At 39.2% G+C, this 576716-nt stretch overlaps 3 protein-coding genes across 3 annotated transcripts; 1 reads left to right on the top strand and 2 right to left on the bottom strand.

The window, feature by feature from the left end:
- Nucleotides 1–28884: 28884 nt before the first annotated feature.
- LOC120525375 (calcium homeostasis modulator protein 5-like) lies at nt 28885–37113 on the bottom strand. Its single transcript, XM_039747606.1, has 2 exons — nt 36432–37113; nt 28885–31179 (listed from the first exon to the last, which is right to left on the bottom strand). The coding sequence occupies exons 1-2, from the start codon at nt 36972–36974 to the stop codon at nt 30793–30795; spliced, it is 930 nt and encodes a 309-aa protein (XP_039603540.1). The 5' UTR covers nt 36975–37113; the 3' UTR covers nt 28885–30792.
- Nucleotides 37114–77647: 40534 nt separating this feature from the next.
- calhm6 (calcium homeostasis modulator family member 6) lies at nt 77648–99520 on the bottom strand. The gene is made up of 2 exons (XM_039747604.1): nt 98886–99520; nt 77648–78238 (listed from the first exon to the last, which is right to left on the bottom strand). The coding sequence occupies exons 1-2, from the start codon at nt 99417–99419 to the stop codon at nt 77810–77812; spliced, it is 963 nt and encodes a 320-aa protein (XP_039603538.1). The 5' UTR covers nt 99420–99520; the 3' UTR covers nt 77648–77809.
- Nucleotides 99521–174712: 75192 nt separating this feature from the next.
- klhl32 (kelch-like family member 32) lies at nt 174713–555489 on the top strand. The gene is made up of 11 exons (XM_039747603.1): nt 174713–174943; nt 265839–265928; nt 273015–273195; nt 339156–339263; nt 361692–361790; nt 400676–400891; nt 477587–478313; nt 517479–517537; nt 544172–544364; nt 545524–545618; nt 553949–555489. The coding sequence occupies exons 2-11, from the start codon at nt 265906–265908 to the stop codon at nt 554108–554110; spliced, it is 1863 nt and encodes a 620-aa protein (XP_039603537.1). The 5' UTR covers nt 174713–174943; nt 265839–265905; the 3' UTR covers nt 554111–555489.
- The last annotated feature ends 21227 nt before the right edge of the window (nt 555490–576716 follow it).

Below are 576716 nucleotides of genomic sequence, written 5' to 3'. Positions count from 1 at the left end.
CGTAGCAAACAAATAGTGGACCCCGTGTCCACTAAAGCACTGCATGGCCGTCCGTCAATAGTGCCGTCTAGGTATAGTCCAGTGGAAAATCCATAGCGCCCAACTTTAAAGCAGTCATTGTGGAGGGGTGCTGAAAAACGGAGCGAGGGTCCCCTCATGGCCTCACCTCGTTGTCTCTGTCGGGGGGTTGATGTTGGTTGGGCGCGACTGACCTCCACTACCTCAGACGGGTCCCCTTCCGCCCTTCGTTTAACTGTTCTTGTTAGTCGACTCGGGTGTGGCGTTCGTCTTGTCGGTGACTCAGCCTGTAGTACCTCTTCAGCCCGCTCAGCCTCTCGTAGTGCCTCGCTCAAATCTCGGGGTGACGATAGACAGACATGCTGGCGAAGACGTTCTGGTGTGAGGCCCCGCAGGAAAGCATGAAGACGGAGTTCCTCCCTCGCTGCTGTCGTGAAAGTAGGGTAACCTTTTCGTATATATACCCTGATGTCAGCGGCAAAGGCTCCTACACTCTCACCTTCACGCCGACGTCGGCTAGTCAGCTTTTCTCTGCTGCATTCTGCTGAGGTTCTTTGTCCAAAGCGACGGGTGGGAGCAGCGGTGAGAGCCTGAAGATCACAACACTCTTCCGATGGCAGATCAATGAGTACCTGAAGTGCGGGACCCTCCAAGACCAGGGCCAAGTGTGTCGCAGCTTCCTCGCGGTTCCACTCATTGTGTATCGCGGCCACATCCACTTGTGCAAGGTATGGCTCTAAGGGCGTCAATCCGCTGTATCGCGGCAGCTTAGCAGGTGACCGTGAGAAGAGGACCGGCCGACTGGTAACCTGGGGTATCGCTGCGGCAGCCGACGCCCACTCTGGCCGTGCTTAGAAGATCGCCACACTGTCCGGGGAAGACTGGCACCATCAGACCGGTCTGCCTCTTTTCTCCGCACAGCTCCGCTGATCAGGCGCTCTAACGTAACGCTGTTCTCTAAGATGGCACGCTCTAATTCTTCAAGACTCTGTTCCATAACGGCGTCTTCTAAACAGCCTGGTCTCCCACTTCTGACACCAATGTAGCGACCCGTGGTGGAGTCTTTAAAGATTTTAGAGCCAAACTCTCCCGTGCACCTCTGCCAAGCTGTCGGCTAGCGGATTGCCAACGTTATGCACACAGCTGCACCCAGCTCTTTAGATAACGAGCACTCGTGTCCCATACACCGCACGACTCCGAGTGTCTCGGCAATAATTGCTTAGATAGAATCTTAGCAATGATACAGCTCTGTCCTGTTGTATCTTTTTATTAACAGATAGCCAGTAAAACAAAGCTTAAAACTCATCGTATAGCCATGGTCAAGGTCATTTACAGAGCCATCTTTCTAATGGATGGTGACTATTTACATTTACACAACCCCAGACGGCGATAACCCAACCCACCCCACCGGTTGAGCACAAACACATACAACACTTACAACAGGAAAGACAATTACGTACTTAGTTAATTTTGACACAACAATAAGCTTTTACATAAATTACCCATAAAGTCCCCACAAACTATTTACATAAATTACCCATGAGGCGTCACTCCGCCAGCGCTTGCTGCCGGGTCGTTACAGTATCGTTTACATACAACAGATTTTGTCGAATTGTTTAAATGCAATTATTTATATACATTTATACACTAATAATGGCAATTATTAAATAATTATATTTATTATTATTATTTAATAATTCCTCCCATATAAGTAAAATTACACGGGCTGCCTTCTTCCATCTCTGAAACATTTCTAGACTTCGTCCTGTTCTTACGCAACACAGTACTGAAGTATTGGTTAATGCCCGAGTCACCTCATGTATAGGTTAATGTAATGCTATTCTATCTGGCATCCCACAAAAATGTATCCATCGCTTACAACTTCTTCAAAATTCTGCTGCCAGGATAATAACCTGCTGTTCTAAATCCACTGAACATATTACACCTACTCTCTCTCAGCTTCACTGGCTCCCTGTTAACTACAGAATACAATGCAAAATATCACACTTAACATTTAAAGCTCCACCCTACCTCACTGATCTCCTACAGACTACTCCCTCTCGCTCACTCAGATCCTGTAATTTGAGAGTATTCAGTCTGGCAATGTGGTGCAGCCTTAGTTTGTGGAAGACAGACACAACTAAACACATGAGCATAAAATGATGGTTGTCAACTTCAAACTGTGTTTCCTCAATGTGCTCCTTGAGAGAAAACCATCAAGTTTAAGAAATGTTAACAGCTAACAACAATCTACATAGTGACTAAATACGTTTAGCCACAACGTTGTTTGGAGGCTCACTTGAGCACATAAATGCATAGTTTTGCTAGCTTAGCCTGGCGTAGCTATAGTAAAGATTATAAAACGGGATTTTCAAATGGCCAAATATAACCAAAACAATTATTCAGCCTTACCTATGAAATCTAATCCCCCGGGATCTGGTTTAGAGAGTACAGCGGTTTGTAAAATCACTAGCACAACTTGTGTGAGGCATCGTATCCATTACTTCATTCCTCAGCAGTGCCACTCGCAATATGGCGGCGACGTTGACGTACAATTCTGCAGGTCATGAGGCGTCTAGTTATTCTATGTCTATGCTCTAGCTAGTCGACGCTGAAGCACGCGTCTGAAGCCGTCTTTCGAGCGCGCTCACGGTTTCTAGCGGCCGAGTGCTAAGGCGCGCTCCCGTAACCGCAGCAGGAGGAAAATGCGAAAAGTGCTATATCTAAATCCAAGGGAACCCGTCGTAAGGATAGAGAGCGCGGTTTCAGAATAGCCGGCAAAAGAGAATATAAAAGAAAATGTAAAACACCCTTCACGTCACCAAGACAAGCAGGAACATGGGCGCGTGAGTGCGAGACTGTTGAAATGGGATGGACTGCACCTGAGCAGGTATTGATGAACGGCAGTGGCGTAGCTCGAGTTCGTGCCGCTCGGTGCGGGGCTCCAATTTGCCGCCCTCCAACATATCTGAACTATTTAAATAGAAAATTAAAATGACGTTTAGAGAAAAATTAAGATACATTTTGCATTGATTTATTCATATATGAAGAAACAGCAATAATTTCTTATATACATTTATAAGCATCAACTAGACAAGAATATAGTATAGACGCACTGATAAGCCGTGTTCTAATTATTAGTTTAATATAATTACGGTACGAAAACCAGAACCAAAGCAATAGGTGGGGATGTTTTCTGCGCAGAGCAAGAACGCATTCGGATTAATAACGAAACGAAATTATAAAATGTAAATTAGTTGTTTATCTTCCTAGTAATTATTATTGATGTAACGTTTATGTTTATTTTTGTCATTGCCTCATACATTTCAACTGCTGTGTCTGATGCAGAAGGACAGTCTGAACATTATTTTTCAAGCATTTATGGTTAAAAATCAGAGAATTTGACTTTTTTCATACATGAGTGATATTTTTCCGAACTCTGCTGCTTACACACAAATTGTACTGAGCCTTGTGGCCAATAATGCCGCCCCCAAAAATGTGCCGCCACGCGACTGATGAACGGTGCACAGTGTGAACGTTTATTGGAACTCCGTAGGTAACGTAAATGAGAATTGGACGGACGAAAAGAGCTCACAGTATAAAACCTGGGTCCGAACGCCAGGGGTCGTCTTTTGGCCAGGTCTTCGGGCTTAAATGTACACTCACCTAAAAGATTATTAGGAACACCTGTTCAATTTCTCATTAATGCAATTATCTAATCAACCAATCACATGGCAGTTGCTGCAATGCATTTAGGGGTGTGGTCCTGGTCAAGACAATCTCCTGAACTCCAAACTGAATGTCAGAATGGGAAAGAAAGGTGATTTAAGCAATTTTGAGCGTGGCATGGTTGTTGGTGCCAGACGGGCCGGTCTGAGTATTTCACAATCTGCTCAGTTACAGGGATCACGCACAACCATTTCTAGGGTTTAAAAAGAATGGTATGAAAAGGGAAAAACATCCGGTATGCGGCAGTCCTGTGGGCGAAAATGCCTTGTTGATGCTAGAGGTCAGAGGAGAATGGGCCGACTGATTCAAACAGATAGAAGAGCAACTTAGACTGAAATAACCACTCGTTACAACCGAGGTATGCAGCAAAGCATTTGTGAAGCCACAACACGCACAACCTTGAGTCGGAAGGGCTACAAGAGCAGAAGACCCCACCGGGTACCATTCATCTCCACTACAAATAGGAAAAAGAGGCTACAATTTTCACGAGCTCACCAAAATTGGACAGTTGAAGACTGGAAAAATGTTGCCTGGTCTGATGAGTCTCGATTTCTGTTGAGACATTCAAATGGTGGCGTAAACAGAATGAGAACATGGATCCATCATGCCTTGTTACAAACTGTGCAGGCTGGTGGTGGTGGTGTAATGGTGTGGGGGATGTTTTCTTGGCACACTTTAGGCCCCTTAGTGCCAATTGGGCATCGTTTACAGTGGTGTGAAAAACTATTTGCCCCCTTCCTGATTTCTTATTCTTTTGCATGTTTGTCACACAAAATGTTTCTGATCATCAAACACATTTAACCATTAGTCAAATATAACACAAGTAAACACAAAATGCAGTTTTTAAATGATGGTTTTATTATTTAGGAGAAAAAATCCAAACCTACATGGCCCTGTGTGAAAAAGTAATTTCCCCCTGAACCTAATAACTGGTTGAGCCACCCTTAGCAGCAATAACTGCAATCAAGCGTTTGCGATAACTTCTAATGAGTCTTTTACAGCGCTCTGGAGGAATTTTGGCCCACTCATCTTTGCAGAATTGTTGTAATTCAGCTTTATTTGAGGGTTTTCTAGCATGAACCGCCTTTTTAAGGTCATGCCATAGCATTTCGATTGGATTCAGGTCAGGACTTTGACTAGGTCACTCCAAAGTCTTCATTTTGTTTTTCTTCAGCCATTCAGAGGTGGATTTGCAGGTGTGTTTTGGGTCATTGTCCTGTGGCAGCACCCAAGATCGCTTCAGCTTGAGTTGACGAACAGAGGGCCGGACATTCCCCTTCAGGATTTTTTGGTAGACAGTAGAATTCATGGTTCCATCTATCACAGCAAGCCTTCCAGGTCCTGAAGCAGCAAAACAACCCCAGACCATCATACTACCACCACCATATTTTACTGTTGGTATGATGTTCTTTTTCTGAAATGCTGTGTTCCTTTTACGCCAGATGTAACGGACATTTGCCTTCCAAAAAGTCCAACTTTTGTCTCATCAGTTCACAAGGTATTTTCCCAAAAGTCTTGGCAATCATTGAGATGTTTCTTAGCAAAATTGAGACGAGCCCTAATGTTCTTTTTGCTTAACAGTGGTTCGCGTCTTGGAAATCTTCCATGCAGGCTGTTTTTGCCCAGTCTCTTTCTTATGGTGGAGTCGTGAACACTGACCTTAATTGAGGCAAGTGAGGCCTGCAGTTCTTTAGATGTTGTCCTGGGGTCTTTTGTGACCTCTCGGATGAGTCGTCTCTGCGCTCTTGGGGTAATTTTGGTCAGCCGGCCACTCCTGGGAAGGTTCACCACTGTTCCATGTTTTTGCCATTTGTGGATAATGGCTCTCACTGTGGTTCGCTGGAGTCCCAAAGCTTTAGAAATGGCTTTATATCCTTTACCAGACTGATAGATCTCAATTACTTCTGTTCTCATTTGTTCCTGAATTTCTTTGGATCTTGGCATGATGTCTAGCTTTTGAGGTGCTTTTGGTCTACTTCTCTGTGTCAGGCAGCTCCTATTTAAGTGATTTCTTGATTGAAATAGGTGTGGCAGTAATCAGGCCTGGGGGTGGCTACGGAAATTGAACTCAGGTGTGATACACCACAGTTAGGTTATTTTTTAACAAGGGGGCAATTACGTTTTCACACAGGGCCATGTAGGTTTGGATTTTTTTTTCTCCCTAAATAATAAAAATACATCATTTAAATACTGCATTTTGTGTTTACTTGTGTTATATTTGACTAATGGTTACATGTGTTTGATGATCAGAAACATTTTGTGTGACAAACATGCAAAAGAATAAGAAATCAGGAAGGGGGCAAATAGTTTTTCACACCACTGTAACTGCCACGGGCTACCTGAGCATTGTTTCTGACCATGTCCATCCTTCATGACCACCATGTACCCATCCTCTGATGGCTACTTCCAGCAGGATAATGCACCATGTCACAAAGCTCAAATCATTTCAAATTGGTTTCTTGAACATGACAATGAGTTCACTGTACTAAAATGGCCCCCACAGTCGTCAGATCTCAACCCAATAGAGCATCTTTGGGATGTGGTGGAACGGGAGCTTCGTGCCCTGGATGTGCATCCCACAAAACTCCATCAACTGCAAGATGCTATCCTATCAATATGGGCCAACATTTCTAAAGAATGCTTTCAGCACCTTGTTGAATCAATGCCACGTAGAATTAAGGCTGTTCTGAAGGCGAAAGGGGGTCAAACATCGTATTAGTATGGTGTTCCTAATAATCCTTTAGGTGAGTGTAGATCTGTGCTACTAAGAAGTGTGCGTGTGCGTGTATCTATACTAATAAAAGGCAAAGCCCTCACTCACTCACTCACTCACTCATCATTAATTCTCCAACTTCCCGTGTAGGTAGAAGGCTGAAATTTGGCAGGTTCATTCCTTACAGCTTACTTACAAAAGTTGGACAGGTTTCATTTCGAAATTCTACACGTAATGGTCATAACTGGAACCTATTTTTCTCCATATACTGTAATTTACGTTAGCCCGATGGCTGTGGGGGGCGGAGCTGCGTGTGACATCATCACGCCTCCCACGTAATCACGTGAACTGACCGCAGTACCTAGAAAAGAAGGAAGAGCCCCCAAAGAGCGCTGAAGAAAAACGCTGAATACTTTATTTGCGAGATACAAGTTTAATGAGAAGACACGAGACTTTGGATCACTTTGTAACGGAGTTAAACTTGCTGTAGCAAGAAACTTTTAAACGCCGGGTCTTAACTAACATTAAATAGCGCAGTGGACATCGCAAGATCGCATGAGATAGTACAGGCACAGCTCAGAAGCTTCAATGCATGTACTCCGAGCGGCTCATGTGAACTGACTATGAGCGCAGTGCGCAGAGAAAGCAAGACTTCTAAAGAGCCCGGAGAGTTTTTCTCACGCGAACGTGTCTGCAAAAATTGCCGTTTCCTGCACTGCAAAAATACTACAAAAGTCGGGTGGCTGGCGCGCGCACTGCGCTTCTGCCTTAAGTGAAAGTAAACGTGTCTGCAAAAAGTGGCATTTCTTGCACTACAAAAATACTACAAAAGTCGGGCAGCCGGCACGCGTGCACGCCTGTGTAGCTGTGCCGGCCTTTGAGACGCTGACTGCACTTCTGCCTTAAGTGAAAGTAAACACTTTTAATTTTTTTCCCCCTTCCCATGAGCTATAGCTCAGACAACTGTAAACACGGGATCCCATTTCTAGACTGCGGCAAACTAATATTAAGACGCTTCGCACTTTCTTTTACACGTATACGATTATGAGGTCGTCACGTCGTATTATAAAGACACGCACAGGAGTGGAGGAGCGACAGTGCCATCCCGGACAGTTAATGGCAGGGCAGTCTCTCCAGTCTACACGAGACCCACCGCGATGCTCATATCATCAGCAAAAACCTCTCTCTTCACTATATTAAAGAAAAAGGCAAGTTTCCTTTCTTTACACCTTTTTTCCTTTTATCCCCAACCAAAGCCTTTCTCTCTTAACACTGCAGAGCACACAAAAATGATTTTCTTTTAATTGCTGGTGATGCCGGTAAGGCACATTACCACAGGCAGAAATTTGGACGTTCACATAGAAAATGTAATTTCTATACCACAGCCATCGTGTAGCGCCTTTCAAAAGGGATCAACTACCAAGAGATGATCCATATACATTTTAGCTGCTGTTAGTACTACTTACCTGTTATGTTATACCGGCTTTAAAATGTAGCTTACCCGAAACCACTCCACTGGTGCTCAGTGTATCTTTACTTCTTAAAACGTTAATGTTTTACTGTTTAATAGCTTATAGACTACATTTTATTTTTTTCCCTTGCCCTCAGTGAGCGAGGCCAATGGGTGATCATATATATATATATATATATATATATATATATATATATATATATATATATATATATATATATATATATATATGTATGAATGGCCTCCAAAGAGCGCAGAGACTTTTGATCACGTGAACGTGTCTGCAAAAAGTGGCGTCTCCTGCCCTGCAAAACTCGAGCTGTATAGCTTTGCCGGCCTTTGAGATGCTGACTGTGCTTCTGCCTTAAGTCAAAGTGAGCACTTTTAATTTTTTTTCTCCTCCCCCTGAGCTATAGACATCGTATTTAAAATGTAGTTTACCCGAAGCCACTCCAGTAATGCTCAATGTAGCTTTGCTTCTTAAAACGTTAATGTTTTACTGTTTAATAACTTATAGACCACATTTTATTATTTTTCCCTTGCACTCAGTGGCCAAAGCTATACACACACACATAGACACATACATATATATACCTGTGTGTATGTACTATATATATATATATATATATATATATATATATATATATATATATATATATATACTGTATATATACACACACACCTATCTACATTATATATATATATATACACACACATACATATATGATGTAGATAGGTATGTATATATATATATATATATATATATGTATATATAGATATGTATATATGTGTATATATATATATATATATATATATATATATATATATATATATACTCAGCAAAAAAAGAAACATCCTCTGACTTTCAACTGTTTTTACTTTCAGTAAACTTAATGTGTAAATATTTGTATGAACACTAAAAGAGTCAACACCCTAGGACATAAACTAAAAATGTTTCACAATGTGTCCCTGAATGAAGGGAGGCTCAAAATCAAAAGTACCAGTCACTATCTGGTGTGGCCACCAGCTGCTTGAAGTACTGCAGTGCATCTCCTCCTCATGGACTGGACCAGATTTGTCAGTTCTTGCTGTGAGATGTTACCCCACTCTTCCACCAAGGCACCTGCAAGTTCCTAGACAGTTCTGGGGGGAATGGCCCTAGCCCTCACCCTGTGATCCAACAGGTCCCAGACGTGCTCAATTCCTTCGACGATAAACACGAATCCGTCCATCACCCCTGGTGAGACAAAACCGTGACTCATCAGTGAAGAGCACTTTTTGCCACTCCTGTCTGGTCCAGCGAAGGTGGGTTTGTGCCCATAGTCGGCGTTGTTGCTGGTGATGTCTGGTAAGGACCTGCCTTACAGCAGGCCTACAAGCCCTCAGTCCAGCCTCTCTCAGCCTATTGCGGACAGTCTGAGCACTGATGGAGGGATTGTGTGTTCCTGGTGTGACTCGGGCAGTTGTTGTGGTCATCCTGTACCTGTCACGCAGGTGTGATATTCGGATGTACCGATCCTGTGCAGGTGTTGTTACACGTGGTCTTTCACTGCAAGGATGATCAGCTGTCCTTCTTGTCTCCCTGTAGTGCTGTCTTAGGCGTCTCACAGTACGGACATGGAAATTTATTGCCCTAGCCACATCAGCAGTCCTCATGCCTCCCTGCAGCATGCCTAATGCACGTTCACGCAGATGAGCAGGGACCCTGGGCATCTTTCTTTGGGTGTTTTTCACAGTCGGTAGACAAGTCTCTTTAGTGTCCTGCGTTTTTAGAACTGTGACCTTAAATGCCTACTTTCTGTAAGCTGTTAAGGTCTTAATGACCATTTCACAGGTGCATGTTAATTAATTGATTATGGTTAATTGAACATGCATGGAAAACTTTGTTTAAACCCTTTACAATGAAGATCTGTAAAGTTATTTGGATTTTTAAAACATTATTGTTGAAATACACAGTCCTGAAAAAGGGACGTTTCTTTTTTTTCTGAGTATATATATATATGAAGATATGTATGTATAAATATATTGTAAAAGATGTAAAAGCACACAGCATAAAGGTTTGGGGTTTTCCGGCTTCGTATATTGTAGACGATCAACAATAAATCAAAAGAAAGCAGGTCAAAAATATAAACTAAACAGTTCATATGCGCGACACCGAATCATGGCGTCGGCGGACATTTTATGAGGAAGGAGCCGGAAGTGGAGGAATGCTGGGAAGGAACCGTGAGGGAGGATGGGATCGATGACGTCAGGAAAAGTGAGGAGGAAGGGCGGAAGTAACGCACTGCGGGCAAACCCGGCTTATGGTGGTGGAGCGTCTTTTTTCCTGAAAGAAAGCAGAGGGAGAAAGTTAGTACCCCGCCATTCCCTGCCGGCAAATGTCTTCTCAGGTGTGTTAAGATCCGTTCGCGGTCTCCTACTCGTGTGTGCGTGACACGATCCCCCCCTTAGCCCAAGACCGTCAGGTCGGGCGGACCTAACCGAAAGGTCGTAGATACGAGAGAGGGCATCGGCATTGGCCTGAAGGGTGCCCCGACGATAAGTGATGGTGAATTTATACGGTTGTAAATCCAGAAACCACCTGGTGACCCGCGGATTCGACTCTTTATGTAGGGACATCTACTGAAGTGCAGTGTGATCAGTCACCAGAGTGAATTCGCGACCCAGCAGGTAATAACGGAGATGGGTCACCGCCCACTTAATGGTCAAAGCCTCCCTCTCCACTGCCGCATACCGGGTCTCCCGGTCCATCAGTTTCCAGCTTAAGTACATTACGGGATGTTCGACACCGTCAACGCTTTGGCTCAACATGGCGCCCAGGCCTGTGTCCGAAGCGTCGGTCTGGAGAATAAAAGGGAGCCCAAAATCGGGTGTCCTCAATACAGGTGCCGATGTTAGGGCCTTCTTTAGGTCACTGAATGCGTGTTCTGCCTTGTCGTTCCATACCACGTATAAGGGAGCGCCCTTCTTTGTCAAATTGGTCAAGGGTGCTGCCCTTTCGGAGAAACAGGGCACGACTCGTCGGTAGTACCCCGCTAACCCCATGAAAGCCTGCACTTGCCTCTTGGTATTCGGACGGGGCCATTCCAAGATGTCTTTGATTTTTGAACACTGTGGTCTCACCTGTCCCGCCCCACGAGGTAGCCTAAATTTTTGGCCTCCTTTAAGCCAAAAAAACACTTTTGAGGGTTTATGCCGGCCGGCTTTAGCTAGTGTCGTGAGGACAGCAGAGACCTGCAATAGATGCTCCTCCCAGGTGCCGGAATAGATGATGACGTCATCCAGGTAGGCGGCACTATAGGACTGGTGGGGTTTCAGCACTCTATCCACCAGACGTTGAAAGGTCGCTGGGGCCCCGTGCAGCCTAAATGGGAGGACCTTGTATTGCCAGTGCCCACTAGGGGTGCTAAAGGCCGTTTTTTCTTTTGTGGATGCCGTTAAGGGAATTTGCCAATACCCTTTCGCCATGTCAAGAGTAGTCAAGTATCGAGCCGTACCCAGCCGCTCAAGCAGGTCGTCAATGCGGGGCATCGGGTAGGCATCGAATTTGGAGACCTGGTTCAGACGTCTAAAGTCGTTACAAAATCTCCTGGAGCCGTCTGGCTTGGAAACGAGGACGATAGGGCTGGACCAGGGGCTATGGCTCTCCTCAATAATGTCCATGTCCAACATTCATTGCACCTCTAATTCCACTTCAGCGCGTTTTGCCTCCGGGAGTCCATAGGGTCTCTCCCGGACGATTACACCGGGATCTGTGACTATGTCATGTGCAATCAGCAAGGTCTGGCCAGGCGACTCGCTCACTACTTCGGGGATGGCTCAGATCACCTGGGTTAACTCCTGCCACTGTTTGGGTGTTAGCTCATCACCGAGGTTAAGGGCAGTCGTGCATGAGAAGAGGGAGAGGGACCTATGGGAGTCGGGAAGCTCCTTCCTATCTTTCCAAGGTTTCAATAAGTTTACATGGTAGATCCTCTCACTCGTTTGACGATTGGGCTGTTTCACCAAATAGTCGACGAGTCCCTTTCTTTCCTTAACCTTGTATGGTCCTTGCCAGTGAGCGAGCAATTTGGAGTGGGAGGTAGGAACGAGCACCATAGCTCGATCCACCGGGCGGAACTCCCGGAGGACGGAGTTGCAATTGTAACATTGGGCCTGCGCACGAGTCACGTGGTCTTTCAGGAGGGGTCTGATTTTTGTGAGCCTGACCCGCAGTTGCGCCACACACTCCAATATGTTAGAGGAAGGAAGGGCCACAGCCTCCCAGCCCTCTTTTAGTATGTCCAAAATGCCTCGGGGTTGTCGCCCATACAACAATTCAAAGGGGGAGAAGCCCGTAGAGGCCTGAGGTACCTCCCGGTAGGCAAAAAGCACGAGCAGGAGGAGCTGATCCCAGTTCCTGCCGTCCGCGTCGACTACCTTGCGGAACATCTGCTTAAGCGTCTGGTTAAACCACTCCACCAACCTGTCTATCTGCGGGTGATAGACAGACGCTTTCAGGTGCTTTATTCTGAGTAATTTGGCCACCTCCCTGAACGTATCCAAGATAAAGGGTGTACCCTGGTCCGTGAGGACTTCTTTGGGTACACCCACTCTGGAAAATAAACTGACTAATTCCCGTGCGATGTTTTTGGTGTTAGCGGAGCGCAGGGGAACCGCCTCCGGGTATCGGGTGGCGTAATCCACAATTACCAATATGTATTTATGGCCACGGTTTGAGGGCTCCAGGGGTCCTACTAAGTCAACCCCTATTCTATCTAAGGGGACATCGATCAGGGGTATAGGGACGAGAGGAGCGCGGTCCCTTCTAGGAACATGGGGGTTCTGACAGGATTGGCAGAAGCGCCGGACCTCCTCGTTAATCCCAGGCCAGTAAAAACGGAGCTTAATCCTCTCCAAGGTCTTTTCGGCCCCGAGGTGGGCGCCAAGGAGGTGAGCGTGGGCTAATTCGCATATCTCCCGCCAGAAGGTACGTGGAACTAGCAGCAACTTCCGCACCTCGCCCTCGTGGGTCGCCACCCGATACAGTAGATCATTTTCAAGCATAAAAAAGGGCTCGCGTGGTGTGGAACCGTCGGCTTGTGAGCTGTTTGGCAGAACCACCGCATTCCGGGCAAACCGCAGGGAATCACCGTTCCACTGCTCCCTCTTAAATGAGGCCGGCGTGGATTGAAATTGGTGATCCAAGCTACCCAGAGGGTCTTGTGACCTGGACACCGGAAGAGTTCCCTGGCTAGTCCCTTCCCCGGCGGATTCTTCCGGGTCAGGGTCCATCGCCGAGGAAATGTCCCCCGAGGTGCCAGCGCCACTAGGGCCTGCCCCAGAGCACGGCGTGGAGACCGCGGGAGGGGCGCCTTGCCCCCTCATAACCAGATCCAACGAGGCCCCGGAAGCGGTGTGTGTCTTACCGCAATTTTTTTCCGACCTGTCATGTCCCAAAATCACTAGATAGGGGGGTTCGGGCAACACAGCGACCATCAACTTAGTTAACTCCCCCTTCCAGGTGATATAACATTGTGCGAAACGATACGACTTGGTCCCTCCATGCACACAAGTGACTTGTAGGTGCTGTTTCAGCCACTGTCGTGGTAATACATAACGGCGAGCCACAATGGTTATGTTGCTGCCGGAGTCGAACAAAGCCACCACCGCATGCCCATTTAATAACACCACTCCTGTGTTCGGACTCGCCAAGGGATGCAACGGGGTACAGTACCTCTCCGTTGATGCCCAGGTGCAGTCTATCGGCTCCGCAGCGATGTTCAGGGGACATGTTGGCAGCAGATGGCTGGTCTCACCGCACTTGTAATAGCACGGAGAGGCCGGCTTTTCTTTTGGTCTTTGAGGTGCTTCTGCAGCGCATCGAGGGGGCTCGGGGGTGGCCGCCCGTCCCTGTCGGTTCCCACGAGCTGGCCTCTCTGACCCCCCGACTCGGAGGACCGCAAGCTGACGCTCGAGGACTTCCAGGAGTTCTGGCATGTCCTTTTAGGGATGCTGCCGGACCTGCTGGGTGGGGGAACTGGGCATTGCATTGACCAAGCCCTCACAGGCCACCTGCTCAACTACCTTCCGGGCCTGGGGTCCCTCAAGCCTTAGCCACCGCCCCATTTTGCCCCAGAATTCGATGGCCTGTGCTCGGGCGGGTTTTTCGGGGTCAAATTGCCAGTTCCGGCACTCTCCCGCCTGCTGGCTCGGCATTATGCCGTAGCGTGCCAGGATCTCCGGTTTGAGGAGGTTGTAGTTCGCAGCCTCCTCCTCGGGGAGGTCATAATAAGCCCGTTGCGCGGGTCCCTTCAGGTAGGGTGCCAGAATGGACGCCCACGCGGACCGCTGCCACTCGTTCCAGGTGGCCATCCGTTCAAAAATGCCCAAATATGACTCGACGTTGTTCACGTCGGTCATGGGTACCAAAGGCGGAGGCGTCGGTCTAGGCGGGTCAGGCCTTACCCTCTGGACTTCTGCCAACCTGGCCTTCGTAGCCTCCAACTCCCGGGTAGTAGCGGCTTGCGCTTGCTGCAGTGAAAGTATCTGAGCGTTCATCCCCTGTAGCACGGTGTTTAGGTCCTGTCCTTCTGTCATTCTTTCGGATCTTCTATCCTGCCGGCTACGCCACTGTAAAAGATGTAGAAGCACACAGCATAAAGGTTTGGGGTTTTCCGGCCCCGTATATTGTAGACGATCCACAATAAATCAAAAGAAAGCAGGTCAAAAAAATATACTAAACAGTTCATATGCGCGACACTGAATCATGGCGTTGGTGGCCATTTTATGAGGGAGGAGCCAGAAGTGGAGGAATGCTGGGAAGGAACCGTGAGGGAGGATGGGATCAATGACGTCAGGAAAAGATGGAGGAGGAAGGGCGGAAGTAACGCATGTACACTCAAACCAATTATAACAGCAGCAATCCAAGCTGTGAGAAAACACTAAAAAGGAGGCTTGTCAGACATCATGGTACATTTTCAGATGCAGCAAGACGAAAACAACTTCGTGACACTGCGGCCAAATACACAAAACAATTACTTTGACAATCATGTTACGTTATTTTTAAAATGTTTCCTTTTCTTTTTCATAACTTCTTTAACACACAACATACAGAATATATATATATATATATATATATATATATACTATACTCTATCTTTCTCTATATATATATATATATATACAGAGAGAGAGAGAGAGTAGGTGCTTAATTTTTCTCTCTTTCATTCTTTTTTTTTATTAATTTTTTGCTAATCCTTCGTGAACTGTTTTATAGCTGAAGGGTTTTTTTTTTCCTTCACTGTTATTTTAGAGCCACTGTAAATATTATAAGTAACATCTGCACTAACTTTCTTTGGTTTTGAAAGTGTCTTTGCATTGGACTATGTAAATATTTTTGCAAGACACTTTTACTTTGGAAAATGCTGGAATAAAACAGAATCCTGTTTTTGAATATTCTTTTTCAGTTTGAGTCTCTCTAACTCCATCCCCTGGTTGCTTGGTTTTGTCTAATGACATCCCCAATTTGGGAATTGTGCAACAGTGTCCTTACCCAGGTTGTCACAGTTCTTGCCTTGTGCCCAGTAGGCTTTGGCATTCCACCACCCTGAAATTAATTAAGGAGGGGTTAAAATGTTATGTTGCTGTAATATAATAGCTGAACACTTAAAGGCAGTCCACAATGCCTCGTTATAATTTGTGATTTATCCTTTTTTTTTAAAAAAAAAAAAACAAAACAAAAACTAATTATAGTGCAATACCGGCAGTTTAGTACCTTCTGTCACAAGGATACATCTTTACCATTCAATGTAAAATTGTTCCTCTTTATTATCTGATTGGCTAGGGGTGGGGGTTGATTTGTTTTCAATCCTATTCTTGTAAAATTGATCTATTTGTATGGAATGTTGTGTGATTTCAATAAAATCAAAAAAAGTATAAAAAAATATTATCCGATTGGCTGTTTGGATCACATAAAACAACTGCACAGCAATGAGCAACATGTGGTTCAAGGTTGTGGTTTCACACTAAAAAAACACAGAAGATTTAAGCAGGAAAGTTAAAACCATGCCTGTAAAATATCTTAATTCTGGTGGTCTTTAATTCTTCTTTAAAGCTAAGATTTCTTTTGAAATTTCTAAATAAATTTACATTTCTTATGGCTTACCTCATTATCCTGTTTTTTTCACAGTTTCAAAACTCAGAGCTGTAGTTCTGTCATTATAATGTTAGTCTTTCAGTCTTTTTTATCTCATACATTTCACAATTAACATATTCATCTCTTAGAAAACTCATAATGCACTGATTTCCAATTTCAGAAAAACTCTCAAGAGGTTCTGCTGCCTCCACTTCTGCTTGCTCACATGCACACCATCTATTATAGAAAATAAGAAATTATTTTATCCATGTATTAGCGTAAATAGATACGAAAAGTTATAAGCATTAACCTTAGTGCAAGTATTAATACAAGTCAGGCATACCAAGCAAATGGTTAAATAAAGGCACACGCCATATTTCTTTTTTAATTAAAGCTCAGCTGTAGTCACCATTATCCTATCAGCTTGAGAGACAAGGAAGGGAGAGAAAGATAGATGGAGAAGTCCAAGAATGTAAGAGGGGGAGCACCTGCAAGCTCAAGGCCGATCTAAAAATAAGTGAAGCAAAAAAGTGAAGGTGAATAGCAAAACATGGGAGATAATGAAGGTTCCCATGAAAACTTGGAAGCCAGCTGCAGAAGTGAGTTAGAAGGAACAACGAATGAGCTGTCTTGAGCGAGGTCAGCATGATAAGAAATGATTATATAAACTGATTTTTGGTTTGTTCAGGGCTCAGCTCAGTTTGGCTTAATTGGGTTGAGTCTGTGTTATTGTTTATTGCAATAAATCTAATTACTCTGTTTGCCTATTCTTCAACTCCTTTAGCCCTCATTTAAAGTGAGAATCTTCAGTGTATTTTTCGCTTCCACACTATCAATTTATGCATTACTAACAGTGAGCTTCCTGGGTCTTCAGAATATGAACTAAGTCATGGCTTGATTTTATCACTCTGTATCAGCCAGTTTACTGAGGAAATTCTTAACTGAATGTGTGGACCACTTCCCAGAATATAGCAACCTTAAGATCTTTAAGGAACCACTGCCTGCGCTATGTCCTCTTTGTGTGACTGCACTGGTGAGGGAGTATCCTTAAAATACTGTGAAAGCTATTTATCTACACTGTTGCATGTCCATACTGTCCTCTAGCTCGTAATTGTGTATCAGAGAGATACAGTGAGGTTGGGAGCCTGCACTGATACAGTGAAAAAATGGTAATTTTGCCATATTAGAAGTCACTAACAAATAGACTTGACATAGATGTTTTAGAATTTTAATAAGGGCCTTTGCCAAAAGAAATACAGGGTTGTTTCTGTGAATTTTTTGGTTTAACCGTTTTCATTATTTGGGTTTTGTTTGTTGGGCCCATAGACATTTTTTAGATTATTCTTATTTGGTCCACACATTACATAGAGAGATGAAATATGCTGTATACTGTATATATAAGTTGAATTCAAGAGAAAGGGGATTAATAGTCTGACAAATGTATTTCACAATTTTCCCATCAGGGTGTTTACAGTAATAAAGGAAGACTCTTCGTGATTTTATCAAATTGGTATGACAAGACCAACCTGCTGCTGTCCTTATTATGTCCTTTTTTTCTCAATTGTTTTATTACATTTTTCACCTTTCATTTTCAGGTTTCACAGCTGATGGTTTTGAACCACAGACAAACACATTGCACAAAACATTCACCATTCCAACCTCAGTTGCTATTACTTCTCTTACAGCTTTCACAGTAAAAATTCAGAAGTTAAAATATTGTATTAGGAAAAATTCATTTTAACCATATTAACTCCATTCTTAAACATTTCTCTTTTAATGTTTCTTTTGTGCTTGTTTTTTTTTCTGATATTCAATTTGTATTCTGAATGGTTTAAAATCAATCCTATTGTATAGCTTTCAGAATGGAATGCAATTAATGTCATAGTACCTTAGAATGTATTCACTCACTTTCCTCCATTCTTTCCTAACCTTCTTTTCTTAATTCTGTTTTGCCTTCTACATTAAATCAAGATTTATAATAATTTAATCGTATTCCATTTCTGCACCTTTAAGATTAGACCTTTATATTCAAAATAATTACTTTCTGCTATATAGTTCCTAAAGAAACTATTGGTTACCAAGCTGTCTTCTTTACTGCTGGGCTACTTCAAGCCCAGTTTTTTTTTTTTTTGGATTTAAAGATTTTGCCTTATAAAATGTTAAATCTGTGCATTTTTTATTTTCTATTTAAAAATTACATCAACTAAAGGCGGGGAGGCATGTTTTACTGGCCACCTTTCAAAACATTCCAGAACTGGAGCTGATGCCGGTCCATTGAAAAGCCTACGTAAATGTTGGGGTGCAGGAATAAAACTAGAATACTCATAATAAAAAACAATTCAGATAAAGGGAGTACAATAAACTCCACCATGACAGTGGCTGAGCATGGAGTCTGAACTCAGCATGCTGGATCCAACGGGCAGCAAAGCACTATTAGTATAGTATTAAATAAAGTAAAATACTATTAAATATAATAGTTAATAGTATATATTTCTATTAAAATACTATTAATTATAACAAAAGCAATATCTTTGTAAGTCACTAAGGAATAGTATACAACACACCGACACAGATTTTTTCATAAAGGTGCGGAGTATCCGACCACTCGCTTATTTATTGCATTACAAAAACTCTGTAGTGTGCACCACATATCAATTGCTTGGTGCCACCTACTGGTTGCTATCGGAATTGTGCAACATGTAGTTTATTACAATACATAACATATCTCCTCCCTGCTATTGTCAATAACACAAGGATGTTTTATTATAACACAACATAACACAAAAACGGTCCCTTAATATGATATAGAGATACACTTTTCTCTCTTATCTTTTTTTTCCTTCAAATGATAACAAATATATATAAGAACTCTGAAAAACAATATGTTTCTGAACTCAAACAGTCACACGCTTTTATGTTCTCTATCTCAGTGGATGTTCACTCATCACGTTAGCGTAGTGCTGGTTTAGTGATCCTTGCAGGATAACGTCTGACAGTCTCTGTTACCAAAGGATGCTCTGTGTGTCGTGATTCAGTGGACTGGGGTGTTTTCGGTGATTTAGTTATCTCTGGAACTTTATCATTCTTGTCATGGTGAGATGTACTAGGGTGATGTGCGGTACCACTATCACTCTGGGGTAGTAACACCAGGGGGTCCACAGGAGGGTTCACTGCAGCCAGCTGAAGCTCTGGATCGGGATGTGTCAGCATCTGGTCCGCATGGAGTTTCCATACCCCTGGTTGTATTACATTTATCTTGTATGACACTGGTCCAGTCTTCTCCATAACAACACCTTGGATCCACTTCTCCTCCCCCTTCCTATAATCACGCAGAAGGACAGGCTCTCCTACATCAAACTGTCTGTCCTTGGAGCGTGGTTGGTGGCACTCTTGTTGAGCATCTTGTGACCTTTGCACTACACCAGCAACACTGGGTTTCAGGAAATCCAGCCGTGATCGCAGCTTGCATCCAAGGAACAACATAGCTGGTGTCTCCTTTGTTGTTGCATGAGGGGTATTGCGGTATGTTAACAGAAATGTATCCAGGCATGGTTGCACAAGTGCTGTGCCTCTAGAAGATTTTAAGGAATGTTTGAATGTATGCACAAAACGCTCAGCCAAGCCATTGGTTGCAGGATGGTACGGTGATGAGCGGATGTGTTTTACTCCGTTAGACTTCAAGAATGTACTGAACTCTTCAGAACAGAACTGAGGTCCATTGTAACTCACAAGGATATGTGGAATGCCATATCGACTAAACAGGCTCCTGAACACTTGAATGGTGTTACCGGCTGTCATGCTGTCCATAATATGCACCTCAGGCCACTTGGAATGTGCATCCATCACGACCAGGTACATATGTCCTTTAAATGGACCTGGAAAGTCCACATGTATCCTTTCCCAGGGATTGGAGGGGCACATCCAAGGGTGTAAAGGTGCTAGCCCTGGCTCTTTTTGCATACTCTGACAAGAGTGGCAGGATTTAGCCTGGAACTCAATTTGAGAGTCAATGCCAGGCCACCAGATTTAACTGCGCACCAAGCTTTTCATTTGCACTATACTTGGATGTGCTATATGGAGCTCTTTCAGAATCCGGGGGCACAGTTTTGGTGGAACAATCACTCTCACACCCCACATGAGGTACCCTAGTTGTATTGTGAGATCATGCCAGCGCAGTAGGTAGGGTGCCAGCTCTTCATTTGTGTCCCTTGCAGCTGGAAAATGCCCAGTGGTGACCATTTCCACAACACGAGATAAAATGGGGTCAGACATGGTGTGCTGTCTGATCTTGGTGTTACTAACTGGCAGGGTGTCCAAATGAGACGTGTAAAATACAACTACTGCACTTAGTTTCTCTTCGTGAGCATGGGGGAGTGGTAAGCGTGAAAGGCTGTCTGCATTTGCATGTAAAATAGGAGGAGTGCACTGACACCATTGATCACAATATTCTTAGAAATCGCCTTAGTCAATGGGTGGACCTCTCTGGCAGTGTCTTAAATTGGTTTGAATCCTACCTGGCAGGTAGAAAATTCTTTATTAGTTGTGGTAATCACAACTCAAAGACACATGATATTCTACTGTATATGGTGTTCCAAAAGGCTCTATCCTGGGTCCGCTGCTTTTCTCAATCTACATGCTCCCGTTAGGTCAGATTATCTCAGGTTACAACGTGAGTTACCACAGCTATGCTGATGACACACAGCTGTACTTATCAATAGCACCTGATGACTCCGACTCTCTCGATTCACTAACACAATGTCTTACTGGTATTTCTGAATGGGTGAATAGTAATTTTCTCAAACTAAATAAAGAGAAAACTGAAATTTTAGTAATTGGCAATAATCAATTCAATGAGGTTATCAGAAATAAACTTGATGCATTAGGATTAAAAGTTAAGACGGAAGTAAAAAACTTAGGGGTAACTGTTGACTGTAATCTGAATTTTAAATCGCATATTCATCAGACCACTAGGACAGCATTTTTTCACTTAAGAAACATAGCAAAAGTTAGACCTCTTATATCATTGAAAGATGCTGAGAAATTAATTCACGCTTTTGTTTTCAGTAGACTAGATTACTGTAACACACTCCTCTCAGGACTACCCGAAAAAGACATCAATCAATTGCAACGAGTGCAGAATGCAGCTGCTAGAATCCTAACTAGGAAAAGAAAATCCGAACACATTTCTCCAGTTTTGATGTCACTACAATGGTTGCCTGTGTCATTCAGGATTGACTTTAAAATACTGCTTATGGTTTATAAAGCCTTAAATAATCTCGCTCCATCTTATATATCAGAATGCCTGACACGTTATATTCCAAATCGTAACCTTAGATCTTCAAATGAGTGTCTCCTTATAATTCCAAAAGCTAAACTTAAAAGAAGTGGTGAGGCGGCCTTCTGCTATTATGCACCTAAAATCTGGAATAGCCTGCCAATAGGAATTCGCCAGGCAAATACAGTAGAGCACTTTAAAACACTGCTGAAAACACATTACTTTAACATGGCCTTTTTATAACTTCACTTTAACTTAATACTGATACTCTGTATGTTCAATTCATCATAATAACTATTCACAGTGGCTCCAAAATCCATACTGACCCCTACTCTCTTCTGTTTCTTTTTCCGGTTTCTTTGTGGTGGCGGCCTGCGCCACCAACACCTACTCAAAGCATCATGATGCACCAACATTGATGGACTGAAAGCCAGAAGTCTACATGACCATCATCATCAGGTCCTTCCATGAGAACCCTAAATATAAACAGGACTGTTTGATTTATGTTAGGTAGATTGCCCAGAGGGGACTGGGTGGTCTCTTGGTCTGGAATCCCTACAGATTTTATTTTTTTTTTCCAGCCTCTGGAGTTTTTTGTTTTTCTGTCCACCCTGGCCACCGGACCTTACTTATTCTATGTTAATTAATGTTGACTTATGTTTATTTTTTATTGTGTCTTCTATTTTTCTATTCTTCATTTTGTAAAGCACTTTGAGCTACATTTTTTTGTATGAAAATGTGCTATATAAATAAATGTTGTTGTTGTTGTTGTTGTTGCCCAATGCTGTATTCGGGCTGCAGCCACTGAGGGCATACTTCTCGATGGGCTCAAGATGGAGGTCAACAGGCGATGGTCCGTGAGCAGCGTGAACTTGTTACCATAGAGGTACTGGGGGAACTTGCGTACTCCAAAGACTATCGCTAGTGCCTCCCTCTCGATCTGAGCATAATTTTGTTCCTCTTTGCTGAGAGTTTGTGATGTATAGGCTATTGGTTTTTCTTTGCCATCAGGCATGATGTGTGAGAGCACAGCTCTGACCCCATAAGGTGAAGCATTGCATGCGAGTCAAAGGGGCAGTTCTGGATGGTAATGGGTCAATACCTCCTGCGATACTAGGGGTGATTTAGCTTCCTGGAAAGCGGACTCACAGGCTGATGTCCACTGCCATTGCTTCTCCTTATTTAGCAGTTCATTCAGTGGTTTCAGGATAGTGGACAGGTCGGTGATGAAACGTCCGTAGTAGTTTAACATTGCCAGAAAAGAACGTAGTTGACTAACCTCTTGTGGTGCTGGGGCCTCCACAATGGCGCGCACCTTTTCTGGTGATTTGTGAAGCCGTGCCGCATCAATTATGTGACCCAAGTATTCCACAGACTCCTGGAAGAACAAGCACTTCTCTTGCTTTAGATACAGGACATACTACTCTAGCCTGCCCAGGACAGTATCCAGAGTTTTGAGGTGGGTCTGCTCATCAGGGCCACTAACAAGGATGTCGTCAAGGTAACAGTGAATACACGGCAGTCCGAGAAGCACTTGGTCCATAGCCTTCTGAAATAAGGCGGGTGATGATGCTACACTAAAGGGTAAGCGATTAAAACAGAATAGCGCTTTTTGCGTTGAGATAGTCAACAGCTTCCTAGACTTCTCTTCCATCTCCATCTGTAGATAGGCATTTGACAAGTCTAACTTACTAAAGCGTTCACCACCTGCTAGAGAGGCAAAAAGGTCCTCAATGCATGGAACTGGGTACTTGTACACGCTGAGAGCTGGGTTTAGTGTGACCTTGAAATCCCCACAAAGTCTCATTGTGTCATCCTTTTTCCTTACGGGCACCACGGGTGTGGCCCAGTCACCGTGCTCCACTGGTGAGATCACCCCAAGCTCAGTCAGGCATTTTAGCTCGGCCTCCACTCGAGGTCGAAGAGCATAAGGGACGTTTGACAGAATTTGGGTACACTGTTGGGTCTGAGAGTCAGTCTGGCTTTAATTCCTTTCATTGTGCCTAGCTTTTTAGAGAAACAGCTCAGTGTCTCTTTAACACAGACTCCAAGTTTTCTTTATTTCTTTGCTCAATGACATGCATCATCTTTTAGTCTTTCCAGTTTAGTTTAACAACTCTCAGCCACTCTCTACCAAACAGTGGGGGTGTGTTTACTTTCACTACATACAAAGGCAACTTAGCACACTGATTATTTAATTTGTCCTGCACTTTGATAACACCTTCAGGTGCCAGTGGCTCTCAAGTGTATGCCTTTAGAATGATATCCATGGGTTGCAGAGCCACTTGGCTCAGTGTGCTTCTGTACTGCTCCCAGGGAATCAGACACTGCAGCCCCTGTATCCAATTCCATTTCCATTTTCTTCCCGTTTACTATAGGCAGCACGGAAATTTGTGAATATTTGCCTTTTTGGGACAAAGAATACAGTCTTAACTCATTGTCAGTATCAGATTTATTTTCCTCACTCCCCCGGCATTCGCGTCCGTCCTCGAATCTGGCTGCAGGTCGCAGAATTGGCCTTCCATGCCCCTGGCCTTCCACACCACACCCCATTCGCATACTTTTTTACTCTCTCTTGGCATTCTCTCGAACACCTGTGAAGTGAAAACCATTTCAGGTGACTACCTGTGACTACCTGTTGAAGCTCATCGAGAGAATGCCAAGAGAGAGTAAAAAAGTAATCAGAGCAAAGAGTGGCTATTTTGAAGAAACTAGAATATAAAACATGTTTTCAGTTATTTCACCTTTTTTTGTTCAGTACATAACTCCACATGTGTTCATTCATAGTTTTGATGCCTTGAGTGAGAATCTATCAATGTAAATGGTCATGAAAATAAAGAAAACATATTGAATGAGAAGGTGTGTCCAAACTTTTGGCCTGTACTGTATGTTTGTTACATTTTCTCACAAAACAGTCATTTTCCTTTTTCATACTGAGGTCTGTCTGTAAGATAGTCCACGATCCATGCCACCAGGTGTGAATCTACTCCCATCTCTGTCAGCTTGTCCCTAAGGAATAGAGGTTGGATGGTGTTGAAGGCGCTAGAACTGGGAACTGCAGGTCTGACATTGTGGTCAGCAACACAGGAGCGCTGCAGGGGACTGTACTTTCTCCGGTCCTGTTCAGCCTTTATACATCAGACTTCCAATATGATTCGGAGTCCTGCCACGTGCAAAAGTTCGCTGACGACACTGCTATTGTGGGCTGTATCAGGAGTGGGCAGGAGGAGGAGTATAAGAAGCTAATCAAGAACTTCGTTAAATGGTGCGACTCAAACCACCTACACCTGAACACCAGCAAGACTAAAGAACTGGTGGTGGATTTTAGGAGGCCCAGGCCCCTCATGGACGCCGTGATCATCAGAGGAGACTGTGTGCAGAGGGTACAGACCTATAAATACCTGGGAGTGCAGCTGGATGATAAACTGGACTAGACTGCCAATACTGATGCTCTGTGCAGGAGAGGACAGAGCCGACTATACTTCCTTAGAAGGCTGGCATCCTTCAACATCTGCAATAAGATGATGCAGATGTTCTACCAGACGGTTGTGGCGAGTGCCCTCTACTATGCGGTGATGTGCTGGGGAGGCAGCATAAAGAAGAAGGATGCCTCACGCCTGGACAAACTTGTGAGGAAGGGCAGGCTCTATTGTAGGAATGAAGCTGGACAGTTTAACATCTGTGGCAGAGAGACGGTCGCTGAGCAGGCTCCTGTCAATCATGGAGAATCCACTGCATCCACTGAATAGTGTCTTCTCCAGGAAGAGGAGCAGCTTCAGCGACAGACTGCTGTCACTGTCCTGTTCCACTGACAGACTGAGGAGATTGTTCCTCCCCCACACTATGCGACTCTTCAATTCCACCCGGGGGGGTAAACGCTAACATTATTCAAAGTTATTGTCTGATTTTACCTGCATTTTTATTACTTTTTATTAATTTAATATTGTTTCTGCTGCTGGATTATGTGAATTTCCCCTTGGGATTAATAAAGTATCTATCTATTTTTTTCCTCTCACATTATCTAAAAACAGATACATGTCTTCCTGTGATGATGCGGGTTCACTGCATCTGCTGTCCAGGAACCCTTGAACCCAACACCGTCAGCAATAGAGCAAGGGGATGGTGTACAAAAGTGCCAAGTGCTTTTATTTAAAAACAGAAGAACAAAACAGTGTCCAAATACATAGTGCAGTGCTTTTAAAATAATATAATATAATTAAACAAACAACCCATAAAACAAACGTGGAGGTTTAAAAATCAATAAACAGAAAAATAATAATCCTTTAAAAGATGATGAGGTTAAAATGGAAGCAATCTCTTTAAAACTGAAAGCCCGGTGTATTCGTCTAACTAGTGACTCTCCTGCTTCTCCCTATCCAGATTTTGCAACAAGGGGAGCCACTCTACCTGCAGCTGACTTTCTTTCCACTTCAGAACAGGTCTGGAGGCCTCCTGATCCCTGGCTTTGATCACGCACTCAACCCAGACTGGGACATGGCTTCTCTCCAACGGCCAGTACTCTCACGCTGGAGGTTATCTTCCTAAGTCTCTTGACTCCCGCTGTCTTCCACGGCGAGTCACCCCCTTCGCAGGTCACTTCCGCTCTTCTCAAAATGCTCAGCAGGAGCGACCACAATAAACTGCCCTAGGTGTTGGATAAAGACCTTGCTAGGGCCTACAGTCCAACTGCATTTGAGCCTGCTCTCGCTCGTTCCCCTTCGTGCTCTCTGAATATCTGAATTTTAAAAGGCAGGCATTTGTGGAACATCAAAACCACTAGGGAAGAGTATGCTACAATTAAAAAAAAATTAATTTCATATCAAATTTCAAAAGCTCGATATGAAATTTCAAAAGCTTGATATCAAATTTCATAAAAAGACAAGTGGATTAAATGTTAAAGTGACCTGCCATACTATGGAAGCATTTAAGCTCTCTTTTTTGAAATTAAGTTTCAAAAGTGTGATATCAAATTTTAAAAACTCAATATCAAATTGAAATGCTTGATATCATATTTCAAAAGAGTGATATAAAATTTCAAAGCATGGTATCAAATTTTAAAAACTCGATATCAAATTTCAGCAAGTTGATATTAAATTTAAAAGCAATATCAGCATTGTAACTGCTGATATCATATAAAACAGATTAAATGTTAAAACGACCTGCCATATTGGTCACAGTTTTTAGAAAGCACCGCGTTCACTTTAAGGGAACCACTTAACTGCTAAATGTTGTGCGCTGCTGTCTCCGTGGAAACTGCATAATCGACTGCTTTCTGAAATGTGAGATCTTTCCCAGTCAACAGGCAGTTCTGAACAGTTTCACACTTTAGTCCACAAACAAACCTGTCTCGTAGTGTGTCTTCCAAATATGCACCAAACTTACAATGTTACAAAAGACTTTTCAGCACCGCTATGTACTGTGCTGTCGTTTCCCCTGATTACGCTTGTGGAACCAATATCTCTCCGCTTTCACGAGTGGTTTTGGAGCGAAATGGGCTAGTAAAACTTCCACAACACAGTTATACTCCATCTCGCCTGGCTTCGTAGGTGCTACTAAACTGCGTAGTAGTCCATACGTTTTGGTCCCATTACACTAAACAACACAGGCATTTTCTTCACAGCCGTAATGTCATTAGCCAGGATGTAATGTTCAAAATGTTTAGTATACGTCATCCATTGCTCACCGGCATCCTCGAAGGGATTCAGCTGTCCGATTACTCCAGCCATATCGTCGGCACCTTGCAGTCCATGTTAGACTCAGCGGTGGAAAAGAGGCTCCTGTAAACAGCCGACACCAGTTAGCAACTACACAGCGTGGTCAGTCCTTCTCGCTGACACAACCAACACCTGCAGTTCACGTGCAGATGATAAGAAAGGGTTCCTGACTACACACTCGTCGCCAATTTATGTTATGTTGCGTGCTACTTAATTTCACAAGCACACACCAAGTCTCACCGACACAGATTTTTTTGTAAAGGTGTGGAGTATCCGATGCAGATCATGTGGCATGGCGGCAGCAGCAGCAAGCCAGTAGCTGATCGAGCAAAGAGGAGGTAAAAAAAAAACCCAAAAAATGTATTTGTTTCCCATTGTATTACCATTTAAGAGGGAGTTTCGGAGGAGCGAATGCATCTCCTTGGGGTGCGGGTAACCCCCCCCCCTTCACAACGCGAGCAGCAGACACACGAAGAGGCTGGCGTGTAGCACAGGCCATGGGGGGGTTGGCGATCTAAGCGAGCAGGGGGTAAGCCTCCTAGTATTTATATATATATAATTTAACTTGAATCCACAGCAGCCCAGAGATATGTTTAGCCTTAAAAAAAGAAAATTCACACATTTAAAAAGTTTTCCTGGCTTACCTTAAATCTGAACCAGTTCAACTAAAAAGAGCACAAACATCTTCCTACAAGCATCTAATATGATCTTTTGTTTAACTATTTATGAAAAAGCAAGAAAAGTAGTAATTAAAATCACTGGACATTCTGTGTTTTCATCAACAAACAGCATTTAAAAATCACATCTTTGCTTAGCACTATAATATTAAACAATGCAGCGTAAAATATGTCAACATGAAAAAGTTAATAATTACCAAATCAAAATACACATCTGTATTGCTTTATTAAACCCCACATATTAGATCATTTTTACAACAGTATAAATCAATAGATGATATTCAAGAATATACATGAATAGCTTTTTTATTTGTTTGCTTCACTTTAACGTATGTATTCCAAAGTAAATAAAATAAGGCTACACAACTAAACTGCTGAAATGCATACTCATTCATCCATTTATTAAAAGTAATATATATGGTGTCAAGGAACTGAATCCAAGTTTCAGCAGTTGTGAGGCAACAGTACTAACCATTGTGCCTTCCTCCAAACATTTTTTGAACACTACGGGGCTACTGGAAGCCACCGCATATCCCAGGAACATAACATGCAAAGCAGGTGTCCTTTGTGTAAAAGCTGCACACACTAGGTCATAAAACATCAGTTTGGAATATTTCTATTAATTTTGTATGCACAACTTTAGGATGTGGAAAACTAGATTACTGTTGGGGGTGGGGATCAAATATGGAATGTGCCTGCTGTGATGGCAGCATTGTTAACAACTACACCATAATGTTATTTTCATGTTATATCGATACCACATAACTTGATAATTTGATGATAAACTCGATGATTTCTAAATATTTTTTAAAGTGTAGGTTAGGAGCACACACTGATACAGTGCATTGCCACACCCACCACACGACAAACCAACTCAGGATCCAGATTCGGACCCGAGTGCAGCCATGCAATGGGTAATACCTCAGAACCACACTAGTTCAGATGGAATGGAAGTTGATTTAGCTGCATTTAATATACTGTTTACTACACAGAGATTCATTTTTTTTTTAGGTAAAACCTGCACAATGAAATCAAACATATTTATAAAAAAATAATAATCTCATACTGTATGCAAACAGTAATGAAAATTTCCATTATAAAAAGTACTCGCAAAAATGTTTCTTTTACAAACGAAAGACAACTATATACCATTATATTAATACTAGAAATATATTGGTGAAATGTTTATTTTAGACCAAACAAACTTTACAGTCTGAAAATCGGGAAATATACATGAGTAAAGCTGGGAAGCACTTGCATAAGTTTATGAGCTCATGGAAACAAAAGGAGGCAAGTTACATAATTATTTATTATTAATGAATCATATGTTGCTTGTTGTAATATCAAAAATATTCTTGCTATACACTAGTGTGATTTACAGTTGAAAATTGACAAATGCTAGCAAGCATCGTTTTCTCTAAAAATTAACACAGCATACTGTAAAGGCAATCAACAATCTTGCATTTTTATATTAAAATTAATAAAGTATTATTCATATAAAATTCTCATCATTGGTAAATACAACATAAAAAGATTTAACAAATGATTTTGTGCAGTTTACAATTTACCACACAAAACTGCATAACATTTTTTTTTTCTTTTGCTAAGCATTTCATGCTATTAATGTAAGCATATTTAAGTCTTCTAATAATATCATGCAGTAGAAGAGCACCATATTTAAAAGTTTAACTAAAAATCTAACAGACAAGATAACTTTTTTGTTCACATATGAAAAAGTGCTTATGTAATTTGGTTGCATGTACTTCAGCATATATGCCAGCATGGTACTACAGTGGTTAAAACTGCTACCTTACAAATCCAGCATCCTGGCTTGAAAATTGTACCCAATCACATTTGTGGAATTTACATTTTCTTCTGGGTCTTTAGCAGTCCTCTCACACTCTTAAAGATGTGCATGTTAGGTTATCTGCCAATTGCAAATTGGCCCCACACAATTGTGAGCAAATGTTTGATGGTGCCTTGACCCTGAAACAAATCTTCACCATATCTAATATTCATGCCACATTTCAAACTTTAAATGTAATGACACTAATTATGGGGTTTAACCAAGAAATATTTTGAACAAATCAATTCTTTCAGCTTGGGTTTCCACTCCATTCTGGTGCATCTTCATATTCTACCCTGTTTACCAGGGAAAGCAGTGCAATTATGTACTTGTCTCTTTCTCCTTTCATTTAACATATACAGAGTGTTAAATTAAAGTTACCACAGACATCTTTGAAAATTGACTGTTACTTATTGTTAATAATGACTTCAAAATAACTACAGAACACATTTTGTAGTAATGATATTAAAATAAAACAAGACAAACTATTTTAGAACTCTATCAAAATGTGTGTGAAATTCAGTCTAATTTTTACTCTAGATGTACAGTGGTATGCAATTGAATACCGAACCACTGCACACATTACAATCTGGGGCAGAGGCAAGATAATCAAGATATTGATTCATAACATTTAGTACATATTAAAAAAGAAAACAGTTTTGCAATTTTACTTACTTTACAGCTGTAGTGCATTTCTGATTATCCACATATCTCACATACAGGGTATCAAGATGCATTTTAAATACTTACTAATACAGCATGTAAATTCAAATAATCAAAAACAAACATTGGAATGTATGTGGAAGATTTGAAATCACCCATCAAATGTAAAAGTTTTTATTCAAAAAACCTAGTGCAATTTTTTTACTTTATCTTATAAAAGTCAAATAAAATAATTCAATTTTAATGAAATTAATTTATTTCTTTTTGACCAGAAAAGTTTTTAAACCTGGGTGACATTTCAGAAAACTGTATTATCTAACTGACTCTCTTTCCTTCTCTCACACACTACTTTACAGCTCCACAGGGCACTATTTCATGTTTTAAAACACAATGAAGCCTTCCTTTCATAATACTGAATTGTTCTGTCTTAATCAAAACAATAGCATTATGGCAGTTCCCTCAATAAGAGCAGCAACCTGTAAAGTGGGCATTTGTCCCTGATGTTTGCAATTCAGATTTTTTTCATAATAAAACACACTAAAACAAATACAACTCTTAAAATTGTGATTTTCATACTGCCGGCATGTCAACAAAGTCAAGTGCAGTTTCCATCTCCTCGTTTTTGTCAGGTGTGCCCTTCTCCACATACCTTTGCAAAGTGCTATAATACTGTTCACTTTTGTTGAAAGTGTACAAAGCAGAGATTTGCTCCCAGGCGTTGTGATTTGGAAAAGGAAAGGGCTCCGGGTCTTTCTTTTCAAAGAAGCTTTTAAGGTTTCTGTTAGCAAGTTTTGATGCATATTCAATAGCACAGGCTTCAAATAGTTCCTTCTCTTTTTCGATGTACGTTCTCCAGAACTTCAGCTGCACATAGCTGACTTGAGACCTGCAATTCTTATAACATGTTCCAATCAATCCTAAGATGGTGGTAACAACGATAATGCAACATCCCAGCATCTGGAGGGGAAACAAAAGAAATTTTGTTTCTATAGACATGTTTAGACAGATATTTTATACTAATCTTAGATATGCAACCCACATAGGAACTGATTAACTACTCACACTTAAATTAAACTGTTTCTAAATGATCCCATCTTCTACTGTGCACTGTTGTGTAATTAGTCCTAGAGCCATACTAGACAGCAGTTTAACGTACAAACTGGACTCTCTTTTTCAGCCAAAACTTAATTTCATCAATGATGAAACATTGCCAGAGTCCACACTTATTTATTCAATCAGATCCTGAAACACTTGAGCATGCTTCAGTCACTTCATGGTGGGACTACTCTAATTAGCATTTTAATTATCTTGCTGTACACAATATCAGTAGTTTACAGTAGGCCCTCAATGCTACTCTGGGAGCTGGCTAATCCACAATAGCTTTCTGTTATATGACTTTAACTTCAAAACCCTGTAACTAAGTTATAAAGATGCATGTTCTAATACTTCAGAATATATGTGTGCTTTGCTTATAATATATAAACCTAACAAATTACTGAGATCTTTTGACAATGGGCTCCTTGTTATTTTTTTCCAAAGCCCAATTAACAATTAATTGCAAATGCCCATTCAGTTTTGTGACTCTTACTCTATGGATCTCTCTTCCTAAGTTTTATCTGTAGGAAAATTTAAATCCACATTACAGACCCTTATGTTTTCTCTGTATTTTTAAGTTTAATTCACACAGGATTCCCATGATGTCTGATATGAAATGTGATTGAACTGTCACTACCTCACATTATTAACTTAGTCTACTAGTTGTGATATCCTTTTGAAGTCACACTGTTCTGTTAGAAAATGGGTGCCAGTATAGTATTTCCTGAGCTAAACTGGGTGTCACAACTAATTCTTTGATTCTAGATCCTTGTAGCCTCTAAACTCCTCTGAATAACAACTGCAGGTTGTTTCAATAACAAAAGCAGGTAAAAAGTCTTTTCATTCAAATTGAGAGAAAAAAATTTACCCTTACCCCCAAGTATGTTTTGAGGCACGAAAAACTGCATATTTTAAAAACATGAACAATTTTGCGTGGCTGTCTCATGAAGGAGTTGAAGTAACACAGGTCAAATTGTTTATATACAAGTAGTAACCATTGATATGCATTCTGGAATAAAAATTAGCTTCTCACTCAGGCTCTTAATATTTATTTTAATAACCAAAAGTAGCAAACAAAAATGCAGTTTGCGAAATCAACATGATAGGAAAAAAGATACAGCTCACAAGGAAACATTCTAAATTATTCTTTTTTTACTGTCCTCAGTGAAGAAACTGCCTATATCTTAAGAGGAATTTTGTTTTAAATAAACTAAAAAATATTTCTGAGGTCTGTATGTCAAGTTTCTTCAAAATCAAAAATTATGATGCAAAGGACATTTGTTTAATTAAAATTGAATGATCCGGTAATTAATTTGTTTAATTTTTCACTAGTTATGTGTCTTTTACTTCTTCTAGTGGCCAAAAGATGTAATGTTCCCTGCACATATCCCTTTTATTAAAATTAAGGCACTGTGAGTCTTTACTTGGGTGGCATGGTGGCGCAGTGGTAGCGCTGCTGCCTCGCAGTTAGGAGACCTGGGTTCGCTTCCCGGGTCCTCCCTGTGTGGAGTTTGCATGTTCTCCCCGTGTCTGCGTGGGTTTCCTCCGGGCACTCCAGTTTCCTCCCACAGTCCAAAGACATGCCGGTTAGGTGGATTGGCAATTCTAAATTGGCCCGTTTGGCCACCCTGCCTGGGATTGGTTCCTGGATTGGCTCAAGCAGACCCCCGTAACCCTGTGTTTGGATTCAGCGGGTTAGAAAATGGATGGATGGAGTCTTTACTTGGTTTACAAATCAAACTGAACATGTTGAATTCAAACAATTTTTAAGTATTTACTTATTCAATATCACTATTTTTTACCAGGTGTCAATATTCATAGTAGATGACCAAAAAAATCTTTAAAATTAGTTTAACTATATATCAAGAAACTATTACACTAACAAATAATTTAGAAAAAATATTAAGCTCAAGCACAAGAAATACATTATAGTTAGCTCCATGGCTAGAAGAAAAAAAAAACAACAACAAACAAATGCAGCCATTGGACACTACAAGTGTTTACCAGATTTGACTTGATACTTTGTAGCTTAGGAAGTCAGTTCAGTACTGCCGATGGAAGCAATTGTCAAGGAGTAACATAACAAGCTAAACTAATTATTTTTTCTTCTTAGGTAAAGTAAAAAGTGACAACAGGTGATGTGAATATTTTGTTATACTCATTGTTTCAGGCATAGTGTGTTAAATGAGCAGCCAGCTAAACAGAGAATTAGCTAAGAGTACTAAAACAAGCATTAACGATAATAAATGGGCCCTTTAAAAATGTGATTTGTTAAGAAAACAAAAAAGAGAATCAGATATCTGGCACTTACTGTATTTTACATTTTCTTTAATGAGAAGAATCTGGCTTTTGCTTGCTGCAATAGATGGTTACAAGTTCTAGCATACAACAGCAGAAAAGCAAGGTCCACAGGTTAAAATATGGCTTAGAGGGTGCTGGAAAATTGTTTAAAGATCTGTTACTATTAAAATGGTGGATCCCAGAGGAGATATGTGTATTAGTAAAAGCTGTTCCAAAATACGCTGCAAAGTGCATTTCTAATGATGATTCAAGCCACCTCTTCAACTATAGGAATAGGGAGCTGCTAGAAATGACGTGCAATAAAGGATCTATAAAATGCAGCAATATTTTGTAGTGCATCCGGACTAATATAATGTGAAGATTAGTGTGAGGAAGAACAAATAAGTTATTTTACATTGAAATGTCTGTTTTTGCTTCCAAAGATATGGAGTGGTGGCTCTCCGGCTAAAGGATTTGGGCTTGTAACTCAAAAGTTGCTAGTTTGAATCCTGCAATTGCTCCTGGGGTGCTATATAAAAGATGACCCTGAGTTCTCACCCAAAAAAAAAGAGAGCAAGTTGTGAAACATGACAGATTCCTAATACAAGAAATTGTATATGGTGAATAAAGGATTAAAAATCACTACAGGGAGAGTCAATATTATGGTAACACTAATGGTACTGGTATGTATATACTTATTATACCATTTTTGTGGACAATTTATGTGCCACATATGGTACATGTGTTAAACATGATGGCGAACAGGTTGAGACATTCCTGTAAATCATCTTGCACATATGAAGTATGTTTTGTGAATAAATTATTTCTGCCATTCAAATGTTAACATAACTTTGACTCACCCTGTATTTACACGCATTTGAAATAAATTAGAATAGTGGCATTCGATTGCCAGTCCTATTTACATTTCTCTAATGCATAATGGATTGTGTTTTGGGACTACCAGCTGACACAGTGTCCTCTGTGTGATACTTTTTGGCATTACAGGAAAGAAGTATTAGGTGTAATATCTTTATAGACAACAGTGTATGTTATGGAGATTAGTAGTTTATAACTGGGATGATATTTTGCTGTTGTGTGTATTTGCTGCACTAGAAAAATTATGAAACTGGAATGCAAGCTGTTCAACAAGTAGAAATATGGTTTGATTTCAAGGTGCTTTTCTGATTTCATATGCATTTTTTCTGTCTTTACTTCTTGTTGCTTTGCATATGTGTCCTGTCTTAAGTATCTTAAGATATCTGACATTAAGGATTATATAATAATACTACTCTATATAATGTACTGGTTTATCACCAAGCAGTTGCTGACCATATATCTGTGAAAGTATTGATAGGACAGACATGATGGACAAAAATCCATATGCAACAAGAGTAAAAATACAGTATGTGTATATGATTTATTTTTTAAAATCATAGTAAAAGGGATAAAAGGACTTTATGATGGTTAAAAAGTAAACACTTTGGACTTTGTATGTACTTGTTGATTCAACAGTTGGCAGTGTGTATTCTGATAAAAAGTAGGTACCGTGAGGCATGTGGTAAGTCTGTTTATGAAGAGACATCTTATTAGTCACATGATTTTATAATGTATTTCATCATTTTTAAGATACAACCTTTCTGACATGTCTCTGAAATAGTCCATGAGCACAGCACAAAATTCTCACTTTCCCTGATGTGAAAAGATTAAAGCCTACATTTAATGAATGTTCCATTAGTTCAGGAGGTTGGGTGCTTGACATTGAACACTATAGAGGAGGACAAAACATTGTGCATCATTTTTATATGAGTGATAGAAAGGAGGACATTTTCAAAATGCTTTAATACAAGCCCATAACATTACACCAGTAGTAATGATGGAATGCTGTTCAATTAGCACAGTAATATCAGATGACGACAGATGTGTAAGGGTCTTGGCATTCAGCAGCAAATGTACACACTACTCCTGTACTATATGAAAATATAAACTGTTTGGAATAGTTACTTTGGTATTAGACTGAACTGATGTTTAAGGCAACACTGTGGTGAACTGGTCAGCAGCAGTATCACAACTTCAGTCCCTGGCTTGGACTCTCTGTGCAGTTCTCCCCATGTCACTGTGAGGTTTCTCTATAGGCTCTCTGCCCATCCTTCCACATTTCTTTCCAACTGTTAAGCTTGAAGAAGCAAGACATTAGTAAGTGTAATGTGTGTTAATGGTGCTATATAATGAAAAGTGGTGTCTGCCTGCAAGAAACCATAATTAAAACTACTGATTTCATCTGTGAATCTGAAGTGATAAGACACTGTAAATATAGCCGTCACGTCCTCTGTTAATCTTACAATATCAATAGCAATGTATCGAACTCCGCCACTTTACTACCTTAAAGTACTGTCAGGGCAACACATCAGTTAGTACTTCTGCTCCACTAAGGCGGCATCCCAGGTTTGAATCCAGCCCAGAGTGTTTTCTTGCTGAGCTTAAATGTGTATGTGGGCTGTGGTGACTCATCAAGTTTACTGGAGGGATTCCGATTCCAAATCCGTGTCCTCAAATCGGGACACTGCGATGTACCGGTGCTCTGTCAACAATCACTTTTTGCAATGCGTCCGGCACTGCCGGGATACGACCAAACATGCCCCAAGCCAACCTTAACTGCCCCAACACCAACCGCATTGATTAAAATAATAGATGTTGCATGCAGACAGTAAAATTAGATCTTTAAGAAGGGAGACAAAGCATGCATTGTTGTATCTGTCACCGAGGCTCGCGTGCAGAAGGTTGCCACTGGAATATTAGATGATGAACAGACACGACACCCTCAACCCGGCACGTACCTGCGACTGCGCCCGCAGCATGAGGAGCAGGTCCTCGTTATCTTTGGCGCTCAGCTGAGATTTTCCACAGGGCACCCGTGGCAGCTCCGTCTTGCATGTTTCAGTTTTACCCGTACAAAACAGTTCTACTACGTGGTTGTTGTCCAGGCCACTAACCGCACACTCGTAAAATGTCCCGTTAAGGAGAGCAACGCAGAGCCACATAATCGGAGCCACACAGGCGGTCACCGTGATCTGCAAGAAGACATTCAAGCAGTTGCTGCGGTGCCTCGGTGGACACAACTTGCGTGGATTTAAACAACACCCCGTGAAGAGTTTCCACGTCCGTGAGTTGAGAAAGAAGCCCATAACCAACAAGACAAAAGCCGGGCTGAGCAGGAAGAGGAGTCCGTAGGAGAAATTCTGCGTCTTGTTGCACGGGCACTTGAACGAGACCATGGAAAAAATACGCTCACCTCCAACGGTTAGAAGAGCCATGAAGCTGTAGCCGATGGTCGTCTTCTGGTTAAGAAAGAATTTCACCACTGTCTGGAAGGCGTCCATTTTCGAAGAATAGGGGACTCCCTTTGTTCAAAAACTAATGAAAAATACAAAGCAGATGCTTGCACGAGAAAAATGACGCCGCAGGAAGCGGTTGAGCTTTTTTTTCGAATTAAGGCAAAAACAAAAAGGAGTGGGGAGTGACATCAGCGCTTCCCGCGCCTACGCTGCATAGAGCCGAGTAATAGGCAGGAAGGCACTTAAGTAGGCAGTGCATGGTGTCTGCGAGCATCTCGCCAGGAGCCCCACCCCGAGCTCTCTCTGTGGTATCTCCTTCGTCTAACTGATCCTACAGCACTCGGCGAGCTTTGTTTCAATTTCTTCTTTCCATAAATCGTAACATCTGATGCAACCTTTTAGACGCAGTGATTTCCTACAGTGAGTAATAAATAACGTTTTTTAAACGATTCCCGTTATATAATTTTATCGTTTTAAGTTCTATAATAAGCAATCTTCAGAAAGTTGTACAAAGTAGAAACTATTACTAGAAGCCAGGGCAACAATCAATTTCATAACTAGATGCCCTTTACATCTGTTAATGAGATAGTTGATTTTTTTTTTATCTGTACAGTATCTGCTCTTTCTGCCTTAACAATTGCTTATAGGGCAGTTTTTACAACCCTTTGCAACCGAAAGGCACCTACTGCACTTGGTTCACGAAAATCAAGTCAGACTTTACTCTTTAATCTGGTGGCATTTAACAGTAAACTGTAAATACCATGAGAATCAAAAGTAGAGCAGCTTATTTGATATACAGTAATTTCAAAACACAGCATAGCAGGAGTATGAAAGAGTCCAGAGCAGAGTGTCTATGCTGATTCCAGGACTGCAACATGTGAGTTGTGTGGAAGACCAAAGGTGATAAACCTTTCTTGTAACGTGATTGAAGTTTTTAAAATTATGAAAGGAATTAGTACAGTGGATCAAAGCATTTCCTTTATAGTGAGTTCTTTAACAATAGCGTGGTGACACAAGTGGAAACTTGTTAAGAGAACACCTTTGAAATAGTCTTAAAACCAGTGCTGCAAAAAGTTACATCCTCTGCTGTATTACCTGTACACTCACAGTTACACATCTATACACAGCTCCAGCACCGTTGTGAAATTTGCAGATGAAACGGTGGTGAGGATGAATCTGCCTACCTGAACAAGTTGAATGTGCTGTGTTGTTGGTCATTCTAACAACTTGGACCTGAATTTTCCAAAATAGAGGAAACGATTGTAGAGTTCATGCTGAAGCGGCAGGAAAACTGCACCCCAGTTAGGATTTATGGCTATAGGTATTTTGGTGTGCATATTTCTGAGGACATGAAATGAACTAATCATATCTCCACTCTGTTGCAGAAAGCAAAACAGCACCTGTATCACCACAGGCAAAAGAGGAAATTCAAAATCTATCCTGCCATGCTGAATACATTCTATAGTGCCACTGTAGGGTTTTGCGCTTGCTGGATGTATTAAGTGCCTGGTTTGGGGGCCACAACTCCCAGGTGCACACAGCTCTGCAAAGAGTAATACATTGTGTCAAATGAATCATCAACACAGCTTTGCTAATCCTGCAGAATGTCTATACCTATCAGGGCACGACCAAGGCAAAATGGACAGTTGCACACGTATTTCACCCAACTCATAAACTTTATCAGTGGCTGAATTCAGGGAAACTGCTCAATAGATATATGACAAGGACTGAGAGGCTGAGGAGAATCGATCCCCTACACACAAGCCATATAAATTTTAATCTCTGCTTAATCATTAATTTTAATCATTGTCATTTTATTCTGAATCTTTGCTGCTCAGGCTATATGAACTTTTAAATTATTCTCATTATGTCACCTTATGCTTCATCTGAATTTTATACATTTATGTTTACTGTACTGTGACTTTGGCACTTATTTTATACTTTACAATACTCATACCTATTATATTTGCATATATTGTCCTCCTTTTACTAAAAATCTTACATTTTCTCCTTCGCCTTATGCTCAGTGATGGAGTTTTCCACAATGACATTTCAATGCCATTGTATTTTACAATTGTGCATGTTATAAATAAATATAAAATAAATATAAATCTAATCAAAATATTGCAAACATTATAAAAGTAATCTTCACACTGAAAACCGTAGGTACATGAACTAAATTGCCATATACTGTGGTAGATAGTGGTAATTCTAGGGACCTTGAAAACTCGACACGATGTTATGTTGAAGCATGGAGTACATGAGAGTGGCATCTCACATATGCACATAGTGTTTTAAAAGCACCAGAAAAAAATAGCCAAAAAGCTAATCAAATCCATTAGTAATTTAAACTGGAGTTAAAGCCGACATCCGACGAGGAGAAGCAACCAACATTGCAAAGTTGATTGTCCTGGTGAAAGCTTAAAACCAATGGCCTAGTAGCATTTTACCTGAACGCAGAAGCATTAAAGCTGAATTCGGCAAACATAAGTTGCATCTATTCTCTGCCCGTCATGGGTTTCCAGTATACAGTGGTGTGAAAAACTATTTGCCCCCTTCCTGATTTCTTATTCTTTTGCATGTTTGTCACACAAAATGTTTCTGATCATCAAACACATTTAACCATTAGTCAAATATAACACAAGTAAACACAAAATGCAGTTTTTAAATGATGGTTTTATTATTTAGGGAGAAAAAATCCAAACCTACATGGCCCTGTGTGAAAAAGTAATTGCCCCTTGTTAAAAATAACCTAACTGTGATGTATCACACCTGAGTTCAATTTCCGTAGCCACCCCAGGCCTGATTACTGCCACAGCTGTTTCAATCAAGAAATCACTTAAATAGGAGCTGCCTGACACAGAGAAGTAGACCAAAAGCACCTCAAAAGCTAGACATCATGCCAAGATCCAAAGAAATTCAGGAACAAATGAGAACAGAAGTAATTGAGATCTATCAGTCTGGTAAAGGTTATAAAGCCATTTCTAAAGCTTTGGGACTCCAGCGAACCACAGTGAGAGCCATTATCCACAAAACATGGACAGGGCTCATCTCAATTTTGCTAAGAAACATCTCAATGATTTCCAAGACTTTTGGGAAAATACCTTGTGGACTGATGAGACAAAAGTTGAACTTTTGTAAGGCAAATGTCCTGTTACATCTGGCGTATAAGGAACACAGCATTTCAGAAAAAGAACATCATATCAACAGTAAAATATGGTGGTTGGTAGTGTGATGGTCTGGGGTTGTTTTGCTGCTTCAGGACCTGGAAGGCTTGCTGTGATAGATGGAACCATGAATTCTACTGTCTACCAAAAATCCTGAGGGAGAATGTCCGCCATCTGTTCGTCAACTCAAGCTGAAGCGATCTTGGGTGCTGCAACAGAACAATGACCCAAAACACAGCAGCAAATCCACCTCTGAATGGCTGAAGAAAAACAAAATGAAGACTTTGGACTGGCCTAGTCAAAGTCCTGACCTGAATCCAATTGAGATGCTATGGCATGACCTTAAAAAGGTGGTTCATGCTAGAAAACCCTCAAATAAAGCTGAATTACAACAATTCTGCAAAGATGAGTGGGCCAAAATTCCTCCAGAGCGCTGTAAAAGACTCATTGCAAGTTATCGCAAACACTTGATTGCAGTTATTGCTGCTAAGGGTGGCCCAACCAGTTATTAGGTTCAGGGGCAATTACTTTTTCACACAGGGCCATGTAGGTTTGGATTTTTTCTCCCTAAATAATAAAAACCATCATTTAAAAACTGCATTGTGTGTTTACTTGTGTTATATTTGACTAATGGTTAAATGTGTTTGATGATCAGAAACATTTTGTGTGACAAACATGCAAAAGAATAAGAAATCAGGAAGGGGGCAAATAGATTTTCACACCACTGTATGTTGTGTGTTCTGTACCATGTACAGTTCAGGTTTTCCAGCCAACAATACAGACCAACTAAAAATGCTTATCTAGTTTAGAGTTGTTTGGGAAAATACATGATTTGGAGGACTGTGTTAAGAACTTGATAGCAATTAGGCAAACTGATAATTGGATCAACTCAGTTTGTTTAGACAATTCGGCAACTTCTAATTTCGGCTTTATTCTCTCCAGGTCACACTGTAGTCAGTGTGTGATCAAAATCAGCAGTACCAATTCAGCCACAGAACAAGTGGGTAAAAGGCACACAGGTCATCAATTCAGACCCAAAACAGATTCTCAGCACCCTGAGAATAAAAAGGTCTCATAATTGGCAACTCCATAGTGTAGGATATTACAGTGCATCCAGAAAGTATTCACAGCGCATCACTTTTTCCACAATTTGTTATGTTACAGCCTTATTCCAAAATGGATTAAATTCATTTTTTTCCTCAGAATTCTACACACAATACCCCATAATGACAACGTGAAATAAGTTTACTTGAGGTTTTTGCAAATTTACTAAAAATAAAAAAACATGTACATAAGTATTCACAGCCTTTGCTCAATACTCTGTCGATGCACCTTTGGCAGCAATTACAGCCTCAAGTTTTTTTGAATATGATGCCACAAGCTTGGCACACCTATCCTTGGCCAGTTTCACCCATGTTTCTTTGCAGCACGTCTCAAGTTCCATCAGGTTGGATGGGAAGTATCGGTGCACAGCCATTTTAAGATCTCTCCAGAGATGTTCAATCGGATTCAAGTCTGAGCTCTAGCTGGGCCACTCAAGGACATTCACAGAATTGTCCTGAAGCCACTCCTTTGATATCTTGGCTGTGTGCTTAGGGTCGTTGTCCTGCTGAAAGATGAACCGTCACCCCAGTCTGAGGTCAAGAGCGCTCTGGAGCAGGTTTTCATCCAGGATGTCTCTGTACATTGCTGCAGTCATCTTTCCCTTTATCTTTACTAGTCTCCCAGTTGCTGCCACTGAAAAAAATCCCCACAGCATGATGCTGCCACCACCATGCTTCACTGTAGGGATGGTATTGGCCTGGTGATGAGCGGAGCCTGGTTTCCTCTAAACGTGACTCCTGGCATTCACACCAATCTTTGTCTCATCAGACCAGAGAATTTTGTTTCTCATGGTCTGAGAGTCCTTCAGGTGCCTTTTGGCAAACTCCAGGCAGGCTGCCATGTGCCTTTTACTAAGGAGTGGCTTCCTTCTGGCCACTCTACAATACAGGCCTGATTGGTGGATTGCTTCAGAGATGGTTGTCCTTCTGGAAGGTTCTCCTCTCTCCACAGAGGACCTCTGGAGCTCTGACAGAGTGACCATTGGGTTCTTGGTCACCTCCCTGACTAAGGCCCTTCTCCCCCGATTGCTCAGTTTAGATGGCCGGCTAGCTCTAGGAAGACTCCTTGTGGCTTTGAACTTCTTCTACTTACGGATTATGGAGGCCACTGTGCTCATTGGGACCTTCAAAGCAGCATAAATTTTTCTGTAACCTTCCCCAGATTTGTGCCTCAAGACAATCCTGTCTCGGAGGTCTACAGAAAATTCCTTTGACTTCATGCTTGGTTTGTGCTCTGACATGAACTGTCAACTGTGGGACCTTATATAGACAGGTGTGTGCCTTTCCAAATCATGTCCAATCAACTGAATTTACCACAGGTGGGCTCCAATTAAGCTGCAGAAACATCTCAAGGATGATCAGGGAAACAGGATGCACCTGAGCTCAATTTTGAGTTTCATGTCAAAGACTGTGGATATTATTGTGCATGTGCTTTCTCAATTTTTTTATTTTTAATAAATTTGCAAAAACCTCAAGTAAGCTTTTTTCACGTTGTCATTATGGGGTGTTGTGTGTAGAATTCAGAGGAAAAAATGAATTTAATCCATTTTGGAATAAGGCTGTAACATAACAAAATGTGGAAAAAGTGATGCACTGTGAATACTTTCCAGATACACTGTATATTTCCAAACTATGTTAATCCAATAGTTAATGTTAAATGCCTTTCAGGGCAAAGGCATCTGACATTGAGGATAAACTGGATCTTCTGGCAGACAATGTAGTATCTACCTTATTGCTGCATGTCGGCACTATCAATATATATTCATTAGCAATCCGAGGTATTAAAATGGAACTTCATTTCTCTATGCACCAAAGCAAAAAGAAGATGTTGGAATTTAATTTTGTCTTGTCTCTTACCAAGATTATACAGCGGGGATGTGATTTATAGCAGATTGCATTCCTTTCACTGCTGGAGAGAAACCTGGTGTGCAAACAAAAGCATAGCCTTTGTGAACAATTGGGATCATTTTTTGGATTTTTCAAGAGAGATGGTCTTTGTCATAACTGGAGAGAATCTTTTGTTTTATCCCAATATATGGCAGCAAAACTGCCTGGCTGACTGATCAGAACACCATCTAGGCCACAGACTCATGATCTTAAATCACAGGCTGTTGTTTATCCCACCTGTTACTATTCTGTAGCTGTTACTCATAATCTCTTTTGTGGAGAATCTTATAAATGTAGTCTTGATACAAACCTTAAATAACCTGACACCAAAACAATAAGGGGCACATGTAATAGTAAATTAATTGAAATTTAAACAAAAAGTATATCACCAATTTAGAAACATCTATGCAGTTTTAAATGCTACTTATTAAACATTTTCTCTTTTGGAAGTAAAGCTGCTTTGGTAAATGATATTATATTAAGTACAAAATCTGATTTGTGCCTTCTCACTGAAACCTGGCTTAGTAAATCTGACACTGTTTTCCTAGCTGAGGCGCCACCAGATTGATGCACAATCCTTCGTAAATCTAGAAATACTTGTCGAGGAGGCAGCCTTGGAATAATTCATTGTGACAAACAGCAAACCACTTCTAAAAATTTAGGCAAATTCACCTCCTTTGAGGTACTGATTTTAAATATTAAAACAGATTCCAGCACAATTGTAGTGCTAGTCTACAGACCACCAAGACCATATTCATTGTTCATGACTGAATTTGGTAACTTTTGTACCTTATTTGGCTATAAATCATGATCTTGTTGGGGGATTTTATTGTACACGCTAATGTGGAAACTGACACTTTTAGCAAATGTTTTAATTCTTCTTTCAACTGCTCCTGTTTGGGGTTGTCACAGAGGATCATCTTTTTATATCTCTTCCTGTCCTCTGCATCTTGCCTTCTTACACTCATCACCTGCATGTCCTCTCTCACCACATCAATAAACCTTCTTTTAGGCCTTCCTCTTTTCATCTTGCCTGGCAGCTTTATCGTTAGCATCCTTTTCCCAATATATCCAGCATCTCTCCTCTGCACATGTCCAAACCAAAACAATCTTGCTTCTCTGACTTTGTCTCCAAACCATCCAGCCACAGCTGACTCTCTAATGTACTCATTTCTAATCCTGTCCATCCTCATCACACCCATTGCAAATCTTAGCATCTTTAACTGTGCCACCTCCATCTCTGTCTCCTGTTTTTTGGTCAGTGCCACCGTCTCCAACCCATATAACATAGCTGGTTTCACTACCGTCATGTAGACCTTCCCTTTCACTCTTGCTGATACCTGTCTGTCACAAATTACTCCCGACACTCTTCTCCACCCAGTCCACCCTGCCTGCACTCTCTTTTTCAGCTCTCTTCCACAATCCCCATTTCTCTGTACTATTGATCCCAAGTATTTAAACTCATCCACCTTCGCCAGCTCCCCTCCCTGCATCCTCACCATTCCACTGACCTCTCTCTCGTTTACATACTTGTATTCTGTCTTTTTCCTACTGACTTTCATTCCTCTCCTCTCTAGAGCATATCTCCACCTCTCCAGAGTTTCCTCAACCTTCTCCCTACTCTCACTACAGATCACAATGCCATCAGCAAACATGATAGTCCGTGGGGACTCCTGTATAATCTCATCTGTCAAACTGTCCACAACCAATTCCCCAACTCTTATATACTTCTTTGCCACTCCCAACTTCCTTATAAAATACCACAAATCCTCTCTAGGCACCCTGTCATATGCTTTCTCCAGGTCTACAAAGAAGTAATGCATTTCCATCTGGCCTTCTCTGTTCTTCTCCATCAACACCCTTAGAGCAGTTATTGCATCTGTGGTGTTCTTGCCTGGCATGAAACCATACTGCTGTTCACTCATCATCACCTCCCTTCTTAACCTAGCTTCCACTACTCTTTCTCATTACTTCATGTTGTGGCTCATCAATTTTATTCCCTTGTAGTTACTACAGCTGTGCACATCCCACTTATTCTAAAAAATCTGTACCAGTACACTTCTCCACTCCTCAGGCATCATCTCACTTTCCAAGATTCCATTAAACAGGTTAAAAACTCCACTGTCATCTCCCCTAAACACCCTCATGCTTCCACAGGTATGTCATCTGGACTAATGGCCTTTCCAGTTTTCATCCTCTTCATAGCTGTCCTTACTTCCTCCTTGCTAATCCATTGCACTTCCTGTTTTACTATCGCCACATCATCCAACCTCCTCTGTCTCTCATTATCTTCATTCAATAGCCTCTCAAAGTACTTTTTTCATCTGGTCAACACACTCTCCTCACTTGTGAGTATGTTTCCATCTTTATCCTTTGTCACCCTAACCTGCTGCATATCTTTCTCAGCTCGGTCCCATTGTCTAGCCAATCGGTACAGGTCCTTTTCACCCTTCTTAGTATCCAGTCTGTCATACAACTGTTCATATACCTTTTCTTTAGCCTTCACCTTACACTTTATGTCCTTGTACTCGTCTACTTTTTGCATCTCTCTGATTATCCCACTTCTTCTTCGTCAACCTCTTCCTCTGTATACTCTCCTATACTTCTCCACTACATCACCAGGTTTCCTTTTCCTCCTTCCTCTGTCAAGATGTCACGGCAAGCACCCTGCTTGCTGTCACCCTTACTACTTCTGCTATCTGGCAACTCTTCACTGCCACCCAGTGCCTGTCTTACCTCCTCCCTGAACTCAACCTTGTAGTCTTCCTTTTTCAGCTTTCAAAATTTGATCCTTGGCTCTGCCCTCACTCCCCTCCTCTTCTTGATCTCCAGCATCATCCTACAGACCACCATCCTCTGCTGCCTAACTACATTTTCCCCTACCAAACCTTTGCAGTCTTCAACCTTCTTCAGACTGACCCTTCTGCATAGGCTATAATCTACCTGTGTGTATCTTCCTCTACACTTGTACATCACCCTATGTTCCTTGTTCTTCTTAAAATACGTGTTCATTAAAGCCATGTCCATTGTTTTCGTAAATCCGCTATCATCTGACCTTCTTCATTCCTCTCCTTGACACCATTCCTATCCATCACCTCCTCATCCCCTCTGTTCCCCTCACCATTGTGTCAATTGAAATCTGATCCAATCAACACTCTCTGTCCCTTGAGTACACTCTCCATCACTTCATCCAACTCACTTCAGAAATCTTTTCTTGCATTTGCATTGCATATTGTACTATTCATTGTATCCTGGAGGTGGCCATGATAGATTGGCCATCTAGATGTTTGACTAGGATTATTTGTGCTCTGTTGTTCTGTTTTGTGTTTACCCAATTTTTTGACACCCTTTGCATGCACCAACCTATCTGGAAAGAGGTCTCTCTCTGAATTCCCTTTCCCAAGATTTCTTCCATTTTTTTTCCTGAAACTGTCTTTATGTGGGAGTTTTCTCTTTTCTTCTTAGGGAGTTAAGACTGGGGACTACCAAAAAGCAGGGCCTGTTAAAGTCCATTTTGGCATTCCTGATGTGATTATGGACTACACAAGAAATGAACTGTTGTTGGTGTGGTGGTAGAGGTGGTGAGATTCAATAGATATGATTGGCTTTATTTGGCTGAACTGTTTTTGTCGAAATGTTTGTAATCTTTTAATTTTCATTATAAAAAAATGGCAATGAAGTTGAGAATAGGGTTCAAATCCTTTTTTATCAGTTAAAAGGTTTATCGATCTCCCCAATACTGGTGAAGATTTCTGACATTTGCTAATAAGAATTTGACAGCAAAAAAATTGCTTCTAACTACAAAGGCTACTAAGAATTTAAGTGTATGTGACAATAACAACCTTATAATGACTCGGAAAACCTAAAAAAAAATTTCAACAAAAAACAGAAGTTAATACATACTATATCTAGACAGCATTTGGTGCAAGAATTTAACCAATATTGTGTTTAAAATAAGTTAAATGCTGGGCCTCTTGTGGACACACCAGTGCCAATATAGCAACAATGTAGTACAACTAGCTCTTTTAAAGGCCACAGATTTTGGATAGGAAGGAAAACCTGTTCCAACAAAAAACAAGAACTTGCAAAATCTACATTAAAAGTGCTAGTGAAGTGGATTGATCCAAAGCACTTGGAGCTATGACAGTGTGATCTTGCCACTATATTACCCCTAGTTATGTATGTGAAAATGCAAAAGGGCAATTGAACCAAAGAAATTAAAAAAAAATTCAAAATAAAATCTTCACTACATCACACACACAGATATTAGAATAAATGTTACTCATTAAGATACAACATTTAGAAATGACGCTGCATGTCAATGAATCTATCATGTGCTGTTATTCTTTGTCAATTGCATGGAGATTTGTGATAATTTTTCTGCTTCACAGATCTTGGGTTTTGGATAACAGAGTTGCTGTACCTTTAGTAAGACATCTATATCATCTTTATTTGTTCTACTGAGATTCTTTTGGGGCTCCTCTTTTGTCACATATATCATACATATGCTATCAGATAAACTGACAACTCTAAATTGACTTGGTGCAGGGGTGTGCATAATAGGTTGAAAAAGAGGTATTCTTGTACTTTTTCTGTAGATACTGATTTTGTTTCACTAAACGTGTCATGCAGGTTTATTCACATAAATTTAAAAATTCTGAATATAGAACCAGATGCCTATTAAATAAAATGACATAACTTAGATGAGTTTCTAGTCTAATTTTCTCTTACATGCTGTAATAAATTAAATACAATTTACGGGCAACTTGACTTGACTTGGCATTATAACAATCAAAATCTAGAATTTGGGATCTGCTAAAGTATATCTATTTATTGTTAAGCATTAAAATTGTTTCACCTTCTCGGTTAAGATAATAGGCTGTGTGCAGTTTTGGTTTTATCTGAAGTCATATTATCTGAGGTTCACACCCTATCAGTAGCTTGATCTGTTATTCTAGGTGGCACCAAGTCCTACCAGTAGCTTACTGTGTTACCTTTAGGTGTTTTGACAATATTATTTGATATTAATGGTCAAAAAGGTCAGTATTAAAAGTATATAGAAGAATTACTTCTTCCTCTTCATCTTTTCCCAGTTCCGTGTTTTATAGGTTTCATGCCCATATGCCTTTCTTGACACCAACCCTCCTCATTTATCCTTACTTGGGACCAGCTCCAAAATGGAAGCTGCATTATACAGAAGATTTATTGCCTAATTGTAATTCGTTTGGGACATGTCGGTTTGCCAACATTTATCTTATTCTGTTTGATTGTTTAGCAAGACTTTAGGTAGAAGGAAAATCTTTCTGAAGATGGTATGGGAAAACATGAGATTAGCACTGGGCTTGCACTGGAACATAGCAACACTGGAGTTATAATTTCTGAGCAGAATTGACAGATGTCATTCCCTAGAAACCCCAGATCTTCTACAGCTACACTCCTAACTTACAAACCCTGTATTGAATAATGGGTATTCTTAGTTTTTATTACAGTGGTATGCCACCTAGAGATGGCTTCTGCCTTGCACTCAGTGCTGCTATGATAGACTGTGATCCTGTAGTGCATAAAGCAGGTCCTGAAAATGGATGGGTATAAATGACTTGAGTGCCAACCTAAATCACATATCATATTTGGTCTTTTCTTTTCAGATGTTTGCAACTAAAAGAAGAATGAACATGACTGCACCTTTTACCAAAAGTACTAATAAATGATAGAACATAATTTTCTCAGGTTTGCATAGACAAATCATGACATTATGCCAAAAGAGGCAAGATGAAGAACACTAAACAGTGTTTCTTTTACTGCCTGATGATACCCATCCTCACATTGTTGCCTATACTCTATAAACATTCTTGGAGCTTTACTTGGATCTGAAAAGTGTGCAGCATACAAACCTGACCCTCTTCTGTATGGTTGTAGGTACTGACTGTTCAAAGACAGTTTAAGGATTCCACTGTTTTGCAATTGATTATAAATTGATTAATCTCATGAGTATTTCTCTTACTAGCAAAATAGTTTTATTTTCATTTTCTGAAAGTATGTACACCTAAATGAAGTGTGACGCCAAGAATACTCTTCTGTTTTCTGGACTAATACTGTACTATGTTGCTTTAATATATATGTCCTGCGAATACATTTTTGACTAATCTCACATAAAAGTTCAAGAATAAAATAGTAAAGCCATGCCTAAGCATTACAGGATGGGCTGAATCTAAAATTAAAACAAATGGCTCCTCTAGTGTATATTGAAAAAAAGTGATAAGTGAAAGCATCAAGAATAAACAATGTGTGCATTGTGTATATACAGTACCTACTGTACATCTCTGAATAATGTTCCTATAGCTGTGTAATGGCACAGGAGTAGATTACAATGAGTAGATTCCTTTATGTGATCCCTCATTGTGCGAATTTCTGTGCTCTAACAATCAGTTAAACTCACATTTGTTTTATGCTTAACTGTGAAGGTGTTTTCTTCTGCAAATAAATCTGAAGATGTTTTTTCAACTAAAAGGTCTTCTCTATGTTCTTTTTGATGGAGAAAGTTACACAATATTTATTTGGAATTTAAAACATGAAAATGTTTTTGTGGCAGTGGTGGTTTGTAATGTGGGGAGCTGGGGCACTGCCACCCCAGATATTTAAAAAACTCTACTTAATTAGGTAATGTGAAATAATCATTAAATAAATTTGTTTATTTCCATAACATGCTTGGTGTCAGCACATGTCAGCATCAATTAAAAAAGTTCTGACTTGTATTTGTTTAATTTCTGTGTAAATAACAAAAAAAAATTCTGTGTGAATACCTATATTTCTAGAGTGAGGGACAAAATGAGTCTATGTAAGTCCTTGATTTTTGGCAAGCAGGTAACCTGAGGCTGCTCTTTAATTAGGTGGTTTCAGTTTTTTTCCAGGGACACAGCTCTCTGCATCCCAGACACGCAAAGTCTCAGGATGTCCCAGAGGCCAGCTTGATCAACTTAACAGCAACATTTATTTATATAGCACATTTTCATACAGATAATGTAGCTCAAAGTGCTTTACATGATGAAGAAAAGAGAAATAAAAGACAAAGTAAGAATTAGAATAAGACAACACTAATTAACATAGAATTAGAGTAAGGTCTGATGGCCAGGGAGGACATAAAAAATAAAAAAAAAACTCCAGACGGCTGGAGAGAAAAAATAAAATCTGTTGGGGTTCCAGGCCATGAGACCACCCAGCCCCCTCTGGGCATTCTGCCTAACATAAATGATCAGACCTCTTTGTATTTAGGGTTCTCATGGAAGGACTTGATGATGATGGTCATGTAGACTTCTGGCTTTTAATCCATCAATGTAGGAACATCACGGTGCTTTGATTAGATGGTGGTGGCGCAGGTCGCCACCACAGAAAACTGGGAAAAGAAACAGAAGAGAGAGTAGGGGTTAGTACAGATTTTAGAGCACCCATGAATAGTTATTATAATGAATTGAATATACAGAGTATCAGGATTAAATTAAGGTGAAGTTATGAGAAGGCCATGTTAAAGTAATGTGTTTTTGGCAGTTTTTTAAAGTGCTCCTCTGTATTAGCCTGGTGAATTCCTATTGGCAGGCTATTCCAGATTTTAGATTTAGATAAATATTAGATATATTATCTAATATTAGATAATATTAGATTATATTAGATATTAGATAAATATAGCAGTCAGCTGAGGTTCTCTTAATTTAACTAAAGATGATGTAGGGGTGTGCAGAATTTTGAAAGTGAATTGTTACTGAAGGCAACCATTTAAAAGTTCCAGGGTTGAGCATATCAGCAGCTGCAGTATTTCAGTGGTTGTGGGGTCTCAGCATTCCAGTTTGTGGTAACATCTTTTGTAACTTTAGGAAAGTATTGTTTTGATACCATAAAACAAACAATATTTAACTAGGAATTTTGCTCTTCTTTTTTTAGAAGTCTGTAAAACAAAACATATTTTTCTAAGCCCTACTCTCAGTTAAGTCCAGGAAATACTTTATAATGAATTTATGTACCACAAGACCAGGGGTCCTCAATCACAGTCCAGGAGGGCTGCAGTGGCTGCAGGTTTTTGTTCTAACCCAGTTGCTTAATTAGAAAGCCATTCTTGCCAATAATTTAATGTCATGGCTTGTTAGTGCTTTAACTCTGCTATTTCAGGTCATTCTCATATCCTAGATTTTCTTCCCTTTCTAAGAATATCATCCAAATGATTTGAAGGCTAAAATGGAAGAGTAATTCTCAGTCCTTCACTTTTTCACTTTACATTCCTTCCAAGTATTAAATTAAACCCAACAGTGCATGATAAATATACACAGGAGTAAATGGTAACAAGCTAAATGGAAATGCTGCTCTCTTTTGTCATTTGCCTCTTATTGCTAATTAGGAGCAACTAAAAACCGAGAATACAGCTGTTTAAGACTAAAATAAGCAATAAGGGTTCAAAATCTTAACAAGTGAGACAACTAAAGTTAAGCAGAAGTGTTATCTGAGCAATAAGTGCTTTTTATTAAGCAATTGGGTTGGAGCAAAAACCTGCAGCCACTGCAGCCCTCCAGGACCGTGACTGAGGACCCCTGCACAAGACTGAAAAAAAAATGTGAGCACTCTAACAAAGTGATAACAATATTTTTTGGTATTTGGAATTAATCCCCAAGGGGAAATTGTCTATTCACATGACGTTTAGGGGTCAGAGTGCAGAGTCAGCCATTGTAAAGCATCCTTGGAACAATTTTCAGTTTAAGGGCCTTGCTCAAGGGCCAAATGGAGTAGAATCCTTTATGCCAGTAACGGGATTTGAACTGGCAACCTTCCAGATTCCAGCACGGATTGTTACCCTCAGAATTAAAAGTATACAGAAGTACAGATTCAACAAACAGATAAATAATGCATAGTAATAAAACAAAAAATGTATCTAAATGTAAATATTATCACTGTACATTGTGTGGCTAGTTATCTTTGAACTTGGAGTGACTCCAAAGAAGCCTGGGTATGAGACAAAAAAATAATTTATTAATGCATACTAAAGTTCACTATTTAGAGAAAGAGCACAGCAATACAAAGTAACACACCTAGAAACTTCCTGGACCTACCTAGAGACACAAATAAAACCACTCTTATTAATGTAAAGGGTGGCTGGTCCACTTGCCTGTGGAAGGACCATTCCATGCAACCTGTTCTACTGCTCACTATTTCCTTCCAAAACTACACTGGCCTATGTTGCACCAGCCAGTTGTACCTTTGACTTTTGTGTTGCCAGCCACAAGTACAATAGTCTTCTGGCTGTTAGTCCACTTCAAGAGATAGCCCATAAGTACTTCCAGGGTCACCTGTAGTCCAAGGGCTAGCTTTTTACATGAGCAAGGGGACCAGGTTAAAACTCCACTTTATGACTCCTGTCATGCTGGCAACCCCACAAGGTTTTGTTTAATACAAATAATAGGGTCCTCAGCTTTACAGAGAAGTTTCTGCTGTGGCCTGGTAGGCTAGATTTTATTAAATGCCTTCCCAGCTTACTTAGAGAGCATTTTCAAACACCAGGCAGGCTGGATCCAACCGTAAATGAAGCATCAGTCCGTCATAGGGCCCACTTAAACACACTCATTTCTATGGGATGTGGGACTAAGCCCCAAACTTGCAAATATCCTTAAACTGAAACAATTACTACAGAGAGTTTGTAGTGAAGCTGGCAACAGAGACAATAATTAAAATTCAAATGTATTATATTGATATGTTGTTTTTTGAAAATATTGTATTGCAAAATAAAATATAAAAAAATATATGAATGTTAGGTTCTCAGATGAATGTGACAAGAAACTCATAAAAGTAAACCTCTTCACAAGGCATACGTTTAGTGAAGAAGAAAGCATGGTAAGCTATAGAAGAGATGTATGTCTAGAAAATATGAGGAATGATGACTTGATTGTTTACTGGTTTTGTACTCTTGATTGTTAACAGTATAGTACATGAGTGGTCTTCCCCAAATGGAGGATTTCACGATTTTCTTATATGTTTATTACATAGCTAGCAGGTTACCCCCTGGTTGCTTCGCTCACCAACCCCCCAGCCTGCACTATGTGTCAGCCACTTCGCGTCTCTGCCGCTCACGTTATGAAAATGGCGGCTGAATGCACCCCAAGGAGACGCAGTCACTCCTCCGAAATCCCTTCTTAAATGGTGATACAATAGGAAACAAATGCAGGTATTTTTTACCTCCTCTTTGCTCGATCAGCTGCTGGCATTCTGCTTCTGCCGTGCCATGTGACCTACATCTCGAGCGGCACTTTGAAAATTTAAAAGCCTGTAAAGCAGCTGTCTTTGTCATCTACTCTTTGTGTCTTTGCCCCGGGCATGTTTAAATGTCTTGGCACAAAGTCTTGTCTCGCGGGACGTGAGTTCTTGATATTTTATAGTTTATAATTTAAAAACGGAATAAGAATCTGAAAATCTAACAACATCACGTTAAAGTTCAATAAATTCTGAATAGAATTATACCAAACATATGTAGGTTTTAAAATAAGCCCAATTTAAAGTGTGAGAAAAAACGTGACATAAAATCGTTGCACTTTTAGGCTTAGGGTTTTATATATATAGTGTAGATAATTATGTTCATTAATATTATAGAAAACGGTGAAGCGAAATGATGATCAAACTAATTTAAATGAAGTTAATGGCTTCAGTTGACAAAAGATATGTTAACAATTATGTCTTGGAAATTAATAATACTTTCCAGAACACTTGAACCTATAAATACAAATTCTTTAATAGAAACTTGAATAAGAAATATTTAGATTTCTTATTTTTTGATGCAAGGCTTGACATGGGAAAACCGTATTAGTAAGGAGGCAGCACAATTTACGAAACAACTGAATATGCGGTAATCTGTGTGTGAGCACTGGGAGCTACACAAGTTGAACTGGTGATAACTAATGATTCTGCTTAAAAGACTTTTAATAATTGGATATACTTAAAATGTTTCATGCAGGACTAGAAATGAAACAATAAATAATTTGTCCAGCTTCAAGGATTATGCATGATTGAAAGAAATACAGTAGTAACATGAGAGTGACCTCTACAGTTCATTTTAAGTTTTACTGTAAGAAATACTCTACCCAAAATGATATATACTGTATATATTTTTTATCTCATACCTAACCTTGTGTTGCTTGTAAAAAATGTTTAATCTCATTTTTTCATTGAAAACAAGGATAACAAAGTTTCTCATACAGTGGACGTTAACACTGTGCATTGTATATTGTACAATTGTGCTGTTTATTTATTTATACTTTGGAAGACTGTCAAGTTACAGGCAATGTATTTGCTGCCGGACAGGAAAAGATTGATCAAAAAATATGAATTTTTATTTATTTATTATTTTAGTTGTTTTTTGGTGATACTATTTTGTCACATCTGACTGAAAATCTAGCTTTTAGGAAATAAACAAAATGTAACAATCTGAGTGTTTGCTTTAATGGGTACGGCTGTTGTAGAGCTTTGGATTTCTATGATACAATATGGTTGCACACGTAAACAGCATTAAAATATTGTAGCAATATAAACTAAAAATTAAGGTTTTGAGCAATCTTCTTGTCAGGAAAATTCTGCTGTCACACTAGTTTTGTTTTTTATCTTGAATTTAGCGCATTGGATATTGGTTGCATTAGGCTACTTTTTTGTAATAAGTAAAATTGGTGTTAGTCAGATTATATGGAATTGACCACAGATGTGCAAATCACATACAGTAGAAGGATACCACAAAGGCATTTTAAAACATATATTTACATTTGTTGGCCATTAATAATTATCCCTTAGGCATGAAGATAAGAAAAGAGCAGCTTTGTTTAAAGGATGAGTTTGATATCTGAGGACACTGGAGCTTTTGTTTTATTGATGTACAAATTGTGTACTACATGCTGATGTTATCTCTGCTGGTGGATCATACTGAGAGTTTGGTGCTACATGTTGTCTGCGTATGAAACATTTCTAAAATATGTTTCTCCTAAAACTTTGTTTTGAGTTGCCACAAAGAGGCCAGGTAAGACTTTATTCAGATGTTTTTTACCTTTAGAAGTTTTTTTGCTGTTTTTTTCAGCTACCCAAGAGCTAAGACAGGTTGTATATAAAAGAGTGTTTGCATCTGAACAGCTCCTGTGGGCAAGTAGCTTCAGCAGTAGCTGCGTGTGCTTAGCAGCTCACCAGTACAACAGTTAATACATAAAGAAATACTAGTTAACTCAAGGACACTGCACATTAGCTAGACAGCATTGGCACTCAGAGGAAAGCAAGTATTTAAAAAGAAGGGCATTTAAGTAGTTACAAGTTTTTGTAGTTGTGTTAGGTTAGTAAAAAGGAAGCAGTAAAGTGTATTTTTTAGGGAAATGTAAAAGTCTAGTAAAGGATAAAAACACTTTCAGTAGGTGATAGTAGCAGAAGAAAGAAAGCATTTAGTAGTGAGAATATCTTAAATGGTTAATGCAGGGGCTTAGAGATGAGCTATAAGTATTAAACATGTACTGTAGTTTGTTTATCTCACAATTAATTGATATTTAATTCTAAACTGCCACCAAAACAAATTTTAATCATGAGGCCAGTAGAATGTAAGTCATGTAGGATGTTGGACTTTTTGTAGGCTAACTTTGACATGAAAACTTGTTAATAGTGAATTTTGCACAAATGTCTGAAAGTTTTTCCTCACACAAAAAACTGATAGACACACAAAATAAATATCCAAGTAGTATGATTGAGAATGGGTGTTTAGGGAATAGGAAGGACAAGCATGTGGGGCTGAATGGCTTTTGCTCATCACTATTTCTGTAATGTTATAGTTAGTTTGCCACAGGAAATTGTGTTCTTAAGTGACTCATTTTTATAAATTAAAAAATGATGCTGTTCTTGTGGTTTAAAGTTAGGTCTACAGATCACCAATCTCACCATGAAAACAAAAGCTTTAAAATGTACTAAATACATCCATTTTCAAGCTTGAATCCTGTCAAGTATAGATACATGTCTTATGTGGCCTGTAGGGGGCATCACTGAGCTCCAAAACTGCAGAGACAAATCCACATAGACAGTCTGTGTTCAGGTGAAAGTATTTTTATTAAACAAAGTACCTTTCCACAGGTCATTTCCCCAATCGCCAAAATACAATCCTTCGTTCTGTCCATCCTTCCTTCGGTAATCCCTCCTTTACTCCTCCAGGTGAGTGTTATCTTTTTTGTTCCTGTCTCCGACTCCCTAAGCCGAATAGAGGGCTTTCTTTTAACTCTGGACCTGTGAGTACGTTTGGTGCTTAATGAATTGCCAACAGGAAGCACTTCCAGGTCAGACAGGACTACAGCAGTCCTTGTAATGTCACTTTCTGACATCTCCCCCTGGTTGCTCCTAGAGAACCTGACAAGGCAGGCCCATGACACCACAACTCCCATGATACCCTGCAGGCATCCATAATAGGGCTTGCCAGATGGGATGTTACAACACAGTGCACAGGGGATATTGTGCCAATGGCAGTTGTCCACTTTGCTGTCCAGCCCAGTTCCCAAGTCAGTCCTGGGTGTCGCTGAGTGACTGTTAGGATTACAAGCCCTGCTGTAGCCGCTGTAACATCTTTCCACATCTGGGTCCCGGCATGGAAAGGGGATATAGTCATTTCCTCCATGACCTTCTGTTATCAAGGTTTCCTCCTCCAGGTAAGGGAGTGGGGTCCACCTTGGCTGAGATGCCACATATTCTAAAACAGCATGTCATTAAAAATATATATATTTGTGTGTGATTTTCCACAAGACATCTGGATCTGCTGGTCAAGATAACTCTTCCTCCATCCATCCATCCAATATCCAACCCGTTGAATTCGAACACAGGGTCATGGGGGTCTGCTGGAGCCAATCCTTCCGGTTGAGTGAACGCTGGCGGGACTGGTCGCCGCTGCTCGCCGGTAACTAGAATATTGATTTTGTTAAGACTAGTGATTTTGATGGTATTTCTTTTGCCATATTGCTGACATTTCTGCGTGGCTATATGCTATATACTATATGCTGTGTCTGCATTTAGCTTCAGCCTAACCTCCGTTTCGTTTGAAACTTACCGGTTTATTCTCTGCACGTCTGAGCTGCTTGCGGCCTCCTCGCCTACAATGTGGACTGGTAGGATTTTTGCTTGGTTGTTTGTTTGGAGTCTTCTGTCACTCGTTATTCAACCTGCGACTGGCCTCCTCCAGTACCCAGCTGCTGAGCTGCTTCGACTGCGTTTTCTCCAGTCTGTGCCTTTGCTGTCGGTGCTATATTTCGACCCGGACGTCATACTTCTCCCTCATCGGAGATACATCCATCGTGGGTCCCGCCGGAGATTCCGAACGGACGCCTCGAAAGGAATTAACTCTTTTTGGTCTAATTTTCGGCACCCTCCACATAACACAGATAGGAACGCTGACCATAGTGTGTTGGCCAGCTTAGCTCGGTCGACTAACACCACTGTCAAATACGACAGCAACATTGTCAGCTTTGGTCTATTGAACATCCGCTCACTTACGAGCAAGGGACATCTCATTCAGGATCTCCTCATTGACCGTAAGTTTGACTTTCTCTGTTTAACTGAGACTTGGCAGCAACCTCAAGACTTTTCACAACTTAATGAATGCACCCCCCCGGGGTTTGTTTACACTTGTCAACCCCGTGCATCTGGCCATGGAGGAAGTGTCGCGATAATTTATCGCGAGAAGTGGAAAGTCCTGCCGTTGCCTGCTCCTGCTGTTAGCTCTTTTGAATCGACTGTGTGTCAACTGTCTGGGCCAGTTCCAACCATCATTGCAACTGTCTACCGTCCTCCTAAGTCTAACAACAATTTTTTGAACGATCTTGCTACCTTCCTTACCAATCTATCTGTAATTACTCCAAATATAATTCTGCTGGGGGATTTTAATATACATCTGGACAATATCAATATCCCTCTCACTAGAGACTTTTATCTTGCCTGAGAGTTTTGGATACCAGCAGCACACTGATGTTCCTACCCATTGTAAAGGACATATCTTGGACCTGATTTGCTGCTCTGGTGTTGTTCCTTTTGATGTTATAGCAGATGAACTCACTATAACCGACCACTTTCTCCTCTCATTCAACGCTAAACTTACCTTTTCTGTTCCTAAGCTTCCACGTCTCATAGCCTTTCGTAACATTAAGAATATCAACTTGAATTTGCTGTCTTCTAGAATTGATTTGCAAATGGACTTTTATAATTTATCCTCTCCCATAGAACTGGTCTCATATTATGACACTTGTCTTAATGGTATTCTTAATTCTCTGGCTCCGCTAAAACCAGATCTGTTTCTTTTCCTTTTCTGCCCCCTGGTTTACGCCTGAACTTCGGCTTCTGAAAGCTAAAGGCAGGCAACTTGAAAGGTTGTTTAAAAAAACCAGACTCTTTGTCCACAAAGAGATGTATAAAAACCATCTATTCTATTACAAGGATTGTATAGCTCAAAACAAATCTAATTATTACACTCAGTTAATTACTAGTAATACAGGTAACACCAAGTCTTTGTTTTCTTTACTTAATAATGTTACACAACCTCCAGACTCTTTACCATCTCACCTTCACTCAACTGCCTTCTGTAATTCTCTTATGTCTTTTTTCAATGAGAAAATCCAAAAGATACATCAGCACCTTGGTCCAGATCCTTTCTGTATTTCTTCTGAACTACACTCACCTCTTCACTCTTTCTCTTCTTTCCAGCTTCCCACTTCCTCTGAAATCTCAGATCTCATCTGCAAATCCAAGTCATCTACTTGTCAGCTGGACCCCCTGCCTACAGTTCTGGTTAAAGCCTGCCTCCCCTCTCTAGTCCCTCTTATTTCTGCCATCATTCACTCTTCTCTTACTACTGGTATTATTCCCTCATCTTTCAAAACTGCTGCTATAACCCCAATATTAAAAAAACCTGGTTGTGATCCTACTAATTTCAATAATTTTCGCCCCATTTCTAACTTGCCCTTTATCTCCAATTCTTGAAAAAATAGTAGCTATCCAACTTCACACCCACTTGTCTCACAATAATCTATATGAGAAGTTCCAGTCTGGTTTTCGCCCCCTTCATAGTACAGAAACAGCACTTGTTAAAATTACTAATGACCTCCTTATGGCTGCTGATTCTGGTCTAATCACTATTCTCATCCTTCTTGATCTGAGTGCGGCCTTTGATACTATTTGTCATACCACTCTCCTTAATAGATTATCTTTGATTGGCATTACTCACACTCCACTTGATTGGTTTAGATCTTACCTTTCAGGCCGCACTCAGTTCATACAGCTTAAAACTTTCACATCCCAACCCACCGCTGTTACTTCTGGTGTGCCCCAAGGCTCTGTCCTGGGGCCTCTTCTTTATTATTTACCTTCTTCCCCTTGGCAATATTTTTCGCAAATATAACATTAATTTTCACTGTTATGCTGAAGACACCCAGCTCTACCTTGCTGGTAAACCCACCTCCTCTTTTCCACCACCCTCACTTATTGATTGCATTTCTGAAATTAAATCCTGGTTCTCTTCAAATTTTCTTAAATTAAACAGTGACAAAACTGAGGTTCTCCTCATTGGTTGAAAATCATCATTATCCAAAACCAATAATCTTTCTTTTATTATTGACTAGCAAAATACCTGCGCTTCGCAGCGGAGAAGTAGTGTGTTAAAGAAGCAATGAAAAAGAAAAGGGAACATTTTGAATATAACGTAACATGATTGTCAATGTAATTGTTTTGTCACTGTTGTGAGTGATGAGTGTTGCTGTCATATATATATATATAAATATATATATATATATATATTTACACACACACACATAAACATATATATATATATACATATCTATACATATACACATATACATACACACACACATATATAAACATATATATACATATACATACATATCTACATATATACACACACAGCTATTTCGTATCAGTGCAATACGCTGCTTGTTAAAACGGATAACTCCGCTCTTACGTGCAAGTCTGCGTGGATATTATGAACTATCGTATTTGTTCAAGTTCTATTTAAATTTTAAATAGAAGGAATTTTTATTTAGTCGACAGAAATATCTTTGGTAGGAATGGTAAAACAGACAGGAATATTATTCTGAATAAATCAACTCAAACCTTAAACAACTTATAATATTTTGCTCTCCATAAAAATATATCCTGTCTAAATTATACAAGTTAGAAATAAAGTAAACGTTAAAAGAACAAACATTCAAATTTCTTTACTCTTATGTAAATTTTATATAAAAAATAAACTTAGATTTTAAATATCCCAAAAGATTTTGCTCTCCATAAAAATATATCCTGTCAAAATTATACAAATTCAAATATGAACATGCTGCATAACAAAACCTGGAAATATAAATAAAATGTGTTCCTTTCAGCAATAACAAATCAAATCATTCAGTTGTCTTTGCTCATATGTCATTTTAGAGCTGGACGCCTGGCATCTTTTTGGCAACAAGTTCGTTTCTGTTTGGTGTGAGGTTCTGTGTTGTGGAGATTCTCAGGATGGATTGCAGGTGCTCATCAGTGAGGCGACTCCTGTGTGCTGTTTTGTTAGTCTTTATCACTGAGAAGAGCTTGTCACACAGATATGTGCTACCAAACATGCACAAGGTTCGAGCCGCATGTAGACGGACTTTTTTTGTTCTTCAAAGTCACCAAAGCGCCGTGCAAACTCAGTGCGCTCAGTTTATCAGCAAAGTGCGTATTTGGGAACACCGTAGTGACGACTTGGTTTAACATTACTTGGCAACAGGGAAAGTGGGGCAAATTGCACTGGTGCATTTGTGTCTCCCATAAAAGCAGCTTCACTTGAAATCACTTTGTGATTGTGCACGGTAAAAGCGTCAAGTGTCAGATTCTTATTTAATTCTTCTGCTTTCTGTATCTTCTGCATTGCATTCAGGTCTTTCAGGTTACCCTGATGTTTTGTGTCATAGTGCCGTCTTAGATTAAATTCTGTAATTACAGCCACATTAGCTCCACAAATGAGACACACGGGTTCAGTAAACATATACTCAGCCTCCCATCGGTTTTAAAGGCTCTATTTTCAGAATCAACTTTTCTCTTCAGCATCGTGTGAGCTAGCTTCGCAATAACTTGCAGCATCATAAGGTAGACTTGATTAACGCGTAAGTGTTGGCAAGGCAGCTGAAGCGCTGCATTATGGGATCTGTAGTTTATTGTGTTACCAGCGCTTCATATACCCGGCCATTAATAACAATAATACAGTATATAAAATGATCTCGGGCGGATATAATTACGCCGGGCGGATGTGGCCCGCCCTTGAGTTTGACACATATGGACTAAATAGAACTTGAAAAGATATATTTTTTAAATGTGATCGCAATTCAGATAGAGTTGGCACACTACAGCCTGCATGCCTCAATAAGTCATCCTCCCTCGCTCTTACTTTTTACCGTTCATCTAATGAATACACTGAGTATGGCTTTACCAAAACAATCATTGATGGCGAATAAAGTATCCATTATTCGAGTATGTAGATCGGGATATATATATACATATATATATACCAGCGTATCGCAGCGAGAAGTAGTGTGTTAAAAAGCTAGAAAAGAAAAGGGAACATTTTAAAAATAACGTAACATGACTGTCAATATACAGTATTTGTTTTGTGAGTGTTACTGAGTGTTGCTGTCATCAAGGATTTGATTATCATTATTTCTTTCAATCAGGTTGTATTTGTAGGATGTGTTGTGTTCAAGTTACATTCCGTGTTTGTCAATCGTTGTAAAGATGACAGGTTTCATTCATCGATTCGTTTCTTACTGCATCAATAAACAGCTCGTCTTCTTCTTTATCTGAGACCTGACACACTGCATGCACGGGTTTTTTACACTGTCTTCCTTTAGCGGGACATTGACTTTTTCCACCGTGTGCTTTGTTTCCGCAGTAGCTGGATTTATGAATATGCTTGTATCAGGCGCTTCATATTTTTGCTGCCTTTTCAATTGTGTAATTCGGTTTTGTTCAGCTCTTTGGAACTGTTGCTTTTTATCTGTGCACTGCGTCAGTTCACGTGAGCCGCTCGGTGTACATGCATCGAAGGTTCCCAGCTGTGCTGGTGCCATCTCGTGCTATGTCCATGGCTGTATTTAATGTTACCTTAGTCCTGGCACTTAAAACTTTCTCTCGCAGTTTCGCTGAGTTTGTGCCAAACACCACCCTGACCATCTCATCTTCCTCTGCATAAGCACAGTCCTTCACCCGTGAATATTTAGTGGGAGTTTGCTATTGGATTGCCGCTGACGGACGGCCTTATATGGGCAGGCACTAAATTACAAACGCCAGCGGCAGCCTGTCTATGAACTTAATTTAAAGTGTAGGTTTACATCGTGCTTTGTTTCGAAGTAGCAGAACTCATGAATATGGTTGTATATGTCACTTTCGCTTCGCTTCTTATTGTTTAGCTGCCTTCTCAATTATATAATGCATGTTTTCTTCAGCGCTTTTTGGAGGTCTTCCTGGTTTTCTATGTACTGCGTGATTACGTGGGAGGCGTGATGATGTCACACGAAACTCCGCCCCGGCGTTCAAGCTCATCTCCATTACAGTAAATGGAGAAAACAGCTTCCAGTTATGACCATTACGCGTAGAATTTCGATATAAAACCTGCCCAACTTTTGTAAGGAAGCTGTAAGGAATGAACCTGCCAAATTTCAGCCTTCCACCCACACGGGAAGTTGGAGAATTAGTGATGAGTGAGTGAGTGAGTGAGTGAGTGAGGGCTTTGCCTTTTATTAGTATAGATAACTCTGTTGTTTCCCCATCATCTCAGGTCAAGAGTCTGGGTTTCATCCTCGACAGTACTCTATCTTTCCAATGTCACATTAATAACATCACCCGGTCTGCTTACTTCCACTTACGTAATATTAATCGCATTCGCCCCTCCCTCACTCCTCATACCACTGCCGTTCTTGTTCATAGTCTTGTCACTTCTCGGCTGGACTACTGCAATTCACTCCTTTTTGGTCTCCCTAATAAATCTCTTCACAAGCTTCATTTAGTCCAGAATTCTGCAGCACGTATCATCACTGGAATCCCATCTTTTCACCATATTACTCGGTCTTGCAGCAGCTTCATTGGCTCCCATCAAGTTTCGTATTGATTTTAAGATTCTGCTACTAACTTTTAAGGCCATCCATAACCTCGCACCTCCATATCTGTCTGACCTTCTACATGTTGCCATTCCATCCCATAACCTTAGATCCTCTTCCTCCACCCATCTGACCGTTCCTCCCTCCCGTCTAACCACCATGGGGAGCAGAGCTTTCAGCCGTTCTGCTCCCAAGCACTGGAACTCATTACCTGCGGATCTCCGAAATATCAAATCATATTCATCTTTCAAATGTAAACTTAAAACACATTTGTTTAAAATGGCTTTTTCTTCTTCCTCCTAATTATAGTGGTTTTGTTTGGTTTTAATTTTTAGATTTTCTGATGTTTTAAGTTGTTTATAATTGTGTTTTGTATTTATTTATTTATTTGTTTGTTCGGTGTCCTTGAGTTCTCTGAAAGGCGCCTTGTATAAATAAAATGTATTATTATTATTATTATTAATCCCAGCCAACACAGGGCGGAAGGCAGGAACAAATCCCGGGCAGGGCGCCAACCCGCCGCAGGACACATACACCCACACACACACACCAAGCAAACAGTAGGGGTAATTTAGAATCGCCAATCCACCTAACCTGCATGTCTTTGGACTGTGGGAAGAAACCGGAGTACTAACTCTTCCTGCTGGACATAATAACTGTGCAAAACATAGTAATAACAAAAGAAAATGTAAAGGGGGTTAAAGTCAGAAATGAAACACTTGTTCATGGAATGTTAAGAAAAGGAATGATCTATACTAATAAAAGGCAAAGCCCTCACTGACTGACTGACTCACTGACTCACTGACTGATTAACTCACTCACTGACTCATCACTAATTATCCAAGTTCCCGTGTAGGTAGAAGGCTGAAAATTGGCAGGCTCATTCCTTACAGCTTCCTTACAAAAGTTGGGCAGGTTTCATTTTGAAATGGTCATAACTGGAAGCTATTTTTCTCCATTTATTGTAAAGGAGTTGAGCTCGAAATCCATGTGGCGGAGTTTCATGTGACATCATCACGCCTCTCACGTAATCACGTGAACTGACTGTCAACGCAGTGCGTAGAAAACCAGGAAGAGCTCCAAAAAGTGCTGAAGAAAACATGCATTATATAATTAAGAAGGCAGCAAAACAAAAAAAGCGAGCGAGTGACATATACAACCATATTCATGAGTGCTGCTACTTCGGAAACAAAGCACGGTGTAAACCTAAAGTTTAAATTAAGTTCATAGACAGGCTGCCGCTGGCGTTTGTCATGCCCACGGGTAATGCGGGATACAATTTTAATGAGAGGACGCAGGATATAAACGAGAGTTTTGATCACTTTGTAACTAAGTTAAAATTGCACGTGAAGGGCTGTGCTTATGCAAATTCCGAGAGACTGTGTTTGTGGGGATTGACAGTTAAAGGCGGTGGGGAGTCACGTCATCATCTCCCCTCCCATTCACCTCATTTCGCTCTGAGCTGAGCTCCACAGCTAATGCACGCAGTGTTACGGAAGCGACTTTGTGACGCTGCCACCAAATACAGAAAAATCCACAAGTTAATACACACGCTGTCTCTACAGTTTCTCCACACTGAATCCTCCAGGCACTACTTACAAAAGGTTACATTGACAATCATGTTACGTTATTTTTAAAATCTTTCCTTTTCTTAACATAAGCACAGCTGAGAAGCTTCGATGCATATGCTCCATAACGCGATAAAAAAATCACGCATTTAATCACACTTTGCAATACAAGCAAAGGGGAACTTCTGTCAATGCATGATTTCATGGTACACCGATTACATTGATCAGCGCTTCCGATTCATTTTACCCTCGCACACCCTTGGTTTGAGAAGAAGTATGAAAAAATATGAGGTTAACACAGAAAAACAGATCACCAATTGAAGCTTTATGAATAATCGATTCGCCATCAATAATTGTTTTGGTAAAGCCATACTCAGTGTATTCATTAGATGAACGGTAAAAAAGTAAGAGCAAGGGGAGGGTGACTTATTGAGGCACGCAGGCAAAACCACAATAACACGCGGGCTCGATGTACTGTAGTGCGCGTCAACTCGATCTGAATTGCGCGATCACATTCGAAAAAATATATCTTTTCAAGTTCTATTTAGTCCATATGTGTCAAACTCAAGGCCCTCGGGCCACATCCGGCCCGGCGTGTAATTATATCTGGCCTGCGAGATCATTGTATATATTATTGTTATTAATGGCCCAGGGATATGAAGCGCTGGTAACACAATAAACTACAGATCCCATAATGCAGCTGCCTTGCCGAACACTTACCGCGTTAATCAAGTCTAGCTTATGATGCTGCAAGTTATTGCGAAGCTAGCCCACATGATGCCAAAGAGAAAAGTTGATTCTGAAAATAAAGCCTTTAAAAACCGATGGGAGGCTGAGTATATGTTTACTGACATTCCTGGTAAACCCGTGTGTCTCATTTGTGGAGCTAATGTGGCTGTAATTACAGAATTTAATCTAAGACGGCACTATGAGACAAAACATCAGGATAACCTGAAAGACCTGAATGCAATGCAGAAGATACAGAAAGCAGAAGAGTTAAAGAAGAATCTGACACTTCAGCAGACGTTTTTACCCGTTCAAAATCACAAAGTGATTTCAAGTGAAGCTGCTTTTATGGGAGACACATATGCACCAGTGCAACTTGCTACACTTTCCCCGTTGCCAAGTAGTGTTGAACCAGGTCGGCACAGCGGTGTTCCCAAATACGCACTTTGCTGATAAACTGAGCGCACTGCGCACTGAGTACGCACGGCGCTTTGGTGACTTTGAAGAACGAAAAAAGAATTTTGAGTTGTTTCGCAACCCATTTGACGTCGATGTGGAAACTGCACCTGTGCAGATTCAGATGGAGGTGATTGAGCTGCAGTGTAATGGCACACTGAAGGCAAAGTACGATACTGCACGGCCCGCACAGTTTATTCACTCCATTCCCGCAGAAATGCTCCAGCTCCGTCTACTGCGGCTCGAACCTTGTGCATGTTTGGTAGCACATATCTGTGTGAGAAGCTCTTCTCAGTCATGAAGACTAACAAAACAGCACACAGGAGTCGCCTCACTGATGAGCACCTGCAGTCCATCCTGAGAATCTCCACAACACAGAACCTCACACCAAACATAAACCAACTTGTTGCCAAAAAAAGATGCCAGGCGTCCAAATCTGATAAAATGACATATGAGCAAAGACAACTGAATGATTTGATTTGTTCTTGCTGAAAAGAACAAATTTTATTTATATTTCCAGGTTTTGTTATGCAGCATGTTCATATTTGAATTTGTATAATTGTGACAGGATTTATTTTTATGGAGAGCAAAATCTTTTGGGATATTTAAAATTTAAGTTTATTTTTTATATAAAATTACATAAGAGTAAACAAATTTGAATGTTCTTTTAACATTTACTTTATTTCTAACTTGTATAATTTAGACAGGATATTTTTATGGAAAGCAAAATATTATAAGTTATTTAAGGTTTGAGTTGATTTATTCCAGAATAATATTCCTGTCTGTTTTTATTCATATTTATGTTCAAAAAAGTTAAGTTTTAAAAGTTTTAAAGTTTTAAAAGTTTTAAAGTTTTAAAAGTTTAGTTTTAGTGTGTTCAATAAATGTTTATCCTGTTTAGCCTGCGACCTAAAGTGTGTTTTGTATTTTGGCCCCCTGTGCAATTGAGTTTGACACCCCTGACTTAGTCGACACAAATATCTTTGGATGGAATGTAAGGCGAATTTACTCTTTACATTTGTATGGTGAAGAAAAATTTATGCAATGATGCCTACATTTAACTTCCATTCCTACCAAAGATATTTCTGTCGACTAAATAAAAATTCCTTCTATTTAAAATTTAAATAGAACTTTAACAGATATGATAGTTCATAATATCCACGCAGACTTGCACGTAAGAGTGGGAGTCATCCGTTTTAACAAACAGCGTATTGCACTGATACAAAATAGCCTGCCCATTTAATTATTTATGAATGGATAAATAAATTAAGATTTTGTACAATTAATGTTTTTAATTTTTCTTCCTTGATGGATTCTGCCACCCCCAGCAACAGTTGCTCGCACCCCAAAGAGTGTATATTATATTTGTGTGTGTGTGTGTATATGTATATATGTAGATATGTATGTATATGTATATATATGTTTATATATGTGTGTATGTGTATATATATATATGTATTTGTGTGTATATATGTGTGTGTATGTATGTATGTGTGTATATGTAGATATGTATATATATGTGGATGTATGTGTATATATGTATATATATATACATGTATGTATATATGTGTGTGTGTATATATATATACTGTATATATATATATATGACAGCAACACTCATCACTCACAACAGTGACAAAACAATTACATTGACAATCATGTTACGTTATTTTCAAAATGTTTCCTTTTCTTTTTCATACCTTCTTTAACACACTACTTCTCCGCTGCGAAGCGCGGGTATTTTGCTAGTAAACATATATAAACATATACATACATATCTACATATACACACACACATATATAAACATATATATACATATACATACATATCTACATATAAACACACACACATATATATATACTAGCAAAATACCCGTGCTTCGCAGCGAAAAAGTAGTGTGTTAAAGAAGTAATGAAAAAGAAAAGGAAACATTTTGAAAATAACGTAACATGATTGTCAATGTATCTGTTTTGTCATTGTTGTGAGTGATGAGTGCTGCTGTCATATATATATATATATATATATATATATATATATATATATATATATATATATATATATATATACAGTGGTGTGAAAAACTATTTGCCCCCTTCCTGATTTCTTATTCTTTTGCATGTTTGTCACACAAAATGTTTCTGGTCATCAAACACATTTAACCATTAGTCAAATATAGCACAAGTAAACACAAAATGCAGTTTTTAAATGATGGTTTTCATTATTTAGGGAGAAAAAGTCCAAACCTACATGGCCCTGTGTGAAAAGTAATTGCCCCTTGTTAAAAATAACCTAACTGTGGTGTATCACACCTGAGTTCAATTTCCATAGCCACCCCAGGCCTGATTACTGCCACACCTGTTTCAATCAAGAAATCACTTAAATAGGAGCTGCCTGACACAGAGAAGTAGACCAAAAGCACCTCAAAAGCTAGACATCATGCCAAGATCCAAAGAAATTCAGGAACAAATGAGAGCAGAAGTAATTGAGATCTATCAATCTGGTAAAGGTTATAAAGCCATTTCTAAAGCTTTGGGACTCCAGCGAACCACAGTGAGAGCCATTATCCACAAATGGCAAAAACATGGAACAGTGGTGAACCTTCCCAGGAGTGGCCGGCCGACCAAAATTATCCCAAGAGCGCAGAGACGACTCATCCAAGAGGTCACAAAAGACCCCAGGACAACATCTAAAGAACTGCAGGCCTCACTTGCCTCAATTAAGGTCAGTGTTCACGACTCCACCATAAGAAAGATACTGGGCAAAAACGGCCTGCATGGCAGATTTCCAAGACGCAAACCACTGTTAAGCAAAAAGAAAATTAGGGCTCGTCTCAATTTTGCTAAGAAACATCTCAATGATTGCCAAGACTTTTGGGAAAATACCTTGTGGACTGATGAGACAAAAGTTGAACTTTTTGGAAGGCAAATGTCCCGTTACATCTGGCGTAAAAGGAACACAGCGTTTCAGAAAAAGAACATCATACCAACAGTAAAATATGGTGGTGGTAGTGTGATGATCTGGGGTTGTTTTGCTGCTTCAGGACCTGGAAGGCTTGCTGTGATAGATGGAACCATGAATTCTACTGTCTACCAAAAAATCCTGAAGGAGAATGCCCGGCCATCTGTTCGTCAACTCAAGCTGAAGCGATCTTGGGTGCTGCAACAGGACAATAACCCAAAACACACCAGCAAATCCACCTCTGAATGGCTGAAGAAAAACAAAATGAAGACTTTGGAGTGGCCTAGTCAAAGTCCTGACCTGAATCCAATTGAGATGTTATGGCATGACCTTAAAAACGCGGTTCATGCTAGAAAACCCTCAAATAAAGCTGAATTACAACAATTCTGCAAAGATGAGTGGGCCAAAATTCCTCCAGAGCTGTAAAAGACTCATTGCAAGTTATCATGAACGCTTGATTGCAGTTATTGCTGCTAAGGGTGGCCCAACCAGTTATTAGGTTCAGGGGGCAATTACTTTTTCACACAGGGCCATGTAGGTTTGGATTTTTTCTCCCTAAATAATAAAAACCATCATTTTAAAAACTGCATTTTGTGTTTACTTGTGTTATATTTGACTAATGGTTAAATGTGTTTGATGATCAGAAACATTTTGTGTGACAAACATGCAAAAGAATAAGAAATCAGGAAGGGGGCAAATAGTTTTTCACACCACTGTATATATAAATATATATATAGATATATATATGTATAGATATGAGAACAACACTCATATCAATGACAAAACAATACATTAACAATCATGTTACGTTATTTATAAAATTTTTCCTTTTCTTTTTCATAACTTCTTTAACACACTACTTCTCCGCTGCAAAGCGCAGGTATTCTGCTAGTTATTAATATATCCAATTTCTGAAACGGTTTTGTTTGTATTACGAGAAACCTCTAGCATATTCCAGAACTCTAGAATGCAAGGCTGCAACTAACCCTGAATGAAATGCTAGACTATCACAAGACACATAACCCCACACACATCCACACCATTTCCATGTGTAAAATCAACAATTTTGCTAATACTTTGTTAAGTAGAAGGAAACCAGAGAAACCCCCTCAGACATGTGGCAAATATGCAAACTGCATTTAGTGATGGCCAGGATTTATACCCAGGCCCCTGGATCACTGAAACCATAGCATATACCACTATGACACAGTAATGGACAAGCTGCTATTTTTTATAGCTGTTTTCTGTATGGAATACCCTACTTTAACTATTTATAACTATGAAACTGTTACATAGTTGTTTATGTAGATTATTTAAATTTTGATCTCAGATGGGTTACACAGTTGATTTAAAGTCTATGCCTTAGAGTTGAAGCCATACTGTCACTGGACTACAAGTTCAGGTGTAAAATGTTGTATACGGTATGTGGCTGCATTGCTGGGATACTAATATAAAAAAAAAAAGATTGTGAAGGAATGTGGCATTGGACTTTATAAAGAATCATCAATTTTAAAAATGAGTGTGGTTTAAATTTTCATTAGGATAAGTAGGCTTTTATCCAATGAGTCTTATATTTTTCATAAGGATTTAAGGAGGCTACAATGAATGTGATTTGCTTTTAGCCCTCCACCTAGCAGTGCATTTGATTTACTGTAACTCCGTTTGGCTTTTATAATTATTGATCACACAAGCTCTATAATTTCACTGACAGCGAAATGAAACACCATTTAGTATTAAGTGACTACCTATGAAGTAACTGCATCATGTCTCGTTAATTCCATTTTGAATTTATTTACAAACATTACAAAAAATAAATTAAAATATATTTAAGGAATGCATTTTTTCTTATTAAGCTCTTGCAACAAATTACTGCATTAACAAAACTAAGAAAAGAACATACTTCCTTTAGCTTTGAGTGTAGTTTTGTTGCATTTCAGTTTTATTCCCTTTGTAAATTACCTGCATGATGAGAGAATTTTGCTCCACTTTAGCAACAGCTGTTGAACATTCAAATATGTTTGTTACAAATGAACTACAACAACAGTTTAAATAGTCCATTCAGTCAGTCAGTCATTGTCCAACCCACTATATCCAAACACAGGGTCACGGGGGTCTGCTGTAGGTTGGAATCTCAGCCAACACAATGCTCAAGACAGGAATAAATCCCCAGGCAAGGCGCCAGCCCACCACAGTAATCCATTCATAAAATTTCAATTTATTCTTAAAAGATGTCCCAACTAACAGACCACTGTGTTACATAATGATTAGAAAGACAGTATGATTAAAACAGAACCTAAACAGAAGACATAATTTTGGAAAATAAAGAGATAAAAAATCATATACTGTATCAATATATGTAAAATCTACCAAATATATGTTGTGACCACTAGAGGGCACCCTAATTGCACTTGCGCCAGACACAAGTGCACCAACATAGTCAAAGGTTCAAATAAAGGTAATTTTATTATACAAAAGTACTTTTATCAAACTTTTCCTTCCAAAACGACAAGCACAATCATCATCACGGTTCCCAAATATTTTCCTTAACTCCAGAAATAAGGCACTAGACTTCTTTTTTATGGCAGACATGGGAGCACTTAAAGTGCCATGGCAATGCCTGATGGAAGTAGAAAGCTCCTCTCCTGACAGCGCTCCTTGGTGGCACCCAAGGACCCAGACAGGGCTGTCCATCTGTACTAAACATCTGAGGCAATCCAAACTGGGACCCAGTCAGAGGAACACTAACACCTCTCATTCTGGGGGACATACTGTTCATAATCCACAGTCACCCATTGCCCATCCATTAATTGCTCAGACTGCGATAGAAAATAAGATCTTCCTGGGTGGGTTGAGTCTCTGTTTTTTTCATTCCTTCCATTATGGCCTCTCTACCCAGCAGGACATAGTTCTTGGCCCATGATGGGATGCTAGTCCACAACTATAAACTGTATGTACACAAACAGTGGATGTTTATTGAATGTGAATATTATTTCGTTAGGAATGATTTCTTTTCACTGTTGCAGATGACACTGTATATGTAATGAAACAGCAAACTGAGTACCTGTAAGACCTTTGTTTTCTCAAACCACATACTCTGATGTTCTTATCCTCTTATGGAGTCGTGCATCTGGGCCTTCCCCTTCTTTTTATATCCTGGATTGCCCTCTTCTCCCAAGTGAGTAATAGACCACTTTGTATGAAAGCATTGATTTCATGGTAATCTGTCACGTGGAATAACCTTCATTCTGCAAAAAACTGATAGACTGACATGTTTTATTTTCAAAATCCAGAACTGAACTTCGGTAATGTTGGTACCTTGCAACCCAAGTGAAGAGAATTAGGTTTTATGTTAAGCTAATGCAATTACAATGGTTTCTCTTATAACCAATCAGCATTTATTAATGGCTACTTAAGAATAAGCTAAAGCAGTCTACTAGTAAGAGACTGAAGGAATGGCTGCTGAAACTTGGGCTTTGCAGTCATATGTGAATAATAAATTAAAAAGCAGTAATTTCAAGCACTAGTGGCTATTAGTAATACTATATCATGATTGTATTTTAAATCAGTAATGGTATCTTGACTAAAAGCTCTGAATTTCTATGAAAAACCTGAAAATATCTGGCTGTGTCTAGGGCTTGGCAATATGGACTTAAAATGATGTTGCTATTATTTTGAGCAAAATTCTGATATTCAGTATTTACAAATATGTTCTTAAAACACCTTAAAGGTTGAAAATCAGCACCGTGTAGACATGTATATGCCAGTTTTCTATACAAAGTTCAAAACCTGGCATATTATCTCACAACAATATGAAATATTAGCAAAGATAACTTTTTTTTTTTAAATAATAATGTCATGAATAGCTGACATCAAAGAAACACCTTCAAGTAACATTTTTTCAGCCATTTTTGTTTTATATCTCCTCAACTTAAGTCTTTTTCCATTGTATGTGTAACATCTGTGTCTGCCAGTCAGTAAACAGTACTCTTTATAAAAGTAAAGCAATAAGGCTCTTTATTCATTACCACACCAACCACTTATAATAATACATGTGCTTATGTATATTTGCATGTACTGTTTTATAAGTAAAATCATTTGTAATTATTCCAAATTTTACATTTGCTTATTTGTGCTTTTTCCTGCTTCTATCAGTCTATGATGCACATCAACATTTACCAGCAAAGTAAGTGCTGCTTTTGTGGCCAGGCAACTCATATTTTGCATCCAGTGCTTTTAACACTTGAATTGTTATTTATCTGCAGTATAAATAGGGATACCAGGTAAGAATCTATAAGGAGTGCTTCAAATTCTGAGGAAGGTGGTGATATTTCAGTGGAAACTGACCAAAACTTTATTTTTATTTTCAATTCTAATAAACAGAGAAGTGACATATTCCTATTAAAATGTCATTAAAATCACATATTTGATTAATATTTTATTATCCCATTATTATGCTCAACTGTAATATGGTTGTATACTTGACTTCCTTTAATAATCTTAACAAATTAAAATATCACCAGGACAACATAGAGTAGTGGCTCTGGCATGCACTGGGGATACCTGGAGAAGCCGGGTGTAGAAGACAAATTCACATCCCTGTGAAAATCATATTCCCCTGTGCTTTATGCGCTTTCACTAGGATCTGAATTTTTAATTACATAGGCCTTAAAGCACAGACACAGCACCCCCACTGCTAAAGACTGTTCTGAATGTGTGGCTTCCGTCTAGACTCAGGTGAGCTCACAAACCCTGAGGCTGGCATTGTGTGTGCAGACATTGCAAAGAAGCAACTGGGAATGCAAGCCAAGGTTGCCAGTATTATGTACTAAAAAGTGTGCGCTCACCCCAACAATTACCCAGAAAAATAAAAAAAATTGTTGTTTTATTTTCTGAATACTCCAAGAATACCATATGTGCCAATAAGATGTAAAAACAAGAAGTCATGAAGAAAAACCTATGGGAATTGCAAATGAAAACAACAGCACCATCTACTGGCATGTACTAATAATAGGCAATATATTACATTCTTCCCCCCTAAATAACACAATCTTTTAGATTGGCTAGCTGGTGAGTTATTATTTTAGGACATTCCAGTTCAACCTCTGACAGGCCCTTGATAGCAACAACAACAACAACAACAACATTTATTTATATAGCACATTTTCATACAAACAGTAGCTCAAAGTGCTTTACATATTAAAGAATAGAAAAATGAAAGACATAATTATAAAAAATAAATCAACATTAACATCGAATAAGAGTAAGGTTCAATGGCCAGGGGACAGAAAAACAAAAACTCCAGACGGCTGGAGAAAAAATAAAATCTGTAGGGATTCCAGACCATGATACCGCCCAGTCCCCTCTGGGCATTCTACCTAACATAAATGAAACAGTCCTCTTTGGATTTAGGGTTCTCACGGAAGGGCTTGATGATGATGATGGTCATGCAGACTTCTTCCTTTTAATCCATCCATCATTGTTGGAGCATCATGAAGCTTTGAGTAGGTGGAGGTGGCGCAGGCCACCACCACAAAGAAACCGGAAAAAGAAACAGAAAAGAGAGTAGGGGTCAGTACCGATTTTAGAGCCACCATGAATAGTTGTTATGATGAATTGAACATACAGAGTATCAGGATTAAGTTAAATTACGATTAAAATGAAGTTATAAAAGGCCATGTTAAAGTAATGTTTTTTTCAGCAGTGTTTTAAATTGCTCTACTGTATCAGCCTGGCGAATTCCTATTAGCAGGCTATTCCAGATTTTAGGTGCATAGCAGCAGAAGGCCGCCTCACCACTTCTTTTAAGTTTTGTTCTTGGAATTCTAAGGAGACACTCATTTGAGGATCTGAGGTTACGATTTGGAATATAAGGTGTCAGACATTCCGATATATAAGATGGGGAGATTATTTAAGGCTTTATAAACCATAAGCAGAATTTTAAAGTCAATTCTGAATGACACAGGTAACCAGTGTAGTGACATCAAAACTGGAGTAATGTGTTCTGATTTTCTTTTCCTAGTTAGGATTCTAGCAGCTGCATTCTGCACTAGTTGCAAACGATTTATATCTTTTTTGGGTAGTCCTGAGAGGAGTGCGTTACAGTAATCTAGTCGACTGAAAACAAACGCGTGAACTAATTTCTCAGCATCTTTCAGTGATAAAGAGGTCTAACTTTACTTATGTTTCTTAAGTGAAAAAATGCTGTCCTAATGATCTGATTAATATGTGATTTAAAATTCAGATTACAGTCAACAATCACCCCTAAGCTTTTTACCTCCGTCTTGACTTTTAATCCTAATGTATCCAGTTTATTTCTAATAGCCTCATTGTATCCATTATTGCTGATCACTAAAATTTCAGTTTTCTCTTTATTTAACTTGAGAAAATTACTATTCATCCATTCTGAGATACTAGTCAGACATTGTGTTAGTGAATCAATAGAATTGGGTCATCAGGTGCTATTGATAAGTACAGCTGTGTGTCATCAGCATAGCTGTGGTAGCTCACGTTGTGCCCTGAGATAATCTGACCTAACGGAAGCATGTAGATTGAGAATAACAGCGGACCCAGGATAGAGCCTTGTGGAACACCATATTGGATATCATGTGTCTTCGAGTTGTAATTCCCACAACTAACAAAATATTTTCTCCCTGTCAGGTAGGATTCAAACCAATTTAAGACACTGCCAGAGAGGCCCACCCATTGACTAAGGCGATTTCTAAGAATGTTGTGATCAATGGTGTCAAATGCAGCACTCAGATCTAAGAGGATGAGAACAGATAAATGGCCTCTGTCTGCATTTACCCGCAAGTCATTTACTACTTTAACGAGTGCAGTTTCTGTGCTGTGATTTGTTCTAAAACCTGACTGAAATTTATCAAGAATAGCATGTTTATTTAGGTGGTCATTTAACTGCATAATGACTGCCTTCTCTAGAACTTTACTTAAGAAGGGCAAGTTAGAGATGGGTCTAAAATTTTCAAGAGCCGAGGGGTCAAGATTATGTTTCTTAAGTAGGGGTTTAACTACAGCAGTCTTAAGACAGTCTGGGAAGACCCCAGTATCTAGTGACGAATTTACTATGTCAAGAACATTATCAATTAGCACGCCTGATACTTCTTTGAAAAACCTTGTTGGTATCGGGTCAAGGACGCAGGTGACCTTATGTGGGTTCCTCCTGAATCTAATCAGGTGTCATGGGATTGTTCCCAGCTAATTGTCGGGGCATAGTTGGCAGTGTGTTATTGTGATCCTCATGATTTTCCAGGTTGCTCTCAGTCTTCTGATGCATTGATTTAGTTACTCACCCTCTAAGCTGGTCGATGCGTCTTAAAATGAATTGGCTATCATCAGTTTTAACCTCTTAAGATACTGACCCTATAGCTCTCACAACTGTTGCTGGCATTCACCATGACCCCATTGCATAATTTGTGGCATACACACTATCCCCTACTTTAAACTGTCTTATTAGACTGAGTGTTACTTTATAGATCTGAGACTCCTGCTTTCTTTGCAAGTCAGAGAGAGAAAGAGAGAGAGAGAAAAGAAAGATGTATGTTTTGTGCTGTGTTTAGTGAAGGTGGGAAATGGGGGAAGGCGTTTCCCACAGGAAAAAATAAAAAAATGTGTGCTGAACTTGTGTACTACGTCTGTCTGTGTTGGGTTGGGACAGCAGGAGTGCCTTCTGCAGGCCACAATATATAGCCAGACTTATTCTAAGTTATGATTCTTTTGTAGCTGCACACCAGATTACTCACGGAGATCCCCTCCTCTCTGCCAATATTATGTACTGAAATGAGTTCTTACCTAGACGAATATCCTCTAAATACACTGTGCATCACATATGCACCAATAAAACATAAAAAACAAGAATGTTAAGTCAAGAGAAAAACCTATGGGAAAACCTATACAGGACAGGCTGTGTATTTTTTTTTAATTTATAGGAAACACTTAACTTTAAAACACAATTTCAAATAAAAAATTCATATATACCATTTTTATGAAAAATACCAAACTTATCCCTAAACTTGTATAGAAATACATGAAAAATGACTGGGCGACACTTTATCCTACAGTGACTAAACATATACTCAGTATTTCCATTACATTATAAACATTCTCGTGGCTGCATTATCTAATAATTATAATGATTTAATATTTACACTGGATTTGATTGGCAAAGTGCCACAATAATCAGCAATGTATCATGTTCAGCTGCAGTCAATAATTTTATCTTGAGACTTCTGCACATATTTTAAATCTCTAGGAGGTGCTTCTTTGAAAAGAATTATTTATGAGAAAGTCTGTTAGCTACAGATCCTCCACATCCAAAGTCATTTTATCACTTGAGTTTAAATCCACTGTTTATGAAGGCAGTTTCAGCCACATAATATTATAAACTGTATTAAAAACATATTTTATATACACTGCTCATACATGTAATTGCATTCTCTTATCACAGTTACTTTCGATTATGACTCATTGCTATAAAAATATGTGATAAACCAAATTGTGATAACAAACTTGGTGATGAAGTGTAAATTATGAAATACACCAACTTTGCAATCAGCTAGCTAAATCTCCAATTACCAGATACATACATTTTCTTGCTATAATTTGTAGCCTCTGAAACCTGCAAAATTAAGAATTCATGCCTGTTACACAGTGGCATATGAGACAAAGTACACACAAGAACATGAGTGTTATAAGTATGAAGTTTTATTTTAATGTTCAAAGCTTGTCAGAATTATTCTTTCGACAAGTTTGTTTACTCCTTGACAAAATGACCATAAAAACAGGTATAGAAAAGTACATGGTTTGTTGCATAGTAAGAATAAAATTCTAAAAAAAAAAAAAAAATTCTGTTAGAACACTTCGTCAGCAACACCCGTACAGTCCACAAAGTTCAGGGCTCCATGAGTATCGGAATCAATGTGCTCAGAATGTATAGACTTTACGTTTTTCAAGAAGCATGTCTCCACATACTTGTGCAGTATACTATAATATTGTTCTTTAGTGCTAAATTTATAGAGAGCAGATATTTTTTCCCAGTCATTTCTGTCAGGCATCTCCATTTCAGGAGCTTTGGTTAATTCAAAAAAGCTTTTGAGGTTCCGTTCCGCTAGTTTCTGTGCCTGCTCCTTTGCAAAGGTTTCAAACATCTCACTTTCTTTGTTCATGTATGACTTCCAGAACTTGAGTTGAAGAAAGCTAACTGGAGAGTGGCAGCGGGCATAACATGTTACTGACAGAGCGATGATTGCAATGCTTGCGATCACTAGCCATCCCAGCACCTGCATGGAAAGAACAGAAGAGAAATGTTAACAAAACACTGTGAGAAGTGTGCAACAAGACTGTTTTACCTTACTACATTGCAGTTTAAGGAGGGTGCTGACCAGCATTATGGACAAAACATCTGCTTCATTTTATGTAATACACCTTATAAAATAGCTTCAGTTTCAAAGATAATCATATTACATTTCTACAAAGCATCAGTTTTTCAGGTATGCCTTTAAATATTATAGGCACTGCACTTGAAACCACAATATTGTACTTTTTATGACATTCACAGAGTCACTTGTCCTGCCCAAACTGCAGATTTAACAATAAACTACAAAAACCACTGAACTGTAGAAAGTGCATTTTGGATTCAGTGCACAGTTATACTAAAGTCTTGTGTAAGGACTGACAGCACATCTATCACTGGAATAACTGAGGCTAGTCCTTGGGGACACACTCTTACAGGCATGAAAGCTATAAGAATTATCCCTCTATTTTATACTGTTTTTTTTAATTATACTCAGAACTGTTAGTTGACTGTTAAGTTCATCTAATTTATTTCTACTTGAGTTCTTGCCAGGGCTTTTGCAGGCTCTTCATGGTGTCAATATTTTAATTGCTGGGTTATTTTGTAATGAGATGTATCATGTTTTGTGTCTGTCTGTCTGGGATTATTCCATGTGATGGTGTCCATGTTAAAATGAGCTGCTCAGATGAAACATTAATTGAATGAAAAATGATTGAAGAGAGAACATTCCAGGTTATCCCTTTGTGTCAATTTGCTAATTAACATTTATTGTTTATAAACTGTTTGCAGCACTATGGTCAATGTGTATGTACTCCAAGACAAGAAAGCACCTACAGTTTGTAAACTCAAACAACTGGAAAAAAGTATTTAGAAAGACAACTGAATAAAGCTATTAACCAAGGGATCAAAGGCTGAAGTATCTTGATGTTACCAGAAATTGGAAGTGGATATGTGCCCTTGAATTCTAGACTGGACTATATATTTTCTAGTCTCCATGAGGTACTACGGAAAAGGAGTCTAAGTCTCTCTGAATGCACTTCTTTGTCCTACATTATCCATAAACTATCATAAGTGTATTAAAATCTAGAAGTTAACAACATATTGATAAGCTGGTGTGACAGATAGGGGGCACTGTCATCCCCTTGAACCCTCAGACCAGACGCCAGACACCAGATAAAAGTCCAAAAGTTGACTTTATTATAACTAATAAGTGCACAAAGCACCCTCCTCTCCACAATACTCATATAAATCACCAATAATAATCAATACACAATCCTCCACTCTCCCAGACGCGTTGCCACCCTTCCTCCTGACTCAGCTCGTCCGTCTGGGATTTCCCATAGTCCTTTATAGTCCTTGACCCGGAAGTGCTTCTGAACCCTCAGTCCATGTGACTTCCTAGCACTTTCGGGTCAGATCAAAAACTCTTCTTTTTCATCCCAGAATTTCTTCTGTCGCTGTGACTAAGATGTACTTCCGGGTTAGAGGTAAAATAGAAGGCTCCGAGCCTCCCTGCAGCATCCCCTGGCGGCCCCGATGTTATCCAGCAGGGCTGTACAGGAAAACTCCAATGTCCATGATGCCCTTCTGGAATTTGGGGCATCTCCATGTCACAGGGATGGCTCCCTCTGGTGGCCTGGGAGTATTGGCTGGGATGAATGTCCGGCCATAGTCCACATTGGTTAATTGATTTTGTGTTATTACTGTCAACTACACCTTTAAAAGGAAACCACATGCCTCCCCTATGATTGATATGTCAAACATCTACTGTAACCTCTTGTGAAAGCATGAGATTAAGACCCTGTGAGCAAGAGCATGTGAGTAAAATTTATGAAAAGACCTGGGAGGCCAAGTTAAGTCATTCTCAGCTGGGGAAATACTTTAAAGTGGGCCACAAAACTGACTAACTGCACAAAATAAAACATCAGCAAAGACATTTCAGAGCTGTGGTTTGTACAGGGGTCTTTTGTGAAACTAAGAACTCCCAGAAATGCTTTTGTGGAATTTAGAGTGACTGTAGAAGTACTCCTGGGATTAGCCTCTGTAGTCCCTCCATCACCCCATGTGAGCTTAGTGTCAGCTGTTAAACACTGGCAAGGCTTGTCTGGAAAGAAGATGAGGAGGAAATCAGTTTAGTATTAAAGAAGGAACCTGCCTAAAGAGGCAAGACAGTATACACTCTATGTGGTAAAGCCCAGGGCAGCAGGAAGAAAAATGCAGCTTTTATCATTTTCTTCCCCTTTATGGTCCTCCTGTTTTGCCCTCCCTGGAGACCTTCCCCATGGTTGCCCCATATGGCGTACCCAGTATACCCTTCCTGTTATTTTTTTATACTGGTTTGTGTTTTTTTGAAGGGGATCTATAACCTGCTTCATCACAACCACCTCCATCACAATCCTAATATATACTGCTCAAAAGAATTAAAAGAACACTTTTTAATCAGAGTATAGCATAAAGTCAATAAACTTATGGGATATTAATCTGGTCAGTTAAGTAGCAGAGGGGGTTGTTAATCAGTTTCAGCTGCTGTGGTGTTAATGAAATTAACAACAGATGCACTAGAGGGGCAACAATGAGATGACCCCCAAAACAGGAATGGTTTAACAGGTGGAGGCAACTGACATTTTTCCCTCCTCATCTTTTCTGACTGTTTCTTCACTAGTTTTGCATTTGGCTACAGTCAGTGTCACTACTGGTAGCATGAGGCGATACCTGGACCCTACAGAGGTTGCACAGGTAGTCCAACTTCTCCAGGATGGCACATCAATACGTGTCATTGCCAGAAGGTTTGCTGTGTCTCCCTGCACAGTCTCAAGGGCATGGAGGAGATTCTAGGAGACAAGCAGTTACTCTAGGAGAGCTGGAGAGGGCCATAGAAGGTCCATAACCCATCAGCAGGACGAGTATCTGCTCCTTTGGGCAAGGAGGAACAGGATGAGCACTGCCAGAGCCCTACAAAATGACCTCCAGCAGGCCACTGGTGTGAATGTCTCTGACCAAACAACCAGAAAGACTTCATGAGGGTGACCCAAGGGCCCCATGTCCTCTAATGGGCCCTGAGCTCACTGCCCAGCAGCATGCAGCTCGATTGGCATTCGCCATAGAATACCAGAATTGGCAGATGCACCACTGGTGCCCTGTGCTTTTTACAGATGAGAGCAGGTTCACCCTGAGCACGTGACAGAAGTGAAAGGGTCTGGAGAAGCCATGGAGAACATTATGCTGCCTGTAACATCATTCAGCATGAGCAGTTTGGTGGTGGGTTAATGATTGTTTGGGGAGGTATATCCATGGAGGGTCACACAGACCGCTACAGGCTTGACAAAGGCACCTTGGCTGCCATTAGGTATCAGGATGAAATCCTTGGACCCATTGTCAGACCCTATGCTGGTACAGTGGCTCCTGGTGCATGACAATTCCTGACCTCATGTGGTGAGAGTATGCAGGCAGTTCCTGGAGGATGAAGGAATTGATACCATTGACTGGCCACCACACTTTCCTAACCTAAATCCAATAGAACACCTCTGGGACATTATGTTTTGGTCCATCCAATGCCACCAGGTTGCACCTCAGACTGTCCAGGAGCTCAGTAATGCCCTGGTCCAGATCTGGGAGGAGATCCCCCACAACACCATCTGTCATCTCATTAGAAGCATGCACCGATGTTGTCAGGCATGTATACAAGAACACAGGGGCCATACAAAGTGCTGCGTACAATTTTGAGTTGCTGCAATTAAATTTTGGCAAAATGGACTAGCCTGCCACATAATTTTTTCACTCTGATTTTTGGGGCGTCTTTGAATTCAGGGCTCTGTAGGTTGATCATTTTCATTTCCATCAAACGATGTGGCATCCTTTCGTTCCTAACACATTACCCAGTCTATATCAGTATAGATATCCAGGAGGATTTCTTTTTACCATTGAGATCTGATGTGTTTTCAAAGTGTTCCTTTAATTTTTTTGAGCAGTTTATTTATCAACTTTAGAATACATACATTATTACATTTGAATTGAACTGTAAGAAAAACAGCTTGTGCAGAAACATTTCATTCATTGTAACATACCTTGCTTTCCTATATTTACAGTCCCTTCAAAAAGCAATCAGACCCCATCACTTTGTGCACATTTAGCGACGATGCAGCCTTATGCTAAAATTGTTTATAATTTATTTTTTTCCTCATCAAACACTTAATGACAAAGCAAAAACAGGATTTTAGGAATTTTTCAGAATTTATTAAAAATAAAAAACTGAAATATTGCAGTAACACAAGTATTTAGACCCTTTCCTCAGAATTTTGTTGAAGTACCTTTGGCAATGATTATTGCCTTGAGTCTTCTTGAGTATGATGTAACAAGTTTCACACAGCTGGATTTGGGGATTTTCTGACATTCTTCTCTGCAGATGATCCCAAGCTCTAGGCCTGAATACTTGTGTCAATGTGATAATTCATTTTTACTTTTAATACATTTGCAAAAACTTCTAATATCCTGTTTTTGTTTTGTCATTCTGTGGTTTTGAGTGTTGTTTGATGAGGGGAATATGGTTTCATTTAATGCTAGAAAATAAGCTAGTTTGGTCTACAAGTATTTTCTGCTGTTTTTGAGCTACAATATTGTAATCACATTTGAACACAACTGAATGGTCCATCCATTAATTTTCTTAGCCTGCTTTATTCATAATAACATCACCATGATCCAAAATCAATTTTTGACTAGAAACACTCCACAAAAGTATTCAGAGTAACCAACTGCTCTCTAAGGGCAAGTGCACACAATGCAATATACTCACATTATACGGCGTCAACAGTTTGAGTGCTCTTTCTTACTTAACATCTCATTTGTACTGATAGCCAACTAGTAGATGGCATATACCCTATGTGATTTTTGGGTTGGAGGCCTTTTGATCAATCTTATTCAAGACTGGGTGGTGAGACCATTGGGTGAAACTCACAGTACCTGCATAATCTGAACCTTTAAAGTATGATGTGATATTTTGCTGTATCTCCCTTTTTACATTAGACTAAATTAGCTAAGCTCATCATAAGCCTGTATCTTAAGACCAGCAGATGATGTAATTTATGCTAAACTGTTAAAAGAATGAATACGCAATGCTACCAAGAATTTGTAGATGCAGGTAAATATGTCACAGTGTTTTTCTTTTAAGTCCCTGTCATGTTTTTCTGAGAAGAAATATCTTTCAGTGAATGGTTCCCTTGGTACAGGTTATCAGTATAAGTATGCACTTGATTCCTTATTGGTAAATAGGAACTGGCATTGCAAAGTGACTCACATAACCTCTCACTTCTGAGTACAAGAAAGTGAAACTGACAGTGCCATTTTTTGTCAAAAACCATCAGGAGCCCATTAGTCACTCAAGTCTGGTTGGAACATATGTCATACCTTGCAAGCAGTGACATTACAGCCCTTGACAACTTACCTGTGATTTTGTGCTAATCTGAAAAAATACACTTAAGAGCTCATAACTTGTGATTAAATCTCATAGTGTAGACATACGCCTCTGGGATATGGGAGGAAACTCTACTGAGTATTGAAACAAAATGCCAAACCCACACAGACACTGAGCAGGCTGTTGTTAGATTCTTGGTTCCAGCAGCTCTGAAATAACACTACTGACCACTATGCTTCCTCATGTTCATAATTTTTTCTCCCAATTAATATTCTGAATATATTTAGAAGCCAGCACATTTTCTGATTGCATTTTATAGATCAGAGCTACTAAACGGTTCACTTTGTAACCAATCTAATATTCCTTAATTTATTTTTCACGCATTCAATAACCTGAAGCCTGTTCTAGAGAATGATGTGTAGGATGTAGGTCTGTCACTAGCCCCAATTATGTTTTTGAATTGTGGTAAAATTAGACTACCTGTACAAAACTTGCCATGCAAATACTGGCAGATGGACCAAAATCTACATAAACAGTATTTGGACCCAGGAAAGTATGAAACAACAGTGCTAATCACTGTACCATTATGCCAACCACAAGTCTTTTAATTAAACTTCAATTGTGATAGAAACTGGGCTCCATTATTAGCTTGACTATTTTCCTGTTTGTGTGTATGATCTGCAAATTTAGAATAAATCACAGCTATGAATTTAGGAAAACTGTACAGTTTATTACTGTGGCAACAAAACTACTCCACATGGTATATTGACATAGTCGAAGGGACTTAAATTCCAGTCTTCCTTGAATAGGTGGTAAATCCTTACTTAAAATGAACTCTTTCTTTAATTAGATTTTTCAGTATTCTGTTGTCATAGTGTATTTGTAGAAATAATCAATGCCTTTAAATTTACCAGTATTTACTTTTTGAATGTCAGTACATACATGGTAATTTGTTATTTGCCTTAATTGCTTACTATTAATGTAAATTTGCTTTCAGACAAAACTAATTTACATATTCTACTGTTATGCTTTAAACTTACATTTTTCTGAGGATTTCACATTTGAGGAAGCAGATAAACCCCAGCATTTAAAACAGACTCCTAAGGAGGTACTAAGATATTTGGAAATTGTAGAAGGAAAAGAGCTGCGTAGATTAAATAGGCTTAAATGAAACAAAATCAGCAGAGCCAGATAATATTAACCTTAAGTTCTTAAGGTTAGTGAGTACATATATAAACCCTTGATGCATATTTTTAGGAAGTCACTGCACACTGAGGAAATTCTGAAGGACTGGAAAATGGCAAATATTATTCTGTCATACAAAAAGGGTGATCGGGCAGATTCAAGCAACTATAGTCCAGTAAATTTGACAGTGCATGACAGGTAAATTAATACAAGGAATTATTACAGGAAAAGATTGAGCAACACATGGCAAGAACAGGGGTTTTACTGAAGAGTCAGCATGAGTTCAGAAGAGGGAGGTCACATTTTTCCAGCATGCTGGAATTCTATGAGGAAGCAACAAAAGGATATGATCAAAGTACAGCATATGATATTATTTACCTTGACTTTCAGAAAACATTTGGTAAGGTGCCACATGAGAGGCTGGACATAAAACTAAAAGAAGTGGGAGTTCAGGGCGTAGATGGGTGCAAAACTGTTTTCAGACAGAGAAAGCAGAGGGTTATAATGCAAGGAACCCTATCATAATTGGCTGACATTATTAAGTGCCCATTACTTTTTGCACATTGCCAGTTGGTGTTACCTTTGCTCGTTAAATAAATTACATAACTTTATAAATCAACTATTTAGAATTGTAGAAAGTTAAAATCTATCCTGTTAGTACTGGATGGAAGGAATATCCCCAGTGCACTCATATACACACATACAGTATAGCGTTAGTTTAGTTATGCCAGTTAACCTAAGTCTTCTGACATATATGAGAAGAAAACCATCAGAACAAAGAGAACGTGAAAACTGCACACAGACAGAAACCTGGTCATGTGAACCCAGGGCTCTGAAACTGTGACAAAGCCATGAGAACCACTTCATTGTCTAGTGCTTCCAAGCTTGGACCTTTGTCCAGTTTTGAAGAATTCTGTGTCTCCTTTGCTTTTCTATACATTCTTCAACTAGCACTCATGAATGGCAATATGTGCCATTATTAATAAGAAGGGCAAATGCTTTGCATTATTATATGAAACCCAGTTATACTGCTACTTTTATTGTCCAGAAAATATTTAAATTTAATTTTGTATATAATACATTCTTAAAATAACGTAACATGTTCCACTTTCAAGTCAATTATCTTAGTTCTTTTATAACATGATAATAAACCTCAGCTGCATTCATTTATTATAAAAATTATGAAATTTTTAAATTTTTCTTGAATTTCATAATTTGCAAATAACCCAATGCTGTTGTTAATTCATTTTATAGAAATACTGAAGACTTTTGCAATTTAGTGGTACAGAGTCAACTTTCATATCATTTTTGGAAACTTCCAGTTTCATTCTTATAAAGCTACAAAACTGCCACATATGTTGATATTTAAGCAAATTCCTCTCCAATGGTCTTTCAGTCGATGAAAGTATGAAAGGTCACAAACTTAAAATATCCCAGCTGGCAGTTAACTGAAGCTTTTTCCTTTTATCTGCATATTCTTAATGTTGCTGGATACCCCTGGACTGAAATATATGGATTCAGAAAATGGATAAATATATATGAAGCATTAGAGACTTGTCTCAAGCACTGGTGAAATGTGTAAATATGTTAAGGAATCTTAGAAAAATAATAAATTGTTTATCATCAACGTAATGACAAAAATGATCTTCATAGCATATAAACAACATCAAATGTAATTTGTCATAATATATACATTAACTAGATAAAGAAAGTGACGTAATGTAGGATTAATCATTTTTGATATAAATAGTTTGGTAAAAGAACAACAGAAAAATTTTAAAGATAGCTACAACATAATAGACAACATCACACATTGGGCTAAATTTACAGATCCATGGCAATCTGGTTTTGGTGCTGAAACTGATGAAATATACTGAAAATACTGCTATGGCTTTTATTTGGCACCAGTAAAACAGATCTGTGACTATACAGTACAAACATGTTCATATGTTACATATTAGATCTTGCATGTGGACTAAGCAAAATACCACCTCACTATCAAAAACCCATCTACTGTATATGAAGTAACTGAACATATGTACAGTTAAGGTGAACGTGGTATCAGGGTGGGCTAGTACATCTTAGGTCGGATTGTGCTCCTTTGGCAGTAGCTCCTCCCACTTGGCACTCAGCTCTCACCTCTGTTGCCAAGTACTTTAACCGTATGCATGCAACAGTTCGCCTGATATAACAAAGACATTGCAGCCATGACAGAGACTCAACTTTCAGTACAGGATGAACTTTGCAAAAGTGGTGTGGGATACACATTCTTTTGGAGTTCAAGAGGAAATCAAGGCCAACACAAGCTTGAGTTCGGATTTTCATGGAACCTAGCGATCATTAGCGTACTTGCCTGACCCCTAAAGATCATAAATAACTGGCTTATGACCTGGAAACTCTACTTGTTGTATGATAGGAAGCATGCCATCATTGTGAGTGATTACATCTCTACCATGACCAATCTAAAAGATGTCAAAGACATGTTGTATGAACAATCTCCACTGTTCCTAAAGCTGACAAGATAATCATTCTTAGTGACTTTAATGCAAGAGTTGGCTCCGACAATATCAACTGGGACGAGGTCATTCAAAAATATAGTGTTAGCCAATGCAACAGCAATGGTCTGTTACTACTCTAGACATGTGCCAAGATGAACTGTTAATCACCAACAATGTATTTTGCTTCATAATAGAACATTGCGGATGCAGCCCGTTTTAAGCACTGGCGTTGATTTTGACTATGTCATTGTCAGGAAGATAGACAGTTACTGTTGGATGTATTAGTGATAAAGTCTGTTTGCATTGCTGAATACTGGAGAGAACATACCCTTATTTCCAAACTAAATATCTGTGCCTAGTTCAAGTGATACCCACAAAGAATGAAAGTCCCAAGACAGTTGAACATCTCCAAGCTAAAACTAGGTGCTTCCAGCAGTCATTAGTTAAAGCTGTGGAAGATCACATAAATTGCATCCCTCTGGACAACCAGAATGTGTAAAATGCTTTGTCAACCTTCATTACTCTGCATCACTACTATGGACTTTTAGAACCTACTACTTGAAAACACAAGGACTAGTTTGATGATGTCTGTGCAAATACTGTATTAAACAACTGCTGGACAAGAAACATGGTCTCTTCAAAACTTTCCTCAGTGACCCTAAAATATTTCTACACTCCTTTCAGTCTGTTATTTTGGAGCTTTAAATTGGTTTGGTAGTTAGAATGAGAAATAATAAAATAAGGATGCCTTCAGATTAAGCTGTCAAAGAGAACTTAAAATATAATCTTCATAATCGCTAGAAGATTAATGACCCACGGGTAAGCCAACTAGAAATTGGTCATGAAATGACTACTTTTATTGTTTTAGAAGATGCACCATCTATGTGTTACAAAAATGCATTCCAATCATTCTGTCTATGCTTAATGTTATATTAATGTTAGAATATGTGTTTAATCACTTGCTATGGCTGAAGCCTACAGTGTGCTCACAGCAAGATGCAAGCAGAACAATTGGTTTTAACTATAGAAAGAAAAAAGAGAGCTTTGGATGCAACATAATATTAAGTCAAAGAATGTTATGAGGTTATTTTTATGTTTGCTTATAATGTGGTTGTAGCAACAATTAAAAATCAAAATGATGCACTTTAGTACTTTGATTAGCACTGCTGACCTACAGAAGAATACTTCACTTTGAACAAATCCCATTGTTCTTGCCACTTTCTGAAGCATTTCTGGAAGCCCTTTTTATGTCTTTAGTTGAGCTGTTTTGGCTGCCTCAATGTCCTGAAACAACTCAAAACATTTATCTTTCATGGTCATTTAGACTTTGAGGAAGAGCCAGAAGTCGCAAGGTGTCACATTTGGTGAATAATGTAGAATGTGACAGACCGTAATTGTTAGAGAGATATTAATTATAAAGAGACACGGATCACATTAAAAGGTGCACCTCCCAGCAGGCACGAGAGTGTCTATTATGGGATGTTAAAAAGGCGAAGAAGGTGCACGAGTGCCGCAATAGTCAATTCCGCATTTGTTTGATATAAGTAAGAATCAGCAGTGTACCGAGTTAAGATAAGTGTGCGTTGATGACCAGAGGTGAGTTCGTTTGCATTTAACTTGTATTTTATGTTTTTTATATGTTAAGACGTCAAGTCGTTTACATGTACTGATTGCGTTATTGATTTGGATTCTATACTGCCGGTAAGCTAGTGCTTAATTTCAGTAATACTGCCATCTAGTGGACTTTGGGTACTTTATCAATAAGTTTTATGTATTCTTTTTTATTGTAGACCACACATACAAATCCACCTATACCTATTCGAGTACAGGTGTATATCTCCAAATAAATGAGTTCAATTTCAATCTAAGCTGCTGTGTGGAATTCTCTGCATCATTTACCAGTGTCCTGATCGACACTCTGGAGTGAACACAATAAGTCCTGAACATACTAAAGATATAGTGGTCCTTTGTTACAAAATTTGGTCCTTGAGCGGATAGTGTGTTTACAACGGAAGAAAGATGTCAGAGTATCAGTCCTACAGTAACCGTCCTCGACGCTTGACCCGTCCACCAGCCTATCTTAAAGAATTTGAAGTTCAGTATCCTGGTCAAGTTCCATTACCATCTGTGGCCCATACAGCACGCCCATCACCTGATAAGGAAAGGTATCAAGAGTATACCAATAAATACTACATCCCAATGAAGTCAACAAATCACTTTGCAGCCTCATCTCCTACCAGTCAGTACAGTTCCAATGGAGGAGAGAATAGATTGCACACTACAGTGGATCGGTGGGATGTACAAGATGTGAAAACACCTTTACTTCAAACAGAAGATGCTGATTTCTTACCACTGAGATACAACTTAGTTATTCACGACCTTGAACTTGAGAATCAACAGTTAAGACAGACTACACAGTCCATGAGAGAGGAGATCAGGCTTATGGGAGATGCAAGTAGGCATTCAAGAGCAGTTAAAAATAAATCAACAACTGCCCTCAACCCAAGGCAACTGACCCAAGATCAAGTTCCCCCCGTGCCTGCACCCAGAACTCGTATTAGATCAGCTGAGAAGATTGCCTTTAACTTTGATCGAAATACTCCACCACTACCCGCTCCGCGGCATAGACAAGTGGCAGATAAACAAGAAAAAACCTCTCTTGATGACAGTGAACCTAGTACGGGCCGAAACTTCATTCATCATAGACCATCAGGAGAGCAGCAAGCTCTTATGGTTCCAGAACCCCCAGGCATTCAATACGTATGTGAAGAATCTTCTCCTATGTATGGATCTGTAAACCATTGCTGTCCACAACCAAGTTATTTGTTGCATACTCCTATTAGACAATATCAAGATATTCGGAAGTCGGAGCCACTAGAACTGACTCAAACCTATTCAATACCTCACGAACAGCACTGTTCTTATCCTCCCATGTTGCATTCTGCTCAAACAGGACAGCAGCACAGGGTTATTAAGCAAGAAATGACGTATAGAGGTCCAAAACCAACAATTCCACATTTCAGTCATAGGGATCCCAGTGAGTTTGCCCGTCTCAGATTAGCTCTGGTGAACCTACTGCCAGAAGATGCCACCGAGCTCTTTAAATATCAGGTGTTGTTGGATCATCTGAAGCTAGAAGAGGCACGTCTAATAGCTGACTCATTTCTGAACTCGGTTACTCCTATACAGACACAATGGCAGCATTAACAGAAAGATTTGGACAACCTCATCACCTAGCTTTGAGTAAAATAGCCACAGTTATGGACTCGCCTGATATTCAACCTGGTGATGCAGCAGGATTTGAAAAGTTTGCCCTTCAGATACAAGCCTTAGTGGGCCTACTCCAAACTTTAGGTCCAGAAGGTGATATCGAATTACGTTGTGGCTCACATGTCGCTCGTTTACTAACCAAATTACCTTCGGAGTTGCGATCATCTTTAGAAGACAAATGTGCTACCAACCGGGCACTATTTATACCCTTCTGGATCTAGCAAGATGGCTTAAATTTGAATCTTGGTGCCAAAACTATGAAGGCCAAACCAGAGGCAAAGGACACAAGGATCGAGCGATGCACAGACCAGACAACAGAAAAGATATAGGAGCTAAAACCCGACAGACCACTATCTTTCATGGCACAGAGCAGTCTTCAGTGTCACCTACTTTGACATCATCAGCATCCGTGTCACATTCTACAAGTAAGAAGCCTGAGAAGAGCAAAGTTTTCTGCCCATACTGTGATAGCACTGAGCATTACCTGAGTCAATGCTCTCAATTTCAACAGCTTAATAAGGAGCAGATAATCAACTGGATTAAAACTAAAATAGATGCTGGAGGTGTGGATGAGCCCATCAAGCTGCTCAGTGCACACTGAAGAAACCATGTCATCTCTGTAACAGGAAGCATCTTCAAATCCTGCATGAAGTAAACGATAGATCACCAAAGGAAGAAATTTGTTTAGTGAGTTCTACAAGTGAAACTCTGTACCTAGATAAACCCGAAGGCTCCAGCGCGTCCTCCTTAAAATAATCAAAGTTCGTCTACAACACCAAGATGAAGTTTTAGACACTTATGCTATTCTTGATGATGGATCAGAGAGAACAATCCTGTTATCTGATGCTACCCAGAAACTAGGTCTGAAGGGAGAACCAGAGGATCTAATACTAAGGACCATTAGACAAGATGTGAAGACACTGCATGGTGCTTCAGTATCCTTCAGAATAGCTTCAGTTTCAACCTAACAAGAATTATCTTATCACAAGAGCCTTTACAGCTGATCAACTGAGTCTGGCAGAACACTCATACCCAATAGCAGACCTACAGCAACGATACAACCACTTAAAGGGTCTTCCACTACAACCTGTTCATAAAGCATTCCCTCTCTTGTTGATTGGAGCTGATCATCCACACTTGATCACCCCTATTGCACCTGTGCGCCTTGGACCACCAGGGGGTCCTGCAGCAGTTAAGACCAGATTAGGTGGACATTACAAGGTCCAGCGCAACTACTTAAGGAGAACCTGCAACCACAGCAATGCCTTCATATTACCCTCACCCCTTCAATGTCTGAACTTTTCAGAAATGTTGAAAGACTCTGGCAAACAGACATCATACCTTACAGAAATGAGAGACTCCTAACAAGGTCTAAACAAGATCAAGATGCCATAGATCTACTGCATGCAAAACGATAAAGGTAATGGTAGATGGTGTAAACCGCTATGCCACACCACTGTTACGCAAGAAAGATATGCCTTGTCTACAAGCATACCAAGAAGCTGTTATGCCGAGTTTACGAGCATTGAAAGACGTCTGTCAAAGGACTCTACAAAGGCAGCTGCATACAATGAAGAAATTAAAAAATTGGAGGAGGCTGGATATGTTGTTAAGTTACCAGCAGAAACAATCACCTCCTCTGAAGAATCTTGGTTTATTCCTCACCATCTGGTTCAGCATAATGGTAAGAACCGGGTTGTATTCAATTGCTCCTTTAAATATCATGGACATAGCCTGAATGAATACTTGCTCCCTGGGCCAGCCCTCAGTCCGTCCCTATTAGGAGTGCTCTTACGTTTTAGGGAACATCCTGTAGCAGTAGGTAGCGACATTAAAGGAATGTTTCACCAAATCCGCCTTTTACCTGCAGATAAACCTCTTCTCCGTTTTGTATGGCGTAATTTGGAAAGTAGCATTTCCCCCCTTATCTATGAATGGCAAGTACTTCCCTTTGGCACCACCTGTAGTCCTTGTTGTGCCATTTTGCTCTTCAACGACATATAATGGACAACACTGAATCAGGGGATGAGATCCGATCCTTAGTTGAAAGGAACTTCTATGTAGACAACTATTTGCAGAGTCTACCATCAACCCAGAGGGCAAAGCAACTGATAGACAAACTAAGAGATCTTTTGTTAAATGGTGGATTTGACCTTCGTCAATGGACTAGCAATTTTCCCAAGATACTAGAACATCTGCCACAAGAAGCTCGTTCAATCAGTACAGAACTCTGGTTGTCTCAGGATCGATCAGATTCCACAGAATCCACTTTAGGCTTGAAGTGGCATTGTTCCTCAGACACGTTCAAGTACAAGTCTCATCCAGTGCAGAAGACAACGGTTACTATGCCACATATACAGAGTACTCGCCAGTCAGTATGATCCTTTGGGGTATATTCTTCCATTCACCACACGTGCCAAAGTCCTGGTCCAGAAATTGTGGGATAAACAAAGAGATTGGGATGACCCTATGTTGCCTGAAGATCTATTAAGAGCCTGGAATGAATGGGAAGGAGAACTTCACGCTCTGAATAATATTAGTATCCCAAGATGTTATACGCCTGTTGATATGGACTTATTCCCTATTACCAGACAGATTCACATATTCTGTGATGCCTCGAACAAGTTTATGGGTCCGTTTCTTACCTAAGAACCGAAGATAAAGATGGTAATATTCATCTTACCTTCATTATGGCCAGATCTAGAGTTGCACCAAAGCGTCGACAAACCATACCAAGACTAGAGCTGTGTGCTGCATTAAATGGAGCACAGGTAGCTAAACTCTTAGAAAATGAGCTTACTTTAACAATAAACCAAGTGGTTCTGTGGTCTGATTCCACAACTGTGTTATCCTGGCTTCAGTCTGAATCCTGCCGCTTTAAAGTATTTGTGGGAACCAGAATAGCCGAAATCCAAGAATTAACTGATCGCCATTCTTGGAGGTATGTGGACTCCAACAGGAATCCAGCAGATGATATCACACGGGGTCGAACACTAGCTGAATTGTCTGTACCACACAGATGGAATCAAGGCCCATTATTCCTTTATGAACCTGAGTCAGAATGGCCAGTAAGGCCGAATATTACGGTTCCAGAAGTTGAAGCAGAGCAACGGAAGAGTGTCTTTTGTGGTAGTATGGTGACGTCTCCTCTAATTCCTAACCCTAAGGAATACCATACATGGAGGGAACTAGTAGAAGCTGTAGTTCAAAGAAGGGGTGATCAAACTAGTCCTACCGCTGAAGACTATCGAATGTCAGAATTTCTTATCTTTCAAAATTCACAGTTAGACAGTTTTCCTGAGGAATATATGTTGCTGAAGAATGGAAAGCCTGTTCCTGCCACCAGCCGACTTCTTACTTTAGCACCAGAGTTTGACACATCATGTCAGCTTATCCGAGTTGGAGGCGATTGCGCGTATTGAAGAGATTGAGCAGTTATCAATTCATCCTATTGTTTTAGACCCTCACCATCCAGTAACTAAATTAATTATTCAAGAATATGATGCCAAACTTCATCATCCAGGTCCCGAGAGAGTGTTTGCCGAATTAAGGAGAAATGTCTGGATCCTAAGAGGCAGAGAAGCAGTTCGCAAATTCAACATACTTGCACTGATTGCGTAAACAGAAGGCAAAGCCCCTTATCCCTAAAATGGCAGACCTACCCCTAGCAAGATTGAGGCTTCAAAAGCCTGCCTTTTTCAGCACTGGCATGGACTGCTTTGGACCGTTTCAGGTTAAGATAGGTAGGCGTTGTGAGAAGAGATGGGGCATTATCTTTAAGTGTCTCACTACCCGATGTGTGCATTTGGATGTTCTCAATAGTATTGACACAGATTCCTTCCTAATGGCACTCCGAAGGTTCATAGCTCGAAGGGGCACACCCTACGAGCTACTGTCTGACCAAGGCACAAATTTCCATGGTGGAGAGAGGGAGTTAAGAGAAACATTTTCCACCCTTAGTTCAGAGCTTCAGAAATTGCTTGCAAAGCAAAAAATCAATTTCCGTTTTAACCCACCAGGAGCACCACATTTTGGTGGCATGGGAGAGAGAAATTGGTCTGTGAAGCAGGCCCTTTATACCACAGTAGGTTCACAGTCGGTGTCTGAAGAAGTACTTAAAACCGTTCTCATCGAAATAGAGGGAATCTTGAACAGTAAGCCTCTGGGGTATGTGTCATCAAACATTGCCGACTTGGACCCAGTTACACCTAATTTCCTGTTGATGGGGCGGCCTGATAGTTCTCTACCACAGGTTGTCTATCCCGTTAATGAGCTGATGGGGCGGCGGAGATGGAGACAGAGTCAAGTGCTTACTGAACAATTCTGGTCAAGTTTTGTCAAATACTATCTACCCAGTTTACAGGCCAGACAGAAGTGGCATAAGGAGCCTCAAAACCTACGAGAAGGAATGGTGGTCATGCTCGTGATCCTCAGCTTCCTCGAGCACTTTGGTTAATAGGCCGAATTGTTAGAACCTTCCCAGCCCAGATGGTCATGTAAGAGCTGTAGAGGTGAAGGTGAAGGATAGACTCTATACTAGGCCTGTTGCTCGTCTTATTCCCCTTCCGGACATTGAACATCAGGACTCTGATACTAATAAATCATAAGTTTAATATTTTTTTTTTCTGTTTGAAATAAATAGCAAATATGCATAGCATATTTGGGGGCGGCAATGTTAGAGAGATATTAATTATAAAGAGACACGGATCACATTAAAAGGTGCACCTCCCAGCAGGCACGAGAGTGTCTATTATGGGATGTTAAAAAAGGCGAAGAAGGTGCACGAGTGCCGCAATAGTCAATTCCGCATTTGTTTGATATAATTAAGAATCAGCAGTGTACCGAGTTAAGATAAGTGTGCGTTGATGACCAGAGGTGAGTTCGTTTGCATTTAACTTGTATTTTATGTTTTTTATATGTTAAGACGTCAAGTCGTTTACATGTACTGATTGCGTTATTGATTTGGATTCTATACTGCCGGTAAGCTAGTGCTTAATTTCAGTAATACTGCCATCTAGTGGACTTTGGGTACTTTATCAATAAGTTTTATGTATTCTTTTTTATTGTAGACCACACATACAAATCCACCTATACCTATTCGAGTACAGGTGTATATCTCCAAATAAATGAGTTCAATTTCAATCTAAGCTGCTGTGTGGAATTCTCTGCATCATTTACCAGTGTCCTGATCGACACTCTGGAGTGAACACAATAAGTCCTGAACATACTAAAGATATAGTGGTCCTTTGTTACAGTAATGCTTTTATTTGACAGAAACTGTCGTACCAGAAGTAATGTGTGACGTGAAGCGTTGTCATGATGGAGGATGAAACCATTGGTCCATTTCTCAGGTCATTTTCTACATGCATCATTTCGTAAGCGCTCTAATAAGCCTTTATAATATTCAGAGTTCACCACAGTGTTCCTGGGGACAAACTCAGCCTGTGCATTTCCATCAAGTTCAAATAACACAGTCATCATCATCTATATAGTGGGTCTTGATTGACATGCAAAACATTGAAGCAGCCACGACAGCGCAACTAAAGACACTCATGAAAGAAGACTTCCAGAACTGCTTCAGAAAGTGGCAAGAATGATAAGATAAGTGTATTCAAAGCAAGGGGATTAATGACAATTTGTCTTTTACTATAATAGATTTTTTTTTTATTTAAATATTCACTGTATTTTTTTTATCACACTTCGTAGATTGTGTATAAAGCCTGTCCCTGAACATGTAGATATTCATGGCTCCTGTTGTCACTGTTCAATTTACTAGGTTACCATATTTTATAAACACAATGTTGCTACCTAGATTTCCCTGGAATTCTTGATTTCTCTCTGTGAAGAAGTTCCCACATTTGACAACAATGCCTCTTATAAATAGTATTTTTGCTACAGGAAATTAAAAAAGGAAAAGAATAGGAACAAAGACACAAGAGTTAGAAATAAGAAGTGGAAACCTGGCATTTGACACCCACTCCTATTTTTTTTTTTTGTTTGTTTAAAAGATGGCACATATGTGTGCTCACTTAACCAAAAAATACATGAATTTCAGCAGATTCACTGGCAGTTGTAATAGCATACATTTGTCAACTGCTTTTGGTTTTTGCTGCTTTTAAATCTTTCCAGTACTTATACTGCCTTCCCTTCCATTCTCAACTTGCCAGCAATTCAGGATCAATGCTATGGTGATACAGTATTCTGAAAATATACAAGGCAGGGTGCAAAAAATATTTTTCTGAAAATCACATCACAAACATCCAGCATCTCTTAATGTTATGTCGAATACATTGCAGGTTTTTGAACATCTTAGATAAGAGTAAGGAAGTCTATTAGACTAATTTCACTCTTATGGTGATTATCATGAGTTGACAGAAGCCACAATATCCTAATATTAAATTCTATACGATTATGACCTAAAAAAAGTATGCGAAATAATCAAACAGCATTAAAAACACTGCAGACCACTGAAATCCCAAACTGGATTAAGCAGGTTGGAAAATGGATGGATGGAAAATGGATGGATAGAGGGACCAATGGACCCAAGTCAGCAAAGTGTAAACAGTTTTCCTAGAACAGCACACTTACAAAAATGACAACTTGTTAAAAAAAAAAAACTAAGACTAAGGAAATTTAAAGTAGTGCAAGTTTTAGGGATCTTTGGTATGGAAAATAAAAATATTAACAATTTAGATGAGATAACTAAAGAAATTATGACTGATAAAATTAACAGGGGCATTAAAAGAGTGAAAAGATTTGAAATAAAAAATCATCCAATGACAACTATAGTAAGAGGTGTACTATGTGCAGGAACTAAATGAATAAAAGCAAATACAAAGAAAACCATGTTTCATTGTCTGAATACTACAATAGTGTAAAAGAAAGGGAAACATAAAAGCTGGATGTGAGCATCAAAGGTGTGGCAGTTAAGCTTAAAGCATGAAACAGTCTGGGTGGAAGTTTGAAACCCGCGAAAAGAGGAAAAATAAAAAGTGAAACAAGTATTGTTTGTTAATGACTGCAAAAGATGAATAACATTGGGTGAATTGAGTGGGTGTTTTGTCAGGGGATTCCATAACAGAAGGCTGGTTACAACAAGTGCAATAAATAAATACTTTGAAGATTAGACAATTTGTATTAGTCTAAAGTAAAGTATTTATATCTGCAGTTATAATAAATTGACCATAATTTTTTGGGCCAATCCGGGGACATGGGTTCGATGGGTGCGAGAGGAACGTAGAATCAACAGATCACGAGCAGGGACTCTAAACACTACAGAGTACAAAGCAAAAGCTTATCACGTGATTTCTCGCCAAAGTTGCAGGATATGATAAAGCATGGCCTCCGTCAAAACAACGTGCACGCGCGCCGAGTTCAATTTATCGTGGTGATTAGATACTGTACATTCAAAAAAGTAAACCAGCTGAAACCGGGGACGAAATCTTAAACAAGGGACAAAACGGGGACATGTTTCTGAGTGGGGACAGTTGTCCGAAAAAGGGGACTGTCCCCGGAAAACGGGGACGGATGGTCACTTTTGTTATAACAATTTGTCATTGTTAAACATTTTTGTGATGAACGTGCACAAGGTCCATTCAACCATCCATTATCCAACTCGCTATATCCTAACTACAGGGTCACGGGGGTCTGCTGCAGCCAATATCAGCCAACACAGGGCGCAAGGCAGGAAGCAAACCCTGGGCAGGGCGCAAGGCCACCGCAGACGTGCACAAGATATTACACAATATTAATCTAGTATTTAAAAACACACGTGCACGGTACATCGAGTTTGGATAAACTTAAGTTTCTCTAAAAAGAGGTGAATGACGTAAACTCTGAAGCCTATTTGCGCTTACTATCCAGCACTCGTGTTCCGACACCAAAGGGTTTGCTGCCCTCTCTGTAACGCAGATTTGTATGTTGTACTGACCTATAGATTATTTTCAGGTAGTGGTGGATCTTGTCCTGCTGAATCGTGAAACACCGCTGATAAAATTTAATACGTATAGAGGGAAAATTTAAAGTCTGTATTCAGTAAAAGGTGTTTCAACAAAACAAGACAAATCTAATGTATTCAGATTCACAAACTGACAATTAGTCTGCCTGGATTACCGAATACGAAACACTAGCATTCACAATCCTTACTCGTAACTTTTCATTCCATCGGGTTAGGAGTACTGTATACAGTGTGCAGGCAATTGTCTTATATCTGTATCAGAAATGATAAGATGCCCAATGACTACCGGGACGGCTCTTATGCACGTTTTTCCTACCTGCGATTGAGCCCGTATGATCAACAGAATCGCCTCCTCCTCGCTCACTCCAGTCTTTCTACAAGGAAACATGAAGAGCATCTCTGGGCATTCCTTCGATTTGCCAGTACAAACAGTGTTTTTGTAAATCGTGCTGTTCAAGCCGGTCATCGCGCATTCAAAGTAGGTCCCGTGCAAAAGGGCGACTGCGATCCAGCTGAATGGAGCCACCGAGGCGTTAACCGTGATGTGAAAGAACACCTTGATGCGACTAAATGTGCCCTGTTTGGCCAGCAAGTTCGATTGTCTCCTACAGCAGCCGGTGAACAGTCGCCAGGTTTTGGCGCAGAGGAAGTAGCCAGCCAGTAGCAATACGAGCGCGGGGACCAGCAGAAACACCATACCGTAGGTGAAGTTCAAGGAGCTGCAGGGACACCTGAACACCGTTGCAGAAAAAATCTGCTCCCCTCCAGCTGTCAGCAGCGTTATGACACCGAAGCTCAACGTTGCCTGTTGCTTCTGAACTACACTAAAAATCGTTTTGAATTTATCCATCGCTGCCTTGCTAGTAGTGTTCAACCCTGAAAGACGTTACTCATAAGAAACTGTATAAGATGAGAACTTCTTCAAACTATCATCCGCTTTGTCAATTGGACTTCCCCGATAAACCCTAGTGCTGCTTCCTGTTCTCACTGCACTCCGCAAGCCACTTATAATCAAGTGTTTCCCCACCCAGACAAACATTATTACAAAAGTAGATGTGAATACATTTCTTCGTTGCCAGCCTCACAGGTAGACAAAAAATTGTGTGTACAGGAGATAATTCTGGCATTCAGCATTTGCGCAAAGAGCTTTACAATTGTGTCCTAACTATAGGAAAAAATGTAAAACAAATCTGAAAAGAAAATGACCCTCAGCATTTTTTAACACTGCCTTTCTCTATCTTTTAAATTTTTATAGATGCCACCCAAATACTTTTTTCTTTTTTTAATTTCAAAGGGGTGCACAGTGATGACCACTGCACATTTCTAGAGTTGGGAACTGAAATCCTGGCTTGGTATGAAACATTACCTTCCCTCCGTTTTCATATCACATATGCAGTAAACAGTAGACTAGTGACATTATGAGTGTCGGTGTGAAAATCATGTACCCTCTTGGAGGTTTTTACATTTTATTGTCATACAACATTGAATCATAATGGATTTAAGTTGGCTTTTTGACATCTTTTGACACCCATCCATTATCCAACCCACTATACCCTAACTACAGGGTCACAGGGGTCTGCTGGAACCAATCCCAGCCAACACAGGGTGCAAGGCAGGAAACAAACCCCAGGCAGGGCGCCAGCCCACCACAGGGCACACACACCCACCAAGGGCAATTTAGAATCGCCAGTTCACCTAACCTGCATGTCTTTGGACTGTGGGAGGAAATCGGAGTACCCGGAGGAAACCCACACAGACACAGGGAGAACATGCAAACTCCACGCAGGGAGGACCCAGGAAGTGAACCCAGGTCTCCTAACTGCGAGGCAGCAGCACTACCCATTGTGCCACCATGCATAAGTATTTCCTCCCTTCAATTTGACCCATCTAAATCATCAAAGGTGCAGCCAATTTAGATAATACATACTGAGTTAAATGGACATCACCTGGATTTTCATTTTATTTTAAATATACCCCTATATGTAAGGTCCAATGGTGGTGAGTCACTATGCTGGTCTAAAAACAAAAGGAAGATAAAAGAACATTCCTTGAAAAGGTGATTGAAAAGCTCAAGTCTGAGGACAATGATAATGTCCTGCAGAGGCTGAGTAAGAATCCAGGTCTCAATCCAGTGGACAATTTGTGGCTGGACTTATACTGTAAAGGCTGTTCATTCACAATTCCCCATGCAGCCTGATAGAACTTGAGAAAGTTTGCAAAGCAGAATGGGGAAAAATTGCAGTGTTCAGATGGGCAAAACTGATAGAGACTCAGTGCTGATGTGGTTGTCAAACATGTACTTCCTAAATTCAGATTATCGGGGTGAACAGTTAAGAGGGCAATTGTTTTGTGTTTTATATTTCTAATAAATTTAAATCATTTTGCAGAGTACTGTTTTCTCTGTGACATTAAAGGTCTCCTTCTTTTGATCAGTGTCAAAAAAGCTAAATTAAATCCACTGTGATTCAATGCTGTATAACAGTAAAATATGAAAACTTTCAAGGGGGTGAATGCTTTTTACAGGCACTGTATATATGTGTTCAGTCTACAATTGATTTGTATCTGTTGCTGCAGGGATGGGTTAGTCACATGCTTTTGTTTGGGACTCAATAAAAGAATTAATTAACGAAACAGTGAATACTTTTAGGTAGGTACACTGCATTGTCTACAGGTGCCAGTCATAAAATTAGAATATCATGACAAAGTTGATTTATTTCAGTAACTCTATTCAAAAAGTGAAACTTGTATATTAGATTCATTCATTACACACAGACTGATGTATTTCAAGTGTTTATTTCTTTTAATTTTGATGATTATAACTGACAACTAATGAAAGTCCCAAATTCAATATCTCGGAAAATTAGAATATTGTGAAAAGGTTCAATATTGAAGACACCTGGTGCCACAATCTAATCAGCTAATTAACTCAAAACACCTGCAAAAGCCTTTAAATGGTCTCTCAGTCTAGTTCTGTAGGCTACACAATCATGGGGATGACTGCTGACTTGACAGTTGTCCAAAAGACGACCATTGACACCTTGCACAAGGAGGGCAAGACACAAAAGGTCATTGCTAAAGAGGCTGGCTGTTCACAGAGCTCTGTTTCCAAGCACATTAATAGAGAGGCGAAGGGAAGGACAAGATGTGGTAGAAAAAAAGTGTACAGGCAATAGGGATAACCGCACCCTGGAGAGGATTGTGAAACAAAACCCATTCAAAACTGTGGGGAAGATTCACAAAGAGTGTACTGCAGCTGGAGTCAGTGCTTCAAGAACCACCACACACAGACGTATGCAAGACATGGGTTTCAGCTGTCGCATTCCTTGTGTCAAGCCACTCTTGAACAAGAGACAGCATCAGAAGCGTCTCGCCTGGGCTAAAGACAAAAAGGACTGGACAGCTGCTGAGTGGTCCAAAGTTATGTTCTCTGATGAAAGTAAATTTTGTATTACCTCTGAAATCAAGGTCCCAGAGTCTGGAGGAAGAGAGGAGAGGCACAGAATCCACGTTGCTTGAGGTCCAGTGTAAAGTTTCCACAGTCAGTGATGGTTTGGGGTGCCATGTCATCTGCTGGTGTTGGTCCATTGTGTTTTCTGAGGTCCAAGGTCAACGCAGCCGTCTACCAAGAAGTTTTAGAGCACTTCATGCTTCCTGCTGCTGACGAACTTTATGGAGATGCAGATTTCATTTTCCAACAGGACCCGGCACCTGCACAAAGTGCCAAAACTACCAGTAACTGGTTTAAGGACCATGGTATCCCTGTTCTTGATTGGCCAGCAAACTCTCCTGACCTTAACCCCATAGAAAATCTATGGGGTATTGTGAAGAGGAAGATGCAATACGCCAGACCCAACAATTCAGAAGAGCTGAAGGCCACTATCAGAGCAACATGGGCTCTCATAACACCTGAGCAGTGCCACAGACTGATCGACTCCATGCCACACCGCATTGCTGCAGTGATCCAGGCCAAAGGAGCCCCAACTAAATATTGAGTGCTGTACATGCTAATACTTTTCATGTTCATACCTTTCAGTTGGCCTACATTTCTAAAAATCCTTTTTTTGCATTGGTCTTAATTGATATTCTAATTTTTCGAGATACTGAATTTGGGACTTTTATTAGTTGTCAGTTATAATCATCAAAATTAAAAGAAATAAACATTTGAAATACATCAGTCTGTGTGTAATAAATGAATCTAATAAACAAGTTTAACTTTTTGAATGGAATTACTGAAATAAATCAACTTTGTCATGATATTCTAATTTTATGACCGGCACCTGTATATACACTGTACATGCAAAACAAGGAAAAATGTCCATTTGTGTTTTTTTAATTGTTCCCTGTATGGCACATTTAGCACATACTGGATTTCTCCTTAGCACATCAACTCTTCTTAATGATGGCATTGATTTTTTTTTGAAGCCTTTCCTAATATTTGGCTTGGCTTGTAAATCACACTTTACATTACCCCCAGTCAGAGCATATTGGAATTGTATAACAGCTTCAAATTGTACCAAAATTGACTGTGGCTGTGAAGACCGAGTGGAAGGTATTTTGTTAAAGTGTATTTTAATTTCCTTTATTCTTATTTTGAATTCATCATAGCTGTTAGAGTAACACAAAAATCAGGCAATGGAGCAGTGTTCTTGTACAAGGTGGCATCCATGTGAGGAGCACTATGCAAAACACTATCATGTGTGTAATGGAGAAGATTTTTTGTAAACGTATACAAAATGTGAAGTGAAAAGAAGCATGGATGAGTACTGTCTATTTTAGTCAGCTTTTTGGTTCTCCTGTTGTGTTAAAGCACTTTGAGCTACATTATTTGTATGAAAATGTGCTATATAAATAAATATTGTTGTTGTTGTGTTGCAGAATTTACCTGATTTCTTAATCAAGAAGGTTGGGGGTGTTGAGGGTTACCCTTCAGAGATTGGATCAGAATGATAATTGTAGAATAGATCAAAGAGCAAAGATGGTGAGTACTTAAAAGTCAGAGTGGAAGGTACTTCAAGCTACAGTCCAAGTACATTCTGGCTGAATAGGCTGCAATGAAGTTCAATCAATGTTAAATACACCACAATGATCTGATGGAACGCGCCTATACGACAAATGAACAAAAATCATTCCACACGATCACTGCGTTTTTTAACTTACCAGACTATATGACTATTGTATATAACACGATCCCAGACCCTTTGTTAAGGATGTTCATTCTACCGATTATTTCTCTGTTTGTCTCCATCTTTGGCTTTCTCACTTGATATGAAATAAGTATTATTTTGTAATAGTTATTGCGTTATTTCTCTTAAGTATTGTATTACTGCCACTTTAAAAAATAACTTCATTTTGCAGTAATTATTGCATTATTCTGGAATAAATGTCCTCTGCTGCGGCAGGACCCAATGCAGGTCCAAATCCATCTAACAAGTTTGTTGTGACCAGAGGAGGGAAAAATAATAGCCAGCCATGGATAACTCATAACGTTAACTTCTTTATTTTATGACAGGCATGCACTGATCTCCAATCAAGAAGAACATTCTTTTATTCAAGACTCCTTTCCTATTCTTTCCACAGGTAACACATTTTTTAAAAACTCCCTTTAGTGTTCTGGCAAAAACTACAACTGAACACAACATTTTCCTATTTTTTTTTTTAAAGAAAAGCCTTGCTTCTGCCTGCTAATGAGATTAGCATGACACAAATTCCAAGAACTTCCATGTAATCAAGCAATGCATTACTTAAAGTTAGGAGAACATGATGTGTATATTCCACAACCAGAATAAAGCAAATGTAAGTATATTATTACACAGGTTCAGCAATATTATTTTAAGTAACAGAGTCCTTCAGGAGAGCATGGTCGTGCAGTAGGTAGTGCTGCTCCCTTGCAGCTAGGGGACCCGGTTCGCTTCCCAGGTCCTCCCTACGTGGAGTTTGCATGTTCTTCCTGGGTATTCCGGTGTTCTCCCACAGTTCAAAGCCATTAGGTGCACTGGCGATTCTAAATTGTCCCAAGTGTGTGCTTGGTGTGTGTGTGTGCCCTGTGGTGGGCTGGCGCCCTGCCCAGGGTTTGTTTCCTGCCTTGCACCCTGTGTTGGCTAGGATTGGCTCCAGGGTCCCTGCAGTTAGGATATAGTGGGTTGGATAATGGATGGATGGATGGATAGTCCTTCAACCAGTGTGGTGGGTGAGTACTGTGTTTGGTGACTGAGGAAGCTCTGGTGGTTTGACTTCCTTCTGGACAGGTGTAGACGCACAGTCTGGAAAAGCAACCAGAGGCTGATGCATTCCAGGTTTTTCCATCACTCAGTACGTATGTATGAGCACCCAGTGATAGGGTTGCTGAACCTCTGGTGTCCTTTTGGAACATGCAGAGGATTTCTGACCCTCACTTTATCCCCTGTTTTGAAACTAGGCAAGCAAGCACCCCGTTTAGCATTAGTGTAGATTCTCATTCTGTTTTGGTGTTGCTCAACTGTGGTATGGAAATCACTGGCAGACTGTAATCCTGAAGAAGTAGGTGGTAGTATGGTCAATTTTGTGCGACCATGAAGGCATTGAAATGGAGAAACGCCAGTAGTTCGTGTTGAGTAGCACAGTAGGCCAAAAGTCTGTAATGGCAAACTCCCCCTAGCGTCCTGACAGAAACTACAACTGAACACAACAAAATTACACTCGGGGCTTCCTGGGCAGACTTCTCCGAGCCAAACCCCAAGCCAGATGTGGCTGTAGTACACGGCCTGAGTCTGTTTGGAATAAACACAGATCCATTGGGGTCAGAAATTGGAGCCGTTTTGTATTACTCAGGAACTTATCAGTTTCGTGGAATTTGATCTGAATCCCCTAGGAAAAAGCGCACATGGTGCAGAGGCGGCAATATACAACTCGGGCCGTCACCACATCAGAATCTGCCTCTTGTAAACGTTACGTCAGGACTGTCCCAATTACCTCTGGCCAACAACCAATTAAATTTTCAAATAGTCACTTGTAACACAAAGCATCGGGCTCCTGTTTTGTAAATATATAATTTGATCAACAGTTAAAATATTCAAAGAATGTTAAATTCACTAGAAAAAAGTAACCGTGCATAAAATAAAAAATATCTAAAAATAAAATTGCTTTTATTCATATAGTGCATCTGTTAATACTTGTTCCAGACGTGTACTGTCTTTTACCTCTCCTGTAAACATCTGCCAAAAAAAGTTATTGTCCAATGGAAAGTTACTTCTCTTTTCACTGACAATCAGATTTACGTTCTTATACGATAGTGTGCTGTAACAATTGCCTGTATGTGGATCGGTTTTGCATTTTGTTCTAGACTTGTTAAAAAAGGCCAAATCATTGATAAACGTGAAAAAATAAATACAGCTATACTAAGGTGACCAGAATTTTTTGGGCCAATCCGGGGATATGGGGGTTGGGATGTGGGGGTGGGGGGTACGGCTAGAGGAGCGTAGACTACATACAAAGCGAAAGCTTATCACATGATTTCTCGGCAGAGTTTCAGGATGCGGTAAAGCATAACCTCCGTCAAAACGTGAACCAGCTAAAACCGTGGACGAAATCTTAAACCGGGGACAAAATGGGGACATGTTTCTGAGTGGGGACAGTTGTACGAAAACAGGGACTGTACCCGGAAAACGGGGACGGATGGTCACCTTACCTATACATAATAGATAAAAATGTGATAATTTTAATTCACTAACATGTATTCTTCATTTAACTGTGCAAAGGCAAATGCAAACATTGTTATACAGGTGATGTGACATCAAAAGATAAAATGGCAATGATCCCACATTCCAATACAATAATTCCAGTCAGTAAAAGTCACATATGAGCCGAGTAATTAGGATATTTCACGAAATCTGGCTCCAAGCGGCCCGAGTGTAACTGACTGGGTGGATGGCTATTCTACTGTACATTTCTACAGATGAGACGTGCTTAGTGAACCGCTAACAAGTTATCCGGTGCGCTTAGAATCGATACTTGTGCCGCCAACTACTAGCTACTAAATATTTCGAAAAAAAAAATGTGTCATGCAATAAGTGTGTTGCAAATTATTACAGCTGTCTGATACAAGTTAACGATGTTCACCAAGCTGGGTCGTTGCAGACAGTGCTGGCGTATGTTTTTAGGAAGTCACTGCGCACTGGGGAAATTACGGAGGTCTACGGAAAATGGCAAATACCCCGTTATAAAGCCATCCATCCTCTTCCACTTATCCGAGGTCGGGTCGCGGGGGTAGCAGCTTAAGCAGAGAAGCCCAGACTTCCCTCTCCCCGGCCACTTCTTCCAGCTCTTCCGGGAGAATCCCAAGGCATTCCCAGGCCAGCCGGGAGACATAGTCCCTCCAGTGTGTCCTGGGTCTTCCCCGGGGCCTCCTCCCGGTTGGACGTGCCCAGAACACCTCACCATGGAGGCGTCCAGGAGGCATCCTGATCAGATGCCCGAGCCACCTCATCTGACTCCTCTCGATGCGGAGGAGCAGCGGCTCTACTCTGAACCCCTCCCAGATTACTGAGCTCCTTACCCTATAGGGAAAGCCCAGACACCCTGCGGAGGAAACTCATTTCAGCCACTTGTATTTGCGATCTCGTTCTTTCGGTCACTACCCATAGCTCATGACCATAGGTGAGGGTAGGAGCGTAGATCGACTGGTAAATTGAGAGCTTTGCCTTACGGCTCAGCTCTTTTTTCACCACGACAGACCGATGCAGAGCCCGCATCACTGCGGACGCCGCACCGATCCGCCTGTCAATCTCATTCTTCCCTCACTCGTGAACAAGACCCCGAGATACTTAAACTCCTCCACTTAGGGGAGGATCTCTCCCCAACCCTGAGAGGGCACTCCACCCTTTTCGGCTGAGGACCATGGTCTCGGATTTGGAGGTGCTGATTCTCATCCCAGCCGCTTCACACTCAGCTGCGAACAGCTCCAGAGAGAGCTGAAGATCACGGCCTGATGAAGCAAACAGGACAACATCATCTGCAAAAAGCAGTGACCCAATCCTGAGTCCACCAAACCGGACCCTTTCAACACCCTGGCTGCGCCTAGAAATTCTGTCCATAAAAGTTATGAACAGAATCAGTGACAAAGGGAAGCCCTGGCGGAGTCCAACTCTTACTGGAAATGGGCTCGACTTACTGCGGCAATGCGGACCAAGCTCTGACACCGGTTGTACAGGGACCGAACAGCTCTTATCAGGGGGTCTGGTGCCCCATACTCCTGGAGCACCCCCCACAGGATTCCCCGAGGGACACGGTCAAACGCCTTTTCCAAGTCCACAAAGCACATGTAGACTGGTTGGGCAAACTCCCATGCACCCTCCAGGATCCTGCTAAGGGTGTAGAGCTGGTCCACTGTTCAGCGACCAGGACGAAAACCACACTGTTCCTCCTGAATCCGAGGTTCGACTATCCGACGGACCCTCCTCTCCAGAACCCCCGAATACACTTTTCCAGGGAGGCTGAGGAGTGTGATCCCTCTATAGTTGGAACACACTCTCCGGCCCCCCTTTTTAAAGAGGGGGATTACCACCCGGTCTGCCAATCCAGAGGCACTGTCCCGATGTCCATGCGATGTTGCAGAGACGTGTCAACCAAGACAGTCCTACAACATCCAGAGCCTTAAGGAACTCCGGGCGTATCTCATCCACCCCCGGGGCCCTGCCACCAAGGAGTTTTTTGACCACCTCGGTGACTTCAGTCCCAGAGATGGGAGAGCCCACCTCAGAGTCCCCAGGCTCTGCTTCCTCATTGGAAGGCATGTTAGTGGGATTGAGGAGGTCTTCGAAGTACTCCCCCCAGTGACCCACAATGTCGAGGTCAGCAGCGCACCATTCCCACCATATACAGTGTTGACACTGCACTGCTTCCCCTTCCTGAGATGCTGGACGGTGGACCAGAATCTCCTCGAAGCCGTCCGAAAGTCATTCTCCATGGCCTCTCAAACTCCTCCCATGCCCGAGTTTTTGCCTCAGCAACAAACGAAGCCGCATTCCGCTTGGCCTGCAGGTACCTATCAGCTGCCTCCAGAGACCCACAGGACAAAAGGTCCTATAGGACTCCTTCTTCAGCTTGACGGCATCCCTCACCGCCGGTGTCCACCAACGGGTTTGGGGATTGCCACTGCGACAGGCACCAACCACCTTACGGCCACAGCTCCGGTCAGCAATAGAGGCACGGAACATGGCCCATTCGGACTCAATGTCCCCCACCTCCCTCAGGACGTGGTGAAGTTCTGCCGAAGGTGGGAGTTGAAGCTACTTCTGACAGGGGACTCTGCCAGCCGTTCCCAGCAGACCCTCACAACACATTTGGGCCTACCAGGTCTGACCGGCATCTTCCCCCACCATCGAAGCCAACTCACCACCAGGTGGTGATCAGTTGACAGCTCCGCCCCTCTCTTCACCCGAGTGTCCAAGATATATGGCCGCAAGTCCGACGACACAACCACAAAGTCGATCATCGAACTGAGGCCTAGGGTGTCCTGGTGCCAAGTGCACATATGAACACCCTTATGCTTGAACATGGTGTTCGTTATGGACAATCCATGATGAGCACAGAAGTCCAATAACAAAACACTGCTCGGGTTCAGACCGTTATAAAGCATAAAACGGTACCATGAGAGACTGGGCATCAAAATAAAAGAATAGGTGGATTGACAGATAATAATAATAATAATAATAATAATTAGCATTTATATAGCGATTTTCTCAGATAATCTAGAATCAGTCGGGTCATTACAACCAGGGCCGGATTAAGACGAAATTGGGCCTGATGCTGCAGCGCATAAAAGGCCTATTTTTTCTCTGTATTGGTGCATGTGCAATCGACACTTACCGTACATGCGCTTTCAGACCGACCAAGGAGCCTTAATTGCTTGCGACGCAACCAGCCAGCCTTTATTGAACATGAATAATAATAACAACGTAGTATCGTAACAACTCGAGATTAACATCAAACTATGTAACATCAACATTCAATAGCAATTGTCTGAAAAGTGCACTTAATGCAGAAAACCTAATAATGAAATACAAAAAAATTCACAATTCTCTTATGAAACAGAATAAGAAAAAATTAATTTGCAGAGACATTGGGTCAAAGTGACTCAGTTCAGGCTCTTGAGGGTAAAAATTTGTCCACGATTTAAATTTCATAATAGACCAGAATCCTGTTGAGGATTTTAAAAATTCTAAACATCCATGCCGGGCCTGCGGGCCAGCTTTTAATTTTACCTTTACAGATAACCATTTAAATAGTAATCGATTTTTACTGTACAACTAACATTTAAGTTGAAAAATTTACTACATGGCACTTACCGAACAATAATAAAGTGGCAAGAATCTCCAAGATATTGCAAAAAAACACAGATAAATTATTAAGTAAACTGTTTAACGTAAAATTGATAGCATTAACTTGAAATCTTCTGTTAACAATAAACACAACAATGTTATAGTTACGTCACAGCGCAAAGAACAATAGTAACTGTATAATAAATAGCGTTGTGTCTAGGCATCCGAAAGTCAGACTCCAAATTTCATTCTAAAAATTATTTTGAGGTTAATATAGCAAAGGAAAACTGTTCAGCTTCCGGAAAATTCTCATCTGTTTTCATCTGGGTGTATTTCAGGAATGGGCCTAATGCTGCAGCATCAATAGCACCCACCTTAATCCGGCCCTGATTACAACAGGACTTGGACAGCATACAGATTTCTGTGCATTTGTGCCACATGAAATTTAATGTGAAGTACTGCACGTAGGAAGTACAAATGTGAGGTTTGAATACACAATGGTGGGTTTGAAAAAAAGAAAGTACACCTTATAAGAAGTATTTAGGAGTCATAGTGGATTCACCACAATCACCTTCTTAGACAGTGTTCACAAGCCATCAAGAAGGCTAACAGAATGTTAGATTATATAACACAAGTCTAAGAAGGTTATGCTGCAGCTTTATAATGCACTAGTGAGGCCCTTTTCTGGAGTACTGAGTGCAGTTTTGGTCTCAAGGCTACAGTGAGAAGTCAAGAAAAATGACACCTTTTATTGGCTAACTGAACAGATTACAATATGTAGTTTTTGCGACAACTGAGGCCCCTTTTTCAGGTTGTAATACAGAAACTGTGTTTATATAGGCACTATAGGATAGAGATGGACAAGGGCAGAGACCTGTCCTAGTGTCTATATAAACACATTGGAACTGCCTGAAGAAGGGACCTCAGTTGTCTCAAAAGCTTGCATTTTATAATCTGTTCAGTTAACCAATAAAAGATATTTTGCTTGACATCTCACTGCATCCATCATGGCTAATATGATACAACACTGTACTGTCTCAAGGCTACAAAACAGACATAGCAGTGCTAGAAAAAGTCCAGAGAAGAGCAACTAGGCTCATTCCTGGGCTACAGTGAAAGAATTATGAGGAAAGATGAAAACAGCTGAGCCTTTTCAGTTTAAGTAAAATGAGATTATGAGGAGACATGTTTGAAATGTTTTAAATTATGAAAGGAATTAGTACAATGTATCAAGACTTTAAATTGAGTGAATCAAAAACAGAGGTATATTGTTAAAAACATGTGAAGGGTAGAACCATAGACACAGAATAAACTACCAGGTAGTGTGGTAGACTTTAAGGACTTTTAAAACTTGACAATGTTAATTTTGAAAAATAAAGTGGACAGGACTGGCAAACTTTGCTTGTCTGATTGGCCTTTTCTCGTCTAGATAATACTAATATTAAAATGTTCTAAAACAGAACCAGAATCAGGCCAAATGTACTGCGACAATAAGGACTGCATTCTTTGCAAACCCCCAGTAGCACTGGCCCTGCCAGCCTTGTCGTTTACTGCTCACTTTCTCGGTCATTACATTACACCACAGGTTTTCTCACCATGTTCTTGGAGACTATTCATTAAATGCTCAAAACCTAATGCTTCTTTAAATCATTACATCTATAGAATTTGCTTTATTCATCACAGGGTCACAAGAAGCTGGAGCCCATCTCACAATCTTTGGGCACAAGACAGGAACCAAACCTTTCAATATTTTAATAATTTAAAAAAATATGGTAAACCTATACCAACCAGTAATTATTTATTATTTATTTACATTTCCAAATTATTATTGTATTGAGTAATGTATTATTTAATAACAATTAATAAGTGCTAGCTTTAAATGGTACAGGAGATGTCTTATTTCTCAGCTTTTCAGGCATCACTCTTGTTTCTGCAGAGATGTACTTTAATTGGCCCAACCTGTAATTGGGAACACAATAAGCCATAAACGTTGAGCATGCTTGGTTTCCAGAAATCTTTTATCACTTAAATGTCATCTCTGGTGTTTAAACAGGAAAGATGGGCACACACACCTTCTCTTTTCAGATTATTACATTGCCTTCCTGTTGTGGCACATATTAAATTCCATTCCTTGATGCTTGCCTACAGCATTGACAGTGGGTCAGCACCTATACATATGGAAACACTTCTGAGGTATTATGCTACTTCTTAATGACTCAGGTCTGCTGATGAACAGAGTCTGGTGATACCTCCTTTAAGTGGAATCCATATTGTCCAAACATTTCACTTTTGTCTGATTTGTTTATACAACATTCCCCCATATGGTTTTATGACTCTCTAGGTGCTTCAAAGTCAATGCAAGACAAGCATTTATGTTCTTCTTGTTCAGGTGTGGCTTCTGTCTTGCTGCTCTTCAATAAAGTCAAATTTTGCTGTTTGTCTTCCTGAATGTGGAATCATGAACAAGGACCATTTCTAAGGCAATCCTGTTTTTCTTTAAATGTTTTTAAAACCCTTTGTGACTTCCTTGATGGTCAAATCTAGCTGTGTTCAATCAACTTACTGAATTTGTTTAACTGAGAATATTCTTTTTTCACACAATACCAACTGGTGCTGTATAACATTGTTTATTAGCTAAATTAAATAACAGACCATATATTTTGGATAAATACTTAAAAACCATTTATTTGCAAATGTTTGCATTTATAGAGTGTGACAGATAGGGGGCGCTGTTGTCCCCTTGAATTCTCAGACTAGACACCAGACACCAGATTAAAGTCCAAATTCTGACTTTTTTACAATAATAATGTGCACAAAGCACCTCTACCTCCACTACACAATAAACAATCAATAATCAATACACAATCTTCCACTCCCAGATGCATTGTCACCCTTCCTACCAACTCAGATCAGCTCGCTGGGGTTTCCCATAATCCTTTATAGTCCTTGACCCGGAAGTGCTTCTATCCTTCAGTCCATGTGTTTTCCCAGCACTTCCAGGTCAGATGAAAATTCCTTCTTCTCTTTAGCCCAGAAGTATGTCATCTCCTCTGTCCCCTTGACTGGGAATTACTTCCGGGCTATATGGACAATATAAGTCCTTGAGCCTCCCTGCAGCATACTCTGGTGGCCCCCATGGTATCCAGCAGGGCTGTGAAGGAAAACTCCGAGGTCCATGATGCCTTGCTGGAATTCGGGGCATCTCCACATTTCAGGGGGGGCTCCATCTTGCGGCTTGGGGGTATTGGCCGGGATAAGTTGCCAGCCATGGTCCACAAGAGGAAATAAGGAAGTGGGCAAACACTTTCTCATAAAAGTAAAAATGCACTAGCATCTCTGTGTGGACGAGAGTAAACCACACAAGAATTTTGTCAGGTTCAGAAACGAAACTGTGCAGCAGCCAGAATGAGGAAGAGAAACACAAAGTACATGATGCAATACAGGTTAGTTTCCTTACAGAAGTGAAATCTTCACTTTCAGATTATTTCAATCAGGGCAAAAAACATGACTTGCAATTAGAAAAAATATTGCCTGACATGCAGGGTACACAAGGATAAGTCTGCTATTGTAGGCCCATAATTATTGTAGTAATGCTGATCTTAATGTATTAATATTAATCTTGTTCAAATATCACTTCACGATGCATTTCAAAAAGTTGACAAATCAGATGTAATATACTTTATACTGTAAAGCTAAAGATCTGTATATTCATTCTTTATCATGATCACCTATTTTATTAAGATATGATTAAAATCACAGAATTACCACAATGCGTGGTGCGGCCCAAGTAAATCGTCTAATATTTTTTGAGACCAAATTTCTATTAAATTCAACACATCCAACAAGTTAGAAAATGTGTGCATGATGTAACATTCAGGTACTTTTGTGGACTTACTTAGCTAATTTGAAAGCTGGAGTATTTTGCATTTTTTACTTAGTTCATCAAAGAGTCGGCTACCACATTTTTATTTATTAACAATGACTCGTATTCAAAAATAATAGCAATAATACAATGCAATGTATGCATTAGTAGACTTCATTAAATACATTCTTTTTATCAGTACTTTACATTATTGTGTAGCTAAAAGTATAGGCCAGATAGACTTGTGATGGCTTGATAACTTTCAAAGACAGCAGATTCCAATGTATTGCTATAAAAATGATTTATTGATGTTCTTTTGTTAATTATGGGTTGTAGAGAGTCTTACTAATTGTGGTTCAAATTTCTTAATCTTAACATTTTTGAAATAAACACTCAAAGCAGAGGTAAAGTGTCTGTTGAAGTCCTAAGCTAAAATCTTATATTGCTTCAGACCGGCATAGACAGCAAGTCTGGAGCTTTGCTGATAAATTGTAATGTCAGTGAATTATTGAATTATGTGCAGATAATGTAGCCCCAAGGTTGTTTTTAGTTTAATATAAATACTGAGCCCATATTTGTTCATTCTTTACTTCTAGAGCAACATTTACACAATCCCTTTCTTATTACAGTTATTAGCTGATAATGTTTTTTTGTTTTTTTAATTTTACAGTTAAACTTACCTCAAGCAGTAGGAGTGAGGTTCTATACAAGCAGCTTGCTGTGCATATTTTAGTATTTCACTGACTTTTATTGAGGATGCATTTTGCTGTGAGAAGTGTAATAGAGGGAGTGTATAAAATAAACAAAGCTGAAGTGACCCCCCACTAGGTAAATTTAGAATAGTAAACCAATCAATAACTGAAGTTGTACACAATGTTTATCTGTTTTAAAACAAACAATGTGACCAGTAGGGGGCATTGCAGCCTTCCCAATCTCAGACATGACCACAGGGACACAGTCCCAGGTTCAAATAAATGTTTTATTTCTTCACTAATTCCTTCACAATGCAGTATACTACCCACAATACCTCTCCTCTAAACCTCCAGATGAGCTTTGTCTCCCTCCATCCAGACTTCCAGAGAAGGATGGACGGCTCACATTTATGTCAGACCTGGGAATACTTCCAGTATCTGGGCATAGCCTGACAGAAGCACTTCTGGGTCAGACGGGAGCTTCCTGAAACAAGGAGTCCCTCTCCCTGCAGCACCATGTGGTGGCACACAAGGACTCTGACAAGATTGTCCTTCAGGACTACAACTCCCATATATCCCTGCGGGCGTTCCCACTAAGTTCACACCAGTGGAGTGCTTCCATCTATTAGACTGGTGGAGGAACTACCCTGACTGCACCAACCTCCCCACATTATCCATTTACTTTAGTCTCACCCCAGCCAGATTATGCTTCCTTCCAAGTTGTCTTTTTATTATGGTATCCCGGTTGGGAATGGTTTCAGCACAACACTCACAACAAGTTTGCTCTTTTTGAGGTATCTCAGTGAAAAGTGAACTTTTTTTTTAACAAATTCCCTTGAAGAGTAAGTGTGCTCAATCCACCTGCTAAGAGCGGAGTTATTTTAAGCGGACAGACTGGCGAACATACAGACAGAAAGGCATGGCAACCACAGTAGGTGCCTTTCACATTATATGTGAATACACCTAAAAATTGAAAAAAAAATCAGCTGACTTTAAATAAAACAGAAAACGCAACTCCCACCCCAGTGTTAGGAGGAGAAAGTGAAAATAACCAAAATGCTCTAGGAGGAAAGTCTTGACTATAAAGCGGTGAGAGGGTAAACAAATAGGTTAAGAAGAAAAAAGTTATGGATTGAGAGAAGGATATTAACCGAGAGGTCTGAGGAAAGATCAAATGCAGGTGACAAGGAGACAGTTCCCAAATGTGGAGGAAAATACTGAAGCTATTTAGCACAAACAAGTGGCAGCAGGGATCAGCACTCAGTTTCATAATAAAATTCTTTAAAGGTGTAATGCATAAGCTATGCCCAAATTTAATTAGATACATATTGATACATATTGGCAATTAAGAGTTTTTGAAAGAGAATGTAATATTTAAAAAAAAAAAAAATTCCTGGATAAACAGAGATAAGGGCGGCACGGTGGTAGCACTGCTGCCTTGCAGTAAGGAGACGTGGGTTTGCTTCCTGGGTCCTCCCTGCGTGGAGTTTGTATGTTCTCCCTGTGTCTACGTGGGTTTCCTCCAGGTGCTCCAGTTTCCTCCCACATTCCAAAGACATGTAGGTTAGGTGCATTAGTGATTTTAAATTGTCCCTAGTGTGTGCTTGGTGTGTGGGTGTGTGTGCCCTGCAGTGGGCTGGTGCCCTGCCCGGGATTTGTTCCTGCCTTGCGCCCTGTGTTGGCTGGGATTGGCTCCAGCAGACCCCCGTGAAGCTGTGTTAGGATATAGCAGGTTGGACAATTACTGACTGACTAAACAGAGATAAGTTGGGAGAGCCCATTTTCAACTTGACTGTAATGGTACAAAGCAGCATACAGAGTGGAGATAGATTTCAAATGTTGAGGTATGAAACTAGGGAAATCTAAAAGAGCATGGAAGGGGAAAAGGAGAAGACAGAAACTGCACATGTCCTAAGGTCTGACTTTAGCTGAACATGCCAGATAAATGGAGAGACATGAAAAAATTTACAACATGAATGCTGTAATTGTGTGAATTTACCAAAATATATTTTCACATATTAGTCCACTAACAGGCAAAATCTATCATGGTAATTTATTAAAGGAATATAATATAGCCAACATTTTGGTATTTTTAAACCAATACTGACTACAGCCAAATTTTAACAGCTCAAAACTTAAACTTTGGAATTCAAAAAAAAAATCTCTTTCAAAATCCTAAGCGTATGATTTGGCTGTTACTTTTTGTCTTTAAAGATTTTAACTTTAAAAGCCTAAAGATGAATGGTTGGAATTCACTCAAAGCCCAATCACCTCTTAAGATGAATAAGTTTAAGTCTACAAAATTTCATACAAATCAGTTCTTTCTTGAGTTAAAATATCCTCAAAAATTTTACTACAGGCACAAAAACATGTGCTTCAAAAATGGTCAAAACCAGGTTAGAAAAACATGTTTTACAGCAGAAAATCCAAAGTTGATCTTTTTCATTAAAAAAAAGAAAAAACACTTTCACTATATACAAAAAATCTTATCCATATAAATAAATGGAAATTAAGCGTTGACATGGTAGAAATGTTTAATTCTATTAAGGGAATAAGTTAGGAACAAAGCCAGCTGTTACAATAAAACTAGTTCTTCAACAAGAGGACAATAGTACAAAATATACAATGGTTAAAAATAAAAATGACAAATTGTTGCTCTCATAAAAAATGGTAAATATGTGGAATAGGACACCAAATAGCTTGGAGTATTGAAATAACTTTAAGGATATTCAAATGTGGATTTGACAATACACTCAAAAGTTAAGAAAATAGACTCAGATGAGCTATTTATGGCTGAATGGCTGTTTCTTATTAAAACCTTTTAAATGTTCAAACATTATAAAATAAAAAATACAGATCACATGCCAAGACTTAGAGATAACAGAGTAGAGGGAAATTAAATACTTCTGCATACCAGGAAAAGTGGAGAAAAACAATTCAGTAGGACCCTACAGTTCTTGCATATAGTATCTTTATATACTGTAGAAGCAATGTTTGTACATTTATGGTACTTTAAGTGTAGCTAACATTATGTGGTATGCACATGCATGCACACACACACAGACACACACACACATTCACATGAACTAGGTGGTCATTAATACAGGGTAGGATCCTCTTCTACCTCCAAGAAGAGCTTAAACTTTTTCAAACACAGAGTTAATACTGTGCGAGAAACATTTCTTTTGGATTTTGGTCCATGGTAACTTACTACCAAATCACACAGTTTGTGTAGTTTTTTTGGCCACACAGTCACCCTGCAAATCTGCTATTCCAACTCATTTTGGAGGTGCCCTGTTGGAATACAATTTGGGAACAGCAGGTTATTCAGCACCTAGTGGGTGCTAAGAACACATTCTCAACTACACTACATACTGTATCAATACATTGCCACCTCCAGTCTGTGTCATTGGCAGCACACTCCATAAATTTATGAGGTTGACCATACTGTATAATATATATGTCCAAACATTAAACAAGGTTTGTCATATTGGGTAAAAATGTTCCATTCTTAAGCCATTCAGTTTTGACAGCCAAATCCTCCCACCATGGTCAACTGCTGTTGTAGCCCTTGCACTTCAAGGTCTTTTGTGTTGTTCACTCAGACATTTTGTTCGGCACATCACTCTTATAAAGAGCTATTATTTGAGTACTTGTTGCTTTTCCAATAGCATGAACACATCAGGCCTTTCTCCTCTGACCTCTTTGCTTAACAATGTGTTTTCGTCCACAGAAATTCTACTCTCTGGATAATTCTTGTTAATTTAGTAATACATTCTAGCAAGTGTGGAATGTGTGAAAATGACAGGAGAGCAGCTGTCTCTGAAATACAAGAGTTACCATGTCTGGCACCAATAATCACACCAGGTTGAAGTTTTTATTTCACTCATTTTGCCAATTGTAATGTTTGGCCAAACAATAACTAAACTCTTGTCACCATGTCTGAATGCTGTATATCCTGAGCTGCAGCCATGATTGACCGTTTTCAGGAGTAGGCCATTTGAGTTTATAAGCAGACATTTTGTACTTAATATGACCACTGAGTATATGTGTATATGCTGTAGGTGCCCCAGAGGATGGATGGGTAATACCCAGTCGGGATGCCTTACTATTCCTGTCTCGATCAGGATGCCCAAAAACTGCGGAAACCAGCAGGAGAGCATTTCATCTTCCACCGCTCTAGGTGGCAGTGTCTGTCATATGGAGTCACAGTCTGGACAGCCACAGGCCTACATGAGAGTTGGAGTCTGGAAGTGCAGCCCAGTAGGGATCCATGGGGGATTGGAGAGGGGAGGACCTTCCTTGGCGTTCACATATAAAGGGAGCCCACTTCCATAGCTCTAGGAGTCAGAGTCGGGTGGGCAACAGGCAGCATTCAGCAGAGGAGAGGAAAGGAGGAAGAAGATTTATTGTGCTTACTGTTCAAGAATTGGGTCATTGTGGCTGATTCTTGGAGAAAGGTCTGTGAGGAAGTGCTTGTGTGGAATACAATTCCATTGTTTTATTCATTTAACAACAGCTGCTGGTTCCATGGAGTCTGTCATTACATACTACATTACAGTGTGTGGTACTCTGACAGCACTTCTGAGATCAGGAAGACCCTCCAGCCTATCATCAAAATGGCTCAAAGAATTACTGGCACTCAGCTACCATCACTGGAAGATATCTTCACTACCTGTCTGCAGCAGAAAAGAAAAGAACATTTGTAAAGATCCAAACTATTCCAGCTATAGCATTTTTACTTCTTTGCCCTCTGACAGGCACTTCAGAGCCCTGCACGTCAGCACTACCAGGCTGAAGAACAGCTCTTACCACAAAGCAATCAGCCTATTAATTGCACAACGATCACTGCCCCTTCCTACAACAGAGGCCACCACTGAACTGAAAATCTGCACCAAACAATTGTTACAATATACAAACATTTTATGAATATAACAAAAAAAGTATTTAAAACTAGAGTGGTATAGAATAAAAGAAGAAAATAAACTAGCCAATAAATTCAAACTATAAGCTATTTATCAGGTGGTGTGGCTCATCCACTTGCCCATCAAAGCAATAGCAAGCTCTCCCTCATCTCTCTTCTCTTTCTTTTCCTGTCTCTCTGGCCTCTTTTCTTCTTCTTCCTTCAAGCTATGTCTTTGCCACAAGTCACCGCCTAACACAATGGCTATGATGTTAAATAGCTGGATGTGTTTGTCTTGAGGAAAACCATTCCAAGCATGGTTGTGTCTATGCAAAGATCATAGAAATGAACACAGGGCTACTTGAAGAGAGGATTTGCAGTTACAATGCAGCTTATGGTGATAATCACGGGGGAGCACATAAAGGAGGAATGCTACACAGGAGCAGGGTTTGCTGAAAAGTGAAATGCACCTCTCCCGAGACCAAGATGTTCCCACTGTTATTTAGGAATTGTCCTGACACCAAGCCAACCCTCCCTAGCCTCATTATCTTGCTGCCTTAGATAACAGTTTCTTGAGCTAGCACAACATCTACAAACTGTTCTACACTCTGGTGATGTACTTTTTTCCACACTGAAATGAAGATTTTTTTTTTTTTTTTAGGATTTCTGGTAATTTTCTAATCCAGTGTGAACCTGCTTTGTTGTGTGGCATAATGCTTAAGGCTTGGGAATTCAAACTTCACCTGCCTATGCTCCATTTAGAAAAACAAAAGAAGTGCAAGCAATTGTACCTTAGTTGTTCTAAGTCAGTTTGGATAAACTTATCAGCCAAAAATGTAAATGTAATGGTATCCTTTCACAATTCATATTATATAATATGAATATCAATTAATTATGTATAGATTATCTATATAAAAATATGATTGTTACCAGCAGCGATATGCGGTAGATAGATCGATACTTTATTAATCCCCAAGGGGAAATTTTCATACTCCAGCAGCAGCATACTGATAAAAAACAATATTAAATTAAACAGTGATAAAAATGCTGTGCACGTTAAAAAAAAAGCAAGGTGGAGAGTGCAAGGCAAGTATAACAGTCTATAATTTTGTATAATGTTACCATTTACCCCTCTGGGTGGAACTGAAGAGTTGCATAGTGTGGGGGAGGAACGATCTCGTCAGTCTGTCAGTGGAGCAGGACAGTGACAGCAGTCTGTCGCTGAAGCTGCTCCTCTGTCTGGAGATGATACTGTTCAGTAGATGCAGTAGATTCTCCATGATTGACAGGAGCTTGCCCAGCGCCCGTCGCTCTGCCACGGATGTTAAACTGTTCAGCTCCATGCCTACGATAGAACCTGCCTTCCTCACCAGTTTGTCCAGGCGTGAGGCATCCCTCTTCTTTATGCTGCCTCCCCAGCACACCACCACGTAGAAGAGGGCGCTCGCCACAACCGTCTGTTAGAACATCTGCAGCATCTTATTGCAGATGTTGAAGGACACCAGCCTTCTAAAGAAGTATAGTCAGCTCTGTCCTCTTTTACACAGAGCATCAGTATTGGCAGTCAAGTCTAATTTATCATCCAGCTGCACTCCCAGGTATTTATAGGTTTGCACCCTCTGCACACAGTCACCTCTGATAATCACTGGGTCTGGGAGGGGTCTGGGCCTCCTAAAATCCACCACCAGTTCCTTGGTTTTGCTGGTGTTCAGGTGTAGGTAGTTTGAGTCGCACCATTTAACAAAGTCCTTGATTAGGTTCCCATACTCCTCCACCTGCCCACTCCTAATGCAGCCCACGATAGCAGTGTCATCAGCAAACTTTTGCACATGGCACGACTCCGAGGAGTATTGGAAGTCTGATGTATATAGGCTGAACAGGACCGGCGAAAGCACAGTCCCCTACGGTGCTCCTGTGCTGCTGACCGCAACATCAGACCTGCAGTTCCCGAGACATACATACTGAGGTCTGTCTGTAAGATAGTCCACGATCCATGCCACCAGGTATGAATCTACTCCCATCTCTGTCAGCTTGTCCCTAAGGAGCCGAGGTTGGATGGTGCTGAAGGCGCTAGAGAAGTCCAGGAACATAATTCTTACTGCACCACTGCCTCTGTCCAAGTGGGAGAGGGATTGGTGTAGCAGATACATAGATAGATAGATAGATATTTATTGTCATTGTCACTTTTACAAAGGAACAATGAAATTGAAGGTGCAGTCAATGATGACATCCTTCGCTCCCATTTTCTTCTGGTATGCGAAATGCAGAATTTCGAGGGTGTGGCGGACCAATGGCCTCAGGTGGTAAAGCAGCAGCCGCTCCATGGTCTTCATCACATGTGATGTCAGGGCGACAGGCCTGAAGTCATTCAGCTCATCAGGACGTGATACCTTTGGGACTAGGGTGATGCAAGATGTTTTCCAAAGCCTGGGACTCTTCTCTGTTCCAGACTAGGCTCAGGTTGAAGATGCGCTGTAGAGGACTCCCCAGCTCCAACCCACAGGCTTTCAGCAGTTGTGTTGATACTCCATCTGGACTCACTGCTTTGCTGACAGGAAGCTTACTCAGCTCTCCACTTGCCTGGGCTGCTGTAATTAAACAAATTAAATGAAACAAAAGTTGATTTCGTCACAAAATATAAGTTAAAGCACTTAGCTGTTTAAGTCGTTAAAGTGCAGGGTGCGCTTCTCAAACATTTTTGTCTTTTCCTTTAGCATGTGCATGCAGAGGGACGCCTCCAGATCAGGCCTGCTGGAGAACGCACGCGTACCCCGTCATCAGGCAGAGCGTTTCTTTTTAGGCACCTACCGCCAGCAAAGGATAAGGTGCGGCGTGTTTAGTTAAGTTTATGCATGACTTAGTATGAGAAGGGGATCCCCAAGAAAAATAACATTAATAGAATTTACATGTGTGCGGCGTGTTTAGTTAAGTTTGTGCATGACTTAGTATGAGAAGGGGATCCCCAAGAAAAATAACATTAATAGAATTTACATGTAGAAATTACATTAATAGAACGCAACTGGCTCATCCAACAGGAGCACGTCGGTCAGCGTTCAAGCTCGCTTGTGAGTGTGCGCCTGTTTAATACTGGTCTTGCAGGGTTTGAGTCTAGCACCTGTGCAGAATGCACCTATGTCACCCGCTATAGGTGGAAGAGAGCGGCATGTTAAAGGATTGGATGAAGATTTGTTCCCAGAGTATAAGTGGTACTTCCTGCCTCTTGGGGATTGTCTTTTGGTTCGGTAGTGTGGTGGTATAGCTCATTCATTTCTATACTAAACAGTAGCTTGTGCCTTATTTTATATTTTCTTATGTATACATAGATATCTCCTAGTTGTAGTATCATTTTTGATGGAGGTATTTATATAGATTTTTGGGTTTGTGGTGCACTTTCTTTTTCCTGTATATGCCCTTTTTTTTTGCTTGTAAATATTTTTGTGGATTCAGTGGACTGTGTTTTGTGCAGCTTCTTCCTGGGCACATTTTTCTTTAGGAAGGCTACATTTGTGTATATATTTTTGTTTCTTTTTCATTTTTGGGACTGACCGATTCACTATAAATATAATTCACTATTTTTGATTAGGGCATTTTTATTTTGTGTGTGCACCTGTAAATAAAACCCACTTTTGTTTTGGAAGTACCTCCTTTTTGTGTCTGTGTCTCCAAGTCTGACTTCTCTCAAGTCTGATCCCAGCCTGTCCCGAACTACAAGACGACCACTGTGTAGTCTGCTGCCAACCTTGCCACTACATGGGGTGTCTCACAATACCCCATGCATTTCAGAACAGGTCATCTACTTGAACCTAAGCATGTTTGGGCCCAGCCAGTACTTGGATGCGAGACCAACCAGGAAAAAGCTAGGCCTGGTGCTGGAAGATGTTTTGGTGAGACCAGCAAGCAGTGCCTACCCTGTGGTCTAAATGTGGATTCCAGTACCCCAGTGCAGTGAGGAGGGCACTGTTCCGTAAACAGCGCCGTTCTTTGCATGAGACGTAAAACCGAGGTCCTGGCTCTCTGTGATTATTAAAGATCCCTAGGCGTAGGGTGTATCCTGATATACCACCTAAACTGTCCACCACCGCCTGGTCATTCTGGCCCCTAGTCATCCCCTATCTCTAACTGGCTAACTATTTGTCACCCTTTCACCACCTAACAGCTAATGTGTGGTGAAATATACTGGATTTTTGAAACTGTTCCATTCATTTTCAGAAAAAAGGCTGAGGACTTTTTTTCATTCAAAAGACTAATCCAAACATCAAACGTATCCTATTTGTAAGGAGAATATTTTATTTACTGCGGTCGGTTGGCACCCTGCCCGGGATTGGTTCCTGCCTTGTGCCCTGTGTTGACTGGGATTGGCACCAGCGGACCCCCGTGACCCTGTGTTCGGATTCAGCGGGTTGGAAAATGGATTATGTAATGCATTTTTGAAACCGTTTTATACAAGTCCTGATTATCATTGGTGAATAACAAATTTAAATTCATATTGAATGTTATGTTTGGAAATCTATTGATGATTCTATTTGGGATTAATATTAAATGGTATTAAATGGTATAATCATAATATATATCTTAGATGTGTACAGTGTTATATGTCATTGTTACTGCAAATGTCTGGATTTCCATTAAAATAAAAAGCGGTCTCGTGCTGACACCTGCTGGATTCCTATAAAGCCTGCAAGTTCAGAAAAAGCAAACTAAATAACCCAATGCAAATCAATGGCATTTTAGGGACTCCATCTTGGAGTACCACAATACCATTTTGTTCAGATCACTTTATTAATCAGGGCCAATTCATAACTGGATCTGAACACCTAGTTTACTGAAACATATTATTTTATTATAATCATATTTTTATGCTAACATAAAACTCCCCTATTTTACTTTTCCAATAACACAAACGTCAGTGTTATTTACACTGATGCTTATTTTCTGTTAAGTTTAATTAATAAATTAGTAGTTGGAACAATCTATTCACAACAAAAGAAAATCTTAAAATTAACTAAATTACCTTTAATAGTATCCAGCCTCCCCGGTTAGGGAATAACATAAGGCAAAGGAGTAGTGACCTGGACCATAGAGTATATAACAAACAACAGTTTGGGAGGCTCCAGGATTTTGTGTCAGAGATTACAGTAACCAACACAGGGGACACCCAGGTGACTGTCCTCTCTTCCTTTATCGTCACCCTCCCCACCCCCAGTTTTAATTACAGCCCCAATTTATATAATCTACAGAAGTTTTTAGATGACTTATCCATTGTAGATTTTATCAACAATGGAGATGAGGATTATAGAAGAATGATGGAGGACTTTCAGCAGCAACAATATTTATTTCTATAGTGCATTTTAATACATGGATGTAGCTCAAAGTACTTTACAAGATGCCAAAGATGTAGTTACAAGCAAATATGAACAAAATTAAATAAAAGTAATAATGAATAAATAACATGCAAAATTAAATAATACACAGATAAATATTTCAGATATGCATATATAATTAATAGAGAAGTCAGTCAGTCAGTCATTGTCCAACCTGCTATATCCTAACACAGGGTCACAGGGGTCTGCTGGAGCCAATCCCAGCCAGAACACCACAGGGCACACACACACCAGGGACAATTTAGAATCGCCAATGCACCTAACCTGCATGTCTTTGGACTGTGGGAGGAAACCAGAGCATACGGAGGAAACCCACGCAGACACGGGGAGAACATACAAACTCCACGCAGGGATGACCTGGGAAACGAACCTGGGTTTCCTAACTGCGACGTACCAGCGCTACCACTGCGCCACCGTACTGCCCTAATAGAGAAGTACAGTCCTTATATATAGAATTAGTGTGTGAGTCTCTAAAGTATAATGATAAGATCAGATTGATGGGGAGGACAGAAAAAAAAGTTCCAGATAAGCTGGAGAAAAAAAAAATCTGCTGGAGTTCCAGGCCAAAAGACCACCAAGCCCCCACTGGGAATTCTACCTAATGTAACAGTCCTTAAGTAGTTCCTTATTGTTTTTTTAAGCCTTGTCTTAGAGGATTCAACACAGTGAGTCTCGTTGATCACTGAGGTATCTGCTTTCATTCAAACATTATTTTTTATGTGGTGCAGGTAGAACCATCTGGAATTTAACATCACCAAGACAGATGTATAAATGGTGGACTTCCAGTGTGCCAAAAAGACCCGGAGATCAGTTAATATAAATGGGGAAGAGACAGAAATGGTGCAAACATATTAATACCTGAGAATCCATCTGAACTGTAGACTACATTGGTCAGATAACTCAGACAAGCTTTAAAAAAGCATTAGAGCAAACACCCTTTTTTGTTTCAAAGATGCACACATAGCAATTTTATTTGCTTAATGGTGTATAAGTCCGTTAAGGTGTATAATAATTTGTTGAGAAGGTTCTACTAGTACAAAGAAGGGAGTTTTCTGTTTTACTTGAAAAGTAACACCTGCTCAGAGGATACTAAAGTCCTGCATACGCCTTTCCGGGAGGCAAGCTGTATTACAAAACTGAAACTAAATGCGCTGGAGGTATTCAGTAAGTTTTAGGCTTTTATTTTCCTGTGGTGCTTCATGCCCTGTTAATTCCAATTAAAGTGCCAGTGTGGGAAGCATATATTTTTTATAATTGACAGAAAATGGTATGCTTTGGCAATGCATATATGTCATATTTGTCAAGAAATGACTTCAACCTAGAAGGAGTTTCTATTTTATTTCTGGTTTATTTGTGTTCTATACAGAACTTTTTAGAAGCATTTGGTAACAAATGCTGTCTATATACAGTGTCAGATTCCATGTAAATGATGTTATTACATGTACAACAGCCAGCAACACAGGGCTTCATAAAGGATCATGCATTAGAGTTGAACAAGCTCTAGGAACTTAAATGGTCTGGAATGTATGCTGTCATCGCAACGTGCAAGTAAGCTGTCAAACATCACCTCTAGTTTACTCTGTCAAACAGAAGGCAGATCTCAGAAAAAATGACCATCAGTAAATCAAGATGTATATTTTATGGCTACTGATGACCAGCTTGAGGACCCTGTAATGTGCAAACTGTAGACACAAAGAATAAAACTAACCTTGTGGAGAACTTGAATCTGTGTTTTTTTTTTGGACCACCCTATGTATACAGTATATGCTATGAATGGCTTCTTAGAAGTTTGTGATTAGTTAGGTATGTTTCATTGCTACATTAGGGCAGGTGTAAAACACCTTGCTTCTAACTACAGACAACCTTTAGAGTCTATAGTTGCCATTGTTCAACATGAGGACAAGATCTGTGCAAATGAAAGTCAAAGATGCCTTTATAAGGCTGAAAAACAAGAATAAAACAATTAGAGGCATCTGTAAAATCTTAGGATTACCTAAATCCACTTTCTGGAATATCATTAAGAAGAAAAAATGCACTAGTGAGCACAGAAAGGGACTGGTAGGCCAAGGAAGATCTCTACTGCTGGTGACAGAAGAATCCTCACTATGGTAAAGAAAAAAACCCAAATGCCTGCCTGACAGATCAGAAACAGTCAGATGTGCATGTGTCAGAGACTACTATCTGCAGAAGACTTCATGAACAGAAATGCAGAGGCCACACAACAAGATTCAAACCACTAGTTAGCCGCAAGAAATGGATGGCCAGATTACAGTTTGTGAAAAGGTACTTAAAAGATCTTACAGAATTCTGGACAAAGGTCTTGTGGACAGAGAAGACAAAGATGAACCTGCATCAGAGTGAGGACAAGAGCAAAGTGTGGAGACAACAACAACAACAACATTTATTTATATAGCACATTTTCATACAAAAAAAAGTGCTTTACAAAATGAAGAATAGAAAAAAAGAAAGACACAATAAAAAAAATCAACATAAGTCAACATTAATTAACATAAAATAAGTAAAGTCCGATGGCCACAGGAAGGACAAAAAAAACAAATAAAAAACTCCAGAGGCTGGAGAAAAAAAATAAAATCTGTAGGGATTCCAGACCAAGAGACCGCCCAGTCCCCTCTGGGCAATCTACCTAACATAAATCAAACAGTCCTCTTTGTAATTAGGGTTTTCATGGAAGGACTTGATGATGATGGTCACGTAGACTTCTGGCTTTCAGTCCATCAATGTTGGAGCATCATGATGCTTTGAGTAGGTGGTGGTGGCGCAGGCCGCCACCACAAAGAAACCGGAAAAAGAAACAGAAGAGAGAGTAGGGGTCAGTATGGATTTTGGAGCCACTGTGAATAGTTATTATGAAGAATTGAACATACAGAGTATCAGGATTAAGTTAAAGTGAAGTTATAAAAAGGCCATGTTAAAGTAAATGAGACAAAAAAGAACTGCCCAAGATCCAAAGCATAGTACCTAATCTGTTAAACATGGTGGTGGGGATGTTATGGCTTGGGCATGCATGGCCGGCACAGGTATTGACACATTTATCTTCACTGATGATGGAACTGCTGACTTCAGACAGAGAATGAATTGAAACATGTTATCTGATCAAGTACCAGTAAATACCTTCAAATGCATTGAATGGTGCTGCATCCTACAACAAGATAATGAGCCCAAGCATACTGATAAGACAACACAGTTTGTCAAAGCTAAAAAATGGTAACCTCTTGAAGGGCCAAGTCATTCACCTGTTTATACAAAATTAGCATACCATCCATATTCTGAAAAGAAAACTTAAGGGGATAAGCCGCTGAAACAAGCAGGAGCTGAAGATGGTTGTATTAGAGGCTTGGCAGAGCATCACCAGAGAAGATGCTCAACAGCTGGTGAAGTCTATGAATAGCATACTTCAAGCATTTAGTGCATGCAAGGGATATGCAACAAAGTCCTAAGTATGACTTTAATATACCTGCCATTGCTATGTCCCAAATATTATGGTGCCCTGAAATGCCGGGATCCATGTAGAAAAAGTGTTGCCATTTCTACATGGTGCAACTGAAATGTTTGCAAACACCCTTAAATTAAAGTCTGCAATGTGCCCTTCAATCATGTCTGAATTGTTTCATTTGTAATTTTAAACTGTGGAGCGGAGGGGTAAATCAAGGAGAAATGTGTCTTTGTCCCAGACATTATGGAAGGTAATGTATATATGTAGTGGTTATCTGGTATTGCCAGCAGCAAGGGCACCACTAAGTACACCTTTAAAAACAGACCATATCAGAAACAGTAATTAATCCCATAATTCCATCTGCAATATGTGTATAACTTCAAATGAATAGCTACACATTGAAGGTTATAATTAAGCAAATATACCTTTTATGCTGTGGTGGGCTGGCACCCTGCCCAGGGTTTGTTTCCTGCCTTGTGCCCTGTATTGGCTGGGATTGGCTCCAGCAGACCCCTGTGACCCTGTAGTTAGGATATAGCTGGCTGGATAATGGATGGATGAATACCTTTTATAAAATAAAAATGCACTGGAGTAACTAGCATAGTTTTACTCATTTAATATCACATGAATTCTTGAGCTTTGAAATCATTGTGAAATTTAACATGTAAATAGAATTCCTAAATAGGATTAGAGGTTAATCTTGCATCTGTGATGTGATTTTATATTATTTGACATTTCTGTGGTAATAAATTCTTAATGTATTCTTAACAAACATGACCCTACATTACACTGCTTACAACTTTCCATTTATTTGATAGTTTTTATCCTTATTCCCTTTGTTCATCGCTCCCCTGTGAATCTGACTTGAGTAGTGTAATGCCTGAAGCTGTAGTAATACGTCTGTCAAGCTCTGTGTAAACTAAGTTGTGTCCTGGCTCCTTTCTTATAGTTTTAATTAATTGAAGTTACAGCTGAAATTTCATTCACTCAAACACAGAAATCGCCCAGGTACAAAAATATCAGTCCTAATAGTTTTTCTCTGTTCCTGTTGTTGTTAGTTAGGCTGAAGAACTCAATACTTGCTACCTCTAAATCTAATCTTCGTAGTGTTAAATTCCCATGTTAAAAACATAATATAGAAGTGAGATTTAAACATATGTAATAGTAGATATAAGGCCAACACATAGGCTGTTAAATCCCAGTGTCTTGACTGAGTGTCAAAATGAGGAACTGGCCTCTAAGATAAGAGGTTGTACACATATACTAAATTAAAAGCCAAAGCAAAAACGGAATTAAACCATTGAAAATTCTGAACATTGAAACTCTCCTTTCTAGTCCATACCTTTCAGTGGCTTAGTGTATGCAGCTATTTTTAAACTATTGTTAAATGCTTTGAATAATCTAATTATGGTTTTATCATTGGGAATTGTATAGCAAGGAGGCACTGTCCTTTCTTAAAAGATCAGCTATATACTGTACAGTGAGGCCTTTGTCTGTCTTTTGTGCTATGAGACAGTGCTGTGTCTTGTGGTGTTAGGTAATAATTTACCTTAAAAATTCATTCACTTTTGTTTTTATTTTTTTCTCACTTTTATTTCAGTGAAGGCTGCAACTGAGGCAGAGGTCAATTAATTTAACAGAATGTTGCCCAGCTATGTAAGAAGAATGGGATGCAAGCAGCATCAGGTAACACCATCCAGTTTAATATTTATTTTCATATGATACTATTAATAAAAATGTATATTTGCAAAATATTTGTAAATATAAATCCCTCCTTCTGTTTAATGGCCCCACTTTACCCTGTTTCCAGGAAATGTGGGGATGCAGGTTATTCTGGCGGTATCAGAGATAGAGGCTGAAGTGAAGTTTTTAAAGAATATGGCGTCAGTGGTGAGAAGTGAATCAACCGTCTTGCGGTTTGCAGTTCTGCAACTAAGCAACTAGGCCACACTGTCTGCACACAAATGTAAATAATGTTCTTTCCTTTCACTTGACCTCCATTACAAAGAGCTTTACAGAATAATTAGGCAGCATGTGTAAGAAGGAAGAAACAAAAGGAAGTATTTAGCATCATACTTCAAAGGCTGAAAGTCAATTTAAGAAAAGAAAAGCTATATTTAAGAGTAAAGACAAGGCTTAGCAGCAAAGAAGGTAAGTTCATTCAGTTATCACAAGCCCATTTAAAACTCATTCATGGCTTAATTCTTCAGCAGTTCTTTTTCTTCCCTTGACATGCAGTCTTAAGAAATCTTTCTCTACTACTTTATTCACACAAAAGTGTAAGCTACAAGGCTAAAACAATTCAATCACTGAGACCACACAACAGTTTTTGAGGTTACCAAAGCAAGCAAGCCTCTTGTTTTCCATTCTCACCATATTATGCAGTGGTACCATCAAGAGTGACCAGCTGTACTACCGTCTGGTATGGAAATTGCAACAGACTGCATAGAATAGTGAAATCAGCAGAGAATATTACCAGGGTGCCTCTCCCTCCCTGTAAAACACATCCACCAAACACTGTGTCAGGAATGTCGGCTGCATTGTGCAGGGTCCTTCTCACAGATTCTTCATTCTTTTACCATCTGAAAATAAGCACTGCAGTGTTAGAGCCCAATCTGTCAGGTTGTATTATAGCATTTTTTTAACCGGGCTATCAGACTCCTCTGCACAATGCAGTCCTCCATAGCCTTCAACCTTTCCCTAAAATCTTAGATCATGATCTCTCACTCTAGTTTAACCTCGTTATTTTATCTATCATTTCAAAAGATCAGTGTAGGACAAACTGGGCATTGTTCAATCTTCTAGGCTTTAGTGTCACACCAGACCTGTTAAGAAAGTAGATTTAACAAGGATGCAGGCATCCAGCTACACAAAACCTCCATTTGCATTTGAAACTAAATAACTGAACTTCATCACCAGGATCTGCCTGAACTTCATCTGATAACAAAACTGTAAATCAGCGTTGCATTGACCTCTCTCCAGAGGCCCCTGTGCAGACCTCTTGAGCCAAAAGGAACAAAATGGACACAAGCAAGAACAAAGACATTAATTCAAGGGATGACAACTAAGATGGACAAAATAACCCACCTATTACAAGACACTAATGCTGTAACTAGAAAAACTTTAATCCAATCAGAAGAAGGGCCAACCTTCATTTAAAACTCTCTGCATTATCTCCCTCCATCCCTATCTCTCTCTCTCTCTCTCTCTAGCATATTTTCTGGACAATCATGAAACTCCCTGGGGATTCCCTCGGGAATGGGGAAATATGCAAAATGACCCTATTAAACCTAAAAGGTTATGAGACGCTATATCTCTTAGAGTGCTGAACCCAACTCTGCTCTTTGTGTACCTGAGAGCTGACATCCAGTTTGTCAAGCTAAAAAGTGAGCCAGTTAGAAGGCTTTAAAGCAGCTATCACTTCAATAAGGGAACTTCAGCATCTACCCTTTTGTGCCAGAAAGAGTAATGCCTTTCCCAAAGATGGAGACAGCACAGCAAATGACCAAATAACAGAAAGCTAGCTGAGGAAGTAGCAGCACAGGACTTCCTCCACTTGAACCTGGATCAACATCAAAACAACAACTTCATACAACATTGGACATCATCCATAAAGACTTGGTATCATAAAACTATTTATCTGTGCCAAGATAGAGTGGAACTTTAAATACCCATAAACAGCCAGCCTATATAATATATGTTTGCTTTTCTAGTGTGTCTGCGTCCAGTCTTATATGTCAATATATATATGCATTTATCATACTTCTATAATCCTGGTGTTTATCAATTAATTGAATTGCTCTGTTTCTTAAAATTAGCATTCTCTAGTTACCTTATTGTAAGTCTAAAGACTATAGACCCCCTGCTACAACAGAGAAAGGTAAGGCAAATAAAGTAGGAGCCTCCCAAATTATTGAGAGGTAAAACTCATAATTAATTAACCAATTTAAAAATTTGCTTTGTGGTAACACTTTAGTTTAAGTATTGCAAAAATGCATCTATTTCTTATTTACTCTTAAGTAACACTCAACACTTACAAAGCATCAATAAAGTGTACATTCATGTCTGCAATGTGACCTACTAACAAAACTACACTTTGGAGTGGTCTGAGGTGGCTTACCTGAAACACATTTCTCTTGATATTACTTATTTAGTAGAAGACCTGTGAATCCTTCATATTAACAAACATGTTGGCCACACAGCACAAAGATGAATAAACACTTTTCAGATTTTTGTATGTATTATGAAGACCATAAGAAGCCTTTGTTAAGATCTTGTTACTAAAGAGTGAATAATAGATGCATTTTTACAGAACCTAAACTTAGTTTTACCATTTAATTAAATAAATCTTCAATTTATAAAGATTCATTGTTTACTTGCCTTTACATTTTGACAATTTCTCCTTCATGTCAGGCATTTTTGATATTGTGAGACACGGAAGTATTTATTGTACTTTAAAAGCCATTTTCACAATGTTATAACCAGGGTTTACTCCCTGGCTTGTATTTACTTTCCATTGTTTTTGTTAAATATTAATAATTATTCTTCATGTATCTGTGTTATTTCTATTGGTTATGCTTAATATTTTTTAATTATGTACTGTCCCTTTACAATTATTTATTTAATATGTGTGTAATGATTTTTTTCCACAATGTTTCTTGTACTTTATGGGTGGAGCCCCAAGAGGCATGACTTATCGGATGTCACCACTGAAGGACTTCTATCAGCCTTTATCAACAGTGTTGATGTGATCCATTGAAGTTCTTTTGACAGCATTTATCGTATTGGATTTTCTGGTCTATTGGAATTTTTGTTTTTAGTATCTGGTTTTCTGTACTCAGACTTGTTCACCTATGATTGCCTTTAATCTCCTTTCGGCCTTATTTTGGAATTTTTGAACAGTGAACAGCATTGTAGCCAAGGTGGTTGGCACCTCAAAAATCAAAAAGTCTAAAATAAAGTGCATATATTACTTTAGCATATTTAAAAAATATTTAAAATAAGAGCTTCATCAACTTACTTGCATGGCTCTGCAATATACAGTATTGGGTAAGGATAATTTAAGCTATTTGTCTTGACGGTTATTGCTGGTAGTGACCTGGGAACTTTTATTCACCTTCCAAATGCAGGAGCAGAATTTCATCCATCCTTGGTGATTTTAGCACCATTCTTTTATGGTCTATTGCTCTGAATGCTGAGCTAAAATTCCGCCAGCTCCTGCTGCTACTCGTAGAGGTGATTAACACACTGCGGGCAAAACTAGCAAGCAAAGGGAAAGATGCCTTATGGTTTTTCCACCAACCCAAAAAATCCTTCTTATCTCCTGTAGTGTGATTATACTTTGTGTAGTCTTGAACTTCATCCTCATTTTCATTCATTATGTAAATTTCATTTACATTCACCAATTCCTCAAACTTTGCAGCTGCAGCTGTTCATCTCTTGGCTGCAGGTTCACTAAATAGGTCATCAACTGATGTGAAGCTGGCTATTAGACATCTGGCTTCTTGGTGAATATGTTCTCTCTCTGTATTGAGAAGCATGCATAATAGGCAGAATTTAGGCCATAAGAATATAGCAAATTTGTTTATCCATTCTAGATATCTTTTGTGGATTATTGCTTGGTGTGGGCTGTCTGTACCCACTGGTTTGCAGTGGCATTTACTATACAGTAAGTCTTTCATAGCATAATACGACCAGTTTGAGTACAGGGTACTGATTGCCTTCCAGCTCCCTCTGAGCCTACCAAAATGGGTGAAGAAAATCCAAAAGGAAGTCCAGGACATCAAGGCTATGTTCTCAATTCTTTAGGTTTTCCTGCGGCCTTCAAGCTTTTGTCAAAGCTCAATGTACACATCATTGATTGATTGCAAAGTAAGAAAAAATGTAGCAAACCTGGTATCTGTCATCTGTCTTACTATTTTGTCATCTGGGTTACTAGACCTGTTTGCTTCATATATTTCACTAAGATCCTCGCTGCCAGCAATGCTATTGAAATTTCTTGGACAATATCTGAAAGCCTGTTAACATCTAGTGCATTTTTGAGAAGGATGTTGTATACATGACCTCAGCAGTCCAGGTGACAATAGGGTACGTACTGTGACAGATAGGGGGCGCTATTGCTCCCTTGAACCCCTGTCCAAGACTCCAGACACCAGATAAAAGTCCAATAATTGACTTTATTCTCACACTACAGTGCACAAAGCACCCTCTCCTCCACAATACTCATTAATGAACCAATAATAATAACAATAATACTCCCCACCACTCCCAGACGCGTTGCCATCCTTCCACCTAGCTCAGCTCGCCGTCTGGAAGCTCCCAGAGTCCTTTTATAATCCCTGACGCGGAAGTGTTTCAATCTCCAGTCCATGTGATTCCTTATCACTTCCGGGTCAGATAAAAAGTCCTTTTCTTCACCCCGGAAACAAGTCATTCCCCTTGTCCTTTTAACTTGGATGTACTTCCGGGGCGTAGGGTAAATAAACACTGTTCCTCCCTGCAGCCTCTCCTAGAGGCCCCCATGGTATTCAGCAGGGCTGTATATAAAAACTCCAATGTCCATGATGCCCTGCTGGTCTTCGGTGGAACCTCCATACTGCAGGGAGGGCTCCACCTGGCGGCTTGGGGGTATTGGCCGGGAGGAATGGCCAGCCATACACCACAGTACTCCACTCCCAGCGACGAATTATGATTCGGAGTGGCCTGCCCCGAGAGGGAAGTCTTTCTCCAAGAGGACGTTCCGGTTGAGCCTTGACTGATCCTTGTATCTTGTTCCCTGGAAAATCTAGGGGGAATATTAGTCCAATTTGACAGCTTGTCCCCCTCTCTCCAAGGACAGTTTCGCCAAATGTGGCCCAACCTTCGGCATCCGTAGCACAGCCTCCGTCCTCCTGTTATTCTCCCCCTGCGGGACTGAAAACAATTTGGAAACGTTAGGTCCGCCAATTTTCTTGCTGAGAAAGAAACCCCCGCCGCCTCTAACGGTTCACCCTCTCTTTTTTCTTTCTTGTCAGGAGACCCCCGTTTTATTTTCGGGATCTCCTGTTTGCTTTGGGGGTTTCCCACAGTCTGAGTCTCTTTATTTAATAAAAAGAGACCCTTTCCTGTCTGCACCCCTTTAGACTTATTTTTTAACTGGCTCGGGGTCTTTAGGACCGACTCATTCTGCAAGCCAGCACCATCCAGCTGCTCCGGATTAATTAGTCCTTTCCCTGACCACTCGGTTATTGTTTCAGCCTCTCTTGTAGGGCACGCTGTGTATTGGCACCCACTATTCATTAAAAGTGGGCCCGGCTCACACTGCGTCCCTATGTCATTATTCTCACCTTTATATAGTCCCTGACCCGGAAGTGTTTCAATTCCCAGTCCATGTGATTCTTTTTCACTTCCGGGTCAGATAAAAAGTCCTTTTCTTCACCCCGGAAGCATGTTATTCCCCTTGTCCATGTGACTTGGACGTACTTCCGGGGCGTAAGGTAAATAAACACTGTTCCTCCCTGCAGCCTCTCCTAGAGGCCCCCATGGTATCCATCAGGGATGTGTATAAAAACTCGAATTTCCATGATGCCCTGCTGGTCTTCGGGGAACCTCCATACTGCAGGGAGGGCTCCACCTGGTGGCTTGAGGTATTGGCAGGAAGTTCAAGCTCATAAATTAGATGTTGATGTAATTCTCTCTGTGTGTTGTCACCTGTGTTTGCTTCTTCAAGGTGAATATTGCAGTAGTAAGTACTGCTTTTAAGCTTCTACTTTGGTGTGACATAGTGGCAGATAATTGTCATTGGTCCCGAAATTAACATCAGATAAGATGTTTGATATTTCTTTGACATTTATCATTGCATTCTCCTTACATTTACGTGAGATGGTAGTAGGATCTGGTAGCACACTTTTGGCTGGAACGTGACAGTGGCAAGCTCCTAAGTTTCTAAGTTCCTGTGCTAGATCAATAAAACCTTTTCCTTTTCTGCAAAAGGTCTAATACTCTGACAGCAAAAGTTTATACACTTATCAGAAATATTTGCTTTGACAGGAGCTGCTACTTATTTAACAGGTACTGTGACATGGATGGAGTAGTTTTCCATTTGCACATTTGCGGTATATTTCATCCTTTGCAAAGATGGCTACTATAGCTGATTATCACTCAGATTAAACATGCCTGTGAGATCAAAAGAGGGGTGGGTATGGTGATGGTGGAGCTATGTAAATTAAAGAACGAAAATGAAAGACGGCAGGGTAGGGGGACTAGTAAAAAAAAAACTAGCCCAAGCCTAATATTTAATATTAAAAATGGGTCCAAACCCAACCTGAAAATCAATGCTTTTTCGGGGTCCATCAAGCTCACGTTGGGTTCCAGACGTATAACTCAAATACTTACACACCATTTTGGGTCTAGCTTAAGTTGAAGTCTCCATTATTAGTTAGGGACTGGTTGGGATGGGGTGAGCTTCTTCTGGGCTGGCCATTGAAGGTCCTAGACTGCTTTTGTGGTACTTTTGGAGAACTCACACCCTTTCTGCCATTATTTTGACCCCTGCTTATAACAGCTTACTTGATTCTTGCTTTCCCAATTTTGATCTTACCTAATTTTATATAACCATTTCTCTTTCCATACTGCTACTACCCTATGTAGCCAGTACACTTAGGCTACACCTATTGTGTAGGGCTAAAACACATTTATGACTGCCGTCTTTTTTTTCACTCTTCATATCTATTTTAATACTGTTTATATAGCCATTATTCATGAATATACAGATTACATTCTAAAATGTGCAGGTAACAACCATTTAGACTGGTGATACACAAAATAGCACAAAATAAATATTCATGCTTACAACATTAATAACGTGGAAGCAAAAGAATAAGCATTTGAATTTTTGTAGAATTTCATTATTGCCTTATATATCATTCTTTTCACTCTCAGAGGTACCCTGCAACAAATACAATCACCCATGTAATTTCCATGAAGTTCAGCAGCCTGAACGGGTGGCTGCCCCAAACCTTCATAATGTCTTTTTGTCATTCTTCTGACAATATGTAGGAATCAAAGGCATGGACCTTGCCTGGATTAAATCCTATCTTAAAAATAGATCCTTCTTTATCACTATTGATAACTTTTATTCTTTCTCTGCCACTTTGACATGTGGAGTCCCTCAAGTGTTAATGTTGGTCCACTCACTATTTGCCCTTTATATGCTGCCTCTCTGATCAGTTATTCAGCATCATAATATTGCACTCAGTTGTATCTTCTTCTGAGGCCAACCAATAAGGGCTCAGTAACTAAACTGCTTGATTGTCTTAAGGATATTAAATGCTGGATTTCAAATATTTTTTGCAGCTAAAGAAAAGAAAACAGAAGTGCTGCTTTTTGGGTCTCAGCCTTCTATTAGTGACATTGCTAATAACCTTGGTCCTCTTTCACCCCATATTAAAGCACACACACAAAATTGGGGTGATTTCAATTCTTCTCTCTATTTTAAAAAGAAATATAGCTAAAATTAAGCATTTTCAATCAGCAAAAATCCTGTAAACAGCTATCCATGCTTTTATTTTTAATCAGTTTGACCGCTGTAGCTCATTATACTTTGTTGTCATTCATTCCTCTTTAACTTGGCTGCTGCTGGTTCAAAATGCAGCCTGGTTATTGACAGGCAGCTGAAAGAGGTAGCACATCCTTCCTGTCTTGGCCTCTCTTTATTGGCTGTCTGATAGGTATAGGATTGAGTTTAAGGTGCTTTTGTTTATGTTTAAAGCACTAAATATCTCAGATCTTCTTTTTAGTACTCCACCTCCAATGTGTTCTGATCTTTTTCCCGATCTCTTGTGTGCCAAGCTTTAGCCGCTTTTGGAGTGTTGAAAGAGCTTTTTACGTGGCTACCCTGAAACTCTGGAATGCACTACATCTTAATCTCTGAACCACTTCCACTGTACTGACATTTAAATCCCATAAAAAAGTCCCTTCTTCTTACTCTGGCTTTTAGGGATGTAGTATGTTGTATGTAATTGTGATGCCTATCATGGGGATGGGAATGCCCTTTATTTTGGGTTTGGAGAAGTAATCTATTATTTATGAATTGTAATGTTTTTAATGGGGTTTAATTTTTATATTTTATATTTCTACAGTACTTTGATTAACCATTGATTGTTTAAAATTTGTTTTATAAAAACGTTTGGATTTGTATTTGAAAAAAATCTGATTGGTGTGTCAAAAGAAACAATTGGTTTTAATTAAACTGTCCACTTTATGGTTAGGTGATCCCCTTTTGTTGTTTGAACATCAGGAGTGCCACCCTTCCAGGAAATAAGGCTGAGCAGGTAATAAAAAGGAAGATTGCATGCTGTTATGTAGTGTTTTCCACAGTTTTTCAGCACAAAACTGTCTATTAGAATAGTACAAACTTGAATTTTTAGAACCTTTTGTTGTGACTGACAAGAATTTTTATAAAAAGTCCTCTTGGACATTTGTAAATGTGAGTTGAAAAGATCTGTATTTTGTTTTTCGTGTAAGAATAAATCAAAGCTTACCAGATAAAACAGAAGCAGCAGATACACAAAAGTCTTATATTGACAGCAAAGGGTCACAGGATAAAAACAGCTAATAGCTTTCTCCTAACACTAAAGTATTTCCATTATGTTTAAAAAGATTGGATGCAATATACTGTAAAAGGCAATCTTTTATAATATGGTCACCATTTATCATGGGTCACATGATGTGCCTTATGTGCCCAGATGTCATGTAGCATGATAGCAGATACACATTAAAGATAGAAACAGAAAATAGTGGTACCCATATTAACAAAAACACAAAATGAAGGTGGTTGGTGTAAAAATAATCTTACAAAATAGTGACAAATCTAAAAAATAATAAAAAATAAATACTGAGCTGAGTTAAAAGGCACCGAACAAATGTTATTTTTATGCAGTTTCAACGATCATTTACAATCAGCTAGCAGCTTGTATTCTATTGGATACTGCTAGAGCTGTACCCAAACTATTTGATTGTAATGCTAGGCTAACGACTGCTCATGATATTGTCAGTTCAGGAATATTTAAAACTAAATTGTCATGTACTGTTTTTCTATGGAAAACTTAAGCTGCTTGTAATTGCTTTGTGAACTATTGCAAAAAGGAGAGTAATTTAAGAAAAAACAAGCATAAATCAATTCATATAGATAATATAACAGCAGATAATCATACTTCTCCTGAATTAACAATAACAATGTGAGAAATACAAAACATATATATTGAACCCTTGATTTTTCAACTAAATCCAACTTCATCCTCAAAGTGGGTCAGCCAGGCATTGGTGGGAAAGATTGAAGCTTTAGCAAAGATTTTGTTAAGCATGGAGAACTGATTCCCTTCCTGTTATTCATCATATAAATATTAAATCCTTTAATAAACTTAATGAATTGAATAAAGTAATTAGCTTTAAAAGTAAAAATCTCTGATTGCTTAATTGAGAGTTTAGTAGACATTGTAAACTCCAAAGAATCAGTTATTTTTCTAAAATTAAATCTCTGTTTAAGTAAAATAATTTTGATTGCTCAATTTTTAGCCAATTTTAGATTTAGTTTAGATCTATAACTAAAAAATAATTAATTATTTGAATGAACACTATATTTTAGAAAAATACTAGGTTTTATGACTAACCATGACACTGAATCTACTTTAGTTAGTAAATGACCTAAAACTTGCTGATACAAGCAATGATGGCATGTTACATTTTGCCACCTGAGGCAAGGTACAAGGAAAATTAAGAGGCTTTTGACAGACGTTATGATTGGTATATTAAACAGATTCAAGAAATTAACAAAATTTTACAATATAATTCAGTATGTAAAAAAATGTGATATGAACTGACCAGTCATAAACACTTGGTGAAGCGGGATAAAAATTTCTGTGCTACAACATAGATAATAATCTAACAACAATAAAAACAATAATAATCCTCAGACTGGCATACCATAAGAGACACAGGTGTGTCAAAGTAGAAATTTAATGATCAACGTGACTACAGGACTGCAACTACAGACTTTGAATATCCAGCTAATTTCATTCAAATACAGTGGTGTGAAAAACTATTCCTACTCCTTCCTGATTTCTTATTCTTTTGCATGTTTGTCACACAAAATGTTTCTGATCATCAAACACATTTAACCATTAGTCAAATATAACACAAGTAAACACAAAATGCAGTTTTTAAATGATGGTTTTTATTATTTAGGGAGAAAAAAATCCAAACCTACATGGCCCTGTGTGAAAAAGTAATTGCCCCCTGAACCAAATAACTGGTTGAGCCACCCTTCGCAGCAATAACTGCAATCAAGCATTTACGATAACTTGCAATGAGTCTTTTACAGCGCTCTGGAGGAATTTTGGCCCACTCATCTTTGCAGAATTGTTGTAATTTAGCTTTATTTGAGAGTTTTCTAGCATGAACCGCCTTTTTAAGGTCATGCCATAGCATCTCAATTGGATTCAGGTCAGGACTTTGACTAGGCCACTCCAAAGTCTTCATTTTGTTTTTCTTCAGCCATTCAGAGGTGGATTTGCTGGTGTGTTTTGGGTCATTGTCCTGTTGCAGCACCCAAGATCGCTTCAGCTTGAGTTGAGGAACAGATGGCCGGACATTCTCCTTCAGGATTTTTTGGTAGACAGTAGAATTCATGGTTCCATCTATCACAGCAAGCCTTCCAGGTCCTGAAGCAGCAAAACAACCCCAGACCATCACACTACCACCACCATATTTTACTGTTGGTATGATGTTCTTTTTCTGAAATGCTGTGTTCCTTTTATGCCAGATGTAACGGGACATTTGCCTTCCAAAAAGTTCAACTTTTGTCTCATCAGCCCACAAGGTATTTTCCCAAAAGTCTTGGCAATCATTGAGATGTTTCTTAGCAAAATTGAGACGAGCCCTAATGTTCTTTGTGCTTAACAGTGGTTTGCGTCTTGGAAATCTGCCATGCAGACCGTTTTTGCCCAGTCTCTTTGTTATGGTGGAGTCGTGAACACTGACCTTAATTGAGGCAAGTGAGGCCTGCAGTTCTTTAGACGTTGTCCTGGGGTCTTTTGTGACCTCTCGGATGAGTCGCCTCTGCTCTTGGGGTAATTTTGGTCGGCCGGCCACTCCTGGGAAGGTTCACCACTGTTCCATGTTTTTGCCATTTGTGGATAATTGCTCTCACTGTGGTTCGCTGGAGTCCCAAAGCTTTAGAAATGGCTTTATAACCTTTACCAGACTGATAGATCTCAATTACTTCTGTTCTCATTTGTTCCTGAATTTCTTTGGATCTTGGCATGATGTCTAGCTTTTGAGGTGCTTTTGGTCTACTTCTCTGTGTCAGGCAGCTCCTATTTAAGTGATTTCTTGATTGAAATAGGTGTGGCAGTAATCAGGCCTGGGGTGGCTACAGAAATTGAACTCAGGTGTGATACACCACAGTTAGGTTATTTTTAACAAGGGGCAATTACTTTTTCACACAGGGCCATGTAGGTTTGGATTTTTTCTCCCTAAATAATAAAAACCATCATTTAAAAACTGCATTTTGTGTTTACTTGTGTTATATTTGACTAATGGTTAAATGTGTTTGATGATCAGAAACATTTTGTGTGACAAACATGCAAAAGAATAAGAAATCAGGAAGGGTGCAAATAGTTTTTCACACCACTGTATAACAATCTCTCAAATAGGCATTAAAACTTTCAGTTAAACTCTACAATTACCATCCTCAGTTTTTCACCAGCGTTACGTTTTGGTCCTGGAATGTTAAAAAGATTCTGAATAATTGGTCTCTCATAGGAAAACTGATGTTGTGGTGATATTGGGTTTTTGTGTATGTAAGGGAGGGACAGTAAATAGGAATTATGGGTAAATGTTTAGAGATTTTAGTTATACTTTGATTTCATTGAATTTTGTGACTATATTAAGCTAGTTGTTTAGTTCAATGACCTAAAAATAATTGATTGTAGTTTATGGGCTTGCATAATAAAATTATAATTGTGTTGTCACTGTATCAATGTAAATTACTTTGTAGGCTAGTGAGTCAAATAGAGAGATACTCCAAAAATATCTGTTTGTACTGTCTTTAAGAAATACATATTTTTTGCTCAGATGATATAGATTTGTTCTTTTCTTAGAGGAATTTGAAATGTAAAAAAAAAATAATAATAATAAAAAAGATGCAGCCAGCCCAATTGCTACTGCCTTCTTCACTGTCCCACCTCAAACCTGTATTTTTGATAGTCTAGTCTTACAAACAGATCCAGCAGTGATGATTCCACTCAAAGCACTGCTCAGCACTTGCCATCCTGAGCTGACCCATATAAAAATTGAATTTGAATCCTGGTCCAATGTGCACCTAGCATGTGCCTGAGTCTCATATCCTTCTGAGCTTATGCTTAAAGGCTGATGTTGTTATTTTATTATTCACTATAATAAATGCATTTTTTTGTTATTTTCTATAACCCTTAAATTAAAAATGTTATATTTTATGGTATAATCATTTTTCTATATTTTGCTTAGTACTATGTTTCTTGTTGATGTACCCAGCCAGATTATAAATTTAGACCATTGTTCTACAAACCATGGATAAACTCACACATCTCTTAAGAAAAGAATAATAATAATACATTTAAAAAGTCATGTACACCCTAAGCTAACAGGACTATCAATCAGCCTAGTAGACGAGGTTAAATTGTGGTCATTTAAAAAGTATCGATGTTTATCATGTCCTGTTAGCAACTGGGTGTAACCAATCATGTTAAAAGTATTCTGATTATGTAATGAATTTCTTTTTTGAGTAGTGACCTAATCAATTAATTGTTTAAATATAGCACAGAGGACAGTTTTTTCTTTGCAGCACTCACTAATATGACAAGTTGTTGCCTCTTGCAAGATTTAGATAAAGAATAATGATTGATTCTTTCTCCAGCCTGTATTTTATTGCTTAAATCAGGGAATTCCAGTGGGGGGTGTCTGTTTAAACCCATTTGCCGACATCCTACACTGTAAAAAAATTGATGCTAGAGACTTTGTATAGTAGCTGAAATTCATGTTCTTTGTTTGGTTGCACCTGTCTGATAAATTCATTTTTAGTAATATTTCACACAGTCATATTGGATTTGAATCACTTGCAAAATCAAACTGAACAATCAAACAAAGAAGTCACATAAGTGCAAAAATCAAAATCAAGCTAATTTTAACTGCAGTATAAATGTAACCACAATAGGTTGCAGAGTCAAATACAGCTGATGTAGAGTTTTCAATTTATTTATACTGTTGCAACTTTACCCCATCTAGCATTACCCGAGGACAGCTAACCCCCACCCAAAGACAGCACCTATGATGATATTTAAAATTCAGGAAAAGGAATGCCAATACCAGGCACTGGCACATGGTTTTGAAATATGAATGTGCCTTTTTGACTCTTGGACGTGCATGTTATGAGAAATTTGAATCTTTTACAATGGTTATTTTTCTCACAGTTTTCAAAGATAGTATATAAAGAAGGCATTGGATATGGATGTAGTTCTTAAGGTTCACACATATATTTTTTGTTATTATTTCTTAATGTTAAAAAAGTTAGATGAAAATGCCACCCTTACCAAAGTGCCACCTGAGGTGATCACCTCATCGCCTCACCACAGGTGCCAGTCCTAGATACAGATAATGTGTCTTTGTTTATTGTTCTAGGTCTGACTGCTATTTTTAACACCATAGATCACAGTTGTAAAATAAATGAGCATGTTGTGACACAAGGATCAGTCATTGATCCATTACTATTTTAGCTAAATAATGTTGCTCTTTGGTAAAATAATCAAAAAAACATAAAGTGAATTTCAATAGCAATACATGTGTTGCACCAGATGACCCAGATGCTGTTAATCTCATGATTGAATTTACTTCTAGCATCAGGGAGTGAATGAGCAGTAATAGTCTTAAACTTACTGTATCAAGGGAAAAAAACAGAAATTCTAGTAATTGCCTACAGTGAAAACAACAGGGATCCAATGAGAAAACTAGATCATGTAGCTGTACAGATAAAGTTGGAAACACAGAATTTACTATTGGTGTCATTGCTTATTTTGAACTAAGCTGCAAAGCTTATATTACCCAGAGTTTAATGAATGAATGAATTAATGAATTAAAATGCATTGTTATATGCACAGTAAACAATTAGTCACACTGTTCAAAGAAAGTCTACATTTAATTTAATATTCACAAGTAAACACTAGACAATACAATTAACACGCTAATAGTCAACAGACTATAGATATGAAAACAAATTTCCACAATAAATACAGCAGTGCAATATAAGAGTACTGTACATAATGCAAATATTATACATATTATTTAAACACTAGCAAAAGACTCGCGATTCGCAGCGGCGAAGTACTGCCTTAAAATTTTTATTAATAAGAAAATTAAACCTTTTTAAACTGAAGGAAAATATACCAATAATTATTTGTTAAGGATCTCTTTGTATACCACATTTTGAGTTCGGCCCTCCTGTTGTAATATGTTGTACTCTTGAGCATGCAACGTACAGTTGGCCATGTGAACAGTAATCTTGTTTCAAATCTCACAGCTTGGATTGCTGCTGTCATAATCGGTTTGAGATTCATGGTTTGTTTCAATTACGACAGTATTTGCAGGACTTGTGTTGAAGTGACACTCGGCCTCTGTCAAGCGTTGTAAGCATACAACCGGTTTCATCGATAACTTCACATCCAGCTTTTGAGAGTTTAAACATTCATAAACATCAAAGTGTCCACTACTGAAATCGTCACCTGTGAGTCTAAGATGTTTAAGAGGCACTGGCAGTTGTCGAAAAATGTGTAAAATAATTGGCCATTTCGGTACACTTGAAAGCGACAACCAAACAATTCAGCTGCAGCCATCAACAGAACCATAGATGAAGGGCTTAAGCATTTCACTCTTATAGTGCTCCTGTGTAGTATAATTATCTCCTGTACCGTCAGTCCACACCTTGAACCTGTCCCAGTCATTCAATACATAAGACACAATGTTCCTCCGGATATCAAGAGTGAGCCTGATATGGCTGTGCAATATGTAACAAAGAGAATGGAAAAGGTAGGTGCCATCTCCGGGCATGGAAACCACTCGGTAAGTGACAGTTCTTTGATCAATGGTGATCACCTCGATAGACATGTTAATGGGGGTACGGTTGGAATGATAAAGGAAATGGGTACCTGAACAATGTAAAGTAAGTCTAAAATACCTACACAATAACTATAATCATAATAAACGAACAATAAAACAGCGGAGAAGCCGTGGATTAAATAAAAAGGCTGTAGTTATCAGCAGGGAGACGTGAATCCCATGGCGAAGCAAGGAAGGGAATGTAGAGACCGGAGCGATGGATGGCCTTATATAGGCAGGCAGCCAACAACGTGGGAGGCGTTGGATGGGGGACCCAACGCCACCTCACACGGCGACCGAGCTGCAGGCTATGGACGTATATATGTATGTAAGTAGGATTCAGTTAGCGTTGGGAACCCGATACAAAATTTCTTGAAGATGGGCCCATAAGTAACAAAGACCGTTGAAAAGTTCAATATGGCGGCCGACAGTGGCATCATACCAACGAAATAAGTACGTACATTGGTTTCGGTTAGTGCAGGGAAGCCGCCTACCAAATTTCGTGAAGATGGGGCCATAAATAAGAAAGTTTAACATGGCAGACGTTGTTGACCATTATGACCGTTACGCGTAGAATTTCGTAATGAAACCTGCTTAACTTTTGTAAGTAAGCTGTAAGGAATGAGCATGCCAAATTTCAGCCTTCTACCTACACGGGAAGTTGGAGAATTAGTGATGTTTGAAAGTTCAATATGGCGGCTGACAGTGGCATCATACCACTGAAATAAGTACGTACATCGGTTTTGGTTAGCACAGGGAAGCCACCTACCAAATTTCGTGAAGATGGGGCAATAAATAAGAAAGTTCAACATGGCGGACATTGTTGACCGTTATGACCGTTACGCGTAGAATTTCGAAATGAAACCTGCTTAACTTTTGTAAGTAAGCTGTAAGGAATGAGCATGCCAAATTTCAGCCTTCTACCTACATGGAAAGTTGGAAAATTAATGACGTTGGAAAGTTCAATATGGCGGCCAACAGTGGCATCATACCACCGAATTAAGTACGTACATCGGTTTCAGTTAGAGCAGGGAAGTCGCCTACCAAATTTCGTGAAGATAGGGTCAGCCTTCTACCTACACAGGAAGTTGGAGAATTAGTGACGTTGGAAAATTCGATATGGCGGCTGACAGTGGCGTCATACCACTGAAATAAGTATGTACATTGGATTCGGTTAGCGCAGGGAAGCCGCTTACCAAATTTCGTGAAGATGGGGCCATAAATAAGAAAGTTCAACATGGCGGACATTGTTGACCGTTATGACCGTTACGCGTAGAATTTCGAAATGAAACCTGCTTAACTTTTGTAAGTAAGCTGTAAGGAATGAGCATGCAAAATTTCAACCTTCTACCTACACGGAAAGTTGGAAAATTAGTGACGTTGGAAAGTTCAATATGGTGGCCGATGGTGGCGTCATACCATCGAAATAAGTACGTACATCGGTTTCGGTTAGTGCAGGGAAGCTGCCTACCAAATTTCGTGAAGATGGGGCCGTAAATAAGAAAGTTCAACATGGCGGATGTTGTCGACCGTTATCGACAGTTATGACCGTTACGTGTAGAATTTCGAAATGAAACCTGCTTAACTTTTGTAATTTCAGCCTTCAACCTTTACGGGAAGTTTAGTGATGAGTTAGTGAGTGAGTGAGTGAGTGAGTCAGTGAGGGCTTTGCCTTTTATTAGTATAGATATAAATCGAACAAAGAGACTGAAACATATATTTAAAAAATAAGTAAATGTAAAGTATTACATGTAGGAAGCTTGTAGTAGTAGGGTATTGTACCGTGTTAGCCATACTGGATGCAATGAGAAGTCAACCAAAATGACACTATTGGCTAACTGAACAGATATGTAAGCTTTCGAGGCAGCTAAGGTCCTTTTTTCAGGTAACATGAAATACAGTAACTGGAGTTCCATGTGTTTATTAGACAGTAGGACAGAGACAGCATTGGAAAACCTTTACGTGGGAACCTTTACGTGGGTCATCTTCAATGTAGTATCCTGGCTAAGATTCATTTAGCAGGAGAGGAGAACAATGTATAGTCAAGATCTTTTGATAAGATAACTGTCCAGCAAAGTCTTATGAATTTTTGATGAGTTTTTCACACATTGCTGATCTGTAGCCATGTTGTTTGGGTCAGTTAGAGAGTTGTTAATAATCATCTCCAGGTACTTGGAGCTCCAGGGTGGAGGTTTCAGGCCGCAGCGATACCAGACACAATTTTTGTTTGTCATGACTGTAGGGTGAATTTTCTTTTAAGAAAAACTATTTTGTGTGAAAAACTTCAAAATGCTTTTTTATAACTTAAATTATAGAAAACAAACAATTGACAAGTGTATAAGCTGTCAGAGCATAACCATTTTGAAATGTATGATGCCACTCAAAGCAATCAATTGCATGTATTCCTAGTTACGCTGTTGTTACACTGCTGATGCAGTTTTCCAGCCACAATCATCAAAATTGTCAAAATGAAAAACAAAAATCATGGTCAGAAATACACAGGGAAAAAGTCAGAACCAAGAAAAAAAAACACTGAAAACTTTTAAAGAGAGAACTACAAAAAGGGGATTTGTATCTTCAGCTTAGATAAGGAAATACATTCCTAGATGACTTTTCATACCTTCAAAAATGGATGGATGGATGTATATATTTTGAACACTAGTACTCGCTGTCACCCCATTAAACCCAACAGACAAATACACAGACACAGGATAAAAGCATGAAGAAGCTCTTTTAATTATTTCTCCTTCTTCGAAGTGCCTTTCAAGCACTACCACCACCATAAACAAGTAAATAAACAACAATAATTGACACAAACCTCTCCTCCTCTCCTCCCAGCAAGCTTTGTCCACTACCTCCCAACCCCAGCTCACTTGCTGGGTCTCCACCAGTCCTTTATATAGTCCTTCACCTGGAAGTACTTCCGTTTTTCCTCCCACGGGACTTGCCAGCACTTCCGGGTCATATGGAGAATCCCAACTCTTTAATCAGCTGGGAAGGAAGCATGACTACCCAGGTCCTTTCACAGCTCCCCCTGGTCGCACCCACGGCACCCAACAGGGCTGAGAAACCGGACTCCAAGTCCCAGGATGCCCTGTGGGAATCTGAGGCACTGCTACACTCCAGGGGTATGGAGGAATATTTCGGACAAAATGAAATAAATAAATAAATGCGTAAATAAATAAAAGTACTGTGAAATGTGAGCATAAATAAATAAATGTGTCATGAAATGAGAGCCTTAATAAATAAATATGTCATGAAATGAGAGCATAAATAAATAAATGTGTCACGAAATATGTTTTTCGTTGCTTATTTATTTATTTCATTTTGTCCGTAACATTCCTGCAAACCGTCATGAAATATGGCTTGAAATAAAACTGTCACTTTCACTCGTCAAAGTTGAGAGGGTGGGCTCTAACACGCCCTCTAGTTACTGATTGGTGAATCGATAGCACAAGAATGAATTAGAAAAATGCTTACTACTGCCGATGAAATGGATTCTGCCGAAGATATTACGTATTTCAGAGAGAGAATTGAAGATTTATCGGAAGAAATGACAATGTTGGCGGCCCTTTTAGACTCCGATATAGATTAAACTATTTTTGAAATTATCAAAGAACAGGTGGAACGGACTCTACTACACTCCAGTTCAGGTGACTCAGTTCCCTGCTCTGGACGTCCATCCTTTGACATTCCAGCTGAGTCAATAGAACACCTTCTGTTATGCGGTTTAAAAGTACGACAGATTGCAGATCTATATGGTGTATCGGAGAAGACGATCACAAGGCGAATGAGCCAGTTTGATATACGGTAAGCTGCACCGGCTCTATTAGTTTAGGTACTTTGACATGGAATGCTCAAAGCAGCTCCAACTAATATTTATTGACTCAGCTGGAATGTCAAAGGATGGACGTCCAGAGCAGGGAACTGAGTCACCTGAACTGGAGTGTAGTAGAGTCCGTTCCACCTGTTCTTTGATAATTTCAAAACAGTTTCATCTATATCGGAGTCTAAAAGGGCCGCCAACATTGTCATTTCTTCCGATAAATCTTCAATTCTCTCTCTGAAATACGTAGTATCTTCGGCAGAATCCATTTCATCGGCAGTAGTAAGCATTTTTCTAATTCATTCTTGTGCTGTCGATTCACCAATCAGAAACTAGAGGGCGTGTTAGAGCCCACCCTCTCAACTTTGACGAGTGAAGGTGACAGTTTTATTTCAGGCCGTATTTCACGACGGTTTGCAGGAATGTTACGGACAAAATGAAATAAATAAATAAGTAACGAAAAACATATTTCGTGACACATTTATTTATTTATGCTATCATTTCACGATACATTTATTTATTAAGGCTTCATTTCATGATACATTTATTTATTTATGCTCACATTTCACAGTACTTTTATTTATTTACGCATTTATTTATTTATTTCATTTTGTCCGAAATATTCCTCCATACAGGGGAGCTGCCATCTAGTGTTTTGGGGAGGCAGTGTCCTGAAAAAGCTGCCTTCCCCTATCCTTCCATTTCAAGGTCATCCTGGTTGGGATAAGCTGCCAGCTGTCCTTCACAATATATATAAATAAAGAGCTGAACATTATTTTTGAAATGTCTGAATTCTTTTTTTTCTGGCTTGCTCTTTAGCTTCTGTATTTTAAGCAGTTACAAAAATATTGTCACTGTCATATGCTTTCAACCTTTAACAAGTTCCAGTAAAATCCCATTGGTTTTACAAATTGATAATACTACTCACAGCCATGTCTTAAGCTGACACACAGTTAATATTGCAAGATGTAATTATGTTTCTGTAGGAATTAATAAATGACTGCTTTATATCAAATGCATTTAAAAATGTAAATTATCATCGTCTTACTGAGGTACCCTCCAGCATTCTACATCTTCTACATGAGCAGGTGATTAACTGCTGTAAATGGCAGTTTCCTAATGAAGAGCATGCAGAGCAACTGAGCATTACAGTTTTACATGCCCAATTACCTTCAGATTTCTGTCTTGGGAATTGCTTCACTTAATTTTATAAAATTAATATAAATATCAATGTCTAGCAAAGCTGTCAGCCTCTAACAGCAAATTAATACATAACTTGCCATATCAGTAAGAGTACTACTTACAATAAGTGTAGCCATCATATGCAGCTGTAAATATAATTTATGATATTATCACTACTTAATTAAGTTCCTCCTCCATCATAACATAGCACCTAGAGTTCAATATTATCTAAGTAGCTATGAAAGGGATTGTTTTATGAATTAAAATTCCCCCTCCAACAGAGTGCAAAACCAGGTCAACCCAGCCTCTTTTCAACTCAAATTAATCCTTATTATTCCTGATAAACAATTATATCTGTCTTCAAAATGTTGGGATTAATAGCACATTTTTCCTTTTGAGTTCATGATTGAGATCATTAATGTTCAAGCTTTCAAACTTTACTTATTGATATATATATATTGTAACAAATTGACTCCAGACAGACACAAAGGTTTGGGGCAGCCACCCATATAATATGATCCAGGCTGCAAAAGGTTTGAAAAAGTGAGTTATTTACAAGACAGAGTCCAAAACAGAACTGATTAAGTGAAGGTAAGATGGCGATTTTAAGGTCTAGAAGAGGAATGATGTCATCCATGCCGGAATCAGAAGTGTCATCTTTTGGACCGGAAGTGACCATATCAGTGGCACTGGAAGTGTCATCATCAGTGGCACCAGGAGTGGAAGTGACGTCATCAGTGGCACCAGAACCATATGGGATTTCCCAGGAATGGTCTGCAAGAGACTGAGAGAGACAGTCAGCACACTCCGCCACCCTCTGGTCTGACGTAGTATTATAGTTACTTAAGCCCTTTAGCTGCCTCCTAATCGCATATGTGTGTCTATATATATATATATATATATATATATATATATATATATAGTGCCACCAGCAGCTGTTTCAGCTCCCCAAACACCTGACATCACAGACACAGGCACAACTTCAGCAACACATCAAGTCTTTTATTTACAGGGGAAAATACCAAGTTGTGTTTCCCAAGAAACCACAGTTTCAAGTACTATATAATGCACAGTGTACTTTCTTTTCTCTCCTTCTTATATCTTTCGGCCTCCACTCCCGACTCTGGTTCTCTGAATGAAGGCAGGCGGCTCCTTTTAAGTGATCCTGGAAGTACTTCTGGTGTCCGGAATACTTGGCCTGGGAGCACTTCCAGGTCCCTGCAGCACTCCTTGGCGGCACCCATGGCACCCAAAAGAGCTGAGTCACTGAAATCCAATTTCCATAAAGCCTTGAGGGAAATAGTCATGCTGCCACAACCCAGGGGGACTGCCATGTATCGGTCCGGGAGAAATAATGTCCTGTGAACATTTTCTCCCCCAGTCCATCCACAATATATACATACATATGCTTATATTTACTGCTCAAAAAAATTGAAGGAATACTTTTTAATTAGAGTATAGCATCAAGTCAATGAAACTTCTGGGATATTGATCTGATCAGTTAAGTGGCAGAGAGGGTTGTGAGTCAGTTTCAGCTGCTTTGGTTTTAATGAAATTAACAAAAGGTGCACTAGAGGGGCAACAATGAGACAACACCCAAAACAGGAATGGTTTAACATGTGGAGGCCACTGACATTTTCCCCCTCCTCATCTTTTGTGACTGTTTTATCACTAGTTTTGCATCTGGCTACAGTCATTGTCACTATTAGTAGCATGAGGTGATACCTGGACCCTACAGAAGTTTCACAGGTAGTCCAACTTCTCCAGGATGGCACATCAATACGCACCATTGCCAGAAGGTTTACTGTGTCTCCTAGCACTGTCTTAAAGGCATAGAGGAGATTCCAGGAAACAGATAGTTACTCTAAGAGAGCTGGACAGGGAAGTAGAAGGTACTTAACCCATCAGCAGGACTGGCATCTGCTCCTTTGGGCAAGGTGGAACAGGATGAGCACTGCCAGAGCCCTATAAAATGACCTCCGGCAGGCCACTGGTGTGAATGTCTCTGACCAAACAATCAGAAAGACTTTATGAGGGTGGCCTAAGGGCCTGACATCCTCTAGTGGGCCCTGTGCTTACTGCCCAGCACCGTGGAGCTTGATTGGCATTTGCCATAGAATAAAAGAATTGGCAGGTCCACCACTAGCACTAGAGAATGTTATGCTGCCTGTAACATCATTCAGCATGACTGGTTTGGTGGTGGTTCAGTGATGGTCTGGGGAGGCATATCTATAGGCTAGACAACAGCACTTTGACTGCCATTAGGCATTGGGATGAAATCCTTGGGCCCATTGTCAGACCCTATGCTAGTGCAGTGGGTCCTGAGTTACTCCTGGTGCAATGCAATGTCTGGCCTTATGTGGTGAGAGTATGTATACAGTTCCTGGAGGATGAAGGAATTGATACCATTGACTGGCCCCCACACTCACCTGACCTAAATCAAACCCTTATACAGTATATACAGGGTAGGGTAAAAATAGGTTAACAGTTTTGAGTATGCGAGGCCAGCAATTTGAGCACTTATGGGATTGTACCTAAGTTCATTGTGCCATTGTGTCATTCTTTTGAGTTAATACAATTAATAAAGCTATTGTAATAATCATAACTTGCATGTCTTTTTCCATATGCAACAACTGTAAACCTACTTTTATACATCCATGTATGTGTATATATATATATATATATATATATATATATATATATATACAGTATATATAAACTGCTCAAAAAAATTAATGGAACACTTTGAAAACACATCAGATCTCAATGGGAAAAAGAAATCCTCCTGGATATCTATACTGATATAGACTGGGTAATGTGTTAGGAACGAAAGGATGCCACATCGTTTGATGGAAATGAAAATGATCAACCTACAGAGCCCTGAATTCAAAGACGCCCCAAAAATCAGAGTGAAAAATTATGTGGCAGGCTAGTCCATTTTGCCAAAATTTAATTGCAGCAACTCAAAATTGTACGCAGCACTTTGTATGGCCCCTGTGTTCTTGTATACATGCCTGACAACATCAGTGCATGCTTCTAATGAGATGACAGATGGTGTTGTGGGGGATCTCCTCCCAGATCTGGACCAGGGCATCACTGAGCTCCTGGACAGTCTGAGGTGCAACCTGGTGGCATTGGATGGACCAAAACATAATGTCCCAGAGGTGTTCTATTGGATTTAGGTCAGGAAAGTGTGGTGGCCAGTCAATGGTATCAATTCCTTCATCCTCCAGGAACTGCCTGCATACTCTCACCACATGAGGCCAGGAATTGTCGTGCACCAGGAGCCACTGTACCAGCATAGGGTCTGACAATGGGTCCAAGGATTTCATCCTGATACCTAATGGCAGCCAAGGTGCCTTTGTCAAGCCTGTAGCGGTCTGTGTGACCCTCCATGGATATGCCTCCCCAGACAATCATTAACCCACCACCAAACTGCTCATGCTGAATGATGTTACAGGCAGCATAATGTTCTCCATGGCTTCTCCAGACCCTTTCACTTCTGTCACGTGCTCAGGGTGAACCTGCTCTCATCTGTAAAAAGCACAGGGCACCAGTGGTGCATCTGCTAATTCTGGTATTCTATGGCGAATGCCAATCGAGCTGCATGCTGCTGGGCAGTGAGCTCAGGGCCCATTAGAGGACATGGGGCCCTTGGGTCACCCTCATGAAGTCTTTCTGGTTGTTTGGTCAGAGACATTCACACCAGTGGCCTGCTGGAGGTCATTTTGTAGGGCTCTGGCAGTGCTCATCCTGTTCCTCCTGCCCAAAGGAGCAGATACTGGTCCTGCTGATGGGTTATGGACCTTCTATGGCCCTCTCCAGCTCTCCTAGAGTAACTGCTTGTCTCCTAGAATCTCCTCCATGCCCTTGAGACTGTGCAGGGAGACACAGCAAACCTTCTGGCAATGACACGTATTGATGTGCCATCCTGGAGAAGTTGGACTACCTGTGCAACCTCTGTAGGGTCCAGGTATCGCCTCATGCTACCAGTAGTGACACTGACTGTAGCCAAATGCAAAACTAGTGAAGAAACAGTCAGAAAAGATGAGGAGGGAAAATGTCAGTGGCCTCCACCTGTTAAACCATTCCTGTTTTGGGGGTCATCTCATTGTTGCCCCTCTAGTGCATCTGTTGTTAATTTCATTAACACCACAGCAGCTGAAACTGATTAACAACCCCCTCTGCTACTTAACTGACCAGATTAATATCCCATAAGTTTCATTGACTTTATGCTATACTCTGATTAAAAAGTGTTCCTTTAATTATTTTGAGCAGTATATATATATATACAGTATATATATATATAGGGTGTGACCACAGTGAATGTGGCCCCAAGGAGACATGGCTGTTCCTCTGAAACCCCCCTCTTAAACAGTGATACAATATGAAACAAACACAGCTTTTCATCTCCTGTTTGCAGATCTGCTTGTTGCAGTGCCACATGATTGGCATCTTGCGTGGGGCTTCGAACATTTAAAAGACTGCACTGCGGCTGTTCTAGTGTCTCACTGCCTTGTCTCTCTTCCCCCAGACATTCTCTGCTGTATTCTTTTTGCTTTATTATGGTGTATTTAAATAAGGTTTCTGTCTCTTGAAAACCCTGAATGATCCTGTGCAACTTTGTGACCCAAGCGTGACTATATATATATATATATATATATATATATATATATATATATATATATATATATATATATATATATACACTGTTCCTCCTGAGAGGCTTGGTGCTTATGATATACAGTATATGCCCCACTCTCCAGACACATTTACATGTACACAGTCAAGGGTTGAAATCAAGAGAAATTTTATAATATAAAAGTAATTTTCACAGGTTCTTCCTTCCAGCACACAAGTAATCACAATATAATAGCGAATCTCCTCCACCCTCCTCCAGGCAGGACTTGTCTTCTACCTCCAGACTCCAACTTGCCTGGGTGAGGTAGAGCGGCATTCTTTATACCATACCTAGAAGTATTTCCAGTGCTGCCACATTGCACCTAGGAAGCACTTCCGAGTCAGACAGAAGCCTCACAAAGTAGGGACAGTCGTTCCCTGCAGCAGTCCCTGGCAGCACCCATGGAACCATACAGGGTTGTCCCAAGGGACTACAACTCCTAATATGCAGTTGTGGATCTTGGTATGCTATCTCTAGAATGCTACTACCCAGCGCATCAAAGGTGCATGTGCAGTCTTGGTATGTTGCTTACTCAAACCCTTCCACTACTCGGACCTCCTGGCATGGCAAGGATCTTCTGTTGAATCCCACTGGGATGGCAATTCATCCGGGTCGGCATGGCATGTCCAGCTCGAGGGTGAGATAGAAAACACCCTTGTCCTTGAATATTCATTACTCTGTCCTCCTCGCCAGGAGAAGGAACAGGGTTCACTATGATATATATTGTTGGAGGAGAGCAGGAGATCTCTCATTACCCAAATGGGATGCCAGTATGATGACACAAGCAAATTGGCCAGAAGGAAATAAATCTGCACCCGGCCAGTATACTACAGCAGACAGACTGAAACAAGCCGAGGGTTGGGATTGATTCCATCCCCCATATGCCTAGTGGCAGTTGTGCTTTTATGGGAACCTAGTCAGGACACCCACAGAGGAGCTTAAGAGATGGAGTCTGAAAATGCAGCCTTGTTGGGGTCCCTGGGGATAGATAGAAGGTGCTGTCATGGTAGGACCTCCCTACTTTTTCTATGTCCAGGAAGTGCTTCCTCAAGGACACAGTGTGACACTCGGAGCATTACCAGGCACGGCTTAAAATGAGCCCACTGCCTCTCATTGGGTAGTCAGATTCAAGAGGCAGCAGGCAACACTCAGTGAAGGTAGAGAGGAGGAAGAAGTGTTATTATTGTTTGTTGTTATTGGGGCTGATTGATGAAGGATTGAGAGGAAATGACTTGTGTGAATAAAAATCCTTTATATTATGAAATCAACATGTGCTGTATTACTGTGTCTTGGTTTTTGGGCTCACTGGCGCACTCTTGTGGTCACAACCTAGATATATTTATATAATTAGCTTTTATTTTTTCATTCAAATCAAGTCAAGTTGGGGAGCATGCACTGGTATAGTGCATTGCCACACCCACTACATGATGAAACAACTTGGGATCCCGGTTTGCAACCACCCCAGGCAGACACGCAGTCCAGTCCCACCCTCCGGAAATTATCCTCTATCTGCCACAGCCAGGTGTTACGTGGGTGACCCCTTGGCTTGGTCCAGCCACTCGGGTCCCCAGTAATGAGGATGGTACAAGCCAGATCACCCTTGGGGAAACGCACCACATGAACGTAGTGCCGTAACTGACCCTCCCTCAAAATGCAGGTAATGTGCCTCATTTGGGACTCCATGAACAACCGCTCATTTGACACAAAGTCAAACCAACGGTACCCAAGGATTTTCCAGAGAGACACAGTACCAAAGGAGTCCAGTCTTCGTCTTAGGTCACTGGATAGTGTCCATGTCTCACAACCATATAGCAAGACAGGAAGCACCAGGACTCTAAAGAATTGGACCTTGGTCCTTTTGTATAGATATCAGTAGCGCCACATACCCCTTTCCAGTGACCTCATGACCCCCCATGCTCTCCAAATCTGTCTACTGACTTCACAGGAAGAGTCACCAGAGACATGAATGTCATTGCTGAGGTAAGTAAACCTCTTGACAAGGTCGACACTCTCTCCACAAACAGACACACTGCTGTTGGCTGTGCCCAAGAGGTCATTAAAGGCCTGGATCTTGGTTTTTATCCAGGACACTCGCAAGCCCAAACACTCAGACTCCTCGCTGAGTCTCTCGAACGCCCCAATCAGAGCCTCCATTGACTCCACAAAGATCACAGCATTGTCAGCAAAGTCAAGATCCATGAATCTTTCTTCACGAACAGGTTCCCCAAAGCTACTTGATCCCATGACCTTTCCCAACACCCAGTCCATACAAGCATTGAACAGAGTAGGAGCAAGAACACACCCCTGACGAGCCCCAGAATCAACTGGGAAAAACGCAGAGGTCTTGCCTCCACTCTGCCTAGTACTCACAGTACCAGTGTACAGGCCAACCATGACATCCAGCAACCTCGAGGGGATCCTGCAAACCCTGAGGTTGTCCCACAGGGCAGCTCGATCAACTGAGTCAAACGCTTTGCCAAAATCAACAAAAGGCTGCAAGGAATTGAAGACACAAGGAATAGGTATTTTTTCATTGCAACACATTTTTGATAAAACTGTAAATATAAGCAGAGAAGTGCTATTTATGCAGCAGCATCAATTCATGTCTAGCATGGTTTGTACAGATACAAATTGATTTACAGAGGTATTTGTTGTGATTCATTTTCTTTTAATTTCTTTCTTTGCTAATTGCTGGGTGGTTTTTGATGTTAGTCTTGTCATTTATACTCAAAATACAACCAATACCAGCATTTAGGCTCGTCAATTTTTCAGTAATAGTGAATAACAAAATTCAGTATTATACAGTTTCTTACAGTACAATACAATATGGAATTGACATAATGAAAAGCAAATCTCAAGAAAATGAATGATTTGAGTGAATTTTTAAATCTTCATATTAAATTCATTTTATTTTCACATAGCAATATTTCACTGAAAATGGACTGCATAGATTTACAAATACAGGCAGTCCCCAGGTTATGTACGAGGTAGGGACTGTAGGTTTGTACTTAAGTTGAATTTGTATGTAAGTTGGAACAGGTACATTATTTTAATAAATACTATTGTTGACCGACTGTAACCAAGTGCTCTGCCAATGAATGATGGAGTTTCACCTCTTTCTGACCTTTTTATTATTTCTACTTTAATTTCAATGGTTATGGTTTTTCTCTTCTTTATTATATCACCAGCACTTGCATCAGATTTGTGTTTCAGAGACATTCTTGAAGAGTGAAGACAAAAGGTTAAGATAAGCTCATCTGCACAGCACTGTATACGTTATCACAGCAGGAAGTCACCAGTCATCAACACGTCTGATGTATAGGGTGGTCCAGATCTAATCATGTAATTTTCATTATGCTATAACTTCTTCAGTTTATTACATAGAAAATCACCCGAAAAATCCCGGACCATCGAGAAGTGTGTGAACTGATGACATGTAGAATCGTCTTTGAGTGGAACTGGAATCGTCCCCGTATAAATCAAAGTCATCCAGACGATCCAGATATGCATAATTAGATCTGGACCACTAACCCTGTGCTGACAAGAGACAGCTTCCTGCTATGTGCGTAACAGTACAAGCAGGCTTGCTATTGAGAATGAATGGGAACTGCGAGGGGCGGTTCATCACCAGCACACCTCACAGTCACCTCCACTACAGTATGCTGCCTGCAGTGTCCGCCGCACCACTGCCCCCATTCAACATGCAGCCATCCGAGGCACACTACAATGCTACCCCTCGCTGCCCCGTTCACCCTCCGTTCAGCCACAACCGGGTCACCGTTTGCAGCATTACCAGCCACCCACCGAAATTGAACGGGCAGCCGTGTGTGGTGGGTGGGCAGTGAAACCGCTTGCCGCCGGGAGCCGCTCAAGGGACGCTACACTGCGCGAGCAGCGAAATCGCACCCCCCAGCCTCTGTCCAGCCACCGCTTGCAACGTCCCCAGGCTGAAGATGACGGAGCGGCAGTTACTGAGGCGCATGCTGAGCTGCGGCCCCGTTCATATGTCGTATGTCGGATGTTCGTAACCTGGGGACTGCCTGTAATCAGTTATAGTAAGCATAACCTTTCTATATTTATATACTGTATATAATGTGAAAGAATGAGTCTCAACACACTGGAAAGGTTTGGGGCAGCCACCTGTATATTGTCCCTGGCTGCAAAAGGTTTAAAGAAAACAAGTTGTTGTTGTCAGGTTGAGTTCCAGGACTGAACTGATGAGGTTTTGGAAGATGGTGGTTTTATATGCCGTGAACCGGAAGTGATGTCATCTGGCCAGAACCAAGCTTACATCAGTCTGGGTGCCAGAACCAGAAGTGGCCACTGTCTGGGCGCCTGAACTGGAAGTGATGTCAGTCTGGCCACTGGAACTGGAAGTGACATCAGTCTGGCCGCCAGAACCAGAAGTGACGTTAAATCAGGCAGGTTTTCCTGTATTTGGCCTGCAGAGATAACAGAAGTAGGTTTAGAGCACCCCACCACCTCCTGGCCTGGCAGATAATTACCTCCACTTGGTCCACTCAGCTCGCTCCTAGTTGTGTGTGACAATAAAAACATACGTCTGTTGAAATGATTGATAACCAAGAGATCCTTAATAAAAAGTACATTTTAAAATTTGACTATGATTCAATACTTTATTATCTATTAATCCATTTACTGACCCTGCACAATCCAATTTAGGGTTATGATGTATCAGTCCAGCGTATGGCACACTCATGTTAACCTAAAATACACATAGACAAGATTTGAAGCTAAACTAGAGTGCCTGTCGAACACCCACTCTGATTCAAGGAGAACAAATTGTCTTCATACTGGCCTTTGAGGCTGGGACACTGGACCTGAGTGGCAGCAGAGATAACACTTATGCAATATTAGTTAAATTTGATATTTATTTTGATTTTATTCATTAGAGTGAGTCATTAATAATGGGATGAGTGGCTAGTGATTGGTGTAGATGATTAATAAAAGACTGTTAAATCAGTGCTGTCCATAGTTTTAGAGGTTTTGTCTGCTACCTAAATACTACATCGCCTACCTACTCTCCTTCCCTCATCCTCCTCCTCCTCCTCTTTGGTACAAACAGACATACAAGTGTTGAGTTTTCATCCTTTATATTATATTTTCATCCATCCATCCATCCATTTTCCAACCCGCTGAATCCGAACACAGGGTCACGGGGGTCTGCTGGAGCCAATCCCAGCCAACACAGGGCACAAGGCAGGAACCAATCCTGGGCAGGGTGCCAACCCACCGCAGTTATATTTTCAATGCCTCCATAAATTAAATATACTATACATTTTGTAATTAAAGATACAGACATTTTTCCACCTAGGATTTACATATTGTGGCTTAAGAAACTAAATGGATAGACACCTGGAAGCTATGTGAGACAAAACTAGTGTTTTTAATATTCTGTATAGCAATCACAATCCCAAGACGCTTGAAGTTCAGTTCCGTTGCAATCATGCCACATTGTCTATAAAAGGTACTATAGTGAGACAGGAAGAATGTCAGGTTTAGAAAACTTTACATGTCACTGAAATATTACAGTCTCTTGTGTTCATTTTACTATCTTCTCTCAAACCTAGTCATTACCATGAGAGTATGCTTCTTGTAACCATATCCAAAAGGGAATTAACCTTATATTAATAAGATAACTAAGACAACTTCAGTGTAACGTGTTGAAGACAGCCAAAATAGTCCAACTGACAACCTGAAAAGAAAAACCCATTACTATGTAATTTTATTAAAGCAGTGTAAAGCACTCTGAGATTGAACTCATTAAAGAGCACCAATCCAAGGATAAGATGAGTTTAACTAAGTGAAAATAATTTATTTTTTCTAGAGTAAGAAAGACTGGGGACAATATTTTTGCGCTGTTATAAGAGAGAATTACACCAGTGCATTTTAATATTTTCCACCTGCCATTGTTCATTAGACAGAAGATAACATTAAGGTGTGGAATAGTTTGAAAATTAGCTAAAGGATAAAAGAAATCACAGGGTCAGCCTTGGATTAGAGCCTTTCTTGGAGCACTGAGCACAGATACAAGCCAGTCCTGGTTGGATACCAATACAATCCAACCACTTTGGGATGTGGAAGTAAAAATGGAATACCCAGAGAAAAGAAATATGGAGAACATGTAAGCTCCACACAAACAGTGGCTGGGCTTTGTATTTGAACTCAGAGTTTAGAATCTGTGAGGCAGTTACAAGAAGACTAAACCTTATCTTAATTGAACTTGCTTAGAAGGAGGACTTGGATGTACAGGACATCTCCTTGAAAAAGAAAATGATAAATGCTGGCAAGAAATATTTCTATTTTTGATCACGGACCTGTTATCTTTTCTGCAATCTATTTTTTGCTCTTGTAGCTTCTATTTTTAATATGCTTACCTTAGTATGCACGCATCAAAAACTGTCTACTGGATAGCATAAGGAAATTATACAATGCTTTGACAGCTTCTCTGCTTAGTTTTTGTGAACACATACTTTTTGTCACTGTAGCAAATTTACAACACAGCATTTCTTAATATTTCATGGTGGTTTGAAAAGATCCACGTGTATCATACTCACTATTTGTTAAGGCAGTACTGGATTTAATTCATTGAAATACATACATACATATTTAACATTTTATATATATATATATATATATACAGTATATATATATATATATATATATATATAAACTGCTCGAAAAATTAAAGGAACACTTTGAAAACACATCAGATCTCAATGGGAAAAAGAAATCCTCCTGGATATCTATACTGATATAGACTGGGTAATGTGTTAGGAACGAAAGGATGCCACATCGCTTGATGGAAATGAAAATGATCAACCTACAGAGCCCTGAATTCAAAGACGCCCCAAAATCAGAGTGAAAAATTTTGTGGCAGGCTAGTCCATTTTGCCAAAATTTAATTGCAGCAACTCAAAATTGTACGCAGCACTTTGTATGGCCCCTGTGTTCTTGTATACATGCCTGACAACATCAGTGCATGCTTCTAATGAGATGACAGATGGTGTTGTGGGGATCTCCTCCCAGATCTGGACCAGGGCATCACTGAGCTCCTGGACAGTCTGAGGTGCAACCTGGTGGCATTGGATGGACCAAAACATAATGTCCCAGAGGTGTTCTATTGGATTTAGGTCAGGAAAGTGTGGTGGCCAGTCAATGGTATCAATTCCTTCATCCTCCAGGAACTGCCTGCATACTCTCACCACATGAGGCCAGGAATTGTCGTGCACCAGGAGCCACTGTACCAGCATAGGGTCTGACAATGGGTCCAAGGATTTCATCCTGATACCTAATGGCAGCCAAGGTGCCTTTGTCAAGCCTGTAGCGGTCTGTGTGACCCTCCATGGATATGCCTCCCCAGACAATCATTAACCCACCACCAAACTGCTCATGCTGAATGATGTTACAGGCAGCATAATGTTCTCCATGGCTTCTCCAGACCCTTTCACTTCTGTCACGTGCTCAGGGTGAACCTGCTCTCATCTGTAAAGCACAGGGCACCAGTGGTGCATCTGCCAATTCTGGTATTCTATGGCAAATGCCAATCGAGCTGCATGCTGCTGGGCAGTGAGCTCAGGGCCCATTAGAGGACATGGGGCCCTTGGGTCACCCTCATGAAGTCTTTCTGGTTGTTTGGTCAGAGACATTCACACCAGTGGCCTGCTGGAGGTCATTTTGTAGGGCTCTGGCAGTGCTCATCCTGTTCCTCCTTGCCCAAAGGAGCAGATACTGGTCCTGCTGATGGGTTATGGACCTTCTATGGCCCTCTCCAGCTCTCCTAGAGTAACTGCTTGTCTCCTAGAATCTCCTCCATGCCCTTGAGACTGTGCAGGAGACACAGCAAACGTTCTGGCAATGACACTATTGATGTGCCATCCTGGAGAAGTTGGACTACCTGTGCAACCTCTGTAGGGTCCAGGTATCGCCTCATGCTACCAGTAGTGACACTGACTGTAGCCAAATGCAAAACTAGTGAAGAAACAGTCAGAAAAGATGAGGAGGGAAAATGTCAGTGGCCTCCACCTGTTAAACCATTCCTGTTTTGGGGGTCATCTCATTGTTGCCCTCTAGTGCATCTGTTGTTAATTTCATTAACACCACAGCAGCTGAAACTGATTAACAACCCCTCTGCTACTTAACTGCCCAGATTAATATCCCATAAGTTTCATTGACTTTATGCTATACTCTGATTAAAAAGTGTTCCTTTAATTCTTTTGAGCAGTATATATATATATATATATATATATATATATATATATATATATATATATATATGCACATGAGATATAGTTTACGGGTTCAAATAAATGTGTTGCTTTGTCGGACCAGGGGTTGGTGCTGTGCTCTAACTCTTTCTCCTCTTTCCCTCTGCTGACCATCAGAAGAACCCGCCCCCTAAAAACATCACTTCCGCTTCCTGTCCCTCAGAACCTGCCTCCTAAAGATGTCACTTCCACTTCCAGTTCCTCCTCTTCCTGTCACTTAGCTATATAACGGCCATGTTTTTCATTTTACCTCAGATCTGGTTTGGACTCCTGTCTATAAAGACCTTGTTACTTATTGATTGCTCAATGTTTTTTTCATACTGCCATTGTGTTTGCTCTGTTTATTTTATATATATATATACACTGATGCACTGTGTATGTATGTAAGTATATAAAGATACACACACAGAGATAAACGCAGTACAGACAGTTTTTTCAAACAGGACTGTATTAAGAGGAGAAAAATGCATGGACCAACAATCCTTCAACACTGTAGTTCCTTTGCTTTGAAATTAAGTAATCTGTCCTCTAGAGAATAAGGGTCTAAAGTGAACACAACTATCAATTGCTTCATGGTTGCTTCATGGTTTAAACATGAAATATGGCAGAAGGGGCCAAGGTTCGGTTCACTTCACTTTTGAGTCCTCTTCCACTCTACGGCAAAACAACACAGAAGTGGTTAGTGGTTGAGTTTCCTCATTATCGTTCCTTATCTTTGCTGCTTTACAGAATAGCACTGTGGCAGTGCTTGCCAGTTCCAACCCAATGCATAGATTCATGCCCTTTACATTGCTCTTTTAGGTAGCTTGTTGATCTGTTGCTGCATTAGTTGGAAATCATGCAACTTCAGCAGGCTTGCTGTTTATATAGGCTCCACAGCAGCTGTTTTGAAGGAATGCTAGTTCATAATTGGTCAGTCAGTTGGTTACCTATAGGTATTTCCATTTCCTGGTAGATGGGACTTTTCAGCACCATTACTATATATATATATATATATATATATATATATATATATATATATATATATATATATATATATATATATAGTACTTAACAGATTTAGATCGGAATTTTTTCTATAATTTGCTTCAACATTCCAGTTGATTTTGCGACTTCTCTCATTGTGCTAAGAATCATAGTGTGCTTGTAGGAGCGATATATTCATGCTAATCCGAGACAGAGGCAGCGGGCCGAGGGGAGGGGGAAGAGTGCTGTCAGGAGTAGACAAATGGGCCGGGCCCTCCTCACAGTCCTGTTTCACTGATACGTGAACAAAGCCAAGGGGTGTTGGCATGTATATGTATTGGGGTATATATATATACCCCAAAAGTGATTCTCAGTACTTTAGCAAATCCAGCTTTATTCAGCTTGAAACATGAACAGTACAGTTATTTATTGAAGCGGGATCTACCACTCTCAAGCAGGGTCATGGCCAAGTTAGTGGCCAAGTAATACTGTTCCCTGCATTTATAATGTTCCTTGCATCACCCATCAACAACAGGAACTTATAGTGCGATCATGATTGGCTCATAGTTGTTTGCTGGGATTGGCTCCAGCAGACCCCCATGACCCTGTTTTAGGATATAACAGGTTGGAAAATGACTTACTGCTTCCATGGCACTCTGCTGCAGCGCTGTGAGCCTGTGGTTGCCCTGATAAGCAATCTTCCACAGGCACTTTAATTGCACTTTGGGACACACTTCCACGTGTCATCTTGTTGGGGATGGTCCCAAAAGAGTTCAGAATCTTCACAATATACTAGCCACGCTACCTGTCAAAGACAGATAATTGCTTAATTTAAATATATTTGCTCTATTGCTCTGCCCGCAATTTGAGCTACTTTCCTAGGTATTCACGTATGTATAAATATTTCTTCATTGGTGCTCCCTGGTGGATGTGACACAGAAAGAAATATACATGCACTGCTGTTCTTATTTATTGGCTTTTAATGGAGTTTGTGGTGTCTAAATGATGCCAACGTACTCTGCATACTGCAAAACACTGCTTCTGTACAATACCATACACCTGCATATTTCAGGTTGTTAAACCATACATTGCTAATGTAGTCATGCTTCCTGTCTGTCTAGCTGTGACACAAATGCCGCAAAAAAGGAATGAGCCAGGGTGATCAGATTTTAAAGCTTGTTTCCTTTATTTATTAGCAAGAAGCTACTAAAGTCTGGTTGGCTGAGGTGAAGCAGCAGTGGATGCATTAGTGAGCATTACAGTCAATGTCATAGATGTGGAGTGGGAAAATGATGACCAGCACTACCTCTTGTCAAATGAGGGCATACCAGTCTGCACACCATTACTCATCAGTGAAATTAGCTAGAACGGTCAAAATTTAAGGAAACGGCTAAATTCTTACTTGTCTTTAAGCTTTCTTGGATGCTCTCCTAATAAATTATTAATTTCTTCATTGCTCAAAACTGTGGCCAGGATTAATAATTTAGATTCTTTTAATAATCCATATTCAGATTGAAATGTACCAGCCTCTTTGATCTAATTGTGAATTTGCAGGGAGCCAGGGTCCATCCTCGCAGCATTGGGTGCATGCCAGGAAATACTTATTAATAACAAAACTTTGTGCAACTACAATGGAAAACGCCTTCAGTTACACATTGAACAATCTGTTTAACCTCAGTAGTGCTGCCTTTATCACTTCTAAAACATCACTGCTGAAATCCTTGGGTTCAAATCCTATTTGGAGGTTGTCATTGTGAGTTTTCCTCCAGATACTCAATTTCACACAAATATCCTAAAGACACATTGTAAAGGCGTGTGTGTGTGTCTGAAACAGCATACCCTGTGATGAGCTGGTGATATGGTGTCTGGAATTGTTTTTTATCTTTTGATGGTGGAGTGTGTTTTGACTAGCTAGGTAGCCTAATCTGAATCAAGTCAAGTCAAGTTGGGGAACATGCACTAGTACAGTGTGTTGCCACACCCACTATATGGTGAAACAACTTGGGATCCCGGTTGGCAACGCCCAGACAGACACCCGGTCCAGTCCTACCCTACAGAAATGATCCTCCATCTGCCGTAGCCAGGTGTTACGTGGGTGACCCCTTGGCCTGATCCAGCCAAATGGGCCCCTAACAATGAGGATCCTATGAGCTGGATCACCCTCGAGGAAACGCGCCACATGGCCGTAGTGCCGTAACTGACACTCCCTCACAATGCAGGTAATGTGCCTCATTCGGGACTCCATGAACAACACAAAGTCAAACCAACGGTACCCAAGGATTTTTCCGGAGAGACACAGTACCAAAAGAGTCTAGTCTTTGTCTCAGGTCACTGGATAGCGTCCATGTCTCACAACCATATAGCAATACAGGAAGCACCAGGGGCCTCATGTATAATGCCGTGCATAGAACTTGCAGTATAACATGGCGTAAGCACAAAAGCCGAAATGTGCTTACGCACAGAAAAATCCAGGTGCAGGAATCTGTGCGTACTCCAACTTCCACGCTCTTCCACTACATAAATCCCGATCAGCGTGAAAAGTAACGCTCGTGCACGCGCTTTATGTAACGCCCCAACTCCTCCCAGAATTACGCATCTTTGAATTTGAATATAAATCGCCCTTAAGCACAGCCTTCTGTGAAAAGACAATGGGAAAAGCACGGGGGAAAATATAAGAATTTCAACGAATACCAAGTGGAGGCACAGGAAAAACATACTATTTGTTTAATTAAACCGTGGTATAATCAACAAAAGGAAGTTGATCGAGTGACATAACGTTTTGGAGAAACTTGAAAGCACACGTTCACAAAGTCGCACAGTGCCGGAAATAAAAAAGAAGTCACATATCAAAGTCACTGTGAAAAGGCGAGCTGTAGCCCACTGTCTGAGTGTCATATGAAAGCTTATTAGGGTACAGAGAAAAAAAAGGCACACAGTGGGGAAAAAGCACGAAATGTCAACTTCAATCTCAAAATTTCCACTTTAATCACGTAGTTTATTTTGTCATTAAAGTAGAACATCATAAAATTCATCTTAATATCGTTTAATTAACCAGTTTCTCAAATCACATCGTAATTAAAGTATAGCACGTTAAATGCTTTGTTTTGTATTTGATCTTCTTTGTGCTCTGTGTGTGAATCACTGCTTGCTTCTTAAACCGGCTGTCTTCCTCCGACAGGACACAGAATCCATTACATTCATGATATTACAGCTCTCTGAATAACTAAAATACTGAGATGTATACGTGATATCATTTTCATGATGATAGGAGTTAAAGCATGTTATTAAACATGGGAACACGGCGCAGTGATTGTGTGCGACCTTCGATGAAATTATTTATTGCAGCAGTACTCAGGGGCGGCTCTAGGCTTGTGGTGGCACTGGGCAGAGGAAGAATCGGTAGCTCCTTCGCCGGCCAATGTCAATATGTTATCTTATGCATGGTAGATGGCCATGTCCGTTGCGGACACTGCATAGCCACCTCGTGATCATTACACAAGCGTTCAACTTTTGTCGAAATTTGCCGCTGCGTTTTTAGCTATGTCGTTATTTTCTCTTTCTGTTTTATATTCAATATATATTGGCATGGCCGCCCCTGCAGTCCTTGCTTTTCTTTTTCCAAGTAACCGATCGCCACACAATCAGCTCTGTAATAGACGTTAAGCTATCTGTAAGCTTAGAGCACCGATTCTTCAAAACGTTTAAGGAACATTGAAATATCTTCGTAGTACATGTTTAATTATTCTATCCTTCACGCCAGTCCCAGTGAAGAATATAGATTATTTAAATGAAGTTAAAGTTTTATCTGTATAATATAATAAACATATTTTGCTGCATTTCATCTTAAAAATGATACCGTCATCATATGTAAATACGTGCTTTATATAACTGTAGTGCAAGTTTACAGTGAGGTAATTGAACTTATAAGTACAAACAGTTCTACAAGACGCAAATTGATTGAGTGCGTTTATAGTTCTTGGGATGAAACGGTTTCTGAACCGCAAGGTCCGTACAGGAAAGGATTTGAAACGTTTTGCCGTGGCTGAGATAACGTGTGCTTGAAGCTGTATACTGATAATTCTCTTTCTGATCAGCGGCTGCTGTGATTCACACTCAGATACAGTGATATAAATACTCAGAGTGGTGCAGTGAGAGTAATATGGAAAAAGATGATCCGCTGTGGCAACTCCTAACGGGAGGAGCTGAAAGAAGAAGGTGCAGTTAGAGTAACAACGCTAAAGCAGTTATGGTATTTGGAATACTATGGCTATTCCCTGGACCATTATATTGTTACAAGTTAATTACAATCAGATGCATTACACTAATAAACAATATGCAGTTAGTTTCAGTGTATTTATAAAGCTGCATCAGGAAAACAAGGAGTAACCACGCAGGAACAGTAGCATTGCTTTGACGCTGGGTGCCGCCAGTCTGCAAAACCGAGCGGAGAACTTGCATTTACAAGGTATGAGGTACCGTGGAAAAATGCATGGCTTTACGCCAAGTGTAGGTTTTATACATTGCGATTTGAACGTGGAAAAGTTCTTATGCAACATTTCTATGCGTACGCACCGTTTATACATGAGGTCCCAGGACTCTAAAAGCTTGGACCTTCATCCTATTGCAAAAATATCAGGAGTGCCACACACCCCTTTCCAGCGACCTCATGACCCCCCCCCCATGCTTTCCCAATCCGTCTACTGACTTCACAGGAAGAGTCACCAGAGACATGAATGTCACTGCCGAGGTAAGTAAACCTCTCAACAAGGTCAACACTCTCTCCATAAACAAACACACTGCTGATGGCTGTGCCCAAGAGGTCATTAAAGGCCTGGATCTTGGTTCTTATCCAGGACACTTGCAAGCCCAGACACTCAGACTCCTCGCTGAGTCTCTTGAGCGCCCCGATCAGAGCCTCCATTGACTCCGCGAAGATCACAGCATCATCAGCAAAGTCAAGATCCATGAATCTTTCTTCACCAACAGATGCCCCACAGCCACGGGACCCCATGACCTTGCCCAACACCCAGTCCATGTGAAAAAACCTGATCTTGACCCTGCCATTCTTTCCAATCTTCGTCCAATCTCCAAGCTACCTTTCTTGTCAAAAATACTAGAAAAAGTAGTTTATGAGCAATTAACTCATCACCTACAGGACCATCAGGTAATGGATCTTTTTCAGTCAGGCTTTAGGCCCCAACACAGCACAGAAACCGCGCATTTACGTGTCCTAAATGACGTCCTTTTGGCATTGGACTCAGGATTCCACGTGGTTATGGTTCTTCTCGACTTATCTGCTGCTTTCGACACAATCACACACGACATCATGATCTCCCGACTCGAATCCTGGGCTGGTGTATCTGGCTTAGCCCTCGACTGGTTCAGGTCATATTTCTGCAACAGGACTCTCAGAGTCATGCTAGACGATTTTTCATCTGAATCAGTCCCACTCCCATGTGGGGTTCCCCAGGGTTCCATTTTAGGGCCACTACTTTTTTCAATCTACATCCTGCCTTTAGGTGCAATTTTTAGAAAGCATGCAATTTCATATCACCTATATGCTGACGACTGCCAAATTTATTTCTCCCTCAAGCCAACTGACTCCACCAAACCTCTCCTCGACTGCCTATCTGACATTAAGGACTGGCTGGCTGTAAACTTCCTTCACCTGAACGATTCAAAAACCGAGGTCATTGTTTTTAGTCCCGACTGCAAACAGGCTCCACCCCTTGGCCTCGTTTCTCTTCCCATTCCAGTAACTTCGCCTGTCTCCAATCTTGGAATCAAAATGGATACGCTCCTGAAAATGGATGCTCAAGTCAACAGCACAGTAAAATCCTGCTTTTTCCATCTAAGGCGAATCGCCAAACTCAAGCCTATTCTTTCTAACCACCTCCTGGAATCAGTAATTCATGCATTCATTACGTCCCGGCTTGACTACTCTAATTCCTGCCTTTTTGGTATCAGTAAAGCCACACTTTCTAGACTCCAACTGGCTCAAAATGCGGCTGCAAGGCTTCTAACTGGAAGTAGCAGAATCCAACACATTTCACCAATTTTGAAAACCCTTCACTGGCTGCCGGTTAGATTCAGAATCGATTTTAAGATTCTCCTCCTAACCTATAAGGCATTAAACGGTCTAGCCCCGCCTATTTGAGTGTCTTGCTCCATTGTCACAATCCCCCTCGTGTTCTTAGATCCACAGATCAGCTGCTCCTAACTGTTCCCAAGGCACGTTTTAAAGCTCGTGGTGAAAGGGCTTTCTCCGTCTGTGCACCCAGGCTCTGGAACTCCCTGCCCTTAGTGGTTAGGCAAGCCACTTCAGTCGCACATTCAAATCTCGCCTAAAAACGCACTTCTTCACATTGGCTTTTAATTCTTAACCTGTTTCATTTTCCACTTGTCTTTTGCTATTTTCTCTATTTTATTTGGTCCCTTGACCTGTTTTTAGTATCTCTGTTTTAATTCTCTCTTAATGTTTATTTTTAATATTTTGCTTTTAGTCCTGCTTGTTGTAACTGTACAGCGCTTTGGTCAGTTGTAATGCTGTGTTTTTAAGCGCTCAACAAATAAATATGGTATGGTATGGTATGGTAAGCATTGAACAGAGTAGGAGCAAGAACACACCCCTGATGAACCCCAGAATTAACTGGGAAAAACGCAGAGATCCCGCTTCCACTCTGCACAGCACTCACAGTACCAGTGTACAGGCCAACCATGATATCCAGCAACCTCGAAGGGATTCTGCGAACCCTCAGGATGTCCCACAGGGCAGCTCGATCAACTGAGTCAAATGCTTTGCGAAAATCGACAAAGGCTGCAAAGAAACTCTGCCGATATTCACGTTTGAGCTCTATGAGAACCCTCAGTGCCAGGATGCGGTCCATGGTAGACTTCTTAGGCGTAAAACCAGACTTTTCCGGTCGCTGGTAGGTGAGCAAGTGATCACGGATCCTATTGAGGACAACCCTAGCAAGGACCTTACCCGGCACCGAGAGCTCTCTCTCTAATCTGAATGAGTAGTTAGAAAAAATATTGACTTTTAAAATCAAGTTGGAACAGTTTTAATTAAAAAAACATAAATTTTATGACTTATCTGACAATTATTTTGGCTCTTGACGTATTTGTGCCCTGAATTATTTGTTTAGGCTTGATACAGTAGAACCTATGAACTATTGCCCAGTTTGAAATAAGCTAAATTGCTGTTATAGGTAACATTTTACTCTGCTAACAGCAATTCAGACATGGCAACAAATGAATTGATATTGATAATAACCTATGACAAATTATTGGCAAGAAAAAATGTGGCTATGGGTTTTCTTATTTAATGAGTCATTTAAACTATAGTAACTGTACTTTCTTTATGTACTGTAGTTGGTGTCACATGCACAAAGTTAATCCTAGTCTTACAGAGTCCAACATGAAGCATACATTGGGGAACGATTTCAGAATTACTCAGCAATTAACCATTTCTGCCCTCAGCCAAGAAGACTGCAAGCAATTGAAGGACCCTGATGCAATCATAAGACCTGCAGCTGGTCCCACCTTTGGTCCATTTTGAAGTATAAAACTACATGAATCCAAGAAGTACTCATCATTAGTGGACCAGCACAGGAACGAGAGGCAAGCTGCATCATTAAACAGGGTAGTCAGTTGTACCCTAAACCAGCTAGACATCTTGGCTTTGATTTATTCAGTCTGAAAACATTGACCAATATAACACTGCAGAATAAGCTTCAGTAGTACACAGTCTGAATAAAAGATATTTTTTCCATTTGGTATAGCCCTTTGGTATAGAACACTACGTAAATATGAAACAAGATACTCATTTTCTGAAATAATAAAGATGCTCACTCAATTAACTCAACTTTAGGCTGAGGCTCTTAGTCTCTGATGCAATTCCTTCTGTCAGGAGTTTCAGGCAACATCTTGAACTCGTCCAGAATGTTTCCGTCTGAGTGATGCATTCTCTCTTTTCACACAAACTCTTCTATCTCAGTATCTGTAGAGGTCTAATTTAAAACTTAATCCATTACTGTGCTCCAGCCACCCAAGCGTCAGACATTTCCTGAGGTCCACCTCATCCCACTTATGCTTTCTACCACTGTGCTCTACTTAATCTACTTTATATTTTGAACAGCTTTTCCAAACTCTGTCTACCCTCTGTTTATTGGTTACTTCTTTACCATTGTATTCTCATACTGCCTGAAGTTCTAAAACTCCACCAAATGTTTTTATTCTCAGTAGATTGTTAGCTTTAACTCCTTTGGTATCTATTCTGATTTTTTTTCAAGTCACCTTGTGTAAAAAAGCCTAATATGTATAAGGATGGTAATTAAATATATTTATCTAAAAATATATACAGTAGATGTGTAGATATATTAGCATACTGTCCTTCACAGCAGTCCGTGACCCTGAACTGGATTATATTACTTTGAGAATGGGTGCCTGGTCAGTAACAGTGAAACTGATCTTGAGTGAAAAAGGTAGGAATGTCTGTTTGATAAAATATAACAAAATGATCCAAAGAAAAAAAAGACACTATTCATTAAAAAAGTCATAGGTTTTAAACAATGGCCAGGATAAATTACCCCACAGAAATGAAGACTGAGCTAGACCCTTTACTCAGTAATTAGTTAAAGCACCTTTGCTAGCAATTACAACCTGGGGTCTGCTTGGGTATCATGCAACAAGCTTCATGAAATTGAATTTGGGGATTTTCTGCTATTCTTCTCTGCAGACCCTCACAAACATTGTCAAGTTGGATGGAGACTATTGGTGGGCAGCTATTTTCAGGTCTCTCCAGAGATGCTTGATAGGGTTCAAGTCTAGAGACTGGCTGGCAGGGTCAAGGATATTCCAACAGTGCCTCTAGGCCTCTCATGTGTTGTCTTTGCTTAGATGTTATGGTCACTATCCTGTTGGAGATAAACAGTTAGGTCCAGTATAAGGTCCAGAGTACTCTGGAGATGTTTTGCATTAAGGATATCTCTGTACTTTGCTCCATTCAGATTTACCTCAACCCTGTCTAGCCTCCCAGTCCCTGCTGCTGAACAATAATCCCACAGCATGATGTTGCTAACTCTATGCTTCACCTTAGGAATGGTACTGCAGAGTTGATAAGTGGTGCCTTGTTTAATCCAGACATGACACTAATCTTGGTTTCATCACACCAGAGAATCATGTTTCTCATAGTCTGAGCGAGCTTGAATGTGGCCTCGCTTACCATGGCCCTTCTTTCATGATTGCTCATGTTGGCTGGGTGACCATCTCTAGGAGTTGTGGTTGTTCCTAACTTCTTTCATTTAAGAATTATGAAGGCCACTGTGCTCTTAGGAACCTTCATTGTTACAGGAATTTTGTTGTAGCCTTCCCCAGATCCATGCCTCAACACAATCCTGTCCCTAAACTCTGCTGTCAATTCTTTCAACCTCATGACTTGTTTTTTGCTCTGCTACACATTGTCAACTGTGGGACCTTATACTGACAGGCGTGTACCTTTCCTAATTATGTCCAATCAATTGCAACATCTCAACAATGAGACAGATTTCAAGTGTCACAGCCAAGAGTACGAATACTTCTGTCAATGTTATATCTCAATTTTCATATTTTTCATGAATTTGCTAACATTTCTAAAACTGTGCCTTTGCTTTGTCATTCTGGGGTACTGAGTATTGTTTAATGTGGAGAAAATTTAATTTTAAATGATTTTATCATAAGGCTGCAACATAACAAAATTTAAATTTAAATGAGGAGCTTTGAATACTTTCTGAATCCGTTGTAAGTAGATAGATAGATAGATAGATAGATAGATAGATAGATAGATAGATAGATAGATAGAAAAGGCACTATAAGATAGATAGATAGATAGATAGATAGATAGTAATGGACCTGTTCAAAATTTTACATTTTAATACCACTCTGGATTTTAAAACACTACCTTAATTTACAGTTATACATAGCAGAACCAATGCGGTCATCCTGTCATTAACCATCAGAACACATCATAGCCAAAAGCACACAACTTCACTAATCCTCATTTAGGTAACTCCAATAATAATTCTGAAATATTAGATACAGGACTCTGCTGATGTTACCCTGGAGCACACTTGCGTAATGATGTAATGGACTGTGCTGGCACAGACAAAGGCAAAAATGTGGCTGAAAGTGGGGGCGTTGCTGTTTTCTGTTTCCACTCTTGTAATGTCTTTAAAAGCAGCCACGTACCAAGTGGATTAAATACAGCGCCGGGTGTAATGAAGTGCGCAGACTCATCGCGATAGGTTTTCTAATAGGAGCGCGGTGAGCTCAAGGAATAGCTTGTGGGATGACAAACAACCGTTGAGGCTGTGAGCGCGCACGGTCGTTGGCGCGTGCACAGTGATACGTGAACGCGGAAAGATATTGAGGGTTGATATTTTGCACGCCTCCTTAAGCTTAAACGTTAGGTGGAGCTGTGCCTTCCCCACTAATCTGATGCTAGCTGAGGTCGAAGGCGGAGTTTACTTGTGACCCTATTGACAGCGTGTGTAGCAGCTAGCTTGAGCAGAGACCTAGAAGCAAAAATCTGCTTTTCACATTGTTCTTTACCTTTATTTTAATAGTACTGCCTGACCAAATGCGGAATATCAGGTGACAGGACAGAAGAAGGACTTTAATGGCATCGGCACATCTAGCCTTGTGAGGTATGTAGTGTATAATGAAATATACTCAGCACGAATGTGACAAGGTTAGTGATGAGGTGCAGGCGGTCTGCTTTTTACATGAAGATGATGCGGCGCTAACAAGGGCAGATACGTATGGAATCGGACCGCCAGTCTTTCACCAGTTAGATCACAACTGCTCAGCAAAGGATTACGCCGCTGTCTTGATCCACTTTAAATTTTGTTTATACTGCATGGTTGCTATCGTCCCGTTGCTCGGAAACCTTTAACACGGGAGCCCAGGGTTCAGGAGTGCACGTAAGCTAAAGGTTGGTAGCTTGATGCTGTGTTCAGACAAGTGGATGGTATCGGGGTTCTGCAATTTTCTGATTCACCTTTCTCATACTGGTGAGCGGATGAGACGGATCACTCGCGCAGAATAAGAAAATATAAGAACACTGGTTACACTTTTACGCATCTATAAGGAATGTTAGTGTGTCCAGTTTAAAACGACGAGCATCTCAGACCTTTTTGCGATTAGAATTCTACACTGAGCAATTTACTTTGCATTACAAGAGGATATTTAAAGCATTAGAAAGTATGAAGTAAATTATATATGTAAGTTCGGTCTGGTATGACACATCCAGAAAGGAGTTAATAAAACAGGACGTAAAAGGGCTAAACGGGGCATGAATGTGATGTAGCCTGGTTTAAGCAAAGTAATCAGTATGGATTACTGTGACTCATGAATCGTTAGCAATTTAAACTAAGTGCAAAACGGCGTGCACTCCTGTGTGTTTGGTAACGCGCTGTAGACGGGTGGCGACAGAACTGGTGTACAGTATTTGAAGTGGACCTGTAGCTGGTGTTCGTATCTCAAATATTGTACCTCTTTATGCTCCAATCATCGATGCACCACATATAAATGGAGGCTCAGCAGTCTTTCCGTTTGTAGACCCGCTTAATCTATTTAAGGGTAGAGAGGACCGAAACCTATCAAATCAGAATACAAAGCAGAGACCAAATGATTCGACAAATCATCACAGTCACACAGAGACTTTTACTCATCTCGAGTCAATTCACGTTTTTCAATTACGCTAATAAGAACGTCTTTGGGATACAAGACACATGAACTTGAGAAATGCTAGGACATGGGGAGAACGTGCAAACATGACATAGACCCAATATTCCTTACTAGTCTATCTATCTATCTATCTATCTGTCTATCTATCTATCTATCTATCTATCTATCTATCTATCTATCTATCTATCTATCTATCTATCTATCTATCTATCTATCTATCTAGTAGCTGATTTAATCATGTTTTCAAAGAATTGAAATATTCACCATATGTTTACCAGGTCCATGATGAAGATCTTACCACTTCTTACATGCTGAAGCCATATATAATTAAACACATTCAACATTCGATTGCTTTTTGAACCCTCTAGTCTGTGAAGTGCACAAACCTTTTGGTGGGCAGTGGCACAAACATGGAAAGGGGGCACTTCTATCCATCCATTATAAAACCCACTATATCCTAACTACAGAGTCACGGAGTCTGCTGGAGCCAATCCCAGCCAACACAGGGCGTAAGGCAGGAAACAAACCCCGGGCAGGGTGCCAGCCCACCGCAGAAGGGGGCACTTTGTGGGACAAAATTGGTTACACTTTAATTTGGGATTCAAATTAGTGCCCATTTTTATTTCTGTAGTTTTCAGTTTCACTGGATATTTGGCTGTAACCTTGGAGGTATTAAATATTCCCAAAATCACAAAAAAAAAAATCACAGTGAAACCTGATTATGATGTCAGATTATTGAAAAATACATTACACTGCTTCTACTGCACATATACTTAATTTTCCTGATTAACATACCTTAACAAAATGAAATGGCAAGTAAAAGAATTCTCATCTAAGTACATGAAATGCCAAATGAACCTTTAAAGCGATAGGCCACAACGTAGCACATCAAATCACAGATTGTGTTCCTCCATAAAAGTGTCTAACGTGGGTCAGATTTTGAGGAAACCATTTGAACTGATCATCTGGTACCTTACACTAGTGATGAAAATTTTTTTTTTTGTGTGTGTGTTTTTGTTGAAAATACAGCTAGTTAAGACATTATTTATTTTGCAAAAGGCTATTAAAGTTTCAAATGACTGATTTACAAATTATTAATTACAAATGCCTGCAAAGTCACATTTTCAGCAGCTATTACTCCAGTGTCCTAAAGGTAACTCTCTTAGTTCATCCTTAATTCATCAAGTTTAAATTCGAATTGGTTACTAAAGAAATCTTTGTAATTGTGTTAGGACAGATGAAACCTGTTATTCTGTGTAATAAAGCAAATAAATTATCTTTTCTTTGGTTGCAAAATGCCAACATTCCTAAAGTTCAATTCTGGGACTAAAATGGTCAAAATGAAACAGCTTTCTCAATAAACACCTCAGTCTATTGTTGTTTTGCAAAATAAAGATTATTCAGTGCAAAGATTGCCTAAAAATGATGATTTCATACAAACGTGCTCACTGCTGTCTTGACAGAAGAAAGTAAACTGGATTTAACCAACGCAGAAAAACAAGAGGGAAGGCATCAGAGTCTGTAGTTTGAGAAACAAACACCTCACAGCCGTCCTCACTTGGCTGCTTCCTTAAATAGTACATGCCGACTACCTGTGTCATATGCAAAAGAAAGGCCTTTGCTCCCTACAGGCATCAGTGCACCTTAAGCACCCATAACCCTATCGCTGGTTGTCCTTTCATGGACCACTTTTGGTAGGTACTAACCACTAAATACCGAGAACAACCCACAACACCTGCAATTTTGAAGATGCTCTGATCCAGTCATCTAGCCATCACAATTTGACCATTGTTAAAGTCACTCAGACAAGGTTAGGAATCTATTTTTAATGCTTCCAGCAAATCTCTAAGAATTGACTCTTCACTTACTGTCAAATATATCCCACCATTTGACAGGTGTCATTGTAATGAGATAATTGTTATTACTTCACCTCTCAGTGGTATTAATGTTGTGGATAATTGGTGTACACATATACATATTTCTCTATTATAAAAAAAAAAATCCTGGAGAGACAGTAGGGCAACGAGACGTGATCTTCACATTAAATTCACAGAAGACACTTAAAAGACCTGCGAGACTAAAGAGATTTGCCACGGAGCATCTCGCGGGGACCTTAAACATGAGACTTTGTGCCAAGAGATTGACCGAGGACTGTCTCGCGATGACATAGAACATGAGATTCTTGCAAGACACGTCCTACTTACAACCAAATAAGAGTACGGGCAGCAACATACTCAGTCGTGTTTTGGCTTTGAGCACACACAGATCCAGGGCTCTCAGCACATATAAAGCGTATAAGGACAATATGTTATAAATGAAACGTAGACGACTAAGCAAAGAAGAAAGCAGCGGCTGGGAGAAAAGAGACTCAAAAGCATTGGAGAGACAAAAAAGAAAAAGAATAATCTAGGTGCAAATTCAGAAAATAAGGAAAGTAATTATCAGCCCGGAACAAGTGGAATTGAGAAAAAAGCATGTCCAATCCGGATGTTGGCGCTATACACATGCAGAGCAGGTTAGAGATTATGAAAGCAAATTATTACTCGAAAAAAGGGAAAATAATCACCACGGACCAGGGGCCTCATGTATAAACGGTGCGTACGCACAGAAATGTTGCGTAAGAACTTTTCCACGTTCAAATCGCGATGTATAAAACCTACACTTGGCGTAAAGCCACGCACTTTTCCACGGTACCTCATGCCTTGTCGTACGCAAGTTCTCCGCTCGGTTTTGCAAACTGGCGGCACCCAGCGTCAAAGCAATGGTACTGTTCTTGTGTGATTACTCATTATTTTCATAACGCGGCTTTATAAATACACTGAAACTAACCGCATATTGTTTATTAGTGTAATGCATCTGATTGTAATTAACTCGTAACAATATATTGGTCCAGGGAACAGCCATAGTATTCCAAATACCATAACTGCTTTAGCGTTGTTACTCTCACTTCTCCTTCTTCTTCTTCTTCATCTTCTTTCAGCTCCTCCCGTTAGGAGTTGCCACAGCGGATCATCTTTTTCCATATTACTCTCACTGCACGACTCGGAGTATTTATATCACTGTATCTGAGTGTGAATCACAGCAGCAGCTGATCGGAAAGAGAATTATCGGTATACAGCTTTAAGGACACGCTGTCTCAGCCACTGCAAAACGTTTTAAAGCCTTTCCTGTACAGACCTCGCGGTTCAGAAACAGTTTAATCCCAAGAACTTTAAATGCACTTAATCTACAATCACCCCACTGTAAACTTGCACTATAGTTATAATATCGCACAACCTGAGCCACTTTATAAAGCACGTATTTACATATGATGACGATATCATTTTTAAGGTGAAATGCAGCAAAATATGTTTGTTAAATTATACAGATAAAACTTTAACTTCATTTAAATAATCTATATTCTTCACTGGGAGTGTCGTGAAGGATAGAATAATTAAACATGTACTACGAAGATATTTCAATGTTCTTTAAATGTTTTGAAGAATCGGCGCTAAGCTTACAGATGGCTTAGCGTCTATTACAGAGCTGATTGTGTGGCGATCGGTTACTTGGGGAAAGAAAAGCAAGGACTGCAGTGGCGGCTACGCCAATATATATTGAATATAAAACAGAAAGAGAAAATAACAACACAGCTAAAAACGCAGCGACAAATTTCGACAAAAGATAAATGCTTGTGTCATGAGCACGAGGCTGTTTTGCAGTGTCCGCAATGGACATGGCCATCCACCGTGATAAGCTACCTTACTGACATTGGCCGACGAAGGAGCCACCGATTCTTCCTCTGCCCAGTGCCACCACAAGCCTAGAGCCCCCTGAGTACTGCTGCAATAAATTATTTCATCGAAGTGAAACACATGTTTAATAACGTGCTTTAACTCCTATCATCATGAAAATGACATCACGTATACATCTCAGTATTTTAGTTATTCAGAGAGCTGTAATATCACGAATGTAATGGACTCTGTGTCCAGTTGGAGGAAGAGAGCCAGTTTAAGAAGCAAGTAGTGATTCACACACATAGATCACATACGAGTAGAAGATCAAATACAAAACAAAGCATTTAACGTGCTACTTTAATTACGATGTGATTTGAGAAACTGGTTAATTAAACGATTTTAAGATGAAGTTTATAATGTTCTACTAAATGACAAAATAAACTATGTGATTAAAGTGGAAATGTCGAGATTGAAGTTGACATTTCGTGCTTTTTCCCCACCATGTGCCTTTTTTCTCTGTACCCTAATAAGCTTTCATATGACACTCAGACAGTGGGCTTACAACTCTTCTTTTCACGGCAACTTTGATATGTGACTTCTTGTTTATTTCCGGCACTGTGCGATTTTGTGAATGTGAGCTTTCAAGTTTCTCCAACACGCTATGTCACTCGATCAACTTCATTTTGTTGATTATACCACGGTTTATTTGAACAAATAGTATGTTTTTCCTTTGCCTCCACTTGGTATTCGCTGAAATTCTTATATTTTCCCCGTGCTTTTCCCATTGTCTTTTCACAGAAGGCTGTGCTTAAGGGCGATTTATATTGATTTGCATATTCAAATAGGCGTAATTCTGGATTTTTCTGTGCATAAACACATTTCGGCTTTTGTGCTTACGCCATGTTATAGTGCGATTTCTACGCACAGCGTTATACATGAGGCCCCAGGTGTCATTGAAAAAAAAGCAGGATAAAGTGAGGTCAGAAATAAAAGACATAGGAGAAAACAAAGTAAAACGGCATAAAGAGGTTAAAAAACAAGGGGGCCAAACACATGCAGAGCAGGTTAGAGATAATGAAAACTGGAATTCAAAAGATAAAAAAAAACGTAGGTGCAAAACACATGCAGAGCAAGATAGATAGATAGATAGATAGATACTTTATTAATCTCAAGGGAAAATTCACATAATCCAGCAGCAGTATACTGATACAAAGAAACAATATTAAATTAAATAGTAATAAAAATGAAAAAAAATAAAAATAAAAAAAAGCAGACAATAACTGAGTAATGTTAGCATTTACTCCCCCAGCAGAAAAAAGCGACAGTGTCAAAACAAAGAAAGTAAACATTGCATTAGCGCAAAGAAAGAGAAATGATTACTCTGAGAAATAATGAAAAGGCGAATAGAGATCTAATACTGTACTGTATATGGACATAGGTGATATGTCAGAAGTATGTAAATATTGTAAGGCTTTGAAGTTTAAGTCAAGAGGATTTCAAAAACTGAGCTTAACTCATGTGCATTTATTGGTTACTTTGCAAAATAAATTATTAACTGCTGATGATGTAGATCATTTTGTCTGTGCTGAAATTCCAAACAGAGAAACCAATCCTGAATTATGGTACAAAGTGATTAAACACGTCTCACAGAGCTGATTTAAAAGATTCAGCATATTGGGACTCGAAAAATTCCAAATATTGTGTTTACAGAAGTTCTGAAATAAAAGTGAAACTAATGAAATAGCAACAATTCAAAGAAAAAAAAAATCTTGAAAGTGTGTACATGGAAAAACAAAAATGGGGGTTGTCGAGCAAAGCGAGCAGGGGGTGAATCCCTCTAGTATATATGTTTTAAATAAATTCAACTAAAAGGGGCAGTTTTGTATTGGACATAAGGACACTGTAGGTAGAGTTGTTGCCTCATTGTGGTTGAACCTTAGTTTAAATCCTGATTGGAGTGTCTTCCTTGTGGAATTTGCATTTTTTTGTCCTCATATTATCCAAAGACAGTTTGATGAGGCTTATTTAGCCCAGTGTGACTTGTGATGAACGTTTATCTTGCCTTTTATCTTATTGTATCTTTTATCTATCTCATTTCTGTCAGGATAGGCCATCTGGAAAGAACTGGTTCAGAAATGGATGGGGTTATAAATAGTGATGATTTTATTTTTTTGTATGACCACTCAAACAATTTTAGAAAAATTACTCAATTGAAATATGCCTGTAGATTTACAAAAATACATGTAAAATTTCTAAACAAAAAATTCTATTAACTGCCTTGAGATCATGGTGAAAGGTGCTATATAAATAAAATGTATTATTATTATTATTATTTTTATTATATTGCATGCTATTCTTATACCCGCTTAGCATCCAATATTTTAGCATGTATATGATGCTTTCTGACATATATATGACACTCTTAATAAGAATAGGTTGGATGTACAGTGCCTTCTGCCTGTAGTATTTGCTCTGGTCAGTTGTCATTGTATGGTGCTGTGTACTTGCTCAGTCAGCCTCTTACAATGCTCTGCTTGGTTCTCATTTTCATCAGTTCACAAAGGTTGTGAAGCCCTAATTACATTTTGTTTTACCTCCTTTTGCTAAGAAAATGACTTGTTTTGCTCTGAGTCACATCTAATCAGATTACACCATTAAAGGTACATATTTACAAGTTTTCTATTTTATCACAGATTTGCTGTTTAGTTGTATTAGACAATTTATGTGTGCTCTCATTTTAAAGAATCCAAGTCTGAAAGGCAGCATTAGGTTTAGAAACCTAATGAAAATGTCTGGTATGCATTAGAAAATGTTTACTCCAGTACAATGTGGCATAGTATGTGGCAATTAATTGACATTATTTTGAATTAGTTTTTAGTGAACCAGAGCTTAACTTTTAAAACTCTTGAGGCTTAACTTTTAAAACTCTTGAGGCTAGTCCTTCAAATCAACTACATAATTATAGATCAAACTGATATGAATTCTCACCATTATAAACAGTAAAACAAAACTAACATTGTGCTGTCAGTAGCCCTGAGAGGGTTGAGCTGAGCAGTTTGTGAATGTTGTTTTTGAATGAATCATTCTTGTGAATCCAAAAAATATCCATTCATTCCATCTATTCATCCATGATTCAACCCACTTGACCCCATTTAGGGTTATGAGGATTAGAGTGTGGGCTGGCAAACTGCGGTAAAAGAAACAACCAACCTTGGCTGTTGCCTTGGGAAATTGCAGGATGCACTCGCAAACTCTTCCACACTCACTCCTATAAAGCTAATCTAGAGTCACCAGTTAAGCTAATGAGGACATCTTTGGAAAATGGATGGAAAGCCAAAATATCTTGAAAAATTTCCACACTGACATGTGCCCATTGTTATCAGTGTTGGTTTAATGGAGAAACTTCTGATAGAGTATCTCTGAGCTTATCCCAACAGCATGGGCTACAAGACAGCCACAGGTCAGTCACAGGGAAATACAGCATGAAAAATATCAGTTTTCATTTGGATTTAGTATGTTAGCATCTGTTTCACATTTTAAACAGGACAATAATGACTGATGTCATCAGTTAATTATAAAATATTTCAGTGTTAAAAGAGCTGATGCAGTGGTAGACTTTCTGTTATCTCACAGGGGAATTTGTATAAAGCAGGAAAAAGCAAAACATAATACATTGTGACACAGACACAAGAAAATAAGCCAAGAGTCAACTTATGACAGCCATTGTTATAATCAGTACACACAAAATAGGTTTCTAGAGATAACTCTAATAGTAATAATTCACAATTCAGCAATATGCCTACAACTACAAGAATTCAAAATGCTTATAGCTCTTGGGATGAAAGAGTTCTTAAATTTATTGCTTTTGACCTTTGAGAACCTGAATCTGCAGATGATGGCAATAAATGAAATTTTAGAAACAGAGGATAGCTGCTGTCTTACTTCCTGTCTGGCTTGTTTGTGATAAAGTGCATTGAGAGAGGCACTTTACTACTTACTTCGATAATGTTGTTTAGACAGTTTTATTCTTAATGATAAGGTTTCCAAACCAATGTATCAAATTAAAAGGGACAGCAGGTTCGATACAGACTTGTGATTTATATGTCTGTTTCTCTGTGATGGCCTTTCACACTATCCAGGGCTCACACCTGATGTGCTGCAGAACAGGATCTGGCTCCCCATCTCATTGGAATACTGAGGAAAGTGGTTTTGGGAAACTGGTAAATAAAAAGATAAAGTTATTTTATCAGACTGTGAATTATTCTTCAATCTGTACTTCATTATCAAGTCTGAAAATGCGTAGTGAAGTGCTGAATCTTTCATTTGTAAAGTTGTTTTGCTGCCTCACTGAACACTAGGCAAAAAAGCTACCATATAATTGTGGGGTAAGCCACACCTAATCAAAATTTAGGCTTCTTTTCTTTTCCTTCAGTTCTCATATTTAAATCAGTTCGATACTAAGATTCAGCAGTATCAATGAACTGAAGATACTGTATAATTTGTAGCCAGAAATGAGAGTAGCCCTCTTTTCACAGGACATATAGAGGACAGTTTGTACATTTGGTTAAAGAATGAGCATGTCTTTAAGGCACCCTTCTTTGTCAGTTATATTAAAGTAAAGAGAAAAATGCTATTTGGCATGGAAAGTGTATGCTAAGAGCATTTAATATTCTTAAAACTATTTGCTGTAAACATCAGGACATTAAGGAGTCATCAGTCTATTATTGATAATTAAAAAGTGTTTTATATATTGTGTTAACAAGTTACCAAGGGTCAAACAGGACTAATTTATGTTTATTTACTGACAAATAGTTCTAAAAATATTTCATGCATCCATTTTCTGATCATGCTTTAGCATGGGGTTTTTAGGAAACAAGAGCCTAGTGTAACGACATTAAACACAGCACTGATCCTGCGTCATTTAGAATTCAAAATGTGATCTTACCCCCCAGCTACAACCACACATTCAAGGACTCTAGCTAATTCTCCATGTAAATAAGAATGCTGCAAATGTGTTGTGGTTAGAGGGTAATATCCTGTAGAAAAAATCTCTGAAAGCAGAATACAGTGGCCGAAGTAAGAGGGTGAAATTAATATAAATGATTAAGGAATATATCATTTCAGCTCTAGCTTTAGCTTTTACATGTGCCTTTTATACTTTCTTGATTTATTTCTTACTTAGTCTATGTGAAGATTAAATACATTTGATATACAGTATATATATAATATATTACTATGTATATTAATATATTTTGAAATATACTTCAAGGGTAAATATATTACAATATCTTTCAGTATACTAAATATATTATAAAATATGTAAATTATTGCCATTTTTGTATATTTCAACATATTTTCCAAGTTTAAAAATATTTTTTAATATAATACATGCATTTTAGAAAATATATTTCAGTAATATTTTAATACATAGTGTAAGGGACAGCTGGCAGTCCAACCTGGCCTGGATGCCCAAGAGACGGAAGGATGGGGGGAAGGCAGCATCTTTAGGGCACTGCCTCCCCCAAAACACTACATGGCGGCTCCTTTGCATTGCAGCAGTGCCCCGGACTCCCACAGGGCATCATGGACTAGGAGTTTTTTTTACCTCAGCCCTTTTGGACACCTCAAAGACTGAGGAGCCATATGACATGAGGTTTCAGTCTTACCTGAAAGTGCTTATAGACCTCATGGGCGGAAGAGCAGAAGCACTTCCAGGTTGGACAATGTAAGAAGACTTGCTGTCCTCACAGAATTGAGCCAGAGTTGGGTGGAAGGTTGGCAAAGCTTGCTGGGAAGAGTGGACGACGAGGCAAAGACGAAGAGACATGGAGAGAGAAAAAGGAAGAATAACTGTGCTGTGCTGTTCTTGTACTTGTGGTTGTGGTAGTAGGAAACACTTTGGGAAGAGTTTCCTATGCAGTAAAAAGGCTCTTTGTTTCCTTTAACTTGTGTCCTGTGTCTGCTGTGTTGAGTTTGGGAGCTGGAGCACCCCCTCATATTCATAATAGCTACTGTATGTTTTTATTTTGCCGTATATTAAAACAAATATGAGCCTGTCATTGAAGAAATGATCCAATAGATATCTCATAGATGTTTTTATAATAAGATCTATTATAGATGTAATTGCATTGTGACACAGCGCCAACTGGTTATACCACTCAGTATTAACCTAATACAAGTAAGTACTGTAATAAGGCTGTAACCTGCAAAGTTCTCTCCTACTGTTCTTTGCTTGTAAAATGTAACTAAAAAGTGGGAAATTTGAAATAAATTAGAATGAAAGAGCTTTTTAAATTCCTTAACATTCTTGCTTTTCATATGCTGGCTATCATTTTGATTGTAGTCTGTGGCTTTGTATTTTGATATGCTATATACGATTCTACAACTTTCACTAATATAACCTTTTCTTAAAGGCCAATACTCTATTATTCCAAACATATTATTATTTAACTGTCAATCTTATAGTAGATCCATTATTTTCCAGAAGCTAATATTGAAGAGATATACATTAGAAAATTTTATGCTCAAAACATTGGAATATTAGAAGATTAGGACAATCTAGACGAGAACAGGCCATTCAACACAACAAAGCTTGCTGGTCCTGTCTGCTTAATTCACTTAAGTCTAGTTTTGAAAGTCCCTAAAGTCCTACTGTCTACCACACTATTTAGTATCTATATCTATGTCTATGGATCTCGGTGTAAAGAAAAACTTTCTGTTTGTGCAAAATTTATTAATTGTCCCCCATGTTCTTTATAAAGTCATTTCAAAAGAAAAGTCTCAATCCAATATACTAACTCCCTTCACAATTTTAAATACTTCAGTTGCATCTCCTTTAAACTTCTTGTCTAGACTAAAAAGGTTCAGCTCTTTTAATCTTTCTTCATATTTCATCCCCTGTAGCTCTAGAATGAGCCTAGTCACTTTTTCCAGTTCTGCAATCTCCTGTTTGTAGCCTGGAGACCAAAACTGTACACAGTATGCCAGATGAGGCCTCACCAGTTTGTTACTCAGTGTCTGTAAGTGATATTATCATATACACAAATTGAACTTTTAGGTACAGAGCAGACCCGAAAATAATACCAGATGAAGTGTTCCAAATAAAGGAAAGTAATCTACTTTATTAACAGAAACATATGTACAGGGTAGTGTATCCAACAGAAGAAGTAAGACATGTACATAGTCAAGATTCTAAATACTGGTGCCACACTGGCATTTACCTATACATTTATTTTTCCCAATCTGACCTCAATACTACTAGTCCATTTGGAATCCTTGTTATCTTAAAAGACCTTTCAAATCAGTGTCCCCTCTCCCCACCATTACATCAAGTAAACACTTGCCACCAGGTTCCCATCTGACTTCAGGCCAAGCAGAAGGGGTGGATGATTTTAACAATGTGACCCTACAGGATTTTCTGTGTCACTGAATGTTTTCAAAAAAGTACCTTCAAGTTGGGTTCCACCCTGTAAAACTCCCTTAGCAGATGCTAGTGTCAATGCAGGATGTAGTAATTTTGCTTAAAAGATACAGATAGCCTGACTAACATCAGTAGCAGCCCCCAGCACTGTTCTGAAAGAATGAAGTATCAACATACTTTGCCCAACCTTCTGTTATAATAATCCTGCCAAGAAGTGCATGTTCACCTATATACTGTAGAATAATAGGATGTAGTGAAACCCTTTTTAGCTCACCCTGCATCCCTTTGAAGTGTTAATTGTCCTAATTCGCTATCTAATTTGAACAAAGAAGAGTCAAAGGAACCCACAACAAATTACAAGGTGATGTAGCTGAAGACAAACCTTGATGACCTTTATATGTAAGGTTTCTGAATGAGATACCGGGACAGCTGAGATATGAGCTACTGTATCTAATTAGCTAAATGTACAGTACAGGATGGTCTCCTCTCATTGGTCAAATGTCTTGTGCTCTTAATGGTTGGTGGGGTCCATGCAAAGTTTCTAGCATTGTTGAGCATTTATCAGGTAGTTGTAGCAATGGTTAAAGACTTGTGTTCAGAGAATTACAGAAGTCCAAGTAGGGACTGATAAATGAGCCTCTAGAAGCTGTCAATGAAATCAGAAATGTGCTAACAACAGCTCTTTACAGGGATAATTTAGTAACAGACCTAAGGAGGTAGAATTCATGAATATCTCCGGCTGCTGGACTACAGAAATGCTGTATCTTGACTTAGCAGTTCAGGCACTCTGCCTTGATACAAAACGGATATGGCTTATTTAGATGAATGAACTTCAACTGCCCTTCAGAAAAAAAAAAAGAAAAACAATTTATTTAGATTATCTGTAGTTCAATCTGATTTATAATATACTTTAATTAGGTTATAGCTAGATGGTCATCTTTTGATTTAATAATGACTTTCCATTTTGCAGCACATGGCTTGTCATAAAGTTGAAACAAAGTACTAAAAAAATGGGACTTATTGAATTGCTAAATTTCCATTACAGTAATCCATTTACTGTACCTGAGTTAAAGAGAGCCTATCAAGTATCCAACAACCATCACTGGACATATTCACTCAGGGCCAATTTACAGTCGAATGTGCACATTTAAAGACATGGGGAGAATGGACAGTGATGGGCCTAGCATTTAAACCCACGTCTGTAATGTGTGAAGCATCAGCACTGTGCTACCATTCCACAGTGCCTACTATTATCTAAGAGTTAACTAGGAAAAACCTTTTATTCTACTGGAATCGAGGCACTTACAGGCAGGTGGTTCAAGTGTATTAAACAGGACTGATTAAATATTGAAGAAAAGAATTTAACATAACGGGAAAGGAAGTCAAGCTAAAGTTAGAAAATGGGATTTATTAGAAAATGGAACAAACCTTAACAATTTACTCTCCACCCTTCTCAATGCACTTGCACCACCTGTCTGGAAGTGCCTCGATTCCAGCAGAATAAAAGGTTTTGTCTTGTTCTCACAACCACTCATACACCCGAGTTACTGTCGAACACTACATGCCGAGGGGTACAATGGTCACTAGTGCAAGTTACTGTGACTTGTTGGAGACCAATGTGAAACCTGCTATTCAATCCAAGTGCCGGAGACTGCTGTGTCAAGAAGTCATTTTGCTGCAAGGCAATGCCCATCCGCACACTGCTAAGAACACCAAGGCATGTCTGGGGAAACTGAAGTTTGAGGTATTACTACATCCTCCTTATTCGCCAGATTTGGCACCATGTGATTTCCACCTTTTTGAACCGCTAAAAAACATCTGGGTGGTCATCGATTTAAGGCAGATGAAGACGTGAAGAAAGCGGTGCACGAATGGATGTGAGGACAAGACAAAACCTTTTATTCTGCTGGAATCCAGGCAGGTGGCACAAGTACATTGAGAAGGGTGGAGAGTACATTGAGAAATGACATTACCAGTTTTGTTAAGGTTCGTTCCATTTTGTAATAAATCCCGTTTTCTAACTTTAGCTTGACTCCCCTTCCTGTTATGTTAAATTCTTTTCATCAATATTTAATCAGTTGTGTTTAATGAAATTATAACGACAGCAGCATTTATTTGTATTGCACATGTTTATACTGTGAAAGAATCAGTCTCAACACACAAAAAAGGGTTTGGGGCAGCCACACATATATTGTCCTTGGCTACAAAAGAGTATTGAAATAAGCAAACGAGTGCTCTGGTTGAGTTCCAAAACTGAACTGACTTGAGTTGTGAAATGATGGCGGCTTTAAAAGCTAACACCGGAAGTGATATCATCTGAGCCCAGAACTGGAAGTGACATTGTTCTTGATGCCAGAACCGGAAGATTGTTGCTCTTGGCACTGAAACCAGAAAGTGACGTCAGTCTTGGCACCGGAAACGGAAGTGACGTTGTTGATGTTAAATCAGATAGGTTTTCCCGTATCTGGCCTTCAGAGATAACAGAAGTAGGTTTAGCGCACCATTTCCTCCACTTGGTCCACTCAGCTTCCTCCTAATCACACGTGTGACAATACATAGGATGCAGGTCCAAGTGCTTTACAAGATCTCAAAGAAAAAGTTAACAGAAAAGAAAAACAAATTGGAAATACATAATAACAACTTACACAATGTACACATGATGTAACACTCAAGTGTGTTTCGTGACTAAGTGAGCAAAATGAAAGTTACAACATTTCACATTTTTACTTTCCAGTGGTAAGTTTTGTAACAGTGGGTGATACATTTAAAAGTAATAGTAATATTAGAGTGCAACTACAAGTGTAAGTAGAGTACATTAAATATGTGCATTTTCCCAAAAACCAGTCTCTTGCAGAAGGCTTTAATCCAGATGTCCAAAGCCAAGTGTCAGCGAAAACTTCATTTGATTGTCTGGGAATGGGCAGCAGTCCAGAAATGACGGCCCTCTTCTTTGTGACCTGAATAAAGTATGTGATGTCCACCTTCAGGAGTTCTTACTGTTGATACTGAATATCATTAATGCCAGCATGCGTTAATGTCTCAGTAGTCCTGTTTTTGTACTTCTTAAGGACCGTCAGGGCTTTTCTTTCAATATCTTGAACTCATGCACCAAAAAAAAAATACAAGACAAAAAGGTTTTGTGATTTGATAAATGAAAGCTGGTGCATAAACGAGTCTCCAGTAACAACTTACACCACCACTGTCTGCAGGTACACTGTGGGAGTGGAAAGGGTTGAAATGGTTATGCGTGGCGACGGCTAGAGAAAGCAGAGATGACTTAGGCTGGGTTCCCTGCTTATGTTGCTGAAGTTCTCAGATTCTGTCATAGCTGTGGTCTCGAAAAAGCTGCCTTGTCCAGCAGTAAGAATGGCATGGCATGGAGTTAAATTAGCAGACTGATCTCAGATACTGAGAAAGTCTCTTCCTACATGTGAACTTTCTATTCCTTGAAATATTGCATTTGTCTCTCAAGAGTTCTGAGTTCTTGCACATCACATTGCAGCTTACGTTTGTCCATCTTTGAACAGAATGACGCATTATTCTAGGATTGTGTTATCTCTACATTGTCAATATTTCTGAGGAATCTGTTGTTGAAAAATGTATTTTCCTTGCTTCTTTGTATAACAGTTCATGAACCCATATAGTCATTGTCTGTGCCCAATTATTTCTGACCAGCATCATGAAGAACTACATGCTGTCCTGGCTAATCTTTATGCAGGATGTATTATTAGGATGTAAACCAAACGTGACTTGTAATGAAATGTGTTATCTTAATGGGTTTATTGTTAACCTAAACTGGTGCTTTTTAAGTTTTCCTAGCTTTAATGATTTTGCTTTGTGTGTTTTACTAATGTTAAAGCTCTACCTTTTTTGGAGATTGTAGTTTTTTTCTTGTCTAATCTGCTCCTTTGTCTGAAAGGGAATTACAAGTGAAACAAATAAATCCGTCTTTCTGAGCCAAATGACAATGTATTATAAGCTCTTCTGTCATGTACAGCTGGCATAGCCGAAGGCAACGTCTCCTTTTCATTTTTCAGTTTTATTGTTGACTCTTGCAGAGCTTGCAGATTTCTATGAACAGTATGTTTATGGAGGTTGTTTCAGAGTGGTTGGCTATGGTGGCTCAAAGATCAATTAGCCTAGGTTCAAATCCTGGCTTGGTCATCTAATAGCAATTATTCATTTACTCTGTGTCTAGTTTTTTTCCCAATCCATTTGTTTTTCTAGGACATTGAAAAGACATACATTTTAGGGAAACATGGAATTTAAAGTAACTAATTATTAGTGATTTTAGATGTGTGTGAGTGCAGTGGATGACCAGTTTAGTCACCAGCTATGCAGGACTTTCTTCTAAAAGAACGTTTGACAAATAGAAGGACAGGCATATTATATATGTCAGTATAGAGCTGCCATGATTACTGCAAACCACCCCTGATTTCCTATGACACAGTTCAGGCAACATCTGCCATGATTGTTAAGATTTTGGCATACATTTACAGTACACCCCCAAAATTCGCGGGGGTTACATTCCTAGAGCACCCGCAAATTGTGAAAAACCGCAGATTTTGAATGTGGTAAAAAAAATGCCTATTTTTATAGTTTAAACCCTAAATATGCCCCCAAAACACTTTAATTTAATTTCAAACTCAGCTTAATACATTACCTAAAAAAAAGAATGTAAAGGCAAACCTGCATACTGTACAGTACTGTACTGATATGTCATTTGCAGTGCTAGAATGTAAAATACCAATGTTGCCGCTATATGTACTGTAATTCATGCAAGCGCGTTTTCATTGCCAGAAGCCTTGGAAGGTGTAGGGCATTTTGGCATTTCATACTTGGGGTTAGTGCATCCCTGGACGCCAAATACTTTTTTGCTGCACTTTAAGTAAACATCACAATTCACAAAGAAAAAGTGAAATTTTAATGGAACACTTTTTTCATGCAAAGAACATCACAATTACTGCAACACTAATCATTTTGCACACTGCTAATGAACTGTAAAAGCTATTTAAACAACTATATGTACAATATGTACAAAGTGCAACTGACGCCACGGATGTAAATCACCGAGCCAACTGTGCTTGAACTGGCTGCACGCAAACACACAGAGGTAAGCGCTGATGCTGGCAGGCTAGTCTAGTGTAGCGGCTCAATCCCATGGACCGTGAGGCTGCAGGGTGTCACGCTTGGGTCACAGAATTGCACAGAAACACAGGAGATTGTAGAGACAGGAACTTTATTCAAACACTTCAAACAAACATGTCTCTTTCAGAAGTCAAACAAACTCAGTATGCAGATAGTTCTCGATTAAAAAACAGACAAACATCATAGGGGAGCACAACAGGACCGGGACTCCCAACAGGAGCAGAGGATGTCTGGTCAGAAGAGAGAGAAACAAAGCAATCAGCCAAAAAGGACAGGTGCTGTTCAGGCTTTTAAGTATGCGTAGCGTCGCATGAGAAGTATATTACATGACATAGCAGCTGCAAGTAAGCCCAGCAAGTAAGGGAGCAATGTGAAAGTAGTCTATCAGTGGTTTTTGAGGAGTGTCCTTGTCTTCTAGGGGTGGGTTCAGCCCCCCTGCTCACAAGGGGCTTGCAGTGGTCATGAGCTGGCTGCTCAATGAATGTATGGCACTGACTGAGTAGCTCCTGCGCGTTTACAAATGGCACTGGGAAACGACTACTATATAGCCGGGTGTGGTGGTTTAAGGGTTATGAGGAACAAAACATAAAACACAAGAACACTCAGCTAGGGATTCATCACAGTCAATCAGCAGCAAGGAGAAATGAATAATGCTGTAGCGGTCCAGTGCCGCTAAGATGCAAACCGTTGCGAAGACGGTGATTTATTTATTTTTATGGTGGAGATTCCAGGGACGCACCCAGCCTTGGTCCGACCCACACACACCCACAAACAGAGACAAAAACAAAGCAAACTGGTAATCAAACAGCAAATAAAGAATGTAATGAAAACAAATGAAATAAATGAAAACGATACCACCCCTGTTCCCCTTATGCCGATTACACATTAAATACAACAAAGCACAAACAAAACACACAAAGTAAATCATGAAAAACGCTCAGGAAAAACGGCAATGGATGAAATGTAATGATGAAAATAGATAGTCCAGAGATCCGCACTTTGAATGGGAATGTAAAGGTAGTCCTACTGCTAGTTCCTGAAATGGTAAAGATGGGTGGACGGGTTCAGGAGCGCTCCTTTCTTTGCAGGATGGCCATGAATCCACTTACAGTCCTCATGTACACAGGCAGAGAGCAGACAATCCAGATGCACCAAACGATCCAGGACAAAATGAATAAGTACAGGTAACCCAACAGAAGGCAGACAGACAGGAACTTCTAACACAAATTACAAAAACTTTTTTTTCGCTTTTGGTCACCGGCCCCCTTTTTAAACGCCACGCTGACATCCTTTGACCCTCAATAACCCCAGCACCTTCAGCAGAAGACCAATCAGAGCCACTGCAATGACTGGTGGGAGTTGCAGTTTCAAATTCTATTGGCTACTTTCACCATCCCAAGCCGTGTTTTCCACTACAGTTGCTTCCTGATCTCTCTACAGTGCAGTATTGCCATGATAAAAGCCATAAAAATTGCTGAGGATATTTGCGGTTTCTGCTAACAATTATTAGATAAGTTCTAAGGAAAAATCCGCGAATGACTGAGGCTGTGAACTCTGAACTGCGACTTTGCGGGGGTCTACTGTATTTATTTATACATATATATATGGTCAGTAATTTGTTGTTATTTGTTGTTATTAATATGACAATTTCAAGCTTCCATTTTGTGTGTTTTCCCCTGGCCGTGGCTTTATCGTTATTATGCCCATTGCCAGTAATGTCACTCACATGATGTTTTGTGTTATTCCTCCCTCCCTATATAAGATGGCAGCAGCCTGCTATCAGTGTACAAGTCTGTGGATAGTTTGCAAATTCAAACTTTGCGTACGATAATATAAATTCTTTTCAGGCAATCAGATCCTTGTTCTCTGTTTTTAACTATGAGTTTTGTGAGCAGTTTTGGATTTATTACTGAAGTTGTAACCCAATTATTTTACTTCAGGACCTTGATAGTTAATAGACTTGTATGTCTTCACCTGGCTCTGGTGCTTATTGTCTTGACTGCTTTCTTCCCTTGTTCCAAAGACATGCTTGTTAGGTTCATTGTTGGCCCTTATTTGGACAAGTGTGAGAGGCTTTGTACTACAGTATGGCATTTAGTTATCAAAAAGATGCCTCATGCAAGGCTTGTTTTCTTAAATTGAAACCTTTGCTGCTTCAAAGTGGGTGTATTTAGTAAGTTGTTAAAGAGTCTTTCATTCACCTATGGACTTGTGTATCCATCAGCCCATTGTAATCTGCAAGAAAAGTATTATTAACATTTATGAAATATGTTTCACTTTAGAACAAAATTCATGTTGCAACTACTACAGTATATACCATGATTGAGGTAGCAGATGCAATGGTTGCTTTATCATTATAGTTATTTGTGATTCTTGGTTTGTGCTAGTTCTGTATTTTAATTTTTCTGGGTTTAGCTTCCCCTGTATTGGACTTAAGGCACTGCCTCTAATTTCTGTTTTTTGGATTTATTCTTTGGTTTCCCTTTTGTACTTGTCTTATTAATTTTGAATCATCATCAATAAATATTTTATTAGTTTGTTTCACAGATTGTCCTTTTCCTGTTTTGGGGAAATTTTGTTTTTAAAAGACTTTACCCCATTTTTGGGCCTGTGCAGGGAATTAGCCTGCCATTTGAGCTTGAGACCAGGCTGTCTGTGGTGATGAGGCTGCACTATTGATGCAGAGGTGTAGTGTGACCAGGTCTGCCTTATGTTTATTGAGGGTTGCACTAATTTTTGAGCTTTTTGAGTAGCAGGATCACAATATGGAGTTGGGGCTGATATGAGCCGAAAGGAAAGAGGAAAGCCCACACTAGAAATAAAAATGTATGTCTATGTATCTGTCAGAGGTTTTTATTAGTCACTCAAAAGTAATTTGTAGAAAGAACCTTGAAAAAAGTGTCAGGCTGTCAGAAGACCTCTAGACCACTAGGTAGCAGCCACAGCTGTCAGTCCTGGCAACTTGTGACCATTTGATACTACTGTACTTTATTCTGATCATACAATTATAAATTCAGATAACTTTGTAGTTCATGTTATAAAATTAAAACAGTAGACATTTAAGCTATTTGGTTTATGATTAAGTTTGTTTTTGCCTTTTCAAGTTCCTTTTTTATTTTATTTACTCTTTAATCTGGTAGCTGGTTGTTATCTGGCATTTAATGTTTGATACAGTTTTTAATAAAGTCTTTTCTGACTTGAATGATGCTTAGAAAAAAAAATCCCAAAAGCAGGAGAACATATTATATTAGGAATTGCAATGGCTCCACATTGGATAAGCGTGTTAGATAATGAATAAATGATTTTTTATACTAAACACTTAATCCCCCAATTTCTAGATCACTGGGAAATGACAAATGGCTTTTGAAAAGTGCCCCAAACACAAATGACAAAAAAATTCATAAAAGTTTAGTTTACCTTAGAGTGGCAATTCATTTTCACACCATATTCACAGATCTATCAACTTGAAGTTTGAAGGTCTATAAGATGCTGAAATTAAAAGGAAACTTTCTTAATATATTACTATCAAATGTACCAGTTTTGGCAGCTGACATCAATTTATAACTGTTCCCGTCATAAGTTTAAAGGCCTTTTTTAATTCAACCCGTGAAAAGATTCACCTCCTTTTGTCTTTCTACATAGTTCCTACACCACAATCTTGGTTTTGTAGAATCCCTATGGTCTCATTCCTATGCAGTTTAGTTCCTTTGATTAAACGAAGGCCCATATTCAAGATGTGTTGAATAAAAGCATAGTAGATTTGTATGCTTCACACTCAAATCCATCTTGCCATTCACCTGTTGATTCCACATGTCCAATTTTGGTACATAGTTACTGCATATACAAGGGGTTTTGAACCAAATGTTGGAACTATAATTTGTGGTTGCAAAAGGATGGATATACAATATACAAGTATGGAATGCTGCAGAAAATTCCTTTTCAATAACCATTGGAAGGGCTATGATGAAAACAATATTGTTGAGACTGCCCACACTTATGTTCCTTAAACTGTTATTAGACATTAAATGCCACTGTCTTCTTTGTATTGATGTATGTGTTTTCATGTATTTAAGTTTTATCTGTTTTTGATTTGACAAAGCAGAGCTAGAGTGGAAATTTCTAGCAATGTCATGGTTCTTCTTCAAGGTTGTGATCTTCTAAATAAAAGAGGAAAACATCTAAGATCTGTCACACCTAATTTCATCTAGCATGTACCCATGAAATAAGTCCCCGTAAATGATACACTATGAATTTCACATTAGCAAAGTTATTTCTCAGAAGGTTTTATGGAAGAAAAAAGTGTATCTATTTCTTCACACAACTTCTTCCCCTTTATTTTGGTTATGCCTGTAAGGCATCTTTTGTAACAATTTTGATATTTACACATATTTTAGAATGTATATCATGGGATATGAAGAAATAATAAAGCAGTTGAGGCTTTTCAATTTCAAGCAATAGAGGTTAGAGGAGGAAGTAATTAAAGCTTTTATATTCTCATCATATTTATGTGGGCCTTTCTCCATGCATTCTGGTTCTCCTCTCATTCCCAAAGGTATGCATTTTATGTCATGATCTGTGAATAATGAATGAAAGAATTAAATCGTGATTATGAGTGGCCAAATGATGTTCCTTCTTTTGATGACTGGGCTGACACTCTGTAATGAGGTGTGAAACTCAGCAAATAGAAGAAGCCTCAGAGTAGAGTTCCTGCTCCTCTGGATCAAGAAGAGCAAGTTCAAGGGTCTCATGTATAATGCCATGCATAGAATTCAGGTTAAAACATGGTTTTACGGACAAATGCAGAAATGTGCGTATGCACAAAAAAATCCAGATTAATAAATATTTGCATACGTCAACTTCCATGTTCTTCCGCTACATAAATCCCAGTCAGCGTGAAATGTAACACACATGAACGTGCCTGCCGCCCCACCCCGACTTCTCCCAGGGTTTTGCATATCTTAATATGCACATCAACATAAAAACCCCTTTCCGCTAAGTGCTTGATTAAAACACAATGGAAAAAGCATGTGAAAGAAATAATTTCAGCGAATGTGAAGTTGAGGCAAGGAAAAACATACTCTTTGTTGGCTTAAGCAGTGGTGTAAACAATAAAAGGAAATCGATCGAGCAGAGTGCGGAGAAACTTGGAAGTTCAAGCTCAGAAAGTCACACAGTGCCTGAAATAAAAAAGAAGTGGTCAGATATCAAAGTTGCTGTGAAAAGGCGAGTAGTTGCCCACAGTCTAAGTGTCATACGGAAGCATATTGGGGTACAGAGAAAAGAAAAAAAAAAATAGGGATGCAGTGAAAAAAAGGTCAAAATATCCACTTCAGTCTCATAGTTTATTTTGTTATTAAAGTAGAATGTCATAAACTTAATCTTAAAATCATCTAATTTACTAGTTTCTCAGTTCCCATCATAACTAAAATAGCATGTTAAATGCTTCGTATTCTGTGTGTTTTTCTATGTACTCTGTATATCAATTACAACGTGCTTCTTAAATGGGCTTTCTCTTACACCGACAGGGCACAGAATACATTACATTCATTATATTACAGCTTGTAGGAATTGACAAGATCTGTTGGACTAAATAGTCCTTACTTATTAGAAAGTGTTCTTATTTTTAACAGGCAAACATCTGCATTATCAACTATGTAACTTCTTGATCATTTGAAAAAATAATAAAGTAAATGTACTGGTCTTCTCTTCGCTAAAACTTAAATAGCTAAATCAATTTGAATAAAATAATGACGTGTGACCATGAAACAAGCACCTTAATACTATTTGAGCTGTATCTGACAGGAGATTTTGATTGATAAATATGAGCCTTGGTTTTGATCCTTTGCTTTGAAAGTCAAACATTACCCCGAAGCATGCTATGGCATTGATCATTACATTTTATTATCCTGTCTATTAACTTTAATGAAAAGTCAAACAATTTATGGTACTCTGACTAGCACTGCTGCCCCACACCTCCTGAGTCCCATATTCTTTCTGTATGCTCATGGGGTTCTTCACAGTGGCAGTTTGTAATGTGGGGCACTTGGGTGCTGCCCTCCCCCAAATATATTAAAAACTGTACTTAAATTAATTAGTTAATGTGAAATAGTCATGAAAAACATTTATTTGTTTATTTGCACAGTATGGACAACATCCATTAAAATTGGTTCAGACTTGTATTTGTTTAATTTCTGTGTGAATTAAAAAAAAAAATCTGTGTGAATACTTACATTTCTGGAGTAAAGGACTTGAGCCAAATGAGAGTCTATGCTAGTCCTTGATCTTTTGGTAAGCAAGTGACCTGAGCCTGCCCTTTAATTGGTTGCTTTCAGATTTTTCCAGGGACGCAGGTCTCTATGCCCTGGACATACCCACATTTACTGGCAGCGAACTGGTATTGTTTTAGGTTTTTTTAATCTAATGTGATTGGACACACATTGATGCACTATGTCATGCTAGCATTACGTAACTACAGATGAGCAAGCATGACTTTAATGAGATGGCAAGTTCAAGTGTAACTTCAGAAATCAAAGAAAATTCAGTTATTTCTTTAATAAAACACACCTTTACAATTTGTTTACTTAAAGAAAAAAAGAAGTTAAAGCAGCTGGGACTGGACTGACCTGACATAATAATTCAGCAGCAGGCAAGTGATTCCGGACAATATTACACACAGACTTTTCCGGCTCTTGTTATGACAAACAGAGTTGGCTAACTGGGTATGGTGTCAATTCGTGTGGGATTAAGTAATGTAGCAATGGATGAGACATCAGTGACTTTTTTCGGTGGAAAGTTTTGTTTTAAAACAAGCATTTCAAATGGCTGTCTGCGTAAAAATAAAGTAGTAGGCACACACTGCAATAAGGAGCTAGCCATGTTAACATCTTCAGAGTTAGATAAACTAGCCTGGTTGAAGAAAATACTTCCAAACATCTGCTCATGGATTATTGTGTTGTTGTTTTTGTAGTTGTGATGATAAAGTGTCACGTTATTAAGCTAATTATGAACGCAGTGAGGGCAGGTCTTTGTGTGTGTATTATTTGCAAGGAGATCCTATGATTTTTAAATTCCTGAATTTTTAATGCTCCTTTTAGGTTTATTTTAAGTGATCACTTCTCCAAACCATACATTTTAAAGGATGAGAATGATGTGGTGTTTGAACCTGTAATGCAAAAATAGTTGCCTCGATAACGGGCCTTAATTTACTAGGCATTCTACAACTCCTGCCAACTATAAGCATTCGGAATACCCATTAATCACAGAAGCAATTCAATTCTGTGCTAAGTAACATTATTTATTTCATAAAATAGAAACTATATACTAATAAATACAAACAAGCAATATTTTTGCATACAACCTGACAATTTACTTGGGATGTTGTGATGGTTGTTTGTTATTCTTGCAAGAATTTGAAAATCAGTCTTTGATATGATTCTGTTCCATGCTGTATTGTGCAGGTGCTTTTTTGTTTTTCATATTGCGCACAAAAAGACTACTTTGGCATCTATAAATGTGAACAAACTTGTGTACCTTAGCAACTTGTTGAACTTTAAGAAGGAAAAATAATGATAACAATGGCTTTAAGCAATGTTACAGACATGTCCACAGTATTGTGTTTTGTTTGTCATAATTTTGACAATAAATAGAATTTCTGAAATCCACTGAGAATTATTTCCAGTATATCACGATACTGACATTATTATATTTATAGCTGATCTTATGATGTAGTAACTGTACATGTTTACATGATTAAGAGTGTACTGTAGAACTAAACATCGTTCTGCATATTTACAAAACATGCAAAGACTGGCTTTAGTAATTGGCCTACTGTTTAAGGTCATGGAGATTAAGAAGATTGAACTAAGCAAAAGCTTGAGAGAGAGAGAGATAGAAACATTCACCTGACAGTGTTGTTCACTGTAGGCTATTACTGGTTTCTATAGTTTGGGTTCTGTCATGCCAGTTAATTTTTTTTTTTTGTTTTTGTTTTTGTGAGGCTGGGTTTTTGAATTAGTGTGTGTGCAACATTTTGTTCATTACTGTGCAGGGTTTTCTTAGAGGATCATCATCAGTTGGCTGTGATGGTCAAGTTCTATAAGCTTTCATTTCTGGGTAAAATTTGATTGACCCACCTATTTTCATATATGCCCACCCACCAAGAAATCTTTGACTACACTACTACTACTATAAATAATAATTCTTTACATTCCTGCATTCTGTGTAGGCAACATTACAGTTTGTGTATGTGTTTTTTCTTTTCTTTTCTCCTGAGCTATAAACTGCTGCTTCATTTTGTCCTCCCAAAAAACTGCACCCCTATCCAAATGTTTTTCACCAGCCACCACTGGTTCTCCAGGTACTCTGGCTTCATCGAAGATGCAAACAAGCTAGGTTAAATGGTGATTCTAAACTGACCAGGTGTGTACTAAAATTGTCTGGCCCCAAGATGAGTGAATTCCTGATACTCCTCAGTCTAGCTTCCCCATAACCCTGTACTAGAATAAGCAGTTTTGGAAAATGTATGAATTAATAAATGTTGTAAAATAAAGTTTTGAAAGCCTAATCAGTGACAATGTTCATTTTCTATCTTTGTAGCTGACAGATGCATCAGTGTGTTTCCTTAAAGACAGATGTGAAAATCAAGTGTAAACATCAGCCATTATGTTAATTGTTTTTCTCTTGATGGCAATTTTTCAAGCTACATTGATGCCACTAGTCAGAAAACTGATTTTTTTATGAGAAAATCTGTCAGCATGAACTGTTTATGTGACAAAGAAGTGTTTATTTTCATATTAAAGGAGACGGGCAATGCAATTACCTTGGGTAATGGCATATTTATCCTGTTTGAATAATGGGTGCTGGCTTAGAAAAAAAAGGCCTCATCCATTAATATTGAATGTGACTTTAATTAGGTTAGGCTTTTTAAAATCAAGACCAATTACTCTGTAAGTTATACTTGTACAAGCTACTTGCAAAGTATTTTTCATATCAAAACTAGGATAAGACTGAAACCAAATCGCTGTTTATGAAAGATGACCTGAGTCAGTTTAGGAAACTCAATATAATTATGCTATCAGTTGAAATATTCCTTGTTAGAATTTGTTATTGTTCGCTTTCAAGTGCTTGATGACAGCTCATTTACTGTCATTCAAACTAATGCAGATTTCTGTTTCATCAATTGCTGTAGGTTTATTTCAGCTTATTGCTTTTGTTCTAAAACTACTATGGTCAGAGAAGCATAGATACGCAGTGGTTAGCACGTGAGCTATGTAGGATCAGTTCCTGCCACAGTCCCCTCTCTGCATGAAGCTTTATGTTGATATCTGGTCTTTATGGGTGTTCACGAGGAACTCCAGTTTTCCTCCCATTCTAACAGAGTACCAGTCAAGTGGATTGGCATTTTAGATGTTTGAATGAGTATATCCTGTGATGGACTGGTTGGTTGAATTCTGTTTCACAATTGATGTTGCCAGGATAGGATCTGGTATTTTATGTACCTCATTTGAGGTTGGTTTTCGTCATGCAGAAATAGGTTCTAGGTCTCAACTACTGTGAATTGGAATGCACTGATTCAGAAAATGGATTTTTAGATGGACAGATGGAAGAGATGATTTTGTGATCATGGCAAGTGAATGCTTGCTGATAAATACCTTTGTTCATACTAAAGTACAGTTACTGAGACTGTTCTGCCATTTGTATATTCCAACACATTTGTTGACTATATTAACACTATGAGAGAGGTAGCATGGTGAAGTTTGTAGAGCAGAATTCTCATGGATCCAACATCCTAGGATCAATTTCTGCACCTGATTATTGTGTTGAACCATTTTTTTCATTTTAGGTACTGTATACTTCTTTCACATTTTAAAGACATGAGAGTCAGATGGATTGTGTTCTGCCACCACAAAGGGGAGATGCAAAGGAAAGGTAGAGAGAATGAACCAGGAAATGAAATGTGAACCAAAAAACAAAGCAGCCTAACAAGCCTATTTTATCCATCCATCCATCCATTATCCAACCCGCTATATCCTAACTACAGGGTCACGGACGTCTGCTGGAGCCAATCCCAGCCAACATAGGGTGCAAGGCAGGAAACAAACCCCAGGCAGGGCACCAGTCCACCGTAGAGCCCATTTTATTTCTGAGCCAAATCAGAAACAAAATTCAAAATCAGCAAAGAAAAGCATTAGTTTATCTATACTAATAAAAGGCAAAGCCCTCACTGACTGAGTGACTGACTGACTGACTCACTGACTCATCACTAATTCTCCAACTTCCCGTGTAGGTAGAAGGCTGAAATTTGGCAGGCTCATTCCTTACAGCTTCCTTACAAAAGTTGGGCAGGTTTCATTTTGAAATTATACACGTAATGGTCATAACTGGAAGCTATTTTTCTGCATATACTGTAATGGAGTTGAGCTCAAAAGCCGTGGGGGGCAGAGTTTCATGTGACATCATCACGCCTCCCACGTAATCACGCAGTACGTAGAAAACCAGGAAGAGTTCCAAAAACCGCTGAAGAAAACATACATTATATAATTAAACAATTAGAAACGAGCGAGTGACATATAAAACCAGATTCAACGGCTCACGTGAACTGATGCAGTGCACAGACAAAAAGCAACAGTTCCAAAGTGTGCTGAACAAAAACCGAATTACACTGCTACGCTCAAATAGACAAACCACATGCCGTGGCGCAATAGTAGAGGCTTTGCCTCTAGTGCCGACGTCCGAGGTTCGATTCCCGAGAGGGGATGCACTGAGTATGTACGCGCGCTTCCCGATTCATTTTAGCCTCGCATCCCCTTGGTTTGAGACGTATGAAAAAATATGCAGTTAACGCAGAAAGACAGATCACCAATTGAAGCTTTATGAATAATGGATACTTTATTCGCGATCAATGATTGTTTTGGTAAAGCCATACTCAGTGTATTCATTAGATGAATGGTAAAAAAGTAAGAGCGAGGGGAGGGGAACTTATTGAGGCATGCAGGCAAAACCACAATAGCACGTGGGCTCGATGTACTGTAGTGTGCGTCAACTCGATCTGAATTGTGCGATCACATTTGAAAAAATATATCTTTTCAAGTTCAATTTAGTCCATATGTGTCAAACTCAAGGCCCGCAGGCCACATCCGGCCCGGCGTAATTATATCCGGCCAGCGAGATCATTTTATATATTATTGTTATTAATGGTCCGGGGATATGAAGCGCTGGTAACACAATAAACTACAGATCCCATAATGCAGCGCTTCAGCTGCCTTGCCGAACACTTACCACGTTAATCAAGTCTAGCTTATGATGCTGCAAGTTATAGCGAAGCTAGCTCACACGATGCTGAAGAGAAAAGGTGATTCTGAACATAGAGCCTTTAAAAACCGATGGGAGGCTGAGTATATGTTTACTGACATTGCCGGTAAACCTGTGTGTCTCATTTGTGGAGCTAATGTGGCTGTAATTACAGAATTTAATCTAAGAAGGCACTATGAGACAAAACATCAAGATAACCTGAAAGACCTGAATGCAATGCACAAGATACAGAAAGCAGAAGAGTTAAAGAAGAATCTGACACTTCAGCAGACGTTTTACCCATGCAAAATCACAAAGTGATTTCAAGTGAAGCTGCTTTTATGGGAGACACAAATGCACCAGTGCAACTTACCCTACTTTCCCTGTTGCCAAGTAATGTTGAACCAACTCGGCACAACGGTGTTCCCAAATACGCACTTTGCTGATAAACTGAGCGCACTGCACTCAGTTCGCACGGCGCTTTGGTGGCTTTGAAGAACAAAAAAAGAATTTTGAGTTGTTTCGCAACCCATTTGCCGTCGATGTGGAAACTGCACCTGTGCAGATTCAGATGGAGGTGATTGAGCTGCAGTGTAATAGAACACTGAAGGCAAAGTACGATTCTGCACGGGCCGCACAGTTTATTCACTCCATTCCCGCACAAATGCTCCAGCTCAGTCTACATGCGGCTCGAACCTTGTGCATGTTTGGTAGCACATATCTGTGTGAGAAGCTCTTCTCAGTCATGAAGACTAACAAAACAGCACACAGGAGTCGCCTCACTGATGAGCACCTGCAGTCCATCCTGAGAATCTCCACAACACAGAACCTCACACCAAACATAAATGAACTTGTTGCCAAAAAAAGATGCCAGGCGTCCGCTCTGATAAAATGACATGAGCAGAGACAACTGAATGATTTGATTTGTTATTGCTGAAAAGAACAAATTTTATTTATATTTCCAGGTTTTGTTAGGCACCATGTTCATATTTGAATTTGTATAATTTTGACAGGATATATTTTTATGTCTCTTCATTAGCAGAGCTTCTGGCAATCATTTAAACCGATGAATTGCCAACCGTCACAAAAGTGTTTTCTGTCTTTTTATATACCTGTTGTAGACTTTCTATCTAAGTAGTTCTTTTTAAATGTATAGTTTCTCTACCCATATTTAAGACAGTATTCTTAGTTCTCTTCACTGCATCATAGTTACAAGTATTCAAGAAATGATTACTTCTTTATTTAAAATAATTTGCTAACCTCTTGTTAAATCTTGTGAGTATGACTAACACTGTTATTTCTAAATAAGCTGCACTTTTCCCAGGGCTAAGAATATCAAATACTACTAGTCAGAGCTGAAAATTAAATCCTTTATTGTTAGCAGATGAGGTTTGTATTAAATTTATTTCCACACACAAATTTTGTCACAAAGTATGATATCTTCAGAAATGTCTACCAGAGCTTGTCGCGAAGTACTTATACCATGCTTTTATCTGTGTTAATAAACAATTTGGTTCTGTTTACAAAATTTACAAAACTAATATATTCATAAAACTAATGATGAATTTATAAGATTGCCCTTGCTGATCTCAATAGAAACAGACTTGATTTCAAAAGAGATTTCAGGTAATTGACTGATAATAAAACTATATAATTATTTTTATAAAAAATGAGAAAATATTAATAAGGTAGTAGACTATCAAATACATAAGAAAACAGTGCAGAACACTATCACAGAAATTAGCAATAATATTGGAACCAACATTGATGAGCAAAGAGAGAAAAATCAACATATTTTAGGAAAATGTATGAATATGTCATGAAACTAGTAAAAGTAAAATAGAAAGACCCTAATATAAACATCAACTGAGTAAATCTTTGACACTTTCCAAAATCTTGGATACTGTTAAATCTGTACAAATCAGAAAAGCTATAGGCCCGCTGTTAAATTAGGTCTGCTATTTTTTCTGTTTTCATTAAAACCAGAAATTAAAAGCTCATACATTATACAGTACATGGTATCAATTTCTGATACTCAAAATAAGTGTAATTTATTATGTGGAGCATGCATACCAATATTCCTCCTAAACAAATTTCATTATTCTGGCAAAATAAAGGTGTTTGTTCACAAATTGTCTGTGTATGCCTAATGTCATTTTTAACTCAACAGGGGTTTCCCATGTTTTTTATTTGCAATCAAACCTCTTGTCATATACAGGTGCCGGTCATAAAATTAGAATATCATGACAAAGTTGATTTATTTCAGTAATTCCCTTCAAGAAGTGAAACTTGTATATTAGATTCATTCATTACACACAGACTGATGTATTTCAAATGTTTATTTCTTTTAATTTTGATGATTATAACTAACAACTAATGAAAGTCCCAAATTCAGTATCGGAAAATTAGAATATTGTGAAAAGGTTCAATATTAAAGACACCTGGTGCCACACTCTAATCAGCTAATTAACTCAAAACACCTGCAAAAGCCTTTAAATGGTCTCTCAGTCTAGTTCTGTAGGCTACACAATCATGGGGAAGACTGCTGACTTGACAGTTGTCCAAAAGACGACCATTGACACCTTGCACAAGGAGGGCAAGACACAAAAGGTCATTGCTAAAGAGGCTGGCTGTTCACAGAGCTCTGTTTCCAAGCACATTAATAGAGAGGCAAAGGGAAGGACAAGATGTGGTAGAAAAAAGTGTACAAGCAATAGGGATAACCGCACCCTGGAGAGGATTGTGAAACAAAACCCATTCAAAACTGTGGGGGAGATTCACAAAGAGTGGACTGCAGCTGGAGTCAGTGCTTCAAGAACCACCACGCACAGAAGTATGCAAGACATGGGTTTCAGCTGTCGCATTCCTTGTGTCAAACCACTCTTGAACAAGAGACAGCGTCAGAAGCGTCTCGCCTGGACTGCTGCTGCATGGTCCAAAGTTATGTTCTCTGATGAAAGTAAATTATGCATTTCCTTTGGAAATCAAGGTCCCAGAGTCTGGAGGAAGAGAACAGAGTCACAGAATCCATGTTGCTTTGGGTCCAGTGTAAAGTTTCCACAGTCAGTGATGGTTTGGGTTGCCATGTCATCTGCTGGTGTTGGTCCATTGTGTTTTCTGAGGTCCAAGGTCAATGCAGCTGTCTACCAGGAAGTTTTAGATAACCCATCATCTGATGTTTTGTAAGTGTCATGAAGACCAAAAGTAGCTTTAAGGTCTTGTTACATAAGAGTAAATGAGTAATAGATAACTTTTTGCAGTGCCTAAAGTGTTACTGTTTATTCTTTCTTTAGTGACTCAGTTCTTTTTAATTGGAAGGATCAGGTCCATCAGTCAGACTGGACGGAAGGCTTTTCTGTTCATTGTTGTTGCACTTGAGTGGCACAGCGATAAGCAGTGCTGTCTCATAGCTCTAGCAGACTGAATTTGAATTCCGATTCATTCACTGCTCATTTTTCACATTCTATCTGTGTAGATTTTTTGCAGGTAGTCCTGTTTTTTATTTTTTTTCCAGTTTCATAAACATGTTTGTATTAAGCAGATTGATTATTCCAGATTGCTCCAGTGTTAGTGTGTGTGTACTCTGTGAAGACGCTGCACACTGACAGTAGTCTTGTGCTTGAGACTAACAGAACAGACTCTTGCCAAGCCAAAAAAGGATATTTACCCCCTGTGTTTACCTGATTGTCTATAGATAACCACTTGTAATAGTGTTTTTTTAAATCTGTGTTTTACCTCCCAAAACATGAATAAAGTGGTAACCATCTTTGGATGGGTACACATACAGTACTCACTCCGCATCAATTTAAAACTGCCCATCAGTAAGCTGTGCCAGTTTTAGTTAGAGGTGCGGGATGAAAGTGCTGTTACATTAACTCTCCTAATCAGCCACCAAAAGAAATTCTTACCAGACTAATCAGACTGCAGTGCATGCCAGATACTGTTCATTTTCAAGATACAATACAATACAATACAGTTTATTTTTGTATAGCCCAAAATCACACAGGAAGTGCCGCAATGGGCTTTAACAGGCCCTGCCTTTTGACAGCCCCCCAGCCTTGACTCTCTGAGAAGACAAGGAAAAACTCCCAATAAAAACCTTGTAGGGAAAAATGGAAGAAACCTCGGGAAAGGCAGTTCAAAGAGAGACCCCTTTCCAGGTAGGTTGGGATGTAATGAGTCTCCACTTATGAACTTACTGAAAATGTGTAGGAGCCAAATTACACCTTTCATATTCAAATGATTATGAGTCCCTCTAGTGAGAGACAGATGACAGATAAGACTTTACTGGAAAGTTTAGATTTTTACATTAACCATTACCTTGTATTGGGTGTCAACATAAACATAAACAGATGCACGCAGTGTGTGTCTACTATGAATTACCTGGAAACTATGTTCTGAACATATGCACTGATTCCTTCATCTAAATGGAGCTTGCTGCTTTAATTTCTGCCTGGAACTCAAATGCTAAAGTGTCCTTATGACCTTTTATGGAACACATGTTCTATACTCTACTGCCAATTTATGAACAGCCTTGAAAGGAGGACTAATGTGTTTTAATAATGCTGAAAGATTGCTAGGCAGCAAACTAACAGGACCTCCAGAAGCAATTAATCAAAATAATAAGAAATGTTCACGAATGAAAAGAAATGGGATCAATAAACCTGAGACAAAGCACAACGAAGATGATTGATAGTTGATTGTAATGTTGTCATTATGCTGGAAGAGTCATTGATGTTCAATGAATTCTAAAGATCACAACCTTAATGTCACACATTTTTTTCTTCATTTCTAGGGAATGGCTACCTAGTTGAACATTTTGTGAACAGCAGACAACACAGTTCATTTTCCAAAAACAAAAATTCATACTAATTGGCAGGTTTATTAAGTACACATGGCTATGTGAGCATTGTTGCCAGTCAGGTGCTCATCTTCAGCAGTATACCCATCAACAAGAAAGGACATTTTCAGCCACATAATGCTTCACACTTCAAGTCTAGAGAAGACCAGGAATATTTGCAGGAATGTGATTATAGTACTAGGGTGTTGTACCATGTTAGCAATTGTGAATGTAGTGAGAAGGTAAGCAAAATGACATCTCTTGTTGGCTAACTAAAAAGATTACAATATGCAACCTTCTGAGGTGACTGAGGCCCCTTCTTCAGGCGTGATTATAAATTCATCTACATGCAGTGGCTTCTCCTGTTACCAGATTTTAGTAATCATGGGATTTAGACTCCTTGTCCCTACAAAGTCGTTCTAAGAGATAATGAGGGCAAAATCACAGTTTCTTTGCCTGGTTAGAAATGTCAGTTTTAATTAAGTGGTCAGTGAACGGTCAGTGGAAAAAAAGGTCAAAGAAAAACAGATGTCAAAGCCAGAAAGGCAAAAGATACTGAGCAGCCAAAGGCCCAAGAGACAATCAAAACCTGTGTCACTACACCATTTACAGAATTTGTTTCATAAGTCTTTATTTATTTATTTATTTGCATTGCTGACTATACTTGCAAAAGGTTTGTTTTTAATACAAATTTGTGGATGCCAGGAGCAGTGTGTTGTCAACTTAAATACTAATCCAGTGATGAAATCACATCTCACTATGTCTGGTCAGCACATGATAGTAACAGCAAAATTTTGCCAGGAACAGAGGCAGTTCCAAACCTAACAATTAATCAAAATAGTCATACCTGTGATGAACACATTTTGGCAAAATGGTAAATAATCATGAATTGTAAGTTAATATTGTTATGAAAATAGCAAAAATAAATTAAACAAGATACACAAACAGAAACTATACAGTTAAAAAACACCATATTATGTCAACCATTAAGTACAATGCGTACCTAATAAAAAGTGAGTTGTATATTGTTTCTAGTGATACTAATGTTCTTATTTTGCATGTAGAGCAAACATGCATTCATTTCCTGAGTCTACTTATTCCAATGTAAGGCCACTTGCATCCAATGAAACATAGCATGGTGTGCCAAAAACAACCCTAGGCAGAGCACAAGATAAACTTGAGGCCAATTTAGAGCCAACGTCAAAGTAAATTTCCTTGAATATGAAATATAGTTGGTGATATACAGGCATATGTACATAGATAAAAAGTTGTTTTCTCCGTTGTCAGACTGTTAAAATGTAATTGTACAATGAAAGAGCAGAATCATTTAACAATCTGATGCTTTCTTAGGACAATATCTTTATATAGATCTGCTCACTGTTTAATGAGATGGTGCAGTTTTACCTCTTTGACCACACATCAATGGTCAGACCAGACTCTCGAAATCTAGATGTCTTTGGGATGTTTGCAGAAACTGCAGGATCTTGACAAAATCCATATAAAAGGAAAAAAAATTGCAATCCTCAAACAGTCATGACATAAGCTTGGAGTTTTAACTTAGCATACCAAGAGCTTTGAGGATTGTGGTACCATAAAGCCTACAACCAGACATGGTTATAGAGCAGAGAGTTAAATTACTTACTATAATGAGGTGATAGATTTTTATGTAAGGCACACATGCAAATGTAATGAAGCCAAAGAAAAGGAGAGCATAGAAAAAGGAGTAAAGTGAATGATATGTTATACACTTTCTTGTTCATCGGGGTTCTGCAGAATGACTACATATTGCGTGTTGGTAGAACATGCAAGTTACACTTTTGCTATACTCTGTATTTGACACTACTACTTCTACTGCATAAAGCATTCAAACAGGGAAAAAGACAAAAGCATTAAAATTTCAAGTCATAAATATACAACACATGCCTAAGGCATGAAAAGGAAGAAAGGAAGAAAAGGAAAATGAAAACCCTAGACTTTAGTCAACAACTCACCAAGCCATCCTTGGGTATTTCAACAATATAGGGACAGAGATGGATTGGCAATGTCCAACATTTGAAAGAGATGAAAACTCCTACTTTGCATCATATTTAAATGATTCTTTTAATTTAAATCAATTCATTTATTTGTTGTGTGTCCCTCATGGCCTCTGAGGCTATCCTATCTCACAGTAACAAATGCAATATGAAGTCACCTTAAAAAGATGTTACTAGTCTTACAGAAACATTCTTAAACCTATACTAGGGGCTTTTACTATCCGATATCAACCTGGCCAATAGCTTTTGGTCAGCTAAAAGAAGTTAAAATGCTAGAAGAACTCCATATAAACTTATGCAGAACTGGCAAATACACCGTTTTACAGCAGTGCATGCAGTTTCATAATGTTTGCCTTTTGAAAGCATATGTTGGGGCATTTTATTTTTCATATATCTTCCTTTATTCAAACTTAGTTGACATATTAATGTTGTCATTGTCAATATAAATGGCAGATGGAGCTATTTATAACTTTTTTAGTAGTTTTATGATGGGTAACTACATCAGTAACCATGGAACAATCTTGATAAACCTATTGTAATGGTTATATTAGTTTGCTTATGACCTAATAATCATATTATTTATCTTTAATAAGCGGCACTAGTGAATAATGGCTTTTTTATAAAATTGTAATCCACAAAAAAGACAGTGATAATTGGACTGAATGGACAAAAACAATATGATTGTTTAAAAAACAGAAATAACTCAATACTTGAATGTAACACTAGTATATTTTTACCATGTACTCTGATTGCAAATTTAGCTTGGTCCAAGTAAAGCACTGACAACTCTTTAAGCTGATGTTTTTAATAATTTGCTCAAACACAAACACAGTGAAGTATAATAAAGGGAGAAATAGAAGAGATATCGCGATACTCAGTGATGTCTGTTGGTCACTTTGCTACTTGCTCATCCCCTTACCTTCTCTTTGACAGCTGCAGTTGATACACTTGGACAAAGAAATAAATAACAGCAAGAAAATGAAAAGGTACTGAAATTAAAGGCATTAAAGAATCACTGAGTGAGCCAAAGGATGAGGATCAGAAACCTGTTTAAATACCAGCAGATAAGCTAAATCAATGACAGATGCCATGTATCTGGCTCTGGACATGCTTAATTTTAAGTTTAGGATGTGTAATTTAGTCTTTTTTCATGTTTTGTTTATATTTAGTTTCGTTAGAATCACATGGTTAAGAATATAACCAACTTCTCTCTCTTCGAGTTGGCCACTGGTATAACACAAAGTCATTTTTAGGTTCTGCTGTATGAATGTGATGTTGCAGCGCTCATATTTGTTCATATTTCTAAGAAAAATCTACACTGCAGGAGACTGTCCACTCATTGTTGAAAATAAATTGAAAGCTTTAACAAAATAAATGTATTTTTTAAACATTCTGGACTAGAGAGCATCCAGCTTTGTATTTTAGATGTTGAGTGACTTTGAGTTTTAGTTTCATACCTTCAGTCTTATTTATAAATGTCTACGCGTGGAAGTGTGTGTCTGTTTGTCCAGGCCTAGAAGTGAGAGGCTACCGCATAAAGCTCAAAGAAAGCAACTCTGTCGCCAAAGTGAAACCAAAGAGAAAAGAGAAACTCGCTTAGCTGCTAATACACAAGTAAGGTGAGCACATCGGCAAAACGAAACTGCTGAGAAAAAAGAACCTCTCTTAGCCACTAATGTACAACCACTAAGATTGATTGAAATGTCAGAATCCATGATTTCTAGGAGTCCGGGCTTTTTACACAGCTAGTCTCAATATAAGTGCTTTGCTTTCCTGGTTTACTGAACTGCTCCCAGCTACTCCTAGTCCTTACATTTCTTACTTGCAAAAAGTATCGCTTGTATATACTGTATAAAAGAAAGCACACTTAAAGATCTGTTCAGTTTCTGTGAAATGATCTAAATATGTGAGAATATGGAGAAGGGGAGAATGTGCAATCTCCATGTGGTCAGTAACTATTTCAGAATTCAACCCTGGTATCAGAATATGTGATGTAGCTAACTGCCCAGTCACCACATGGACAAAAGTGTGACCTATTATCATGGGTGACTGTATCATCGGGGTCTTCTGGGTACTGGTAATGGGCCGTTCCTCCACTCACAATCCTCCCCCACACATGGCAAATGTCAGGTGACCGTGCACTGAAAACACCAAGGAAGAATCCCCCTCCCCGCCCCCTTCACTACTTGAGCCACTGCGGGAGTAGTCTGTGCACGCATTAAACAGCAAGGTGTGCTGCATTGTTTAAAGTGTGACCAAATCTTGCTAAGGAGCTCTATTAATTAAGTCTCCCAGGGGCCTGTGGGGGTCTTAATCTGGCCTTCCCTCCAATACTTTCACGGCCTTACAACAAAATAGGCCCCCCCCAAAAAAGAGGCAGTCTGGACACATTATCAATGGCATCCATGTCTAGTACATAACTTTTTGAAAATTAAATATTGCGGCAAGTACTTTGTTTATTGTAAATTCTTGAAGAATTTATTAATGAGGGAATAAGAATGTGTTATATTTTCTGTAATATATTTTTAGACAAGTTGTAAAACATACTATTTTTAGTGTTAAATAGATTAATAAAAATAGATCTTAAGAGATGGCTACAGCTGTTCCATTATTGCCTGGTCTTTGCATTTTTTGAATTATTATCCATTATTGTTCTACTATTCATATTCTCATTTCCAGGATTTTCATGTTAGATGTTTCCTTGTATTTGGGACATTAGCCTGATTATTCTTATATGTTTTGTTTCTAAGCTATTTTTAACAAAGCGACTCAGACAAACTTGCTTTTCACTCGGGGCCCAGTTGTTCTAACACTCGATTGCATAATAGTCCATCACAAGACACCCTCACTCATACTGGTCAAATGTAGTGGCAACAATAAATTCTAAATGAGCCTTACTGAGATTTGGGAAGAACCACAGAGAAAACCCACAGGGACATAGAAAGAACTCAGGAGCTCAAATGGAGACCCTTGGCACTGAAATACAAAACTGTCCCATCCTATTGGACATAGCACATGACTGAAATATTATTTAAAATAATAGTTGTAATTATTGGAGATCACTTTTGAATTATTTAACTTGCAGCAGTAAGCTGCATGTAGTATTTATTGGAAAAAATTGAAGAAGCAGAATGGACCTGTAGAGTAGTAGCATTTGAGGACACTAATGGAAGTACATTTAAGGCTGAAGTCAAAAAGCACTTCTTTACACAAAGATCTTAGGGAATTATAAATCTTGACAACATTTTAAAAAGTAAGTGAATGAGATATTGGGATAACTTAGCTATTCGCTAACCAAATAAGCCTTATGGACTAAATGATTTCCTCTCATTTGTCAGAGTTCTTATGTAGCAGAAAAATCTAAACTGCCCAGTGACATTTTCTACTTTAAGAAGCAGATATGGATGTGTTACAGCCCTTATTGTTTAAATCAATAATATATGCTGGTTTATTCATTGAGGGCTGTTTATTTATTTTAATGTCAGGTACAGTTTTAAATGTAATGAGGTTCAATATGATGGTACTGTGAAAGAGAATTTACTTTGGAGCAGCTGTAGGAATATACTGACTTTCATTTGTTTTTCATGTAACTACACAATGGGTATGTCTTATAGCTGATACAATATGCCCACTTAAAAACTGGCATAAATTCTAGCCTCGGTGGAGCAATCAGAGACATAAATAACCAGAAGGACTCTGAATCGCACGGGTTTAATCTAGCCTAACCAACAGTAGCACACAGCATTGAAAGGGAATGGACTTAATGGTCACTTTATGGGACCAAATCTCTCCAGAGGTTGTTTGATGTGAGTACTTTAACTCACAGAGGTCGACTGACTTGGTGCTTGACTTCCTAGTCGAGTAATTAAACTTATTATATGCCATGACTTTAGAGCAGTTGATCTAAAGTATTTTGAACTGAGGACCAATTTATCTAAGTGAAAGATAAAATGGACCACCAATGGCCAATAGCTACGTATTACCATAAATTCCACTTTACAGTGATCACCATCTTTTCTCTACATGTACTCTTGTAAAAAATACTGCAACAACCCAAGGTGCAACGAAGAACAGTTGGCACACATGTTCAGATACTGGGTTTGTAAGCCTGAATAGGTCTTTTTAGCGGAATGCACCTCCTTAATTTAAGTGCCTATACTATTTCTTCTATTATGTCATTTTGTCCTTGGAAGGCGACCTAAGTAAGACAACACACATTCCCATCACAAATAGAAATCTGTCGTACTTACACCACTCCTCATTCTCTTTCTATGTTGCAAGTTAATTCTTGTGAACTACCATGCTGGCTTGAAGTACAGGTTTGGTGTTCTGTGGTTGGTCTCTTAGAGCTTTTTCACGCGGCTTTATCAGTAAAAAGGTCTTCTAAGAAAGATAACTAGGTGTATGGACCACACCTTGAGCAGCACTGCTCCAGAGGTAGAAGTCAAGATGGATCAAATGCTGATATAATCACAGGAAACACAGTCTGTTATGAATCTGGTAGCTGCATGATTTTTTTTGTGTGTTTAATAAATTTTTCATGTTGCCCAAAGTGGGTTTTGAGGAGGTTGCTTTCTCTATAGAACATTGTGGAATTAATAGTTAACATTTATCTTTTCTGTTTTGTGTTTACAATGTCACTATTTTATTTTAAGTGAGTGATACCATCGAAGAGGTCTCATTACTACAACACAATGGTACATTGTTTAGGGGGATAGTTTCTGGACATCACATCACTATGAAAAGATTGCAATCCACTTTCAAAGACTGAGTTGCAAGTTGCAAGCTATTTCTTGTACTGCTACTTTTGTGAACTACCATGCTGGCCCAAAGCACAGGATCAAAATAGAAAGAAGTAGTGTAGAAGTAAAAGATCTCATCATCATTAAAAAAGTCAGAAAGGTTGTTCTGTGGTTGGTGAATTCAAACTTAATGGTTCTCTTAGTTTTTCCATATTGGCCTACAGTTTTTGACAATAATTCCTGATAAACTGTTTGGTCATGACCTTCAGTACATGTTTATCTTCAGGTCAGAACACGTACCCTAGTGGCTTCTTGTTATATCTGCATTTGTGGCACAGTTGTCACTAAACCCATACAGCCTCATCCAGCCTATGATGTGCTCAAAGGTTGCACCTTTCATTCCTGCTTATGAAGAGCCATCTGCACTCTGCTGCAATATTTTCTCACAAACTTAGTAAAGGGCATTGAGTAATTTATAAAATTTGAAATTTTAATTCGGGGGGAACCCTCCCTCCATATTTTGAGTTTCAGGATTTTAAGAAATCCACTGTGTTGATTACAGGTCCCAAGCCTCTCCAAAAAATTCATATTTCACATCTTTGTTACAGTAAGTAGACTTTACAAAATGTGTATGTTTCACTGTTAAGAAGCTAGACTAATGCTTTATGCATATAGCCAGAGTCAGAGTTCAAAATCAAAGCAGTATTAATGGCTTAGCTGTAAATACGTAGTGTTATGTAAATATCCAGTTGAGGAATTTTAGCTGTAATACACATGATTGTGTGTTTATTTCCTTTAAGCTAATACAAGCAATTTGTGCTCAGGCCCTCATCCCGCCATTTTAAATAGAGGACCAGACTAAGTCTGACTGCCTCTTTATATACACAGAATGACTACAGTACTTTCTGGATGTGCATTTGTCTCTGACCTAAATAGTTCTAAATAATGTCCTTTTGTCTCTTAACCCCCTTAATACTTAACACCAGACAACCACATGGGGACTCAGCTGTAATTTATGTTAGGTGATACACCTATGTGGTGTTGTGTGTAGCATATGATCACTCAGTTAATTATCAGTTTTACCTTTGGCAATGCTGATAATTAATTAAAACAATCAACAAGATGCCCCTCCCCCAGCCACCTTTTTCTCCTCTATAGAAAAAGGCACATAATTTATGAATTCTCTCTTTGAGCTTAGATAGATCTTTTCCTTTTTATAGAAGAAGGTACATAACTTATGAAGTCTGATCTTTAAATTCATGTGTTCAAGATGGATACATTCTTTAGCTACTTATTAAGCTTCTTTGTTGTTGTGCTGTTGGCGTTTGTTTACTCACAGCTAGCCTCTGCGCTGGCCTACTACCTCCCACTCCTCCCCACAGTTCTATTTCTGTGTACGTGTGTGTGTGTGTGTGTTTGCGCATATGTGCATATGTGAGACACATCTGACAGGATTTAGGATAATGAACTTATAATAGCCAGTTCTTATTCTTCACAAAATTATTACCTTTCCTTTGAAATGACACCAGTACCACAATACAGAACATTAGCTGGCTTTGTTAAATTACAATTAATAGTTCTCTGAATCAAAGTAGTACTACAGTTTGAGGTGAGCAATGCTTTGTTCCTTTCCCAATCGTCTTTCTTCAGAAATATGAAAGAATCTTCAGCATGCTTTCTTTCTTTCTTTCTTTCTTTCTTTCTTTCTTTCTTTCTTTCTTTCTTTAGGAGCTTGTCTGCTTCTTGGCCTTTGGCTGCACCATCTGGTTGCAGGCGGTACTGCAGTTTCTTTTTGAGGGTTTTACACACACAGTGTCCTTGGTAACTAGCAAAATTGTACCTGCTAGATCAGCTGATCAGTTGGCTCCCATTGTTATCAAGTTGAATGCATGGTTCTACGTATACAGTCTTCTTCAGCTTAGGCACCAGCTATCTTACCAAGGTTTGGACTAATAGTACCCCTGGTCCAGCTCCTGTTATGGATAATATTCCATTTTTTTCCCAGTCCAGCTTTGGTTACCCTGTTGGAGTGGAAGTGATCATTCCAATGTCATTGTGGCCCTACCATAAGCCTTGAAGTCTCTGCAATACTGTTGAAGGTATGGTTAGGTTGATCAGTGAGATGATAGAAGAAAGCAATCAACTGAGGACTTACAATTGTTTCTAAAGGAAGCAATAAAGGTCTTGACAATGTTTTCTTGGGTGCAAATAAGCCCATCCTCTTAGTTGACCACTGGTACAAAGTTCTGTCCATCAATGTTAAGAGGGCTTGATTTATGGTCCTTTGTTCAGGAGTTGGGCATCCAGCTTGTGCTTTCGAGAGATGTCCCTGCGATGTTGCAAAGTCTATTATTCTTCATCTTATCAGATAAGCCATTGCGTAAGAGGCTGCATTCTAAAGGAAAGCCCAGTGAAACAAAGGCTAATATTAAGAGTTTTTGGCAGTGGCTTGCTAAGCCAGGACTTGAGTTCCAGCTTGGCAAAATGGATAATACCAGTCTGCCCTACAGTAGCTCTGAGACAACATTCCCAGCAAGCACAACCTCTGAAGTCATTTTGTATTTGACTACTTACTGGTCTTTTGTTCTGTATGACACTTTGAGCTTCTCCTTTGCTAGAAATAATCACGTTTAGCACAATATTATATCAGTGCATTTAATCAAATAATAAATTAAAAGATAGCAATCAGTGTTTGATAATTGTGTAGTTCATCTTTTTAATAAGGGGCATTTGCTTGGTTCACTACTGATATTTATGTTTTTCAAATTTGGTTAAGTTTATTCACAGTAAGCTAACTTCTGACCTGACCAAGGCCGATTAATAGTGGGACAGATGTACAGGCTCTTTTAAACAGGATTTAATCTTGACTGTGAATGATGCACTGAGCAAAGTTATGTAAGGTCACACAATCATCTGCAGCATGCCCTCAAAATGCAATGATGTTCTGTTTTTAATAAGATAGTCAATAAAGTTAAAATTACTTTTGAAAAGAAAAAAAAAGTAGAATGAGAAAATTATTTCTCTTAAGACTGTTTTGCATTTTTTGTTTTTCCCCCTGACTTTTAATCTTAAGACCTGTTAATGAATATGTGACATTTGAGTTTGTGTCCCAACAGTGCTTTCCTTGTGCTTCCTGAAGAAGACTTAAAGACTAAATAAAGTTTTGCATGGAATATAATGCTTATCTACTGTTTACAGGGAATGATCATCATGATACTTGGCACACACTGACAATCCTTTTTAAGAATTCAAGGAAAGCATGAGAAATTTTCTCTACAGCGTAAAACACAACTTGTAGAGGATTAGTGGTTCAGTAGCAGCTTTGCTGGGGGAGAATAAACTTCTGGGGAATCCATGTTTGGTTATAACAGACAAAGCCGCAATTCTGATGACCTTGGCCAACTGACCACCCATCCCATTTGGAAATTCTGCACTAACTTAAGTACATGATAGAAAATGTTAAAAGAAGCTTAAACACTTTCATTGATGAATCCAGTGCACAGGACTGGCTAACCATGGTCTAATCTTCTTACTTTATCTTCTTGTTTGTTCCTTCTATTTTGTACAACAGGGGCTATTGTGTCATGGTGTCAGAGATTATCTGTAACTTTACTCTGGAAAAATATTCATTCTCATTAGACTTTTATATTTGAATGCTAATACAAGATCACGAGGGGTTGTAACATTTTATTTTGGAGGAATTAAAACAAGAAACTCACTGTACACTTGAAATATTTACCCCCTTAGACACTTTCATATTTTACTGTTACACAAAATTGAATCACAGTGGATTTAATTTTTAACAGTAATCAACAGAAAAAGACTCTTTAATGTCAAAGTGAACAGAGATCTCTGCTAAATGGTCCAAATAAATGAAAAATATAAACCATAGAGTAATTACAATCTTCTAGTCTGCATTTAGTAGAGTCACCATTGACAACCATGACAGTCAGGTTAGGACAGGTTGGGGAGCATGCACTGGTACAGCGCATTGCCGCATCCACCACACGGCAAAACAGGTCGAGATCCTGGTTGGCAACCCCCAATCCAGTCCCACCCTCTGGAAATAACCCCTATCTGCTGCAGCCAGGTGTTACGTGGGTGTGCCCTTGGCCTGGTCCAGCCGCTTGGGTCCTGTGCTCCCTCACACTGCAGGTAATGTGCCTCATTTGAGACTCCATGAGCAACCGTTCATTCAACACAAAGTCAAACTAGCAGTACCCAATAATACTCTGAAGAGGCACAGTACTGAAGGAGTTCAAACTTTGTCTCAGGTCACTGGATAGCATCCATGTCTCATAACCATATAGCAAAACACCTATGTGCACAGGTCTTTATCAGCTTGCGCATCTGGAGTCTGAGTAAAAATGCTCAGGCTCTGTCAGGCTGATTGGGATTTGTGAGTGAAGAGCCATTATATGTCCAGTCACAAAATCTCAATTGGATTGAGATTTGGATTTGCTAGGCTACTGCAGGAAATTAACATTATTGTTTTTAGGCCATTGTTATGTAGCTTTGATTTTATGCTTGGGGTAATTTTCTTGCTGGAAAACAAATCTTCTCCTAGTTCATAGGTTTCTGGCATCAGGATTTCTGCTGAGATGTTTTCATATTTTGAGAATTTATTTTATCCTCTACAACAGGGGTGGCTGCAGGTTTTTGTTCCAACCCAGTTTCTTAATGAGAAGTCAATTATGGCTGATGAAGCACTTATTGCTCATGTGACATTTTGATGCTTCATTTTAGTGGTCTCGCTTGTTAAGGATCCCCACCGTTAATTGCTTATTTCATTCTTAAACAGCTGCATTCACTATTTTTAAAGACTTCTTATTAGCAATAAGATGCAGATGACGAAGGAGCCAGCAGTTCTCCATATAACCTGTTTCCAGTTACAGACCTGCGTGAATTCATCATGCACTATTTGGTTTAATAAAAGACTTAATAGAAACATGTGACAGACTAAAAATTATCCATTTTAGGCTTCAAATCATTTGGATTATATCCTTGAAAATTTAAAAATCTACAATATAAGAACCTAATATTGCGGACTAACAAGCCATAAATTTAAATACAGTATGAGATTGGCAAGGATTGGTTTCTAATTAAGTAATTGGGTTGGAATGAAAACCTGCAGCAACTCTGGCTCTCCAAGACTGAAACTGCCCATTCAACACCCCATCTCTACAGTCCTGCTACAGATATGCACTCCCACAGCATGTTGCTGCCACTGCAATTTTTCAGGTAGGGGTTGATTGTGTATAATATTCTGCCAAACATGTCATTTAGTCTGATGGCCAGATAACTAAATTTTGGACTTACCAAGTTGTAGAACCATCTTCCTGCTGAGTTTAGAGTCTCCTATGTGCTTTCTGGCAAACTAGCCGAGTTGTCATGTAGATTTTTAACAGTGGGTTTTTCTCTCTAATAAATCTGCAACAGGTAAAGCACCCAAGTGACAGTTGTTGTATACACAAGTCTGTCCAATTTCAGTCCCTATAGCTAGCTATAGTTATCATAGCTCTCATGGTCACCTTTTCATGGAGTTGCTTGGAGTGTTCTTTTGTGTTTAACATTGTGTAGGTTAGGCTATTATACTGACTCACCAGAAGCTGGACTTTCCAGATACAGAGGCATTTAGACTACCATTAAGTAAACCCCCTGACTACAGAGAGGTTATTGCCTAGTGCCAGTGGCGGTTTTAGGCATGGGCAAACGGGGCAGCCGCCCGGGGCGGCATTTTTTCATGACACGTGGGGGGCGGCACACGAACTTGGAGGAAAAAAAAATCATCTGTGCCGCTAAGCGGTTTTCTATTATCTATGATACCTGCGCCGCCCCTTCTGCTAAAGGAGCCGCACAGAAGCTGAGCGAGCGGAGAGGAGAGGGGATGAGGGGCGGTGGGGGTTGGGGAGGAGGCGAGAGTACAGTTCACCTCTCCCAAATGAAGCGGACAAGGAGGGGGGCTAAACTATGTCAGTGACACCTGACTTTCTTACAAATAACGCACATTTCATTCAAAATTTTTTAAACACAGACCAATAATTGGCACATTTTTATTTATTTATTTAATTGTGTGAAATGGCTAATAAAAATAGGTAATAAAAAACGATTATGATGTGGAGGTGAATTGGTTTAGTCTTGACTTCTGGACGTGAGTGACAGCATTGGGGGATGATGGGAAATCTGTTGATTGCCGATTACTTAGTAAACTTAGACTTAGACTTGAGGAGTTGGGAATTCCTTTTGACGACTGCAGAGGACAATCATATGACAACGGGGCAAACATGAAGGGCAAAAATAAGGAGTTCAAGCCAGGCTCTTAGGAAAGAATCCCAGAGCTCTGTTTGTGCCATGTGGGGCGCATACATTAAATTTAGTTGTGTGTGATGCTGTTAAGGGATCTGTGGATGCTATGAGCTATTTTGGTGTACTGCAAAAGCTTTACACATTATTTTCAGCCTCCTCCCAAAGATGGTCCATTCTGAAGAACCATGTGAGCATCACCTTAAAGATGTGGGCAGAAACAAGGTGGGAGAGCAAGGTCAAGAGCGTTGAGCCCACGAGGTACCACGGAGCTGCCGTGAGAGAGGCTTTAATTGAGGTGAGAGACAACACCAAAGACCCTGCTATAAAGGCTGAGGCCCAGTCTTTGTCTGAGGAGGTGGGGTCGTACCGCTTCAGCATCGGCACGGTTGTTTGGTATGACATGCTATCTGCAATACAGCATGTCAGCAAACTCATGCAGTCTCCAAATATGCATGTCGACCTAGCTGTGAATCTTTTGAAGAAGACTGAGCAAGGTCTCCAGAGCTACAGGGCAAGTGGCTTTGTGACTGCACAGATGGTGGCCAAAGACATTTGTGAAGAAATGCATGTGGAAGCTGTTTTGAAGCAAAAAAGGCTGAGGTCCACAAAGCGCCACTTCTCATATGAATCACATGATGAGCCTTTCAGTGATGCCCTTAGGAAGTTGGAGATTGGATTCTTCAATGTTGTTCTTGATGCAGCCCTGTCAGCCATTGCGGAGAGATTTACCACATTGGAAAATGTGGAAAACAAATTTGGCGTTTTGACAAATTTCCCTAGTCTTGCAGATGAGGAGCTGGCAGAGCAGTGCAATGCACTAGGTACCACACTAGGGCATTCTGATTTGGACAGTAGAGAACTTTTGCAGGAAATCAAGAACTTCCCTCCCCTGCCATCAAAAACCATGAGCCTCCTTGAGCTTATCACTTTCATGCACGATAAGGATCTATCTGAGATCTACCCCAACTTTTGGACTGCTCTCAGGATTGCACTTACCCTGCCAGTGACTGTGGCTCAAGCAGAGAAGCTTTTCCAAACTGAAGTTAATCAAGACATACCTGAGGTCAACCATGTCTCAGGAATGGCTCACTGGCCTTGCTGTCATAAGCATTAATCATTCAGTAGGGGAGCATATCTCATATGATGCCATTACTGATGACTTTGCATCTAGAAAGGCCAGAAATGTCAGATTTTAGTTTCAGTTTGTGTTTTCTGTTCTGCGGTGAAATAATTTAATTTTCTTTAGTGTGATTTATTCTATATTTTATTTGTATATTATTCTTAATAATTTAAAATATTTTTTCTTAAATAATATTGATTTGTACAGAGTATAATTAAGTTATGAGCAGTTTATTTATTTATTTAATTTTTTTTTTCCAAAAATTGGTCTGTTATGGAATGACGGAATTACTACAATAAAACGTGTGGTGTGTACAAAATGTGTAGTTTTGTCATGTTATTTTTTTGGGGGGGGGGGCCGGGACGGAGTCTCGCCGGGGGAGCAATTTAATGTAGAACCGCCACTGCCTAGTGCAAAAGGATATACAATGATGAAGAATGTTATCTATCTATCTCTCTATCTCTCTATCTATCTATCTATATATATATATATATATATATATATATATATATATATATATATATATATATATATATAAGAAGGGGCCTGAGTTGCCTCGAAAGCTTTCATATTGTAATCTTCTTAGTTAGCCAATAAAAGGTGTCATTTTGCTTGACTTCTCACTATTATACGTATAAAAGATTAGCTAAATCGTGCAATGTTTTCATGCAACTCTGTACAGTACATCATATAATATACATCTATATATCATTTTTTTTGTCTGTATTAGGAGAATACAACAATGATACTGCCATGTCAATACAACATGAATATGTAAAAAAAAAATACATTATATAAATCTGCTCCACTAAGAACAGTAGTGGTTGAGTTGTGTGTTAACAGTTGACAAGTCTGTGTCACAGTAAGGATATTGTGAGTTTGTGCCCCAGGTCCTTTCATTTAACAAAAAATTCCACTGTGCAACGATAGTGAGCGAAGCAAGCTATCGACAGGGGCGACCAGGGTAGCACACCCATAGTTCTTAATAATATAATAAACATATCTAATATTTCTTTTAATATTCATTAATATTAATCAAAGGGCACATTACCTGCATTGTGAGGGAGCATCAGTTAGGACACTAGCCCAGCTCGTAAGATCCTCATTGTTGTGGACCCGAGTAGCTGAAACCAGGCCAAGGGGTCACCCACGTAACATCTGGCTGTGGCAGATAGAGGGTCATTTCTGGAGGGTGGGACTGGACCGCCTGTCTGCCTGGGGGGTTGCCAACTGGGATCCTGTCATGTAGTGCGGCAACACACCGTACCAGTGCATGCTTCCCGACTTGACTTGATTAATCAACAGCAAAAAGCTTTTGTTTTGAACAGAGTTGCCAATGTTTGGAAGCCTTTGTCTTTTTTTAATAAATAAACACAGGAATAGACTGAACCCAGAAACAGAACTGCATACCCATGAAGCAGGCCCAGCCTATACATTAGCTTGGAACCATTTGTGAGTTGTTTTATTCTCTTTTCTTAACCATAATTGTAAGTAGCTTTCTCTTACTTTTTGAAGTATTGCAATTTTAGGCTTTTTTTATTCCATATCAGATCACATTGTCGTTATACATTAAACATACTTTATTTGGTGTATACCAGGAAATTTGAAAACACAAACTCACACAAAAACTATCAATAATCCCTTGTGTTCCTTAATACAATATTAAGGAGGAGAATTAAACAAATATTCCCTAAGTAAGAGTTCAGTACTTAACAACTTAAGACTAAAAAATAGTGTTACTTCAAAACATTTCAATTCCTAGAGTAGGTACAGCAAGAAAAAAGGTTGAGAACCCCTTGCCTAGGCATATCACATAACATTTGATAACATCATTGTTAAGCATTGGTTCAATTAAAATCCTGCCGTGAGACTACTTGTTACAAGATGCTAAAATACTAGATCAAGCTTATCTTCACAGCATTGCTTTAAATAAGTGGGGGCCCTAACCTTGGCTTAAAAAAGTTTGGGAACCCCTGGTATCTAGGTGAACAGGATAAATGAGCTTGTTGAGTTGAATGGCCTTTTCTCTTCAAAATTGCGCTAATGTTCTAACTCATAATGTCCCTGCTAATGTGTGCTTTGCTGACATAGACTGTAGATGTAACTAAGGCAGCAAACTGTTTGTTAATAGTGCCTTTTTGACAATCCAGGCCTTATACACTCATCTTAAGTGGGTCAATTTTGCTGTCAGCCTTTTCAGTTTATTATTAGACACAGTATAGACTTGTGATATCTGTGTGCAGCTGCAAATTTTTTGACAAATTTCTTTTTACCACTCCACAAAAAAATAAGAACCCACAATTGCCTCTCAAATAACTTGAAATTGATAAAAGTAATTGGAAACTTATCATTGTTTATTCCATATTTATATATATTTATCGTTTCAAATCAGACTTTGCTTTAGAGTTTGATTCAACATAATATTTCAAGTAGTAGCACAAAATGAAAATGGCATGGACAAAACTGATTGGACTGTTAACCTAATGTTTTGTTGTACAACCTTTCAAAGCAGTCATTGCAGGCAAGAGGTTCCTGTTCCTCTCAATGAGACGTCTGCACCTGTCAACCGGTATTGTGGCCCACTGTTCCTGAGCAAACTGCTCCAGCTGTGTCAGGTTTGAAGACTGCCTTCTCCAGACTGCCTGTTTCAGTTCTTTATATAGATCTTCAATACAATTCAAATCAGTGCTCATAGAAGGCCACTTCAGAGTAGTCCAATGTTTTGTTCTTAGTCATTCTTGTGTGCTTTTACCTGTGTGTTGGGTCATTGCCATGTTGGGGGATCTATAACTTAGGACTGAGATAGAGCCTTCAGACACAGGGCAGTATGTTTGGCTCCAGGACGTCTTGATTGTCTTGAGATTTCATTGTTCCCTGCACAGACTCAACGTACCCCATGCGAGATGCAGCAAAAAAGCCCCAAAACATAACTGGGTCTTCTCCGTGTTTTACTGTAGGTATGGTGTTATTTTCTTTGAAAGCTTAATTTTTTCGTATGTGGAAAGAGCTTATGTGACTTGCCAAAAAGCTCTAGTTTTGTCTCATCTGACCAAAGGACATTCTCCCAGAAACATTGTGGCTTGTCAATGTATATTTTAGTGAATTTCAACTTGGCCTTTTTATGTTTTTCTTTCAACAGTGATGTATTCCCCTGGGTCTTCTTCCATTGAGCACACTTTCACTCAAAAAGCAACGGATGGCGTGATCAAACACTGATGACCCTTAACCTTGAGGTTCAGCTTGTATCTCTTTGAAGATTATCCTTGGCTTTTTGTCTACCATTCTCACTATCCTTCTTTGCGCTCTCAGGTCGATTTTCCTCTTGTGGACACATCCAGGGAATTAAGCTACCGTTCCATTGACCATAAACTTTCTTAATAGTATTTATAGTTGTTGGTCACAGGAATATCAAGCTGCTTGAGGGTGGTCTTATTGCCTTTGCCATTAACATGCTTGTCTATAATTTTATTTCTGATCTCCTCAGACAACTCTCTCCTTTGCTTTCTCTGGTCCATGTTAAGTATGGGATACACGATGATAGCAAAAAGCAGAGTGACTATTTTTCTCCATTTAAATAGGCTGAATGACTGATTTCACAATTAGAGACATTTGTAATACTAATTAAAGAAAACAGCCAGTTTGAAAAAACTATTATTATTTATTATTTGTGATTTTTTCTTGGGGTACCAACAAACATGTCCAGGCCATTTTAGAATATCTTTGTAGAATAGGCAATATTTGATCTCTTTACACACTTGCTCTGCTTTACTTAATGACATTCTGTATCATAGACATGCAGATATACATGGGACAGTTACTTTTTGTTTAATCACTTTTTAAGAGTAATATAACACTTTTTCAGTGAGCTGTAAGGGTACTAACAAATTTGTTCATGTCTGTATATGGCATTTTAGTCTGCAAGGCTTATAACTCTCAACCAGCCACAGTATATTACTAGTAATTAAGTACTAGATTACCCACTTAACTGCTTTGTGCCTCATCTGGAATTTTCCTTTCCGATGATTCCTCCATCAGGATCAGATGGTCTGAAGGGTTTTGGTTGTTTTACTCTTCAATTTGATATTTGATGTTGCTCTTGAAGTCATCTTTGTGCTCGGACTGCTTCTTTGCTCTGACTGTGACCCCTCTTTGAGTTCTGCCTGCTCCAGCCGCCTCTGTCAATATCTAACAGTCATGCAATCAGAGGATTGTACATAATTAAGCAGGTCAGGTCACTTTCTTGGCCCTCTGGGACTGTGAATTTTGCCAGTTAAAAGTATCTCCTGATTCCCTTGTTTCTGTTTTTTAATGTACTGTGACTTTTTGACCTCTGCTTGTCTGCTTTGTGATTTTGCCTCTAGTTTGTTCTTCTGTCTGCCTGATCACTTGACCTCCTTTCTCCTTTTTGATTTAATGTAAGTCAGATAATTTACTATTTAATCAGTAGATCTTGTCTCCTTGATTATGGCTACGGCTCATCCTGCTGATCCACCTTATAAGGCATTGCAGCCTTGTTCTGTGTTGCTTTACTTGGCAATCGCACGGCTGGCAGAAATGTACTCCAGGGCATCGTGAAGAACATATGGCATTCTGCAATGGTCCAGCTGCACACTGTTTAATAAGGCTATTTAACTTAATCATTTTTTTACCACTTTTTCACATTGTACAACTGGCGTCCACTCTTTTTAGAACTGTTTATACCATATTGAGACCCTGAGCAAGTCTATGAAGAAGGAATCACAAGATGTGAGTACAGCCTAAACTGAATAGTTAGAAGAGGTTGTTTTATTATATGAATAAAGCACATGACCATTTACTGGTTGACCTTGTATGCGCAATGAGGGTCTTATGCATTAAAATCAACTGCAGCTGTCAAAATAAATGTAAAAGAGTATATTTTTGTAATATTTGTGGACTTGGTAGAAGCAAGCTTGAAGCATGATCTGAAGATACTGCTGATAGGAATATCATATGACAGCCAATGAGCATCTCCTTGCTGTTCTGTTTATTTCATGTCTAATAAAGAAAAAGAAACAGACAAGAGTTTCTTTCAGAAACATCAGTGCTAGTTTACATAATCACATACCAAAATACAAGGGGTGAAATGATGGCAGGAACCATCAGGATTCATAAATGGATCACCATGTGGAGGAAGTGCACGTGTTTGCGGTTTCGATGACTCATGTATGGTAGTGTAGTTGTGGGTCCCTGCTGTGCCTGGCAGTAGACCAAAGCAGAAAAACTGTTGCTTTATACATGGGCACCGGAGCTGACTGAGTGAAAACAGGAAAGCTCTTCATCCATGCCAGGCAATAATGTGTTGGTGGTTTTGGAAGAAATTATGACAACTTTAAAAGTTCATGTAACTTTCAATCAAGTTCAGGGTCACATTGATTCAGAGACTATCTTGGAAGTGTCTGGGCACAAGGTAGGAAACAGCCCTGAATAGGCTGCCTGTCCATTATCGGGAAGGTTCAAGAACACTGGAGTGCCCAGAGGAAATCCCACATAGAAGGGGATAGAACATGCAAACTACTCTACCCTCCAATATGACCAAGCACAGGATTCAAACCTAGAATGCTGAATTTGACAGGTGGCAATGCTAACCATTGCACAACTGTGCTGCCTGTGAGTGTGTAGTTGACCTGTTTCAAACAATGCCTGTGTTTAGATCCAAAACGGTAGCATTGCATTTAGCAATGGTACCTCACAGCTCCACCAATTTGGGCTGCCCACTGTCTGTGTTGAGTTTGCATGATATTGCCATGTCTGTGTGGGGTTTTCCCCAGCTACTCTGTAGTAGTTTTTCACCCGCATCCCAAAGTTGTGAGTGACAGATTAAAGTATCCCAGACTTGGCAAGTGACTGTGCTTTGTGATGAACTCGCATCTGTCCAGAGCCAAGTTCAATCTTGAACCTGATATTGTCTTGATAGCTATGAACTGAATTAAATCAATTTGAAAATTTGATGTAATGATGGTATTGGTTTAAAATGAAGGAATAATTTTAGCGTGATCCTTTGAATTAGGCAGGGTTATTGTTTTATTGTATTCTTTATCTGACCGTTTTTCACCATCTTGACAACTGTTTTTATCCTATCAGACATCTGCTTTGCTGGCAGTTGTGGATAGTTAGATAAATGTAACTAAGTTGAAATTTTTCTTCCTAAGTACACATCTTCATGTTCATGATGGTTTGCTCGTGTATCTGTTCATTACAGCTTTGGTTCAGTCACTTTGCTTGTAATTAAGCTACTCAAGAACTAAATGCAAAAAATAGAAAGTTTGACAGTTAAGCATTGTACTACAAATGGATGTACACAGCACAATAGGTTGGGTCAACACCCTGGTGTTCCCAGTTTAATAAAAGGCAAAGAAAAATGGAAAAATGAAAAGAGCCTAAATAACTTTGCTGTGAAACAAAAGAGTTCTGAAGTTAAAGCACTTCTGAGTATGAGCTCTGTCTTTTTGTAGTCACAGGTTCAAACTGAACACTCACCTCCGGAAGCCGTTATGGCAAGGAAGTGAGGTCATATGTCTTCTGGCTGACATTCTTCAATACTGAAGATGGAAAAGGAACAAGTTAGTGACAGTGCTTCTCTGTCAACTAAGAGTGGTGTTACCTACAGGGAGAGAGCCCTGAAGATGTCCCCTAAAGCTGTCACATTATGCGTCATCCAGTCATGGGGTATGTTAGACTTGTTGACTGCAGTTGATGATCTTATTGCCAGACCATGTTAATTTAAATGACTGAAAACTGATAAGTGTGTCACATTTACTTACCTTCTATCACAGTTGTGCTTGCCCCTTTTTGTACCAGCCAATAACATGCTGCCTGATGGAGCAGATGCTGTATAAAGAGTTAGCAGTAATGATGAGTTCAGCCACAGTCTTTATTCTTTTTCTATTCTGTTGTGGTATATAGAACACGAGACATCACACTGATTACCCAAATCACCCACAGTCGTTATTCATTCTACAGTATGCATTGTACTTCCAGATGAGCACTCATTGGTTGTCAGTTTTCATGTACACAGAGCCCACTCCTATGAGTAAAGACCAAACTCAAATCTGTTTGGTTTTATCAGAGCGAGTTGCAGACTACGTTCTTAAAAAATAAAGGTCCCAGAGCGATTCTCTAGAGACTATTCAATTAAAAATTCAGTAGGGCCAAGATTTTAAAACCAAGAAATTTAGCTGGGCCAGACATTTTCAGCAACCAGTAAGCAGCAGGCAATGACAAATTTTAACCCAACATGAATGTACAGTAATCCCTCCTCGATCGTGGGGGTTGCGTTCCAGAACACCCCCATCCCATACCCCCGCGATAGGTGAAAATCCGCGAAGTAGAAACCATATGTTTGTATGATTATTTTTATATATTTTAAGCCCTTAGAAACTCTCCCACACTGTTTATAAATATTCTCCACACAGTTATACAGTAAACCCTTGTTTATCGCGGTTAATCCGCTCCAGACAGATAAATGAATTTCCACGAAGTAGGATTCTTTATTTATAAATCTAATATTTTCGCAGTTAGAGCATAGAAAACCTGTTTACGACCTTCTAAATACGTTTGTTAACATTATTAGAGCCCTCTAGACATGAAATAACACCCTTTAGTCAAAAGTTTAAACTGTACTCCATGACAAGACAGAGATGACAGTTCTTTCTCACAATTAAAAGAATGCAAACATATCTTCCTCTTCAAAGTGCGCGTAAGGAGTGGAGAATGTCAGAGAGAGAGTAAAGTAAACAATGAAAAATCAATAGGGCTGTTGCGCTTTTAAGTATGCAAGCACCGCGATAAAGCAGCGGCAATGAAGGGATCAATGCGAAAGTAGCCTTTCAGCATTTTTTACAGGAGCGTCCCTATCTTCTAAGCAAACAGCTTCTGTGCAAAAGCCCTCTGCTCACATCTCCTCCGTCAAGCGCAGAGAACGTCAGAGAGAGAGAGAGAGAGCGCGAGATTAAAGCAAACAATCAAAAAATCAATAAGTGAGCTTTTGGACGCACCTCGATAAAGCGGCATTTCTTAGAGGAGCGTCCGTATCCACTAGGCAAAAAGCTTCTGTGCAAACAACACCTCAGCACACACCCCCTCCGTCAGGCGCAGAGAATGTCAGAGAGGGTGAGATAGAGGTAGAGACAAGCAAACAATCAAGCACCACGCACGAGGCATATCTTATAGCATTGAGGAGTTTTAGTTAATATGTAATACGTGCTCTGATTGGGTAGCTTCTAAGCCATCCGCCAATAGCGTCCCTTGTATGAAATCAACTGGGCAAACAAACTGAGGAAGCGTGTACCATAAATTAAAAGACCCATTGTCCGCAGAAATCCGCGAATCAGCGAAAAATCCGCAATATACATTTACATATGCTTACATATAAAATCCGCGATAGAGCAAAACCGCGAAAGTCAAAGCGCGATACAGCAAGGGATCACTGTATTGTAAAACAAGTAATGTTTATTCACAGTTTCCCCTTTTACATTTGGTCACAGGCACATCAAAAACATAAAAAACAATAAAAAAGCTATAACTAAACAGAATCTGAGGTAGTTCCAATACTTTTTTTCCATTTTAAAAATAAAAAAACAGTTTGTTCATATCTAACCTTAGGTATATCTCAAAGTATATAAAAACAAAATAGTGCACCGTATTAGCAATAACATTTGTTTTCCTTTTGAAATAAAATACATATTTTGGTCATATATGACCCAGGTATATCACAAAGTACATTTAACAGAATAAAAAAGACCTATCACAGCTATCAGTGCACAAACTCATAACAAGCGAAAACTTTAACTAACACACATGAATACAATGCCTACTGCACACTGAGGGACCAGAGGTTCATTTTAAATCACCACGTGTGTGATTAGCAGTGCCTTGTTTGCAAACATAAAGGTGGCTTTTGGTTCAGGTTTGAGGGACTGTGAAGGTAAATAGAGGCAGCGAGTCCTAGCGCTACATGTTTTGTTTATTTGGTGAAAAAACATAACGCTTAAAATTTGAAACTGGCAAACTGTCAAGTATACTAATAATAATTCTTGACATTTATATAGTGCTTTACTCGCTACCCAAAGTGCTTATTGTGAAGCTGTGCCGGCACTATTATGCCACCTGTGCAGATGTACTGTACTGCATAATTTTTTGCTTGATACACACAGAATTTCTGAAATCGAAGAATATGAATTGTAAGTTAATAAGAAGTTCTACATTCTACAAAAAAGTTATGTAGTCCCACATAGCAATCTGTGCTTAATTTGATTTGATTGAGTTTTAAAAGAAAAGTCCATGCTAATTCGCTCTTTGCCTTGAGTGTCAATGGGTGATCATCATCCTCGTAACAGCTGTGAATCTCCAGGATTGGAACGTGTGAGTGGAGGGCCATGCAAAGATATGAAGAAAAGTGCTGAGGCAGTGCTTGTCAGTAACGAGACTCTCATTGGAATAAAAATTAGATTTGTTTGTGAAAAACCATGTTCTCACTCACTTGATGAAACTGGAATTCAACTAAGACTCAGCACATAATTGATTATAGAATCATTTAATATGTAGTCAACGTCACGACCAGCTGTAGTGGTTGAGGTGGTGGTGGAACATACTGATGTTTATACTGTCACAAAAAAAAAATCACTGTATCATACACTACTGCCACCACTTCTAGACAAAGGAGAAGGGTGTCACTGCAGCCAAGAGTTGAATGTCGAGTAGGAGGGGAGACACACAACAATGTACCGTATTATGGGTTGAATGTTGCTAGGTTACACAACGTATTGCATTCAGAGTGTATTATTTTATGTGAGAATTTCCGAGGGCTTGCGAAATGTGTTTTTCTTGGTTATTCTCAGAATTTCTGGCTGGGCAACTCAGAGGTTACTTCTGTGCCGCATTTGGCCCATGGGCTACCATTTGAATAGGCCACCCCATTTCATGTAGACCCATCCAAATGTAAATTCTAGAAAGACCCTTTGTTAATTTTGTTCAGTAATAGGCTCCATACAGTGAATAATCACAAATAGATGTTATTAGATTAGTGAAATACCAAAGGGTAATGATTTTAAAGGACTCTCACTGCATATGTCCAGTAACACAGGCTAAGTTCAAATTTTCTTAATCCGGTATTGTCCTGCAGTCCACCATACATTAAAGATTTTTTTTCTGCATATTGGAAAGGTTTTCAAAAAACTAACTTCATATGTAAAAAACCCATCCCAGAATGAAATGGTGCTTGGCCAAGCAATTGAGCTATGAAGAAAGAGTTGTGAAATGATGTAAACAACACTGCTAAAAGTTTTGGGGTAGCCACTCTGTATACTTAAAAACTGACTGAAAAAAGGCAAAGATTTGAGCAATTGGTTTTAACAGACATTAGTCCAACACAGAATTGAGGAGGCAGACAAAATATGGCGCTTTTAAAGCTGGACAGGGTAAATGATGTCATCAGGGCAGGAATCAGAAGTGATGTCATTAGGCCCAGGTGGAAGTTTTTGTGGTTGGTCTGTAGAAGAAAAAGAGAAAGGATCAGTGCACTCTTCCACCCCCTTGTCCGGCATGGAATTACCCACTTTTGATCCCCTTAGCTGCCTCCCATACACACGTGTGTGACAGAGTGTAATTAGAGTGACTCACTCGGCACGACATATTATACAAGAAGATTCACGGGACAGCCCTGCCAACTGCCTCCAACTCTCTATGATTACATAAATGAAGGCTACAACTGAAAATTGCTGGAAAAGTCACATGAAAAAAATGTGCTTGACATGTTTTATTAATCGGAGTTGTCTAATGGATGCATTTCTTAAGTTCTCAAATGAAAATAGAGTAACTATAGAGTAGAACTTTTACAAATTGTAATCTGTCCTGACATAATATCATAGAGTAGTTTGCACTGCTGCCTATTCACTATCTGTGCGGAGTCTGTGTTTTGATGCTTTCCCTTTGAATATTTGGAGTTTCCTGAGCACTTCCTTCAGCCCAGACAATTGTTATGCACTCTAGACCAGTGGTTCTTAAACTCACTAGGTTCCCATGTGGCTTCAGGCTTGTATTCCAACCAGTTTCAAAACCAGTGAGCCATTTTATATCTCATTGATCCTATTTAATTAGATTTTTATTCTCTTCTTTTCTTCAGCAATTAGTCCCAAATAGCTTCAGTCTTTCTTTCTTCCATGGCAAAAGCCTTTCAATTGGTGCCCCAAATAGGTGACCTCACAGAGCAGCAATTGTGTGTAATTTAAGTCCATCCTCTCTCAATCTCGCTAGAACGATCCGAAGGGAGTGCAAAGCAGCTTCAAAAGTGGGTCCATGTGCCATCACATGTGGAATGCGGGATGCCCATCTGCCCATTAGCTGCTTGAAAGTTGCCGGTGCGTTGCACAACCTGAATGGTAGCACTTGTAGTTGTCAGAGAACCAATAGTGGAGAACCAATGCGACACCAAACACCAAATCAAGAGCCTCATCAATTTGGGGTAGTGGTTACGAGTACTTTCGGTTAACTGTGTTCAACCGGTGATAATTAACGCAAAAACAGCATTCTCCTGATTTCTTTTTAACCAAAACAACAGGAGAGCACCTGACAGCTCGATAATTCCGGCATTAAACATATCGAATACCTGCTGATCTGACTCCATCTGCCGCGATGGGGGGGATGTATCGTGGAGGTTTTTTGATCGGGCATGCATCTTCCTTCTCAGTGTGGTAACAGAAGAGGTGAGTTCAGCCAATATCCTTAGGGGAGGTGGCAAAACAGTCTCTGAATTCTTCTAATACATCCCTAAGTTGTCACGGTGGTTCCATCAGCACCCAGCAGCTTCTTTCCCAGAGCCCTTCCGGAATGGCATTCCATTGCCCACTGTTATTGATTGTGAGGGTGGGAGAGGCTCCCAATTGGTTAACAGAGTGGGGAGGAAAGCCAAACCAAGGCTGACAGCCCATCGAATGACAGGGTGCACTTCCAGGTAAGATGCTCATTAGTAAATAGTGGGTTTAATAACCAGAACAATATGGGAAGCTGGATCATGATAATGAAAATCTTAAAAAATCAAGCTAAAAAACAAACACAAAATTATCTCCATGAAGTGTAAATAAACTATTAGTATATTCCAATAAACATTTTACCAACCTTCGGTTTATAGTTTCTACATTGACACCAAAACATAGAAGCTGGAAATACAACAGCTCACTTAATTAGGCCGGGAATCCAATTAAACTCAGAAGCTGGCTGGAAGAAAATCCTGCAGCCATGTGGGGTTCCCAGTAATGAGTCTGAGAACAGCCAAATGGCCACTGTGTGTTGGCCCAGTGTTATTGTTCCCTCAAACAGATTCCCATCTGCCACTCTGTGGTAAAGTTGGTGAGCAAAGTTGATAATTGACTAATTGACTAATGTTTCTTCAGAAAGCTGTTTCATTTTGGCCATGTTTGAATCCAGAACTGAACTTTACAAATGCCAGTACCTTGTAACCCAAATAAAGACAATAATAGGTTTACAGCCATGCTAACTCAATTACAACGGTTTCTCTAATAACCAATTAGCATTTAAACATGATTAATTAAGTGTAAGCTAAGCAAGTTTACCATTCAGTGAAGTAATGGCTGCTGAAAATGGGCTTTGTAGTCATATCGGAATAACACATTATAAATCAGTCATACCAAGTAGTAATAGTCATTTGCAAGATAAGTAATGTCTTGGCTTTATTTTGAAATAAATTTATTGTTATCTTAATAAATACAGTATCAGTATCTGGTTCTATCAAAAATATGAATATCTTTATATATAATACACTACCATGGCTGTTTGTTTGTCTGTCCAGGATTTTAAATCACCTGTAGCTCGCAAACGTTTTGACATATTGACCTGAAATTTGGTACACATATACTACGTGACGTCTACTATTCGCTTTAAGGGTGATGATTGACCTCCAAGGTTATTCCTCTTTTTATTTTTATTTAATGTTATTGTAGAATCAACTCTCAGCAGTGGCCAGCAGGGCGGCCGTTCTCACCCCTACCACCTTCACTGTTACTTCCCCTACCTTTTCATATCTTAAATTATTCATGAGGCAGATTGAAGCTTAAGTGAAAAATGTAAGAAAATGTACTAAATAATTGCAACACAAACACTAACTTAATAAGTTCTAACGTGAAAAGATGCTGATGAAAGAAGAAGCGGGCCGCTAGGGTGGAGAAAAGAAGAGCTGCTCAGGAAGTAGCAAGCGCACCAACCTCTGAGCAAACGAATGCTAAATGTACAGAGAAAGAGTATGAAAACTATGAATGCTCAAGTCAAAAGTGTATTGACTGCACATTATCGTGCAATGCGTAGTTACTGGTTTTTTGATAATTCTAAACTTTCCAACACTAGAGTGCGTGTCTGTAAATATATATAAAATAAATAGATTGTGAGGTGGGCAAAGTAGGTTTACAGTTGTATGAGAAAACACAAAGTTTATTCTTGTAATAGTATTTATTTATTAATTATTGTATTATTTATTTGCATCATATGTTGTCTTATTATTATTTTTAAGGTGTGCTTGAGAGTAGCAATCGTAACCTGCATGTATTTTTCCAGACAAACAACTGTAAACCTGCTTTTGCACACATATACAGTATATATGTACACACACACACACACGGTATATCATTTTTAAATTTATAAAGACAGGGTTTAAATATACTGCATATATAATATTTATTTGCATTTAAAAAGTCATTCTGTTATACATTTGTTGCTATTTGCTTCAAGTTGGTAGGGGCTGTCTGGCACAAAAATAAGAAATTCATGTCTTGTTGGCAGAAACAAAGGAAAACATGACACCCTTAGCAGTTGTAGCTTTAGGTTCTTCCTTTGATGACAACATGCACCCATCCTCACAGCCCGGAGATAAATCAAAGTTTTCCCTTTTTTGCATCTGCATTATTCAAATGATATGACTTTAAAGATCACATGGATGAAAGACTAAAAAACACAAAAGAACAAAACAATCTTAAAAAAACCTATAAAATATTAAGAGGGAGTATTTCTTTGATGATTCACTGCTTTGTTTTTGCAGCATTTGTAGCTAATGTCCCCCAGTGCCAATTAATGCATCAGTGGCAATGGGATCAAGCACTTATACTTCCTCATTAGTTAATTCTCTCTTGCATGCACCAACTCCCATGGCAGTTTACAGTAGAAAAAATTCTACAGATAAATTTATTCTGGCAGGTGAAAACCTAGGTGTGTCTTCACATAGGAGGTGTATGATCTATAACTTGTATATACTATATATATATATATATATATATATATATATATATATATATATATATATATATAACTGGACAAGCAGACTCAAAAACAATCGGTGTCCAAACATACAAAACAACCACGTGTCAACCATCCAAACAAAAAAAAATAGTTCATCCATTCTTTTTATATTAAGAACTTCCTTAACAATTTCCTGCCCCCCAGCATCACAACGGCTGCTTCATCTGAGAGTGGCAGATGGGGTCCTCTCCCCATCCCTCTCCAGAACACTCTGAACAGCCCCATTTGCATGGCTTTTAGGACAAGCTGCCTTGGTTATAATTTTCCAGACTGTTATACTGCCCTCTCCTCCTAGCTCCTTGCCCCTGAGGACACTTCAAAATGTTGATAACAAGCTGGCAATCGGATGACTTGTCCAGGACACGTAGCAGCATCTGTAGAGTGCGTTTTTTTTCTGCCGTCTCCAGCGCTGGGTAGGGCTGCTCTTCTTGATAGACTTTCCATTAAGCTGGCACCTCGGTCCTTTCTTCAGCACTTAATCTTCCCCGGTAAGGTGCCAACCGATCCCATGCAGGAACACTCAATGCCCCCTTGGTGACATCTGCACCCAGTATATCATCTCACTCATGCATTCAAGCACTTGGCATTTGCCTACCCATGCACTGTCAAGTTTTAGGGGATGGCCTTTTTTTCTTTGGAGACTATACACTCGCACTTGGTCACCAGGGCAGAATGGGTGTCCCCTTGCTCTGATGTAATAATGCCATTTTTGGGTTAGGCCAGCCTTGAGCAGATGCTCCCCTGCAAAGCCTTGTTGATTCGATCCTGAAGATTGTGAGCAAACTTGGGTCCAGACTGCTGCTCTCCCCTTTCCAGTGGCAAGCCATATTGGAGGGAGGCCGGGGTCCTTAATTCCCAGCCCAACATTAACAGGGTAGGGGTGCACTGCTTGGACACCTGAACCAGCATGCCAGGAAAACCAAGGGCAGTCGCTGATCCCAGTCACATTGGTCTTTGTCGACCATCATAGCCAACTCAGCAGATAAGGTATGGATGAACTGCTCGCTCTGGGATTAGACTGGAGTGGTGAGTGTTTTTCAAATGTGGAGGAGGTTGCACACACAATGAAAACCTTACTTTTAAAATTATGCCCCGGTCCGAATGGAATTCCAGTGGCATGCCAAACCTACTAGAACTGCCCTCAACCGGTTTCCAAGAGTATGTATCCAGCCAGTTGGAGAAATACTCTACCCCAACAAGGATGTACTTATTCTCTTCAAGAATAGTGAAAAGGCCCCAGTATGTCTATCCTAACCTGCTCCATAGGCAGACCAACTTGGTATTGCTGGTGGGGGTCAAATGATTGTCTGGAGGTCCTTTGCAAGCTGTGTACAGATCACAGCAGCAGCAGTGGTCTTCGACATCTTTTTGGCACTGCCCCCAGTAAAACATCTTTCGGAGCCGCTTTAGTGTCTTTCTGACCCCAAAGTGGCCAGACCCCAATCCTTTAGCACTATCACCTGCCAAAGACCTCTCCAGTGGCAGGGGCTCACCATCTTCTCATCAGCACCCCTTCCCAAATGGCCAAATTGTCCCACTGAGCCCAGAGGCCCTTAACAGTCAGACTGTCTAGGTCTAGGTCTAAGTCTGCAATTTCAGACTCTATAACTTTCTTTATCTCCGGGTCCTGGTCTTGCCAAATACCCCATTCGCATTGTCCCTCAGGCAGCACTAACAAGGAACAACTGTGTTCCAAACCCTTTGTCCGCTCTTGGCACTCCTGACGGTGGCAGTAGTTAAAGTTCGTCTGGGCACACGGTCCACTGCATAAACCGTAAACGTTATGATGCTGACCCCCCGGTGATGTTGGATTTCAAATTAAAATGACTGTAGCCATTCCAGCCACCCTGCCACTTGCCCTGTGGCTCTGTAAGACATTCGCCTTTGTATGGGTGCGTGATCGCTACAGAATGTAAATGCAATCCCTTGTTAGTAGTGCCAGAAATGCCGGATCACCTCCACTACTGCCAAGGGCTCTTTCCATTTGACACAGTAATTTCATTCTTTACTGCTTTGAGCTGAAATAAGCAATTACTCGTTCTGCCTGGGAGTATGATTCTGACAGGACTGCCTCTAGCTCTACATTGCTGACATCCATGTCTAAGACAAATGGCAGGACAGGGTCGGATGAGGTCAAGATGGAATCCTGGCACAAGGCATCATACAGGGCTTAAAGAGCGTGTTGTTCTTCCACTCACCAGAGGAAACATTGACTTTCCTTTGTGAGCCGGTGGTGGGGTCAAGCCACTGTAACAAACCCAAGGACAAACTGCTGGTAGCAGGATGCCAATCCTTGCAATCCTCAAATTTGCTGTATGTTAATTGGTGTTGACCAGTCCCAAATAGCTTCAGTCTTTCTTTCTTCCATGGCAAAAGCCTTTCAATTGGTGCCCCAAATAAGTGACCTCACGGAGCAGCAATTGGGTGTAACTTAAGTCCATCCTCCCTCAATCTCGCTAGAACGATCCGAAGGGAGTGCAAAGCAGCTTCAAAAGTTGATCCATGTGTCATCACATGTGGAATGTGGGATGTCCATCTGCCCATTAGCTGCTTGAAAGTTGCCGGTGCGTTGCACAACCTGAATGGTAGCACTTGTAATTGCCAGAATACCAAACACCAAACACCAAATCAAGGACCTCATCAATTTGGGGTAGTGGTTATGAGTACATTCGGTTAACTGTGTTCAACCGTTGATAATTAACGCAAAAACGGCATTCTCTTGATTTCTTTTTAACCAAAACAACAGTAGAGCACCTGACAGCTCGATAATTCCGGCATTAAGCATATCGAATACCCGCTGATCTGACTCCATCTGCCGCAATGGGGGGGATATATCGTGGAGGTTGTTTGATCGGGCATGCATCTTCCTTCTCAGTGTGGTAACAGAAGAGGTGAGTTCAGCCAATATCCTTAGGGGAGGTGGCAAAACAGTATCTGAATTCTTCTAATACATCGCTAAGTTGTCACGGTGGTTCCATCAGCACCCAATAGCTTCTTTCCCAGAGCCCTTCCGGTATGGCATTCTATTGCCCACTGTTATTGATTGTGAGGGTGGGAGAGACTCCTAATTGGTTAACAGAGTGGGGAGGAAAGCCCAACCAAGGCTGACAGCCAATCAAATGACAGGGTGCACTTCCAGGTATTAACAGGATTCCTTGGTCAAAGTCAGTCTGAGCTTGGGCTTTAGTTAAATAGTCTATTTCCAAGATGCAAGAGTCTATGATTTTATCTACCCTAACATGGAATGTCCAAACGTGTCACCCTATTCTTAGAAGAACTGTGGTGCGGCCCTCCATTGTCACTCACTCACCCGTGGTGATGACAAATTGGCCAGGAATGGCTTGTAGGGGACAATTCTTAGGCAGCAGGTCGCATTGCTCTATAGTAGCCATAGCCTCAGTATATAACAAAGCCTTCACATCAGTGTCCCAAATCTGGATAAGCAAAAGACTGTTGAATTAACCCAAGTCTGTTAGTCTTTGCTGTGACATAGCAAATAAAAACTTGAAAATTAATTCAATGAAAATAGGACTGGGAGCTGGAAACAAGAATGAAATGTACAAAAAGCAAAAAAAAAAAAAACAACAAAAAAACTGTGATTAAACACAGTATATAATCAAAATTCAAAATTAGAATTATTCTAGCCAAAAAGACAAGAACCAGAATTTCAAACAGATGAGAACTAATTGAAGGTTTTTGGGAATGTATCCACCAGCTTGGACAGCTGATAACATAATGCTAATTTAAATAATATTGCATCTTGCGATTCCACTTCCAGGAGATGAGTCCTAGAAACGGGGACTCACATCTTAGTAATGGGGTTCCAAAATGGTGCAACCTATAATGTAAACAATGTAATGGTAATATTAAATTACTAAAATAAAACAAGTCTTTAAAGAAAAAGAGAAACAGTACATGAGTGAAACCAGAAAGGGCAGCATTCGAAACCAAAATAACAATTCCTATAGTCCAAAAAAGTCCTTAAAAATTAAATCTTTTGAGAGGTATAATCTACTGTAGAGAGAACAAATAAATGATACAGTACTGAAGGTTTAGCATGTCCCCGTTTTACTTTTTTTGCATCACTTTAGGGTGACATCATTGGGTTGTATTCTGCCTTGAGTCCACAGACATTTTCCTGTTGCTGCAGCTCCATTGTGGTTGTGTCCATTGATGATGTGTTTGATACCATGTTATAGCAGAAAAATAATTCATGCCTTGTCAGACTAAAGGACAGACTTTTCTCCCAAACAATTAATTACATACAGTTTTGTTTAAGAATAACAGGTTCACCATTCAGCTCCCTTGATCAAGATTTATGTTTTTCTCAAATACGAACATTTATCTGATCATTCATTCAGCCACCACTTATCCTTTGGTTGTGCAAGTAAATATTAAATAGAACTATCCAGAATTTCCACTCATTTATGAAGATGTAGCTGGTCATGTGTTGTATATCTTACTTAGAAAGTATCAATACAAATTTTGGATGTTCCTTTATCTCACTTTGGAAGTGCAGGGATTGTTCCAGTTTGCCTTTATAGAAATGGGATACAAAAATGCTTTATTTAGCAGCCCACACAATTTTAATACTCAGCCACATCACCCCGTAGTCCAGGTTTGGTGTTTGTGTTTTATTTAAAGATGCATAGCATAAATGCATAAACAAGCCTAGTGACAGGACACGAGAAGGGTTAGGTCATGGAGAATTTTCAACAAAAATGTTAAAACCAATCTGAAAAACAGTCCTTTATTTGTATACTAGTTTATGTGTGCTGTTGTTTGAACCACATTATTAGCAAGATGGCAGCATATAAATAATAAAGACTTGTAAAATTTGCCAAAACAATTTTCATAACAAATTTCCTGAGATTGCCGGTGACCTGTGCGACTAGCTAAGGCAAACATTTTTTTCTCAAGTACCCTATGATGCTTTGTGACTCCAATATGACATCTCAAGGCTGTTGGACGGAGATGTCACAACCCGATCTGTGCTTCTTGCGTATCATTCTAAGGGTGTACATGCATGCATCCATGCATGATGTCACTAACTACTTTACAAAAAAAAAAAAAAACTTGCAGAATTTTTATTTGAGGAGTAGATCAGAAGGCTATAATGAGAATATTATGAAAAGATTTCTTTGTTCTGCATACATTCATTGTGCCTTGTGTCTTCACTACTGGCATGTTATGCTTCTTGCAATGTAGCTCAGATCAAGTGGTGGCAACACTGATCCCTTTCATCACAGGCTGTGTAGGTATTAATTAGTTATAGTAATAGGAGTCCACGAAACAAAGAAAGAGATTAAAGGACTTGAGTATTGTGAATTTGGAATATAATGGATCATGGTGGTGCAGTGGTTAACACTGCTGCCTCACAGCACAGGCCACAATGTTTGGCCACAATAAGCAGTCCTGCATAGTTGGCAGATGCTTATCTAGCGCTCAGGGACACTTAAATAAACATTGCACTATAATAATACACTCAGAGGTTGCCGAAATTCCCAAACGTTTCTGCGTTTTTTATCTCAAGGCTAAGTGAGATCAGCCAGGTTTGCTCACGATCACTAATAGAGTTAAACACAATGGTGATACAACAATGTCATTAGAAATATGACAAAATGTTTCAAGTAATGAAAAAATACCAAATTAGTTTTGTGTAAAATATGAATCAACCTATACCAATAACGGCTTTAACAAATTAGTAATGATGGACAATTACTTTTTAAGATATCTGATTAATCCAATTTGGAAAATGTTTGCTAGCTGGCTGATTAATAAATTATTCAAGTGTTAGCCCTAACGTTCTTCCTTATTTTGCATATTTGATTATCTCTAAATAACCTGAAATGAATGTTAGGGTCTATGTTTTGTTGAAAAACTGCACATGCAACCATTTTCTGCCACTCCTTATCTCGTGCAGAGTCTCAGAGAACTCAAGGCAATCCTGGCTGCATTGGGCACAAGATAGGAACCAACTTTGGACTCAAAGTCAGGATAGGCATAGGCTCACTGCCACCCTGAAGTGGTGACACATGTCAGGTAAATGATTGGTGGATTTGCTTATAAATTAAGCAAATATGTCTGCACAGCCATTTAAAGCACAAATCACTCCAAGTGTTGATTATTTTCCAAATGTGCTCCAGTATATAAAATTTCTTTTACCAAATTTAGGAGAGTAAATCCTTACAATGTATTCTGTGTACAGTATGAAATAGATTTCTTTTATGACAGTAGAGGTAGTAAATGAATTGCGGTCTGGTGCCTATGCAAGCAATGTCTAAGTTTCATCTTTTTTCCAGTTTTTACAATGCTGTTAATGAATGAACGGTCCTCTAGAGTTAGATCTAATTTGTCAGGGGAGATTTTACTCATTCATATGTTAATGCAGATAAAATTATTTTGGAACCCTGGGACATATTCTAAACTGGGAATTTGTGTGGAAAATGATGATTGCTATTAAATTAAAAAAGTAATTTGAATAACAATATCTAAATTAAGATCTTTAGCTTTTGAAACTGAAGAAGCACGTGGTGAGCATGCATTAAGTGGCTTAGAGTCCAAAATTGTAACTTTGATTATTTTTCATTTTTGGATAAAGGCTCTGTTTGGCTGCCAGGAATGAGGACAACCTATAGGAATGTATCAGAGTGGGGACCTCCTAAAAAGGAAATGGTGCCACATTGGTATTTGAAACATACTTGTGTCTTAACATGCCATAAGAAAAGTAGGTGTCCACCAAGCCTCTAAACCAAAGGCACTTCCCTCACACCAGGGCAGCATTGATAGAGCTGACAGTAAAGGACAGGTGACCCACCAAATGCTACGTTTTCCTGACCCTTTCATTTTGGCCAAAAGACCACCAGACCAATAAGTGGCAACTCAGAGTTTCTACTTAGGAAAGCTATGAGAAGACAAGCAAAATGACACCTTTTATTGACTAACTGAACAGATGACAATCTGCAAGCTTTCAAGGCAACTAAGGCTCCTTCTTCAGGCAAGACTCTGTAAGACCTTTTAAAGCAGGGATCTCAAACTCCAGTCCTGGAGGGCCACAGTGGCTGCAGGTTTTCATTCTACACCTTTTCTTAATTTTGGACCTGTTTTTGCTGCTAAATAACTTCTTTTGAATTAATTTTACTTTACTTGTTTTTAAGATTTGTTCCCTGAAATATCTTCATCGTTCTTATGTATTGCTTCATTTCTTTACTTACTTATGTATTGCTTCATTTCTTTACTTAAACAGAAAAGTCCAACTAAGTCAGGTCCTCAAACTCCAACCAATTACACTCCATCCAGTTGCTTAATTAGGCTGTGATTCTTGTTGTTAATTAAACCCATTCTTTAATTCCATGACTTGTTGCTGCTCTCATTGTGCAATAATGTACATGGTGGCACTGACCAGAAAGCAGGAGACAGAGCTGGAGGTGGCAGAGTTAAAGATATTAAGATTTACACTGGGTGTGACAAGGATGGACAGGATTAGAAATGAGTACATTAGAGGGTCAGCTCAAGTTGGTCAGTTGGGAGACAAAGTCAGAGAGGCGAGATTGCATTGGTTTGGACATGTGCAGAGGAGAGATGCTGAGTATATTGGGAGAAGAATACAACTGTCAGGGAAGAGGAAAAGAGGAAGGCCTAAGTGAAGGTTTATGGATGTGGTGAGAGAGGACATGCCGTTGATGGGTGTAACAGAACAAGATGCAGAGGACAGAAAGATATGGAAGAAGATGATCCGCTGTGGCGACCCCTAATGGGAGCAGCTGAAAGAAGAAGAATTAGATTTTTTCTTTACTTTTCTAAGAGCACTGTTAAAATGTTTGGGGACCTGTGCAAATTTACATTTCTGAGACCCCCAACTTTTTTATTTTCAGATACCGTATGATGGTCACTTTATGCTGGTCATGTTTTGGTTCATTTTGTATCTCATTATTGTCTGGCTACTAATCAAGGAAAAAGAAACAATTATTGGGACTGAGTCTTGAAGAGCAAGTCAATTAAAATTATGAGGGATGTTCAAAAAGTTTCTGCACTTTTATATTTTGTTGGAAACAGTGAAGATGGGAGGAGTAGTAATTGGGTATTAAAGAGATGGTGCAATGCTGAGAAAATTGCATCGCAAATGAAGTTGACTGTGTAGAAAAGTGATGTAATTTGTTTTTGAAATTCTTTAATAAATAGTTAAAAAAAACGCAGAAACTTTTTGAACGTCCGTTGTAATTTAAAAGAAGTTAATTAGCAGCAAAAACAGGTCACTAATTAAGAAAAGGGTTACAATGAAAACCTGCAACCACTGCGGCCCTCCAGGACTGGAGTTTGAGATCCCTGTTTTAAAGGCAAGGCCATGAAGTGATGGATTCATCCTGAAATTAATGGAAAGTAAATCAAATGTGAAATGCCACGTTAAGGCAGTTATACTCAGTAATAATGCTGCATGATGATTTGAAAATGAAAAGTAAGAATTTCACCACACTCTGTACACTTGACCAAAATAACTCTATTAACCTTTACATGGAAAACATAAGGTACATGATTCGTAAATCCTATTTATATTTTCACATGTACTAAGTGTAGTAAAACTCTTACTTGCATATGCTAATCAACATGAAACATGTAATCACTGTCTGGCATTGTGATTAGTAAGTAGAACTACCTTACCTTAAAACCTCTGTCTTCCTTACTTGAAAAATCTCAGATTATATTTGTCATTAAAAGACAAACAGAATAAAGTTACAAAATATATAGGCTCCTAAGGATATGTAAATAAAACAGGTCTACGTTATAAAAATACTAGTCTAGAAGGTCTGACAAATGTTACAGTAGGTGCGGAAGTGAAATGTGGTGCCTACATTATTATAACAAATTCTAAATGTTAAAAGTCAGGTCTAATTAAATTCTAAACAACAAATGTTAGTATATATCAGCAAGTTGAAATATAAATGGCACATGTAAAATCTAAAACTTGAGCTAAAACTGATAGGCTTGTTATTTATAGAAGTTACCTACCTACCTACCCACCTTGCATATCAGTATTCTGCTTTCCGATGGCATTCCACAAGAAACTCTGCATATATTGCATTGTTTTTTTATTTACATAGAGATGTAGCCATTTACATGGAGATGTCATGGGATGTGTTATTGAAGCAGAAGAGCAGGTCTTGATGTCAAGGCAGGGTGATTGTCATGTGTACATAGTGCAATGAAATTTGGACTGACATTTCTCCTCAGAACAGCCAACAAAATACAATACAAAAAATAAGTAAGTAAGTAAATAAAATAAAAAGTATACTTAGCATGTAACATACATTGTACAATATATATGATATATACAATATGTGCAATATGTATTTACAAGTATTACATATTTATACACACTGCTATGTTACAGTGTTTGGATTCTTATGATTGGCTACTCAGCCAGCTTACAACTTGGGGTTGAAAGTGTCCCTAAATCTACTGTTGCGAGTGGCCCTGTACTGTTTGGCAGAAGGGAATTGTGAGAAAAGCAGTCGTTCAGGATGACTGATGTTTTTAATAATACTGTTTGCCACTGAGTGTTGTGTGTATCTTAAATAGAATGCATGCGGTTCAGTGCCGTTATTGTTTTCTGCCTCCTTCACCACCCACTGCAGTGCTAATCAAGTGTCAAACCAGGACATGAAGTAGGCAATGAGGGTAGACTCCACTCTCACCCATAAATGTTAGAGTTGTTCCTGTTTAACTGATAAAAGATGGAGAAATCTGACCTTCCTCAGACATCTAACTTAACGGATGGGCTGGTGAGCTTTTTTGATAAGATAATAAATGTGCCAGGCCTGTTTTAGGTTTTTTTAGTTATAGTCACATCAAGAAATTTAAAGCTGCTCACCTTTTTGAGAGCATCTCCTCTGATGTAACAGGAAGTGTTATCTTCCTTCTGCTTTCTGAAGTCTAGGGCTACTGCCTTGGTTTTGCTGATGTTATAAATCTCATTGTTTTCCTGGCACCACTGTGCCAGCAGGTAGACCTTCCCTGTACCTAACCATCATTGTTGGTAATCAGGCCTATGCTGGTGTCAGCAGAAAATTTAATGATGGAGTTCGTGCTGTGTATGGCCACCTAATCTAAGGTGAAAAGGAGGACAGAAGGCGGGGCTCAGCACACTACTCTATGAAGGGCCCATATTGAAGGTGGGGGGACGGCCAAAAAAAGGGCCTATTAAAGCCCATTGAGGCATTCCTTGTGTGATTGTGGGCTATACAAGAAATAAACTGGTGCTGCTGTTGTTGAAGGTCAGTATGGGGGATGTAGTGCTGCCAATCTGTACCTTCTTAGGTCTATTTTTTAGGAAGTCCAAATGCCAGTTGCAGAGGGTGGCACTAAGTCCTAAATTGAGGAGTTTGGTGGTCAGCTTTGTTGGTACAATAGTATTAAATGCTGAGTTGTAATCTATAAACTTGACTCTGGTATAGCAGTTTGCATTATCTAGATGTGCCAGGAAGGTATGAACTGCAAGAATTATGGACTGGTTGTGTCGATATGCAAACTGGGGATGATCATTACTGTCTTGAATATTTTTTTTTTTGTGTACTGTGTTTTATGATGAAACTGACTTTAGCGTTGCTTTTAATGCAGCTGTTCAATTCTTGATTAAATCAGTCTCTTGTTTACTGCAGTGAACATGCAAGCTGCCATCTTTGTGTCTTCCAGTTGGATCAAAAACATGAGTATTTGCTGTCAAAAGCAAGTGTGATGCAAGTTTCATTGCTTCATGCAATGCAGGTAAAATAGGGTGAAAAGTATGGAAGTGTGATATAGCGGGTCCACGGCTCAGAAATAGGTGGCTAATTTTAAATAAACAATCACGCTGCAGGCACCAGTTGGGTGTGGGTGTGCATGGCTTCGTTTCGCCCCACGGTTAATTGGGGAGCTGGCTGGCTGCGCTGCATACACGTACAGAGGCGGGCAGGTAAGTCAGCTATCTCAATGATGCTGTGGAGGTAATGGCTCCTCACACCCACACTCAATTAAACAGGCAGTACAATTCAGATTCTGCATTGGGCAGAAGGAGAACAGAAAGAAAAAATGAAAGGAAGGAGATGGAGGTTAACAGACGGGAGAGAAGGCTGGAGGCAGAGAGAGCTGGTGCATGAGCAAGCAAAGGCAGGCAACTGAGAGGAGAGTCTCTTGTGGAGTGTGCAGCCAATACTTAGGAGCTGGAGAAGGCTACTCCAGATGAGTGATTATGGTGAGCCCATCCGGGGCCACGGATGGCTGCATAGACTGAAGCCTTGCTAGATTGAGATCTGGATGGGGAGCCTTGCTGTGAACCATTGGACAATAGGAACTCGGACCTGTAGCTGATGGATGACTGGACCTGTCAGAGGGGCATCTCCAATGCTACAAGACCTTGTGAGAGGTGAGGAGAGGAGACGTCAGTTTTTAAAGGGTTGCACCGGGGACAGTGTTTAAAAGGACAGTTTCTTGCCTGGTAGTTTTCACCTCATATTTATGAATTTATTTATTCCAAATTTTTAACTTCCACTTGCACACAGATAATTTTATGGATTGTTTATTTATTGAAGACTTTTGAGCACTGTACTATTTACGTGGACGCTTATTTTGACTTTATTTTTATTAAAAGCTGTAATCACTTTATCCGCCTACCCCTTGCATTGTGAGTGTCTTCATTTGCCTGGCCCATTCCTTGATTACATTATCACTAGTAGCGGGTTCAAGAAGCTCCTAGGATGGAACAAGTAGTGGGAAGCCGACCCAGACCATCACAGGAAGTACACAGCTCATGTGGCAGGAAGAACTGTGATTATTGGGCAAGTAGTCGAGAAAACAGAAAGGCAGACCTTCAATGATGCCAGACAAGATAAAGCAGGGCAGTGACAATATTCTAACTTCTAGTCAAGAATTTTAAAAAGAATTATCAGTCACATTAATGGCAATGCCGAAACTGGTGACGACAACAAATGCAGACGCAATTTGGTATCACTGCATATTTGACATATGAAAGAGACTTTTGTCTTATAAACTGGCCAGACATTTGGACTGTATATCTGACATATACAGTAAATGTAACATTTATTGCATAACTAAGTTTATTCCACATTCCTATGATCCATGCAAAGAAGTGATTTCTGTCTTCCATCTTAATACACTCATCTTCAATTGTCATTGGTATGATTCACTGTTTATTTGAAAACTCTGTTAAATCAATTTTAGTAATGCCTTTCTGAATTGTGAAAGCTGGTATTAGGTCCCCCTAAAGAATTATAACTCCCTCAGGCTGTGAAATTAGGGCATGTCATTTAGCCCCAGGGCTGCATGCTACACTGTATTGCTAGAAGGGTCTACTGACAACCACTATTCACTATTTCATTCTGAACTATTAAATATTTACTTGCTCTTGATGGATTTTCAGCCTTTTTTCTTGTATGCCAGCTTCAGAGTATTTAAAGCCAAGTGAACAACTTTTTGTGTATGTAACTATGTGATTGTCACAAAGTGTATATTCATAAAAAATATAGCATGTGCATATTGAAATATACAGTACAGTATATGTGTATATATTAAAATGATGTCCTTAGTCTAGGGTTGTTTTCTATCTTGCTGTAATAAACTGAATTAAGTAGGTTAATTTAGTGGGTGGAATTTAGTTTCTTGATTCTACTAGTAGTGACAGAATAGGTAAATGACAATATGATGGAAATTAAACAAAAGTCAGGTTTTAATTTACCAAGTTTGTAAATGATGGAAGACAGCTTGTTAACAAAATGCATTATCATGTAGGATTTTTAGAAAAACATTTTCCTTTTTTGCCCTTCATTTTGATTACATCAGATGAGAGCCAATAGACTATTGTAGATATAATTTGTCTGTACCATTGCAGCATATTTTTATGAATATCTTGTCTTGGCTTCTAATTTCCCACAACACAGTATAATATTGATTTGTTTACAAAATGACCTACAAATGGAGAGAATGAGACAAAGGAATATCTGCTTTAGTGTTCTCTTCTTTTGTCATGCTGAATCATTTTTCAACTGTTCAGCTTTTGCCTGCATTTATTTATAGCTGTGCATTGATTCCAACATAGAGTAGCTTTATCAGATAACTGAAGAGGATGTAAAAAGTTTCTTTTGGGACTGAGCTGCAGTACATTTCATCTTGTTTCTGCTTAGTGATGTTTGGGGTGAATAATTGCTATACTTAGTATAAAAACAGCTGCAGTATTTCTGAAGACGTCGGTAGCCTTAATGTGCAAAACCTTTCGGCAGATTAATAAAAAGGCAGTATCAATCCAACCCATTGCAGCTTCATATATCATATAAAAAGTATATTAGAACAAAAAAAATTAAAAAGCACAACAACATATTTCTGACAAAATATTTGTTTAAATGTATTGATTTTTTAATGAATAAGAAAGGTGCTGAATATGCGTCCATCCATTATTACACTGTAGAGTTCAATGTAAAGTCCATCCATTCAACCTTTTTCAACCCCACTTAACCCAGTTAAAGGTTTTGTGGACCTGCAGTCTTGAGCAATCAGGAGACAGGAGTTGGCAATATTATCTATCCAATTTGTGACCACCAGGGGGCTCACCAGCTCCCCAATACCCAACACAACAGACACAGGCACAAGTCCAGCACACACAAGGCTTTTGTTAAAGCATGGGAAATGCTTTCCTTTTACACAATAAACAGTCAAATAGATCCTTCCGCTTCTACTCCACCTCAGGCAAGCATCATTCCCTCTCTCCCGTCTCTGGCGCTCTGAATGGAGTGAGGTGGCTCAGTATATAGAGCACCCAGAAGTGCTCCAGGTTTCCCATGATCTCCTTCCGGCAGCACTTCTAGGTGTGGAGGTATTCCTGCCATGAAGTGCTCTACCATTCTCCATGCACCCCCTAGTGGTGACCACGGGCCCCAACAGAGCTGAGCTTCCAAGCTCCAAACCCGTGGCACTGTCCCAAACCAGGTGGACTGCCCACTACCATTCTCGGGGAGGTAATGCCCTATGCAAGCTCTCTCCTCCTCTTTTCTTATGCAGGCATCCCAGCTGGGTAGAAGCCCTGGCTCTCTGTTACATAGGTGAAAACAGGTAGATCGAGAGTGGAGGACAAAAGTTCAGAACAAGAAACCAAAATTGTATTAATGGGCGTAGCAACAGAGTCAAAAACCAGCAAAGATTCTTTGTGAACAGAGCCAAGTGTATGTAGTCTAAATACAGAAAAGATCTGCAATTGGAAATCAATGTAAAACAAATAAAAACAAGCCAGGGTTTTATGTTTTATCTACAAACTTGGACAACCAGGAAGTGCACATTGTAACGGTCCGGGTTGGCTGCATGGTCTCTAGCAGCTTGAACCTTCAACCGTTAATAATGAAGCTGAGGATGAGATTGGCAAACAAGGGCACACACAGTCAGCAAGAGATAGTGCAAAGCTTTTCAGTGCTTTAATTAAAACAGTGTCCAAACCTACAGTGCAATTAACAGAATAAATATGTTAATAATACATAAAACAAGGTGCAAAGTGAAAGTTAATACGCCACATAAATAACAACAAATATATCCATGAAAATGAAATTAAAACCCAGGCAGAATCTTCTTTTATAAAAATCATGAGCCCCAGTGCCTGTTTCTAAAATCTGCTGTCTCCTCGGATTATCCCGTCAGGACCTTGCAGCAGGAGGAGACACTCACTGACGTGTGCAGTCAACCATTAAAATCAGGCTCATGCCCTTTGCTGCCTTACATGATTGATCCTGCAGGCCCTGCTACAACTCCCGGCATCAGTCTCTCGACGGAAGCCCACACCAAGCTCATGGGTCACTTCTGCTCCGTAAAATGCTCTGCAGTGGTGATCTTTTTCAGCCCCTCTGAGCACTGGCCACACACTCCCCTCACAGGGACTCACTCTCGGCCACCTGCTTCCATTACCATCAGCACCGGCTCTCCTAATCCTGCCTCTCACTCTCTTTTCCCTTAACTTCCATCCTGTTTCTTCTTCTCTTTTTTGACTCCCCATAATCCTTCTCTGGAGCCATCTCGTCACGCAACTTAAAACGTGTACGTACTGATCATTTATTTATTTAAAGTGCACATGCCACAGACATGCTATATCACAAAAGTTACTGCCCTTTATACCTTCAACTTGGTAATAACACCTGTTGCACACTTTCAGTTAAGCTTGTTTAGCAACAGCATAGCAACGGTCAACAGAAAGGTCTCAAAATGGCAGCATCTAAGAAAAACAAGGTGGTGCTGCAGGAGAAAGCATTTCACTCTTAACTGTGCAAAACAATGTTTCAAATATTGTTTAAAAAACCGAAGAATCATTTAATATAATTAAAATCAAAAGGCAGATCAAGACAAAACACCACAGTGAACTGTTATAAATTTGGAACTTTACTCACAGATGGTTCATATCGAGTAACACCATCATGTTTTAGTTAATAGTCTCTGTATTTTGTCTGTTTTTCTTTTTTTTGCTTCTTGTATAACTCACAATTAATCTGAAGTTAGAATGACCAGTCTTTCTCAAATGCCAGATGGGATTATAAATTCCAAGAGCATTGAATGCTGTGTATTACCAGAATAGTTAGCCAATTATCTGTGTAATATTACATGGTCCTGAGCCACACATGGACTGCCCAAAGGTGAGGAAGAAACTTCATGCAGCTGGACCCGAGAGACACCACCCATGACTGACTGACTGACTGACTGACTACTGTATCAAGTCTACCTGAAGATAAGCCTCCTGTTCCTCTCTGTCCTGTACAGATTCTCACCTTGTTGCTGTTCTTCAGCTTTCATAGACAATATTGCTTAGGCTTTTTGACTTTGAAACAAGGGTGTAATAGGGATTCATATCTAGACTTTGCTAATATTTATTTTTGCTGCTGTTATTTATTTCTGTTAATATATATTGGTTTGCTTTAAATATCTATACTTGGGCAGCCCATCTTGAGTGATTGAAGTAATAAAGTAAACAGAGGACACCTGCTGTGGGTAGACTGCCGCTTCTTTCCCATAGGCTTAGCAGCTGAGGAGGGACGCCTCCAATAGTGAGCAGCCTGGGAATTAGTAATGTACTATTGGTTACTGGCAACCAATAATGTGAATCAGCCTTCAGTGTCTAAGGGACACCAGTCTGGTGTATTCAAGCTAAAGTTAGTGAGTCCTTGTGTGGAGTACTGAGGAGTGAAAGGTTGTGCAGGCATCACTCAGATTCAGTGCTTAAATATGTAACTCTTTGGGTCTTTCTGCGTGTGAGAGTGTGTGTGTGTTAACCTTAGGGTGCCTGATAGTAGGTCAACCAATAACAAATCTAGAAAGCTCTGCTTACTCTTTGATACTACATTAATTTAACTTTGTAGTGGTGTATGTTCATTGTACACTAACAGGTCTCCTTCAAATAAACAACACTCATGTCTTTGGGATTCAGAGATGCCTGTCTGTTGATTGTATTGTAAGATACAAAGTGATTTGACTTATGTCACATACTGTGCTGTAGATTTGTCAGACATACCGGATCCTTTTACTGCATCATTAGAATTATTTTTCAGCAGTAAACATTGATGTTGGGTCTGCATCATCCTGCTTTTCTTCACTCATTGATTTTCTTTGAAGGTAATTTAATCTATAGAATGAAACAGAGAACTCTGTGAAGCCAGAGAACACTAGCTTAGTTTGCTGCTATGACAAATGGAGCATTACAAATCTTATTTGATTACAATAGCAGCTTCATAGGACACATTTTATATTTGTATAGTTTTTGCAGATATTGAAATATTTTAGTATTAACCTTCATATTAAATTTGATTTTTTCTATTTGGTTCCTTGCAAATTAATTTCTTTTTTATTTAAAGGCTTTACTCTTGTACTGCTAATGACTTGTACAATATCTGTCACTATATAAATATCTATATGAACACAATCAAAATTTTTTTGGTGAAACTTTACTTTACTCAATTACTGTTGTTTAACAGGACCTTAAGAAAGGTTTTGTTTGCTGTTAATAAGACATGGAAACCATCAATGACAATATTTTAGAATAGAGGCTTGTTGTAGTCTATAATCAACTGGCACCATAAAGCCTGTATGTCAAATCACTAATCAAAGAGTGGATGTAGAGGTGATCCACTCTGTCAAGTACTTGAGGGTCTACATTAATGACAGGCTGAACTGACATTGGAACATATAGGAACTATATAAGAAAGAGCAGAGCAGGTTCTTTTTCCTTAGGAGACTGCATTTCTTTAATGTGGGGAGTGATATCCATCACATCTTATTTAACTCTGTAATGGTCAGTGCGATTTTTCATGCTGTGGTGTGCTGGGCTGGTAACATCACTTCAAGAGAAGCCCACCAAATCAACAAGCTAATTAAAAAGGGCAAGCTCAGCTATAGGACATTGGAGAGAGTTAATACCAAACGGAGTGCCATTATGAATAATGCTGCACATTGTCTTTCTGACACACTAACACTAAAGACTTTTACCTGACAAATTATTCAGCAGATGTGTGTCAAGAAACGCTACTGGGGCTCCTTTATACCAACAGCAATATGTCTGCATAATGCTTCACTGGGATTGTGATGGACAAGTCAGAAGTTTTCTTTCTTTTTAATTTCTTGCTTTATAGTCATTCTGGTGTGTGCAAGACCAAATTGTGTGTGTGTGTGTGTATACACTTATTTATTTATTTGACCAGCTTCTGTAAAGAAGTCAAATTTCCCCCTGGGGACAAATAAAGTTCTATCTGATTCTAGTGAATTGCTCGACTACATGCTGAAAGTCATATCATCTGCATAAACCAACAATGCAACTCCTAGCCTGCCAAACTGGAAACCTTCATTTACTTGGCCGTGATTGATATCTTGTCCGTGAAAACCACAAACAGGAGTGGTGACAAGAGACTGCCTTGATTGAGTCCAACGCCCAGAGTGAACAAATTTGACTTAACTCCAACTATTCTGACAGAGCTGAATATATAGTGGAACCTCGGTTCACGTCCATAATTCGTTCCAAAACTCTGGTCGTAAACCGATTTGGTCATGAACCGAAGTAATTCCCCCATAGAATTGTATGTAAATACAATTAATCCGTTCCAGACCGTACGAACTGTATGTAAATATATATTTTTTAAAGATTTTTAAGCACAAATATAGTTAATTATACCATAGAATGAACAGCGTAATAGTAAACTAAATGTAAAAACATTGAATAACACTGAGAAAACCTTGAACAACAGAGAAAAGTAACACTGCAAGAGTTTGCGCTATAGTGCTACGAACTGCTTGCTAAAAACTCTTTTTTAATGAGTTTTAAACACAGGGAAAAAAAGAACATTTGAAAAATCCGTAATTTAATAAACCACCAAGAAAAGTAACATTGCAAAAACGCACGCTATGAACCAATCGCTGTAAACAGAAGTGAAGTGGAGGTTTATATCCAATAGAAAAAAGTCTTCATTAAATACAACGAGGTTAAAACAATGCTCGGATCTGTCTCTTTAAAAACAAGCCTGGTGCATTCTTTAACTGCCTTCTCGGCCTTATCGCATGTGTGTGTGTCTTTCTCGCACGTGCGAGCGTGCGTGTGTGTCTCTCTGTCTCTCGCGCCCGCATGTGTGTGTGTGTCTCTCTCTCGCGTGTGTATGTCTCTCTCGTGCGTGCATGCGTGTGTGTGTGTCTGTCTGTCTCTCTCTCTCTCTCTTGCTCACTGTACAGGGAATGCACAGGGAGAGACTGAAAACGTGCGGAAATCATCGCGCGTACAAACCAAAAGGGAAACTGGCTTGTTCGTATACCGAGTCTGTGGTCGTGAACAGATGCAAAAGTCTGGCGAACTTTTTGGTCGTAAACTGATTTGTACGTGTTCCAAGATTTTCATGAACCGAGGTTCCACCGTATAGGGAACAAATAGCTTGCGAGAACAGCCCTGTTACCCCGTATTCCTGCAGAACCTCCAAAACTCACGTAGAATGAGTTATCATACTCCCATGCACCCTCCAGCAACTCCACCAGGAAAAAGAGCTCTTCTGCTGCTTTACAGCCAGGATGGAATTCACATTGTTCCTCCTGTATCTTTGACTCAACCGACAAAGTCTTCACTCCAGCAACCTAATATATGAATTTCTTAGGAGGCTGAGGAGTGTGATCACTCTGTAGTTATAACACACCCTCTTGTCATTCTCCTTAATATGGGGACCACCTTATCACTTTGCCCTCAATGCAGCATCCAATAGACACATTAATCCTGCCATCCCAACAATGTCCAGGACTTTCAACATCTCCAATCAGATTTAATTAACCCCAACAGCCTTACCACCACAGAGTCCACAGACCACCATAGTGACTTCAGCAACAGTGATGGGTCCCCCCATCAGATGTGTCCAGTGCTGCCATCTGGTAGGAAGGTATGCCTACTGTGTTGAGGAGTTCCTCAAAGTGTACTGACCTCACTCTGCTCATGGGAGAAGTTCTTTTGGAAGAAGCAGTTGAACTTATCATGAACAGAAGCCTCAGTCAGACATTTCCAAGACACCTTAACTGCTTTTTAGGCTTCCCAGATCAATCTGGCCAACACCTCTCATTTTGAATCCAACTCACTACCAAGTGGTTATCAGTTAACAGCTCTGCCCGCCTCTTCACTCAAGTATCCAAAACATATGGCATTTTGAGAAATTACATAATTACAAAATCTATAATCGACCTTTTGCTCAAGGTATTTTAGTGCCAGGTACATGTTTTAGCCCATGGTGTTTGTTATGAACAATCCGTGGCTAGCACAGAAATCCACTAACAGCTCACTTTTCTTGTTTAGATCTTTCATGCCCTTCCTCCTAATCACACCCCTGTAGGTATCTCTGTCATTCCCCACGTTAGCATTGGAGTCGCTCAAGAAGTCTACTGAATCAGTGGGCAGCACCCTTTCAAGGACCTCATTTACCTTCTTTAAGAAGGCTGAATGCTGCTCAAACAACATTCAGAGTTTTCCCCTCTGTGACAAAGCTGTTTCAAGCTGAGTCTGGCCAGATTATTGTCGGTAAATGCTCACTGGCAAACACCACTCCATGCCCTGGCTCCATGAATGGTTCCTTGTAACTACATCCCAGACAAGGTATACTATTTTTTAATTTGTACATGAGGGTTGTTGTTCTTTCTCTGACCTTCCTGCGCAAACCTATTTGGCAAGGCAGACCCTACCAGGACCACAATGCCTTTTAAGGCCTGGCTGTTTATGGATTGCAGAATGCTCAGATCTGAAGGACTGTGACCCGACATTTGCGCGATATACATAATAGCGCCGATTAAAACGCGTCGTCAAAATCGTCCCGACAAGAAAAATAAAATCACAAAATCTTCTACTTACAAAGTGTTCAAAAGTTTCATTAAATATGAATTACTAGTTTAAAGCATATATAATAATGTTTATTTTAGAAGTCAATATTATGAGACACGGCACGCAGATAGTCCTTTAGATCACACCCTGCATATGTAGGAAGAATTGCAAGATGTCTTGATAGTTGAGCGTATTTAGACTTGTTGGCTGCCTGACTGCTGGTAATTCCACTTTGTATATGAGTGATGGTTTATTCTGTTAAGTCTTGTTCACGACAGAAATGATCAACCAATGTGTAAATGGTAGGATGGTGGCACGCGACAGACGACTAAGTATAACGTATTATTCAATTGATTTCTTCTGACTGCATTATAACCTAGCACATAATGCGTACATAATGCGCACGTACGCATCCCACTCTCTTGGCCTCTCTCGTGATTTTGTCGTGGCGATTTTGTTGCCGCGCATTTGTCGAAAACCAGTTAGCAAGTTTGTCGGCGCGAGTTTGTCTGTCGCGGTTTTGTCGGCGCTCATATGTCTATCTCGCTTTTGTCTGTGAACCCTGAAGGACATCATTGTGAGTGTGAGTTTAAATCCACCTCATGGGAGAGCCTCAGTTGAAACTAGAGAAGAGTTGTGGCAAAAACTCATGAGTGAAAAAGTGGAGAAAGAGGAGGAGTAGAAGGACAGGGTCAAGGAGGATGTCAGGAATGTGTGGCTAATTAATTTTTTGTCTCTATGTGCATTCATTTTTGTTCCTATTTGTTATTACATTTGTTATTTCAGTAGCATCATGGTCAGGAAAATATATTACTTAATTTTTGACATTTTGTTCTGATGTTTTACTAAGTTGTATTTATTGTTTTGATTTTATATTGTTATCTGTGTGTTTTTATTGGCTGGTGCCACTTTGTGACTGTTGATGTGGACTTTTGCCAGGCAATGTGGAGTGCACCATAAAAAATGGCAGTGTGCATCCAAACTCTGACTAATCTAAGGAAAAAATTGTTAGAGACTAAAGCATAGGCAACAATCAAAAGGAATACATGCATTTTAGGAGTAGAATGGATTCTTTGATGTTTATTCCATGTTGTAACTGTGATTCTGGGTTAGTCATTCTTACATAAAGATTGTCAAAGAAGTCCACGTACTGACTATTCTTCTGTCTATTTCCAAACAAAGACTTTTGAAATTTCTGTTTCTCCTATAACATTAACATTTATTCCTTGGAACTCCCACCCTGTCCCACTGAGCTCATTAAAGAGCAAGAAAGAGAGAAACAGGAGACAAGAACAGAAAGTTCTTTGTGGATTCTGCAGAAGTGAGCAAGCATATGAGCCATTCCATAAACTGTATACTGTTGGTAGGACCAGTGTTTTGGTAAATGTCGTGTTTGCTTATATTGACTTTGTGTTCTCTGTATTCTTCTGTCCAGTTTGTGCTTTATTAATTTAAAATATGAGAGCTATGTATTAGTTTGTGGCTTCACTGCTGTTATTCCACATGGAGAGAGATGTTATAAAGGTTCCAGCTCTTGGTCCACCATATTTGCATGAATTTAAGAGAGAAGTGAATGAATGCTACACTTACCTTGGCTTTCCTGGAGCTCTTGGTGGTGCCATTGTGATATATTAGGACACTGTGCCATGATCACTGCAGTTTGGCATTCTTTTGGTACTTATTTGTGGGTGATCACATCATACAAAGAACAGAGATATAGAGTGCCTATAAATAGTATTCACTCCAATGTTGTACAACATTGAATCACAGTGGATTTAATTAGGTGTTTTCGGTATTGAACAACAGAAAAGAATGTTTAATGTTAAAGTGAAAACAGATCTCTGTAAAGATAGCTATTTAATTAATTATATTAAATTTTCTATCATTAAGAACTACCAGCCTTGTAATTGATAGTTGGCTAGTCAGTATGCTTGTGATTGTGATGGGTTGTATCACAGAGAACATTTTTTTGAAAAGTACAATAAGTAATTACTGCTTTTCTTTCCTTTTATAATTAACTGCTAGGGGGCTTCGCCCCGTGCTCTCTTCGCTTGCCAAACCCCCTGCCTGCGCTATGCACCAGCAAATTTGCGTCTCTGCCGCTCGCAAACAACAAAACTTTTAATTCTCATGGATAGGCCTCCTCACTTTGAAGAATCACTACTTTTCCCTGATTGCAACACGAATTAGATGATCTGCAAGTTTCTGACTTAAAGTTTAAAGTCAAACAATATCTACATACTTCTGTCATATCACCTACTGTATGTCCATATATTTGATCTCTTTTAGCTTTTACCTTTTTGTCAATATCGCATTGAACTTTGATTCCATGTTTGGAATTACATCGTGACAGCGCAATGTATAACTGCCCGTGAGTGAATATCGTTTCTTTCTCTCTACATGAACTGTGTCTGACAATAGCATTCACACAAATGAGAAATGATTGAACCGTGCTACATGGTTGCAAATGTTTTAGATGTGGGCAGAACTTTTCCAAGTCTCTTTGCATAAAGTCTTGTCTTGAAATTTTCTCTTGCTGGATTTCACTTTCACCAAAAAGAAATCTTTAATTCTTGCGATACGCCTCTTCATTGGGAAGAAACACTACTTTTCCCTGACGGCAACATGAATTGGATGATCTACAAGTCTCCAACTTAAAGTTTAAATCTGAATAATATATTTGATCTCTTTTTGTTGTTCCGTTATTTCACAGAGTAATAACTTCCATTTGTTTGCGCTACTGTGATCTTTACTATAATTTTTTCGAGAATTTTTGTACTTACATTATCTCTAACCTGCTCTGCATGTGTATTCCGCCATTTTTGAATTCTTTACAACGTTCTACTTTGTCATCTGTATTTTATTTCCGGCCCCAGGTGTGGTTAAATCTCTTGGCACAAAGTCTTATCTTGCGGGACACGAAAGTGTCTCTCTTCAAGGATCATGTCTCGTCGCAGGATAAAAAGTCTCGTCTCCCAAGATTTTTTATTATAATATATAGGTTCACAGAGACTCCGGGAGAGATTCAGTTTGGGAATAAGGAGGCCTGTCATACCCGTTTGAACCTTCAAGCACAGGCATGCCCACATTTTGGTGTGACTATGTGCATACTAGGAAGGGCATCTAATAAAATCTGCATGTGTCATGGCAGGGTTACTGGCAGGAAGAGAGGAGCACAAAAGCCTATGATACAGAAAGCAGTAAGAGTTAGTTTCCCACAGAAAGAGCAGAAGAGTTCAGGAAGTTACCTGAAAGTGGAGGCACGCGCATGTACGCTTGGGCTTGGAAATTAGGGGACTTCCACCTGGAATGAGGCTGCATTCAGTGGAACATTGTATCGGTGTCCATGACTGGGTTATGACAGACCAACTTTAGTGAATGATCACATAAACAGGCCCAGCATGTAAAACTGAGAGGCCCAAACCGGGGTTCATCTTTTAATTGTTTAGCATTTAGAGAGTAAAGTTTTGTCTTGTATATAAATAAACTAGCAAAATACCCGCGCTTTGCAGCGGAGAAGTAGTGTGTTAAAAAAGGAAAGAAAAAGAAAAGGAAACATTTTGAAAATAATGTAACATGATTGTCAATGTAATTGTTTTGTCACTGTTATGAGTGTTGCTGTCATATATATATATTTATATATATATATAGCAAAATACCCGCGCTTCGCAGCGAAGTCGGGTGTTAATGAAGTTATGAAAAAGAAAAGGAAACATTTTAAAAATAACGTAACATGATTGTCAAAGTAATTGTTTCGTGTATTTGGCAGCAGCGTCACAAAGTTGTTTTCGTCTAGCTGCATCAGAAAATGTACCACGACTTCTGACACGCCTCCTTTTTACTGTTTTCTCACAGCTTGGATTGCTGCTGTCATAATTGGATTGAGTCTACATATATATATATATATATATATATATATATATATATATATATATATATATATATACTAATAAAAGGCAAAGCCCTCACTGACTGACTGACTGACTCACTGACTCACTGACTCATCACTAATTCTCCAATTGAGGTCTCGCGGAGGCTTCTGGGACTTGGACTTCTCTTTTTCACAGGTTGAGGATCGGGCCGCTTCTTTTAGCAGGCTGCAGTCTGTCTTTTTTATTATTTTTGTGACCTCCCGATCAGCCATTTCCCGACCCTCCTTACCTTTTCGTGGGGTGAGCGGTGCCTCGCTCGCCTCCCCCTTCCCCTTCGGAATGCCCAAGTCTGTTCCTTTGGGCTCAAAGGCGCAAACAGCAGGACGCGGTCCTCCTCCTTCCCAGCAAGCATCGGGTTTGTTGCCGTGCCCCTCCTCGGCTACCGTCATGCGGAAGTCGACACCTAGGCGCTCTGGCTTCAACAGGAGCAGGCCGTCGTCTTCGGGGCAGTCTCCTTTTTCCCTCGGAGCCTCCAGGTGGTCATCTCCAAGGTACATGCACGGAACAAAGTGAGTAACAATAAATGGATTATTCTTAATGTTCCCGGCATGTACTTTGTACCTCAGAGCGATCGTTGAATCCTGGAGGTTTCTCCGGACTTGTAAGGCCGCTCCTTGACTCCTCCTGAGCATCGGCCATTGCACCTAAGGCGCTCCCGCTGGCGTTGTCGCTCTGTTTGCCTTTCCTCTTCCCCATTTTGGACTCGGAATTTCCGGGTTTTGGCGATGCTGTCCATTGTCTTCTTGGGGTTCACTGCCCACAGAAAATTTGTATACAGGTCCGCTGCAAATTACGCTAGAGTATCCTGCCGACTACGCCACTGTGGTAGATAGGGGGTGCTCTCGCTCCCTTGAACCCCTGTCCACGACTCCAGACACCAGGTAAAAGTCCTCAAATCGACTTTATTTAATCACCACAGTGCACAAAGCACCCTCTCCTCCACAATACTCATATAATAAACACAAATACACAATAAACCAATCCTCCAGCTCCCAGACGCGTTGCCACCCTTCCACCCAGCTCAGCTCGCCGTGCATCTAATTTTGCTTGCTTTTCAGTGTGCACAAAACCATGCTTTTATCAAGGCTTCCGTCGGGTATTCTTTTTAAAATGAAATTTTCCTCCGATCAGTGATTAAATGCGTTATTTTTTTTAACGCGTTATGGAGTACATGCATCGAAGCTTCCAGCTGTGCTTGTGCTAAGAAAAGGAAACATTTTAAAAATAACGTAACATGATTCTGCGTTAACCGCATATTTTTTCATACGTCTCAAACAAAGGGGATGCGAAGATAAAATTAATTGGCAAGCGCGCGTATATACTCAGTGCATCCCCTCTCGGGAATCGAACCTCAGATGTCGGCGCTAGATGCGAAGCCTCTACCATTTCACCACAGCGTGTGGCTTGTCTATTTGAGAGTATGTAGATCGGGGTATATATATACATATATATATATATATACCTGCGTTTCGCAGCGGAGAAGTAGTGTGTTAAAGAAGTTATGAAAAAGAAAAGGGAGCATTTTAAAAATAACGTAACATGATTGTCAATATACAGTGATTGTTTTGTGAGTGGTATGAGTGTTGCTGTCATCAAGGATTTGATTATCATTATTGCTTTCAATCAGGTTCATATTTGTAGGATGTGTTCTGTTCAAGTTACATTCTGTGTTTGTCAATCGTTGTAAAGATAACAGGTTTCATTCATCGATTCCTTTCTTACTGCATCAATAAACAGCTCGTCTTCCTCTTTATTTGAGACATCACACACTGAATGCACGGGTTTTTTTACACTGTCTTCCTTTAGCTGGACATTGACTTTTTCCACCATGTGCTTTGTTTCCGCAGTAGCTGCACTTATGAATATACTAGTATGCGTCAGTCGCTTCATATTTTTTTGCTGCCTTCTCAATTGTGTAATTCGGTTTTTGTTCAGCACTCTTTGGAACTGTTGCTTTTTACCTGTGCACTGCGTCAGTTCACGTGAACCGCTCGGTGTACATGCATCGAAGTTTCCCAGCTCTGCAGGTACCATCTCGTGCAATGTCCATGGCTGTATTTAATGTTAGCTAAGACCCGGCACTTAAAAGTTTCTCTCGCAGTTTCGCTGAGTTTGTGCCAAACACCACCCTGACCATTTCATCTTCCTCTGCATAAGCACAGTCCTTCACCCGTGAATATTTAGCGGCAGTGTTTCTATTGGATTGCCGCTGACGGATGGCCTTATATGGCAGGCTCTCAATTACGTGGGAGGCGTGACGATGAGGGACGCAACTCCGCCTCACACGGTGACCGAACTGCAGGCTATGGCTGTATTTATGTACATAAGTAGGTTCCAGTTATGACTGTTACGCATAGAATTTCGAAATGAAACCTGCCCAACTTTTGTAAGTAAGCTGTAAGGAATGAGCCTGCCAAATTTCAGACTTCTACCTACACGGAAAGTTGGAGAATTAGTAGTGAGTGAGTTAGTCAGTCAGTCCGTCAGTGAGGGCTTTGCCTTTTATTAGTATAGATATACATTTGGAGTATCACTACTTTTTTACTGTCTTTTGTGCCTGTGACATTTTTTTATATTTTTTGCTTTTGATAATTGTTCTTTTTTTGTCCTCTTTGATTTTTGTCTCACTGAAAGGAGGAAGAAGAATGGTTTAATTGTTTTTTAATTATTCATCTTTAAATATAAATACTGTACACCTTTACTTGCACATATTTGTGTTATTTGTTGTAAATGGAAGGACTAATTGCATAACTGTAGCATTTTTGTTTCTTGGCCTAGTAAATAAAGAACATTCGATTTTTCTGAAGTCTGTGCTGCCATTTTCCACTATTCCATTGGGTCACATTATAGATTCCCAGAATATATGGCAGTGCCAGCACATGAGGCATAAGATTGAGTCACTTGTTCTTAACATTTTTTTAGCATAAATGAATGAATGTTGATTTTCTTAGAACTGAAGGGAACGGCTATCTACCTTTGTCTGTCCATTAAGTTTCTGAACCTACTGTGTTTTAAGTTACAGCATTTTGAGAAACTAGAGCCTAACTTTATAGGGCTGTGGGTAATAAGCATAAAATTAGGCCCATTTCAGACTACAGTACATAGCCATTGTATACATGACTCAATCTATTTGCAATATTTTAGAATTAGAATATAGACATGCCCAGAATCTTCAATAATTGTTCAGAGAGGATCCTGCCATAGCTCAATTTTTAAAAAGCAATTGAGAAAGACAGGAATGCTTGTCCATCAAGGGATCTGAAGACTATCCAGACAACTTCATGTACTAGGCAGTAATCAATCTTGGACACAGCACATACTGGACCAACATAGATGGACAGACAGACAGATAGTCAGTTGTAAACTTAATCTTCTTAAGAAAAAATCCAACATCACAATAATGTTATATGTAACCACAGCAAAAGACAAATACATACTCTTTTTTTTATAATGTACAACTAGTATCATCACCTGGATTGCGACAATTGTACTCCACTCTTTACACAGTCCGCAAAGTGCTAGTGTGTGCAAAGAGATTTTATTTCTGCAAACCTGCATGCATCTTTGCATGGAGCATATTTTGTGAGTAGGAGTAAAGTGAATTCTTCTTATCCAACCTAATGTTTTCCCCTTTAGAAAACTAAACAAATAATATTCTTATAGGGGGTCATGTCACATGAGTTTTCAAAGATGGATTGTGATTTATTCCTGGAGATCACATAACCCCTATTTGTGAATGAGTGGTACTCATTGCATATCAGAGCATTATTGCTTATGCTTACCTCCAGTTTTCCAAAAGCCATCCTCCATTTCTTCATTCGATTAACTTTGCAGACCTGCATATTCACATACAGGGTTGCTTGGTGTCAAAGTGACAAAGCTGGAACGGGATATCAGTCTGTCCCAGAACTGACTGAATCACGTGCATGTGGACATTCAGTCTAGCTCATGTGTTGGTCACACTTTAGTTTAGGTACTGCAAAAATGCATATATTACTCATTTACTCTTATTTAACAAGACCTTAAACACTTTACTGATGCTTTGGTAGTGTTATGAAGACCCAAAGAAATGTCTGTTAAAGTTTTGTTACATAATAGTAAATGAGTAATAGGAGCATTTTTGTAGTACTTAAACTAAACTAAAGCGTTACCCATGTGCCTTTGAGATGTGAATGAAAACTAGAGTACCTGAGAAAAACCCATGTGAACATGATGATTATGTGCAAACTCCATACAGATGGCATCTAGGCATGGATTTCAATTCCAGTCTCTGAAGCTTTGAGGATGTAATATTCACTACTATGCCAGTCAAAAATCCATGCAGAGATTATTACTGTAAAATGTAAAATTAATTTGGGAAGTCTTTTTTTTTCTTTAAGTAATTATCAAGGTATGGTTAGAAAATGTGTCTTTGATCTAGGGAATATATATCTGATTAACATTCAACTACACTGTCTTTTCGGCTGCCCACTGATAATTAAATGATTAAAAAATGAAAAAGTTTCAATCAAATAGACATGCCCTCCACTAAAGCAATACCTTAGTGAGGTTATGTCTAGTGATAAGTAGGACAAGTGATGCTCATTGTGCTTTTGCAGTTGAGGGATGTACTTGAACTTAAACTCACTGCCTCCTTTTCTCATTTAGCCTTATTGGAGGTAGCTGCCCAGAAGAGGATTCTCTGCCAACCCTAAAGCTGCATCTGGACACAAACATGCCTTCTGAGATGTGCCTCAGGTATGGTACTGGACAGTGAAGTGGTGGTGAGTGAAGTACGCTTTGGATGAGCTTGCATCTAATTGAACATTTACTTATAGCGGTAAGCTGAGGAGAACCTTAGGGTTTCTTTTTATTTGGCTCCAGGTGATTGTTATTCTGACTCTTGTTCCTGTTTTATTGTACTGTGCAGTTAGCTGCTATGCTTCTTAATGAGAGATATGGGGCACTGCAGTAGCTTAATTAAGACTTTCATCTTTTCATACATGCTCTGTAGATTTAAACAATAGCCAGCAGACAAAGTGTTTTCTCTACACCTCGCCTACAATTAAATAAATGCCGACTCGATTCCCCATTCAACTGCTGTTTCTGTTTACCGGCCATTTGAGGTTACATGGCAGGCTGGCAGTTTGTTTTGTGTGTGTTCCTCCTCTCCCTGTTGTTAAAATTTGTTTTCCCTTTGCTGGGAATGAACAGAGCGGTTATAAGGGAATAATCTGTCTTGAATTTATTTAGGTCATGTACTCGAGTGAATGCATCTTACCTTCCCAGATTAATGTTAATCACTGGTCTAGCTAATGTTAAACAATGCCACGTTAAAAATCATTATTCAAAAGTGAGTATTGTTTATACTGTTAATCTTTAACACTAACAGTTGGCAGTGTGTACTGTACATCAAGCCAATACGGATGTGTTATTATCTTGAACAACCCAAATATTTCAGTGTGTAAGTTTTGCCTTAATTTTTCTGCTCTTTGATACATTAAAGTGAAACTTAAATTGATACAGTCGTTTAAGGGGTCTTGGAAAACTGGAATCAATGGTATTATATCTCACCATACAGAAAAGCTTGTTGTTTTTGCCTTGCAAACAACAGGAGAATGGAGGGGACCAATGGGAGTGCACTATCATGCTACAAAACAATAATACATCTACGGTCCCTTGTGGGTCTGGATCAACAGATGGTGTGCTACCTAACAGGGGAACAACTTTCCTCTCAAGGGATGGGCAGGCTGAAATGCAGCATTGCTTGCTGAAGTTGACAAAATGTGTGATTGACAGTGGCTGTGGGGAAGTTTTGGTTTGTGACAGTGCAGATCTTTCAGAAATATGCACTATTAAAGTTCTGATAAAACTACCCACTAGCCTTTCCTGTTGGACAGATATTGTGCTAGTTCACCCCCTAAATTATTAGAAATGCATTTCATGGTTAAGGCATACCTGAAAAAGGGATAGGGATGTCACATGGTCCCATCTCCTGGTATCCTTAATCCATTTAAAAAATTATATTATTTGAGCCACAGTAGTCCATCCACCTGGATTGTTTGATTTGGAAACTGGGTGAATACAACGTTGAATATGGTCTGCTTCTTTTAAGTATTCATTTCTAGCACAAATTTCTGACCAAATAACTATAAGACAACCTCATGTTAAGTGTACGGGGACTATATTATCACTTTAGTTTTTTAAAATCGTTTGACATCCAGTAGGTATACAGTGTGTTTTAACGGTTAATGTTTACATTAAATTATACACATCAATTATATACTGTACATACATTCCAAAGAGCAACTGTCATGCGTGGTCTATGGCCGGCTTGTTACCCCGGCCAATACCCCCAGGCCGCCAGATGGAGCCCTCCCTGCAGCATGGAGGTGCCCCGAAGACCAGCAGGGAATCCTGGACAATGGAGTTTTCATCCACAGCCCTGCTGGATACCACAGGGGCCGCAAGAGGGAGCTGCAGGGAGGAGCAAAGAGTCATATGTGCCCTATAACCCGGAAGTGCGTCATAGACAGAGAAACATACTTCTGGGGTGAAGAAAAGGACTTTTGATCTGACCCGGAAGTGATCGAAGATCACATGGACTGGGGATTGGAACACTTCCGGGTCAGGGACTATAAAAGGATTGTGAGAGCTCCCAGACGGCGAACTGAGCTGGGTGGAAGTGTGGAGGAATTGTTTATTGGTGAATTAATAAGTATAGTGGAGAGGAGGGTGCTTTGTGCACTGTTTTTTTTATAAATAAAGTCAACTTGTGGACTTTTATCTGATGACTGGTGACTTGGACAAGGATTCAACGGAGCGATAGAGCCCTCTATCTGTCACACATGTAATAACATAAATTCCACGCTGGTCTCAAAATATATTTTTACAAAACAGATTTCTGTTTTCAAAACATTCTGTTGTACTATTTATTTCACAAACACTTTACAATGGCAGCAGGAGAAATCAAAAGCTAAGTGCTGTTAATGGTTGACTTTGGCGTGAAGTGGCCTCACTATCATACATGATGATGAGGTTGACAATGTAGCATGTGCCAATGATAATTTTTCTGTCACTTTCCTAATAACATTTATTTAATTTAATACTTTTTCTCACACAAAAAGTGAGACATTCAGTGAAAGTGCATTTAGGACTGAAGCCAGGTGGCACTTTTTTACTCAAGAGTTTCGAGTATCTGGAACAAAATTCTCAGTCACGTAATTGAAGCAGACTACTTAACAATCTTTACTTGGATGAGATATTGGGACAGCTTAGCTATCAGCTAAACAAATGAGCTTGAGGAACTGAATGGTCTCCTCTCGTTTGTCAAATTTCTAATGTTCTTATGGTGTTCACAGTTGATTAACAATGGTGTGAGTTGTGTTGTTCACTGTTTTTCCAAGGTGGTTTGTCTCTGGTTTGTTAAACCTTTTGGAATTTGCACTTTACACTCATTAATGTATTTTGCCAAAGTGTGTGGCAGGTACAGCAACTGTAGGAAAAATGTGGCAGTGCAAGACAAGAGCTGGAGTGTTAAGGAGCACTGGTAATATTTGGCAAGGTAATGGTATCATTGTCACATAGTTGCTATCACAATGAATATAGAAATTGCTGGCCAAAAATGGAACAGGAAAAGGATGAGCAACAGTAAACTAAATGATCACATCTTTGAAAGCAAGCACATAATGGCAGTATGTGGAAAACAAAATAGCTTTAATAGTAATGTTGCCAAACATTAACATAAAATAATATTCCCAGGATATTACTGAAATCAACCAAAACCCACATGATCAGTTAAGTAAATTATACTAATTGGATCAGAACATCAACAAGCTGATTGGCTTCAGACATCCCTGTTAAATTAGATCTTGCCTCATCCCACCTTTTTAATGGATATGGCATGTGGAATTTTCCTGGAACTTTGAGTGAAATGTTTGGTTTAAGATTGTGGGAACATCTGGAGCTGCTTGTGGTGATTCAAGTTCATTGCTGACCCCAGGCATGTTTCATAGGACTGCTCCAGTGTTTCCTGACCAGGGTTTAAAGGTTTCTTCTAAGAAGAGAAGCACAATGTTGGTAGACTAGACAATTGTTATTGACAAGGAATGCCTGGCAGGAGGAAGAAAGGCCAATAGAAGGAGAAGGGGAGGAGGTTTAAAGGGATTAAATTTAGAGGGAAGGTACATTAGTCAACCCACATATAAGAGATTAAATTTTTGTATAGTAAGATGCAATAATAATTCTATTTCTGAACACATTTCATCGAATACTCTTTGCCCTTTTGTTATATTTATTCTTGTTAGAATCAACCATTTTATGTGGGATACTTTGGCCTCTTTGGTTTAATTTGTGTTGCGGTCAGCATGAGGTTGCCCTCTACATGCCATAATCCATTTGAAAGAGTTCTAAAAAAAATAAAAAAAAATACATTGTCGAAATACCGATCAGATAAAGGGGATTAGCAGAGAAGGACTGGAACAGAAAATCTCATTATATGCAGATGACATGGTACTGTATATATCGGACCCAGAAAATTCTGTGCCTGCAGTCTTAGCAGCACTCACAGAATTTCAAAAGCTCTCTGGTCTCAGAATTAATCTGAATAAAAGTGTACTCTTTCCGGTGAATTCGCAAGCATATAATATTAGATTAGACACCCTTCCTTTTATCATTGCAGAACAGTTTAAATACCTCGGGGTAAACATCACAAGTAAACATAAAGCTCTTTATCAACAAAATTTCGTCGTCTGCATGGAAAAATTAAACAAGACTTGCATAGATGGTCAACCCTTCATCTCACACTAGCTGGAAGAATTAACACTGTTAAGATGAATATTCTTCCTAAGCTCCTTTTTTTATTTCAAAACATACCAATATACATTAATAAATCGTTTTTTAAGCAATTAGATTCAACAATAACCTCATTTATTTGGAATTCTAAACATCCACGCATCAAAAGAGCGACTCTACAAAGACAAAAGGTAGAAGGCGGTATGGCTCTACCTAACTTCCAGTTTTATTACTGGGCGGCAAATATACAGTCGATAAGAACCTGGACACAAATAGAAGAACATACACAGGCATGGACCGCAATAGAAGTAAAATCCTGCAGTACTTCTTTGTATTCCTTGCTTTGTGCACCAATAAACACACGTTATCGGCAATACACTAATAACCCAATTGTGCTCCACTCACTTAGAATCTGGAACCAATGTAGAAAGTATTTTAAGACGGAGAAGCTTCTATCAGTGGCACCCCTGCAAAAGAACCACCTCTTTCAACCCTCACAAACATGTGCAGTTTTAATATCTGGAAAAATTTTGGAATTAACTTGCTTAGGGATCTTTATATAGACAACGTCTTTGCATCCTATGAACAATTACATTCCAAATTTAACATTCCAGCTACAAATTTCTTTCACTATCTTCAAATCAGGAACTTTGTTAAACAGAACCTTCCAGATTTTCCTCATCTTGCACCCTCATCCACGCTGGAAAATTTATTGCTCAATTTCAAGGAGTTAGACTCCATCTCTACAATATATAAAATCCTTTTACAATCCCTTCCTTTCAAAGATCCAAGAGGACACTGGGAAAATGATCTCTCAATTAATATATCAGAAAAGGAGTGGAAAGTAGCAATGCAGAGAATTCACTCAAGCTCCATATGTGCAAAGCATACAATTATACAACTCAAAATTATATATCGAGCACATCTGTCTCGACTAAAACTCTCAAAATGTTTCCAGGACATGATCCAACCTGTGAACGCTGCAAATTAGCTCCAGCCTCACTAGGTCACATGTTCTGGGCCTGCACCAAATTAACATTATTCTGGACAAAAATTTTAATTACCTCTCAGACAGTCTTGGACTCACAATCCCTCCTAACCCATTAACAGCTGTGTTTGGGGTTCTTCCAGAGGGTCTTAAAGTGGAGAAAGACAAACAAATTGTGATTGCATTCACTACACTTTTGGCACGCAGACTTATTCTGATAAACTGGAAGAACCCAAACTCTCCTCTTTTAAGTCAGTGGGAAACTGATGTGTTATATTATTTAAAATTGGAAAAAATCAAATACTCAGTTAGAGGATCTGTGCAGACTTTTTCAAAACATGGCAGGATCTAATCAGTAATATTTTGAAATAAGTTTATAAAGCACAGAGAATTTGTTGATTTAGGTATTTTTAAAAGCCTTAAATTTTACACCGTTTGGCTTGCTCTCTCTCTCAAGGGTGGGGATCGATCTGTTCTTAGCATAATTCTTTATTTTTTTTTTTTTTTTGTAAAAATGTGATTGCTATGTATTGATTGTAATAAAATTAATAAAATAAAAAAAAAAAATAAAAAAAAATAAAATAAAATAAAATCTCCCTGTGACATTATTGGGACTTCTCTCTCTGATTGCTGACACTGGAAAGCAAGAACACAAAAACAAATGAAATTTGACAAATGAGAGGATACCATTCAGCCCATCAAGCTCATTTGTTTAACTAATAGCTAAGCTGTTCTGATATCTCATTCGGATACTTCTTAAAGGTTGTCATGAAAGAGGCAGCACAAAAAGACACGGCCTATTTATAAAGTAATTAAACAGCCGCACATGTAGCCCCCACTTGCTTGGAGCTTAATAACCACCATAATGTCTGGACAACATTGGTTTCAGAGGAGCACAGTAGCACACCCTACACACAAGCATAAATAATTTGAATATTCAAAAATGTAAAAAGCTTAAAAAGCTCTCATTTTGCAAAACAGTCAACTTGTCTGAAGATCTTGCAGTTCATCTTGACTAAAGTCATCTGCCAATTTTTTTATATAAAGTATTTTTGCACCATGCAAATTACTCCTTTATTACTATCTACAAGCCTTTTCCTGCACCAAGTGTTCATACTGTCATTGTGCCCTTTAAAATGCTTTTTATGCTACAGTCTAAAAAAAATGATGTAAAGGATTCAGCTTGGCACTGGTGACCTAGTTCCCTGGATTTAAAAAATATATATGGTCTTCTTTCTCCTTGGATTTTGTGCATAAATGGCAGACCAGCGTTCCAATGTTACAACAGCAGCTTTACTTTCACCTTCAAAAAGAAGAGGTCCTCAGGAGTTCTAATAAAGAACTGACAGAGCTAACAACACTCCTGGCTTAAGGGGTTTCTGGGGCCTCAAGAAGACTCTGAACACAGGCATAGCCTGTGAGGTCAGTTAAAAGACCTTTCTTTCTGAAGCCCAACACCTGTGACTCTTTGATATTCTCTCCTGGATTTATGGAAACCAAAATTCCTCCTCCTGGGAACACCATTCCTGTGGCAGAGCACCTGCTGACATTAGCGATAGCGCTTCTGCCATGCTGACACTCATTAATCTGGATTGTACAACCATGTAAAACCTCTGCCCTCAAAGTAATGCATTCTTTTCCACCTCATTCAACAGGATTTAGCCCTGCTTTATGCAGGAAAGAGATTTTTGAAGGCTTTGTTTTTAATCCAGTGTGGATGCTTTTTCTGTCAGGTTGCATTTGTATGAATAGGTCTATGTCACTAGATGAAAGTGTGATTTCAGTTGTATGCCTTTGTAGTTTCCTATACTGAGAAGGGCCAGGTCATTTGTCACTATTTGTCATTAATACTGTGTCTTTTTTATTCAATACAATTGACTTTGTTGTAGTTATACCTTACAGTATTTTGAAATGTATTCATTGCTATTCCCATTGATGCTAAAATATTTCATGACAGTAAAGTATATGATACAACAACATAGTGCAGTCTCTTTGCTTTTATGTGCTAATTCCTATGGATAATTCTTTTTTTAATTTGTTTTTATTTATTATTTTCTTTCCAGCATTCAAAAAATGCTCACAGGTCAAAGACTCTGTCAGTCCAAGTCACATAAGGATAGTGTTCTTGCAGCCTTGAACCAGCAAAGAAATGATGGGATACTCTGTGATGTCACTCTGATCGCCGAGGAACAAAAATTTCATGCTCACAAGGCTGTGTTGGCTGCATGCAGCGACTATTTCAGGGTAAGATTTGCCATATTTCTAGTTGATAATAGAATAGAAAAGAATTGAAAGCCTTTATTGCCATTGTACAGAAAATTACAACGAAATTCCAGTCCAGCTGGGTACAAAAAAACAGCATTACTTTTGTGGATGAAAAAAAACTACAAAACATAATAAACACAAGAAGAACAACATAAAAATAATAAAATATTAAAAAAAGGTTATTGCGACCCGGGTTCGCTTCCCGGGTCCTCCCTGCGTGGAGTTTGCATGTTCTCCCCGTGTCTGCGTGGGTTTCCTCCCACAATCCAAAGACATGCAGGTTAGGTGGATTGGCGATTCTAAATTGGCCCTAGTGTGTGCTTGGTGTGTGGGTGTGTTTGTGTGTGTCCTGCGGTGGGTTGGCACCCTGCCCAGGATTGGTTCCTGCCTTGTGCCCTGTGTTGGCTGGGATTGGCTCCAGCAGACCCCCGTGACCCTGTATTCGGATTCAGCGGGTTGGAAAATGGATGGATGTTATTGCACTAGAGGATACTGCATTTCACATTTTGCTTAGTTTATAGATAACAGTGTATTGTATGTAAATATATATACTTAAAAAGAAATGAGATTAAAAAATGAAACCATTAGTAATACAATAAATTTGTCTTTTGCATAATCATCAGAATCAAAAATAATTTCACCCATCATGGCCACGTTAGCTGACTTTCCATCTAGAAATATACTCTAGAGTGGTGGCTCTGAGGCTAGGGATCTGCACTGGCAATCGGAAGGTTGCCAGTTCGAATCCCGTAAATGCCAAAAGGGACTCTGCTCTGTTGGGCCCTTGAGCAAGGCCCTTAACCTGCAATTGCTGAGTGCTTTGAGTAGTGAGAAAATGTGCTATATAAATGCAAAGAATTACTATTAGTTGTGCTGTAGACTACACCAATTTATGACCTAAAGAAGAACTTGTAACTTGAGTGGAGTACAACTGGCATAAAATTAAAATCAAACATTTTCTTAAGGCAGTAGTTACGCAAATGAGCTCACTTTGGTGAAATTGGTGACAGGGACATTTAAATCCCAAATAAGGTCTTACTGTGTGATGCTAATGCAAATGTCACATTTGAAGACTTTCCCTGTGATTTTCAGTCATACTCTTCATGTACATAATCTTAGTGAGTCGGAGGCAGTGCCGTGATGCGATGTAGCCAGAAACTCACTAAAACCAGTCCACGATTCTCCACGACAAAGCCAAAGAGGTTTAATTTTGTATTTAGTCATAGTGGGAGACACTTTGTGCATGAGAGCTAAAAACCAATGAATGCTCATCCAAAATAAAATTAATTTAAGGATAAGAACTATGGATGTTTTGGACCTTACCAATAGAACAGAAGCTCATCTGTCTGATATTTCGTTTTTTACATACTATGACAGAATGGAAAAAAGAAAGAAAAGTTTAGAGATTACGACTGAACTCACACTACCTGTTAACCCTTCCTACAGCACCAACTCCATCGGGCAACACACTATTTGTTGTCACAGAAAAGGACAAGCACAGTTATGTTGGAAGATCAGGAATCAGTCAATTGACAATTGACATGTCCAGCAAATTTCAGTTGTATGGACTGACATGGTTCACTTAAAAGATCAGAAGCTGCAGTCATCATAGAAGCCACATAATGTGACATCAGCTTAAGAGAGTCCCATTATTTGTTACTGCTCCATTTCTCAAAAAATGTAACATGCGTTTCTGACTTATAGGTTAATTTGACCTGTGGGTATGCTCACAAGGCTCCCATGATTGCACCAATCTTGGAAATATAAAACACGGCTTGGCCTACATTGCCATTTCTTCACAAGCTACCATAACTCTTCTTGTGTGTGCAGTTGTTGAACCCTACAGTTCTGCTTCACTTTAACAGATCTGTGCAACTTCTATCATGGGTTGATCCCATCCTGAATTAGATCTAGGAGTTTGCACTGACCAGCTTAATTTGCTGAAATAGAGGTATAGTGGCGTAGTCAAACAAACTATAGTTATTCTTCTTCAGTATGGGATGCTCACTGTAATGATGTTAAACTCTTCATCCTACTAAGGTGATCATAAATTCAGGACCTGCTTACTTCAAACAGCCCAGAGAGTGGTTAGCAGAGATCAGTCTCTGGAACCAGAAGACCTGGCACTCTGTAGCACAGAATGGAGAAACTATTTCCAGCTGAGCAAAAGGAAAGTTTCTACAACTGTAATATATAGTTAGTGTTTTGTACAGTATGAGGTAGAAACATCAATACACTGCTCAGTTAAAAAGATAAATTTCTTTTTCAATTTAACACATGTAATATGTAACAATGTGTTTCAGTGCTGTGTCTTCCAATGCAGTGCTTACATGTATTTGTAATGATGAACTTAAAAACCTCAATTGTGATGTAATCCTACAAAAACTTTATAATTGCTAATGATGGTCTGTAGCCCTGATGGGATAAGCACACTGCTCCAAACTTTATGTCGTAAGCTATTTTCCAGATAAAGAATTTCAAATTTTCAGGTCAGGTTTTTTTTCCTTACTGGTTAGTTTAATGTGAGTTTCAAATTAGATGGTGTCTTGAATTTTACAAAGTTGTGGTTTGTTTGGGCAGGGAGTTGCAATAACAGTTCCTTGTTTCTGCTGTCACATTTTGTCTGTTATGTACATCGACACTCCTTTACTGTTCCCTTCCAAAGCTGACAAGATAACCTTATTTCTTCAATGTCATTGTTTCTGATGGGTCAAACTGAATTAAAAATGGGTTAATTTTACCCGCAACAAATGTAAAACAAATTCTCCATTATTGGTGGCAGCAGCTATTTTATTATAGCTTTACCTTGCAAGGACAAAGACAGAGGTTATAAAATTGTGTGATAAGCCTCCCAATTGTGAAGACGAAGGAGTCTGGCTGTGTCACATTTAACAACTAGGCCTTTATAGGGCAAGGGGCAGTCCCTGGAAGGAGATGGACAAGTGATCCCACCTCTTAGAGAACTGCCTTCAAAATACAACAATATGTGATATAACACATTCTCACACATACAAAGTAAATATTAAATCTGACAAAAATAAGTCTTTATACAGTATATGTAATTGAAAGAGAACTGACTCACTCATTCACTTATCAACAAAAACATTATTTCCTGATTAGTTAAAATGATGAAATTTGCCAGAATGGTACATTAAGTTAGTAGTTATCTTCTAAAAAAGAACATTTTCATATATCTATATTTAGGGGTAATCTCCCCCACAGTAGAAAAACTAAATAACCAAAAATCTCAAAAATGCTTTGACAGATTTGAATAGTGATGTTATAGAAAAGAATACTCGAAACATGTTTTTTTACTTGTCTATATTTATGAATATTATGCTAACTTACATTCTCTACGCTGAATTGAGAGTGTGCTTTATGCAAATGAAGAACAGATCAGAAGTGATTAACGGGCCGTATGAGTAGCACCAGTGATCCAGTAGGGTGGAAAGATGACTGAAGATGGACAGGAAAAAAGAAATGTGATGACATTGTAAAATGGCAAGAGAAAGTTTAACAAAGTTCAGGTAAGATGCAATGTTCAGTGGTTAGCAAGTGCTGTTTTAGGGTGTTGACTACCAGCACTCCTACCTCCTCTCATCTTGGTTGTCCATTCCGTTTCTTCAACTTCCTGGTATAAAGTATTGAATGCCACAACGCACTTTTAAACAAATTACAGCCAAGCGGACACCTGCAAAGCATCGCACCCCGAGAAATACCGAAATAAACAATGATTAGGGTGGGTAGTATCGAGCACTGTGAAGCACCAACATATAAACAGTGACCTTATTGAGGGCAGCGAAGCACCAACACAGAAATAATTGGGGTGGTGGGGAGCTGGGGTTGTTGGGAGGGTAAAAGGTGCAATGGCAGCTGAGTGACTCATCTACACTGCTGGACAGTAGTTAAAAGTGTTGAGAGGCACCCAGAGAAAGGGTGCACAGTCGCAACTTAGATTGAACATTGATTATTACCCATTTCAGTTCAAAAGAAAACTGTTCCCTGTAAAATTGTGTTTTGCAATAACCTTCAACAAAAGCCATGTCATTAGGAAAAGTAAAAAAACAAAAGCAGGTATTGATCTAATGTAGGAATGTTTTACACATGGACAACTGTATATAGTATGTTTAAGAGTATGCAGCTCCAGTGGCTTACTATTATTACTTATTTGCCTGATGCCATTTATTTTAAGGTAACTAACAACACTTGAGATACAATTGATTACATTTCTTTTGTTTTTGCAGTTTGAGCACAGGTAGGTGAAGTTAGTTGCTCATGGGCATACAGTGTCAGTAGCAGAATTTGAACCCACAGCCTCAGGGTTTCAGGTGCAAAGCCTTAACCAGTGCAACACACTGCCAGCCAATGACATGAGCCCTTTGTTAAAAAAAAAAAAAAACTACAAATATTGCATGTAGAAAAGAATTAAGTTGGTTACGTAGTACTTTTAATTCACTGAATTAACTGAAGACACTATAGATGAGGCCCATTCAGGTCAAGTCAGGTTTTGGGAGCATGCACTGGTACTGTGTGTTGCCGCACCCACCACATGACAAAACAGCTCGGGATCTTGGTTGGCAACTTCCCAGGCAGAAATGTGGTCCAGTCCCACCCTCAGGAAATGACCATCTATATGCTGTAGCCAGGTGTTACATGAGCATCCACCTTGTTCTGGTGCAGCCACTCAGGTTCTCAACAATGAGGATCCTATGAGCCAGATCACCCTCAGAGAATCACGCCACTTGGCCATAGTGCACTCTGTTATAATGCAGGTAATGTGCTTCATTCGGGACTCCATGAGCAATTATTCATTTAACACAAAGTCAAACCAGCAGTACCCAAGGATACTCTGAAGAGGCACAGTACCAAAGGAGTCCAATCTTCACCTCAGCTCACTGGACAGTGCACCTATATAGCAAAACAGGATGCACCAGAACTGTAATAACATGAATCTTCGTCCTTTTGCACATATACTGGGAGCGCCACACACCCAGTTTTCAGGAACCTCATAAGCCTCCATGCTCTCCCAATTCATCTACTGACTTCATAGGAAGAGTCACCAGAGACATGAGTATCGCTGTTGAGGTAAGTAAACCTCTCAATGAGGTTGACACACTCCTTCAGACAGATGCTGATGGCTGTGTCCAAGAGGTCATTAAAGGCCTGGATCTTTGTTTTTATCCACAACACTCACAAGCCCAAACACTCAGACTCCTTGCTCATTCTCTTGAGAGCCCTGATCAGAGTCTCCATTGACTCCATGATGATCACAGCATCATCCGCAAATTCAATATCAGTGAATCTTTCTTCACCAATCTTTCTTTTCCCAAGACCTTGCCCAATACCCCAGTCCATGCAAGCTTTGGACAGAGTAAGAGCAAGAACACACCCCTGACAACCTCAAAATCAACTGGGGAAAAATGCAGAGGTTCTGCCTCCACTCTGCACAGCTCTCACAGTGTACAGCCCGGCCATTATATCCAACAACTTTTGGGGGAACCCATGAAGTCTCACAATGTCCAACAGGGCAGCTTGATCTGCTGAGTCAAATGCTTTACAAAAATTGACATTGTTTTACAAACCAGGGTAACACAGTTTGTAATTATATAAAGAATAAGCATAAATAACAGCATTAACATAAATATAATTAATAAAGAACTAACAACAAAATGAAAAAAAGGCTTAAAAGAGAAATTTAAACATAAGCCAAGGTGGAACCCTCACTAAAACATAACAGTTTTTCCATGGGAGGCACAATTTTGAGGGATCTTGTTTGTAGTTGCTAATCTGGTTCCTACCATGTGACATCCAGAACTGTGTGACATGTAACATCATTGCTCTGGCAGTGTAAAAGTAAGCATCATACAATTCCACACCACTCCACATGTGTTTGAAAGTTGGCCTCCTTGTATCATAAATCTTGAAACAGTTTACATTATTTGCTGCATTAACCTAGAACAAGTAAAATAAAAGAGAAGTCTGCTAAATTCTGTTTTTGGTAACACTCACAACTGACACTGTTTTCCCCAGCTTTCAACTTAACTTTTCACCACTTATGTCACTGCTTAATAAAAATCATTTAAAACTTTGGGGGTCCCGAGAAACTGTCATGGGTTGTTCATCGTTGTTTTTTCATGAAGGGTCCTAGGGTGACTCTGTTCCCCTTCATTCTAAATTTGTTATGGGTTGGCCTGCTCTTGTACCTTAAACTAACACACAGCTCCACACATAACCACACCCACACACACACACAAAGATGCTATCCACTTTGACACTGTTTATAAGTGATGCCTGCTTAGCCTATTACTGTTCAGTACTCCACACAGGGACTCACTAGCTTCAGCATGGGTGTCCTCAATTATAATCAAGACCTAATTCTTTTTCTTTTGGCTGCTCCTGTTAGGGGTCGCCACAGCGGATCATCTTCTTCCATATCTTTCTGTCCTCTGCATCTTGTTCTGTTACACCCATCACCTGCATGTCTTCTCTCACCACATCCATAAACCTTCGCTTAGACCTTCCTCTTTTCTTCTTCCCTGGCAGCTCTATCTTTAGCATCCTTCTCCCAATATACCCAGCATCTCTCCTCTATAAACCAACGCAATCTTTCCTCTCTGACTTTGTCTCCCAACCTTTCAACATGAGCTGACCCTCTAATGTACTAATTTCTAATCCTATCCATCGTCGTCACACCCAGTGCAAATCTTAGCATCCATCCTAAATGGACTGAAGGTTGTTGACTAAAATGACTGAGAATGACTTTGTCGTCTGCTCAGCTTTTCATGATAGTGTAAGGACAGGCAGAATTACATGCAACAGCACAGGTAAAAATTTGTTAAAAGATACACAGTACTTGAAGAACGGAGTTGTCAGCTAACAATCCAACTCATTTATTGCATAATTAAGCAATCCACACTTCTTCTTCTTTCGACTGCTCCCATTAGGAGTTGCCACAGCGGATCATCTTCTTCGATATCTTTCTGTTCTCTGCATCTTGTTCTGTCACACCCACCACCTGCATGTCCTCTCTCACCACATCTATAAACCTTCGTTTAGGCCTTCCTCTTTTCCTCTTCCCTGGCAGCTCTATCCTTAGCATCATTCTCCCAATATACCCAGCATCTCTCCTCTGCACATTTCCAGACCAACGCAATCTCGCCTGTCTGACTTTGTCTCCCAACTGACCAACTTGAGCTGACCCTCTAATGTATTCATTTCTAATCTTATCCATCCTCGTCACACCCAATGCACATCTTAGCATCTTTAACTCTGCCACCTCCAGCTCTGTCTCCTGCTTTCTGGTCAGTGCCACCATCTCCAACCCATATAACATAGCTGGTTTCACTACCTTCCCTTTCACTCTTGCTGATACCTGTCTGTCACAAATTATTCCTAACACTCATCTCCACCCATTACACCCTGCCTGCACTCTCTTTTTCACCTCTCTTCCACAATCCTCATTACTTTGTACTGTTGATCCCAAGTATTTAAACTCATCCATTTTCACCAACTCTACACCCTGCAACCTCGCCATTCCACTGACCTCCCTATCATTTACACACATGTATTCTGTCTTGCTCCTACTGGCCTGCATTCCTCTCCTCTATAGGGCATATCTTCATCTCTTCAGGGTCTCCTCAACCTGCTCCCTACTATCGCTACTGATCACATTGTCATCAGTAAACATTATAGTCCATGGGGACTCCTGTCTAATCTTGTCTGTCAACCTGTCCATCACCATTGCAAATAAGAAAGGGCTCAGAGCTGATCCCTAATGTAATCCCACCTCCACGTTGAATGCATCTGTCGCTCCTACCGCAGACCTCACCACTGTCACACTTCCCTCGTACATATCCTGTAGAACTCTTACGTACTTCTCTGCCACTCCCGACTTCCTCATACCTAATTGGTTCTTGAGAATAACCTAGAAATATAAAGGCTAACACAACTTCACTGTGTCCCCGGATATAACCTAGACCTAAGGCTACCTCGTTCACGGAACTTAACTTAGACACATAAAGGCATCCACACCTTTACTAGTCCCTGAATATAACCTAGACCAAAAGCTGATACATCTTGATCCTAGAGAATAACCTTGACACATGCAGACTGATATATCTTAGTTAAAGTCACTTACCTACCAATGATGCCTAATTCTCACCATTCAGTTCACCCTGTTGGGACTGTCTCCTGTGGCCTGCTAACCCTGTGGGCCAGAAGCCAGCAATTTTCCCAATACCAGGTGCCCTATGACTACTTAATAGTCATATACACATATTAACACATACACACTATATCCACTTAAACAATGATTATGAATGATGCATACCATGCCTGTCACTCATCAGTATTCCACATAGGAGCTCACTAGATTCAGCATGAACAACACATAGATATATCCTAGACCTGAATCTGACATACTATATTAGAATAGAATAGAATAACCTAGATATATAGAGGCTCCTTCACCTTGGTTAAAACCATTGTGAAAGATGCCAGGACACAGACAGACACTGAGACAGCCAGAATTCCAGGAACACACACGTTTAATTTCTGCCCCCACACAGCACCAAACAATGCACAAATCACCAGTAAAGCTCACAGTCCTTTTCTTTATTCCTTTCTTTTCTTCTCTTCTGCCACCTCCACTCCTCTCTCACAACCTCTGTCCACTACCACCCAACTCCGGCTCCTCAAATGGAGTGAGGCGGCCCCTTTTATAATGCACTCGGATGTGCTCCAGGTGCTCCCTGATGACCATCCTGGTCCTGACCATCCACTCTGGGTGCTGCAGTCCATGGCTCTGGAACCCTCCTAAAACCCTCCTAGTTTCTTTGAAAAAAAAAAAAAGCTCTTTCGAGTGTAGCTGAACACTGGTGTTGTTGGGCTCTTACGAGGTGAGACACAAAAAGAACCGGACTGGGCTTGGGGCTTTCCTGGAAAACCGTCTGGAGGTAAGCCGGACATGAATCATAGAACTATATCCCCTCCTACACGCCCTCTGAAACCGCTGACCGGCTAGGTGTATCCTGTAAATAGCCCAGTCAGTATTTGCATAATAATCTCTACGAGTTGCTGCGACAATGTTGGGTGAAAAAAGCGAACATGCAAGACAAAACAAGACAACACTCCCACGCACAATGCTTTTACTGTAAAGCAGTTTTTGACTGACAAAAACATTCCTGTCCTCAATCATCCTTCCTATTTGCCCGATTTTGCTCCCTGTGATTTTAACTTGTTCCCGAAAATGAAAAAGTGACCTGAAGGGAAAACATTTTGCTTCATTGGATGAGGTGAAATGGCATGCCTGTTGAAGCCTGTTGAAGAGCCTCAAGCAAGAAGACTTCCAGCACAGTTTTAATCAATGGAAGATAAGTATGGGGCAGTGTAGAGATCGGGAGGGGGAGTATATAGAAGGTGACAATGTTTAGAATGCAGTAATTCATCAATACATATTTTTTTTACCAATCCGGTTATTTTTGTGCCACACCTCGTATTTCTTGGATTTGTCTTTGTTTTTGGACATTATGAGATTTTTAGTTTTGATATTTTGGTTTTTGGAAATGTTGCTCTTGTCTTTAGATTTTTGGATTTTTGAGTTGATTCTTGTTTATTTTTGGGTTGTCTCATTTAGGCTACATGTTCATGTTTCCAGAAATTTTAGAATTTATTTAGTTTTGCCTTTTGATAAAAACATTTTTTTATTAAGAAACTCAGTTTTTATTCATTTGTGCCAGAAGTTTTCACTGTCCCCCTTTTGCTTTTCAAATGTTTAATCTTGTCCCTTTTTGTGTGCTCAGGCTGCAAGCTTATATTTGATTTTCAAGGCCAGGCCTACTTTTTCCATTATAGACCTTATTAGAGTAGGTGAAACCTTTGAGGCCTGAAAATCATTTACTAACTTTTTTGTTTTTTACCATTTTACATTATTTTCTGTACTTTAGGATGATTTTATTATTGTGTGCCATTGGCCTTATGCATAGTATAGATTTTGGAAAGCACAAGAATGTAATTCCATTGTTTACAAACAAATGTGCTGTAACTTAGTTTTGCTGTTGAAAACTTTTTTATCTGAAGCAATCTTTTAACAGAGCATATTAAAAAGTTATACCATTATAGGTGGCATGGTAACAAAGTGGCTAGATTGGCCAAGTCATGGATTCAGTGTCTTGTGTTCGCACCCACATCCAGTCACTGCCTATGTGGAGTTTGAATGCTGTCCCTATATCTGTGAGGGTTTTCCCCTGTACTCTAGTTTTCCTCACGCATCGTAAAAGACACTTAGGTTAGGATATCTATCTATCTATCTATCTATCTATCTATCTATCTATCTATCTATCTATCTATCTATCTATCTATCTATCTATTTGGTGTTTCTAAAATAACCCATGTTTTTGTGAATGTATGTATGTGAGTGGGTCCTACCATGGGCTGGCACATTAAGGCTGTTTCCTGTCTTGTGCTCAGTAAAGAAGTCATAGGCTCTGATTCTATGCAAAATGGATTAAGTGTGTTTGAGAATGATATGATGTAATAGGTCCTGATGTAAGGACCATTTCTAGTACTACAGTTAGTGGTCTCACCAACACATTCCAACAGATGATGAGATTTTCACTCCACTATTTTACTTTTAATGAAAAAAATGCATTTTTAATGGGATGTTGCCTTAAGTGAATATGGCATGACTTTGCGCTTGTCCAAGGAGGTAGACAAGCATTTTATAAAATTTCTCTATCTATTCTTTAATATTTAAAGTAGAATAATTAGTAGCAGGAAAAATAAATGAATTGGACATAAAGATGAAATCAAACAAATTAGGCTACAATGAAACAAATCAGCAGGACCAGTCAATATTTATCCTTGTGTTCTTAAGGAGGTTAGCGAGTTGTCACAGGATGCTGGGGGTCAGGCCCAGCTGGGACGCCTGGAAGGACTGGGAGGTGCCTTATACATCCCCAGGGCCATGGATGTTGAGGGGACCACGGGAAAGGAGCAAGGAGGCTCAAGCCCATTGTGGCCAGTGGCCACCACCAGGGGCGCCCTGAGCATCTTGGAGCCCAGGAAACATGCACTTCCGCCACAACTGGGAAGGTGGAGGAAGATCCTTCCAGCAACGCCTGGAGTGCTTCCGGGTGCAAGGGCAGCACTTTTGCCACACTAAGAAGTACTGTTGAAGGATGTCATCAGGCACCTGGAGCACATCCGGGTTGAAATCAAAGGGGCTGCCTCACTCCAAATAGGGAGCTAGAGTCGGGAGCGTGAGCAGGACGAAGCTTCCGGCAGGAGAGGAAAGGCGGCCCACGGAGACTCAAGGAGAGGCCTGTATGGAGGGTGATTGATGCTGGGAGCACTGTATGCTGTGTGGGACTTTTGGTCAAAATAAACATGTGTGGCATTCGACATCCGGTGTCTGTCTGTGGTCGGGCTGTTTATCACAGAGTACATATATAAACCATTGATACATATTATTAGGAAGTCACTGTGCACTGAGGAAGGTCTGAAGGACTGGAAAATGGCAAATATTATCCTATTATGTAAAAAGGGCGATTGGGCAGATCCAAGCAACTATAGGCCAGAAAGCTTAATGTGCATCACAGGAAAATTCATAGAAGGAATTGTTAAGGGAAAGACTGAGCAACATATGGCAGGAGCAGTGGTGTTACTGAACAGTCAGAATAGGCTCAGAAGAGGGAGGTTGTGTTTTACTTACATACTGGAATTTTATGAGGAAACATCAAAAGGATACAATCAAATTTGTGCATATTTTATCATTTATCTTGATTTTCAGAAAGTATTTGAAAAGGCGCCACGTGAGAGTTTAAACTAAAAGAAGTAGTAGTGCAGGGTGATGTTTGTAGATGTGTGCAAAATTGGCCAGTAATCTTATATTCCTTTCCTACTTTTTAAATAAAAAGAATCGTAGCCTCATTGATGCCATAGTGGCATCCTACAGCGGTGTAGCTTTTCCCTTCCTTCAACATATCCAAAACTTTTACCTTTTCGGCAATCGTTAACATCTTCTGTTGACGCTTGGGGATGGCCCCTGAAGCAGTAGCAGGAGCAGATCGTTTTGGAGCCATAATGAAGGGTTTGACTATGCACAAAGATAAACACAAAAGAGCACAAAAGTTAACTCTTTACACATCGAAACACGTTGATGCTGAATGAGCAAGACGAGACTTCCTGGTTAACGCTGCGGAATCGAATTCGGCGCTCCGTCGCTGAGCTAATCAGCACACAGAAACTTAACTGCGTGCTCTAATTGGTTAGCTTCTCAGCCATCCGCAATAGCATCCCTTGTATGAAATCAACTGGGCAAACCAACTGACGAAGCATGTACATGAAGTAAAAAGACCCATTGCCCGCAGAACCCGCGAAGCAGCGAAAAATCCGCTTACATATAAAATCCACAACAGAGTGAAGCCGCGAAAGTCGAAGCACGATATAGCGAGGGATTACTGAAAATATAAAGCATTACACATGGGAAATAAAATGTTATATCTGAATACACAATGGGAGGTCTGAAAATCAAAATTACACCTTATGAGAAGGATTTAAGGAGTCGTAGTGGACTATAACACTGTGACTACTACACTACTACACTATAAACTTCCAGACAGTGTTCAGAAGCCATTAAGAAGGATAGCAGAATGTTAGCTTATATAGCACATTGTGTAGAGTACATAGAGTTTATGCTCAAGCTTTATGATGCATTGGTGAGGCCTGATCTGGAATACAGTTTTGGTCTCAGGGCTACAAAACAGACATAGCAGTACTGGAAAAGGTCCAAAGAAGAGTGACTAGGCTGATTTCAGGGCTACAGGGAATGAGTCATGTGGAAAGATTTAAGACCTGAGACTTTTAGTTTAAGCAAAAAGTGATTGAAGTGCTTAAAATTATGAAGAGAATTAGTAGAGTGGATTGAGACTGTTACTTTAAAATAAGTTCCTTAAGAACAAAGGGACACAGTTGGAAACTTGTTCAAAAAATTTCTCTCAAACAACCATAGACATATGAAATAAATTAACAAGTAATATGGTGGACAGTAGGACTTTAGGGAACTTCAAAACTCAACTTAATGCTATTTTGGAAGAATGAAATGGTCTGTTCTCGTCTAGATTGTCATAATGTTGTAATATTTTAATACAGCCCAATAAAATTACACCCTTGTCTCAAGGTCAAAAAACTTCACACCAATCAAATACAATAATTAGACCTTTAGTATAGTAATGCCCATCAAGGATGCATCTTTGTGAGGGATAGGGTGCCTTCAAGTAATTTATCTTGATTCACACATTAGGCTGATGCATGGATGGCATGTTTGTCATCCAGAACAGTGAGTTTTTCTTCTTCTTAGCTTTGTGAATCATGATGTGAGTTATACCCTGAGACAAAAATATGTAGAAACATAGACACATACATAAAATGATTCTGTTGTGTTGTAGCCAGTGGTCCTCCCCACCTTATGTTTAACTTCCTTTTTTTGTCTTTTATGTTCATGTTTGACACATTTAATACATGATTTATATTTATACTGTTATTTATTTCACTATTTTTATAATTATGTATTTTTGTTGGCTTCCGTTATTATTATTTTTTGTGTTTGAAAGTATGTTCTGCCTTGTTCCTTGTGTTTTCTCAGTAGTTCCCTTAGAGTTGGGGACACCTGCCTAGCACCATTGAGGGTCTGCTTTTAGTCCTTTAGAGGCAGTCCCTTGCAGTACATTTTATGTCTTTGATGTTGCAGAGTTCACCTCTTTGTGTTTTTTGTATTTTTTTGCTTTTTGATATTTTTACTTTCTCGTATAGTGAATATAGTGAAAGCATAGGAATCATGAAAAAATTCAACCTTGAGATTTTGATGAATCTTTAACGTTTTAGACCTTCCTGAGTCCGAAAACACTATTTTTTAAATTATGTATGTCTGTGTGTAAACCTGATAACTAAAAAATGCTTCGACTTAGGTCTTTGAGATTTTGTACACCTTTTTTTATTTTGTATTCCTTTAAAATAAGGAATACTATCAACTTTTGGCCCTACTTCCTGTGACTGGAAGTGATATTTTAACTGAACACATTTCAGATTTATTCAAGTAAACTATGGCTATAAATAAAGACATATGATTCAAATTTTGTATAGATATTTATAATGACAAAAAGCAAACAGATATGAAATTGGAGAAAAATTACTCAACCGGAAGTAGTGTTTTATTTAAACAACCATCTGAATTGTTTGTATCATGGAAATATAAATGTGTACATGATATCATGATATTAACAACTATATTCAATATAACACATATTTTTTCAATACCTATTTCTAATTTTATTTTAATTTATACAACATCAGTTTAACAGTAATGTGTAAACATTGAACATGCCATGTAAATATAAATATGTAGTGGAGACAATAAGCTGCTACGTCTCCGTCCTCTCCCTGGTAATACATTTAATTTTATGATATATTTTTTTTTTATTTCCGCCATCATTATCATAATTAAATGTAGCTAAATGTAGTTTTACCTAGAGCAGTTTATTGCAACTAATATTATATAATACTAACACTTTTTCTATGTTTTTGGGTGACTATATCTCTTTACTTTGCACATAATCTAGGTAAGACATATGTAATCATGAAAAAATTACACCGCCATTTTTGACCCCCCCCCCAGTGCGAAAAAATATCATTTTAATATAAAGTTTGATTATAAATAAAGATAAATGATTGGTTATCGATATTATCCATTAGTTATGATGAGAATCAAAGAGATAGAATATCTGAGAAATATTGCCCAACTGGAAGTGCTTCTGATGACCTTTTCTTCTATCTCAGTATACAAGAAAATTTTTTTTTACTACATTTAAGGATTTTTGACTTCTGTTTAATTGCTGTGGATTGCCTTTTATGCAACTTCTTATTGCCTTGTTTGAGTTTTTGCACTTTTTGTTTGTTATTTACCCTTTTCGCATTAAATCTTTCATTTATAAATTTTCCTTGTTTGCCCTTTCATCCACAAGGCGGAGGTTTACTGTCATCCTCCTTCTGGTTTGGCTTGAACAGTTTTCTTGTGAATGTTACTTATACTTTTGAAGTGTGAAGGGCATCAATGGCCCAAACCCCCAACACGAACACACCAAGAGTCCCAGGTGCAAATAAAGGTTGGTTTATTTAACACTATTCCTTCTCCAGTATCACAAACTATCATAAAAACACAGGTTTCTCTCTCTCCTCCCAATTCTTACCACCGTACTGCCCTCCTCCTCCATGTTGCCTTTCTTCCTCCCAGCTCCGACTCGCCTGGGTAATGGAGTGCGGTCCCTTTTACTAAGGACCTAAGAGTACTTCCGGTGCCAGCACTACTGTCCGATGGAAGCAATTCTGGGTCGTATGAAGGTCCATTACAGAAGGTAGCTTGTCTCTCTGCAGGGCTCTCTTGTTGTACCCAAGGACCCCTGTGCACCGATATCCAGGGCCGCTGCCATCTGGTAGTTTGGGGGAATAGAAAACCCCCAGTGACATCATCTCTTTCCGGTGGGCTATCAGTCCATCCTTTCTGGTTCTCTTTTCCGGGTCTGATCCCCTTCTTCTCCTCATCCGGGATGCCTGTATGCTTGCTAGGAGCCTCCTGTCCGGGTAAGGAACCATTCCCTCTTCAGCCCATCTGGCATTTACAAAAGCTAAGTGTATTTTGACAGGGTGTAGGCTAAATTAAGCCACTAGAGTAGGAGCCCAGGCTGCATTCGGATGTACTCTGTCTAGGAAGGCACATGGAAAATCCAGTCGGCTTCCCTGCCTATTTTTGGAGGCCTCACACCACTTTGGCCATTTCAAGTTGAGTGGATGACTACAGAAGTATAATGTTACAGTTTACTGAAGCTTATCTGAACAACTTGCAGCAAAAAGCACTGTAGTTTTATGTAAAGTGTCAGCAGCAACAAAATGGCTAATTATTGCTTCAGCTAACCTGTCGTACAATATATATATGTATACAGTATATAATATATATATAAATATAAATATATAGATATTTATGAATGAACCAGTTTTAAACTAATAAAAGCACTTAATCTGAAGGCATCTCTTATATTTATTTGTCCTGTTTTTTACTCTGTGTGTTTGGGACACTGGGCAAAAGAATTATCTCAATAATTCTAACTAAAGAAGATAAAAAGATTTGGAAATAAGGCTGTATCTTTCAGTAAATTTTTGTAACAATTTATTCAGTCAGTGTTAAATAAAAGCATTCTTCTCTGTAACTGAGTTATGCAGCCTCCCGTTCCCCACTATGTTTTGAAATGTTTTCAGTTTTAAAGGCTAAATAATGCATTACTTCATTTAATATTGCTTTTATAATTGTCAAGCCTGTAATAATGATCCTGGATTTTTGAAATATTCCTCAACCGGAAGGTCACCCTATGAAAATCGACCATTTTTTAAAAAAACGACAAGTGATAGATATCTCCAACAATTCTTGCATTTATTTGAAACTAAGACAGCGCATATGAATCTGAATTTGGACATTCTTAATAGTAATGTACTACATAAGGAAGACTATTCAAAAGCAGTGCACCCATGGGAGCAGAGTTCAAAGATCTTTCTAAATTTAACTTGAGTGATATAATAATGAGAATTGAGTGGTTGGATATGCCTCTGGCACTTAATTGTGCTAATATTGAGCTTACACAGGGGGCTGACCTGGATGTGGTGGTTTATTTCAATCGTTTTCATTTGAACAAAATAAGAAAAGGAAATGATTCATCCACTTGCAGGAAATAAAAGTAAAAAGAGTGTGGCCTCTGCTTTACTGAAGAAAAGAGATATCGCTTTATCATCCTGCATAGATTTGATTGTGATCTGTGCTAAGAAAAAATGGGATGCGTATATTTGAAAGCTGAGTCATGTCTCTAAATATGGGATCATTTATTCCAGGGTCCCTAAAACATACTATATATAAGGATTGTGTTTCTTCCTGCCTCATTACTGTTTAGGCTTTTAGAATTATGAGTAACGTAGACCTTGGAGAAGATGTTCAGGGCAGCATCTGGTCCATTGGGTTAGTGCAGATGCTTCTCTGCCCTAAATTCCATCCATCCATTATCCAACCCGCTATATCCTAACTACAGGGTCACGGGGGTCTGCTGGTGCCAATCTCAGCCAACACAGGGCGCAAGGCAGGAAACAAACCCCGGGCAGGGCACCAGCCCACCACAGTGTCCTAAAGTCTTGTTTTAAAGTCTTGTTCTAGTTACCTTTTTATAAAGGTTTCACATTTTGCTAATGTTTTGTTTAGGTGAGCTGCCAACATTAAATTAGCCCTATGAAAATAACTGTAAGAGTACCATTAACTGGTGCCCAATCAATTAAGGCGGTTCCTGCTTTACATTTCCAGCCCCAAACTGTACTTGCCCTGTGGTAAACTGTTATCATACTGCCAAATTATGTTTATGCAAATACCTAAGCATGTTAGAGGCTGACCTTTGTAAAATGGAGCGTTTTAAAATAAAAATGTTATTTAAATTTTGTCACTTCCTATTTCCTTTTGATAATTATTATTTTCTCTGCTCTCATGAGTCCAGAATCTGTTCTTTCTGTGTATGATTATATTCAATAATTGTGGTAATTCATTGCTGGACTGGAAACATGAAATCTACTTTTTGTGTTTCCCATTTCAGTGTGTTTAAATGTTTATTCCCACATTAATAAACTGGATGTTATGTTGAATTATTGAATCATTGATTTGGCATGCAGGCAGGGCAGAATTACAGCGAATTGAATTGTTTTCTCTAATAAACCCCGATTCATGATACAAATTTTGAAACTCTATAAATTCTATATGTTAACTTGGGTTAATTTGTACAATATGTAAAATAATTCTCACATCTACTCAGCTGTTTTGGCGTAATGCAAGTTTTTTTGTGGTGTTGATTCCCCAATGAAACTCTTGAATCTCCATGAATCCTTTATTTTAAATTGCATGTAGAGAAAAGCTAAGCAAAAGGACACCTTTTATTGGTTAACTAAAAAGGTTACAATATGCAAGCTTTCGAGGCAACTCAGGCCCCTTCTTCAGGCAAGATGTAATACAGAAACTGGAGTTCCCTGTATTTATATACACACACTAGGACAAGAAACAACATTGGTATATCACAATGTACTTTTAAATTGCATGAATAATAATATAAATATAAAATTTTGTGTAAGTAGTCGTACGTGGATTACTCGCTTATCCAGATGTAATTGTTGACGATTTGGCCTGATCGTGGATCTGTCGGTTTTTCGAAACTCTTGCTGGATGTGTTGTCACAGCAGCATATCCAAATCCTCAAACCTTGTTTGTTCTATGCAAACAAGGATTAGCTCACACACGTAATCAGTGACGGTGCGTGGAATTCATCCAGTCATGGCTTCGCCGTTCATGAATGAGTGAGCAATTGATATTGGTGCGCAAATTATACGAAGAGAATTTCATATAGAGAGGGTTTTGTGTGATCGGCAAGATCCTTTATTGCTCCCGGAGGAAATTCTTTTCGAAAGACACCGCTTTAGCCGAGGGGGAATATTGTACCTCAAAGATTTATTAGCTCCTTATATTCGAAGTCAAACTCGACGAAGTCAGGCTCTCACAACCACACAGACAGTATGTATTGCTTTGAGGTTTCTTGCGGCACTTTTTTATATACCGTAGGCGATGCGGAACATCTATCGAAAAATGCAGCTTGCCAGGCAATTCGTAAAGTCTGTTTGGCTCTGAAATATTTCCTTCGGGTTTTCATAGTGTTTCCTGGACACTGCGTGTGCAGACCATAAAAGAGGCGTTTCATGCCTTTGCAGGTAGGTAATACACAAGAAAAAAACACAGTTTTATAAAGAATCTCACAATCAGCCTAACATTCCCATTACCTAGGATTTCTAAATGTGATTGGGGCACTGGATTGTACGCAGATCCGAATAAAGGCCCCATCAGGTCCAAATGAGCCAGATTACGTGAACAGAAAAGGCTTCCACAGTATTAACGTGCAGGTAATGTTACTTTTTGAAAGAGTTGAAAATAGCCTATAGGTATGTTGACAGTAAAATTGTTTGACCTACATGCTATCAATTCTCAGATGATCTGTGATGCATCCTACCTTGTATCAAATGTGGAGGCTAAATGGCCAGGGTCTGTTCATGACTCTAGAATTTTTAAGGAGTCACACCTGTATCGGACATTTGAACAAGGTAATAATCTAATTATTAATCATGGTGATGTGTGTATTGTATTCTCAATTTTTACATATTCCACAGGTCATCATGATGCAATCCTGCTTGGGGACAGGGGATATGCCAGTAGGAATTTTCTAATGACCCCATTTCCAGAACCCAACCCCTTGGCCACAAACTCGATATAATGCAGCTCTGCCTAGGACAAGGGCACGAATTGAAATGACCTTTGGCCACCTGAAGGAGAGATTTCAATGTCTAAAAAGGCTGAGGGTTGCATCTGACAGAGAATGTGACATAATTGTTGCATGCTCTGTCTTACACAACATAGTGACCATCAGAAAAGAGAGAGTCCCTGAGGTTTTGGTGCAGCCTGATGATGACCTTGACCCAGTGCACCTTGAGCAAACCAGTGGCAGAGCTGCCAGAGACAGAATTATGGCCCAGCATTTTCAATGAAAAAGACAACAGTGGTTTCACACAAAACTGATTTATTATATATTATGGACCTTCAGCCTGTAAGGAGGAGAACATAAATTAAGGATACAATCACGCATACACATCATGGGGAAGAGAAGAGAATTTTGTTACCAATTGTTTTTCTAGTATTTTTATCTGCAACTTCATTTTGGTTGTCTTCAGTTCATGAAGTTCCATGTCCTGCTGTATTTTCCTCATTTTTAGTTTCCTGTACGTGACTTTCGGCTGAAGATATCTCTTGTATAGAGCCCTCACATTTTTCTGCAAATAAATACACAATTACAAATGCCTCTTTTCCTCTACATTGTATACACAGTATATCAATTTGAATCATTTTGTATCAAGTACAACAGATGGCTCAACCAACTTCACCATCTCCTTTTTTTGATGTGGATGTTCCAAAAGGTACATGTGTGCTGGCTACAAGCTCCTGCAACACAGTTATATCACGATTAGCACATGGGACTGAGCAGAGTGGAGTTTGTTCAAACATTTGGAACATTTACCTCTCCTCCTGATGAATAATCAGACACAGTGTCTTCATCAAATATTTTACATTCGTCAATAGCTTGGTGGTCAGACACAGGTTCTAGGGATATGACATTCCCTGCAACTGACCCAACAAAAGAAACAAATTAATAAAGAGGGCTAATTGGGACATACCTATGGCACACATTGAGGACAAAATATATGCAATGACCATCCTTTACCTGAAATGAAGTTACCACTGCATCCTGCCACTGTTTCTGAGGAGGAGCTTCCCCCTGGAATGCCCTCAGAAACCGGGCGATGGGCATTTTGCTGGAGAGCCAACTCTTCTGCAGAGGTTAGGTCTGGACCGCGTGGACCTCCACCTGTTTTTTGCTTGTCTGCCTTCTTCTTATTAGCTTTCAAATCAATGGTTTTTCTATTATATATGATTCTTTATGTCAACAATTCTTTAAATAGTTATATACCAATATTTACCAATTTGAAGTATATTCTTGTACTTCACTTTAACCTGTTCCCATGTTCTCCTTGTGCTCACGTTTGATCTGGAATTATGACATATTAAATAATAATTAATGTGACACATAGGAAATGAAACGTTGCATTCAGTAAATAAAATGCACACTACTTACGTGTTTAATTTGTTGGCCACTTTTTGCCAGCCATCTTTTCTAGTTTGGGCTGCTTTCACAGTGTTACCCCTTGTACATATTAACTCTTGAAATTCTTCATATCCTTCGAGTAACAGGTCCTACTCCACTTGTGTGAAAGAATGCGCCCGTTGTTTCGTCATTTTGTTGCAGCCTATCAAAGACTTGCTGATCATGTTTTCTAGGCTCAATATATATGGGCTTTTCAATCAGCGCGGGCGCGAGCAATCATCTCAGATGATTAGATCCAGCTAGACTAATCTACTACACCGCTGCATTTGAAAAACCAACCTATCCCGGATGAGTGTCACCGGCATTAACTTATCGAAGATGAGGCACCTGATCTCGAATGATTTAAGCGAAATACGGAAAATACCCCCATGGCCATTTTTGAGTGAGGTTTTTGTGTTGGTCCCCATTACACCACAACCGGCCGTCATTTCCATTGAATCACTGACATTGAATTTAGCCTTGAATGTAAGAGGCACCAAACCTAAACAATATGGCAAATTCTTTACTGGTAGCCAAAACATTTTGGCATGATAACACATTTTGCAAAATTTTATGAACTTTCATTCCATTTTGGAGTGTTGCACTTTTTCATTTCAACGTATTACAAGCATCCTTTCTAATTAAATTTTTTGAAACACTATGTAGCTGGCATTATACTAATATATGCATTTATACATACAAAGTTTCATTAAGCATGTGACTAATCTGTTTTGGATTAATGAAAGATTTTTCGGTTGCCACCTCTTTATTACAAAGCCCCTATCTTTTTTACTTTTATAGGCCATTTTAGAATATATTTTTAGTTGAATTGTTAACAGCCTACATGAAAAATTTCGTGAAAATCGGCTCCACTGTTTTTGCATGCTTGTCGACAAGCAAACAGACAAGATGTGATCTGAGGATAGAAACGAGGTCCTGGGTGTGCAAAATGGATAAATAATATCAAGTGAAACTGGAAAATTCAAAAGACAGACCGAGAGTGTTATGATTTTATTTGTGTAGATTATACTCTTAAATCTACTTAATCCAATGTAGGCTTGTGGGGGGCAGGAGCCTATTCCTATAGCAGTGGGCACAAGACTGGAAATAGCCCTGGTCAAGATGCTTACAAACATGCACAGATGCTGGGGCCAGTTTATAGCTGACAATTGACATGTGTGATGTGTTATTAATTTTGGGTTTCTGAACTTTGTACAGTTTATTTTTTATAATTCTTTTGTATCTGTTTGTTTCACATGTATTGTTATTCTTTAGGATTATATTTTGTTATTTTTGCTCCTCTTTTTTATTGTCACCATTTTGCCAGTGTTCTCCTGGTTATATCGATGATGGTAACAGTGCTCCATTGGCATTATATGACAGCATGAACAGCATTTTATGATGTCATTATCCGGAAACTATTGAAGTGCTCGAGATGTAGCATCCAAAGTTGTGGATTCAGTTGGAAACAACTTTAGCTTGCACTTAAAATCAGTCTCTGGACTAAGGAATGTGTGTTTGTGTAGAGAATAAGATTTGGATTTTTGAACTGGGCTATGCTATTTTGATTCTTTATTTTTTTTCTTTGACCACACAAGTATTGTGGAACAACCAGGGTTGTTACCCTTGCTCAGGTTAATTTCTTATACATTTAATTTCTGTTGTTATTTAAATAATCTTTTATACATTTTATTGTTATTTCTGTTTTTTGTTTTGTCTTTTTTGTATTTATGTCATGTATTGGTTTCATCACTATTGTGTTTATTAATGACTTTGCTGTTATGTATTATATTGAACTAGCCAACCCGCGCGTAGCATATGCCGCATAATTATTGATGGGTGAATACTTCCTGAAAGACACAGTTGTCCAAATGGGGTGGGTTTGAGGATACGACTGTGAGTGAATGAAAAGATGGAACTCTGGAGAGAGCAACATACAATTGCCCGTGACTGAAAACTGGTTTTGGCAGATACAGGCATATCTTTTTTAAAGTTTGGCCCTGTGCCTTATTAATTGTCATTGCAAAGGCCAATCTAACAGGAAATTGTCTGTGTGTAAAAGTAAAAGGCAAATTTGAATCTGATGGGGTCAGGGAAATCCAGGGAATAAGGACAGTTTGTGAGGTAGCAGCTGTGTTAGTTTTACACTCCAGTACATTGCGGTGAATGCTGGTAACAGTCAGGCGGGCAGGCAAGCCAACAAAAACACTATGCTCTTAATATGGTATGAATCAGGTTTTTGTAGACAAAGATTTTCTCTGTTCCTGCAGGACCATCTGAGAAGAAGCGTGTTTGTCGCGGATGGGAATCACTGTATGCAGCGTGTAAAACAGTTTGCGAGGCTGGACACAGGAGGAGGGTTAGACTTGGCGGGCGGGGCTCTGTCGTGCATATTCCATGACGCGGGAGGAAGGTTAGAGTTGGCCGGCGGGGCTCTGTCGTGCGTATCTCTATCCAATTGACTCTGTCTTGCGTGCCATGGTCGACTTAGTATATAGAAAAGCAGCTGGAACCGAAAAGAACAATGAAAAGTCAACATGGCTCAGAGGTGCATATGGACTGTAGCAGAGACTAAAGCGACTGAGGCTGTGTTTGGTGAGGTGTTGTTTGCGGGCACATGAGCAGGCAGTGCGCATACCTCGAGAGGAGGGGGGAGAGTTAGAGTTGGCGGACGGGGCTCTGTCGTGCATATCCCATGACGTGGGAGGAGGGTTAGAGTTGGTGGGCGGGGCTTTGTGAGTGGGTGGGCGTGGCTCTGCCGTGCATATCCCATGGTCGGGCGACTTAGTGAATTATGTATATAGATGATTTAGCTTTACTATCTATTTAAAGAGGAAGCCAAGGAGGTGGGGACACCTGATTATGCAGGTGAAGGATGGCCCAGCAGTAGAGAAAAGGAGCTTTGGAAATCTGGTTTTGGCTTTTGATTTTTCCATTGATGATTCCGGTTTGGATTTCTTGGTTATGACCCTTCAGTGTTAAAATTACTATGTCAAAATTTTGGTGGATTTTGCCCATGTTAGATTTTGCCTTTTAAGACAAAAAAAATATTTTATGCACCTGTTTTACTTTCACCACCTTTTTGTGATCATTTTTGGAACTCTATAATAAGTTCTTTAAATTTTAGGAACATGCCATGTTTTTGTTTGGTCAGAGGTTGTTCTATAGTTTTTCCTTGTCTGCATTGGATTTTTGAAACATTAAAGCCTGAAACCTCATTTTAAGCTTACTCAAAGCCTTGAAGCTTGCCTGTTGGGTTTTGGGGTCAGACTAACTGGGGAGAGGCCTTTTTAAAGGCTGACCTGTGAATTCCTGCTCTGGCTTTCTCATTTATTTTAAGGTCTTTCGCCCCCTTTTTGGCATTTTTGTGTTGCTGCATCATTACAGTGATTTTTTTTAAATCTTCTGATCCATTGTTAATTCTGCTTTTATGGCTTGCCTTTGGCACTACTAGCAGAAACTTGAAACAACAACAGTAACCACTTTAATTGCAATTTCAAAAATTAAAGTTTCATGAACCAATCCATAAGTGTATTGGAAAGTGAGGTACATAAGCTGTGTACTGACTTAATAATGTGAGTGCGTGAAGTTTTCGGGTTGAAAAGAGAAAAGTTATTAGCAGCAGTGTTGGTGTGAATGCTAAATAACATCACTTTTTATTTAAGTATAGACCTATATTTTATTGCAATAAAAAATGCCATTTAGTACAACCAAACTATGGATCTAACTTGTTGCACTCACAGCATTAGGCCAGTCCTAAGATTGAGTACCTCACTTACAAATGCACTTATGGAGTTAAAGCTTGTGCAAAGACATTGTTCTGCCAGCTTTAAGTGCAAGGCTATGACAAAGATATAGACAAAGGTGCTAGTCCATCGTAGAATACATTTATGCACATCCAACTGCATTTATACAGAGTCAGTATAGAGTCACCGTTTAAACTTTAAAAGAGAGGGCAACAGATGCATGAATTATGCCTTCTCCATCAACTTTCTACAAGAAGAACAGCAACCCTTAAAGAGGAAATTGTTGAAACTGCTATTTTCAGTTTTACAGATTTAGCTTCCTCCTCCATCATCATCTATCAGCAGCTCAGGCTGCGAAGGCAGATGGCTCCAAAACACCCACGAGTTTGCAAAACGCAGCTGCTATACACGAGCGGTCTATCTAGACAAGACAAAAACAGGCTATGGATCTCAGCCCAGAGGCTACAAAAACTGCTGAAAAGTATTAGCTACTGTAGTCAGCCACCAATTAAGAGTGCAGAGCTGATTCACTAAGCCATATTTGGGCCATAGCATATATATATATGAAAATAACGTAACATGATTGTCAATGTAATTGTTTTGTCACTGTTATGAGTGTTGCTGTCATATTATATATATATATATATATATATATATATATATATATATATATATATATATATACATACATATAGACACACACACACACACATTATATATATATATATCTATAGCTATATATATCTATACTAATAAAAGGCAAAGTCCTCACTGACTCACTCACTCACTCACTCATCACTAATTCTGCAACTTTCCGTGTAGATAGAAGGCTGAAATTTGGCAGGCTCATTCCTTACAGCTTACTTACAAAAGTTGGGCAGGTTTCATTTCAAAATTCTACGCGTAATGGTCATAACTGGAACCTATTTTAATCCATATACTGTAATGGACGTTAGCTCTTTGGCCGTGGGGGGCGGAGCTGCATGTGACATCATCACGCCTCCCACGTAATCACGTTAATTGACTGTGACCGTAGTACGTAGAAAAGAAGGAAGAGCTCCCAAAGAGCGCTGAAGAAAAACGCTGAATACTTTATTCGTGAGATACAAGTTTAATGAGAAGACACGAATTATAAATGAGACTTTGGATCACTTTGTAACGGAGTTAAAATTGCTGTAGCGAGAAACTTTTAAGTGCCGGGTCTTAGCTAACATTAAATAAAGCCGTGGACATCACAACGTCACACAAGAGAGCAGCTTACGTGAACTGACTGAACGCAGTACGAGTGATCACTTCCATGCATCAAACCTGTTCAAAAAGCGCATTACACAATTGACAAGGTAGGAAAAGAATATGCTTCAAGCTGAGCTCCACAGCTAACACGGCCTTGTGGAAGCAACTTCGTCATGCTGCTACCAAATACTCACAGAAAAATCCACAAGTTAATGCACACGCTGTCTCTAGAGTTTCTCTACACTCAATGTATTCCTGGCATCCCCTTTATACCCTCTGATCTCCCATTTCAATTCAGATGCCTCCAATTTCCAGTAAGGCTCTGCTGCACGATGACAAGTAATAAGTCTCAGGGACAGACCCTACAAAACGATGCCATTTATTTCAGGCAAGATTGCTTTTCTCCTGGAAAACTATACGTTGCATTTTCAAGAGTGAAACTTTTAAGTGCCAGGTCTTAGCTAACATTAAATAAAGCCGTGGACATCACAACATTACATAAGAGAGCAGCTCACGTGAACTGACTGAACGCAGTACGAGTGATCACTTCCATGCATCAAACCTGTTCAAAAAACACATTACACAATTGACAAGGTGATGGCTTTATATGTCGTTTGTTTATAAAACAGCGGAGAAGCTGTGCAAAGGCTGCTTCACAAAAAACCAGCGGAGCATCTTATATGAGCAGGCAGTCAGGTAAAGAAGGGAATCAATAAATATCTCTAATCGTAATAAACGAACGAAAAATAACGTACAAGCCACAGATTAAATAAAGGAAATGGGTACCTGAATAGTAAAGTAAGTCTCGAATAGCTACACAATAACTATAAGAATCGTAATAAACGAACAATAAAACAGTACAGAACCGCGAAGCAAGGAGAAACGATGGCCTTATATGGCGTTCGTTAATAAAGCAGCGGAGGAGGTATGTGAAGGCAGCTACACAAAAAAACAGCAGAGCTCCACATTCTGAATGTATTCCTGGCATCACCATTATACCATCTGATCTCCCATTTCAATTGAAATGCCTCAAATTTCCAGTAAGGCTCTGCTTCGTGATGACAATTAATAAGTCTCAGGGACACACCCTACAAAAGGTTGCCATTGATTTGAGGCAACATTGCTTTCCTCCTGGACAAAACTATACGTTGCATTCTCAAAAGTAATCTCAGTGCACAGCTTGGTCATATTACAACCGGACTGCTGAACTGACAACGTGGTATACAAAGAGATCCTTAACAGATAGTTATTGGTATATTTTCCCTCAGTTTAAAAAGGTTTTCTTTTCTTCTTAATAAAAATTTAAAAGCAGTTCTTCGTCGCTGCGAACCGCGGGGATTTCGCTATATACAGTATATATATGTAGATATGTATGTATGTATGTGTATATATATATATGTATGTGTATGTGTGTATATATATGTATATTTATCTGTATGTATGTATGTATGTATGTATATACAAAGTATGTATATGTGTGTGTGTATGTATGTATGTATATGTATGTGTGTATATATGTTTATATGTATATATGTACTGTATATATATATATATGTGTGTGTGTGTGTATATATATGACAGCAACACTTAACAATTACATTGACAATCATGTTACATTATTTTCAAAACGTTTCCTTTTCTTTTTCATAACTTCTTTAATACACTACTTCTCCGCTGCGAAGCACGGGTATTTTGCTATATATATATATATATATATATATATATATATATATATATATATATATATATATATGTGTATATGTATGTATGTAGATATGTATGTATATGTGTATATGTATATATATATGTTTATATGTGTTGTGGAGAACGCACCCCCAAACACAGACAGACTGACACCGGGATGTCCAAAGCATACTCCTTTATTTTATTTTTTCAATGCACCACAATGCCTTCTCTCACCAACTCTCTTTCCTTTCTTCTTCTTCTTTCTTTTTCTCTCTCTCTCGACCTCCTTCCTGCTCCTCACAAGCTTCGTCTCCTTCCTCCCAACTCTGGCTCAATGTCTGGAAGGAGGCGGCCCCTTTTATCATGACCCGGATGAGCCCCAGGTGCTCCAGGATTCTCCAACTGTCCGGGTGCCCTGGCGGTGGCCACGTCCTCTCACGGGCATCCCAGCTCCGTCTTTGTGGCTCCCAAACAGACCCGGGCGGCTGCCCTCTCGTGGCCGAGGAGAAGTATTGTCCTAGTTGGGGACTGTCCAGGCGTCCCGGCCGGGCAGTGTCCCCGTACATCTGTGACACTGCCCCCGCACCAGCTGAAGCCCATCCGGCAAAGCGGCCCGTCCCACGAGGGCTAACAGTTTCCCAAGGCGGGGTCCCGGCGTACCATCTTCCATGGTCTGGACCTGTAAAACAAGAGACAGGTGCAGAGACGTCGTCCCGACGCCACCTAATGGCATCTTTGCGCAGGGCATACGGACAACGTCTCCACAAATGCCCAGCTCCATAGCACCTGTAACACCGGCGCACCCCTTGCCTTTCAGGTGTTCTCCGGGCCTGAAAACAGGACGGGAACGCCCGTGCCTGTATCCGTTCAGCTTGGCTTGGGGCAGCTCTCCATTGCCTCGGAGAGAGCTCTCTCACCGCACGTGAGCTCTCTTTCACTCTTTTCGCCCTGTTGGGAGACCCCTCTGTTTTTCTCCGGGGCCTCCCGTTACTCTGGAGTGCTGAAACAGCTTGGATCCCCTTATGAATTAAAGCGGACCCCGTGCTGTTTGCACACCTCTCGATCAGGTTCCGAGCACCGCCGCTTCTTGGCGCGGGGCAGTCTGGGTGCCGACACATATAAGCTGGCACCGACCCCCCGACTCCGCTTGTACTGCGGTCTCAGTACTCGTCCCCCAATCTACTGTTAGAACCCCTGCTACTTGGATCCCTTCCGTTACATCCAGGTTCTTTTCGCTAGGGATTCCATAATCATGTTCGGTACCGGTGTCACTTACCTGTACCAAAGCATCGGACTGACTGGAGAATCCCACATCACGTTGCGTTAACCACCCTAGCACGGCTCTCAGGAGCGCGTCCGCAGTCTCCTCCAGCGTCTTGATTACTCCCATCAGATTTTGGAGTACCTGTAAAAGAGGCTGTACAGGACGAAAGACTTTCTCTAACTCCTGTACAGCCAACAACAAGTCACTTAAGCCAGCCGGCGCTGAAGTCATACATTTCTCTGACTCACCTGCCTGCTGGGAGCCGTGGAGCTCCTGCGCATGCTCCACTGGGTCTTCGAGCGTCCCAGGATTGACGTTCGTTGGTCCCGCCTTCTTGTACTCATCGGCGGGCACACAACATACAACGTCCAATCCCATACTTGTTTTGGGGAGGAACTTCCGGTCTTCCAACTCTCCCTCCACCCTATGAGCAAACGCCTTTGGGGAAGAGAATACTGGGCAGCTTCCGCCCCGCAGCCATTCTGCAGTCGACAGCGGCTCCTCTTCATCACGTGCTTCGGCCAGAGACGTGGATTCGGGCAGTCCCCTACTAAAAAACAAGACCAGGGGAACGCAGGGTAAGTCCCGCCAAACGCATCACTATCCGACGCGAGACTTACCTCCCGAATCCCGTCTTCTTGACTACGCTGCCGCTGGGCCTCCTTCCACAAAATATTTATAAAACGGGGTTCCCCCCTTTTAGCAGGAGGTAGGCCCCACGTTGGGTGCCATTGTAGAGAACGCACCCCCAAACACAGACAGACTGACACCAGGATGTCCAAAGCACACTCCTTTATTTTATTTTTTCAATGCACCAAAATGCCTTCTCTCACCAACTCTTTCCTTTCTTCTTCTGCTTTCTTTTTCTTTTTCTCTCTCTCTCGACCTCCTTCCTCCTCCTCACAAGTTTCGTCTCCTTCCTCCTAACTCTGGCTCAATGTCTGGAAGGAGGCGGCCCCTTTTATCATGACCCGAATGAGCCCCAGGTGCTCCCCTTGACGTCACTTCCTGGTGTGGCGGAAGTGTCAGGAAAGCACCTGGAAGCACTCCGGGCCTTCTTGGAATTATTTCCGGCAGCACTTCCTTTCCTTTATGTGTGTGTATATATATGTATATATATATATATATATATATATATATATATATATATATATATATATATATATATATATATATGACAGCAACACTCATGACAATGACAATGTCAATCATGTTACGTTATTATTAAAATGTTTCATTTTCTTTTTCATTACTTCTTTTACACACTACTTCTCCGCTGCGAAGCGTGGGTATTTTACTATATATATATATGAATGACCTCCAAAGAGCGCTGAGACTTTTGATCACGTGAACGTATCTGCAAAAAGTGGCGTCTCCTGCCTTGCAAAAGTCGAGCAGCCGGCGCGGGTGCATAGCTGTGCCGGCTTTTGAGACACTGACTGTGCTTCTGCCTTAAATGAAAGTGAGCATTTTTAATATTTTTCATCCTCCCCCTGAGCTATAGCCCAGACAAGTGCAAACACGGGACCCCTTTTCTACACCGCGGCAAACTAATATTAAGGCGCTTCGCACTTTCTTTTGCACGTATACGATTATGAGGTCGTCACCTCGGATTATGAAGACACGCACAGGAGTGGAGGACCAATAGTGCCATCACGGCCGATTAATGGCAGGGACGTCTCACCAGTCTACACAAGACCCACCGCGACTGTCCCCAAAAGGCGCTCATATCGTCAGCGAAGACATCTCTACACTATAAAAAAGAAAAAGGCTACTTTCCTTTCTTTACACCTTTTTTCCTTTTATCCCAAACCAAAGCCTTTCTCTCTTAACACTGCAGAGGACACAAAACTAATTTTCTTTAATTGCTGGTAATGCCGGTAAGGCACATTACCAGAGGCAGAAATTTGGACATTCACATAGCAAATGTAATTTCAATACCACAGCCGTCGTGTAGCGCCTCTCAAAAGGGATCTACTACCGAGAGATCATCCATATACATTTTAGCTGCTTTTAGTACTACTTACCTGTTGTGTTACACCGTCTTTAAAATGTAGTTTACCCGAAACCACTCCAGTAGTGCTCAATGTAGCTTTACTTCTTAAAACGTTAATGTTTTACTGTTTAATAACTTATAGACTACATTTTATTATTTTTCCCTTGCACTCAGTGACCAAAGCTATAAACACACATATAGACACATCCATATATATACCTGTGTGTATGTTTGTATGTATGTGTATATATATATATTTATATATATATATATACACACACACACCTATCTACATTATATATATCTATACACACACACATACATACATACACACACACACATACATAATTTGTGTGTGCGTATGTATGTATGTATGTATGTGTGTGTATATATGATGTAGATAGGTGTGTGTGTGTGTATATATATATGTGTGTATATGTAGATATGTATATATGTATATAGATATGAATATATGTATGTGTATATATATGTAGACTCAAACCGATTTTGACAGCAGCAATCCAAGCTGTGAGAAAACAGTAAAAGGAGGCGTGTCAGGCGTTGTGGTACATTTTCTGATGCAGCTAGACAAAAACAACTTCATGGCGCTGCGCCAAATACAAAAACAATTACTTTGACAATCATGTTACGTTATTTTTAAAATGTTTCCTTTTCTTTTCATAACTTCTGTAACACATGACTTCGCTTAAGCTTGGGTATTTTGCTATATTTATATATATATATATATATATGTATATATATATATGACAGCAACACTCATAACAGTGACAAAACAATTATATTGACAATCATGTTACATTAATTTCAAAACGTTTCCTTTTCTTTTCTTTACTTCTTTAACACACTACTTCTCCATTTGAAGCTTGGTATTTTTATATATATATATATATATCTATATATCTATATCTATATCTATATATATATATATATACACATACATACACACACACACATTATATCTATATCTATATATATATCTATATCTATATATCTAATATCTATATATATCTCTCTCTATATATATATATATATATATATATATATATATATATATATATATATATATATATATATATATATATATATATATATATATATATGGGGGGGTGCCATATATATTCAGGTTTTCACTTTATATATTCCAGCGATGACTTTATATATTCAAGTTTTGACTTTATATATTCTGGCCTTGATTTTATATATTCATAAAATCAATTTATTTGCCTGTTTGGCATCCCATAGTATATGTGTGTGTTGTCACAAACCGAGACAAAGACAGAAAAAGGTTTGGGGCAGCCACCCATGTAATTAGGTATCCTGGCTGCAAAGTCGTTTTCTTTTCAAATACCAGCACTGAAGTGCTTACAACAGAGTCCAAAACAAGACTGACAGAGAAGGGAAAAGGGAAGGCTTTTAAAGGGGGAGGCAGGAAGTGAGGTCATAAGGATCGGGCACGTGTTCGTCTTTCATTGGTTTAGTCCCGGATGTGACATCAGGGGGGCCGGAGCTGGCAAGGTCTGTCTCCATTGGCTCGGTCCCAGAAGTGACGTCCAGAGAGACAGGTGGAACCTCCCGGGTTAGGTCTACAGGGAAGTGAGAAAGAGAGTTAGTGCGCTCTGCCACATCCCGGCATGGCTCAGAACTGCCTTCACTCGAGCCCTTTAGCTGCCTCCCATGCGCGCAGTGTGACAAGGCCCCCTCAGCCCAGACCCGTCGGGTCGGGCGACCTAACCGAGAGGTCGTGAACCCGAGAGAGCATCAGCGTTGGCATGGAGAGCACCCGGCGATGAACGAGCGAAAACTTGTACGGGCTGCAGGTCAAGAAACCCCCGGGTGCCCCGCGGATTCGACTCCTTGTGCAGGGCCATCCACTGTAGAGGTGCATGGTCCGTGACAAGGGTGAACTCACGCCCAACAGGTAGTACCTCAGCTGAGTGATCGCCCATTTAATCGCCAGAGCCTCCCTCTCCACCGCCGCATACCTGGTCTCCCGGTCCAACAGTTTCCGCTCAGGAACATGACGGGTGTTCACACCATCGACACTTTGGCTCAGCACGGCTCCCAGGCCTGTGTCCGGCGTCCGCCTGGAGGATGAAAGGCAAAGAAAAGTTAGGTGCCATCAAAATAGGTGCGGACGTAAGGGCCTTCTTCAAGTCACCAAATGCAGTGTCTGTTTTGCAGTCCATACCACAATGTTCGGGCCCTCTTCTTTGTTAAATCAGTCAAGGGCGCTTTCTCCAAAACCGGGTACAAACCGGCGGTAGTACCCGCTAACCCGAAAGGCTTGGACCTGCCGCTTGGTTCATGGACGGGCCATTTCAGAATGGCATCAATTTTGGAGCACTGTGGCCTTACGGTACCCGACCCACCAGGTAGCCTAAATATTTGGCCTCGCTTAATCCAAAGAAACATTTCTTGGGATTAATCCGAGCCCGCCTCACCAAGTGTCCGTAATACCGCTTGGACATGCTGTAGGTGTTCCTTCCATGTGCTGGAATAGATGACCACGTCATCTAGGTAGGCAGCACTGTATGAGTTATGAGGTCAAGCACTTTGTCCACCAGACGCTGAAAGGTTGCTGGAGCCCGTGTAACCCAAATGGAAGGACACGATACTGCCAGTGTCCGCTAGGGGTACTAAACGCGTTTTTCCTTCGGAGTCCGTTAAAGGAACCTGCCAGTACCCTTTGTCATGTCAAGTGTGGTCAGGTATTGAGCCTGTCCAAGCCTCTCGAGGAGGTCGCCCACGCGGCATTGGATAGGCATCAAATTGGGAGACTTGGTTGCCGACGGAAGTCATTGCAGAACCTCCAACTCCGCCAGGCTTACCGACGAGCACAATGGGGCTGGACCAGGGACTATAACTCTCCTCAATTACACCTAGTTCCAGCATGCGCTTGATCTCAAGCTCCACTTCAGCCTTTTTGCCTCGGGAAGACGGTAGGCGTTCTCGGACAACAACCCCGGGCTCTGTCACAATGTTGTGCTCAATCAGAGAGGTCCTTCCGGGGTGTTCACTGACTACCTCTCGAACGGTCCGGATAACTGTTTCCAGCTCCTGCCGTTGCCTGGGTCTCAAGTCTGCGCCAAAGTTAAGGTCGTGTGTGTGAGCGAAGAGTGAGCGGGGCTGGCCGGAGGAGGGATCGGGGTCCCTGTCCTTCCACGGTTTCAGCAGGTTCACATGATATACCCGCTCCTTTGGCCGACGATTGGGTTGACTCACCAAATAGTCGACCAGTCCCTTCCTCTCCTTAACTTCAGTAGGGGCCCTGCCAGTGGGCAAGCAACTTAGAGTGGGAGGTAGGCACTAGGACCATGACCCGATCTCCCGGGTGGAACTCCCGAAGAGACGTGCAGCGGTTGTAGTAGCGAACCTGTGCTGCTTGAGCCTCCTCCATGTGACTTTTAAGGACAGGCGAATCTTTCCAAATCTATCGCGAACTGCGATATACTCCAGTATGTTAGTGGTGGGAAGAGCCTCTTCTTCCCAGCCTTCTTTCAAAATATCCAATATGCCCCGAGGTTGTCGCCCATACAGTAGTTCAAAGGGGAGAACCCGTGGAGGCTTGTGGGACTTCCGATAGGCAAAAGGACGAGGGGAGGAGCTGATCCCAGTTCCTTCCATCCTCGCTGACCACCTTACGTAGCATTTGCTTGAGAGTTTGATTAAACCTCTCTACTAATCCGTCGGTTTGAGGATGATACACCGAGGTTTTTAAATGCTTTATTTTCAGTAATCTGGCAGTCTCCTTGAACGTCTCCGAGGTGAAGGGGGTCCCCTGGTCTGTCAAGACTTCTTTGGGGATCCCCACGCGCAATACCCTAGTAATTCCCGCGATGGCTTTAGAGGTAGCTGAGCGCAACGGAACAGCTTCGGGTATCGTAGCATAATCCACGAGGACTAAAATGTACTTGTGTCCTCGGCTGAGGGCTCTAGAGGTCCCACCAGGTCGACCCGATTCTGTGGAAGGGAACGCCAATCAAGGGAATAGGAACAAGAGGAGCACGGTCCCTCCTAGGAATCTGTCGCAGTTGACACTCCGGCAGGAAGCGCAAAAGCGGCGAACCTCCTCATTAATTCCTGGCCAGTAAAACCGGAGCTTGATCCGCTCCAGAGTTTTTTCGGTGCCCAGGTGGCCACCTAGGAGGTGGGCGTGTGCTAGCTCGCAGACCTGCCGCCGGAAGGTACGCTGCACTAGCAGCAGCCTCGCCTCCTGCCCGCCATGCATTGCTACACGGTAAAGGAGGTCATTATCTAACACAAAGTAGGGGCCCTGTGGCATCGACTGACTAGTGCGCTGGCCATTGACAAGGACCACTGCATTTTTTACAAACTTCAGGGAGTCGTCATTCCATTGCTCCCTTTGAAAGAAGCCGGCGTCTTTTAAATTGAAACCGCAACACGGAGAGAGGGTCAGCGCCGACCTCAATGGGCGTGGTTTCCTCCCGCTCCGCGCTGGTGGATGACGTGTCAGCCTGCGACGCCCGGAGTTGCCACGCCAGCCAGGACGGCTGCTTCACCTCTCTGCCGGCTGATTACACGGCGTGGAGGCAGCTTGAGACGGTTCATCTCCGTCCATAACGAGGCCCAACTTAACCCGGGAGTGGTATGTGTCTCACCGCTTTTAATGTCAGACCAGTCCCGCCCTAGTATCACCGGGTGTGGAGGATCAGGAAGGATTGCCACGGTTACTTTCTGGACTGATCCTCCGTAGCTAATGACACAGCGGCGGTGCTGTACCAGCGGGTTTCCCGTGGACACAGGTTATACTGGTCTTGAATTTTAGCCATTGTCGCGTAGCACAATGTTGCTGCCGGGCAACAATGGAAATGTTGCTGCCGGAATCGAGCAGAGCGGAAGTTTTAAACCCGTTAACGATCACCACGCCTGTATGCGGGACCGCCAACGGGTTTGTCAGAGCACACCAAGCCCTCCTCCCCCTCCACCTGCATTCCTCCTCGCCTCCAAGCGGTTTTGCGTGCCCGCGGCGCCGCGGACGCCGATACAAGCTCCGGGTTATACAGGGAGGGGCTAGGTCTTGGGACATACCACGGCTGAGTTTGGCAGAAGGACGGTTCTGCTCTCCCAGAGTGTGAGGCCGCCTCTGTGTTTCCAGAAGCTCTATGAGCCCTGACATGTTCAGAAACTGTGCCCCAGACCGGCTGGGTGAAGCCCTGGGGAAGTGCTTTCAGGAGCAGATAGCAAGCTACCTGCTCAATGACCTGGTAGGGCTTGTTTTCCAAGGGCCTTAGCCACTGCCATACTTTTGCCCATAAGGACCAGGCTTGTTTTATTGGTCGGGCTCTCAGGGTCCAACCTCCACTTGTTATTTTACTCACCTGCCAGTCTGGGGCACCCCAAGGTGGTAAAGGGGCTGTGGTTTCACTGGGGGCAGGCACTCTCCCCAAGAGAGCATACTGAGTCCCTCTTGTCTCCCCCTCCAGGGCAGCCCACTGGTGAGCCCCACCCGCACACTCCCTGGCCTCTCTAGATGGCCTAGTTCTGCGTGCTGGGAGCGGAGCCCGCACCGGTCTCGCCAACCACGGGCACCCTCCCCGCCTGAATACTCGGCCCGATGCGCTCCCACCTGGGTGTTTTGCAGGTCCTGTCCCCTTCTCTTCTGGGACTTCTCCATCCTGCCGACTACGCCACTGTCACAAAACGAGACAAAGACAGAAAAAGGTTTGGGGCAGCCACCCATGTAATTTGGTATCCTGGCTGCAAAGTCGTTTTCTTTTCAAATACCAGCACTGAAGTGCTTACAACAGAGTCCAAAACAAGACTGACAGAGAAGGGAAAAGGGAAGGCTTTTAAAGGGGAGACAGGAAGTGAGGTCATAAGGATCGGGCACGTGTTCATCTTTCATTGGTTTAGTCCCGGATGTGACATCAGGGGCCGGAGCTGGCAAGGTCTGTCTCCATTGGCTCGGTCCCAGAAGTGACGTCCAGAGAGACAGGTGGAACCTCCCGGTTAGGTCTACAGGGAAGTGAGAAAGAGAGTTAGTGCGCTCTGCCACATCCCGGCATGGCTCAGAACTGCCTTCACTCGAGCCCTTTAGCTGCCTCCCATGCGCGTGTGTGACAGTGTGTATATATGCATATATATATATAAATATATGCCAGCAACACTCATGACAGTGACAAAACAATTACATTGTCAATCATGTTACGTTATTATTAAAATGTTTCCTTTTCTTTTACTTCTCCGCTGCCAAGCGGGTATTTTGCTATATATATATATATATATATATATATATATATATATATATATATATATATATATATATATATATATATATATATAGATAGATAGATAGATACGAGGTGTGGCAGAAAAGTAATGAGACTGGCAACACTGCAAGCGATCTGGTAACGCCTGCGCTGTTGTCCTTGATAGAGCACATGTATCAGTACCCTCCCATAGCTCACTACGTGATTTTTGTGACTGCTATTAGCGAAGTTGTGTTTTTGGTTGTGCATCACGCAAAATGGAACAGCGGAATTTGGAGCAACGTTGTGCCATTAAATTTTGTGTTAAGCTTGGAGAATCGGCAAGTGTGACGCTTGAAAAGTTAAAACAGGCCTATGGGGAACATTCTTTATCCCGAGCTCAAGTTTTTCAGGGAGGCATTCAACTTCGAAAACCAATAAAAACATCATACGTGTGAACACTCTTGTGAGATGAGACCGTCGTTTAACATTAAGAATGTTGAGTGAACAATTAAATTTGAACAGATTTACCGTTCATCAAATTTTGACTGAACATTTGCACATGTGAAAGGTCTGTGCCAAAATGGTGCCGAAAAACCTCACAATTGAGCAGAAGGACAATCGAAAAAACGCATTCCTGTGGTTCCCCAGCCCCCTTATTCACCTGACCTCAGTCCGTGTGACTTTTTCCTTTTTCCTAAACTGAAAAATGTCCTCAAAGGACGTCATTTCGGGACTTTAGAAAACATCCAAAAGAGTGTAACGGACATGCTGAAGACCATACCGGTTGAAGACTTCCAGCGCTGCTACCAACAGTGGGAACATCTCCATTGGTGTGTAGCTGCCAAAGGGAACAACTTTGAAGGGGATAACATTGATGTTTGAAAAAAATAAAAACTTTGGTAAATAAAAAATCAGTTTCATTACTTTTCTGCCACACCTCGTATATATATAGATATGAGAACAACATTCATATCATTAACAATCATGTTACGTTATTTTAAAAATTTTTCCTTTTCTTTTTCATAACTTCTTTAACACACTACTTCTCCGCTTTGAAGCGTGGGTATTCTGCAATAAATGCCTTTATTGAATAGACAAGCCAGGGTGAACAAGTTCCTTTCTACTGCAGCCACAGCCGCAACATCACATAAAAAACATCAATAATAACTCATAAACTTGCAATATTATTTAGGAAAATCGCAACATTTTACTCACCAAAAATTTGGATTATTTGTAAACAAAATCCATCCTCCTCTCTCTCCTCAAAGACAGTTTAATTGCTCTGTTGTACGGATTATCCATGCACTTCAGTTCCATCAAAACATCCCTTTCTATCGCATTCGAGGCTAATGCTGAAAGGCAAACCTGCCCTATGGTATTCCTGGCATAAGTTTGAATTCGCTTTAGGACTGAAAATGTCCGCTCGACAGAAGCAGTGTACACAGTGCTCACCGCCAAATATACCAATGTGAACAGCTGCCCCATGCTCTCATTCAGATTTTTCTGATGAAGGAAGGCAAGGAGATCAGTGGGAGATTTTCCTAAAAAATCATCCATGGCATACATTACAGTCAGTTCTGTTTTTAGCCGAGACAGATCAAAAAGCGCTCCGTGGATCTGGTGTTAAACTGGAGAAGGCTGCATGCGTGAAATTTTTCTTGTATTCCCGAAACTTCTGGGGCTCGAGGAGCGTGGCAAACATCTGGTTTTCGTGGTCTTGAAATCTGGTCTGTGTCTGGCAAATAATATTGTCCAGAATCCTGCCATGGAGTTGGCCGTAGTGCGCACGACGATCTTTCGCTCGGAGTGTTTGCGGTGCATTCAGTGGCCTCATAGAGTTCTCATATCGGCTTCTATCCAATCAATGGGTCTGAATATGGTGATGTTGTCACACGCCTGCTAGAGGGCCCGACTGACACCAACTCAAAATCTGATTGGTTGAAGCAACAGGTTAATTGACATTTATTCTGTGTTAGAGTGCCTACACAACAGATTGTGAAAGCCTCTCTGCCTGGCAACAAATGATGGCTGAAATGTGATTGGTTAAATGCTTTAATACGAAACTCCGCCTCCCACGGCTATCGAGCTGCAGTCTATTACAGTACAGTATATGGACGAAAATACGTTCCAGTTATGACCATTATGCGTAGAATTTTGAAATGAAACCTGTCCAACTTTTGTAAGTAAGCTGTAAGGAATGAGCCTGCCAAATTTCAGCCTTCTACCTACATGGGAAGTTGGAGAATTAGTGATGAGTCAGTCAATCAGTCAGTCAGTCAGTGAGGGCTTTGCCTTTTATTAGTGTGTATATATATATATATATATATATATATATATATAGTGTGAATATGTCAGTGTGAACAGTTTGAAAGGCAGGAATATCCCTTCAGGCAAGACCTTTTGAACCAGTTTTCTTAATAAAATTACATCTGACCCCTCAATATAATAAACGTTAAAAAACAATGAAATGCAAAGTAGTCTGGGAAGAGTCATGAGACTGATCATGAGCTGTGAGCTGCTTAATGCGTGAATATGATAGTGGTGAGGAGGCAAAATGTATTGTGAGGTGAAATAGAACTCTAGACTTTCAGTTTTAGGTGTAAATTATTAAGAAAGGAAATAATCAAATGGTTAGGGATGCCATTTGTTAGTTATTTGCTATTGAGAAGAAAGGACCTTAATACAACTAGCAAGTCAGCTACTACAGCTACAAGAAAAGAGGGTAACACCCAAAGGATATTCATTTTTCTGAACTATTAAACTAATGGTTGGTGACACTAAAAAAACAAGCAAGCTCAACGGCGGCATTTTGAGTTATATTGTTGTGACAAGGTGATAGAACAATTCAGCATTTATGTCACTTTCATTAATAAGAAAATTTGAAATGTTTCACATTAATGTGCCCACGTGCTATATGGCCTCCCTTAGACTGTTTCTCTTCACTTGCACTTTATGTAGCCAACACTTTGCAAAATCCGTACATGCATATTTGTAGAAGAGCAAAGTAAAAATGGCTGCTAACAATGGCACGCAGAACATATTGAACTCTCCATGTCACCCTGTTGCACCCTAAGGTTAGCCAACTCTATTGTGACTTGACTAAATATACAGGTTATTGGTTTTGATTTTCAAGACTGACTAGGAAATAGAAATATGCCATATTACTTTTGTACACAAAATTACAGAAAACTGTTTCTTGCCAACAATATAATGTGGATGAATGTAGGCTTAATGGAACACAAATTGTTCACCTTCTCCTCCAGGGTCATTCATGCTAATCTTATACTTGATGTACAGTGGAAACCAAACATTGGGCCACCCATGCCATTCTTTTACTTAATGTGCAGTGACAGCTAAACATTGGGTCACCCATGCCAGGCTTATACTTAATGTGTGGTGGCAACAAAACTTTAGGTCACGTATGCCAGCCTTATACTTAACATGCAGTGGCAGCTAAACATAGATTACCTATGTCAATCCTATACAGGGTGGTCCAAATCTAATTATGCAGATCCAAATCGTCTGGATGACTTTGATTTATGCGGGGACGATTTCAGTTTAGCGCGAAGATGATTCTTCATGTCGTCAGTTCACACACTTCTCAATGGTCCGGGATTTTTCGTGTTATTTTCTATGTAATAAACTTAATAAGTTATAGCACAATGAAAATTGCATAATTACAGTAGATCTGGACCACCCTGTACTTAATATACAATAGCTGCTACACTTCTTAATTTTCCTCATCTTCCTCATGCTCAGAAGAAAGACTGCTAATAGGTGGTCATTTATAAAGTTCAACAGCATTCTCCCATTCATGTAAGTTGATCAAAGTATCGTCAATCATTGCTCTCCACTTGGCACCACACCTGGGTTTTGTGTAGGTCGTGATTACTAATCCTTATCTCAAAATGTACTCACCCTCTGCTCCCAAGTTACCTAGGGCAATGTCACACTCTGTAATAGAAACTAGCCTTTCCTGTTTTTCCTTAGACTGGGCACGGCATAACATGCTCATCCTCTACTTCTCATCTTGGCAGGGTGGGAAACTGATTTTTATGGGATGCTGTTCCCTTATTCTGATCCACCTTCTAGTATGTGCAAGACATTGTGCCACTTTCCGTTCCCTTGAGCTAGCAATTCATGTCATGAACTAATATTAGTACTTTTACATGTGCCAGCCTCAATCACTAGTACTGTTATTGTCCAAAATAATGTTTGTGCCAAGGCCTACTCTATATTACTTCCACTTAAGCCAGAAAAGGATGATCAAGGAATAACAAATGAAATAAAATATAAAGAAAAAGCAGATAATTTTAATTAGTGTTTTTCTGCAATAATTTTAATTAGTGTTTTTCTGCAAGTCCTACATCTTGTAGGGCAAGGGCAGTAATCTGTCAGCATTTACAAGTAGTGCTGAAGACATACTAAGCATTTTGAAGATTGCTAGAAACAAAGTGCTTCTTCCATCAAAAAGACAAACAGAAAAATTGTCTGGACCAGACAAACTTTAGTCAAGTTCTCCAGAAAAGTTAATGATTAGTTATGAGCAAAAAAAATTGTATGAAGTTGAATTTGACATGAAAAAAAAACTTGTGGAGCACATACAGTATATTTTCAGCTCATCTGAAACCTTTTTCTCAATGTGCAAAAGTATTCAGAGCATAGAAAAGGGGGCTGGCCTGAATGCATGGCTTCTGGTGAGTCTCCAGAAGGATGCTGGCTTGGAATAGCTAATAGAATTGGGCAACACGAATGCCAATGGTGTTACCTCAGACCCCCAAGTTAGAGGTTTAGGGTGCAGTGGTATGACTATTTAGGCAAGCGTTTCACATGGCAGATGAGAGCATATTGATCCACATGGAAGGTTTTGGGGCAGGTAAGTGTGGTTTCAGTAGCACTGAATAGCTGCTGAGAAATAAAACAGTGGTTTTGGACATGGAATGGCCCTTAGAAAGAAATACTCCCTGCTATCTATCCCAAGAAAACTTTTAAACACCCAGTTTCACATTTTGCATGGCAAATTAATTTTTTGCTAGACTGCATGTAAAATGAAAGTTGACTGTTTTGGTGTTCATAATTAGTGATTATGTTTTCAAACTGTTAACAAGTGTTAGTTTTCGGAATCAATAAATACCAAGGAAATTCATAAAGACTGAATCTAACAAAGTTATATCATATACACTAGATTAGATTAGGTTAGGTTAGATGAGATGAGATTAGATTAGATAAACTTTATTAATCCCATGGGCAAATTCAAATTCATACAGCAGCAGAAACATAAAAATAGGAATATAGAGTCACAGGACAGATAATACATATGATTGATCAATTGATAGATAAATAAATAAATAATTTTAACAAGTACATTGGGTGGAAAAATCGAATTCTCTGATAGCAGTGGGCAGAAACAAAACCCACCAGAACTGCTTCTTATCACATCGTGGAGGAATGAGCCAGTGTTTAAAAGTTCTAATGGAGGGGATGGATGAGATTTTTTATGATGGCATCCAATGTTGCCATCATCCTGTTTTCCACAACAGCTTCCAGTGTGTCCAGAGATCTCCCTGTGATGGAGCATTGTGCTTCTTTTGAGCTCAAGTTGCTTCACCAGGATCCTGCAATGTAGAACAACACACTGGTTAATGTGGACTGGTAGAACATTTCCAGCAGCTTGCTGCACACATCAAAAGACCTGACTCACCTTAGTAAGTATAGTCTGCTCTGGCCCTTCTTGTACAGCATCACTGTGTTGTTAGATCTGCTGTTGTTGTTTATGTGATCCCTTAGCTACCTGTAGCTCTGCACCACTTCCATGTCCTCTCCCTAAATGGTGACTGGTGCCAGAAGTCTACTACCAGCTTTTTTCTCTTGCTGATTTTGAGTTGCAGGTTGTTGTCTCTGCACTACAAGATGAAGTTAAGTATAGTTAAATGTTCATAACAGGAAAAACAGAATAATAATGAAAGTAAAATTAAAAGAAAACATAGAAAAACAGCTTTCTATTACAGATCTGGAGAGTCATCATGTCTTTATACGGGGAGATTGTGTTTCCTTAATATGCTGGAGTCTTATGAGGAATCATAAAAATGCTTGATTATAGCAAAGCATTTAAAATACACATTGACTTTGTAAAAGCTTTAGATGAGATGCGACACTTCTGGGTATCACAGACAGTGATTTTATGAGTATTGTACATATGAGTATGAAACTGGAATAAGTACAGAAAGTAATTATGGTAGAAGAAATGTAAAAAGAAGTTGAGGTCAAAACTATGTTCTCAGATGCGTCTGTATAGGACACTGTTGTGTCATTTTCTAACCTGCTTTATCCAGGCCAGGGTTGTGGTTGGGGGCTGGAGCTAGCATAGTGTGCAAGGCATGAGCAAATTTTGGACAGAGCGCCAGTTCATAACAGGGTGAACACACACACACACACACACACACCCACTAGGGTCAATTTAGCATTGCCAATTCACCTAACCTGCATGTCTTAGGACTGTGGGAAGAAATCGGAGTACCTGGTGGAAACTCATACAGACACAGGGAGAACATGCAAACTTCATGCAGGGAGGAACTGAGATGCAAACCCTGGACTCCTCTCAGTGGGGCAGCAGTGCTACCACTTTGCCATGGCACTGCCCAATACAGTTAAAATTTTTATAAGTAATTTATAAAGAAATTAAATTCAAAACAGTGCATTTTTACATAACACTAACGTTTTGTACAGTTTTGGTCTCCATTTTCCAAAGAAAATACAAGTGTTAGAGAAAGTCACAAGAAGAGTTATTATTCTAGGACTGCAGGATATAAGCAATGAGGAACAACTAAAAGAGTTTCCGTTTTAGCAAATTCATATCATACGAGGGATGTTCAAAAGGTTTCTGCACTTTTTTTCTCTATTTATTAAGAATTTCAAAAACAAATTATGAGCACTTTTCTACATAGTCATCTTCCTTTGCAATGCAATTTTCCCAGCGTCTTTTTAATGCCCAATTACCACTCCTCCCACCTTCACCGTTTCCAATGAAAATATCAAAGTGCAGAAATGTTTTGAACGTCCCTTGTACATAAGAGTTCTTTAGATGTTTTGTATTTCAATAGGGACATCCTCAACAAGAGGACTGGGCATAAGTGCATATCAGTTAAAGACAGTCATTTGGTTTTAAGGACAACATAACTATGTAATGAGCGTAATAACAGTTTATACATAACAAAGCACTGGCATATGGCAGTGTGTGTTGAGCCCTGATGTTAGTCATGGGATTTCTGGAAGTGTCATAAACTCCTTCTCATGACAGAGAGTATAGAGATTAGTATCCAGAGGCAGGATAAAGGCTTAATATCAAAAATAAAAAATAGCTTGAGATAAAAGAGTGTGTCAATGAAAAGGAGAGCTTGTAAACAACTCTAGTAGCTGGGAAAGATTCAGGCTATCCCACTTACTTAAGCATGGTTTTCTTTACTGAGACCTGTCCTTAGTGGAGTGGTTTGCTCATGGTTGTATGCTTATTACGGTTAATATTTCCTTGAAGCATAGAAGCATCCAATTAAAATAAAGCTTGGCATTTGCCTACCCATGCTGCTATACTCCATTGTCCATTGTGTTCCCTTGTTGATGTGAGTACTTGAAATCCATTTTGTTGTCTCTTTTTATTATGGCATTGCTAGTGTCAGCTATTATAGAGGGCCCAGCTAACAAGAGGTTGCTAAGGGAAATAGCACTATACAGTGCCAATAGGCAAAAGGAAGACCCCAACAAAGAGCAAGAGAGAGAAGTTATGGAGGGCTGGCAAGAGACTACACAACCTTCTGAAGGACAGGTAACAGCATAGTGTCCCTACATTGAGAAGCTGTGGTCTGGAATGATGAGCAAAAGTATAGAAGTATCCTGGTCAACCACTAGACAGAAATGTTTCTTGATTCAGGGAACATTATGACTAAATGTTAACTTAGTTTAGTTATTTAAAATGTGTGTGTTCAGTCTCCGTAGACTCTGCTTATAAGCCCCCTTACTACAGAAACACTTCTTTTCCTAAACAAACTAAGCAATTATTGTCTTTGTCTGACTACTGGGTCTGCTCAGGCATGTGTCATAATTAAGTCACTTTAGCCACATCTTGGTTATTACAGCGAGTTTGCTAGAAGGGAAAGAGTGGTACAGGACAGTTTAGAGTCATAATAAATAAGGGAAGGTTGGGCAATTCAGTGGGGATGCAGATCACCCTGCTAGTCTGGGAGCAACTGATCCACCAGCGAGCAATGCACAGTATTCTGTTAAATGGAACAGGAAGGACAACAGGGAAGTAAAACTGTTTTACTTATTTAGGTGAGGCAGTCCTGAAGTCTGCTAAGTCTCTCCACAACCTTGCTCCCCCCTATCTCACTGATCTCCTACAGACTTACACTCCCTTTCGCTCACTCAGATCCTTATCTGCAGCTCTACTTTCTGTACCACACATCAAACTCAGTTCTATGGGAGCTCGAGCATCTCTCATAGTCAGCTCGATTCAATATCACATTTTAAAACTGTCCTCAAAACGTATCTTTTCAAACTGGCATACCAATTGTGAATTTTGCACTGTTACTGCCTGTTATCTTTGTTTGTTTGCTAATTATTGTTTTTTCAATTTATCATTGTCTTTGTTTTTATTTAACTAATGTTGTTTAATATCATTGTAAGGTGACCTTGAGTGCTAAGAAAGGTGCCTATTACATAAAATGTATTATAATTATTATTGTTAAGGCACTTTACTGTTTAATGGCCACGGAAGGTTTATGTCAAGCTTGAACAGGCTGCATTGCTTGTCTTGTCAGATTTTAGTTAACACGTGTCAGAGACCAAAAGAGGTCATTCTTTAAGAGCAAAACAAAAGGATTGCCAAGATAGTTAACAGATATTGAATACAGTATAGTTGTTTGAATTGTCGCCAATTGTTTTGTCAAACTAAACAAGACTCAAAAGCAGAATCTTTCCCAATTTTATTTGTCTTTTGATCAAGTGCTCATCTCTCGCAAGGTCTTTCCTTTAATAGCTTAAATTTCAGATACTGATTAATCCAAGCGACCATCATATATGTCATTGCTTTCCTGATGTTGAAGTGATGGTTGACTGTTATTTGTAGGTTTGATGCTGGTCAAATGAATAGGATAAAAAAAAATCATTTACTCCACTCATCAACAAAAACATTTCCTGGTCCTTTCCATTTCAAAGATTTTCTCAACAGCTTTCTTCTCTTCACACACCTTTATTTATCTTTTTGCTTGAGAAAATGTCAGTAGCAGCTGGATATCTAATACATTATCCCCATCATGATCCAAAACTCTTCCAATGTTACCTCACATTTATTTTTAGACTGTACTTCATTCACCTCCCACATATTTGATTAACACTGTTGAAGTTATTCCTACTTTCTTACGTCAGTTTCTCCACTTTTGTAACTTATTTTGCCTGCTTTCACCAATGGTCTCAGTATTTTCGCTCACCACCAATTTAATGGCCAAATCATTCCAAATCTGTGCAGATATTCAAATGTTGACATTTATGCCTATTTTTATAGCACAGGATTTTTAATGCAAAAAGGATGTCCTTTCTTTGTGACTTTTTTTGATTTCACACCCACACACCCATACCATAACACCCTCAGGGATCTACTGTCCTGGGTTCGAATTATGCTCCCAGTCATTACCATGGTGAAGTTTGTACATTCTATTTAAATTTGTAAGGGTTTGTATTCCACGTCCACAAGTAAGTGCAGGCAGAATCCCTCATTAACCCTATGTAGTGATGAGTTAAACAGCGGAGTTTTATTTCACATCTAGTTTAGAAAAATTGTCCCTAAAATTAATTTTGCTTGTGATTTGCAATTGCAAAACCCAGAACTTGTTAAAGTTATTTGATCACATTTATTTGGAGTAGAAAGCAGAGAAGATTGCTCCCTTGCTCCCCATCTCCAGTGGTTCACAAGCTTTATTCTTCCAAGTCCCCCAGTGTACCACTAGTATATGTAAAGCTCCACTACAAAGGCCATGATATTTACTCATCTGTAGGTCTGCTGCATGCAAAGGTGATTGTTTTTGAACTTACATTTGTTAATAAAAGCATATTTGCTGCTAGTGCTATGGCACTGCCTCTGTTTTAAAAGCATAATGCACAATTCATAGGACATTTCAAAAACAACTTGGATGTTTTTATTAAATAGAAGTTATTTTTACTAGAGCCTGAATGTCTTAATCATAACATACAATGAACAGGCAATTTTAGGGAGAAACAGCAACTTGTAATTATCAAAATACAGACTTTGTCATTGCTATTTTGAAAACAATAAAAACTTATCACTACTCACTGGGCTTAAATGTTAATTTTTAAATTAAGTATAAAATGATTAAGTAATTCTGAAAATAAAAAATCTAAAGTAATTTTTAAAATGCAAAATTAGTCACGACAGGCATTGTTTCAAAGCATTCAGTTAATTGCAGGCCCTACTTTGTTATTCTCTGGATTCTCCTTTGGAACGTTTCCATTAACAATTCTACATTTAACACATGTGGAAATGCAAATGTGTTTTCTCTTCACTTGCAGCAGTGAAGTTAAGAGAAAAGACAAAAGAACCGTGTAGGGCAGTGATAGCAGTGAGGTCGGCGCTAGAAGCTGAGTGGCTTTAAAAAGTGAGCGGAGTGGGAGTGAAGTTAAACTGCCATATCCTTCATGTGTCTGTCATATTTTTGCCTGCCATCATGCTCAAAGTCTACAGTTCTTTATGGCAGTGAGACATGTCACCTGGGTCATTACAAGCAGCCCATTCCGATTCTAACTATAGGAACAGCAGCTGCAATGTGCTGGCGAGTGAGCGACCACTAAAGCCCAAATATTTGGAGTCCATCCAGTCTCTGTCCTGACACTATACAGACACTGGACTTTAATACCATGTGTAAGTGTAATCCAGCTAAACTATATACTAATACAATCTATATGAATATCTATACGAAAATATGGGAATGCAAAAATATATACAGCACTTTAAAGGGGTTCTTTGAGAAAATTAATAGTCTGTGTGGGTCATATGTATTATGTTTTGAATATTGATAGAGCAGGCTGCTTTAATAGGACCCCAAAATATCATCTGGCCCATGGGCCTTAAGTTTGACACACCTGCTGTAGCTTGATTTTTACTGGCTTTACTCCCATATATACAGTACTGGCATATAAGTCGGTCTTGAAACCAAAAAATCTATCACAAAATCAGACCCCGACTTATACGCCCATTCAAAAATACAATTATTTATTTTTTTTTTTTACATCTTCTTGCTTCCTCGAATCTTACACCAGTTTCGCAGACACATCGAATTTTGTTGCAGCAGTGCAGTTACCTATTTCTTCTTTTTGCCACTTCAACGACTTTTCATTTAAAACCAGCTTCATATTTTCTTCTGATTGAACACTCCATCGTAGATAAGGGATGCTGTTATGATAAAGGTGTATGAGAATGTGGGATACAAACAACACTAAACAGTGCAAATGTCACTTCAGAATAGTTTAGGAATTACCGTGTGGTCACGAAGGTACAATGCATAGAAAAAAAAAGGCAATGTGCTCCATGGTTACTCTCTCAGGTACAGAAGCGTATTAGGGCCACAGAGAAGAAAAAAAAAATACAGACAAATAAAAAAGTATATGTTGATAATAAAGTCAAGGAGAGGAAGAGAAGAAGTCAGATTAAGAAGCATGTACAGAGTAACATGGGTCAGGGAACACTTAACACAAAGCATTTAATGTGCTACATTACTTATGACAGGGTTTGAGAAAATCTAGTAAATTAAACATCCATCCATATCCAACCCACTATATCCTAACTACAGGGTCATGGGGGTCTGCTGGAGCCAATCCCAGCCAACACAGGGCACAAGGCAGGAAACAAACCCCCGGGCAGGGCGCCAGCCAATCACAGGGCACACGCACACACACACCCACATCAAGCACACACTAGGGACAATTTAGAGTTGCCAATGCACCTAACCTGCATGTCTTTGGACTGCAGGAGGAAACCAGAGTACCCGGAGGAAACCCACACAGACATGGGGAGAACATGCAAACTCCATGCAGGTAATGTGCAGCGCTACCACTTGATTTTAAAATGACGTTTACGATGTTCTAGTTTAATGACAAAATAAACTACGAGAATAAAGTCATGTTGACTTTAATCTCGACATAAACTTTGAGATGAAAGTAGAAATGTCGAGAATAAAGTCAACATGTGGACTTTAATCTCGACATACACTTTTTTTTTCTTCACTATGTCCATAGTTTTTTTCCTTTCCATGTCCCTAATACGCTTCCGTACTCGGGTAGGTGTTAGCATATCATAATCTCTTGGATCAGTAGCGTGAGTTTTCCGCATTTGACTTATACGACTGACATTATAAAATACCAGAAATTATACAGTAAAATCAAGCCCTGACATATTTGCGGGAGAACTTAAACGCAAGTATATACGGTAATTATTTTACTGTTATTTTATACTTGTTTTCATCCATTTTACAACTTCCTGGGAAATGTTCTGGGGCCAACTTGTGGGCTGCAGCCACCTTTTTGAGAACCACTACACTGAGGAATATTCTGCAACCATAATCGCTGTTGCTTTCTTTGGCCAGATTCTCCAGTCTGTCACAAGTCCCTTCATGCGGCTTCACACATTCTCATCTACCTCATGCACTGAATGCCTACATATTTATGCTGCTGGTTTCGCTTTGCACTGCTTATTTGGAGTCAGATGTAACCCCGTCTGTGCTCACTTTCCTTAACTCCATAACCAGTTCATATATCCAGGCCAAAGAATTTTTAGCAGCACTTTCAAATTGCTTGCAGGTAATATCTGGAAAGCAGACCACCCTGGCCCACTAAAAAACTGGATTGTGACAGATATTGACTGGAGGCACTCAGGTACTAAATTAAAGAAGTTGGTTTGTATAAATACAGTTGATACTTTTGGAGCAAGTGCTTATTACATATGGGACTGAACACAAGAATGATAATGGCAAAACTCTGGTCTCTTTATTGCACATGAATCTCAATTTTCCATGCTTTGTACCAGAATAATTTTCCCTATGCTTTTGTAAATGAGATACAAAATGTATGAGGTAATAACGTGAACTTTACTGATTGTGAAACACCTTTCATTTAGTAAAATGTTTTGTAAAGTGTAACTCTTTGTTTCATTGCGAATGCAATTTTTGCACAAATTGTTTAGCTGATCATTAGCCCTGTTTAAGTGTAAGTATGGATACCTATGGGAGTTAGCAGCAGCAGAATGTGGTATCTTCTATCTTTTCATCTTATTCAAATATTATTTACATTTCGTAACACAGTTCCATACACACCTGTTTTTCCTACAGTAACCAGAAATTCTGTCAAGTCCTAGGCCATCAGCTCTAAATTTGTTTTCTTGTTTTTCTAAGCAACATGCATTGCTAAGGACCTTTGTTCTGTAGCTCTCATAGTGTCTCATATTCCCAGCATAAGCCCAATTCTTTTATATATGTGTCAGTGAAAGCTAACTTTGCGTCTAAATACTATAAATAGAGCAAATGAAGTGTATTTGCATAATCAATTAAATCGTTAATCACTCTGACATACTAATTATCGATTATATTTTCTGCACAGTACAGATGGGTGCCCCGTCTAATGCTATTTCCGGCATTACGCGCAGTGATGCCACAAGAGCCTCTGCTTTCTCACAGCCTTGAGTCGGATTAAGCAGGATTCACAATGTTATTTCCTTTCTCTCGTCTTCTCCACAGTGCCCAGTTGACATTTCAGAATGCCAGGGTTGGTAAGGCTTTAGGGGATCTGTGGAAGTATGGGAATATTCTTTGAAATGAATACAACTTAAAAAAAGTATCTGGATGAGAGACATTGAGACGGTTTGGTTGCTAGCTAACCTAACACGCGTCTCCTGTGATTAGTCGGGCTCCACATGTTCTTTTATTTGCTTTGTTTGTTTTTTCTTGGTTGATGTTTGATCGAGCAGGCTGGAAGGGAGAGCTGGCAGATTGTACTTTTCATATTATTGTTCTTATCTATTCCGATGTGTTTTGTATTGTGAATGTATTTGATAAAAATAATAAAAAGGGCAAACAGAGACTTTTGCACTGGAAAACACCTCATTGGCTCAATTAGTGCAAATATGTCTCTTTGTCTCGATACTCTTCCAAGCTTATCACATTACCTCCCTGTTGTTGGCAGAGCCTGACTTACATCTGACACCTCAGTGTCTGCTGTAACACACTTTGCATTTATAAATTGGTGTCTCAACCAGCGTTCCTCTTGGGGCACAATTTATTTATCTATGAGACACTTCACAACAGAAAATCTTAACACATTATTCATTTTTAACCTTCAATTGCAGAGAAAAGTTGCTGTTATTTATAAAATTTAGGGGAAATTTTACTAACCATGCTTTAATAACTACAGTACTTAATTTTGTAATAATATCCCAGTTTTATAAATACGTTTAGTCCTTCATATGATGTGAGTTAATAATGTCCATCCCCTTTTTATACCCTCATGCTGAGCCTCCAATAATTTGCAGTATGAGCACTGGCCACTGCTTAACCAGACTGCACTATTTCAACATATCTATAGCAAATAGCTCCATAAAAACTAAACTGATACTATATGACCATGTTTCTGTTATCAGATTACATGTAACACACTTTTTTCTGCTCAGCTGTAAAACTGAACCCTACATAGGAGCAGCATACCAGTAATTGGAATTCTTGCTTTATGGCCAGACTACAAAATCCATGACTATAACCTGGTTAAGGGTTTACATGGGCTAATAATCGGGTTACTTGAGGAGAAATCTACCTCTATTAACCAGTTTTATCAGTTACCAATAACCAGAATAAGGGTTTATATATGTTTACAGGGATTGCTAAGGCACATGTAAGTGCAAGTTGCTTATTTGTTGTTGCGGTTCCATTAATCTTGTTCCTGCTTAGCTTCCATCATGATCAAGGTAAACCTTACTGTTTTTAAATTGGGAATTTCAGTTGATTTAAAAAAAATTATACAGTGCAGTTATTGCTGGAATTACACATGATCTCTTAACATTGTTTTTATTCTTCATTGTAACATTTTGGTGTTGTGAAAGTGCTAAAATAGTCATTTTTGACAGAAGGTGAGCTGCAAAATTTAGGATTTCTAGCTTTTTTAGGACATGGTCTGCATGTAGAATGCTAACTGTGAAAGGTAATAGCTAGGTTGGCTCCTGCTCTGTGTTCTCCATTAGTACCAAGGGTCTAGCTTAGCCTGCTTCTTGTTTTGTTTCCATTATATTTTTCTGAGAGTTCAAAACACCATGGCTCAAGTGCTCCTTGTCCAGTATTTGGAAACTGTAATGAATCTGAAACCACCAAGCAGATATTTAGCCTATGCTTAGCGCATTATTGTTTTTATTGCATATACAGTATGTATGGTTTTCCAGTACTTTTTGTTCTATTTGACGTAATAAATTGCTGAACTGCTGACAAAATCCATACTCTCATCATTTAAAGTAGCCTGGAAACATCAGCCTGTAACAAGGGACTATAGGGAAGCATCAAAGCAATTGGCTAAAATGGGTCAATTTGAAAACAAGCGCCAAAATGAATCACAGCATTATTTATCATCATTTGGATAAGCATGAAAATATTCATTGCATACGTTTGATATAATCAACATCAACAACAGTTTATTTTTTGTATAGCCCAAAATCACACAAGGAGTGCCGCAATGGGCTATATCAGGCACTCTTTTTTGACAGCCCTCCAGCCTTGACTCCCTAAGAAGACAAGACCCTTGTAGAGAAAAAATGGAAAAAAGGCAATTAAGAGATTGGGCATGCAATGGGTGTCAAAAAATGGGGTAAATACAATACACAAAACAGAACACAAATAAATCTCTCCACAGATCTAGATGGCCAATCTGTCATTGTCACCTCAGGAATACAATTGAATAGTTCAATAGTAATAGTACAACAAAGATTACATCACATATGAGGATTCAGATTTGTTCAGAGTCTTGGAGCAAGCTGCCTCCCCACTACTGGCCATTCTGTAGTTCAGTCAGTGCTGGGCTGGCCAATCTGATGAAAGGATCCTTCTACCTGATGACTCCAGTGCTCCTTTATCAGTGTCAAAATAAAACATTTATTTCTGTTTTTGCTTATAACTGAAAAACAGATGTATGTAGGCCTTCAGCCTTGGTCCAGTTCTTGGTAACAGTGGAAAAGTAGCATAACCACCTAAGATAACAGTAAACCAAAAGCACAAAGGACAGACATGTCCATCCCCTTACTAATGACCTAAAGTGAGTTTAGTAAGAAAGTCTATTCACATCTTAATCAAATGTGCGCATAATATATCCTGGACACTCAGCAAACAAACTCTCTTTTATGTAGCAATTATAGTAAAAACAAAGAGCTTTTGCACAATTGTTTTCATATATTGATAAGAATTGGAGCACTGGCAGGTTAGATGATTTGCTGATAATCACAATGTGAGTCAAAGACAAGCATTGAACTGGAAAACATTTGGTTTAAAGTCCAATAGCATCTGCCCTAGGCCATACAACAGAGTAAACACAGACCATATCAAGCCAAGTGACATACTGTAATCACCACACGTGTACGTGACATGTGCAAATCTGCTCCTCCAGGGACACGTTCAAGCTGTGGTTTTGACATTGAAGTTAGGAGAGAAGTCTCAATCTGACATATCTCTTACTCAGAGAGGAGAGCTAGTATGGTTTGGAGGTCAGCGTTATGTGTCATAAACCGAAGGCAAAAAACAAACACCGAAATCAGTTTAGAGACTTCAGTGAAGCCATGAACCCTCTAGGGCAATTTGAAAAATGGATCAACCAACTGGAAAAGTAATTAGAAGAACTAGTGAGCAAACTGAGTTGATTGTTTAGTCACAATTGGATGCCCATTGGAGCTGAATGGCTGTTTCTACTCCCTCCTCTATTTTTAATTTTGTTTTAGTCCTCAATGCAGCGGCTTGACCTTCTTTTAGCACTCCTGGAACAAACCATTGTGAAAATGTAAAGTTTATCTATCAGTCAAATTCTGGAATTCATTTATTTCAACACAGGGTGACTGGGAGTGGACATTTATGCAGGCAGCGTCAGATATAATGCAGGAACCATCCTCAGACTGGATGCCAGTCCAAAATGTAATGCATTACCTTGAATATAAGAGCTGACTTTAGGACCCAGTGTGAACAATTAGTTTCACAGTGAATTATTTTTTCTTCTTTATTTGGTATTTATTCATATTATTTTACACTTAGTTTAAAACAACACATCCTGGGAAATATTTGCTATTTGGGGAAAAATTGGACACGGTTGCTTTTTGTGCTTTTTATCATTTTTACTACTTGCCACTAATAAACAAACTAAACAGAGGAGATAATCAGTGCTGGTAAGTTCATTCGTTCATAATGTATTTGAATATTCCTACTTCAACCATCTTTATCTAATTAATGGTTACAGGGTTGCGGATCCTTTCCTATCAGCATCAGACACAAAGGCAAGAACCAAGGCTGGATGTGGCGGACCAAGGAATACTTAAACATGCATATTTTTCAGTAGGATTAATTTGTTTCTTTTCACAACAAATACTCTTACCTGTAAAATCAAGAACACCTCAGATCTTTTACCTCCTCTATATTCTGACCTCATCATGGTCCTTATGTAATTTGACACACAGATAAATTCTTCTATAATCAACTCTTTGAGAGCATAGAGGTTGACTATTTTAATTCAATAAGTATGGGTAGTGTATAACTGAGACAAAGAAACAAAATAGCAGTTTGTCTAGCAGAAAGGCTTAACATAATCTATATATATAATTTACTAAGGCAAGACACCCATGTAAAGCACGCCGGAAGGGGCGTGGATTCACTAAGCCGGCGACAAGTAAGACACTTATGGCGCATGCAGGAAGGAGCCACGTCCACCAACTCCAAGACCATTGGATACGACGACAACTCGCAGAGCCACATCCACCAACTCGGACGCGACGACACAGAAAAAACGGTGTCATTTATATTCGTCTGTCGTAGAGGCCACATGCACCTCCGAGCCACGTTGACTGTTCATAGAGACATGTTTCTCGCGGAGGTAAATCGTCATATGGAGCGTGTAAAACGGTTTGCGAGGGGTATCCCATGGGATCCTTAAAACAATCCTTTACAACTGAAGTTAAAACACAATGAAGTAAGCAGTCTTTAAAAACCGAGTTTTCGGTTAAGACGCACGACCGCATGGACCATACCAAATTGTTTTACACGCTACCTACAGCAATTCCCATCCGCGACAAACATGCGTCTTCTTAGATGCTCCTGCAGGAACACGGAAGACGTTTCTCTGCCCACCAACACTCCTCTTTCACCGGCCCGCATTTACCCTCGCTCTCTAGGCATTCACACTGCCTGATCATGTGCCCGGACACAAAAACTCACCGACCACCCAGTTAGTCCCTTTCGTCTGTGCTAGGAGTCCACATGCACTTCTGAGCCACGTTGACTTTTCATTATTCTTTTCGGTTTCGACACCCGACCGCGTCCACCATGAAAAACCATGCGAAAGAAACAACGTAGCCCCGCCCAGAAACTCTACCCTTCCTCCCACGTGCTCGGGAACGCACCTCAGACCACTGCCCAGAAAAGCAGCCAAAACTGCACAGAGCAATGAAAAGTCTACGTGAGTCACAGGTGCATCTGGACTATGTAAAGACGACAACAACTCAAGTGACGAGTTGGAGGTGGGCACATGAGCAGGCAGTGCATACTGAACGCGAAATCCGCAGACTAGCATGACGGAGAGAGCGGAATGGACGTCCTTCTCCTCTACTCCCATTCCACTATCCACGCCTGAGCGCCGTCCACCCCGATCCCTCCGTCTGGGAGGAGAAGGTGCGATAGTGGTTCGCCAGTTTTCAGTCACGAACGATTTTGTGTTGGTTCTTTGCGTACATTGTTACAATGTTGCTTTTCTTGCTGATTTATTACATTACAGATTTTTCAAATGTTAATTTTCTCTCTGTGCTTAAAAATCATTAAAAAACCGGCCTGATTATGTGGCGTATGGTACGCCGCGGGTTGGCTAGTATAAGTTACAATACCAAGTAGCAAAGTAATACTGCAATAATGGACAAAACATAAAAATATAACTTAAGTCCCAAACAGTTACTAGAATGTACTTTTAAGTGAATAAATGATACTTCTAAAAAAGCTAAATAGTAACCCTTGATAAATTAAATAAATACGGACATCCCTTTAAGAAAGAAAACAAGCACAAAATATTTCAAAATTCTGAACTGTTTTTGTTAAAAAAGATCAGCCTAAAATAATAATTTCTAATTATAGACTGTGCTACTGAAAGCTTTAAAACTAGCAAATGGAGTGATATATAAGACAGGCAGTTGTCAGCCTACTTTATTCACTGAGAAATATTTGGCTTCCCAATCATATCATCAAAGGAAACTGCTAAACATCGGGTGAACAATAAAGACTTACCTATAGTTCAAAAATGTACAGCTTGAGCATTGGAAAGCATAATTTCCATTCTCAACATATTATCCGCTTACTTACTTATCACCTCTTCCCCCATTGTGCCTTTACTATGTCTTTTGCAAGGAATTTCATTTGTTCCATGGTCAAACTTCTCTATCTGGCTGCTTCTTTGCCATTTTTTCCATAATCTTTTAAATTTTCCCATTGTGTTTTTCCTTCACACTTCTTTTATTGTGAAATTGTCCACAAAATGTACTTCAGCATCCTAAGGTGATTTTTCATTGGCGGACAAGTTACATCCTGTATATAAATGGCCAAATAATATTCCTGATCTCATTAATCTTGCTTTACATATACACCCTTCAATATGTATAACTGGAATCCTTAGCAGAAGCAGGCTGCATGATGCTGACACCAATCTTGATCTCAGCTTTCCACTTCTGGAACAATTTCTGAAAGGAGACCAGTCTAGTTTTCCAACCCTGCATGTGCTGAACGTTGAACACCTTAACAATGTTTAAGACCAGTTTTGCTGTCAGGTTCCCCCTCTTCAATTACTGAACCATACGTAACAGGTACTGGCTACCCTTGAAGGGCCTGCGCTAAATACCCTAACAAAGACAAGGAGACTGATCCTTCCAGGATCACAGACTACTGCTTCCAGTTCACAACCTCTGAAAGAATTTAATGTGAACAAGCACAACTTGTTATATTACTAAACCTTTAGCACTTAGTGTATGTTCTGGATTAAGATCCTACAGAACTTGGATAAATAACTCAATGTGCCATCCTACAGAACCTCCAACCCTCTGGTGATTGCTAGTGTCAGTAAATAACAAGGCAGTTTCAGTGAGATAACAAAAAACTATACTTCAATCTAAACTTGTTTGTAGGGAAACCAGGCATATTAAACATTTTTACTCTTATGCCAGTCATGATTTTTGGGAATGCTGGGATGCCACAGGTGATTAACCTGACAGACATGTCAAAGAACTGTACACAGTTTTATTCACTTAAAATGCTGCCTCTTCTGTTAGTCCTATAATAATCATTATTTCGACACAAACTGAATATTTAACAAATTATATAAAGGTACTCTTTTTCACCCCAATATAACACTTCATTTTGAACAACTTTTTGGGATACTTTATTTCATTCTTCCTTGTATGTCCATTCTACTGCAGCTGTTTTATTTCTATGATTTCCATGAGTGGTTGCATTTCCAGTTCTTTGCTAATTCTTTTATTTCCTATCCTATCTCTTGTACAGTAGTTTTAAATGTCATACACCTTAAATACTTAATTTCATCTGCTGGTATTTTAGATCTTTGTTTATCTAGAATTGCCCAAGATTCTGTTGCATATAATATTGTTGGTACATATACGGTTTTATACAGATGCACCAACTTAATTATATAATCCATATATAATAATAGTAAAGGAATAATAAAGGAATTAGCCTATCACCATGCTGCTTTCCATTCTCTTCCATGCTCTTCCAAACTCGCTTATTCCAATTCAGGGTCATGGGAAGCAAGAACTTATACAGGCAACATTGGCTCAACTCTTGAAATAGCTGGACCCACACTTCCTACGTATACATTCACACTTACACAGGGACAATTTAAAAGCAGACAATAAAGAGACTCCACTGTTAGAGATTTCTATTGGTCACAGATTATATAAATATTTTGGTAGATCCTGTCATAGTGGTTTCCATCTCTGCAATAAGTGTCATCCAGATCTAGTTATTGGGCTCATCAGCTTTAACCCCCGAGGTTCACCTTTGGTTTGACCTGCATTTATCATGTCTTGCAAGTTAGTATCAGGATCAATTAGATAGCTTTTCCCATTTTTTTTAAAGGCTTTCATCCTAAAACTTTCCATTAATCGATGGTACAAATGACTGCTTTAACAGCCTTTATTTCTTTATTATCTATGTGCATGTGCTGGTTGATCGTTTTTTTTTTTTTAGTATTGGTATTCTGGGCTACAAGCTAGCATTTGCCTTTTCTTTTTGTATTTTATTGGTTAGTCCTTGTCTTGCTTTTTACCAGGTAAAGTTGTTGTGTTTTTATTCCAAAAATTATTGACTCATATTCTTAGCAAATGAGAGGACCCCCTGTCTAGACACTGTTAGCCCATGCTTTGAGCCTTGCAGAGCAATTTTAAGACTTGGAGATCTATTTTGTTTGTTATATTGAATAACTAGATTACAAATGCAAGCTTTCGAGGCAGCTAAGGCCCCTCCTGTATCAATGTATGGCTAACACGGTACAACATTCTACTGTTTGTTATATTTGCCATTTTGTTCATTGAGTCTGGTCTTATTTCGGCTGACCTCTTAATTGTTGGTTTGTTTCACCTGTAAACATCACAAGAGAGCTTGTACAATGTATAGTCTTCCTTTTATGTTGAGTTAAAAAAAAGCTAGATTGCAGAATATATGCCTATGACAGGCATTTCCACTCTTTTGCTGAAAGTTAGTAATAGGGCAGCTCTGTGGCATGAGGAACTGTGAGGCTGCTTTTAACTACTCAGCTGTGTCATCACTGCACACTGAGAGAGTGGCCTGGGTGACGCTGTTGGGTGCCCCTTCTACTACTGAGGGACAGCCTTAGGCAGTGCTGCCATCTGGCACTCTCCAACTGTCTTTACTAAAATAGCTTAAATATCAGATTTGATGAACAGGAAGCCATTCGTTGGTAAGTAATGTGTGTTATGACTCAGAATAATGTGGGCAGTGATCACCATGTTAGTCTGAGTTAAACTTCTCTAGATATTTCTGTTATATAGTGGAATGTTATACTCATACTTTCGATTATACAGTATGGCATCTGAATGTTTAGGAACAAAAAAATAATGGTTTCATTTTTTGGTAAATGAACACCTACTTTCCTTTTTACAAGGATATTAAGGTTTGTTCTTTTCAGAAAAAAAGTATGCCATCCAAAAATGATACTTTTTTTCGTTACCTACCCCCATGTCATTTGTAGTGGTGGCAGAGTAAAATTAAAAATTTTATTTATTTATTATTTATTTTTGGTGGCTAAATTACATTATATACTGTGCAGTTCTGGACAATAGTAAACAATGTGAAAAACACCCATGGAAAAAGACAAAAAGTCTCAAATTCTCAAAATTCTTCCATGATAATGTGCATTTCAATTGAAGACAGGTTTCTTGATCTGTGAATGAAAATGGAGATATTTAATTTAAATGCACAGTAATTTAAGAATGACTTCTTTTCCATTGATCTTTTTGAGGAAGTAATTTGATAATATTTTAACAAGCAATGTACACATTTTGCACATTTTGACCATTGTGGTGTACAGCCCGGACACAGACATGCAGACATGTTGTTTCACCACACACGTCTATTTACAATACTAATTACAAGTCGTACTGTAAGTGCACACTCCCAGTGCCTCAGCACCAATCACCCCTTCAAGTCCTGGCCAACACAATGCCTTTTCATTAGTCTTCAGACCACCTCCACTCCTCTCCTCCGAGCTCCGTCTTCTTCCACCCGACTCCCGCCATCGAATGGAGGGAGGTGTCCCCTTTTATGCACCCCCGGTTGGGCTCCAGGTGCTTCCTGAGGAGCCTCCGCCGACACACCCCCATGTAGCAGAAGCACCAGCTGTGTACCCGGAAGCCCTCCAGGTGTCCCTGATCCTCTTTCCCCCAGCACTTCCTGGTGTGGCGGAAGTGCTGAGGTCCAGGGCTCCCAAGGCATTGGGGCACCCCCTGGCGGTCACCACGGGCCCCTACAGGATTGGGCTTCCAAGCCTGTCTACCCGTGGCCCCCAACACAACCAGGGCAGTCTCCCCCTTGTGGTCTGGAGGAGGCACAAGCCCTCTTCCGGTCCTCCTGGGCGTCCCGGCTGGGTACCACCCCCAGCCGCATGCCACACCATGCAAATGGATACCTGACGTGTAGATTATGCAACAGGAATTATGTGAGAATTTTTTTTCTTTTTTCCATGGACATTTTTCATGTCTCTTATTATAGTCCAGAACTGTTCACTGCAAGGTTCCATTAAGTTTGATTGTAATTTCTCCATGAAAACATGAGATTTTTTTTTTTTGACCTCTACTACAAGCTACATGGGGAAAGTAACATATAAAACATATTTTTGCGTGGAGTATTCCTTTAATGGTTAGTTTTGTTGGGAACAGTACAATATTATTTAAGGACAGTTTATAATGTCAACTATAAAAGACTTTGAATAAATAAAAGTTTGGATTATTTTTTATCATGAACTCACAATTATTGAGTATGCTGAATAGACCAGCAAACAAAAACTATCCATTATTATAATAATCAAAACACTCTGTACCCATCATAGACATGAACAAAAACAGTAGTGCCCACAAAATACAATTCCCCAAATTTCATGATCTCCTATTTAAAAAGACATAATTTGAAAGCCATCAGTCCACAGTAAGAAGGCTCATTTACAAAATTAAGTTAATTTACTCTCAAAAGAAAATGATTATTTGTAAGTGGAGAACATTCAAGACAGTGTCACTCACATGCAAATAGGAGTAGTGATAATACTATATCAGACCAGGGGGTGCCTGGGTGTGCTGACTGTCTTTCTCAGTTCCTTGCGGACTGTTCCCAGGAAATCCCACCAGGTTCCGGCACATTGAATGATGTCACTTCCGATTACCGGCCACAATGACATCACTTCCTCTTTGGTCCTTTAAAACTGCCATCTTACCTCCAGTCTGGCAGTACTGTTTCAGACTCAGTGTTGTGAACATCTCTGTTCAATTATTTTTGAACTTTTTGAAGCCAGGATATAATATACAGGTGGCTGCCCCAAACTTTTATAATATCTGGAGAGTATTTCTTGTCACAACAGTTACCAATTTTTTCAAAGAGTGGATGTCCCAGCAAATTTGTCAATGGATCAGACTGTATGATGCTCTGAGAAACTGCAAATAATCCAAAAGCTACACTTGAGGGATTTATAGACCTCTGAGGACTATAGTGCTGTAAGGAATAAGTATGGTGTTTAGTGAGCAACAGTCAGGAGAAAACCTCTTCTCTTCAAAAAGAACATGGACAACATCATTTAAGTTGCATGTGAACAAACCTCAAAGCCTCCCCAGCAGTGTTGTCTGGACAGAGGAGAATAAAATGCAGTTGTTTGGTCTTTATACATAACGCTGTGTCTGACCATCACTTAACACTGTGTATTACAATTACCTGCTACCAACTGATCACTACTGTAGATCGTGTTTCTTATATTTAGATCATGTTCTTAATATTATATTTTGTGAGAGTGTCTGCATCCTTTATACCTCAGTACTTGTCATCATCAATGACAAGCCCTGATTTCACAGAGAATTAAAATTACTGAAAGAATAAAAAAACAGAGTGTTTAAAGATGGAGATGGAGATTAATTCTAATCTAGTGAATGCATATCACAGCACAGTACAGTAAAGTAGGTTGAAGCTGAGTACAGAAAAAAAACAGAAAATTAATAGAAAGCAATAGTGATAGTATGGATGTATCACAGGACATTCAGTTACTGTAATTACTGCCTACAAAATTAAACACACTGTGTCTGCTTATGACCTTTTACTTCAAGTCAAACTTAGTACTTCTTTAGCTTCTATTAAAAGCTACATGTCTCTCTTGGGAAAAATAAAATACCGTTCCAATGTATGATGTAAAGTAGAACCTCGGCAGGAGAATAGCTGGACCACACTGCATTTCAAAATGTATGCTTAAGTCTTGTGCTTCCTATTTTTCCAGGTATTTTAAATGTATCTCTTAAGGAGACAAACATTCCAGGCTGCTTTAAGATTGTCACTACAATCCCTGTTCTGAAGAATGCAGACATTTTTTTCCACATTTTGTATTACAAAAATTATGTTTATTTATTGTTGGTTGTTCATAGGTATACTGTGTCAATGACTACAGGCCTGTCATCTTGACATCTGTCATAATGAAAGTCTTTCAAAACCTCATTGTCAACTTTCTGTCTGATGTTTAATTGACTACATAGCAAATAGACAAGTGGAGGATGCAGTGTCCCTTGGCATTCTTTAACAACTAGAATCACTGATTGTGTACCTATGTACCCTCTTTACTGATTAAAGCTCTGCCTTTTTATGCTTCTTAAGCTTCTTGACCAATTGATGTATGGATTCATCAATCAGTCCTTGAGTAATTTACTGTTGAATTTTATTTTATTTTTTTATTGATTTTAATTAAAAGCAAATAACATTCCATTCAATCAAGTCAAACATAACAAACAAAAATTCAACCCCCACCCAAAAGAAAGAGAGGAGAGCCAACCAGCAAAGCAAATCTTTAAAAACAGCAAGGGAGGAAAAGCATCCTTTTCTCCTGATATATAAGCTTATTCTAAAATGTTATTGATTAGATTCTACCATATTTTAAAATAATTTTAAACCGCCCCTCTAAGTGAGAATTAGATTTTTTCCAATTTTAAGTAGTATAGAACATCAGTTATCTACTGACTTAAAAGTGGTGGGGTGGTATTCTTCCAACTGAGCAAGGTAAATCTACATGCCAGTAGTGTAGTAAAGGCAATTACAGTTTGTGTGTCCTTTTCCATTTTAAACCTTTCTGATAGAACACCAAACACAGCCGTTAGTGGATTAGGAGGGATTGTAACACCAAGGCTATCTTAGAGGCATTCAAAGATTTTTGCCTAATTTATGTTAATTTGGTGCATGCCCAAAACATGTTGAGTTTTCTTTGTGACAGAAATAGGGTGCATGAGAGTTTGCCCAACCAGTCTACATGTGTTTTGTGGACTTGGAAAAGGTGTTCGACCATGTCCCTCGGGGAATCCTGTGGGGGGTGCTCTGGGAGTATGGGGTACCGGACCCCCTGATAAGGGCTGTTCGGTCCCTGTACAACCGGTGTCAGAGCTTGGTCCGCATTGCCGGCAGTAAGTCTAACCTTTTTCCAGTGAGAGCTGGACCCCGCCAGGGCTGCCCTTTGTCACCGATTCTATTTATAACTTTTATGGACATAATTTCTAGGCGCAGCCAGGGCGTTGAGGGGGTCCAGTTTGGTGGACTCAGGATTGGGTCACTGCTTTTTGCAGATGATGTTGTCCTGTTTGCTTCATCAGGCCGTGATCTTCAGCAATGTCTGGATCGGTTCGCAGCTGAGAGTGAAGCGGCTGGGATGGGAATCAGCACCTCCAAATCCGAGACCTTGGTCCTCAGCCGGAAAAGGGTGGAGTGCCCTCTAAGGGTTGGGGGAGAGATCCTGCCCCAAGTGGAGGAGTTCAAGTATCTCGGGGTCTTGTTCACGAGTGAGGGAAGAATTGAGCGTGAGATCGACAGGCGGATTGGTGCAGTGTCCACAGTGATGTGGGCTCTGCATCAGTCTGTCGCGGTGAAAAAGGAGCTGAGCCATTAGGCAAAGCTCTCAATTTACCAGTCGATCTACGTTCCTATCCTCATCTATGGTTATGAGCTATGGTCTGCATAGCTCCGGTAGTGACCGAAAGAACGAGATTGCGAATACAAGCGGCTAAAATGAGTTTCCTCCGCAAGGTGTCTGGGCTTTCCCTTAAAGATAGGGTGAGAAGCTCAGTCATCTGGGAGATGCTCAGAGTAGAGCCGCTGCTCCTCCGCATCGAGAGAAGTCAGATGAGGTGGCTCAGGCATCTGATCAGAATGCATCCTGGACACCTCCCTGGTGAGGTGTTCCAGGCACGTCCAACCGGGAGGAGGTCCCGGGAAAGACCCAGGACACGCTGGAGGGACTATGTCTCCTGGCTGGCTTGGGAACGGCTCAGGATTCCCCTGGAAGAGCTAGAAGAAGTGGCCAAGGAGAGGGAAGTCTGGGCATCTCTGCTCAAGCTGCTGCCCCCGCGACCCGATCTCAGATAAGCGGAAGAGGATGGATGGATGGGGAAATAGGTGTTGACTCTGTAAGTCCTTTCTGAGCCTGAGTGTGGATGTCCCTCATCGTTATGTCTAAATAACCATCCATTTATGCATATCATATTTAATCTTTTGCTATTACTGCTCTTATGCATCTTATTACAAATTGTGATGCGCCATCATATAAGAATGAGGTAACAGTGCTACTCAAATCAAATGATATAGCCCTTATAATCTGTAATGAAAAGTCAAGAAAACAGAATTATTGTTAAAGGACCTAAAGCAAGGCAAAAGATCAATCTTTTGTTTTATATGTCAATATGCAAGTTGTAAAGGTAGTGGAGAATTTCAAGATCCTACATCAGGACATCTGCTATAGTCAGGAAGGCTCACAAAAGGCTGTTCTACAGTATGCCAGAAAGCAAAGACCAGGGCCAGCGTGTGGGGTGAGGTAATTAAGATAATTGCCTTAGATGGCACTTTGGTTAGTATGAACCATAAGAATTAAATACATACCAAGTGCCTCATTTATATAATTCCTTTAAAAATTGTAACCAATGTTTTCATTTAAAAAGTATAAAGTTTCTCCAAGCTACAGTTCACAACACTTCCCTGCACTGCAAAAATCAAAACTGTTCGTTCTCATTCCAAAGCTACATTTTGAAGCTGCATGTCAGTAATTGATTTTCTCATATTGTTTTGTGCATATATTGGTTGTCATATTGTAAAGTTCTGGCAATTTTGAGAATGTCATTAAAGTGTTATTTCTTTTTATTGTCTGGACCATAAATATTTAGTTAAAAAGGGCAGACACCTTTCAGCTTGCAGGTTTAAAACTGCTGTGGTGTTAGTTGAGCTAAACAGCCAAGCTTTGTTCCACTATCATAATCACAAAATTCAGTAAAAGTATATTTATATGAAACCGAAGCAGAGAATATGGTATTTATTTTAATTGTTTAGTTATAATATTTTATTGTTTTTAAGCTAATCTTTTTCATATCTTTTCAAAAAATAATACTATTTATTTATTGTTCATTGTTTTGAACATGTACTGTATAGTGAGAGCATCATATTATGAAGTTCATATCCCAGTACACAAAGTATAAGGAATACGTTTATGGGCTCAAGCCTAAGGGAGTGTATGGAGGAAGCTGGCAGAAATGTTCCTTGCCTTACACAGTAATTATTTATTGCACGGACTCTGGTTGAACTGATTGATGTGAATATGAGGTGGGCTTAAATTTTAGAATGAATGCCGAAGGTAACTGAGAAAAAGGAAAAGAATTAATGTATACATTTTTATATTTGTGATACACAAAAACATGACTTTCCTTTTTTAACTGCCTAAATTTTTTCTAAGAGAAGATAATAATAATAATAATAATAATAATAATACAGTAATATCTGTTTATTCAGGCATTAACAATAAAATGTGCATTGTTGTCGAGGGTTGGTATGGATTCTTTTTGAGAGTGCGGTTTAAAATTCCATTGAACACTATTCTGTTGTATGTGCTTACTCCTCACAGGCAATGTTTAGCCTTTGTATGGTGGAAAGCGGTGCTGATGAAGTAAATCTGCATGGCGTTTCCAGCTTGGGACTGAAGCAGGTGCTCGATTTTGCTTATACAGGACAGGTAGGTACTAATTATTTCTATAGAAATACTGGTATGTGGAGTTATTCATGCTTCCACTATGGAAATAATCCAGTTGAGATACTGAGAAAACTTAGTTATTAGTTAACCAGACAAGCCTGAAGAACTGAAAGGTCTCCTATCATTCATTCAACTTCTTATGTTCTTATGACACACTAACAGCATGCAAAAAAGTATAGTGCAGGGTTAGCAACAATAAAAGGAAATCATAAAAACTGTAATGTCATAGCAATCTGCTAAAAAGCATAAAGATAAAAGAATAATGATGTTTTTCATTTTGAATTTTTGGATATGTATTTGTTTTACAATAGTTCCCAATACAGTTCCATGTTTATGTCTGGGGCAGTACAGTATAAAACAATAAACAGCATTACATCTTGAGCCACCTAACTGCTGTATAGTGCTGTTCCTCACAATTATGCATATCTATTTTTCTTTGTCATAAATGTTTATTCTCCTTATCTCTATTTCTTAACATGCTTTACTCAGCGATATTCTGTCTGGGCTAATAAATATCTACCTACCTATCTCGCAGTGTCAGCTTCACCTTCACTCACCTGTCATGCAGCATCCTTTCTTGGGCCTTTCATCGATTTGTTTTCTTCCCTAGTTTTTTCATATCTCATCATTTTAAAAGCTATGTTAATGTTTACCATATCCACTCTTGAAATTAGTGATGAGCAAATTGTGTAAATTGCTTATTGTACTGGAATGATACTTTTGTATTTTAAAATGCAGATTGGTTTAGTTCCTAGAAAATTGGTCTTTATGCCACTAGGTTCTCACCCTGCTTCAGTCCTTGTGTATCTTTGACAAAGTCATTTACCCTGTCTATTGTCTTGTTATAGAAAATGTATTGAAATAGAGTTCTATACTTTTAAAGCATCTGGATAATGTGCTCACTATATAAAGGAGCTTAGTAAATGAAAGATTAAGTGTATGTTGCACTGCAGTTTTTATTAAAAAAAACATTTATAATTTTTTTTTTTTCTGTTTTTGCTGTAGGAACGCAATTCACAAAACTGTGTCCTATCATGTTTACCCATCAGGGTTAGGTTTAGGGTCAGATTTACTTTATGATGTCTGTTGCCGGGATAGGCTCCAACTCCTTTTGAGTCTGATGAGGATGGAAGGAGCAGAATGAATGTGCTGCACAGTTTATTAAATATGACCAGCATTCCCTGAAGTCTTAAAAATGTATTGTCAAGTGCACATAGTACAAGAGAATAGTTGTCTTCTTATTATAATGAGAGTGAAGCAATACCAACAGAAGGTCAGACAGACTTACCCATATGAATAAGTAAATACATAAAAATCATACTTACAGTGTAATGTATAATTATGTACTATAGATATACATACTACATATTTTGTATATATACACTGATCATCCACAACATAAAACCACTGACTGGTGAAGTGAATAACATTAATTATTTTGTTAGGTGACACCTGTCACAGGGTGGGATACTGTACATTAGGCAGCAAGTGAACAGTCAGTTCTTGAAAGTGATGTGTTGGAAGCAGAAAAAATGGGCAGGTGTAAGGATTTGAGTGACTTTGACAAGGGTCAAATTGTGGTGGCCAGAGGTTTATCTACATAAAATAATACATGATGCCGTAATTGAAAGATTGTGATTTCCTTTTTACTATAAAATCTCTGTTTATCAGAGCAACTTATTACTTTTTTAAGACAAGGGATATGTGACTTCAACATGTATCAGTAATGATGGTTGTAGTAGTTTTGTCATGTGTGCAGAACACAGTGAAAGTCTTACCTGCAAAACCTAGAATTTGTTGGTATAGACCATTTTTAGGAAATATATCCTAGCTATGATAAAATGTCCATTATATAGTAAAATGCAATATTTACAAAACTATACTAGAGATTCAGGGTCTTTTCAGTAGCATGGTGGGTTTCCTGGTTAAAAAAAAACAAAACATTTGTTTATAATGATATCATACTGCCATCTAGTGTGCTATATATTTACAGCAGGATTTTCTTCTGGTTCTGTTCCTATTCTATGTCAGGCAATGGCTGTTATTTTTATGCATTTCAGGTTTACATGAGAATAAGCACTATCATAAAATTTTATTAGGCAACTCAAGGCTAGTTACAGCAATTAAAGTGTTCATATAATACAACAGATTTACTGACTTACCACTGCAATCATGGGTGCCAACTAAGGAGCACTGAAAGTATAGCATCCAGAGTGGGAATAATGACCTCATGTTGGGCTTTGGGTTACAGGCAAGCAGTTGGATTCCATGTTTTGCTTTTGATGCAGCAGAATAATTCTTACCTGTGGTATATGGCACTGATGTACCACATAGTGACCTGAGGAGTTGCTCATGAGTAGACAACAAACCACAAAGTAGAAACAGCAAACTTCAAAGTCCTTGTGGGCCTACCTATGCAGGCTCAGTTCTGTCCAACTAGTAGGATGCCAATTTCTCTTATCCACATACAGCAACTACATCTCCAAATGCTTACTCCATCCACGCTTCCTCTCTGGCCTCAATCCTTTTGACAGTAATACTTTTGCCACACTAGACTTCCAGACCCCAAGTACAACTAGTGTTGGGTCAGGAGGGCCATTATAAGTCCTTACATGGAACTGCTTCTAGTGTGAGGTCTACTTTCAGTGTCAGAAATGTTCTAGGGAACTCCTGATGACGTGTTGTCAGAAATCGCCTAGGAGTGCTAAGTGGACCTGACATCCTGGAGCCTGGCCTGTTAAAGGGTTAGGCAATCCTCAGGAAGCCTAACCATCATATGAGATAATATGTTTCCCTACTGTTACCCAGCAATTTGAGGGGCTCATTTTCTTTGTGGCTCTATGCATGATATTGCAGCATACTGCTCCCATTTATGGTGGCTAGTTGTCAATGACAATGAGAAGCCTGCCATTGCATCAAGCAAATGGACATGTTAGTGCAATATTCCTGCCCTTAATTGTGTTGGTGTTATTGCAATTAAAATGCCTTTTGGCATATTTATCAAGATATGCCCAGAAAAATCCTATTAGACACACCATAAGGATTTGTAACTCCAAACTCAAGCAGCAGTACAATAGTGGTGATTCAAGGCTTACAGACTTTAATAAATTATAAATTCTCCAGGATAGACAATCTGATTGCCAGTGACTAACTCCCTGACAGTCTCAACATATTCTATGCTGTCACTGACAGCCAAAACATAATACAAACTAGCAGTTCTCCATGTCACCCAGGTGAATTGGCTCTTCAAGTTACCTGAGTGAGATGTTTGTAAAGCATTCCAGAGGGTTAATCCTCACAAAGCTGCAGGGTCAGGCGGATTACAACCACAGGTGTTGAATATCTGTGCCTTAGAGTTGTGTGAATTTTGCATGAAAATCTTGAACTCATCCTTAAAGCAGGCAACCATCCTACAAGTTTTCAAAAAGACTACCATTGAGCCTTTGCCCAGAAGGCATAGAGTTACATGTCTGATTGATTACCACCCAGCTGCATTTACCTCAGTAACCATTAAATGTTTAGAAAAAAATGTGCTGTCATACATCAACAGCATTATTCCTGCCTCTCTGGACCCTCTGCAGTTTGTTTACCACCTAAACAGATCTGTGGATGATGCTGAATCAAAGACGCTCCACACTGCTCTTTATCACCTGATAGTCAAAACACATGCATTAGGATGCTGCTTATTGACTACAGCTTAGCTTTTAATAATATTATCCCTTCCAAACTGGTTGCAAAACTCAGAGAAATGTGCCTGCCCAATTCCATCTGTAACTGGATATTGGACTTTTTAACAGGTAGAGTTCGGGCATTTAGAATTGTCAACAAAACAACGTGAATACTGATGGTGAACACTGGAGCTCCATGATGCTACTGTCTGACCCCAAAGATGTACTTACTTTTTACTTATGACAGTACAGCCAGATTCAACACTAATTACATATTTAAATTTAAGATGACACTGCAATCATTGGTCTCATTAAGCCCAATGATGTGTTTGCATGCCATCAGGAGATTAACAATCTGGCTGACTTGTGTCACATTGACAATCTCACCTTGAACATAAACAAAACTAAAAAAAAAAATCAGAAGTGGTCTCCCCTAGACTTTCTTGTATACTCAGATATGGGGATGAATATTTGAGGAGTAAACCCCAAGACAATGATTATATTTTTAAATTAAGTACATTAAAGAACCTGCAATATCAAATCAAATTAATCATATATTGAACAATTATTATAAATGTAAAGTTGAATAAATCGGACTCTGCAGCTGCATGAATAAAGGTAAAGTAACACTTCTAGCTAACAGAAATAGCCCAAAAGTTGATAGAAATTTACATTTTGTACCTAATACTTGCAAAATTTGATTGACCTGTGAAAGCGTTCTCAAGTTATTGTGTTTACATACACATACACATACAGACGGATATAATTCCAAAAATGGTATTTTCGGACTCAGGGAGGTATTAAATGTTGAGATTCATCTAAATCTCGAAATTGAATTTTTGGAGGATTCCAATACTTTCCCTATTCTTCTACCATGAGAAACCAATTATCTGGACTTACGGAGGGAACAATTGAACCACTCACCAGTCGGCATTGATGGGTCAGTGGTGGAGAGAGTGGACAGTTTCAAATCAATCTGTTTCCACATTTCAGAGAAACAAAACTGGTCATAAAACATCACTGCTATTATTAAAAAAGCACATCAGCGCCTTCACTTCCTCAGATGTTTGAGGAATTGTGGTGTGCAGAAACAAATACTGGTGAACGTTTACTGTAGCACTTTTGAGAGTGTACTGACAGGATGGATTATAGTCTGGTGTGAGAACATCATAGCCCAGGTAAAGAGATCTCTACAAAAGGTGTTGAAGCAGGCACAGCATATCACTGGCTCTATTCTTCCCATAATAAGTGCCCATATATACCAAATGCTGTAGAAATAGGACTGATGCGATTCTGTGAAACCCTACTCTCCCCGGACCTTACCTAAGGTCAGGCCGTAGGTATGCAAATATGAAATCTAGTACTTGTTGGTTCAAGAACTGTTTTTACCCCTCTGCAGACCATCCTTTCAATAGTGTGAATCATAGTTAGAATAAGTAAACTGTACATTAACATACATTAAACGGCCAACAGAATGGTACCTAGTAATGTAAGTGATCTATTCTGTACTTGTGTCTTGCCATTGTTTTTGTCATATTGTATATTAGCTGTCCCCCATTGCTCCGCCCGTGTAGTAGTGAAGCAGGACAGACTTTAAAAATCAATATACAAACAGGTATCGCAGCCTAAGCGGAGGCAAGGTCCACTGCAAAACGTGGTAGAGTGATTTGTGGCTCCCCAATCCTGACGTCATGCTTCCTGCAGCCTCTGTCCCAGATTAGCGCAAATAAATCATTACGAATAGTGAACTATGATACATAGCGTGATGAGGGAAGTCACAGAATCAACCAGAATGTTCAAACAAATTATAGAAAAAGCCTGATCTAAATCCGTTACATAGTTTTCTTGTGAAAAGCAGACAGACAGACAGACGGACAGATGTTGGATTTTATATATATAGAGAGAGATGGGTGGCCTTCCTGTACTATATTTTGTGTACCCGATGAGAAAGGCAAAAAATAATCCTGAAATAATGGTGATTTATGTGAAATGAATGTGACGAAAAGTGCTCAAAAGTGTTAATTTTAATTTCATGTACACTTACACATCTGCAGTAGAAATGAGACTTTGTCACTTTTGATGTATTATTTATCAAGAGAAGCGTTTTGGTCATTAAATGTATTAGATGATTAAATGCTATCAACACATTATAAATTGTTATTAGATTCATTTATGCAAAACATAAGGCTTAACCATGAGAATCACAGCAGATTATTTTTTCAATTTTCTATCTTTTACTGCTGTAACTTTCTGTTCATTTGCTAGTTCATAGGCAATCCATTCAATTTCTCTTGAAACATAGTTGCTCTTAAAAAAACTAAAAGTGTCTAATGTGATTTAACAATTTAGAGTGCCCAATAAATATCATAGATTGTCTTGTCCAGTGCAATAGATGTGAGAGTGGGACAGGTTCACAGATGAATTTGACAAATTGTACTGTAATGGGTCAAATGAAAGGAAAATGCAGAATTTTTAACGTAGACAAATGTAAATACTTGGGTTCAAAAGTCCAAAGCAATGGAGAGTGTGGCAGTGAGGTGAAGAAGAGAGTGCAGGCAGGGTGGACTGGGTGGAGAAGAGTGGCAGGAATGATGTGCGAAGAGTACCTGCAAGAGTGAAGGGGAAGTTCTATAAAACGGTAATGAGACCAGCTATGTGGTATGGTTTGAAGATGGTGGCACTGATGAAAAGGCAGGAGGCAGAACTGGAAGTGGCAGAGCTGAAGATGCTACAATTTTCGTTTGGAGTAATGTGGTTAGACAGAATTAAGAAGGAGTATATTAGAGGGGCAGTAGTGTGAGAGGCCTGATTGAGATGGTCTGGGCATGTGCAGAGGAGAGATGGGGGGGTACATCAGAAAAAGAATATTGAGGATAAAACTGCCAGGCAAGAGGAAAAGTGGAAGGCCAAAGAGGAGGTTTATGGATCTGGTGAATGAGGACATGTAGGCAGTTGGTGTAGCAGAAAATGATGTACAAGACAGGGATAGATGGAAATGGATGATCTGCTGTGGTGATTCCTAAATGGGAGCAGCTGAAAGAAGAACAAGACCTTTTATATAATTGATCAGGTCTATTGACACATATCAGTGTATACCTTTTAAAATATTGGATCTTCAGAATACAAGGGACTGGTTTGAAAACAGCAAAAACTCCAGTTAACATGCCCTTCTAAGCACTTCATTTGGATTTCTAGTAAACTGAACTAACCTATTCCATGTGTTAATAATCATATGGTGCCTGTTCCTGTAGTATAAGACACAAGGCAGACATGACCACTTTAAATGGATTCAGCTTCACATCATGAAGCAATACAACAAAGTATTTTTGTATAGTGCTCTTCACTGACTACAGGCAACAGAGTGCTGTGGACAATACTCAGCTTAAAGACAAGTATAGATTATAATAATTGCTAAATACAGAATGAGTACACATCAATATACGGAAACTAGATGCAATTGGGTTGAATGACCCTGTTAGCATTGAAACTGCTGGTGAAGGATACTTTGAATTGTTCCTTTACCAGGGATCAGGGGAAAAAAAGCTACAGTGTACTCCTTTGGATTTCATTACAGATGGAAATTTTGAAATTGAATTTTAATGATGTTCAGAAAAACGAGCACCCGTGGAGTCCACCTCCCACCATGGTTCCCAGGAAGGCCACACCTGTTGCCCTACCTAAGAAATGGGCCTGCCTGCTTCTAATACCTAGAAGTGGGATTGCAGTTTCCACAGGGAGGCATTAGAAGGTAATTCATGGTTGATACTTCAGGACTATTTCAGATGTTAGTTGATTCTAACAATGAAAGTGAATCCAGCATGGAGAAAATACTGAGCCTTAAACATCCTTCCATCCATCCATTTTCCAAGCCCACTTATCCCAAGCAGGGCTTTGGGAAAGCTGGAGCCCATCCCAACAGGCATTGGGCACAAGGTAGGAACAATCCCTGAACAGGCCACCAGTCAGCAGTGTTATAAAAAGACTCTAACAGGACATCACTTACTCCTTTATTTAAACACAAAAGAAGGATGCATGCATAAAATATAAGTGTGATTTATGAGAATGTTATCTCTGGTTGAGGTATGCCAGTCACAATGATTACTTGATTGTGTGCTAAAAAATGGAAACTCAAGAAAACAAAAATCGGCCATGGCGAACAAATTGTTTCTGTCATCTACTATATGTTGTGGTGGACAGCCAGCAACTCAACTCAGCTCGGATGCCCAAAGACTGGAAAGATGGGGGAAGGCAGCTACTCTGGGACACTGCCTCCCCCAAGAAGCTAGATGCCGACTTCCCTGCAGCATAGCGGTGCTCCAGATTCCTGCAGGGCACCATGGGATCTAAAGTTCGGCTTCACAGCCCAGCTGGGGACTGTGGGTGGCGCCACTGTCTGCATCGCTCAGAAGTACTCCAAAGTCATGGAGACAGGAGCCCCAAAGTACTTCCAGGCTGAAGAAGAAGCAATTTTTCCAAGTCATGTGGACGGAAGGACAGAAGCACTTCCGGGTCAAGGACTATATAAAGGACTGCTGGAGACCCAGCAAGCGAGCCATGTGACAGAGCTTGCTGGGAGGTGTGGAGGAGAGATTAGTGATTATTAATGTGTTTATTGATTGTGTTTATGGTGGCTGTGGTGCTTGGATGCACTGTGGAAGAAGAAAACAGAATTAAAATACTTCTTCATGCTTTTACTCTGTGTCCTGAGTGTCTGTCTGTTGGGTTTAAAGGAGCAACAGCGACCACTAGCATCCACTTTGTATTTTTAACAAAAGACAAATAAAACAATAGGGTTTGAATTTTATTTTCAGGATTTTCCATACTTTAAAGACTTACTTAATAGCAGCAAATGGCAGATTTGCTTAAATCGATCATATCCATATGCTGTTGTGGCTGCAAATGTTAATATGCAAGAATTGTGTGCATGCAGTCTGCTATTACCATAAAGTAATACTCCCTAAATGACATACAAGGACAGAGAGCTATATTGTGAAACGTGAAAGAATGAACAGAAGAAAAAAAGATATAAAACATGTAGAAAGCATGAAAATCTAAGTCTTTAAAAGCTTTTCAGAGTTTTTCAAATTAAATAAATTAAACACCACAACTAAGAGAATGTGCCTTTTGCTAATTTAGTCGAGTTTTTATGCCAGTAACTTCATGATATTTTTGGTGTTACTTTGTTCTTTTTTGTACGTTCTGTGCTTTATCCTGATTTTTCTTTTCCAGCTCTTGTTGTTTTTGTTCTCTGACCTTGCTAACCAAGTACAATGCAGTGAAGAGCTGTACTGCAGAGTGTAATTATTTATTTATTTTTAAAGATGAGTAGTAATTAGTCAGGAGCTGGTTGAAGCTTTTGGATGTGAGGAGTCATGCATGCAGTCGGAAATGGTTATCACTATGCATAAATTTCCTTCTGTGTCCAAAACATTTAGGCTCATGTCCAGTCTTAGCAATATTGTGTGAATCAAGTACTGAAAAGGGTTTTGTGTTAGGAGAACATCATGAAGTGTTGCAATAATAAATATGTTAAAATATTTTCATACTGTACATAATAATTATCATCATCTCTTTCAGTAAAGTAAAACACATACATTCAAACGGTAATTTGAAACACCTGCAATGTAACTCACCACTAAACCCATCTGAGACCCAAGATCTGGCGCTTTAAACATTTAGGACCACAAAAACTTTACAGATAGCAAGCATAACATTAACATTCTCAGTACTGCTTAATCTAATTCAGGTTCATAATGCCTGAAAGCCTGTCCTATTGCACTGGGCCTAAGGCAAAAAAAAAGCCTTACGCTGGGAGTCAGTCCATCACAAGGCTCACTAAAGCACACTCAAATTTACATTTACATTTAAATTTATTTGCTTGGCAGACACTTTTATTCAAAGTGACTTACAAAAGAGGTAAACATAATCAAGTAACAGGCTAGTGTCTGTTTATTCAGCAAGTGTAGTGGGATAGGTCATAAAAGTTGATTGCCACAAGTGAAAAGATGTAATAACTGATAAAATTTACAAACATAGTTTTCAATCGATAAAGCAGTTAAACTTAATGTAACAACAATTCAACCAACAACATGAAAGATCACAGAGCAGAGTTTTTTTTCCAATCAATTAGACAGATATTCACAGAACAAGTGGGTTTTCAGTTGCTTCTTAAATACATTTAGTGAGTCGGCAGTTTGGATGGAGGTGGGCAGTTCATGCCACCAACTAGGAACTTTTCCTGAAAATGGTCTGGATTGCGACTTGATACTACCCAGAGGCAGCATCTCCAAATACTGTTCCCTGGCAGACCTGAGTGGGTAAGATGGAGCATAGCACCTCACCAGTGTCTCCATATACTCAGGTGCAGACCCACTGACTACTCTGTAGGCAAGCATCAGGAATATAAACTTAATGTGTGCAGCTACAGGGAGCCAATGTAGTGACCTGAAGAGAACAGCAACAACAACATTTATTTATATAGCACATTTTCATACAAACAGTAGCTCAAAGTGCGAGAAAAAAATAAAATCTGTAGGGATTCCAGACCATAGAATCCCCTCTGGGCATTCTACCTAACATAAATGAAACAGTCCTCTTTGGATTTAGAGTTCTCACAGAAGGACTTGATGATGACGATCACGTAGACTTCTGCCTTTTAATCCACCCATCATTGTTGGAGCATCATGAAGCTTTGAGTAGGTGGAGGTGGAGCAGGCCACCACCACAAAGAAACCGGAAAAAGAAACAGAAGAGAGAGTAGGGGTCAGTACGGATTTTAGGGCCACCATGAATAGTAGTTGATGAATAAAGAATTGAACATACAGAGTATCAGGATTAAGTTAAATTGAAGTTATAAAAAGGCCATGTTAAAGTAATATGTTTTCAGCAGTGTTTTAAATTGCTCTACTGTATTAGCCAGGCGAATTCTTATTGGCAGGCTATTCCAGATTTTAGGTGCATAGCGGCAGAAGGCCGCCTAAAGAGAAGAGTGACATGTGCTGGTCTTGGCTGGTTAAATAAGAGATTGGCCCCTGCATTTTGGACCATCTAAAGTGGCTTGATAGCACATGCGGGTACTCCTGCCAGAAGTGAGTTGCAGAAGTCCCGACATGACAAGACCAAGGCTTGGAATAGAAGTTGTTCTATACAGTATATTCCATCAATTAAGGTCTTGCAGCTGTTGTATAGCATGAACCTTCATGAACAAGAAACAGTACACATGTGGTCAGAAAAAGAGAGCTGCTCATCAATCATTACCCCAAGGTTGATCGGGCAGGTGTTAGCGACAGTTAGCCAAGCTGTACAGAGATGGGAAGTTGATGGGAAGTTGAACAGAATGGCTGTTGTGGAGCCAATCCCAACCAACACAGGACGCAAGGCAGGAAACAAACCCCAGGCAGGGTGCCAGCCCACCGCAGGGTGCACACACACACACACCCACACACCAAGCACACACTTGGGACAATTTAGGATCGCCAATGCACCTAACCTGCATGTCTTTGGACCGTGGGAGGAAACCCACGCAGACACGGGGAGAACATGCAAACTCCACACAGGGAGGACTTGGGAAGCGAACCCACTGTGCCACCGTGCCACCCCCACCTTAAACACTTGAGGATAAATATTATCTGGTCCTGTTCATTTGTTGGAATTCAGCCTATTTAATCTAAGCAGTATTTCTTCCTTTACAGTTTTCAATTCGCTCAGTACCATCTTATTAGTCCTTGTTATTTTTGGGAAGTTATTGACTTTTTCACACACATAAAGTTCAATAAAATGAAAATTCAAAGCATTTGCTGTTTCATTGTCTGCATATTCTGGCACACCTTTACTCCAAATACTCGTCACCTCCTCCTTGACCGTTCTTTTACTACTAAAACATTGAAAGAATCTCTTTGGATCATCTTTCATCTTTTCTGCAATATAGGCTTTTAGCCTTCCTACAGTCGGCACAGGAGTTATTAGTCTTTTATTTATTTGTTTTTGGATAAACTTGTCCTGTATTACATTAAACCCGCCACATATCTCCCCTCAACTCTATTTATTCTTAAAAGGTTATCCTAATTTATTTTATTTACCTGCTGAATATTTGCCCTTCTAAAATTGAATTTAAGTATTTTAGTGTTTGAATAAACAATCTGCCAAAGCACTGTGAAATGTGTTATTATGTTATAGTCATTAGATCCCCTAAATCCAATTCTGATTATCACAGAATTCTGTCTAGACAGCCCCCCCATCCTGCATTGGAGCTTTAACATACTGTGTTAAAAAATTGATTAAATGCAAAAAATTCCTGTTTGTGAGACTAACTCAGTTAATGTGAGGGAAATTAAAGTCCCCTGTGACTTTAATAATTGTTATCAATTTGAAGTTTGAACACTGAGTGGCGATGCATTAAAGAATATGTCAGTTTAGTGTGTTTGAAAATGGGAATACTACACTATTTATATGGCTGCCTATGGCATATAAATATGCACTGGCATTTTAGTAAACCTACTGGAAATCTAAAATGGACATCAAAAGGGTGGATCATGAACAGTCAAGGCTGCACTCCACTAAATAGAAGACTTATGCAATGCTGTATGTCAGGGCTATTTAAGCCATAACTCAGGAAGTCCCTGAAAGGCATATTTCTTAATGTCACTTGCACACATTTTTATTCTGAATTTTAAAAGAGGACTTTTCTTTCTTGTATTATCTACAATACAAGAGTACCCCCTCTAAAGCTTTAAAACAAAGCTTGGGGGGAAAACAAATTTCCTCCTAACTCACCGCCTAGGTATCATGTCAGATGAAAGTGTTATCTATTTCTCCCATCATCACCACCTCAAGGCATTAAGTATGTACAGCACTATGAGCTTGTCATAGTAAGTGTGCTCAATAAAAATAATGCATCTATCTATTGCTTGCTTCTTTCAGCAGCACTGGGCACAGGGCAGGAATCAGAACTGGCCAGGGCACCAGATCATCACTGGGCACACACAGACACCCAGAGAGTTGACATTTGGGTGAAACACCCAACAAAAAACAGGTAGAACGGACACACTCTACATAAAGTTTCATAAGCCCGGGATTTGGATTCAGGACTCCAGCAGTACTAACCCTGAGGTCATTGGTTTATCACACAATAAAAATGAACCATATGGATATTTATTATAGTATCTAAGAATAGTAATGCCATGCAAGCTGAATCAAACAGTAGACTTAAAACTCCCTGTCCTGTTTGTTGACTAGACTTGAACTTGAGAGGCAGCTTGCAGATAAAGGGTTCACTTTTCATTGAGGATATTTTAATAATTGAAGACTGCAACCATTCTAAAAATCTGACAAACTGTATTTAAGAAAAATAGTTTCAGCCCGGCTATTTGGTAGATTTATAGGAAAACTTCAGTTTCATTTATTCTGATTTAACACATGAAAACACATAAATACTGCACAGTTTAATGAAGAATTGTTCAAAAGAAAGGGAATATGAACAGAAATATTAAATAAAGCACTACAAAGGTACTGCGTGAAGTCTGCATATTCTCCCCATGTCTGTGTGGGTTTCCTCCGGGTACTCCGGTTTCCTCCCACGGTCCAAAGACATGCAGGTTAGGTGCATTGGCAATTCTAAATTGTCCCTAGTGTGTGCTTGGTGTGTGGGTGTGTGTGTGTGTGTGTGTGCTCCCTGCGGTGGGCTGGTGCCCTGCCCGGGGTTTGTTTCCTGCCTTGTGCCCTGTATTGGCTGTATTTATAGGGCTGAGGGCAGTCCCTTGACATTGATGGACAGATGGTCCCATAATCCTGAGGAACCATGCATAAAATAAAAGGAACATGGAAGAAGGACGGACATGAAATGAAATAATAAACAAAACTAATAAAAACACTGAATAATGCAAATAATAAACATAATTAACGTAAATAAAAGAATCAAACATAAATCACATAAAAAAGGAATCTGAACACAAACCAGGAAAGAAACCCTGTGAAATATAACCGTTTTTGCAGCATTTTTGCTGGTAGTCACAGCCTGTTAGGTGAGTCAGGAGAGAATCAAAAAGCTTCTAAACTACACGTGAAAAACATTTCATGCTATCATATTATACTTTTTTAGCAGCAGAACCCAGTAAGATCATAACCTTATGGTGCTGTATCATCTCAGGTTTTTTATGATCAATAGCAGCCCATTATGTATTTAAGACGTAAATATTCAACTATTGAAAAGGAATGTCTGGTGATATAGCTGTTGAAGCACTTCATGATTACATTTGGGTGTACAAATTTGTGTTGGTAACAGATCCTGCACCACTACAGTGACTTTATAGACAAAAAGACACAAATTCAAAATGCACTAGATGATGTTTTCAATTGCAGTCTTTTAATTCTGCTGTTCAACACCATCCCAATAAACAACATGTTTAACACAAATGTCTTTTCCTAATTTTCTGCTCTGATGTTAGAAAGTCAGTAGCCTACTTAGGATTATGTTTACACAAGGAAAAGTAACCAAAACAAATGTTGAATTTTTTTTCAACAAGAAAAGATGTTCTTACTTGTAACAGAAACATGTTGTGGACTATGGCTGGCCAGTCATCCCGGCCAATACCCCCAGGCCGCCAGGTGGAGCTCTCCCTGCAGCATGGAGGTGCCCTAAATGCCAGCAGGGAATTATGGACAATGGAGTTTTCATCTACAGACCTGCTGGATAAAACAGGGGCCCCTAGAGGACGCTGCAGGGAGGCCCAAAGACTGTTGTTACATGCCCTATAACCCGGAAGTACGTCTTAGTCACAGTGACAGGAGGAATGACGTACTTCCGAGATGAAAAGAAGACTTTTGATCTGACCTGGAAATGCTAAGAAATCACATGGACAGGGGTTCAGAAGCGCTTCCGGGTCACCGACTATAAAAGACTGTGGGAGATCCAAGACGAATGAGCTGAGCTGGGTGGAAGGGTGGCAACGCGTCTGGGAGTGGGGATTTGTTTTTGATTAGTAATTGTATTGATTTATGAGTATTGTGGAGAGGAGGGTGCTTTGTGCACTGTATATTAATAATAAAGTCAAATATTGGACTTTTACCTGGTCTGGTGTCTGGAGTCTAGTCTGAGGTTTCAAGGGAACGACAGCGCCCCCTATCTGTCACAATGTATATACCAAAATATCAACATAAATACAATAGGAAAGGCATGACAGGTGTCCACTGCTGTATAGATTCAGACTTAACACATATTATTTGTGTTGCAATTGGAACAGTAGAAGTGTGTTTTTTAAATAATATTTTTTCCATTGTTTGTACATAAAAGGGTAGAATGTCAGTGTCTGACCTGCATGATCAACGCACCCTAGACTACCATAGTGCAAGGTTTAGTGACTTCCACATTTCCTGAACAATGTCAATGTCCATGCCACAGACACTGACAGTTACTACCTAGTCAACATTGCTTATGGGGCTAACATCTTGCTTGTCCTTGCAATTATTTTACCTTTTTGTCATGCAACTACTGTCCCACCACGCTGAAGCTTCACGTGACCAAATTCACTGGGCATATCACAGCAGTTCAGTTGTACAGCTCCATATCATTCATCAGTTTCACTTCCCGTGTCAACTTCTGATAACCAATTCACATCATCATCATTATCGTTCCGTTTGAGCAATGATTCAGTTTCAGTTTATTCTAAAACTGCCTTTTACGCTTTTTGTTTCCATTGTGTTTTTCTTTGTAGTTTCTGCCCCATGCATAAATATTACGTTAGAATGGCAAAACGGATAAAAATATTCATGATTTTTTTTGCAGCATGATGTTAGTTTATTCACTAGACGGTACCAAAATACTTATCCAGGCTTAAAAATGTGAAACAGATCATTAAAACATCACATCAAGTCTGGCTCACAGTTAACCGTAATTGCACAGAATTCTGAGCGTGAGTCACTCTTGGTTAATGCCAAGGAAGTTAAACAAGTTTTTTTTATCAGTATGCTGCTGCTGGAGTATGTGAATTTCCCCTTGGGATTAATAAAGTATCTATCTATCTATCTATTGTGAAGCCAACCCGGACACAGACAGGCGGACATGTTGTTTCTTAACCACCACACGTTTATTTACAATATTATTTACAACTATAATGTCACTAAGACACAGTCCAATGGTCACTCAGACCCCAGTCACGTGCACAAACCCCAAAATAGACAATCCTGGCCACAATGCCTTTTCTTCAGGCCGCCTCCACAGCTCTCCTGAGCTTTGTCCTTCCGCCTCCCGACTCCAGCCTTGAATGATGGGAGACGGCCCCTTTTATACAGTCCCCGGATGAGCCCCAGGTGTTCCCGGCATTCCTCTTCTGGCCACGCCCCAGCGTGGCGGAAGTGCCAGCTGTCCTCCTGGCAGCTCTCTGGGCGCCGTCCTAATTCTTCCCCCCAGCACTTCCTGGTGTGGCGGAAGTGCTGGGGTAACAGGTCCCCAAGGCATTGGGGCGCCTCCTGGCGGTGACCACGGGCCCCTACAGGGTGGAGCTTCCATGCCCTGTACCCGTGGCCCCCAAAACAACCAGGAAGGTGACCCCCACGTGATCCAGGGTAGGCACAGACCCACATCCGGCCCCTCATGACGTCCCGGGCCGGGTCATGGCCCCTGGCATCCCTGACACTATCTATCTATCTATCTATCTATCTATCTATCTATCTATCTATCTATCTATCTATCTATCTATCTATCTATCTAAGTGAACAAAGCTGAGAGGGAGGGTGTGATATATCAGGCTGCACTCTTGCTTTAAACAGACGGTTCAATTATAGGGAAAACACAATTTTACTCAGAAAGGAGTCTGAGAAATGCTGGAGCAACTGTGGTTACGTACAAGTCTCATATTTCACTGTAATGAAAACCTTCATAAGTCATGTGGTTTAATGGTTAAGGCTTTAACTTCAAACCCTGAGGTTGTGGGTTCAAATCCCACTACTGACACTGTGCAACCCTGAGCAAGTCACTTGACCTTCCTGTGCTCCAATTGGAAAACCAAAAAGTAATATAACCAGTTAGGTCACCTTGGATAAAGGAGTCAGCAAAATAAGTAAATTTAAATTAAATGAATTGTCTAGTATAACAGCTAATCCCCAGGCTAGGGTTCTTGGGTCTTGCAGACTGCTCACAGAGGTTATGGCCTCAGCTTTCTTCATCTCGACAGTTCTGAAGCAATATTTTTTTAATTCTTTTAATTCCAGAAAGATATAAATGAAAGCAAAAATCTTGTCAACCTTATAATGTTTGATATTTGCTTTTGAAATACATCCATATTGTTTCTGTAAGTTCAAGAATAAAGTGTTTTTAAAATCACACCTCTACGTTTTATGTGTGTGGCAATAACTCCACTAATGACACTGAGAATGCCTCCTTTTCAGTATTGTATAAAAAGCACCAAAGTACATTTTGGAGACACAACAATGGCCTCACAACACACTGGAAATGATGTCAATCATATTTTCATTGCTAAACACTTTATTGAAAAAGTTTGAAAAATGCTGAAAAACACTTGAAAAATGACCAAGAAATGAAAAGCCCTTGCAAAATGTCAATAGAAATCTTGAAAAATGCCAAGCAAATGCTCGAAATGTACAATGCTCAGGTGTTAATGGGCCCTTAGGGAAGAGGTGATTGGGGTTATACAAAGACAACTTGACATTTTCGGGTACCAGAAAATTTTTTAAAGGGTTTTTACAGAGAAGGTGCCTTCTACAAGATAAGTTAAATGATCTTCCTAGCAAAAGTGTAAAATGCAAGCAAGGGAAACAAAAGGCTATCTAGCCATGACGTGTGATGTTATGTACAAGAGTAAATGAACATTTACTCAGTGTTAACCTTACACTAAAACAACTTCACAACACCATTATTTGCAGATAACAATGATCCATTATTTCCCTGTCAGTATAGCTTACTAGGGTGACCAGATTTTAAGATATGAGTCCAGATAAATAACTATAGAATATTTAAAATGCCCGGGTTTTAACAGACTGGCCATGTAATAAAACATTGCTTCACCAAAACAAACATCCTCACAATATATTTAGAACTGTGCATATGAAAGTCCAAGGAGAAACCCACCATTCCCTACCATATGTAATATACATATGTCATTATCAAAAGTGCTGATGGAGGAGGCTGATTAACAACTTGTGTTAAATTTCAACAGCATTGTGATGGGGACTGAGAACCCTACAAAACCAGACTAGTGTCATTTATTTGTTTCCATATCAATCACAGTGTGGAATCCTATGTGTTCACTTGTGAAAGTGTATTTTTTTTCCTTTTCCTGTGCCCTGAGCCCTCTCTGGTTATGATGAGATAAAGCAGGCATTAAACAAATGACGATGGGCTATGTTTATGGGCATACAGACTACACAAATGTTCATATCACCCCATAAATTACCATCAGAGTGACATATTCACCAGATTGATAGTTCATAATGTTTAGGCTCTGTAATAAAGTTTCCCTTTCACCTATGTTATTCTGTAACATTTGTCAAAACCGAATAACTTTGCAAATCCCTTTTCATAAAAATTATGACAGCCAGACATGAAGGAATGATTTTTTTAGCGTGTTTATGTGTATGTGAGTTTGTTTGTGTGTGTGTAAATGAAAGTGATCCATGTGATGGACTAGTGTCGTCTCCAGACCTGTTTTTTAGCCTTTTGCCCTGTCCTGGTGAGATAGCCTTTGGCCCCCAAAACAGACTTCATGAGGATTGCCTGAGGTTCCAATATCCTCTAGTGGGCTCTGTGCTAGAGGAACTGTGGAATTCGATTGGCATTTGCCATAGAATGCCAGAATTGGCAGGTCCACCACTGGCGCCCTGTGCTTTTCACAGATGAGAGCAGGTTCACCCTGAGCACATGTGACAGACGTGAAAGGGTCTGGAGAAGCCCTGGAGAACGTTATGCTGCCTGTAACATCACTCAGCATGACCAGTTTGGTGGTGGGTCAGTGATGGTCTGGGGAGGCATATCCATGGAGGGATACACAGACATCTACAGGGTAGACAATGGCACCTTGACTGCCACTAGGTATCGGGATGAAATCCTTGGACCCATTGTCGGACCCTATGCTGGTGCTGTGGCTCCTGGGTTCCTCCTGGTGCACAACAATGCCTGGCCTCATGTGGTGAGAGTATGCAGGCAGTCCCTGGAGGTTGAAGGAATTGATACCATTGACTTATCCCCACACTCGCCTGACCTAAATCCAATAGAACACCTCTGGGTCGTTATGTTTCAGTCCATCCAACGCCACGCAGGTTGCACCTCCAACTGTCCTGGAGCTCCGTGATGCCCTGGTCCAGATCTGGGAGGAAATCCCCCAGGACACTATCCGTCGTCTCATTAGGAGCATACCCTGACGTTTTCAGGAATGCATACAAGCATGTGGGGGGGCATACAAACTACTGAGTACGATTTTGAGTTGCTGCAATGAAATTTGCAATGAAACATATCCTCCACATGTTCCCCTTCGTTTTTGCTGTAGCGACATGTGTCTCGTCATGCAGGAATCTGCTGCCATGGATGTTCAGCTGACCTGAGAGACATGGCAATGCACAATCCTCAAAATGCACCTAAATTTTACGCCATGCATACATTTTCTAACTTGTTTTTCATTTGCTTTGCTATAGTGATTTAGCTGTAGTAGGAGTAGTAGTAATATATTTAACACATATACAATGAAAGTTTTTCTAGCATGTTTGACCAACATGGAATATGTCACAACTATCTTGTACCATGATAAGCAAGAATGTATTAAAATACCAAACTCCAAGGTTCAAGGTTGCTTTATTTAGTCATGTTTACACAAGAAAACATGAAATTTGCCTTCTCAGTTGCATCAAATAACAGACAGAATGAAATAAAACAGAACAAATAGAGAGACAAGAGAGGTTCAGGTAAGGCATTTTGATAGTGCATATTTACCCAGAAATGGTTACATGATACATATCAAACCTTAATCATTATCTCCGATATTCCTTATTAAAAAGTCATATGGCACTGGGAAGAAAGGAATTACTGGAGTGATTTGTGTGGGTTTTCAAAGCGACTATCCTTCCTGACTTACTGAAGTTCAGTTCTACATGTAATGGATGTCTGTCGTCAGTTGAGATCATTTCTAGTTTCTTTAGCATTTTCCTCTGACATACTAGCCAGATCATCTACATCAGTCCCAATAACTTTAGCTGCATGCTTAGTAATCTGCTGGAACTTTTTTAAATTTTGGTTTGTTAGACCACTAAACCAGGCAATGGAACTGAAAATGATAACAGACTGGATCATACTGCGATAAAAGGACAACATGAGGTCCATGTTTACTTTAAATAGTTTGAGTTTATGAAGGAGAAATAAATGCTGATTGAATTTAGGGAATATTTTTTTGTATTTGCATTCCAGTTAAGATTGTTATCTAAGTTAATTCCTAAGTATCTATCTATCTATCTATCTATCTATCTATCTATCTATCTATCTATCTATCTAATTCACTATTTCTACCTCCTCCCCCAAAACAACAATGCGTGAACATACAGATTTCTGTCTCTTAAAATTAAATATAATTTCTTTGATCTTTTTTGCATTCAGAGTGATATAGTTTTTGTTACACCAGTTTACCATACATTCCACTTGATTTAGATAAAGGCATTTATCATCCATCATAACTCCATTTTATTTAACAGAAAATAGAAATCAGCTTACCTGATGTACCCCTGTCTCTGCTTGTTTAATTAAGATCAAGTCCCTACAACCTTGAGGTAAAAACCCTGAGAAAAAATCTACTATATTTATTCAGTACCAACAAATTAAAAACTTGATTATTACACAAGCAAAACTCAAACCAGCCTATGATATAAGCTTGCATAAACACAGGAAAACCTTTAATAGGTAACATAGGCATTCTATTAAGGTACTTACACCAAGATAAGCTGAAGTGTGTGATCTTGAATCAAAATAGGCATGTCTTCCTGAACTCGTCCCACTTCAGGTCTAGATGTTAATCAAAGGGACACATCCATAACTCATTAATTCATATAGCATTATAAATTCATTTTTAGTTATTGGTGGGTATTTGATCTTTGCCATACAGATTTTAGCCTCTGAACTGAAAGGTTAAAGAAATTGCCAATACATAAATGCTCCATGATGGCATTAAGTCAGCGTTTTTCAACCTTTAAGTATTTGCGACCCGAGTGTTCATAAGTTTTAATCGCGCCCCCCCCCAACATTTTTCTGAAATGTAGATGGATATTTTATTATACCTACTTAACTTTTATCGACATTTATCTAACTCTATATTTATTGTTCTAGTATCAGAATGTAGTTTAAGTTAATTTGTTTTGGTTTCAACAGATTTTTTTTTATATTTTTGATTCTTGTTTTCTTTTTTTCACGTCTTCGGGCCCCCCTTTTTGTTACTTCGCGCCCCACAGGTTGAGAACCACTGCATTAAGTATCAAGGGCTTGAACAATCCTTCTTAAAGAGGAAGAGGCTATCCTGTTTGTTATGTCCATAACTTAATATGCTTCCCCATTGCTTTTAATTTTATGTAATGTTGTTATGAGATATACTTCCATGAAACTATATTGCTGTTAAATCTGTCTACAGTAGGCAATCAAGAGCTCTGTTCATCCTCTGTAGGAAAACTCATTCTAACAGAAAACTGTAAATTCAGATATTGGAATTAGTCTTTGTCTGGCTTATCCCTCTTCTGCTGCATACAGTATCGCTACGTCTGCCTGTGGTCTACATTATTGCTGGAGGGGTGATAATGGCAGGGTATCCTGGGAGTATTATGCTGAATTCAGCAGGATTAATTTCACGCATGAGTAATGTCAATAATCGTAGTGTAGTGCCTTATAAAAGACTCTTCAGTGAACCACTTTGAATCAGCTGCTGTTTAATGTAGCTTAAGCGTTATCATATGGTGGACATATGCATCTCTGAATATTCTGCAACTGCTTTATCGCTGACTGTAACATGAAATACAGAAATGTACTGTATATGAGGGAAACAGTATAGTATGTGTATGGCTGTAAAGAGATCTTAACCAAAACTGCAGTAATTAACTGTATAGAGTCTGCAATTTGAATGGACCACAAGTGTATTGAATTAGCTACACACTACAGGAAATTTTTACCTGTTATATTATTTAAAGCAAGGCTTAGGCAGTCCATTTTGAACTCATAGCTGCTGCAATTTCTCATTGAATCTCATCTTTTAAGCAGAAGTAAATAGTGCATTAATGTGCTATGGCACAGTCAAGAAACACAAGTTTTATGGTGAGAACTTAAGTTGTTGCTGACAGTAGGACAATTTGGAAAAAAGAATTCTATCCCAGCTTTTGGATTATGATGCATCTCTTATAAAAGAATACACTCTGCCAGAAAAGACATTTTAGTAGTCACGTTACATTTGTAGTGACGTTATATTTGCTTAATTTGATTAGCTTACATTTTATTTTCACAAACCCAGCATTTCTCCCAAACACCATTTGGAAGTTCGTGTTTGCAGAATGGTGTGACATGACAAGTAGTAACTTAGAAAATTACTATAGCATGTGAAGACAGCATTTGAGACACATTTGAAACAACTACTTGAGTAGAATTGCATTAGGTTTTCAAAAAGCAGAGAAACTATGCAAGTGAGATAACTTGCTGAGCCATCGCCTGTCTTTAGAAGTTTAGTTACTGGACATTCATTCTTGAAGCTATAGTAACTTTTTGTATTTGTCTTAGATCTTATTGGAGCCTGGTGTTATACAAGATGTTCTGGCTGCAGGTAGTCATCTTCAGCTTCTGGAGCTCCTTGGCCTGTGTTCACACTACCTTGTCCAGGTCAGTATTAACTTTAATATTTAATATGACTATATATGATATGGTGTGATTAGCTGTGAAATTATGAAATACGTATTAACTGATTATAATTCTCTTGAACAAATATCATAGGCAACTAACAGAAACATATTAAAAAGCAGAGCATGGTGGACGACTGTGTGTGCTTGCCACTATGCAGAACTTTGATTCCTTCTAGGGTGCCTCCCATGTGCTGTTCACCTTCATATCCTAAGTTCATGTGGGTTTCCTCCCACAGACATTCACAGACAATGGCTGAAGTAATCAATGATGGGCCGATACTTCATCAAGGGTCAGTTCATTCTTTAAAGCAGTTATAGCTGTGATAGACACTCCACAGAGCTGATCGAAAAAGAAAAGATGTGGAAAATTGATTATTGTGTAGTTGCATTTGTTATTATAGCATTTCTAAACTTTTCTTCCATTAAGCTTTATGCTAAAATATATTGTTTGCCTTAAGCTCTTCTTGTTTCTTTAGGCTTTAGCAAGTGATTTGTTTTTTTTTTACTGTATTTTTGGTAGTGACTGTTATTATTCAGATAAACTGAACCATTAACATTATTGGCCTGCTGGTCTGCACACAGTGTATTATTAAGTTATTTGAAAATAGTCACAGGTGGTCTGCTTGTGTGTTTTTAATACCTGCAGGATGTCCCTGAAATTTTTAATTGAAGATTTGTGGTTTTGTCCGTAATCCCTTATTACGGTTCTTGTCGCTTTGTCCAAGATTAGTTCATGCCTTATCTGTGATGCTACTGTGAAAGGTTCGAACTACTGGCATTGGTATATGGTGGGGGGGTGTGTGTGTTCTTGGGCATTAGCCCCTATGTGAGTGTAAACTACAGTTCACTGGGACTACAATTGATGTTTATTTTTAATAACTTTCAGTAATGCTATTTGCCCCCATAATTCTTTTACGGGTGTTCCCAGCCCATTCTTTATCCCATACTAGTTTTCATTCTTTCATGGTTACAAAACATTCTAAGAACTAGGCATGCAAAACAAATTGTTGAGTCAACATTCACAGTGGCAGTAAAGTTACTTAATCAACAATTTAGCAAATGTACACATGCCGTAACATTCAGGTTTGTTCAGAGATTTAATTATCTTTTTTTTGCGATCTAATGTTAGTGTGATGATGCGGGTCCTCTCCACGTTCCCATCCGTCTTTATGGGAGCCCTTGAACCCAACACTATCGGTAATGTCACCGAGATGAGCAGACAAGTGAGGACAAATCTCACATGAAGCCAGGGGATATTTCCAAAAAAAAAGTGCATAAGTGCTTTTATTAAACAATAAAACAGTGTCCAACCAAAAAGTGCAGTGCATCAGTTTCAATAAATAAATCCCAAAAACACAAGTGTCCAGTGGGGATAAAAACCAACAATAAATACATCCATTAAAATCAGAGGTTAAAAATGCAGCAGTTAAAATGCAGTCTCACTGTTCCCGATCCTAGCACACCTTCTTTCTCCCCGGCTCACCCATAACTCCCGCAGCCGGCGGAGAATCAACAGCAACGTGCTCCTCCAGCCGCCTCCATCTTGGCTTCCATAAGAACATCACTGCCACACCAACGAGGTCGGCTCTCCTCCCTTCATCCTTCGCGCACCAGTAGTCGCTCCTCGGATCCCTCAGGAGGACACCTACCTTGCTCACCAACAACATTCAGTGGGGCAAACTAGCCCCTAGAGCACAACCGACAAACGCTCCTTCGCAGGGCCCCAGCTCGCTCTGTCTCCTCTTTCTAGGTGACCAGATCATCCTTCTCGGACTGCTCTTTCCTCTCAATTAACCCCTTTTTTTTTCTTCACCTCCAACTATCTCCCCCATCCTTCCATTTCTATCGCTCATATCTCTTCCCCTTTTCTCTGGTGTCGACCCGTATATATATATATATATATATATATATATATATATATATATATATATATATATATATATATATATATATATATATATATATATATATATATATACACATAACCCCATGCGTCTCTGTGGGTGCAGCGCCTTAATTACACGCCGCAGGAAGCCAATGAGGTAATCGAGAGCGACCGCACCCACACGTGCAGGTGAGACTCGCCCCAACCACTTCATTAACTCCCCGCGGCCGTGCAATCACACCCACGGGGAACGACACGGCTATACGGATTTAAAACCTGGCCCTTTTTTTTGAAGCCGCGGACCCACTATACCACAGTTAGAGCAACAGAGAAGAGGAATTTCCATCTGCACTAAGACCAGTTCAGCCCTATTATTCAGGAATAATAGATAATGATGACCCAAGGAAGTTAGAGATAGAAGTACAACCCACACAACACACCCCAAGACCAAGAAATGAAGGGGGTGGGCGGGTGGTCGATGATAACACAAGCCATCTACAATTAGACCAGCAACTCCATGGAATCCCATTTAGCAATCTTGATGTCAGAACTGTTTTGGTTTCTTGCATTTTGCACTTTTTGGGGTTACAGCATATAATTTAACTTACCTGGTATTACTTTAAGCAGCTGGAGAAGTACATTTGTGCTGTAGACGTTTGTGCAAGCCACTATGTAATAATGTGATACTTCTCATGCTTGTGACTCTGCTGGTGTTTCAGTAACTTGCATTGCTGATATGTTTTGCAATCAGGAGCAGCTAGAAACAAGTAAAAGAGAAAAATACGCAAAATATATGAGTTGAAATAACATTACTCAAGGTAAATTGGAAACAGTAAATGAATCAGTTTTCACAGAATGTTTCTCTGTTTTACGATAGATGAAAATTTTTTAATTCTCAACACCCAGCCATATCTACAATAATCCATAAACTACCTCACACTCTGACAGACATCACATAAGTACAAAAATCTAAAGTTATACCTGCACACATTTTCATGCAGAAAATTGTAAGGAATGCACAATGGACAACAGTTACCAGCTCATCAATCATAAAAAAAAATTACATCCCTGCTAATGATAGTTATTTGCCACAAGAAATAATAGAACACAGAAGGCTTTGAAATGTCGTTGGAAACTGGAATTCCAGAAGCAAACCAACAATGTCCTGTTGAGAGAAAGTTAACTAAAGATAAATGTTGGAATCAAACCCATTAAACACTTTGAGCTAACTGAATCTGTAATAGTGATTAAGGAAAAAATAAATTGCACTCATGTAGACTCTACAATTCTTCTCCTATGCAGTGAATTTTTCCCAGGTCACTTTAAATCTCCAAATTATTCTACACTTTGGAATTTGAGGCTTGAAAAAAAATCTACATACATATTCAATTGTTGTTTTTTCAGATAATATAAGTGATCACCATTGTGTGTATAACAGCTGACTGAAATCTTAAAATAAACACCTTATTTATTTTGAAAAGGAATTTTATAAGAGTTGTAGAGCAAGGGATTTTGAAGACTTAAACACAAGTGATTTTGTTTAAATGAACAATTTTCCTTCTAATGTTGAGCAACACACCCCCTTCAGGATGTATATGGTTAAAGAGTGAGTTGATTGCATTATTCCTTGAAAATATTCAAAATAGTATCTTGGTTGTCCAAGATTCTGAATATAAACCAAAAAAAAACTTCTTGTGGTGATAGTAGTGTGTTTTGGGTTTTTTTAGGGATTTTAAAACATAGTGTTATCATGAACCTGGCTCTTCAACACTCAAAATAAAGGCTTCACTCCTGGTGAGGCCTCAAGACGTCTTTGGTTTCAAAATGGAACCCAGCGCGTTTAACTCAGGCATCAGGTTGGCTAAGAAACAAAGAGGGAGGATTTCTAACCTTTACAGATCATAAGCAAGAATCTTTTTTTAAAAAATAAATTCAGAAATGAGGAAGGGAAACTGTCAAAACCCCTTGTCCAAAACAACACTTCTTTTATTTTGAAAAATTACATCTTCAAAAACAAAAGAAAAGAACAGAAAAAACAAGGTATCTCAAAGGAGAAACAAATAATAATAATAATATTAATGATATTTTAATGAGAAAGTACCAGAAGATGCTGCATGATGTAGCCAAATTTGTAATAAGTTTATTAAATGCAAGTCAGAAAGATCTTTCACAAAAGCCAAAAAAGCCCAGAACTGAAAGTCAGAAAAAACAAAGCTTAAGCCTTTTGCAAGAAACGAAAGGCAAAATTCATATGCACAGCGATTTCTTTTGTCTCAACTGTAAACTCTGATGATGTAGGAAGTAATTGCAGCAACGTTCAAACTGACGTATTGATGATGTCATGGGCTTCAAACTCCGACCCTTGCAACGCTATAGCAACTTGAGACAGAACTGAGACTAGAAAATCAACAGTAAATGACTAAAAAAATGTATAGTCAATACATATCAAGTACATTTTTAAGAAAAATTGTGATATTTAGAATCTGCATATCATAAACCTCAATAACAGTAAAGAAACTGTCCAGAAAAACCTGAAAGGTTGAGAAAAAATATTAAAGCAAATGATGATAATAGTACATGTGTCTTGTCTTGTGTTAATATTGCTGTGAATACCAGCTATGGAATCCATTTGAGTAGCAAGCATTAGCAAACATTTCTACAAACAAAGAGGTGTGTACCTGTTTGTACAATTAATCATTAATACATGTGATAAAACAGTATAAACAAAAACATTATATAAATACCTACTAATATTGTCAGAATTTTTCATTTTAACATGTATAATACATTACACTTCTATTTGCATGGCTTTGTGGTTTCTTTTAATTTGTATATACTATATTGTTTTCCCCCATGTTATATGTTTTGCTTTTCCACATTTTCATTTTATCTTTATTATATTTATATATTTATAAGAAATTATACCTTTGCCTTTACTAAGCCTCCAGATCCTTCCTCTCTCTTTGAGGTAAAGGTGCCTGATTTGGATAACAGAGCTTCGGCAGGTTTCTCATAATGGTCTGCTAATACACACAGGTCTCATCTCTGTGCATATTTTTTTCTAATAATCTTTCTCGCACAGAGAGAAATTATAATGTGGGAATTTCATAATTATGTGCTTTTACGTTAGAATGGTAACAGTGAATCCATTAGCTGAATGGCACTATTTCTCCTTTCATATTTTTTTTTACTTATAAACCACAGAATGTCTAAATCATTAGCAGTTGTGATGAGCTTATTTTTTGTCATTGCTTTAGGCCAGGGTCATAGTGTGCTGAGGCTGATGCACTGACTCAGTGGTTTGACCCTAGCTCTACACAAGAGACTTCTGAGCTATTAATACTCTTTTCCTAACTATGGTGCCCTAAAAAATTCCCCGCACCATTCCACTACCCACACCATTTTTAACTTTTTGTATGATGTTCTTACTGTGAAATGCTCGCCTCATCTGCCCATAGGATATTTTCCCCAAATTTTGGGAATCATCTAAGGTCTTGCTGACAAATGAAATATGAGCATTTATGTTTTTCTTGGTTCGTAATTGTTTCTGCCTTGTTACTTCCTAATGAAACCCCTTTCTAATTGTCAAATCATAACCCTGCAGTTCTTAGGTGTTGTTTTTTTGTATCCTTTGTTATGGACTTCCTAGATAATAATTTCATATTAAAAGTTTGTAGTAATTTTGGCAGGATAGCCATTCATAGAAAGACTCCTTACTGTTGAATTTGTTTTCTATTTTGCTGTTATTGTAGTTCACTGGAATCCCAAAGTCTGTGAGGTGGCTTTGTGCGCCTTTCCAGACTAATACATAATAATTTATTTTCCCAATCTCTTCAGGGCTTTCCTTTTATTATAACATTTTTGCTTAGTGAATCTTTGCACTCTAAACCCTGGACCCTGATGGTGAGGGTCAAACTTGTGAGGTTTATATTGAACAGGGCTTAAGAATGTGTTCAATCATCTGACTCTAAATAACTTTTTTTTTTTGCTTGATTTAGCTACGGGGCAATCACTTTTTCAGATACACAGAACATCGCTAGATGGACTACACAGACGTTTCATTGAACAACCAACCTCTATCTTTAGTGCAGTTAGCTTGACACTAGGGGAGTCTCACAGCCCTAAACCCTTAGCACAATTACTACAAGCATGGTCCTGGGTTAATATAGTCTTTTATTGAACAAATAGCTTCTTACAAGGCTTCTCTATTTTAAACATTCTCCATAGTTCTTCCAGAAACACCAATTATTTTTTTCTTTATCTTTTATTTTGTCTTCCACACCTTTGCCCAACTCCACTTCTGACTGACTCAACTGGGGAAGGTGAAGCAACAAGAATTCCCTGGAAGCACTTTCATGTCAGACAGGGCTACTCATAACAGGGGATGTAGTCCTGGACAGCTCCCTCTAGTGGCATCCACAGACCCCATCAGGGCTGTACACTACAACTATAACTATGGCTCCCTTTCAGCCTTGTGGGTGTCTAACCAGGAGTCATATCATAGAGATGCTGCCATTCAGCACATTGGGGGAATACTTGCCTTTGTGAGGCTTTCTTCCTCTGTCCTTCCATTCCAATGACCTTACCGGGAAAGATACCATTAATCAACCAGACAGGAATGCCTTTCTGTCCACACCTTGCTATACATACTGGATCAATAAAAAATAAGACCCTTTGATTTATATTATGGGCAGCACGGTGGCACAGTGGTAGCACCGCATGCCCCGCAGTTACGAGACCTGGGTTCACTTCCTGGGTCCTCCCTGCGTGGAGTTTGCATGTTCTCCCCATGTCTGCGTGGGTTTCCTCCTGGTACTCCGGTTTCCTCCCACAGTCCAAAGACATGGAGGTTAGGTGCATTGGCAATTCTAAATTGTCCCTAGTGTATGCTTTGTGTGTGTGTGTGTGCGTGTGTGTGCGCCCTGCGTTGAGCTGGTGCCCTGCCCGGGGTTTGTTTCCTGCCTTGTGCCCTTTTGTTAGCTGGGATTGGCTCCAGCAGACCCCTGTGACCCTGTAGTTAGGATATAGCGGGTTGGATAATGGATGGATGGATGGATTTATATTATTAGTTTACATCAGCATACACTACTGTGATGTATCTCAGTGAGACTGCACAGGTGGTAAACCAGCTGAAGGTAGGGAAGGCTGCAGGGATCTGTGGTATCCAGGTTGAACTTCTCCAGGCTGGTGGTAAGGCTGTCCTCCTTGCATTGCAAGCAATCTTTGCTTCCATTTGGGAGACAGGCGTCATCCCAAGTGACTGGAAAACAGGACTTGTCATCCCTATCTGGAAAAGAAAGGGTAATTGCCTGAATTGTAGCAACTACATTGGGATAACACTGCTCTCGGGACTGGGTAAGGTCCTTACTAGGGTCATTCTCAATAGAATCCATGATCACTTGCTCACCTACCAGCAAATGGACCAGTCTGGTTTTATACCTAAGAAGTCTACCATTGACCGCATCCTGGCACTGAGGGTTCTCATGGAGCACAAACGTGAATATCAGCAGAGTTTCTTTGCAGCCTTTGTCGATTTTCGTAAAGCATTTGACTCAGTTGATTGAGCTGCCCAGTTGCTGGAAACCATGACCGGTCTGTACACTGGTACTGTAAGTGCTGTGCAGAGAGGAGGCAGTTTTCCCAGTTGATTCTGGGGTTTGTCAAGGGTGTGTTCTTTCTCCTACGCAGTTCAATGCATGCTGGACAGCGTTGTGGGGTCCTGCAGCTGTGGGGCATCTGTTGGTGAAGAAAGATTCACTGATTTTGACTTTGCCAACAATACTGTGATCTTCATGGAGTCAATGAAGGCTCTGATCGAGGCTCTCGTGTGACTAAGTGAGGAGTCTGAGTGTCTGGGCTTGCAACACTTGCAATCCTGGATAAAAAACAAGATCTAGGCCTTTAATAACCTCTTGAGCACAGCCATCAGCAGTGTATCTGACTACGGAAAGAGAAATGACCCTGTCGAGAGATTTATTTACCTTAGCAATGACATTCATGTCTCTGGTGACTCTTCCCATGAAGTCAGTAAATGAATTGGGAGAACATGGGAGGTCATGAGGTCGCTGGAAAAGGTTGTGTGGCACTCTCTCACTGGATATCTTTGCAAAGGGACAAAAGTCCAAGTCTTTAGAGTCCTGGTGCTTCATGTTTTGCTATATGACTGCGAGACATGAACACTATCCAGTGAGTGACCTGAGATGAAGCTTGGACTCCTTTGGTACTGTGTCTCTTCGTAGAATCCTTGGGTACCACTACAGTGCTGCTCTGTGTCCTGCATATTCTGAATTGTTTTTGCTATACTTGTAAAATATATGATCTTTAGTGAAAGCCCTACATGGGAGCACAATTAAAATGTTTAATCGTATCCTCTTTCAAAATGTTTTTTTCCTTAGTTTGTATATTTTATCTGTGTCTAGTAATTTATTGAAATAACTTTTGGTCTGTGAATCTGGCTGTTTGCTTATTAACAATGAACAAAACATATAGTTCAGCAGTGATAAGGTTTTATATCATGCTGGATATTGTGTATCCTCACGTTAAAATGAAACACTTTCACATCTTAGAGTCTTGACTGTTACATAGCAAGTGCTTACTGCCGTGTAATTGTGCCGCTTTTAAAAATTCATTGTTGTTTTACTGGCTTTCTTTTACCACAGAGATCCACAACTTGGGAGCAGCAGTAATCTCAATGCCTAAAACAGCTTTAGCTGAGCCTGCAAAGAATACCATACAATAATAAATTGACTCATCTTGACTTTTTGATTAATTTATCCCAATGCCATCTACCACAATTGATTAATTCAGAGAAGACCGGAGTCACATCTTGTATAATATTATCTTACTTCTTTCACCTTAGTAATTTAATCTCAGATGTTTTATCATATGTATATAGAGGATTTTTGGTTGTCATCAATGAAAGAAATATAAAAATTATAGAAACTTTTATTTCAAGTATTTCTATGTTGTACAGCTAGCAGTAACAAACTGTAAATGTCTCTCTAGTTGAAGATGAGCTGTTCTCAAAAATACTGTATTCCGTCCTTTATGTGTGTGATTCATATTCAAGAAGCTGCACAAATACCTGAGCAGAAACTTGACAATGCAATTTTAAAAAAATGGTGCTGCTCTCTGGTGGAGCATAGCATTTGTGGAACTCTGCCAGCAATACAAGAAATAGTATATTAGCAGAAGATAAAGTAATTGAATGCAGTACTACAGTGTTATAGTAGCTAGTAAGTTTAACCCACAGATCATAAAGGAAAAGAATCATTCGAGTCTGGTATGTTTTTTGACATCTGCCATAATTGCTGCCTTAGGATTCCCAAAGCTGCTTACTGGTTTTGATTTATGTTTTTGGAGATATACTGTACTCCATCCATTCATTTTTTAACCTGTTTTCTATTAAAAGGTCACAGGCAGTCAGAACCTGTGCTGATAGCGTCAGACAGAAACTAATTTAAAGTGCCAGTTTATTGCTGGGCACATTTAGGCTTACACCTACACTTAAAAAAACTGAGCTAGTTTAAATCACAATGATGCTTGTTCAGTTTTTACTTTTGCCATGCTGTGTGACCATGAAAAAGTCATTTAACTTGTGTACCAACTGCAGAAGACAAAAAAAATCTATAAACAGTGTGAACATTTATAACATATGATAACTTGACTTTATAAGTCACCCTGGATGAAGCAGTATGGAAAAAATGTATGTACATATACATATGTAAATGTGTGTGTATGTGTGTACGTGTGTGTGTGTGTGTGTGTGTGTATACATATATACAGTGGAACCCCGGATCATAAAGGCTATTCAGAAACCATTTTCCCATAAGAATTAATGTAAAATGGATTAACCCATTCCCATACCTCAGACGACTGATTATTTAAACCTGTATAACAGTTTTCATGCATAAAATTGTATGCTAAATCAATGAAAATGCATCAAATCTTACACAAAAAGTATAAACACAATAAATAGATAAATTATAGATAAAAATTTAACTTCACTTTACCTATACGGAGGAGTTCTTTGGCCACATGGTGGGTTTTAGGGCGGATGTCAACTGTTGTCGACATGATAGGTGGAGGGCTGAAATCAGCTGTAAACGTCAAAAACAACACTCCGGTAAGGTAAAAGTAGTCTCTCTTTGCTTAGAGAAATATTAGACTCGTTGACTTGACATCTAATTCCCTGTAAAAGTGTGAGTAGTGACAAGCAAATAATGGCAAGAATGGCACCGACATCTGGTAAAAGAGAGTAAATTACTCAGTGGATGACTTTTTGCATATATTTTATTATTTTGAATTGGACTCTGACTTGTCAGACTCCAATTTTGGTTCAGGTGATCTCGAGATTGAGTTTGTAAACAAAAATGAGGTGCCGGTCGCTAGCTGATTGTGGTGCTGAACATGTTTGTGTAGCTGATTCGCCTATGATTGCCTTTGACATTTATAGTGACAAGAGGTACAAACCAGATTGCTTTGTGTGAGTGCTGCTTGCCTATCACCCTCACCTCACTCGGAAATGGCGGCAACAGCACAATGCACTCAGCAACATATGTTTTGTCTTAGTTTATGCGGGAAACTTTTACTTTGTGTACATTTCAGAGTTTTTTGGAAAAATATGTATCCCTGGGAGAAAAGTAAAGAAAATCAGCCCTAAAAGTGTTAATAATATAGTAATATATATATATATAAGGTTTGGGCAACCTTGTTAATAGTCATTATTTTCCTGTATAAATCATTGGTTGTTACGATAAAAATGTCAGTTAAATATATCATATAGGAGACACACACAGTGATATTTGAGAAGTGAAATGAAGTTTATTGGATTTACAGAAAGTGTGCAATAATTGTTCAAACAAAATCAGGCAGGTGCATAAATTTGGGCACCACAAAAAAGAAATGAAATCAATATTTAGTAGATCCGCCTTTTGCAGAAATTACAGCCTGTAAATGCTTCCTGTAGGTTTCAATGACAGTCTGGATTGTGGTTGAAGGTATTTTGGACCATTCCTTTTACAAAACATCTCTAGTTCATTCAGGTTTGATGGCTTCCGAGCATGGACAGCTCTCTTTAACTCACACACAGATTTTCAATTATATTCAGGTCTGGGAACTGAGATGGCCATTCAGAACGTTGTACTTGTTCCTCTGCATGAATGCCTTAGTGGATTTTGAGCAGTGTTTGGTCGTTGTCTTGTTGAAAGATCCAGCCCGGCGCAGCTTAAGCTTTGTCACTGATTCCTGGACATTGGTCTCCAGAATCTGCTGATACTGAGTGGAATCCATGCGTCCCTCAACTTTGACAAGATTCCCAGTCCCTGCACTGGCCACACAGCCCACAGCATGATGGAACCACCACCATATTTTACTGTAGATAGCAGGTGTTTTCTTGGAATGCTGTGTTCTTTTTCCTCCATGCATAACGCCCTTGTTATGCCCAAATAACTCAATTTTAGTTTCATCAGTCCACAGCCCCTTATTCCAAAATGAAGCTGGCTTGTCCAAATGTGCTTGAGCATACCTCAAGCGGCTCTGTTTGTGCTGTGGGCGGAGAAAAGGCTTCCTCTGCATCACTCTCGCATACAGCATCTCCTTGTGTAAAGTTGGCCGAATGGATGAACGATGCACAGTGACTCCATCTGCTGCAAGATGATGTTGTAGGTCTTTGGTGCTGGTCTGTGGGTTGACTCTGACTGTTCTCACCATTCGTGCTTCTGTCTATCCGAAATCTTTCTTGGTCTGCCACTTGAGCCTTAACTTGAACTGAGCCTGTGGTCTTCCATTTCCTCAATATGTTCCTAACTGTGGAAACAGACAGCTTAAATCTCTGGGACAGCTTTCTGTATCCTTCCCCTAAACCATGATGGTGAACAATCTTTGTCTTCAGGTCATTTGAGAGTTGTTTTGTGACCCCCATGTTGCTACTCTTCAGAGAAAATTAAAGGAGGAGGGAAACTTACAATTGACCCCTTAAATACTCTTTCTCATTATAGGATTCACCTGTGTATGTAGGTCAGGGGTCACTGAGCTTACCAAGCCAATTTGAGTTCCAATAATTAGTTCTAAAAGTTTTGGAATCAATAAAATGACAACGGTGCCCAAATTTATGCACCTGCCTGATTTTGTTTGAACAATTACTGCACACTTTCTGTAAATCCAATAAACTTCATTTCACTTCTCAAATATCACTGTGTGTGTCTCCTATATATTTAACTGACATTTTTTATCGTAACAACCAACGATTTATACAGGAAAATAATGACTATTAACAAGGTTGCCCAAACTTTTGCATCCCACTGTATATGTATATATAAAAAAACAACAACAAAATACAAAGAAAATTAAGAAAAGGTACTGCAAATTCAAACAGGAGCAGGAGTCTGCACTGAGTGGAGACTGCGGCATAAGTGATGTGCTTCTGCCGCATATCTCAGCTCGCAGAGCACATGGTTGTCGGTTTGCCAGTTCTGAAACTGGTATATTATTTTTTTTTGGAACAGATGTATATATATATATATATATATAGTGGATATTGAAAAGAATCATCCCCATTCAAAATATTCACATTTTGTTGCTTTGCAGCCTGAAATGATGACACACACACACAAACATATTTCTCCAGCTGTATTTACTCAATGCAACTTACAACAATCAAGTGAAAGATATAATACTGTAGCAACATTTCAGAAAAAATAAAAATAAAAACAAGGATCACCCCCTCCTAAAAAATGTTTGTAAACTCACTCAGGTGTAACTAATCACCTTCTACATTGCACACAAAGCTAATTGACTTCTGCCTGTGATCAACTGTAATCATTAAGCATAAAAACAGCTATTTCTAGAGCATTCCAGTGTTTGGAAGAGCAACTAAAAGCAAAAAATCAGCTATGGGTGGCAAGGCACTGTGAAAAAATCTCTGCGATAAAGTTGTGGACAGGCGCAAGTCAGGAGATGGATACAAAAAAAATCAAGGGCTTTATCAATCCCTAGAAGCACAGTAAAGTCCATAATCAAGAAGTGGAAAGTGTTTGGTACTAGCAGGACCCTTCCCGAGTCAAGCTGTCATTCCAAACTGGATGGAAGAACGAGGAGGAAACAGGTCAGAGAGGCTACCAAGTGGCATCTTTGAAAACGTTACAGGAATTTTTGTCAAAGAGTCATCATGATGTGCATGTGACAACAATATCACAAATGCTCCACAAATGTGGCTTGTATGGGCGGGGTGTAAGAAAAAAGCCATTTCTCAAGAAAGGTAATTTCTCAAGAAGTCTTGATCAAGACTTGCCAAAACCCATCTTGAAGATTTTGAGGCCAAATGGAAATAGGTGTTATGGTCATATAAGACCAAAATTGAACTATTTGACCTCTTTGACAAAAAGCCAATACAGGTTACCATGCAAAGAACACCTTGTAGCATCCTGTTGTGGGTTTTTTTCTCTACAGGAGGGATTGGGGCATTTGTCAAGACAGAAGGAAAATGGATGGGAGAAAATACTGTAAAATTTCTTGAGGAAAACCTGCTGCTCTCTGCCAGAAAGTAGTCAATGGTAAGAAGGTTCACCTTCCAACATGACAATGACCTGGAGCACACAGCAAAGTTGACTACACAGTGGCTGAAGGAGAAAAAGATGAACGTCCTTGTGTAGCCTAGTCAGGCAAATATTGCAGTCAAGATGTGTAAAGTCAGTGGAGAGCTTATTCCAACAGACTCATGTCTGTAATCAAAGCAAAGGGTGGTTCCACAAAGTACTGACACAGTAGTAAATAAATATTTTTCAAGCTTATCTTCCAAAGAAGTTTTAAATCTGTGCTCCCAAGCAAAAATTGCTGGCTACATCAAACATGACATGTAACAGATCATTGTGGAACTTTGCAGATAAATTATAGTGTCAGAGAAATATTGAAACATTTTAATCTTTTGATAATGTAGCCATGAAGTTGTTTTCAGCATTGCAGAACTACTGAGGACACATTTAGTCACTGTAGAATTATGTGTCTCTGGGCCATCATTAATGCATTTCTACATATTTGAAGTTGCTTTTATTTTTTACTTTTACTGACATGAACGTCATATCACTTACACATCATATCACCTACTCTGAGGCTAAGGAACTGTGCTGGTATCCAGAAGGTTGCAGGTTCTAATTCCCATCACTGCCAAAAGAGACCCTACTCTGCTGGGCCCTTGAGCCTTAACCTGTAATTGCTCCAGGGGCGCTGTACAATGGCTGACCCTGCACTCTGACCCCAAGGGATATGCGAAAATGAACAAATCCCTAATACAAGAAATTGTATAAGGCGAAATAAAGAACAAAAAAAAAAAAAGAGGGTTGGATAATGACTGACACTTGTTCACCCCTGCTTACATGTGACCCCATCCCACCCCGTGTTCAATTTCAGCATGTGCAACTGCTGGTGTTGCTTTGCTTTGCTGTCCGGAGTCACCGTCTCAACAAGTAAGAGGAGAAAATCTGAAACATTACTTATCTCTCTCTCTCTCTTTCAATAGATAGATAGATAATTATTCTAATTTTCCCAAAAGAGTCATGTACCATTTAACAGAAGCTAAAGAAATACTAAGTTTGACTTGAAGTGAAAGGTCAATAATTACAGTAATAATAATAATAATAATAATAATTACAGTAACTGAATGCATTTTGATACAACCATGCTATTACTATTGTTTTCTGTTAATTTTCTGTTTTTCCTGTGTTCAGCATCGACCATCTATCCTGTACTTTCCTGTAACATGTATTCACTGGATTAGAATTCATCTCCATCTCCATCTTTAAACACCCTGTTTTCTTTTCTTTCAATAATTTTAATTCTCTGTTGTATCGGGGCCTGTTGATATTGAGAAGTAATGAGGCATAAAGGATCCAGACAGTCTCAGAAAATACAATATTAGAACCATGATCTAAATACTGTATAAGAAATGTGATCTAATGATCAGTTGGTAGGACGTAACTGTGATGTACAGTGTTCAGTGTTGGTCAGACACAGCGTTATGTATAAAGACCAAACAACTCCATTTTATTCTCCTCTGTACAGACAACACTGCTGGGGAGGCTCTGAGGTTTGTTGACATGCAACCTAAATGATGCTGTCCATGTTCCCAACTTATCCTGCACTATTGACATGGCATATATGTTATTGTTTAGCCACAGTCTCATCACTGGCTCAAGTGTTTCTTTGTTTCATTTATTCTTTTTGCTATCTTTGAAATATTATTTTATAAATACTGCTATTTATTTTTTTTTATAAATTATGTTACATTGTATGAATTATTATTATTATTATGATTATTATTATTATTGTTGTTGTTGTTGTTGTTGTGTCAATCATGTATACATTCCTTTTATTTAATATATTGAGGGCCCCCAACACTAAAGGGACCACTCCCAGGCCTATGTAAGTGTAAGTCTCAGTGCTAGCACTCTAGCATAAGTTTTCACTAGTGCTGTTTGGATCATAGATTTGGGTCTGTTTGCTTTAAAGTTTCTCTTTTAGCATACCTTTTTTATTATCATTTGTTTCTGTTTTTTTGTACTTGTTTTTTTAAATTCTTTGTTGATAAACTTTTTAAATATACCTGCCTTTTTGGTATTTGTTGCCAGTTGTTCCCCTCTCCATTTTTTCAAGTCTGTTTGAGAGAAGCTTTTGGCTTCTTTAGGCTCAACAGCCTGCTTTTTGAGTTTGGGGTAAGGCCTACTTTGTTATCAGGCCTCATGTGGAGACTTAAGGTGTAGTTTTTGGCTTAAAGCTGTATTTTGAATTTCATGAGCTGGGCAGAAAATAACAATACAGTGCCTATAACCAGTATTGACCACCACGGAAGTTTTCATTTTTATTATATTTGTAATTAATTTAGACCACTTTGCTCTTTGACATTAAAGAATCTTTTTCTGTTTATCAGTGTCAACAAAGCCAAATTAAATCCGCTGCTTCAGTGTTATATAAAAATAAAATGTGAAAATTTCGAAGAGGGCTGAGTGCATTTTATAGGTACTGTGTATAATTTTCTGAGCATGCATTTTGCATTAGAAGATAGTGAGGAGTTGGAGTCTATTCAGAAGATACAGGGCACAAATTAGGAACTCACGGCATACTAAGACTATTGCAAAGTAAGTCACCTAAGCGTTCATTCATCTTGTGACAGATTAGAGACTCCAGTTAACCTAACATGGACATCATTGGGATACCTTAATTAAACTGATGGTAAAACAGAAAACCTGGGAGTCAAATTCAAGCCCCTGCAGCTGTGTGTCCATAGTACTAACCAGAAACATTACCCTCACATTCAGATTCTCAGATAATGGAGAGGACTGATGGAGGTTTTCCAAAAGTTACTGTGGAATAGCAGGTCCACGGCTTAACAAAAGGTGGCTAGTTTCAAATAAGTAATCGTGCAGCAGGAAGGTGCAGGCGGCAGGTGTGTGTGTGTGTGTGTGTTTTGCTCTGCTCTTAATTGAGGTACCTGGCCGGCGAGGAAAAACACATGTGCAGAGGCAGGCGGATTGGTCAGTTGCCTCAATGATGCTGTGAAGGGTGTGGCTCCTCCAATTAGGTAGTAGAGTATAAGAAGAGCCTGCACAGGGCAGAAAAGGGGGGAAAAAAAATTTGAGCAATCAAAATGAAGGTTAAAGAGTGAAGAGAAAGGAAGGAAGGAAAGAAGGAGCCAGTACAAGAGAAAGAAAGAAAGAGATAGAGAAAGAAAAGGAGCGAGAGAAGGCAAGCATCTGGGAGGAAGTCCTTTGGAGAGTGTGTGGTCGACACTCAGAAACTGAAAGAGGCCATTCCAGCTGAGTGATCTGGGAGCTAGAGTGACACGCTGTGTAAAGCTGGGAGAAAGAATGGAGGGGTGGCAAGGGTAATGGAAGGCTCAGTGTATTGTCCTATGGGGGAGCCATGGACTGCAGGGACAAGAAACTAGCAGTGGGAGTCAGAGGCTCAGCGTTGTGCCCTGCATGGGCCACAGGCAGTTGCAGGGGCCCGAGCCTAGGAGCAATTGGGTTTAGTGTGGAGCCCTGCTGGGAGCCATGGGGACCCAAACACTGTGGAAAAAGTTTGGCTGAACTGCCAATTAGACATCTCCTTGTCTGCCAAAGATCCCATTTGGGGTAAGCTGAGATGTTTGTTTTTAAAAGGATGCACCAAGGACTGTATTTTTAAGAGAAGCTTCTTGCACAATGTTTTAAAGTAATTATTTATTTGACTGAGTTTTAACCTCCACAATCACTTTGTTTTTGTTTTTGATTATTTTATTTATTTATTTATGGAAGATGGCACTGCACTGTTTTGGACACTGTTAATTTGATTGATTTTAATAAAAAACACTAATCACTTTATGCACCTACCTCTTGCTATGCTGTTTGTGTCCTCATTAGCCTGGCTCATCTCTTGGTTAAGTTATCAAAGATGGGAGGTTCAAGAGACTCCCAAGAGCAACTGGGAGTGTGGAGTGACCTGCACTGTTACTATACTTTATTTATAAAAATCGCTAACTCTTCAAACACAGAAGCCTTATAACAACATTCAGATATCATGTAGGGCTTAAAAAAGTCAGACGAAAGCCTACTTACAACCTGATTAGTTTTATTACAGTGTTTGTTAATTTGCCTAAGTATGTATATTTGAATAAACAGACAACTGACAAAATAACAATTAAAAGGTGTGAGTAAATGATAAATAAAAAAGATACTCTATGCTGTTTCACCCTTACTCATACCTTCTTTTGTCACGTGAGTGTTGGAGAATGAAATGAAGGTGAACAAAAGTATAAAAAATGTTGTCAGTAAAAGCATACATCCTTTATTATTTTCTGCTACAAGTTATGTGGTAAGAAGTCAAGCAAAATAATAGAAAGATTACAATATGCAAGCTTTCGAGGCAACTCAGGCCCCTTCTTCAGGCACAATACACAATGTTTTCCTTTACTGATTTAAGTGGTTTTCACAGAGTTATTTTCACCTATTTTTATTTAAATATATAATTCTGGTCATTAAGAAATATGTCATCAATTTAAAATTAGTTTTATATCTTAAACTTTTCAAGATGTGCAATTTCTAGTGATAGGATGGGAGTGTCCTACAATGTTACACCTCTCCTCCTGGCTTTTGAGAATATTAAGAATATTGGGAAGTCATCTTACAGCAAAAACTAAAAACCACATCTCTTCTCGATACAGTGAAAACAATAAGAATGTATGGGCTTCATCTTATCACTCTGAAACAACTTGATAACTGATGGGACCATATACTATAATAACAGTCCATTCATTTTTAGAGGAGCACCGAGACACCTTCACACTCAAAAAACTGACTTTCCACATTCTCATGTGCTGAATACTTACTAATTATATAGATGTTTTAAGAATTACGTTCTGCTACTGTGGATTCATCATCTGCTTACTGAACATGATCGTAACATGATGTCTTATATTTTGCCGTGTTTTCCACAGAGATGTGTAACCCTGAATAAAATTCCGAAAAAAAAGCAAGATGGTTAGTTGCAGACTTCTAGCACATTTTCAGAACTTTTAACAAACTGTAAACACTAGAGTAATAAACAATTTCTGCTGTAGTCTCAAGGGCAGTTATTTCATAGTTTGTCAAATCAGAAGACTTCTTATTTTTGTTTTAAAATGTTCTTTTAAGTGCTGACACTAGAACTTTAACTCATGAAATTTTAACTCATAGCAGTACTAGGGTGTTGTACCGTGTCAGCCATTATGGATGTGGAAAGAAGTTAAGCAAAATTACACCTTTTTTATTGGCAAACTAGAAAGATTACAATATGCAAAATTAGGTGAAAATAACTCTGTGAAAACCACTTAAATCAGTAAAGGAAAACATATTGTGTATATAATGAATTGTTTCTCTAAACTCTTTTGCATAATGATGTCTGGTAAATGCAACTACTATTAATAACAACACAAATAATAATAATAATAATATTCAACTGTGAATGAGCTGTAATTTTATACTGCAGTACACATTCACAGACAGTAGATGGCACCGTTTGTCTATTTATATCTCTCAGAGCTATTGCTCTTTTTTTCTTTCTCTTCCCCTCTCTCCCTCTCTATGTAAAATTATTCATTTTGTTTAATAATGGAGACCACCAGCCTAATCAGTAGTAAATTACCTTTATTTGCCTAACACTATCTAATGCACGTTGTAATTTTAAAGCAGATTACAGCAAAACACATTCACTTGCGGCCGAATCCAGTGTTGCTTGTTGAGGCAGCAGTCATTTATCACTCCGCATTGTGAAATCGGTCATTTGTTCTTATTTGAATGTAAATTACTCAAAGGTTTTACAAATAAGGTGACAGACTCGCATGAAAGTAATTGCAGAGTTCATCTCCGTTCCTTTATGTATCAGCCATTAGGTTATGGATTAAATACATCTTATTAAACAAGAAGCATGTCCAATAATGATATTGTAATGGCAAATTGTTCTCTCACTACTGGGGGTATATTAATGTCATTTAAGAACATTAATTTGTCCTTAAATAGCATTAGTTAAGGACTTGTATGTAAGGGACATGCCCTGAAAGACGACATTTTGAGCACCTACAGTAGACATGAATAGGACCAAGTGAATGACAATAATATTTTAATTTACAGCATACCAGTAATGTCTTTCATCAGGAACTTCTGTTTGAAGATTTTGAAACCTGTTTTCATGTGACTGCCTTACATCACCTACGATACTTTTATCATTTCTTTTAGGTAACATCCCTCTGTTGCTGTTTTACTCATAGGGTGCTTAATTTGTTAAAAAGATATATAGCTTTGTAATAAAAAATTACACATAAGCAGTTTCTCACAGACTTCTTTTTATTTGCTTGTGGGCTATTGCCTTAGCACATTGATTTATGATTTGATTATGGGTAAATCTTCTTGCAGCAGACTCAGACTGGCACTGCTCTCCTGTTGCTGAGATAATGCCACCCTTCCTGCAGGTCATTTCTTAGCTTTGGCACAAACCTAAGGCTTATGGCTGTGGGATGTCATGCTTTCCAGGAGGAATTATTATATCAATGCCATAAGTACGTGATCTTGGTGGCCAGTGCCTTCTCCTGCTCATCTGAGGCATCTGTATGTTTTTAACCTACCATAAATTGCGGAAATGTGACAAAACCATTTAACAAGAACTAGACCACAATTACCCCAAAAGTCCTCATTGTGACAGCTTCTTGGCCATTATTTGGCAGTTTTATTGCAGAGTTTGATGATCATTTTCATGAATTACAGTTTCGGATGGACGATGATACCACCTACATATTCAGAAGGCAAAACAGTACAAGTTTTCTGGCCAAGATGAATAATTCCTAGCAGGCTGAACTCACTCAGTGACTTGGTTGGGGTCATTTGGTCCATTTATCCTGCTAATTTTTTATAATAATTCAAGCTGATTCAAACCACTAGTACCCAAAGCATTAATATATTCAAGAATTAACATGGCTCAAGTACAGATGTATGCATCGATTAACTTCATGCACCAAGAATCGTGTCTTCTCATTGAGGTGAGCAGGGCCATGCTGGGTAGCATCACTTCCATTGAACCATAAATTAATACAGTAGGACTCACTTTATTCATGTAGTTACAGTGGTGTGAAAAACTATTTGCCCCCTTCCTGATTTCTTATTCTTTTGCATGTTTGTCACATAAAATGTTTCTGATCATCAAACACATTTAACCATTAGTCAAATATAACACAAGTAAACACAAAATGCAGTTTTAAATGATGGTTTTACTATTTAGGAGAAAATAAAATCCAAACCTACATGGCCCTGTGTGAAAAAGTAATTGCCCCTGAACCTAATAACTGGTTGGGCCACCCTTAGCAGCAATAACTGCAATCAAGCGTTTGCGATAACTTGCAATGAGTCTTTTATAGCGCTCTGGAGGAATTTTGGCCCACTCATCTTTGCAGAATTGTTGTAATTCAGCTTTATTTGAGGGTTTTCTAGCATGAACCGCCTTTTAAGGTCAAGCCATAGCATCTCAATTGGATTCAGGTCAGGAGTTTGACTAGGCCACTCCAAAGTCTTCATTTTGTTTTTCTTCAGCCATGCAGAGGTGGATTTGCTGGTGTGTTTTGGGTCATTGTCCTGTTGCAGCACCCAAGATCGCTTCAGCTTGAGTTGACGAACAGATGACCGGACATTCTCCTTCAGGATTTTTTGGTAGACAGTAGAATTCATGGTTCCATCTATCACAGCAAGCCTTCCAGGTCCTGAAGCAGCAAAACAACCCCAGACCATCACACTACCACCACCATATTTTACTGTTGGTATGATGTTCTCTTTCTGAAATGCTGTGTTCCTTTTACGCCAGATGTAATGGGACATTTGCCTTCCAAAAAGTTCAACTTTTGTCTCATCAGTCCACAAGGTATTTTCCCAAAAGTCTTGGCAATCATTGAGATGTTTCTTAGCAAAACTGAGACGAGCCCTAATGTTCTTTTGCTTAACAGTGGTTTGCGTCTTGGAAATCTGCCATGCAGGCTGTTTTTGCCCAGTCTCTTTCTTATGGTGGAGTCGTGAACACTGACCTTAATTGAGGCAAGTGAGGCCTGCAGTTCTTTAGACGTTGTCCTGGGGTCTTTGTGACCTCTCGGATGAGTCGTCTCTGCGCTCTTGGGGGTAATTTTAGTCGGCCGGCCACTCCTGGGAAGGTTCACCACTGTTCCATGTTTTTGCCATTTGTGGATAATGGCTCTCACTGTGGTTCGCTGGAGTCCAAAAGCTTTAGAAATGGCTTTATAACCTTTACCAGACTGATAGATCTCAATTACTTCTGTTCTCATTTGTTCCTGAATTTCTTTGGATCTTGGCCTGATGTCTAGCTTTTGAGGTGCTTTTGGTCTACTTCTCTGTGTCAGGCAGCTCCTATTTAAGTGATTTCTTGATTGAAACAGGTGTGGCAGTAATCAGGAAATTGAACTCAGGTTTGATACATCACAGTTAGGTTATTTTTGAACAAGGGGCAATTACTTTTCACACAGGGCCATGTAGGTTTGGATTTTTTTCTCCCTAAATAATAAAACCATCATTTAAAACTGCATTTTGTGTTTACTTGTGTTATATTTGACTAATAGTTAAATGTGTTTGATGATCAGAAACATTTTGTGTGACAAACATGCAAAAGAATAAGAAATCAGGAAGGGGGCAAATAGCTTTTCACACCACTGTATAATGGTATGGGCACTTTCTGATTCTGTCAATTGATCACATTCATTCAGCTGAAAGACTGACCTTGAGCGGATGAGTTGGCTAAACATATGCATAAAAATACCTAAAGGTTAACATATCTTTATTAGCATTGGTTTAATGTATATTTTCTTTAATGTACAGTATTGATGGAGAAGTATAGAGAAGGCCAGAAGGAGTTGCATTCTGTCTTTGTGGACCTGGAGAAAGCATACAACAGGGTGCCTCGAGAGGAGCTGTGGTATTGTATGAGGAAATTGGGAATGGCAGAAAAATACATAAGAGCTGTACAGGATATGTACGAGGGAAGTGTGACAGTGGTGAGGCCTGCAGTAGGAGTGATGAATGCATTCATGGTGGAGGTGGGATTACATCAGGGATCAGCTCTGAGCCATTTCTTATTTGCAATGGTGATGGACAGGTTGACAGACGAGATTAGACAGGAGTCCCCGTGGACTGTGATGTTTGTTGATGACACTGTGATCTGTAGCGATAGTAGGGAGCAGGTTGAGGAGACCCTGGAGAGGTGGAGATATGCTCTAGAAAGGAGAGGAATGAAGGTCAATGGGAACAATACAGAATACATGTATGTAAGTGAGAGGGAGGTCAGTGGAATGGTGAGGATGCAAGGAGTAGAGTTGGCGAAGGTTGGGTAGTTTAAATACTTGGGATCACCAGTACAGAGTAATGGGGATTGTGGAAAAGAGGTGAAACAGAGTACAGGCTGGGTGGAATGGGTGGAGTAGGGAGTCAGCAGTAATTTGTGACAGACACATATCAGCATGAGTGAAAGGGAAGGTCTACAGGACAGTAGTGAGACCAGCTATGTTAAATGGGTTGGAGATGGTGGCACTGATCAGAAAGCAGAAGACAGAGCTGAAGGTAGCAGAGTTACACTGGGTATGACGAGGATGGACAGGATTAGAATTGAGTACATTAGAGGGTCAGCTCAAGTTGGACGGCTGGGAGACAAAGTCAGAGAGGCGAGATTGCATTGGTTTGGACATGTGCAGAGGAGAGATGCTGAGTATATTGGGAGAAGGATGTTAAGGATAGAGCTGCCAGGGAAGAGGGAAAGAGGAAGGCCTAAGATAAGGTTTATGGATGTAGAGAGAGAGGACATGTAGGTGGTGGGTGTAACAGAGCAAGATGCAGAGGACAGAAAGATATGGAAAAAGATGATCCGCTGTGCTAACCACTAACAGGAGCAGCCGAAAGAAGAAGGAGATTTGTGAACAGGGGACACAATCTAGCAACACTGAAGCTAACCTTGGACAAGATGACAGTCAGTCAGCGCTTGTACCTGAGAGGAAGGAGGAAGCCAAAGTACAAGGAACACAGACAGAATGTGCAGTCCATTGGTGCTTTGTAAAAACAGTGCTAACCACTGTGCCACTATGATTCACATCAGGGGAAAACAGAGAAGAAAATAAGAACATTTTGTATGAAGTGGCACAGAATTAATTCCTGCAAGTAGTTTGATGAATCTTATTGTGCCCATCTTCCCTATTCACAAGCATTTTTGTGTCAGTTGGTGTTTTTATGCCAATATGCAATGAAATATTTCTTTGTGACAGTGTTGACCCTAAAAGGTGATATAAAGACTGATACATTGAAGTCATTTCACCTTGATAAACTGAGACAGACTGCAAACTGCATGATTCTGGATGCCACAAACTGGGCTATTGTACCACATTGTCATCTGTAATGTTGGCAGTAACTCCCGGCCTTTTTTTTTTTCCTCTCTCCAGAGGAATGCACAGCATGAGTGCATGAAAAACTACAATGTGGCATGCCAGCTAGCAGGAAGCAGTCTTTCCAGGTGTGCAGCAGGTCTGCTGGTGTAGGCTGAAGACTGGCAGCATGAGATACCTACCTGTCTTTGACTGAAGAATTCATTAGAAGATAGTAGCAGCTAATAAATGTGTGACTCCTGTTGCTGGAAACAAAAAGACAGCAGTAAGTGCCAGATGGCTGCACAGGTTTGGGTTGTGGGTCAGCTTTTGAAGGAAATTCTTCTATGAAGAGTATTGAGAAGCAATTCTATCAGTCAGCCAGGTTTATCTTGAAAGAGAAATATTATTGGTAAAAAGGAGCTATGCTGTTAATGAATAAAAAAAGTTAAGAGTTCTGAGACCTCCTGTGTGCTCACACTGTGGCAATCTAAAAGACTGGCCTGGAGAGCTAGAAGCTCCTTAGTGCTTGAAGGACATATGGTGAGTAGCCCACATCTAGACATTATGTCTCTTTTATTTTCTGGATGATATCCTCTTTTATGGCCATCTGTCTTAATGTTGTCCTCTAGAGATTTTGTGCCTTCCAGTCTCTGGAGTGGCATACAGTGGAACCTTGGTTCACGACCATAATTCGTTCCAAAACTCTGGTCATAAACCGATTTGGTCGTGAACCGAAGTAATTTCTCACATAGGATTGTATGTAAATACAATTAATCCGTTCCAGACCATACGAACTGTATGCAAATATATTTTTTTAAAAGATTTTTAAGCACAAATATAGTTAATTAAACCATAGAATGCACAGTGTAATAGCAAACTAAATGTAAAAACACTGAATAACACTGAGAAAACCTTGAGCAACAGAGAAAACTAACACTGCAAGAGTTTGCGCTGTAGTGCTAGGAACCGTTCGCTAATAACACTTTTTTTAATAAGTTTTAAGCACAGGGAAAAAAATGAACATTTGAAAAATCCGTAATTTAATAAACCACCAAGAAAAGTAACATTGCAACAATGCATGCTAGGAACAGATCGCTGGAAACATAAGTGAAGTGGAGGTTAAAATCCAATAGAAAAAAGTCTTCATTAAATACAACGAGGTTAAAACAATGCTCGGATCTGTCTCTTTAAAAACAAGCCTTGTGTGTCCAGACATCTCTCACTCTCTCTCGCGTGTGCGTATGTGTGTGCGCGTGTGTGTGTCTCTCTCTTGCGCGCCTTGCGTGTCTGTGTGTGGGTGTGTGTGGGTGTGTGTGTGTGTGTGTGCGTGTGTGTGTGTGTGTGTGTGTCTCTCTCTCGCTGCACAGGGAATGCACAGGGAGAGACTGAACACCTGCAGAAATCACCGGCGTGCACAAACCAAAAGGGAAACTGGCTTGTTCGTATACCGAGTCTGTAGTCGTAAACAGATGCAAAAGTTTGGCGAACTTTTTGGTCGTAAACCGATTTGTACGTATACCGAGACGTTTGTGAACCGAGGTCCCACTGTATTTACCCAAGCAACTGATCTTTGTCATGCACCCTGCTACACCATCAATAGAGAGAAAGGCTGGAATAAACTGGTCATATGTTTTAATTATATGTAATTTTTAAAAATTTCACTTCATAAAATTTTAGTTTGTATTTAATGTCCAGAATTGGATTAGGCAGATTGGAAAATTCTCTGTTACGTTACTTTATTCAAGAAATCCACAATAAATAACAGAAAAAATGAATTTTGCTCTCCGTTATATAAGCTTTAAGATTTGAATAAAACATAAGAGCATCACTACATTTAGCAGACATTTTGTGAGTAAACACTCTCAGATCGACTAATTGGAGCCTAGGTTGCTACATTTTATCAACTGAACAAAATCTACAAGATGCAGAGCTTTCTGATTAAGCCCCATTATTGCAAATTTGACAGACACCAAAGTCAGCATGTATAAAAATGTGGAGTGCTTTTTACCCTTAATGCTGGCTTTCAAATTTAGGGTGTGTCAGCCTTGAGCATAAAGATTAGACAAACCCTGAAAAGAATCGCACAATTCATAACTCTCTCTCAATCAACTGCACAGAAATGTATTAGGATTCTTTAGTTCAGTTTGTAAAGTTTATGAAAATTGTGCACAGAACTGACACTTCTAGTATATATTCAGCAATCCAAGTGTAAAAGACAATATTAGGGGTGCAGGCCACCTAAAATCTGTAAGCTAAAGAATCCAATGCTTGTATCTGTGTTTCCATTTGAGATGACTAAATGGGAGGCACTTACAAGGAGTGTGACACATTCATCTACCTGATAATGTGCAGGGTTTTGTAGCTCTATGACTTTCTTCATAGTTTACTCTCCATGATTGTTACCCACCTACCAATAATCAGCACACAAATCTTTTCTCTCCTTATTCTATGCCTCTCTTCATGTTATGGTGTATCTGTAGAACATGAACTAGCCTACATTCTCATCTGCCTCTTAGTTGTTACTCCTTAATTTTTTAGCATTTGTACATAGCACACTAGGACATTTGATGTGCTGGAAGACCAATCAGACCAACATTTATGTTCATAGTAGGCTGCCACTAGGTGAATTTAAGTGTGAAGACTTGCACCTACAAATTTAGCTTTGAAGACATTGGAAGACATATTATTACATATCCATGCATTTTATGTAATGCATGTTGCGAGTTAAGGCAGCTGAACTGGACCAAAATGCAGTTTCCAGTTCAAATATGAAGAAGATTTCAAACTAATCCTGGTTGGGGCAACTGTATTATGCAGGGCACACACATCAACATCATACATATCAAATGAATGTAATTTAATTTACATGAACTTTACAAATCATTTACAAATCACTTTTATCTGAATTTCTCAAAGAGTCTACAGTTCAACTGTTGATCAGTTTTATCTTCCATTGCCATCCATTACCAGGTCATAAGGTGCTGAAGCCTATCTTAAAGGTATAGGGCACAAGGCATGTAATAGCCCTGGAAAATATTTATGTCTATCATAGGGGAACCCATGCGAAATTGAGAGAGCGAGAGATTGGGAGCATATATTGATACAGCGCATTGCCACACCCACCATATGATACTAAATTAGGACCCCAGCACAGCCATGCAACATGTGACATCTCATCACCACATTAGTTTGAATAGAATGGAAGTTTTTAACAGTGGCTGGAGTGCCAATCCTGCCACCAACCCCTGAGTTTTCCCTGCAGGTTGGATGCAGGTTAATGTCATACCCAAGTGCATAGTGTATTTTATTCCAACATAGCAGTGTCCAATAAATACAGTGCATTGTAATTCTTATTTCTTAAATAAACAAATAAATAAGCCATAAAAACAAGTGCTGTTCGTGAGAGTTAAAATCAATGAATAATGAGATCCAAACAATCAATAAAATCAAGAATAATACCACAGATTCAAAACTGGGTAGCTTTTCTCTATTCTCTATTCCTTGCCAAAAAACTCACACATTGGATCTTCTGAGCAGTGCTGAAACACCAGAAAGCCTCCTCCTTCAGCTAGCTTGTCCCAGAAACATAAGCTGCTAACAAAATGGAATGCCCAAAGCCTAGCTCCATCGTCCCACCACCATGCCTTGGCAAATGTGGGATAATCCGTAAAGTTAATGGTCATTCTTGCTCCCTTAATGCTCAACAGGAATGACCAGCCCCTGGAATGCCATTCCTCCCACTGACTATGGTGTCACACAACCACCTTGCCTCCTATCCACTGCATCGGCTGACACTCCCGATCCACTCTATCTTTCACACAAACTCTCTTCTTAATATTCTTTCTCCCAAACATCTGTCTCTTTCTTTATCTTGTCATTCTCTATCATTGCCTGCTATCTTCTTCCTTTCTTATTCTTTTATTTATTTCTTTCCTATCTGCCCTACTCAGGCTCTTCATAATACTGTTTGGATGTGGGTGATTTGGTTAGGAAACTGGCTGAGCTGACAACATTTGCACACCCCGTGGCCACACAGCTTTCCAGTGGCACCCACCAAGTCTGGGCTGCACTCTTGCTTTTTTAAAAATCATGTACCATCATGGATCTCTAACTCTCTTCACCACACTTATGTGACCAAGCTGGGGGCTAGCATGGTTAACATCAATGAAGATGAAAACCACAAGAACCAGTGAAGTAGGAGATAACAACAGTTCTGTCAGGTGACTCTAAAGTCTGACCAGATTTCAAACAGAACTATTATGACTTTGAGATGAAATGTCTCTTTGAGACACTACTGGTGTTAAAGATAATGGGCACTTAAGGACTGCTAGATAACACATAATCCCAAGTGTGAATGGCCTTCACTGTACTGTCTATTTAAAGGAGTAGATATCACAAGATTGGCAACCTGGTTCTTTAAGAGCAGTTTTATTAGCAGGGTTTGTGTCCACATGGACAAATTAAGGTCTCTCCTGTGGCTTGGCCGGAAGTGACACTGCAGGGGGAGGTTAAAGCAACTGTAGGCCAAGAGTAATTAAGAGTTTAGCGTCAAGAGATGAGTTTGGGCAAAGTCATATTGACAGGTGCAAGAAAAGCCAGGAATGAGAATGAGGAAAACAGAAAGGTGTGGCATTATTATAATTGAATAAACACGTCTCGTTTGATAACTGGGAATCCCTTACTTTTAATATGGGTGTAGAAATGCACCAATAGGACATTCTTCAATTACTGTCTATCTATCTATCTATCTATCTATCTATCTATCTATCTATCTATCTATCTATCTATCTAATCTTTTACAAGATATTGCAATGAGAATAGATAAACATCCATGTGCCGCTGATGAGTTTTAATATCCATGAATAATTTAAAAACATGGGATGGTTGTGAAACTGATGCTGAAACATTTTACTTAGTTTTGCTAACACAGAAAATCCATATCATAGGGGATCTCCAAAGCTAGTGTACAGTGACTTCAGGGGAAAAAGAAATCACAATAATGAAAAACAAGCGCAAAAAAGCACAGTTTTATCATTCTTCAAAAAATTCTCATTCTTAATATTTAAATGGAAAGAAAACGTTTGAAGTGGGAAAGCTTGCAGCATTGAAAATTGATTGACTTCTAATAATAGAGCTCTGTAGAATGCAGGCTGGCAATGTTGTGCTTTAAAACGGTCTTCCTGCCAAAGTTAATTTCCGCTTTCTCATGCATGCAGAAACATGACATTATATTCATTGGCCTGTAACCATGAAGTCAAAGACAAGATTTTCTTTGAGAACAATTCAAATTGGTCTTGATGTCTTAGAAACATTAATTCATGGAAGTAGCTTTGGAAACATGGACGTGCTGCCTCAGCAGGACTGGGGTCAATAGGGTGGGCTTTGATCCACCCTTCTTCCACCTCAGTCTAGGAACTTTCACCTTGGTGACCCTAAGCGGTGGATATCATTGAATTTTGAAGCTCAGTACTGTAGGATTGCTAATGAGGCATGGCAACAGGGTGACATGAACTAACCTCTCAACAATATATTCGTTCCCCTGGCATGGCTGAGATTGAATATTCCCGCAGGAATGTGATCAGCATATTACCTCCTCAATATCCCCTTCAAAGATGATTTTTTTATATTTCAGTATTAATCTGTAAAATATTTAAGTTTTCTTCGTATGTGGATATATTACAATGGTATAGTGCTGACAATTAACAGAAACATAAATCCAAATTTATAGTGGTCTTTTTTGTCTTCACAAAGGAAATCCTAAATATAGTAATGCAAATGCTTTTTGTAGCATAATGCAGGCCTAATTGTTTCTGTTTGGTGTACTTGTCATTTTCCTAGCTTTTGGAAATATTTTTGCATGATGAGACTCATAATATGCTCACGTCAGAGCTGATTGGAGTTGTCAGCTCTGTCACACAGTCAGATCATGTATAATACTGAAAGTTACATTGGATCAAAATAAAACGTCACTTGCTTGTTAGATCATCTGTTTTCAGTTTTAATAAAATTTGGATTATTTAATGAAGATGAACATACCAAGTAATATTCTGGATAGTGTAATTCTGAAAATTTCTTTTTTTGCCTAGTTTGTTCATTAATTAATGTGTCAACAGTGTATCTGCACTGTCCAGATATTTTTTCTGGCTAAGCTCATAATAACTAACCAACCACTGTGCTAAAATAATAATGTGTTTCATTAGGGATGTTCATTATTTTTAACTGTCAGTCCTTTGGAGACACCAATGGTATGCATTGACAGTACACAAAGGTCTAAAAAAATATATATTGCATTTCATCCTCAACAGTGTGAGACCAGCTGTGTTATATGGGTTGGAGGCGGTGACACTGACCGGAAAGCAGGAGACAGAGCTGGAGGTGGCAGAGTTAAAGATGCTAAGATTTGCATTGGGTGTGACGAGGATGAACAGGATTAGAAATGAGTACATTAGAGGGTCAGCTCAAGTTGGTCAGTTGGGAGACAAAGTCAGACAGGCGAGATTGCATTGGTTTGGACGTGTGCAGAGGAGAGATGCTGAGTATATTGGGAGAAGGATGTTAAGGATAGAGTTGGCAGGGAAGAGGAAAAGAGGAAGGCCTAAGTGAAGGTTTATGGATGTGGTGAGAGAGGACATGCAGGTGATGGGTGTAACAGAACAAGATGCAGAGGACAGAAAGATATGGAAGAAGATGATCTGCTGTGGCAACTCCTAATGGGAGCAGTCGAAAGAAGAAGAAGTGTGGATTGCTTAATGATGCAATAAATGAGTTGGATTGTTAGCTGACAACTCCGTTCTTCAAGTACTGTGTATCTTTTAGCAAATTTTTACCTGTGCTGTTGCATGTAATTCTGCCTGTCCTTACACCATCATGAAAAGCTGAGCAGACGACAAAGTCATTCTCAGTCATTTTAGTCAACAACCTTCAGTCCATTTAGGATGGAATACAGTCAGCACTGTGCACTTTGTGTATGCCGTAATGTATCCAGACCTCACTGACTTGGGGTTCCAAGTGAGACATACACATTTTGTGCGGAGTGCTCCATTATGATCCATACTGAAAAGTAAGCAACATATCTTGCTATAAAACTTAATGCCACTACTTTACTGCCAATCTACTACTGTTATCCATAGAAAAGACAACTGAGATAATGGGAGCTTTGGATTATGAATATGAAATGATTTAATCTTAGTATCCGACTGCCAAGCACAAATTTATATAATGTTGTAGAATGCCCTGGAGGGGATGGGCAAGCAGTTGGTCCAAGTCTTCAGAACTGTGACTGTGGCTGAGTGTGTCTAAGACTTTTACAACCGACCATGGAACTCCCAGAGGTTTATTTTCTCCAAGGACACAATTGAGTGGAGTTTTTATTTGCATTTGCTACGTTGTTAATTGACTTACTTTGTCTCAAATGTTTATGTTAATTCTAAATTGTCCCTAGTGTGTGCTTGGTGTGTGGGTGTGAGTGTGTGTGTGCACGCCCTGCGGTGGGCTGGCGCCCTGCCCGGGGTTTGTTTCCTTCCTTGCACTCTGTGCTGGCTGGGATTGGCTCCAGCAGACCCCAGTAGTTAGGATATAGCGGGTTGGATAATGGATGGATGGATGGATGGATGTTTATGTTACTCAATATGAAATTGCTCTGTTTTACTATATGTTTATCCTTATTAGTGTTTTTAATGATATGCATGATCATTTTTATCATAGCTATATCATAATGTTTTATAATTAATCACAGGTTGCTAGAGAGTGTTTTCCAGCAGTGGTGCCATTCTGATGTCACTGTTAAGATACTTAAACCCACCTGTATGTCCGGAAGATCATCCGGATTTCTAATAACAAAACACTTACTGTGTTTTGCTATGCATTTGAACCCCTCATGCACCTTTGACTTATGATCCCTAGTTCTTGTTTTGACTTTGGTGTTTCTTACAGATCTGTCTTTCTGCTTTCTGACTTGTGCCTGTTTTCCTGACCATCTGCTCCCTTTATCCTTTTCCCGGCCTTTTCCCTTTTTGATACTGACAGCCTTGCTGGTAGTACAAGCTGTAACTTTACGACAACATTCGGAGTGTTCAGCACTATAGAGAAATAAATTATAATGAATTCAATTTAAAATATTTATATTCAAATATAAAAAAATACATTAAGTCACACATAATCTCTTGGCTGATTTTGATACTACATAGGGATTTGTAATTAAGACATACAATTTTTGGTTTGTTAAGAAAAATATTTTACTTGTCCTATTTTTAACCTATTTTTAGTAATATTTGAACAAGCCAACTGTGTAGCAGTAACTTGTAAATGACCAGGCAGTAGCAGTAAAATGTGAAAATTATAAATTAACATTATTATGTCAGACGATGCTGGCAGGAAAATAGAAAAAGACAATGATAATAAGAATGATAAACATAATAATAATACAATATTAGTTGTTTGTAACTCGCTATTCTTTGTGTTACTCTTTATTGCACTATAACTATTGTTTTATTTTTCTTCATGTCATAGAAAATTAATTCATTCATTTAAGGGAAGAACATGAAGTGGCACAATGGTTAGCACTGGTGCTACACAACTCCAGCACTCTAGATTAGAATGGACGTCTGTTTGCTCTCTTCTTGGATTTTGTACATACACCCCAGTGCCTATGTACGTTTTTTCCAGTTTCTCATGTTTCTTTCCACAGTTCAGAGATTAGAACATTCGAACAATCTGTTTGATAACAGGCCTTTCAGCCCAACAAAGCGCGCCAGTCCTATCCATTTAACTCTTGTAAAAAAACATCAAGTCTAGTTTTAAAATTCCTAAAGTCCAACTGTTTACCACACTATTTAGTAGCTTATTTTGTGTATCTATGGTTCTCTGTGGAAAAAAAAAACTTTCTAATATTTGTGTGAAATTTATACTTAAGAAGTTTCCATCTGTGTCCCCATGTTCTTGATGAACTCATTTTAAAGTAATGGTCTTGATCCACTGTACTAATTCCTTTCATAATTCTAAACACTTTTGTCTCCTTTTAATCTTCTTTTGCTTAAATTGAAAAGGGTCCGCTTTTAGTCTTCCCCTGTAGCCCTGGAATGAGCCTAGTTGCTCTTCTCTTGACCTTTTCTAGTGCTGCTATGTCCTTTTTGTAGCCTGGAGACCAAAACTGCACACAGTACTCAAGATGAGGCCTCCCCAGCGTGTTATAAAGCTTGAGCAGAACCTCCTTGGACTTGTACTCCACACATTGTGCTATATAACCTAACATTCTGTTAGCCTTCTTAATGGCTTCTGAACACTGTCTGGCAGTTGATAGTGTAGAGTCCACTATGATTCATAAATCCTTCTCATAAGGTGTACTTTTGATTTTCAGACCTCCCATTGTGTAATCAAACATGACATTTTTACTTTCTATGAGTAATACTTTACATTTACTTAGTTACATGTGCATGCTAGACTGATTCCCAACTGTAAAGTTACCTGGCATGCATGAGAGTCAATGGGTGCATGAATGTGCTCAAATATGGATGAATGTCCTGTTGTCCAGCGGTGGCACATGCCTTGTGCTTAAAGCAGTCAGGATAAGCTCTGGCCTCCTGCAAAGCTCTGCTGGAATAAGTGAGGCTGGAAAATTAATGAAGGGCAGAATATTGGTGCAGCAACATTTAGCAGTGCCACCTTGAAGATGCAGAGTCCTGGGTTCAGATTACATCCCAAGCTCTGGTGGTTAAGAGTTTGTGCATTGATGATTCTAAATAGCTGCCATTTGAGTATGTCAGCTACCGTGTGACCAGTGCTGTCAAGACAGGCCTTGGTCCCTATAATCTCCATGCTCTACATTACGTGGTGTGGACGCTAGAGGCTCTGTTGCCCCATTAAACCCAACAGACAGACGTCCTGGACACACATTTAAAAGGACCAAGAATAATTTCTTTAAAAATTTTCTTAAATAAAGTGCACAAAGCACAGCCCACTCCACAATTCTCCAATCAATAATGCAATAAACACAATCCTTCACTCCCAGCAGCTCCGTTACACACCCTCCCAACTCCAGCTCAGCTTGCTGGGTCTCAACCAGTCCTTTAAATAGTCCTTGACCCAGAAGTGTTCCTTCTCTGGGTCAAACGCCACCTCCTCCTTCCTCAAATAGCCTGGAAGTACTGCGGGCTTACGTCCTCGTGCCACTGAAGTTTCCGGGTCGTAATGACGGTAGGAGTCCACAGGTTCCTTGAGAGCTTCCCCTGGTGGCACCCATGGCACCCAACAGGGCTGAAGAACCAGACGCCATGACCCATGATGCCCTGAGGGAATCATTTCCGTCCAGGGGAGCTGCCATCTAGCGTCCCGGGGGATATAGTGCCCTAAAAAGGCTGCTCTTCTTCCTTCTTTCTGTTGAGGGACGTCCCTGCCAGACTGAAAGGCCAGCTGTCCATCACAGTGAGTTCAAAAAAATAAATAAAAGAATGTGTAAAAACATTCACTGTGATGTTAGTTGTATTCATATGTTTAATAACTTTCCCCTAATATTTCAATTTTGATTTTTAATAGGTCCAAGCCAAACACTAAGAGGTAACATTGACACTATATTGTTATTAAGCAACATGTAAAGACGTTTTATTTGGCATGGGAGCATATATAACAAAGTAAAATGGAGGAGCTACTGTACAAGCTCATTACCTGTGTCACACACATGCGCATGGGAGGCAGCTAAAGGGTCTACATGAGAGTAATTCCACGTCAGACCAGGGGGTGGCGGAGTGCACTGACCTTTTTTCTCACTTTCCTGCAGACCGTTCACGGGAAATTATGCCTAGCCCTAATGACGTCACTTCCAGTACTGGACCCGTGGATGACGTCACTTCCGGTGAAGAACCCATGACCGAAGAGACTTCCTGTTCTGGCCCTTTTGATGACATCACATCCGGGTCTGAACCTATGGAAGAGGACCGTTCTGCTTCCGCCCTTGTGACTTCACTTCCTTTTCTGGCCTTTAAAGCTGCCATATTTGACTAACCTAGTCAGTTCTGTTTTGGAGTCTGTTCTGAGCACATCAATGCTAGCAATTTAACCATTTGCAGCCAGGGAATATTATACGGGTGGCTGCCCCAAACATTTTTTATGACTCTTGTGTCTGCTTTTTGTAATAACTGATACCCTACACAAGGATGGCTTCCCTGCCTTGTTTCAAATGCTGCAAATATAAGCTCTGACCTCCCTCAAACTGGAAATAGATTTTACAAATTTGAGAATATTATGTTATATCTTATCTCATCATTAAATGCAGTCAGGCTGATTGTCACAAATGCCAATAAAATATAGTAAGCTACTATAGACAAACTGCTTAAGAAATAAGGTGTTTTGCTGAAATAAGGTTCCCACAAGATTTAGAAATTTACTGACATGCAAACATATTGTAAAACACAATAGAGGCATATAGACCTAATGTATTATGAACACAAATAAGACTAAAATAAAGGGTGTCTTGCCGGAAAATGGAAGGCTGGCCTCTGAATGATTAACGTATAAGTGTGGCAGTCTTTATTAGCAAACCGTATTGCCTGACAGGAGTTTTGCTTCAATATTTGGTGAATTCTTCTAATTGCATCCTAAATAAAAGTAAATTTTATAATTGAAGATCTTATTCATTTAAAAAAAAGCAAAAATATCAAATGCTTTTTCTCTATTGTATTGACTTGTAGGTTCCATTATAATTATAGAGATACAGTAAGTTTGACATACGGTATGACTTATTATTTAAAATAACATTTTAATGGTTTTTTTATATATACTGTACACTTCAATTTTATATATGTCATTTTTTGTGTCATGATTCTGTATTATGTAAGGCAGATGTACCATACAGGGTTTAGTTGGCACTTAGGAAGAATTAAAAATGTATGTGGTTCGCAATAGAAGGGATTATCCTTCCTTAACTTTTTTCCTTCAATTCTTTTGAAATAAGCCATGCATTAAATATCTTAAAAATCAATAAGCCCTGCTGATTATTTCTGGTTAGACATATTAATGAATGAGGACACAAATGTATACTTTCGTTATGCTAGCCATGCAGAGACAGTCCTAATAAAGAACTTGACTGAAAAAAAAGCTAGAAGTTAAGCATCTCGATAGTGTCCTTGCTTTCCAAGTGCTCTTTATTTGTACACAGCAAAAAGAAAATGAAGAATAACAGAAGAGTTATTTTAAATGAATTGCTTCTACCCCACAATCATGATGTACTTACACCTTCACAACATACTGCTCTACTTTCACTCCACTTTTCAGGTGTTGGTGACATGTCAAGCAGGACAGGCCACCCAATTGCTGGTTACCAAATATGGGTTAGGAGAATTTGCGACTAACGTGATGCCATGCTGTTTTTGGCTGATGAAAGGACATTTACATTTGCAATTAGTTCCTAGGGATAATCGATATTTTTGTGAATCACAATAAAATGACATCATTTGACGTCACTGTGGACTGCCACACTTGTCTGGAAGGGGATGGAATAACAAAAGCACATAGTGACAAATGTGTGGAGGAGAAATGAGCACAAGGCTGGTGGGTTGCTTTTTCCATCTCAGTAATTAAAAAGATAAAAAGGTATGCCTGTCCATTAAAACATTCTTAGTTTTAAGTTTTGTGCCATGTCCCAAACCCCCTTGGTAATAATTCTAATAATTCTAATTAAAATTTAGTGTTTTGTGGCACTTCCCTCTCTTTCCTCATAGCTTAGATATCTCATGATGTGTATTTTACATTCATTTCTTTTATTTTTATCATGTAATGTAGAGTATTTATTGGTATTGTGAACTTAGTATCAGCTGACCAAAGATTCCATTTGATTAGAAATATAATGCAATGTGTTCACATTTATTGTCACATCTACTGAATACAATGAACTTATTCACATGCCTAACCAACACACAAAGTGCACCACTTTTCTGGCACCACAAATCATGCTCAGAAGGTTATGTTAAATATAATAACACAAAATACAACATGTCAAGAGCACCAAGGTTCTGTAGTTTATGTTTACACAGACAGTACAAGTGTAAATATAATTAAAATTATTATCTGTAAGCCTCTGGTGAATTGTGATTTTGCTACTAGAAAAACAAAACTTGTAACGCAAGGTGAAACACTAGACACAAATATAAAGATACCACTAAGCCATTTTAATTAAAGGTTACCTGTATAATGCCACATTATGCACAATTCCTCAAAAAAAGTTTAAAAGCAACTCCTGTTCAAATGTCAGTATTAACTTTGCCAGGCGGCTGTTAAGCTAGTTGCATCTTCATTCTGGAGGGAAAGCATCAGGCATGTCACAATATTTCATAATACCTCAAGTTAATAACATTTTAACATGTGGGGAACATTTTTATAAGTGTCCATCAAATGAGATTCCTGCTCTTTTCTCCACAAAGACTGTTTAAGTGAGTAAGAACAACCCGCTGGGTGCATGCATTTGTTTCTGCACTCATTTTTCCTGCACTCACTTGTCTTCACACACATTTGTTGGTGCACATTTGTCCCAAGTGTTTTTGTCAGCATGCTCTGGAAAGTTGTCCATGTACAAAAATGTTTTTTGCATTTGACTGTGCATGTGCTGCAAACAAACAGTCGCTTTTGAGGAGCATTAGAAACACGTAGACTCTTCAGTATTAAAGGATAATAATCTACTTTGCACAGTTTCATATTTATTGGAGAGCTTAGAGGAATCCTGGCCATAGATGCTCTAAAAAACTAAGGCTCATTCTATACCACGGGTGGGCAAAGTCAGTCCTGGAGGGCCGCAGTGGCTGCAGGTTTTTGTTTCAACCCAGTTGCTTAATTAGCAAGTAATTCTTGCCAATAATTTAATTTCATGGCTTGCTAGTGCTTTAACTCTGCTGTGTCAGGTAATTCTCATATCCTAGATTTTCTTCCCCTTTCTAAGGATATCATCCAAATGATTTGAAGGCTAAAATGGATGAGTAATTCTCAGTCCTTCACTTTTTTTCTCTTCATTTTCCTTCCAATCATTTAAATAAACCCAATAGTGCACGATAAATACATACAGGTATAAATGGTAACAAGCTAAATGGAGGAAAGCTTGTTGCTAATTGCTAATTAGGAACAATTAAGAACCAAGAATACAGCTATTTAAGACTAAAATAAGCAATAAGGGTTCAAAATCTTAGCGAGCGAGACAACTAAAGTGAAGTAGAAGTGTTACTTGAGCAAAAAATGCTTCTTATTAAGCAATTGGGTTGGAACAAAAACCTGCAGCCACTGCAGCCCTCCAAGAATGACTTTGCCCACCCCTGCTTTACACTAACATGGATAAATTAGAAAATATTTTTTATGATTTAAAAGTTTCTAGCCCAGGATAGTGGTCTCAGATTTTCTTATAAAGGTTTATCATCAACTCTGAAACTCTCAACATGCTTGGTGAGTGTTTTAAGAGGACTGATTTGAGGCTACATAAGGGGAAGATGATGAGTGTGGCACAGAAGAGAACAACAGAAGGAAACCAGTTATGTCACTTCTGCCCCACATAAAACTCTGCCTCTTCCTGTCTCATCAGATAAAAGAAATCTGCCACATGATGTCAGAGTCAACATGGACCACAGACCTCTTCACATTTTTGTCTTGAATTTGTTTTATATTATGTTCAGTTGTTATGTTGTAGAGGACGACACCAAAGCAACATAAAAGTGGTTGGTACCAGTGGTAATCCCATTTATTTCAATTTCTCAAAAGAACTTAAACTGAACTTCAGAGTCAGGTAAAACCTTTGCACCTTCTTCAGTGGGCATTTGATGACAAATGCTGTGTTGTATTTGAGGCTGGCTTTATGTGGTGCAGGCTGAAAGAGATGGAGACAAAGTTGGGGTCATCGTTCTCTTTTGGGTCGTGTTGTAGCTGACTGGATACAGAAAAACAAACAGCTAAGCGGTGCTGTCATATCTATATCTTTCCTGCTCTCTGTTGTTCGTAAAAACACTTTACAAAACGTTTAATGTGGAAGACACCCCTTTAAAATAAGGTTAGACAGATTGACACATAAATGTTTTCTCAAAGGTCCCACAGTTTCTTTGTACTGTTGCAGGAGTTAAACAGCTTCAACTACCTGGACTTGTACAAGCTTGCAGATCTCTTCAACTTAACCTTGCTGGAGGAGGCAGTTGTGAGCTTTCTTGTAAAGCACTTGTCGGAACTTCTGAGCAACCATGAAGAAGAGGTCCTCATACTCCCGTACCGACTTTTGAGAGAAGTTCTGAAGAGCGATCATCTAACATCACTCAGTGAGGAACAGATATGGCAGGTAGGAGCTTTACCTTCAGTCAGTCTGTTTTTACAGGCAACTGCAATTGATCTGTTTTGAACATTTCCTTGGTCTCACTAGGTATTAGATGTTCACATTCTATTTACTGTGTGACTGTGCTGAGTTAGTGTACTTGTTATGTGTCCAGAATGACTGGAAATGAGAATGTAAGAATAATATAAGAAGTAATATTATAAAATAAGAAATGATACATTTTATTCTGAGTGTCGTGTTAAATCTTCAAAGAGCAGTAAAGTCTTTTTTGTGTTAGTAATCACAGATCTGGAGGAAAATGTGAGAAGACCCATGAGGTATTGAGATATTTTTATACTGGTGTCAGAGGGGTACCTTGGAATTTAGATACTGATATATTTTTACATGTGTGTCACTTGGTACTTCATTTGTAACTGCATCATAAATAAGTTTCAACTCATTCAACTGTTTCCAGCAACATTGTATTACTGCGGCAGATGTGGTAGATGTACTTTTTTATCTCTTATTTTATGTGGAATTCGTGTTATGAATTCCATTCTAGTAAATCACTTTCTTCCACATTCTGTATATGAACATTTGCTATAGAAATAAGTTTTGTTATATTTCCTAAAAGCAAAACAGAAACACTTGCTTTAGGGGTATAAAATGGGGCAGCATGGTGGCACCCTGGTTATCAATATTGCCTCATAGCTCTGGGGTGCTGTGGCTGAAACCCGGGGTTGTTAGTGTTGATGTGAAGTTTGATTGTTCTCTGAATATCAATGGCTTTTTTATGGGCACTTCCATCTAAAAGGCATGGCTGTTAGGCTGATCCCCGACTCCCCAATAACATGAATGAGGTTATATGCTATTATGCTCAGCAATGAACTGACAATATTAATTTTTGATTTGTGCCAGGGTAAGCTGCTTTTGCTTATGAGAGTGAACCTGGAAAAATCAGGTTCATTGCTTGGACTTGGGAAACAATAAATGAAATTCAAGATGTCTGCTTTTCACTTTACATAAACATGTTGTATGATTTCTGACGTGTAACTTCAAAGTTCTATGAAATACAGGAAGGAATTCTGATGGGACTGGGAGAAACCGGCCTACCCAGATGAACCCTATAGGGTCTGTCCAGGTCTGGCACCACCATTAAGGCAAATTAGGCATTCGCCTAGGGCACAGATTATAGAGGGTAGTAAAAAACCCAGCCACACAGGTTAGCTACCAAACAGTTGGTTGGCGCACTAATAAATTTGCCATATGGTGCAAAATAACCAAGCACCAGCACTGGGTCTATCTGGGTCTGTCACTTCAGGTTGCCAGTTTTCCTGTTATAATTCACTTTATAACCTAAAGCAAGTGGCTGAACCTTCCTGTACTTCAGTTAATGAAAATATAAATAGTTTCATTACAGGCGTGTGCTTATATTGTATGCAGACAAATGCTATATCAGTTATTTGTATATTTCTGGAAGACTCAGGTTGCCTGTGCTGTCTACACGGTTAAGGTCTGCTTGTTATACTCTCCTCTAGCTGTAAATCAGTTTGGCCAGACTGCCAACTCTAGGAAGAGTTCTGGTAATTCTAAACGTCTTCCATTTTACACTTATTAAAGTTCCTGGGAACACTCAGTGCTTCTGAAATAGTATTATACCCTGGCACTGATCTATGTAATGATCACGAAGGCCTACAGAGAGTTCTTTGGCTTTCATGGTTGCTTGTTTTTTTATGACACGTGACAGTGTGAATTGTGGGATCTTATATACACAGGTGTATGCCTTTCTAAACAGTGTCCAGTCAACTCAGTTTGCCACAGGTGGTCTCCAGTCAAGTTCTCGGTACATCTCCAGGATAATTAAAGCAAACAGGGTGCACCTGGCCACCTTTTGGAGTGGTACAGCAAGGGGTCTAAGCACTTAGAGAAATAAGAGATTTAATTTTTAATAAATTTACAAACGTTTCTGAAAAAATGTTTTCACTTTTGTCATTATGGGTTATCGAGTGTGATTTGATGGATTAAAATGGCAAATTTATCCATTTCACATGAAATGTCTTACAGAAAGTCAAGGGGTATGAGTATGTTCTGAATCCACTGTATATGCTAATATCTTACAATATAAACATCTACGTGTGAAAGTGTGTGTGTCTGTCTGTCCAGCCCGGAAGTGAGAGCTGGAGTCGGGGTAAGGGCTCCACCTCTGAGGAAACAGAAACTCGCTTAGCCATTAATACACAAGCAAGGCTAGCATGTTGGCAAAACGAAACCTCCAAAGAAAGACAAAGTCGTATAGCCACTAATGCACAAGTAATACGAGCATGTCGTTAAAACGAAACCTCCTAGGAGAGAGACACCCAGAGTAGTTCATTTCAATTACCTGACATCTCTACATTTCAGTTTTTTTTCTGACTATTTCAATAGTTTTTAGGACCCCAGGCTTTTTAGAGCACAGGCTTACACAGCTTTGATATAATAAAAATTATGGGTCCTGACACCCTGGTTGTTTGTTGCCTTTTGCGCAGTGATACCAGTATAAGCTGGTCTCCCAAACAAACCTAAATCAGAATAAGATTAGACTGAGAATATATATTATCTTTTATTTTGTCTGTTTATATTTCATATTTTCACTTTATCATGGTGCTGGAGTGTGGCAAAATGTTGCGCAATGGTCAGGCATGCTAGCAAGAACTTTACTGTGCTCTGTAGATGAAATATTTCTATTGCTAGTACAACTAGTGCTATTAGTACTACTAACAATTATTTGATTCTAACTCTTTCTGTTGCACTTCATATTCATTTAGTGGTCTGCACAAACTCACTTCAGTCACTGGCAAATGAAGGTAAAGGTAGAGGCATCATGTGGCTCGTTGGTCAGTGCTACTTCCTTACAGCTCCAAGGACCTTAGTTTCAGTTCTAGCTCACAGTCGTTTGTGGGATTGTCAGATTCTACTTATATCCTCATGGATTTCTATCCAGTACTCCAGATTATTATTCCACATTTTAAAAATGTGCATGTTAGGTTAAATGGTATTGAACTGAGTTTAAGAGAGTTTGAGTTTGGTTGTCATTCTGCCTTCTAACACCCAGACCAGGGTTGGTTTTCTGCTCTGCTTTCAGTGCTGCTAGAATATGCTTTGGCTTATCTCAACCTTGTAATGGATGAAACAGTTTCAAAAGGATGGATGGATGCTTTAAATGAATGTTTGATCAAAATGAACACTTTAAACCCATATACAAATATCTATCCCTCCAATTTTCTAACCCATTTATCCATTTCTGGGTTTTGGAGAACTACTGAATATATTGGCAGGAGACACTCACACTGGGCCAGTTTAGAGTTGCTGGGTAAAAGTCAACTGTTTAATTGAGAGAAATCCACCAAGACAAGGCTTCAGACTTGGGACTTTGGAGCTGTGAGGTGCCACTGCCAATAACTTCACTACAAAGCCACACTATGAATAGCAGGATTTTTTTTTTCAATCTTGTTTGTTTCATTTTCATTTAATATTAATGATATTTTGTGGTATTCAATTTGGCTAGACTCCTGCTCTTGTAACATTGTCATTTTAAGTAGACTTGGTTCAAACACTGGTAGAGCAAAATTAATTGGTGAAAGACAAAAAAATGGATCCAACAGACATTTTGTTCAATTATTAGATCAAAGAGAGCTGCCATTCAGACTTTACAAAAAAAAATCCCAAACTGGCAACTAAACCAGGCCTTACGAAGAGAATGTGGCAGCAGCCATGGTTGACTTTATTTATATCTCTGCGAATTCAGATAAACAACTACAAAGGCCCTTTACAGACTGCAAAAGAAAGAGACAGGAGTCGTTTGTTTTCCCTCTCATTTTGTGAGAGTGGACATTGACAATAATTTACTACAGTTGTACACCAGGAGCAGTCAGCCTTCAGAGCTTGTTACCAAGCACGTGGCCGCTTACCGCATTGTTTTATAACAGCAAGCTGAATAGGTATATCGTTTTTTCCTTTTGACTTCTGGTTGCTTCATTTAATTATCATTTCATAGTAAATGAAATAATGTTTTGTCATGGAAAAAACTGGAATGTTTTCTAAACGTGAAACTAAATTTTACAGCCTAATTATTCTGATTCATTATCAGGCACCAGCAACAGTGAGAGGAAACAAAAAAGTAAATAGCCATATAAATTCTCATTTTGCCAGATTTCCTTCAGCACCTGTAAAATATCATCTGCCTCGTTTCATTCTAGTCGGATCCTCATAGTCTTAATGTTTATGTTTCCACAGCTGAGATATTCTGGGGTGACGCATACATAATATACCCCAAATGTTTATTTGATCTTTGCCTTGGGATCATGCTTTAGAAGACGAATTTACAGTGCTATTTTTCACAGATCCCTGTTCCCTGTTGAGTCTGATCCTATTAGCATATGAAACAAGCGGAGGAACAAAGACGGCTGCGGCACTTCAGCACACTGATGCCTGAATATCTTGACCCTGTTCATAAGGACTCATGCCCTCTCCAGGCTTAGACTGAGAATAAAAACTGGTGGTCATATTCTTTTACTGTATGGCCAAGCTGAATGGTAGAGCTTGCTTCGGTGAGGTGACAGGCAGATGTAACAAGGGGGTGGCAACAAATATAATGTTTAGGACCTCTGAAAAAATGAGGACATGTGATGCAAGTAAGTGTAGGATAGCAGAAAACAAGCAGTTTAATTTTAAAAATGGCAGTCAGCCTTTTGCCCTGATTGGTGTGGCTGCCTCTTTTCAGAGCACAGGCTGGCCAACACTTGGGAATGGAAGGTTTTGCATAATGATATTCAAATTTAGAGCAAACTGAAAAGAGGCAAAAGAAAAAGAAATGACCTTTCACATTTTGCTGTCAATGCAGTAGAAAATTAGGAACAGCTAAAAAAAAAAAATCAGAAACAGTGCCAGCAAAAGCTAATTTTAACATTTCACTTTTATTTCTGTATCTGCTGTATTTTTAGGATGGGAGAAATGGATTTTCGCTTTTTATTTGTAAACATTTACATGGAGAGAGAGATGATGGGCAGGCGTGGGGGGATCACATCTCCCACTGCCCTTTGTGTACTTTTAAAGTCCAGACTGTGGTGCAGCCTCATGGAAATTAAAGCCATGACCTCTCAATCCTCTAGCTAGCAAGCAATTTGGCTGGTTTAATGTCTATTTAAAGATCATTGCGTGCGGGAGTCGGCTGTTGCTCACTGTGAAGTTCATGTCCCTAATTGACTGGGCAGGAGTTTGAAATTATTGCTAAAAGTGTCTTTTTCTGAGGATGCGCCCTCACTGGAATACCTAGATTGCTGTGAATGGCGGCTGGCCATAGTGAAGCTGTTAAGTTCTCACTACCTGTAAAGATAGCCATCTGAGTCTTGTTCGTTACTAATTACTTATCGACTGGTCCTTTCAGGTCAATACGTTCTCTTCAAAGGTTTAACGCCTTCTGCTGCCATGCAAGAGATGCCATTTACAGGCTTATTGTGTGGGGTCACTTGTGATCTGTCAGGTGCAAAATATGCCAATACCTGTTACTGGCTCATTGTGGTATTAAGCAGTGAATGTCTGACAAAGTGAAAAGAAGATAGAATAAAGCAATATGGTCTTATCTTTGATCATGCATTTGCTCTGCAGTTTCCCTGGAATCATTATGAGCTTATTGCAAAATAAAGAATAACATTGTTGTTAAACTGTTCAGAAACAAATGAGGTGAGAAAATTGAACTTTGGGCACAGTGTGGAATGAGATATTTTATTTTACCATCCATCATTTTTATTGATAATACTGCTGTTTAAGCTTGATCTGTCTGCTTTAAGCGTTTTTCATGTATTTGATTATTTTAAAAACTAAAACAGATGTATGAAGCCTTATCTGAGTCATCATCTGTGAGGACATTCTACCTATTTTCTCTGAGTTCTGTGGTTCTAAAGACATGCTTGGTCGGCAGCGACAGTGTGTGGGTATTTGCATGAAGAGTGTACCCGACTATGGACTAGTCTTCTTCTTCCAGGGTCAGTGCCTGCTTTGCACTCAGTGCTGCTGGGATAGGCACTGGCCTCCAGATACAATTGATTTGGATTAAGTGCATGAAGTGCATAGAGGGATCTACAGGGTTATCATGTTTTATATATTGCCTTCCATAGTAAATAGGCTTGTTTATAAACTTTTTTGTTATGCGTGACAACGTGGTTTCAAAGATTAAACTATGTCCCTAGAATTGAGTTAAGTGGGTTCATGTAATGCATGGATAATCAACAATTACCTTTTATTGACTCCATCTCTCACTGTAAGCCAATTATGCCTCTCAGGCCTTTTAAATTGATGGGCAGGGGTTTCAATCAGTGTTTGTATTTTTTGGCAGTTGAATTTCCTAAGTGACATGAAGCAGATGGTGAATCTGAAGGACGTCTCTAAGTCCCTCTCTCTGAGTACAGGTGCCCCTCTTGTCACTACTCCTTTATGGCTGCATTTTACATGTAAACTCAGTGAGAATGGTCAGATTTGCTTTGGACTCATTCAGGTTTGTCTCATCACAAATTATGATAAGCCTGAATGCAAGAATGAGGTGACAGAACTAGTCAAATGGTGTCTTAGTAATTACTCTGGGTTTAAATGTAAGGATAGTGAAGCAATTGGGTGTGGAAAAAAATCATGATCTAATCATTTAAAGCTATTTCTCTTGGTCAGGGTCATGGTGGCAACAGGTCAAGCAGGTCAGCCCAGAATTCCCTGTCCCCAACTACAAACCTCTGCTTATCCTGGGCAATTCCCTGGTGTTTCCAAGTCAGCCAAGTAATATAATCCATGTAGTGTGTCCTGGGTCGGCCTCAGGGTCTTTGTTCATTGTGTCATGTCCATAGCAACTCCCATAAGGTGCCTCCCAGGGAGCATCCTTACAACATGTCCAAACCACTTCAACCACCTTGATCTGGAGTAACAGCATCTCTATTCTACTCTCCAAAATTGCTGAGCTTCTCATCCTATCACAGAGTGTCAGCCCAGCTGCTCTGCAAATAGACCTAATTTCTGCAGCTGTTACTTTCAATCTCATTTTTTTGGTCATTACACACAGCTCATGACCATAGATGAGGTTGGTGATGTTGATCTACCAGTAAACTGAGCGTTTTGTCTTTAGACACAGTTCCTGCTTCACCACCACATATCAGTACAGTACTCCAATCTCACATTTCCTTCTTCAATCACTCATAAACAAGATCCAAAGATACTTGAACTGCTTCAATAATGGCAGATTTTTTCACCTAACCTGGAGAGTGCAATCCACTATTTTCCACAAGAGAACCATGACCTCAGACCTAATGATACTGATCATCATCTGATCTGCTTCATACACGGCAGCAAATCACTAACTTGTGTGCTGAAGGTCACAGTCAAATGAAGCATGGAAGACAACATCATTTGCATAAATCAGCAATGCTATCCCTAGCCAGCCCAACTTGACACCCTCACATCCTCGGCTGTGCCTTAATATCCTGTCCATGAGAACCACAAACAAGAGTGGAATCTTCCCTCCGGCACCCTGGCATAGGTTTATAACTGGCAGACCGAGTAATGTGACCCCTCTGTAGTTGGGACACACCCTCTGGTCACCAGTCTGTAATTCTGACATTGAATAGATGCATTAACCATGCTACCCCAGCAATGCCCAAAGCTTTCAACATCTCTTGTTGGATTTCACCCACCCCAGCACCCTTATCAGCAACAACAGTGATGGGATGCCTTTCAAAGGACATGTCCAGCATTACCTCCTGAAAGGGAGGGTATGTCCACCAGGTTGAGTAGTTCCTCAAAGTGTTCTTTCCACCACTCAACAATTTCCCCAGGAGAGATCAGCAGCTCTCCCTTTCTGCTTAACAGTCAGGGCAAGGTTATACCTTCCCCTTTTGAGACATCTAACAGTGTGTCAAAACAGTCTTAAGACCATCTGATTGTCTTTCTCCACAACCTCTCCAAACTCCTCCCATGTTCGACCATTTGCTTCTACAACTATTTTTTGACATTTTTACCATTATATATAATGACCAGGTTGCAGTGGTATCACAGTGGAGAATACGTCTATTAGGTCAGGAAAGCGCACCACAACCTGTTTGAGTGCTAATAAGAACAGACAATTTTCTACAGGTCCATTACTGTGACCTTTGATATTTCTGCAGAGGACAGGAAGCCATTAGACAGTGTTTTTGTATTTCTTACAAAATCATTAGTCATCACCTCCCCACTGTGGATTCAATCTACTTGTTCAGACTGAAATATAACACTATTAAAGTTTCATCCAGTCTATCACACTCCTCCCATCCTCCATTTACGCTGTTTCTATCTGTAAAATGGCTTGGGTCAGTCAAGACCTGAATTACATTAACCTAATATCTTGACTGCAGAGGTCTTATAGACTGTTCTACTGAACATGTCCAAAGGTATTTGTACTAAATTAGGTTTTTTGATTTGTTTCCTGATTTTTTTTTCTATACTTGCATTGATGTTTTATTTTTATGAGCTTTGCCACATCAAATCCAATGAATCAGACGGTATTGTGACACCTAAATGTTTACTTACAGTAGATGCGCATGTAAACAAGAATAAAATACTAGTAACATTTCAATTACAGTCCTGCAGGAACTCACTGTCTGTGTTCCTGAGCTTCCATATCTTCTTTCAGCAAATCATTGCTATTTTAAAATCATTTACTTAATTTAAGTGTTTTACCTGTTTTGCCACAATGCTTGGTACAAGTGAACCTACCATTGTGTTAGTTGGTTCAAACTACAAAATGTTGTCCTATGATAAAAACATTTTTGGATGAAACAAATACAAATAACTGGACTAAAGCAGACAAATAACCTTACATTTGTTAAATATTAGCTCAAAAACTGACCCATGTTGCATATTTGTAAGTAAATATTTAATCATTTTTTTAAATGATTTGCTGATTAAGTATTTATTGGGAATAATTACCCATTAACAAAGGTTTCCCAGCCACAAAACTGACAATTAGCTAGTGTGATTCCTTCTAAGTTACCATAATGTATCTTACTGTCTTAGCTGTCTAGCTGTTTTATCCATTGCAGTATGCCAGGGTCTATCTTGTTGGTTTTGGACACAAGGCAAGAGCTAGACCTGAATAAAACACCATACAATTTCACTTAAGATACTTTCATTCACAATCAATAATGCACCATGTCTTTGGAGTCTATCTATCTATCTATCTATCTATCTATCTATCTATCTATCTATCTATCTATCTATCTATCTATCTATCTATCTATCTGTCTGTCTGTCTGTCTGTCTGTCTGTCTGTCTGTCTATCTATCTATCTAATTTTAAATGTTCATTGCTTTGGTCATTTTTATAATTTGCATGCTGGTTTGGCACATGTTGCATGTAACTTAGACCTTTTAAAGTGAGGATGAATGGATTTTATACCATTCCATTTCTAAGCACAGTTACTAATCCTAATTAAAATATCTACAGCAATCTAACAGTAGGTATGTGTGGATGTCTCCTTCTTCCTCTTCATCTTTTACCATTTCTGTGTGAGGTTGATATACTTGATCAACCTTCTCCAAACAGCTAGTTCCTGCACATCTGAGTCAGTCAAGTCCTTTTCCTTCAAGTCTTCTTTTATTTTATCCATCCTCCACCACTTTCTCTTCCCCTGTACTTCCTTTCTCATCAGTCTTTTGTCCACAAATTCATTGTCGCTCCTCATCACATCCATACCACTTGAGCCTACTTTCCTGTACTTTCTCAGATATCTCCCCTACTTTTGTTGTACCTCTGATTGTCTCATTTCTTTTTCTTTCCTTTTTTTGTAACTCCACACATCAATCTTGATATTCTCATTTCTGACACATCTAACTTCATCTCCTGCACTCCCTTTACTGGCCATGTCTCAGCTCCACATATCATTGCTGATCTTATCGCTGTCTTAGAAACCTTATCTTTGACCTTCTTCTTAATTCTTTGATCGCACAATACTCCTGATACCTTTTTACAATTGTTCTGTGAGTTATCTCTACATATAATTTTCCATATTGGGCTACCACTGATCCTAGATATTTAAATTTACTCACTCTTTTCAGCAGCTCTCCCTTCAGGCTAACTTCTGAATCTTGATCATTAAACCTCATATATTCTATCCTCTTCCTGTTTATCCTCTATCCTCTACAGTATCTTCCAAAGCCATTCTCCATTCTTCCAACTTCTTCTTTTCCAGTGCTACACAACACAATGTCAACATCAAAAAGCATGCATCAGGAGTTATGTTCTTTTATTCCATGACACAACACATCCATAACCAAATTAAAGAGATCAAGACTTAAAGAAGATCCTTAGTGCAGACCTACTCTAACTGGAACCTTGTCTGTTACCCCAACACTGCTCTTAGTCCTCACTCCCTCACATATCCTGGATAATCTGCACATATGGGAAAGATGCTATATAAATAATACAATACAATACAATACAGCTTATTTTTGTATAGCCCAAAATCACATAGGAAGTGCCGCAATGGGCTTTAACAGGCCCTGCCTCGTGACAGCCCCCCAGTCTTGACTCTCTGAGAAGACAAGGAAAAACTCCCAAAAAAAAACCTTGTAGGGAAAAATGGAAGAAACCTTGGGAAAGGCAGTTCAAAGAGAGACCCCTTTCCAGGTAGGTTGGGCGTGCAGTGGGTGTCAAAAGAAGGGGGTCAATACAATGCAATACACAGAACAGAACAAATCCTTAATACAGCATCATAATAAAAATTTTAGAAGCACAGAGCAGAATTTAACAGTAGATGATATCACATAATAAGATTTGGATATTTTTAGAGTCCTGGAGACCTCATCCATCAAGCTGCCTCCCCATTTGGCCATTCCACGGCTGAAACGTTGTTCGGCCAGCCAATCCGATGAATGGACCCCTTTTTCCCATAATATGTATTGTATTATTATTATTACTTCTCTGACACTCCTTTGTCTCTCATGCACCTCCAGAACTCTTGATGTGGCACCATATCATACGCTTCTACAAATCGATAAATACCAAATGCAAACCTTTCTGTTTTTCTCAAAGCTTTTCTATGAGCTGTCTCAATTTAAAGTCTACATTCATTGTTCCTCTCTCTGGTATAAAACCAAACTGATCCTCCCCTAAGGTGGTCTCTTCTCTACACCTTCTATCTACGACCCTTTCCCAAATGTTCATTGTGTGTGACATCAGCTTTATCCCTCTGTAGTTTCCATAATCCTGAATATCTCCTTTTAAATGGGTATAATTCTTCCACTCCTCTGGTATTGTCTCCTATTCTTAGATCTTGTGCATTAGATCCCATAACACATGTATTTCCTGTTCTCCTAAATTCTCCCACACTTCTGCTGGTATTTCATCTGGTTCTGTTCACTTTCCATTTTTCATTCTTTTTAGTGCTTACTCTATTCTTGGTACTAACTCTCATTTAGGACTCCATCCCCAAATACTACCCTTGGATTTTCTTTATTCAACAATTTTTCAAAGTACCCCTTTCTTCTATTCTTGATCCTATCATGCACAATTAGGACCATACCGTGCTTATCTTTCATCTGCTTTATCTGACTAAAATCCTTTCCAGCCTTTTTATATAATATATATACATAATATATAATAGCAAAAACTAGAAACAAGGATGTAAGATTAACACTCAATGCATTATTTTTAATTTAATTTTGTCATAAATGATTTAATAATAACAATGTATGTGGTATAAGGGAAAAAAACTATTTCCAATTTCATTTTAATTTTGAATAAGAGATATATGAGGACTAGATCAGTTGTAGTGTTTGATATAGCTTGGAATCTGTATATTTCCATAAAAATGCTTATATGAATATTCAGTGAGTGCACTAATGTGTGTGATACAGGAATGCTAGGTGATGCTCACTTATAAATGTTACCAATGATTATTTGAAATTTACTTAGGATTTTCTGTTTCATGTAGCATACATTTAGTTTTCCATTTTAGCTGCTTATTCTCACATTTTAAATGAGGAAAGCATATTGCTTAGAGAATGAAAAGAAATTTGTTATTGAAAAAACGGTGTGAGAGAAAATTTGAATTAGGAGACAGAGAAAAAAAGAGTGTGAGAGATGGAGGGAAGAGTGCAGTTGGCTGCTGTTATTGCTTCCGAGAAGGATGCTGCTATTTTCACTTTAAAGGGAAACCTTATGGGAGTATAAAGCCTGACTAAACTGGCAAAATAGCAGCAGATCCTGAAAGGGAGATTTTGGCTCTTCTATACTGTAGGCCTTCCTTTTGGGATAACAAAGCATTTCTATAATATTAAACAGCGGCTACGGCAAGCCAATGTCAAATACGGCCTCCTGTATCCGCAAAACTGAAAGTGGAATGGCAGGGCATTTCTATGTTTTCGCTAGCAAGGAGGAGGCAGAAAATGAGTTAAGAAAGCTGATCCCGGACTATTCTGATACATAATTGTGAGTCATGGCGGTAAATGATAAAGCTAGGATTAATAATCTACTGTCTGATCTATTTGTTTCTAAAATACGGGTTTTTTATCAGCATATATTCTCATATTCTTATATTATTATTACTTACTTATTACTTATCATTACTTAGTATTACTAGGGCGCTAAATGTTTGTGTTTTATTGTGCTTAATTACGTTTTCCTCCTCTTTTTTTTTTTTTTTTCTTTTCTAATTATTTCATGTGTACCCTAAATGAGACTGTTCAATATCATACCCTTGGTTTGCTGTTATTGCTATTACTGCATTAAGACTTGTTATGCTTGTTTTGGACACATCTTTAACACCATCACCTGGGTTTATTATCTGGGGATATCATCTTAATGCACTAAAATTGATGAAGATTATATGTATGTATGTATGTATATATATATATATGTATATGTGTATATGTATATATATATATGTATATTAAGTGCAAAATTCTTTTCTTTTTTTTTTCTTTTTCCTCTTTTAAAGACTATATTGGTAACAGATATCTCTATCTTTTAACCTTAAAGCGCCACTGCATGGGGGCTTGATGTGCTTTGGACGTGCTCTGTCTCTGGGTATGTCAGAGGACTGGGACTGCATGAAGTGGGTTTTAGCCTCACCTGGGGAGGCAAAAAGGGAGGGTGGGGGTTAAGGGGAAGAGAAAGAGAGCAGGCTTGATCTATATCTAATCTATCATCTCAATCTTTATAATTATAACTATCAACGTAATAATAAGCTGCATGGCAACAACTCTTGGGGGAATAGGAAATTAAGACCTAAACTATTTCACTTCCAGTTAAGACTATAATATGACACCAAAAACTCAGAATCAGTGTCTCCATGATGGGACAGTTAACTTCGTAAGCTGGAATGTTAAAGGCCTGAATCACGAATTAAAGAGAAAGAAAGTACTTTCTCACCTAACAGGTCTAAATGCTAAAATAGTATTTTTACAGGAAACCCACTTACTAAGTAAGGATCAGTTCCGCTGCAAAAGACTGGACTGGCCAAATGTTCCATTCTAGTTTTACAAAGAAAACTAGAGGGGTGGGAATTCTCATACATAGAACAGTACCATTTGTAGCATCAGATGTAGTATTGGATCCTGAAGGGAGATATGTGATGGTCATGGGAGACTTATCTAACTGTAAAATGATTTTGATAAATGTTTATGCACCTAATGTTGATGATAAGGAATTTATACAAAATTTATTTGCATCCATTCCCAATCTGAACACTCATAAACTTATAATGGCTGGGGACTTTAATTGTGTTCTAAATCCACTTTTAGATAAGACTTCCTCCACAGGGGAACGCAACTAACACCGCAAAGATAATTACAAAGTTTATAACTGATCACAACTTATCAGATCCCTGGAGGTTTTTAAACCCAAATTCAAGAACATATTCTTTCTACTCACCAGTACATCATTGCTACTCAAGGATTGATTACTTCTTTATAGATAATAACTTCTTGCCTAAGATTAAATCTTGTAAATACGATGCTATTGTTATTTCAGACCATGCTCCGATGATCTTGGAGCTGAAATTACTAAGCCCCATACACTCACCCCAGCAGATGGCGTCTCAATCCGCTTCTATTAGCTGACGAGAATTGTACTGAATTTATATCCAAACAAATTGAATTCTTTCTAGAGACAAATACATCCCCTGAGATCTCTGCAGGAACACTCTGGGAAACTCTTAAGGCCTTCTTAAGAGGACAGATTATCTCATATCTTTCCCACAGAAATAAATCCGAAGCGAAGAAAGTAGCAGAGATAAAAAGCGAAATTACTAAAATAGATGAAGAACATGCCAGACTACCAAGCGAGACTCTACATAAGAGGAGGCAGGCTCTACATTCAGAATTAAACCTCTTGACAACTAAAGAAACCGAACAACTAATTTACAAATCCAGACATCATTATTATGAACATGGAGAGAAAGCTAATAAGCTTTTAGCGCAACAAATTCACAAGCAAGAAGTGCAACGCAATCTCGTAATTACTAACACTAATGGAGATAAAATCATCGAACACAAAAATATAATGTGCACTTTTAGAGACTACTATAAATCCCTATATACTACTGAGTTTAAAGAAGACAATATACAATCTAATGCATTTCTGGATAAATTACAGATACCACAAATTGACGCTATTAGTGTGGAGGAGCTCGATAAACCTCTGTCATTATCAGAATTACTGGATGCTATAAAGTCACTCCAAGGTGGAAAAGCAGCAGGCCCTGATGGCTACCCTGCAGAGTTTTACAAGAAATTCTCCGCTCAGCTAGCTCCTCTCCTATTAGCAACATTTACAGAAGCCAGAGATAACCAATCTCTTCCACAAACCTTTCGCCAAGCACTAATCACTGTCTTTCCAAAACAAAATAAGGACTTATTACAATGTGCATCATACAGACCAATTTCACTTCTGAATAACGACGTTAAAATACTCTCTAAAATCATAGCTAGAAGGATGGAGAAAGTGCTCCCCTCAATAATATCACAAGACCAAACTGGATTTATTAGGGGCCGACACTTATCTTCAAATCTTCGACGCCTGTTTAATGTAATATACTCACCAACTAAATCAAACACCCCAGAAATATTATTATCATTGGATGCAGAACAGCATTCGACATGATTGAATGGAAATACCTTTTACTATTTTGGAGAAGTTTGGGTTTGGCCCAACATTTGTGCATGGATTAAATTACTGTATACTAACCCAGAAGCTTCAGTTTGCATCAATAACATTTGCTCAGACTACTTTAAACTAGAACGTGGCACAAGACAAGGATGCCCTTTGTCACCACTGCTGTTTGCAATTGCCATTGAACCACTGGCAATACATTGTCGAAATACTGATCAGATAAAGGGGATTAGCAGAGAAGGACTGGAACAGAAAATCTCATTATATGCAGATGACATGGTACTGTATATATCGGACCCAGAAAATTCTGTGCCTGCAGTCTTAGCAGCACTCACAGAATTTCAAAAGCTCTCTGGTCTCAGAATTAATCTGAATAAAAGTGTACTCTTTCCGTGAATTCGCAAGCATATAATATTAGATTAGACACCCTTCCTTTTATCATTGCAGAACAGTTTAAATACCTCGGGGTAAACATCACAAGTAAACATAAAGCTCTTTATCAAAAAATTTCGTCGTCTGTATGGAAAAAATTAAACAAGACTTGCATAGATGGTCAACCCTTCATCTCACACTAGCTGGAAGAATTAACACTGTTAAGATGAATATTCTTCCTAAGCTCCTTTTTATTTCAAAACATACCAATATACATTAATAAATCGTTCTTTAAGCAATTAGATTCAACAATAACCTCATTTATTTGGAATTCTAAACATCCACGCATCAAAAGAGCGACCCTACAAAGACAAAAGGCAGAAGGCGGCATGGCTCTACCTAACTTCCAGTTTTATTACTGGGCGCAAATATACAGTCGATAAGAACCTGGACACAAATAGAAGAACATACACAGGCATGGACCGCAATAGAAGTAAAATCCTGCAGTACTTCTTTGTATTCCTTGCTTTGTGCTCCAATAAACACACGCTATCGGCAATACACTAATAACCCAATTGTGCTCCACTCACTTAGAATCTGGAACCAATGTAGAAAGCATTTTAAGACGGAGAAGCTTCTTTCTGTGGCACCCTGCAAAAGAACCACCTCTTTCAACCCTCACAAACATATGCAGTTTTAATATCTGGAAAAATTTGGAATTAACTTGCTTAGAGATCTTTATATAGACAACGCCTTTGCATCCTATGAACAATTACATTCCAAATTTAACATTCCAGCTACAAATTTCTTTCACTATCTTCAAATCAGGAACTTTGTTAAACAGAACCTTCCAGATTTTCCTCATCTTGCACCCTCATCCACGCTGGAAAAATTATTGCTCAATTTCAAGGAGTTAGACTCCATCTCTACAATATATAAAATCCTTTTACAATCCCTTCCTTTCAAAGATCCAAGAGGACACTGGGAAAATGACCTCTCAATTAATATATCAGAAAAGGAGTGGAAAGTAGCAATGCAGAGAATTCACTCAAGCTCCATATGCAAAGCATACAATTATACAACTCAAAATTATATATCGAGCACATCTGTCTCGACTAAAACTCTCAAAATGTTTCCAGGGCATGATCCAACCTGCGACGTTGCAACCAAGCCCCAGCCTCACTAGGTCACATGTTCTGGGCCTGCTCCAAATTAACATTATTCTGGACAAAAATTTTTAATTACCTCTCAGACAGTCTTGGACTCACAATCCCTCCTAACCCATTAACAGCTGTGTTTGGGGTTCTTCCAGAGGGTCTTAAAGTGGAGAAAGACAAACAAACTGTGATTGCATTCACTACACTGTTGGCACGCAGACTTATTCTGATAAACTGGAAGAACCCAAACTCTCCTCTTTAAGTCAGTGGGAAACTGATGTGTTATATTATTTAAAATTGGAAAAATCAAATACTCAGTTAGAGGATCTGTGCAGACTTTTTCAAAACATGGCAGGATCTAATCAGTAATATTTTGAAATGATTTTATAAAGCACAGAGAATTTGTTGATTTAGGTATTTTTAAAAGCCTTAAATTTTACACCGCTTGGCTTGCTCTCTCTCTCAAGGGTGGGGATCGATCTGTTCTTAGCATAATTCTTTTTTTTTTGTAAAACTTGATTGCTATGTATTGATTGTAATAAAATTAATAAATAAAAAAAAAAAAAAAAACAAAGCATTTCAACTGTAGTTCATTTTTGATTAATAAAAGCTTTTATGGTTTATTTATTTTATTTATGTATGTATACATATTTTAATTTTCATTTTTATTACCTTTCCTGATATTGCACAGTTTGATTAATAAAAGGTATCATTAGTGCAACATAGAGAATGAGGCTTGTGCGTACGACACGGACCCCTGAGTTAGAACAGAGACAACACTGAATAAAAGAAAGAGGCGCCATCTACTATTGGACAGAAGGCTCTACTATTTGACCAATAGGTGATGGAATTGCACGCATGTGAGTGGATAGCAGACAGTTTCAAGGAATATGTTCACAATTCCTTTAACTTTTTGCATTCATTTTTCTTTAATGGAGAACCAGAGATTTGCAAAAGCAAGCAGATGTGTGCAAATTATAAAACAAAACACTGGTACAAGATAAAGAGTTGGGGCACCATATAGACAAACTCCATATAATTGTTGGAAAAAAATACAAAGGCCAGAGTCAAGATGTAACCTAACTCAAAATGGCAGTGGAACCCCTTAAGAAACAGCCAGACCAGAATGGGTGTGGCCAGGGAACTGTGACCTTGATGAAGTGATGTCACTGATGCTGCTGGTTGTCTGATCTGTCAGGGAGAATGGAGGAGAGCATTAAGCAACAGCACCAACCCTCAATATGGGTGGAATTACCATCATATAAGCCCTCAAGTTGTCTCTGAAACACACGTGTGTGACACTTATTCACACACTGAGCTGCAAGTTTTATGAAAGAGTGTAAAAAAACGACAATGAAAATGTTAATGTTTACTGAAATTCTACTAGACAAAATGTAAAAATTAGTATGTGAGCATCAGTAGGCTTTGTGCCATAGGAACCAAGTTACCCAAACTATTGTATAACATTTCAGCAATGATTTACCGCTCTGATGGTGATGTTTCTGATCATAAAATACGTCATTTCAATAGCAATTGATGAGAAGAATTCATAACAATGGTATACAGTGATTTTGGTGCCAACGATGTCTGAACGGTTTTGTATTAAGTTTATGGTGCTAATTAAGCATATGACTTTGGTTTTGCCAGATTGGCTGTAGTTTCTGAAATATTTAATAGTTAATTAATTAATTAACACAACACGTTTGAAAAGCATTCAGAATTGCAAGAATATTTTTATTTTAGTTACAACTAGTAAGAAAACGGTCTAACATCATCAAAAAAGAAATTAAAAATATCTAACAGTGACAGGAAAAAAGTTATGTATGATTTGATTAATTAACATAATATTAATTAGTTATTAATTGTTATTAATGTCAATGCTTCAAAAAATGCTGGTTATGCAATTTTCTTTTATGTGTGTCATCAGGACAATCACGTTGGAGACACCAACAGTAGTCTGCCATCATGTGTATGTCCCATCTGCCTTGATATCTGTCCTCCATTACCTTCATATCCTGGTGGAACCTCTCGCCTTGTTCCTCGCTGAAGTCTCCAAGGTTATCTGGAAATCTGTTTAAATGGCTGTGGAGTACATCTTTATGCTCATATTAACTCCCAAATTTCTGAAATTAGCAAGCATATCTTGTACCAATTCTTCTTCTTGTCTGCTCTGTGATTACCCAAGAAGTTCTTCACAACAGAGACAAAACTCTTTCAGGCCGAAGCCTCAGTGTCATTCATGCATTTGGTAAAATTGGAATCGTTCATGAGTTTATGAATCTGAGGACCATCAAAGATTCCAGCTTTTAGTTTTTCCATGCTCAGTCCAGGGAATGATCTACAAGTGTACTTGAAGCAATTACCCATTTTGTCCAAAGCCCTAACAAATTGCTTCATCAATCCTAGCTTAATATGAAGCGGTGGGAGAATGATTTTGTTCTTGTCCACCTGTGGCTTGTTGATGATATTCGCAGCGCCAACAATCATTTCTTCCCTTGTAGGCCATGATACTTTTGTCCAATTATCTTGCTTTGCCCTGCTATCCCAAAGGCACATGAAGCATGGGTATCTTGTGTATCCAGATTGCTCTCCAAGCAAGAAGTTTACCATCTTCAGATCAACACAAATCAACCACTGATGTTCATGATAATTTTTATGATTTTTACATTTTCATATTCTTCTTTAAGTTTTGTTGAGTGAGCAATGGGAAGAGCCACATAACGGTTACCATTGTGCAAGAGAACACATTTCAAGCTTCTAATGGAGCTGTCTATAAAAAGCCGCCAGTCTTCTGGTCGATATTCTGTTAGTCCCATTTGAAGTACAATTCCTGGGATATCATTGCAGTATACAAGTTCTTCCTCTTGGTTGAAATATGGGAGAAGCCTCTCTTCTCTTGTCCGATATGCTGTAATTTTAACTTCCGCCTTTATAAGATTTCATTCATTAAGTCTGAACGCTAAAAGTTCAGATGCTTACTTGGACAGATGTAAGTCTCGAATCAGGTCATTGAGTTTTTTTTGTCTTAATGGTTGAGGCGTCAAAGAGCTTCCCTCAAATTCACTTCCACTGCTACTACCTGTCATACACTCCAATCCCTGCCTCTCTTCAGAGTCTAACAGTGGCTGGTTTGGTAGTCTGGTAAACATTGGTATGGGAACGTCATTGCCATGTGGAATAGGTCATCTTGCTGATTCCAAATCAGGATAATCCCACCGAGCTTTCTTGTAATGATTAAAGCCTTTAATCTTTACAACACAAAAATAACAATTGTCATGGTGGTTTTTCGGTTCTCTCCATACCATTGGCACACCAAAGTTTAAACTGTTTCTTTCACCTTTTGTCCACTGTCATAGGTGCTCCACACGTTTTGCAAACCATATGTGCAGCCCATTCTCCAAGCTATACTCCAAAATAAACCAGGTATACTCGATGCACTGTCTGTGATATTTCTTCTTTGTTTTTCAACCTTGTACTCTCCACAGATGTAGCAGAATACATCAGGATTGTTGATGCAGGCTCTTCTTGATGAAGTCATAATTTTTACATGTACAGTAATCCCTCTTTATATCGCGCTTCGACTTTCGCGGCTTCACTCCATCGCAGATTTTAAATGTAAGCATATCTAAATATATATCACGGATTTTTCGCTGGTTTGCGGATTTCTGCGGACAGTGGGTCTTTTAATTTATGGTACATGCTTCCTCAGTTTGTTTGCCCAGTTGATTTCATACAAGGGACGCTATTGGCGGATGGCTTAGAAGCTACCCAATCAGAGCATGTATTACATATTAACTAAAACTCCTCAATGCTATAAGATATGCTTCCCGCTCGGTGCTTGATTGTTTGCTTGTCTCTGCCACTCTCTCACCCACTCTGACATTCTCCGCGCCTGATGGAGGAGATGTGAGCAGAGGTGCTGTTTGCACAGAGGCTGTTTGCTTAAAAGATACTGATGCTCCTCTAAAAAATGCCGCTTTATTGCGGTGCTTCATGCAAACTTAAAAGCATACGTATTGATTTTTTGATTGTTTGCTTTAATCTCGCGCTCTCTCTCTCTCTCACTCTCTGACGTTCTCTGCGCCTGACGGAGGAGATGTGAGCAGAGGTGCTGTTTACACAGAGGCTGTTTGCTTAGAAGATACTGATGATCCTCTGAAAAATGCCGCTTTATTGCGGTGCTTCAGGCAAACTTAAAAGCACACGTATTGATTTTTTGATTCTTTGCTTTTCTTTGTGATCGCTCGCTCTCTCTCTCTTAAATTTTCTGCTCCTGATGCAGACACTCCTTTGAAGAAAAGATATATTTGCATTCTTTTAATTGTGAGAAAGAACTGTCATCTCTGTCTAGGCATGGAGCACAGTTTAAACTTTTGACTAAAGGGTGTTATTTCATGTCTAGAGGGCTCTAATAATGTTAACAGTGTGGGAAAGTTTATAAGGGCTTAAAATATATAAAAATAACTATACAAACATATGGTTTCTAGATTTTCATCTATCGCGGGGGGTTCTGGAATGCAACCCCCGTGATTGAGGAGGGATTACTGTATTTATATACTTATTAAGACAGAACTTTTTAAGTATAAACCAAGACTGGATTGACAAAGTTATACTGTAGCCAACTTCTTTCCTCTGCAAATTCACAGTTGAATTCGGGCCTCAAAAAATCACTTTTATAGCATTGTAGGCCTACAAATTGAATTACAAAATCATTATATGGGACATTTCATTACCTAAGAAACTGTTAAAGAGTCAAAAGACAGACCAAAAGCTATTGCGTTTGTTATCACACACAAGTCGCATTGGGGGGAATGCATTATTTTCATGGTTGTCCATTATCTCAAAAACTAGAACCAATTCAACAAAAGTAAAAAAATAAAATTTTATAGACCTGTGTATAATTAACAACAGAATTACGATATTTGATGGTTCCCCTAGAGCGCCTCTTTCTCTTGAATGATTTTGCTCAAAAACTAATCAACGCATCATCATTTCAAGGCAGGCATGAGTTTCGTGTTTGGTAGTTTTCTGTCCAGCTATTTGAAATCTAGGCCATCCTCAAGAAAATGTGACACACAGACAAGCACACACCCATTATCGAGATATTGATGTTTTTGTTATCAGGGGACCCTAAAATGTCGACAACCGGTGATCGAAATTTTTGACGAATCTAAAACTTTTACTCCACCCCCATAGACGATAGGTTATAGTGGGGGAAAGCAAAAAGCAGTAATATTTTCCATCCACCCAATGGATGCATACACCTGATTCTGTTTAACTTGAATTGTGGTAGTTTTACAGTGTTCATTGCTTGTTGAATAAATCACTAAGGAGGGAAAAATTAGACTCCCCTTTGCCTCAGCCGATATGCATAAGGCAGAGATGGTACCTCATCCTAAGCCAACCGATGCCAATGGAATACCATAGTGCCTTTTCACCATATGACGCTCTTATTTCTACTTGCAAGATTATTTGTTGTGTGCACAGGATAATGAACAGGATCACTTAATATACTGGGTACATTGCTTGCTTAAAAATGCATGCAAAGACAAGACTATTTGCCTTAGAACTAGGGGGAAATCATGTGGACATGGGGAGAGTACACAAGTTCTAGATGCACACCCACACACACACACACATACACATACACACAGGTCAGGAATCAACACTGTGTTAAAACAATAAAGAATATGAGCTTTTGTACACAAATTGTACTGTCTTACATGTTACAATATGCAGAAAGAGAAACACAAATGATTTTTGTAACCATGTGAAACAATATGTCAGCTAATCGTTTTCTTTAAATCATTTGAAATTGAGTGCCATCTCAGAATTTATGGTGAACAGAGCCCACGTAAGTGCCAAAACTTCTCTTCGAGCGGTTTCAAATGAAAAGTGTGTGACAATGACACCCTTTGTTTTTCATTCAGAATGGCTATATTTAAATTCTTAGAAAGTATATAAAATAATTTCTAAATAGCAGTCAGGTCTCCCACCATACATCTGATCAATGCACTCAAAGTGGCAGCCCACTTAATTCATGCATTCAGCCGTTTTTTAAAACATCACATTATCATTCAGCCTCTACAGTGCATTGCTTATACCTTAGTGCTGTTAGTGCATACTACGAGGTTCATGTTACTAGTTGTGCAAATGGATATCAAAATCCTAACTGCTTTCTTTGAAGGTGTGGATTCTGTGTTTATATAATAAAACCAGTGAGGTTCTGTGAATTGTTTGTTCATTTTTTGCAAGTTTGCTTGTGAGCATTTAATGCAGTAGCATAGTGGTACCTCACTGATCCAACATTTTGGGTTGGATTCTTGGCCTGGTTGTTGTCTCAGTAGAGGTTCTGTGTTTTACCTGCCGTTTATCTCCCATACCCCAAAAAAATATCTCTATTATAAAAAAAAAATCCTGGAAAGCAAAAGCAAGGCGACGATACGTGATCTTCTCAGAAGTTCTCGGAAGACATTTAAAAGACCCGCGAGACAAAAGAGACTTGCCATGATGGAGCGTCTCGCGGGGACCATAAACATGAGGCTTGGTGCCAAGAAATTGTCCCAGGGTCGTCTCGCAGGGATCTTGGAACATGGGATTCTTGCAAGACATGCCCTACTTACAAATGATATGATATAAGAGAACACCCATCAAAAAACACTCAGACGTGTAAAAGCACGTAGCACACACATCCTGTGCTCTCAGCACATAAAAAGCGTATAAGGACAATACGGAGAATAGAGACCCAAAGGTGTTGGAGAGAAAAAAGGTAGATAAGAGATTATGAAAGCAGTGCAATTCGAAAGGCTCAAACAAACGATGGTGTGATACACATGCAGAGAAAGGTACAGAATATGAAAGCAGTAAAATTCGAAAGTATTGTAGCGTCCCAGCCAGGTTGAGGCCTTTTTGGTTTTAAGTGACTGTTTAGTCTGATTGTGGGAGGGCGGAGTACAGCACGGAAGACTAATAGCGGGGTATTGATTGATGCGGTAAGGGGGGGCGAGACCCGGGGGAGGAGGGGTTGAAGAGGGTGCTAGAAAGTTGTGTTTGGGGTTAGGAAGTCGGCGGTTGTTCAAGTAAAACTTTTGTGACACTTTACCACGTCAGTCGCTACAGTATCAAAGAAAAGATAGAAAAGATCGCATTACCAAAAACAAAGGTGATTCATCATCAGAACCAGGTGTAACTAAAAAAATAGCAGGACAAATCGAGGTCAGAAATAAAAGGCAAAGAGTAGACAACAAAGTCTTTTTGCATTCGCATCATTCAATAAACAAAATGTGGATTTACACAATAATGGACTATACGCTATGAGAATCTGTGGTCCCGGAACAGGTAAAGCAACGACAAGTTTGTTCAGATATATATTGATGATCATGGAGAAGCGATGCAAATTTTAACAGGCAAAAAGAAAGGTAATGTATATATTCCTGGAATAACATTACACACCAAAGGAGATCGTGATATGCCGTTCGTATTAAAATGTTTACAGTTCACCGTGAAAATAGCTTTTGCTATGACAATCAACAAATCACGGGAACAAACATTAGAAAAAGTTGGATTATTTATTAGAGAAACAGAAACAATAGTCACTCACGGTCAGTTATACGTTGCGTTGTCACAATGTTTCTCCAAAAAATACTGTTTTTAATGAAGCTTTAAAGTAAAAATGCAAATAATGAAATTGAAACAATTCCAAAGAAAAAAAAATTAAATTGTATATCTGATTAACCAAACACAGGGGTTGGCGAGCGAAGCAAGCAGGGGGGGCGAAGCCCCCTAGTATTTGTTAGATTAACTAATTTGGTCAAGTTTGGATGAGTTTGTGTGTGGGTCCTGTGATGAATTGGTGCCTAGTCCAAGTTTGGGTCCTGCTTTGCACTTTGGTGAAATGGTTTGTGGGCTCCTCCCCACCCACTCACAACCCTCAGTTGTATAATGCAGATTTGAAAATTTTGAGGTTATGTTCTGCTATGAATACTCATTGCAGACATAACCAGGTTCCTAGCTGTATCCCACTAACTGTTCTATCCATTTTCTTGAATCACTTCTGTCTTTTTGAAGATGAAATGACAATACAGTAAAAGTTTTACCCAATAAATGCTAGAATATATGTAGATCAGTTTTCCCTTGACTCTATCAGGTTTGCAATTGTCTGAATATGCAAAAGAATCTCAAATAAACTAACTATATCATTAATAATTTAAAGGAATGATGTTTACACTTTCAAGAATTTTGATAATTCAAATAGGGTGCTACCAAAGAGCTGTTTGTTTCATGTAAAGTCTTGATTTATTTTAAAGCATTCTAGGTTTATGCCACAAAGAAAAAATTAATTAACTAGCCAATGGCAGCAGTTGAGATTTTGTATTCCAATAATTCCAATCTTAAAGTCTCCAGATGTTGCCATATTGCTTGAGGGTGCACATTTGTCAAAGCATTTTGTAATGTTTTCTTTTTAATCCTTGTTCGAGTTCACAAGTACAGAATACAATGACATTTTTTATTATATGGCTGACCAACATGCAACACATCGCCACTCTCCATGACATCTCTAGTCTCAAAGCACAAGGTGAGCTACCACAGCTATGCAGATGACACACAGCTTTATTGATCTATAGCGCCTGAAGACCCTGATGCTCTTGACTCACTGATCCAACGTCTTAGCAGTATTTCCAAATCCATGAGTGGTATTAGTGCAGAATGCAGCAGCCAGAATCATAACTGGAAAAAGAAAATCTAAGCACATCTACCAGTCTTAGTGTTGTTACATTAGTTATCCATAACATTCGGAACTGACTTTAAAGTACTACCTTAAATAATCTTGGTGCTTCCTATATTTAGGAATACCTGTCCCTCTACATTCTTAGTCATAGTCTTAGATCTTCGTATTGAGGTCTACTTATAATTCCAAGAACCAAACTTATAAGAAGTTGTAAGGCAGCCTTTTGTCCTTATGCACCTAAAATCTGGAATACATTTCCTATAGAAATTCACCAGGCTAACACTGTGTAACATTTAAAAAAAAACTGCTAAAAACTCAAAGTAACAGCTAAAAAATCATTTTAATTTGGCTTTTTCATAGCTACATTTTAGTTGTATTCCTAATAGACTATATGGGTATAGAATTATCATGTTCTTCAGGGATCCGCAATCTTTACTAATCCCCACTATTCTCTGCTGTCTTTTCTGATTGTTCTGCGGTGGCGATCTGTGCCACCGCTACCTGATCAAGGCACCATGCAGCCCCCCTCAGATGATGGAATGAAGGCAGGTGTCTCAGCTGTCCACAAGACCACCGTCATCAAATACTAACATGTGAAGCATGAAAACAAAGAGGACTGATTTAGAAACATTTATGTTAGGAAGAATGCCCTGTCCTCTCTGCCATCTGGCCTTACCTTGTTTTACTGTGACTTAATCTTTAATATTATTGCCTAATCTTAATTGTTTCTTTTCTTGTAATTTCTCTTTTCTTTATTGTAAAGCATTTTGAGCTGTTTTTCTGTATGAAAATGTGCAATATAAATAAATGTTGTTGTCATATCTTGTTGACTTGATATGTGTTAAGTGTTGCAGTAGCCTTGAAGGTTGTAGTGCTAGAAATTTCATCTTTTCTTACACTGGTTAAACTGGCAGATGTTTTGTGCAGTTGGGCCTGGTGCCCCACTCAGGGTTGATTCCCAACAGGCACCAAGTGATGCCTGACAGGTGCTGGCCCCAAATTCCCTGAATTAGATTAAGTCAGGTTTAATAATATTATTGAGTTTTTGAATCACCAAACTTTTGAATTTGACAATGACACTAGGATGTTACTAATGACTGACCCATCATTATAAAGTATGTGGACATTGTAAAGGTTACTCTGGGAAGTCAGTTTCCAAGAGCAATTTGAAAACCGTGTGAATTTGAAAACTGGATTGCCTTTGCAGAATTTTATTGTCTGACAAATCCCGAGTGTGACCATAGCACCACAGTGGCATAAAACTTTGTGTTAACACATTAAAATCGGCAACAATTCCAGTCTGGTCACTGTCTATGTAGTTTTCAAAAATTCTTACCATGTGTCTTTGAGGTTTTTCTGGATATTTCAATTTCCTGTCACATTCCCAAGAAATGCATGGTAGATCAAATGTTGTCTCTAAACTTGGGCCAGTGTTAGGGAGCGTTCAGTGTTTCTTGCAATAGACTGTCAGCCCTTCCTCAGTTAGTTTTTAGTTTACATCAAATGGTACTGGGATTGGCTCCAACACCCCACATCTCTGAAATTGGATTAAAGCAGTTTCAAGAAAAAAAAATGAGTGGAGAAAGAATGAGAACATATTTACTATGATTTGGGCAAATGCGCCATCAATATGCAATGCATGCTTTCTAAAGCAGTCCTGTGTGGTAGATGCCATATGCAGAATTAGTGATGTAGCTCAAATATTACAATGCAACAGATTTGTTTTGATCTCCATTTGAAGGCAATAATGAATTTAGTTTATCCACATTATGTTTTCATAACTTTAATAGTAACTTGTAACTGTAAACAAAAGAAAGATGGACTACTTTCAGGGAGTGGTAGAGAATATTTGATTTGATTAGATTAACTTTATTAATCCCATAGAGAAATTCAAAAGCATACAGCAGCAAAAACATAAAAACAAGGATACAGACTCACAGAATAATTAATAAAGCCAATCAGTCAATCGATATGTAAATAAAAATACATGCATAGATAAATACATACATACATAAATAGATATATAAATCTTCTTATTCTTCTTCGTTTGGCTGTTCCTGTTAGGGGCCACCTCAGTGCATCTTCTTGTTCCATATCTTCCTGTCCTTGGCATCTCACCACATCCATAAATGTCCTTTTTGGCCTTCCTCTTTTCTCTTACATGGCAGCTCTATCCTTAACATAACATTCTCCCAATATACCCAGCATCTCTCCTCTGCACATGTCCAAACCAGCACAATCTCACCTCTCTGACTTTGCCTCCCAACCATCCAACCTGAGCCAACCTTCTAATGTACTCATTTTTAATCCTGTCCATCCTCGCCACACCCAATGCACATTTTAGCATCTTTAACTCTGTTACCTCCAGCTCTGTCTCCTGTTTTTTGGACAGTGCCGCCGTCCCCGACCCATATAACATAGCTGGTCTCACTACCGTCTTGTAGACTTTCCCTTTAACTCTTGTTGGTACCTGTCTGTCACAAATCACTCCTGACACTCTTCTCCACCCAGTCCACCCTGCCTGCACTCCCCTCTTCACCTCTCTTCCACACTCCCTGTTATTCTGTACTATTGATCCCAAGTATTTAAACTCATCCACCTTTGCCAACTCTACTCCCTGCATCTTCACCACTCCTGTGACCCCCCTCTCATTTACACACATGTATTCTGTCTTGATCCTGCTGACCTTCATTTTTCTCCTCCTCTCTTCAGGCATCCCACTTTCCAAGATTGCATTAAACAATCTGGTTAAAAACTCCACTACCAGCCTTCTTAAACACCTCCATGCTTCCACAGGTGCTATATGTCACCTGGACTAAGAGCCTTTGCATTCTTCATCCTCTTTATAGCTGTGCTTACTTCCTCCTTGCTAATCCGTTGCACTTCCTGATTCAGTATCTCCACATCATCCAACCTTCTCCCTCTCTCATTCTCTTCATTCATGAGCCTCTCAAAGTACTCTTTCCATCTGCTCAACACATTCTCCTTGCTTGTGAGTACATTTCCATCTTTATCCTTTATGACTCTAACCTTCTGCACACATTTCCCAAGCGCAGTCCCTCTGTCTAGCCAATCGGTACAGGTCCTTTTCTCCCTGCTTAGTTTCCAACCTCTCCTACAACTCATCTTATGCCTTTTCTTTAGCCTTCGCCACACCTCTCTTCAACTTAAGCCTTATCTTCTTGAACTCTTGTCTGCATTCTGCATTTCTCTGAGTATCCTGTTTTTTTCTGAAATGACCTCTTCCTCTGTGTACTCTCCTGTACTTACTCAATCCACCACCAGGTTTCCTTTTCCTCCTTCCGCTGTCCTGATGTCACATTAAGCACCCTTCTAGCAGTCACCCTTACTACTTCTGCTGCAGTTTCTCAGCTGTCTGGTAACTTTTCACTGCCACCCAGTGGCTGTCTCGCCTCCTCCCTGAACTCAACCTTGCAGTCTTCCTTTTTCAACTTCCACCATTCGATCCATGGCTGTGCCCTCACTCTACTCTTCTTAATCTCTAACATCATCCTACAGACCACCATCCTATGTTGCCTAACTGCGCTTTTCCCTGCCACCACTTTGCAGTCTCCAGTTTCCTCCAGACAGACCCTCCTTCATAGGATATTATCTACCTGTGTCCATCTTCCTCCACTCTTGTACGTCACCCTGTGGTCCTCCCTCTTTTTAAAATACTTATTCACCACAGCCATGCCCATTCTTTTCACAAAATACACTACCACCTGACCTTCTGCATTCCTCTCCTTCACACCATACCTACCCATCACCTCCTCATCTCCTCTGTTCCCTTCACCAACATTTCCATTGAAATCCGCTCCAATCACCATTCTCTCTCCCTTTGGTAAGCTCTCCAACACTTCATCCAACTAACTCCAGAAATCTCCTTTCTCATCCATTGCACACCCAACTTGTGCCTGGCAAACTTCATCATCAAACCTTCAATTTCCAGCTTGTATTCTAAATACAAAGAGATAAAAATGTATAAGAGGGTTTTTTGTTGTTTTTTTTTTACTCTCTCTCCTGGACTTTTGTTTCAATAATAACTTTCTTCAAAGCTCTTTGGCCTCTTTGAACCATAATGATCTGTACTGTGTCCTTTGTAGCTGGGTTCAGAGACAACTCAAGATTGTCTGTTAAGACTGCTATATACATTTTTTACTTTTGAAAATCACAGTATTTTAAAGTTTATAATATTTAACCAAGGTGATTGGTTATGTAAGACACTTTCTTCTTCTTCTTTTTCATCTCTTTCCACTTTTGTGTGTGGTCGATGTGATTGATCAACCTTCTCCAAACTGCTTGGCCCTGGGCCCTTGGTGCCAGTCAAACCCTTTTCCTTCAGATCTTCTTCAAATCCTCCCTCACTTTGTCTTCTCCTATGCTAACATTCCCAGCACTCTTTTGCCCACATATGCATTGTCTCTCCTCATTACATGTCCATATCATTTCAACCTGCTTTCCTGTACTTTCTTAGATATCTCTCCCACTTTTGTTGTACCGCTGATTGTCTCATTTCTTATTCTGTCCTTTTTCGTAACTCCGCACATCCATCTCAACATTTTCATTTCTGTCACACTATGAGCTCAGGCAGAATTCTAAGGAACAGAGAAGTTAAATTTAATTAATAACAATTGCGACTTTGGTCCATAAAAAAAAAGTGGTGCATGAGCAACTCACAAAACACAGAACCCTAGGTCACTCCACCAAAGTTGCTACAAGGTCCTTTACTGCCATTCAGTACAGGTCTTTTACTGATAGACAAGCCCGCAAGCCCAATAAAGTGGAGGAAGACGCCTATACACTCCAATTCTTTTATCATGTAAGACTTTCTGCTGCATGCAAAGTGTATAACCAGCGCTGTTGATGAAAACGATCAGTCAGCCTGTGCATTGTGCTTGACTGTCTCCACTTCCTGTCAGCGGCATGTGCTGCCACTCTGCATTTCCTGTCAGTGCACATCGGCATCTCTGCTTGCCATGAGAGCATCTCAAAGCCCGATTTCATAATAGAAGTGGCTTGCATATCCAATTCATAGTTCATGTTACGCATATCATGGCATTAGCTATCGATTGAGACCAAGATTAAGGTTGAAGGCCCAGGGGTTTGTGAGTTTTTTTTATGACAGACAAACAACCCTTAGCATTTTGTCAATTGTAAGAGAAAACACACAAGATTCTCATAAAGGGTCTGGGGCAGATAAAGCCAAACCCTGTATATTGAAATGTGCTCAAAAGAAACCTGATTCGTGAATTATTTCTGTGTGGTGTTCGAGTCTGCCCCAAGATGGCAGTATCTCCGGCTATGATGGTTTCTGGGAGGAAGAGGCAGGTATAGTTGCTCAGTACCCAGAAGTGATATCATGTATGTTGGCCTGTCAATCTTTCTTTCTACAGAGGGGAAAGAAGAAGAGATTTCATTATAGCACACTGCCCCCAGGTGGCCCGGGTTGATATTGTCATCAACAAAACCTGTAAGTTGTTCCCCAAGCGCATGTGTGTGACACTATATAAATACTAGCAAAATAGGCATTTTTGTTTGTTCCTACATTTGACCTCAGGACAATAAAAGTGGGAAAACACCAAGGAACCAGACTTGAGGTACAAAGTGTTGAAGGTAGGCATATCCACAGCTCAGAATGGATTCTTATTAATAAGAAACTTGGACAGACTTCACCATTTGATGAGGTGTAACAGGATGACACAGCAATAGACTTTGGGCCCAAGTGGGGCTGTCAAAGCCTATTTGCATATGATTCCTAAATGGTCAGTACCACCAACAAGTGGCAAACTACTGTAGATCAGGCTCAAATAGGTGCCAGTCTTAATTGTAATGGAAGTCAGACATGCAGGAACTTCTGGGGTGGTGTGTTTCAGACCCCAAGTTAAGGTTATAATAGGCCATCTCTCCATTGTTTGCCTAATGAGATTTTAATGATTCAACATACTGTAAGAAAATTAGCTCGCCATGTGCAGTAGGTCTGGTGTTAATGCTGAGCTAATGATTAAATGGCAAAAAAGCAAACCTTGTTTTTAAACAAAAAAAAGGTAAAAAAGAGAGCTGTTTCATAAAATCCAAACATTCTCATTGCATATGTTAGCAGTGTAATAAAAGAGTATATGTAATTTTTTTTCTCTCTAGTGTTAAAGCTTGAGAAATAAAAAGAAGATTTAAAGCACACGCAAGAAAAGGCACCCAATTAGATGTTCAGTGGACTGTACGAAGCTGTTTTCACTATTGAGTAAATAAGTAATTCCTTTATACCCATAGCACAATGTAAAAAATCAAATCAGGCTGGCCTTAATGCCTGAAGTGCTGTTAAGTTCCCTGGATTTCTACTGAGGTTATACTGTTAATGCAATATACCATGAAAGAATCTAATATCCAGCTCTAGGTGAAGATTGGGCGGGTTGGAGGATTAGTGTCAGGGCGCTTTATAGAACAGAAACTTGATGGACAGGCTCGAGGCAGATCTACAAAATCTCATTAAAGTGCTGAATTGCTCATTATCAAGGCTGCCTCACTTTAATAAAGTGCTCATTGACTTTGCCAAATCCTCATCCCAGTTAAAAATAAAACGAAGAGCCACAACAGGGCCTTTCAGAATGCAAAAAAGAGAGATAAGAAGTAGCCTTAACATAAAGGACAGCATAAAGCTTGCCACGATGGCAAGTGGAAATAAAACCAGTTTTAGCAAGTAATTGCTATCAGATCGGGAGCAAAGGCATTTGAGAGCCTTCTGATCTCCTTTGAAGATGTGTGTTAATATGGGGGAGGGTTTCAATCTCTAAGCTTAAAAGGCTAGGGGCTTGCCTGCCCAATGTGCACCGCAACTGAGAGACGACAACAAAACCCTGTACGCTTGTGAGTGTTTTTGATGTTAGAAATTGGGAGGGATTTGGTTTAGCTGTGTTTTCTTACAGACGTTATTTATAGAAAAAAGCACTAGAAGTCGTCAAAATATGATTTTTTTTTCTGAGTTTAAATAAAAAATGCATGCTGTTATTGCAAAATGTTTTGTAGATGACATATCTTGTATGTTTTACATCTGATATAATTTAATATTTCATTGTCCATGGTCTACAATTTTAATTAAGAAGTGGAACATGTTTTAATTTTTACAGTACACATTTACAATACAATATTTACACAATAGGACCACAATAGTTTGCAGCTCTAAGACCCAATCACTGATTCTCTATTATTCCAAATGTCCTTCCATGTTCCCATAAATGTGAGTGGTGCAGTGGTTAGTGTTTCTGGGATTGAATTCCACAACTGGCTGATGTATGTATGGCCTTTAAAAGTTATCTCAGTGTTTGCTTTGGAGGGTTTTGTTTAGATAATCTATTTTTTCCCACAAAGGTATGTGTTAGGTGCCTGTAATATGACTCTATGTGGATGTGTGAATTGGGCTCTGCAGTGGACAGGTAGCCTGACCAGCAATGGTTCATATCTTCTTACTGAGGCTCTAGCACCCCATGACTGTAAATGACGTTAGATGGGTTTGGGGATGCGATTTTATCCCAGTCTTTGTCGATAGGTTAGATAAATTGGTGGTTCTACACTAACCCAATATGAGTGAATGACAGGGTACTGTATGTACGAGTGGGATTGACTGGTCGCCATCCAGTGGTTGCCATCTTTACATTTAGTACTTTCAGGAGAGGCTGTGGCTAGCTGGCACTGGATTAAATGGTTTCAGTTTCTCTCTGTTGGTGCCATCTCATGGACTGAGGATGGTTAGTAGTATAGAATACCTCATGATGTATGTATCATTTGTTCTTTGTTATGTCCTGTCCACTGTCACACACAACATTTCCAGGATATTCTTTTCCTTTTTCTTGCATGTTTTCTTTCAATCTTTCCTTCAATAATGTATCATAATATCTTGTACTTTTTGTGTTTTTCTGTGTCAAAAGTATTTCAGTTTTCTTCATTTTATAAAATTTTCCACCTCTAGAGTATTTATTCATTTATGTAAATCCTGTTCATTTGTGATTTTTCTCTGCCCATGATAAACATAGAGAATGTGCCTTTACATTCACAACCCGAAATGCACTTATCCTGAGTAAGTTATCTGATTTAAACATTACACGCCAGTCAGTCATTGTCCAACCCGCTATATCCTAACACAGGGGCCAATCCCTGCTGAAGCCAATCAGAAGCCTTAATTATACTGTACATGTAATTATAAAATTTAATCACAGATAATTCTCTGTTACAAAGGATATGTTTCATTTTTATAAATGTGGAAAATGCTTTTCTCTTCTAGCACTTAATGCCATATCAGTCAACCATGGCCGTCAACCATCCTTCCCAGATATTTCTATTTGTGAATTTGTTTGAATTGATTGTTCTCCCTTCTAATATTGATGTTAACCCTGTTTACACTTACAACTATGATATTTGTTTAATTCACATTCAGATTTCGATCCATTTGTGTACTTTTCATCTGCCATTGTGTCCAACAGATGTTGCAGCTCATCTTTTCTGGCTAGCAGCTCAATATCTTGCACATATCTTATTTGTTGTTTAATAGTAACCCCTGTATTTATATTCCTTCTGTTGTATATGATATTGATTCTTGTATCATTGTTTTTGAATTAGCAGAAGTGGTGGCAATATGCATCCTTGCCGTGCTCCTATTTTCATTTCTACTTCAGATATTTTTCCATTCTCCATTGTGACCATTGCTGTTTTTTGCCATTATAAGTTTCTAATAATTTGAATATCTTTTCTGTCCAAACCTGATAGATGTACTGCAAGATATTCAAAACATGATCATGCTCTACCCTCTCAAATGCGTTTCTGAAAACTATATGAAGGTATTTTTCTATCAAAACTGTAAGAAATCTTACAAGTGCTTCTTGGGTTTCCAAATCTGCCCTACATCCAAACTGTGTATTTGTCTATGAGGGCTTCACATTTCTGCTTTGTTCTTTTGTATAGAATTCTTAACAGTATATTCAGTACATAACTCATTAAACGCATTGTCCTATACTGGTTGCATTTCTTTGAGTTTGGTTTCTTGGAAATGGTGACGAACTCTAATTTTAGCCAGCCTTTTGGTATCTTCCCCTGATTATATATATATAGCTGATGTGGATGCTAGGGGTCGCTGTTGCCCCATTGAACCCATCAGACAGACATCCCAGACACACGTTTAAAAGCACCCAGAAGATTTTATTAATACTTCTTCAATAAAGCGCCCAAAGCACTGCACTTCCACAATTCTTTCAATAATAACAATAATCAATACAATAATAAACAATAATCCAATCCTCCGCTCCCAGCAGCTCCGTTACACTCCATCCAACTCCGGCTCAGTCTGCTGGGGTTTCCAACAGTCCTTTTATACTTCGTGACCCGGAAGTATTTCTTCTCCGGGTCACTATCACATCTTCCTTTAATAATCATCCTGGAAGTACTGTGGGCTTCCATCCTCATGACCCCAAAGCAATTCCGGGTTGACGTCCTCATAATATCCCCCTGGTTCTTGGTGAGCTCCCCTGGCGGCACCCATGGCACCAAACAGGGCTGCGGATACAGTCCCATGCTGCCCTGCGGGAATCTGAGGAGCCATTTCCATCCAAGGGAGCTGCCATCTAGTGCTCCGGGGGATGTAGTGTCCTGAAAATGCTGCTTCCTTCCTTGGAGGGACGTCCCGACCGGACTGAAATGCCGGCCGTTCTACACACTGAACAACTTGGAAAGGGATTCAATAGTAATATTATTTAAGAGTTCCACAAATTCTGAGTGAATATTATTATCTGGGCGAGGTGATTTTTCCCTCAGCGCTCATTTTAATGGTTTCAGTGAATAGTTGAACATACAATACAAATTAACAAAATGGACATTGCTGTCATTGTCATGTCATATTAATGGTAATTTATCCAATTTTAGTATCACCAACCAACCTGCCACACACATACATTTTTAGGGCTATTGGAGAAGAAACAGGGTACCCAGACAAACACTCTAAAGACTCTAAAGTGAGAATAATTAAAATACACAATGACAACCGTAACAGGTGGCAAATCCAGGATATTGGACCTCGAGGCAGCAATATTGACTATTGTGCTTCTGTTCTGCCTTAGAGATATAAATGCCCGGTAAAATCCTAACTTTCCTTGCTATGCGCTTTTCAAACAATATAAAAAACAATTTAGTGGTTTGTTTAGAACAGTATTTTAAGTTATTGTGCATACAGTATATATTTTAATAGTTGTAGCAGGATTGTTCATTTGACTCTTCAAGCTAGATTTCCTGTTTGGAACAGAAGATGTCATGAATTTCCCAAAGCAAATTCCATCCAACATTAAATTTTTTTATTTAAATTAATTTAAGCAGACAAAAATCCAACATTCAAAATCTAAAAAATCTAAATTCAAAATTCACAGAAGCAAAAACTTAGAAGAAGAAAAGAAAAAGGCAGTAATCAGTAAATTATACAGCAACCAAAAAAACTAAAAGTCTAGCAAATCCAAATAACAAAATTAAACATCAAAAATATAAAATCTAAAACACAAAGTAGTCAAGAGTAAAAAGTTACAAAAGAGCAAAAGCACAAAAGGGAATCAAAAAGCACAGCTGATAAAAGTTAATGCTATTGCAAAGCAGCCATGGCAGCAGGTATCTTTAAACAGCTCTCAGGTAACTCAAATCGATTCATTTGAAAAACAAAGAACTCACTAAAGGGTAAGAGATAAGGAATAAATTAAAATTATCAAGCAAAACTAAAATAAAACCAAACAAGGGAGCAGAGGAGAATAACAAAACCAATTAAAAAATGAAAAAAGATATGCAACATTGCAGGAATCCTAACAGACGTATAAGTGTGTCAGCTCACTCATAAATACAGATTGAACAAATCAAACTCACGGTGCAAGGAGAAAAGGCCAAAAAGCTCTAAATATGAGTGAAAAAGGCAGGATTTTTAATTGTATTTAAGTGAGTATGGCAGACATAGAGTCGCAGTGAGAGAATAAGAAGAGTGAAAGAATCCCAAGAGTACACTTTGGATGTAAAAAAAAAAAGCTCCTGGCTAAACTTCAGTGCAGCTCATTTGTTAAACAAATAGAAATGCACTTTATCTCCCTCCTAGTAATTTTTTTCTGATTCTGCCTTTCTACACCCACCTGTGTGTCATCTTTTTCTTTACCAGGCCAACTCAAGCAACTGTGCCTGAAGGTGCAATTTTATCACCAGACAGGAGTGGCAGATGACTAGAAATCAGGGTTCAAGGACAACTGCTGATAGAAAACACCTTGCTTCTTCTTAAATTTCTGCACCATGACTGAGGCAGGCCGCATTACATATAATGCATTTAAATTAAATATAATAAGATTAAATTATAATAAAAATTGTTGAATGGGCAGAGATAAAGTACCTGATGGTGTGTAGGGCTTGGCTTCATTATGAGAGAGAGTGGCTTGTTTGTTGAGTTTTAAACTACACGGTCGGTCTTTCAGTCTCCACTACTGATTGATTGCATTATCCTTAGTGAGGCACTTGACCTGCCATTGCCATAGTTTTATAAATATGTAAATCTGCATAAATGCATCAACTAAATAAAAACATGCATATGTAACTTTCCATGTTCACTCCACACTGCAAAGGCCTACTCCGGGGACTTTGGTGCCAAATCACCTTCCATTTCTCAATCGTTTGAGAATACATTAACAAGTAGCGGCACTTAAATAGACTAGGACCCAATCTAGGGTAGATTTGTGGTTTTTGTCCATTGCTACCTGTTCAATTCTGATTTAAACTTTTTAATCAACATAGCAATTTGGGCAATAGATATGGTCCCATCCCTAAGTTATATCCTCATGTTTTGGAGTTGCTCAAAGTGCTTCTTCCAACTCTTGCTAATATCCCCATTTGAGGGCAATGTTTCCCCACCCTTCAAAAGAACAAACTGGCCATTATCTCACCGGCCCTTCCTGGACAATCAACTTTCTTACTAGAACTTTCTAACGTCTTTTGAAAGTCGTTCTCTTGGGTTGCCTACATCTCCCCAACATACAGCTCTTTGCTTCAGCCAATGTTAGAAATGGCACTCTTTATTTGTCTGCAACACATCGTCAGCAAAGTCAAAGAACTGGTAAATTGCGTTCTCTGCACCAGGGAGCCTCTACACGTGGTCAGTATTCAGGGAGTGGTTACTGAGGTAATGCACTGCTACAAGTACTTGAGTACCCTCAACAATGACTGGCTCGACTGCATTCATAACACAGGGGAACTATATTAGAAAGGACAGAGCTGACTCTTTTTTTCCTTAGGAGACTGTGTTCCTTTAATTTGGAAAGTCTTCTACAACTCTGTGATGGCCAGTGTGATTTGCTATACTGTGCTGTGCTGGTAACATCAATTGATGAGAGGTCTACTGAATCAACAAGCTGATTTAAAGGGCATCCTCGGTTATGGAATGCTCTCTGGACCCTCTGAGGTAGTCACAAAGGAGAGAAATAAAGCAAAACTGAGTGCCATTTTGAACAATGCTGCACATCCTCTCTCTACCACAATAACACTGAGGACTTTCAGCCAATGAATTATTCAGCAGAAGTGTGTCAAGAAATGTTACTGGGGCTCCGATATACTAACAGCAGTACATCTGCTTACATCCCTTACTAGGACTGCTCTTTTGATCTTTATGAAAGTCAGATGTTTTCTTTTTTTTAGTAATTCTGTCGTGTATTTTTTTGTTATAATATTTTTAAGCTTCTGTGTAAAGACAAATAAAGATCTATCTATCTATCTATCTATCTATCTATCTATCTATCTATCTATCTATCTATCTATCTATCTATCTATCTATCTATCTATCTATCTATCTATCTGATTTTAAATATTCATTGCTGCGGTCATTTTATAATGTGCATGCTGGTAAGACACATTGTATGTAACACCAAGGTTTTGTAAACAGAGTTCTTTTAGACCTTTTAAAGTGAGGATGAATGGATTTTATACCATTCCATTTCTAAGCGCAGTTGCTAATCCTAATTAAAATAACTACAGCAATATAACAGTTGGCTGTTTATTAGAAGTTCTTGTTGGTTTTATGTTTATTTTTTGCCTTCTAAAAAACTTTGCAACACTTATATTGTAAAGCACACATAACTAACTATATTAAACTTAATTAAAATTAGTTCTTAAAAAACTTGCACAATTCTTTACTTTGAACATGTAATAACATTCCAAAACTTACCTCAATTTGGGATATCAAGAGAACTGGAGAAGATCCCAGCAGTACTTGGTGCGAAGACAGTGACAACCCTGGATGGAGCACCAGGCTATTGTAGGGCTCTCCCGCGTATTATATGTGCTTCCACCCTCAGGTCAGCATAAACTCATTTAGTTAGCCCAACATACATCTTAAAAAGGAGAAGAAAACCTGTGTGGAAAACATACAAACTCTATAAAGGATTTGAACCTGGGACACTGGATCGGTGAGGCAGCATCACTAACCAGTGCACCAATAATTGCAGATTATATTACAGTTACAAATTGTACGAATATTTAGATATGAAATGATAATTTGGTAATAGTTTTATTTTGCTTTTTTATTGCTGATAATATGTGCTTCCCTTGAAGGATCAATATGATGTTTCTGCAAGCTTCAACTTGTAAAAATTACTGTAGAATATATTTCTAAATAATGCTTTAAGTTGCATTAACATTATAAACATTAATTAGAAATGTACACTATTTTGTATTTTCAAGTAAATTCAAAGCTATTTGTATAAGGCAATGCCTCTGTTATACAATATGATTGACAAAAGAGGCTAGTTATTAAATAATGACCACTCGACTGCCAGAGAGCTATACTTAATTTGGCAGATGGTTCTCAGAATATGATCCACAAAATTCATTCTGATAAAAGACTGCCAAACAAACAGGTAAGAGGTCAGACGGCACAGAACAGTGAGTTTATTAAATCTTTTGCATCTGGATAATCAAATACTTGGTGTAGGAACCACACGCAATATCATTCTGGGAACGCTGGTACAATATTAGAATTATATGCACAGTCCCACATTTCCATTGTCCTGTGTAGTTCTGAATTTTTGCCTAATTGATCCTGCCTCAGTTTAAGATATTATTTTATTTTAGTGCAGCACACTTCATACTATTTCAACAATAAGAGGGCTGAACAGATCATCAAGCACAAAAATGTTAAAAGGAGAAAAACACATAAAAACTACAGCTATACAAAATTAAGATTCCCAAAAGATACAAACATGTAGCATTTCTTGAAAATGTGGCAGCAAAATATGAGTTTAAAAAAAAAAATCCCAAAAAAAATCTCAGTATGATGTTAGTGCCTGAGAAAACAAAGCACTGTGGGCCCTTTGTTCTTCACAGTAATGGAAAACCTGTCAGATATCATCCAGGGGTGCGAATGATGAGTCTTAGATATTAACAGACAACACTGTGATGCATGTACAAAACAGACAAGCTACTTTTTTGGTGTTTTTCCAAATCCTTCTTAATCAGCCATTTTGCAAGTTAATATAAAGTAATGCATTGTAGTTGCAAATAAAAATAGTTGATTGACAATATTTCAATGATATGGTGATATTTAGGGATGTCATGTCATTTCCAACAGTGAAAGGAAACTCAAGTGGGATTAGGAAATAAAGAGCAAAAGTGCCAGCATGTCACAACCTAATTTTGCACTCTTTTAGGTGCATGGACACCGCCATGAAAGCTTAGAGGCAATTGATAAACTTTTTATGTAAATATTTAATTTTTATAATTATTTTCAACCTTAAATTAATATGAGTTAATAAATCATATTAAATATTAAAAATTCCTTTGCTCATTGTAATGTGCATGGTGTGCTTATTTCTCAGATATGAATGAGCTTAATATCAATGAAATGCAAGCAAAGCAAAAAATAATGTTAAAACAGTTGTGATGCATATCCCTTCTTATTATACATATAAGCAGCATAGCACCACACCGCTGAGGTGGCAATTTGATGCCACTCAGCGAGTTATGAAGACAGTGAATGCTTATTTATCCATATATCTATCTGTCTGGAGGTTAGTTTTATTTGTAAACAGGTATGTTTATAGGTTCAAATCCATTGTCACCCTGAAGCTGTCCATTACCAAACTGGAAAAACTACTAAAAAGAATATCCATTGAATTCCACGCTTGCATATCTAACCACCAGAAAGATCCCAGCCCTTATGCAATAAAATCATTGTTTTGTAGCTGATAGCCATTTATTTTTCCAGTTTCTTGGAGCCTTACTACACCAACTATAAATGTTCTCAGGTATTAACATATGGGTGATTTGCAAACATCAAGCAAGAATGGTGGAAGAGTGGCCAGTGACTGCACACAGTTCCTTCAGTTGGAGCTGAGTGTTGGGATTGGTGATTTTTTTATAGAATATTCATTAGATTGGCTTGGTTTTTTTTTTTTCCGTTGTTAAAAAAGAATATAACATGACTAAAATAAAAAAAAAAAAAACATATAGTCAAAGACATTAGGTACAGCTTAAAAATATTAAATTAATTAAGTAAACCATGCAATAAGTTTAACACCTTCTGGATCGAATGAGATTTTTTTATAATTGTTGGATATTTGGAAAATGATTTTACCCAAGGTGACTTACAAGATCAAGACACATTTTAACTGTTTGTATTTACCGACTGCTGGAGGGCACTTGGTAGACCAAAACGCAGCACACCTGGAATTTTGTTTAAGCCTTGCCATGCCTGGAGCATTTATTCAATGTAGGTTAGTATTCTTTCTCCTAAAAATGAAGGTCGTCTTGGACCTTTAAATACTAGAGTCCCTAGTTGAAAGAGGGCTGACAGCCTGCTGCTCCTTTTCCCCAGTGGTTTGCTCTCTGTTCCATATTCACACAGCATGCCTGTGTTTTGACAGCAGACATTGGGGCTTTTTAATATTTTAAGTTTAATATTCTTCTTCCTCTTCATCTTTTCCCACTTCTAAGTGGCATCAATGAGCTTGATAAATCTTCTCCATACAGCTCTGCCCTGAACCTCCTCCTAAGTCAGATCCTTTTCCTTCAGACCTTATTTTACTTTATCCATCCACCTCCTGTTTGGTCTCCCTTGCTATCTCTTCCCTTGTACTGCCATTCCCATCACTCTTTCAACCACATTTTCATTGTCTCTCCTCATCACATGTCCATACCACTTCCACCTACTTTCCTGTACTTTCTTAGATATCTCTCCCACATGTGTTGTATCTTTGATTGTCTCATTTCTTATCCTGTCCTTTTTTGTAATTCCACACATCCATCTCAACATTCACATTTCTGCCACATCTTACTTCCTCTTATGTGCTCCCTTTACTGGCCATGCTTCAGTTCTATACATCACTGCTGGTCTTACCACTGTCTTAAAAACCTTATTTTTAACCTTCGTCTTAATTATTCAATCATGTAATATTCCTGATACATTCTTCCAATTGCTCCATGCTCATTGCACTCTATTGATTATCTTTGCATCTAGTTTTCCATCTTGGGCCACCACTGATCCTAGATATTAAACCATACTTTTCAATAGCTCTGCCTGCAGGCTATCTTGTAATTCCTAATCGTGATTAAACCTCAAATATTCTGTCTCGTTCCTATTTATCTTCAGTCTGCTGTCTTCCAAAACCATTCTCCATTCTTCTAACTTCGTCTCCACTTCCTCATTTCTGGTGCTACACAACATCATATCATCAGCAAAAAGCATGCACCAGGGGGATTCGTCTTTTTATTTCATAACTCATCACATCCATAACTAGATCAAAGAGGTACAGACTTAAAGAAGATTCCTGGTGCAGACCTACTCTAACTGGGATCTTGTCTGTTACCCCCAACACTGCTTTTAACCCATCCTCACTCCCTCATACATGTTCTGGACAATCGTCACATATGTCTCTGGTAGTCTTTTCTCTCTCAATCACCTCCAGACATGTTAACATGGCACTCTATCATAAAAACCCTCTCAAAATCAATGACGCTTGATTTGCATAATTTGAAAGTGTATACACAGAGGTCATTTACATTGACCCGTTCATATATGGATGGTACTATTTGTAGATGAGTGTTTTGTTTAATTCCCATACTATATAAAGTCTTCCATTGGAATTTTGCTGCCAACACACCCTGTCTGAAGTGAATATTTGAAATGTTGTCTGCTTATACTTTTATTATTTTTTCCTAGAATTGTTTCCCAAAAGTTCTCAACAGTATTTGTGTAGCAAAGGAGAGAATTAAAACAAAACTGATGGCCATTATGAACAATGCTCCACATCTTTTTCTCTGACACAAGTGCATCAAGAAACGCTACTGAGGCTTCTTTATACAGACAGCACTACGTCAGCATAATGCCTCCTTGGGTCTTGACTGCCAAATCAGAAGTTGTCTTTTTAATTTTCTTCCTTCTTGGTCATTTTAGTGTGTGTTCAGACCAAAGTGTATGTGTATTTATTTCTTTATACATTTACATTTATTAGGCACTAATAAAGTTGTATCTATCTATCTAACATTTCTCTAGGTCTTTTTCGTGTTAGGTGGTTGACATCTTAGTGCTTAGATTGGCACGTGAAGCTGCAATATATGTATGTTGTGACATTTCCATTTGCTGATCAGATTTTTGATATTGCAGAATATTAACTCTGTATGATTTGTAATGTAGTCAGTACCATTGTACCCTGAAGATCTTTCATACACTTGACATCTTGAAACATTCCATTATTTACATTTACGTATTTGGCTGATGTCTTTATTCAAGGCAACTTACATCTTTTATTATACAACTGGTTACATTTCTTTTTGGTTTTTCCAATTGGAGCACAAGCAGCTCAAGTGAGTTGCTCATGGTCACACAGTGTTGGTAGCAGGATTTGAACCCCACAACCTCAGGGTTTGAGGCTCAATCCCTTAACCACTACATCACACTGCCTACAATAACCCGAAAAATAAAGTGAATTGAACTGAACTGAATTGGCAGTCGTGTTTTCTTCAGAGTCGCTCTAGAATAAGATGTTGATGAGAGAAGCCAGGGCAGAACAATGGGTAGAAAACATGGAGGTGAGCAGTTGTGTTATTTGAATGTGATCTACCTTTATTGACGAAGCGTCAGTAGTGTACAGAACTATAGCTCACATAACAGTGATGTATTCATTCTGATTTGTTTTGACTGTGAAAATGGATGTGACATTTGCTGCTGTGACCAAATCTACCAGACTGGCTACACAAACATTCCTATGTACTGTATGTTAAAGTAAAAAACAATCTGATGTTTTCTTCATTTATCTACTGCACACTATAAAGGGCCATGCTAGTTGGAGACAACACAGTCAGAGTTTCCACCACTCACATCTAAATCTTAAGACTTACATATTTTGATCACTTGATTTATTGTACCTCAGATGTCTTCAAATGATTCCAGAAGCAGAACAGTGTTATTGGGAAATGTGAGATCCATTGTACATTTTTATATGTTTCAAATATGACCTTTCTAGGTTTGTAAACCATGGTGCAGCCTACAGTAATTGATTCCTTTGTTGAACTGATTACTCTGTTTTTGTCTGATATGTGTCACTTGAATCTTCATAAGTTCATACCCAACAACCAGAATGTTTTAATAAGGAAGTGAAAAGTCTTTTCACCTTTGGTGGAAGGCATGCAATGCCTTGCAGTAGGGTTTGCTTAGCATTTATGTTAATTCTGTTGAAAGCTCCTAAAACGTCTAGGAATTCAAAAGTGTTTTGGGAGTTCATGCTTGAAATCAAAGATCCAATCCATCCCCATTCTGTTTTAAATGCTGCTAGATTTTCTTGGGGGGGGGTTCTCATTTATATAATGGTGTGCTCATTATTGCTATTACTCTGCAATTCATTTGGTTAATTTTCTTGAATATTCAGATGATTATGCTCATGTACTTGTTCTGAGGATTTTTTTTCTGTGTTCCAGATCAAGATTCACAATGAGCTGTTGATAATGTCTTCTGCAGCTCTTTCTCTCACTATTCCTTGGGTAGCCTTACTAATCTCATACGTAATTTCTTTCACAGTTTGCAGATTTCTAAGGCAATTTATGGAAATGGCCACTTAAAGGTTAGGGTTAGGGTTCGCTAGTTTGGTTTGTGATATAATTATTACAGTGTCTGTGCCATTGTCATGACTCAGTGGTTTTGAGTAATATTCACCCCAGCTCTTTAATAAATGATTAACAATGTTTTTCAATGATTTTGGGCTAATTGATCGTCTGTTCTAGGCATTTACTAGCCCAAATAATGTTTTATTATCTCCTTCTTTTCAGCCACATCTTACAGTTGCTTGACTTTTTCAAAACCTACCATTCTTAATGTAATTGATTATTTGTTTCTTTGAACTAATGTGAAGCTATCTGGTTGTTGCTGCAGCTGATAGGTTACTTTCTTTTAAATTGACAAAAGTATTTTGAGCTCCTCAGTCATTATTCTTTTTTTTTTCAGCTGCCATTGTAAGAGCTAACTTTGCATATTTCTTCCATTGTCGTTTGAGCTGCTAATCGACTGAAAATTGGTTTTGTTCTTAGCTACATTTCCAAAAATGATGAAACAGTAGTTTTGATGTGGTTTCCATTTGTGGAAATTAAATATTTGATGTTCCTGCCTAGATCGAATCAAACTTCAAACTAAAAATTTTTTAAATATTGTTACAGGGACACAATGAAAATTGTGCAATACTTATTTAAATAAAGCTACCTTACCACTACACAAAAATGCACACTTACAACACAACGACATTTCTTTGTTCTTTTCTGACAGTCATATATGGCATCTCTCATTCTCTTATCTTTTCAATAGGTATAACAGTCTGTATGTGTGTGTTTACGTGCTCGAGGATCCCAAAGCATGTAAGTCCCGAACTGTTTCAAAAATGTCCACTAGAGTGGGAAGCACCATCAACATCCCAGGCTAAGCATATATAGAGCCATGCAGAATGTTTATAACCAAAATATTTTTTTTTTTATGTTTTCAGCCAAAGGCATTGAATTAAAATCAGAGTTACAACCTTCTGGAAGCATAAGCAGCTTATCATGTGACATGTCAGCACCATTAGTAAATGGGTCACCCAGGCTTTGAGACCTATATTATAGTATGGAGATATTTCTGTTGGCACTGCCACTGATAATGGCATATCCAAGTATGAGCAACAGCTGATGGAATATGTGAAATAACTTGTGCCATTTTTCAAGTGCTGCCATTGTAGTCCATTTCCAGGGGCTGAAGCTGCTCCAAGAATTTCAGACAGCATCACCAAAAGCTGTACAATAGCTGGACACATTTCTGCAGACCATCAGTGCTTGAAGTATCCCAGCACCTCTTCAGTTTCATCATAGAGGGCCCAACTTCCCAAATCCTTGATCGCATGTCACTGTTCCTCCATAGTGACAGTACTGTTAGTTTTTTGGTTGCACCTCATGTACTGCAGACCACCACAGAAATCGTCTTGGTGGAAATATAAAACATCTTTTATTTCTGACCTATACAATGTTACTGCTAACAAAAACTTTCTGAGCTTATTTGTTTAATTCTGTTCTCTATGTTTTGCAGAGTGAGTTTGTGTTTGTTGGGATCATGGGATTGGGGCACAGGCTTGCAAAGGAAGGATTTTTGGGTGCCAACCCAGCTGTCAATGTTTACATTAAGTTTAACACAGTTGTGTGAAAATGAAACCAAAAAATTGTCATCACGCAAGGTGAAGTGGCTGCCATTAATCACGCTCGCTAGTCCGCCTTGGTGAATTCATGGAGCTCCTTAGCTCTGGTCGATTTGTGAAGAACCTAGGGACCGGAAGGGGCAGAGTCAGTTGCCCTCATTGTGTGGCTTCTCAGGAATTTGGAGGAAGGAAAAGACAAGACCATTAATGGCAGTGCCACCTGTCAGCCCAGGGTGGTATCACATACCTGGGAAGAACATGGAGGGTGATCCTCAGACACGCATGCATCCTTGTTAGTTTGGTGGGCTGTCTGGTTGATGGTTTCAGTTAGTGAATGAAGTGGTTCACAAAACAGATTTCTTTCTGCAACAGAAGCACCAGAGGAATATCTTAAAACAAGAAGAGTACAATGGCCACATGTTTCCTTTTGTGCTACCAGTTATGTAATTTAAAATTTAGTGATGCCCCTAACTGATACTGATACTCTTTGTTGTCAAAATAAATATAAACAGAAAGCTTCTCTCCAACCCTGGAGAATTCTGTTTGTCTTATTTAGTACTCTCATACTCAGCATTTCAGAAACAAAGTTGAAGGCAGCCAAGCACAGAATTCACTCTAGATCCATAAGTGCAAAACATTCAATTATTCAATTTAAAATCTTTTATTGAGCACATCTGTCTTGTTTGAAATTGTCCAAGAAGTTGCCAGGGCAAGATCCAACCTACAAACATTGCAGTTGAGCTCCAGCCTCACTAGGCTACATGTTTTGGGCCTCCGCCAAATTAACATTATTCTGGACCAAAATCTTTAAATGCCTTTCAGACAGCCTTGGCGTCACAATCCTTCCTAACCCATTAACAGCTGTGTTTGGTGTACTCCCAGATGGGATTAAAATGGAGAAGGACAAACTGTGATTGCCTTTACTACACTATTAGCACGTAGACTTATATTGCTCAACTGGAAGAATCCTAACTCTCCTCTTTTAAGTCAGTGGGTAACTGATGTTTTATACTATTTGAAATTGGAAAAAATCTAATTCTCACTTAGAGGATCTGTATATTTTTTTTTTAAAACCTGGCAGGACCTAATCAATAACATTTTAGAATAAGCATTTATACTGGGGGAAAACACCCCTTTCACTCTTTACTGCTCTTAACAGTTTTGCTCTGGTTGTTGGCTTTCCTCTCTTTCCCATGGGTGAGGGCTGAATTGAATTTAGTTTTGTTAAATTTGACTTGATAAATTGGAATGTTATATGCTTTTAATAAATTCAATAAATAAAATTTAAACAAATACAAAAAAAACTTACAATTAAGAGCTGTGCTTTCTTAAACATTCCTTGGATGTGGTTTTGATGTGAGGAAGAGATTAATAACAGTAATAATAATATTTTTTTACATTTATATAGCACTCTTCTTACAACTCAAAGCACTTTTTTCATAGTGAGCAGAGAGTCTATTCAGCCACCACTAATGTGTAGCATCCACCTCAATGATGCGACATCAGCCAGTATGCTGGCCACACATTGGATGTTAGGTGATGAAGGGGTGAGACAGTTAGCCAGTTAGAGACAAGGAATGATTAGGGGGCCAAAATGACTAGGCTGTGATGGGTATTTTAGCTAGGACATTGGAATACACCCTGCTCTTTACAGGGATGCCCAGGGATCTTTTATGACCAAAGAGAGATTCAGGACCTCTGATCTCCTCCGAAGGACATCGCCTTTTTTTACAGCACAGTGTTCCCATCACTGTAATGGGGCATTGGAATCCACATTCAGACCACAGGTTGATCACTCCCTGCTGGCTTCACCAACATCACTTCCATCAGCAACCCAAGCTTTTCTTGGTTGGTTTCCTGTCCAAGTACTAGCTGGGCCCAAACATGCTTAAGTTTTAGTTGGAGGACTCTTCTGAAATGCATCTGGTATGGCAGCTGGTACCTTGTACCTTGTATGAAAGACAATGCTGTAGAATAAATCTCTTGAAAATACTGTTAACATTTGTTTAAACAAATGTACACGTGACATCATGGCTCTGATTGTCAGAAGGACTTAATTTATAGTAGCAGTGAGACTTTTGTAGCTGTGGATTAATCATTAAGCAAAATAAGTATGTGCTTAAGATAACAGGGGAAGGGGAACATCGCAGAGTTTTTTCCTGTAGCTATAATATGCTTAATTCTTTCACTGCTACACACGAATTTGGTCGAATTTTTTTGTAGTTGTCCTTATCTGCCATGTTCACTTTTAATCGGCATTATTAAAAGTGTATATACTGTATATATATATATATATATATATATATATATATATATATATATATATATATATATATATATATATATATATATATATATACTTATATATATATATATATATATATATATAGTGAAATAAAGCAGACTTGACACACTCCAAAAAGTTTTGGGGTAGCCACCCATATAATATTCCTGGCTGCAAAAGTTTTTCGAATATCACAATTATGTTCACAGTACTGAGTCCAAAACAGAACTGCTGGGTGGCACCGTGGCACATTGGGTAGCGCTGCTGCCTCGAAGTTAGGAGATCCGGGTTCTCTTCCTGGGTCCTCCCTGCATGGAGCTTGCATGTTCTCCATATTTGTATATATATATAAATATGTTGTATATAAATTGTTAAGTGTTGTGTCTGTCTGTCATATGCGTATTTGTGAACCACTGAGTCTAGAACCTTGATCTTGGTTTTAATTAAAAGTGTAGCAAGTGAAAACCTCCACAAAGTTATCAGGGTTCACATCTTTCTTTGGCAAACTGCATAGACATCCCAATCGAGAAGGTGACATTGCAGAGATGAAAGCAACATCTTCTGGGGGTTAATCAATTTGCAGGAGCTGATTACATGATAGGAAGAAGAGGAGTAGCAGGCCAAGCGTCCACTCCATGCAACCTGCTGTTACATGCAAACGACTGGAGCTTGAACCTTGATCTTGGCATGACTACAGGCCCAAGTGTTTCTTAGTAAAGTATACAAACAGGCAAAAAGAAGCATTCTTTTGCATCTTCTGATCCAGAAATGTTGAAATGCTGTATATCATCAAGGGAACAATAGCAACAGAATTTTATTTTGTGTAAATAATGCTATTTTTCCCCTGCAATATCTTTTTTAAAAAAGTGTCCACCAACATTGATTTCTGTCAAAAGAGGATTTTTAAAAATTAAGATAATATTAGATCCTATTTTAGCTTTGGTAGAGTAATTGAAAATAGTTTTTTAATTATTTTTTTTGTGTTTGCATTTTGCTTTTTAACAGTTTTCATAAAAACTTCTGTTGCCTTATTTAAAAGTAAATAATATGCTTATATTGCTTAATGCAACTTAGTGGTAAATAAATGCCATTTTAAAGAAGTTTATATTTAATATAGTTTTGGGGTCTGGTCTGGAGGATGGCCTGGAAGAAGTCTGAAATTTTAATCCTTTATTTCACCTTCAGCACTTCTTGAGATTTAATGCCTTGTCAGTTAAGCAATGGAAGGGCCTTAATCTGGCCCTGAGCATTTGTAAATGGAGGAATGCATATTTATTTAACTATTACAATTAAAATGAAAATAAATCAATATTTATATTAAATATTGCAACAGAGATTAACGTTCTACCTTAATGCAGTATGTGTGTGTTTGATTTTTAGGGTGTATAGGACTTTTAATTCTGATCAGAAATGTAGATTGCAAATGCAGTATGTGACTTAGCTATATTTCAGATTTTACACTTGTCCTTTGTCCTTTCTGTAAAAGTAAAATAAATACTAAATGACGCATTATTTACTTTTTCAATACTATTAATGTAGGGTTAGCAGTTGTTTAGTTTTTAACTTTCTAAATCTGAAATGTAGGGACACATTTTCTACTTTAGTTACTGCCAAAATACTATTACAATGTTATGTGTTTGGCATCAATCATTTTTAATTATTTTTTCGTCTATCTTGAGGTTTTTTTACCATTTTATTTGAAAGTAATATTAAGTCCACAGGTATGAATGGCTAGCTTCAGATGTTAGTTTCTCAACTTGGTAGAGGATCCAGTGGATTAGGAAAGTATTCAGACTCCTTCTACACACTTTATTGTGTTGTAGATTTCATTTTAATTGGATTCATTTAGCATTTTTGCCCAATAATCTGCACTCAACAGCCCATAATGCATTGTTTTTTTAATCAAAAGCTGAAATCTCTCATTTATACAAGTATTCAGATCTTTAAATCAGTACTTTGTAGAAGCCCCTTTGCCATTAATTACAGCTTCAAGTCTTCTAAGTCAAGTCTCTACAAGCTCTGCACACCTAGATTTGGGCAGTTTATCCCCTTGTTCTTGGTAGATCTTCTCAAGCCCCGTTAGATTGAGTGGGACACATCAGCTAACTGCCATCTTCAGGTATCTTCACACATGTTCTGTTAGGTTTAAGTCTGGGCCAGTCTAAAGTCACTACTCCAGCATAGCTGTATGTTTTGGTTCATTGTCACTCTGAAAGGTGAACCATCACCTCAGCTTGAGGTCATGTGCAATCCAAAGCAGGCTTTATTCAAGGGTGTCCCTGTATTTGGCTGCATTCATCCTTCCCTTAATTCTGACCAAATTCCTTGCAACCCCATAGCCACCATGATTCACTGTAGGGTTGCAATGACTGGTCTTCGCCAGACAGAGTGCTTGGAGTTCTGCCCAGAAGTTCAATTTTTATCTCATTGGGTGAGAACATCTTTTTCGTCATGCTCCCAGAGTTCTTTAAATGTTGTTTGGCAGACTACAAGCAGGAGTTAGCCACTCTACCATTAACACCTGATTGATGGAGTGCTGCTGAGATGGTTGTTCTTCCAACAGGTGATCCATACTCAGCCAACTTCTTCTGAAGCTCTGTTAGAGTGCCCAATAGGTTCCTGGTCCCCTCCATGACGAAGGCCCTTCTTGCCTAGTTACTCAGGTTGGCTGGATGGCCAATTCCATGAATAGTCCTGCTGGTTCTAAACTTCTTCCATTTCACAATTATCAAGGCCACCGTGATTCTAGAGGCAATCAAAGCTTTAAAAGTGGTTTTTATACCTTTGACTTGATTTATTCATCACCACAATTTCATTGCAGACATCTACAGTGAGTTCCTTAGGCTTCATGGTTGTTGTCCAACATACAGTGTGAATTGTGGGATCTTATATACACAGGTGTGTGCCTTTTAAAGAAAAATCTGGATCCTGGTCAGTTGAATTTGTCACAGATGCCTCCATATTTTAATCTGTTCAGTTAGCCAATAAAAGGTCTCATTTTGCTTGACTTTTCATTGCATCTGGCTACTACAGACACCTCCCAATGTTAATTAAAGGCAAATGGTCTGCATACTCATGAAAATAAGAGATTTCAGCTTGATTTTAATAAATCTGCAAACATTTCTGAAAACATTTTCTTGTTGTCATTATGGGATAATGAGTGTAGATTGATGGGCAAAATGATAAATTAACCTGTTTAAAATTAAACCTACAACAATACAAAGTTTGTAGAAAGTGAAGAGGTTTGAATACTATCTGAATCCATTATATATTTTTTTTCACAAAGTTTTGCTTTAAATTTGTGACACTATGAAACATGACTTGCTGTGATCTGATAGGAAGAGAACTATGTTTTGGTCAGCTACAACAACAACAACATTTATTTATATAGCACATTTTCATACAAACAGTAGCTCAAAGTGCTTTACATAATAAAGAATAGAAAAATAAAAGACACAATAAGAAAACAAAATAAATCAACATTAATTAACATCGAATAAGAGTAAGGTTCAATGGCCAGGGGGGACAGAAAAAACAAAAAAACTCCAGATGGCTGGAGAAAAAATAAAATCTGTAGGGATTCCAGACCATGAGACCGCCCAGTCCCCTCTGGGCATTCTACCTAACATAAATGAAACAGTCCTCTTTGGATTTAGGGTTCTCACGGAAGGGCTTGATGATGATGGTCATGTAGACTTCTGCCTTTTAATCCATCCATCATTGTTGGAGCTCCATGAAGCTTTGAGTAGGTGGAGGTGGCGCAGGCCACCACCACAAAGAAACCGGAAAAAGAAATAGAAAAAGAGAGTAGTGGTCAGTACGGATTTTAGAGCCACCATGAGTAATTATTATGAGGAAATTGAACATACAGAGTATCAGGATTAAGTTAAATTAAGTTAGATTGAAGTTATAAAAGGCCATGTTAAAGTAATGTGTTTTCAGCAGTGTTTTAAAGTGCTCTACTGTATCAGCCTGGCGAATTCCTATTGGCAGGCTATTCCAGATTTTAGGTGCATAGCAGCAGAAGGCCACCTCACCACTTCTTTTAAGTTTTGTTCTTGGAATTCTAAGGAGACACTCATTTGAGGATCTAAGGTTACGATTTGGAATATAAGGTGTCAGACATTCCAATATATAAGATGGAGCGAGATTATTTAAGGCTTTATAAACCATAAGCAGAATTTTAAAGTCAATCCTGAATGACACAGGTAACCAGTGTAGTGAAATTAAAACTGGAGAAATGTGCTCAGATTTTCTTTTCCTAGTTAGGATTCTAGCAGCTGCATTCTGCACTCGTTGCAAGTGATTTATGTCTTTTTTGGGTAGTCCTGAGAGGAGTGCGTTACAGTAATCTAGTCGACTGAAAACAAATGCGTGAACTAATTTCTCAGCATCTTTCAGTGATATAAGAGGTCTAACTTTTGCTATGTTTCTTAAGTGAAAAAATGCTGTCCTAGTGATCTGATTAATATGCGATTTAAAATTCAGATTACAGTCAACAATTACCCCTAAACTTTTTACCTCCGTCTTGACTTTTAATCCTAATGTATCCAGTTTATTTCTAATAGCCTCATTGTATCCATTATTGCTAATCACTAAGATTTCAGTTTTCTCTTTATTTAACTTGAGAAAGTTACTATTCATCCATTCTGAGATACCAGTCAGACATTGTGTTAGTGAATCAAGAGAATCGGGGTCATCAGGTGCTATTGATAAATACAGCTGTGTGTCATCAGCATAGCTGTGGTAGCTCACGTTGTGCCCTGAGATAATCTGACCTAACGGAAGCATGTAGATTGAGAAGAGCAGCGGACCCAGGATAGAGCCTTGTGGAACACCATATCGGATATCATGTGTCTTCGAGTTGTAATTACCACAACTAACAAAATATTTTCTCCGTCAGGTAGGATTCAAACAAATTTAAGACACTGCCAGAGAGGCCCACCCATTGACTAAGGCGATTTCTAAGAATATTATGATCATTGGTGTCAAAGGCAGCACTCAGATCTAAGAGGATGAGAACAGATAAATGGCCTCTGTCTGCGTTCACTCGCAAATCATTTACTACTTTAACGAGTGCAGTTTCTGTGCTGTGATTTGTTCTAAAACCCGAGCTGGTGATCCAATGTGTCCATTAAAATCCCATAAAATGATGAGGACTGTCTTAATCAGTATTTGATCTGATTTTTGTTTTCCTTCTTTATTTAAAAAAAGATACAAAATGAATCCAATCTGTGAAATAAGAAAATGCATGACTTATAACGGGCAAATCCCTTCTTAAGTCAGTTCATAACACCCAGGAGTGAAAACAAATATGATATCAGATGTATTTATTACATCAATATAATATTAGGTTAACTGAGGAGCCTGATCTTATTATACATGCAGAAAAGATCTTAGCTGTTATGAAGACCAAGAATATTAAAAATGCCAAACAAGTATTTTCTCAAGAATTAGTAGCTGCCCCACCACTACAAAAAGAATAGCTACAGGCTGATTATTTGTTCCACACTCATTACACTCCTCACACATACCTTTAAGGTTATCCAGGTGTAATGAAAACTAAAGAGCTTAATAGCAGCCATTTTTAGTGGTGTACAATTCTTTCAGGCATCACAACAAGATGTGACAAATTGTGTTAAGGCCTGTGAAGAGTGTTGTCAGGCTAAATCCCTTAATGATTTCCCTGCATGTCTTTTACAGCCATTACAAGCCCCAGATAGACCCTGGACACACATATCTTTGGATTTTATTGCTGATGTATTTTATTGCAGATTACCTCCTCATGGGCATACTACTATCCTGTTTATTTTGGACTGCTTTTTCAAAGAATCCCATTTTCTTTCATTTAAACAAATATCTAAAGCTGCTGAATTGGCAAAAAAAATTCATTTTGGAGATTTTTAACCCTGGTTTTTCTGTATCTGTCCTTTTTGTCCAAATGTATTTTGTTTATAATTAGATATTATAGATTAGATTAGATTAGATATAGGAAATTTTACCTTTGATTATCATACGTAGACTAATTATTGAACAGAATGGGTAAATAGAACCATGAAAAATAGTAACATTTTAACATCATTAATGTCCAGTTGAATTGGAGGGATATCTTCTTAATATTCCAGAAATATTTTAATGTCTTGTGCTACAGGTTTGTGACCATTTAAGTGTGTTTATGGCTGTAAACCACCAGTTCTGTCAGTTGCTAATGTTGTGGACAACCTTAAATCCTCTTAAAAAGACATATGGAATATGAGGACCAGTCCTACTGTTATGAAACTTAATCTTCATAAAGGCTTAAAACATCTACAGTTATGTGTGGAAAATAAAGCACGTGTTAAGACTCGAGACAATACATTTGATGCAGGGAAATCCTGTTCACTTAAAATCATCAATAAGGTTGACCCTGTTATTTAAAAATTACCTCTTCTGGCCCATTATAAAACACATCTGACTCTCCGAGTTTTATAGTTGAAGCCAGTTAACACCGATGCCGTTCCATCATCATCTTCACCTCCTTCTACTTCTCCCATCTTTAGGCTTTTACACACCTTTGGTTGGTGTGAATTTTTTTCAAACTCTGATGCAATTTCCCCAAAAGTCCTGTTCATTTAGGTTGATGTGAACACACCAAGACCCTTTGGAAAGGGTGGTCTTGATGTGTTAGCAAGTGAACCCTGGAGAGTTTCATATGTGGTATGACTGTTATCCGACACTAGACCAGTGTAACTACAGAAAATACTGTGCATCAAGGGTGAAATTGTGCAGGCTGGGCAGTGCTAGTCATGCTAAGCATCTGCTGTTGGCAATTATGGAATCTCATTCACTGACGTAATGAGTCAAGGGTTTAACATGGAACACTAAAAGCAATAAAAATATAGAAATAAATACACACATAGGTTCAAAAGTAACATAATTTGAAACAACTTCCACATATTCCAGTCCATAAGAGCAAGCATAGCACCTGATGAATGACCCCTAATGTGTGCGATTTCCAGAGTTTGTGTGGAGTTTACTTTTTCACACGTCTTGCTAGGTTTTCTCCTGTGTTGTGAAACTTGAGTGTGTCAATGTCAATGTGGATTTTGGAGATACTCAGTATCTGAACCTGATCCCAAACAGGATGCAGGATACCAAAATAATAACAAAAAGAAGAATTTCTTCATTCATGAAGGAATAACTAAAGAAGGATAAATTAGAGAAGACAGGAGGGTAAATTAACAAACCTTAAGCCTTCAGGACCTAACTAAACACAAAAAGTTTCTATCTGCCTAATGTGGTGGCAGTTCCACTTTTGCATGCTCTCTTCTGCTTACATTTTCAACAAGTTAACTTCTTACAGCTTTGAACTTTTTTGATACTTGAGTCTTTATCTAATTATTCCCCTAACATTAAGTTCAAAGCTATACTGGATCAGACATTTTTAAGTCTGGGCCATGAACCACTTCCAGATAATCCTCAAGTGGTACTTCTGGATTTCCTGATGTCCACCCAAAATCCTGATGAAATATACATAGAACTCTATCTATAGGCACCAGGTTGTCCTACATGTCCTCCTCACCATCCTCATTTCATTTGTTAAAACTGAGGTAAATGGCCCAGTAGCAGCCTGGAGAACCTCCAGCAACGATAATAACTAGAGCTGCTGATTAACTGCCATAAACAAGTGTGATTAACACGTTAAAAATCTCTGCAGTTACATTTTTTAATGCAACCCCTACATGAGTTAATTTAAACCAGTTAATCTGACAGAGCTTCACATGCTGATATTGAAGTAGCGCCAAACTGTTTCAAGTCCACTAACTGTAGCAACGGGTCACCAGCACTTCACCGTTTCCTATATTATTTTCTTAATAATGATCTTCAATCACACACATCTGTAATGTTGCCACCCAGCTTATACTGGAGCATAAAATGCTGTATGCCATATTGAATCAATGAGAGATGCGGTTCATCCTTTATTTTTGTACACATTATTTTATATGTGTAGAGAATAACATGAGAACAGTTTAAATCAAACCAGTTATACAAGTGAAGTGAATGAGTTTCATTTTCATGTTGCGCTAATGTTGCAGATGGACAAGCAATTCACATCAGCGCCATCCTTGTCATTATGCTGCATTCAAACATTGAAGGTGAAAAAAAATACAGTCACACTATGCAGGATAGCAGAATGTTCAGAACAAGACAGTACATGCACTGTAAACAAGTCCACACATAAAAAAGGCTGCCAAAGCGTACAGTAGGTGTCTGTGGGAGACAATGGGAGTGGAAATAAGCTTATATGTGGAGCTTCTTCAATTGCTAATGGAGGGATGTATGGCCTTAGGCTAAAATCATTTACTTTGCCTTAAAGGGTAGAACCACCGGTTCTATCAAAGAATCGGTTATCCACACTATTATCACATTTGTCCACATGGCTATGCTACAGAATCCCACTTTCTCAAAGTTTTGTGAAAAGGAGTAACTTTGACTCCTTGCATGCTATTAAGGTGTGAACCCTTGGGATGATGCAGCAGGCATAACTTCATGTTCTTCTGATCCTTTGGGCTGAAGACACATAATGGTTTACTCTTTAGCATAAGGGGGGATCTTCCTGCACAAAGTATGGTCTAAAACTGAGAATTTTTAATGCCTAGAGGGCCAAAAATAGGAGGGAACCCCAAAAAGACAAACCCCTTGCATAACTAGACACCAAGAAAAGTCAAATGGTATACTATGTGAGGGTTTGCTTGTAGCAGTGAATCAGGAGATACCAGACAAACAAGCCGTGAACTGACTTCACAGCATTCATAAGTAATTGTTATGAACTCAGAAACGCTTTAACAAACAATAACATAACAAAGCACGGTGTGAAATGTGTGATAAAGACAGAAAAAAAGTTAAATTGAAAACAAATGATCTTAGGTGACTAGTACTGATATAGGTTGACTAGTACTAGATTGACTGTCAGAGCACATAAACATTGAATTACATTTAGCATCTTTACAATGCAGTAGGCACAGAAAAGTTGGAAAGGAAATAAAATTAAGTTAGCTATAGTTGGATCAAAAATGTAAAATGTAGAGCACGTTTTTCAGGTTCAGTTTGAAAACAGTGTCAGAGTTGAAGAGTAATGGTTTTGCCTTTCTCCTTTTTCTCCTTGCTCTTGTAGTGTCTCGTATCCAGACTAATGTGAAGGAGACACAATGTCCTAATAAGTTGTTTTTTATGTTGTACAGTACAATGGACCGATGAGCAAAGGGAAAAACAGAGTACCAAATTAGACGAAATGGAATGAACAACCTACAATTTCTCTGAGACTAGCTGCCCCCTTTTAAGTCTGTGTGATGGGGCCAGTTTGCCCCTTTGTCCTTCATTGTAGCACACAAAGGTTCTCATCCACATTTTACTTTTCTCTCTCTCTTTCTGCTTATCTCGTATTCCTAGAAATGTCCTGTTTTCCTTTTGCCACTCAAACATTTGCTACCTTCATTCCGATTTCCGAATATTTATTTAACTGCTAGCTGTAAAGTGGCTTTTAACCCCAGCTTCAGAATCACTTCCAGTGTGAGAGACAGCGTTAAATTTGCAACGGAGACACCAGACTGGAGCATCCCTTAACAGTCTCTGGTGTCCTTTCACCCATGAGCCAGCACTGGGACAGTGCCCGTGCTTCCTGTCTCATCAATAAAATACATTCACATCTGAAAGGAAATCTGGCACCCTTTCCCAGAGGGATTCTAGCTTGTGTCCAGTGCTGGCAGAATAGTCAATTACCTTTATATGTTCCAGAACATATATGATGCAGGTTTAGAAATGCATAAATAAATCGATTGACATTTACAATAAAAGGATTATATTTTACTAGTGGCTCGCTTCTCCCCATTATGGATGCAAACAATATATCCATGCTACAGTCGTAAAGCAAGTGTTTGTGACCACAGGGTACTGCTGGGAAACTTGCCAAGCAGTCTCAAGGCTGAACACTCACTCTTGCTTTCTAGAGAAGATTGTCTGGCACCAAATCTCAGAACTTTCTTAAGCTGCAACGTCATGTGACTGTCATGGATATTGTTGTCTGCTCTTGCTATTCGTTTTTTCTTAGCTCTTCTGCTTCCATCTTTCATCCTTTGTTGAATTCATTATGTTAGTGGATTCTTAAAGTAAAGTAACTATGCTGTCTTTGTGAAGTACCTTGTAATGGTAGATATGGCACTACATTGATTGACTAAGGCTTGAATCTCTGAACATTTTATGGCCACTAGGGGGTGCCTTCCATCACAACTACACACAAACAGTCCTGGTTCAAGTGAAGCTATTTTTATTGCACAAAGTACCTTTCCACAGGTCTTGTTTCACTAGTCACAACAATGCAATTTTTCCTTCCTTCCTTTTCTATTCCTTCTTTTTTTCCTCCAGCCGAGTGTTGCCTCCATCCTTCCAACTCTAACTCCCTGAGTGAGTGGAGGTGACCCCTTTTATGCCAGATTGAGGAGCACTTCCGGGGTTAGGACACTAGAAACAGGAAGCACACCCAAGTGAGACGGCAGCCTCAAAAATTAAGTACAACCCTTTCTCTTAGCGCCTCCTGATGGCACCCACAGAAGCCAGCAGGGCTACCCCCGGGACTGCAACTTCCAGCATGCCCAGAAATGTCACCACCAGGTGTGTTCCATCCGCCCATCTGCTCTCCCAGCATTCTTGCCAGAAAAGGGGATGGGGTTCATCCTGGCTAGGATGCCAGTGTGTGCCCAGTGTCCATCACAATTCTTAAAGTGTAAAAATGTCTTGAAAATAGTGTTACATTCGGGTATGCTATAGGAGATCACATTGCATTTTAATCCCCAATAGTCAATTTTATTAATAATTAAATCTTGCATTATACAGTGCCTTCGCAAAGTATTCCGACCCTTTCACTTTTTTGCACATTTTGTTATGCTGCAGCCTTGATTTAATTTCCTCGTCAAACACTCCCTAACCCAAAATGACAAAGTACCTTTAAGCAGCGATTATGGCCTGAAGTCTTCTTGAGTATGATCTGATGAGCTTCACACATTTGAATCTGGGGATTTTCTGCCATTCTTCACAGCAAGCTTTGTCAGGTTGGATGGATAATGTCAGGTGTCAGTTATTTTCAGGTCTCTCTAGAGATGTTGAATGGGTTTAAGTTTGGACTCTGGCTAGGACATTCAGGAACACCTCCCAGAGCTATCCCAAAGCCACTCTTAATTTGTCTTTACTCTGTAGTTAGGGCCATTATCCTGTTGGAAAAATGAACCTTCAGAACCAATCAGAGATTTAGAGTTCTCTGGATCAGGTTTTCATTATCGCTGTGCTTTGCTCTAATCAGCTTTCTTGGTCCCTGCAGCTGAAAAACAACCCCACAGAATGATGTTACCACCACCATGCTTCACCAGTGGACTGAATGAGCAGCACTTGATGTCCTCCAGACATGACACTTAGAATTGAGGCCAGAAAGTTCACTCTTGGTTTCATCAGACCAAATAATCTCATTTATCATAGTTTGAACGTCCTTTAGGTGCCTTTTTGCAAACTCCAAGAGGACTTTCATGTGTCTTGAAGCCAAAATTAGTGGAGCACTGCAGTGATGGTTGTCCTCCTGGAAGTTTCTTCCTTATCCACACAGTTTCTCTGGAGTGATCATCACCTGCTTGGTTGCCTCTCTTACCAAGGCCCTCCTCCCCTGATAGCTCAATTTAGCCAGCCGTGGTTGTCCCAAACTCCTACCTTGCTCTTGTGAACCTTCAATGCTACAGAAATTGTTCTGGGACCTTCCCCAGATCTCAATTACGATCCTGTCTCTGAGCTCTGCAGACAATGCCTTCAACCTATGGCTTAGTTTTTACAGTGAAATGCATTGTTATCTCTAGGACAATACATAGACCAGCGTGTGTCTTTCCTAATCATGTGCAATCAGTTGAATTGAACACAGGTAGACACCAAACAAATCTCAATGATGAACAATAGAATGGGATGCAACTACACCAAAATTAAGAGTCATGGCAAAGTGTTTAAATACTTGTGTCAGTAGAATATCTCAGTTTTTACTTTTTAAAATATTTTCAAAAATACCTGAAGTTCTGTTTTCGCTTTGTCATTCTGGGGTATTGAGTGTTGCTTGATGTAGGGAAAAATTATATTAAATGATTTTAGCACCAGCCTGCAACATAACAGTATGTGTAAAGCATGAAGCAGCCTGAATACTTCACCATTTACACCCCACTAATCTGTTTTGCACATTTTGCTCTAGTCATTTTAGTTTTTCCGTTGCACCGTCAATCACTGCAGTGAGCTCTGCTTTATTGCCTACGCTATATTCAACCCCGACGTACAGTACTCTTGTTTACTTCTACCCTGTAGAAGGTTAAGTGAAGATAACACACTTGTAATTGTGTGCTTTTCCGTAATTCTACCTCTTTTTTTTTCTTTTTTCCAGTGACTACAATGAAGTCATCCTACCTGTGTTTTCTAACACACTGCTGTCATAACTCATAACAAATCAAACCTTCTCTCCAAAGGCACTCTTCGAGGAAGAAAGCAAAATTTAAGGGTAATTTCAGATTGTGAAAGAAGAGGACAGGCACGACTGTTCATTTGCGCCAATCATGCCTTCCTTTCATCTCCCCTGATTAGGCCTAGTGTGGTTTCATCAAACTGTTCAATCACCAAGCTGTCACTCTGGCCGTCTGTTGATTGAAAACAATCAGGGCTCTGATGGCACAATTATTCTGACCCTTTAACTAGACGCTGCTGTGATAATGAAAGGTTGATTATGATAGTTTGTGCCTCCTTCAGTTTGCAGAGAAGGTTAATTTGGGCATCAGACGGATGTTTAATGGGCGCTAGCTGGCAATGCTGAGGTAAATGAGAACGTGCAGTCTCTGATATTGCACGGATATAGTTTAGCTGTCAATCATTGTCATTTAGAGTTTGAGTCTCACACTCTGAAAATCACATTTTCAGTTTTTTTTTTCCTTCTTCTTCTTAGGGATTTAATTTATTCTCTGCCCTGAGGAAGTTCTTTTATGCCGTGTGACCTTCACAGCCAACTAACAAAGTAACATTCCCAGCCCCTTCCCCCCAACACCCAGTAAATCAAACTATATTTTGAAACTGGATTATTTTTCCTTTTTTGACCCCCAGCAAGAGTGGGGTTAGGGGTATGGTGGGGCAGGAGGGGGCTGCTCTGGTACTGTTGATATAAAGCCAGTTTAAAAGGATGTAATAAAGAGAATTTATCTGCTGTACCCAATCTCTGAAAGCAATGGGGAATGTAATTATTCTGGGCTTTGTGTTTGAGACTTTGAATTTATGCTTTTCCACAGAAAATGCTATTTAACTTTATTTTGCCTGCTTTTGCTGCTTTAAGATGCAATGGTCTGCTCTGGAATAAATCACTGGTTGAACATTATACATTATAAGCCTCATGATTACAAATGTATACGTGTTTAGAAATGAATATAATAACAGTAAAACCGTAGGCATGTATTATGTGCTATAATTGTCTTTTTTTTTAGTTTTAACTTTAGAATTTGACTCTGAATTGGATTACGCAGGTTTGAGTCTGTTACTATGTTATGTTGTGTTATTGGGACACTTAGACAAAGTGAACTTTTGCACTTTAAAGTAGCATAAAGTGGCAGCATTACTGCATCTTGATCTGTTGTGATTATTTTGGCTGGAACACTCCTGGAGTTGTCTCATAACCACTCCTGATTTGCTTTTGTTCTGAAGTTAGGGTCTTTGTCCTCTTGAAAGATGGAACTTCAGCACAGAGATCCAGAGTGCTCTGGAGCAGGTTTTCATTATCTCTGTACTTTGCTCTGTTCAACTTTTCCTTTGATCCTGTTTAGTCTTCTAGTCCCTGCAGCTGAAAAACAACCCCACAGAATAATGCTAAAAACACCTTGGTGCACTGGTGGAATGGTATTGTGAAGTGGATGAGCAGCATCTGGTGTCCTGCAGGCGTGGCAGTTAGAATTGGGGCCAGACAGTTCATTCTTGGTTTCATCAGACCATAAGAATCCTGTTTTTCATGGTCAGAAATTCCCTTTGGTTTCTCCAAAAGGGCTAGTGTGTGTCTTCTGGCTACTCTTCAATGAAGCCCGGATTACTGGAACGTTGCAGTGGTGGTTGTCCTCCTAGAAGTTTCTCCTAACTCCACACAGGTTCCCTGGAGATCATTCAGAGTGATTATTGCCTTCTTGGTCGTCTCTCTTACCAAGGCTCTTCCCCCTTGCTTGGTCAGTTTGGCCAGGTGGGTAGCTATAGGAAGTTGCTCTTGTGAACCTTCAGTACTGCAGAAATTGTTCTGTAACCTTCTCCAGGTCTGTGCCTCAACACAATCCTGTCTGTTTTTGTGATTATTTAGAACAGTCAAACAGGTTGAGTGTTCTGTAGTAGGATTTCTTGAGTGTAAGAGGGGCTTGCACCTCATCGCAGCTATGACAAAACATTACTGGTTTATTTTCACATTGCAAGTCTTGCTCTACATATGCAACCTCTTGCCATCTGTGCATCCATGCTCATTTCAGGATGTGCATCTTTAACTCTGGATATGGTAGTATTAGACTTCCCATCTAACCATCCATTCATTTTATTGTTCATTATTGTTTACTGAATCCTCTAAAACTAATTTTGAGTTCACAGGGATTGCAGAGACTGAATAGCACAATAGCACTGGGAAGTAAACGGAAATTAACTATCTAGTGAATATCTAGTGAAAAACCCAGATAGACCTAGAGAGAACATGCATGGTGCACACAAGCAAAGGTCAGGCTGAGATCTGAATTCAAGAGCTGTGAGGCAACCATTCCGTATTGAAGTTTACTGTTAAGAAACTCAAAGAATATGTAAAACAAAGTACATCTTGATTCAGATGTTTAATTGGCTAACTAAAAAGATTATAATATGCAAGCTTTTCGAGGCAACTCAGGCCCCATCTTCAGGCAACATCTTGCCTGAAGAAGGGGCCCGAGTTGACTCGAAAGCTTGCATATTGTAATCTTTTTAGTTAGCCAATAAAAGGTGTCATTTTGCTTGACTTCTCACTACATTCATAATGGCTAACACGGTACAACACCCTAGTACTCTCTTAATTCACGAAACTGTGTGTGTTTGCTCACTAAATCCTTACAAATTTGATGGTTCTGTTTTGGTTTATGAGAGCTCCATTTAAATGTAACATGCAAAAATATGCATAAAGGAAAAGTTTCAGTAATAAATGTGGATTTATTTAAATGAATCATCTTCATTACTCTCTTTCGTTAGCAAGACATCTTGATCCTCAAACTCCTCCTCTTAAGAAAAACCTTCTTTTGTGTCCCTTGCAGAGAGCATGGGCTTAGATTTAGGTGCCCTGGTTTTCATCACACCTTAACCACAAAGTTAAATGAGATGAAAAGTAAAACATGATCCAGAAACAGCAGAGATGAAATCATCATTTCCCAATATGGATACTCTGTAAGCCACAACTTGATATTCTGTCCATTAAATTCAATGAACTGGAAAGGCGAGTACACACAACCTGAATCTGAGGTTTGACTGTTAGTTGTGTCATCTTTTCTTTTCCCTGACATAGACATTCCCCGAAAGACAGACTAATGTTATATTTAGTCAGTCAGTCATTGTCCATCCCGCTATATCCTAACACAGGACCATGGGGATCTGCTGGAGCCAAGTGATATTCATCTGAGCTGAAATACACCACTGGTTCAGTTTCTGAAAATAGAGACAAGACAACCAACACTATCACCCAGTTTTTCCATTTAACACTACAAGCACACATTATCCAAGACACTATAATAACATTTGGTGCCATCAACATTTTTGGTTAAATTTCGATCACTCATATAGCCTTGACATCACAGTGCTTCTCAACTAGTACTGAAATCTTAAGCACAGAAATGGGCCTGGCCCAACAGATTCTTCCAGCACTGTCCCATCATGGTTACCAGATTTAGGATTTTTTAAATGTGTTCTCTTACATCTGTCAAAAGTCTCCCTGATCAACTTCACACATTTTCCTTACTTGCAGAGAACATCCTGGATGGCAATCCTACAATCTCTAAGTTGTTGCATGCTTCGCCAGAACCACTCAGTGACTAAAAAGTAAGGATTCTCCAGTTATAATAGGAATGCTACAATGAAAGTCATTAACTTTTTTTATGGAACAACTCCTTGTTCTTAAGTACGCCCTGAGGTTGTAGTTGTCACTGTTTCAACCTGTGGTTAGTGGTTTTCCCCTACTGTATTTAGTACTTCTCATTGGTTGATTAGCAAGGAGGAAGTAAGGACAGCTATGAAGAGGAAGAAAAATGGAAAGGCCATTGGTCCAGATGACATACATATGGAAGCATTGAGGTGGTTTAGGAGAGATGGCATTGGAGTTTTTAACCAGATTGTTTAATGGAATCTTGGAAAGTGGAGGATGCCTGAGGAGTGGAGAAGAAGTTTACTGGTGTCGATATTTAATAATAAGGGGGATGTGCAGGACTTTAGTAACTACAGGGGAATAAAATTGATGAGCCACAGCATGAAGTTATGGGAAAGCGTAGTGGAAACTAGGTTAAGAAGTGAGGTGATTATTAGTGAGCAGCAGTATGGTTTCATGCCAAGAAAGAGCACCACAGATGCAGTGTTTGCTCTGAGGATCTTGATGGAGAAGTTTAGAGAAGGCCAGAAGGAGTTGCATTGCGTCTTTCTGGACCTGGAGAAAGCACATGACTGGGTGCCTCAAGAGGAGCTGTGGTATTGTATGAGCAAGTCAGGAGTGGCAGAGAAGTACATAAGAGTTGTACAGGATATGTACGAGGGAAGTGTGACAGTGGTGAGGTCTGCGGTAGGAGTGACGGATGCATTCAAGGTGGAGGTGGGATTACTTCAGGGATCGGCTCTGAGCCCTTTCTTATTTGCAATGGTGATGAACAGGTTGACAGACAAGATTAGATAGGAGTCCCCGTTGACTATGATGTTTGCTGATGACATTATGATCTGTAGCGATAGCAGGTTGAGGAGACCCTGGAGAGGTGGAGATATGCTCGAGAGAGGAGAGGAATGAAGGTCAGTAGGAACAAGACAGAATACATGTGTGTAAATGAGACGGAGGTAAGTGGAATGGTGAGGATGCAGGGAGTAGAGTTGGCGAAGGTGGAGGAGCTTAAATACTTGTGATCAACAGTACAGAGTAATGGGGATTATGGAAGAAAGATGAAGAAGAGAGTGCTGGCAGGGTGGAATGGGTGGAGAAGAGTGTCAGAAGTGAACTGTGACAGACGGGTATCAGCAAGAGTGAAAGGGAAGGCCTACAGGACGGTAGTTAGAACAGCTGTGTTATATGGGTTGGAGACGGTGGCACTGAACAGAAAGCAAGAGACAGAGCTGGAGGTGGCAGAGTTAAAAGATGCTAAGATTTGCACTGGGTGTGATGAGGATGAACAGGATTAGAAATTAGTACATTAGAGGGTCAGTTCAAGTAGGACGGTTGGGAGGCAAAGTCAGAGAGGCAAGACTGTGTTGGTTTGGACATGTGCAAAGGAGAGATGCTGAGTACATTGGTAGGAGGATGCTAAGGATAGAGCTGCCAGGGCAGAGGAAAAGAGGAAGGCTTAAGCGAAGGTTTATGAATGTGGTGAGAGAGGACAGGCAGATGACGGGTGTAACAGAACAAGATGCAGAGGACAGAAAGATATGGAAGAAGATGATCAACTGTGGCAACCCCTAATGGGAGCAGCCGAAACGAAGAAGAAGTATTTAGTACTTCTCATTGTTACCAATAATCCCCTTTTATTTTGCTACATAACATCCAAGTACGCATTTAACTGTACTATGTACACGTGACTAGACCTGGCAGCCTGCAACAAGTCTTGGTCCTCGGAGCTGTGAAGCAGCAGCATTAATCTCAGCTCCAGAGTAGTGTCATTATTTGGTCATGATCAGTCTGGGTTTAGGTATATATGTATGGATTAGAGCTTAAATCTATCTATCTATCTATCTATCTATCTATCTATCTATCTATCTATCTATTTATCAAACCTTCATGCATTTTTCAAAGTATCATATTGCCATGTGACAATCAGCTGTACATTTTCGTCATCATAAAAATTTAAAGGAAGGATTTTTTTTACAGTTGAAGTCTTCTGTATGTTATGAACATGTGACCTATCATTAAAGAAAATGGCCTTATAATCACACCTAGACTCTTATCTATACAACCCTTTACCATATCTGCTAACTTTTTTTCCCAATTTGTTAATATTTTTACAACTCTAGCAGCAGTACGTCAATTAAGGTTACCAGTTCTTTTTTTTTTTCTAAGGACATATCCTTTGGTGATGTACTAAACGTTTAATTCTCACTGAGACTGTAGCTTAAATATTTTTTTAGGACGCTGTTTCTGAACATCATGTATTATTTTCTGCAAAACTGAGTTGTGAGACACTACAATACTGATTTATTGTCACCTTCCTCTGTAAGATCATTTCAGCTCTACACTATTAGTTTGGAGCTGTTTGTTCTAAAAATCTCTTGGTTCCTTAGATAATTGAATAATTTATTTTCAGCCTAGGCTAGCACATATTTATCAGCCTTAGGTATGAGCCTTCCCTCCAACTAAACAACCTGAAATTGCTCTCAAGTCTAATTAATTTCCCTTTGTTCCACTCTCTTTTGTCGGTATAACTCGTTCCATTGAAAGTTCTGCTTGAATTTGGCTCCACAAGAGGCACTTGAAATCTCAGGCTGACAAGCCGAGGCATCCATCACAGCCTGAAAAGGAAGTATTGATTGTAATAAAATCAGACACTGGTATCTTCTGATGTTTCACTTGGACTATTTTCTGCTTTCTTTGTTTTAAAATGATCCCTACTGATAATGTAACAAAGAAAAATACCCTCCTGAATGAGTAAGGTTATTTTTTGTAGCTGAGTGCAATATTATTTTTACTACCACAATCATACACATGGAATTAAATTATGTTAATGTAAATCCATGAAATTTAGAAAATTCTGTACCTCTGAGAAAATGCATTTAATTGTCACACTCAGTCTGAACACTAAGACGTGTGTATTACATGGATAATTGCGCAAAGTATATGGTGTGAAAGCAGACTGGCAGTGCATTAGTTTATACAGTCCTCAACATTATTAAAAGAATGCAAAATCTGTCATATACTGTATCATTTTTGAAGGCATACCTGAACCCTTTATATACATATAAATTTATATTATTTATAATCTTGTTTTCAGTTTCTGTTGGCCTTTCATTTCTTATTTTACACTTATTTATACTTTGTACCGATGTGGTGAATTTGATCTTAAAAGTGTGCCAACAGCAATAGACCCTCAAACACAAGGCTACCAGTTCAAGCCCTGCTGCTGACTCATGGTATGACCTGAGCTGTGCCAGTTGTAATAATGCAACTAACAAAAATAAAGTATCCCACACTTGTGAAATGTTGGGTATCTGCCTAGCAGTACTTTTTCACTTTTTAAGCTTTTATCATATATGACGATGATTACATTTAGCATAGCACATTGCTGTATTTTGAAACTAGAATGTGAAAACTGTAACCCTGATTTTTTTTTACTCACTGTAAAGGCTGTTTCAAGTTATAAAATTCAGCTAGTAAAACCTCATACTAAGACTGAATATTAAAGTTATATACTTTATATTAATAGTTACCAGGATGACAAACCTGGTGGTAGCCTGTATTGCTCACTAAATAAGTTCCCCTCAGTGGACTCACCTCGTGTAACCAACTACAGACTTTTTCCAGCTATTTAGAATCTGAGTGTGTCACCTAAAATGCCATTTGTCCACTATGAGTCTTGTTTATCTGTATGTCGTTTTCATGCTTTAATGGATGACTATACTTGGTGAGTTTGCACATAATGTTTTCCTTGAATTTCCACATATCTCCATTGCAACACCTTTACCAATATAGAGCCATGTGAGTACAAATGTTTAATGGTACTGCAGTTATGGCAAGATTTACTCTTGTATCACACAGTCTTCCAATAACAACAATTAAAGGTGTGCACGTAAAAAAGAAAGAAATACTTTGTTTTTGTTAACAAGGGGGCTCCGCCCCCTGCTCGTTCCTCTCGCCCACCCCCATGTTTGGTTTACCGGATATACAATACAATACATTTTATTTTTTGTATAGCTCAAAATCACACAAGAAGTGCAGCAATGGGCTTTAACAGGCCCTGCCTCCTGAAAGGCCCCCCAGCCTTGACCCACTAAGAAGACCAGAAAAAACTCCCCCAAAAAAAAACCCTTGTAGGGAAAAAATCAAAGAAACCTTGGGAAAGGCAGTTCAAAGAGAGACCCCTTTCCAGGTAGGTTGGCCGTACAGTGGGTGTCAAAAAGAAGGGGGTCAATACAATACAATACAGTACAATACATAGAACGGAATAGATCCTCAATACAGTATCTCAATACAGTATCAAAATTATAGAATTTCACATTAGATGATATAACATAATATGATTTGGATTTGTTTTATGTCCTGGAGACCTCATTCATCAAGCCGCCTCCCCCATTTTGCCATTCCACATCTGAAATAGCGCTACTCCGATGAAAGGACCCCTCTTTCCCACAATTCCTGCGATCCTCCTTCAGGGATGATTTTACCTTAGGCGGGCAATATACAATTTAAAGAGATTGTTATTTTCATGGGAATTGTTACATATGAATTATTTTCACTTTTACTTTAAAAACTTTAGGAAAAACAATACTTGTCCTTTATTTCCGTCTCGTGCGCGGTTACATCTCTTTTTTGCCAGACGTATAATGCTGCTCGTGTTGTGAAGGGGATGGGGGTGGTGGGTTTTTTGCGGCTGAAGGCACGCTAAGGAAATGCCTTTGGATCAGTTGCTGTCTTTTTGCTGCTTGCGAGCTGCCTCTTCTGATTGTCGCATGTCATTGTTTTAAGAGCTGGGAGCACATGATGGTTGTCTGGCAAAAGCAATCCAACAATTGCTAGGTTAGATGTCTGTGGACTTGTTTTAAATGATGGCTCACTGCCTGGTCTCGCGTGATGTTGTAAAAACAATACTTGTCCTTTATTTTCAGCCCCATGCATGGTTACATCTCTTTTTTGCCAGACGTATAATGCTGCTTGTGTTGTGTGGGGCGGCTGAACACACGCTAAGGATATGCCGTTACATCATCTGCTGTCTTCCTGCATGTTTTGCTTGTCTCTTGTCATTGTTTTAAGAGCTGGGAGCACATGATGCATGTCTGGCAAAAACAATCCAACAACTGCTAGGTTAGATGTCTGTGGACTTGTTTTAAATGATGGCTCACTGCCTGGTCTCGCGTGATTTTGTAAAACAATACTTGTCCTTTATTTCTGACCCCGGTCGTGGCTATATTCTTTTTTGCAGGAAGTATAACGCTGCTCGAGTTGTCCTGTGGTGGAGGGGGGAGTTGGGAGCTCCTGTCACGCTGCCCTTCGATCTTCTTAAAGCCTGTACAGCCGCTCTCCTTTTTGCTACTTTGTGTCTCTGCTGCTCGTGTTGTGATCGCTTCTCCGTGATCATAAATATACACCTGACCGAATTGTGTTTTCTTTGAAATTAAACTTGTCATTGCTTTAACTGTTGCGGGTCCACAGATTGTCATAGCGTATGTTCCATTATTGTGTAAATCTACGTATTGTGCATTGAATGATGTGAATGAGAAAAGACTTTGTTTTCTGCTCTTTGCCTTTTATTTCTGACCTCGCTTTGTCCTGCTATTTTTTCAATTACACCTGGTCCTGATGATTCATTTCCTTTTTTTTGTACTAATGCAATCTTTTATTCGTCAACATTTCATTTATAACATATTGTCCTTTATATGCTTTATATGCACTGAGACACCTGTTTCTGTGTGTGCCGCGTCCCTTTACACTACTGATTTTTTCTTTTGCCCATTCTCTTTCATCTCACGGTTCCTTTATTTGTCTTTCATGACCTTAACGTGAAGATCATGTATCGTCTCCTAGTCAGTCGTTCCACAGGTTTTGTTTTATAATAGAGAGATGTCAGACATTGTCTTAAAACCCACCATGCATAAAGTGATGAAACGAGATGTGTGATCATTAGTGCAAAATAGTGACCAAATCTGTTGATCTTTTGAGCATAGGCCCTGATACTAGTGGGGATGTTATGATGCAGACAAACTTTGGTGAAGCTTATAGACCTTTCGTGTCTTTGTATGATATAGATTTGCATACCATTATTTAGAGTATTTACATTCTTCTTGCTGAAGAAGTACACATTTCCAAAGGTAATGCCAGAACATTCTAAAATAAGCCACTGTCAAGGATGGAAGGGCGTGGAGAGGCATTTGTGCCCTCTCAGAGTCGGAATAGGCCACTGCACAAAGTTGAGGCCAAGGAACCATCTGTAATATAAGCATCAGTTATTTGTGTATTTTCACTTGTTTTATCATTTTTTCATACATGCACCTCTCATTTCCTATACCAGTGTTCCAGTTAGAAAGTTGATTTTTATTACCACTTTATTTATGCAACCCCATTTTGAGTTTGGTCATATGACCACATTTGCCATGCTTCTCACATCACAGGATGTGACACTATAAATTTTGCATCTTACTTTATTCCTTGGTGGATATAAACCTGGAGCTGAAAGTTAAATGGAAGCAAGGGTTCACCTGCCAAGGAAGTGGAGAAAGAGGGGAGGAATGCACCAGTATCACTGAGGTGGAGACTGACACAGGAGGACAAAGGTAAGCCAGGGACAGAATATTAAGTATCGTTGAGGTAGGCCCCAAAGTGACAAGGGATTATTGTTTTATCTTTATGTAGCCTGTGCCCTCAAATTCTGTGGATCACTTGTTCATATAAATAACAACCTGTGTGACTGGACTATGTGGTGTCTGTGGATTATTTTAAGTGATGTGTTGGCTCGAGAGCATCCCTCCACTCCTCACCATTTTCTCGTTTGTCATCATATCAGGCATATTTGGACTGTTCATCCTGGGCCAGTTTGTTCTGTCTATCATTGCCGCTTTGTTTTTATCTCTTTATTAGATGTGCGAATCTTCTCACCTGTTCCTGAAGTAGAAGCTTATATTTCAAGTTTATAAAGAGCCTCTGGGGCTCTCAGAGGAGCAACATGATACTTTATGTAAAACAACTTGTGTCTTCTGGATTTTACTGCTTAGCATTATTTTATAAGTAGCTGTGTAAGCCTGTGCTGTAAAAAGCCCGGGGTCCGAGAAACTATTGAAATCGTCAGAAAAAAAATTGAAATGTAGAGATGTCAGTTAATTGAAAGGATCTACTCTGGGCATCTCTCTCCTAGGAGGATTCGTTTTGCTGACATGCTCACATCGTTTGTGCATTAGCGGCTAAGCATTTGTCTTTCTTCGGAAGTTTCGTTTTGCCGATGTGCACGCCACACTTCTGTAATAACAGATAAGCGAATGACTCTCTCTTCAGATGTTTCGTTTTGCCGACGCGCTGGCCTCATGGAGCCCTTATGCCGACTCCACTTCTCACTTCCGGGCCAGACAGACACACACACTTCCAAGTGTAGACAATTATACAGTATATAAGATAAGTAGTAATGAGCAAAACTTGTTTCAATATGCTTGCATTTTAATGAAACTGATCCTGAAATTCGTTTTGCAGCCGTTTTTGCAATTGTTTAATACAAAACACACTAAAGGGATTTTTGGGTGGAAAACAAGGAGTAAAACACCCTAAAGCTTTGATGACACTTCTCTTCTTACTTGTGGTCTTTTCTTCAGCTGCATCACAAATGTAATTTGTAGCACACTGCTAAAATCAATTCTACGTATGTCTCTGCTTCACATCTTTTTGGTCTCCAGGCCACAAAAAGGTCATAGAAGTGCTGGAAAAAGACCAGAGAAGAGCAACTAGGCTGATTCCAGGGGTTGAATTATGAGGAAAGATTACAAGAGCTGAGCCTTTACATTTTAAGCAAAAGAAGTTTAAGAGGTGACATGATTGAAGTGTTTAAAATTATGAAGGGAATTAGTACAGTGGATCGAGACTTGTATTTTAAAATGAGCTCATCAAGAACACGGGGACACTTGTTGAGGGTAAATTTCATTAGAACGTTTTTCTTTACACAAAGAACAATAGACACTTGGAACAAGCTACCAAGTAATGTGGTAGACAGTAAGACTTTAGAGACTCTCAAAACTCGACTGATGTTATTTTGGAAGAATCAAGTGGGTAGGACCAATGAGCTTTGTTGGGCTGAATGGCCTGCTCTCGTCCAGATTGTTCTAATGTTCTTATCACTACAGTGGAGTGCAGTACATTTTTTAAAATTGTGACGTGCTAAATATTATCCTAATGAAGACATGGGAAAATGCACCACTGTACACATTACTAGGATTCCACCACAGGAAAACAGAACAGTGTACAGAAAGATGCCAATGCCAAAATCCTTCTGAATTGCCCCTTTGCTGCCACCATTTATGCTAGTTGAGAAAATGCACATTCTTTGATGATTTTTTTTTTTTTTTTTTGCATTAGAGATCTTTATTTAAATACTAAATTACAGGCAGATGCATGTGAAATTAAGTCAGAAAAAAACTCTTCTTGTGTGACTGGCATACATTTCATCAGAACTGAAATGCAATTTATTTTGCAAAAAGTTTTGCTGAAACACTAAAGATTCAATTGTGGCAAATCGCTTCACTCATCACTAAGAATGAGTTTTGTAAATCGCACCTCATGCTGGTATGGGAGTCTCCATCCTGGCATGCACTGGTTTTGTGTCCTTCCTATCTGATACCCAAAACTTTCTGTTGGAAAGGTGAGTTTGAAAGGGGGGTGACTGATGGAATAATTAATTGTACAAATCATTTCTTTAATATACAGTTGGGAAGATGCTTCAATGAGTGATTTTGTTTCTTAAGTGAGTTGTGCTTTGCTGTTTCTGATAATGTGAACAGTTATTGAGAGATGTCTGGATTGTGCAGGTACTGATAGATCACAGATCCTTGGTGATATAATCGATAACTTGATCAGTGGTACATGAGTGATTTGAATCACATGGTACTTGATTCTTTGAATACAAGGCTATAGATCCAAGCTTTCATTGACATAATCTATTGTAAAATATGAGACTGACAAAGAGCTGGGGCATCACCCTGGTGACACATATAATTGAAGGTTTGGAAAACAATAAAACGTGCTGCAATAATGACAGAGGCATCTTTTACAGATACAAGTTGCAAAGTGAACTGAACAAAGATGACAGATCCTTTGTTAATTAGTCCTTCCCATAGGTAGAGGCAGGTCCAGGTGGCTGGACACCAGAAGTGACATCAGTGGTGGTTTAACCATCAATCTTCACACAGCGGCAACCCCTAGAGTGGTGGGAAATTACCATCACCAGAGCCCTTAATCTGTCCTCTATACACACATGTGTGGCACCTCTCAGAAGCTCCAAAGTTCTCCATAGTAAAAACATTACTTCTTTTGAATTTTATACTTCTAATATTAACTGGGGTTATGTAATTTGAACAAAGATTTGCCAGCAACCTATCGAGAAATTCATGTTTCTCTTTGGGGGGCATTTTTGAATTGTTGAAGGGTTGCTGTTTCCTGACTAGTGCAGTAATGTGTCTCAGAATGGTGCCCTAGAAGTCTAAGTGGTAGCTTTTTCTACCATCAGCAAATGTGATCTGATATGCAGATCTCTTTGACTTTCCTGACTGTTCAAGCTGAAGTAGTACAAAAGCAAAGAATAGTATTGAAAGCTTTTGGAGAATCATTAAAGACATTTAATTTGCTTATATTTCATCTCAGTTAGGTTTTTTAAGTCTAGCTACCACTTTGGCATGAATAACATTCAGATTGTTTAGCCATACTGTTAGATTGTGTTGCTGTGCACACTGTCCCATTTATTTACACCCTAAGTAGATTGTGTTTTATTCTTTGACGTATTTATTTGTATGTGGATCTTCTTTGAGCATAATACTGTTTTGTCAGGCTGGACAAAGGCCTTCACTGCCTAGCTTTCTGTCATTAGCTGCAGCTAGTGATGAGACAAATGTAGATTAGATTGCCATTTTAAAACTCATTTTGAGCACCAAAGAAAACTGACAACCATCATGGCGATAATGGACTGAGAGCTTGATTGCTTACCTCATTGACAGCAACATGTAAATCAAATGCTTTTTTTTCCCCTTTGGTTATATTCTTGAATAAAAGCGCATGTGTTTATATGATATTTGGACTAAAGTCTTCACACATTATACACTTCATGTCATTATTAGTATAACATGGAAAAAGTGTCTGCTTTAAGTATGTGCTCATCATTTCTTGCCTCACATTTCCTTTTATCCTACATTTACCCATATCTTTGTAGACATGAAACACACATGAAATGCATGTATTCCAAATAACGATATACTGTATTATTTACCCTATACAACTCCTGGCACATCACACACAGATAAGGAGCTTTGGCTTGAGCTGGCTGGCTGCTTGCTCTTTGTGCTGATCAACACATTTACAAAACAAAAGACGCCGATGGTAGAGGTGCGAAGGAATTTATAGTGAGCCGGGATTATGAGTTTTTTTGTAGGCTTCAGGGATTCCAGTGTTAATAAAACACTTAATAGCAAAATGAGACAGACTGAATATTATTTGGATGATATCCTTGGAAAGGAAAAAAAATCTACGATATAAGAACCTAACATTGCAAACTAACAAGCCATACAATTAAATAAGGTCTGAGACTGGCAAAGATTGGTTTCTAATTAATTAATTGGGTTGGAACAAAAACCTGCACCCACTCTGGCCCTCCAGGACCGATGTTGCCAACCCCTGTTCTACACACTGTACACCTTTAGAAGTTGCATATTTTTTTCTATATGATGATATTTTAAAATGCCAACATAACAGAAGGATAACATTTAGATTAACTTTAACACAGGTTTAACTTTACACAGAGAAACAACACATCAAAAGCATTCTCATCATCAGAATGAGGATGTCTTGTCTGGATTTAGAAGTAGGAACTTGGGGAAATGTCTTCTGCTGAGTTCTCAGTTCCTCATCTATGTTATGGTGACTTGCTCAAGAGAAAAGATGTTCAAAGGCTGACTGGAATTTCTGTATAGCAGTCCATGTAAGGACAGGGTTAGACATGTTGGATATTCTTTTTATTATCTGATTCAAATGTTACTTTCAACAGTGAGTCCAATACCTTACCATTTTCCTCTGTAACCACAACATTCAGGTTAATTAAACATAATAAATCTTAAGGCAAATACTACTTAATTATTTCATATTGAGTTGCAAGGCCTAAATCAATAAAATAAATAAATCTATTGAATTGGCGGCACGGTGGTGCAGTTGGTAGCGCTGCTGCCTCGCAGTTAGGAGACCTGGGTTCGCTTCCTGGGTCCTCCCTGCATGGAGTTTGCATGTTCTCCCCGTGTCTGTGTGGGTTTTCTCCGGGTGCTCCGGTTTCCTCCCACAGTCCAAAGACATGCAGGTTAGGTGCATTGGCGATCCTAAATTGTCCCTAGTGTGTGCTTGGTATGTGGGTGTGTGTGTGTCCACCCTGCAGTGGGCTGGCACCCTGCCCAGGGTTTGTTTCCTGCCTTGCGCCCTATGTTGGTTGGGATTGGCTCCAGCAGACCCCCGTGACCCTGTAGTTAGGATATAGCGGATTGGATAATGGATGGATGGATCTACTGAACTGTTGTTCCTAAAAAAGGCCATCATGAATAAATTGTATTGCATGTATTGCATGTAAAGATAAATAAGCAAAATATTGCATGTTCCACAAAATATGCCCTATGTTTTAAATATATTTTTCAAAAAAGAATGAAGAAGTGAATAATCTTTTTTCAGCCCTGGACAGAACATCAGTCCAACACTGAATCCATTCAGACACACACATGCACACTCATGCAAGGCTGATTGAGAATCACATGTCTTTGGGGATGTCGGAGGGAGATAACAATAATAATTCATTACATTTATATAGTGCTTTTCTCAGTACTCAAAGTGCTATCCACACAGGGAAGAACCAGGAAGCGAACCACCATCTTCCACAGTCTCCTTACTGCAAAGCAGCAGCACTACCACTGCGCCACCTGTGAGGATAAAATAAAAGGAGATGAGAAAATATACCAGCTCTTCAGTCCAGAATAGTCTTCCTCCACCATGCTTACTTTGATTAATGGGTTTGAGTGTGTTATTTTCAGTTGTATTTTCAGTTTTTTTGTTTAAAAAAATAAATAAAAAGCTTATTATTCCACTTTGTACAATGTCTGCCTTTTACACATTTCTTACAAGATTCTTTGTCTTTTCTACAGCTGGCAGTGAGGTGGCTTGAGCACGATTGTCGCTATCAATACACTGAAGAGCTTCTGCAATATGTACGCTACGGACTCATGGATGTGGACACTCTCCATAATTTGGCGCAGTCCCACTCTCTGGTGCGCACCAGCAAAACTGCCTCCTCATTGATCAATGAGGCCTTAGAGTACCACCGCAGCACCTATGCACAGCCAATCTGGCAAACCTTACAAACAAAGCCTCGTTTCCAGTCAGAAACCCTCTATATTGTCGGTGGCAAAAAAAGGGAGATCTGCAAAGTAAAAGAACTACGTTTTTTTAACCCAGTGGATCAGGAGCATGTTCACATAGCTGGAGTGTCAAACTGGAGTGAGCTCGCCCCCATGCCAGTAGGAAGGAGTCATCACTGTGTGGCCGCCATGGGGGATTTTCTTTTTGTCGCCGGAGGGGAGGCAGAACATGCGACTGGCCGCTCGTGTGCTGTAAGGACTGCTTGCCGCTATGACCCACGGAGTAATAAGTGGACTGAGATTGCTCAGATGAAAAATTGTCGGGAGCACTTTGTTCTTGGGGCTCTTGACAAATATTTGTATGCAGTGGGAGGAAGAAATGAACTACGCCAGGTCTTGCCAACAGTTGAGAGATACTGCCCCAAGAAAAACAAGTGGACCTTTGTGCAGTCGTTTGACAGGTCGCTGTCTTGCCACGCCGGGTGTGTTTCAGATGGCTTGCTCTGGATATCTGGTAAGAGCAATTTCTCTTAAGATGTTTTTGAGTAGAAAAGCACATATGTACCATTACACTAACATTGGCAGATTGTGTGTTTAACTTACACTGTAGCACTATACAACATGATGCAAAAATTTCCAGCATTCATCACATTTACATGTGGGACCCTGGCTTTGAATTCTAGCCAAACACTTATGTAAATGTGGTTGCTTTAGTAAGGGAATATTTTAATTGTCTGTCAGAATTAACACTGGAAAACCTTGAAGTTACTTTTAATTTATTTGAAGGGTGTAACAAATGTTATGAAACAATATAACAACAAAATGTCAAAAATTATGTGCAGCATGGGTTTCTAAAAATATAGCTCTTTGGAAACATATTGTTTAAATATCCTCTCCAGAGGATGCCAGTTTATATCTTCTCAATATGGAAATGTTACCTTGCATTGTAGAAAACACTCCAAGTAATGGACACAGTCAGACTGAAATCACAAACACATAATAGGTATTTGGTATTTTTTAATAGTGAACACCATTAAAAGCAGAGTGTGGCCTGTAGGGGGTGTCACTGAGCCCCAAAACCACAGACACCATAACACACAGACTGTCTGGGTTCAAGTGAAGGCATTTTTATTGAACACAGAGCTTGTTTCTCCAATCACAGCAATGTAATCCTTTTTTTTCCTTTCTCCCTTTTCTAATCCCTCCTTTGCTCCTCCAAGCAAGTGTTGTCTTTTTCCTCCCAAGTTCAACTCCCCGAGTCAAGTAGAGAGCTCTCTTTTAACTCCGGTCCTGGAAGAATGTCCAGTGTTTAATCAATTGCCTCCAGGTCAGGCAGGACTACAGCAGTCCTTATATTCTCACTATCCAAGAGCTCCCCTTGGTGGTCCACACAGGACTTGACAGTGCAGGACCATTGGGACCCCAACTCCTGTGCTGCCCTGCAGATGTCCATTATGGGGCTTGACAGACAGGACACTGTCACCCAGGGTACAGACAGATGCTCGGCCCATAGCAGGCAGTCAGCGAGTGTGCTGTCCTTTCCAGTTCCGAAGTCCTTCCCAGGTTTCACTAAGTGGCTGTTAGGAGGCCACCCCCGCTTTCCACACGGGTCCTGACAATAAAGGTGATATTGTCAGTCCATCCCTGACCATTTGTTATTTGGACCTCCTTGCCAGGTTATGAAGTGGGGTCCAAAGCATCTTGATCCCAGTTCATCCCTCACAAGAGATATAACTATTGACATTTGCTTTTTACAGCTGGGATATCAGCAGCACACATTCAGTCCTAGGTGAAGACCAAAGCAACCATTTTTTAGTTTAAAGTCCATTACATTAATCAGAAAACTACAATGGTTACCTATGTACTTCATGTAATAAAGTTAAGTGCACCCAAAATGTGCTTTTGTTCTATTGATACACCTAGATAGATAGATAGATAGATAGATAGATAGATAGATAGATAGATAGATAGATAGATAGATAGATAGATAGATAGATAGATAGATAGATAGATAGATAGATAGAACTTTATATCAGAAAAGATCCTAGATTACATAAAATAAAAGGGATTACAAATCCTGCTTTGCACGTTGACCTGAAAAGTAAATGGAAGCCTGTTTAAACAGAAAATAGATGGGCTGTTGTGGGGTGGGGGGTGTTAACGTAAGTGTAATCATGGGAAAGCCCTGGGGTCTCATGCATAACACCGTGCGTAGAATTTGCACTATAACATGATGTAAGCACAAAAGCCGAAACTTCCAGATGCAGGAATCTGTGCGTTCGCCAACTTCCACGTTTTTCCACTACATGAATCCTGATCAGCGTGAAAACTAACGCTCGTGCACACACCTGCTGTCCCGCCCCAACTCCTTCCAGAATTACGCCTCTTTGAATATGCAAATCAATATAAATAGCCCTTAAGCTCAGCATTCTGTGAAAAGACAATGGGAAAAGCATAGGGGAAAATATAAGAATTTCAGCGAATACCAAGTGGAGGCAAGTATAAACGTACTATTTGTTGGTTTAAACAGTGGTATAAACAACAAAAAGAAGCTGATCGAGTGATATAGCGGAGAACTCGAAAGCTCAAGTTCACAAAGTCGCACAGTGCCCGAAACAAAAAAGAAGTTGTCACATATGAAAGTCGCCGTGAAAAGGCGAGTCGTAGCCCACCAGCTGAGTGTCATATGAAAGCTTATTAGGGTACAGAGAAAAAAAAAAGGCACAGAGTGGGGAAAAAAGCATGAAATGTCAACTTTAATCTCTAAATTTCTACTTTAATCACGTAGTTTATTTTGTCATTAAAGTAGAACATCATAAACTTCATCATAAAATTGTTTAATTTATTAGTTTCTCAAATCCCATCGTAACTAAAGTAGCACGTTAAATGCTTTGTTTTATATTTGATCTTCTATGTGCTCTATGTGTGTGAATCACTACTTGCTTCTTAAACCGGCTTTCTCTTCCTCCGGCAGGACACAGAATCTATTACATTCATGATATTACAGTTCTCTGAATAATTAAAATACTAAGATGTATACGTGATATCATTTTCATGATGATAGGAGTTAAATCATGTTATTAAACATGGGAGCACGGTGGCGCACTGATTGTCCATGTCTCAGATGCTTGCTGCATCATGCGCGACCTTCAATGAAATACTTTATATTGCAGAAGTACTGTCTCTTTCAAACATACTAACCTCCAATTCCTGTCTTTCCTTTTCTTCCTCCAAGTACCCAATCACCACACAATCAACTCTGTAATAGATGTTAAGCCATATGTAAACTTAGAACACCGATTCTTCAAAACTTATAAGCAACATTGAAATATCTTTGTTGTACGTTTTTAATTATTCCATCCATCTATCCTTCCAGTGTCACGCCAGTCCCAGTAAGAATACAGCGCGAGGCAGGAACAATCCGTGAACGGAGCGCAAGCTAATAGCTAGCGCTGCGGCACCGTGTCCTGGCACGTTTAATTATTAACAATATAGATTATTTAAATGAAGTTAAAGTTTTATCTGTATAATATAATAAACATATTTTGCTGCGTTTCATCTTAAAAATGATATTGTCATCATATGTAAATTTGCGCTTTATAAAGTGGCGCAGGTTGTGCAGTATTGTAACCGTATTGCAAGTTTACAGTGAGATAATTGTACTTATAAGTACAGACAGTTCTACAAGGAGCACTTGATTGAGTGCGTTTATAGTTCTTGGGATGAAACTCTTTATGAACCACGAGGTCCGTACAGGAAAGGGTTTGAAATGTTTTCCATGTGAAAGCAGTTCAATAGACAGCATGGCTGAGGCAGCATGTGCTTGATGCTGTATACCGATAATTCTATTTCTCATCTTCTGTAGATCTTTGATTCCCCAATCAGATGATCAGTGATATACAGTAAATACGCTGAGTACAGTGAGAGTAATATGGAAAAAGATGATCCGCTGTGGCTACGCCGAACGGGAGCAGCTGAAAGAAGAAGAAGGTGCAGTGAGAGTAACAACGCTAAAGCAGCTATGGTATTTAGAATAGTTTGACCATTCTGTGGACCATTATATTGTTACTGGTTAATTACAATCAGATGCATTAAACTAATAAACAATATGCGGTTAATTTCAGTGTATTTATAAAACCGCGTCAGGGATGTTAATCTAAAAAAGAAAGGATAACCACACAGGAACAGTAGCACTGCTTTGATGCTGGGTGCCGCCAGTCTGCAAAACCGAGCGGAGAACTTGCGTACGCCAGGGTATGAGGTACCGTGGAAATGTGCGTGGCTTTACGCCAAGTTTAGGTTTTATACATCGAGATTTGAACATGGTAACGTTCTTACGCAACATTTCTTTGCGTATGCACCATTTATACATGAGGCCCCAGGTGATTAATTGGTTTGTCTGAAAGAGACCAAAGCCTTAGCATGGCACAAGGATCATAAATTTAGATTTAATGTATATGTAATTAGCAGGTCATTTTCAACCAACCTTCTAGGCTGTAGTGTTGCTACAAGAATGGAATTCATGAAGAAAATTCAAGTGATTCAAGCCAACAACTCTGAAGTCGATTTGCTTAACATATTAAGGATATGTGTAACCACTGCCATACTTGTATCTACTATAGTGCTTTCCATGGTCAACTGGAAACTGGATCTCCGAGTCTGGAATTATTAAGGAGATCAAAGAATCAACCGATGTGTCCCGATGGTTCCTGTGCCCAAGAAAAATAGAAAATTACTCATTTGCATAGACCTGAAACAGCTGATCAGAGTGGAGAAAAGAAAGAAGTTATTTTTCCTACAAAAGAAAAAATATTACCTAGGCTTGCCCACACATGTGTTTTCACTGTTAGATGCTGCCAGTTGATTCTGGCAGATTAGACTTGAGAAGGAATTGCCTAAACTCACAACCTTGATCACACCAGTAGGAAGGTATTTTTCCCGCATATTTGGTATTACAATTTGGTTCTGACATATTTTAGAGGGAAATGTACATGCCATTCAAGATAACTGAAGGAGTGGAAGTGTACATGGATGACATCTTGGTGTTTGTCAAGACTGCAGAGAAACACAAAGTAAGACTGCAGAAAGCACTGAAAATCCTGAAAGAATATTCTGTTAATATATCCTGAGGCAGTCATAGTTGAACTGTGTAGGACACTGCATTAATGAGAATGTCATCTGTCTAGGCCTGGTGCTATTATAGAGTTTAAGATAATATCAGATATTCATGGTCTATGGAGAATACTGGGTGTGGTCCACAATCTCGGTTGTTATCTCCCAAATTTGTCAGAGTAATTAAACCATTCAGTGACCTTCGAAAGAGTTGTGGTTGTGGTAAAATGAGTGGCATTCTGTTCTGGAGCCCATACAGAAGCATAAACACAATTTGGTTAGATAGTGGAAGAATGCTTGGTCACTCTTTGGTCCTATGAAGAGTTCTCTGCTTTTTTGTATGGGCTTCGCCTCTTCACACATGAAATTAATCACAAACCTCTGGTACCTCTAATACACAACAAGGATCTGAATGCAGTGCTACTGAGATCATAGACGTCTTTAATAAGGATAATGAGATATGATCCAGTTGCCACAAATGTGCCAGGAAAGCAGTTGACTGTTGCAGATGCACTGTGAACACACATCCTACAATTTATGGACAAAAGTTTTTGGGATGCCTGACCATTACACCAACAGGGACTTTAATGACATTGCATTCAAATACATTTAATACTGTATATTTGTCATGCTGGTAAGCTGCTGCTTTAACCAACAAGCACGAGTTCTGCATGGCTCTGTGATGGTGCGGGTTAGCTCCACACTACCAGGTCCTTCTGGGAAGCCTCTTGAACCTGAAGGATGAGCCAGCAGATGAGGACACAACACACAAACATAGCTAGGGGTTCGTAAAACAGTGCCGGTGCTTTTATTGAAACAATCAAAAACAGTGTCCAATAGTGCAAAAAGTGTTCAATAAATAAATAAATAATCCAATAAAAATGAGTGTCGGCAGAGGTTAAAAATCCCAATAAATAATTTTGGGGCCTTCCTTTAAAACTAACTTCTCTCCATCTTACCCTGATGAGGCCCCACAACACAGAGAAATGTCCATCCAACAGGCACAGATAACCTTTTATTCCAGCCTGTGTTTCCGCTGCCAGTCCCACAGCCTTTCACAGGGAGCCACAGAGCCCTGCTCTGCTTGCACTGCCGATGATTGCTGGCACCTCCCGGTGAGAGCACACCCTGAGCATAATTGTCTCTCCTGCTCCATAGTCGTTCAACAAGAGCGATCCCTCAGCCACACGCTTCTTCCTGGGGCTCGCCTTCCCATCCGCCTGCTTCCTCCTGTCCTGCACTGGCTGTCGCTCACTCCTGCCTTTCTCTCTCTCCTTCCTTTAACCTCTCTTTTCACATGCAGGTGCATCACATCCCAGTTACCTCACCAACCTTTCGCAGCTGCATGAGCACACACACTCACAGAGATCAAGCCGGCCATTCAATTATTTATTTATTTAAAAATGGCCCGTTGATTTCTTAGCTGTAGACCCACTATTCCACAGGCTCATGCCTGGACACCAGATTAAAACAACTGTGTCCACATTGGAGAGGACTGTAATTTCAAAATGGCCAGACCTTAAGCTGTCCAGAAAAAGAGATGGAGGTGTTAAAAGATGCAACAAATGTGCATATGGCAGGCATATTCCTCGAGAAAACGTTACAGTAAATCTTGATGGAGAAACTTGCTGAATTGACATGGTAATTGTGGTTGAAAAGCATTTAATGCCTCAATCACACTATCAAAACAGAACAAGGCCTCCTCTGTCAAAGTAGGTGCCACCTTTGTCCACTTCCACCCTCAGAATCTCAACTTACTCATGCGGTGATGCAGCCACACCCGGAATTGCAGCCTGAATTAGGTCAGTCATTACCTGGAGCACTTCCGGGTGGGCTATAAGAGGAGCCTGCTGCCACTACTCGAGGCGCCAGAGTCGGGAGGAGGAGGATGAAGCTGCCTGGGAGGAGTGGAGGAAGAAATTTTAGTTGTGCTTTCTATTTTGCTTTTGCGTGCTTATGGAAATGTGTCGTGCCTGTGGGAAACAGGGAAGGCATTTCCCATGTGGTGAAGAAGAAAAATAAAATCTTTTCTTTAGTTTGTACATGTGCCTCCATTGTCAGTCTGTGTCGGGTTGGGCGCCTATATAGCGCCTTATCACAACATATATATATATATATATATTGTGGACGCAGCCCGGACACAGACAGGCAGACATGTTGTTAATCACCACCACATGTTTATTTACACAAATATTTACAAGTCAAAGTGCACACACAAACCCCAAACACAGTCCTGGCCACAAATGCCTTCTTCTCGGGCCGCCTCCACTCTCCTTTCTTGCCTTGTCCTTCTTCCACCCGACTCTAGCGCTGAATGAATGGAGACGGCCCCTTTTAAACAGTCCCTGGATGAGCCCCAGGTGTTCCCGGCATTCCTCCTCTGGCCACGCCCCAGCGTGGCGGAAGTGCCGGCTGTCCTCCCGGCAGCTCTCCGGGTGCCGCCCTAAATCTTCCCCCCAGCACTTCCTGGTGTGGCAGAAGTGCTGGGGTAACAGGTCCCCAAGGCATTGGGGCGCCTCCTGGCGGTGACCCCCAGAGCAACCAGGAAGGCGGCCCCCACGTGATCCAGGGTGGTCTCTGACCCTCTTCCGGTCCCTCACGGCGTCCCAGCCGGGTCGTTGCCCCTGGCATCCCTGACAATATATACATATATTTCTAAACGATTTTGGGACTCCCCCCAATGGTATGACACACCGAAGACTAGCGCCACGTCTGTGGAAGACAGCTTATCAGCTGCCGGGGAAACCACAGGCTCCTGGCGCTGTAGCAAGCAGCTCACAACAAAAGCAAATCCGAGCTGATTACGATCACGCTATAAGCGCCTGTCATCGATGGGTGATGGAAGGAACATTAAATATGCAGGGAACAGTATAACTTGGCCACTTAACTGGCCACGACCCTCCATGATTGCTGTGTCTATGTATAGGAGAGTGGTAGATCCCGCTACAATAAATAACCCTGGTGTTCCTGTTTCAAGCTGAATAAAGCTGGTTTTGCTAAAGTACTGAGACTCAGCCTCATGTTTTGGGGTGCAAGACGGGGACTCACACGTCACAATGTATGTATATATACCTACTGAGCATGTTATATAATTGATTGTTTTACTCATTGTATAACAGACTAATCAAACCATAAAATTTTAAGGGCATTATTCAAAAAAGAATTATCTTAATTAAATATGTTTTGCTTTATTTTCCTGCAACTCAGTTTTTATTTTATTTTATTTACATTTTTTTGGAAGTGTAAAATCAATATGAAGTACTCATGCAACTTCAGGTTTATGGATACCCAGGGTGGGAGTGTTTGTGCGGTTTGGCTGACCCTTGCAGTCCACAGGCTCACACTCCAGTTTGGTAGCTACTGAATGCTGATCCCAGCCGGGCACCAGATGTTTGAGAGAGCAGTTTCCTCAGGCTTATCTCACTATTTTTGCCAATACACACAGGGAGGTCAAGAGTAAACCAGTGCAACTAGTCCATTACCATCTGGTAACACATAAGTATCTGCTGTTAAGGGAGCTAATGTACAGAGGTCCATGTTATTCATTTTGACAGTATGTAACTCTTATAAACTTTGGAGTATTTTACATATACTGCCTGTTGCAATGCAGTCAATAATGTCCAATCCTGCCAAAAGCTGTTTAAAACTGCCAGATGCCTGCCTAATGTTTTCCTGCACAAAAACCTGATGTTTAACTTTGACACTTTTGAGCATAACAGTGAACTTCTGCTGTACTTGAATAAGTGCTTAATATTCAGTCTGTGTGGGTCAAAAAATCATTTCATTTGCATACCCTTATTCAAGGTAATAGAATAATTTATAAAATATTTTGTATATTTATACATTTTTCTAAAAATTATAATTCAACTTGTATACTGTACACCATTTTAGTTATTTCCTATACAAATTCTTATATTCACAAAAAACTAAATTAATGTTGCATTTAAATATTCCATGTATCTAATGAAGTTATTGTTGCCTTGTTCATGTTTTCTGAAAGCCATTAGTTTATGATATAATAAAAATAAAAGATTTTTTGTAGGCCAGTTTGACAAGTACAGTACAAATTTGCCATATTGACCGTTTTTTGCCTTTTTTCTTCTTCCCAGTAATGTGCTTGGAGGAGAATTTGGGTTCGATAAGTAGAGATTTTGCCTGCTGGCAGGCAAGAGGACAAAACAAAGACTTATGAGATGCAATGTGGCTTTGTGTCTGAATGGTGGGGCATAAGCACAGAACAAAATATTTTGAGACAAAGCCAGGGGTAGAAGTATTTGAAGGTTTTTGTGAATCATGGGTCAAGGGTTGCTGTGAATCTGGAAATATAAATGTTAAGAGAACACTGCAGAGTACAATTACTAATACTATTACTAATGAAGTCAGTGGTAAAAACATATTCATTCAGAATATTAGCTATCAGTGAATAGTCAGAGGAATGTGATACAAAGTAGGGATAGACTTGTAGCAGTCTGGTGCTGCTCAGATTCACACCATTGATGGGACAGATAATTATTTATTATTTTGGTGAGGATTTCAGGAACGCACCCAGCCTTGGCCTGACCCATACTCACTCACAGGTGGAGACATGAATCCACTAAATTAAATGAATGAATAATATATTAAATGGAAATCAAATATAAAGAACAAAAAATCAGACATACCCCCCCCCCCTTCCCCTTTGGCAGTAACAAATATAACGCACAACAATAAACACCTACAACAATGTCCATGAATCAGTCCCATGTAATGGATGCAAATGAAGCTGGGGGGGGGGTTAGATCCTGTGAAATGTAGAAGTGAATATAAAGTTTGTCCTATCATTTTTGAAGCGATTCATGTTGAGATGCATGGGAGCACTCCCTCTGATGAAGATGCATCGGTGATCCTAAATTGTCCCTAGTGTGTGCTTAGTGTGTGGATGTGTGTGTCTGTGTGTGCGCTCTGCGGTGGGCTTGGGCCCTGCCCGGGATTTGTTTCCTGCCTTGCGCCCTGTTTTGGCTGGGTTTGGCTCCAGCAGACCCCCGTGACCCTATAGTTAGAATATAGCGGGTTGGATAATGGATGGATGGATGGACAACAGTAATGCAGGACAACCATGTAATATCCACACAGGCAAACGGCAATGGTGATGACAAACAAACAATGGTGCTCCTTCTCTGTTTAGCTGGCCTTTCTTTTAAAGTTCCCCCAGCCCTTCTTGTCCTCAGCAGCCCCTGTGCCCGTCCAGTGAGGGCAATACCCTTCAAAGCAGCTGAGAAATGAAGTCCATCAAGTTGTAGCACTGCTACAGACTAATACAAATAATCACAAGTACTGCACAACTTTACAAAGCTCTGAAGACCCTAAAGAAGCTCATGGTTGTCTTATTAAACCAGTGACATCAGTCATTTCATGAGATGAGCTAAATATCTTCATAACTCCCTTTCAAGTCCACCTCTGCCAGAGCTTAATAGAAGATACAACACCAAAAGATACTAAGCTGACGTTATGAGACAGTGTCTCCAAGGGTTATTGTGAGTGATAACATGAGAATTAGGACAAGGCCCAGTAAGAAACTGGAAGACCTTAAAGAACCACAAGCGACCATGGCTCAGGGAAAAATTCAAAATCAAAGTCAAAGACAAAAAGGAGATCAGAAACCTGAAACAAAGCCTAGCACTTGGCCTGTTTGAATTACAATCTAACTACTGCTAAAGATTTTTTGAAGCTTATCCAACTGAGGAATACCAACACAAGGAACTGCCGCCATTATTATAGTATAACTACTGTTTACATCACTAATGCGCCAATCGTGGTCATGTGACACATCTCCAGCATCACATAAACAAAAGAAAGAAATGAAATAAACCAAAATAATTAGAAGCCTTCACAAATCAGTTTCACAAGGTAAAAAACTAACAAAGACACAAAACCCATTTATAGAGACGTACAATTTAGCAGCAGGCTACTTTACTAGGAAAGGCTTGCAGTTCTAAGTATCAGTAACTGAGGGAAGACCAATGCAGTCCAAATGTTCTTAGCTCCTATGGCTTTCAAAGTCATTCTGTGCCAGCCCATGGAAGAAGAGAGTCTTGTCCTAGCTAAAATATCACAGATACAAACATCCTACAGGTTGTCCATGGACGTTTGCAACACTTTGAGAATCACAGTGCTTAAATGTTTTACATGTCCATTTGTTAATGTGGGACGGAGCTGTTTACAAAAATTTACAATTGTTTACCACGACAGTGCTGGTCAGCCTGGCTCTTAGTTCTGTCCCAGTAAAAGTCCAAATAGGAAGAATTTCGAAGGAGTAGTTGTGGCCAGGTAGGACAACTTATGTCTCAAGTAAATAAATGATATCAATTTTAAAGACAGGATAGAAAATTCACACCACATTGGGAGGTTTTCACAGTCACCATAAAATATGAATAGGGAGATCCTATTTTACTAATATACTGGAGCTTCAAAAAGCAGCAAAAATATTCATAAGTAGTAGAGTCTATCTGCACTGATTTTCGAAAAGCCTTTGATACAGAACTCCATTAGAGACTAATCATAAAACTACAAGCTTCAGGGAATTCCGTGTGCAGATAGATTTTAGAAGAATTTTTAGCAAAAATATTAAGTATGCAAGAATTATTTTTTATTTAGTGGGTTCCCCCATGGATGAGGATGAAGCCATTGTTTTCCTTACTTTAAAAAGTGTAGGTAAAAATGTAGCAAACACATTTGTTATATTTAGAGATGATGCTTAATTATGTACATTACCAAATACATGAAGGTCAGCTAAGTCCCAACAGATAAAGCTGGACGAATTTCAAACTTGGCCAGAAACAGAATGCAGCCATTGAAGTTTAATAGTAAAACTAAAGTTTAATCTTTTAGTTTAATTGTAAAGATTTATATTGACACCATCTGGGGTATTTTGTGAAGCTGTTGTCTCCAGGATGGACACAACAGAAAAAGTAGTAGACTAACTCCAGTAGTACAGGGTGTAAACGGTGAAGACTAAAGAATCTGAATTTTGTCAGTTTAGGCAGGTGAAGATTAATGAGAAATAATGTATTATTATGAAGAAATTAATCAAGTTGTTACTTTGAGCCAGGGGTGGGTGATGTTGGTCCTGGAAGGCCACAGTGGCTGCAGGTTTTCATTCCAACCCAATTACTTAATTAGAAACCTTGCCAGTCTAAGACTTTATTTAATTTTATGGTTTGTTAGTCTGTAATATTAGGTTCTTATATCGTAGATTTTTTCCTTCCCAAGAATATCATCCAAATGATTTGAAGCCTAAAACGGATCATTTTCAGTCTGTCACAGTTTACTTTGTGCCCTTCCTTACCATAACCTATTGTCTATGGGGGAAGAGCTTGGAAGTTTTAGATTCATCAAAGGTTTCATTAAAAATTTTGATCTCCCCTGATACCAAAAACATTGATATATCTCGAAGATGGGTGTGTTTGTGTGTGTCTGTGTGTCACAGTTTCTTGAGGATGGTCTAGAGCTAAAATGGCTGGACCAAAAGATACCAAACTCAAAACTTATGCCTGTTATGAGATGACAATGCGCTAATTAGTTTTTGAGCCAAGTTATGCAAGAGAAAGAGAGAGACACTCTAGAGGAACACTCAAAGTTTTGATAATATCTCAAGAATTATGGCAAATACCATTATTCTGCAATTAATTCTGAATTTTTCTCATCAATTGCTATCGTAATGACTTAATTTATGATCAGAAAGATCACCTACGGAGCAGTAAATAATTACTGAAATGTTATAGAATAGTTCAGGTAACTTGGTTTCAAGGGCGCAAAGCCTACTGCTGCTTATTTCCGAATTTGTTCTCTTAAAGCATTTTATTAAGCCAAACAGGGCATGATGAATCTATACAGATGTACATGGAAACAAGTTAGATGCAGAACTGCTGGCTCGTTTGTCATTTGGCTAATAAGGGGCCATTAAAAACAGTGAATGCATCCGTTTAAGACTGGAATAAGCAATTAAGGGTGGGGAACCTTAACAAGCGAGACCACTAAAATGAAGCATAGAAATGTCACTTGAACAATAAGTGCTTTATCATCAATTACTGACTTCTCATTAAGAAACTGAGCTGGAACAAAAACTTGCACCAACTGCAGCCCTCCAGGACTGATGCCCACCCCTGCTTTAAGCCCTTCATCAATTTTTAGGGGGTGAGATGAGAGATGGAATGAAGTACATTTCACTCAAATATTGATGCACAGAAAAAAAAAAAACTGATGTGTGCAGCACCATCTTAGGCACTTTCGGATCAGAACTTAATTTTCTTCTTGAAGTATTGGAAACACAGGAGATTATAAGTTATGCCAGCGAGAGTGGTATGGCTGTGTAGTGCCTTGTGTTTCTCACTACCAAATCTCCAGGGTCCATCTACTGACTCCCAGCCAGGTCATCACTTGCATTGTATTTACACCATATAAATGTAGGCTTTGTTCCCGGTTTGTGGCTTCCTCCCACTGCCCAATGATGTGTGTACTATGAGTGAATATTGAAGAGTTTATAAATGTGCTGTGAGAGTGGATTAGTGTAGCATCCCTGCTGTTTTCTGCTGAAGAGATCTATCTATCTATCTATCTATCTATCTATCTATCTATCTATCTATCTATCTATCTATCTATCTGTTAGAAATATGTGTTAATGTGATTGTTTCAAAATTGTATCAATGTGGCTTTAAACTTTCAAAGGGTATACATAGGCACTTGTGTAGCAGTAGAATGAAGCTAACAAGGAGTTCATTAACATGCTGCTTTCACAATGGTGTTTTAACTTTTTATACATTTTTCTGATTGTGGTACTGAGATCTTACTGGAATGTAATAACCTCACTTACATTTTGAACTAATGAAACAGTGTTGAAAACACTGACATTTTCGTACACGACCTACCCAGCCACTGTGAACATTTATTACATAAACTAATGCTGCTTAATAGCACCTCAGCAGGACCCAACAACATTTTTCACTTTGGATTGGTTCAGACCAATGCTTTTGACTGTCAGTCGTCTTTACATCCTTTTTGTCAGCGTGAGTTAAGCAATAAGAAAGCCACAGGACAGCTGGTCCTCCAACTCACATGAAGGCTGAATCTAAGTCATATTGGACTGTATTTGAAAAAAAATAAAGGGTGAACTTTCTAAGTAGAATGAAGCCTGTCTGGGTCATTGATAAAACCATAAACTACAGACATGGACAAATTGTTTGGTACCCCTCCATAAAAGAGGAAAAACCCACTATTGTCTCTGAAATAACTGAAAACTGACAAAAGTAATTGTCACCCATCATTGTTTATTCTGTATTTATTAAAAATCAAACTTTGCTTTAAAGTTTTGATTCTATAGAATATTTCAAATAATAACACAAATGAAAATTGCATGGACAAAAGTGATTGGACTGTTAACCTAATGTTTTGTTGCACAAATCACTGCAAGCAACAGGTTCCTGTTGCTCTCAATGAGACTTCTGCACCCATCAAAATGTAGTGTGGCCCACTCTTCCTGAGCAAACTGCTCCAGCTCTGTCAGGTTTGAAGGGGGGCTTTCTCTGGACTGCATGTATTCGTTTTTTTATTATGTTCGACAGGATTCAAATCAGGGTTCATAGAAGGCCACTTCAGAGTAGTCCAATGTTTTGTTCTTAGCCATTCTTGTGTGCTTTTAGATGAGTGTTTTGGGTCATTATCCTGTTGAAGGATCCATGACCTGAGACTGACACAGAACTTGAAGACACTGTGCAATACATTTGGCTCCAGGATGTCTTGATAGTCTTGAGTTTTCATTGTTCCCTGCACAAACTCAAGGCACCCTATGCAAGATGCAGGAAAAAAAGCCACAAAACATAACCGAGCCTCCTCCATGTTTCACTGTAGGTATGGTGTTCTTTTCTTTGAAAGTTTCATTGTTTTCATCTGTGGACATACAGCTGATGTGACTTGCCAAAAAGTTCCACGTTTATCTCCTCTGTCCAAAGAATATTCTCCCAGAAGCACCGTGGCTTATAAATATGCACTTTAGCATATTCCACTCTGACTTTTTTATGTCTTTCTTTCACCAGTGGAGTCCTCCTGGATCTTCTTCCATTGAGCCTGCTGTCATTCAAAAAAGCGATTAATGTTGTGATCAGATACTGGTGGACCTTGGCCTTGGAGCTTGTATCTCTTTCAATGTTGTCTTTGGCTTTTTGTCTACCATTTCCACTATCCTTTTTCTTATTCTAGGGTTGATTGTCCTCTTGCAGCCACCTCCAAGAAGGTTGGGTACAGTTCCATTGACCTTAAATGTCTTAATATTATTTGTTATCACAGGAATATCAAGCTGCTTGGAGATGGTCTTGTAGCCTTTGTCTTTAACATCTTTGTCTATAATTTTCTTTTTGATCTGCTCAGACTCCTCTCTCCTTTGCTTTCTTTGGTCCACATTCAGTGTGGAACACACAAAGATACTAAACAGTAGAGTGATTCCTTTTCTCCATTTAAATAGTTTGAATGACTGTTTGCATGATTAGAGACACGTGTGATGCTAATTAAAGAAATCAGCTAATATGAAAAATCATCCATCCATCCATCCATTTTCCAACCCGCTGAATCCGAACACAGGGTCACGGGGGTCTGCTGGAGCCAATCCCAGCTAACACAGGGCGCAAGGCAGGAAACAAAACCCACGCAGGGCACCAACCCACCTTAGGGCACACACAGACACACACACACACACACACACACCAAGCACACACTAGGGACAATTTAGGATCGCCAATCCATCTAACCTGCATGTCTTTGGACTGTTGGAGGAAACCCACGCAGACACGTGGAGAACATGCAAACTCCACGCAAGGAGGAACTGAGAAGCGAACCTGGGTCTCTTTACTGCGAGGCAGCAGCGCCACCGTGCCGCACAATATGAAAAATCACTTGAATCCAATTGTTTATGATCTTTTTTTAGGGGTTTAGGCCATTTTGGAATATCTTTGGAGAATAAGCAATACTTGATATCTACTCTCACTTGGCTTTGCTTTACTCAATGACATGTCAAAGGCATGCAGGTACACATGGGACAATTGCTTTTCACTTAACCCCTTTTCATGGGGCATACTGCACTTTTTCAATGAGCTGTAAGGGTTCCAACAAATTTGTCCACATCAAAAATGTATAGTCTATTCTTCAAAGTGATATTCTGAATATTTGAATGCAATCCCTTAATAACATCTATTACATGTCTTTCTTTGGATGACATTTTTTTTGTTTTTTGTTATATCCCCCAGTGGATATATATCCCATATTCTGAATTTATTTATGTCCTAAGAATTCCAATTATGAGATTATTCATACTGAAGCTACATTTTTTTAATCGCTTTCAAGTGTAATATTCACAAATTATCCAATGAAGTTAATCTCAATTCATGTATCTTGAGTTAATGTCTCGGTCTCTCTGAATACTACATTTATCTTGTTGTCAAAACGAGTATTATTCCCTGGACCGTATTCCCTTTCTCATTTTCCTCATTGATTGCTTTTGTTTCAGTAAATGTGGTGCTTTGGTTTACGATTAGTACATGGAACCCTTGGAACGGACTGAGCACTTAAGTAATCTTTAACTACAGCTACAGTATATAGTTTATTAATTTATTCATTTTCCAAATCTGTTTGATCCAATTTGATTACTAATGACTGGAATGTTTTCTAGCAGAACTGAATACCAGTCCATCACAGGGCCCACTTACACATACACTATACGCACACTGGCTCAGAGTGACGTGCGCAGACCTTTTGGTGGACTGAGACTTAAAAGGAGAGAAGGGCAACATTTGTTGCATTTTAATCCTGGAAACAACTTATTCCACAATTTTATTGTAGTATTTTTTAATTATATCAGAAGTTTGGATGTAACTTCAGGTGCACTAAAAAATTAACCCGTTTAGCAGAACATCATTGTACATTATGTTAGATTATTAGAAATGACACAACACCCCCTGTACTGCGCACCCAGCATACTTTGTTTTCCTAATATAACTTAAAAAGATGAAAGAGCAAATAGAGGAATTTGGTAACATTTTAGGCACTGCAAAACTGCATCTATTACTCATTCCTCTCGTGTAACAAGACCTTAACAAAGGCTTCTTTTGGTCTTCATTATGTTTATCAAAAAATCAGTAAATAGGTTGGTAAAAACAGTTCTAATGAAATGACATGAAATTTTAAATGCAGGTCCTTTCCATCTTAATGGGAAGAGTTTATATCACAGCACAGTATAGCACTGTAACAAGCCAAGCAGAAAATCTACTGTTACAAGTATAAGCAAGTGAATATGTGAAGGTTGTGCAGTTACATTACAGCTACTTTCCGCGTCATATTATTACACAAACCAACACAGCCAGCACACAGCTATACATTCTTATGGAATTATTAGCAATAATTATCTTAGGGATGGCCCACTCCGATCTATGAAATCTTACTCCTGACTCCCTACAATGTTTTAAATTATAATATTACACAATTATGACCGAGTCATTTTGCAAATAGGCATATTGCCTTTGCCTCTTATTTTCTCTTCTTGGGATATGTATGAAGTGAATAGGAAACAGAAACCTATATATAAAGTATCTATTTAATTTTACAAAAGACATTTTGATTCAAGGCCAGATTTCATTTCATTTGTGTTTGTATAATTTAGTTGCTTTGAAGGTGCTGTATATGTGTGTGAAACAGTGTCTATTGATATACTAGCACATCTTTCAGGTATGATTCCTGCCTGGTGCCCCATGCTGCAAGCATAACCTGTTAATGTTCACCAGCAGTATCAAGCGTGAATGTACTTCAGCTCTATGAGAATTTGTACAGAAATAGGTTTCAGCATGAATGTAGCAGTAAGATGCGTGTAATTCAGAGCAGGAACATTAATAAAAGTCTATTTTCCATCAGAGTTAAAGGGCAAGTTGCTGGTGAAAAGTAAATTTGTAACATAATTACATGTTCAAATAAATCCATGACAGGTTTTACAAAAGTATACTTAGCCAATATTGGCATTAATTATCAGCCAAACTGTACACACAAATCTAGTGCATGTACAGTATAACAGGAATCAATTTAATATATGAGAATCTAACCATTTTAGGTTTTCACGTTATCCAATTAGGAGCGAGAATCTATAGAGGAGTAATGAAAATTCAGAGCCCCATAAAATGCCTCAAAGTACAAGGGACTCTGATTTTCACAGTGCTCTGCATTTTTCATTGCACTGTCAGCACCAAACTCAAAGCGGGAAGTAGCTCTCGAATAGTTTGCCAGCCCTTCATGGGGCACTTAAACAAAACACATCCAGACTCACACTGTGCCGGGGTAATCCACAGTCGCCAATCTTAAATAACCTACTGGTTTACAATGTTATGAATTGCCCAAATCTGTTAAAGAGAGAACACGTGAAGAGGTGCATCATCTCCACTAACAGATTATCAAGCCATCCATTATCAGAATTGCAAAAAAAAAAAAAAAACAACAAAGAAAATCCTTCTACAAAATCTTTTGGTTTTCTTCCCAGTAGTGAAGTACCTGTAAGTAAACATTAACTGTTTTATAAATGCAAAAAGTTTTTGTCTTTTAACAGAATCAGAAAACAAGAACACAGGGAAAGTAAGCATGCAGGCCCTTAATAATAATAATAATAATATTAATAATAATTCTTTACATTTATATAGCATTTTTGTCACTATTCAAAGCACTCTCCGTGCAGGGAGGACCTGGGATGCAAACCCACAATCTCCTTACTGCGAGGCAGCAGCGCTACCATACCAGTGTGGATCATGAGAAGCTATTCAGAGTGGACTAAACTGATTCAGTAACTGATGGAAACACAATATCTGTACACTAGAGAAATAAAATTGAGGACCCCTCTGCTCATAAGCCGTTTTTGCAGGTCCAGCATGTGCTTTCTGAATTTGATGCCAGAAGAGGGTCATTTATGGATTGTTCATGTGTGCACTGTATATTCATTTACAGTGCTTCTTTTATAAAAGTAAAAAAAGTAAACCTGGCTGTCGTTTTTGATTGCCTTTGATTGATTTTTTGGGGCAGAGTGGTGGCTCTGAAGCTAGGGATTTGCACTGGCAATCAGAAGGTTGCCGGTTCAAATCCCGTAAATGCTTAAAATGACTGTACTTCGTTGGGCCCTTGAGCAAGGCCCTTAACCTGCAATTGCTCCGTCCTGGGTGTTATGTTAATCTTCATCCAGCCCTGCACGTAGGCCCTCCAAACTGTATGGAAAAACTTGGGGATTGGTGGCAGAATTGGCACTCCAGCCACCATACAAAACCTCACACTGTTCCATTCCATCTGAAGTAGTGTGGTACTGAGGTGTCAACCATTGCATGGCTGCAATCTGGTCCTAGTCTGGGATCCTGAGTTTGTTTGTTGTGAGGTGGGTACAGCAATGCACTGTATCAGAGTGTGCTCCTAACCTCTCTCTTTTTCCTCTTAATTGATTTTGAATTAACTTTAGAACTTTGCCAGTCACAAACCTCAGGTGCTGTGTACTGAAGTTGTGGGTGCTACACCACCCTTACTGTAACAGCAACTTTCCTGCACATGAATTGCATACCACTTATTGATTGAATGTTGTGAGATGTTGCTATGATGTACGATATTGTGAAAATTTATAAATGTGTTACGATATTGTCAGCATCTGGAAATAACATATCACAACAAGTGTGTTTACATCCACTTTAATAATCCAGTTGTTCACAGAAACATCACTGGAACAAAAGAATTAATTTTCCATCAGAATTGAAGAGAAAAAGTATCTTTGGTTAATCACAATTACCTCTAACTCTAACACCCATATTCACTTACATAGCACTGCTTTAATTAGAGCAACAATAATTTACAAATGTTAAAAAAATCATAATATTACTGTACACAAGGTGGAGAGCCAATAGCTTCCCACATAGATTCCCACAGGGCATTCTGGGACTTGGAGTTCACCATCTCAGCCCTTATGGGTGTCATGAGTGCCTTTAGCGGGTGCTATGGAAGGACTTGGGGAGCTGTGCTTCTCTTATAGCCCGGAGGTACTGTCAGTGTGATTTAGGGTATTGGTTGTAAAGTTGTATTTATTATGAACATGTTCTTCTTAAGTTTTGCATATGCTGGATTTATGTCCAAATGTCTGTTGATGGCGTTCTCATTTGATAGCCAAGATTCGGCCACCTCTATGGCACTTTTAGTACTGGCCTTAAATCTTACTTGTACATTGTCCGAGTTAAAGGTATGTTTATCCTGTTGATTTAGTATGCGTATAGATCAGTGATCGTGAGTCCTTTTTTCTGACGGCGTTGCAATGTTCTTGTATACGTGTTGTGATTGTTTTTGATGTTTGTCCTATGTATACCGCTGGGCAAGAACTGCATGGAATGCTATAAACTGCGTTTCATGTTTCTACTGTCGATTTCTTGTTTTTAGCATTAAAGAGGATTGTGCGCAGATTGTTCGTGGGTTTGTGTGCTATTCTGATATTCGTAGCATTTGTAGTCTGAGTCCCGATCTGATTGTATGGGTGGGATCGGGACTCAGACTACGAATGCTATGAATGTAATTACTCCAATCTCCAGGCTTTCAAATAAATAAACCACACGCCGTGGTGCAGCATAAAGGGGCTTCACCTCTGACGCTGACGTTCGAGGTTTCGATCCCTGCAAGGGGTGCAGTGGAATATGTACGCCTGATGAGCCCAAATAAGGGTGAAGCAAGTGTTGCGTACTCTTTGCATTATTTGACAGTAAACTATGCAATAAATATATATATATATATATATATGTTGTGCAGTACTTACACTCTTGATCAAGCCACACCAGACACCCCCCTGCAAAAGCGAATGATTTGCCTTTTTATATTACAGTATATTGACGCAGCATGCAGTGTTGCCCAAGTAAGTATTGTTAAGCTCTGGTCATCTTGTCTGCTAGTCTGCCATCAGTCTGTTCAGATGTTTCACTTGCTCTGAACCAGCAGGTGGCACTGGTGTGCAAAGTGTAGCACACAGGAAAGAAAAAAACTCACTGGGACAACTGCAGTTAGAATTTTGGGTTAAAAAGTAGTCTTTTAGTCCTTAAGCTCATAGTGAGAAATTATGTAAAATTTGGTCCAGATTGTCAAAGGGTGTAGAGGTGAATAAGAGACAGAGAGAAAGACAAACTTTCAAGTTTACGTATATATCTGTAACTTTTACTGGTTACTGGTCTTTTATAAGTATGCTTTTCTCCAAGTAATTCTTATTATAATTTTTGTATAACACTTTTCGGCTGCATTAAATGTATTAAATGTTTATAAATAAACTATACTTATAGGAATATCCGTCCTCTGACTTTCAACTGTTTTTACTTTCAGTAAACTTAATGTGTAAATATTTGTATGAACACTAAAAGAGTCAACACCATAAGACATAAACTAAAAATGTTTCACAATGTGTCCCTGAATGAAGGGAGGCTCAAAATCAAAAGTACCAGTCACTATCTGGTGTGGCCACCAGCTGCTTGAAGTACTGCAGTGCATCTCCTCCTCATGGACTGGACCAGATTTGTCAGTTCTTGCTGTGAGATGTTACCCCACTCTTCCACCAAGGCACCTGCAAGTTCCTGGACATTTCTGGGGGGAATGGCCCTAGCCCTCACCCTGCGATCCAACAGGTCCCAGACGTGCTCAATGGGATTGAGATCCGGGCTCTTCCACTGCGAAGATGATCAGCTGTCCTTCCTGTCTCCCTGTAGCGCTGTCTTAGGCGTCTCACATTGCGGACATGGCAATTTATTGCCCTAGCCACATCAGCAGTCCTCATGCCTCCCTGCAGCATGCCTAATGTACGTTCACGCAGATGAGCAGGGACCCTGGGCATCTTTCTTTGGGTGTTTTTCACAGTCGGTAGACAAGTCTCTTTAGTGTCCTGCGTTTTTAGAACTGTGACCTTAAATGCCTACTTTCTGTAAGCTGTTAAGGTCTTAACGACCATTCCACAGGTGCATGTTAATTAATTGATTATGGTTAATTGAACATGCATGGAAAACATTGTTTAAACCCTTTACAATGAAGATCTGTAAAGTTATTTGGATTTTTAAAACATTATTGTTGAAATACACAGTCCTGAAAAAGGGGCGTTTCTTTTTTTGCTGAGTATATATATATATATTATGCTGAATAATCACAAAAATTTCCATAGTGCCACAACGATTTTAAATACCGTGTAGCAGAAAGGAAGCCACCCAGTGCTTTGTTTCCCACTCTGGCATTTGATAATGAAGGTGGGGTCCGTGTGTATGTCGTCCACCAGCTCTTTTAATGGCAGTTGTTGTGTTTCCCACTGTGACCCTGTTCAGGGTTAAATGGATTAGAAAATGACTGACTAACAGTACATGTCATATGTTCTGTGATTCAAGTGTACATGATGCTGTGTTTAGTGCTATTTATTGTCAGTCATGTCAGTCAGTCATTCTCCAACCCACTATATCTGAACACAGTATCACAGGGGTCTGCTGGAGCCAATCCCAGCCAGCACATGGCGCAAGGCCGGAACAAACCCCAGGCAGGGCGCCAGTCCACCACAGGCTATTTATTGTGATTATTATTAATATTAAAATTACATTTAAGCTTTTTTTTGAGTCTTATGTTTTATTCTGATTATTACATCTGCAAGGAAAAGGATTTTGCTGTACTTTGTATGTGTGACAATAAAAAGACCTTGACCTTGAATTACTATATATTGTGTCAGACTGTTCAAGTGTACAGTACAGTTGAACTCAGTGATTTTATTAAGACAAGATGATATTTATGCAAATAATGGACTGCACATTTTGTTAATCTTTCATTTAGGGTTTAGTCATGCTGGACTATTTTTCTCCTGCCTTTAGAAAAGGAGTTGCATTAAAAGCCAATCACACCAGTAATCCTCGCAACACAAGGCTACACTGCATTCATTTTAAAATCACTTCACACTGTCACAGCCTCTTATGTTCTATTTGCTGGGCCTGCTCTGGAAGTGAGCTGTGGGGCATTTCCTCTGACACTGGATATGGTCCCACGTGTCCACATTTCCACTAGAATTCTGTCATCCATTTGTCCATTATGTGACCCTGGTATTCCATTACAGAATCACAAGGAGCTATTGCCTACTTCAACAACACGAGGTGTGATGGGATACCAGTCCATCACAGGGCACACACACATTCACTCTCCATTTATACCAGTCCATCTTAAAGATGCCACTTTCGATGCCGGCCATGCACCTGATGGGTCTGGCATCCCAAGATCTTCAACCTACAGCTAGTATATGAATGCCTGAATTACTTAAACAGTCAAGATAACCAGAAAATGTTAAAATGTATACTTTCTCACAAGAATAATCTACTTGTTGGTAAAACTGTACATTTTGCATTGTAAAGAATTTTCAGTTCTATCCTTTCCATATGATGTGGTATAAAATATAGCATGACAATATTCCTTAATTCTTTAAAGCACAGATCAAATTTGAGGTTACAGCAGAAGGAGACAGGGCTTGATTTAATTATCTCTTCATAAAAATATTACACCATCAAAAATGCCTGCAGTTTGTTTATTGAGTACTGCTATACTTGCTAAGTGAACCTACAGCATCCTCCCTTTGCCAGCTGCTGGCATTAGAGCAGTAGGCCTGAGAACCTACAAGAACTGTATGTCAGTGTTTAAAGGTTTTTATTATAGTCTGAGGCAACCAAAAATGAAAATGTGAAAGTGAGCCAACTTTCAGATTTGATTAAAACAATAAAATAGCATCACTAGCATGTCAGCTCCCACAAGTGGTAGTCCATTGAAGTAACTGCAAGAAATGAAAAGATGTCTGTTATTTTTAAGACCATTTAACCATTTTAAAGGCAGATGCTCAAATACTGTATACTGTATGTGTATTCATGATGAAGTGCTCCTATTCTAGCCACAGATAAAGAGGTAATGGAAAAGGTCATGGAGGCCTCAGGCAGCACAAGAAAGGACACATTAGAATCCAACTGTAGAATGGACTCTTAGAATTGCGATGCGTGCATTGCAAAGAAATTTTGACAGTAATGAATAATGAATAATTCCAGGGGTTTCGAAGCCAAACGTGTTCTGGTAGTCATCTTAACTCCATGCTGAAACCACCTCAGCTAGTGGTCTTGATCCATGGGAACAGCAATTCCAATTCAATTGGTGAGCTCTTCATTGTGTCAGCCCTGCTCTGGTACCCCACTTTGGCCACTTGTTTCATTTAATCATAACCCGGGTCTCATAAGCCTATATAAGGATGAATATAAAAAATGGAAGAGCTTAAATAGAATACAATACAATACAATTTATTTTTGTATAGCCCAAAATCACACAAGGAGTGCCACAATGGGCTTTAACAAGCCCTGCCTCTTGACAGCCTCCCAAGCCTTGACTGTCTAAGAAGACAAGGAAAAACTCCCAAAAAAACCCTAGTAGGGAAAAAATGGAAGAAACTTTGGGAAAGACAGTTCAAAAAGAGACCCCTTTCCAGGGAGGTTGGGTATGCAGTGGGTGTCAAAAAGAAGTGGGTCAATACAATACAATACACAAAACAGAACACAAGTAATCCTCAATATGGTATAAAAATTACAAAATATCAGAAGTATTGAACAGAATTTAACAGTAGATGATATCACATAATACGATTTGGATTTGTTTAGAGTCCTGGAGACCCTGGCCATCAAGCTGCCTCCCCCTATTGGCCATTCCACAGCTGAGTCAGCGCTAGGCCAGCCAATCCGATGAAAGGACTCATCTACCCGATGATTCCTGCGATCCTCCATCAGGGATGACTTTACCTTAGGCAGGCGAAACAACCTGGAAGGTGGGCTGTGGCACCAGTTGCCACATTTAAGTACCGAGAAGTGAATCAGAATAGGTAAGGGTTAGTAACAAATTATAACTACCATGTAACGTCTATTTTAGTGCTAATGACTAACAACAGAGATGCAGTTTGTACAGTTAATCAGCCACTCTAGTCAGGATATGCTAAACTGAAGTAGTGAGTCTTCAGTCGGGATTTAAAATCTAAGACCGAAGGGGCATCTCTTAGTCATCTCTAGTAGCAGGCAGAAATCTAAAAAAAAATCTATAAATCTATTCTAGTATGTTAGTTTCCACTTTATCATCAGATTTCTGTACAATGTTCACCAAATTCCCTCCACTCTACTGATTTGTTGTTCAGTCTCATAATCTTCTTGAATTTAGCTCTTGAATAGGCAGGTAGACCAAACCACTCTTCAGAGACAGGAGCACAAACCTCAGAGATGGCAAATTACTTCAAAAACATCACCCTAAACCTGCTAAAAACAACTGGATGACGTCAATCAAAAGAGGGGTCACAAAACCTTCAGGTCCCCAAACTGGATATTTTCTAAGCCTTGGTTCTTCCATTCTCAAACATCAGTAGACAAGACGCATCCCTAGAGGAGCCTGAAACACATTTATAATAGAGTACTCCATACTCTTCAGGAAACTTCCACAAGATAAAACAGAATACACAGATATAAAGACGTGCAGACAAGATTAGCAACCTCTCACAACCCCTCAATTATTTGGGTAAGGACAAATAGCTGGTCTACTGTTCTACAGACAGCACAGAAGTACCACTGCTCTTCCAGAATCTGATATTCGATTATTAGTCGGAGGCTTCATTGCAATTCCAGGGCAGGGATGCTCAGCAGTATAATTTCCTGATACTTACAGCACATCATCCTGTGCCCATTTTTAAAAAATGTGAGCTACAACCTTCCTGTACCAATACAAGGCATAAATTATTTATGTGGGTTCTAACCAAGACACTTGTACGTTATCCAACGTAAAATATTAAATACAAAATACAGTGGACTATTTCTAGATATAACATTGATAAAACACACCTTGTAAATTAAGAGGTGTTTGGAAATGCATTATTTGAGTCTTCATTCATGTGATCATGAAGGTGTTTGACCACGTATACTGAGCACAGGCCTCTCCAGGAACACATCCCATGCCTCTTCCTCATTGTCATAGATTTGCTTCTCATTAAAGGCCTTTTGTACAGATCGTGCGCCAGTCGGCATCTGCACGCCTTCTAAAAAAATGATTGTTAATTTCCCAGCAGACAATACATCAGCAGAGGAGATCTACAGAATACACCATGTCTTATTTAAAAGAGATAAAGTGAAAATCACCATAGTCTCCATAGATTAATGCAATAACACATTTGGGAATAGTAGGCAAACACGAGAACTGAGGATTTTAGTTGCCTTTACTGGCTGTAGTTGTTAACAAGTTTAAAAGAGATCAGTGCAGTTAAGGCAATCAGAAATCCCCACTTCATGAACTGCTCCCCAATAATTATTGGTGCATTTAGAAATTTGCAAGTTTGCTCCAGTGTCACTCAATAAAGCACAGGGATTCACACCCACCGCCTTAGCCAGTAAGGTCACACTTCCATTCATTCCATACTGTAATACAGAAATAAAAAAGAAAATCATAGAATATGAGCAGCTGCACATATGTGTGTAAATCTAGTTGCAGTGTTTATTTTGAACAGTCAACGGGTAAGCAGATTAAACAGTACAAGGATGGAAGGAATATATTACTTACATTTTTTTAAGGCCTCTTTGATTAAATGTGACAGAATAAAGTACGTTTTGTAATCTTATGGTAAGAAAGGTTAAATAGGTTTTTGTATGTTTTCAGAAGAAAAAGTAGAAAGAAAAATAATGCTAAATGTGCAATCAGATCAGAAGTAAAAGAAGTATAAACTTAAGGGAATACAAAAACAGTCCAGTGAAGTGAGACCTCTGAAGGACTAGGTGTTTTTAATGACAGTTGCTTGTGTTGAAAGCTCTTAAAATGCAGATTAGCTCCCCGGGGTGGCAAATCAAAATTGTCAACCTATGTAACATACTTGTTAGAGAAGCTACCAAATCCAAGCAGTTACTTTGATTGCGAGGGACAGTAAGCCAGCATGGGGTATCATAACCTAAATGCAGACAAATCAGCTTGATGACTTTCAAAGCCTAGAGAACTGCTACAGGCAAGGGTACTCCTGTCTTACCGAAATTAAAGAATACAGTAATCAATATTAATAAGATATAGTTTTAGAGTAGTCAAATCTGTATGCAAATCCTTCCAATCTAATTCTGGCAGATTCACACTGTATGTTAGAGGAGACGGAGGTAACAGAAATAAAGGCAAAACACACATAATACAGACAGCTCTGTGTCTGATGGCGAGGCCCCATTCCCGACTACTTCACCACATAGCAGGTGTCGCAGCTGCCTTTGACAGTCTTCTATATGCAAATTAATTCTGATTTTGCCTTTTTTTTAGTGAAAATATTCTGATAACATAGATCAAGCAGTTGGTTTGCTTATATTGTGTTGCTTGTGCAACTGTCCTTGGTTCATTTAATTTCAATTTAAAATTTGACTAAAGTCACATAAGGCAGTGAGTTATGTGACCTCATAAATAAAAGAATTTATGATTTGCATCAATTATGTCTAAAATATAATACTGCTTATATGTATATACATTTATATATAGAAAGAGGGAGGGAAACGTTGCTAAAATGTATGAGACGTAGATGAGCAAAAGAACAAAGTAAGGAAATGGTAAGTGACGTAACAGAAAAACACATAATTACATGAAAGATGTGAAAATTATACCTTGTTCTTTCTCTCCCAAACGCGAGTGTATTTAAGTCAAACCATATAGGTTTTGGGAGGTTAACATTCACATTATAGCATATTACTGAACGTGTCCCAGATGCATTTGTGTGTGACAGGCTACTTATCATGCTATATGCATTACCCTGTTAGTTACAACTGTATTAGGATTCATCTTCTTTAAATTCTTTACATGTATTGAAGATGGAGTCTCGTTAGTGGCTAACTGAAATCACAAAAGGTAGAAAAATGTGGTGTGATAGCTGAGAAGCTGAATTTGAAATAAGGTGACAGTCCTCAGATGATTAACCTGTTCACCTCCTGTATGCATTATCTTGTGAGATGATGTCACTGTGGCAGTGTGGCACAGTAGTTACTGCTGCTGCTGCCTCACTCTGAAGGAGGCTGGACACTGTTGTAGGTGATGCTTACACATACTTGCCATGTCGGCCTTTTGTTCTTTTTGGAGTACTCCAATTTTTTTTGCCATAACCCAAACATATGCATATAATTTGGCAACTCTAAACCTAGTTGAGAATGTGTGAGTGTGGGTGTTTTAACTAGCTGGTTCTAGCCTTGTTGTGGCTTTATGTTGGAACAAGCCTGTTTATGAAAGATTATTACATTAATACATTATTGTTCCAATTAGGACAGGAAGCTGGGGTTAGTGCTGCTCTCTTCTGGCTACAACACCTGAAAAGGGGCCTCCACCACTTTTCAGGTTAATTGACTGATGTGTGGATGTACAGGTGCAGCCGTCCAGAATGAGCACTGCACACAATAGTACCTTTACAGACATTTTCAGTAATTTGACTGTACTACCTCGTAAAAACCACATGGTGGAGCAGTGAAGTGCCATATCGAGCATTTCAGTTTCTACTTTAAAAAGAATGGGTTTGAATCACGACAAAGGACCAGTGACAGCCTTTTTCCACACAGAGCAGGAGTTCTCAAGCCGTTTACACCATGCCAGCTTTTCAAAAATAGATTTAACCCTACCCTGTTTTGTTCAGTAATTTAAGTATATACTTCTACCAAAAAAAAGCGATCGATAAAGGGGAAATTTTAAGTCATTTTTAATTTAAGTTCAAATAATAATAACAAAAATAATAGCACATAATAATGCTATTTCATTATTTAAAAACAACTAATAATGAGCAGATACTGGTAAACCTGAACAAAACACACTATCGATAAGAACACATTAGTCCGTAAGATGCTTACTTTCCACCTACAATTTTTGGTATTCTTGCTGAAGGTGTTGAAAGAGCAAGTCTCGTGTCATTTTTGGGGACGAATTGAGATCTTCATGATTTTAACTTATATAAACAAATTTACCTACCTGCACTGTTTGCAATCACATTTGTTGATTTGAAACTGGTATCTCTATATATAATCTTCATTTGGATCTTGAATCTTTGTTTGTCTGCAAATGAATTAGAAGAAGAAGCACTAGATGGCAGTAGAGAGACAGCTAAAACATAGGCATTGCATTAAGAATCTCCTCCAGGCTTATACTACTGAAGACTGTAGTACTCCAGTCACACCTCAAAACACAGACATTCAAACTAAACAAATTGTCGTGCTTTAAATTAACTAAAGAGATCTTCATTTAGATCTTGATCTTTAGTTGTCCACGAATTCCACGCATGCGTAGACCACCTTCCAGTTTAGTACGTTGTTGTTACTCACGGATGTGCCGGAAAAACTAAAGGGGTGGTGGACAGTGTTACGCTGGTTAGCTCCTGAGGCCTGGTTAGAGAATGAGATTGCCGAAGATAAAAGGTACGTGCCTACGTAACATATGAATGAAAGAAAGACAATGGGTAAAATGAATGACAACGTAACAGCATGTTCCGGAAATTATTATTGCTCATATGTCAGTGAAGTGATCCCTATTTATGCTTTAAAGAGCCTGGATACCTGTGTGTCCCCCTTTTATAACCATTGCTCCGTGTATATTGCCTTACTCTTTGGATTGCCACAAAGCAACCTGCGAGATTGGAGAAAGGTTGAGAAGACATCATGAGAGGAAACGATAGCGTTGTGAAAACGAGACAGACTGTAAACGGACAGAAGCAGAAATGCTCCTACACCACCACATAATTACTATTCAGACAGTGATTCTGAGTAGGCCGTTCCTATCAAATCAATGTCCAAGGGTTTTCTTTTGTAATTTTGTTTCCCTTATAAAAAATCATAATGCTGTGCGACGAAGGGCCCAGTTCACGACTGGCAGCCACGTTTAAACAGGGAGCCCTTCATAGACAACTTTAACACGCGCAACGTAGTTGGGCGCACATGGCTAGTTATACTATAGTTTGTGAATGTTACATTCACATGGCAAAACTCTTTTAAAAACATTAATAACAGCACAATTGCTTTCGTTGTTCTTTTCAAGAAATCAAAGAACTGAAGCTTATGTTCATGACTCGGGGTCGGGGGGGAATAATAGAGTTACTTCACAAAATTATTGAGTTATCTCATGAAGATACTGCCTGCTTAACCAGCAGTACGCACGTCTACTAACAGCTGTAAAGAATGGGCATGGCTATAGTGCGCAATCAGATAACATGAAATAAACAGACGTTATAAAATTATTACTATAAATGCTGAGGATTAAATTTAATCTGCCCAGTTTAGGGTCACAGGGAGCTTCCCATTATCTTAGCATATATACAATATTTAGATTTTTATAGATATCAATTTCTTTAGAATGACAATCTCATATTATTTTTACTAAAGTTCTATCTATCTATCTATCTATCTATCTATCTATCTATCTATCTATCTATCTATCTATCTATCTATCTATCTATGTATCAAGTGATTTCTAAAAAGAAAATGATTGTCATCTGTGATAACAAACACAAGTATTCAGAGTAAATGTAAATATTATAAAATTACATAAATTATATAAACTCAGTATACTGTAGTCAGAACGTATGCTTCAAAATTACTTCCAAAATAATCATAGTAAGTGATCTAGTAACCAATAAGTTTCCTATTAAATGGATTTAAATGTGTACAGTGAAAGATTAAAAGAAGCAATCAAATCACTAACAAACAATAAATTATGAACTCCACCTTTTGCTCATTTTTTCTAGCCATGCACATAAGGTGTTGCCCTCTTCATGGTTTTCTCTATTATTGCACATTTCTAAGATTGAATGCTTTCAGATCTTCAACCAAGATCAAATATTAGGTAGAGGGACCTCAATAAACAAAAACAACATTTTTAACACATTTCATGAATAAAATTATCCATTATTAACTGGCACTGTGTGAAAAAGTAATTGCCCCTAGTTAGATCAATTCAAATAAAGAATTAATTAGAGTCAGCTTTTTGGACACAATCAGGCTTCATTACGGTCAGCCGTGCTCAGCACAAACTTCACTTATTTAGACCTCACCATCAGAGTAAGAAAGGTGCTGAGGAAAATGGACTTCACTGGAAGTTCCAAGGCAAAAACCATAGCTAACAAGTAAAAACATAAATGCTCAACACTCTTTTGCCAGAAGGTCTTTGGATGTTTCTCAAGCATTTTAGGAAAATCTGCTATGGATAAATGAGACAAAAATTTAAATTTTTAGATGACTTGGGTACTAGCATGTCTGTCTGTCTGTAAAAACATCATTCGGATTCAGCGGTGCCCTGTCTTTACTACATGACGCTCGTAACATTTCAGAAGTTTTCAGTAATGCATTTGCACTAGCTTAAAAATCCAGCACATGGAGCAGTAATAGGTTCAAATGGCATGATATCTGTGATGACCACCAGGCAAGGACTTCTTGTGACCTCTGTTCAAATCCTTGTCAAGGCTAACTGACATTTTTTTCTTAAATTGTTGAAATTTAAGTTGAAGAACATTTGGACTTGTATTGGTTTTGAGCTGTTGTTGTGCTCTAGTGTGTGAACATGACGTGTGCTTTTCAGGCTTATATCCTCAGTGAGTAGTATATTTACTTTATTAATAGTAATAATAGTAATAATAATAACACATTTCATTTAAATAGCACTTTTCCCATGCTTAAAGCACTTTTGTAGAAAATGCAAACATTAATACTGTACCTTACCATTTACTAAGCCTGCATAATCCTGGGCTGTCGGTGGCTGGAGTCTATCTCAGTAAGCATGGGTTGCAACACAAGAAAAATCCCTGGGCAAGGCGCCAGTTCCTCGCAAAATGAACATGCACAAACCACATGGGTCAATTTAGCATCATCAGATACACCTGCATGTAAAACAAAACCATGAATTGTGGGAGGAAACCCATGCAGACAAAGGGAGAACAAGCAAACTCCATGAAAGGAGGACCCAGGACACAGACACAGGTCTACTTATTGTGAGGCAGCAGCACTACCTTTGCGCAACAGTAATAACAACTAGATTTTGTAAAATGTACTTTTCAATCAGTTCAAGGCATGTTACAAGATAAAAACAAAATATCAACACTGTAGATAAATATTCTGTGAAAATGTATACAAACGAACACAATCCTTTTCATTAATTCTTTTTATTTGCTAACAACTACTACCCAAAAAGGCAGTGTCTGTAGAAAAAACAAATGGTGTTGCAGAAAATCAAAAACATAATGCTGAAATAAAACAACAGCTCTAAACATAAGATTTTTATATAAAATAAATGTATCATTGCTGTAGATTCCCATATTTTATAAAATTAGAACAGAATAAAGAAAATATATGGTACCCAAAATACGTAAATAAAAGAAAAAAGCTAACCTAATAGTTGGGGTCAGTTGTTACATGTTCCAGTGGCCGCCATTCACGTACTTTGCCACCTGCAGGGAGTCGGTCAGACCAGTCTGCACTCTCCACAAGTTGTAGGGAAACACTCCTGTGTGTGCATGAATTGACATCAAATGAGCATTCAACCTGAAGCAAAATGCAGCAGTACATCCGCAAGGATAGAAGAAGATTAGGTGTATTAGATCATGAAATCAGAAGGGAGATTTGTAAAGTCTTGTGTTTGTCATTCCATAACAGAAAGGAAAAATTCACCATATCTGGAAACATTCATATACTTACTGGTGCTGTCAGGCAGCATGTCAATTGGTTGTCAACACACAGTGAGCTCATGATACTTTCCAAATTTGAAACGGTGTTTAGAAGTCATGATGCAGTTATATAATCTGTCTTCTCTGCAATTTGTTCTCCTGTAATGTGTCAAAGTGATGGGATCCAGAAAATGCAGTCATTAAATTTGACATGCTGTCCAACTAGAAGGCCACTAAGTTGCTGGCCTTAGACAACTTTCCATTTTATACCACTCTTCAAAATCCCCTGATCAGGATTTGATTAGAGGTAGAGACTTGAGGGGATTAATGTTCAGTTTACTCACAACTCATTCTTTTGGGATGTCTTGGTTATTTTTCATTTGCAGTTGTATTACTAAGCTTATCATTTCCTCCCTCCATCTGATATGGATGAAGTCATTGCTGGCACCATTTTGGTCTTTATCAGGGGATATGTTGGATATCTCCAGGAGTACATTTGTGTTGCATGGTGTGTGATGTCATGGCAGTGACGCAGGGAAATGGGGCATTTTGGAACTAGGTGTTGGTGACCCAGGGGCATCGGCAGTAGTTTGGGACCAATACAACCTCATTTAGAACCCCTTGCAATTAGTTATAATGGAGCAGTGGTTCCAAGGCCACACGGCCACCCAGCCCCCACTAGGCATTCTACCTAACATATATGATCTCAATAAGTCAGGCATCACGTGGAAGAATTAGACGATGATGGTCATGTGGACCTCTGGCCTTCAATCCATCAATGTAGGGTCAGCATGGTGCTTTGATTGGGTGGTGTCGTAGATCGCCACCACAGAAAACTGGAAAAAGAACAGCAGAGAAAGTAGGAGTTAGTACGGATTTCGAAGCCACCATTAATAATAATGATAATTAAATGCATATACAGAATATCAGGATTAAACTAAAATAAAGCTATGAGAAACCCATGTTAAAGTAATGAGTTTTCAGTAGTTTTTTTAAAGTGCTCCACCATCTTAGCCTGGTGAATTTCTATTGGTAAGCTATTCCATATTTTAGGTTCATAACAGCAGAAGGCAGCCTCACCACCTCTTTTAAGTTTAGTTCTTGTAGTAATAAGCAGACAATCATTTGAAGATCTAAGATTACAATTTGAAGTATAAGGTGTAAGTCATTCTGAAATTTAGGATGGAGTGAGTTTATTTAAGGCTTTGTAAACCATAAGCGGTATTTTAAACACAATTCTAAATGACACAGGTAACTAGTGTAGTGACATCAGAACTGTTGAGATGTGCTTGGATTTTATTTTCCTAGTTAAGATTCTAGCAGCTGCATTCTGCACTCGTTGCAACCAATTGATAGCTTTTTGGGGGAGTCCTGAGAGGAGTGCGTTACAGTAATCTAGTCAACTGAAAACAAAAGTGTGAACTAATTTTTCAGCATCTTGCAAAGTTATAAGAGGTCTAACTTTTGCTATTTTAATTAAGTGAAAATCTGCTGTCCTAGTGATCTGATTAATATATGATTTAAAATTTAGGTCTGAGTCAATAATCACCCCTAAATTCTTTACCTGTGTCTTATCTTTTAAGCCTAATGGATCAAGTTTATTTCTAATACATCCATTTTTGCAAATTACTAAGGTTTCTGATTTCTCCTTATTTATTTTTAATCAATGGCAGCTATTCGACGACTATTTGGAAGGTGCCTCATTTCACACAACGATGACTTCCATGGCTAGATCTTACTGTTTGTGATTTTTTTTCTGTAGGGACATTTTAAAAGCCAAGTGTACCACATACCTCCTGAAACCATTGCTGAACTTGGCTTACCTCTTGACATGTTAAGTCGAGCAATGCACAATTTCTACAACAGGCTGTCAGAATGTGTACGGAGAAATAGACAACGCCTTCGTGATGTTTTCTTCAAAACATAACATGAATATTGATTACCATCATTAGTTGCATATCCTGTACAATACATTTCATCATTACATTTATTTTGTAATGTGTTTATTAATGCATTGAACATCAAATGAAAATTTCCCGTTTCCCTGCACCACCCTGTATTGAAGAACAAGCCACACGTTACGTGGTGTCTGAACTTTGTTGTTCAAAGAGAAAGAATCAGCGCTACAAGAAGAATAGCACATTGAGCAATTTCTTTTGTTTTCAGGTATTTCCTTTCATTGTTGAACTTGTGCCTGCTTTGTGCTTTTAGGATTTTTCCTTACCCCTTTGGTTTTGATCACCTATCTGAATGTAATGTTTTTTGACTCATTCTGTCTGAAGGTCTTTTACATTACCTGATGAGACATTAAACAATTCTGAGATCTAACATCTAAGTGTTACAGTCATTACCTGTCTGACTACTTCTTCTCAGTCTCCCTTAAAATCATTTCCTCGCTCTAAACATAAAATCCCTTTTTGTTATGGTGATCACTCTCTGTTGATTAGACATAAATAGTATAGTAGGAAACATCGCAGAGGAGAAACTGTTTTGGAATGTAAAGGGCGGGTTAAAATATTTTATATATTTGCTGACTAAACTCTCCTATCTCCAGTTTTATACAGTACTAGCAAAATACCCGCTCTTCGCAGCAGCAAAGTACTGCCTTAAAATTTTTATTAAGAAGAAAATTAAACCTTTTTAACTGAGGGAAAATATACCAATAATTATTTGTTAAGGATCTCTTTGTATACCACATTGTGAGTTCGGCCCTCTGGTTGTAATATGACCAAGCTGTGCAATGAGCTTACTTTTGAGCATGCAATGTACAGTTGGCCATGTGAACAGTAATCTTGTTTCAAATCTCACAGCTTTGATTGCTGCTGTCATAATCGTTTTGAGTTTCATGGTTTGTTTCAATTACGACAGTATTTGTAGGACTTGTGTTGAAGAGACAATTCACATCTGTCAAGCATTGTAAGCATACAACCGGTTTCATCGATAACTTCACTTCCAACTTTTGAGAGTTTAAACATTCATTAACATCAAAGTGTCCACTACTGAAATCGTCACCTGTGAATCTAAGATGTTTAAGAGGCATAGGCGGTTGTCGAAAGGTGTAAAATATTTGGCCGTTTCGGTACACTTGAAAGCGACAACCGAACAATTCAGTGGCAGCCATCAACTCACATGCAGATCCATAGGTGAAGGGCTTAAGCATTTCGCTCTTATAGTGCTCCTGTGGAGTATAATTATCTCCTGTACCGTCATCAGTCCACACCATGAACCTGTCCCAGTCATTCAATACATAAGACACAGTGTTCCTCCGGATATCAAGAGTGAGCCTGATATGGCCGTGCAATATGTAACACAGAGAATGGAAAAGGTAGGTGCCATCTCCGGGCATGGAAACCACTCGGTAAGTGACAGTTCTTTGATCGATGGTGATCACCTCGATAGACATGTTAATGGGGGTACAGTTGGAATGATAAAGGAAATGGGTACCTGAACAATGTAAAGTAAGTTTAAAATATCTACACAATAACTATAATCGTAGTAAACGAACAATAAAACAGCGGAGAAGCCATGGATTAAATAAAAAGGCTGTAGTTATCAGCAGGGAGACGTGAATCCCGTGGCAAAGCAAGGAAGGGAATGTAGAGACTGGAGCGACGGACGGCCTTATATAGGCAGGCAGCCAACAATGTGTGAGGCCTTGGGATGGGGGACCCAACGCCCCTCACACGGCGACCGAGCTGCAGGCTATGGACTTATATACGTAAGTAGGATTCAGTTAGTGTTGGGAACCCGCGTACCAAATTTCTTGAAGCTGGGCCCATAAGTAACAAAGACCATTGAAAGGTTCAATATGGCGGCCGACAGTGGCATCATACCACCGAAATAAGTACGTACATTGGTTTCGGTTAGCGCAGGGAAGCCGCCTACCAAATACGCGTAGAATTTCGAAATGAAACCTGCTTAACTTTTGTAAGTAACCTGTAAGGAATAAGCCTGCCAAATTTCAGCCTTCTACCTACACGGGAAGTTGGAGAATTAGTGATGAGTCAGTGAGTCAGTGAGTGAGTCAGTGAGTCAGTGAGTCAGTGAGTGAGTGAGTGAGTGAGTGAGTGAGTGAGGGCTTTGCCTTTTATTAGTATAGATAATATAACACCACAAACCTCTGCAATATTTAAGGTGGTCATCATATTTTTTTGGAGGTTTACTAAAATTCTTCAAAAGCATAGTAAAAATAGACGGCCATCAGATGTCCAGGAAAGTTGAGCCCAACACACTAGTACCTCTTACAGGTGGGATGCGGTTTTTGTTAAATATTGGAAGGTCTGACATTCAAAAAACATATCTCTTGATGTCATGCGGATATGTAGCGTTATTGTATTATTTCAAAATGTATATCTAGAACAGACTGAAGTGACAAGTATTTTTTGAAGTGTGGTCTACCTCTGTTTATCTGTGACTGTAAGAATAAGGTCTTCCTTGCAATGTTGAATTATACATTTCTAGTATGAATTGTTTTGCAGATATTCATAGACAGATTGTTCCTTTATCTGTATCTTCATTTATTGGTAGTGTCTTTATTGTGTACTGCCTCAAAAAAGAAAGGACCGGGGCCTCATGTATAATGCCGTGCGTAGAATTCACACTATTACATGGCATATGGACAAAAGCGCAAATGTGTTTATGCACAAAAAAATCCAGATGCATAAATCTGTGCGTACGGCAACTTCCACGTTCTTCCGCTACATAAATCCCGGTCAACGTGAAAAGTAACACACGTACACGGGCCTGCTGTCCCGCCCCAACTCCTCCCAGAATTATGCCTCTTTGAATATGCAAATCAATATAAATAGCCCTTAAACTTAGCCTTCTGTGAAAAGGCAATAGCAAAAGCAAGAGAGAAAATAGAAGAATTTCAGCAAATACCAAGTGGAGGCAAAGAAAACTGTACTCTTTGTTGGTTTAAACATTGGTATAAACAACAAAAGGAAGTTGATCGAGTGACATAGCATGTCAGAGAAACTCAAAAGCTTAAGTTCACAAAGTCGCACAGTGCCCGAAATTAAAAAGAAGTTGTCACATATCAAAGTTGCCGTGAAAAGGCGAGTCGTAGCCCACCATCTGAGTGTCATATGAAAGCTTATTAGGGTACAGAGAAAAAAAAAGGCACACAGTGGGGAAAAAGCATGAAATGTCAACTTTAATTTCTAAATTTCCACTTTAATCATGTAGTTTATTTTGTCATTATAGTACAACATCATACACTTAATCTTAAAATTGTTCCATTTACTAGTTTCTCAATCCCATCGTAACTAAAGTAGCATGTTAATGCTTTGTTTTGTATTTGATTTTCTATGTGCTCTATGTGTGTGAATCACTATGTGCTTCCGGGCTTTTTCTACATCTGAAAGGACACAGAATCCATTACATTCGTGATATTACAGCTCACTGAATAATTAAAATACTGAGATGTATACATGATATCATTATCATGATGATAGGAGTTAAAGCATGTTATTAAACATGGGAACACGGTGGTGCAGTGATTGTTTATGTCTCACGCAAGATGCTTACTGCGCCATGTGCTACCTTTCGATGAAATACTTTATTGTAGCAGTACTGTCTCTTTCAAACGGACCAACCTCTAATTCCTGTCCTTACTTTTCTTTCTCCAAATACCCAATCGCCACACATTCAGCTCTGAAATAGATGTTAAGCCATCTGTAAGCTTAGAACGCCAATTCTTCAAAACTTTTAAGGAACATCGAAATATCTTCATAGTACGTGTTTAATTATTCTATCCATCTATCCTTCCAGTGTCGCGTCTGCACCAGCAAGAGTACAGCACGGGGCAGGAACAATCTGTGAACGGAACGCCAGCGGCTTGCTTGGCTGGCTTGCTCCGTTGTTAACCCTATAAATCCTCTTGTAAGATTCCTCACACCATACTTTGACTATCCAATCTATTTGGCAATGTCATCTATCCATGCCCCCTCCTCTCCAATACTCTTATAATTTTAAGAATATTACCACCTCTTCAAAAATCTTACCTATAAAACATTCAATGTGTGTTTTTGCCTAGATTATACTCTACTCTGTGCAAACCCTTTATGTCATTTGTGTCTATCTGGGGTATTAGACACTGTTAGATGCTTCACATGTTTTCATGTTCTGTCATAGCTACTTTTTGGTCCAATGTGGCCCCTTTTCTGTTTTCCATTCTTGTCATTAACATTCCTCTCTTCCCTCATCATTTTCTTCTGCCAGGTCTTTATTCCCACTCACTAAATCTTCTTCAAAAGAGAATATGCTCCCTCAGCTATCTCGATGCAAAATCCATTTTATAACCTGTTGGAAATCCTGTTGGAGAACTTCTCTTCTTAATTTAACCTTATTGGAGCTATCAGCAGCAATGATTAATGGGTCCTCTGGGACTAATACTAGCAAGTTGCAGCACTGGCTCAAAATTATTCACAACTGGGTGTTGGGGATACTTGCCTCTGATCATGGGAGTGCCTCAAGGGCCCCAAGGACCAGTTGGCTTCTCCAGCTACATACAATGCATGTTATTAGTTCAAAGTGTTGGAGAATGGAGGGCTACTTACTTGATTATATTATTTATTTGTGCACACATTCATTTACATATTTGGCCCATATTTGACCCTTTGATTGCTTTAAAAAACATTAATTTAATCTTTTGCAGGTATCATCGACAATAAGGGATCGAATGCTTGGTTTTGATTTGTTTTATCCATAAAATGTTATTTTTTATTAACAAAATGAACATGAAAACTAGTGATTAATTGCAAATATTTTAAAAAAAATCTGAAAAATGTTGTAAAGAGATTATGTTTCTGCCATGACTAACCAATCGTTAATGTTTTGTTCTAGGTGGTGTGACAAACACGGCTCAGTATCAGAACAGATTAATGGTATATGACCCTGGTCAGGTGTGTACTTTCTTTGACTCATTTCACTTTTTATTTATCTGTGTCTGTTGTGAATATCATATACTATATAACATGTACAGTAAATGCAAAACAATATTGAATACCTCATGACACTTTGAGTGTCATTTAAGTATTCTACGTTGCTGTGATGCAGTGAAATATTTAGTAACCAAGTAAGGAAAAACAGAGTAGCAAAGCATCTAATGCCAATGCTGACCACTTGCCCACTGGGAAATTGACAAACAGATGTGTTTAGTAGGGGCTAGAAACCTACAGGGTGCCATTAGTGCCAACAGATTGATGAAATTTGGAGTCAATGTGTGTCTGGAATTTAATGTTTGTCCTATGTAAGAAGTAACATGTGCTTTCCAGCAGAGTAAAGCATTGTGGTTAATGTGTAACTGTTTGTATAAAGTGTGACTTTAAATCAGAATGTTGCCAGTTCAATTCTCGTATCTGACTCATTTAATCAAGAAGCTTAGACTGTCTGTGCTGCAAATGTAAGACATGTACATAAATAGAAGTACTGTATCCTTAACTTGAAAGTCACCTTGGATAAACCAAACCACTTAATTCATGTGGGGGAGAACCCATAGAAACACATGTAGAATGTGCAAACTTCACACACAGGCACAGACTGGGATGGGGTTCAAACTCTGAGTCCGAAGACCTCCGGAGCTGTAAGGCAGCAACCTTAAGCCTGTCGTGTAAGTAATGGCAACAAACCGGCAATTCAGAATAAGTCGATAGTACTAGGGTGTTGTACTGTGTTAGCCATTATGAATGTAGAGAAAAGCCAAGCAAAATGACACCTTTTACTGGCTAACTAAAATGATTACAATATGCAAGCTTTCGAGGCAACTCAGGCCCCTTCTTCAGGCATCTTGCCTGAAGAAGGAGAATAAGTCAAGAACAAAAAGTGTTTACGAGAATGAAGGCCACAGAGGATTCTGTTGCTATTACTTATTCCACCAAAAATAACTCTTTAAACACACAACCTGTTGTGGGAATCAGCACTGCATTGTAAAGAAAGAAGTGAAAAGAGTAATTGCAAGTAAAGACCACTGGGAGTTTGACAAACAGATGTGTGTTGTAGAGGCGAGAAGCCTGCAGGGTGCTATTAGCAGTGGCAGAATGATGAAATTTGGATTTCCTGAAAAAAAAATGTGTGTTTAAGAGTTATCTTTCAAAGTATCTTGACTGCAATAACAGATAATCCATTTTAGACCAGCAACACCTAAAAAAGTTGATTAAACATCTGAAGCAACTAATAAAAAAATATTCTTTTAGAACAGCAGGGTTAATAGACAATATGTACCAAGATCATCAAGCTGAAAAATATGCCAGTCAAACAGGAATAGTGAGAATCATAGCAATGGCACCAATAACAAGGCCCACTGGTGGCAAATTTCAAAAGCTCACAGTAGTCAAAATCTAGGAAAGAAATGGAAACCACCTACTAGTAAGATCCAGATATGCTGATGTCTAACATGTTTTTAATTAGATCCCATTAACATTAAATCTGTTTTCAATTTCTAATCTGATGCATCTGGTAGACTTTTTTTTTTTTCCAAGGTTGCTATCTTAGTGCAACAACATTAAAACAATTAGGGGACGGTCAGTTTAATAGCAGCAAAGGAGATTCCCAAATAACTCAGAAATTGAGACGTGAAGGGTTATCACACGGCAGTCCTGGGTGGCTGGGTGGGATACTGGGATGCCACAGGTGGACAGGTGCAGTGCCCGTCACTTGACATACTCAAAGATATAAATCTGTGCTGAAAGTCAGAGGCCACCTCCCTATGCTAGTGTGCTTCAATCAGTTTCCATTTGTGCCTCTGCACTAAACTGTCACCATAGTGAAAGAAGGTTGACTTAGAACTACCAAGAAACCACTGGAGACCAGGCTGAAAGATCAGAAAAGGGTCTCAGTGCCTGGCTGTCCAAAGAATGGTGGAAATGCATGAGGACTAGTGAGAGGTCAGCTGAAATCCTGTCCATCAGAGCTAGGTATCTGCAACTCAGCACATATAACTGGCCAAGCGAGTCCAGGACAGGATATGGCTTAGTGGTCTCGAAGGCAGGCAAAGGCAACGGTGATCAGGTACTCCTTGAGATCTTCTGGACTTAACTTTAACCTCCAAAGTAATATTGTTCAGGTGTTTGAAATTTAAAGGTGAAACCATGTTAGTGTGACATTAAGTGTAGAGATTAAGAGGTGAGCTGGATGAATTCTCATTAGCAGAAAGGAGGTGAAGTCCAAAGTTTTGAGAAAACAGGGAAAGAAATGGAAGGACAGGAGGTGTAATGTTTCTGGAGATGGGAGAATGTGAGCACTCCACTAAATGGTGAGAGTCAGGCTTGTGTCGAAGCTTCAGACAGTTGTTTCCATTTTATCTTATCCATTACTACATTGAGTTTCATCTTTTATTTGTCTGTGCATTGTAGTAATGCGTAATAAATCAAAAGTTTTTACTGTTTTTCATTTAATGTGACATTATCCTACACTACAGTAGCTACTGTGCAAGGCTCTTTATTATAAAATTCTAAACAAAATGAATTAAATGTTAACCTATTTCGTTAATTATTTTTCCTAAAATAGTCCAGTAGTTTAGGAACAGAAATCATTGCATATAATTCTATACATGAGACGAGAGTCTGCTTATTGTTTTTTTTATTCAACTTGCCCTCTCTGTTTGTCTGGCTCAAATTTTGCAATTCATTTTTACCCACATTTACGTAACTGATTTCCTTCAAACTTTGCATACATGCTGATCCCCGGTGACAATGCAATATTTCATCAGTTTTGACCTGGTATCTGTTGTGGCGAGTGTTTGGAGGTGGTACCCAGCCGGGACACCCAGGAGGACCGGAGGAGGGCTTGCGCTTCCTCCAGACCATGAGGGGCAACTGCTCTGGTGGCTTTGGGGACCACGGGAATGGAGCTTGGAAGCTCAACCCTATAGGGGCCTGTGGTCACCGCCAGGGGGTGCCCCAATGCCTCAGGAGCCCTGGCCCTCAGCACTTCCGCCACACCTAGAAGTGCTGGGGGGAAGAAGACCAAGTTACACCCGGAGTGCTTCCGGGTGCACAGTCAACACTTTCACCACACCTGGGGAATTCTGGCAGAAGATTATCGAGAGGCACCTGGAGTCGGGATAGGAGAAGGAGAGAGCTCGGACGGAGAGGAGAAGAGGCGGCCCGAAGAGAGTGAGGCATTGTGTTGATGCCTGGACTTTGGGGGAGTTGTGGGGGTGGTTGTGTGTGCATTATTGTAAATATTAGTTGTATAATAAACATGTGGTGGTGCTTTAAACATGTCTACCTGTCTGTGTCCGGGCCGCGCACTACGCTGTACATTAATTATGTCAAATTTAAATCTTTCATCCATCCATCCATTATCCAACCTGCTATATCCTAACTACAGGGTCACGGGGGTCTGCTGGAGCCAATCCCAGCCAACACAGGGCACAAGGCAGGAAACAAACCCCGGGGAGTGTGTCAGCCCACCACAGGGCACACACACCAAGCACACACTAAGGACAATTTAGAATCACCAATGCACCTAACCATTACTTTATATTATGCTTTTAGCAATTACACATACATATAGTACTTTTAGCCAACACACCTATATAAAAAATTTGCGGTGTTGGTCAAATGGTTAGCGTGTTTCTTTCAATCAAACAGTTGAAGGTTCAAGACTAATATAGACAAATTAATTAAAAAAATATTTTGATTATTTAATATTGAAGTTTTGGCAAATTACTAAGCAGCATTGATCAAGAGGTTAGCATGCTGAATATTCAATTAAATGGCCAAAGGTTTGAGACCAATGTACACAAACTAATTTTTATTTTAATTTACCAGTCTTTCATCATTTATACACAAATTTGGTGAAATACTCTTTTCAGTGATTTGGCGATATTGGCTCAGTGGATAAAGTGTTGGGCTTTTCTAAGAAAGACTGAAGGTTTGATTCTCCAATAGACATTTCCAGTACTTCACACGTGTAAGGTTTTACTGTGGTTAGGATTTTCTGAAATGAGAAATGAATAAGAATGAATGTTACGTTTCACTTTAAGATCGTCGGTTTGATTCCAGTCGCTAATGTCATTTCTGTCAAATCACCTTCCTACCCAAGTCAAGGTTTTTGTAATGTGCAGAGAGAGGACTGTGTGACATTAGGGTGGCTAAAAAAATATACAAAAAAATGTTTTAAGTGATCCGATTTTATTCAAAAATGCATTAAAAGTAAAAAATACATTTTTGTCTTGCACTAAGATTTTTTTGGTCATGTGACTAAAATTCCTTAAATAATTCCAAAAAGAATAACTCTTATAATTTGAAATTTCTCCAGTTATAACCATTATCCTACAAACATTCATCATATTTTATATAACGTGTCATTTCCTTTCCATGGTTAAGCTGGTTAGAAATACCACTATAACAAGTCTATGCATTTTAATTCAATTAAATTAATTCTTTTATGGGCATCCCATGATTTTATATTTAGTCACATATGACTAGCAAAATCTTAGTACAAGAAAAAAAATGTTTTTTACTTTTTAGTGCATTTCTGAATAAAATTGTGTCACTTAAAAATCTTTTATATATTTTTTTGGCTTCTTTGTATGAATTACATGGGAAGATTGGGGTTACACCACTGGTACACTGGTTTAACATTACGAACCATTAACTACTTGATTTATGTTTAATTATAATAATGCAAAATGCCAATTTAAAATGTGTATTTTAATATTTTTTCTCACATATAAAGCACCATTAATTTATGCTTTGTATTCATTTTTATATTTTATTGTGTTCCTCTTATTTACTCTTTGTGATTTATGTGGATATAATATTTATTTATTTGGCTAAATAAATGTATAAATCACAGTTGATAACATGCAGGTTAAGTAATGTGGTCAGGATATTATGGTCACCACGTCGACGCCACAGGTTACCTACCCTCAATGATCTGTACTTGACTCTTCTAAGCTACCAAGTAGTGTGGTAGACAGTAAGACGTTAGGGACTTTCAAAACTCGACTTCATGTTTTCTTGGAGGAAACAAGTGGATAGGACTGGCGAGCTGTGTTGGGCTGAATGGCCTGTTCTCGTCTAGATTGTTCTAATTCTAATTCTAATTCTAATTCTTCAAGACTATGAGAAGAGTACAGTGATGGCACAGCAGGTACCCCTCATCCCCTAAAGTACTTGGATTTTCCACTAACTAATGCATCTGTGCTGTTCTTTAAAATTGCAGCCCTCTGAGACATCTTGCTCCATTCTCAGGACATAAGATACATATTTTCAGATCCGTCCTGGAATGTTTGATTGGGTTCAAGTTGGGGCTCTAGCTCTGCTACTCACGAACATTCACAGAGTTGACTTTAAGTGTTGACTTTTTTTGTTTTGTAAGATGAATCTTGAGCCTAACCTGAAGTTCAGAGCACTTTGCAGCAGGTTTTCTTTAAGGATATGTCTTTATTGTTCTATTCAGCTTTCCCTCAACCCTGACTAGTCTCCCATTCCCTTCATCTTCAGTTGTGTACCTCAGTGTCATCTGCCTTTGAATCAGAATATACTCTTTACTTAAGTAGGCCCACCATAGGCTGCCTTATGCACTTTGGGTCCCAGCTAGGGTCCTTCCTCTTCAGTTTCTTCCTCTGGCTACATCATTCTGCAGTCCCAGATGTTTCCTTAATAGTTCAGCGTAGTGCTTGACCATGGATTCTCACTTCCATCAGCAGCCCAGTGGTGGATGTTGCTATAAAAGAACAAAAAACAACCTCCACTAGATGGACCATTGCACTCACCACAGCACAGCTGTTTCCTAACCCTTGCTTCATCAACAGTGTCCTCCCAGGGAACTGTGAGCTCTACAAAGCTCTACAAAGTAGATATTGCGCAGAGTGTCGGACCACAGTACTATGTCTGGTCTCAAGGCGGTAAAAGCTATTTCTGATAGGAATGTATGATACTGGCCTATGTGAACCGGCACTTCCCAGTCTCAAGCTTCTTCCAGCTGTCCTACCCTGGTCGGTGGGAGAAGCTTCCTCTGCATTTGTTCCTTCTCTTGAATAAAAGATGTTTTTAGGGTGGTGTATGATATTTTAGGAGGCAGTACATTGGTAACTGTTCTTTTGGCTTCCAGGGCTGCTGTCAGGCACTTCAGCACTTGGTTGTGTTTCCAAGTGTGCCTACCCTTTGACAGACTTACATTGCACCCAGTGAGGATGTGTCTGAGGGTAGCAGGTGTTAAATGTGAAGGATCTTTGCCCAGCCACTGGCTGAGGTTCTTAGGATAAAGAAAGATGTCATATGTTGCTCAGAGCAAGAAGCTAATTCTGCTTGCCTCCATCCCCCTTTAGTACTTCCAACTGAGTTTCCTTTTCTCAACACTCTCCAACCTCATGCACTGTCCCTGCTTGGTCTGAGAGACAGCCTTAGCACATCTTCCTGCCTCCTCCTGCTGGTCAATTTCCAGCACTACCAACTTTCACCATTCAGATTTGGTTGCCTTTTTACACAAAGGTCTGCCCTTACAAAGCCCCAGACCTCCTCCTCCTTGCTGAACATGCCACACCATGTCACAGTACTGGAGGGCTACCTAAATAACATATAAAAAACAAATAATAGACCCTTACATAAGATAGATATATAATTAACAGACAAGTAGAGTACTTATATGTAGAATCATTTTTTTTATGTCTCTAAAGATAATCCACGTGATAAATCATTGCACACTTATGGTCAGTGAGGTTGGCTATTTCAAGTCACACATTAGCAATAAGCGAAGCGAGTGATTTAGAAATAAAAATGGGAGAGAGAATGATGCCAGGAGGAGAAAAACAAAACTTTAACAAACACATAGAATAATTTGGGTTTAAATCAGAAACAAATAAGCTGAATGAGAAATAAGTTAGGAAGGGAGGTGTCATTTTATCTAACAGGGGATTCAAGTTGTTTGCATCAATACTAACAATAATATGAAAAAAAGCAGTTTATTTGTCCCAGGGTGGAAATTTAGCTTTTTACAGAAGCTCAATAAAAAAATAAAAAAATAATAACAAATAACAACAACCCCCTCAAATACACACCACAATTGCTAAAAAGAAAGGAAGCCTTCTGACTTTGCTAAAGATGAGAAGAGCAGTCACAGTCACAGTGAGGCACTATAAATCCGTTTTGCCGCTGGTATAAAGGTGCCCCAGTTGCGTTTTTTGACACACTTCTGCTGAATAATTTGTTGGCTGAAAGTGCTTGGTGTTAGTGTGTCAGACAAAGGATGTGCAATATTGTTCATAATGACACTCAGTTTTGTTATAATTCTCTTCTTTGCTTCTACCTCCAGGGGGTCCAGAGTATGTCCCATATGAAAAGAAAGAAGATTAATATGTTGCTATGTTGTTGGTGAATAAATGCAGTAGTATTTTCGCTACCATCTATCTCCATCAACACATAGCATGATTTACCAGCTCCATCTTAACCCATGTCATGTATTTTGGGCTGCAAGTAGTTCCAGAGAAGAATAACAACTCAGTGTTTTCTAGAGTTAGCAGACGCAGAAGCCACTACAAAGAATTCTTTAAAAAATCTCTGCAGATCTTTTTCAAATAACCTGAAGTCCTGAATAAGCACAACATAGGTTGTTGGACTCCAAGTCCAAGACATTCTACGAAGATACTTGAAAGATTAGTCACAAACTAATCAAACTCCATACAGTAGACCAGCAGGTGTCTACGAAGCCTACCAAGAGCTTGAATGTTGGCGGTTTAATGCCTGATTACAATGCGCAGGCACATTAGGAATACATAAACATGTTTAGAAGTGAAGCAAGAGTCCAGTAATTTTGATTCAACTTGGCACAATGATGATCAGTAATTTTAAACATTAATGTAGTACTTCATTAGCTCATACTATGCATTAATGCAAGTATAGGCAGCAAAAGAGGATTTTTTTTATTGCTTTTAGATTCTTATCCAATAACTTCAAAAATAACTGTGTACTGTGATATACTCATTCAAATGAAGCATTAATTAGTGTCATTTACAGAAGGATTTTCATTCAGCTTGGGTGCTCAATGAATTAAACTCAAGCATGGGCACATCACAAGCAATCAAAGCTCTTGATGCTAATGCAGATGAACATTGTTATCACTCATTAAGTCAATGATAGTAAACCAGCTAGCAGGGTTAGGCGCTGCCAAATGGTCGATTCATAAGAAATCACAAAGCTACTTGTGACATCGAACAGATTTGTTGCTTTAGGTGAATTGATGGAGTTATACAGTGTATGCTGCTGGGATACATTGCTGCCCAGTTACCCTAAACTGGATTAAATTAAATCAAAAAAATTTTTTGTTCACATACAAATTATATATACAGTACAATCAGGGCCGGCACCACCATTAAGGCGAATTAGGCATTCGCCTAGGGCGCAGATCATAACATGGGGGAAACCCCAGCCACATGGATTAGCTACCGAAAAGTCGGTGGGCACACTAATAAGCTTGGCCTAGGGTGAAAAATAACCTAGCACCGGCACTGAGTACAATATGTAGTGAAATGCTTAGTTGCTCAACTCCAATGACTGTGCCTTTAAGAAGAAGAATAGAAAATGACAATAGAAGTACAAGACTTGTAAATATTCAGAAGTCATCAAAAGAATTATAAATATGTGATAAATACGAAATAACTAAATAAATAACTTAATAACTATAGGGCATCATGTAGTTCTAGATACTTTCCTTATTCAACATGCAGATGAACTCTGGAAAGAAGCCCCTAATCAGGATGACTGGATGACAGGATGACTGGTATCTCTGATGATTGTCTTTGCTCTAGTCAGACATTGCTTGGTATGGATATCCTGGAAGTTAACTGCACCACTCTCTGTAGAGCCTTGCAGTTCTGCTGTGTGGCGTTCCCAAAACAGGCAGTGATACCCCCTGTCCAGATACTTTTGATAGTGGATGTTTACAATTTCTTTAGTATCTGGGAGAGCAGCCAGAAATCCCTGAGGCATTTGAGGTGGTAAAGATGTTGCTGTGCCTTCTATATCAAGGTGTTAATATGCTTAGATCAGATTAGGTCCTCTGTGATGTGAAAACTAAGGTATCTGAAGCTGTCATCCTCCCACTGAGTGCTGTTAATTGTAAGGGTGTGGCAGTGCTTCTGTTGTTTTCTCCCAAAGTCCACAATCAGCTCCTTTGTTTTGCTCACTTTCAGGAGTAGACTATTGTCCTTTCACCATATGACAGACTCTCCACTCCATCCAGGTAAGCGTTCATTAGTGTTCATTGTTCTTAAATATCAGGCCCACCACAGCTGTTTCATCAGTAATTTGACAATACTGTCTAGGTCATGTTCAGCCGTGCAGTTGTATATGTAGAGGGAGTACAGCAGAGGACTCAGAACACAGCCCAGTGGAGACCATGTGTGGCCATCCACTCAAACCACCTAGGCTCTGCTTATAAGGAAGTTAAAAATTCATATGCACAATGAAGTGCTCAGACAAAGGTCCCTGAGCCTGGTGATGAGCTTAGAGGGGTATTTTGTTTTAAATACAGACCTATAGTCTATAAAAAGTATTTGCACATACTGTAATTCCCTCTCTTGTTGTCCAGATGGGACAGCACTGGATGAAGGATAAAGCAGATGGCATTAGGTGTGGATCTACTGGACTGATATGTGAACTCTAATGGACCCAGTGTTTTTGTCAGAGAAGAGTATATGGGATTTTTGAGTAGCCTCTCAAAACACTTCATTGCTGTAGGCGTGTTAGTGGGACCGTAGTCATTCAGATAGGTTAGATATGATTTCTTAGGTACATGAATAATGGAGGATCTTTTAAAGCATGCTAGTACGACAGACAGGGTTAAGAAGAGTTTAAATATTACATAAACACTGGTGCAAGATGATCAGCATAGATCTTGAAAACACATCCTGGGAATGCGACCTGGACCTGCTGTCTTCCTGGTGTTCACTTTCCTAAAGCTTTCCTTATGCTGCATTCCAACGAGGTAAGCACTGTTTCCTCACTAAGCTGTTCTACCGCTGGCTGTCATTAGTGGCATTCACATCAAAGCACCCACAGAAATTATTAAACTCAACAGCCAAACAGGTGTCAAGATTTCTTCCATTTAAACACAAGGGGTTTTTTGGGAGTTTTTTTTCTTGTCTTCTTAGGGAGTCAAGGCTGGGATTGGCTGTCACAAAAGACTATTGAGGCATTCCTTGTGTGATTTTGGGCTGTACATGTTGTTGTGTTGCTTCTCACCATGCTGGGAGTAGTTGCTTTATATTCTTTTATTGTCCACAAACCTAGCCAGATGCTCCAAGAATCAAACTATTTAAATCGCTCTTTCACTTTCTCTCCATAATGTTGCTTAGAAGTTTTCACAGCTCTCAGATTATTTGAGATGCCTCTGTAATTGTACGTATTCCCAAACACAAGGCATAAGTCGTGCACAGTGGTGCACACATTTAGTGCATCACGAATGATCCTGTCCTGCCATGGTTTCTGGTTTGGATAAGTTCTGATGATGACTTTTGCCATTATTTCATTTAGGGATATCCAAAGTAACAAGTCTCAGTTGCCATAAACACATCGACGTCATCATCAGCGCTGCACTCAAACATATCCCAGTCAGCAACACTCAGAGAATAGCCTCTGACTAATCTGTCTGATGTGACTAGAGCTTCTTGCTTTAAATTTTGTTTTTATTTGGGCATAAGAAAGACAACAGCATACGCAGTCCATGTTTTTGCCTTATAGCTGTTTTTATACAGAGTATATCAGTGATACAGTTTCCTATCCCCTCTGGTAGAACATGTATTGTGCTGATAAAAGTTTATCATTACCTTTTGAAACTAGCCTTGATGAAATCGCCAGCCACAATCAGTATCCATGTTATCATTTGAGTGACAACTGAGTGTCTCATACAGTTCTATCTGAGCACTGTCTATGTCCGCTTGAGGTGGAATATACACAGCCATGACAATAACCAAAGTAAACTCATGGGGAAGATAAAATGATCTGCATTTACTCATCAGGGACTCCAGATGGGGTCAGCATTAGTGTGATAAGACTGTTACATTCCTGCTGTTGCACCGGTTGTTGTTGACCATGAGACATACACCTCAACCTTTCAATTTGCCAGACTCCTCTGTTCTGTCCATATGGTAATTCAGTGAGCTGAAATGCATGGACTGGTACTGATGGAGTCAGTCATGTCTCTGTGAGACAAAAAGTGTTGCAGTCTTGAATGTCTTGCTGGAACTTGATCCTTCCTCTGATTTTGTCCAACTTGGTATCAAGTAACAGGTCATTAGCTAGCTGGACACTGGGCAGTGGCGGTGGGTGTGCTCAGGCCCTCAGCCTTTCACACACTACCTTGTTTTGGGCTGCTGTTGTTGTTGCCATTTTTTTAAGGATCACACTCAGCCAAGCTGAATCAGCAAATACAGAGTCAAAAAGTTGATGAGTGACCCGTGATCCTATGTTTACGAGTGTCTGGCGAACATAACTCATGAAACCCAACATAGTGGGTATAAAAAAAGTAAATAAAATAACACAAAATAAACACAAAGTCTGATTAGAACTAGCAGAACAGTAACCAAAAAATTTATAGACCAGAATTTGTGAAACTTTGGCTTGGCTACATTAATACTTACTTCTGTCTTCCACAACATTTCATGAAAGAAACCATGACTGTGGGGTGGTTATGAAACTTACACTAGTGAGATCAGCCCATTCCCACTATTTTCTGCAAACTTTGCAGCCAAGAGAATACTGCTTCTTCTAATACAAAATTAGTGCACCCTACTAAAGCAAAGCTTTATAATAATGTATGTGCAAACAATGATTGGGTTAAATAACAATGGAACATTTTCTAACGTTAATCATGAAGCTCATAAGTATTTTTTATTTAACTTTAAAGAAAAGAATTGGCTTACCTATACCCATGATTAATTTTTCATTTTGCTATTAGAGCAAAATTAATTTCTTTAATTTTAAGATTTTGTCATTTTGCTTTGATTAATGATATAATAATTTGCATGTTGTTTGTGCTGCATAACTGCACTTTAGTAATCAGTAGCATTAAAATAGATTTGGTTATTTTCCGTACGCCAGTTCTTCATTTTTCTTGCTTAGACACTTAAAAATACTTTTTCTCCCCCTGATTTCCACCCATATGTCATTTTCCTTTTTTGTTGATTGACTTTTTTTTTTATTATATCCATACAGCAAAACAGCCAATCAGACTCCCTGCTTTAGTTACTGAGTAAATAGAGTAGGAGTTTTGTGCCTGATGTTGCCAATATGGGCTCCCTACTATTATGACCCTGGACTGGTTTAAGTTGGTTCAAAAGATCAATTATTAGGCAGGCTGTCATATCTAAAGGTAAAGAGAGACACAACGTCACCTTGCAGGCCATTTAGTGAGGTCGATCCATGCAAAAAGAGAGCTGCTTTCATGATCTGATTTTTTTTTTTTTTGTTTTTGTCCTTCTGCTCCTTTCCTCCTGACACTCTGTGCTGTCCCCGTAATGTTTAGACAAAGAGGCAGGCAAACATTCCATGTGTATGGTGTGGAATTCAAATCACTTGATCTGTCGGCACTGAAGCCAGTGTGTGTGTGTCATTTTCCCCATCTTTCTTTTTCAAGCCTGCGTGTGTCTGTGTGTGTATGCAGCGAGTCGATAATGCCTGCCATCTGCCGCTGAGCACACAGCTACCTGCTAACAAGCAGGCAGCGGTGACCTCTTCTTCCCCATTGCTGATTAGTATTCAAACAGTGGTTTATTAGGACTGACCCCTCCAGGCCCCAGCATTTCATTGCTGATTCGCTGCTTGATGGCTCACCTGGCAGTCCTTGCAGTGGGGGGAAGCAGAGATACAATCAGGGGACCGATCTCAGCCTCCGACAAGCAGATGGTGTCTACAGGCTCCTGTCAGAGGAGTTAGCGGCTAACCCAGAAATTAATTCCGACTACACAAACATTACAGAGTTTAATATGGGGATGTAAATAATTGAAGAGTTTTGAAAGAAACTTTACAAAGCGCCTTCTGACAGACAGATAGATAGATAGATAGATAGATAGATAGATAGATAGATAGATAGATAGATAGATAGATAGATAGATAGATAGAATTTAGGAAATTTAGGTTTTACAGAAGCCAAATAAATAAATACTATAACAAACAATGACCCCTTCCCCAAAATATAGCTCAGAATTACTAAAAAAGAAAGAAAACTTTTCACCTGGTTAAAGATAAGAAGAGCAGTCCCAGTCACAGTGATGCACTATGCAGACGTATTGCTGTTGGCATAAAGGAGCCACAGTTGTGTTTCTTGACACCCTTCTGTTAAATTATTTGTGTGCTTAATGTTAGTGTGTCAGAGGAGATGTGCAGCTTTGCTCATAATGGCACCTTTGTTACAACCTCCTGGGGGGTCAAGAGTACGTCCCATAATTGAGTCTACCCTTTTAATGACTTTGTTGATTTGGTGGGCCTCTCGTAAAGTGATGTTACCCATAGCACACTGGCAAACACAAGAGCTGCAGAAGATGTGAAGGGTGTCACTACCCATAACAAAGTAGTTCTGTCTCCAAAGAATAAAGTGCTTGCTCTGCCATTTCTTATATAGTTCCTCTGAGTTACTAGGCCAGTCCAGCCTGTCCTTGATGTAAACCTGCATCCGAAGCATTGCATCACCTCCACATCTTCTCGCTAAATCATGAGCAGGTGTAGAGAGGCTCATTGGTTCGGTGAAAGTCAATATCCAGTTGCTTTGGAGTTGGAGACAAATCTTTCTGCACCAAGAAACAAAGATCATCACCTGACTCCTATATGCTGTTTCATCCCCTTATCAATACACCCCATTAGTGCCGAATCATCTTGAGAATTTGAATCCTGGTGTTATATTTACCAGTGTGAAGAGAAAAGGAGACAGGACTGTTTCTTGTGGTGCTCCAGTGTTGCTCACATCCATATCAGAGACACAGTCCAGGAGTCACACAAACTGTGGCCTGCTGGACAGACAGTCCATTATCCAGGATGCTATAGACTTATCCACCTGCATGTCTCTGAGGTTACCCCTATAACAGGTATGGCTGAATAATACTGGAGAAATCAAAAAGCATTCAGGCAGCCAGGTTTAGCCCCCATAAAGGAGCTAGCGTACGATGATTGAGGAGCAGGGTCACTCCTGCTGGGCGATTAGGGAGCAGAGTGGGCTCCCACTGGAGGCTGTGTGATGGTGGCAGGCAGGAGATAGAGCAGTGCTCATTGGGTTCTTTGCAACACACAGATGGATAGCGATGAGGGACACGAGTAAGGCATGGGGCACCCCAGTATTGACCAGATGAGGTGGCTGGGATGCAAGACTTGCCGGTGGACGTCTTCTCAGACTGAGGAGCCCTTACAGTCAGCCAAGCTGTGGTTTTAAATAGACAGATCTTGTGTGTTTAGCCTAGTTGTCAATTTGTTGTGGGATTATTATTTATTTTTGGATGGCTGCTTTTAACCTCCGCTTTCTACACTCTTTGCCATTTATTATTAGCACTACACATCTTCACTCTGCAGTTTTGATCCCTGTTTGACTTTTGTGTTTGAAAATAAAAGCACTTAAGCACTTTTGCACCCTGCCTCTTGTTTTTAATCGTCCACATTGCCTGGCTCATCCTCAGTTATGACTATCAACAGTCCTCGGTTCAAGGGAATATGGCAACTACAGCCAACCCAGCCTTTACAAGCAGATAGATAACTGCATCTTCCACTCCAAACTTTGTCCGACAAGCAAACTGCAGCGGTTTTTTCACAAAGTACTCATACAGCCCACACCAGCCTCTGAATGATGTGAAGGCCACTGGTCTGTAGCTGCAAAATATACAGAAATGTAGTCATATAATAAAGCATGGAACACATGTTCAGAACCTAGCTGGTGGAGTCACTGTCTGTTCCCTAGACACCCCAAGAACTGCTTGCTGTCCTGTACACAACGATCAAAAGTACCTCGGTATAAAGAAACCTACAGACTGATTGACCATTTCTACACGTCACAATCTCTATTTTAGCTTTGGTTCCCAATTTACTGCACCGTTTTTGCTGTTAGTCAGAATAATAGAGATGGCTTCTGGTAACCTAGTAGTAATGATAGAAGTATTAATATTGCTTTGTGTACCGTGAAATTCTTACTTGCATATCTGAACAACTTACAACATGTTTCAACGCTCTGGCACCATGATTAAAATACATAACTTCATTATATTTACTGTATATTTGTAAGTAAATACATTACTTTATTCATGTTGATTAAAGAGTTTGCAAAGATCTCTATTCATGTTGATAAAGGAGACTTTTTCTGTTGATCTAAGCCAAATTAAATCCACTGTGATTCAATGTTGTATAGTAACAAACTGTGAAAGCTTCCAAAGAGACAAATACTTTTTGATAGGCACTATAACGGGCTGCAGAAATGAATGAGCAGTCCTTTTGTTCGAGTGGGAAGCTCTCGGCTTTATTTCATGCTAGTAGGGAATGTGGATAAGGAAAAAAAAAACCTGGATTTACAAGTCAGCGTGCTACCACTGGGACTCCGCTTGTTTAGCGCAGGTACTGACCGTTAGTCTGGACAGCAGCCAATCAGAGTCGGATCCATAATGAGGTCAATGCTTTGCAAGAGGCCAGATGTACTAAAGGACTACATCTGTTTTAGGAGTCATTAACCTGTTGCAAACAAGTCAAGAATGTCAGGTGACTTTTACCAAACAAGCTCAATGACATCTGCGCAGTGGGATGAAATGTTTTGCGGAGGTAATTTGTGTTAAGCTTCTGTTTATACCCTCAATGAATATTCATTTTTAATCATTCCTATAAGAAGCTGCGGTAGGCAGAGAAGGCTGTGCCTCTCAGTTTTAAAATATGATACAGAAGACATGAAGGCAACTTCCATCACTGCCTTGTCAGCTAACAGCAGTAGGCAGCTTGTTTTAAAATACAGTTTGTAATCTTAAATGACAGCGCAGACATGATGTACACTGAATTTTAATTATGGATTTGGTAATTTTGTTACTTTTTTTTTGCTTTGTACCTGAATCTCAGCTTCATGAACAGAGTGTGTTATCAGAATGTTTGCCCTTGATAATTGACTCTAGTCATTAGAAAGATGTTCTTGTTCTGTTAAAGCAGGTTTGAAATTTGCAGAATCTTTTATTTGAATATATGCCCAACCTGGCCATCTCTATTGTGGCAGCTCCATCTTCACCATCATTTGTTCCTAGAATTGAGCGAAATAGCCAGGATTCCTATACACTTTTGCAAAACTGACCCTAAAATTGGTTTTGCTTGTGAATTAACCATAGTGGTACTCGCTTAACAGAATTTCAAAAGCTGTTTTTTTGGGGGGATCTTTTGAGGTAAACAGTAAAGTATGTCTCTCCCTAAGACCTTATTCACATACAGTATGTGTAACGGACAATGGCAACAGTCAAATACAATCATTTTTATTCTTTCCAGTACCTTAACAGGACCTTCTAGACTCATCCTACATAGCACACCACAACAATACAAATAAAAGTCTTCCTTCTTTTCCATCCTACTCCTCTTCCACCAAGCAAATATTGTCCTCTGCTTCCTGACTCTTAACTCCCCAAGGCGAGGCAAAGCAGCTCTTTTTATTTAGGACCCAGGAGTACTTCTGATGTTGGGGCGTGGTCTATTGCTCATGTGGAAGTCCCACAAAGTAAAGTTCGCAGATCTCTGCAGCGCCTCCTGGCAGTTCCATGGAAGCCAGCTGAGCCACCCTGCCAGACTACAGATTCCAACATGTCCTGGAGTGTCTGTACAGGTGTCTCAGACCAGGGATGCTGCCATCTTACGTCTCAGGGAGCAAATAGATCATATATTTTACCTCACCTGTGTCCTTCCAGCATAACAGGCTAGGATTTTCAATTGAGCCTTTCTGCAATGTCAGCATCTCTGCTGCATCATTGGCACCTTTTGCCCATGTCATGGTTGAGGCAGGGAATATCCTGCCTTTGTTCCTGTCTCAGTATTGGTTTGGCTTCCTGGCTTGGAAAGCAACCTTGCACCACACTTGCCAGGTTGGCAGCCCATGCTTGCAATCCATTACACTGTGTAACACTGGTAGTCCTCAGCACACTAGTGAAATCAGTTCTATCTCTATCTAGCCATGTGTGTTTATTAGAAACTAGCCGTCCCATGGGGCTCCGCCCACGTATTAGTGAAAAGGGACAGTAAGGAGGGCCCCGCCCGGCTCCCCACTCCTGATGTCACACTTCCCCCTCCTGTCTGCCCACAGCCTATGTCTCAGATTACCGCGACTATATCGCTCCTGCAAATGAACTATGATTCTTAGCACAATGAGAGAAGTCGCAAAATCAACCGGGATGTTCAAGCAAATTATAGAAAAAAACGATCTTAATTAAGTAGTTCTCTCATCCGCTAGCTAAGTGGATGTAAGATATGCCCAGAGGCTGGCACATGAGTGAGGAGAGCCGTGCCCCTCTCCCCTCAGCCCGCTCCATCTCCCTCCAATTCCCGCAAATATATCGATACCACAAGCGAATTATAGAGAAAAACCCAATCTAAATCTGTTAAGTAGTTCTTTCGTGAAAAGTGGACAGACAGACAGACGTTGGATTTCATATATATATAGAGATGTGACATACTGCATATTTTTCACATAATGACATACTGAAATGCACAATACTGCAGTTTCTATGCAGAAAAATACAGCATAAAATAAGCCCATCATCCCCTGCCATTCATTACCTAGCAGTCACCATTTCCTTATTTTTCTATCTTCAAATGAAGCTGAAGATATCTATTCTGGAAGCACCATGGAGGAAAGATCTGTCTGTGCCACATCTTTAGGACTGTAATGATAACTAGCAAAGCAGGCATTATAGTAGCAGATCAGCCGAATCACACGACTCAAGGTTTAACAAAATATACTCACATGACATGAAATAGCTTCAAGTGTGTTTTTGCTTTTTACTAGAATCATTTATTTTAAAACTAAAAAATCTAGGTACATGTGGAATGAGTGCATGAAAATGTTCCCAAAAGTGACAAAACAACTGTATTACTGTGTAAATGGTGCAAATTTCACTATAGTTGCTAAACACCATAATCTTTTTTTTTTTTTTTGCACAATGGAAGTTTTGAAAGTTTCACTTCAAGTTCAGTTTTTTTGTAAATCACATGCTCATGACTAATACTCATACATCCTTATGTATGGTGACTCAAGTGTGAAGTTCTCCAAGGGGGTAGAGGAGCAATAGAAAGAATGCATGCACCTCATCTTTGATTTACTAAAGGAGTGCTGTTTACAGGGCCGGATTAAGGTGGGTGCTATTGATGCTGCCGCATTAAGCCCATTCCTGAAATAGGCCCAGATGAAAACAGATGAGAATTTTCCAGAAGCTGAACAGTTTTCCTTTGCTATATTAACCTCAAAATAATTCTTAGAATGAAATTTGGAGTCCGACTTTCGGACTCCTAGACACAACGCTACTAATTATACAGTTACTATTGTTCTTTGCACTGTGACGTAACTATAATGTCGTTGTGTTTATTGTAAACCCAAGATTTCAAGTTAATGCTATCAATTTTACGTTAAACAGTTTACTTAGTAATTTAGCTGCATTTTTTGCAATATCTTAGGGATTCTTGCCACTTTATTGTTCGGTAAGTGCCACGTAGTAAATTTTTCACCTTGAAAGTTAGTTGTACAGTAAAGATTGATGGCTATTTAAATGGATATCTGTAAAGGTAAAACTAAAAGCTGGCCCGCAGGCCTGGCATGGATGTTTAGAATTTTTTAAATCCTCAACAGGATTCTGGTCTATTATGAAATTTAAATCATGGACAAATTTTTACCCTCAAGAGCCTGAACTGAGTCACTTTGACCCAATGTCTCTGCAAATTAATTTTTTCTTACTCTGTTTCATAAGAGAATTGTGAATTTTTTTGTATTTCATTGTTAGGTTTTCTGCATTAAGTGCACTTTTCAGACAATTGCTATTGAATGTTGATGTTACATAGTTTGATGTTAATCTCGAGTTGTTACGATACTACGTCGTTATTATTATTCATGTTCAATAAAGGCTGGCTGGTTGCGTCGCAAGCAATTAAGGCTCCTTGGTCGGTCTGAGAGCGCATGTACGGTGAGTGTCGAATGCACATGCACTAATGGCAAGGAAAAATAGGCCTTTTATGTGCTGCAGCAACAGGCCCAATTTCGTCTTAATCCGGCCCTGGCTGTTTACATGGTAGCACATACCCACTCATTTGAACTTGAAACATTTTGGGAGGAACACCTTTAAATGTCCCAGTAACAGAGGCATGATGATTAAAGGAAATCGATGTACGTGGTTTAACAGCTGTTTAGTAAACCTCAGGATATGATAGATTGTTTTTTTTTTTTGTAAACAAGTGGGCAGGAAATGTCTGAAGGCTAATAAAGTTCAATTAATAGGTGTTTTCTTCAATATTCAAAAGCTTATTTTTCCAAGAGTGTCATGCAGACAGATTCAGTAGTACAGAGTTCATTCAAACTGTCTTTGGGCATTTGAGCTGACCAACTCACAGACATCCTGCACTGTAAACAATTTGACATCTGCATGTAGGCATTGACGATTGTTTATTAGGTTGCACTGTCTGATTAAGTCATTTTTACTAATGTTGCTGAGAGTCATATCAGATTTGAATCACTTTAATACATTAAAATGAACAGCTAAACAAAAAAATTGCATTTGAGCCAAAAAATGGAAATGAGACACATTTAACTGCGGTCTGAGTGGAGCCTCAATATGCTGTTGCAACATACAGAGTCAAATGCAGATGGTATGGCTTCTCAACTAATTTTTACCAACACATTTCTTTTGTATTTTCCATATTTGCACACACATGGATGGCAGTTATGGTAGTATGTAAAAATCAGAAAAATGAATGCCAATAGCACGGACTGATCTGTGTCTTCAAAATGCACATCCACCATTTTAAATCTTTGTTGAGGCTTTGGAAACTGCATTATGTGAAACATAAAAATGAAAAGATTTCTAATCATTTTTAAAGGTAGTATATACAATAGATAAGGCACTGGATGTATATGTAATTATTAAGGTACATACTTAACATTTCTATATTTTTATTTTGGAATGTTAAAATAAAAGTTAAATGATAAATATGCCTTTATCAAAGTGTGATCTGAGGCTTCTCACCTTATGCGACAGCCCTGCTTCAAATCCAGCACCCTTTCCTGTACCCCAAGTTTCAAAATTGATAAATTTCAATTATCGATTAGCTGCAGAGGGAGGTCATTGTCAGCAGAATCAAGTGCATCATGGTACAGGTGCACTGCTCACTGGGAAGACAATAAAACAATCAAGTGAACACAAATGCATGGGAGAGGATCTGGCAGGTGTGCAAAGTAAACATTGTGGGGTTGAGAGGTGAACTGCTCAAGTATCAGGGGTTTGGGAATGGCCTTCTTTAGATGACTTGTTACAGTAAGTTTCAACAAACCAGCACTCAGATGTCAACTTATGAAGGCACAGCTCAAGCAGTATCAGTGTATTGTGGCTCAATTCATTCACTTTCCAAACCTGCTTATCCTGAGCAGGGTCAGCCCAGCAAGCATCGGGTGTAAGGTAGGAACAATCCCTGGACAGGGCGCCAGTCCATTACAGGGTGAACACATACACACATACATGTATGCACTATGGCCATTTTAGTATTGTCAATCCACCTAACCCTGCATGTCTTTGGACTATGAGAGGAAACCTACACAAACATGGGAAGAACATGCAAACACCACACAGGGAACATGAACCCCAGTCTCCTTAATGTGAGACAGCAGCGCTACCAATGTGCCACCCCTTTGAAACAATTAAAAATGAAAAATAATGCTAACTTTAAGTTTTAATTTAATAGATCTCATTAGTAGTGACCGAAAGAACGAGATCGCAAATACAAGCGGCTGAAATGAGTCTCCTCTGCAGGGTGTCTGGGCTTTCCCTTAAAGATAGGGTGAGAAGCTCAGTCATCCGGGAGGGGCTCAGAGTAGAGCCGCTGCTCCTCCGCATCGAGAGGAGTCAGATGAGGTGGCTCGGGCATCTGATCAGGATGCCTCCTGGACGCCTCCCTGGTGAGGTGTTCCGGCACGTCCAACCGGGAGGAGGCCCCGGGGAAGACCCAGGACACGCTGGAGGGACTATGTCTCCGGCTGGCCTGGGAACGCCTTGGGATTCTCCCAGAAGAGCTGGAAGAAGTGGCCGGGAGAGGGAAGTATGGGCCTCTCTGCTTAAGCTGCTGCCCCGCGACCCGACCTCGGATAAGCGGAAGAGGATGGATGGATAGATAGATCTCATTAAATATCATTAGGATATGAAAGACAAAAGGTGACCTAAGGAAGAGAGAAACAGATAAAAATATATAGTGGCATGCATAATGTCTGGGACAAAGATACATTTTTCCTTGATTTACCTCTCTGCCCCACTTACAAATCAAACAATGCAGATGTCATTAAAGTCCACATTTCAGAATTTCATTTAAAGGTATTCTGCGGTGGGCTGGCGCCCTGCCTGGGGTTTGTTTCCTGTCTTGCGCCCTGTGTCGGCTAGGACTGGCTCCAGCAGACCCCCGTGACCCTGTAGTTGGGATATAGTGGGTTGGATAATGGATGGATGGATGGATGGGTTTGAAGGTATTAACATATATTTCGGTCACAGCATGTAGAAATGGCAACATTTTTTCTACATGGTCTCCCCATTTCAGGGCACCATAATATTTGGGAAACAGCAATGGCAGGTCTATTAAAGCACTCATATTTAGGACTGTGTCGAATATGACTTGCATGCACTAACTGCTTGAAGTCTACGATTCACAGACATCACCAGGTACCAAGTATCTTCTCTGATGATGCACTGCTAAGCCTATAATGCAGCTATCTTTAGCTCCTGTTTGTTTTGGGGGCTTGTCCCATTAAGTTTTGTCTCTAGCATAAGGAAAACATGCTTAAATGGATTCTAAACAGATGACTGGCTTGGTCATTGAAGAATGTTACATTTTGTTAGCTTTGAAAAACTCCTGTGTTGCCTTTGCAGTATGTTTGGGCTCATTATCGTGTTGCAGGAGGAAGAGCTGTCCAATGAGTTTGGAGGCATTTACTGGAATTTGATAAGATAAGATGTCTCTATATACATCAGAATTCATTGTGCAGCCTCCTTCAGCAGTTCCATCATCAGTGAAGATAAGTGTGCCAGTGCCTGTGGCAGCCATACATACCCAAGCCATAGCACCCCCACCACCATGTTTAACATGCTTTGGATCTTGGGCAGTTCCTTTTCGACTCCACACTTTGCTCTTGTCATCACTCTGATGCAGGTTCATCTTTGTCTCGACTCTCCACAAGACCTTTTTCTATAATTCTTCAGGCTCATTTAAGTACTTTTTCATAAACTGTAATCTGGCCATGCTGTTTATGTAGCTAACTAGTGTTTTACATTGTGCAGTGAGGCCTCTGTATTTCTGTTCATGAAGTCTTTTGCAGATAGTTGTCTCTGGCACATCCACAGTCTGTTCATGGAGACAGTTTCAGATCTGCTGGACAGGCATTTGGAGCTTTTTCTTTACCATAGTGAGGATTCTTCTGTCATCAGCAGTGGAAATTTTCCTTGGCATACCAGTCACTTTGTGATTACTGAGCTCCCCAGTATGTTCTTTTTCTTAATAATAATCCAAATTTGGGTGATCCTAAGGTTTTACAGATGTCTCTACTGGTTTAATTCTTGTTTTTCACCCCCATAATGGCTTCTTTGATTTTCATCGGCACAGCTCTTGCCCTTATGTTGAACAATGGCAGCTACAGACTCTAAGGGGTAGAAGCCAGCTGAGGTATCTTATGTCTGCACTAATGAAGCAATGAAACACACCTGAGTAATCACAAACACCTGTGATGCCAATTGTCCCAGACATTATGGTGCCCTGAAGTTGCGGGACCTCATATAAAAAGTGTTGTAATATATCTACATGTGGTGACCGAAATGTATGCAAATACGCTTAAATGAAAGTCTGCAATGTGCACTTTAATCATTTCTGAATTGTTTGATTTGTGGAGCAGAGGGTTAAATCATGGATAGAATGTGTCTTTGTCATGAACATTATAGAAGGCATTTTTTATATCAGATTGCATCTGTAAACAGACCTTTTCTTTTCAAATTAATCATCTGCTACACCCCAAAGTGGAACCTATGAATGATATGTTTCTCCCTCATGCCTCACTCCATGTTCATTCTGTACAGCATATGAATTTGGACCAAATGTCTTTTTAAGCTCACCCAACTAATGAGTTACAAGGAAGGCAAAGTGTCATTTTAAAATTCACACTTTCTAGTATAGTATTAGCCGATTAGCCATTTTAATGTCTGCCTGGGAATTTTGAATTTACTGCCCATGAGTTGGTAAAAGAAAGGTGGAAATGTTATTTGCAAAAGAAATCAGTCCATCTATCTTTGATTTAATAAGGGAACAACCTTGCTCATTGATGTATCATTTTGATTTTTTGGGGGTCAGTTTTACATTTTTCAGCTCCACTGCTGAATGAGAAAGAAATAAAATTAAATTTTGTTTTAGACTTGTAAGTTGATTAGCCTTCCAAGGAATTGTACACAGCACGTTTATTACATCAAGTTTAGTTTCAATAAAGTTAATGGTTTCTGAAAGTTCGTGTGACTGTACATGTCATCCAGTCATCCATCTATTTATAGTCGAATCTTTACTTGGCCAAATGCAGGGACTATCAAAAGCCATGTTTGCTCCAAAATAAATGTACAATGTGGGAAACAAATCTAAATAAAAAAACGGCTTATTATAAGGAAGACTAATTTAAATGTCCACACGGAATCATAAAGGCCAATTTACTGTTACCATTTAACCTAACTTATGCTGGAACAATGGAGTATGAGGACAGAGTCACGGAGTAAGAACAAACTTCTCATGGACGGCAACAAGAGCTGAATGTGAGCCCAGGTTTGTAGAGCTAAGAGGCAACTGCCACGAACTACTGGCTAACAGGATTGTGTCATTGTGATTTTATTTGTTTTTTCTTCACTCTCATAAAAGCAAAATTCATTAAGAACACAATTACATTGCTAATAAAAACAGAAAAGAATTATTTCAGCTTTAGAGACACCAGCTTTTTCCAAACATTGCAAGAAATAACTCTTCCTGACGTGAGCATATATGGTCCATCTGGTGACTGTATAGCAAATTCTCCTGGATGTTAATCCTGATAACCCACACTGTATTAAAGACAATAATATTTTGATTGATGAAGAGAGTTGGCAAAGTACATATCTATGAGGGACGTGCAAAAAGTAATATTTTCATTGGAAACCGTGAAGGCAGGAGGAGCAGTAATCGGTTGTGTCTGAGAGTGTCATGTGACTGGGAAACTTGCATCGTAAAGAAAGGTGACTATGTAGAAAAGTGCTGTAATTTGTTTTTGAAATTCTTAATAAATAGTTAAAAAAAACCATGGAAACGTTTTCAATGTCCCTCGTAATATAGGTGACATTCAAAATTTGACATTGCTTTGAATTCAAGCCAATGACTAACTTCATTCAAAGACTGTTGTAAAGTATGGGGTACAATGGGCTAAATACATTTCATTCACATATTTCCACTGGTGTATGCTGTCCACAAGAGCATTATTAATGGATGCAAGGAAGACAATAGACCATCAGACCCTCATATAGTCCCTTGGGCAATTCCACCAATTAAGTGTTCCTATTTCCTGAATTACAGTCATAAAATTCATTACCCACACCATCAAACTTGGTTTCACACCTCAGAAAAGAAGGCACTGCACTGCAGTTTGTGGTTCACAGTGTCAAGGGTCCTGGCAAAGTCAGCTGTAATTGGCATACACACTGAACTTGGAACATCTGTGGTCTTACATGTAAAAACCATCAAACATAATAGACAGAATGCAGAATGTCGACTTCCAGACTGTGCAGAGTCTAAATTGATTTCAGTATTGTTCAGGATCCAGTTTGCAACAAACTGTTCACATAGTTTGGAAAACTGGGATGTCAACAAGACCGGCATCAAGTGCTCAATATTTGTTGGAGACAATTTTGTAACGGGATCTATAGTGGCTTCTTTCCAATGTCCAGGAACAACTTTATTTTAAAGTAAACTATTAATAATATCAAAAAGAGGAATGCAGATTTCACATGCAAAAATCTTCAATAACCTTGAAGGGATCATGTCTAGTTCAGAAGGTTTGTGACAGCTAATAGTGGAAATTAATAAAACACATCCCATACTAATATGCTGGAGGGTCAAAAAGCAGGTAAACAAGATAATAAAACTGAGTGATCAGTTGGAGGAACCAACTAAGACTTCTGGGAAAATGTTTTGTTGATTGTATTAACAGTTAACTCAAAACCTTGTGCAGTACATTAGGGACAAGGATCTGATTATCTTTTTCATGATAATGCACTTGGATTTAACTCTGGTATGCCAGTCTGTAAGGATCAAATTTTCTATCCCTTTCCCTGTAGATTTTTCAAATTGTTCAATGAGCACGAACCAAAGATCTAAGTGACTTCAGATGTAGCATTGTAGTGGGCACCAAATGTATTGTATTGAAAGCATCAAACTTGGTGGGATTTTCTTTTAAATCAATGTCACAGGTGCATTAGAAATGTGCCTCTACCACAAAAACATCAACCACACAGACGTCCTGTAGACAGAAACCAACTGCTGTTGAAAGATATCAGTAGAGGTGCAGAATAAAAGGTGGGCAACAGTCAGTCAGCTATTAGCTGAATATAATAATAGTGGTGCTTAAACGGGCTTATGGCAACACATAACTGTTGTACTTTACTGCAAATGGCATATAGTGGCCAGGGGTCTAGCCCAGGGGTGGGCAATGTTGGTCCTGAAGAGCCACATTGGCTACAGGTTTTCATTCCAACCCAATTGTTTAACTAGAAACCAATCATTGTCAATCTCAGACCTTATTTAATTTTATGGTTTGTTGCTCTGCAATGTAAGGTTCTTATATCGTAGGACATCATCCAAATGACTTGAAGCCTAAAAAGGATTGTATTCAGTCTATCACATTTTCTATTAACTGTTTTATTAAATCAAACAGTGCATAATGAATACACACTGATGTAAATGGAAACAAGCTAGATGGAGAACTTCTGGCTGCTTTGTTATTTACATCTTATTGTTAATAAGGAGCTATTAAAATAGTGAATGCAGCTGTTTAAGATTGAAATTAGCAATTAAGGGTGGGGAACCTTAACAAGCAAGACCACTAAAATGAAGCATCAAAATGTCACATGAGCAATAAGTGCTTCATCATTAATAATTGACTTCTCATTAAGTAACTGTGTTGGAGCAAAAACCTGTAGCCACTGCGGCTCTCCAGGACCAACACTGCCCACCCCTGGTCTAGCCACATTACTGTCCTGTCAGAGGAAAAGAGGATAGAGTGATTAGAATGGAATAAGCAAAACAAGCCCTATTTTAACTATAATCCTAATAATATACCCTTTTTATATTTTCTAATTCCAGAATAAATGGATTAGTCGCAGTCCCATGTTGCAAAGAAGAGTATACCATGTCATGGCAGCAGTTCACAGAAAGCTTTATGTGCTGGGGGGGAATGATCTGGACTACAACAACGATCGAATTTTGGTACGCCAGATAGATTGCTATGATATTGACATGGACCAGTGGACACGCTGCAGCTTCAGTTTACTTACAGGTGAGTTTGCATTCATAAAGTGCTTCTAAAACAGCATGGCTGCAAATACAACAAATATTGCCTATAGATAAATATAAAGTAAGTGCTTTAGAAGTCAGAGTTACCAGAGTTGTGACAATAAAATGATATATGTTCATATTGTTCAATGAAGGTTCTTTGAGACAATCCATGCTTTGGAATCACATAAATCTGCCAAGTTTTGGCTTAATTATATATGTAAGTTATTATCCACAATGGTAATCAGTAAGCCTAGTAGACATTTCTTTATTAAACAGGAGTTTGTGAAGGTGGTCATATCAAATCTACCTGTTTTATAAATGCAGGATAATCTTAAAATGACTTATAGTTGCACCACCTATTAGGTTTTATAGAGAACTATAGATTCTAAGCCATATCACCACTCACATTTTGATGTAAGAATTTGTTTAACTTGGAGGTAAAACATCATTAGAATATTTTTAAAAAGTAAGTAAAATAACAACCAGCACTTATATTGTTGCCTGCAGAAGAAGTTGAATGTGCATGTATAACCTTTGTTTGTCTAAGATGCTGCAACATGGGTCAAAATTGCTCTGGTTAATTACAGAAGGAGCCACTGATATGTCCTCTTCACTTTCTGTATACCAAAGAAGAGCAGCCAGCTGCTATATGTGGGATGAAGGTACATCAGAATCACAAGTCCATTGTCAACTTTCAGCACAGTACAAAAACAATGCTTTCTCTCAGCCAAGTGTCCACAAATAGGTGGGAAATTTCAAGAATGGCCACATAAGTGTTGCAAGTGAAGAACAATCACATCACAGGTCCTCATCCATTTCTGCCAACATTACACCATTGTTAACATGGCTACTTCCCTTTTTGATTTTATCAAAGACAGCAGCTTGCTGTTAGCTACTTTATGTGGATTTTCTGTAGCCCAAATCTAAGTGTCTACAAATTGGTTGAAAGGTTCAACAATGGCCACACGAGCAGCAAAAGGTGAGTTTACCCGTCCATATCCACTCCTGCTGACATTAATGAATGAGCCTGTGAAGTAGTTCTGACAAAATGTGACCACTGATGACATAATAGTCCATCTACAAATCAGTCTGAGGCCAGTTTATTAGATCATCCATGACATCCCGATAGTTATCTTCATATTTTAATTCTCTATTTCTAGGGCAAAATGAGTCAGGAGTTGCAGTTCACAATGGAAGAATCTATCTTGTAGGTGGATATTCAATATGGACAAATGAGCCATTAGCATGTATTCAGGTATGTGGAACTAACAGTTAACAATTTTAAGTTGCTGATTATATGTTTGGTTTAAAAGGAAACAGGTGATTTGGAAATGTAATTTGAGGTGTAAATCTATTGAAAATTAACCTTTAGCCTGGTTGCATTTTAACTATGGCAAGAAAAGTACTCATTTATTCATTACTAGCAAAATACCTGCGCTTCGCAGCGGTGAAGTACTGCCTTAAAATTTTTATTAAGAAGAAAAGTAAACCTTTTTAAACTGAGGAAAAATATACCAATAATTATTTGTTAAGGATCTCTTTGTATACCACGTTGTCAGTTCGGCCCTCCGGTTGTAATATGACCAAGCTGTGTGCTGAGCTTACTTTTGAGCATGCAACGTACAGTTGGCCATGTGAAAAGCAATCTTGCCTCAAATCAATGCCAACCTTTTTTCAACCTATGAACTTGTGGATTTTCCTGCAAGTATTTAGTGACAGCGTCACAAAGTTGTTTCCGTCTAGCTGCATCAGAAAATGTACCACGACGTCTGACACGCCTTCTTTTTACTGTTTTCTCACAGCTTGGATTGCTGCTGTCATAATCGGTTTGAGTTTCATGGTTTGTTTCAATTACGTTAGTATTTGCAGGGCTTGTTGTGTTGAAGTGACATTCGGCATCTATCAAGTGTTGTAAGCATATAACCGGCTTCATCGATAACTTCGCATCCAGCTTTTTAGAGTTGAAACACTCATAAACATCAAAGTGTCCACTACTCAAATCGTCACCTGTGAATCTAAGATGTTTAAGAGGCATTGGCGGTTGTCCAAAGGTGTAAAATATTTGCGACACCCGAACAATTCAGTGAAAGCCATCAACTCACATGCAAAACCATAGGTGAAGGGCTTAAGCATTTCACTCTTCTAGTGCTCCTGTGTAGTATAATTATCTCCTGTACCGTCATCAGTCCACACCTTGAACCTGTACCAGTCATTCAATACATAAGACACAATGTTCCTCCGGATATCAAGAGTGAGCCTGATATGGCCGTGCAATATGTAACAAAGAGAATGGAAAAGGCAGGCGGCATCTCCGGGCATGGAAACCACTCGGTAAGTGACAGTTCTTTGATCGATGGTGATCACCTCGATAGACATGTTAATGGGGGTACGATTGGAACGATAAAGGAAATGGATACCAGAACAATGTAAACTAAGTCTAAAATACCAACACAATAACTATAATCATAATAAACGAACAATACAACAGCGGAGAAGCCATAGATTAAATAAAAAGACTGCAGTTATCAGCAGGGAGACGTGAATACCGTGGCGAAGCAAGGAAGGGAATGAAGAAATCGGAGCGACGGCTGGCCTTATATAGGCAGGCAGCCAACTACATGGGAGGCGTTGGGATGGGGGACCCAACAACGCCTCACATGGTGACCGAGCTGCAGGCTATGGATGTATATATCCACGTAAGTAGGATTCAGTTAGTGTTGGGAACCCACATACCAAATTTCTTGAAGATGGGCCCATAAGTAACAAACACCGTTGGAAAGTTCAATATGGTGGCCTACAGTGGCATCATACCACCGAAATAAGTACGTACATCGGTTTCAGTTAGCGCAGGGAAGCCGCCTACCAAATTTCATGAAGATGGGGCCATAAAAAAGAAAGTTTAACATGGCGGACGTTGTCGACCATTATGACCGTTAAGCGTAGAATTTCGAAATGAAACCTGCTTACTTTTGTAAGTAAGTTGTAAGGAATGAGCCTACCAAATTTCAACCACCTACCTACACGGGAAGTTGGAGAATTAGTAATAAGTGAGTCAGTGAGTGAGTGAGTCAGTCAGTCAGTGAGGGCTTTGCCTTTTATTAGTATAGATTTAAACACTTTACCTGAATGTGGTCAAGTGAGAGGACTGCAAAAGCTAACTCTGAGCAGGGAGCCAGTCCATCACAGGGCACTCTCAATTGCACCACAAAAATTTGGAGTCACCAATTAAATTTAGATAGGCATGTTTGGTGATAAGGGAGGAGAAACAGAATAATGTAATGTTCTAAAACCCACTTAATCCTATTCAGGGCCACTTAGAGCAGGAGCCAGCAGCACCGGGCACAACACAGCAAACAGGCCCTGACAAGGCGCCAGTCTATCGCAGAGTACTAACAGCAAATGTATGGGCAAGGAAAACAGCAACCAAGCCAGGAATTGAACTCAGGATTGTGTAGCTTTGGTTTTATGCTTGGGCTTGTTGTCTTGCTGGAGATCAAATCTTCTCCCAAGGTGTAGGTTTCTTGTGTACTATATAAGATCTTCCACTAGGATTTCCCAGTGTTTTGCTCTATTTATTTTATCCTCACAAACCTTCCAGGGCCTGCTGCAGAAAAGCATCCTGACATCATGCTGTGGCCTCCAGCGTGCTTCATGATGATGTGCATTTGACAAGGTGCAATGGCGTTTAGTCTGATGGCCATCAAGCTCAATTTCCAGCTAACTTCAGAGACTCCCATGTGCCTTCTGCCAAGTTGTCATATGCATTTTTTTTAACATTAGCTTTTTTTCTCTTTGCCGCTCTCCCCTAAAGTCTGCAAAGTGTCTGCAATCTCAGCCACTGTAGTTTTTTGCAAGTCATCCATTAACCTGAGTTCGATATGTCCTGGATGTGAGACACAATCTGGTGTAGACAAGGAGAAAACCTCCAAACTCCACATGGTAATTTGGGACACAGGGATGCAGAACATGGTTAGGTCATACATAGACTGATTTTAAATTCTATTACTTCAATTGCCACTGCCTAAAATTATTTCTCAAAATCAAATTATGACTACGATTTATGTGATGTATTTCAAAATATTGCAGTAAAAAATGACCACATTATTATTATATAGAGTATCATGGAAAAGTATTTAATCTTACCTGATTTCTTCTCTTATTGCAAATTTTTAAATGTTTTCCTTGTTTTCAACCAAATTTTATTTGGTAAACAGTACCTGCGTGAATAACACTTAAACACCAAAAATGTATTTATCTAATCGACAAAATTCCCCAACACCAACTGGCACTGCATGGAAAATGTCAGCTGATTGAACATTGCTATTGAACATTGCTGTCAGAGTCAAATTACCAGCCAAGGATTTAACAAGCACGTAATGCAGCCATCAAAGGAAATTCATGAAGAGACCAGAGACAAGCTGGGTACAATCCAATTTCTAAGACTCTGTGACTCCACCAAACTAGAGTGACAGCCAAATGGAAACATTTCAAAAGTGGAGTATCTTCCAAGGAGGAGGCAGAAGAGAGTAAAATTATCCAGAATGTCACAAAGGACTGTAAAACATCCAGAGAAAATGCAGCCTTCTCTTTCTTCAGCAAAGGTCAGAGTTCATGATTCCAAAATCAGAAGGACACTGGGTAAGAGTGGACTTCTCTGGAGAACAGGAAGACAGAAATCACTGTTATCTAAGAAATAAAGAATTGCTTGTCTCCCATTACACACAAAAAAAAAAACATCTGGATGATTGCCAGTATTTTTGGAAGAAATCTATATGGAGAGATGAGGAAAAAAAATATTTTGTGGGACTTATGTCCAGCATACATCAAACACATCATTCCAGGAACGTGAAACACCAATGTTGAGATACAGGAAGAGTTTGGTTGCAGTCGCTCCAGCTAAAGGTGGTGCAAACATTACGTAAGTAAGAGGGGACAACTATTTTTTTACACAATGCTAGTTGGTGTTGGATTTTTTTGTTCATTTAATAAAACAATATAAGTAAAAAAAGTGTTATTTGCTCACACCAGGTTTGGTGGAAGACCTGAAAACATTCAGTGTAAATAAATTTGTATAATACAGGAAATCAGGAAGAGTCAAATATTTTTTCACAGCACTGCACACTTGAGAAATAGAAAAAAAGCACTGGAATCACAAATTGAAAGGAAAAAAGAAGAAGCTTTTAACTGGTCTAATGGGCCCTTTGCACATCCACACTAGCGATTCAAAGTCTCCACCAGCCTTGCTCTGGGAGGTACGATGCTCTAATCTCAGAGGATGGATCGCTCACTTTCAAGCCCGAGACATTCAGATGTGCATCTGGTCACCGCCAGAGGTAATTGTCAGAATAAAGGAACCTTTAAAGTGGGTAGCAAAATAATTAGAGCTTGGGCTAAAATTGATTTCCTTCCTCAACACCCACAGGTTTTTCTGCAATGTCAGTTACTGGCTGTAGCAGATGGTGTTCGTTTAGGATTTTTTCTTTATACACAAAGAAAACAATAACAAACAACAGGCATGCAAATTTTAAAGTATCTACGAAAAAATAAAAATACTAGTTATTCTGCATTGCAATCAGGAAAGGAAAAGTATGGTGAGAAAATAATCAGACATTAAAAAAGATTTTTAAAAACACTGCATAATATTCAAATAACTAATGACATTAGAGTAAAACAGATGAAAAAAGAGGCCTTTTGTTTTTTTGTTTAAAGTTTAAGAGACCACTTAAGTATGTGAACATAAATGTTCCCGTATTATGGTGATAACAATTTGTATAAAAGTTATTCTGAGCATCAATGTAACATTTTTTTGTAAATGTTTTAGTAAATGACCAAAAATAGGTCTTTACATTATAACAGGTAGGTAATTTTAAAACTGATGTTTGCACGTTATCCTGGCATCATTTTGATTTTACTTTCGTAACCTTAAGCTAAGTTAGTTAGTTTAGCTACTGACTGTGAAATTATTATTGTGATGGTCTGGAATTACATCCAGGACTGGCTTCTGTCTTACTCTTGATGTTTCTGAGATAAAGCCCTAGCTCTTAGCATTCCTGAGATTTAAAAAATAAGAAAGGAAGATAAGTAAAAGGGCAAGTTCAACAGGGGTACTGGGCATTATTAATAATCGTTTACGCTGTATGCTTTGGCTGATGCTGCAGCTTTTTTTCAAGCTTTTGACAAATGACACCTTTAGGGACATTCTTGAACTTTATTTTAGTTTACACATATTATATTCTGATTCTTCCCTGGATTTGAATAACCAAGTAGATCATGTTCAAGATGTGTTGGATAGGCTAGAGAAACAAACATTTATTTACAAAATTAGAGAACTGCAAATTTCATAAATTCTCATTTTTTGGCTATTATCCTCCATAACTTCTTTCTCTCCTAACACTCGGCTGGTTAAATTTTTTTCCTGATCATTTGCCAAATAAAGTTTTTGAATGGATTCTTAATCTTATTCATTTCTGGTTATGTTGGTGTTGAATTCTTTGCTTAAGGAAAAACTTTGTAGCCACTTGTAAAGATTTTTTTTTCTCAAAATAAGAACTCTTGGCTTTCTGGGTGATTTATTACAATCTTTTCCTTACCCATTTATAAACTTTGGGAGAACATTTCTTTGAATTTTATTTCAGATTTGCCCCTTACCATTACCATTTTAGTTACAGTTTACCATTTTTCCAAAGTATGTATTTTATTCTTTTGAAAGAACTAGTAAGTATTAAAGAAACTTGGAAAATCTCTGTTAAAGCAATTGCTTGATCTCTCAAAAATCTATTGTTTCTGACTGACAAAAACAGATGGCGTCACGTCCTCCACGGCAGTATTAGCATTACAGCATGCGCATCTGCCTGGCATCCCCTTTTTTCAAAGGGGTCCTCAATTTGTTTTTATGTTTCTTACAATATTTTTGAGCTCAGCAGAGGATCCACTTGAATTTCAATTCTACATACCACTCAAAATCTAACAGTCAATGTGAAAGTCTTAATGAGATTTGATACTTGCACTACCATAAATTCTTCTTCTTTGATTGGATAAATCTTCTGCCATTTTCAAAACTATCTGCAGATTTTGTTTGTTCCTCCTCCATGGTTATGGCTTCAGCTGAGTATTTTTATATGTATTCATCCACACTTTTAGAAATTTTCCTTTGCTGAATCATCTGTTTCCAATTTATCTGAGTATCTTGACATTTTTAAGCAGAATGGTTCTCAATGAAGAGAACGAGTTGACTGCAGAACCTCTTCCAAATGTTTAGCTGCTCATAAACACCTTGTTTTAAGGTTGGGCAGAAGGTGTGACTCTCAGAACAGTTCCATCTCATAAACTGTATATTGGACTTTATAAGATTAATAAAAGAAAGGTCAAGTGCCTTTTAAAATGCCATTATAGTGTGTCTCCTTCAACATTTCAAGACTGAAGCCTATTCCTGTTAGTCTATTGTATGCCAAACCTTTTCCTTCTCCTCCTGTGGAGGTTAAAAGTGACTTTGAAATGGAGGGTCAATTCATTTTGGATTCTAGGTATAGAAGAGCTCAAGCACAATATCTTGTGCATTGCCTCGTTTTGGTCCAACCTGGGTACTGGCTTGTCACACTCCACACTTACTGCCAGTTTTTTACAGATGTTTCCCTTTGAAGCATGATGGGTGAATTCAGAACCCAGACATTAGGACATTTTTTAAGCTTTATATTTATTTATTTGTGGTCTTTAACTGTTGTACCATCTTGAATTTTAACAGGTGCTGTGATTTTGTGCTTTTTTAGTGTACCTTCACAGTAGCACCTCCTGGTTATGTTTTAACACAATAAAAATAATGATATGGCGTGCTCGGTATCCTGGTTTTGGAATAAATCTTGTAGGAGACACACAAGATGGACGAGTGGCCCAGCTAGGATTCCAGAAGATCCCTTACCTGGACAGGCGTCTTGACCGGACGTGGACTTTATACCTTCCCTGGCCACGACAGAAGAAGACAGGGAAGGACTGTCCCTGGAGGATGTTTGTTCCCCCCAGGTGCTAGTTGGCAGCAGCCCTCCGTGATGACACCCATTCAGGAACCAGCAGGGAATGCTGGGAGTTGTAGTCCGGGTGCTGGGGTCCGTGGGTGCCAAAAATGAACACTGCAGGGAGATGTGCTCCCTAAAATACAGAACTTCCATATAACCTGGAAGTGCTTCCCTTTGGGCAAGTGGCCCCTTAATAAAAGAGACCTACCTCACTTCCTTACCCATGTGAGTCAGAGCTGGGAGGATGTGGAGCAACAATCGACTGGAGTAGGGCAGTGGAGTGTTGAGAAAAGAGAGAGTATTGTGCTTTTGTTTTGCAACTTTGGAATTAAACTACTTGAACCCGGGACTCTTTGTGTGTTCGGGGTTTGGGGATCGCTGACAGCCCAGTTTCTTTCACAATCTACAAATGTTATTTACTTCTTTTACTCTTTGAACTTATGACTTTTCTAGTGCATTTTGTCTAGTGTTTTATCATGTTAATATGGTAGTTTATTCATTCTTTTGCTTTTCAGCTACTCTTGTTCTGTCTTTGTAAAAACACATCCTTTCCTACTCTGCCTTTGAGGGACAACACGTTAATAAAAACTTCCTTTTTAGGACAGGCCTGTTTTCCATCTTTGCAGACATTACAATGTTCACTTTGATAGGTGTTTTATAAATAAAAAAACAGATTTTACAACCAGTTATAATGCCAGTCAGTCTTAGTTGAAGTTTCAGAGTTAGCACTGGGAACTTTAGTCTTGATCTAATGGCACAGGTTCTATCTGAGATCAGGCTCTGCTTTGCACCTGATGTGGTCAGGATAGGCTGTGGCTCTCCCAAACCTTTGAACTGGAGAAAAAAAAATGAATGAAAGCCATGACCTAATTTTTTTGCCTGATTCATTATAACGTCACCCCAGAAATATCCAGTGGGGCCTATTTATATTTTTAATTAATACATGTTTTTTATGGAGTGTGATTTATCACTCCAAGAAATGAGACAGAAGCATTTATTGAAAATAATTTACTTGACATACAAGAAATTCTGTGTAAGAGCTGTTGAAATGGTCTTAGATTTTGGAGTGGCTAACTGATTTGTACATTATAATTGCAATTAAGAGCTTGACTCACATGACCCAACTGTTGTTAATGTGATGATTACGGTGATCGCCGGTTTCATGCGGCACTTCAGACAACCAGAGCTGCTAACCCCTACAAAGACAAACACGCACAGAGCAGCTCCAAAAGGTTTTGTGGAGTGTAAACAAGGATACAAATGAATGAGTGCTGCTCTGTGTCCCCTAAGATAAACAATTTTACGGAGCAGACTGATTTTTTAAAATATGATTTAGAAGCATCATTGATAATGGAAGTTGCTTGATTAAGGAATGTTTTATTAATTTACTCACTTCTTTGACTCGCCCTTTTTTTTTGCTCATTTCTCATGTGTCTGAATGATCTTGCGCTGCCTTTGGTTTTACTGCTTTGAACTGTAATTTTTGAGCACTTTCTAACAGGTAAGCACATTAGGAATGTTTGCACATTGTTTAAGGGAGTCATTCTAACTGGTGTGTTCTGTTCTTGTCTCTCAGGTTCTGGATGCTAGCACAGAGGGAAAAGAAGAGGTGTTCTATGGACCAACTCTTCCATTTGCTTCCAATGGCATTGCAGCCTGCTTCCTCCCAGCTCCATATTTTTCTTGCCCCAACCTTCAGACCCTACAGGTTCCTCATCACAGAATTGGCACTGTGTAAAATGAAGCAGAAGTTCACTGTGCGTAATATTGAAAGATGATGCCTCTGTTTTACTCACAATGGCATAAGTACAAAAAAGTCAATCTGGTGAGACTGAAGTGTCAAGCAGCCACTGTAGCACAGAAAGTCATCTTACCAGTTCAGTGCGACGAATGTAAACAGTAGGTTGCACACTCTAGGTCGGAAGAAAAAGTTTCTTTCTTCACAAATAAATGAACATTTACTGGAAGGTTAATTTCTTAAACAAAAACAAAAAAATGTGGTGCAGCAAAAAAATAAAGCTGGGTTGAATTTGTAAACCAAAACATAACTTGTATATAATCCTGATCAATAAAGCTAGCAAATGTCTAAAATCAAGATAAATGAAGCATACAGCTCTTCACTGGAATTGAGAAAAGGAGCAAAACATTCATAATTGCATAAATGTACTCTTTCTGTTAGACTTGAAAATGATTTAATAAGCATCTCTCTGAAAAAGTGCTTAAAACACTGTAAAAATAGGCACAACTTTGGATCATACGGCTTTCCGGTGTACATCTCATTTTCTTAATCATCAGGGGGTCGGCTCATTCAAAAAGACGTGCCAAACCACTGCTGCACTGAATCCTTTTGCCTGCTACGTCATGTATAAGTATATCCATAAATATTAATGAATTCATTTTGCTCTGTATTTATGTCTGAAGAGAGAATGAGAGACACGCTATAGTGCAAATTTAATGCATTAAGCTTTTAGAGTGTGTATTACCAAGTGAACCACTGACAAAAACAGATGGCGTCACCTCCTCCATGGCAGTGTTAGCATTGCAGCATGCACAACTGCCTGGCATCCCCTTTTTTCACAATGCTTTCCAGTACAGCTCATTTTTTTGCTTGGCTGGGTTAAATGAAGTCATAACACAAATGTGATATTGTTAAAAGGATAAATTAATTTACTTTGGTACTTTGGTTGACTTGAAATGTGAAGTGTGCTGTCCTTTATATGCCTGGACCATTTGTCTTCTTTGTTCTGGCAATTTTGTGCCACATTACTGTAATATAACACCAGTTTAAGTTTTACAATGCAATATTAGTAAGAGTTTATATTAATGATGTTTTCCCATCAAACAGTAATTCTCAGCCTATTGTATCCTATACAGTACATTTGCTATTTTATTTTCGTCACCCTCTTTCCATTCCAGGGTCAATCACAAGCTGAGTATTATGGAACACAATCCTTGTTCAGATGTTTGGTTGGGCCAATTTAGAGCTGCAAGTTCACCTAACCTATGATAAGCATGCAAAGCGGACATTCAACATTTTTGACCAGCATCTACGTCAATTCCCAAGATATTTTATACCTTTTTTATTGCTATTTTTTATTTATCTTCCAAAATGTGGATTCTCAAAGTCACTTGAATTGTACAAATAATCTTGATTTAATTATGTTGCAGTCCTGTTTTTTTAATCGAGATAGCAATATCTTCTTTTGCTATCTGAGTCAATTTTTTTTGTACTATTATGACAAAGAAACGCATTCATATCTAAAATCTAGCAGTGATATTTGTCACAAACATTTCAAAATGTAAACAATGATAAAATATGGCTTGATAGTGAACTCCTAAAACTATTTATAAAAAGAAATCATTACAGTACTCTACTTATCAAAAATATTGTAGCCATGGGATGCAGTAAGATGCATTTCTAAGGTATGTAAAATCTGTTTTTTGCACTTGTCACATGAAATCACACCATGATTCTTCCCAGTTTGGACAAAGGTCCTCAGGAGCATCTTACCTTTCTTACACCAGGATAGAAGCTCTTTTATTAGTTCACGATGCAGAACAAGGAGCTGCTTTGGAGGGACTTTGTAATGCAGATATCACTGGTATCTGGCTGGCTATTGACATTTACAACAGTGCAAATGTTTGGACAGGGACAGATCCTGGTGTGATTCCATGAAAGAATACTTGGCGTAGTCATCAGAATTTTTACTGTGGACAGATGGAGTTTAGTGGCAGTTCTGTAAACACTGAGTTAAAGAAAGCTCGGCTAACATCACCATGAAAGGCTCCTTATTTACAGACAAACCCCAGTTAGCTCACAGCATAGAACATGGAGCTGCAGTTATCACAGTGCAAATGTCCTGACTAGGACGGCTCAAGGGGCAGGCAAAATAGCAGAGACTATGGCAGTGCCTCACAAGCAATCAACAAATAATAAACAAAAAATAAAAAACAGGTCATGTTAAGCACTACAGTCAGTCCATATGCCAAGAAAGGGTAAACTTGTGCTTTAATAAATAATAACCTTTGTCTGATTGTAAATGATGACATCCACAGAGTACGCCTCCAAAAATTTGTACAATTGTAAAGTAAGATCCAAATCAAATGCAGCGAAAGTTTTATATCATTAAAAAGTCACTGACAGCAGGATACTTTTAATTTACTGAGGAGTCAGATTTCCCAGACTTGTTTGCTTATGATTTGCACAATACCATCCCTGTAAAGCTCACCTCACATTCAGTCAGTTGTTAATTAGCAACTAATCTTTATTTGTTACGCGACTCTCACAAAAACAGAGATACAGTAAAGCTTTGGATCCAAAATGAATAGTTGAAGAGACATTCCTTACTAAAATTAATGTTTAGGAAATCCTATAAATTATCAGTAAGTAGGCAAAACAAATACAGGAGAAGACACAGCAAACAGGTTCTGTTTTGCCGGGGAAAAAAAATGAAAGAACTAGGAAGGAAAAAAATGAGGCTGTCTCCTGTTTGAGTATGGGCACAACATCTCATCTACATTGTGAGCAATGTTCTTTTTGCCAAGACAGCGGGGGAAGTATTGTCTGGAGGGGCATATCCACCCCTGGCAGGTCTCCTCATCAATATCCCCAATATCTGCAGTAGGGCTGGTGATCACACACCTTCCAACTACATGATGAGAACAATTCTTCAAATGGATTTTGGAATGGTATGGTTGGAGATACAGCAAGATAAATGATGGATGGTTCATGAACCAATTTTGGACCAGAACAGTGGGTGGAAAGTTACATTATCCCAGAATATGACAAACCTAGACAGATAAGGCCCATTCTCATGGTCACCAGAAATCAGTAAACTTCCTAGTGTGTCAAGGAATGTAATGATGTGCGCAGTATTATATGGGCCAGCAGATTTTGATAGTCTCCTTTGTCTTGTTCCATTTTCTTGTCCTTGTCCTCATCCTTATTTTATCCTCAGATTTCTTCCTCTACTTCCATAAGAAATATTTGCCTCCATTGTTATCCAAACCAAGAGAAAACAATATTTGGAACAGTCAGTGTATTTTACACCTACCCAGCATGATAGGTATAAGCCTACTTATAGTGCTCAGGCTTTGCTATCTAAGTGGGAAAAACTGAAAGTGATTCCACATTTGAGAAGTAGGTATAAGCAATTGGCCAATGAGTAGGCCATTTTGAATGGCAATGTTTTCCAAATTAAGATAAAGGAGATTTCAGCTTTGGTAGTTCTGTCTAATATGGAGAACTGTGTGTAGTGTTTTTACGAAATGTGCATTTTGAAATTGCAAACTGAGTGTTAAATTGAAAATGTGTTTACAGTTCTGCAGACTTGGTTAAACGATTTCATACAGTACACGAGTAAAGGGTTTCAGTAAATGTGCCTCAAGTGCCAGTTGATGACCACAAAAAAACTGTAGAAGGGGGAAATACTTGCATCATGGGCACTGCAGTCTGCTGCTTGTTTGTCAGTTAAACTGCTACTTTATAAAGCTGACGTTCAGTTAAAATATTCTGAAAGGAAAAATTCATTAGTTGATTACTTATATTCATGGAGCCACAGTTTCAGTACACAATGTCTCTATTCAAAACATCCAAGAATCACAAAAAAGAGTAGTTTACTTTTATTTGATTTACTGTACTCTTGAAACTAAGCTTGATGACAAAATAACAAATGGTAATTTTTTTACTGCATTTAATTCATCCATTTATACAGACACTTGGCTAAACCATATATAAATAAAATGCAGATAAATACAAATATAATGGCAGATACAACACATGAAATTTTGATTATCAATGTATCAGCATTTCTTCAACATTTTAAAAATTTTGCAAGTACTAGAAAGGTTAAAGCATTAAGTATAAGTGCACAAAATATTCATCTAAGTATGTTTGTATTTAAACATTTAGTGAATTTCAAAGCAAAAACAGTTCATGCAAAAACGTAGAGAAAAATTGATAAAACAAAATATAACTTCTTGCATATGATGTTTCAGTTTCAGGCTTATACATCCTAGTTTCTGTGTGTTTCGTTTTAGTTATTCATTAATATTAATGTGGCTAAGTACATTACTGTATCCATGCTTATGGCCAGAAAACTGCATACTCTGTGCCTTTCTATTTGTAAAGCGGTCCATTTTTCTATCGGAGTTTATTCTACAATGAAAACTAACATTCTATTCTAGTCTAGCAAATACCTACAGTATGTGAATTTAACATTAACTTTAACTTACTGCAATTGGCTCTTACAATAAGTATTGGCCTAGAAATTATGTATCAGTACAACATGTCATGCTGGGTATGTGTAAAATACACTGACTGTTCCAAATATTGTTAATTATTTTATTTTTTTATGGTTCATCATTAAAATTGCTGTAAACAAGTCTTAAAACATTCGTAAAAATGCATCCTATTTTAAAAGATCCAGAAATTTTCTGTTAGAAATTACAATACTTAAACTTCTAAAATATTAGCTTTGTCAAAAAGTGTCTTTTTAAACTCAATTATCTATATTATATTTCAAAAAATCTATTTATTTATTTTCCAAAAATACACAGTATCTTAAATTACACTTGTAAGTAAAAAATACACAAGAATTGAAAAAGGATTGGTACCCAGGTACCAAGTACGTAATGTGAGTAAGGACACTGTTGATGTAATTGCTATATAAGTTGTATAAAAATGAAGGTCTTTGTTTTTCAGAGAGTCAAAACTAACTAGTTATTAGTGAAACAAAATTGAGTTCACAACAAAACTTAGGCTATGTGCTACCTCTGATCCCAGATGAGCGGTGCAAAGTGAAACTGGCACATGAGGGCACAATAAACTGCCATGGAAGATCAGAGTGGTATTTGTGGGTGACCAAGAAAGGAGACTGGTTTCTGTTGCAGAATATCCACTCCATAAAAGCTTTTAAAAAAACAAACTAATTTTAGTGATTTTCAAATATTGCAATTTCAAACTTCCATGCAAAGTTTATTTTAGGAGCAATTTCATGAAACTTTGCACAAAAATTAAATATTGGTGTTTCAATAGTTAAAACAGATAACTAAGTGACGATCATTGTAAAGAGTTCGGGGGGAAGTGGGAGGCAGAATTTTTTGCAGAATTAAATATAACAAATGGAAAGTCACTAATCTTCATCCAGATTGCTGATTTTACTGCTCAAAGGGCAGTAGACAAACAGATGACACTCCAGTATCTTCTGCAACCCTTACCTGTTGGCAAGTCCCATTGGGCTTAGCATGTATATCCACAATATGACCACTTACATTGCACTTAAAAATCCAGCGTAGACCAGTGGACTCCCGAGACTTCTTTTAACACTGACATGTTAGTAAGCAGGTGCATGCCTGTCTGCCATGGACTGCTGGATGCTAAAGGTAAACAGCATGTCATTCCTTAACTCAAAAAAAGTACAAAGTGGGTACAGAAACTCATTGGACTAATGGAAGAAACCATGTTTTTGTTGTCAATGATCAGACTTGGCTGTTATACAATATGTGTTAATCAGTTATAGTCAAAGACAATTGCAAGGTTTATTTATTATTTGTAAGCAAAAAGCACCTGTTTTACTACCTCTTAAAATTGAGCTGTTTTTATTATTCATGTATTTGTTAAAACTGCAGTTGCTTATATTAAGTTGTTGAGGCAAGTGTCTTTTTGAGATTACAACCACATCTGTAATTTCAAAATGCTATCATATTTGCACTTAAAGGAACAAATGCTGTATAACCTTTATTACTATTTGCAGTTCAATGTTTATAATTTGCAATATTGTAAGAATGAATTGATATGAGCACAAGGTAGCTCTGCAGCTTCACATCTCCAGATTTGTGTGTCATCTGTCTGTGTGGAGTTTGCAGGTGTCCTCCCACAGCCCAATGTTAATCGATGACTTTAAATTGGCCCCCTGTGACTGAGGGGGCTTTGTTAAGGACTGGCACCCCTGCCACCCTGAATTTAACCTAGTAAATTCAATAAACGGCCGTGGTGTAATGGTTACTACTGCTAGTCCAGGGTTCCAGAGTCCTAGGTTCACATTCCAGCCGGGTCACAAACCTGTGAGGAGTGTGACATTCTTATGATGTCTGTATAGGCTTTCTTCGGATATTCTGGTCTCCTATCACTAAGTGTTTGGCTTAGGTGGCTTCATTAATCTCGCCAGTGTGTCCAGTGAAGGACTGGCATCCAATCCATGGAGTTGGATTCTGCTTTTCATCTGTTGCTGCTGTGTTAAGCTCTGTCACCCAGTTTTGAATAATACAGGTTCAGAAAGTTGAACAACAGGAATATGAAAAGAACATTTAAGTTTTGTTCCTCCTTTACCCCAATTGGTGATTGTTCCCCTCTCTTTATACATAGTTTTTATCCCAGTTTCATTAATCAGTGCCAATAGTCATTCGTGATGTATGTGGCAGCATCACTGGGATCTGAAGGCAGTGGTACAACTCACAGTCTTATAAACCATGGGCATGGAGGTTGAAAATTCCTTTATTTTATTACCCATTTCCCCCATCCTTGTGTTTAACTTGTGATCTACTCTAGCAGCACAGCTTCAAGGGACTTTTTTACATTAATGGGCAATCCTGGGTTTACTGTGTTTTATTTTGTTGAATAATTGAAATATTGAACGTCATGTGAATTTAAACAAAACGTACACCAAACGGTTTACTTTAATTTCTTCAATTTACAAGCCAGCTCCATGGTAGGTGGTGAACTTAGCTGACATGTGGAATGGCACAACTGTTTTTGTTGCATTGAAACATTTTAAAACTAATTTAATATGGTGGTACTTTAACTGGGGTGCAAAATAAGCAATATTTGAATATGCATCATGGTTTGTAAAAATGTTTAACAGGGTTTTAGAAGACAAAATAAGTACATCCATGTAAAGTTAAAAATATATATATAGTAAACTCTACTTACCAGACTATATCAGACTGGCTGGAAATTCCTCACATTCTGAAATGAGGAAACCCAACAGCAGACAAAAATGTGAACATGCAGTTCTTTATCACTTGATTATATTTTCAGCCATTCAAAGTGCAACTATTGGCTGGAACAGTCATTATAATGCACTGCCTTTTTACAGCTCAATTAAAATAAAGTTGGAATCATGAATTTTATATTTCTGTAATGCATTACTTTTATTTTATGCATGTTTAAATATGTATAGTTTTTAAATAATTTAGAAAAAAACTAAACTATTGGGTCTGGAGCCAGATCTGGGCACACACAGGTTGACCATCACTTTTGCAAGGTAAGGGGTAAGTGATGCGGAGGCAGTGATCACCTTAAGGCTTTTAAAGTGTACCCTGCAGTTGCAAACCTCTGGTCCTAGCATCAGGTGATGGGGCCTTAACAGATCTGTTACCTGCTGTAGGACTCAAGTCCTCATCCCTGACCTTGCTTAACCCTTCAATGAAACCCCTAGGGTGACATCCCCAAACCTAAACCTCTGATGCCAGGAAAATGTAAGCACCTAGGACAAAATAATATGATTAAAAACTTTTACCCTATTTATTAAAGCACAAAACAAAATGCAATAATGGAAATTAAATGAAGATTGCATTGTCATATTGTTTGCTTTAACTTGATTGCCTTTATAATATAGCGATAACTAACAAAGACAAATAATGGTCTTATAATATTTTAGCACTCTGGACACAAATTCTGCTCTTCTCTTCTGCCTTGAGGATGGACCTCACTACTCAGTCATATCTACTGTCTGTTTATCTTGTGTCTTGGAACAGCTTGCCCTGACACTCCCAGTTGCACACTTGCTCAAATCTATTCACTAATTTGTAAACTACCTTTAACCTTAAATGAGGTAATACTGTATACCTCCCTTTTCTCTCACTTTCACTTTAATAATATATAACACGGATATCCTTCATCTTCTTTCGGCTGATCCCGTTAGGAGTTGCCTTAGCATATTATCTTCTTCCATATCTTTCTGTCCTCTGCATCTTGCTCTGTTATGACTGTCACCTGCATGTCCTCTCTCACCACATCCATAAACCTTCGCTTAGGCCTTCCTCTTTTCATCTTGCAATCTCGCCTCTCTGACTTTGTCTCCCAACTGTCCAACTTGAGCTGACCCTCTAATGTACTCATTTCTAATCCTGTTCATCCTCATCACACCCAATGAAAATCCTAACATCTTTAACTCTGCCACCTCCAGCTCTGTCTCCTGCTTTCTGGTCAGTGCCACCGTCTCCAACCCATATACTGTAACATAGCTGGTCTCACTACCGTCCTGTAGACCTTCCCTTTCACTCTTGTTGATATCCGTCTGTCACAGATCACTCCTGACACTCTTCTCCACCCTACCTGCACTCTTTTTCACCTCTCTTCCACAATCCCCATTACTCTGTACTGTTGATCCCAAGTATTTAAACTCATCCACCTTCGCCAACTCTACTCCTTGCATCATAGATATCTAATTAACACTTTTTCATTTCATTTTTTTACTTCAGTTTTAGTTACGACCATAAAAAGCATATAATGCCTTGAAAGCCATGGCGATGTACAGCTCCCCAAACCTGGACATACAAGTGCAAAACAACACACAATTTATTTATCTTTCTTCCCCTGGGAAATGTCCTCCCCCGTTTCCCACCAATACAACACAACCCAAGCACAACAGCACCCAAATATTTCTCTTCTTCTCTCTCTTTCTCTTCTCTGCCGCCTGCACTCCTCTTCCAGGATCCTTTGTCGTCTGCCTCTGGGAGCACTCTAACCCTCTTCCTGCAGTACTCTCGAGTGTGGTGGAAGTGCTGCACTCCAGGGCTCCAGGACTGTCCAGGTGCCACAGGTCCCTGCAGGGTTGAGCTTCCAAGCTTCACGTCCATGGCCCCGATGCAATCCAGGGTGGTCACCCTCTCGTGTTATGTGGAAGGTATTGTCATGAACCTGTGCTCATCCCCAGGCCCTTCCATCACAGGGGCATCCTGGCCGAGCAAGTTCAAATCCCACCTCTTTGCTGCATGTTCTCTCCAATACCTTTTCCACTGGATGGACAGCATTCTTCTGACTCGCCCAAGATGTGGGTGTTAGACTTATTTATGACACTCCTTTGTCTCAGTCAGTGCGCCCAATGATGAACTGGAACTGGATGCTGGGTTGGCACTTTCCTTGTACCCGATGCTGTGGCACAAAACTGGATAAAATGGTTTTGAAAGTAAATGAAGGAACAGACATAGACAAGAACAGAACTTTACATTCATTGATTTGTTGAACACATATTGTGACATGGGCGGCATGGTGGCACAGTAGTAGCACTACTGCCTGGCAATAAGGAGACATAGGTTTGCTTCCCAGGTCCTCCCTGTGTAGAGTTTGCATGTTCTCCCCGTGTCTGTGTGGGTTTCCTCCGGGTACTCTGGTTTCCTCCCACAGTCCAAAGACATGCAGGTTAGGTGATTGGCGATTCTAAATTGTGCTTGGGGTGTGTGCCCTGCCCGGGTGTTTGTTTCCTGCCTTGAGCAACATGTTGGCAGGGATTGGCTCCAGCAGACTCCCATGACCCTGTAGTTAGGATATAGCGGGCTGGATAAAGGATGGATGGATATAGTGACATAGGGAGGACAAGAACAGAGAAGTGACACGAGACCAAAGTAAATGACTTCACACAAAAAATGTTTGTGTACTCAACTTTAAACCAAATGCGAAAGATTTTAAGACTAAAAAAAAAATTTAATGTCAAACCATATTAGAAACCCTGTAGTTTCTTTTCGAAGTAGAAAACCACATTCATTTCTCTCCTCGTACATAGACTAAACAAAGGGCTTAAATAACAGCTCTAAACTTTGACCCTTAAAGCAAAAAAAAAAATTACAAAAAAAAAACAAATTATAATTAGCTTAAACATACAAAAAATACAAAACAAATGCAAACAGTCAAACTACATCTCCACTAATTTTGTATTAACACACGCTCACCTGGGATCACTTTGGTTTGGCCTACTGTTCAGTTACTGCCTATGCAACTGAAGAACTGGAAAATAGGAAACAAAAACCGAAATTGATCAAAACTCACAATTTTACCCAAACTATTAATATAATATATACAATATTTAGTTTAATCGCTTATGTGCTTCAGAACAAATTATTTATCAGAAGCTGAGCATGAGTCGATGGTTGAAGTGGCTTCCTACTCTCAATATAAAGCCCTTCAAGGAGTGAGAACAGTGCTATACAAGTGAAATGAATTTATCCATCCATCCATTCATTTGCTAACCCGCTGAATCCGAATAGGGTCACGGGGGTCTGCTGGAGCCAATCCCAGCCAACACAGGGCACAAGGCAGGAACCAATCCTGGGCAGGGTGCCAACCCACCGCAGGAAAATGAATTTATTATTATTGTTATTATTATAAGGTGAAACAAAACTTAAACAGCCAAAATCAATCCATTTGCACACTATCTTACCCTTTACTGAATATTTATGGTATATGAGCACAAAAATAACTACAAAACTATAATATTCATCAATAGATAAGTGCAGTAGTTCTCCTTTGTGATGGGACTTTGTCACACATTTACCAGAATGAAGGGAGGTTTAGTTTTTACTTTTGGCTTGATTCATACAAGACTTGGTTCTTGGTTCATGTATGATTAGATTAATTAAAAGAAAAATGTGATTTAGTCAATCAAGAGTATGTACAATGAATGTCTGTTTTTCATGTTTTTTATTTGTTCAACTAAATAAGTGGTGATTTGAGGATGATGATAGAGTTAATGTACGCTGAGTGTCTAAATTTTACACTAATGATGAAATGTTGACAAATTAAAATGAAGCAAAATTATCCTTTAATTTCAATCAACTTAAGAGGTAATCTACTTTAGATCCACCTAAATGTCTCTTTTGAACATAAGTAATGTGCTGTGAATATGATGAACTTCATTCATTTCTTACATTTGGAGTTTGAAAATCATAAGCCAGGTGCTTTATTCAGTTGCAGTCACAGCGAGTCACACAGGTTTGACATGCATCCAGGCCCTCATGGAGAAGTAATATTAAAACAAATTTAACAAAATATAGCGTATGATTTTCATTTGGTTAACTTAGATGTGGAGTTTACAGTCATACAAAGTATCATTATCAAGTATTTACTTTCTGAATTTCCTATTATTTCATTTTTGACAATGAATGCTTTCAAGCCTTCACACAAAATTTGAAATTAGATGAAGAGCACCTGAATGAACAAATAATACCTATATTTTTTACACTAATATAATGAATAAGCTACACAAAAACGACTGGCCCTGTGCGAAAAAGTCATTACCTCCAGTTAAGTTAAATCCAATTAAAAAGATGATAATCAGAGTCAGTTGAGCGAACAGAGCCAGCCTTGCTCCATATAAACCTCTCGTACTTTGACCCATATGACTAGTTTCAGGGTGAGCAGTAGACAGATTCAACAAACACAGAAAAAAGAGTGTTTGTAAAGGACAGTTATCTAAGGCTCTTTGCCTAACCACAGTGAGAGCCATAATCTCCAAATGAAAAGTACTTGGAACAATATTGAATCTTCCCAGGAGTCGTCAAAGTCTCAAAGAACTTCAGTCTTTTTGTACCTCTCCATAAGTCAGTGTTCATGATGCCAGGCTCAGAAAGACACTTGGAGCAACAGGCTTCCCTAGTGAGTAATAAGGCAGAAAATATTACTAACCAAGAAGTGCCAAATCTTCTTGACCAGGATGTACCTGAATGATCTACACACCTTTTGAAGGAATGTCCTTTAGGGAGAGTTGGAGACAAAAGTAGAACTTTTCCTGGATAGCATGGCCTCATTATATCTGGTGGAAAAACAAACAGAGCAGTTCACACTGCACAGAACATCAGGCCAACATTCACACATAATGTGGCAGTGTGGGCACAGAGAACAACTTAGATTATGAAGAAAAAAATGAGGCTTTAATAAATAAATGCCAATGATGAATAAATATGCTCCCACTTACACTGTACATGGATTGGATCTGGTGTAATTACCTAGCTATCAATTACCCCTATTTAAACTAATTCTAGGGTAGTGTAGAGCCAGTCATTCTTTATACAGGGGTTCTACACCATCACGAAGCACGTTTGTTCAAACTTGGTCAATCAGTTACCTTTGGGATATGGGAGGAAAATTGCAGTACCCAGCTAAAATCCATAAAGAGTTCACCCAATGCATTTTCCCACTGTTCCACAAATGTAAATAACCTTAAATACTTGTGAATAAAAGTCTATGCATTTGTTCTTCTAAACTATAGCTTGCATTTCATATTTGGGCTTGGATTCAGTGCTAATTGTCTTTAGCAAGTGTCATTATATTCACACATTGCAGTACTTTCTTTTGCAAAATAGCATTGACTCACAGAATAACTGTATGCAACCAAGCATAGGAGCATTATTTTGCATGTGCATCCGAATTCTTTCTTATGCTACCCAGGCAGGCAAAGTGGTGGCTCTGAGGCTAGGGATCTGCACTGGCAATCGGAAGGTTGCTGGTTCAAATCCCATAAATACCAGAAGTGATTCCACTCGGTTGGTTCCCCTGAGCAAGGCCCTTAACCTGCAATTGCTCCATCCTGGATATGTTAACCTGCACCTAGCCCTACAAACAAGTCCCCCAACTTGCAGGGAAAACTTAGGGGTTGGTGGCGGGATTGGCACCAATTGGCATGCAGTGGCCACTGTAAAAAAAAAAAAAAACCCAAAAACACACTGTTCCATTCCATTCAAACTAGTGTGGTGCTACAGCAACATACTGTATCAGTGCAAACTCCCACCCTCTCTACCCAAGCCATGAGACTTTATGTGAGAATGGGGATATGGACAGATTTGTGAATTCAAACCTTCATCCAAGGATATAGCTCTTGCTTCACCTTAATATTTTGGTACAGTGTCTGCAAATCTGATGCCATAAGCACCTTGGTCCTCACTTGTGAACAAGCAACTTGAACTCCTTAACCTGAGGCAGCTGCTTTCCTCTTATGCACAAAGAAGAAGACAGTTTATGCTGTGGTACATGAATGGAAATGAACCTCATATTAGAAAAAACAATATGGATTCTGTCCTGGGTGAGGACCAACCCTCTGTCTTTGCACAGCTATTTGATAGATCCTGTTAAGACCTATCTACATGTGTTTTGTGAAACTGGAAAAAAAAATCCTTACAAACACTGAGAATTTCTTATATGTTGGCATAAGGAAACAAGTTTACTTGTTAGTCAGTGATGGCTTACAGGCTGATTGTGGCTTTGAATGGACAAAACTGCATTAGGCAGGTTTTAACATGTTATAATACATTGTGCTGCCATATACCTTAAACTTTAAAATGCATTTATTTGGATTAATTTCTAGACAATGGCAAAAATTAAGCTGATTTCATTTGAGTGTATTCAAAGAGACCATCGGCCATTTTTTTTCCAAGTACCTAAGAAATTTGACAAATGAGAGAAGACCAATCAGTCTATCTAGCTTCTTACAAAGGTTTCTGTTTCAACTATAGGCCCAGGTAGTTTGTTCCAGATTCACAGAACTCTTCTGGCTCTTTAGTCTTAAATGCACTTCCTCCTAGCTTCCACTGGTGTTCTCGAATATGTGATTCACTCTTAGGCTGAAAGAATTCTGCTGGATCTACTTACCATATATTCTGGTCTGGGTTTAACAATATCGTTGATATTAGGATCTTACAGACTCATCAATGCCTAGTTTCACATCTCTCTCGGCAGCACTGATGTTTTCAAAAACAATGAAGTTTCTAAAAATAAAAAAAACAACTCTTAAGTAAATTGGCAAAAAGGGAGGGAGCATTCAGTCCATCAAGCTCATTTGTTCAGAAATATCTAAGCTGTTCAAATCAATTGTTGGTGTGACTACCCTTTCACTTGTAAAAATTGCATCAGTTCCCTTAGTTCTTACCATCAAGCAGAATCTATAGGAAAATTGGCTGGTAGTTCATACTAAGCATCTTGTTCACCTTCCTCTAGTTCTTCTTCAGACTTTGGCAGTCTCATTTACTTCCATCTCTTCAGGTAATCACTAACACCCATGGCAGTTATTAGATTGGGGTTCTGTGGAGGTCATATCATCTGTTGCAGGATTTCTTGTTCTTCTTTATGACCTTTGCTGTGAGTTGGGATTCAATATCCTGTTACAGAATGAAGATGGACCAATCAGACATCTATTTGATGGTATTGTGTAATGAAGGACAATCTGGTTGTGCTTCTCAGCATTAAGGATTCCATTAATTCTGAGCAGGTCACCAAGTCAGTTTTCAGAATTGCAGCCACCTGCAAGGAACCACTGTATGCTCTACTGCACACACTCATTTATGTAGTGCTGTCTAGTTTTTCAATTGATGAACTACTTCCAACTCTGAACTAAAAATTTCAAATTTTGACTTGTCAAGTTCAGAGCACTTGTTGCCACCGCTCAGCACCCCAGTCCTTGTTTTTTTATGCATAGTCGAGTCTCTCAGAATTGTTCTAAATTCATAATGAATGGCTTTCTGGCAGAAACTCTTCCATGAAGACCTCTTTGGACTGTACTCTAAAGTACAGAGGGGTGTACTTGGGATCCAGTGGTTTCTGTGAGGTCAGTGCTGATATTTCAGTCTGATGTATCTCCTGTCTGCTGTACTCCACAGTCAAGCCCTGCATTTCTGGTCCTCAGTCTAGGGGGTTTTCATGTGCTTCTTCAGATACAGGCCATACCCAGCCAATTTTATTTACAGTAAATTTTACAAACGAGTCAATGTTCACTACAGATACTGTCTTATATGATCCTGCTTCATGTTTATCTCCTCTGATTCCTGGCTACTTCTGCTTTTATGACATGGTGTGGCATTTGTATGATTACATTTTAAAGATATATTTTTATGCTATTTTTAATTTGTTACTTTTGGTATTTAGTAAACTTTATCAATCTCTAAAGGTAAAGTATCTAAGGGACCAGTGGAGTAGTTCTATTAATGATTTAAAAAATTCTTAGCATTTCTAAGTGTTTTAAAAATTTTGAAGCATATATGTGCTAAGGTTGCAGCTAACTAAAATCTGACAAACGTCTTCTGTATTGCAATTAGTTATGAAGAGAAGCAGGAAGAAAGAAACGGGAAGGGTAGTAATTGGGATTGGGATGTTTGGAGGGAGTATGGCTGCAATAAAGAAAATCTCATAAGATTATCCACTGAATTCCATGTCTGAATCTTTGGTCAAAACCATGCATGCATTATTTAAGTTAAATCAATGGGCTGTAACTGACATCAATACATACTTCTAGTCACACCTGCTGTAAAGATTCTCTGCTTTGAACACACAGGTGATTTGTAACCACCAAGGACTTGTTCTGGATATTGTGATAAAGTGGCTTGAAAGTACCCACAATGTCTTCATCTGGGCCATTTCAGCAGTGTGTTAAAAAAAATGGTAAGTTTGGTGGTGGGTGACTACTGGGTGATAAGCAAGTACCAAATTTGTGCATGCCTTTTGACACCAACTGACAAGCTATATCTAGTCACAATTGCCCCTAACATTTGACATACCTAAGTGTGACAATAAGATCATTCATAATTTGCATTAGTACCTGAATGGAATACTCTTTGAACACTATGAACATTGTAGACTTCAGAGTGTAAACAAAATCCAACGTGAATAAAGATGGGCAGCCAACAGCAATTGCAAAAATGAATTTGCATGCACAGAATACAATGAAATTCTAAATTGATAGTTACATTACAGCCTCGTACTTCTTATTATCCCAGGGAAACAAATGCTATTTATGCAAAAAAGAAATGCCACTGATAAACACAGAATCCTGTGCAGTGACAGTCCAGAACCAATGCCACCCATTTGACTTGCATCCTTCAGCTCTGCTGAAGTAGGACACTCAAGGTTAACGTTTTTTGGCCACAGAGTATACCTTGCGGTAGGAACATCCTTCTGAAGCCAGCTGCTACATCATGACTAGCATTCATGATCTGAGTCCTAATCATGCGCTCTAGGAAGGATCCCTCATGAAGATCACATTAAACTTTGAATTAAAGCATCTTAATTCAGCAGATTATATAATTTATATCAGTATGAATTGCACATGGGGATTAATGCAAAGTCAATGCTTTATTTGCCAACTGAAATAAGTAGTTGTAATTCAAATTTGTGGTTGATAAGTTGATAAATATGCATACATAAACCAAATGAATAACACAAATTATACAATGCATTGCACAAAAAGCAACAAACACATTGTTTCATGCAAGGTATGGCCCTAGACCACATGATTTATGTGTATCCATGCCCACCATGTCCAAGCAGATGTGTGCTGAACCATGCTGTTTGGAATACAACAAAAGCATCAATAAAAACTGCCATCCTGGCTCAAATTATTTAGCCACAATTAAAATTTGGTCTTGCAAGGATTCCTTAATCATACATTTTGAAATACTTTTAAAAAGAATTTTAAAAAACATATCCTTATCTCATTTATTTATTCTAGCATATGTTCACATTTTCAGAACTAGTTTAACAAAGTACCAAAAAGTTTAAATTATGAAACTCCTTTAAATAAAGACATGAAAATGCAAAAATGTACAAATATGTTTACTTGGCCGTCTACGATCTTTTAAAAATCCAAATAAGCAGATTTTTCCTTTAAACAAGTAAGTACATAAAGTAAACATTTTCATAACAGAAGAGACAGCAGATGTTCATCAGCAGAGCTAAATTAGTAATCAGTCACTGAGGCTCAGAACTGAGTCATTCAGGACTTCAGTTCGAGGTTATTATTGACCTGTACAGCTGAAATGTACCAATGCAATCCGCCAGAGAATGAGACACATTTCTCTGAGGCATGCTTAACCTTAACAACAAAATCGAACAAATATATGTGCTCTGCCAGCTCTGATTTTCTTATTACTTATGCCTGCAAGATACTAGTGTCGGCTTGTCAGAAAGGTTGTCCAAAAAATTCTAGTGTTTAGAAACATTTAGCACAAATTAACTGCTCTGGTTTTATTCCCAAAAATCATATTAGAAATGGATTTTTTAAAATTAAACTTTACATAGAGATACAAGCACAAAACAGTATGTACAAGTCTGACCCCCTGCATGTCACAATAGCAATGTATTTGATCAGCGTCATCTGGAACCCATTTTGTGTGTTTCATAGTGGAATGGAATGACTTTTTGGTAGTGTTACTGCAGTTTACTTTCTCCTTCAAACTTTTTTCTGGCATTTTTTAAGGTAAGAAAGTCAGAATTTTATGTTACATTTACTTATTTGGCTGACACCTTTATCCAAGGCAGCTAACAACATTTATGATACAATTAGTTACATTTCTTTTTTTGGTTTTCCAATTGAAGCACAGGCAGGTCAAGTGTCTTGCTCATGGTCACATAGGGTCAATAATGGGATTTGAACCCACTACCTCAGGGTTTAAATTCCAAAGCCTTAACCGCTACACAACACGCCTGCAATGTGCCAAAGTAAGGTTGTTATTCTCACCAATCATAATAGTGGAGAGTGGTTGTTCTCTCTTTGTTTTCTGTACATGTGGTGAAAATGACACTACAAACCTACTGTATGTAATTAAAACATTGTAAGACAGGAGTCAGGTGGTAAGATTCCCAGCTGTGCTCACAAGGAAACCAACAGGTATGTTTTTCATTGTTGATGGTTTACTGCTTAGTTATTCCCTTGGTATAATACAAAATTAAGCGTAAGTTTCAGGAAACCCCCCCCCGTCAGGAGGCAGTAGAGATTTCATTAATGTATCACCAGCCTCCTGGTGCTGCTTATAACTGACTGGTATTCTTCGGTTGGCCTGAGAAACAGACCTGCAAGTGTATCTGGAGTTGCTAGCTGATGTTCTAGCTAGTTGGTCTTAGGAGTTCCATGGAGCTTTCAAGACACAACAAATGGCTGAGGAGAATTTCATGGATAGGACTTCCCATGGGAGATTTAAAAGGACCTTCAAGACCCCAGCAAATGAAGAGTTTGGTGTAAGAAGGATCAATAATAATAATTATAATTCTTTACAATCTCACTGCTCAAACTGAATTACACAGTGAGTGGAGTGTGCAGCATCCACATCCAGGATGAGGTGACGCCAACCATTTTGAGATCCACATTCAGTCCACAGGGTAAGTGCCCCCTGCTGGCCTCAACAACACCTCTTCCAGCAGCAACTCAAGTTTTTCCAGGTTGGTCACCCATCCAAGTAGTTCCCGGAGACAAGAGCACTACTGGCAGGACATAGAGTGACCAAATGACACACAGAGGAGGCAGATGGAATGAACAGGAAAAAAAATTAAGGTAGGAAAATGGAGCAGCCACCTCAGCTTGGAAACGGGGCATCTGTTATTAAATCGGGCCCAGAGTGTCATAGGTTTATAATTTTACGTTTATGTGTCTGGTTTTTTTTTTCCTTTAAGCCATACCAAAACCCTTCCTTTTGTGCAGTTTGTGGTCTCTCTGTCTTATATGGGGTGTAATGGCAGCTAAGAATGTCTCCTAGATCATACTGCATTTAAACATATAGTATTTGCCAAATACATACTCAGTGACCAAATAAAAATAATGCCGATTAGAAATATCCAATATAATGAGCAAACAATGGCTGGTTTCACAGCATGTAGTGCTGTACATATGCCTGAGATACAGTGCCATGGTTTTTGCCCTTCCTAATTTCCATTTTTTGGCTTATTCAAAATATTTGTTTCCAATTGCTAAACAAAATTATTATAATACAAACGCCAACCTGAGTAGACACAATAATGTTTTTAAATGAACATTTGATTTATTGATGGAAAAAAGTTAACCAAAACCTATATCCCCATGTGAAACAATAAGTGCCCCCTTAGTCACTTATTCAACCAATGAACTAAATTTAAATGATACTTAGTTAAATTAAACCGGACACACCCAAGCATGATTGCTGCTAACCATATTGAATCTAAACATCACTTAAACCGAACCTTTCTTGGAATTTAAACTTGACTAAAATGTCTTAACAAGAGGCCTCAATCAAAATAAATTCCCGAAGTTACTGAAATATATGTCAGGAAAAGGTCACAAAGCAATATCTAAAACGCTGGGAATCTAGCCAACAACCGTGAGACCCATCATCTCCTAATGAAGAAAACTTGGTGGTAAATCTACCGAGGAGCAGCCAGCCTAGCAAAATTACTCCAAGAGATCCTAGAAAACTTATCTTGGAAATTACACAAGAACCCAGACGAATATCTAAAGAACTACAGGCCTCTCTCAGCTCAGTTAAAGTCAGCGTTCATGAAGTATTACGTTTAGGGGCATAATTACTTTTTCACATGGGTGATACAAGTATTGGTGAACATTATTTCCTTAGCTAAATCAAATGATCATTTAAAAATTGTGTATTGTGTTTTCTCAGGTTGTCTTTTGTATTATACTAAATTTATTTGGAAATTAGTAACAAAGTGTTAATGAATAAGAAAAATAGAAGAAATTAGGATGAGGGCAAACACTTTCTCACACCACTGTAAAAAATTGGAGTATCTCATTTATTTCTTAGCTGAAATTCCTGCATCAGCTTCAGTTGGAGAAGAAACAAGGGAAGCAGTGTAATACTGGTGAGAGCCTTCAATCAGGATATGAACTGCAGTTGGAAACTGAGACAAAGCTCAAAATGCTCGGGGCAAAAAGATTATAATTACACCTGCCTAATTCTGCAAATTTAATTTGCATCTTATTATTATTTATAATTCTCTCATATTTTACACATGGTGATAAACAAAAGTATGATTGAATGAATGTGCATTTTATAATTGTACTATGATGACTCAAGAAAGTTGACCAAGAGATTAATGGATTAGATTTTTAGAAAACAATGTAATTACCTCAGATTTTATCCTATATTTGCATATATCCTATCCTAAAAGTCATTTATAATATAAAATATTGTGCGTCTCTATTATACACACACACAGATCACTCATGATGACTCTTTCCTAAAGGAAACAAGATTAAATCAACAAAATACTTTTTGCTTTAAATATTTTCAATGTCATCTGATGCAGTTGTAGTCTGTCAAATATGTTTGAATGTGGATTAAATATTTTGATCATAAGTTCCTATAGAAGGAGCACACAATCTGCAAAAAGACAATTAAAATACTGTTATTGCAATAAATTACTTATTAAACTTTCTAATATTATAACAATGACCTTAAACAAACAAAAAGAACACATTTTGGTTCGTAATATCAATAAGAAGTTGATGTTACACAAATTCTTGTAAAAGGAGTGGTACTCGGTCTTGGTTCCTCTGTTACTTTTCTCATGATTTTTTTTTTTCTCTTAATATAGTTCAGGCTGGAATTTCAGTTCACTAAGGAGAAGAATTTGTCTAGTTAGGATGAGGCAAAATTAGTACATGCATAGCATAAACTGGTCATTGTTTGCACTCTCCTGGCTTAAATGCATGTGAAGCTGTGAATATCACAGCTCACAACCAAATTAGGATAGCACTTCTTAAAAACACACACGTTTACAACATGCAGCTCATTTTTGTAAAAGAAAAGGGTGGTCTTTTGATCCTGGTCATTGAGACTATACACTCTACAGATATCATTAGAAGCTGCAAAACTTAAATCTACAATAGGCTTTTCCTGGAAGTGTAAATACATGATGGCCAAATGATAAATCCAGTATTATGATATTACGCTGTATAGCAATGTAAAAAAGTCTCAGATCTTCCTGTAATATATGGATATAAAAAAGCTGCACACTTTAGAGTTCAAAGAGTAAGTACAACTCACTTTTCCTAAATACAGTGGTCTATAAATAAAAAAAACCATGTCATAACCTTATGACGATGTTATGCTTTGGCTTAATGAATTACAAAGAATAGTAAAAAGAGTAGTCACTAAATCAGCAAGAAGAAACTTATCTTTGAAGATACACAGATTCCATGCTTCCTAGTGTGATACACCATCTTTATGTTAATACAGCAAGCTTAACCAAAAATATCACATGAATTCTGCACCTAAGATCACTGTATATTGTCAAACATTTCATTAAAGAAAACTTGACAACTGAAACGATTATGCAGAATGGCAAGATAACGCAACTGTGACTAGAAAGCTTAAGTACCAGTTTCATTGATTCTTCAAATCGTCTCTCCATGAAAATGGGCAAATTACAGAATTCAGAACTATGTGAGAGTTTTGCTTGCTCTCCTTTGCTACAGCATCAAACATGATGATTACCAATAAATAAAAAGATTTTCTGCCTTGGTTTGAGGAGTTATATTAGAGGATGCTTAAAAGGTACTGTCAGCTAGATGAGCATATTTTACAGAAAGCCTGCATTCTGTTCAGAGCAGAGTTATGACAGTGTTGATTACAAAACAATAAATCATTTAAGAAAATGTTGAAAGACACTTTTCAGTACATTATAACCACTGACAATTAAACATGTGAGGACACAGTGTTGCAGCACTTGCAACGAGCTGGGATTGTTCCTGCCTCGCACTGTATTCTTGCTGGGACTGGTATGACACTGTATTAATAGATGGATAGAATAATTAAACATGTACTACGAAGATGTTTCAATGTTCCTTAGGAGTTTTGAAGAATCAGCATTCTAATCTTACAGATAGCTTGACATTTATTACTGAGCTGATTGTGTGGCGATTGGATACTTGGAGAAAGAAAAGGCAGGACAGGAATTGGGGGTTAGTATGTTTAAAAGAGACAGTACTGCTGCAATAAATTATTTCATTAAAGGTTGTGCATGGCGCAGCAAGAATCTTGCAGGATGCAGGGACAATCTCTGGATGGGGCGCCAGCTCTTCGCTATCACTGTGCCACTGTGTTCCCATGTTTAAAAACATGCTTTAATTCCTATTACCATGAAAATGATATCAAGTATACATCTCAGTATTTAAATTATTCAGAGAGCTGTAATATCATAAATGTAATCGATTCTGTGTTCTGTCAGAGTAAGAGAAAGCCTGTTTAAGAAGTACGTAGTGATTCACACACATAGAGCACACAGAAGAACACATACAATACAAAGCATTTAACGTGGTATTTTAGTTACGTTGGTATTCGAGAAACTAGTAAATTAAACAATTTTAAGACAAATTTATGACGTTCTACTTTAATGACAAAATAAACTACATGATTAAAGTGGAAATTTCAAGATTACAGTTGACATTTTGAGCTTTTATTCCCACTGAGTGCCAATTATTTTTTTCTCTTCTCTGTACCCTAATAAGCTTCCATATGACACTCAGACGGTGTGCCTTTTCGTGGTGACTTTGATATCTGACAACCTCTTTTCTATTTTGGGCACTGTGTGACTTTGTGAA

This window comes from Polypterus senegalus, chromosome 3 (genome assembly GCF_016835505.1).
Source record: "Polypterus senegalus isolate Bchr_013 chromosome 3, ASM1683550v1, whole genome shotgun sequence".
In the NCBI taxonomy this organism is placed as follows: Eukaryota; Metazoa; Chordata; class Cladistia; order Polypteriformes; family Polypteridae; genus Polypterus; species Polypterus senegalus.
Note: the sequence above shows the minus strand (reverse complement) of the source record. Positions and strands in the feature narration are given on the sequence as shown.

Excerpts from the sequence above, each read along its gene's own strand:
- LOC120525375 (XM_039747606.1), bottom strand. The coding sequence starts at position 36,974 with ATGGACGCCTTCCAGACAGTGGTGAAATTCTTTCTTAACCAGAAGACG. Across the intron at positions 31,180-36,431 it reads TGCTGCGGGCGCAGTCGCAG|ATGCTGGGATGTTGCATTAT; the intron begins GTACGTGCCGGG and ends TTTCCCCTCCAG.
- calhm6 (XM_039747604.1), bottom strand. The coding sequence starts at position 99,419 with ATGGATAAATTCAAAACGATTTTTAGTGTAGTTCAGAAGCAACAGGCA. Across the intron at positions 78,239-98,885 it reads TCATACGGGCTCAATCGCAG|GTGCTGGGATGGCTAGTGAT; the intron begins GTAGGAAAAACG and ends CTTTCCATGCAG.
- klhl32 (XM_039747603.1), top strand. The coding sequence starts at position 265,906 with ATGCCTTCTGAGATGTGCCTCAG. Across the intron at positions 361,791-400,675 it reads GTTCACACTACCTTGTCCAG|GAGTTAAACAGCTTCAACTA; the intron begins GTCAGTATTAAC and ends GTACTGTTGCAG. Across the intron at positions 544,365-545,523 it reads CAGCTTCAGTTTACTTACAG|GGCAAAATGAGTCAGGAGTT; the intron begins GTGAGTTTGCAT and ends CTCTATTTCTAG.